The sequence below is a fragment of the Lithobates pipiens genome, unplaced genomic scaffold (genome assembly GCF_037356315.1).
Source record: "Lithobates pipiens isolate NorthernLeopardFrog02 unplaced genomic scaffold, aLitPip1_a1.2 Scaffold_25, whole genome shotgun sequence".
Classification (NCBI taxonomy): Eukaryota; Metazoa; Chordata; class Amphibia; order Anura; family Ranidae; genus Lithobates; species Lithobates pipiens.
The window spans coordinates 156,684,854-157,261,569 of NW_027507787.1; the positions used below are offsets into that span (position 1 = coordinate 156,684,854).

General features: G+C 43.0%; 1 protein-coding gene across 3 annotated transcripts; it reads right to left on the minus strand.

Annotated features, from left to right (window-relative positions):
• Nucleotides 1-46,511: 46,511 nt before the first annotated feature.
• On the minus strand, nt 46,512-459,091 carry RBM20 (RNA binding motif protein 20). 3 transcript variants are annotated; one of them, XM_077455058.1, is made up of 14 exons: nt 458,618-459,091; nt 177,965-178,892; nt 136,687-136,748; nt 136,538-136,611; nt 131,375-131,475; nt 117,417-117,557; nt 115,237-115,368; nt 104,587-104,666; nt 103,864-104,485; nt 90,787-90,885; nt 82,803-83,391; nt 77,301-77,402; nt 69,018-69,139; nt 46,512-52,817 (listed from the first exon to the last, which is right to left on the minus strand). In XM_077455058.1, exons 1-14 carry the CDS (start codon nt 458,701-458,703, stop codon nt 52,704-52,706), a joined length of 3,252 nt encoding a protein of 1,083 aa, XP_077311184.1. In that variant the 5' UTR covers nt 458,704-459,091; the 3' UTR covers nt 46,512-52,703. The 3 variants fall into 3 exon arrangements, with proteins under 3 accessions (XP_077311184.1, XP_077311185.1, XP_077311186.1); XM_077455059.1 differs by lacking the exon at nt 458,618-459,091 and adding an exon at nt 233,767-233,921; XM_077455060.1 differs by lacking the exon at nt 458,618-459,091 and adding an exon at nt 197,984-198,317.
• Nucleotides 459,092-576,716: the final 117,625 nt, after the last annotated feature.

Here is a 576,716-nt window from a genome sequence, read left to right on the forward strand (position 1 = left end):
GAGTAGGGGGTGGGATGGAGCCTTCACAAGTACAACCCCGACCCGTGCAATGTTTTAAAGATGAATGTTATGCCACGGTTGCTCTACCTCCTACAGACGTTGCCGGTGGGGATTCCGCGTAGCTTCTTTGGTAAGCTGCGTTCGCTCTTTATTAAGTACGTCTGGCAGGGTAGGCCAGCGCGACTTAAGGGTTCGCTATTACAGAGACCAAAACTTAGAGGGGGGGTTGGGCTTCCCGACCCTGCACTGTATTTTACAGCAGTCCATATGAATAGGGTAGTGGACTGGTGCAGACACTTACCCCAAAAGTTGTGGGTACGATTAGAGCAGGAGTCGATGTCGATTCCCCTAGCGGGGCTACCCTGGAGTGGGTCGCGATTTTCCAGATTCTCCTCGCCGCACCCTTTAATCGAACCCACCATGCAAGCACTTCATGCATATTTCAGAATTGCGGGTACGGCCAGCTTCCCTTCTCCGTTAACGCCCATAATAGGACACCCGGACTTCCCACCAGGAATTTCAGATAGATCCTTTCGACTCCACTCGGATCAGAGTTTGGTCAGAGCCTCCATTTTTCTCGGTCCCTCGGGGTGGGTTGACCCTGCAAGCATATATCCTGTCCTTAATGCTTCAATTTTGGGGAAATGGAGACTTGCCCAACTTGCGCACTTCCTCCGTTCCCTCCCTGACGGCGGCTGCTTTCGCAGACAACAGACGCCCTTCGAGAGCTTGTGTTTGGGTGAGGGGCCCATAAGGGGATCTCTTTCTTACTCGTATAATATCCTGCTCGCGCACGCATCGCAAGCTGACCCTCCATACTTGAGGAAGTGGGAAAGGGATCTCAATACCACATTCACGGAAAACCAAAAAAAACGTATTCTCCTGTTTGCGCACAAATCATCCTTGTGTAGCAGATATCAGGAGATAACCTATAAGATTCTTACGCGTTGGTACAGGACACCATCTGTACTGGCGTCCATATTCCCAGGTCTTAGCCCTCTATGTTGGAGATGCGGCACCCATGCTGGCACATTGCTCCACATTTTTTGGGAGTGTCCAGATCTAGCCCAGTTCTGGAGACAGGTCTTACAGATTATTCACAAAATCACAGACATCTCCCTTCAGGATAATCCGGCAGCTATACTTTTAAACTTAACCCCAATGTCATGTAAGCGGTACAGCAAATCCTTGCTGAGGCACCTTTTGAACGCGGCACGGGCTTGCATACCCAGTGTATGGAAGCATCAGGCTCCACCGACGGTGTCAATGTGGTTTACCAGGGTGTGCGATATCCAGCGGATGGAGCAACTTACGGCTGCCCTAGGAGACCGAGAGGAGGAACACAATGCACGATGGACACACTGGGATATGTTCCGATACTCTGACGAATACAAATCTTACACTTGAACCTGGCTGGGGCTGCGGGCCCTGACGGAGTCTGCCCTACTTCCACCCCTTCCCCTCTCGTTTACCCGCTGTTTCCTTTTTTCTATGTTCCTTTTCTCTATCTCTTTTTCTCCTCCTTATGTTAAAATACCCTTGGAGTGCGGGACGCCTCGGACACTACACCACGAGGCTATTTAACACAACGGATGTATATACCGAAAATCAAGCCCCCGCGTAATGATGGGTTGTGGCCTACCACTAAGGGACGGTATTGCCTCAATCTACAGACGGTCTACCCCCCCTCTAATGTCATACTTTACTATTTGACACGGGTCCGGCGGGCCCCCCCCCCCTTTTTATTTGTTTTGTGGGGGGGGGGTTCGATATAAGGTCTGGACTTATTATGAGTATCATAGGGTCACATATAAGTGATAGGCCTGTGATTATTGGACATGTTATGTATTCATTTTGAGTTTTGATGAGAGACTGTCCTTATGGTTTGGCAATGCAATTTCTTGTTGGTGAACATTGTATTAAGAAACTATATTATTTGTACCGCATTCCTTAAATAAAAATTAAAAAAAAATAAAAAACCCGACCCCCCCCTTGCAAGCGGCGTGCTAAGGGGGATGCTCAAAAGCAGGAATGATGGCAGGGAACCCTAGAATAACAGGATCTTTGCTTCTTAGTCCAAAACCATTGCACAGAGCAGGTAAATATAACATGTTTGCCATTTAAAAAAAAAAGATCCTTTACAATCACTTTAAATTGAAATAGTCATTCCTCAAGGAAGGGTGGCCACAACAGTATGTAATACATATACAAAAGTAGCATTTATTGCTACTTGCCCATATTGCTGAGAAATTTGCTCCACTATGTAGAACAACCTCCAACGGTTTATCAGAGGATTCTTCAGCCATGTTCTTGTAACCGCTACTCATTCCACCACTGCCATCTGATACTGCTAGTGTACAGTGGATCACTGTAAAGAAGGAGATTCACTCCTGAAATGCCAGACCTCATGATTGTCCTAAAAGAGGAGAGATAACTTTATTCAATTCCATGCTAAGCAGCTCAAGCAGAGGGTGACCCAGTTCTGTACAGAAAGTGCTGTGGGCCAGATTGCTTCTTTGACATCATCATAATAATTATCTATAAATAACTCTGCTTAAAATACCTCAAACTTAAAGTGACAGTGACGGCACTGATGGTCACTGATAGGTGGCACTGGTATGCAGCATTGAGTGGCATTGATAGGCTGCACTGATAGGCAGCACTGATGGGCACTGACAGGCTGCACTGTTGGGTACTTAGGAGTGGCACTGATGGACACTGATAGATGGCACTGGGCATTACTAATAAGGAGGCACTGGCAGGCATTATTACTGGGCACTGACATTGATTTTGGGCACAGATTGGCATCCCTGGTGATCATGTGGTAAAGAACCTCCGTCAGAGGCTCTTTACAAAGATTGGTGTTGCAGTGTGTCAGACTGACACGCTACACCACTGATGGGCACGCGCAGCTGTTATCCTGAAAGACGTCATATCGCGTCCAGTCAGGATAACGGAACTACTGCCCGGCTGTCATTGTGCTATGGGCCAGACGGGAAGTGGTTAAAAGTCTACATTTCTTTAAAATAACAAACATTGTATATTTATCTGCTTTGTGCAATAGAATTGCACAGAGTGGCCTTGAACCTTCTCTTGTGTCCCCTGCCTACTCTATAGCCTTCTCTTTTTTTGGTTGTGCCCTCATAGCAAGCTGCTTGCTATGGGGGCATGCCTATATAGGGGTACACCTGCAGGCTTGCTCCTGAGCCGTGCTGCTTGCGTCCATAGATACAGACAGCGCTGCTTGGCCCCCCGATCCCTCGCCACAGGATTTGACTGGCAGCAGTTGGAGCCAATGGCCTGTGAAACCAGGAAGTGAGAGGAGAAAGCCCCTACAGATGTGCACAATGCCTCATTGAGTGAAGTAAGTATATTGGGGAGGGTAATGGGGGGTGGGGGTGAAGGGGCAATACTGCTACCTAAACCTATTTTACCTTAATGCAGGGAATGCAGTAAAGTTATAAAATGTGCAAGCTTTGGAACCACTTTTATTTGCTACTGTTAATCATTCTAAAGAGCTATTTGTACCAAATATAAGATTTTAGATGATCTTTAATCCTAGACTATCAATCCAAAGAATCAGACTCAAATATGAAAAGCTAAAGCCAAGCTCCAGACAAATAATACCCCAATCCCCTTTAACTCCTCACTGAAATTACAAAAAACGAAATTATCTTTTTTTAAGTCAGCACAAATAAAATAACTACGGATTAAATGTTCCAAATCTTTCATAAGTGTGGTTGTGACCAGGTTCCTTAAGACCAAATAAATAAATGGATATAAAAGGCGTGCGCATTTCCTGTATCTAGAAAAGGGTTCAACTTCTTATTATCTGACACCATCACATGAATATTTTTCTATGTACAATTTTGTGGATAGACAGAATTATTATTTGTTCATGTCTTTTCTTCAAAATGTTGTTTGAAGATCAGGCCACAAGTGTGCTGATGTGGTGAGCATTTGCATAAGGTTGGAGAAGTTTATATTATTTCTTCTCTAAACTGTGTTGCAGATTAATTTTAGAATAGTGGATCTTTCCAAAATATTGTTTCTGAATTCTCGTTTTTCCCCGTACCTGAAATCAGACACATTCTGCATTATGGAAGTCGCTGCTTTCAGAGAACAGCAGTACTTATAACCGTCTTGGTGAGCTGAGCCTTGACATTACCCAGAGGACAGGAAGTTACTACCAAAAAGTTTTTTCTTTAGACTAGAAGATGGCCAAAGCTTTTTTTTTTTGGCCATATTTCTGTTCTGGATCACAGGTATGCACGTATTTCTGCTCTCCTTTGACACAGATTCAGCTGACAGCTGACATCACAGAGCCAGTCCAGGCTCTGGAAGGATCCCAACTTTATGGTTGGGATTTACCCAGATGCCTGACTGACAGATGGCTCAGCCTCTCACGTGCTGCTGAGAGCCAGAGCAAGCCGCTCCCGCCCCTTCCACAGCCTGGCACTACTGGAGGGGGAAAGCAGAGAGCCGGTGATTGATGGTCACAGTGAAGACCAAAATCTGAGCAATCGGCTTTCTTGTGTTTGCTCAGTTCTCAGTCTTAGAGCCAGTGGCGGACAGCTTCAGCATCAGACTGATGCTGTAGCCATAAAGATGAGTATGTATGCTTGTTTTTTTTTATATCCTACCATTCCCCTTTAATGTTGCAGTAACTATCTTTCTTTCAAACAATTTGACATTTAAACAATTACATTTCTCTGATCATACAATGCTTTATGAGGAATGCAAAAAAAGGATAAGTGGGCTCGCTGCCTGACCGGCGATCCATATCTTTGCATTGCATTTGGTCAATTATTTCACTTAGGATGCCTGCAAGCTGGTTTACAGTTTGAAATAAGCTGGCAATCAGCTGAGGATCAACCAGAATGTCCTCTTTGATTCTCCCAAGATCTCCTGCTTTCTTGTCACCTTCACCCATGCTTACATCAAGGACTTCTCCAGAGCCTTTTCGAATCCTCTGGAACGCCCTACCTCAACTTGTATGGTTATCCCCTACTTTGCCTGCCTTTAGGCGATCCATGAAAATTAATCTCTTCAGGAAAGCCTATCCCACCATCATCTAATGCCGTCCTTAGATGGAGGAAATTTCTTTCCTGCAACCACAACAGTGTTGACAGGGGAATTCTTCCTGTGGAGCCATCGTGTTCTCACAGCTTGGGGGTTGAGAGAAGCAATCCCTGCTGGGAGAACACAGTGATTACTGCTAGCAGCTATAACAGCCGTGATTAAGGAAGGATGGACATTGTGGGACAATTTTATTTATTTAAAAAAAAAAAGGAATTGTCAAAAACTGTCTTGTATTTTTTACTTTTTGACACTTTTATTTTTTATTTTTTTGGTGAATGGGTAGGGGTACCCCGAAACCCATTCACATGGGGGGGGACTTATTTTTTTTTATGGTGTGGAGTTCCCCTTAAAATTCATTTTGGGGGGGGGGGGGCACTGACGGCACGGCGGTGCGGCTCTCATTCTCATTCTCATATGACGGCATCAGTGCCCTGATTTGGCGTCAACAGTGTCGCCAGTCAGTGCCCACCACTGCCCACAAGTGCCACCAATCAGTGTCCATTAGCAACGCCAGTCAGTGCTGGCTGTCAGTGCTGCCCATCACTGCTGTCGATCAATGCCCATCAGTGCCAACCATCAGTGCCGCCTATCAGTGCCCACCAGTTCCGCCTACCAGTGCCGCCTATTAATGCCCATTGGTGCCACCTAACAGTGCTCATCAGTGCCACCTATCAGTGCAGCATATTAGTGCCTCCTCATCAGTGCCCATAAGTGCCACCTCATCAATGCCCACTAGTTCAGCCTATCAATGCCCATCAGTGCCGCCTCATCAGCGCACATCAGTGAAGGAGAAAAATAGCAAAATTTACTGACAAACTAAGTCAAAAAATGTTCTTTTCAAAATTGTTGGTCTTTTTTTTTTGTTTTTGTTTTTTTAGTAAAAAATAAAAAACCCAGCAGTGAAGGCAATAAATATTTATATATAAAGGGTACACAACTTATTTGCTGAGTAGCTGCATGCTCCATCTTCATAGTTGCCATTTATCCTCTTCTTCTGAATTAGGCTGGCCATAGAAAATTTGATTATTTTTTTCTTTCGTTCAGCTAGTGGTTTGAACCAAAAGAGAAGATAATTGGCTTCCTTGATTCCTCTATGCACACAATCGAAGTGGATGGACAAAGCCAGAAACAGCCACACATGGATAATTGCAATTAGTATTTTTTCGTTTAGTTAGCAGTAATTAAATGCCATCAAAAGAAAGCTCTATTTGTGTGAGTGAAAAAATGATAAAAATGTCACAGTGTACAGTGCTGCACGACCGTGCAATTTTTATTTAAAGTGTGACGGTGCTGAAAGCTGTCCTGGGCAGGAAGGGGCTAAAAGTGCCGGTATTGAAGTGGTTAATTGACTTCACTTCATGGGACTGCAAAGTTGCCTAATGACAGGTTTCTTCTAGTAGTTTTATTTTTAACTTTGAATAAATATGTGAAAGTGTTCTCAAGTTTTCAGAGCGGAGAAAATTGCTGGTTTGATGTCTTGTAATGTCTTGGCAGAAAATTCCCAATTGGTTTCACTGCCTCATTTTACCTCCAATGACATTTTACAGAGAACAGTAGGCTGCACAGCAAAGTTTCATAAATGTCAAATTTTCCATTTCTTTACTGGTGTAGGAACTCTTTATGTACACAGTTTTGAATGTCACTGGTAGTTCCTTTGTATTTAGTGTAATTTGTTGGTATTGGGATTTAGCTGTCTTGTGTGTTTAATTCTCGTGCCTTTAAATTGGCCTGCAGAAGAAAAAAATAACTTGCACTATGCCTCTCATGTTTACTGACAATGAAACAAAGTAAACAATGGATTTCCTTATCTCCATCCAGGAGGCTTGTTAAAGTGTATCTAAATCCTAGAACAACATTTAATATATTGCAGCTTACCAGTCCTTAAAGGGATTGTAAATGCACAAGGTTTTTTTAAAAAGACTTATGTGTGCAGCAGCCCCCCTAATAATTATTTGAGCCCCCTCTCGATCCAGCGATGTGCACGAGAGCCTTGCCTCTCTGGGGACTTGCACTCCTGAATGGCTTTTGGCAGCAGCAGGAGCCATTGGCTGCAGCTGTTGTCAATAAGGTAAGGAGATGGAGGGGGCAGGGCTGAGCCGTGGCTCCATGTGTGAATGGACACACAGAGCCACCGCCTGGGAGCGCTCCTGCTTGGGTGTCCCCAGAGCAAGCTGCTTGCTCTGGGGGCACACGGCAGGAGGGGGAAAGCAAGGCGCACCAGCCTGGGACCAAATAAGAGGAGAAACTGGGCCATTCTGTGTAAAACCATTACTCAGAGCAGGTAAGTATAACATGTTTGTTAATTTTTATTTTATTTTATTTTATTTTTTTTAAGTAAGGCTTTAATATCACTTTAAAGTAGTACTAGAGGCAAAACTTTTTTTTTCATTTTGGATAGAGCAAGGACAGGGATTGAGAAGAAATCCCTGCAAATTAAGCAAATTCTTTAGGAACCCCCAGGTCACCAGAACTAGTGTCCCCATTTTTCCCCAGATTTCCCCTCTAGTACTATTCTGGGGACAACCCAAAAGTTGGGATTTTCTTTTACAGTTAGGTCCATATATATTTGGACACAGGCAATTTTTTTTTCAGGTATATACTAAAACCTATTCAAGCTATAGTTATATAATGGATATGGGCTGAAAGTGCACATTTGCAGGTTTAATTTGAGGGTATGCACATCCAAATCAGAGGAAGGGTTTAGGAATTACAGCTCTTAGGCTGCATTCACACCTGAGCGCTTTCAGCTCATAAAACGCTCGTAAAATGCCTGAAAAAAAACCACACAAAATCCCATTCATTTCACTGGCACCTGTTCACTTCTGAGCTTTTGTCACCTGAAACAAAATGCCGGAAAAAACACCCTAAGCTCAAAAAAGAACATGAACTTCTTTGGGGCATTTTTCTGCCATTTACATTGGTGACCTTAACAAAATCATGGAAAAAAAACGGTAAAAACGGGCGGCTTTGAAAAACTCAGGTGTGAATGCAGCCTCAAGAATAGCCACCCCCCCCCCTTTTTTTTCAAAGGACCAAAATTCATTGTACATTTGAATCAAAAGCTGTTTCATGGCCAGTTGTGGGCTACTCCTTCATTATTTCTTCATCAATTAAGCAGGTAAAAGGTCTGGAGTTGCATTTGGGATCTATTACTGTGAACTACATTATGCGCTCAAAGGAGCTGTCCATGCAAGTGAAGAAAGCCACTGTAAGGCTTCAAAAATTAAACAAATCCATCAGAGAGATAGCAGCAACATTAGGAGTGGCCAAATCAACCGTTTAGTACATTCTGAGGAAAGAAGTATGCACTGGTGAGCTCAACAACATAAAAAGCCCTGGACATCCACGGAAAACAACATCCAGACAAGTGAAGGGTGCTCTCCAGGAGGTGGGCACATCATTGTCAAAGTCTACAATCAAGAGAAGACTTCACAAGAGCAAATACAGAGGGTTCACCACAAGGTGCAAATCCTTCATAAGAATGAAGAATAGAAAAGCCAGACTAGACTTTTCCAAAAATCATCTAAAAAAGCCTCACCAGTTCTGGAAAAGCATTCTTTGGATTGGTGAAACTAAGCTAAATCTGTGCCAGAATTATGGGAAGAAAGAAGTGTGGAGAAGAAGGCTTGGAACAGTTCATGATCCAAAGCATAGAACGTCATCTGTAAAACATGATGGAGGCAGTGTGATGACATTGGCATGCATGGCTTCCAGTGGCACTGGGTCACTGGTGTTTATTGATCATGTGACAGAAGACAGAAGCAGCCGGATGAATTCTTCAGTGTTTAGAGAGATACTGCCAGCCCAGATTCAGCCGAATGCAGCAAAGTTGATTGGATGACGCTTCACAGTACAGATGGACAATGATCCAAAATGCACTGCAAAAGCAACCCAGGAGCTTTTGAAGGAAAATTTGTGGAATATTCTACAATGGCCTAGTCAATCACCTGATCTCAACCCAATTGAGCATGCATTTCACAAACTAGAGGCAGAAAGAATCACAAAGAAAGAAACTGAAGACAGCTGCAGTTATAGCCCAACAAAGCATCAGAAAGGAGTCTTTGGTAATGTCCATGGGTTCCAGACTTAAGGCAGTCATTGCCAGTAAAGGATTCTCAACAAAATTATAAATTATGTTTTTGTTCTGCAACACAGCAATATTGTTCTCGCCTGGGTGAGAGTAACATTTCGCCCTTGGATTCTTTACGCCAATTTGCTGGAGGCTTCAGGTCCCAGCAGATCCTTGCAGCACATCTGTGCACTTGCAGGGGGTCACATGTAAGAAGACCAAGGTGGTTGGAAGACCAGGACTCATCATTTATGAGCATGCACAGATGTTCCACAGGGTGTGTCAGACCCAAAAAAAAAAAGTTTTGCCTTTAGTTATACTTTAAATGTGTGAGTGCTGATGAGTTATCTTTTTTTCGCAGTTTATTTTTCTTTTCTTTTTTATTGAGTGATCCTGCTAGTAGCACAATTCCTGTCCTTGGACAGGAATTGGACCTATTAAATAGTTTAATAATGCTCAATTGAGTAGTGCATAGATGATTAAATTTTCTTTCTTTCAACCACTCTTGAAAGGATAGAAAATCACTTGCTATGGTGGTATGGGGGGGGGGGGGGGGATGTTGGGCACAGGGAGCCTTCCATGTTGGAGTCTTCCTGAACACAATTATTATTGCTAGCAGCATAAAAAATCCAACAGGCCGGTTGTACCCAAGTCGATTGGTGGATTGACTTGGGTACAATCAGCCATAGATGGATCGAATCTTAGCCAGTTCCTGCTGAATTGGCTGAATTTCAATCCATGTATGGCCAACTTTAGGGCTCATTCAGATGGGCAGTCTGGGCTGGATAGACTGCTGTGTTCAGAAGCAGCTGAACTCCACCTCTGGCCTGAGCAGCATTCTGTGCTATGCATGCATACAAACTGGCCAATTAGCTGTGGTCAGTTTGTTTGGTCAGAAACGTCCCTGGATGCAAACTGTGTGTGTCTAGGTTTATTCAAAGTCCCTAATCACATGTAAGTGCTGTACATGCAAATGGAACTCACGCTTGCAATTGATTTACACAGGTAAGTGCACCACTGCTGTTTTTACACACTTTGCATGGATGTTTCTTCACGGGCAGTCTGTGCAGAATCTTTACTGGAAGACTTCCCCACTACTGTACTGTACTGTATCAGTAGAGGAGCAGCAATGTCCCCCTAAGCTGCTGTTTTTAGATTTGGACTACAGAAAACGTCCTACTTTTCTCATCTCCATAATATGGGGAGGGGCAGTCACAGGAGGAAAATCCTGGAAAAGGTAAAGAAATCTGTGCAAGGATATCATTGCTTTGGATTTCAGGGAAGAAGAGGCAAAGTGCATAGAACACTAGGACTTCACTGGATATCTGGCAGATCAAATGGTAGGTGTACGTATTAGATACATTTTCCACATTTTGTCATGTTAAAAACAAAAACATAAATGTATTTTATTGGAATTTTATGTGCTAGACCAGGGTTAGGGAACCTCGGCTCTCCAGCTGTTTTGAAACTACAAATCCCATCATGCCCTCTGCCTCTAGGAGTCATGCCTGTGATTGTTAGGGTCTTGCAATGTCTCATGGGACTTGTAGTTTTAAAACAACTGGAGAGCAAAGGTTCCCTACCCCTGTGCTAGACCAACACAAAGTGGCACATAACTGAAGTGGAAGGAAAATGATAAATGGTTTTCCAATTTCTTTACAAATAAATATGTGAAAAGTGGGGGCGTGGCCTGGACATGAGACTGTGAGGACGCTTCTTGCAAGGGCTCCGGCGCCGACATCCTAATTGCCCTAGCAAACGCAGCCTATCACCCTAAAATCCTCACGGCCAACATGGGAAGGAGATCGGGCAAGCCACAACAGAAAAAGACAGCGCATGCAGACCACCCCCTGAAACTAGACAGGGTTCATCGGGCCCTCCGCCCGCGCAACCTCCCCTCTGAGACACCCAGGGATGTCATCTGTCGGGTGCACTATTTTGAGGAAAATGAGCTTATAATGAGAAAGGCCAGAGAAGCAACCACTCTGGAATTTGATCGAGTTATTTTGGCCCTATTTCTGGACCTGGCCAGGGAGACATTGGAGAGACACAGAGCCTTAAAACCCCTCACGGACAAGCTACGCTCGGCTGCCATTAATTACAGATGAGGGTTCCAATCAGCCCTCATCGCCAAGAGAGATGGAAAGACGGCCATCCTGAGGTTTCCAGAGGACTTAGACACGTTTTGTATGAATCTCAATATCAAACCGCTGGAGCTACCAGGTTGGCAGGAGGGCATACCGACACTTCCCAACTCCACTGAGGTTCAATGGCAGAAAGTCACCCGCAAGCGATGCTCAGCCACCCAGGGACCAAACGCTATGGTGAACTGGTCAGGCAATCCACGAACATGGAGGCCTAGGAGATAAGTAATGTGGTGGAGAGGAGTGATCTACCAGATCTAATAGTCACGTTAGTTCTTAAACTAGCTGACATGTTAAAACGTTAAACAGTTATAAGTTTACTATGTTGGTATATAAAAAGAGGAAATTTTCCTATTGGTAAGAATGCAGATGGTTAACTAGTTGCAAAATGGGCGCGATGAGATACAGCGAGATGGTGCTACACTATGGGCTGCATATCTTGTGTTTACAATCTGTTGGTGCCGGACCGAGCAGTTCAATGTGGTCCTGGAGAGACTAAGTTCGGTCCGGAGTCTATGCTGATAGCCACCCCCTATGGCCGGGATCGTATGCGGCCAGCTGGGACGGGGCTGCTAACCCCTCACAGGGAAGGTGGGCAGGCGTGGTGGGCCGCATGATGCCCTGGAAGAGGCACAGCAAGGTTTTGCGTGCAAGACAGGGAAGTACTGACTTACTGTTTGCTAAGTATGATTTTCTTATTCTCTCTATTTGTGTCTTTCTTTTTCCTTTCTCCCTTCTTTTCTACACCCCACCCTACCATACCCTACAATCTATTAACCAGCCGAGCGGGCGCAGGTCCCAAAAGGAGGTCCCTGATCAAACTCACTGGCCACAGTCAAATTGATATTGCTTAATGTGAGAGGACTGCATGCTGCCGGTAAGAGACATACACTCTATAGGGAGATGAAACGCCTGCAGGGGGATATTATCTTCCTGCAGGAAACCCACCTCACTCACACCTCTAAAGTCAGGCTGTATACACATCTTTATCCCACATGGATCTATAGCCTGCCAGACATCTCAAAGGCAAAGGGAGTGGCTGTTGGGTTCAAAAGGGGTACTTCATTTATTGTGGAGGATTCTCTTTCTGACCTATATGGGAGATTCTTGTTCATAAGAGGTAGCCTGGGGAATGTGCCCTGTACACTCGCTAATATAAATGCCCCCAATCAAGGACAGGCGGAATTCATTTCCACAGTCTTAACTAAACTGAAAAACTTTGCCCAGGGATGTGTAATCATGGGAGGAGACTTAAAAGTACCCCTTGAACCGCTAGTGGACACATCCCAGGGCAAATCATACATCCCCCACAGAAGGTTAGTCTACATACGTAAGCAACTCCATTAAGCTCAGCTTATGGATGCCTGGAGGGTGACGCACCCACGGGAAAATGATTTTACATACTACTCCCCCTTAAATAACACCCATTCAAGGATAGACAACCTGTTCTTACAACACCATTATCTAGAGCTTATGACACAATCCCATATAGAAGTCTCAGCGGTATCAGACCATGCCCCGATTAGTTTATCCTAGTTCCGTCTATACCCATTAGATCTACAAACTGGAAACTCAATGACTCACTCATTGCGGAATAAATGGAGGCAGGGCAGATTGGAGGGACCTCTCCCTCTACTTTCGGGATAACATCTCCGCAGAAATGACACCAGATATCCTTTGGGAGGCCCATAAAGCCCATATTAGAGGCAAACTCATAGAATTGGGCGCCAGGAAGAAGAGGGAGAGGATCCAGCTACAGGCCCAAATTAATGCCGAAATAGGAACATTAGAGAAGGAACGCAAGTTAGCAAGCTCACCCTCGATAGGGCACACCCTCACCAAGAAAATAGAAGAGCTGAAAGCTCTTTTCTTTGGCGTAAGGTCTCCCAATAGTTTTATGAATGGGGGAACAAACCCAGTCATATACTTGCACGTTCCATTGCTTAAAAAAAGTCAGCCTCTTTTATAGCCAAAATTAAATCAGCATCAGATAATTTGCTCTATAAGACCACAGAAATTGCCAAGGAATTTAGGTCATTCTACCAACAGTTGTACCAAGTAAGACCCACTATAGCGGATGGTGAGGCCAGACGAGTAGCAATCCAGGAGTATTTGTGGAGAGACAACCTTTCAAAACTGTCGAAATCAGCGTTAGACTCTTTGGAAGGGGACCTCACCGTTACGGAGCTCAAAAGCGCACTTAAAAACATGGCAAATGGTAAGACACCAGGCCCAGATGGCCTGACAGTGGCGTACTACCGCACCTTTGCAGATATACTCCTCCCACATCTAACAGCATATGCCAACTGGGCCTCCGGGGGGGGGGGGGGGGGGAAGAGGGGATTCCGCCTGGAGACATTACATGCGCACATTACGGTTCTGCCTAAACCCGGGAAGGATCCAAGCCTATGCGGCAGTTACCTCCCAATTTCTCTATTAAACATATTATACAAAAATTTACGCAAGGGCGATTGCCAATAGGCTCCTTACTCTTATACCCCAGTGGATTTCCAGTGAACAGATGGGTTTCATACCGGGGAGGGAGGCTCGTGATAATTCATTCAGAACCCTCTCTCTGATATCATATGTGTGGAGGTGCTCCCAGCCCACCCTCCTCCTGTCTATGGATGTGGAGAAAGCATTTGACAGTGTGGACTGGGAGTACTTATTGGCCACACTTTCACATATCGGGATAGGCCCAAATTTGTTAACAAAAATAGCGGCACTGTACTAAACCCCCTCAGCTCACTGAGAATCAATGGCACACTGAGCAACACCTTTTTCTTACATAACAGAACTTGGCAGGGCTGTCCCCTGTCCCCTATCCTTTTTGCGATATCACTAGAACCCTTTTTAACTATAATACCCAACGGCCCTAATATTCACAGAGTTAAGATAGGACCGATGGAACATAAATACGCCGCGTACGCGGATGACATCCTCTTGTACGTACAGCAACCAGTAATTTCCCTTCCCAATCTCATGGCAGCTTTCCACAAATTCGGCGCAATATCTAATTTTAAAATTCATTTATTGAAGTCAGAGATACTGAACATATCAGTCCCACATAGGCAAGCAGTGAGCATACAATCTACATTCCCCTTTCAATGGCAACCGTCAGCCCTAAAGTACCTTGGGATATATCTTACGCCCAACCTCGCCTCCCTGTTCCACAAAAATTACATACCTGTCCTGAATGCAATTAGGTCAGACCTACAAAGATGGTCACAACTAGCACATTCTTGGCTAGGGAAAATTGCGATAGTAAAAATGAACATATTGTCCAGGCTGCTCTTTGTATTTCAGAGGATCCCATATAGAGTCCCCATGGGATTCTTTAAACTTATTCAATCTATAATAGGCAGGTTTATATGGAATCGTAGAAAACCGCAAATAGCCTATACATGGTTAATAAAACCTAAATGAGCTGGTGGTCTGGCACTCCCAGATTTTAAAAAGTACTATCTTGTTACAATTCTAAATCACCTATTAGACTGGAAACACCTCAGGGAGTCAAAATTATGGGTGCAGCTGGAAATAGACTTATGTGGAAAAGAACTGTACCTGCTGATATGGATACCCAACAGTTACCGCAATTTACCCTCGACTGCCTCTCCTCTTACCAAATCCTCCCTTGCTGCATGGGACTCCTTATGCCAGACACATAAGTGGCTCCACAACTCTCCACTTCTGCAGCTAACAGGGCACGACTACTTTCCACCGGGAAATCTGGACTCAAGTTTTAATAACTGGACCTCAGACTCACCCAACATGCCCTTTCAGGTGGTAAATACCTCAGGACTACTACCTATCTCAGATATCGCCCCAAAAGAGTCACTCTCATTCATGAGTCGATGGAAATACCATCAATTAGGGAAGTTTGTTAATTCCCTCCCCAGACACTTGCGATCTAAGGAGAATTTGAACCCAGTGGAGGAGATATTTGCCGGGGCCCTGCCCCCCACCAAAACTGTACCTTATTTCTACCAGACCTTATTAATAATAGCCTCTACACCTCAATGTTCGTTCCTACATAGATGGGAAAGAGACTTACAAGGCCATCTAACAGCCAACCAACGTTCCAAGATTCTACACCTCTCCCACATTTCATCCATATCCTCCAAGACAAGGGAAATGAACTATAAAATGTTAACAAGGCGGCATTACACCCCAGCTATTCTTAATAGGACCTTTCCATCTGTCTCAGAGCTATGCCTGAGGGGCTGTGGATACATAGGCTCTCACGCCCCTGTCTGGTGGGCCTGCCCATTCATTAGACCATATTGACTCAATATCATCTATTGGATAGAGAAAATTCAGGGAAGTAAGTTACAAAATGATCCCTGGAAAATACTGTTCCACTGTACAGATGAGCCAGTGGGATCACATAAGAGATCTATCACCCCCCATTTACTGAATGCCGCGAAGGCCCTTATACCAAAATTTTGGAAACCATGGAAAATCCCCTCCATCAGATTGTGGCTGATAGAGGTAGATAGGATATACCAGATGGAAAATAGTACGCTCAAACTTAGGAACAAAACCGAATTAGCATCCAAGATATGGTCTTGCTGGCTCATCTTTAAGTTTTCTGCCACCTATGCCGAAATAATGTCCCAAAAATAAGTTCAGGAACAATGAATAAAGTTGGGTAGTATGTGATATGAGGCGCTCTCCTGGCTGGACACCTACCCCACCCCCGCCCTCCCACATTTTTCTTGACTCTGCCCCTTTCCCTCTATCTTTTTCTCTACAAATAAGGGCACAGTTAATAACATAATTCATTGAGATGCTTAGCTCTTTAGAGGAGCTGCCTACCTAGTCAATATGACCATAACCTGTAAAGAAATGCCATACTGTTGTATGTACATTAGAGTTCTGTTGAATTGGTCGGTTGTATTCCACTGTAATGTACATCATGCCTTTAATAAAAACTTATTGAACAAAAAAATTTTGAAAAGTGTGGCAGGCATTTGTATTCGACCCCCTTTACTCTGATACCCCTAACTAAAATCTAGTGGAACCAATTGCCTTCAGAAGTCACCTAATTAGTAAAAAGAGTCCACCTGTATGTAATGTTATCTAAGTATAAATACAGCTGTTCTGTGAAGCCCTCCGAGGTTTGTTAGAGAACCTTAGTGAACAAACAGCATTATGAAGGCCAACAAACACACCAGACAGCTCAGGGATAAAGTTGTGGAGAAGTTTAAAGCAGGGTTATGTTATAAAAAAAAATAATATCCCAAGCTTTGAAAATCTCACGGAGCACTGTTCAATCCATCATCTGAAAATTGAAAGAGTATGGCACAACTGCAAACCTACCAAGACATGGTAATAAAGTATATATTTATTCCTGCGCTACCATGTACAAGTGGAAGATAGAAATGGAACTGGTGCAAGCATTGAATAGGGGTCCATCCATACCCATACAAAGATTAAAACAAGTGAGGGTTGGTGTTGCGCTGCTCAGAAAAAAGCGAATAAAGAAGCAGTGTGCTGCTAAAGGTAGCAGCACACCTCCAAAATATAGACAGAAATGAATAAATTATGCAAACAATATCCATGGTAAATGATAAAGTGACAGTATTCAAAGTGCATAATTAGCAATATGAGTACCCTCACTGTTTTACACTAATAAAAGCAACCTTATTTTAAATAACTACTCTATCCGGAACCCTCTATTCTCCTTGCATCCACTGAGAGACAAAGATGAGTACAGATCCATACTGGTCCAGGATTATAAGGAAGGAGTGTGTGTATGTATATGTATATGTGTGTGTGTGTGTATATATATATATATATATATATATATATATATATATATATATATATATATATATATATATATATATATATATATAATATATATGCAGTTACCTCATTACTGCAAGGTAAGAGGCCGCTTTCACTAGAGTGTGTCTCTGCATGAAGAAGAGATTATCATATTCCTCAGCACCTTCTGTTTGCACATTTATGCTTTTTGCACAAAGAAGAAAGGATTTTTGCATTTTGCACAGTTCATTTGAATGTTGCACATTTTGGACTTTATTGCATTTTGCACACTTTATTGCATCTTGCACACTTTATTTTCATTTTGCACAGGAAGACTTTTTCTGGTCTTGCACAGTTGATTTTGCAATTTTTGCACAGTTCATTTATACTTTCTGCACACATTTTGTACATATTATCAGTATTAATTATGCACTTTGAAAACTATCACTTTATTATTTGCCGTGGATTTTGTTTGCATAATTTATTAATTTCTGTTTATATTTTGGATGTGTACTGCTACCTTTAGCAGCACATTGTTAATTATGCACTTTGAATACTGTCACTTTATCATTTACCATGAATATTGTTTGCATCATTTATAAATTTCTGTCTATATTTTGGAGGTGTACTGCTACCTTTAGCTGCACACTGCTTCTTTATTCGCCTTTTTCTGAGCAAAGCAGCACCAAACCCCCACTTGTTCCTACCAAGACATGGCCATCCACCTAAACTGATAGGCCCGGGAAGGAGAGCATTAATCAGAGAAGCAGCCAAGAGGGCCATGGTAACTCTGGAGGAGCTGCAGAGATCCACACCTCAGGTGGGAGAATCTGTCCACAGGACAACTATTAGTCCTGCGCTCCACAAATCTGGCCTTCATGGAAGAATGGCAAGAAGAAAGCCATTGTTGAAAGAAAGCCATAAGAAATCCCGTTTGTCAGAAGCCATGTAGGGGACACAGCAAACATGTGGAAGAAGGTGCTCTGGTCAGATGAGACCAAAATTTTACTTTTTGGCCTAAAAGCAAAATGCTATGCGTGGTGGAAAACTAACAATGCACATCACCCTTAACACACCATGAAACATGGTGGTGGCAGCATCATGTTGTGGGGATGTTTTCTTCAGCAGGGACAGGGAAGTAGGTCAGAGTTCATGTGAAAATGGAGCCAAATACAGGGCAACCTTAAAAGAAAATCCGTTAAGCCCCATACACACTATCAGATTTCTGCTGATTTTTGTCTTCAGATTTACCAAAACCACGTAGTGCAAGGGCCTAATTGTGGGACACACACGGGTCTCAGAGACAGCGCGGACAATTCCTATTGCGCTGCGCAACTCGCACATGCGCAGTAGGGAACCGGGAAGTGAATCCGATTCGCTTCACTTCCTGATTCCCTCACCTAGAATGGTGACGGCAGCAGCCGAGAGCCGAGCGATCGATCAGCCTCGGCTGCCAGCATCGCTGGAACCCGGGACAGGTGAGTGTCCATTTATTAAAAGTCAGCAGCAGTAGTATTTATAGCTGCTGGCTTTTAATATTTTTTTGTAGGTGGAATCCCTCTTTAAGTTGTCTAGACTGTCATAAATCGCTTTGGGCCTCAACCCATTCACAGATGTTTAAAGTAGAACTATGGGCAAAAGTTTTTAGTTTTATTTTAGATAGGAAGGAATATAACCCCAGATGTTTTTTTAATTTCGCCATCCGTTTCATTTCAGAGATTTCCCTTCACTTCCTGCCCCATAGCCTACAGGAAGTGAGAGGAAATCCCTGCAAATTAAGGGAATCCCAGGTCACCAGAACTAGTGTCCCCATTGGAAGATGTCCCCTCTATTACTTTTCTGGGGACAACCCAACATTTAGGATTTTCTTTAACTTTCTCTCTCGATGATAATGATACACAGGACAAATAGAGAGGGTGAATGTCCCTAACAAGGGCACAGTGAGAAGTGGTTAAAGTTGAATTTCACATTCTCAATAAACATTGACAAGTTTTAATCCTTATGCTGCTAGTATTTTTAAATTGATAGGAAAGTATATCATATATGCTTGTTTTAAACTTGTTTTTTTAAATTTCTTGAGTTGCTTCCTGGGTTTTATGCCTAGGCAAATTATGTCATACATCCTAGAGGAGTCTTTAGGAGGGGAGGCTTTCTCAGCTAATCACACCATCTCCGGCCTGCATGCCTGAGCGAAGGGCAAGTGGATTTTACTCAAGATGGCCACAGCCAGAAATACTAGGGGTTGTTTTTCAAAGTGAATTATCAACAAAATAAAGCATGGAGACATGAATGGATGGGGGAGTTTGCTTTGAATATTAAAAATGAATTAAATAGCGTTTTTGGTTTGTGGTGCTCAGATGAAGTTTAGTTCCACTTTAAGGCTGGGTTCACACTGCTGTGGTCATGAGATGGGATGTGATTCGCACTGCACTGCAGTGCAAATCATATCCGATCTCTTGTGCGATGCGAGTTCAGCCATACAGATAGTATGGCTGAATTCGCATCGCATCCGGCCCAACTCGCACAGGAGCCTTTTTTTGGTCCGCAGCAGAATCAGATCGCATGGGTGTTCATACCAGGCGATCCGAGTCCTGTTCGAGTTTGCAGATCGCACTGCGATATGCGAACTGATCTGGGGGTGTCATTAACTTTTCACTGACACTCCCAGCCGTTCACATAGGGCAGTGTGAACTGCCGCCGGGAGGCATGCGATGCGGGAACCCGCAACGGATTCGCAGCGTTCCCGCATCGCAGCAGTGTGAACCCAGCCTAAGTCATAATGTGCTAGTATGCAACACAATGATATGCAATGACAGACTTACCTGGCACGTTGTCACTGCTGAAGGTGCTTCCATCTTCACCTGGTCTTCCTTCCGTGTTCGCGGGCTTCGGCAATATGAATGGCCAAGTTGGCGATCATGTCACTGTTTACGGCATGGCTCTGCAGGAACGGCATGGGTATGCCGTTCCTTCAGAGCAAATGCACCGGTGACATCACTGGCTGCATCTAAAGTAAATATCTCCTAAACGGTGCACGTTTAGGAGATATTTACTGTACCTTATTATAGGCTTACCTGTAGGTAGTTTACTCCCACTTTAAACATTACAGTATGCTGGTTATCTGTCTGCTCTGCGTTGTAATGCCTGATTTAGCAGAAACAGGACGAGGCCTTTCACAAATAAGCTCTAGTCTAGGAACATGTCAGCTGATTTTTTTTTTTTTTTTTTTTACTTGCTCCTAGGAGTCTGGTCTGGCTTTAATATGGCAGCCGGGGCTATACTGTGGTGCAGAGATGATTGAATTATTGTATGACACTGCAGAAGCTTGCTGTCCTGAAGGTTGAAAAGACCCAGCACTTTCCAACTTGGGCTTTTCTAAGGCTGTCTATCAATGACCCACCCAATGTTGAATCCCCTGTCACATTCCTTCACTCTGCAATTGTCAGATTTAAACTGTCAGAACACAATGATAGTAAATTAAAGGATAAATGCATTTATCCTTTTATATCATCACCCACCCCTCACTCCTTTTCAGCAGTTTAAGCAGATAACATGCTTACCTAGGACAAGTGCCATCTGGGGAGCTTCACTGAGCAGCCCTTCCTAAGCTGAGGATTTCCACTAGAGGCTTCACAGCATCGGGCAGACAGCATAGTAAACACTTCCAATGCTCTATTTATGTGTAAGTACGCAAGAAAAATTGAATATCTTCCATGTACTGAGTTTATGTCTACATCTGTTTCTGTGCACTCAACATAAGTAACCATCTCCAATAAAAGTGTGGCAATGCTCTATAAACCCAGTGAAACACTTGAGGAATGCATTGTGGGAATTGAAGCTGCATTTTGGGAGCCAAACTGTTCTCTAATTTCAAACTTTGGACCAAAGAGCATTGTTCTACCATGTAAACACATTGGAGAAATGTATGCATTTGACTTTTTATATACATTTATAAATGTAAAATGCTTAAATTACATGTGTTTTAATTCCTGAGATTTTAACACTTTTTAAACCTAATGCCCTCAAAAGACCCAAAGTGTATGTCTAGTCAAATTTTTTTGTTGTTCACTTTGAGTAGAGTTGTTAATGATTGGAACCCCTGTGTGGTTTTCATTGCTGCCCCTGTACTCATTGTCCCCGAGACAGAAATTCGATATGAAATTGAAAAATGTTAGAGTTGTTCCTAGAAAAAGAATGCTAATTTTCCAATGGGGGAACCTTTTCTGGTGACAACTGTCTAAAACCTCATGCATACTGGACATGAAAAATGCTGCTTATACAGGCTTTTGGCCATTTTTCTTTCAGCCTGTAGAAGCAACTCTGTTAGCCTATGTTCCCATGCACAGTTGGGCTTTTACAGGCATATTTGTAGAGGAGCGTCTTACAGACTGAACAAAATAAATAAATCACAAGTGCATTTTTGAAAGGTGCTTTTGGACAGCTTTTAAAATGACTAAATGTGTGTGCTTCGGAGAAAAAGCACTTATAAACATAAACACGCCTAGACGTGTATAATATGCTTCCATATTTTTATGCTTTTTTTACATCAGTTCTGGCTTTTTTCCTGCTGCTTAGTGTGCAAGGACCCTAAGAGTAGAATAATCCTAACTTTGTAGAGATTTTGTGTCACTTCCTGTTGCATCTCTGGGAGAGACATTGAAGGTAAATCTCCCAATGGGACACATAACCCGGTTGCTCAAACTGCAAGACTCCACAGAATCTTGACGCTGTAATCCTGTACACCAACTCGCCCGTGTAAAAGTGACCTAATAGTGCTAATGTTTTCTGTGTGTGTATATAGAAAAATAGAATATTGATGTAAGAATAAATTAATTTTATAATTATTATTAATTTTTATATAGGAACTCAGGGAAACAGAGACCCATTGATGACATCACTTGGTCTAACATAAGGTATGCAATAAATACGGAAAGGTATTCTTTATTTCATTAGTATTCCAATGAAAAGAAATGTGAAAAAAAAACAGGGGCCCTCAGGTTTCTATGTGTGTGTGTGTGTGTATATGTATGTGTATGTGTGTGTGTGTCTGTGTGTGTGTATATATATATATATATATATATATATATATATATATATATATATATATATATATATATATATATATATATATATATATATACACACACACACACACACACACACACACACACACACACACACACACACACACACACACACACACTGAAAACAACATTGAGCAGTATACATCTGCCACAATGTTGATTAGCGGGCCACTACTTGGCCACTGCTTCTCTAGAGTGTTTGCTGTGACCTTTAAGGAACTTAGAGAATGAATGCATTCACTTTCAAAATGGCTAGAATGGTCAGTAATTGCTTCTTTTAAAGCAATTTGACTACGTGTTAAGAATATGTACATAGATTAAGACCCCATTCACACCTGAGTGTTTTGTAGCTTGACCCCTGAAGCTACAAAACGCTGGAGGGGAAAAAATCAGTTATTCTCAATGGAGATGGTTCACATCTCCACTCCAAGTCGCCTGAAGCCCTACGCCTGAAGCTCAAACAAGTTCCGGACCCTTTTTTGTCGCGAGAATCGGGCTGATTTGGGCGTTTTTTTTTCTTTTAACATTGATGACCTTTTGCCCTGCACAAATTCGCGACAAAACACGGCAAAAAACGCCGCAAAAAACGCTTGAAAAGCTACGCTCAGGTGTGAATGCAGCCTAATGTCCACAGGGATCTGAGGTCAGATGCACTTTAAGAAAAGAAGATCTTTTGTGGGGTTGAGAATGACCTATAAGCATTCCTTGACAATGGCACTTGTTAATTTTCTGGATTCAGTCTTGAATGTGGTAACCTCTCCGCTGCCCTCTGCTACACTTATCAAAAATCATCTGCTTTCCGAGTGGCAAATAGCAGGTTGTGATATTGAGAAGGAGCAATGTTGAATGTAGAAAGTCCAAACTCCAGCCCTTGTTGTTGCTCTACGGTTTAATCAACCATGTGGATTGGAGATTAGAGTTCCCAGTCTTTATCAGCGGGCTTTTCTGTGTCAGCATTCTGTCACTGAGCAGAATAACAATCACCAGGGCCATTCATGTATTATTTTGCTGAGAACCCCATTAATCATTTTAGTTTTACGTCAGAAAAGGTGAAAGTAAACAACATTTATTTAATTCTTTATTTAAGAGAAGTGAGGGTACTTGACATTGCCTAGTATTCCCAAGAGAATAAAACAGTGTCACATAATGAGCAGGAGAGATAGCCATGCATAGACCTGAAATGTACATGTAGTAACCTGATCCTAAACAGGGCTGCTCATAAATTTAGTCTGCTAGATAGTAACTAGCCTGGCTAATTGTTAGGGTGATCCACTGAGTTTTTCCCTAAACTTGAATTTGGTGCACTTCTCTTCTGTCACTAGGTGTCATTGCTGCTTTTGGCATTAGAATGACAATGGCATATTGAATGGATAAGTTGTCCCAGCCTATTGGTAGAAATCTCTTTGGCCTCATGGATTGCTGGGAGAGTCTATTTCGGGATGAGTCAGGTAAAAGGGGTACTGTGCCACCCGCACGGCTGTCTGGGTGGACGTGTGTTGTATTGCTCCCGGTTGCTAGGCTAGAAGCCTGGGGCCTATCCGGGAGCACCTGGCTGCTAGGCTGTTTGAGGCCTATCCTGGACTGTGAGAAGCAATGCAGGGTTGGGGCTTCAGGTCTGGAGCCTAACCAAGCTGCAGTTGTTCAGCCGAACAGGGAACCGAATGTTGCCAGAGGTGAAGGAGAAGCAGTTGCCATAAGGACAACCACTCCTGTTATCAGAGACCAGTGCATGAAGTCTGAAGAAGTACCAAAGCAGCCTTTTTCACTAGCCGGGGAAGGTAAGGAAGTGGGAAAGCTTCAGCAGAGTCAAGTCAGGGACTCAGCGGGTAATGTGGGTGAAGCTTGAGAAGTATACAGTGGGTTAGCTGTGGAAGAGCTCAGGGGATCCAGTGGCGGCTAGGATCTCGGAAGTCTAGTGAGAGACTGGGAGCTCGGTGTGAAGATCTACAGTGGGATACTGTGAGATGTGAGAGAAAAGCTACGAAATACTGTGAGTTACGTGTGCAGATCCTTATTGGTTGTTGAAAGTTCAGTTGCTATAGGAAACAGCAGTTCTACAAAATACAGTGCATTGTATTAAGCTTAAACGTCCTCTAATGGTGTAGCTATCTACATATTACTATTTTTGGTCTATGGACTCTGCCAATTGCTCTTGTATTCACCTAAGGGTGTCCTGGCCCTAAACCCTCTCTCTCCCAGTTCAGTTAAGAGACAATAAAATATTTTTTGTTGCATTCAAAAAGTGACTGGCGCCCATGTTTCTAAATTCCATTATACCTACCATGCCCAATGACCTGTACCCTGAGGAGGAATGTCAGCTGCTCCTGGACCTTTTTGAGAGAGGGGGGTACCACCACATACAGAAGTTGTCTGTTCTCTCTATGTTGTTAAACATAGCTCATAGTTTTTTTCCTATGCTGGGTTCCCCATTGAGGTATTTGTAAAAAGCTATCATGTCCGCCCTGAAGCGTTGCATCTCCAGCAAAAATCAGCTGCTCCTTGTAATTGAGGTCCTCCAGTCCTCCTATTCATTTTGTTGTCCTTCTTTGGACTCTCTCCAGCCCTAGCACATCCCTTCTGAGGACCAGTAACCAGAACTGGACAGAATTCTCCAGATGGCCTAACCAGGGTTTTATAAAGTGGCAGAATTATAGTTTTATTCCAGGAGAATATCCCTTTGTTTTGTGCATGCTAATATTCTGCCTGCTTTGGCAGCTGCAGCTTGACATTGCATGCTATTACTCAATCTGTCATCTACTAGGACCCCTAAATCCTTCTTCATCCTTGATTCTCCCAGAGGTTTTCCACCTAGTGAATAATTTGCATTTGTTTTTTTGCCCCCAAGGGCATAACTTTACATTTCTCTACATTAGACCTCATTTGCCATTTGTCTGCCCACTCCATTATTTTATTCAGGTCATTCTGCAAAATTTCCATGTCCTGATGTGAGTTTATTGCTCTACTTATTTTTGTGTCATCCGCAAAAACTGAGCTATTTATCCCATTCTCTATATCATTTATAAATACATTGAATAGAATTTGTCCCAATTCAGAACCTTGGGGTACGCCACCCACACTCCAGACTAATGCTAATGCATTCTTTCATTTGTAAAGAGTGTGTAATTCCGATGAACAGATGTGAGCACTTGAGGCCTACATGAAGAGTCAGAATCAATTACACTGGTGGGTGTGTCCTTTTTACTGTGTGGGTCTAGGTGGGTGTGCTAGCAATCCTAGCTAAGTTATATAAAGGCCTGCATTTGTGGTGGGTGTTTGGCCTAAGAACAGGCCTGAATCTTTCTTTGCAGTGTGTATATTGGGTTACCAATAGATATGTTTTTTGTGGGTTTTTTTTTTTTTTTTTTGAGGGGGTACATAATTCTTGATCCAACTAGGGCTGTGGTTTGTTGATTGCTTCTAAATCTCACATGTTAGACTTACAACTGCAATGTAATGATTTAGAACTTTAGATGAAAAGGAGGGTTCCTGCTTATTCGTTCCTGCTATGTGTGTCAATGTAGTTTGTGCGCTGCCTTTTTGGCTTTTGTATTCATTTTGTTTGTTGTTGCTTATGATAATCCTGCCATTTAACTTTTTTGGGGTTTGGGGCGAAGACTTCTGAACACCACAAAGGTTTGTCTTGGTTGTTATTAGCTTGATTTCTATCCTTGCCATGTAACACTTTTTTGGGGTTTGAGTCGAGGACTTTTGATCACCAAAAATGTTAGTCATGATTGTTGTTAGCTTGATTTGTATCCCTATTTTTCTAATGTGATTTTTTTTTTTTTTTTTTTTTATGTGATCATTTGTAGTGTCCTATCCTTGTAGATTGCAAGCTGTTTTGACCAGGGCCCTTCTAACTATATTGTCAAATGCTGCAGCATCATTTCCATGCCTTTTCATTTATTTATTTTTTGGCCCAAGTACATTAATATCAAATGTAAATAGAAAAAAATATAGCGCTATGCCTACAAAGAACATTAAATAGTGGAAAAAAACAAAAAGAAATAGCTGCAGCTCAAACGTGAGCTATACACATAAACAAGTAGCAAATTATAAAAGGAAGCTGCGCTAAAAAAAGTATTACAAGTGGCTAAGTGATCGTGATACAAGTAAAAAACAGTCTGTGTACCACTAAAACAATGAATGTAAACAGTCCTCAAATGATTGATAAAAGAAAAAGTCCAATGATTGCATGCAAGTGAAATGAACTTCTTGACACAAAACACTACCAGCTGGTGTGAACCTCCATCACATAAATTGCACGCTTACCAGAAGGCAAGCTTAAGCAAGCCTGTAATATTCATCAATATTTGGGCATATATCCAGCAGCAGCTCAGTGAAGTGGGACCAAATGTAAACCGGGTGACCTCAAATCGGTGGGAGTACAGGGCAAGGCATCAATCGTGTACCCAAAGAGTGGAGAAAAAACTCAACATGGTGTAAATCACACTACTAGAAGTTTATTAAAATAAAAGGTTGCACTTACAAAGAAGCATAGATAAAACATCCATAAAAGGTTTGCCGGCCGGCTTGCACACACCCGTCTGCTCACAAGAAACACTGCAATGATGTTAGCACGTCAACCTCCCGACGTAAGTTTCGTCATAAAAAGACATCGTCTTGGGGAGCGGGCGACGCACTGACTGATCGCATTAAGTAGTGATACAGAGAACCACGCCTCGTTTTGAATCCTAAGTGGCGGAACCTGATCACCTCAACAGGAGGTTAAAAACTAACTACTCATCCTTAATAACATTTAAAAATATCGGTAGAACTGGTAACTATGAACTAGAGAGGAACAGGAACATCATACAAGTATAAATATGGAACAGATCGCCATATATAAAAAAGCCAAAACCGTGTCAACTAGCGACGGGAATGACCAGAACCATTTTTAATTAAATTATGTACATAGGATCTCCACCGTGCCCCCAGTGGTAGAGGTGATTATGACACTCAGGAATACACATTTTATTAGGTCACCCCGGGTTGAAAATTGACAGGGCATCCAAAGATGACACAAGGTAAAAACTGAGCTATGTCTCCATAGGTAGAGAATAGATATGCCACCCTCATTAATACTATGTGAACAAGAAGGAATTAAATATTGTATCCCAGTCAGTGGTACCTAAACCAGAATCCTGGGGGGGCAACAAAGTTAACCTTCCAAGGAACAACGTTTAACCTCAAAAAGGTCTTGTGGTCACTTGTGGTCAATACACATTAATCAATCTATTAAGTAGGTGTGTGTGTATATATATATATATATATATATATATATATATATATATATATATATATATATATATATATATATATATATATAAAAAAAGTATTGCCACTGAGGGTTCACATTGAGTTCACATAACAAAAAGATAAAAATAGAACCAAAAAATAAAAATGAAGTATTATCAATTAATGCGTTTAGGCCTACATCAACATTCAACCCAAAGGTGGCATAGCATTTGATCTTGTATATTCAAGACATCTCACGTCTCAAGATACTACACACCAGAGAGACACCTCTACATTGTGGGGTGTACCAATCGATCCCCAAAAAGATGGTCTTAGCGGGATTCTTATCGTGAAATTTCAAATAGTGTCTCGAGACTGGGTGTTTGAGAGAGCCATTTTTTTTATGTTCGTCACGTGCTCATTGAGTCTAACCAAGAGGGGGCGCTTGGTCCTGCCCACATATTGCAGCCCACAAGGGCATTGTAGTAGGTAGACTCCCTCAGTTGCGCACGTCATGGCTTAATCTCAAATTCTACTGAAGTGCTCTACTGAAATGATGCAAATTTGTAAGTTCTTCCATGCACTAAGAGCACACCCTGCACCTCCTACACTGATAGAAACCAGTCAGGTTCTCAAAAAAAGCCTGCTTAATAGAAGGAGGGTTGAGGACATTTGGTGCCACACTACCCCTAAGGGAAGAGGCTCCCTTATAAACTGCGGCTTACCAGGAAGAACCATATTCAGAATCTGGTCGTTGGTAAGGATATGCCAGTGTTTTTTAATAGGTTGTGCAACATTCCTATGCTGCACAGAATAGGTCATAATGAAAGAGACAGAAGGTGTCCTATCCCCTCTAGACGATCTTTCCCTGAGTAAGTCACGCCTATCTATTAATGACACCTCCTCTAAGGTGTTTTTTAGGGAGACGTTTGAATTGCCCTTCTCTATGAACCGTCTAATCAGAATCCCCGCCTGCACCATAAATTTTCTATTGTCAGAGAAATTTCACTTTAAGCGTATGTACTGGCTCTTCGGAACTGATCTAAGCCATGCTTCATGGTGGCAACTGTCGACAGGATAGAAGGAATTCTGATCAGTGCTCTTAAAAATTTTTTGCTGTTGACTGGTCACCCTCCACACCAATTTTTAGATCCAAAAAATTAATATATGTCTGGCTGGCCTCATAATTGAGAAAAATACCTCTGGTATTGTTGTTAAAATCTTCCATAAAGAGGTCCAACTCAACTCGGCTGCCATCCCATAGGAGGAGGATGTCGTCTATATACCTGGCCACAGCACCACCTGGGGCTTCTGATGGGCATAGACGACATCCTCCTCCCACAGGGCCATAAAAAGTTATTGGGCCCCCATGGCAACCCCTCTGTCCTGTCTATAGAACTGGCCACCAAACCAAAAATAACAATGGGTTGCCGCAAATTGATGCAGTTCCATAATAAGAGATTTGTTTGTCGAATAAATCTGATATAGATTGATTAATGTGTATTGATCACAAGTAACCTTTTTGAGGTCAAATGTTGTTCCTCGGGAGGTTAACTTTATTGCCCCCCCCCCCCCCCAGGATTTTGGTTTAGGTACCACTTGATTGGGATACAATATTTAAACCCCCCCTCAAAAAAAAATCCTTGGGCCGCGTACACACGGGCGGACTGTTGGCTCAACTTTGTCCGCTGAACAGTGTTTCAGCGGACAGTCCGCTCGTGTGTGGGGCTTCAGCGGACAGTTTCAGCGGACAGTTTGACGAACAAAGTTTTTCGGGAAATTCCGAAAAACTGTCCGCTGAAACTTGGTTTGAGCGAACAGTCCGCCCGTGTGTAGGCCACTTTCAAAATGAGCAAACTGTTCCCGCTCGGAGGGAAGTCTGCTCATTTCGAGCGCGTGTGCAGGTAGGCGGGGCCCGCGACGGAGACGTCGCGGGCTCCGCCGCCTGGAATGCACTTAAAGGGGAACCCCAACGCCGAAAAAAATCGGCGTGGGGGTCCCCCCAAAGTCCACAACAGACCCTTGTCCGAGCACGCTACCCGGCCGGCCAGGAAAGGGGGGCGAGCGAGCGCGCCCCCCTCCTGAGCCGTACCAGGCCGCGTGCCCTCAACATGGGGGATGCCTTGGGGAAGGGGGGGCCGCGCGGCCCCCCCACCCCAAAGCACCTTGTCCCCATGTTGATGAGGACAAGGGCCTCTTCCCGACAACCCTGGCCGTTGGTTGTCGGGGTCTGCGGGCGGGGGGCTTATCGGAATCCGGGAGCCCCCTTTAATAAGGGGGCCCCCGGATACCGGCCCCCCACCCTATGTGAATGAGTATGGGGTACAATGTACCCCTACCCATTCACCTGTAAAATAAAAGTACCCAAAAAAAAAACACAACACACGAGATAAAATATTTTATTGCACAGCTCCGGGGGTCTTCCGTCTTCGGGGGTCTTCTCGCCGGACTCCTCCGCTATCTTCTTGTAGCTCTTTTGCTAGCGGAGGAGTCCGGCTTTCTTCCTCCCCGCCGCTGGCCTCTTCTCCCGACTTCGGGGGTCTTGTCCCCCTCTTCGGTTCTTCTGCCGGGCCACCGCGCCTTCTTATAGCTCTTTTGCAGGCGGTGGCCCGGTCTTCTGTCGCCGCTGTCGCCGCCGCCTTCCGTTCTTCTTCTTCTTCTTGTTCTTCTTGTTCTTCTCCAGGAGATGTTGACACGTCGCTCTCTCCGGCCGGAATGCCAGAGCCGCGCTGAGCGGCCACTTATATAGTGACAATGGGGTGGTGTCACATGGTATATGTCACATGGGTTGGTCACATGGTGACCCCGCCCCCTTACGATGTCATAGTCCCCATGTGACATCAACCCATGTGACATATACCATGTGACACCGCCCCATTGTCACTATATAAGTGGCCGCACAGCGCGGCTCTGGCATTCCGGCCGGAGAGAGCGACGTGTCAACATCTCCTGGAGAAGAACAAGAAGAACAAGAAGAAGAAGAAGAACGGAAGGCGGCGGCGACAGCGGCGACAGAAGACCCGAAGAGGGGGACAAGACCCCCGAAGTCGGGAGAAGAGGCCGGCGGCGGGGAGGAAGAAAGCCGGACTCCTCCGCTAGCAAAAGAGCTACAAGAAGATAGCGGAGGAGTCCGGCGAGAAGACCCCCGAAGACGGAAGACCCCCGGAGCTGTGCAATAAAATATTTTATCTCGTGTGTTGTGTTTTTTTTTTGGGTACTTTTATTTTACAGGTGAATGGGTAGGGGTACATTGTACCCCATACTCATTCACATAGGGTGGGGGGCCGGTATCCGGGGGCCCCCTTATTAAAGGGGGCTCCCGGATTCCGATAAGCCCCCCGCCCGCAGACCCCGACAACCAACGGCCAGGGTTGTCGGGAAGAGGCCCTTGTCCTCATCAACATGGGGACAAGGTGCTTTGGGGTGGGGGGGCCGCGCGGCCCCCCCTTCCCCAAGGCACCCCCCATGTTGAGGGCACGCGGCCTGGTACGGCTCAGGAGGGGGGGCGCGCTCGCTCGCCCCCCTTTCCTGGCCGGCCGGGTAGCGTGCTCGGACAAGGGTCTGTTGTGGACTTTGGGGGAACCCCCACGCCGATTTTTTTCGGCGTTGGGGTTCCCCTTTAAGTCCATTCCAGGCGGCGGAGCCCGCGACGTCTCCGTCGCGGGCCCCGCCTACCTTGACACGCGCTCGAAATGAGCGGACTGTTGCCTCGTGTGTGGGCGAGTCCGCTCATTTCAAAAGTTGCGCGGACTTAGTACGACGAAGAAAGTTTGCCGTATTTGTCCGCTCAAAAAGTGCCGTGTGTGGGCGTGTTCGTTCATTCAAAAGTTTGAGCAGACTGTTTGACGAACTTAGTTTCGGCAGACAGTCCCCGCGTGTGTACGCCGCCTTGCTCCAATGCTGTCAACTAAATGTGAATTCTCTCTAAGCATTAAATTAAGAAAACAATACCCCAAAAACAATTTTTTAAACAAAATTTGGTGTGGGGTCCCCCCAAAATCTATACCAGGCCCTTTTGGTCTGGCATAGATTTTAAGGGGAACTCCATGCCCAAATTTGAAAAACAAATTGGCATGGGGTCCCCCCAAGATTCATACCAGACCCTTATGCGGGCATGCAGCCTGGAGGTCAGGATAGGGGGGGACAAGCGAGTGCCTGTCCCCCTCTCCTGAACCATACCAGGCCACATGCCCTCAACATAGGGGGGGTGCTTTGGGGTGCCCCCAAAGCACCTTGTTCCCATGTTGATGGGGACAAGGGCCTCTTTCTGACAACCCTGGCCAGTGGTTGCCGGGGTCTGCAGGTGGGGGGCTTATCAGAATCAGATCCCGCCCCCCCTGTGAATGTGTATCAGGTACATTGTACCCCTACCCATTCACCCAAGAAGTGACAAAAATTACAAACCACAAAGGACAGTTTTTGACAAATCCTTTATTAAAAAAAAGTGTCCCCATCGTCAACCACAGCACCTGACGGACCCTAAAAATAGCAAAAACAAATGCTCCGCTCTGAGAGGGCTCCTGCCGATTGCTGTCTCTTCACTTTGACAGGTGTTGGCAAGGGCAGGGCCACTCAGTGACATAACTGTGTGACATAAGAGGGGGTGGGGCCATCGAGTAACTTACTCGAGTTGCCCTGCCCTTGCCTATAAAAGAACTGTCAAAGCGCACAGAGCGGGTTCATTGGGCGCCATGATTGACGATGGATATACATCGCAGGACACTTTGTTTTTGACAAATCCTTTATTTAAAAGAAAAAGTCTCTTTTTGGGTGATTGGGTACGGGTACAATGTACCCCTACCCATTCCCATGGGGGGGCCCTGCTGCAGACTCTGACAACCACCAGCCATGGTTGTCGGGAAGAGACCTTTGTCCGCATCAACATGGGGACAAGGTGCTTTGAGGGGCACCCTCCCCATGTTAAGGGCATGTGGCCTGGTAGGGATCAGGAGGGGATGGGGGTGCGTTCGGTCGTTGTTCCTCAATCCTGACCTCCAGGCTGCATGCTCAGATAAGGGTCTGGTATGGATTTTGGGGAGACCCCATGCCAATATTTTTTTAAATTTGACGTTGAGTTCCCCTTAAAATCCATACCAGACCCAAAGAGCCAGGTATGGGCTGGGGGGGACCTAATAGCCAATGCCACATCAGTATGAGCATGGTTGTTTCCATAATATTAATGGCTTATTTGAAAAACATTATTGTATAGAATTTAAAAACATCAAACACTAGTAAATACCAATAGACTAGTGGTTGGTGCTCATACCTTGAAAGACTCAGGCCTTGAAGGACTCATGGGTTCAAATCCCACAGATTGCATTGTACTCAGCAGCATATGCTGAAAATAGGCAAATGCCTATTAGCCAATGCACTTTAGTTTGGTTGATTCTGGTATATTAACTCTTCAAATGCATGCAATGGTATGTAAGTATTCAATAATATTATGGTGCGGAATTCCAATCATCACACACTAGTTAATGGGCAATTAATTTTTTTTTGTTTTGATTATTTTAATTTGCTTGTGCACTGTAAAAAATAAACACAGCTGTTGGGTGGTAGGTTGGCTGGGATTTGAACTCATAACTTGAGTGCTTTGGGGACATCTGAGTAGACCACCAAACCTTTGTGCTAAATACGTGGAGACCTGGATAATAGTATAGAACAGCTATGTAAGTGTAAATGTTCAATACGTGTAACTTCACAGAATAGCAGACATTACTCTACAATACTCATTCATAACTGCATTCGTTAGCAAAAGAAGATAAAAAAAACCTTGGAATACCAATTGCAATATACAGTACATCAATAGATGAACACGAGGTAGAGCACATCTGACATAAAAAAAAATTTCTTCATACGTGGATGGTTGCAGTGCAGTGCTATATAATAGCTTGGTAGCAATTGGCACTTGCAGATCCACGGAATCGCAGATTAGCGACGATTCCAAATTTACTAAGGCATGTTCGCCGCTAATAGGGCAAATTTTCATTCGCACGTTCACTTAATTGTAAACAGGCACTATTACATGTAGAGCGCCCAGTACTTCACGGTAATCTTAGTAAATTAGCCCCTATATGTCTTCTGGACCACCCACTGTATATATACGTCATTATTTTGATGTTATATACTGTTTTTATGGCATCAGCTAGCTGTTTTTATACAGCGGGCGATTCAGCATCCAATAAAAGTGGCCCCGGCGGCAGATTCGCCACAGGATCACTTTTATAGGCAGTGGGAGATGTGCCCTTCCCGCCGCTTCCCATTCATTTCCCCCCTTACCGGAAAAGGGAAAATGATCCAATTCCCAAGCGCAGGAAGTTGAGTGAGGAAAAGGTGTTCCCCGCTCGACTTTTTGCCCTTGGAGGACCAGCGTTCTGCCAATAACTCCAACTTGCCAAAATGTCCAACCACGTCACTTCCGGTGACTCACCAGCAGCAATAATTGGAGATTTTGACGAGTTGACTGTTTTCACAGAACACCAGCAGCGTATACATTACGATACATGAAGAGTTTGGTTTTTTTTTTAAAAACAGAGTAGGGAAGAAAAGTTGTCGCTGCCTTGGAGGCGGCCATGTTGGTTATTAGCAGCCGGTAAGGATGAGCCGAACACCCCCCTGTTTGGTTCGCACCAGAACCTGCGAACAGACCTAAACTTCGTGTGAACTTTAGAACCCTATTAAAGTCTATGGGACTTGAACGTTCACAGTATAAAGTGCTAATTTTAAAGGCGAATATGCAAGTTACTGTCCTAAAAAGTGTTTGGGGACCTGGGTCCTGCCCCAGGGGACATGGATCAATGCAAAAAAAAGTTTTAAAAACTGCAGCTTTTTCAGGAGCAGTGATTTTAATAATGATTAAAGTGAAACAATAAAAGTGTAATATTCCTTTAAATTTCATACCTGGGGGGTGTCTATAGTATGCCTATGAAGGGGCGAATGTTTCCCGTGCTTAGAACTGTCCTTGCACAAAGTGTCATTTCGCCAGGAAAAAAAGTCTTTTAAAATCACTTTCAATTGTCGGCTCCTGTAATACAGAGAACACTCAATGAGTGTTCTCTGTATTACAGAGTGGACAATTCATTCTTTGATAAAAAAAAAAAAAAAAAAAAAAAAAAAAGCGTGGGGTTCCCCTAAATTCAATTACCAGGCCCTTCAGGTCTGGTATGGATATTAAGGGGAACCCCGCGTCAAATTAAAAAAAAAATTGCCGTGGGGGTCCCCCTAAATATCCATACCAGACCCTTTATCCGAGCACACAACCTGGCAGGCCGCAGGAAAAGAGGGGGGGACGAGAGAGCGCCCCCCCCTCCTGAACTGTACCAGGCCACATGCCCTCAACATTGGGAGGATGCTTTGGGGGTCTGTGACCCCTCAAAGCACCATGTCCCCATGTTGATGGGGACAAGGGCCTCATCCCCACAACCCTGGCTGGTGGTTGTGGGGGTCTGCGGGGGGGGGGCTTATCAGAATCTGGAAGCCCCCTTTACCAAGGGGACCCCCCAGATCCCGCCCCCCCTGTTTGAAATGGTAAGGGGGTACAAAAGTACCCCTACCATTTCACAAAGAAAGTTTAAAAAATGGTTAAATAAGACAAACACACTTTTGAAAAATTCCTTTATTAAAAAAAAAAAAAAAGATTCCACTCTTGCTATCCAGCGATGGATGATCATCTCTCCGGGGTCAGCGATGGCTGATCTGATCCAGCGACGGGTGATTTTCAGTCCAGCGCTGTCCATGTATGCATCCGTCTTCTGTCTCCACTGCGGAGACACTGCGGGGATCCCAGCACTGACGTTTCTTATATTAGGAGGGCGGGCCGCCTGTCACCTGACCCCGCTCCCTCTGACACTGGGGAGGGAAGCCAGGGGTTCCCCAGTGACGTATAGGAAAGGAAACCTGCATTACATCAGAGGGGGGCATGGTCACCCATACGTCACTGGGGAACCCCATGGCTTCCCTCACCAGCGTCAGAGGGGGCGGGGTCAGGTGGCAGGTGGCCCCGCCCTCATAATATAAGAAACGTCGGCGCTGGGATCCCCGCAGTGTCTCCGCAGTGGAGACAGAAGACGGTTGCATACATGGACAGCGCTGGACTGAAAATCACCCGTCGCTGGATCAGATCAGCCATCGCTGGAACCCTTGTTGAGCTTTATGAAGTACGGTGCACTGACGCACCTTATACATGAGAATTCCCCCGACAGGGGAGTGGTTTTTAACTTGTGTAATACATTTTTTTTAAAACATTATTACACTATCAGTTTTTTCCTTTTTTCATATGCTTCTGAGATCACTGCATTGAGGAACCTCTGATCCAGGGAAAAAGATGAGAACCCTATAGTGGTTCATGTGCGTGTTTTGACTCAGTGTAAAAGCTGGTCACATGCTCTGAGGCGAGCTTATTACCATAAGGGGTCTTCGGATTTTACCTATGCATGATTCGGAATCACGGTCAGATTTAGAAGCATTCCAATAGTATGATCACTGGAGATCACGTTATTTCACGGCAATCAGCATTTGTGTTTCTAATCACAGGCCAAGACGGGCTGCCACAAATAATTATTTACTTTCTAGTATAAATAGATGTTTTAATGGAGATCTGCAAATGACCTGATATATTAACAGCACAGTGTAAAGAGTTAATAAGGGTCTGTTACCAATAGACATGGATCTGTATAAAAATATTAGAAATTTTGTGTGATCATACATAGGCAGATCTATTTAGAATTGTAAATAACAGATCTGACTGTCCTTATTGGAATAATGGATTAGAGGGACTGAGTGCAACTTTACTTTTCTGGCTTGCCCAGTAAAATAATGCATTGCACACATAGTCTGAAAACTGCGATCATGTCTGTATCAAATAGGGACCAAATACAGATTGATTGCAAAAAATAGCTTGCATGTTTTGCAATGTCTGCAAGTAATAAGAATTTCTAGATTTTAGAAAGCTTCAATATCTCTTGCACAGTAAAGTGTTTTTTTTCTGTACTGCCAGTAATTATTCTTTTAGCCCTACATTTCTCTGCAGCCTCAGATTTTTAGACATAGGGGGACCTCTCATCTCTCCTTCTTGCAGTAGCTGTGCTCACTATTATAGGGAGCTGAAAGGAAGACAAGAGATAGACTGCTATGAAACTGTTTTTTCCTTTGGCTCCCTCTAATGGTCTGTGGGAGCAACTGTTGCAGGAAGAGAATATGTAAACCGAGCGCTTCAAGGCTGGAGGTCCCTGTGTCCCACACTCCTTATCAGGTAACAGCAGTTATCCCTTTGCAAGTTTAGATCAGGACGCAGGCACAAATGACCTCTGTCAAGTTTTCAAGTATCTTTCTCCTTTAAATCTCCCTCCACATCACCCACATATAGGAAAGAGATATCTCCATAGTGTGATTCCGTTTATAAATTAAATTTTATTGTTACATTTAAAGGTTGAAAATGTATTCACATTGCTTCAAGTGCATATAAGCCATTTAAAAACAGGAAGCCGGATGTCCCGGCTTCCTGTTTTTAAAGGCCTATATGCATTTGAAGCAATGTGAGTACATTTTCAACCTTATATGTACAAATAAATTTAATTTAAAACTGAATCGCACTATGGAGATATCTCTTTCCTATACAGTGCCTTGCGAAAGTATTTGGCCCGCTTGAACTTTTCAACCTTTTGCCACATTTCAGGCTTCAAACATAAAGATATAACATTTTTATTTTTTGTGAAGAATCACCAACAAGTGGGACACAATTGTGAATTGGAACGAAATCTATTGGATTTTTGAAACTTTTTTAACTAATAAAAAAATGAAAAGTGGGGCTTGCAAAATTATTCGGCCCCCTTGGGTTAATACTTTGTAGAGCCACCTTTTGCTGCGATTACAGCTGCAAGTCGCTTGGGGTATGTCTCTATCAGTTTTGCACATCGAGAGACTGAAATTCTTGGCCATTCTTCCTTGCAAAACAGCTCGAGCTCAGTGAGGTTGGATGGAGAGCGTTTGTGAACAGCAGTTTTCAGCTCTTTCCACAGATTTTCGATTGGATTCAGGTCTGGACTTTGACTTGGCCATTCTAACACCTGGATACGTTTATTTGTGAACCATTCCTTTGTAGATTTTGCTGTATGTTTGGGATCATTGTCTTGTCGGAAGATAAATCTCCGTCCCAGTTTCAGGTCTTTTGCAGACTCCAACAGGTTTTCATCCAGAATGGTCCTGTATTTGGCTGCATCCATCTTCCCCTCAATTTTAACCATCTTCCCTGTCCCTGCTGAAGAAAAGCAGGCCCAAACCATGATGCTGCCACCACCATGTTTGACAGTGGGGATGGTGTGTTGAGGGTGATGAGCTGTGTTGCTTTTACGCCAAACATATCGTTTTGCATTGTGGGCAAAAAGTTCGATTTTGGTTTCATCTGACCAGAGCACCTTCTTCCACATGTTTGGTGTGTCTCCCAGGTGGCTTGTGGCAAACTTTAGACGAGACTTTTTATGGCTATCTTTGAGAAATGGCTTTCTTCTTGTCACTCTTTCATAAAGGCCAGATTTGTGCAGTGTACGACTGATTGTTGTCCTATGGACAGACTCTCCCACCTCAGCTGTAGTTCTCTGCAGTTCATCCAGAGTGATCATGGGCCTCTTGGCTGCATCTCTGATCAGTCTTCTCCTTGTCTGAGCTGAAAGTTTAGAGGGACGGCCAGGTCTTGGTAAATTTGCAGTGGTCTGATATTCCTTCCATTTCAAAATGATTGCTAGCACAGTGCTCCTTGGGATGTTTAAAGCTTGGGTAATCTTTTTGTATCCAAATCCGGCTTTAAACTTCTCCACAACAGTATTACGGACCTACCTGGTGTGTTCCTTGGTCTTCATGATGCTCTCTGCGCTTTCAACAGAACCCTGAGACTATCACAGAGCAGGTGCATTTATACAGAGACTTGATTACACACAGGTGGATTCTATTTATCACCATCAGTCATTTAGGACAACATTGGATCATTCAGAGATCCTCGCTGAACTTCTGGAGTGAGTTTGCTGCACTGAAAGTAAAGGGGCCGAATAATTTTGCACGCACCACTTTTCAGTTTTTTATTTGCTAAAAAAGTTTAAAATATCCAATAGATTTCGTTCCACTTCACAACTGTGTCCCACTTGTTGGTGATTCTTCACAAAAAATTAAAATTTTATATCTTTATGTTTGAAGCCTGAAATGTGGCAAAAGGTTGAAAAGTTCAAGGGGGCCGAATACTTTTGCAAGGCACTGTATGTGGGTGATGCAGAGGAAGATTTAAAGGAGAAAGATACACCTGATACCGCAAGCACGGAAATATATAGCTGATAAAGCAGACACAGATCTGGAGATTGCTGCACAGTGGCAGATACTGTGAAAGAGAGATACCCCTGTGTGTGGTGAGTGCAATACCTATAGGGCAGTGATGGTGAACCTTGGCGACCCAGATGTTTTGGAACGACATTTCCCATGATGCTCCACTACACTGCAGATTGCATGAGCATCATGGAAAATGTAGTTCCAAAACATCTGGGGTGTCAAAGTTCACCATCACTGCTATAGGGGATCTATAAGGAGCACAGATTTTAAGAGCACCTGTCACGTTTTTCTACTTCTGGACTGCATATGATCACAGTGTGTGTGTGTGTGTGTGTGTGGATGTATGTATGTATGTATGTGTGTATGTATAGATGTATGTATGTGTGTGTGTGTATGTATGTATGTATATATATATATATATATATATATATATATATATATTATATAAACTTTTTTTGCATGAAATGTCCTATATATATGAGGATCACCCCAAGGCACGGTTTTCAAAAAGCACCTGTCACTTTCGTTTTTATTTTATGTATTGAAAATTGGACTATATATGAGCACAGCACATTCATTCATTCAAGTGTTACACAGGGGCATGCAATTATTGCACCCTAGAACAGCCCCACACCTACCTCTTTTTATTTAACACCAACAGATATATGATGTCTACATACCACATTCTTCTTGGCCAAGTAGGTACTATAAGAATTACCAGAATGCCCTCCACTTTTATCCTGTGCAACAAATAAAATAAAAGAACCTGCAGTGGAGGGGAAGAATGAATCAGGGAGAATTGATAACCAGGGCATGTACCACAAATGCCTGAGGATCCCTTGTTTGTGACACAAACTTATTCAGTTTGTTATTGAATCTGGACGTAAGAGATCCATATGTGGTGTCCTCCACCCACAGACAAATGTCTAACACCTCTGGGTGAAGGGCCCATTCTTCCGGACTCAGTCACTGACAGCTGAGAACATCTGCCTGCCATTTATCCCTCTCGGAATGTGCACGGTGGAGAGGGCTGGAATGTGAAATTTTTGGCCAAGCCAAGACAAAATTAGGTCTGCTTCTTCCTGAGCAGCATGACTTATTTTCTTTGTTTACAAACGTTTTTTATTATGGGTAAGGTCATAGTACAAAATTTGACAGTGGTAGATGTACAAGTGAAAGATTAAAGGGATTGTAAAGTAAAAATTTTTATTTTTTTAAAATAACAAACATGTCATACTTACCTCCACTGTGCAGCTCGCTTTGCACAGAGTGGCCCCGAACCTGCTCTTCTGGGGTCCCTCGGCGGCTGTCTCTGCTTCCTCCCGCAGGTGCTTCTCACGTTAATGCGAGCTCCCTCGCATTGGTGAGAAGCACTGCGGGCGCGCTCCCGTGATACAGCCGGCGGCTATAGCCGCTCGCTGTATCACAAGGCCCCGCCCCCCGGCGCGCTGCGTCATTGGATGTGATTGACAGCAGCGCGAGCCAATGGCTGCGCTGCTTTCAATCCATCCACTCCAGCCAATCAGCGGCCAGGCTGAGCGGCGAAGAGGACGGCGGGGGCGAGCGCGGGATTTTCGAGGGGTCAGGTAAGTAAAACGGGGGGACTGGGGGCGCCGGCAGTGTGAGATGTTTTTTCACCTTAATGCATAGAATGCATTAAGGTGAAAAAACATTTACCTTTACAACCCCTTTAATTTAGCTAAAACATTATATTTAGATAAAACATTATAACTGAGTAAAGATATATTATGTGACAAGGTGCACACTTTGAGTTATAATTCTATATAAAATTTGTGGGGAAGGAACTATAGTAGTGCTTGAGTAAAATAACAGAAGTGAACATTACACTAATAGTGAGGTTTCCCATATAGTAAATTTTTTTGGTATATATGCATGGTGTCATATAACGTGTGGTGTATTCTTTCTGAAAGCTTGATGTTTACCATATGTTTAAGAACCTGAGGCCATGGTACGTTGGGTGAACGCCAATTGAAAGCGATGGTCCAGTAGATAGAACTAAATAGAGTATGGATTACTCTAGTACTGGCTATTGTTATATCTTGTATGGGCGAGAATAAAAGGCACATTTGGGGTGTTAGTGGGATCTTTCTGTCTGAACTTCGATCAATCATGAGATTAGCATTGTGCCAAATGTTATTTAGGTGGGGGCAATCCCAAAATATGTGTAGTAGTGTCCCATGTGCAGGGCAGCCTCTGAAACAGAGAGGAGATGTTGATGGGTAGAATGAGTTTAGTTTGGCACTGGTAAGATACCACCTATAGAGCAGTTTGGTGGCAGATTCCCTGATGGTGGTAGTTTTGTGCATTTGTGTAGTTTTTCAAATATGGTATCCCATTGTTCGGGGGAAATGAAACATTTAGGTCTGATTCCCATTGTAGCATGCAGTGTGATTTTTCAGGCATGTTGAATTTGTTTAGATTTTTATAAATTTTGGAAATTAATCCAAGGGAATTGGTGGTCACGAGTGTCTGCCATGGTGGGCCAAGATTGCCGCTGTATACTTGCCGGGTATAGTAATTGGGGTGCTGTGCCACGAGGGTCTCAGGCCAAGATGAGACCAATGCTGGCTGTGGGTTGTGAGTCCCCGTTCCCAACAAGGCAGACAGGCAGTCCCCTCCGGAATGCCTCAGAAAGGTAGATGAGTGGCCAGAGGGGATGGATGGAGGTCCCTTACCTCTCACAACTGCCGAAATTAAGTCTTTCAGGGAGGCCTCCGGGTGGCAAGATGGCAGCGGCCGCTAGTGTCCGGAGGCAGCAAATCTCAAGCGTCCCCGGACAGATTTTCCGTGAAATAACAGCCCATGACACTGCAGAGGACTGAGCTGATGAGTCTGGTAGGTTTTGTTTGACCTTATTATGTTTTGGTGTGGATGGATGGCAACAGATTACTCGGAGGGTATCCAGAGCTCTCTGTGAAAGCGTCCGCCACCGTTCACGTCAGGACATGCCCCCCGCATGACTTCTTTTCTGTTCTTGATGGTATGACTAGTCTAATAAAATGTGATGCTTATCGATGTGGGCTGCTGTGCATTGCTCTTTTTTACAATGAATTAAACTAAAACTGGGCAAAATAAAAAATGATATACAGTATAGTCTGTCAGTAGCATTAACACAGCATTTCTTATACCCCCGTAGGATAGTTTTACTACATGTTGATCTTGCCAGTAAATCTGTTATTTTTCTATTTCTTGTAACAAGGTGTAGTAAAAAAAGGGTTCAAATTTACAATTTAGGCGAATAGCTTCTCAACATTTTTCACTTTTCACATTTCTTTGTAAACGGAGTACTGTTTTTATTTCCTTTCCTGTTTCATATTTATTAAACCCATTTTTGTGCACTAATTACTTTAAATCGGGGATCAGCTACCTTCTCCTCATTTAGCGTCACTAAATCCACATAATTAAACTATCAATAAATGGTATATTACATGCTGTTCATACTCGCTCAATCACTATGAGATTTGTTTTCTGGAAAACACACCAGGTTGATCCTGCTGTTCTCTATCTTCACCTTCTGTTCATGTCCCCAATTCAGCTAGGAATTTAGCAGCTGTGGTGGCAACTCTGCACATGCCCAGTTTTCTGTGAATTTCTATGCTGAGCACTTCCTACCTATCACATCCAAGCAGCTTATGTGACTATAGAAACACATGTAGGCATATACACAATGATAAATGATAGCCCACTCCCTTCCTCCTCTTACGTGCCCACTAACCAGCGGGATATTACATCTGGATTGATGGAGGCTTCATCTCCCTCTTATTTTAAGACATAGGCTGGAGGGGCGAGACACACACCATGTTATTTCCACAAAATAATAAAGATTTGATTTCAAATATATAATTGTATGCCAATTTAAAACAGTTTACTGATATTAACCATTTCCAATCTGGGCCAATTCTGGCACTCTGCTCCTACATGCAAAAATAATAATTGTTTTGCTAGAAAATTACTCATAACCCACAAACATTATATGTTTTTTTTTTTTTTTGCAGAGACCCTGGGGAATAAATGGCAGCCCTTGCAACTTTTTATGTCACACCATATTTACGCAGCAATTTTTCATGAATTAAAAAATAGGATTTTTGTACTCGCCGTAAAATCCTTTTCTCTGAAGTTCATTGACGGACACAGCAGGGTTATTACGCCACCTTCAGGAGAGGACTAGGCAGAACATGTAACACATGTGGAAAAAAAACAGAACTTTACAGTTCTGCCCAGGGGGCGGTCCCTCTGGTAATAACCCCTCAGCCTGCTTCCTGCAGCTCAGTACGTCAACAAGCAGTATAACATAAACCAATAGGAGGGGAGGGTGCTGTGTCCATGAATGAACTTCAGAGAAAAGGATTTAACGGTGAGTACAAAAATCCTATTTTCTCTTTCGATATTGACGGACACAGCTCCACTAATCTTGACCATAGGGACGTCCCCAAGCAGTGTCATAACGAGGTGTGGGAACAGCAACATAACTTCACCCACAACCAGAGGTGCTCCCTAATGGGGGAGTCACCATCTGAACCAACCACATCAAAACTTGCGGTCAACATATGCATTAGAGTGCATTAAAATTCAAAAAAGGCAACTTTCTCTTAACAGAAGAAAGAGTGCAAAATTGCAACATTACATGGCCACCTGCAAAATTTTGCGGCCAAAGCAGGCATCAGAAGGCGCTTACATCCACTTTGTAGAATTTTGTAAAAGTGTGAATGGACAATCAATTTGCCGCGTTGCACACCTGAGCGACTGACGCTTGATGTCGGAAGGGCCGGTACCTGCCGCTCTGCCCACTGAAGGATGTTGGTGACCTCCCGTGCTGCAGCCAAGCTTCTTGTTCCTCCTTGATGGTTGACATATGCCACCGCTGTGGCGTTGTCTGACTGGATCCTGATCAGACGTCCTCGTAGTCTCATCGACCATGTGGAGAGGCATAGCCTGATCGCTCGAAGTTTGAGCACATTGATCGGCAACTGGGATTCCTTCCTCGACCAGAGGCCCTGAGTTAACTGTACTCCCAGTACTCCACCCCAGCCGATCAGGCTGGTGTCCATTGTGATCACTGTCCAATGAAGAGGTAGGAACGACTTCCCTGACCGAAGGGCCAAAGATCTTAGCCACCAGAGAAGAGAGTCCCTGACTAACTGGCTCACCTGAATCTGTCGATCCAGGGATAACAGAGATTTGTCCCATTTTGCCAATATCTCCTTCTGCAAGACTCTGGTGTGAAACTGGGCATACGGTACCGCCTCAAAGGAGGCCACTATGAGGCCCAGGACTCGCATGCAGAAGCGCAGTGATGACCACCTGCAGTTCATCAACAGCTTCACCGCGGCTCTGAGAGTCTGCAGTTTGTCTGAAGGGAGAAAAACTCTCGCTTCCACGGAGTCAATCTGTAAGCCTAGGTACCTAGGCATTGAGTCAGCACAAGAACTCACTTTCTGAGGTTCAACACCCACCCAAATTCCTGCAGGGTTTGCATGGTGATCGCCACACCCTCCCTTAATTCTGAGGTGGAAGCTGCTCTCAGAAGGAGATTGTCTAGGTAACCCACGATTGCGATCCCACGTTGTTGCAACAATGCCAAAACTGGAGCCAATACCTTGGTAAAGACTCAGGGTGCCGAAGCCAAGCCAAAGGGGAGAGCCACAAACTGATAGTGGTCTTCCCCCACTGTAAATCGCAGAAATCTCTGATGCCTGAGACATATGGGTATATGCAAGTATGCATCCTGGATGTCCAAAGACGCCAGGGAGTCCCCCCGATGGAGTGCAGCGACTATGGAGCAAACTGATTCCATTCTGAACCTCTGTACAAAGCAATTGAGGGCTTTCAGGTCCAAGATTGGACGTACCCCTTCCTTTTTGGGGACTACAAACAGATTGGCGTAGAACCCCTGAAACCTTTCCATTTCTGGAACAGGCACTATCACCACACGGCTTAGCAGGTCCCTTACTGCCCCAAACAGGGCCTCCCGGTGAGCTGGGAGTAAGGGTATGCTGGAGAGGAGGAATCCGTTTGGTGGCCAAGAGAGGAACTCTATCTTGTAGCCCGATGAATCAGTTCGCAGACCCATTGGTTGGACAGCCGAGAGGCCCACTGGGCTGCAAAACTCCCAAAGGTGACCCCCGCACCCGGGTGACGGGCGGGGGCAAACCTTTAGCGAGGCTCCAAATAGCCACTCACCAAGGAAGGGTAGATCCGTCAAGGCTTTTTTAGATGCTTGGTACACAGAGCAGCACTTCAGCCAAATAAGGAGCCGCAGCACCACTGCTGAAACTGATGCCCTGGAGAGCAAGGGAAGCGTATCCAGGGCCGCGTCACAAACGTACTTAAGGCAGTGCACTAACTGGTCTGCTAGTTCCACGCAGACAGGAGAGGCTTGCTGCTTCTCCAATTCATGGTGCAATCGTTTTACCCATTCAGTTAGTGTCTGCGACACTAATGCTGTGGCCAGTACTGGTCGTATCGCTGACCCCACTACCGTAAACAGGGAGCAGGCCACTGCCTCGGCCTTCCTGTCGGTAGGGTCCTTAAGTGCAGAAGTCCCTCTACCGGGATCGTGGTTACTTTATTTAACCTGGATATTGGGGGGGTCCATGACCGGAGGAGCCGACCATTTCTTAAGAAGGCTCTTCTCAAAGAGGTAACGCACCGCCATTCTTTTTGTAAATGTTTGGGTTGTTCGTTGGTGGTAGGTTATGTTAGTAAAAAAAAATTATACAGCTACATTTTTTTACAATTTTTTTAATTTTCCTTTTCCCCATCTCTGCTGATTGGCTAGCTGACTTTGATTAACAGCAGCAGGAGCCAATTTCTGTGTCTCAGCCTTCAGGAGGGAGAGTCCTGCACGGCTGAGACACTTGAACATGCTGGGCAGAGAGGGGGCTCAGGTAAGTATTGGTGGGGCTGCTGCACACAGAAGGCTTTTTATCTTCATGCATAGAATGAAAAAAAATCTTTCTGACTCTACAACCCCTTTAAGATTAGCTTTTATCCATAGGCATGAAGAGGTTAACATCAGAGCTGTTGAGATCTCTAGTTATTTAGAATTTTGCCCCATTTTATGAAATTGGGTGGTGTGAAAATGCATAATAACAATTTGCCCCAATTAAACACCCCCGGTCCATTTGTCCCCTGTGTCTGTTCTGCTTCAAAGCCCACCTATAGTATTTTTGTGTTGTTGTATATAGAGTGGGTGAAGAAAAAAAACATTTGGCAAGTACAGATGTCCTCATTGGAGAGATTTCCTCTCAATTCCTGTTTACATACTGGAAGAGGAAGTGAGTGGAAATTACTCAGAGCAAATACCTTTTAGTAGAGTCTAAATGGTTAATACCTCTATTGGGTATTGCTGTATTTGTTACATTGGGGAACCTTTCCCATTACTTCTCAACCCACTGACGTCCTGTCATCTCCTAATGGGATGTCGTAAGAACAGTATGGGCAGGGTAAACATTTTTTTAATTGCTGTGACCACTCGTGATGTTATCGTAGCCATTTGGGCAGGACATGATTAGAACACAGTGGTTCATAATCATAGAGAGGTGTTGTTGCATGCAGCATCTGGCCAGTTTTTGCTTCTTTGCTTGGGGTCATATGAACAGGCAGCACAAGAAAAAAACTTAAACATATTAATGGTATATTTTTATAATTGATATTAATGTTAATGGTATTCTGGGAGGGCCTGTCAGATTGGGTAATACAGGACAGAGAAAATGCCCATGTGCACAACCACACTTGCAAAGGCCATTTTGCCCCATACATCAGATCACAAATATAAACAGGCCAGCAAAATGCATGAAAATCCTCTTTATTAAAATAATCATTATCAAACTCCATTTAAAATTCTTTGTGATGAAACAGAAGTGAAGAACACTTGTGACAGACTTCAATGTTAAAATGTTTATAAGCCATAATTTAAATAAACATGATTTTTATAAGCTTCAATAAATAGTTTCTCTGGTCCAGTTCAAGTATTGTTTACCAATTGCAAGCCTCAATAAACCAAGGATAGAAAATTCCCCAATGGCTATCCACAGGAACACTGCATTACTCAGATAGGTGCAAGCTGATCTGTGATTTACCTAGTTCTTCCTGTAGAGATTTGATTGTAATGATCCAGACTCTGCCCATTGTAAGCAGCAAATTGCAATTAAATCCTACCTGTCTCAAGTACCCTGTGGAAGCAGCTTGTCTTGTGTGCTCAGCTAATATTTATCTAGCACATTACTGATATCTATACAGTGATATCATTTTGTTTACAGATCAATACCAGGCCAGCCAAAAAATAGCTGTCTCCCTTGTGAACAAGTGACAGGTTCCCCTAATAAGGCTATTCATACAAGAGACTGAATCCTCTTATTTTTTAGTGTTTGGTGTTTGCCCTTGCCCTGAGCAAATATATTTATTTATTAGATTAAATAACTTTTAACATTTTAGTGAAGCCTTGGTGAGACACCAAAAACCATTGATGTTAAACTAACTTCCTCTTAATAAGACGTGACATCTTTTAGTAACACACTGCCCTCTAGTGTTTATATTAAAATTAAGAAATCGTGCACTCTCCTCTGCATCCTCTATGGGTGTCTGTGACACAATTATTCTTCATTTTGTCAATTTGTATCACTGCATTTAAAAGTTTTATGGTAACATTCAGTACATGAAGAGGAATTGATTTTTAAAGTCACCCGGAAGCTCTAACTATCGACTCTTGAACAATGGGGTATAAACATGGCTGATTCACCCAGTGTTACCTTTCTGAGTAGAGAAAAAAAAAATGATTTATTCACAGCCAGTTTGAACAATGTGTATTGGGCTTCTTAACGCAATAGTAAACCCAGAAGTAAACATTTATTTTACTGCAGCTTACCGATTCTTAGATGTGCATTCATTTTGTTTAGACTTTCTTTCCTTTATTTTCATCTGGTGATCTGGACAGGAAATCTGTTGTTTTTCAACAGAACAAGCTGTTCTGCAGATGTAGCAGTTTCAAGGTTGGGACAAACCATTTACCACTGACAGGGTGCTTACAATGATCAGTTTAACCACTTCAATACTGAGCACTTTTACCCCCTTCCTGCCCAGGACAATTTTCACCTTTCAGCGCTGTCACACTTTGAATCACAATTGCGTGGTCCTGCAACAATGTACCCCATTTTTTTCTCCCACAAATAGAGCTTTCTTCTGGTGGTATTTAACCACCACTGTTTTTTTTTTTTTTTTTGCTAAACAAATTGAAAAAAGACTGACATTTTGAAGGAAAAAAAAAGTTTTTTTTTAGTTTCTGTGATAAAACATTGTAAATAAGTAAGTTTTTCTTCTTCACTGATAGGGACTGTTGAGAAGGCACTAATATGCAAGACTGATAAGCAGCATGGATATATGGCACTGATGGGCACTTATGAGCAATGATAGATGGCACTGACAGGCATTACAGATGAGCACTGATTGGCATCTGTGATGGGCACTGACAAACCTTACTGATGGGCACTAATTGACATTTGTTATGGGCACTGATTAGCATGTGTGATGGGCACTGATTGGCATCTGGGCACTGATCTGAGGTGGGCATCTCTGATGGGGGCTGCGCTGATAATCAATGCACTGATTATCAGCATAGAGCCCCCCCCCCCCCCCCCATCTGATCGTCTCTCCTCTACTCGCGCCTTGTAATTGCAAACTGAGGAAATGTGATTACCGTCACTTCCTGGTTACCGCTGTGATTGGTCACAGCTGATCACCTAGTAAAGAGCCTATGTCATAGGCTCTTTACCGAAATCAGAGATGTGGTTTGTGGGAGCGAAAACACTGCACCACCAATCGCTGCTCTGTGCACCCCTGGCTTATCCTGCTGCTGGATGTCATTCAGTCGGGATGCCCAGTTAGGATAACTGATCTCCTGCCCGGCCATCATTCTGCTATAGGCTGGGGGGGGGGGGGGGGGGGGGGGGGGTGTGGTTGATTTTTACTTATGTAAAACCTTTATCCCAAAAGAAAAAAAAACGGCACTGTAAGAATTGTCGCATATGTAGCTTACATCACCCTTTTTCTTGAGGTTTCTACAGGGTTGTCTTAGCAAAATGCCTAAAAGTTGCCCCAACATTGTATGCAAGCTGGTGGGTAGATGAAGGCTGCCTTTAGTTACACAAAGCCACGGGTTTCCATTGTACACCATTACAACTTTTTAGCAGCCAACCTCCTAACGACTAATGACATCATCAGTTGATAAGGAGGATGTCACTTGTTTGATCCTCCCTTGCCTTTCTCCATCAGCTTTGGGGTCTCATTATCTAAGTGATGGAGAAAAACTGAGCAAGAAGAGAAACATTGGAATACTAGTCGGTACCAGTTTGCAACAGTGTATTTGCTTTGGAAGAATAAATCACCTGTAACGTTTGGTGTCCTACGTGTATTGATGTTGCTGCATTATGTAAAACTATCAGAATAGTTTTATCATTTTAGAATGGGGCGCCTCAAGAGTGTCCATAATTTTGGAGGGTGCTTTTGACTGAAAAAAGGTTAAAGCCCCATACACACTATCAGATTGTCTGCTGATTTTTTCCTTCAGGTTTACCAAAACCATGTAGTACAAGGGCCTGCCTGATTGCATACACATTGAAACCCCTAAGGTTTGACCTCATATTATATGGTTTTGGTAAATCTGATGGAAAAAATCAGCAGACAATCTGATAGTGTGTATGGGGCTTTAGAAACACTGGCATATAGGTTATCTTATCCTCCTTTCCCTGTGTTAAGAAACTTAACAGTAAAAAAACCTCCTGTTCTCTATTTTGTTTTTACTGTTGATGCATTCTGTATCATAGAGGATCGGTGACATAGTAATTTAGTAATTGTCCTTTGCTACTATGCAATATTATTTGTAATTTCTTTTTGTCTTGGAAAATCTTAATGAGCACTATTGACAAAGAAAAAAAAAAAGCGTTTGCTGTACCTGCTTATAAAGTGTGAGCTAATGTTGGCTTCAGTTTGTTACTGTATTTAAATCTTTTAGTACATCTAACACTTCCACTTGGCACTCTAATACAGGAGGTGTGTTACTGGCCAGATCACCAGGTGAAAACAGGGGGAGAAGAAAAAAATAATAATAATAATATATATATATATATATATATATATATATATATATATATATATATATATAGGTAAGCTACAATATTTTAAATTTTTGGTTTGATACTGCTTTAAGGATATTCCTTCTGATGATTTCTGGAAGAAAACACCGGCTGCACACCACAGGAACATTCCAACAATTTTATTCCAAAAATAGCAAATGACAGCCAACAAAGACGGGTTTGAAGAAGCACTGAGGTCAGTGTGAAACGCCCGTGTCACCTCCTGGGTTCAGACACTCTGTCTTTATTGGCTGTCATTTGCTATTTTTGGAATAAAATCATCGGAACGTTCCTATGGTGTGCAGCCATTCTTTTCTTCCTCTTGATCATTAGTGGCGAGCTGTGGCTTGCACTCAGCGCATCTGGACTGTAGTAACTGCTCACCTGGAGCGGCATCTTCCTTGTTTTAATCTTCTGATCATTTCTGGAGGCATCATTGTTTACATCTGGATTGTTAGAGGCTTTTTCCACAACATACTTGGCCTACCATCTAGGTCACTTTAGGATCGGTAGAAGATATTGTTTGAGGGCCATATAAACACACAACTGAAAACCTCAAGAGATGCAATCTACCATCCCGGCCTCCAAAATGAGCTTCAAAGTGGCCAATGGCACACATGGACAGATTATCAACAGGGAGAGTCTAAAATAAACATCATTTGCCAATAATCTATCTCCAATGAATGTAGAAACTCGAAAATGCTTTTTTATTTTCTCAGGTGAGCTGGAAAGGAAAAGTCAATGCATTTCATCAAGGTGTCCCTCTTCATCAGGGTTCCAGAAACTTCCCTTAATGCAGAGGCACTGGATTTAATGGAGGTAAAATATCAAATAATAAGAGTGGACTGCTTTACTCTATGCGGTTTTTGCAGCCGCAAATACCCCACATGCTTTATGGCAGTGCACTAGGTGTGCATAGGCCCTAATCTGACCTGTATCTGCAAGCTGCACGTCTCTGGGAATAGCAGGCCGTCATTATGAAATGTACAAAGCTTTGAAACTTTAATTTAAATTGCATGTGCCAAGACAGGTGTGTTTAAAATCCTTGGTGAAAAAAAAAAAATCTCTGTTCATATCAGTAATCCCGATGATTAAAAAGTTGTTTACTCCATGAAGAACATACATAATATGAGTGCAAGCTCTTGGTGTAACAGTATAAAAATGCCATAAATTCTCTATGTTTTAGATTTTACATATCGATCCCAGTGAACCAGTTATTTAAAGCAGTAAAAAATAAAATAAAATTCACATTATAAAGTTTTGTACTATTCTATATACATTAGGACCAGTACAGTCAGTACTTCATGGTGATGCCAGGAAAAGCCTGCCTTTGCCAAGCCAGAGAGAATGAAACTAAAGCTAGGAAAACATACTGAGATATGACCCTTACAAAATGGTAACAGCTGCTTAGGCACATTATAATCTATGGCAGATCTGATCAATCTTTGACCATCTAGCTGCTAAGGAACTGGAAGTACCTGCAGGTATGGCCTGGTTTCAACAGCTGAGAGTCTTTATAAGAAGTGCCACTTTTAAACCATCCATCTGACGTTTCTAGACTGTATCAAGGCAATTTATTAACTTTTCAGCTCTGATAAGCCGTACAAAATTGTCTAGATAGGTTTGAGAGATGAGAATTTTTTTTTTCGGCTGAAAAAAGCATCTGTTTTATCTACTGAATGTAAATTGTATATTTATAGTGAACTTTATCCTCGCTGGGCAACCTGGTACTAAACTATTATGTTCTGATTTTAACAGACTGCTGTACATTTTTGAAATAGGTTTTTTTTAAAGAAAAGTTTCCCCTTTTCAGGGTTTTTCTGTTTTTGCAGCAGTAAAAATTGACACACAAAAGAGTGGACTACAAAATTGTTCTGGCACTGTCAGAATAATGTTAGTGGTAATGCAGAGCGGCTATAAAAACCAGAGTCTCTGACATTTAAAACCCCAAATATGTGATACATATTTCCACCTTGCACCAGAACTATGCACTATGTTGCAGGGAGATTATATAGCTCCCCTCTATCACCATCCTGGGAAGAGAGACACGGTCACTATATTAGCAGTCCTGGCCTTTTATGAGTAATAGTGGAGATGTACACACATTCTGAACATCTGCACCTAATTTTACATCACATCTAGTGCACTTGTACTCAGAGGTACTGGTCATAAGATAATGATCTATCTGAATTTAGTTACACTCTGTAAGAAAACAATAAAATCCCTGAGTCATATTTTTTTTGTAAATATATATAAAAGATCCATTGAGGCACAATGTGCATTTACAGATCCAAAGTTGCGCCAGTGCTCGCCTTAGCACTCTGTATCCAACCTACACAGACAGACCTCCAACTATATAAAGTTCACCCACTGTACAGACTCACTTACCAATCTTATGCCTGCCAATCTGGCAGGCAAGCTACCTTCCCCTAAATTTACCTGATTAAAAGTCACTGAGGAATCTTTGGTTGTATCATCGGTTTATAATCAGAAGTGTGCAGGAAAGGAGCTGTGATCCTGCTTGTCGATCATTATAACATGTATCTTATTGAGAACACTCCTAACATACCAGTGCTGGCTAGGAAGGCAGGACAACTCCTTTATAGGTCATAAAGTCTTTTTCCAGTGAAGAGTTTCATGACTAAATGTGGGGGGGGGGAGGGGTGTAATCATTGGGGGACACTAATTTGGCTATTCACCATGTTTGTGCTGAACACGTATGCAATGATTAGCTCCTTGGGTTATCATTTCTCTGGCTCCTTTACCAAAACTCTTCCAGCCTGCACACAACCTGTAATGTCCTCCACTGAGAATACCACGCCAGCCTTGTGTTTATCTTGTTCATTCCACATCTTCAAGGTTTGCTTGTCTCAAACTGAGGAACAATCCCCACATCATCCTGCTGTGGAACCAGCTTCTCTACTTCACTCTTTTCTGGACCTACTTCTGCCAACCGTGACAAGTAACTCTGGAGAAAAAGTGAAAACAGATTTTCTGTGACTATATGTATAGAAATAAGTTTACCTTCAAACAATATTATCTGAGTTACCTGGCCACATTCATGGCTTCCTTATTATATACTATATCACAACTCTAGTAATCTGTTGATAGCAGCTGTGAAAACTCTGTGTAAAAATGCACTCAAAGCTGTACTTTATCCCTATTGTGGTGGGCTGGTTTTTGCCATAATGCGACATTTTGCACATTATAGTAGAACAATATGGCTTGCTTAACTTTCAGTATGCTCTCCTCCAGAGATACATTTGTGCTCCCCCTCTGTCACTGCTCCTGACATCTTCAGATCTCTTCTTCTGACTCTGACATTGGGCAGCCACTGATGATGTGTTACTCTAGTACATGTGCACTTTCTCAACATCTTATAGATGTCTGAAAATGAGCCAGGAATGTACACTGCTATGTGCATGAACCATAGGCAGTGCATACAGAATAAAGAATTAGTAGGAGCCACATGGAGACATTTTTTGGCAGATTGAACTTTACATGTTACTTTTTGATTTAGTACAGTTCCACTTTAATTTACTTTTACTTCAGCTTCCTTTTGTACATGTTTGGCCCCATTACCTGGATTTATATATTTATTCTTTTAGCTAAAAAAAGAAATGAAAAGTCCCAGCTAGTAAGGAATGGAGGAACAATGTAATTCTATCCAGGCAGACAGAGTAAGGCCCCATTCACATTGGGCACAGGTGCACTGTCCTGCCCTGCTTCTGGCAGCTTGCAGACTGTCATTGGTCCCTGGGCACATAAATTACTAGAAATCAGTGCACCATCCAGCCGCAGCAGCTGGATCCTAAACATAGGAGCCTCCTTGTTTAGCACCAAGGCTAAACACAGGGAGGTTGATTTACTAAAGGTAAATATACTGTGCACTAGAAGTGCACTGCAAGTATAGTAGCTCTAGATTTCAGAGGAAGCTCTGCTGATTTCTATCATCTAATAATGTGCAAGCAAAAATGCAGTTTTTTATTTTCCTTGCATGTTTGCCTCAGATCTAGAGCAGTAAGTGCACTTGCTATTTACCTTTAGTAAATCAACCCCATTGTGTGCATGGGGTCTAACAACTAACTTGGCCTTCTGAGTCTGAGTTTTCACAGTTACTATTGGAGGATTTCCAATACATCTTGTAGAATAAAGAAGAAGCAATACCTCACATAATTTAGAAGAACACTAATGTATAATGTTCTGGAAAGAATGTGCCTAGTTAACCTGAATACTAGATAAAAACCTCTAACAGATATATTGTCTAACCAGGCATCATAATTCATCAACAGGACAAGGTTACTTTAAGCAAAAATCTGAACTAGTTTACATGAAAAGTTCAAAATGACAGTCAATTTTCTTTTGGTTTTGGACAGATTGGGGAAGGCTTACTTAACACAGGAAATAAGGGCAAATCTCATCTGGGCATAATATTTCGATAGAAGCAGCTAGCTTATTGGCTGTGAGTCAGTCCAGCTAAAAATAACCGTCCTGTCAAACAACATTCAGGAGAAAAACCTCATACCTTGCATGGCATTAATACATAAGAGATTTTAATACTTCTTGATCTTTTAAGATTTTCATTATATTCTATAATTATGTTTTTCAAAATATCATAAAACGTTGGTATGCTTCTTACTCTGGGGCAGGAAAAGCTTTGGATATGGGCCTTTTCCAAATGACACATAGTGACATGAGTGTAAAATCTTTGAAATGACACACCAGTGTGTAAGTGAAACGGCCAAAACTTCTGAAGTCACCATGATACATGTCTGCTCATTTTAGACTTTGGCTGCTGCTGTGGTCTGCGGCCCTGAGCCTCATATTTTACCCGGGGATAATGACAGCACAAAACAGAGACCTATTAAAAATGACAAGTGCACCAACTGTCTTGTAACATCTTGTCCTGGGGGAAAGCCCAGCCAGTGTCAGCCACTTAAACCCCTTTAAGTGAAAGCATCTGTCTTCGCTCTCACTAGCACTGAGCTTATGGATTTAATGAGAAACAACATTTCACAAGGTGGGATATCTCCGATTAACCAAGTGTATCACTACAGACTGGGCCGGCGGGAATACACAAAGCTTTTTGCCACTGGTATCATATATCTATCAATGGTGCCAGGCTCTTGATTCCTTGCGTCTTAACAACTCAAAACAATCACTGCACTGCTTGGCACATTAAGAGCCAACTCCCATAAATGATCAAAACAGCCTATAAAATCACCATGCAATGCTGATTTTAAGTGCTTATTTGCCAAGCAGAGTGTGTATAATATGTGTGATATTTTTTTCCCCCTGCTGCATTTAACTGTAAGGACAAGTGACAAAATAATATCCATGTGTTTCTTATAGAACATTTGGGGCAAAAAAAGCAGTCTATACATTTCTCACAGTTTATAAAAGCACATTGTGAAATACCAATCTCCCATTCTCTCTCATAGTCCTCACTGTTGGCCTAAAGACTTTGGAGCAAATGGTCTCTAATCTCTTGCCGATCTCTGCTGTCTTTAAGAGCTACATTCGCCTCAAAATACTCTAGGAAGTGTCAGGTGGCTGGTCCCCTCTATGCCCTCTGTGGCTCCATCCGCTGGACCCCACATCACTACAACACAATAGTGACTTAGGGGTCAGCAGAAGGAACCACATAGGACCACTGCACTTCTCTGCTGACTGCTATGCTACTGACTGCCAATATATTACATATGCACACTGGGCTTTAAAAAAGCACCTGTTCTCTCGGGAGTAAAAGACGCTCATATAGAGCATTTTTTGTACAAAGTTTAGATGCATTTATGAGAGTTTTACGTTTTTTCCTACCTCGCAAGCCAGAAGAGTGGTTTTTTTTGTGCCGTTAAACTAAAAATATGCCTCTTAACGTCCTAATGTGCATGGACACATAGGGGGTTATTTACTAAAGGCAAATCCACTTTGCATTACAAGTGCAAAGTGCACTTGAAATTGCACTGAAAGTGCACTGGAAGTGCAGTCACTGTAGATCCGAGGGGGACATGCAAGGAGAATAAAAAAATAGCATTTTAGCTGGCACACAATTGGATAATAAAATCGGCAGAACTTCCCCTTGTTTCAGATCTACCCCTGAGATTTACAGCGATTGCATTTCCAACTGCACTTTCAGTGCAATTTCAAGTGCACTTTGCACTTATAGTTTGCAGTTGTAGTGCAAAGTGGATTTGCCTTTCGTAAACAACCCCCATAGGATAACATTGAGCTGCTTCTGCAGGCAGAACACAAAACTCAAGTAGAAGCAACGTTTTTTAAGCCAGTGTGCATGGAGCCTTAAAGAGGAAGTAAACTTCCTTTACTGACTTTTACCTATAGGTAAGCCTATAATAAAAGGCTTACTTATAAGTAGTGGAAATATCTTCTAAACATGCGCCGTTTAGGAGATATTTACATTACATGCAGCCAGTGACATCATTGGCGCAGGCTCTCTGAACACCCATGCTGTTCCTTCAGAGCCCTGTGCCGTGAAACGGCGGGTCTTACACATGCCGTCATCGTGACTCCATCCAGTCACAGAGCCGGAGCCCGCTTACCCAGAACAAGATGGGTGAAGATGGAAGCCCCTGTAGTGCTGAGATTGCGGCTCTGGAACAGCTTTGAGCAAACAAGCAGGACAAAACTCTGGATAGCCGCACACTGGAAAAAGACTTGAAATCCCATCTTTAATTGAAACAACATGGGTCACATCAAAATAAAATAAAAAAATCCACAGAAATCAATGCTTACTCATAGCTCTGATAGCTATGAGTAAGCACTGATTACGGTGCGAAACGTTTCCTGTACCCTGTTATTCTTTTTCTGTGGATTTTTTTTATCTTATTTTGATGTGACCCACGTTGTTTCAATTAAAGATGGGATTTCAAGTCTTTTTCCAGTGTGCGGCTATCCAGAGTTTTGTCCTGCTTGTTTGCTCATGGTGTATGTAATGGTCAGCACCTGGGGCTCATCAATAGGAGGCAGATCTTCAGTCCTTGAGGATTACTTTGGAGCCGTGGTTCATCCTTTCTATCATCTGGAACAGCTTTGTTTTAAGGTAAGTTTCACATAATGCATGATACATACTAGCACATGATGGATTTTTACCTTGCAGAGAAAAAAACAAAACAAAAAACGTCCAGCTGTATACAATTGCTTTAATGCAAATCTACATTTAGTGTCATCAATGTACCAGTGCACAGTGTATTGTATTTATTTATTACAGATATTTATATAGAAGGAGCTTACAATCTAAGGTCCCTAACTAACATTCATACATACAGATACTAGGACCAATTAACCTACCAGCATGTCTTTGTAGTGTTGGGAAAAAAACACAGTACCCGGAGGAAACCCACGCAGGCACGGGGAGAACATGCAAACTCCAGGCAGGTAGTGCAATGTATAACAAATGACTGCACTATGTATGTTGTACTATATCCCCAGACTGCTGTATGCTGTATTGTACATTCATACTAGATATAAAACAGGAACAAATCAGTATTTATCTTTTTTAATAGACACACAGTATTCTACTAATATATATATATATATATATATATATATATATTGTGGCAGTGTGAGGGTGTGAGGCCCTGCCACTGTGTAAACAAAGGAGAAAGGGTTCAGGCTTCACAAAAATTCAGGTTCTGGAGTGGCTCCAGAATATGTTTTGAGCTGAGAATGGTGGCTTTTAAAGAGGAAGTAAACGGTTTACTTCCTCTTTGTCTCCCTGCAAAGGTAAAGCATAATGGGCTACTATGCATCGCATAGTAGCCCATTATGTGTCACTTACCTGACACAGGAGTCAGCGATGTCACCGCTGTCCCCTGTAGCACGAAGCTACAGACACTCACAAAGCCGGAGCAGTGATGACATCACTCCCGCGCATGCGCTCGGGAGCTGCCACTAACAGCATATCGCCTTTAGCAGCGGCATAGTCTTTTTGTAAACATCTCCTAAACCGTGTAGGTTTAGGAGATATTTCTTGGACCTACAGGTAAGCCTTAATCTAGGTTTACCTGTAGGTCAATGTGGTTTGGAGCCCAGAGACTTTGAAGCTTTGGACGAGAAGAAATCTCCAATCCGTTGTGTCCAAAGCTTATCCGAGGCCAGCAGGGTATATGGGCAGTCCAGTGCTCCACGCGGTAGACAGGAGGTCTCTGCATAGTCAGGACTCCAATATCTCCCCAGGTGTCAGTGAGGCTGCACAGGAGCAGCCAGAGTGTGGATATCTGCAGAATGCAGGTACAGTCAGTGACACAGCAGCAAGGAGCTTAAAGAGTAATCTGTGAGAGAGCTTGGTGCATTGACCTGAGGGACCAGACTTGAGGCCAGGCACCGCTCATCACCTAACCAATACCATCCCTACAGTGAAGCATGGTGGTGGCAGTATCATGCTGTGGGGATGTTTTTCAGTGGAGGAAACTGAGAGACTAATTAGGATCGAGGAAAAGATGAATGCAGCAGTGTACATCAACATCCTTGATGAAAACCTGCTCCAGAGCACTCTGGACCTCAGACTGGGGTGATGATTCAACTTCCAACAGGACAGCGACTCTAAGCACACAGCCAAGACAGCCAAGGAGTGGCTACGTGACAACTCTGTGAATGTACTTGAATGGTCCAGCCAAAACCCAGACTTGAACCCTATTGAACATATCTGGAGAGATCTGAAAATGGCTGTTCACCAATGCTCCCCATCCAACCTGATGGAGTTTGAGAGGCACTGAAAAGAATAATGGGCGAAATTGCCCAAAAATAAGTGTGCCAAGCTTTTAGCATCATACTCAAACTCCAACAGGTTATTCAACAAAGTATTGAGCAAAGACTGTGAATACTTCTGTACATGTGATTTTTTTTTTATATATAAATTTGCAAAGATTTCAAACAAACTTCTTTCACGTTGTCATTATGAGGTATTGTTTGTAGAATTTTGAGGAAAATAATGAATTTATTCCAATTTGGAATAAGGCTGTAACCTAACAAAATGTGGAAAAGTGAAGCACTGTGAATACTTTCTGGGTGTACTACATGTGTATTTACATATAATATAGCAATCCACTCTTCAGGTGCCACACACTGGGTCCTGCACCGCTATCTTGGTCCTCTTCAGTTGCCTGCCTCTTCGGAGTGCAGGCAGCCAGCTCTGTTACCTGCCGAACCGCCCCCCTACCACTCTGTGTGCTGATCCTGCAAACTCCTGGGAGATGTGATGCAAGTATCCAAGGAGGTTGCAGGAATGGTAGTGATTGTGGGGGCTAAGAATGAAAAATAAATCCCAACAATTGTGCTTGGGGAGGGGAGAGTGTTAAAGTAGGACTTGCTCCCTTCCACTTTAATACAGTTTATCATATAAAATTAGATTTCCTGCTATATTTTGTCATTGAAGAATTTAAAATGCTAGATAGTAGCAGATGAACTATTTCTCTCAATTAATATAACACACATAAAAAAGTATTACAAGTTGACAACATGAAAACAGAATGTTTCATGCATGAAACATGCTGGTGTTCCTGGGTTCGCTCAGGATGTGTTCGTTGTGTTCTGAAAGGTTATGATGTTCAGTGATACTCACAGATACACAATCATTGTAAAAGGATATTATCATGAATGTCCTTGGGCACTGTGCCCTTACAAATGTAACTATCAATGTTTGCAATCTGTGCACAGAGTTTTGGAAGAATGCCTACCCTTTCCTAAGTCCTTGAGCCTACCATGCTCATTTATCCTAACATACTACCTTTATAGAGAGGCAATTCAAACAGAATATATCTGTAAAGGTAGGTATACTTACTTTTGTCTGAGGTTAGGGGGGAGATGTGTCAAATATTATTATTAGCCATACACATCAACAAGATAGGCTGATGGATTGATTCCTAGCCACACACAAACTTTGGTTGAGGAAGGCGATGGAGGGATGTAAACATTGCCACGGCCTCAGCATTAAGATCTAGGAAAGTATAAAACTTTGACTGGGGAGGTAGTTTATATCTGCTTGGGGGACAAAGGGGTAAGGAAACTTTGCTGGAAAGTTTGTACACCTTGTAAAATTTACCGATTGTTAAGAAATATGTAAATATGCTTAGATATCTTCCAAAAAAAATAGTTCTCACAAAAAAAATACTTCCAGTGGTCACATTAATTACCCCAGGAAATTCCAATAATATCCTACTGTTAGCCAGTCCTTGCAGGTGATGATGGAATTAGGTTGGAAACAAGCATGTATGACCGCTCTTGAAAGGAAGACAAAGTACTACATAACAGTTCTCTGTACTGCTGTCACACTGCTGTGGACAGCTCTAGAGGCAGAATAAACATCAGAGACAGATCTTCAGTCAGGGCACAAGAGATTTGTGTCTGCCTCTTCTCAGTGTTATCCTTCTCTTCCCTACATCTGACTGAGCCCGTTGTTCTTCTCTAAAACAACCACAATACAGTAGAGAAATATTTGAAAGGCACACTGGTGCCCAAATCTGTTCACTGTGGTTTTGTTATATGCTAATGAGGAAGCAGCAACAGATCACTGACTGATCTCTATAGGGAGCTGCACTGCCTCTGCATGCAGAATCATTTAGGGCCAGTTCACACCGCATGCAGTCCAGTGAGTTTTTTTTCAGCATCAAAAACCCATGGAAAGTAGGTTATATGGTTTCCAATGGCATAGTTCACACCGGTGCGGTCAGTTTCACGGTAGAACATGTTTCAGAGTAGAATATGCTACAATAGAACACATCAAAAATGCACTGGACCCTAGCGTAGTGAAAAAAAACACCTGGAATGCATCCGGAAACACATCAAAAACACACGGAACGCATAAAAACATGTTAAAAACGCGCATGCAGAGACTCATCCGAATCGTATCTGGAGTGCGTTTTTGTGGCGTGAATCAGCCCTTAAAGATGATTTATAACAATTGTTTGTATTATTTATTTCCCTTTAGGACATAGTCCATGTAGTTCTTTGTCCCATATTTCTAGGTACACTGCAGTATTAACTGTGATCCCTACTTTGGGACACAGCCCCCCACAGCTAGTAAGGAGATGGCTGATTTGCTAGCAATGCCTGTCTCCAGCTCCCAGCACATGCCCAAGGTAAGCATCAACACAAGGAACGCAGAGGAAGGTGAGATGTGTCAGCCTCCCATCGCTCTGCACTCCTCTTGCTAGTGCTAGCCTTGGGCAAATGCTTGCTGCAGTTTTAGCAGCCATAAGCCAAGAAGGGAAACGTGTGTGTGTGTGTGTGTGTGTGTGTGTGTGTGTGTAACTACATGACCTATAGTACGTATGTTTCCGAATCCATTTAAACAGCCAGCTCAGGGAAATGTTCTCAAATGTCTGTAAAGAACCATTATAGCCCAGCAAAATTATGACCACGCACACCCACCTCTCACAATTGTTATTATATGTGTATGAATTTTATGTGTGCCCACTGATTCTCCATTTTCTGTACTCCAACTTAAATACTGTCATGTGTACATTTTGTATATAATAAAGCATATATCATAGATAACTTTCCCTCTATAACTGATCTATTTAAAAGATCACCTTTTTTCATGTCAGGGCCTCAAATGTCACTGTGCTTTTTTTGGAAATCTCAGCTGTGAGATTGCCATTAATACTGGTCTCAAAATATAATCTTCTAACATCTTGGGGCTCTGAACAAAGATTGATGAACACCAACTCCGCATCTTCCAGAATGTACAGTCCTCTATATCACAATTTAGCCTGCAGTTCTCTGCCTGTGTAATTCTTACCTCCTTGCTGCAGTGCTACTCTAGTCCTCCGATTCCTTTCACATGTGTTGTTTGGCTCCTGTGCTCACCTATGGGTGTCACCTGTTATTCCGTGGGTTTATATTTATTTTCCCTTCCATCTCTTCCTGGCCTGCCTCCCAGTTTGCTTCCCTATATAAACATGCTCAGTGAAGCCCGCATTGCTTGAGTAGCTTCCTAGTTCCCCGAGCTCCTGTATGCCTAGTGTTTTCTGTATTCATTGTCTGACTTCTTGTGTACTGACCCTGGCTTTGTCTTCCGTTTTTGCTTGTCTGCCGCCTGCCCTGACCCCGGCTTGTTTCCCAGATACTCATCTGTTTCCTGCCATCTGTACTCTGCATACGCAAGTTGTCTCTGTATCGTGAGCTGGAAGTACCTGTTGGCTTCGACCTGGTTCCAGCTTTCTAATAGTACACCCCCCCACCATCAGGGGCCCTGCTGAGGAAGCAGGCTGGGGCTCAGCGTCTGCCCCCCCCCCCCCCGGGAACCATGGGTTGATGTTCTACAAGGTCTCACTATCACAGAATCCTGACATTCTAAGGCTTTTTACAAACTTTCTGCATCCAGGGCCAATCATCACAGGTAGGGTTGCACCAATATCGATATTGATGCCAATACTAAGCATTTGCATGAGTATCGGTACTCGTGCAAATGCTCCGATCTCCTGAACCGATAACTTCTGGCTCAGTTCTTTCAGCTGGTAACAGGCAATTATTGTTTGTTAAGGAGCAGGGCTGCCACGTTCTTAACAACCATTGATGTTTCAGCTGTCCGAGTGTTGGTGACAGCCAGGGTTTGTAGCAGCAGTGTCCTCCAACACACCCCCAGGATTCCACTGGCAGGAACTGAATAAGACCCTGTGGTAGGTGCCCATGAGATACCAGAACCCGAGTGGTCACAGTTCGATGTGGTGAGTGGAAAGTATATGCAGGCGGTGCACAGCCCTGCTGCAGAGGGAGCTGGCAGCATGTGTGGGTTGGGTGTGGGTCATTGCTCTCCGTGCATGTCCTTCTTACTGCTGCCTGCAGCTGCCTGCAGCTTATGTGCCCTGAGCCAGTTCTGTATTACCCGGGTATTAGGACAGGACGGTGCACTCCCCTCTGCCCTACACTCTTCAGGAGAAACTTCCATCTCTGCCTGTCATTGCAGCTGCATAAGTCCTACAAGCTCAGTGCTGGGCTGGGGGCACAGGGGCAAGAGTCATAGAAAAATCACAGGTTGTGCAATCACAACACACTTCTAGGAGATTTCTGGAGCAGTAGATTAGATCTGAAGTCAGCCTTTGATTGTCCCTGACATATAGGGGCTGTCACATTCAGATCTTCGCTAAAGGCTTTCATTTCACTTTGGGCTAAGCACTGCCCTACAGAAGTCCACACACACCTATGGACAGTTCTCCTGTTTTTTTGCACTTGTTTTTTTTTTTTTTTAGATACATTTATATAATTTTTTTTTTTACACAAACAGAGCTGTCTTTTGGTGGTATTTGATCACCACTGGGTATTCTGCTACATGTCTTTGGTACAAAAAAATCCCAATAAGTGTATATTGGCTATAGATATCGGTAATTGGTATCAGTGAGTACTTAAAAAAGGTATCGGTACTCGTATTCGGTTTTAAAGAAATGCAGAAATTAAAGAATACCCGTTCATCCCTAATCACGGTTATTCACACCTGTGATTAGCTGTGCGAGCTGTCAGCCTTCTACTGCTTTCAATAGGGTTGCTGCCCATAGCTAATCACTGGCAACCCCCATTGAATCCTATTCATGTAATTGGTAACAGCCCCATTTGCAAGCATGAATGGTACTTTAAACTCACAAGTGCTTTACTTTAATACTACTTTTCCTTTATGCCTCATTCATGTGAGCTTATCTCTTTGTACACCAATGTGAAGAGCCGTCTTTACCTGCACAGGATGCATAGGTATTCCTTGCATCAGCATGCATGGTATGTTTTGTTTTTATTGTTCTCTTGCACACTATCTCTGAGGGGTGACCTTACCTCTGAGATGCCTTGGCTTTACCTAATGCACTTAACTAATAAATATTTCAAAAAGGACCTCTAAATGATATGAACTTTTTATACTGGGTGCTCCTCAATACTCGCCCCAGAGTTTGTCAGCTACTGAGTGTAGTTACTCTGTATATTTCTATGAAAGTCTATATATCAGGACAAAAAAGGACAACTGAAGAAGAAAGAGGGACAAAGGAATTTTGTTCCAAAGGAGAAATAGTCCCTTCAATTGAGGGGCAGTTGGGAGCTATGAAAAACGGAGAATTTTTGATCCATCTATCAAGGTTCTTAATACACTCAGAGTTAATCTGTAAAAAGCTGAGCAGTGTACAACCAAAATAGCCTCATGGCCCTGTTATCTTGACGTGGAGATTTAGCAAGAGACATATTGCTCCTTAAAAGCAGAGTGTGCATGAGCTGTGTGGACGGGTGCGCCTGTGCTGACGTTACAGCTATTAGCAGCTTTCATTCACTGCTCCTTTCACACCAGCTGCTTGTCACTGACACCACTCAATGTTTTCAACTGGGAAATTACCAGAGGGCATATTGAAAATAAGCTGGGTACAGTGCTGGACTCAGAAATATAGAGGTTATGAAAGGATCACTCTCATCAAAATGATAACTGTATGTGGTTAATGCATTTAATGACAGTATTCCTTTTAATGATTCCTTTTTCTTTCACATATTTCCTGAAATTATATTTGACATAAATTGGCATGCAGACCCAGCTGTCCAGCAGATGTGACAGAGAAAGGGGTTGGGATAAATTAAATCACAGCTGAGGGTGCTTTCACCATTTACCTTTTTATGCACATTAATTGAATCTTATTTAACCACTTGCAGACCGGACCATTTTGCTGGTCAAAGACCAGACCACTTTTTGCGATTCGGCACTGCGTCGCTTTAACTGACAATTGCGCGGTCGTGCGACGTGGCTCCCAAACAAAATTGACATCCTTTTTTTCCCAGCTTTCTTTTGGTGGTATTTGATCACCTCTGCGATTTTTATTTTTTGCGCTATAAACAAAAATAGAGCGACAATTGTGACCCTTATCACTGCTAGGCCGGACCCTTATCACTGCTAGGCCGGATAAATCTGTTAAAAATGAAAATCCTGCCCAAATTTACCTACTTGCTTCGCCAATCTCCACATTGGATTCCTAAGTCCTTTTTCACCAGACTACATAGTCTCTTTGCCTCCTTTGTCTGGGGGACCCAGTCCCCCAGATACAGTTGGTCAACACTAGTACGCCCAACCTCCCAGGGGGGCCTGGCGTGTCCCGACCTACATAAATATTTCCTGGCCACCCAACTAGTCACTGCGGCCTGGTGGCTCACTCCAGATACGACAAACCCCGCCACCTTGGTCGAGGCGGCCGTGGTGAAGTCGTTGGAGGCGCTACAATTTTTACTTTTTCGTGGCCCAAAAGCCCCGTACCAGTTGACCCCCTCCATGCGCACTACACTTCGTGCTTGGAGGGTGGGACTTCAACTTGAGAAGTATCCTAAAAATGCAATTTCCCCGGCTGCCCCCTTGTGGTTAAACCCCACCTTAGAGCATTTTTACAATTTGCCTGAGCCACACGCTTGGACCAAATTCAACATTAAAAGGGTGGTCCAGGTGATCTCCAATCAATCTCTGGCCCCATTTCCTAAACTGATCTCTGATTTCAACACCCCTCAGAGTTATTTTTTTAGATACCTTCAACTTTCCCACGCCTTCAGTCACCAATTCTTCAACCCCCCGATCCAGATCATCCAATCCACCCTGGAGGACCTCCTCAGGTCTGGATGCGCACAAAAGCCCACCTCTCGCCTCTACTCTCATTTGGTGCTGACCTCCCTCCCCACTCTGGAAAAACTTAGGAACAAGTGGCTACACGACATACCTGACTTTGATAATGAGGATTGGGACGACGTATGGGACTTCCCTTTTAGATCCTTGGTCTCCCTGAGAGACCGCCTGATACAATTTAAAATGGTCCACCGTGCATATTTCACCCCGCATAGGCTGCACAAAATGAACCCCGCCTCCCCCCCCCGGCTGCTGGCGATGTGGAGCGATACCAGGTGACTTCACCCACATTTTTTGGACCTGCCCACCCATTGTTGACTACTGGAAAGAGATACTAAAGGTCATCTCACAGGTCACCACCATATCGCTCCAACCCTCCATGGCAATATGTGTACTGGGCCTGGTGGAGGAACTAGTTCCCACTGTGGCTAGCCGCACTCTGGTCGGACTGCTCCTCTTTTATGCCCGCAAAGCCATAGCCCTTAGCTGGCGTAAGCCCACTCCTCCTCCTCTATCTTTGTGGAAACAACTAGTTAACAGTAGCCTGCCCCTATACAAGGATTGTTACTCTAATAGGGGTTGCCCCCGCAAACATGTTAAGGTTTGGTCCAAATGGCTGGCTGATCCCTCCACAGCCTCTGACTTGCACCCTTCTTAACCTGATATTTTCCTCCAAAATAGGAACATGCAAGTGTGAATGTAATTGTATTTTGGTGGTGGATGCTCTGGGCCCACTGACGTCATCCTGCCCACAAATGCCACCTACGGGAACCATTATGAGGTCTCTGGCCCACTGTTATGATGCACGCAACTGTTTGCCTCTTCTCATGTCTCTGTAGATACCGAAGTCCACTCTAGGCGTGACCAATGTTTGTTGTTTGTTTTTTGTTCAATGGTTTAAAACTCAATAAACAGATTTTCAAAAAAAAAATAAAAAATAGAGCGACAATTGTGAAAAAAACTCATTATTTTTTACTTTTTGTTATAATAAATATCCCCCAAAAATATATAAAAAAACATTTTTTTCCCTCAGTTTAGGCCGATACGTATTCTTCTACATATTTTTGGTAAAAAAAATTGCAATAAGCGATTATTGATTGGTTTGCGCAAAAGTTATAGCGTTTACAAAATAGGGATAGTTTTATAGCATTTTTATTAATAATTTTTTATTATTTTTTTTTACTAGTAATGGCGGCGATCTGCGATTTTTATTGTGACTGCGACATTGTGGGGGACCCATCGGACATTTTTGACACATTTTTGGGGCCATTGTCATTTATACAGTAATCACTGCTATATAAATGCAGTGAGTCATTTAGTGTACACTGATCTCTGCTCCAATCACATGGAGCAGAGATCAGCGTCACTAGTTGCTAGGCAGAATGGAGAAATGTTGTTTATACAGCATTTCCTCCATTCGGCCGCTCCGTGAGACGATCGCGGGGATGCCCGCGGCGATCGAGTCCGCGGGTCCCGCGACCGGACTCACGGGGGTCCCGACCAGCGCGGGAGCGCGCCGCCGGCGGTGCACTCCCGATGGCAGGGCGGCATCGAATATTGGACGTACCTGTATGCCAATATGCCTGCCCGTGCCATTCTGTCGACGTACATCGTCGTGCGCTGGTCGGGAAGTGGTTAAAGTGATATTAAAGGCTTGTTTTTTTTTTCCAAAAAAATAACATGTTGTACTTACCTGCCCTGTGCAGTGGCTCCTCTCTCTTGACCCCACAGTGGGGCTGTGGCTCGGCCCCATCCCCTCTCTCTCCTCTTTAGCTCACTGGCGGTGATTGGCAGCTGCTGCCCCAGCCAATGAGGAATGAGAGATCCCAGAGAGCTGAAGCTCTCGTGCACATTGCTGGATTGCGATGAGGCTCAGGTAAGTATTAGAGGGGAGCTGTACACAAAAGGTTTTTTATCTTCATGCATAATGCATGAAGGTAAAAAAAAAACTTGAGTCTTTAGAACCACTTTAACCACTTCCCGACTGGTGCACACAGATGTACTTCGGCAGAATGGCATGGACAAGCAAATGGACGTACAGGTACCTCCCTTTAATTTTGCTGCCGTGCCATCACGTGCGCTCCGGCATGCACGCCTGTCGGGACCTCTGTGAGCACTGATTGCTGCATAAATGACAATGGTCCCAAAAATGTGTCAAAAATGTCCCATGTGTCCGCCATGTCGCAGTCACAAAAAAAATTGCTGATCGCCGCCATTACAAGTAAAAAAAATATTTTTTATAAAAATGCCTATTTTGTAAACGCTATAATTTTTGCACAAACCAATCAATAATCGCTTATTGTGATTTTTTTTTCCCCAAAAAATATCTAGAAGAATACGTATCGGCCTAAACTGAGGAAAAAAACATTTTTTTTATACATTTTTGGGGCATATTTATTATAGCAAAAAGTAATTTTTTTGTTTATAGCACAAAAAAAAAAAAATGGTAGGGGTGATCAAATACCACCAAAAGAAAGCTCTATTTGTGGGAAAAAAAGACATCAATTTTGTTTGGGAGCCACGTCGCGTGACTGTCAGAAAAAAAAAAAAGTTGTTCCACAGTGGGAACAATAGAAAAGGCAAAAAATACTACAGCTATTGAGGCTGTGGTCACTCAAAAGAATGGGAAAGCACGCAACATTCTGAGTGCGTGGGTAAAGAATACCCATCTTCACACAGGCAATTGCTCTCTAAATCCTCGTACACACAATCAGATTTTCCGATGAACATTCGTCCATTTTTTGTTGCATGCTAGTCTCATATCGAAAATGAAGAGGTTACTCACAATACGAAAATTTCTCGTACAACTGAATTTAACTTCAGAATTGATGTAATGTGTTAAATAGTTTTGTATGTGTTTACCTTCATTTCTGCGTAGTCTTGCTCTTACTTTTTTTTTTCGGACGAAAATCGGAAGTTGTGTTCACGTACGATTAAATTTTATAGTCTGCACATCCAGCTTTTGTCATACGAAAAATCCTAATCGACTGTTGAAAGCACTGTACTAACGAACCGAAAATCAGCAGATCGCTTGTTGGAAGAAATTTTACTTCCAATTTTTGTACCGTGTGTACGGGCCTTAAGCCTTGGGTGTTCCCCTCCTGGGTCCACTCTAGGATTCTCATGTGGGTATAGGAAATTGGTTGTGTGCAAAAAGATGCACATTGATGACATCACTTGGTCTAACATAAGGTATGCAATAAAGATGGAAAGTCATTCTTTATTTCAATGAAAAGAAATGTGAAAAAAAACAAGGACCTTCAGGTTTCTGTGTGTGTGTGTGTATATATATATATATATATATATATATATATATATATATATTATTCATTCGCTGTTATAACACACCTGAGTGGGCTCAGTTCGCATTCTCTGCACTCCGAACCTACCCTATTTAGAAGCTTCTGGCTCTGATCAGGTGCTTCAAAAAAAACTAATTCATGCATCCAGCATCCTGCAAGGGGCGAGGCGTATGAATAGGGAGGGGCGGCCCCTGCTTTCATTGACAGAAAACTGAAATCAGTAGTGCAGGAGGGTGGTTTTAGATCCTTAAATAAAAAAAAAAAGTTATTCATGAATAAGTACCTGAAGGTTCTTGTAGTGCACTCGACTCCGACAGTGAGAGGTTTTTGCTGCTTCTTCACTGGTGTAGAAGAGGCCACATAGTTTGCAGTAGAAGCCTGTTCTCGGAACCACGAATTCCACACCTTAAAAAAAAAAGATGAGATAAATTCTTCTAGAATTTAATAATATTACCATTTGTTTTGTCAAATTGTTCTAATCACAGGTAGCCCCTAGGTATTATTTTTCCGCTCTGGAACCTTGGTGCTGGTTGCTTTTCTGAGCAGGAAGGGCTGGTCTTGCAGAAGATCCAGTTGCAGGAGAGGTTAGTATACAATTGAGGGGAAGTGTTAGAATTGCCGGAAGGCTTGCTGTGTGGGGAACCTTAGGGTAACATTAGCTTGCTTCTTTAGGACTCTTTAATGGTTTTGTATTTTGAATGAATTTTTATTGTTATGTGCATTTTATACATGTTGCAGTGTGTTTTTTAACAATGCTGTAAGTTTGCATTTTCTGTATGTTTTGCCTTGTAGCGCTGGGATCCTCAGTTCAAATCCCAGCCAGGACACTATCTGCATTTTCTACCTGTGTGTCTGGGTATCATCTGGGTAATTCAGTTTTCTCCCACACTTCAAAGTCATCCTGCTAGGTTACTTGGCTCCTGTCTAAACTGTACATAGTATGTATGTGAGTTTTTGTTTGCATGTGAAATAGGAACCTTAGATTGTAAGCTCCACAAGGGCAGAAGCTGGCATGAATGTACAGTATCTAAAGGGCCATGTAAATTGTCAGTACTATATTAATGCCTATAATAAATAAAGATGGTAGAATGCTTTTTGCATGCAACTGGGTGCATTGTTATGCATGCTGAATGTACAGTATCTCACAAAAGTGAGTGCACCCCTCACATTTTTGTAAATATTTTATTATATCTTTTCATGTGACAACACTGAAGAAATTACACTTTGCTACAATGTACAGTAGTGAGTTTACAGCTTGTATAACAGTGTAAATTTGCTGTCCCCTCAAAATAATTCAACACAGCCATTAATGTCCAAGCGAAAATGTCCAAATTGGCCCAAAGTGTCAATATTTTGTGTGGCCACCATTAATTTCCAGAACTGTCTTAACCCACTTGTGCATGGAGTTCACCAGAGCTTCACAGGTTGCCACTGGAGTCCTCTTTTACTCCTCCATGACAGAGCTGGTGGATGTTAGAGACCTTGCGCTCCTCCACCTTTTGTTTGAGGATGCCCCACAGATGCTCAATAGGGTTTAGGTCTGGAGACATGCTTGGCCAGTCCATTACCTTTACCCTCAGCTTCTTTTACAAGGTAAGGGTCATCTTGGAGGTATGTTTGGGGTTATTATCATGTTGAAAAGATACTGCCCCGTGGCCCAGTGTCAGAAGTGAGGGTATCATGCTCTTCTTCAGTATGTCACAGTACATGTTGGCATTTGTGGTTCCCTCAATGAACTGCAGCTCTCCAGTGTTGGTAGCACTCATGTAGCCCTAGACCATGACAGTCCCACTACCATGCTTGACTGTAGGAAAGACACACTTGTCTCTGTACTCCTTACCTGGTTGCTACCACACACGCTTCACACCATCTGAACCAAATACGTTTATCTTGGTCTCAGACCACAGGACATGGTTCCAGTAATCCACGTCCTTAGTCTGCTTGTCTTCAGCAAACTGTTTGTGGACTTTCTTGTGCATCATCTTTAGAAGAGGCTTCCTTCTGGGACGACAGCCATGCAGACCAATTTGATGCAGTGTGCAGTATATGGTCTGAGCACTGTCAGGCTGATTCCTCCATCCCTCCAACCTCTGCAGCACTCATGCATCTATTTCTCGAAGACAACTTCTGAATATGACGCTGAGCATGTGCACTCAACTTCTCTGGTCGACCATGGCGAGGCCTGTTCTGAGAGGAACCTGAGCCGTTAAACCGCTGTTTAATCTTGGCCACTGTGCTGTGGCTCAGTTGCCAGGGTCTTGGCAATCTTCTTATAGACTAGGCCATCTTTACGTAGAGCGACAATTCTTTTTTCCAGATCCTCAGAGTTCTTTGTCATGAGGTGCCATGTTGAACTTCCAGTGACCAGTAAGAGAGAGTAAGTGAGATAACACCAAATGTAACAAACCTGTTCCCCATTCACACCTGAGTTTTTGTAACACTAACGAATCACATGACACCGGGGAGGGAAAATGTCTAATTGGGCCCAATTTGAACATTTTTACCTAAGGGTGTACTCACTTTTGTTGTCAGCGGTTTAGACAATAATGGCTGTGTGTTTGCCCTTGTACACACGGTCGGACATTCCGACGGAAAATGTCCGATCGGACAGTGTTGTCGGATAATCCGACCGTGTGTGGGCTCCATCGGACTGTTTCCGTCGGAATATCCGACCGACAAAGTTTTAGAGCTGGGCTATAAAATTTTCCGAAAACATGATCCAATAGAACTTTGTCCAATCGTTTGTAGAGAATTCCGATTGGACAAAGTGCCACGCATACTCAGATAAAATTCCTAGACCAAAGCTATTGGCTACTAGCCTGAACGTAGTCCCGTCGTAACGAAATAACGTCATCACGTTCTGAACGATTTTGAAGGGACAGCAAATTTACACTGTTATACAAGCTGTACACTCACTACTTTACATTGTAGCAAAGTGTCTTTTCTTCGGTGTTGCCACATGAAAAGATATAATAAAATATTTACAAAAATGTGAGGTGTGTACTCACTTTTGTGAGATACTGTATGTATAGTGCATTTATTGTTTATCTCTATCACTATTTATATACAACTCTAATTCCAATGATTTGCAAACCTCATAAAACCATATTTTAGTCACAATCAAATGTTTAGAGTGGAGTTCTGACGACCAATCCTTGTCCACTGCCCATCCTCTGTGAGTGTGCCAACGCAATATAGAGTGAAGCTTTGGAGATTGTCTGTGGAGCAGAGATCTGCCATTTTTTCACTAAAAGCCTATCACGACTTGCAAGGCGTATGCCTTCCCAAGTCTGTGAATTCCGGTAAGCCTCAATCCTATAGGTGTTGTTGCAGATAGAAAGTCTTCACTTCACCCAGAGCACTTTCCAGTGTCGTCTTTTGACCACGAGAAATTTTTGTCACCTTATTAAGACTATACTATCATCTATTTAAACAAGTGTGTTGTTTGTATTGAAGCCAACACATATATTTTTCAGTTTATCTACGACCTTTAACAGGATCACTCACCGGATATAATTCACAGTTTTCTGGACTACCCATCTTTATCCGTAATAGGATTTTTCACCATTCACTTTTTATAATTTGCACAAGTATAATTCACTTATGATATATAGCTTTTTATTTATATTCATATGTATATATTTATGTATCTGATTTTGATATTCATTGTGGATATTGCAAGATTTTCATAATTTATGCACATTAGCACTTTAGCGCAACATTTTTCTTTTCTTTTTTATTTTCCAATAACCGTTAGTCTCTCGGTAATGTTTGCTGCTTTTAAGTTTTAATCACAGCGCAGTATTTCTTCCACTTTCCACAATCAAATGTTTAAACTGAGAAAATGTACCATTTTAGGAAAAAAATAAGGTCATTTTGAGATTGATGGAAGCAACACGTCTCCAAAAATTTGGAACAGGGCAAAAAAAGCTGACAAAGTGGTATTAATGCGGAAGAGCTGGAAGAACATGCAACTAATTAGGTTAATTGGCAACAGGTCAGTAATATGATTAGGTATAAAAAAAGAGCATCTTAGAGAGTCAGAGTGTGTCAGAAGAAAAATCTGTGAAAAGCTATGTCTAAAAATTGCAAAACAATTTCAGATTAATGATGCCTGTGATCTTCGGGCCATCAGATGAAATGATTCTGTGATGGACTGAGGAACACTTCCAGTTCATTGTGCTATCCAAAAATGGAAGGTAAAGCTCTATCATCTGCAAATGATCCAGAAAACCTGCTGTCTTCTCTGGGCCAAGGCTCATTTAAAATGGTCTTTTGCAAAGTGGAAAACTATTCTGTTGTTAGATTAATTGAAATGTGACATTAATTTCGGCAATCATGAGTACTCTGGACTAAAGAGAAAGTGGCCTTCTGGCTTGTTATCAGTGCTCAGTTCAAAAGCCTGCATCTCTGATGGTATGGGGGAGCATTAGTGGGTATGGAATGGGCAGCTTGCACATCTGGAAAGGCACCATCAATACGGAAAGCTATATCCAGGTTTTAGAGCAGCATATGTTCCCATCCAGATGATATCTTTTTCAGGGAAGGCCTTGCATATTTCAGCTCACAGTCACTGCCTATTACTGTCGCAAGGGATGTTTACATCCCTTGTAACAGCAATAAAAGGGATCCAATTTTTATTTTTTTCAAAGGGACAGTTGTTAAAAAAAAATAAAAAATCTTTAAAGCACTCCTGTCCCCGTGTGGTCGCGCAGCAAAGAAACGCATACTTAAGTCGCACCCGCAAATTTAAATGGTGTTCAAATCGCACATGTGAGGTATCACCGTGATTGAGCAACAATTCTAGCACAAGAATTCTGAAACTCTAACCTAGTAACCGTTAAAATCTCTTAAAGCTTTGCCTATGGAGATTTTTAAGTACCGTAGTTTGTCGCCATTCCACGAGTATGCGCAATTTTCAACCGTAACATGTTTGCTATCTATTTACGTGGCATAACATCCTCTTTCACAATATACAAAAAAACCGAGCTAACTTTACTGCTTTTCTATTTTTTAATTCTAAAAAGTGTATTTTGTCCAAAAAAATTGCGTTTGAAAAACTGCTGCGCAAATACTGTGTAACATAAAATATTGTGACAACCACCATTTTATTCTCCAGAGTCTTTGTCCCTCGGACACAGCCCATCCCCCGATCTGTGACCGGCCGTGTCCAATCACAGCGGGTCACATGTACTGTGCCGTTACAGCGCTCATGCACGCGCCCTAGGCGCGTGCAGAGCGCCGACCGGGGACGCGGCTTGTCACCCTGACACAGCCCAACCCCGATTGCAGTAAAGAGCCAATGAAATTGATTGGAAACGTGAAACGTGATTGGACACAGCCAGTCACAGAATTTAAACAAACCGCAGTAACGAGATGTTACTGGTTTCTCCTCCTCACACATTGATCGTGTGTGAGGAGGAGATTGCGGTAACATCTCGTGACCGCCCAGTGTACACCAATCACAAACTGATTACCTCCCCAATAAAGAGGATCTGTCACCACCCATCAAAGTACCTGTCATCACCCATCACAGCCCATCTGAGTACCCGAGTACCTGTCAGCCCATCTGAGTACCCGAGTACCCGAGTACCTGTTCCAGCCCATCTGAGTACCCGAGTACCTGTCCCAGCCCATCTGAGTACCCGAGTACCTGTCCCAGCCCATCTGAGTACCCGAGTACCTTTCAGCCCATTTGAGTACCCGAGTACCTGTCCCAGCCCATCTGAGTACCTGTCAGCCCATCTGAGTACCCAAGTACCTATCACAGCCCATCTGAGTACCTGTCACAGTCCATCTGAGTATCCGAGTACCTGAGCACCTGTCAGCCCATCTGAGTGCCTGAGTACCTGTCCCAGCCCATCTATGTACCCGAGTACCTGTCCGAGCCCATCTGAGTACCTGTCCCAGTCCATCTGAGTACCCGAGTACCTGTCCCAGCCCATCTGAGTACCCGAGTACCTGTCCCAGCCCATCTGAGTACCCGAGTACCTGTCCCAGCCCATCTGAGTACCCGAGTACCTTTCAGCCCATCTGAGTACCCGAGTACCTGTCCCAGCCCATCTGAGTACCTGTCAGCCCATCTGAGTACCCGAGTACCTATCACAGCCCATCTGAGTACCTGTCACAGTCCATCTGAGTATCCGAGTACCTGAGCACCTGTCAGCCCATCTGAGTGCCTGAGTACCTGTCCCAGCCCATCTGAGTACCCGAGTACCTGTCCCAGCCCATCTGAGTACCTGTCCCAGTCCATCTGAGTACCCGAGTACCTGTCCCAGTCCATCTGAGTACCCGAGTACCTGTCACAGCCCATCTGAGTACCTGAGTACCTGTCACAGTCTATCCGAGTACCTGTCACAGTTCATCTGAGTACCCGAATGCCTATCGGCAGCCTGTCGAGTACCCGAGTACCGGTCACCAGCCCGTCGGAGTACCCGAGTACCTGTCACCAGCCCGTCGGAGTAACAGAGTACCTGTCACCAGCCCGTCGGTGTACCCGAGTACCTATTTGCAGCCCATGCCTCATAGAATACACATTGGGGTGTTTGCTTTCCAAAATGGGGTCATTTTGTGGGTAATTCCATTGTCCTTGTGCTCCAGGACCTTCAAAAGTGTGATAGGTAGGAACGAAATGAAATGTGTCATTTATGCTCCTAGAATGCCTGAAGGTACCACTTCCATGTTGGACCTCTGTATATGGCCAGGCTGTGTAAAAGTCACACACATGTGGTATCGCAATACTCAGGAGGAGTAGCAGAATGTGTTTTGGGGTGTAATTTTTGCTATATACATGCTATGTGTTAGAAATAGCTTATAAATGGACAACTTTGTGTAAAAAAAAAAAAAAAAGATTTTAATTTTCTTTCCACGTTTTCTGAAGACTAAGCGTTCAAAAGACTCATAATGCTTCATAGAATATATTTTGGGGTGTTTGTTTTCCAAAATGGGGTAATTTCGTGGGTAATTCCATTGTCCTGCTGCTCCGGGGCCTTCCCAAATGTAATAGGTCGTTAGGAAATTAGAGGTGTCATTTATGCTCCTAGAACACCTGACGGCGCTCCCTGCATGTTGGGCCTCTGTATGTGGACACGCTGTGTAAAAGTCACACACATGTGGTATCACCATACTCACAATGAGTAGCAGAATGTATTTTGGGGTGCAATTTTTTCTATACACATGCTTTGAGTTAGAAATATCTTAAAAACTGACCACTTTGTGTAAAAAAAAAATATGTTTTAATTTTCTTTCCACGTATTCCGAAGACTTGTGGAAAAAAATTAACTGTTCAAAAGACTCATTGAGCCTCATAGAATATACTTTGGGGTGTCTGCTTTCCAAAATGGGGTCATTTTGTGGGTAATTCTAGTGTCCTTGTGCTCCAGGGCCTTCACAAATGTAATAGGTCATTAGGAAATTAGAGGTGTCATTTATGCTCCTAGAACCCCTGACTGTGCTCCCTGCATGTTGGACCTCTCTGTGTGGCCAGCCTGTGTAAAAGTCCCATACATGTGATATCGCCATACTCGGAAGTTGCAGAATGTATTTTGGGGTGTAATTGAAAGTATGCATATGCTGTGTATGAGAAATAACTTGTTATTATGACAATTTTGTAAAAACAAAACAAAAAAAAAACCTTCTTTTTCCCAAGAATTGTGGGAAAAAATTACAACTTCAAAAGACTCACCATGCCTCTTACAAAATACCTTGGACTTTCTACTTTTCAAAAAGGGGTCATTTGGGGGGGGGGGGGGTATTTGTACTTTCCTGACATTTCAGAGCCTCAAGAAATGATGATTTAGATACATAGCTTGTAGACTCTATAACTTTCAAAGAGACTAAATAATATCCACTAATTTGGTTTATTTTTACCGAAGAGATGTAGCCGTATAAATTTTGGCCCAAATTTATGAAAAAAAAATGACTTATTTGCAAAATTTTATTATAGAAACTAAAAAAAAGTGTTTTTGCTCTTTTTTCACTCATGTTGCAAAAAATAAAAAACCCAGTGGTGATTAAATACCACCAAAAGAAAGCTCTATTTGTATGAAAAAAAATTATAAAAATTTTGTTTGGGTACAGTGTTGCATGACTGAGTAACTGCCATTCAAAGTGTGAGAGTGCTGAAAGCTAAAAATTGGTCTGGTAAGGAAGGTGTATACCGTAAATGCCCTGTATTGAAGTGGTTAAATAATGTTCTCTACTGCCGTTGGTTGCCCTGTTGGGAAGATTTTGCTTATTTTCAGTGACCACATGGCAAATGAGGGAAAATCTCTCAAATAGGTACATAACTAAACAGAGTTTCTAATCCGTCCCCACTCTATTTAGAACAACAAAAGTTTTGGTTGGAACTGTGCTGAACCATAGGTTTACTTTGTTTTCACCCAGTTTACATAGAATTGATAGCAATGTGGGTGTGCTTGTTCTTTTCAGCAAATGGGCTATATCCATATACATTTTATTACTCATTATTTAAGTGTGGAACTGACTTTGCATTACTAATTTACAGCACTGCTCTTCTCTGTCTCATCATTTCTTGAGTAAACACATTTAAGTGCAGCATACATACCCAGAGGGATGTTCAGCTCAGCAAACACATTGTCCTGCTCCCAGGAAGGTAGAGAATGAATTTCTTTTGTTTCCATTTTTGGTGCATCTGGGGATTTCACTTCTGATGATAGAAAATCATTTCAATTAGACATCAGGTAGGAACATTTAAACTAAATATTTTCTCTACTGTAATTCTATTTGGACAGTGCTAATTGGCCCTGTGCTGATCACATGGAAGAAAAAAAAAAACTCTCTAGCAATACACACCAAACTGAGCGTGTGCAGATTGTCCCCTGGCTCTGTATTATAAGGAAATATATTGGCAGCAGTGGAAGGAAAAGAGGTTTAGAGAAGACAGGATCAAACAGCCTTTTTACACAATGCAGAGGATTAACCCCTTAGGTTTCACAGTGAGTATAACAAGAATGCTTTACTGCATATACAGACTGATTTTACTGTTGTGGGTTTAGTAACACTTTAAGTGTGACCCCCTCCCACACACAGCTCCCTATTGGATGTTAAAGACTGAGTTAACCTTTTCCAGAAAATAGCCTATGCAGTCAAGGGGCCCCAGTCAATATTAAAAATGGTGCAGCTTTGTAAAATGTTCATTAATTTTGTTGTCATACCTGTAGGCCATTTAGGTCCCCCCAAATGCCTGGCTCAAAATCTCCCAGTTAGCAACCCCCACATCTCGCCATCTGGCTAGGATTAGAAAACCATTGGATGCTCAGTCCCAGCATTTTAGGATGGAAAACCAATCATTTTCACATTCTAGCAACATACCAGGATGTGGGAGAGGGAGCTTTAGAGCCAGGATTCCAGAGGGCCCAAATGGCCTACAGGTATGATAATATTACAGAATATTTTTCATATGTTTTTTTATAGATCTACTGGGGCCCCTAGAATGCATAAAATATTTTCTGCAAAAGGTATACTTAGCCTCACAGGACACTCCTAGCGAGCTGAGGAAACAATTTCAGGTTTACATATGAGAACGTTTCAGGTTTAGGGGATCTCGGAGCTCTCTACAAGCACACAATGCCACTAAAGTTGAGCCTTATGCCTCATGAGTTCATGCTGTTTAGACTGTGTCCCCTGAGTTCATTTAAATGCACTATTTTCATGTTTACCCTAAGTGTTTAACCACAATGTATTTATTACCCACCCCAGATACATCCTAATTGAGTCTCCTAATATAGATGTGAGACAGGCTGGCTCATCAAATGTGGCCTAAAGAGAGGTGAAAAATACCCCAGGAATAGGATAACTGGACTGGAATAAAGTGGAAGCTCTCCGGAAAAGAGATCAGACTAAAGTTCAGCTGTTTTTTTCAGTCCATCAGTGAGAAACAATCTAAAGTGAGCAGGCATGTCTAATAGGGTGGTGTAAAAGATGGTCATTTACTGCACCAAATATAGAGCACTCAGGATTAATCATTCAGATTACAGCCTGGGAATAACTCATACACCCCCCCAGACCACTAAGCAATCCAAAAACTAGCTAATTATTAATATATATATGTTTTCATATATTATAACACAGCCTCAAAACCTGCAGATCTGGTCTGTGTGTGTTAAGCCGCGTACACACGGGCGGACTGTCTGGCCAACTTAGTCCGTCAGACAATCCGACGGACAGTCCGTCCTACTTTCGAATGAACGGACTTGACCACACACGGATGAACAACAGTCCTTCGAAAGCTTGCGCAATGACATGTACAGCACGTATGACGGGACTAGAAATAGGAAGTCCAAGACAGAGCAATGCAACCTTTCGCCGTGTAAATCCTTTCTGAGCATGCGCCATACTTAGTCCGTCGAACTAGCCTACTCCCGAGCGGACTGTCCGCTGAAACCAAAGTTGGACGGACAATATTACGGAAATTCCGAAATACTTAGTCCGCCAGACTGCACGCTGAAAAAGTCAGCTGAAGCCCACACACGAGCGGACTGTCCGCTGAAATGTGTTTCGACGGACTAAGTTGGCCAGACAGTCCGCCCGTGTGTACGCGGCTTTAGATGCATTTGCACTTTTACATTTTACACACAGCCAGAGTTGAAATGAACTATTTAAAGTTAACTGAAAGATGGAGATCAGCTTTAAAGCAGTAGTAAAGCCATTCGAAAAAAAAAGTCCCCCTCCAAGGTAATATCGTAATGTGCTAGTATGCATTGCATGGAAGACTTACCTTAAAACAAAACCCTCCAGTGGCACACTGTCACCGATGACAGGGCTTCCATCTTCATCCGGACTTTCTTCCTGGTTCATGGGATCAAACCATTTGAATGACCGAACCATGAAGATGTCACTCCCACGCATGTGCGTAGGAGTCAGGGCCATGGAACAAAGATCTCAAGGAATGGCATGAGTATGTCCTTCCTTCAAAGTGCATGCACCGGTGATGTCACCAGCTGCCAAACAAGCAGATATCTCCTAAACGCTGCACGTTTAAGAGATATTCATTTTACCTACAGGTAACCTTATTGTAAGCTTACCTGTAGGTAAAGGTCACACAGCAGAGTTTGCTACTGCTTTAACCCCTTGCCGCCGAGCGTACGCAGATGTGCGTACTCGGCTTCCGGGGATTATACCGGGATGATGCCCGCACCTGCAGGCATCATCCCGGTACCGTTTTTTAGAGCGGGCGATTATGCCAGAGGAGCGGGAGGGGAGCACAGATCGCACATCCGCCGCTTCCAACAGCTAGGGAGGGACTGGAATGAATTGTAAACACGGAAGCGACGCAGCCAATGGCGCCGGATTTAAAAAGAGATACACTATTCAGAATCGCCGAAAACGATTTTCAAAAAAACAATTTATTAATTTTAAAATAAATAAGAATTTTTTTTTTAAAAGCGCCCCCAGTCGCCGCGAGCTTGCGCAGCAAAGAAAACGCATACGGAAGTCGCACCCGCATATGTAAACGTTGTTCAAATCACACGTGAGGTATCGCCGCGATCGCCAGAGTGAGAGCAATAATTCTCGCACTAGACCTCCTCTGTAACTCTAACCTGGTAACCGGATTTTTTTTTTAAAGCGCTGCCTATTGAGATTTTTAGGTACCGTAGTTTGTCGTCATTCCACGAGTGCGTACAATTATAAATTGTGACATGTTTGGTATCCATTTACTCGGCGTAACATTATCTTTCACATTTTGCAAACAAAATTGGGCTAATTTTACTGTTTCGTTTTTTTAAAATTCATGAAAGTGCCCCTTTTCCCACAAAGTTGCGTTTAAAACACTGTTGCGCAAATACCGTGTGACATAAAATATTGCAACAATCGCAGTTTTATTCTCTAGAGTCTCTGCTTAAAAAATATATATAAGTAATTTTCTAGCAAAAAATATGTATTTTAACTTGTAAACACCAAATGTCAAAAATATGCTTAGTCATGAAAGGGTTAAACTCACACCAGCCTGACAATAGATTGCAAAACAATAGGATCTACAAAATGGGGTTGATTTACTAAAACTGGAGCACTCAGAATCTGGTGCAGCTGTGCAAGGTAGCCAATCAGCTTCTAACTTCAACTTCTTTTATTAACCACTTCCGTACTGGAAGGATTTACCCACTTCCTGACTAGGCCATTTTTTGCGATACAGCCATGCGTTACTTTAACTGACAATTGCGCAGTTGTGCGACGTTGTACTCAAACAAAATTGATGTTCTTTTTTTTCCCCCCCACAAATAGAGCTTTCTTTTGGTGGTATTTGATCACCTCTGCGATTTTTAATGTTTTGCTTTTTGAAAAATATTTTAACTTTCTGCTATAATATATATGTATCCCAAAAAATATAAAAAAACAAATGTATTCATCAGTTCAGGCCAATATGTATTCTGCAACATATTTTTAGTAAAAAAGAAAATCGATTTTTAGCGGGACTGCGACAAATCTGACCCTAAGTTACACTTTTTGGTGACCAGTGACACCAATACAGTGATCAGTGATATAAAAATGCATTGATCACTGTATAAATGGCACTGGCAGGGAAGGGGTTACCACTAGTGGTGATCAAAGTGTTAAAGAGGAGGGCCGGTTTAAAAAAAAAAAAAATTAAAAGTCAGCAGCTGCAAACACTGTAGCTGCTGACTTAATAAGCACACTTACCTGTCCAGGGCGCCCACGATGTCGGCCACCCGAGGCTGACCCGTCCCTCGGCTCTCGGGTCCCGGCGCCGCCATTTTAGCTAAGGAAAACAGACAGTGGAGCCTTGCGGCTTCACTGCCCGTTTCCTACTGCGCATGCGCGAGTCTCGCAGCGCTTTGTGAATGGGGCGCGCTGTGTTCTGGGACACGCAGTTCCCAGAACACAGCGTGACCCATTACTCAGAAGACGCCGCATGGAGGAGAGAAGACAGAAGATCTCAGTGGAGGAGGAAGAGGCAGATTAGGATGATGTGCCTAGCAACAGGCATTTCTGGTCAGTTAAAAAAAAAAAAATCATTTTTTTTTCTGATTTTTTTTTCTAATTTTTAATGTTTTTTTTTTTTCAGGGTGGCCCTCCACTTTAAGTGTTCCCTAGGGAGGTGCTTTCTAACTGTCAGGGGGATGGGCTCAGTGGGAGTAGATTGCTGTTCCTGATCACTAGGAACAGCTGATTTCTCTCTCCTTCCCTGTCAGAATGGGGATCCGCCTTGTTTACAAAGGCAGATCCAGATTCTGGCTCTTTCTCGTGATCATGTGTGGCTGGCGGACATCGCCCTCGGGCAAGCTCCTACAAAAGCCAGTGCAGGAATCGACGTACCGGTACGGCAGTTTGCGCAGCCGAGCCAAATTGCCGCAGCATAACTCCGGCGGCTGGTCGGCAAATGGTTAAAGTGTTTATAAAGTCTCTCAAGGTTTTTTACCTTAATGCATTGAGGTGAAGAACCTTCTATGCTGCAGCTCTCCCCAGACCCCCCCTTTTTCTTATCTAAATCCCGATCCAATAAAGCGCTGTGCAGAGCGCTTGGAGAGATTGATGGCAGCAGGAGCCATTTTCTCCCCCTGCTGTCAATCAAATCCAGTGACATGGGAGCGGGGCCAAGTCCCGCTGTCTGTGTCAATGGATGCAGCAGTGGGACCCAGGAGTGCGCCCGCATGGGTGCCTTCAGGGAAAGCAGCTCTCCCTGGGGCACCCGATGAAGGGGAGGGGCCAGGAGTGCTGGTGGGGTACCCCAGAGGAAGAGGATTGGGGCCGCTCTGTGCAAAACCCTTGCACAGAGCAGGTAAGTATAACATGTTCGTTATTTTTAGTAACAAAAAAAAAAAAAAAAACCTTTACACCCTTTTAAGTTTTGCCAAAATTTTTTAGTAAATAAGCCCCAATGTTGTCAATTTGGGAATTCTACATGAACATTTTACATGTATTTATGTGACAGCAATACCTATATTCATTATAACAAAGAATGCATTTCAGGTTTATTGGTACTTTTTATGTTAGATGATTGTAGATGATTATGCTAATCTCAGGTAACATACAACAAATGTTTATGCTGCTCAGAACTGATAATATGATCACTTTGCCAATAACATACCAGATATTGAACTCTCGCTCTCTCTTTTATTACATATTTCCTCCTGGATGTGTGCGTCCATCATGGTCGTGTTGCTGTTTGCCTCAGAGTCTGTTCTCTTACAAAAATCTAAAGCACTCTTTTCTGTGTACTCGGGAGTCTGAGGGTCAATAGTGTGCCCCTGGCTCTGTCTAGCAGGTTCTTTGTCTGAGAGTCTGTTGGGACTTTTGCCACTTTCATCCATTGGGTCACCTTTGTCTTCAGAATTCACAGTGACATCAGGAGCATTTGCAGCTGTCTCACCGCAGCTACTGTCAGGGCTTGCACTCTCTGTCAGAGATACACATCTCATTACCACAGAGGAACACACACTCCTGGTTCTCTCACTGTATCTGCACTGTAAATCCACAGCGTCAATTCCATGTGCACACATCTGAACGCAGTTGTCACTGTCCTTTTGGACCACTGGAACAATTTCTTCAAGCTCAGTGATGTCAGGTTCTATTATCAGATCCTCCTCTCCAACTTCATCTACTGTCACAAGTTCCTCCATGTTTGCTGGGTACCAGCTCTCTCCTTCCAGCTCACTTCCACTTTCCCAGTCTTGCTCCTGTGTAATGGTACAGATTTCATGTTAGCAGTCAGTTACAAATTGCCAACACATTAACCTTTTTCCAACTTAGCTAATAAAGATTTTTGAAATGTGATACCACCAGGAGATTACACAGCAACTAGACTTCTAAATTTTAGAAAAAGACACGATTTGAGCATACTAACAATGTCAAAACCACCCAATGGGTGGCCTATGTTCTGTCACGTTCACACGGAAGGTGGTGCACTGTCTTATGGATCACACAGAAGGAATACAATTTTAAAACATACCTAAACCCAAGCACAAAAATGAAATATATTGACGCTTTCCAGTCCTTAGATGTGGTGGATTCATAGTTACATAGTAGGTGAGGTTGAAAAAAAGACACAAGTCCATCAAGTCCAACCTATGTGTGTGATTATATGTCAGTATTACATTGTATATCCCTGTATGTTGTGGTTGTTCATGTCCTTATCTAATAGTTTTTGAAACTATCGATGCCCCCCGCTGATACCACCGCCTGTGGAAGGGAATTCCACCTCCTTGCCATTCTTACAGTAAAGAACCCTCTACGTAGTTTAAGGTTAAACCTCTTTTCTTCTAATTTTAATGAGTGGCCAAGTGTCTTGTTAAACTCCTTCTGCGAAAAAGTTTTATCCCTATTGTGGGGTCACCGGTACGGTATTTTTAAATTGAAATCATATCCCCTCTCAAGGGTCGCTTCTACAGAGAGAATAAGTTCAGTGCTCGCAACCTTTCCTCATAACTAACATCTTCCAGACCCTTTATTAGCTTTGTTGCCCTTATTTATACTCGCTCCATTTCCAGTACATCCTTCCTGAGGACTGGTGCCTAGAACTGGACAGCATACTCTAGGTGCGGCCAGACCAGAATCTTGTAGAGCGGGAGAATTATAATTTTATCTCTGGAGTTAATCCCTTTTTTAATGCATGCCAATATTCTGTTTGCTTTGTTAGCAGCAGCTTGGCATTGCATGCCATTGCTGAGCCTATCATCTACAAGGACCCCCAGGTCCTTGTTCATCCTAGATTCCCCCAGAGGTTCTCCCCCCTTGTGTATAGATTGCATTCATATTTTTGCCACCCAAATGCATTATTTTACATTTTTCTACATTAAATCTCATTTGCCATCTAGTTGCCCACCTCATTATTTTGTTCAGATCTTTTTGCAAGGTTTCCACATCCTGCGGAGAAGTTATTGCCAAGCTTAGCTTAGTATCGTCCGCAGGTCGTTTATGAACAAATTAAATAGGATTGGTCCCAGCACAGAACCCTGGGGGATGCATTTGTTTTTTATTTTTTGTTTTTTCCTTTATTTGCACCTGCTGATCCTCCTGCCAGTAACACATTGTAGCAGTGTTGTCACCCATGAACAAAAGTGTTTAGGACTAGAGAACGCCCCCCGCCCCCTCTGTGTATTTTCATAACATAGAGGAGAGGTGTTCTGTAGTCCACAGAGAGACTTATAAGCAATGCTAACTGAACAATGAGTTATCAGCTCACAAGATATCAGCATCAACATGCTCCTTCTAGCGTTCAGTGTCCATATGCTTCCCCTAGTGACACCTAATCCAAGGTAGGTGGCTCGAGTCGCAGCGCAGCACCATATTTAGACTGTCAATAATTGTATGCTTTATCAAGAGGACTGTTAGCACATTTCAATTCATCAATGCATCTTATCACAGACAGTGTACTGGTGGTGGCATTTGTATATAGGTTGGTGGGGTATGAATCCTGCAAGGATTCTCCTCTCGAATAGATATTGGTAGCATCCAAGGAAGTGCTCAGACATAGTGAGGGACATGGCCTGTGGACATTGACATAAATGGTGAAAAAGCACTGGTTGCAGGTATACATTTTACTGTCTCTGTGTGAAAAGGGCCACAAAAAGTACCCCAACAATATAAGACAGTGCTCACCATTTTTGAGTGAATTGCATTTTATATGAATTATAAGATAATAATATCTTTCCGTATTTAGTAACAATCTCAACTATCAAAAAGATAGCTTGTAATATACAGATTTGATAGTTACAGATCATATTAGAATGGTGCTTACCCAAGAACTGCACATGCATTATTTGCACAACTGTTCCATGATCTGAAGATGTCAAAAGAGACATGCATCCATTGGAAAAACAACTTTCAGCTCTATTGATGATTTTTTTTGGTCATATGTGTCCGTGGAAAACTAATATTAACCACTCTACTTAAAAAAATAATGAAGATATTTAATTTTTTGGGTGAAAATTATGTCTTTAACACTTTTATTAGGAGTAATTACAGTATGTGTATTGTGCATTATACAGTAAACATACCTTGCACTTTCGAAACTATCAATATCGTGTTGAAAGAAATTCATATATACAGTAGGTGGAAATAAACTACTTCAGATGTCTACAGTCTACAATGATTGCAATATGACTGTAGTAAATTATAAATGTCCTGTTATGCCTGTACATCAGCAAAATTATTTGCAGCAAGATTTATAGCTAGTGCCAGAGAGTCTTAAGTATAGTCTTGCTTTAAGGTCTATATGGTAATGCTTCAAGCAGTCTGTTAGGCTTAGGAAATATTAATCCCCAACCATTAAATCTGGCGCAGCATTGTCAGGTCTGGCTGTTTAATAATCTGTATATCTGTGCCCTAAAGGAATTTCAGTGCTGCCATCGTAGCTACTGTCCGTGCTTACCAGACCATTTTGACTGCCCACATAGATACTGATAGTGTCTCCATCTGACCGTTAGCTCATGTTTAGAAAGAAATGGAGCTGGAGGTAGTCCCAGAACATTTTCTGAGAAACAAACATTCATTAAACACAAACGGATCATATACCATTTGCTACCTGAGGAAGGTGAATAGACTACAAGGTCTCCTTAGAACTTTGATCCATATATAAAATTATTTAGGAATGCAGACTGCAGAAAGAGGCTTATAAGCCCGGTCATATGTCTCTGTGAGTTAATATTGCCAAGGGAAGTCATGCAAAGTAATTAATACATGCAGAAAACATGTAAAAAAAACTGTGCAAAGCAAAGCTACAAGACAAGGTCAACGCAGGGCAATTTCCTTACACAACAGCTATGCAAACCAGTGTCAACTATATATCAAATTCGACTGCTCCAGATGAAATAACATAGGCTGGGACACAAGTCAACGGATCATTTTCATCAATGGGTACACTTCTTTTTTTAGGACCTAAATGCTTAAGTTCATGCAATACCATCTCTTAATGACTGCTGGTTTAACACGGCAAATTGTTGATTTATTATTAGATTAAAGAGCATGTTAGTAGCGCTGCTAAAGGCTTGTAAGATTAAATGAAGGGATCAGAAGGGCCAAAGCCTTAATGTTTATATTTTAGTCGGCATACCATGCTTTGTATTGAGTTTATTCAATAGGATAGAGGTAAATATCCCCTTCAGTGAGAGCCTAGCAGAGACATAATGGCAATAATAGCAAAGCATTGATACATTTATTTGATTAACATTATTATATGATCTTTGTGAGTGTCACAATCCGGAAGTGAATAATAACACTTATAATATGGACAATCAATACCTAGATACATTTTTGCTCACTGCAGAGTGAAAGGACTTTGCTCACATTCTATCACTTGGTGGTGCTAGTTGGTTGGAATGCGAGAGGTATATAATAGTAGCTGCCTACAACGGGTATAAATGATCAGTTCAGTATATCCTCTCAGAGCGTGTAGTGTAAGCTTGCCCTTTAATAGTTGTTATCGATATTGATAAATTAGGCTTTTACACAAAAAAATCAGTCTGTGAGATAATATTTATAAGCTGAGTTATAGAAAAGGACGCAAAGTCTGGAGACTGTGGACTATTAATAAAAGATCAAATGGATGGTTTAACTGCTATTTTGTCAATTTGCTCTGTTAAATTGTTTTTATTTTTTTTTTTTATAAATGTGAACATTTACAAACAAAATATGTTATACTTATCTGCTCTGTTTGAATGGTTTTGCACAAAACAGCCTCTTCTCGGATCCCCTGCCAGCCCTCCTGGCTCCCAAACTGAGTGCCTCCATAGAAATCTGCTTGTTCTGTGGGTGTTTTATTTTTTATTTATAAGCAGTATGAACACATTATGGCCGTACCACTGATTTATAAATGTTCAACCTTCTGTTTATTACAGGGGTTTAGTTTTCACACATTTGCAAATACATGCAGAAGCTGAGGAGCCACTTCAAGGCACCCTAGTATTATCTGCAGTCCTAACTCTAAATTTTGAGAACCTCCATAGTAGAAGCACGTGCAGATAATACTGGGGTGCCGTGAAGTGGCTCTGCAGCTTACGCATATATCTGCTAATGTGTGCAGACTAAATCCCTTTTTTAACGCATACTGTTAGACAGGATTATTTGGTTGGTTTCGGGCTGGATGGTAAATGGAGCTGGGAATTTTCTTTGGTTTTGTTTGACATGTGTCTCCCTTCCATATGCTCCTTGCTGTAAAAGCCAGTCATAGCAGCGAGCAGTGGACATTTGTTTGTAAAATCAGATTTTAGGAATCCTCTGCAGCAAAAATGTCAGTTTTGGTGAGAGTCTCCTAAAGGGTTAATTACTTATAATATAATGCAGATCCTGCAAGTGCATCAGCTGAACCAAATGAAAAAGTCACTCCTATTCATATTCATTCTGCAGACATCAGATATTTCACCAGAACAGAAACAGGCAGCACTCTGCAACAAAATTTGTTAAAATAAATGCAATGTACATGAATCACCCAGAGAGAATTGCTTTTTTCTCAACAAAAATGGAGTTGACCTTTTAGGCTTGGTTCACATATATGCGAATTGGATGCATTTTGAACTGCATATAATTGAGCCGGTCCACATATCTGGGGTGCAGCGGAAGTGCACATTTAAAGAGTCTTGTGCGTTTTCTGAGCACTGTGGTGAGCATCAACATGGGGACAAGGTGCTTTGGGGGGTATGTGGCCTGGTATGGTTCAGGAGGGGGGCGCTCACTCCCTCCCCCCCTTTTCTGGCCTGTCAGGCTGCATGCTCGGATAAGGGTCTGGTATAGATTTGGAGGGACCCCACGCCTTTTTTTTTATTATTGTGGCATAGGGTTCCCCTTAAAACCCACACCAGACCCGGAGGGCCTGGTATGGATTGGGGGACCCCCACGCTGTTTTGTTCTCAAACTTTATTGCCGGAAATTCTTTGGTTTACATTCTGCTGTCAGCATGGAACCCGCTGACAGCTGATGAGTCATCAGTGGTTAAAAATACAGCGGCCGGCTTCCCTGGCTGCTCCTTAACAACCAGCTGTTAAAAATGCTGAAGGCCGCCCGCTCCTAAAATTGGCATCTGAACTGTATCTGAAATCACTGCTGAACAGCTGCTTTGGAAATTTGCAGTGAAAATGAACCTGATATTTGAACATGTGCAGAGATGTACTGCATGTTTTTTTGTTTTTTGTTTTTTTTTCTATGCATTAAGTTGAAAAACCTTCTGTGCTGCAGCACCCCCACTTTTTCTTACCTGAGTCCGATCGTTCCAACGATGAGCATAGCAGCTCCAGCCACTGTTTTGTGTCCCCATTGGATAGATTTATAGCAGCAGGATCCATTGGCTCCCACTGCTATCAATCAAATCCAGTGACACGGGAGGCAGGGCGAGTTCTGCTGTCTGTGTCATTAGACGCAGCAATAGGATTGGGGAGCACACCTGCACGAGTGCCCCCATGGAATGCGGCTCTCTGGGGGTACTTGAGACGATTAGGAGCCAGGAGCGCCACTGGGGGAACCCAGAAAAGGAGGATTGGGGCCACTCTGTGCAAAACCCTTGTACAGAGCAGGTAAGTATAACATGTTCGTTATTTAAAAAAAAACTAAGCTTTAACCACTTAAGCCCCAGACCATTTTCCAGCTAAAGGACCAAGCCCCTTTTTGTGATTTGGCACTGCGTCGTTTTAACTGACAATTGTGCGGTCGTGCGACGTGGCTCCAAAACAAAATTGACGTCCTTTTTTTCCCCACAAATAGAGCTTTCTTTTGGTGGTATTTGATCACCCCTGCATTTTTTTTTTTGTTTTTTTTCGCTATAAAACAAAAAAAAGCGTCAATTTAGAAAAAAACTCATTATTTTTTACATTTTGCTATAATAAATATCTCCCAAAAAAGATATAAAAATTTTATTTTTCCTCAGTTTAGGCTGATAAGTATTCTTCTACATATTTTTGGTAAAAAAATCGCAATAAGCATTTATTGATTGGTTTGCGCAAAAGTTATAGCGTCTACAAAATAGGGGATAGTTTTATGGAATTTTTATTAATAATTTTTTTTTACTAGTAATGGCGGCAATCAGCGATTTTTATTGTGACTGCGACATTATGGCAGATACATCAGACAATTTTGACACATTTTTGGAACCATTGGCATTGATGCAGCAATCAAATTAATAAAAAATGCACGGATTACTGTAAAAATATCACTGGCAGTGAAGGGGTTAACCACTAGGGGGCAATGTAGGGGTTAAGCGTGTGTGTTTTTTTAACTGTTGGGGGGTGTGGCTTGGCGTCTGATGCCACTGATCGTCTTTCCCTATAACAGGGAACAGACCATCAGTGACAGCCTCAGTAGAAAGCATGAGGAGAGGTTTGTTTAAACTTACCTCTCCTCGTTCTTCAGCTCTGTGACCCGATTGCGGCGATTGGGTTTGCGGGTCCCGCGGCCAAGGTCACGGAGCTCAGGACTGGGACGCGAGTGCGCCGCTGGCGGTGTGCTCACGACCCACGGCTGGGTACTTAAAAGGAAACATACCTGTACGTGCTTGTGCCCAACCGTGCCATTCTGCCGACGTACATCATCGTGAGGCGGTTCTTAAGCGGTTAAAAAAAGATCACTTTAACAATGTTCAGTCTCTGAAGCTGGAAAGAATTGCTGATATGCAAATTTTACATATCCTAAACCAGACATCTAGAACTGTTTTCTAAGATCGTAGTGGGTGGAGCAAAGTGACACAGTAATTATGGTTCATGGAAGCAATTTTTTTTTACAGCCTTTAACACGCTCAGATATATAAAAAAGTGGGCAACCACAAATCCCACCCCATTGATATCAGTAGTTGATGGGCATATATTTTGTTGCTATCACCTAAATAATGTTTTTGTAAGGGCAACAAGACTGGCTGATGTAACCCAGAGCAAAGTAAACTAGAGGCATCGCCTATAGCAGCTACAGAGAGTATTTTCAGCTTCATGAATAGAAAAGTTAGCATCTTTTTGGTTGTTTTAGGACACATTGCTATATTTTTTACTTGCACCAGTTTTCACAAACCAGTCCCACTGTTCTAGAGCTGGTGAGTTGGGCCTGTGATCACTAAACACAAGAAGCCAAACCCGAGCCTTAAATTGTGCTGTACTTACTTTGTGTTTGATCACAGGTTCAATATCTGGCTCTTCCGATTCACCCTCAGCTTTATTGGGTACGGAGTTATGGTTCAATTCCTCTTCAGTGACTCCAGCCTGACAAACATGCATCAGATGATCAGTGATCCAGAGACATAAACATATTTTTATTTCTTTTTTATTTTATTTACAGTTTAACAACAATTTCAATTATTTTGGCACTCTACTGGAAATCTGTTACACTAATGCTGCCCATACATTTGGCAGTTTGGTTAACAATGCTCATAGTGTAAAGTAGATCTGGGACAGTTAAAAATAAATAAATCAGGAAGCATGCTGTGCATTCCGAAGTATTCAGATCCTGATACTGATACTGATACACCTCCCCCTCACTCCACTGACTCTGGGTTCAGGCCTTCATCGGTCGTTGGCCACTCCATTAAGTCCACTCTCAAGCACCAAAACAAAGAAAACCACTCTCCATTAAAAGCTTCATAGAAAGCACTCCCCCCATTTAATGGCAAGTTGAACAGTATAAAAAGTTAAATTAGTATTTTTTGTAATTACATCATAAAAAGGTAAAAAAATTTAAAAATAAAAATACATACAAATTCCAATACAAAATGTTACAATAATGAACATCGTGCAAAAAGAGTTGTAACGCAAAAACACTTAAATTGCAGAGTCTGCAGAATATATGAGTATATGCATTTCAGAGACATGGGCCCCTTTCTCAGGGGTAACCCTGACAAGTAACAAGACTCAGACCATTATGGGGTTTCATAGCCATGGTGCCACCATATCAATGTAACCCTCTAGCACAGAGGGAATAAGCGGTCTCCAACTCAAGACTCAGGCCATCAATAGGCAGACGCTGGGACTGCCTCAAGATAAAGAAGAGGGAGAAAAAAAAAGTAATTTTCCCAAGCTGAAGTGGCCCACAAAAAAAAATGTCAGTTATGGTTATGCCAAAAAACAGGGAATCTAGATATTAAATGTCACAGGGGAGCAAAAACAGGTGGTGTTCATCTGACAAAGGAATGCTTATACCATATTCCTTTGAGAGTGCTTTCTATGTATCTATAAATAGGGAAGTTGGCAAGGGTACAGGGTACAGGGGGATCACCCATTTCTTTTCATCCATTAAAAGATTTGTGTATATTTACCCTTCTTTATGACCAGGCCATTTTTCACTATGCGGCACTGCACTACTATAACTGACATTTGCGTGGCACTGCACTACTATAACTGACATTTGCGTGGCACTGCACTACTATAACTGACATTTGCATGGTCATGCAACTCTGTACCCAAATTAAACTTCTATCCCCCCCCACAAACACACACAAACACACACACACACATAAATAGAGCTTTCTTTTGGTGGTGTTTGATCACCTCTAGGTTTTTTATTATAAATAAGAAAAAAGACTGACCATTTAAAAAAAAAAAAAAACTAAATATTTTTTACCTTCTGATATAAAACATATCCAATGAAAAAACCCATCAAATCTCAAAATCCCAATAATTATACAGTGCCTTGAAAAGGTATTCATACCTTTTAAAATTTTCAACATTTTGTCATGTTACAACCAAAAACGTAAATGTATTTTATTGGGATTTTATACCAACACAAAGTGGCACATAATTGTGACGTGGAAGGAAAATTATAAAATGGTTTTCTATTTTTTTTACAAATAATTATCTGAAAAGTGTGACGTGTATTTGTATTCAGCCCCTCTAAGTCAATACCACCTTTCACTGCAATTACAGCTACAAGTCTTTTTGGGGATGTCTCTACCAGCTTTGCACATCTAGATAGTGAAATTTTTGCCCATTCTTCTTTGCAAATCAGCTCAAGCTGTGTCAAATTGGATGAAGAGTGTCTGTGAACAGCAATTTTCAAGTCTTTCCACAGATTCTTAATTGGATTTAGGTCTGGACTTTGACTGGACCATTCTAACACATGAATATGCTTTTATCCAAACCATTCCATTGTAGCTCTGGCTGTATGTTTAGGGTCATTCACCTTCTGGAAGGTGAACCTCCGCCCCAGTCTCAAGTCTTTTGCAGACTCTAACAAGCTTTTTTTCTAAGATTTTTCTGTATTTGGCTCCATCTATCTTCCCATCAACTCTGACCAGCTTCCCTGTCCCTGCTGATGAAAAGCATCCCCACAACATGATGCTGCCACCACCATGTTTCACGGTGGGGGTCATATGTTCAAGGTGATGGGTGATGTGTTCAGGGTGATGTGCATTGTTAGTTTTCTGCCACACATAGCGTTTTGCTTTTAGACCAAAAAATTCACTTTTGGCCCCATTTAACCAGAGCACCTTCTTCTACATGTTTGTCCCCCACGTGGCTTCTCACAAACTGCAAACAGGACTTCTTATGGCTTTCTTCTTGTCACGCTTCTATAAAGGTCAGATTTGTGGAGTGCACGACTAATGGTTGTCCTGTGGACAGATTCTCCCACCTGAGCTGTGGATCTCTGCAGCTCCTCCAGAGTTACCATGGGCCTCTTTGCTTCTTCTCTCATTAATGCTCTCCTTGCCCAGCCTGTAGGTTCAGGTGGACGGTCATGTCTTGGTAGGTTTGAAGTTGTGCCATATGCTTTCCATTTTAGGATGCTGGATTAAACAGTGCTCTGTAAGATATTCAAAGCTTGGGATTTTTTTTATAACCTAACCCTGCTTTAAACTTCTCCACAACTTAATCCCTGACCTGTCTTGTGTGTTCCTTGGCCTTCGTGATATTGTTATTTCACTAACATTCTCTAACACACCTCTGAGGGCTTCACAGAACAGCTGTATTTATACTGAGATTAAATCACACACAGATGGACTCTATTTACTAATTAGATTACTTCTGAAGGCAATTGGTTCCACTAGATTTTAGTTTGGGGTATCGGAGTAAAGGGGGCTGAATACAAATGCACGCCACACTTTTCAGATATTTATTTGTGAAAACCATTTATCATTTTCCTTCCACTTCACAATTATGTGGCACTTTGAGTTGGTCTATCACATAAATTCCCAATAAAATACATTTACGTTTTTGGTTGTAACATGACAATATTTGGAAAATTACAAAGGGTATGAACACTTTTTCAAGGCACTGAATATTGATAAGTTTGTGGGAAAGTTATAGTGTCTACAAAACTATGGAATATATGCTGGAATTTTTTAATTTAACATTTTTATACTAGTAATGGCATAAATCAGCAGCTTATAATGGGACTGTGATACTGTGGCTGTCAATCTGACACTGACGCTGGGAGGAACTAACTGCCACTGACATCACCAGTGCCATTATTACAGTTATCAGTGCTAATAATATGTTACTATACTAATGACAATGGACAGGAAAGGGTTAAATTCTAGGGCAATCAAGGGGTAATGTGTGCCTAAAATGTGTTTGTGCTATGTGCTGTTTTTACTACATCCTCGTCAGTGAACACAGCTCTGTGACGAATCACTGCACAGCCAGGCGGGCGCGCCCCCCTACCGGGAAATGCAGAATCATGTATATATATATATATATATATATATATATATATATATATTGTAAGGGATCTTCCCGGGGTAGGGTGTGTTTGGACACAGTTCACAGCAGACTTGGAATTTATAAAGCAGATCTTGGCGTTTATTCGTGGTACAAACAGTCCAGCAAACAAAATATACAGCAACACCGTGCTTTCTAAGTACAACAAAAATAAAAGTCCTAGCCCGGCTGGGCGCTTACTAACAGGTTCTGCTCACCTATCTGACACTTACAAACACAGCGTCTTTCGCCTGGATGTCGCAGGGTGAGTTTTAGCTCCAGCAGTGGCTGTGCTTGCAGCTTCCATCAACACACAGATTGTTCATTCCCTGGCTGAGAGCAACCACCTGCAGACCCTGCAGTGCCTTTAGCTTCCCAGGCTAATTAGGATCAAAGCTCACCTGATCCCAAACCCAGAACTGGATCGGGGGATGTGGAATGACAGGTCCCTCTACCAAACCTACCTGCCATTCCATATAAACCCAGGCCCGGCAAAATTAAATAACAATTCAGCAGCATATCGCTGCTGAGAAACTGAACCATCCTGGATTTACCATCTCACACTGTGTAGCAACCTAGGTGAGATGTACACCCCCTCGATCACTTCTCCAGTGACATGTCTACATATCCCCCCCCTCTTTTTCAGACCGGAGGGCTGAGCCTTTTGTCCCCACAGACAACTTACCCTTGACAATGCGTCAGCATTTGCCTGTAATTTCCCTGGCCTGTGTTCCACAGTGAAATTAAAGTTTTGTAGGGAGAGAAACCATCTAGTCACTCTTGCATTTCTCTCCTTGTTTAACTTCATCCATGTTAGGGGGGCATGGTCTGTCACCAACTTGAATTTCCTGCCTAGCAAGTAATACTTTAACGATTCTAGGACCCACTTTACTGCCAAACACTCTCGCTCCACAATGGCATAATTTTTCTCGGCCGGGGTTAATTTTCTACTCAAGTACGTCACCGGATGCTCCTCACCATTCACTACTTGTGAGAGTACTGCACCTAAGCCTGTGCTAGAGGCATCTGTCTGGACCAGAAATTCTCGCCTGAAATCGGGGGTGACTAACACAGGTGGTTGGCACAAGGCAGACTTAAGGCTTTGGAAAGCCTCCTCGGCCTCTGGGGTCCACGTGACCATTGCTGTCTTTCCGCCCTTTGTCAAGTCAGTTAGCGGAGCAGCAACTGAGGCAAAGTTCGGCACAAATCTACGGTAATAACCCGTAATACCCAGGAAAGCTCTAACCTGTTTCCTTGTCAGGGGTCTAGGCCAATTCTGTATTGCCTCAATTTTATTTAGCTGTGGCCTAACCAATCCTCTTCCAACAATGTAGCCCAGATATTTGGCCTCTTCTAGGGCTAGAGCACACTTCTCGGCATTTATGGTCAACCCTGCATCACTTATGGCATCCAACACGGCCTGTACCTTACAGAGGTGACTTTCCCAATCAGGGCTAAAAATGACCACATCATCGAGGTAGGCGGCTGAGTAATCACGATGTGGTCGCAGAATCAAGTCCATCAACCTCTGGAAAGTTGCAGGCGCTCCATGTAACCCGAACGGCATCACTACATACTGGAATAGCCCATCAGGGGTGGAGAAAGCAGTTTTCTCTTTAGCCTCGTCAGAAAGTGGAATCTGCCAATAGCCCTTTGTGAGATCGAGGGTGGTTATGTACCTGGCGTTACCCAACTTCTCAATCAACTCATCTACCCTGGGCATAGGATACGCATCGAACTTGGAGATCTCATTCAACTTTCTGAAATCGTTACAGAACCTCCAAGTTCCATTGGGCTTTGGGATTAGCACAATTGGGCTGGACCATTCACTCTGTGACACCTCAATTACCCCCAGAGCAAGCATACGTTTTACCTCGGCAGATACGGCTTCCCTACGTGCCTCGGGTATCCTATAGGGCTTAAGGTTTACTCTGCTTCTAGGCTCAGTTTCAATGTGATGATGGATGAGGTGTGTACGCCCTGGGAGGTCAGAGAACTTGTTTTTGTTTTTCTGTAAAAATTCCTGAGCCTCCTGTTTCTGTGACACTGATAGAGTATCACCTACCTTGACTGGAGGGATTGGTGGTGACAAATTATTAACAGTATTTGTCGCCACCAAGGATTCCCTGTCTTTCCAGGGCTTGATCAAGTTTATGTGATAAACTTGGAAAGGCTTCCTTCTACCTGGTTGGTGCACCTTGTAGTTCACCTCACTGATCTTTTCAACAATTTCATAGGGACCTTGCCACTTCGCCAAGAATTTACTCTCAACAGTGGGGACTAGTATAAGGACCCTATCGCCTGGGTTGAATGTCCTGATTCTTGCGGACCGGTTGTAAATTCTACTTTGGGCCTCTTGAGCCCTCTGGAGGTGTTCCCTTACCAGGGGCATTACAGTGGCTATACGGTCCTGCATTTGTGCTACATGCTCAATAACACTCTTGTATGGGGTGGACTCATTCTCCCATGTCTCTTTTGCAATGTCCAGTAGACCCCTAGGGTGATGACCATAGACCAACTCGAATGGTGAGAACCCTGTGGACGCTTGGGGCACCTCCCTAATAGCAAACATGAGGTAGGGTAATAAATGATCCCAGTCACGACCATCTTTTGCCACCACTTTCTTCAACATATGTTTCAAAGTTTTATTAAATCTCTCCACCAATCCGTCCGTCTGGGGGTGGTACACAGAGGTACGGATGTGTGAGATTTTAAATAGTCTGCATAATTCCTTCATTACTTTCGACATAAATGGCGTACCTTGGTCAGTTAGGATTTCTTTGGGGATCCCAGTCCTAGAGAACATATAAAACAACTCACGTGCAATTGTTTTAGATGCAGTGTTTCTTAAGGGTACAGCCTCAGGATAGCGGGTCGCATAATCCAGGACTACCAAAATATACTGGTGTCCTCTAGCTGACTTTACAATGGGACCCACTAAATCCATGGCAATACGCTCAAAAGGCACCTCTATAATAGGGAGCGAAACCAAAGGACTGCGAAAATGTGACACTGGGGCACTAACCTGACATGTGGGGCACGACTCACAGTATTTTTTAATGTCATCATATATGGCCGGCCAAAAAAACCTCTGGAGAACCCTCTCTCGCGTTTTGTCAGTCCCCAAGTGTCCCCCAAGAACATGGTTATGTGCCATGTCAAGCACCTGACGCCGGTACGGCTTAGGTACCAGAAGCTGTTCCACAATCTCATCCTTAACCTTATTAACCCTATAGAAAAGATCATTAGTCACCGAAAAATGTGGAAATCTTTTTTCAGCATCTGGTTCCTGAGGTACCCCATTCATTACAGCAACCTGCTCTCTCGCATTTTTGAGAGTGGGGTCCTGTAATTGTGCAGCCCCAAAATTATCTCTAGACACCTCTAAGTCTAGTATATTTTGCTCAGTGGGAGGAGCCTCCTCCTCCCCAGCCAGGACCTGCAAAGGAAAACAATCATTTTCATCCTGTACACTTTTATCATTCACAGTGGACAAAGCAACCACCTTAGAGATATCCTCACTCCTTTTGGGGATTTTTCTTTTTTTCCAGAGAGCCCAGAATAAAGGAAAATCGCGCCCCAATATTACATTATGCATGAGGTTTTTAACCACACCCACTTCATATTGTACTGTGCCTTGTTCAGTCCCGACTTTAGCCAGCACTATAGGGTACACTTTTGTATCACCATGTATACACACAACGCTCATATGCTTTTTAGACTCTAAGTCCCCAGTCACCAGGCTAGCATGCACCAAGGTTACAAGGCTTCCTGAGTCCATTAACGCTTTAACAGGAAAGTCATTGATTGTGATGTTGCAGATTTGCGGTTCAGTCTCTAGTCCAGGAACTGCAGCACAAGATGGTTCCGCAAATAGCGACTGACGCCGGCTAGCGTCACATTCCATGGGTTCAGAGGTAAGAGGGCAATGGGCCGACACGTGTCCCGCCTCATGGCATCTCCAACACTGGATAGGGCCTGGTCTCTTTGGCAAGGAGTCCTTTTCAGAGCCCCTTAGCCACCCTGGACCATCACCAGTCTTTTGTCCCTGAGACACCACTTGAGCCCTTTTCCCCCCATCAGCACCCCTCCACACTCCCCTAATAGATGGAAGTCTCTTACCAGCTGACGGCACAGATCTGGCGCTCCGGGGAGGTGAAGATGCTGCAGGAACATCACGGAGGTAGTCCTCAGTCGCCTGGAACCTCTCCACAAGGTTGACAAGTTCGTTTGCATTCTTAGGATCACCTTGTCCCACCCAGCGTTGCAAGTCAGTAGGAAGCGCTCGGAGGTAGCGATCCATCACGACCTTCTCTAGGATTTGTGCAGGAGTAGAAGTGTCTGGCTCCAACCACTTTCTTGCCAAATGGATTAGGTCATACATCTGGGACCTCGCTGATTTGTCCAGACTGTAGCTCCAGTGGCGTACCCTCCGGGCACGGACTGCAGTAGTAACTCCTAGTCGGGCAAGTATCTCCTCTTTTAGCCGAGTATAGTCCTTAACCTCTTGCTCACTGAGGTCATAGTAGGCCTTTTGGGGTTCACCTGTTAAATAGGGCGCAATTACCTCTGCCCACTCAGCGGCTGGTAACTTCTCTCGCTCAGCCACGCGCTCAAATACTGTTAGAAAGGCCTCAACATCGTCCTCAGCAGTCATCTTTTGCAGCGCTTTCTGCACAGTCCTTCTCCCAAAAAAAATCTCTGGAGCGGCTCCCATCACTATGGGTGGATTGGTAACCACAGGCGCCTCACGATTTACTATCAGGTGCTCGATAAGTTGTTGTTGGCTTTGGCGCAAAGCTTGCAACTCTTCCTTATGCATCTGCTGTTGTGCCGCCATGGACTGTTCATGTCGTTGCTGTTGTTGCAAACTCACTTGCATAAACTGCTTCAGCATCTCCTCCATGTTGCTGGACTGTTCCTGGAGTGTCATTGCAGCTTTCACCCAGGACATAAGCAGCTGTAGCCAAGTCTGTCCACACCGTTGCCCCTAGCAACCGACTTTGCCCGCATTCTCCACCAATTGTAAGGGATCTTCCCGGGGTAGGGTGTGTTTGGACACAGTTCACAGCAGACTTGGAATTTATAAAGCAGATCTTGGCGTTTATTCGTGGTACAAACAGTCCAGCAAACAAAATATACAGCAACACCGTGCTTTCTAAGTACAACAAAAATAAAAGTCCTAGCCCGGCTGGGCGCTTACTAACAGGTTCTGCTCACCTATCTGACACTTACAAACACAGCGTCTTTCGCCTGGATGTCGCAGGGTGAGTTTTAGCTCCAGCAGTGGCTGTGCTTGCAGCTTCCATCAACACACATATTGTTCATTCCCTGGCTGAGAGCAACCACCTGCAGACCCTGCAGTGCCTTTAGCTTCCCAGGCTAATTAGGATCAAAGCTCACCTGATCCCAAACCCAGAACTGGATCGGGGGATGTGGAATGACAGGTCCCTCTACCAAACCTACCTGCCATTCCATATAAACCCAGGCCCGGCAAAATTAAATAACAATTCAGCAGCATATCGCTGCTGAGAAACTGAACCATCCTGGATTTACCATCTCACACTGTGTAGCAACCTAGGTGAGATGTACACCCCCTCGATCACTTCTCCAGTGACATGTCTACAATATATATATATATATATATATATATATATATATAAGATTCTATGCAGAGCGGCCATCCTGTAGCAGCAAAGCTACAATGGGGCAGTTGCTAACTTTGCCATGTGCAAGCTGATCCACTTGTCCCATGAGCACTAACATATTTCACTCTATCCGGAGCCTATTCTGAAGTAGCTCCAGTGAAACATGTGGGGCTCGTAAGACAGGTGGATCAGCTTGGGCATAGAATAATTCAACAAATATACACAAGGCTTTTAATGGAGGTCCACTTCCTTTTTCTTGATCTTTTAGGATGCAAGCTGGTTTGAAGTACTGCCTGTCATATCACATTGTCAAATGCAGAGACATATGACAAACCATCAGAGCTGACCCCTTACATTATTAGTAATGCCAGTGGCGGAATTATAGGGGTCGCCAAGATCGCCATGGCGACCGGGCCCCTTGCTGCAGGGGGCCTTTGAGGGCCCCCTGTACTCTTCGATAGGAGGGGAGGCTGACAGGAGCTCCCCGATCATCAGCCGAACTGAAATCGGCACTGCGTGGGGAGCTCCGTTCTCACATTAGCCTAAGTAAAAGCACAGTGTGTGCTCTTTGTCTCCCCCTAGAGTGCAGTACCCAGCAGGAAAAGCAGAGGTAAATGTCTGCCGTTTTTTTTTGTTTTTTTTTATAATTCTATCTACTGTATTTGTGTTTATGTGTGTGTGTGTGTGTGTGAGCATGCCTGTATGTGTGTGTGTGTGAGCATGCTTGTATGTGTGTGTGTGAGCATGCATGTATGTGTGCGTGTGAGCATGCATGTATGTGTGCGTGTGAGCATGCTTGTGTGTGTGTGTGTGTGAGCATGCTTATATGTGTGTGTGTGAGTGTGTGTGCATACTTGTATGTGTGTGTGTGAGCATGCTTGTATGTGTGTGTGTGAGCATGCTTGTATGTGTGCGTGTGAGCATGCTTGTATGTGTGCGTGTGAGCATGCTTGTATGTGTGCGTGTGAGCATGCATGTATGTGTGCATGTGAGCATGTATGTGTGCGTGGGAGCATGCATGTATGTGTGTGTGTGAGCAGTGAGCATGCATGTATGTGTGTGTGTGAGCATGCTTATATGTGTGTGAGTGTGTGTGCATGCTTGTATGTGTGTGTGTGTGAGCATGCTTGCATGTGTGTGTGCATGCATGTATGTGTGTGTGTGCATGCTTGTATGTGTGCGCGAGCATGCATGTGTGTGTGTGTGTGTGTGAGCATGCTTGTATGTGTGTGTGAGCATGCTTGTATGTGTGTGTGAGCATGCGTGTATGTGTGTGTGAGCATGCGTGTATGTGTGTGTGAGCATGCTTGTATGTGTGTGTGTGTGAGCATGCTTGTATGTGTGTGTGTGAGCATGCTTGTATGTGTGTGTGTGAGCATGCATGTATGTGTGTGTGTGTGAGCATGCATGTGTGTGTGTGAGCATGCATGTATGTGTGTATGTGTGTGTGTGTGTGTGTGTGTGTGTGAGCATGCTTGTATGTGTGAGCATGCTTGTATGTGTGTGTGTGCGAGCATGCTTGTATGTGTGTGTGTGTGAGCATGCTTGTGTGTGTGTGAGGATGCTTGTATGTGTGCGTGCGAGCATGCATGTATGTGTGCGTGTGAGCATGCATGTATGTGTGTGTGTGTGTGAGCATGCATGTATGTGTGTGAGCAGTGAGCATGCATGTATGTGTGCGTGTGTGTGTGCATGCTTGTATGTGTGTGAGCATGTATGTGTGCATGTGTGTGTGTGCATGTGTGTGCATGTATGTGTGTGTGAGCATGCATGTGTGTGTGTGAGCATGCATGTATGTGTGTGTGTGAGCATGCTTGTGTGTGTGTGTGAACATGCTTGTATGTGTGTGTGTGTGTGTTCATATATGTATGTGTGCATGTATATGAGTGTGCATGTATGTATGTATGTGAATGTGCATGTGTTTATCAGTGGCGGAGCATCCAAAAGGGCGCACAGGTACCGCCCCCTCTCTCCAGCCACCCCCTCTATGACCAATGGATAAATTCATGCATAGCATAGCATGAATCTATCCATGGCCACCGCTGCCACCCCCATATTTAGGTGTCTGGTCCCTTTTGGGGTGTCGGGTGCCTGAATTACAGCAGCAGGGGGTGTTTTTGCAGCACCTGATTAGAGCCATAGGCTCTAATGGGCTTCAAAATAGGTGAACTGCGAGCGCCATGCTTGACGCTCACAGTCCACCCAGGTGTGTTAGAAAAGTGAATTAATATTCACTTTCCTAACACTAAACCGCCTCTCCACCAATCGGGTCTGTTATCCATCACCTGATAGGCGTCCAATAGCTGCACCTATCATTTCAGACAATCAGGAGGAGAGGACGGGAGATGAGGATGGCAGGAGATGCATGGAGGACCCCGCTAATGGCCGTTACCCGCTGCCCCACCAAGACAGGGTAAGTGGCAGGCAGACAGCGAGCGGGCGGTGGGGATTCACAGTGGCAGCATTTGATGGACACACCAACAGCATTTGATGTGCACAGTGGCTCCATTTGATGGCCACAGTGGCAGAGCTTGATGGGCACAGTGGCAGAGCTTGATGGGCACAGTGGCAGCATTTGATGGGCACACTGGTGGCATTTGATGGCACAGCGGCAGAGTTTGATGGGCACAGTGATGACATTTGATGGCACAGTGGTGGCGTTTGATGGTACAGTGGCTGTAATTTATGTTTTTTTCTGAATTTTTCAGTTTGCTTGCACCCCCCTAAAAATTTTGAGCACCAGCTGCCACTGGTTTATATGTGTGTGCATATGTGAATTTTCCTTCCTGCAGCCGCTGAATGCCTGTGGGTGGGAGAGGAGAAAAAGCGGGGGGAAATGGAGAAATCGGTTCCTTTATAGGGCAGCCACCCCTGGTGTTCCACCATCGGGCTCGGAGAAAAGAGCCCTGTACGGAGGTGGGGGGGGGGCCCTCCATGGTTTCTTGCATCGGGGCCCTGAAGGTTCTAGTTACGCCACTGAGTAATGCTCTGGCCTACACTACACTATTCATGTCCTGCGCAAACCATGAAGTATGGCAAAGCATTGTTACCCCTACTGTAGCTATATAATTGCGTGTCACGGCAGTCTCTCCTTATTAATGGGTCACATCTCTCTGTAATCTGGCAATGACTTACTGAAAATGGCCAGTCTCTCTCTTTCTAATAAAAAAAAAGCATTGTATAACAGGACAATATTTCTCTGTTACTAGGCAGCGCCTATATGTAACTCATCAGTCTCTCTCCCTCTCTGTAACTAGGCAGGGTCTCTCTCTGACTGGCCAGTCACTGTCAGTGACTGAGCAGTCTATCTATGTCTCTCTTTATTACAGCAGTCTCTCTCTATAACTAAGACTTTCACTCTAACTTGTCAGTGTCTTTCTAGATAACTTGGCTGTCTTCCTTTGTAACCAGAGTCTCTCTGTACCTGGCCAGTTTCTCTCTTTAACTGGGCAGTATTTTTCTGCAACTGAGCAGCCTCTCTCTGTAATTAAGCAATGTTCCTGTAGCTCAGCAGTCTCTTGTAATGAGCAGCAGTCTCTATAATATGGTAACATGACAGTGCTAAAAGTGGATTTTGGATAATGCTTTAGAGGCAGGTAATGAGCAGGGTTGTGGGTACAGGTTTTCGGAAACAGACCAGCGCAGGTTCTAGAACAGTACAAGGAGGTAATTATATTTTTTACAGTGCAGTGACTCGTATAAACCGATTTCAGCATGCTATAATCGGAACAGTAAAAGTTAACATCAGATCAGTAACAACACTTTGGTTTTGGCTTATCGACTAAGCCCATTTGAACATGATATTTATAGGTGCACATTGTTACATAACGATTTTCATTAAAGTTCTTTCCTGAATATTAAAAAATAGTGCATGCAATAGGCAAATTAAGGTTTTGCTTACCTTTTCAACATCTTTGTCTTCTTTAACACCCTCATTTGTCTCAGTTGTCTTATTCTTCTTATCTGCACTTTGTTGGATGCTGGCTTCAACCTCTTTACCTGGTGTTGGGTCTGAGCCATCTTTCTTGTTAGAATCTTCTGTGTGACCTTCCTTTATATCTCGAGACTTGTTCTCTTCTTTCCTCTTGGTTTTTCCAGGTGTATCAGAAGCTTTCATCTCTGATTTTGACTTGGACTCCTTCCTGTAGTAGTCACCGTCTCCTCTCTTATGTCTGGATGATGAGTGAGGATTGCTGTATTTCTCCCTGTGTCCTCTTGACCCATCAGGACGATCATCCATCTCTTGCTTATCAATCTGCCTGGAGTAATACCTCCGTTCATGGACCCAGTGATCTGTCCTGTCTCTCTTCTCTTCCCCGTTATCTCGCCATGAACCTTGTTCACGCTCATCTTCCCATCTGCCATAGTTCTGCTCCCAAGACTCCCTGCCATTCCCCCATTCTGCTCTGGAAGGTCCTAGGGGACTGTGTGAAGAACTGCAAGATGTGAAGCTGGGAGTGTGGGACCTCGGAGACAGAGAGCGGCTCACTGGACTGCGTGATCTCGTCCTTTCATTTCTGTGTCTGTTAGTAAGAATACACGCATCAAAGACAGAAATGTCTAGAAAAAAAAACTTAAATTCCAACTTCAGTCTTAAGCCATGTCCCCCAACGATCAATATTACCTGTCTGTATCACGAAACACATCTCTTTCCCTCTGTGAATGAAGATCATGAATAATAGCATCAACTGTTTTTCCCGGCTTCTGCAAGAATTACAACACAATTGTATTTTTCAATAAACATTCTCATTGTTATCTAAACCTAATATATACTTCATTAGAAACTCATGCATGGCCTAATATTCATTTGTGTCTATATGTTTCTGGACATACAAAATCTTCTACTACAAATTTGGGAACAATGACACAGTGATATTTGGAGGTCCCATAACGATAATACACTAATGTTTGTAGGTGCTAGACCAAAGACACAGTCAGGAAGATTTATGAAAACTGAAGCCCTCAAAATCTGGTGCAGACGTGCATGGGTAGCCTACGAGTTTCTAAGTTCAGCTGGAAACCGATCGGTTAATTATTACTATTTATTACAGTACTGATATAGCACCATCAATTTACATGTTATGATATGTACATATACATCAGTCCCTGCCGTCATGGAACTTACAATCTAAGGTCCCTAACTCACATTCATACATAAACATATTAGGGCCAATTTAGACAGGAGCCAATAAACTTACTAGCATGTCTTTGGAGTGTGGGAGGAATCTGGACCTAGAAGGAAGTATCTAGAAGGAACCCACACAGGCACACGGAGAACATGCAAACTCTGTGCAGGTAGTGGCATGGTTGAGATTTGAACCGACAAACCTAGTGCTGTTAGGCAGAAGTGATAACCACTTAGCCACTGTCTATGCAGACCAGATTTGCATTCTCCAGTTTTAGTAAATCACCCCCACTGATACTTGGAGCCCTCGACCAATGACACGCTGACGCTTGGTACAGTTGCACTAGAAATAGCGTCAAACAATCTATGCGTCCAGAAATTATTTTTTAGTTCAGTAAGTGACCATAAAAAGGACAAAAGACATCCAACACATTTTGGGAACACAAAGATTTCCCCCTTTCTCAGGGCTTAAGTATAATGAAAAGACTCAAAGGCTGCATGGTCACCAGGTTTTAGATGTTTACTGTATGAAAAGTCGTTTGTGCCATTGGGTCGAAGAATCAGTAATTGCTAATTCTTTGATCCATTGGTCCTGCTCACATCTGAATTTTTATACAGTAACGAATTAAACCACTCCTTTAATCATTTCATTGTACTTAAGCTCTGAGGAAGGGGAAGATCTTCGGGCTCCTGAAAAACACTGGATGTCTGTCCTTTCCATTGTCACATACTGAACTAATAATTTGTTGTTGAACTCTTGGATCAATTGTTTGGTGCTATTCTGGTACAAATGTATGTAGACTACCCCAGGATTATTTCAATTTTTGAGGTGCTCCCATTTTAACCCTAACCATTTGGTTTCATTCTGGACTTCATTTTTATTGGTAGGCGATTCATATCCTGCACTTGGCCCCACCTCATCTTGAACACTAACACTTGGAACCCTGGGCTAATGACACACTGAAACCTGGAAGTCCCTAAATGATTATACACTCATATTGTGGGATCCCAGAACAGGGATACACTAACTGTTGGAGGCTCAAAACAAGTCTTGGGGTTTCAAAATAATAACTCACTAATTCTTGATGTGCCAGAGAAGTGGTAAATAATGGAATGCTGATACTTGTGAAGATTATAACAAAAATTCAAATTTGTGTCTCACACAGTAAAGAATGCATTTGAAGTAATTTATAATACAGAAATGATTTTAATTCTACCAATAATTGCTGTGCAAACAAATCTACTCACACAAACTGCCTTAATTTAGAATCAGACAACACTTGTGAAGATAAATACAAAGTGATCCATCTAGTTTGGCCATTTATGATTTTATTATCATTTTGCAAAGTTCAGCAAACCACAGAAGCCTATTACAACTCGTCCGTCATGTTGGGCAAATAGCTAAATGGTTGTGGTCATTGCTTTACAGAACTGTTCTTTGCACAATGTTACAGTTCAATATCTTCATAAATATCTAAGGACGAATGATATTCATGAATGTACTTTTTGATTAATCTTTTTAGTGTATTAAAGAAAATGCCAATAAAATTTGATCTAATTTAATAAAAGTTTGAATCTTTGCAAATTAATGGCATATCTTTCCCAGTAGCAGCACATGCTCAGTCTAATCCCTCAGGTCAGGAGAAGTGCAGGTCAGGGGGTTGTGCAGCTGCCATAGACAAGCACATGTCATGGAATGAAATGCTTGAGAAGGCTCAGACCTTCTTGGCAAATTTGGTATAATACAAGCTCACAGGAGCTAAAAACAGTGCTGTCTCCTCTGAAACCTACCGACCATCAGGAGTTAATGCATATTTAATATATACCACCAAACTGGAAAACTTCAGGGTGTCAGGTTCACACTATTAATACCGTCAGTGATTTACTATTCTCTGTATTTGCCCTGAGGTAAAATGTATAGCTCATCAAATTTCTCCAAGACAGAAATGTTACAACCTGGGTGGTTTAGGTGACGTACTGCGTGATAAAATGTCACGCACATATACTGCTTTTTCCAGATGTATATTCCCCAACCGTGGAAAATGTCACTCTATGCATCTATTAAAATAAATAGTTAAAGGCCAGAAATCAATTTGGAGAATATTATGGTATATTAAAAGCCAAGCTGGGTGCTTCTCCATCCCCCCAGCTCCCAACAACCTCCTTAGTCCCTTTGGGGCCTACCCTTTGTGTGTATTTTTATGCTTTTTTTTTTTTATCCTTACCTTTTCCAAATGTCTTTTAAGCCAGTTCCATGATGGACAGGGCCCTTTTCTTCTCTAGTGTTGCATTGTCTTCAATAATGCAGAGCATTGCTGGCATGATGACATCTGCACCACTCTCTGTATCATTGTATGTGAGGCCAAGGCTCCGATGTGATGCCCGCTCAGGGTGTGGGTACACTGTGCCCTGCACTCACAAGATGTCCTCCATATTTAAAGTGGGAGTAAACTCCCATACATGACTTTTACCTATAGGTAAGCCATAATAAGGCTTACATATAGGTAGTGTAAGTTTCTCCTAAAAGTGCACCATTGGGGAAGTTTTACATAATATGCTAGTATGCGATGTGTACACATTATGCCTTTACCTTGCAGGGTACAAAAAAAAGTCAAGCAGTTTACTACCGCTTTAAGTTTGGTGCTGGATGTCATTCAAGACTTAGTACATCTAGTGGCAGAAAGAATTTACTACAGAGGACAGGGCCTGATAGGAGGTGAGCATTGCAGCCACTTCCGATAACTAAATCTTTTCAAAACTGAGCTCAAAATACTTCCCCCACTTTCAGAACTTTTCCATCAAGATCAGTACAAATATCAGTCCCTTCTCTCATGCCAGGGTGCTAGGTATAATCCTGGGCTCTGATTTGTCCTTTCAGCCCCCACATCCACTCACTGTCCAAATCTCGCAGACTTTACCTCCGTAACATTTTCAACATATGCCCCTTCCTAACCAATGAAACCACTAAGCTACTCATTCACTTCCTTGTTTTCTGTTGCCTTGATTGCAATTCCCTCCTCAAAGGCCTAACTTTACATAGGCTCCCTTCAGTCTATCTTGAATGCTGCAGTCAGACTCATCAACCTTACCTACCACTTAGTGTCTTCCACTCACTCTGCCAATCCCTCCATTGGCTTCTGAATACCCAACAAAAAATAAATAAAAACACTACTACTTGAACAACAACGTGCAAAGACATTCACAACTCGGTCTCCTGCTAGTTCACCAATCTTGTCTCACAATACCACCCAAACCATCCTCTCAGCTCCTTCCAAGCTTTCCATTTTAATCCCTTGTTTCTTCCTCCCATGCTCACATCAAGGACTTTTCTAGAGCCTCTCCCATCCTCTGGAAATCATTACCCCAATCTGTCTGGCTATCCCCTACTCTGTCCACCTTGAAAGTTCATCTCTTTAGGGAAGCCTATCCTGCCTCTACATAAAAACTGAAATTCTACCTTCTCCTTTAACTCAACCCTGACAGTTATTACCATTTGTACCACTTGCTCCTCCCTATTAAATTGTAAGCTCATACCCTCCTATCCCTCCTCCTCCTAGCAGGACCTTCTTAAACCTCTTGTATTGAATTGTGTTGTAACTGTACTGTATCCCTTTAAGTTGTAAGTTTTAAAGTGTAATAGTTGGCACTGTATAAATCCTGTGTTTATAATATTAATAATAAGAAGAATACAGCATTCCTACATATATTTAAAGATTTATAGTTATCCTGGAATAAGACATTTAACCTCTTCACGCTGATGTAACACAAATATGCGCCCTCAGCTTGAAGGGTTTGTACTGGGGTCATGCTTGCAGCTGCCTAAAAGCCGCTCAAATGTTATCACAAGCAGTGGTAAGGGGTTTGCAACCCCGCCACCTTCTGCGGCTTGCCTGGGCTCTCCTGTCCTACCGGGAGGCCAGAACAACCAGCCGGCATGACTGCTGGCTGGCCGGTGACCTGAACAAAGCCGGAATCAGCTTTGATGGGGTTTCGGATCTAGTAACTCCCGAAGCAATGTCATGACATCACTTCCGGTTTACAGATGACTTAAATGCCAAATTGTTAAAAAAATTACAACATTTAAAACAACCAAACTTGCCATTTTGAATGCTTGTAAGTGCAAAGGAGGGTTTTGGGGTCTTATAGACCCCAGATCCCTCCATAAAGAGTACCTGTCACTGCCTATTACTGTCACAAGGGATGTTCACATTCCTTACGAGAGCAATAAAAGTGATCAGAAAAATAATAAATAAAAATGAGGGGGACAGTGTAAAAAAATAAAAATAAAATAAATAAGAACAAAAAAAAAACTCAAAGCGCCCCATTCCTCCATGTTCGCGCCCGCAAATGTAAACGGTGTTCAAACCACACATGTGAGGTATCGCTGTGTTAGAGCCAAAGCAATAATTCTAGCACAAGACATTCTCTGTAACTGGTAACCGGTAGACATTTTTAAAGCGTTGCCTTTGGAGACTTATAAGTACTGTATTTTGTCGCCATTCCACGAGTGTGAGCAATTTTAAAGCATGACATGTTAAGTATCTATTTACTCTGCGTAACATCATCTTTCACATTATACAAAAAAAATTGGGCTAACTTTACATTCATGAAAGTGTATATCTTCCAAAAAAAAAAAATCCTTATTGAAATGGATGAGGGGAGCAAAAAAGTACACCTGCTGCTCAAGCAATACTATACCAAGAGGTGTCAGTATAGAGCCAGAGCATTTTTTTACATAGGTCAAGATGTAAATTAAGCTGGCCATACATGGCTCAGTTTTGTATTTATTTATTTATTTTATTCAGCCAGACGGCTAAATAAAAAAGAAAACGGAGCGTATTTCCCCATCCACACATTCAAGGTGGACAGGGAAATCCTCCACATCTGTGTCATCAAATTCTGACAGCAGGACTCCCCCACTGTCAGAAGATACTGATCAGTTCTTCAGCCTATTGGCTGCATGCACTGATCAAGCAGAAATTTTCCATCAAGCCCTTTCATGAAAGTGAATTGATAGATCAACTACTCATGAATGGGAACAGCCAAACATGGATCGGAAATTTGTCTGGTTCCTGCTGATCCGGCTGAATTTCTATCCATGCATGGCCAGCTTTAGTTTAGGGTAAGATACATTTGTGCTCAAAGGTTAACATACCCTGGCAGAATTTATGATTTCTTGGCCATTTTTCAGAGAATATGAATGATAACACAAAAACATTTCTTTCACTCATGGTTAGTGTATGGCTGAAGCCATTTATTATCAATCAAATGTGTTTACTCTTTTTAAATTGTAGTCGCAACAGAAACTACCCAAATGACCGTGATCAAAAGTTTACATACTTTGGTGACTTTGGATTGATAAAATGCACACAAGTTGATACAAAGGGGCTTGCATGGCTATTAAAGGTAACCATCCTCACATGTGATTTATTTGCTTGTAATTAGTGTGTGTGTATAAAAGGTCAATGAGTCTCTGGACTCCTGTCAGACCCTGGCATCTTTCATCCAGTGCTGCACTGATGTTTCTGGATTCTGAGTGATGGGGAAAGCATATGTAGTGCCCTCTACTTTTGGGTAGGTGCTTAGTGATGTTTTTTTGACAGTATAGGAGATAGAGACAGGTAAATTTAGCCAGGGTCCTGCTCTTTACTAGGCCTGGTTGTGGTGTCAGAGAAGAAGGGGGTGTGGCCGCCTACACTTGGGCTCAGGGATACCTCCTCTGCTTGACGGTGGATTCTGCTAGAAAGAGAGGATGGGCTGAGACCTGAGTGGCAGGAAACCTATGTGAGAGAATTGACCAATGGTTAATTTCTATGATCAATGCGAGGTCTCTTATAAAATAGGGGGGTCACATGCTCCGGGGGGTGCGGGAGTTCGAGGTCCTGGGATTTCAGAGATCTGGAGCCTCTGGGAGGAGGCTTGAGACCAGGGAGTTCAGAGATCCCAGAGCCGAGTCCAGGGAGGCCGAAGCCTGGCCCCTGAAGAAGTCAGCATGTAGCACTGGAGGAAGGATGTGCTGGACAGCGTGGAGGAGGAGGAAGTAGGAACTAAGCGGAAGCACAAAACTGGGGAATCGACTTTCTGTGAGTAGAACATGGACTGTTGATTGGGAGAGAGCAATGGGAGTGCAACACAGTAGAGCTACTCAGTAACTTCATACTGTGTATCCAAGGACCACAGTATCAAGCACTATCCAGGATTGAGGGAAGTTTTACAACCCAAGTTGTGGAAATAGGCAGTGTGGCCTGTGACTTTGAAGTCAACACCCACAGCATTATTCAGAGTGATGCTTATCTATCCATATTGGAACCAGAAAAGGATCGCTATAAGGGACTTAATTAACAAAGCCACGGCTACAGATTAATACCCTTTGACCTAAAACTGGGGTTGGATGGGGCATTTTTTTTTACCCTATTGAACATCCCACCGATTCATACCCAGATTAAAGCATTATAAAATCCAGAGTCTTGACTGTTTGGTGTCATGTAATTGCATGGGGGATCAGAAGTGGAGCTATCTGACAAAAGGTAGAGAACAAACTCAGCAGCCACCACTACACAAAAGAATTGTCAAAGGATCTGCAGGAAAAGATAGTTGAACTGTATAAAACAGGAAAGGGATATAAAAAGATATCCAAGGAATTGAGAATGCCAATCAGTAGTGTTCAAACTCTAATCAAGAAGTGAAAAATGAGGGGTTCTGTTGAAACCAAACCACGGTCAAGTAGAGCAACTAAAATTTCAGCCACAACTGCCAGGAAAATTGTTGAGGATGCAAAAAAAAACATAAATAACTTCAGGTGAAATACACGACTCTCTGAAAACATGTTGCCTGATTCAAGAGGTAGAATAAGGAGGCACTTGAAGAAAGATGGGCTGCATGGTTGAGTCGCCAGAGGAAATCCAATACTACACAAATGCAACAAAGTATCCCACTTACCATACGCCAAACAGCAGAGAGACAAGCCTCAAACCTTCTGGCACAAAGTCTTTTGGAGTGATGAGACCAAAATTTAGCTTTTTGGCCACAACCATAAACAAAACATTTGGAGAGGAGTCAATAAGGCCTATGATGAAAGGTACACCATTCCTACTGTGAAACATGGAGGTGGATCACTGATGTTTTTGGGATGTGTGAGCTACAAAGGCACAGGAAATTTTGTCAAAATTGATGGCAAGATGAATGCAGTAGGTTATCAAAAAATACTGGAGGAACATTTGCATTCATCAGCCAGGAAGCTGCGCATGGGGGCGTACTTGGACATGCCAACAATACAATGATCCAAAACACAAGGCCAAGTCAGCCTGTCATTGGCTACAGCAGAATAAAGTGAAGGTTCTGGAGTGACCATCTCAGTCTCCTGACCTCAATATCATCATTGAGCCACTCTGGGGAGATCTCAAACGTGTAGTTCAAGCAAGACAGGTCAAGAATTTATAGGAACTGGCGGCTTTTTACCAAAAGGAGTGGGCAGCTTTACCATCTGAGAAGATAAAGAGCCTCATCCACAAATAACACAAAAGACATCAAGCTGTCATTGATCTTAAAGGGGGCAATATACGGTATTAAGAACTGGGGTATGTAAACTTTTGATCAGGGTCATTTGGGTAGTTTCTCTTGTAATTATGATTAAAAAAAGAGTAAACACAGTTGATTGATGATAAATTCTTCAGCCAAACACTAAGCATGAGTGAAAGAAAAGTTTTTGTGTTATCATTCATATTCTCTGAAAAATGGCCAAGAAATCATAAATTCTGCCAGTGTATGTAAACTTATGAGCACAACTGTACATACATAGTTTAGGGTAGAATGCATATATTATACTAAAAATATATTTAGATTATAAATGTATATTTTCCTAGGCTATTGGAAGTGATATCCATTCCGGGTGTGACCTAATGGCAAGGGTGTGACTCATTGTAAGCAAGGTATGTAGTAGTGGGGGAGTACATAATTGCTATGGATGTGGTCTGGTCCAAGAAGGAATCAGCCTGGAAGCTGCAGTGCTTCTGCAAGAAAATTCAACGGTGGAGTTTACACATCTATTGGAAAGCAAAGAAAAAGAACTATAACCAACATATATAGCCCCTGGTATTAGACACAATGGAGAGGCATTTAAAAAAAAAATCTCTCAAAGGCCAAAATTGTAACACCTTTTATATTGGAAGAACAAAAATGGCCAGATTTTTCACCTATTTTTTTTATCTGTCCTTAAACCATTTATTTCAAAGAAAAGAAATACAATTCTAAAGCATGTTCCAAAGACATACTGTAATAAAAGTTAACAACAGGGTTGTTTTGGAAGAAGTTATATGTTGTCATATAAAAACATTAATTGGTCATACAACTTCAAGAGACATTTTCTAGAAAATTGCAAGCGAGCCACATGTGACCTCCAGACAACAGGAACAGCTGTTGTCCTTTCCATTTTGAGCTAAGAAAACTGGGTGGGTACGAATCCCTCCATCCCCCCCCCCCACACACACAACCTGAGCCTGTCTGTAAATGGTATAATTCCTAGGCATACGTTAATAAAAACGACCGTGTCATCAAAATGACATCTTGTGAGCATTCAAGAAAGATTTCATGCAACTAAAACTGCAGCTGCAGATTGCAATGGAAGCTTAACTGGCCTCTTGTGGCCGGTCACACATTTCATGGCAATAATTTTCTGAATAATTGCTGGCATTGCAGTTCTGCAGGTGCCTATATTTATGCAGATCTCTCATTTGGTGAACTGGTTTATAAGTTAGGGTCTAGCTTTGGAATTGTAAGGAACCCTTTGTATTATGCAATTTTAGTCAGCGGATGGGGCTTGCTACCAATTTCTCCTCCCTCAGCAAGCAGTACACAGGGTTGGTAAACGTTTCATGATTGGTTTATAAAAATACAACGCCTTACTAGCATACTGCTATTACACTGACCTGACCACAGATGGAATATTATGTAATGTGTGAGCAGAGCTCTTGCTGGGTTCTAAACACTTGCCAGCTCAACTCCTGCTGGCTAAAATAATCAGGTCAAAGTCATTATGTCAAATGCAACTTTAATACAAGCATTAAGAGGATACAAAGTCACCAGTGAGTTCTATTTGTGCACAGTGAGGGTTGTTGAGTTAAGTTATATTATTCATTCTGGATCCACCTATTCCAACTTTATTGATCCTTTTACAACCATACTTTGTGTTACCTTACACTACCACAATAATGAACAATAAATGAAAGGCACATCTGCTGCTTTACAAGCCACTGTGTGTATAGATCAATCAGTACAGAAATCTAGGATCTGCTATTACTGACTTGTTGTAGAGTGGAGATAAAATGAAAGAGTTAAGCTTTTCTATCTTATAGGGAATATCTATAGATGTTAATTGTGCCCAAGCAGTACCCTGAGACATTTACATTCTGTCCTGAATCCCTCCAAACAAAACAGAGCACTTGTGGCAAGGTATCTTGTTTGGTGTCCTTATCGCTGTATATACCCAATGAGAGATCATCGAAGGCACTGCCACCTCTGCTAGCATCACTAGATTTGGAGTGAGATTTGGTGATGTCACTATTGTCTTATGCTGCTTAGTGTTCTTTACTGGAGAGGAAGCTGTACTCGAGAAGCTACAGTGCAAGGATCTGCCTGCTTCTGCTTCATTTACCTGTAGAGCTGTGCTTCCTCCGTCTGTGCTTCTGCTTCATTTACCTGAGAGCTGTACTTCCTCTATCTTTGCTTCTGCTTCATTTACCTGTAGAGCTGTGCTTCATCTCTGCTGCTGTTTCTTCACCATAACCTTACCAGCCATGGGGGAAGCAACTCTGGGAAGCAACTCTGACATGAGGAAGCAAAGCCCTGCCTGGACCAAGATGGTCACCTTCACACAGAGATACAAAGTCAACACTGATGTTGACCTTTGCTCTGTGCTCGCCTTTTTTTGGCAGAGCTTCCATAATAACGGGCCACTTAAAAAAAATTGTTTGGAGGGAAGGGGGTGGTGATGGTAACCAAGGCTTTCTTCTGGTGCAAATTGTCCTTTCTTTAATAGTCCATACATTTTGATGGCAGATAAATTAAAAATAAGGACTACCAAACTGGCATATTGGTACAGCTGACATTACTTTTCTGTTACTTAAAGACTGAAAACAGTGTCCAGTCTCTTACCTTGAGCTGTAGTTCCCTATATCTCTTTGACATGCGGATCAATAGCTTCTCATCATTTATCATTGCTGGCTTCTCCTGGTAGTATTGTACCATGGCCTCTGCTGCCTCTGTGTATGCCATTTCCAGGAAGGCCTGTATTTACAGATCAGACACCAGAGATAAATGGTTATCATACTGTACAGTAATAACAGTCAAGGTATGGAGCATACAGTGGAAGCACCACAAATCCATTCTATCCCCTCATGGATGGTCCTCAGACTAAAGTGACTTTTTTACAGTCAGCAGATTGACTTCTGTCTCTGCTGCACTGGCTGAATTTCCATCAATCTATGACAACCTTAACTCCTGCAAGCCTTCCGTCACCCAGCTGGGTCCATATTGACATAAATCTATAGTTTGTTTTATATCTGGTTGGATGCACTGCTGCCTTCCATAGTAATTATTGGTCTCTGAAAAAAACAGGTCCACTACAAAGTTTTAGAGCTGGGCTATAAAATTTTCCGACAATATGATCCGATCAGACTTTGTCCGATTGTTTGTAGAGAATTCCGATCAGACAAAGTGCCACACATGCTCAGATCAAATTCCTGGACCAAAGCTATTGGCTACTAGCCTGAACGTAGTCCCGTCGTAACTAAATAACGTCCTCACGTTACGAACGATCGGATTTTCCAACAACATTGTCCGACCGTGTGTATGCAACACCAGTTTCGGACAAAATCAAGATTTGTTTGTCGGAATGTCCGACCATGTGTACAAGGGCTTAGATGTTATGGCTGTATTTGTTTTCCTTCTTAGGCTTTCTTTCCTTTATTTTCACCTGGTGAGCTGGTCAGTAAGTCTTTTGTTTTTCAACAGAACAAGCTGTCCTGCAAATGTAGCAGTTAGAAGGATGAGACAAACCATTTAACACTAAGCCCTTGTACACACGGTTGGACATTCCGACAACAAAATCCATCAGATTTTGTCCGATGGATTTTGTCCGAAACTGGTGTTGCATACACGCGGTCGGACAAAGTTGTCGGAAAATCTGATTGTTCGTAACATGATGATGTTATTTCGTTACGACGGGACTACGTTCAGGCTAGTAGCCAATAGCTTTGGTCTAGGAATTTGATCTGAGCATGTGTCGCACTTTGTCCGATCGGAATTCTCTACAAACGATCTGACAAAGTCCGATCGGATCATGTTGTCAGAAAATTTTATATCCAGCTCTCAAACTTTGTCGGTCAGACATTCCGAGCCCACACACGGTCGGATTATCCGACAACACGGTCCGATCGGACATTTTCCATCAGAATATCCGACCGTGTGTACAAGGGCTAACAGGGGTCTGAAAAAAAAAACAGTTGCTGTAACTGCTTCAAACGGATGGCTGGAGTTTGGCTTCAATTTGTTAAGTGTACTAGCAGATTTAAATACACTAACACCCCCCAAGACTGACAATGCTGCTGTCCAAAGGTGTCTATGTTACTCCTTCATCCAGAGTGGAGGGCACTCTAAGCCCTTGTACACACGGTCGGAGAATCCGTCGGAATGTGTCCTATCGGACCATGTCGTCGGATAATCCGACTGTGTGTGGTATGCATCGGACTGATTCCGTCGGAATATCCGTCTGACCCAATTTTCCAACATGTTGGAAATATTTCCCAACCAACTGGGCCGATCGGACATACTCCGATCATGTGTAGAGAATTTTGATCGGACCAAGTGCCACGCATGCTCTGATCAAATTCCAACATCAAAGCTATTGGCTACTAGCCTGAATATAGTCCCATCGTAATGAAATTATGTCATCACGTTCTGAAAGATTGGATTTTTCGACAACTTTGTCCGACCGTGTGTATGCAACAGTTTCGGACAAAATCCGACGGGCAAAATCCGACGGATGTGGTTGTGGAAATCTCCGACCGTGTGTACAGGGGCTTATACAGGAGTTATGTTACTGTTTTGTCTTGTTACTGCAAGAAAAGAACAAATGAACATAATCTAAAACACCAGTCTAACTAAAAACAGTTGTAGTAATCCAGCGTTGCTGGACACTACTGTTCTTTGCCCTATGTTTTAACATACATTTATGCAACATTTATATACAACATGTACACATCGGTATTTAACATGTGAACTACTTGTAGATTAAATCACAGTCATATTGGGGTTGGGTGACACATCAGATTTACCTGGTTAGTTGATTTCATTAAAATGTAGTTAGTGACCTTCCCGAACGGCAGACCCAGATTAACCACGTCATTCTCACAGCTTCCTTCAGGAAGATTACAGATGTGGACCACTCTTCCGAGATTAGATTTTCGCTGTGCAAACTGCAACGACATACATTGTTTTACTGTTCTCATTTGTAGCACTACATATTAAGCACATGAGCAGGCTGGAACATCTTTAGCAAGCATCCTGGAATTAGGTTGAGGGGAGGTGGTGAAGAGGAGCACAGCTTCTCTCGGAGTTGTAGACAACGGGTAAAGCAGACCACACTTGGGGCCCCCAGACCTTTTTACTATCAACATTTGATCAATTAGATCTTCTTTGACTTTACCTTTTCATTTTCAACTATACCCTAATAAATTCCAATTAAATGAGCTGTGTGCATAGAACACTGACCTATATTGACCAGTCTGCCATTGTATTTTACGTTTTTTTAGGCAGCGTCACATCAACCTTGCCATAAAGCTTGATTTTGCTAGGAAGGTAAAGAAGTTCTAATGTCACAGCATACACTTAAATTTTATAACATCATCATTGTAAAAGCAATACAAGCAATGACAATCTAACATTGGTTTACTTGAAAACCATTTCATGTTGTGAGTGCTGCCTATCCGCCTCTTTCCACAACTTCCTGAACTTCCTGCATGCTTAATAGCCTCTTCTTTGCGGTTTACTGTACTTTAGATTTCTAAAGACTACATATCCAATGGTGCCTCGCTTCTAGTAAGCCGTGATTTCAGTACTGACTCTGCTTTCTATATCTCCTCCTTTCAGTACCTCTGTGGTTTAAAAGGTGAGCTCTATGAAATGTGCGACACAGCAGTGTCTACTCACAGGACATAGTGGATAGGTGTCACAGAATTCAAAGAAGTAAAATATGTGGGGATCTTCACAAAATAAGTTTACAAACTTCCAAGATTGTTCAGATTCATAGCAGTAGCTTACAAATAACAGAACAGTTGGTCAATATGGCCATTTTCAGGACCAACCCTCCTGCTTATGTCTATGGGTTGCTTGCAAACCTATCTCAAGGCTATTGGCAGCTTTAAAACTCCATTTTATCTGCACTCCACAACTTGCCTTCAGAAATATTTCTCCATATATCTCAGCGTCTTCTCTTACCATGGTTGACTAGAATCCATATAATACAGACACCCTGCACAGCTGGTAGTACATACTCTTTACAGAAAGAGAAAATATGAACTACAGTGACACCTTCTGCAACCTTAGAGCAACTGATCAGAGGAACGCAACACATTGGGGCGGATTTACTAAAGGTGGTGTGCTCAGAATCCGGTGCATCTGTGCATGGTAGCCAATCAGCTTCTAACTTCAGCTTGTTCAATTAAGCTTTGACAATAAAACATAGAAGCTGATTGGTTTCTATCCAGAGTTGCATCAGAATTTAAACACTCCTGTTTTAGTAAATAACCCCCAATGTTACAAGCCACATGTGCGTCAAATTATATTTAATGTGTGTCATTTAATATTTTATATTGAACTAATTGCCACATCATCATTTTCCCCAGCTAAAAAAATCTATCATATCACACAGTTTACTCAAAAAAAGCATTCATGAATTCAGCTGCAATCATTTTCTGCTCTGAGATAAACTCAGCGGAAGTGTCTCTATGCATTTGTTTCCCCATTCAGCCTGTGCACTGGCCGACAGGACATAATGCTGGATGGGTGACAAGATATTTCTGAGCTCCCCGCCACAGTTTTCCTGGAGCGATCAGTGTAAAAGAGATCACAGGATGATCTTTGGGATTACTATGCGAGGACAAACACTTCTGACTGGAAAACTCATCTGCAGACAGTATACTCCTCTCACTGGACTACAATTCAGTCACTTAGGATGGCTATAAACCACTGGAAATCGTCTCTGGTTTGAAGGGTCATCATTAAAAAAATAAAACATAGAGGGGGCGCCCCAAAGTGCAATGTTTATATGAACTTTAATGGAGCAGCCAAATAAATACTCACACGTGTTCCATAACAACGTGCATATCTAGTAGTATCAACAGAGGGGTCACCCAAGTTCCAGATCGGTAACCAGCCTCCGCTGGTGGTGTCGGATGGTGCCAGCCGGGTCACCACTCATCGGATTTAGAGGACTTCCGTAACCACCTTGGAACACGGAAATTATGTCACATTCCACGTTTCCAGGGCAACAGTACCATCCCCCGGGCGTGATGTCACTTACGTGTTACACGGGGGTTATTAAGTCCACCTCTACAGCCAATGAGCGGTGACTCGGCTCGCACCGTCTGTCACCACCAGCGGCAGCTGGCTAGTGACCTGGAACTTGGGCAACCCCTCTGTTGATACTACTAGATATGCACATTCTTATGAAAACACATGAGTGTTTATTTGGCTGCTGCATTAAAGTTCTTATAAATATTGCACTTAGCGGTGGCCCCCTGTGCGTTTTTGTTGTCTTACAGAGAATATTTTCCTGTCTCTGGGAGGAGCAGCCCACCTAGTGCTCTCTTGATACACCATTCCTTCCTGTGGAATTATGGACTTTTGTAGTTTTACAAACGTTTATGAACTATGCTATGACACATATTACAATTGTTTTTTGATAACATTATGGGAGTTTTACATGCTAATTTACCAGAGATTGCACCTTGCTGTTAATCACGCCATTAAGATGGGGACAGAAAGATGGCCAAACTCCACCTGTTGTTAACTGGAAGACATCCTACACATTTATGGCCACCATAAGCATCAATACATTAAGAAAATCACTATTATTTGTCCTTTAACCTCCCTGGCGGTATGATTATGTCAAATTTTTGGTGCTCAAAGTAGTACAATGTTTTGCATGGAAATTTGGCATTTTATGTTGTAGGCCTGTAATTCTTAGGAATAACACACCTAAATCTGTCCAAACAAGAGGCTAGTAGACATCCCGGCTATAATAAAGTTTGAAACACAGAATCATAAATTATAATATAATAAATAACTATAAATAATTATAAGAAATAACAATATAATGATAATAAAATGTATTCAATAATGTAATCAAATCAAAAACACCGAAATTTGCTCAGTTGCAGAATTGTTGCTGTCATTACTTTCTGTGTGTGATGATGAATTTCCCCACAAATTCCTATTGCTCAATTCTGCAAGTGATTCTAATTTATTATCGCTGTTTTCTAGTTGGTCTAAAACCACTTTTGATGTAGAGACGTTTTTTAGTTGCTATGGACAATCTCCAGTTTCCAGGCAGAAAGAACAGTGTTTATAATATAAAAGTGCATGCAGGGCACTAGACAAAGCATTGGGGACAAAAGGGAGGTGAAATAATTTGATACAGTAATGTAATCTGTAACATTACAGTGTACTGTATGTATAGTGTGTTTTTAACTTTTTGAATTTGGCGCCATGCTCCGTCCCCATGCGTCGCGACTCTTGCAGGGAACAAAGCTCAGCACTGTGATAGATCGAGTGGAGGACACATCTTGCACACACAGTGGGAGGACATTGCAAGATCCCAGGGACAAGGTAACTTTGCCTGGATCCTGTGATGCAATCCTGAGTGTGGCTCGGGGGTTATCACTTTTGGTACTGAAAATTCACCCCAAGCCACACTCGGGAATATCGCCAGTGAGGTTAACAGACTTATATCTGATAAGTCATGAATGACCTCCCATGCACATGTGCAGGAGTCACATCATCCCGGCATGGCCAGTCAAGATAGCCAAAGGTCCAGAAGATGTTGGCGCCAGCAAGGGAGCTTGTGGACATCTCGCTAAAGCAGAGATGAATATATTTCTGCTTTAAGAGATCAATCATAAGAGACCGTGACAAACGTGCTGCAAGTGCACCAACAAGCACGGTAAACAATGTGCCACGATCTGCTCTAAAAAAAAAGTCCTGGAGCTTCTTTGGGTTGTATGTCACATGTAGGGCAGCCCATGCTTGCAGGAATATGAGTTCCCACTATGTGGAGATGTGAACAGGGTGTGACAGCTGAATGTCCCTGTCCACTTTGTCCTCCTATGTACACTATGCAATTTGATTGTATAATCTCTGTATAATTTCCTTTAGATTTACCAAAACGATGGATAACCAGGATCCACCTGAAGAAAATGTATTCAGTTTGTATCCAGTCAGACAGGCCCTTGTACTACATAGCTGATGGTAGATCTAAAGGTGAGTATACAATCAGATTGTAGAGAAAGTGAGTAGAAATAAAGAGGTGGTATAATGAGGGAGGTGTGGTCCAGATGGGTAATACATGGCTATTCTGAGATGCACTAAGGCAGTGCATTATTGTATATGATCTACAGGAGGTGATGGAAGCAAAAAGCATTTTTTTTTTTTATTCAAACAGAAATGTCAAAATTGAATGCTTCTGTGGATGAGATAAGTGAGAAATAAGAACATTGGGATGGCTGGGGCAGAAAGAACATTAGAGGAGGCTTCTATTTATTATGAAAAGCAGAATTCCTTGTGAAAAGGTAAACTTGACCTTTAAAGGTAAGTTCACTTTTATATAAAAAATCTTAAATGCACATATTTATACAGGAAAAAACATATACATTTATTATTATTTAAAATAGGAGCATGCAAAATATTGCACCAGCGATCAGCAAATCAAGGGTGCAATGTCAGGCTCCTGAACTCAGTGACTACAGCTCTGTTGCCCGTACCTTTGTACTGGCTGTCATTTGCAGAGTTGTAAGCAGTGAAAATGAACTATGGGTGTGCTGGCTGATTATTCATTCAAACTACAAGTCAGCCTACCGCTGTGGAAGGTGGTTTATTCATTCACAGGAAGCCGTTCCAATTTCATTCCCCCTATGGGGGTTATTTACGAAAGGCAAATTCACTTTGCACTACAAGTGCAAACAACAATTGCAAAGTGCACTCATCTATGGATTAATTATATGGACGGTGGTGACGTTATAGGAGTTTCAAGTCTTCTCCCTGATCAACAGTGCTTTCCCTTAAAGGCTACATATACGCTGTATACCTTACAACAGTGAGGTAATTACCTGGTGTGCCTAGTGAACACGTGGATATCACCGAAGTGGAGATTTTTTTTTTATCTTTGATTAATAGTGTTTGCTATAAGTTATATTATATGCACTACAGCACTTTATTTTGTTTGATCACTGGCTTTATATCACAACACGAGTGATTTTTTTGTTGTTTGCACATTATTGTTTTTTTTTGGTCTATTGATTTATTTATATATGATATTTTTATGAATTTTAGACAGATTTACCATGCATTTGAGCACTTTATTTTGAAATGTTGGGATAAGTTTCCTTTTCTTTACACTATTGAAATAAGGATACATCCTTGCGGGATATATAATTTTTTCTCCCCATATTTTTTATTTATTCGTGGGAGAGCAGCACCAATTATTTTCCCCCTTGGATCTACAGCGCAATTTCAAGTGTACTTTGTACTTGTAGTGCAAAGTGGATTTGCCTTTCATAAATAACCCCCTATGTCTGTACTAGCATGGCCCCATCAGACATCAAGTACCTACAAGTCAAGCCTTCCTTGGGAAGAAACTTTTGCTCATCTTTGATCAATTGGTTTTAATGCAGAAATATGAAGATTGTAGCTGGGCCCCCTAGACATGCACTGGGCCCTAGGACCAGGCTTCTACCAGTGCCAATAAATTTGCCATCTGGTCTGTTCTAATTGAAATTAGGAAACCCGAGAGCACAGTGGGCCAATCAGCAGCTGCACTAGAAAGGTCTTGCAATGCCTGTCCTTCAAAATTCTTTCAATTGGCAAAGACCACATAACCAATGCATTCACATCAGTGATGTAGGGAGATACGTTAGGAGATGGAGATGCATCACAATTTATAAAACAAGAAGGTAAATATTTTATGGCTTTTACCAATGTATATTTACAGCAAGCAGCAAATATTTAAATAAATCTGCCTTTACTTTTTACTTTATGTCTGTTTTATTGGCTGGGTATACAGTCAAGGTCTCTTAGTGAAGCATGATAGAATCTGTAAGGGCATCGATGCTGGAAACAATGAACTTCATCAGTCAAGACAATTCGCAATGTGAATGTCAGTGCATGAATGTGCAAAAAAAAAAAAAAAACCCGTACAAGATTTTCTGTACTTTTCAGAAGTCCTGTCTACATCCTCACTAGCAATAATATTTTAGGAACATATCCATGATTGTTCACACAAATGTAGTCAATTTAGGACTCAGAGAAGTCTGTGTGTTTGTAGGTACATGTATTCAGTATGATCATATGAGGGAGCCAAGAAAGCAGTACCTCTGCCAATCATCTGTGTGTCAGAGAAAATAACTGGACACAAAGTGCGACAGCACCCAGCTTGTGCCTTGTACACCCATAAATATATCTATTTCCAGAATGCATGGCTAGACTTTTCTAGAAACCTGACCACTTTGTTTATGATTATGGCCAGGGCCAAGTATATCTGCCACGTCTCCCAGTGAAACGCCACATGCTTTATTTGGAAGTGAATATTACCATGCAAATGACTTTCAGCCTTGTAATCAAAGTGTTTTCCGGTAAATAAAGTTTTCACGAACATCCATAATGGCTCCATGTGTCTGTTCTGCCCTTGGGTATTTACCAACATTTAACCTGCCAATCAGGTGGGCTTGATTCACTTTCTGTTGAGCAAGGATCTGGTCATGTTTGAATATAAACACACCAGCCCCAGTTTGTCTACAGACCAAAGTTTTTCAAACTCTCTTGTTGCAATTATGTTTATAAGAGGTAATGCAAAGTGAGGAGATGTATGAAAACCTACGACATTCATTTAACAGGCATGATGGGGGAAATTTATCAAAGTTAGAGCAGACAGAATCTGGAGCAGCCGTGCAAGGAAGCCAATCAGCTTCTATCTTCAGCATATTCAGTGAAGCTTTGAAAATGAAAGTTAGAAGCTGACATGTCAGTCGGCCCTATTTTTGATGAATGTTTCTTATACTCATATTCTCAGTCCTATGCACATATTGTTACAACAGCACTGAGCTGTCTCTGTAGAGCCACTGCTTGTGCTACTCAGCAGGGGGGATCAGAAGCCAAGCAGGGCTGCCATTAGCAGAGACTGTGTAAAAACTAAAAGCAATTAAATAGGGGTTGCACCTCTTTGTTTTGCACATCCATTGCCACTGGAAATTAAGCATCCGACACCAGTGTTCTGGCAATGAGGGAAAGACTGCAGGCTTAGCACAGGCATGGTCACTGCAGATAGTACAAGTGCTTTGCACATAAGCCCTCAGAGAAGCCCACTCATATTGGATAGGTCTCTTCTGGCTGGAAGTAAAAGCCCTTTTACACTCTCTCTTACAGATACATGTTGACGTTGACCCAGCCACAGTCTTCTACCACCTAATAAGCCCAAGGACACTATAAGACTGACTTTACATGTATTAACAGCTGCAAGATGTTGAGCTTCTCAATGGCGAGGGGTACAAGGTCCTTACACACTCAAGCTCCACTTGCGTGTATAAGAGATCAAACTCATGAAAGCTTACAGCCTAATTATATAATATGCTTCCTATGTTTTCCTATCTAGTCCTATCTATGGACAAGTCTGGGACCCGTCGACCAGCTTCAAGCCCATGCTTAGGCTGTCTCACAGCTGTCATCCTTTCCCTCCTTTGTCTTCTACTGACCTCTTTCTCTATACTCCCTATACCTTTACTGGCCACTTTATTAAGTACATCTTGCTAATTTCGGGGTTGGCCACCCTTTTGCCTTCAGAACTGCCTTAATTCTTTGTGGCATAGATTCAACAAGGTGCTGGAAACATTCCTCAGAGATTTTGATCCATACTGACATGTTAGCATCACTGCTACATTGCTGCAGATTTGTTGGCTGCACATCCATGATGCAAATCTCCCATTCCACCAAATCCCAAAGGTGCTCTATTGGATTGAGTTCTGATGACTATGGAGGCCATTGGAGTTCAGTGTTCCCATTGTCATGTTCAAGAAAACAGTGGTGAGATGATTTGAGCTTTGTGACATGGTGCATCATCCTTGTGAAAGTAGCCTACAGAAGAATCAGTAGTAGTATTCATGAGTGTTCCCAGTTGGGCTGCCTCACCTCAATGCAAGTTCTTTATATTGCACCCAGACTGTGTGTGCATTACTGTGCACCCTCCTACATGATCACAAGATTAGCCAAGATTTGTAATAAACACTGTACCCCTGCTATCTCTTTAGACAGTTAGAACTAAGTATGAGTTAAGGTTCAGGCCGAACTCAGGCACATGGGAGCAGGCTGCCATCCCTATCAGCTGCCGCTATGGAACCCACTGCCTCTCAGCCACACGTGACAAAACTAGTGGCATCCCCAACCTAACATGGCCACAATAAAATGAGAAAATGTTCACTTTTCATATTGTTACACTATACATATATGTTATATACAGTGGGGAAAATAATGATTTGATCCCCTGCAGATTTGTAAGTTTTCCCACTTACAAAGAAATTAAAGGTCTATAATTTTTATCATAAATGATAGAGACAGAATATCAACCCAAAATCCTGAAAAAATACACATGATGCAAATGTTATAAACAGAGTTGCAGTTCAGTGAGTAAAATACGTATTTAATTTCCTACCAACCAACAATAAATAAATAATTCTGGTTCCCACAGACTGGCTACAGTATGAGCTCATGTGGTACACATATTAGTCCTGTCAATTTAAAAAGGTGCGACATAACAACAACTCGTTATGTTTATAAAAGACACCTGTCCAGAGAATCTCTTTCTTCCATTTAAACCACCATCGTGGATAAGACCAAAAATCAGTCAAAGGACTACAAAACCATCAGCAGGAAGCTTACTGAGAAGGAGACAACTGTTGGAGCGATTATTATTCGCAAACGTAAGAAATACTATCAATTGCCCTCAGTCTGGAGCTCCATGCAAGGTTTCACCTCATGGGGTAAGGATGATCATAAGAAAAGTGAGGGATCAGCCCAGAACTACACGGGAGGAGCTTGTGAATCAGTTCAAGGCAGTTGGGACCACAGTCACCAAACAAACCATTTGTAGCACAATACACCACCAAGGATTGAAATCCTACAGTGCCCACAAGGTCCCCCTTCTCCAGAAGGCACATGTACAGTCCTGTACTGTCCTGTCTGAAGTTTGCCAATGAACATCTAAATGATTCACAGAAGGATTGGGAAGAAAGTGCTATAAACTAGCCATGTTTGGAGGAAGAAAAATGCAGACTATGACCCTAAGAACAACATCACTACAGTTAAACACAGAGGTGGAAACATGCTTTGAGGTTGTTTCTCTGCTAAAGGTATAGGCCGACTTTGCCACATTGAGGAGCCAATGGATGAGGCCATGTATTGTAAAATCTTGGGTGAGAACCTCCTTACCTTAGCCAGAATACGGAAGATGGGTCTTCCAGCATGACAGTGACCCAAAACATGCCGCCGGGGCAACAAAGGAATGGCTCAAGAAGAAGCACAATAAGGTCATGGAGTGGCCTAGTCAGTCTCCAGACCTTAATCCTATAGAAAATTTATGGAGGGAACTGAAACTTCAAGTTGCCAAGCGACAGCCAAGAAACCTTAAGGACTTAGAGAAGATCTGTAAACTAGAGTGGACCAAAATCCCTCCTGAGATGTGTGCAAACCTGGTCACCAACTACAAGAATCATCTTACCTCTGTGCTTGCAAATAGGGGTTTCTCCACCAACTACCAAGCCATGTTTTGCTTGGGGATCAAATACTTATTTTACTCACTGAACTACAAATCAATTTGTAGCATTTTGTATCATATTTTTATTTTTATGGATTTTTTGGTTAATATTCTGTCTCTATCATTTAAAATACACCCATGATAAAAATGATAGACCCTTAATTTCTTTGTAAGTGGGCAAACTTACAAAATCTGCAGGGGATCAAATAATTAGTATAAGTATACACATACATTTTAAACAAAAAGGTTTTATGTTCCGATCAGGTGCTTCTACAGTATAAGACATCCTTGATGTGTTCTCATTTGTTATACCTGAAGCCCAGAAATGTAAGGGACCTCCTCTAGATCAAAAGTAATTTGCTGTTAGACTATATGTACACGTTTTATGTACATACAGGAAATTCTTAGGTGCCCTGTACATATAATACCTTGGGCAATACTGAGCTCTGATACTGGCACAAAAAAGTCCTGAACTCTTTTTGTTTACATACATAATTGCATCTGTTGTTTTGGTAATTGCTGTGGCCTTCATCACATACACTATGATTATGGTTTGATATATTACAATTACTGCAAGATATATAGGGATATCCCAGGCACCTCATTGCCCTCATCAGTGCTGACAGGTATCCTGACATCTGTGCAAACATTCAGAACCTCCCCCGGAGTGAACTTCAAATGGTCTTAGCACCGGGCTTAGAGGAGAGCAGAAGCTTTGCCACTGTCTTGGCTGGAACAGGAACATCCAAGCTTTTCACGTAGGGGTCTATTTATAAAGCAGTGAATGTAACTTTCACCAAACATTCACTGATCAATCATTGTTATTTAAAGCACATGCACCTGGAAAATTCACCTGCAGTATACTTTTAATGAATGTCAGATTCACTACTTTATAATTATGCCCCGTACACTGTGCTTCTGTACGCTCCTCATTTACAATTCTTTTTGTAGCAGGACGACCATGAAGCTCAATTATATTTGTCAGTGAGCTGGCCCAGATCAGTCACATGCCCTGTCAGGTTTTTGGAGCAAGACAGCTACTGTTGAATTACTATGTATACCATTGAGAAAAGCATGCATAAAAGGTCAAATTTAAAAGTACAGGGAATGAAGAGAGGCGTGTCTGGCTGCATCTCCACCAATGAGAAGCGAGAGACCTCCACTGCTCTTGTGCACATCGCTGGATCAAGGTGGGGCTCAGGCAAGTATTGGGGGGGGGGAGGGGCAAGGAATGCATGAAGATTAAAAAAAAGCCTTCAGCCTTTAGAAACACTTTAAATGTATTTTCTACACACCTCCCCTTTATGTTATGTACAGTATATGAGATATTGGGTTTTTATAGTCCATCAGGGGAGAAGTGGGCAGGCTTGGCAATGCTGCCTTGGTTTTTTAGTGGAGCAGAGGCACTGTTTTTCCAGCTCAAACAGGTAGTTAGATGCTCCTGTTTGCAATGGCAACAGGTATTTTTCCATAGATATGCATTGCACATCTAAAAAAAAAAAAAATCAACAAAGGGCTAGAGGTCGATCGATATGGGTTTTTCTCTGGCTGATGCCGATGCCGATATTTAGAAATCATGGCGGCCGATAGCCGATATATGATGCCGATTTTTTTGGGCCGATATGTTAGGCCGATTTTATTTTATTTATTTTTTTTTTTTCCTTTTTTATTTATTATTATTTTTTTTTTAATCCCCCTTGATCTAACACACCTTTCCCATTGGGGCGTTTTTCAGGCACTTTTGGGCTAAAAATAGCGCCTGTAAAGTGCCTGCAAAATGGCTCCCCTGCAGTCTGTGTGAAAGACAGGGTGCTTTCACACTGAGGCGATGCGCTGGCAGGATCTTAAAAAAAAGTCCTCCAAGCAGCACGTTTGGAGTGGTGTATACCGCTCCGCCACCACTCCTGCCCATCGATATGAATGGGCACCACTGCCGAAGCGCATGCAATGCGATTTGGCAGCAGTGCTTCATGGGTGCATTTAACCTCTTCTTTGGCCGCTAGCTGGGTTATATGTGCCCCACTAGCAGCCAAATAGTACCGCTAAAATGATGGTAAAGAGCCGCTAAAACTTGCGTTTTACCATCAACGCTCCAGTGTGAAAGCGGCCTTCATAAGTGATACAGAAAATTTCTTACATTTAAACATTTATTAAACAAAAAAAAACCTCCAATCAGTTTACTTGTATGTATGATTTAGATTAAAAAAAAAAAAAAAAAACCTATGTATTAAATAAAAACAGGTAGTCAAAACTTTTGGACGAAAATTTTTTTTATTTTTAAATAGTGTATTTTTTTCCCAAAAAAAATGCATTTGAAAGACCTCTGTGCAAATGCCGTGTGACATAAAATATTGCAACAACCGCTATTTTATTCCCTAGGATCTCTGCTAAAAAAATATATATAATTTTTGGGGGGTCTAAGTGATTTTCTGGCAGAAAATACAGGATTTTTACTTGTAAGCAACAAGTGTCAGAAAAGATTTAGTCTTTAAATGGTTAAACTGGGAACTTCTACACACAGAGATGACTTCATTCATTCATAAGTGTAAACATTGTATCTTTCTGTTCTTTTCTTGGCAGTCTGCCCAGAGAGGAGGAAAGTGTTGCTATGACGACTCAGGCAACTCACACTGACTTCTATACAGAAGTCATTTCAAAGTCCTGCTGTAGTTCTAAATCGGCTTTTTATCAGCACAATCGGCCGATGCCGACTATTTAAAAAACGACAAATATCGGCCGATATATTGGCCGACCTCTACAAAAGGCACTCAATTTATCTATGTATCCACCAAATGTCTTCAGGAGGACCAATCAGTTGGACAGGTTAGAAGTCAATCATTACTGTCCTCTCCACCTTCCCCACTTTATCTGGCACTTGCCTGCACCGTTCTCCTCTTCTTCCTAGGTTTCTACCTAGCAAAAAGACATACTTTTGGCCAGACCAAGCCTTCTTTTATTTTTTAAGCTATTTGTAAAATGATCAAGCTAGACATCTCTATCACTTTTTATGTGCCATCAGTACATCTGTAAAATAAAAATATTCAGAGATTAAAAGTAGAGCTGCACAATTAATCATTAAAAAATCGTGATCTCGATTCACCTCCGATGATGATCTCTCCTGCAGAGGTTGCCAATTCTTTCATATAAACAAGTGGAGAAACTATCTGCTCACTCGGCTGTCAATCCTGGCAGTCTGCCAAGTTCTTTAAATTGCAACATTGTAACTAAGCTTCCTTCTTAGATCAAAGGGATAGAACTTCTGTGTAAATAAATAATAGGGCAGACTGTCAAGTTTTCAACAACCTGTAAATGCAGGAAGTTTAACCACTTGAAGTCTAAATCTTTTTCTGACACTTCTTTAAGTTAAAATCAATATTTTTTGCTAGAAAATTACTTGGAACCCGCAAACATATATATTTTAGCAGAGACCCTAGGGAATAAACTTGCAATTGCTGTAATATTTTATGTCACACTGTATTTGCCCAGCGGTCTTTCAAATGCAATTTTTGGAGAGAAAAATCACTTCAATGAATAAAAAAAAAAAAGAGAAACAGTAATGTTAGCCCAATTTTTGTTTTATTTTAATGTGAAAGATGATGTTACGCCACAAGAATAGTGATCTATCTTCTAAGCAAAAAAATCATGATTCTCATTTTAGCCAGAATCGTGCAGCTCTAATTAAAAGTTCCCAGGTCCAAGTTGGAAGACTAGACTTTTGAACTGCAATTGATAAGTTCTTGCCTGTGAATCTATACTAAAATTCTCACTACAAGCATCAGTCAATACACGTGTGCTTATGTTCCAATGGGTCAAAAAGTCGCAAATTCAACTAATGCATAGAAAATCAAGGCTTCTCTTCTGAAGTATTTACTTCTTACATTCATTACCATCTTTTTATGAGTATTTGCAGCTGGGGTTTATTGTATTACCAGATTCCAGTATCTTATGAAATCACTCTGATGGTTGTGTTCTGCAGTTCCCTCCACATGATGGTAACACTGTATCTGTGGAAGGTATGGAGCAGCCTGTCCTGGAACAGCTGGAGTGCCCAATGTGGAGAAACATCTGTTAGCCAGAATAAAAAAAAACGTATTTTTCCACCACTACATGAGGAACAACCATTGTGGATAATCCCGGCTTTCCCAAAAATATGTGGTGGTCACACAGGAAGACTGAAAACAGGCAACAACCATCTGGAGAATACAATAGACTAATTACCTTGGCACCCATGTGTGGTCCAGGGAAGGTGACTGCAGACTGGATAAATGGAATAGCTGTTGCCTGAGTGACATATACCTGATCGATATCCACGGTAAAACCTGGAGACAAATCAAAGAGACTTTCATGGTACAACAAACAAATGACCTGACATAAAAAAAAGTTGTAAATCAAAAATAAAGTGTATAGATTTATATGTGAAGACTGTACAGCCTCAATTGTTCCACAATTGCCCCAGGCACCTTACGCCATTTTCAGCAATGTCATATTTAAATTGCCATCAGGTTTACTTTAAAAATGTACTTTAACGCCCCTGACGGTATTCCCGAGTCTGACTCGGGGTGGATTTTTCATACCAAAAGCGGTATCCCCGAGCCAGACTCGGGACTGCATCGCTGGATCCAGGAGGAGGTTTACTTACCTTCTCCCTCGGATCCAGCGTTGTCTCCCCGCTGTACGAGCGAGCCGTGTCTCGCTCGATGCATTACATCGCCGATCTCCGTGCCCTGCGAGCGTTGCGACGCACGGGCATGGAGATCGGCGCCAAATTCAAAAAGTGAAACAAACAGTAAACATACAGTATAATGTAATCTTACAGATTACATTGCTGTATGTAAATATTTCACACCCCCTTTGTCCCTAGTGGTCTGCCCAGTGTCCTGCATGCAGTTTTATATAATAAAAACTGTTCTTTATGCCTGGAAACTGGAGATTGCCCATAGCAACCAAAACTGTCACTGTACATCAAAAATGATTTTAGACCAGCTAGAAAACAGCGATAATAAATTAGAATCACTCGCAGAATTGAGCGATAGCGATTTGTGGGGAGATCCGTCATCAAATACTGAAAAGTAATGACAGTGACAATTCTGCAACTGAGCAAATTTCAGTGTTTTTGATTTGATTACATTATTGAATAATTTTTATTATTGTTATATTATTATTTGGTACAATTATTTATAATTATTTATTATATTATAATTTATGATTTAATTTTTCAAACTTTATCATACCCGGGATGTCTGCTAGACTCTGGTTTGGACAGATTTAAGAGAGTTATTCCTAAGAATTGCAGGACTACAATATAAAACGCCAAATTTTCATGCAAAATAATGGTACCGCTTTTAGCACCTAAAATCCGAAATAATCGTACCGCCAGGGAGGTTAAAGTGAACACCTGCTTTGCTAATACAGTGAAGAGCAACATGTTTTTAGACCCCTTTCACACTGAGGAGTTTTTCATGCGCGTTTGGGCTAAAAATAGCACCTGTAAAGCCCCTGAAAAACGCCTCCCCTGCAGTCCCAGTGTGAAAGCCAGAGTGCTTTCACACTGAGGCGCTGCGCTGGCAGGATGTTAAAAAAAGTCCTGCAAGCAGCATCTTTGGAGCAGTGGAGGAGCAGTGAATCCACAGTTTCTCCACCGCTCTTGCCCATTGAAATGAATAAGCACTGCTGCCAAAGTGCCTGCAAAGCACTTCAGCAGCAGCTCTACACGGACGCATTTAACCCTTTATTCAGCTGCTATCGAAGGTTAAAAGCTCCCCGCTAGCGGCCAAACAGCGCCACTAAAACGATGATAAAGTGCCGCTAAAACTAGCTGAGTTTTACCGTCAACGCTGGCCTGCCCCAGTGTGAAAGCAGCCCAATGGCGTCCAACCTGCACCACATACTCATACCCATGCTTCCCCTTGCCTCTGTTCAAACACAGGGATTGAAGAAAAATACTTCCAAGTATGGGGGAGCATCTGACTGATTTTTATTTTTTTTCACACAAATAGAGCTTTCTTTTGGAGGTATAAAAACCCCACAAAAACATTATTTATTTTTTGCTTTAAAACACATCCAATACAAAAAATAAAAAATAAAAAAATAAATTCTTCATACATTTTAGGCCAAAAGGTATTCTGTTACATTTTGGGGAAAAATCCCAATAAGTGTAAATTGATTAGTTTGTATCAAAGTTATAGCATCTACAAACTATGGTATATACAGTATACTGGAATTTTTTTTTTTATAGTAGTAATGGGGGAAATAAGCGACTTATATTAGCACTGTGATAGTAAGGTGGGCAATCTGACTTTGACATCACCAGTGACACTAATACAGCGATCAGTAATAATGTTATACACTGTCACTGTACTAATGACACTGGCTGGGAAGGGGTTAACAGCTTGTGGTAATCAGTGTGCCTAATAAGTGTTAATGTGTGAATTATGTGCTGCTTTTTACTAAAAATCTATTTTGTTCCTTCCGCCTGCTCACTCTGTACCCGAAAGAGGCCAGCGACCTACAGGTACATTGCTCTGCCTGTAAGAGCTGCCCATCCACAGTACAATGCAGGTGTGTGGCCCTAAAGAGGTTAAATTAAAAGAAAAAAAGTGATGTAAAATTTAAAGTTTGCTTGCATTGTTCAATCTTATAAAACAAAATGTGATGTCTACAGTGGTGGTGCATCCATAAGGGCGCAGGCCCTCTCTCCAGCCACTCCCCCTAGCACCAATAGATAGATTCATGCATTGCATGAATCTATCTATGACCGCCGCTGCCACCCCCTATTTAGGCGCCCGGCTCCTTTTCGGGCGCAGGACGCCTGAAATATAGCCGGGGGGGGGGGGATTAGAACCATAGGCTCTAATAGGCGTCAAAAAAGGTGACCTGCGAGCATCATGCTGGGCACTTGCAGGTCAAGCAGGTGTGTTAGAAAAGCAAAGTAGTATTCGCTTTCCTAACACTAAACCACCTCTCCTCTAATCAGGTGCTTGGATCAGTGTTACCCGTCACCTGATTGGCTGAAACGACAGGTGCTGTGATTGGACACCAGGCGTCCAATCATAGCAGAAGATGGGAAGAGAGACGACGGGAGAAGACATCGAGGAGCTGTCCCACGAGACAGGTAAGTGCAGATGGCGGGCTGGCAGGGGGCACACTGGCAGCATATGATATGGCACAGTGGCTGCGTTTGATGGGGCACAGTGGGAGCAATTGATGGGCACAGTGGCAGCAATTGATGGGCAAAAGTGGCTGCATATGATGGGCACAAGTGGCTGCATTTGATGGGCACAGTGGCTGCGTTTGATGGGCACAAATGGCTGCATATGATGGGCACAGTGGCTGCGTTTGATGGGCACAATGGCTGCATATGATCAGCACAAGTGGTTGCATATGATGGGCGCAGTGGCTGCATATGATGGGCACAAGTGGCTGCATATGATGGGCACAAGTGGCTGCATATGATGGGCACAAGTGGCTGCATATGATGGGCACACTGGCTGCATATGATGGGCATGGCGGCTGCAATTGATGGGCACAGTGGCTGCAATTGATGGGCAGGTTGGCTCCGCTGCACAAAATCACGTTATATTATGTGATCTCGCAAGGCTTGCATAGCAGTGTAAGCTCCGCGAGTCCAACCGCGGCCCCCGCGGACTCAATGTCAGTGGGGATACCCGCGATCGTCTCACGGAGAGGAAGAATGGGGAGATGCTAATGTAAACAAGTATTTCCCCATTATACCTAGTGACAGTACACTGATCACAGCTCCCTGTAGTCGGGAGAGGTGATCAGTGTTGTGTAACAGCTAGCCCACCCCCCCTATAGTTAGAATCACTCCCTAGGACACACTTAACCTCTGCAGCCGCCCCCTCCTGGTTAACCCCTTCACTGGCAGTGACATTTTTACAGTAATCAATGACATTTTATAGCATTGATCACTGTATTAATGATCCCCAAAATGTGTCTGATGTGCCCGCCATAATGTCACAGTCACGATAAAAAACGCTGATCGCCGTCATTACTAGTAAAAAAAAAATTATTAATAAAAATGCCATAAAACTATCCCCTATTTTGTAGACGCTATAACAAACCAATCAATAAATGCTTATTGCAATCTTTTTTACCAGAAATATGTAGAAGAATATGTATCGGCCTAAATTGAGGGAAACATTTTATATATTTTTTGGGGATATTTATTATAGCAAAAGTAAAAAAAAATTGCTTTTTTTTCCAAAATTGACACTTTTTTTTGTTTATAGCACAAAAAAATAAAAACTGCAGAGGTGATCAACTACCACCAAAAGAAAGCTCTATTTGTGGGGAAAAAAAGGACGTCAATTTTGTTTGGGAGCCACGTCGCACGACCGTGCAATTGTCAGTTAAAGCGACAAATCCTCCGGGGCTGAAGTAGTTAATAAAAAGTGTCTGAGAGAAACTCTGTCTCAATTGGAGCGCAGTCAATCAGCTTTTAAATTTTAGCCCTGGTTCACATTGATGCTACTTCGAAATCGCGCTACTTCACTTGAAGGTGCTACTTGATAAGACATCTGTGTGGCCTCATGCACAGATGTCTATTAAAGTCACACCTGAAATCTGCAAAAGTAGTGCAAAAACTACTTTTGCAAATCCGTGCAGCGCCGGTTGGAACAGTGCCATTGCCTCCAATAGGTTGAGACTTGTCATGCAATTTGATCTCTCAAATCGCATGACAAATCGCTCCAATGTGAACCTAGGCTTAATTTTTTTATGTTGTGTGGAAAGATGTATGTTGATTGGTTGCTATGGGCAATGACACTAGTTGAGAAAAAAAATACATAATATGTAAATTATGAACCAGTAGAATGATCTGTATAACTATTTAAAAGTACAGTAAAAAAGTACTACAGATGACAGTTCAATGTCCTCCAGCAGAGTTTTATATGTTTTACGTTGTTCTCCAATATGTGTCACTCCAGGGATTCAACTTAATGCTAAAACTGGATTCCAGGTCAATAAGAATAAACAACAATGCCAGAACATTGGAGTAATAAAAGTTATATAAAAGGAAATGTATATAGTAAAAGTTCAGGAATGTATATATAGGCAAGAAGGTAAGTCATTTGAAAAACTTCCAACAGATCCAGGTCATGTCCAAACTATATTTTTAGGCAGCCTCATAATCTATGTTAACAAGACAGTTATTGGAAATACTTCATGCTTAATTGCTCTGGAGAGTTGGACTTGGAAGAGTAAATGTTTGATAAGGATTATTAGCACTGGTGGCATGTGTGACCCCATGATTTACTGGCACTCATGTCCAACACTCAAGGGCACGTCGGTCTCTGTGCCAAATGTGAAACTAGTGATACGGTCCATTATATTAGCTACTTCCAAGACAAGAGGATTTCTCACCTTCATTGTTCCGGGCGTGAAAGTCAGAATTCAGAGAGGAGTCGCTGGAATTGGGCACGCAGTTTATCCCAACACTGGAAGCAAAGCAGAAAATGTAATAAGTTTTGTGCTTACACCCCAAACACAACCTAGAGAAAGTTCACACTCACCTCTCAGAGTAACTCATTACATTTTGAATGTGCATCCTGCCTTTGATGTGCAGTTCCCAGTCCTGAAGAAAGAAAGCAAAGTTAATTTACATAGCAATGTAGCAAACACTGTCAGTAACAAATGTAGTCTAACTGGACAGTTCAAACTGTATTGAAGGACTAAAGTGACCCTTAATAATAGTGAATAGGTAGTTAATCCAAACATGTGCTGATGTACAGTGCTTTGAAAAAATATTCACACCCCTTGAAATTTTCCACATTTGTCATGTTACAACCAAAAACGTAAATGTATTTTATTGGGATTTTATGTGATAGACCAACACAAAGTGGCACATAATTGTGAAGTGGAAGGAAAATGATAAATGGTTTTCATATTTTTTTTACAAGTAAATATGTGAAAAGTGTGGTGTGCATTTGTATTCAGCCCCCTTTTCTCTGATACCCCTAACTAAAATCAAATGGAAATGGAAACTGGAAACTATTACCTTCAGAATTCACTATTAGTAAATAGAGTCCACCTGTGTGCAATTTATTCTCAGTATAAATACAGATGTTCTGTGAATCCCTCAAAGGTTTGTTAGAGAACCTTAGTGCATAAACAGCATCATGAAGGCCAAGGAACACAACAGACAGGTCTGGGAATTGTGCAGAAGTTTAAAGCAGGGTTAGGTATAAAAAAAATTGCAAGAACATCTCGCAAAGCACTATTCAATCCATCATCTGAAAATGGGGTGTGAATACTTTTTCAAGGCACTGTATATCTACACCAATAAACTGCAACAGGTGGGGACATGACTACCCATATAGACTTGTGTTGTAGATTCTTGCACTTGTGGCAGAAAAGAGGGATGGATCAGCCTATCCATAGATTTTCTTGTTTTACAATTTTTTTTTCTTTTATATGCAAAAATTTAAATATAAACATTTTGATAGCATCCTTCATTACCGGAAACAGAGGTTACATGGAAGGCATCGAGATGGACACATTAAAAGTATAATTGACATACTGCATATGGAAAAGAAATAGACAGGAAAAAAGGTTGAGATACATTGTGGGGTACAGGTTCCACATTGTTAATTTTCTCCAATCGACCCAGCACAACAATTAAAGGCAAGATTTTTTTTAGATTTGAATAAAATGGTGGGAGGTTAGCAGGTTTTTATTGCTGTCTGTGCACCAATTAGGGAGATTCACATGCATTATTAGTATTATAAGATTGCATCAATTTGATTTGCAGGAGCCCCTAATGCCCTGTACACACAGCCGGTTTTCCCGTCGGAATAAACTCTGAAGGTTTTTCCAACGCAATTCTGATGAAACTGTCTTGCGTATACACTATCACACCAAAGTCCGACCGTCAAGAATGCGGTGAAGTACAACGGGACTAGAAAAAGGACGTTCATTAGCCATTTGCTAATAGCTTCCGCCTCGTACTTGCTTCAGAGCATGCGTCATTTTTGTTCCGCCGGAACAGCATACAGACAAGCAGTTTTCCTGATAGGAATTGGTTCCATTGGAAATCTTTAGAACACGTTCCATTTCTAGGTCCGTCAGAATTTTCAACGTAAAAAGTCCAATGGGGCATACACACGATCGAAATATATGAGGAATAGCTCCCGTCTGACTTTTTCTGTCGGACATTCCGCTCATGTATACGAGGCATAACAATCTGCAATTTAACAAATTATTTGAAAAACAAATGATGGTTCACATCAGACACAATTCTGTTGGTGTCAAATTATGCAACTTTAGGTATAATGAGCAATTACCGTGCTTATTGTACATAACTGTATGGCTCCTTGAAATGGATAAGTTTTTGCTAGTGTGAAGCACATTCTATTGCATTGATAGATAAGCATGCACAGTATTTTACATTACACTTGTTTTATCATCCTAATTATAGCCAAAAGACAGTGTTGTACTATTTGCAGATATATATAGATATAGATATATCTATATATATCTGACATGCACAGCATGTTGCTAACTGTTTATTGCATACTTCACCCTTTTATAATATAAACCACACCAGTTATATTTATGTCAGATGATATTTTACAAAGGAGCCCCACCCTAGTCCGTTCATCTATTGTATTTCTTGGCAATTACTAAAGTATATGAGGAAATCACTAACAGGCTATGCTGAATGTGGTAAATAATTGAATACTTCCTAGCAAAGCACCACCCAAATGCTTCCACTGGATGCTTGTGAGTACTGAGACACTGATTATTTTTATTCTCTGTGCTATTGGTCTATGCATTAAATGCCCTATTTAAATGCCTGCCTAACAGCCCACAGTGGCTCTAGTTGCTTAAAGTGGTAAATGATACAAATGCTTTCCAGTCAATTGCTGTGGATTTCTACAGTTTGAGAAACACTTTTGCTAGTTATATAGAATTCCGTATGCCTCAAACACGCAATGAGAAAATTGGATGAAAAATACAACTTTCGGAGTGATTGTCTGATAATCTGGTGGTTAGTACATAGCTTTTAAGAGCCAATCACAACAGTTAATGTGAAATTATCCAAATGGACAAGCACAAAAATACTTCTTGTGCGATAACAGAACAAACAATTTTTGTTAAATCACTACAATAGTCGTCAATAAAAAAATAGTGACCAAGATCGTGCATGCTTGGAAATACAAGAATACATTACATCATTGCGGGAAGTTGTATTCTGTCTTATGAGAATTTGCGTAACTCCAGTAACCTATTCATTTTCAAAACAATCTGACTTGGAGCAAAGACAATCTGACATGAAGCATTTAATCTGGACTGAATGCTCAGAGAAACTTACCTCAGTGTTGTATAATCATCTCCTTCTCGTCCCCCTCCCAGACCTCTGTACCCTTCAACAGAAGTGGCTGAGGGAAATACCAAATGATGACTGAGAAGACATTTGGGACCTTCCGTTTTGCCATTTGGTCTTCCTAAGAGATAGACTCATTAAATTCATAATTGTGCATAGAGCTTACTTTACCCCGTATAGATTGCAAAAGAATGGATCCTTCTGCTTCTCAAGAATGCTGATGGTGTGACAATTCCCCTGGTGATTTTTTACATTATTTTTGGTGTTGCCACGCAATTGCCAAGTACTGGGAGGAGGTGATCTCCCTGGTTCTCATGATTGCAGAAAGGACCATGCTCAGTTTGCTCTTTTTCTATGCCCGTAAAGCCATAACTATGTCATGGAAGAAGGCCGCTACTTCCTCCCTCACACTCTGGAAACATTTGGTTAATGTTAACCTGATTCTGTACAAGGATACCTATGCAAATTGTGGTCTAAATTGCTTGCTGGCTGACTCAGCTACAGCCTCTATGCTTGATAGATCATAATACTTTTGAGTAACCTTATGATGTCTCTTATGCCTTGTACACACGATAAAACCATTCGGTGGAAAAGTCCGGCGGACTCAAGTCCGCCGGACAATCCCCCCGTGTGTAGGCTCCGGCGGACTTTTTTTACCCAAAAGCCTCGCATTTCGGCGAACAATCCAGCCGTGTGTGTGCCAGTCCGCCGTACTTTTCAAATGAACTGACTTTTCCCGCCCGGAGAAAAGTCCGCTCATTTTGAGCGTGTCTCCAGGTAGCTGGGGCCAGCGAAGGGGGCGTCGCTGGCCCCGTCACCTGGTAGGGACTTAAAGGGGAACCCCTACGCCAAAAAATCGGCGTGGGGTCCCCCCCAGGTCCATATCAGACCCTTATCCAAGCACGCTACCCGGCCGGCCAGGAAAGGGGATGGGGACGAGCGAGCACCCCCCCTCCTGAGCCATACCAGGCCGCGTGCCCTCAACATGGAGGGTGCCTTGGGGAAGGGGGGGCCGCGCGGCCCCCCACCCCAAAGCACCTTGTCCCCATGTTGATGAGGACAAGGGCCTCTTCCCGACAACCCTGGCCGTTGGTTGTCGGGGTCTGCGGGCGGGGGGCTTATTGGAATCCGGGAGCCCCCTTTAATAAGGGGGCCCCCGGATCCCGGCCCCCCACCCTATGTGAATGAGTATGGGGTACAATGTACCCCTACCCATTCACCTGTGAAAAAAAGTAAAAAAAACACACAACACACAAGGGTTAAAATAGTTTATTGCACAGCTCCGGGGGTCTTCTGTCCGTCTTCAGGGGTCTTCTGGCTGGACTCCTCCGCTGTCTTCTGCTAGCTCTTTTACTAGTGGAGGAGCCCGGCTTTCTTCTTCGCCGCCGCCCTCTTCTTCCAAATTCGGGGGTCTTGTCCCCCTCTTCGGGGGTCTTGTCCCCCTCTTCGGTTCTTCTTGCAGGGCCACCGCGCCTTCTTCTAGCTCTTTTACAGGCGGCGGCCCGGTCTTCTGTCGCCGTCTTCTGTTCTTCTCTTCAGATGTTGCCTCGTCGCTGCCTCCGCTCACAATGGCAGGGACGCGGCGCGCTGCGACTTATATAGGGACATCACCGGATGATGTCCCCGCCCATTATGATGTCACAGTCCCAGCATCCTCATAACGGGCGGGAACTTCATCCGGTGATGTCCCTATATAAGTTGCCGCGCGCCACGTCCCTGCCATTGTGAGCGGAGGCAGCGACGAGGCAACATCTGAAGAGAAGAACAGAAGACGGCGACAGAAGACCGGGCCGCCGCCTGTAAAAGAGCTAGAAGAAGGCGCGGTGGCCCTGCAAGAAGAACCGAAGAGGGGGACAAGACCCCCGAAGAGGGGGACAAGACCCCCGAAGTTGGAAGAAGAGGGCGGCGGCGAAGAAGAAAGCTGGGCTCCTCCACTAGTAAAAGAGCCAGCAGAAGATAGCGGAGGAGTCCGGCGAGAAGGCCCCCGAAGACGGATAGAAGACCCCCGGAGCTGTGCAATAAACTATTTTAACCCTTGTGTGTTGTGTTTTTTTTTTTACTTTTTTTTTCTCAGGGGAATGGGTAGGGTTACATTGTACCCCATACTCATTCACATAGGGTGGGGGCCCCCTTATTAAAGGGGGCTCCCGGATTCCGATAAGCCCCCCGCCCGCAGACCCCGACAACCAACGGCCAGGGTTGTCGGGAAGAGGCCCTTGTCCTCATCAACATGGGGACAAGGTGCTTTGGGGTGGGGGGGTCACGCGGCCCCCCCTTCCCCAAGGCACCCCCCCATGTTGAGGGCACGCGGCCTGGTACGGCTCAGGAGGGGGGGCACTTGCTCGTCCCCACCCCCTTTCCTGGCCGGCCGGGTAGCGTGCTCGGAAAAGGGTCTGATATGGACCTGGGGGGACCCCCACGCCGATTTTTCTGCGTAGGGGTTCCCCTTTAAGTCCATACTAGGTGACGGGGCCAGCGACGCCTCCTTCGCTGGCCCTGGCTACCTGGAGACGCGCTCAAAATTAGCGGACTTTCCTACGCGTGTGGGCAAGTCCGTTCATTTCAAAAATACGGCGGATAGTCCGGCGGACTTAGTACGCCGCATTAGTCCGCTGAAAAAGTGCCGTGTGTGGGCAAGTAGCTGGTTTGGAAAGTCCGGCGGACAGTCCGTTTGGAAGTCCGTCAGACTAAGTCCGCCGGATAGTCGGCTACGTGTGTACGCGGCATTACTCTCTGGATATACTTGAGGGGAATTCTCCTTTTATTAGCATCACCAGCATGTAAAAGAATCTATTTTCTTTAGCATGGGCCACGACAAGGTAACTTAATTAGATTCATTATGGTCGCGTAGCCTCTTGGAGTTGTGTTTTCTGTCTCATACAGCCCCTGTGTGGGTGACTGAGTCTATTAATATAACTCTTTCTTATCTTCCTTATGTTTGGTTATGTCGAGTGCTGTACACTTGGAAATACCAATAAAAAGATATCTATATATATATCTATATATATATATATATATATATATATATATATATATATATATATATAGATAGATAGATAGATAGATAGATAGATAGATAGATAGATAGATAGATAGATATGAGACTAGCATGCAAAAAAAACAAAACAAAAAATGGACGATCATTTGTGTGATATTCTTATCATGTGTTCAAGGCTTTTAGTCAGTCCGTTTTAGGAGCCTTTAGACTCCAACCCAGGGAACACACCTAGGGGTAGAAAAAGCTCAGCTACTACTTGGTTCCTAGGTTGTCTAGCCTTGATGTAGACAAACCTTTAAAATCGAAAAATGCAAGGTCCACTTATTTACCAAGAGTCCCCTTCCCCATGCCAAAATGCTGCACTAAAATAAAAAAATAAGTATATATGAGTATAACTTTGGTGACATCAGGGTCTCACCCAATGCTGGTTCTTTATTTTCTCAAGCATCAGATTTGATATTACCAAACACCAGTGGCTCATAGTATAAAATACACTTGCACAGAGGATGGTATTTATTAACTACCGGTAACTTAAAAAAATTACATTGTTTTATAAACACAGTTATAATGAGGTTGATTTACTGAAACTAGAGAGTGTAAAATCTGGTGCAGCTCTGCATAAAAACCAACTTATTTGAACAAGTTGAAGTTAGAAGCTGATTGGCTACCAATGACAGCTGCACCAGATTTTGCACTTTCCAGTTTTAGTAAATTAACCCCAATGAGTCGTGACCATTTCAGATTTAGGCAGGAGGTTCTTATCATTCAAATGTATACACACAAGAGGATGATTTTCCCACATTTAAAGAGAGATCTTTTTTGTCTATTTAGTATAAAGTGACAGTGTTTACTTATAGCCTATCCCTCCAGCAAAGTATACTTACCAATTTGCTTTTCCTCAATGTCTTACCACTCCACTGATGCTCTCAATTTGTTGCTGTAATGCAAAATGCATGTGATATGTACGGGACAGCATATAACTGTTTCTTGACGTAAGTTTGTGGGAAGTGATGTCATCATGTCAGGATCTGGATCACCTCCTGGTAGCACTGTGGTTCCCAGAGTTGAAGGGGATAGTTCCAGTGGCCACCTGCAGCTGTCTTCCAGCAGCCAGCAGATCCCAGTAATTAGTTTCCACCTGATGCTGTCTGCTGGGTATATAATCCCTCACTTAACTTTTATCAATGCCTCAGTGTTCTACCCTGTGTCCTGTACCCAGTATCCTGTATCTGGTGTCCTGCATCCTGTCACCCTACCTCTGCTCTCCTTGTTCCTAGTCCTCATCCTGCCCTGTTTATGTGAGCTTTCCTCCATTTGTACATAGTGTATCATACGTAAAGTGATTGTAAAGATTAGTTTTCTTTAAACAACAAACATATTATACTTACCTGCTCTGTGCTAGGGTTTTGCAGCAGCCCCGATCCTCCCTCTCTGGGGTCCCCCGACGTTGCTCCTGGCCCCTCCTCTTTTCGAGTGCCTCCAAGGAGAGACACTTTTTCATAGGGGCACTCGTGCCGACACGCTCCTGAGTCCTGCTGCTGTGTCCATGACACAGACAGCAGGACTTGGCCCTGCCCTCCTGCCAGCGTCACTGGATTTGGTTGGCTCCCGCTGCTATCAATATATAAAATTAAGACCCGATACATCGGCTGGGCTCGTCTCCGTTGCTGGAACGATCAGGCTCAGGTAAGAAAAAGGGGGCTCTGGGGGGTAGCTGCAGCCCAGAAGGTGTACACCTTAATGCATTAAGGTGAAAAACCTTGAAGGTTTACAACTCCTTTAAGTTGATTGGTTGCTTGCTTCACAGTCACATTTAATTTTCACTTTTGCTTTGTTTATGGTCTGTTGGTGTTGAATGGGTGGTGTTTTAATAAACTTTATTTAAATCAGACTCCGTCTAATACCAGCTTCCTTAAATGTAGCCCACCGATCTGGTCATCCCTGTTGTCACTGGATACCTGCATTTGGCATGTCTTACACATTCACCCAGGGAAGTTCTGATGCCACTTGACATCCGAGCATACCAGGGCTGGACTCATGCAATTGAAAGGTGGTGAAAGAGCTCAGACTTGTGAGAATACCTCGGTGGGGGTGGGCTATCAGTAGACAACAGTGACACTTTGCTCTGAATGGGCATGTGACACTGGGGTTGATTTACTAAAACTGGGGAGTAAGAAAACAATAATGTTCCAGTTTTTTATTTTTTGTCAAAGCCAAACTGAACAAGGCGAAGTTCGAAGCTGATTGGCTCCCATGCATCGCCGCACCAGATCTTGCACTCTCCAGGTTTAGTAAATCAACCCAATGTTGCGGTTTGCACTTGCTGAAGATATCTGCCAAAACCTCTGTACTGTTTTTTTACAGCAGGTGGCTAGCTTTCTCATGAAAGCGGTCCAAGTGGCTCATTAGCCACTGGAACAGTTTGCAAATCGCTAGGAGGGGACTTCCCACCCCTCCCCGGTGTTTCTCGGGCTTACCATTCCCGCCAGTTTGCCCAAGAAGCAATCCAACAGTGCTGCTGGCAGCTCCCATAGGTGATCAAAGAGTTAATATTCTTTGATTGACTATGACCTTGGAGGACTGGAGCGACGTCACTTCCGGTCCAGGCTGGAAGAAAATTTTGTTTTTGTTTTTTTTTTAAAGCGAAAGATCAAAAAAATGTTTTGACCCGAGATCATCTTCATAAAGAGGATCTCTCATCCTTATTTCTATTACAAGAGATGTTTCACTTTCCTTATAATAGGAATAAAGGTGATCAAGACAAAAAATTAAAGGGACAGTGAAAAAATAAAAAAAATTATGATACATTTTTTAAAACGCCCCCATCCCTCCATGAACGCGACTTACATATATGTAAGTCGCACACGCATAAGTAAACGGTATTCGAACCACATATGTGAGATATCACTGAAAACATTAGAGGGAGAGAATTCTAGTGGTAGACCTCCTCTGACTCTAAACAGATTACCTGTAAAGGCGTTTAAAGCATCGCCTATAGAGATTTTTAAGTAGCGTGGTTGGTCGCCATTCCACAAGTGTGTGCAATTTTTTTTTTTAAACCATAGATTTTTATTGAGTTTTACAGTTTACATGTGTTAAATGAGGCATTGCATATATCAAATAGATGCAAGTCATGAATTACAGTCAACAAAATTACAAACTTAGAAACAAAGCTCACACATGAGCTACTTATAGTACAATGGAAAATGGTCTCTCAAGAGGCAAAGCCTGTCGCCCCTTTTGGGTACACACTGTGAGCAGGCTCAGTTCAGACGTAGTTTTAAAGTAGCTCTCCTTAGACCTTATTGAGGGCCTCTGGAGATAATGCACGGAGTAAGTTTTATTCATTAAAAGTGATTACCATGTAATCCTGTAAACTTACACTTACAAACATTGATGTGTTTTCAGTACAGGGGCGGACTGACCATTGGGCCACTCGGGCACTGCCCGAGGGCCCCATGCCACTAGGGGGCCCCATCCGGGTTGCCAGCCTCAGTAAAACCAGGGACAGTATGTAAAAATTTGTGTTTTTTTTTTTATATATCTGTCTCTGAAATGTCCCTTACCGACATCCTTTTGGTGTAAAAATCCTGGGATTATAGCTGCCCCACCTCTCCAGTACCTTCTCAGCCAATATAAACATGTCTGTATACTGTGTGATTGTATACTGTTTCTGTCTACTGTGTGGCCCCATAATCTCTGATTGCCTGGGGGCCCCATAATCTCCTATTGCCCGGGGGCCCCATGAGTTGTCAGTCCGCTCCTGGTGGTACACATAAGCCAGTATAGAGGAGGTTGTAGCTAATGTATTAATTAGGGGTGCATTACTGTTACAACCACTCCTATAACTATTGTTTATTCCGACCTCTGGATGTTCAGGTATTTATGGTAGTTATCAATAGATTTAAACAGGCAGTCAGTAATCACAAGTGTGAGGAAGCATATTTTGAAGTTCGCCATTTTCCCCAAAATTTGTGTAAAACTGGAGCTCTTCTTTCTTTATGTGCTAGTAGTTTTTCCATGAGATATTGGTTGTTAACTCTGGATATTACTACTTTGATGTGAGGAGGCAATGGAGAGCGCCATTCCTTTGGCCGGGAGATGTAGGCAGCAAACAGTATATGTACTACTATTTTCCTCAGTACAGGGGGGAATTGTTCAATACCAATGCTGAGCAATGGCAATGCTGGGTTTAGTGTAAATGTGGTGTGTGTAACTTCTTTGATCAAGGATGATACTTCTTTCCAGAAGGTTTCTATTATCCTGCAACTCCAGAATGTGTGAAGTAAGCCACCAGTGCTTTGACAGTTCCTCCAACAAAGTGGGGGTATGTTTGGGTTCATTTTATGTAGGGGTGTTAGGTACCACCTGTATAAGATTTTTTGGGCGTTTTCCCAGTGATCAATGCAAGCTGAGGATTTACTATTAATTTTTCACTGCTAGATGCCATTGACTTAAAGAGGAAGTAAACCCTTCCAAACAACTTGGACCTACAGGTAAGCCTAGATTAAGGCTTACCTGTAGGTCCAAGCAATATCTCCTAAACCTATATGGTTTAGGAGATATTTGCCCGAAAATGGGCACCGCTGTCTACGGCGCATGCGCCGTAGACAGCGGCGCGCAGGCGCACTAAATGCGGCAAATCCATGAATGGATTTGCCAAATTTGTCGACTCCCGTGCGCATGCGCGGGAGTGACGTCATCGCGGCTTCGCCGAGTGGCAGCGGCGGAGCTGCGAGACGCGACTCCCGTGCGCATGCGCGGGAGTGACGTCATCGCGGCTTCGCCGCTGTGATTCGTCGGAGCTGCGAGACGCCACCAGCAACATGGATGCGGCGGACTACAGGGATCAGCGGCGACTTCGCTGGCTCCTGTGTCAGGTAAGTGACACATAATGAGCTACTATGCGATGCATAGTAGTCCATTATGCTTTACCTTTGCAGGGAAAAAAAGAGGAAGTAAACCCATCAGGGTTTACTTCCTCTTTAACGGGTATTCTTTTTTTAATTCCTGCTCCCATTTTGTCATGTTTGGTAGTTTGGAATTCATATATAGAGGGGTAGTGAGTTTGTAAAATAAAGAGATCCCTTTCTTTTTTTCTGGGAGCTTATTGAGCAAGTAGTCCCATAGTGCTCGAGGTATTTCTATTGGGCTAGGTGTATTGGCAGAGGTATACTGCTTTATCTGAAATAGTTTGTAGGTGTCGAACATTTCTTGCTCCTCCATTAGGGGTGTGAGGAAGTGGCCACCTCTCTTTTCCAGGCTTGGATCGATATATTGGGGATTAGGTATTGATAGGTCGCCAGAGGGATCTGTAATTTGCACATAGGGGTGTCAGTGGTTTTCTGATGTATTAGGAATGACCATGCTGCAACTGTGGGTTATGGCGGGATTTCTGGTTTATGGTGAATACTAGCTGCCACAGCCAGAGCTGGAAGGTCATGGCCAGGAGTGACGGTGCACTCCAGGTCCAACCATCGATTATCAGATTAGCATGAAAACCAGTATTTCATTTGGTCCAGTACTGCTGCTCGGTAATATACCTGTGTATTAGGGAGACTCACCTCACCCAGATGTTTGGGTTTATATAATTGTGCTAAGGCTATTCTAGTTTTTTTTTCACGCCCAGATAAAAATGTTTAATATTTTTGATAGTTGAGTAAAGAATTTTTGGGGGATAGGTTTAGGCATTGTTCTGAAATGGTACAATAATTTAGGCAGTATCTGCATTTGGTATGCAGCTATCCTCCCCACCCACGATAACTGTACTTTCACAAGTGTGTGCAGTTTTAAAGCGTGACATGTTGGGTATCTAGTTACTCGGCATAACATCATCTCACATTATACAACAAAAATTGGGGTTACTATTGTGTTTTGTTTTTATTCATTAACCACTTGCCACCCATGCCAATTGTGACACTTCTCCCCTACATGTAAAGATCATAATCTTTTTTTTGCTAGAAAATTACTCAGAAACCCCAAACATTATATATGTTTTTTTAACAGAGACCCTAGGAAATGAAATTGTGGTTGTTGCATCTCACGCGGTATTTGCGCAGCAATTTTTCAAACAGTTTTTGGAAAGGAAAAAACTTTTCAAGCATAAAAAAAACAATAAAGTTACATACATCCTCTGGATAATGTGAAAGATGATGTTTCTCAGAGTAAATAGATACCTAACATGTCACACTTTAAATTTGTGTACACTTGTGGAATGGTGCCAAACTTTGGTACTTAAAAATCCTTATAGGCGACACTTACATTTTTTTTACAGGTTACCTGTTTAGAGTTACAGAGGAGGTCTTGGGCTAGAATTATTGCTTTCACTCCAAAATTTGCGGCGATACCTCATGTGTGGTTTGAACGCCGTTTACACGGGCACGACGAATGTATGTGTTCATTTCTGCACGCAGGGACGAGGGCGCTTTCAATTGTTTTTATTGTTTATTTTACTTTTGTTTGATCACTTTTATTCCTATTACAAGGAATGTAAACATCCCTTGTAATAGGAATAGGGCATGACAGGCCCTCTTTACAATGAGATCTGGGGTCTATAAATCCACTAATCTTGCCTCTAGAATCCAAAAAATTGGCTTACCAGCTGAGGCAACAGCAGTGTTTACAACAGAAGAAGAAGCACTGGAGAGTCAGCAGGAAAGGGGGGATGTCTTCCTCCTCCGCCTGTAACAACAATCAAGCAGCTGAACAGTTGCTATGATTGTTTTTATGTTGCAGGGAATCTCCTGCTGTAAAAGCCTGTAATGGTAGGCATCATTCAGATATCCCTACTCAAGGTCTGGGATGTCATATGATGTTGTTGGGCAAGAAGTTGTTAAAGTGTATATTTTCCCCCAAAAATTGCATTTACAAACCCGCTGCACAAATACCGTGTGACATAAAAGACCATTTTTATTTACGTCCCATCCCACCACTTCTGAAAGTAATTCAGCGGACAATGAGCCACTCAAAACGCTTTCATGAGAAAACCAGCTGCCAGCTGGAAAAAAAAAAAAATACTGGGTTTCTGGCTGACAGGACAGCTTCAGCCATAACTTCGGTAAACCACTTTCAAACCAAAACATATATATGTATATATATATATATATATATATATATATATATATACGTATTGCTTTCGGCATGTGGTTAATAATATTAATAAATACTTATTCAAAGAATTCAATACGGTATAACAAAAATATGTATTTTTAAAAACTTAAGAACATTGTTCCAAAGAGTTTAATTATTATTGTTTGTTTTTTTATATTAAATTGGTTCTAAAGGCTGAAGGTTTTTTACCTTCATGCATCCTGAGCTCCCTCTCGTTCCAGCAATGTGCATGAGAACATTGACTCTCTGGGGACTCTCCCCCCTCACCGGCTGGGACAACAGCGGGAGCCATTGGCTCCCGCTGCTGCCAATCACAGCCAATGAGGAGAGAGAGGAAGCAGGGCCGAGCTGCAGCTCCGTGTCCCAAAGGACACACAGAGCAGCAGCTCAGGCGTGAGCCTGCTTGGGTGCCCCCACTGCAAGCTGCTTGCTCTGGGGGCACTCGACTGGAGGGAGGGTCCAGGAGCGCTGGTGGGGGACCCGAGAAATGGAGGAATAAAATAAAATAACAAACATGTTATACTTACCTGCTGTGTACAGTGGTTTTGCACAGAGCAGGTAAGTATAACATATTTGTTATTTTTTTGTTTGCCTTATCACTTTAAGCTTCATAACTATATCACTGAATTTTAGAGGGTAGGTTAGCTGCTTAGAAAGGTATTTAAAATGCAATCTAAAGCCCAATATTGTTTTAAAAAGTTGAAGTGTATTTTAGGGTGATAAAAAAAGACGTACATTTTAACAAAAAAGGCAAATAAAAAAATAACAAAAACACACAGAGGCCGCAATTCCAATTAATTATATACTCTGCTAAAAGAATCAGTCAGTGAACTAATAATACTAAAATAGAGATCTCACAATCCAATTGGAACGTTGCTCCCTGCTGTGAAGTGGGGGAAGGGATGGCTCTTGCCATAACCATTACGTGCAAGCATACACAGGACACTTGTCCAATGTGGCACACTGTCATGGTTATGCAGTGATCTTCCTGTGTTTGCTTACCTCCCCTCATGTGTTCAGACTAAGAGGCCAGCCACTTCCACCTGGTGGTTTTTATAACCTCTCCTCTAAGCATGGCTCCACCCCAGGCCCTATCAGGGAGCCCTATATTAACCTGTGCACTGCAGGCCATCAGTGCTGATCAACCATTGTGTATTCCTTTGTGTGTTAGCTTCCTGTTTCCTGCCGTGTGCTCTTCTACTGGTTTCCGTTACCGACTTAGGTGTGTCTTTGACTATCCCTGTTTGCCTGTGATCCTGACCTTTTGGCGTGTCCCGGACTATTCTTGTCTGCTTGTGGCTCCGACCTTGGCTTTGTCCCTCACCATCCCTATCCTCCTGTTGCCTACTGTGGGTGTGAGCTGGGGGACCCTGGGGGTCGCGACCTGGAGCCAGTTGCAGCCAAGTCCATCCTCACCACTGGAGGCGCTGGTGAACACCTGCTGGCTCTTAGACTCCGCGCCCCAGGGAATCTTACGCTCTAACCCCGGTGGGATCTGTCCCCCTTCTGCAGCAGTCAGCCGTAGGGTCCACAACCTTGCGGTGCACTCCCGATCCCTACGGTGTGCACCTGTCACCTCGCCTCAAGGTGACCTGACACATACTTATTAGCATGGTTTCCTCCACCACTGGCAGGTCCATGCTTATGTTCACTACTCCTTTGCCACTGCCATCTTCTCTGGCAATTCTTCCGTGTCTGGCGTCTTCTGTCTTTGCCCATAGGGAGGCTAATGAAAATGTAACACCTCCACTTGCACACTGGAGTTACAATGTCCTTGCACTTGCATCTTATAGATGCTGGGAACTTGGGAATGAGCTGAGAGTGTAAACTGCACTATTCACATCCAACAAGCAGTGAACACAACATAAAACAATTATAGGAGCAGGGGAAAAGAATAAAGAAAAAAATTTTTTGGCAGAAGCGATGTGCCAAAAAACGTCACCTCCTAATATCTATTATGTAATGACTTTGGTTTCTTTTTTTTTTTTCAGTGAACTTAAAAGCAAATGTGAAACTGCTTGAAAAGACACAAGTAGATTAACCACTTCAGGACCGCCGTATTGCCATTGTACGTCAGCACAATGGCACAGGCAGGCAGAATCACGTACATCTACGTGATTGCCTTCCAGCGGGTGGGGGGTCCCATCGGACCCCCTCCCGCTGGATACGGCGGTCCGATTCGGTCCAGGAGCGCTCCGTGATGAGGGGATGGCCGTTCGTTTTCGGCCACCCCCTCTGGATCGCTCCTGGCCAATGAGAAGCTTCCTCCCCTGTGTATTGTTTACACAGGAAGGAGGAAGTGATGTCATTCTCCTCGGGGCGGTCTTTTTGACCGGACTACGAGGAGAAGAGTAAAAGTAAGTCTGCACGAACACTACACTGACATGTAGGTACACACAGGCACACAAACCCCCCCCGATCCCCCCCCCCGATCGCCCCCCGATCCCCCCCCCCCCGCCCCCCCTCCCCCCCCAGTCACAGTGTCACTGATTGCATTGATCATTTCTTTACTGATCAATGCATTCAGTGTCAGTTGTGACAGTAAAAACTGTCAGGACAGTTAGTGTTAGGTCCAGGGTAGCCCCCTATCACCCCCCAATAAAGATTTAACCCCCTGATTGCCCCTAGAGTTAACCCTTTCACCCCCTTTTGCCAGTGTCACTAAGCGATCATTTTTCTGATCGCTGCATGTGTCGCTAGTGTCGCTAGGTAGCTAGTTATTTTTTTAGGTTCACCGCCAGGTTTTTATATCGCTAGGTACCCCGATATACTACCCAATAATGTTTTTAACCCCCTGATTGCCGCTAGTTAACCCTTTCACCCCCTTTTGCCAGTGTCACTAAGCGATCGTTTTTCTGATCGCTGCATTAGTGTCGCTACAGTCGCTAGGTAGCTAGTTATTTTTTTAGGTTCACCGCCAGGTTTTTATAGCGCTAGGTACCCCGATATACTACCCAATAATGTTTTTAACCCCCTGATTGCCGCTAGTTAACCCTTTCACCCCCTTTTGCCAGTGTCACTAAGCGATCATTTTTCTGATCGCTGCATGTGTCGCTAGGTAGCTAGTTATTTTTTTAGGTTCACCGCCAGGTTTTTATATCGCTAGGTACCCCGATATACTACCCAATAATGTTTTTAACCCCCTGATTGCCGCTAGTTAACCCTTTCACCCCCTTTTGCCAGTGTCACTAAGCGATCGTTTTTCTGATCGCTGCATTAGTGTCGCTACAGTCGCTAGGTAGCTAGTTATTTTTTTAGGTTCACCGCCAGGTTTTTATAGCGCTAGGTACCCCGATATACTACCCAATAATGGTTTTAACCCCCTGATTTCCGCTAGTTAACCCTTTCACCCCCTTTTGCCAGTGTCACTAAGCGATAATTTTTCTGAACGCTGCATCAGTGTCGCTAGTGTCGCTAGGTAGCTAGTTAACTAGGCTCCCAAAAAGTCCCCCACATGTGGTATCCCCGTACTCGGGAGAAGCAGCAGAATTTATTTTGGGGTGTAATTTGACTTCTGCCCATAGCATGTGTGAGCAATATATCATTTAGTGACAACTTTGTGCAAAAAAAAAAAAAGTTTGTAATATTCCCGCAACTTTTGGCAAAATATAAAATATTCCATGGACTCAACATGCCTCTCAGTAAATAGCTTGGGGTGTCTACTTTCCAAAATGGGGTCATTTGGGGGGGTTTTGTGCTATTTTGGCATTTTATGGCCTTCGAAACTGTGATAGGTAGTGAGGAGTTAAATCAAAAATTTGCACCCTTAGAAATCCTGAAGGTGGTGATTGGTTTTCGGGGTGCCGTGCGCGACTAGACTCCCAAAAAGTCCCACACATGTGGTATCCCCGTACTCGGGAGAAGCAGCAGAATGTATTTTGGGGTGTCATTTCACATATAACCATGGCATGTGTGAGCAATATATCATTTAGTGACAACTTTTTGTAAAAAAAAATTTTTTTTTTTTTTTTTGTCATTATTCAATCCCTTAGGACAAATAAAATAAATATTCAATGGGCTCAACATACCCATCAGCAATTTCCTTGGGGTGTCTACTTTCCAAAATGGGGTCATTTGGGGGGGATTTGTACTGCCCTGCCATTTTAGCACCTCAAGAAATGAGATCGGCAGTCATAAATTAAAAGCTGTGTAAATTTCAGAAAATGTACTCTAGTTTGTAGACGCTATAACTTTTGCGCAAACCAAAAAATATGCGCTTATTGACATTTTTTTTACTAAAGACATGTGGCTGAATAAATTTTGCCCTCAATGTATGACTAAAATTTAGTTTATTCGATTTTTCTTATAACAAAAAGAAGAAAATATCTTTTTTTTTCAAAATTTTCGCTCTTTTTTCATTTATATCGCAAAAAAAAAAAATCGCAGAGGCAATCAAATACCATCAAAAGAAAGCTCTATTTGTGGGAAGAAAAGGACGCAAATTTCGTTTGGGTGCAATATTGCATGACCGCGCAATTACCAGTTAAAGCAGCGCAGTGCGAAATTGCAAAAAGACCTCTGGTCCTTAAGGTGTTTATTGGTCCGGAACTGAAGTGGTTAAAGAAGAATAATAAAAAAAAAAAATGAACAAAAGTGTCAACTAAGGTGTTTTCAAAGTGACCCTTATATATAAAAATGTAGTGCAGAGGAAGGTACACAAGACCATATCTGCGCTCACCTGCCAGCAGCCAGTACACTCCATGGCTACCTTAGCTGTTCAGTGGAATTTACTGGAACAGAGCCAAGTTGATAAAATGACATGGACCCTTGTGATCCCTGTGAGGCATCCTGATTACCCAAGGGCTAATGAGGCATGCATCAGATGTGCCAAGTTCAGGTTAGACCAGGGTCAGACTGACATTGGCCATTTCATACAGCAGTTGCTCCTGAATGTCAACGCCGCTGGATTATATCAACGATACTTTTAGGTATGACATATCTCCCCTGGCAGAAAGCTGGGGGATTAACTGTGTGTAGAGACCTGCACGCTATATCACTACAACAGCACACACCACACTGGAATCCTGCTTATAAGAATGGGTAAACTGGGGCCATCCAACCTCTGTGAATCTAGTACATCCACTTCCATTAATAACCTACAAGTCACTGAAGATTGTTTGGGTCATTGTTTATAGAAAGTCATTCCATAATCATTTCAATAAAGGTTCTAAATCATAAAAACTGGATGGTATGAGTTTAATACAAGTCTTTATGTTTGACTGGATTGTATCTCTCATTGTGTTGTCACCAGATATGTTTGTTTTAGCCCAGGTTCACATTGTTGCGATTTGTCGCAATGGAACCAATAGTTGAGACTCAGGTTGCAGCGACTTTGAAAAAGGTTCCCGCATTAGTCTTTTTGGGATTTTGTTCTAACTTGCACAGACTTCTGCATAGACTTCTGTTAAATAAAGTTGCAAGCCGCAATTAAATCAGGGGTGCAAATTACACTGATCTGCCGCTTTGAAATTGTGCTGAAGTAATGCGATTTCAAATCCGCACTGGTGTGAACCAGGGCTTAAAGTGGTAGTAAACTGCAATGCTTTTTTTTTTTTTATCCTGCAAGGCAAAGTTATATTGTACTAGCACATTATGTGAAACTTACCTTAAAAGGAAGCCCTCCAGCGAAGCACTGTCACCACTGACAGGGCTTCCATCTTCACCCGATTTTCCTTCCAGGTTCATGTCCTCCAGTCATCTGATTGGCTGCGCAAGATGACGATGAACGGTGAACTTTTATGAGATATTTACTATACCTTTAGGAGATACTTACTGTACTCATAGGTATGAGTAGAAGAACTTCCACTCTAATCGCCTAGACATGGTGGGAGTGGGTACTTGTCAAAAATAGCTAACCCCCCCCCCCAAAAAAAAATTTGGGTGCATTTTCTGTGAGCTTCAACAAAAATAGAAAGCTGTCTGGCTATTCCTCGTTACTCTGCAAAACTGCATTACTAAGCCCCTAAATAACATCTAAATTTAAAAACACAACAAGAAAACTAAATTTCTCTAAAACTGCACGAACATGTTAATAATGACACACTGCTTCATCAACTGCATATTTAACCCCATTATTCAGTGGCAACATGAAATGAGGATTTTTATAATTCTCCCTAAAAATGTCAGTTTAGTAAAACAGAATTGCATTGATGCTCCAATCATAAATGTGCAGTGCAGCACAAACATATTTTCTGTATTTTATGGCCATACTACACTAGATCATGCTGTAATTAAAGACGGAAGGAACATACAGGAAAAACAGTGAGTTGCTAAATATGTGGGTACACCAATACATTGATCAATCATGTACAATTCAATTGCATCTTCAGGATAATTACTATGGGGCTGCAATGAGTGCAGACTTGTGTACATACATTGAAGTTACTAATAAGTATGGCTTGCTATGGAATGTACCCCAGCTAAGTTGTTACGTGCCAAAAAAAAAATTATTTTAGCTAATGTTTTTGGTTGATTGTAAATGTGCATACCCTGAAGAAATAAGACAACGTCAAATATTAACTTTGCTCCCCCACCATACCAAAATGCTGCTGCAAAACTGTAGCGAATAAAAAATGAATAAACATATTTAGGTAGCTTCCATACTGCAAGGGTGATGTTACATTCCTACTGACAATATCCCGAGGAATGCTGGGTAGTCCAAATCTCACAAGATGACGCTACAGCACAGTGTATTAGTGTGTTCTTTCAAGATTTGGGCTACTTAGCATTCCCTGGAATCTTGCTGGAAGGAGTATGACTTCACCCTCTCCTAAGCACCATGGACGTGGAAATGTGCAGTCGCTGTAGATCCGAGGGGGACATGCAAGAAAAATAAAAATCTGCATTTTTAGCTTGCACATGATTGGATGATAAAATCAGCAGAGCTCCCCCTCATTTTAATTCTTCCCCTCAGATCTACAGCGACTGCACTTCCACGTGCACTTGTAGTGCAAAGTGGATTTGCCTTTAGTAAATAAACCCCTATGTCTAATCCCCATGCTGCTAGCATTAGTAAATAGGAAAGTATATCATATTTACTTGCTTTAAACTTTTTTTTTTGGTGCATTTCTTCAGTTACTTCCTGGTTACTTTCCTAGGTAAGAGATTTTATACATCCCAGGAGTCTTTAGGAGAAGATGGGAGGTTTTCTCAGCTAAGCACACTCTCCTTTATGCATGCTTGAGCTAAGGACAGATGGATTCCAGGAAGTAAATGCTACATGAATCATTTTCCCTTACTCAAGATGACCACGGACAGAAAGGCTAGGGGGTTGTTCTTCAAAGTGATATTTCAGCAAAATAAAGCATGAAGACATGAATGGATGGGGGAGTTTGCAGCATGCTACTGTAGGGTAAAGCAAATGGCGAGGAGGCGTATAGACTTCTCACCACCTGTTAAATGCTCTCTAAAGAGTGCTCCGACTGCCAATTGCTCTTCAGAGAACAATGCACATGTAAGTATTTTTTAATCACTTGAAGATTAGGCTTTTTCTGGCACTTTTTTTTTTACACGTTTAAATCAGTATTTTTTGCTAGAAAATTACTTATAACACCCAAACATGATATATTTTTTTTAGCAGAGACCCTAGAGAATAAAATGCAGATTGTTGCAATTTTTCATGTCACACGGTATTTGCGCATTTTTCAAATGCAATGTTTTGGGGGAAAAATAAATTTGAACGAATAATAAAAAAAAGAAAAAATCGCAATATATACCCCAATTTTGTATTACATGAAAGATGATGTTATGCCGAGTAAACAGATACCTAACATGTCATACTTCAAAATTGTGCACACTCGTGGAATGGCGACAAACTCTGGTACTTAAAAATCTTCATAGGTGGTGCTTTCAATGCATTTACAGGTTACCTGCTTAGAGATACAGAGGAGGATTGATTGCAAGAATGATTTCTCTCACTCTAACAATCGCAGCGATACCTCACACATGTTGTACGAACACAGTTTTCATATGTGTGCCCAACTTGCGCATAGTAACATAGTAGGTGAGGTTGAAAAAAGACACAAGTCCATCAAGTCCAACCTATGTGTGTGATTATATGTCAGTATTACATTGTATATCCCTGTATGTTGTGGTTGTTCAGGTGCTTATCTAATAGACACCACCTGACTGGGAGGGCTATATAAGTGTGTCTCATTTGCCGCTTGCTTTCTGGCCGGTATGACAGCTATCCTGTTGGATGGAACTTTTGTACTCCAGTAGTTCTTTGGCTCCAAGTGGACTCTATACTGATTTAAAGGTATGTAGTGGGTTACACCTCTTCCCTTCACTAGGAATATATTTTTATGTTTTTTTTTTTTTTGTTTTTGTTTTTTCTCCTCATTCGATTTTTATCTACAATTTGTTCTGGTGGACATCTATGATGCTGTTATCTGTACAAATCTGAGGATTTTATATCCTCATGAGTTTTATCTTTCTGATTCAATTCATGCTATTTGTGGAATTTGAGGTAATTGTATGCCTCAGTCATACTCTATTGATTTTTATTTGGTTCCGTTGCTAGTTGGTTTTGATCTACTATTTCTCCTTCACTAGGTTTATTTATGTATCCATCTTATTAGCCCTCCTGTGGTCCATCTTTGTGAGTGTGCACTTTAGTTTGGGGACTCGGATACTGGGATTCCATCTGCTGACCACCATTTTTGTTGGTTCAGATATTTGGTTAACATTATCCAGTGGCAATTTTTGGTAAGACTCCCTGCAGATTTACTACATATGTAGTCTTCTCTTGACCCATTTTTTGTGGGTTTTATACAGTAATTGTTAACGAATATATCAAAAACGATTTTTCTATGTAGTATTGTTTGTGGTTGATGTAATCATTTTTTTATGTGTTAATAATTGAACTTATGTACTTGACACACTGTCCATATGTTTCTGTATACATTAATGTAATCATATTTATTGATTATACATTTTTTATGTATTTTCTAGTTCATTCATATACCGTAAATACTCCTGAAGAAGCTGAACAAGCGAAACATGTAGAGTGGTATATTATGGAATGATCAGTTGTTTTATGGTTTCACCATTCTAGTGAAATTATGAACTGTATTCATTATGTTGATAATATTATTGTTTTTATTGTTTGTAAATAAAAAAAATTTTTTTAGTTTGAGCATATTGCTTATGTGACCTTAATTAACTATATAGTTTAGCACCTTAAAAGTCCTGGGGTTTTGCTTTGAAACCCCAGTGTCCTTCTTTGCTGTGCTTATCTAAAAGTTTTTTGAAACTATCGATAATCCCCACTGAGACCACAGCCTGTGGAAAGGAATTCCATATCCTTGCCACTCTTACAGTAAAGAACCCTCTACTTACTTTAAAGTGGGGTGCCCCTAAAAAAAAAAAGAATTAAAAGTCAGCAGCTACAAATACTGCAGCTGCTGAGTTTTAATAATCGGACACTTACCTGTCCCAGGGTCCAGCGATGCGGGGGAACGAAGCCCCCCCCCTCGTTCCCCGTGATACGCCGCACAGTCATCTGGGGCACGTGACAGGTCCACAATGACTATGCGGCGTGAGGGGAAGTGATGTCACCAGTCCGGGCAAGGAAGAAGGCAGACTACGAGGGACCTCCTAGCAACAGGTATTTAGAGGTGAGTTAAACCTTTTTTTTTCCAATTATTATTATTATTTTTTTTAAGAATTTTAAACACTTTCTTATTTTTTGGTGGCAACACCACTTTAAGGTTAAACTTATTTTCTTCTAATTTTAATGAGTGGCCACGTGTTAAACTCCGTTCCACGAAAAAGTTTTATCCCTATTGTGGGGTCACCAGTATGGTATTTGTATATTGAAATCATATCCCCTCTCAAGCGCCTCTTCTCCAGAGAGAATAAGTTCAGTGCTCGCAACCTTTCCTCATAACTAATATCCTCCAGACCCTTTATTAGGTTTGTTGCCCTTATTTGTACTCGCTCCATTTCCAGTACATCCTTCCTGAGGACTGGTGCCCAGAACTGGACAGCATACTCCAGGTGCGGCTGGACCAGATTCTTGTAGAGCGGGAGAATTATCGTTTTATCTCTGGAGTTGGTCCCTTTTTAATGCATGACAATATTCTGTTTGCTGAGCCTATCATCTACTAAGACCCCCATGTCCATTTCCAGCCTAGATCCCCCCAGAGGTTGTCCCCCCAGTGTATAGATTGCATTCATATTTTTGCCACCCAAATCATTATTTTAAAATTTTCCACATTAAACCTCATTTTAATGTAGTTGCCCACCCAATTAATTAGTTCAGATCTTTTTGCAAGGTTTCCACATCCTGCGGAGAAGTTATTGCCCTGCTTAGCTTAGTATCCTCCGTAAATGCAGAGATTGAACTGTTTGTCCCATCCTCCAGGCCGTTTATGAACAAAATAAATAGTATTGGTCCCAGGACAGAACCCCGTGGGACCCAATTACAATTACCCACCCTTGATCATTCCGAGTACTCCCCATTTATCACCACCCTCTGAACTCGCCCATGTAGCCAGTTTTTTATCCATGTACTCACCCTATGGTCCATGCCAATGAACCTTATTTTGTACAGTAAACGTTTATGGAGAACTGTGTTAAATGCTTTTTCAAAATCCAGACACACCACATCTACAGGCCTTCCTTTATCTAGATGGCAAAAATCGTGGGTGCGTGTTATATGCTGATCCCCACTGTCTGTGAGGGCAAGAGGAGCGCCACCGACATTGACCGAGCCAAGCTGAGTGTACTGTGTACTAGGCTCGGCTCTGCTCACAGTTACACCCAGTCCCGCCTCCTAGCCTTTACGTCCCGCCATTGGACTGGTGTTGTGTCCATCATAGGAGCCGAGCCAAGGGGCGAGACTGCGAGTAGAGCCGAGTAGCTGAGTACACAGTACACTCAGCTCAGTCTATGTCGGCGGCGCTCCTCTTGCCCTCAGAGACAGTGGGGACGAACCGAGAGGAGCCGAATATCTCGGTGGTGGCGCTAAATTTAAAAACCAAACCTGCTGTAATTTTGGGCAAGGCTGCAGACGGACACTGGGGAAGGCTGCAGATGGACACTGCAAGGCTGCAGATGGATGCTGTGCAAGGCTGCATTGATGGGCATTTAAAACATACATTTTTTTCCTTAAACTTCCATCCTAAAAGTTTATTTCCTTAAACTTCCCTCCTAAACTTGGGGTGTGTGTTATACGCTGGCGCATGTTATACGCCGATAAATATGGTACTTGACTGAGTTCCCTAAGTGCCCTCGGATGCAAGCCATCTGGTCCTGGTGATTTAGTTGGAAGGCTGGCCGCAGGCTAGCCTGAATTTGTAGGAGGAGTCAGAGGGCTTTAAATCCCTCCTCCTCCATCAGAGCCTTCGTCGGCTAATTTCTGGGTTCAGGAGGGGGTGGTGCTGACATACGTCACTTCCGGGTCTTTGCCGAGCTATCGGCAGCAGCAGCAATGGCGGTGTATCTCTCTGTGGTTGCCCACCCACCTTGCTTCCCCTGGGTACTGTGGTGGAGGTCGGCTGCCCACCAGCTCCTCTCTCCCGGGGCAGATCCGGCTGCAGGGGCGTCCCTATGCTCGTCCAGCTCCATGGGGGGGGGGGGGGTTCGGCCAGCTGCTGCCGGTTCCACTCCCCACACATGTTAAGTTTCATAGCTGCATTGTCTGCCTGGTGCTTTGGGGGGGGGGGGGGGGGTCGGCCGCCCTCGCTCCCGCTGTTCCCTCTCTCCACACATCCAGGCCATGAGGGAGATGGCTGCCTGTTGTCTGCAGGGGGGGGTGATTCGGCTCTATGGCGGCTCTCCGTCCTCCTCACACAACCGTCCAGCCCGCCGCCTGGCTGCCAGCAGGGAGCGCGCCCACCGCGGGGACACGGCGCTGCGGCCGGAGAGAGCAGAGAGTGGGGAGAGAATGGGGGGGGAGGAGCGCTCCCTCATTCACTCTCTGGTCACATCATCACCACCACACTGACTGGCCATGTACCTGAGCTATTTTTCTGGTTGATGTATGGACACAGAGTTGTATGTATAAATGGAGACAACAGTCCACATATAGTTACCGCATGTTAAATGTAATACATAACTACCTATACAGTAGCCGTTCTCCCGATTGTAGGATGAGGGGGAGGCGATCGGCCGCCTGCCGGCTCCTCTCTCTCTCCCCATGTGCATGTCGCTCCGCTGTGGGTGGAGGGGGAGGGGATCGGCCGCCTGCCGGCTCCCCTTATCTTAACTCATGGGCATTGCTCTGTCCGCCGATTCTCCCGCTGTGTGTGGTGAGGGGGATTGGCAGCCTGTCCGCCAGCTCCTCTCTCCCCATGCTCTCCTTCTGCATCTGGTAGCCTCCCGCGGATTCTCGGGGAGGGGGTTCGGCACATCCATCCCCACATCTTTGCCGTACACCGGGTGGGGGGGTCAGTGATCTGCCCCCTCCTGCTTATCTCCTCCGGCTCCACCAGGAGGGCTGGCCGCCAGTGCTCTGGGGGGGGGGGATGAACGGTCACCCGTCCGTCGCTCCTTTCCTCCCCATTGTTCTGACATCTCTGCAGCAATCCTGCCAACGGCCAGTCATGAGGTGACAGGTCTGCCAGGGCTGCTGCAGTTACAGTTACTGGTAATTTTGCTTTCTTTGGTCAGTGCAGTGTTTTGATCACAGCCAGCGTTTTCTGTCTTAAGCGTTTTCTGTCTTAAGCGTTTTTCTGTCATTAGCGTTTTTTGTTTCTATCTCAGCGTTCGGTCCAGCATTTCTGTCTCAGCGTTCAGGTCCAGCATTTCTGTCTCAGCGTTCAGGTCCAGCATTTCTGTCTCAGCGTTCAGGTCCAGCATTTCTGTCTCAGCGTTCAGGTCCAGCATTTCTGTCTCAGCGTTCAGGTCCAGCATTTCTGTCTCAGCGTTCAGGTCCAGCATGTCTTTCATAGCGTTCGGTCCAGCATTTCTGTGACTTCTCTTCTGATCTTCTGTCTCAACGTTTTCTGTCCACTTGTCGCTTGCCAGCCAGTTCACCTCCCGGGAACTCTCGCCATGCGCTATGGAAGGGATGCCCACACGCTTTCCGGTTTTCATGGGGGGGCACTCACCCACCTGTTCACCTCCCGGCACTCTCGCACCCCCCCTGCACGTCCAGGCACCCATTTCAGTCACGAGGGTTTATCACGGCTCTCAGCCCCAGGTTTCTGTCTTTGCGTTCTTCTGTCATCACGTTCTGTCCAGGGGTTTTCGTCATATCGTTCGGTCCAGCTTTCTGTCAGTTCGTTCGGTCCAGTGTTCCTATCATATCGTTCGGTCCAGCTTTTCGGTTGGTCCAGCTTTTCTGTCATATCATTCGGTCCAGCTTTTTTCCGGCATAGCGTTCCGTCCTGCATTTCCTTCATAGCGTTTCTGTCCTGCATTTCCGTCATAGCGTTTCTGTCCTGCATTTCCGTCATAGCGTTTCTGTCCTGCATTTCCGTCATAGCGTTTGTCCTGCATTTCCGTCATAGCGTTTCTGTCCTGCATTTCCGTCATAGCGTTTTTGTCCTGCATTTCCGTCATAGCGTTTTCCTTCCTGCATTTCCGTCATAGCGTTTCTGTCCTGCATTTCCGTCATAACGTTTTCTTTCCGTCATAGCGTTTTCCGTCCTGCATTTCCGTCATAGTGTTTTCTTTCCGTCGTAACGTTCCTGTCCTGCATTTCCGTCCTGCATTTCTGTCATAGCGTTTTCTTTCCGTCATAGCTTTTCCATCGTAGCGTTTCTGTCCAGCGTTTCTGTCAGATCCGTACGGGCTGAGGTTTGTTTCATTTTGTTTGTCGTCCCTTTATTTTCTCCCCCATATAACACACATCATACGGTGCACGCTCATTTCTTTGCACGTCTACCCACCACGGTTTGTGAGTATACTAGGCCGGAGGGTTGTTGCTACCTGTCTGCTTTCTGTCATGGCGTTTTGTACGTAGCTTTTCTGTTAGCCAGGGCTCATTTCCTGGTCTGTCACGCCTACGGACCATACGGGATGAGGTTTCGTTTCAATTGATTGCCGTTCTGCAATCTTCTCGCCTGCATACCATACGTTATACGCTGCATGCTTTTTCATCTCACTTGTACATCTACCCACCACGGTCTGTGGGTACACTAGCCCTGAGGGTTGTTTGCTATCTGTCTCTGTTGTTCTGCCATAGCTTTTCCATTCGTAGCATTATGGTCGTTCGTAGTGTATGTTAGCTGGGGCTCACGTCCAGGGTCTGTCACGTCTATGGACTCATACGGGCTGAGGTTTCGTTATTAATTGATTGTCGTCCCACAATCTTCTCGCCCGTATACTGTACGTCATACGTTTGCACGCTTATTTCTTCACTTTTGTACGTCCACCCACCACGGTCTGTGGGTACACCAGCCCCGAGGGTTTGTTTGCTATCTGTCTCTGTTGTTCTGTCATAGCATTTCGTTTGTAAACTTTCATGTCATAGCTTGATGTTCGTAGTATGTCTGTTAGCTAGGGCTCACATCCAGGGTCCGTCACGTCTACTGACCCATACGGGCTGAGGTTTCGTTTTTAATTGATTGTCGTCCCACAATCTTCTCGCCCGTATACCATACGTCATACGTGCACGTTCACCATACCTTTACTACTACCCACCACGGTCTGTGGGTACCTCAGCCCTGAGTGTTCGTTTTTAATTACCTGTCTTGGCGCTGCAGGTTGCTCGGGCTCACTCACTACATACACTAGGGTTGTGTCAGCATTAGGTTCATATTCACGCGCTGTTGGTCTTGTCATTTCTGCACTTACATCCTCATACTTGTTAGGTACGTAGGGGTATTGTTTCGTGTGTTGGTTGTCTGTTCTCTTTCGCTTGTGGTGTGTTTCTTGGTTCATGGTTTTGGGGGGGGGGGTTGCGGAGGAGGCCGGTGCTCATTCATCCCTCCACCGTCGCATGGGGGTTCAGTGCTTGGTAGCACCCCATTTTTAGGGGTGGGACCAAACTCTCTTAGCTCAGTTATCGCCGGGGTACCCCTTTCCCGGCCTCAGCTGGGGGGGCAGTATTCAGTGGGTTATTCCCCACTCTGTTCAAACCTCTTACATCCACCAGTGCAGCGCATGTTTCGGGCAGGATTCTTCAACCCAGTGCATGAAGTTTCTCTATGCGCTCTTATTTGTTAGTCAGGGTGGTGGGGTTCATAGCCCGTTAGGCTTGCACTGAGGTCTCATCTGCGGCTCCTGTTCTTCTCAGTGCGCCTTCAGGTGTTGTTGGAATTTCTCACAGTGGCTTGTAGAACTGGGGGCAGTGTGGTCTCGCATCATCAATCTGGCCATTGGTTCTTATCCAGAGTTTACAGTGGGCTTCTCACAAGGCGGGATGGTCTCATAGGTTCATGTTTATGGCTTTCGCTGGGTATTGCATCAGCAATTTGGCCTCATCTGCCAATTCCATGAAGTTTCTAACAGGTGACCAGTTTTCAGGACCTACAAACTCCTGTCAAGCTGTCCATTTTTGCGGCTCACCCTCTCTAACCATTAAGGGAGGAGAGTCAGGGATGTTTCTCTTTGGCACGGCTACCAGTTACCAGACAGGTTTTCGTGGTGTTTCAGACTTCCTGTCTCCTTCCCTTGGCAGTTCCCAGTTAGTGCTCTAGGCAGTTTCTCTCTTACCACTTACCCATCTATACCAATGAGGGGGATGTTGTAAGCTAGGGGTTTGTGGTCATATTTCGGTACCTTAGCCTTGGTGTCGGGCAAGTAAGTTAGCCTTCTCTGCATCATTCCGTGGGTCTGCGCTTTCTCCATCCTCTCACTACCAACAGTTGTTCTCACGCCCAGGTTACTTGCCAAACCTGGCTGGAATCCTAAACCCCCTTTCTGGTTATTCATCTGGTTCCTGGGCAATTTTGGTAGGCCTCGCAGGGGGTCCTTTCTTTACATCAGGTTCATGGGGCGCTGGGGATCCTCCATGTTAGCAGCTACATACGTAACCCCCTTTTCCTGTAGTCAGCCGGGCATTCGCATTTTCCGGACTAAACGATTGTTGCGGGCCTTCTTTGTAGCTTTCACATCACACCTACTTTGTGTCTTTTTGCCCTCTTTTAGGCATACTGTCCAGCCAGGCCAAGGCACACCTCAGGCCCTGGTAGTTGGGGTTATCGTATTTCCGTATGAAGACTCTGACTACAAGTTGGAAGGCTGGCCGCAGGCTAGCCTGAATTTGTAGGAGGAGTCAGAGGGCTTTAAATCCCTCCTCCTCCATCAGAGCCTTCGTCGGCTCATTTCTGGGTTCCCACCCACCCGTTCCCCCCCATATTTTCATCATTTTATTTACATTTCATACATTCATTCAGGGTATGCCCTCTTTTAGGCATACTGTCCAGCCAGGCCAAGGCACACCTCAGGCCCTGGTAGTTGGGGTTATCGTATTTCCGTATGAAGACTCTGACTACAAATAATGTTAAGTTTTCCAAGTCTAATTTAAATTTTGTGAAAAAAATTGGATTTTTGTACACACCATAAAATCCTTTTCTCTGAAGTACATTTACGGACACAGGACCTTTAATCTTGACCTTAGGGTTATGTCACCACCTTCAGAAGAGGACTATGTAGAACATGTCCAGCAAAACTGCACAGTACTGCCCAGGGGGCAGTCCTACTGGCTATAAACCCTCACTCTGCTTCAAGCAGCTCAGTTAGTCAAAAAGCAGTACAAACAGAAATAGGAGGGGTGGGTGCTGTGTACGTTAATGAACTTGAGAAAAGGATTTTACGGTGAGTACAAAAATCCTATTTTCTCTTTCGTTCATTGACAGACACGGCACCTTTAATCTTGACCTTAGGGACATCCCCAAGCAGTGTCAAAAAACGAGGGGTGGGAACAGCAAGCAATAAACTCTACCCATAAAAACAAGAACTCCTCAACAGAAAAATCGCAACCTTAAACAGCCGCCTGCAAAACCTTGGGGTCCGAAGCAAGAATCCGAAGATGCTCTCACATCAACCTTGTAAAATTTAGTGAAAGTGTGAACAGACAACCAGGTTGCCGCCTTACACACCTGGGAAATGGACACTTGATGCCGGAAAGCCCAGGAGGCACCATTTGCCCTAGTCTAATGTGCCGTGACAGGTAAGGGGAGTGCCTGCAGCCTTATGGCATAAGCCTGAACCAGGATCTGTCTGATCCACCAAGAAATGGTGGATGACGAGACCGCCAGGCTATTCTTCGGACCAGCCACTGAAACAGACAGTGAGTCCGACCTTCGGAAAGGAGCTGTAGCAGACAGATACACCCGCAGAGCCCGGACCACGTCCAAAGAATGCAAAGCAACCTGTTTGGGGTGTGACGGCCGAGGACATAAGGACGGAAGCAAAATGTCCTCATTTCGATGAAAGGCCGAAACAAACTTTGGAAGAAATGAAGGCTGCGGATGCAGCACCGCCTTATCCTTGTGAAGGATCAAGTAGGGAGACTTGCATGACAACTCAGAAACCCTCCTGGCAGATGTAATAGCCACTAGAAAGACTACTTTCTGAGAGAGTGCCAATAAGGGGATCTCCCTAATGTTTTCAAATGGTGGTTTCTACAGCACCAAATTCAAATTCCATGGAGGCAGCGGTGGTCGAACCGGAGGGGGCACATGTCAAACCCCCTGAAAGAAAGTACTCCCCAATGAATGAGTCGCCAAAGGTCACTGAAATAAGACAGCCAAAGCTGATACCTGCCCCTTAATGGTGCCTTATGCAAGTTTCTGATCCACTCCTCACTGCAGAAACAGCAGGATCCTGGAAACTGAATATGTATGCAGATGCCACCCCATCTTCTCACACATGGAGATGTAGGCCTTCCACATACGATGATAAATCTTCAGAGAAGATAACTTCCATGCCCTCAGCATAGTGGAGATTACCAAATCCCAGAGTCCTTGGTCCCTTAGCACCTGGCTTTCAATAGCCATGCCGTTAAACGAGTGATGGTAAAGCAGGATGAAGTATTGGACCTTGTGACAGAAGGACCTCTTGCATCAGCAGCCACCAACGAACATTTGCCACCATTTCTACTATGTCGGCGTACCAAGGATGACAAGGCCAATCTGGGGCAATCAGAATCACCAGAATCCCCTCAGCCTCCACTCTACGTAGCAGATGTGGTAGAAGTCTGAGTGGGGGGAAGGCATAAATCAGCCGATAATGCCCCCATGGAGCCACCAACACGTCTAACGCGTCCACCCAGGGATCTTTTGACCTGGCCACAAACCTCTGCACCTTCCGATTGAGTCGAGAAGCCAAGAGATCCACATCTGGTGTGCCCCACCTTAGGCAAAGGAGCCAAAATACATCCGGATGCAGTGACCATTCCCCCTGGTCCAGCAGCTGACGACTTAGGTAGTCCCCCTGCCAGTTTTCTAATTTTCGGAATGTACACGGCCGACAGAGCCGGCATGAGACACTCTGCCCACTGCAGGATGTGAGCAACCTCAAGCGCTGCAGCCGAGCTCCTTGTCCCGCCTTGATGGTTGACATATGCCACCGCTGTGGCGTTGTCCGACTGGATCCTGACCGGACACCCCTGCAGCTTCCGTGATCACCCGAAGCTCCAGCACATTAATTGGCAAGTGGTATTCTTCTTGCGTCAGCGATCCTGGGCCGACTGTACGCCCCAAACTCCCCCCAACTGGTCAGGCTGGCATCCGTCCAATGAAGAGGATGGAACGACTTCCCGGACTGAAGGGCCGGAGACCTCAGCCACCAGAGAAGGGAATCCCTGACTAGCTGGCTCACCTGAATTTGACAATCTAGGGATGTCGGAGATTTGTCCCATTTGGACAGGATATCTTTCTGCAAGACTCGAGTGTGGAATTGAGCATACAGTACCGCCTCAACAGTGGCTACCATGAGACCCAGAACTCGTATGCAAAAACACAGTGACAACCACCTGCGGGACACCAATAACTTCACCACAGCTTGAAGAGTCTGCAGCTTGCCTGAAGTGAGAAAGACTCTCGCCTCTGAGGAGTCCAGAATCAAGCCCAGGTACTCCAGGCATTGAGTCGGCACCAACACCGACTTCTGGAGGTTCAACACCCGACCAAACTCCCAAAGAGTCTTTTTGGTGATCGTCACATCCTCCCTTAATTCTGAGGCAGAAGCTGCTCTCAGAAGGAGGTCATCCAGGTAACCCATGATTGCGATTCCTCGTTGTCTTAGCAATGCCAGAATTGGGGCTAGCACCTTGGTGAAGACCCTTGGTGCCGTCGATAGGCCAAAAGGGATAGCTACAAATTGATAGTGCTTGTCCCCGACCGCAAATCGTAGAAACCTCTGATGCCTGACACATATAGGGACATGCAAGTATGCGTCCTTGATGTCCAAGGATGCCAAGAAATCTCCCTGTTGAAGTGCAGCAACCATGGAACGAACTGATTCCATACTGAACCTTTGCGTGTAAAAAAAAAAAAAAAAATTATAATTTCTTATTTATTTTACCTTTTATTTTTAATTTTTACACTGTTCTTTTAAAAAAAAAAATGGTGTAAACATCCCTTGTAATAGAAAAAAAGCATGACAGGACCTCTTAAATATGAGATCTGGGGTCACAACGATCTCATATTTACACTAGCATGCAATAAAAAAATATAAATAAATATTTTTTGTCATTTGAAAAACAAAAATTTAAAAAAAATGTTCCTTTAAGAGCTATGGGCGGAAGTGACTTTTTGACGTTGCTTCCACTTTAAGACAGCCCACAGCACATATACTGCAGCAGGGCAGCTCTATTGTGCAAAATGACGTACCTGTAGGTTGTTTCATGCAATAGATACTGTGGTGCGCATGCTGCGGTAGCGCTCATGCAGGTCCAACGGACTCGCTGATTGCTGCACAGAGAGGCAGAACAGGGATCTGCCTATGTAAACACGGCAGATCCCCGTTCTGACAAGGGACAACATGGAGATCGTCTGTTCCTAGTGATCAGGGACAGCGATCTCTGTATTGTCTCAGTGAGCCCAGCCCCCACACAAACACATCCAGGGAACAGTGCCAGTGTCATGTATACATTGATACATGTATACATTCCCTGCCAGTGTCATGTATACATTGATCAGTGCATTTTTTAGCACTGATCATTATAATAATGTCACTGGTCCTCAAAAAGTGTCACTTGGGGTCAGATTTGTCTGTCGCAATGTCGTAGTCCCGCTAAAAAATTGCAGATCAGCGCCATTACCAGTAAAAACATAAAAAAAATAAAAAAAAAATCCATAAATCTATCCTTTATTTCGTAGATGCTATAACTTTTGCGCAAACCAATCAATATACGCTTATTGCAATTTCCTTTTTCCAGAAATATGTAATAGAATACATATTGGCCTAAAAACTGAATGAATACGTTTGTTTTTTTATTTATTTATTTTTTGGATATGTATTATAGCAGAAAGTAAAAAAATTAATGTTTTTTTGTCTAAATTGTCGGTCATTTTTTGTTCATAGCCCAAAAAATAAAAACCACAGAGGTGATCAAATACCACCAAAAGAAAGCTCTATTTGGGTACAACGTTGCACAACCGCACAATTGTCAGTTAAAACGACACAGTGACATATCGCAAAAAATGGCCTGGTCATTAAGGGGGTAAATACTTCCAGGGCTGAAGTGGTTAAGAGCCCTGTGCAGAGAAGATTAGCATCTGAACCCAGAGAAGCTGGAGGTAATATAAGGCGTTACAGTTACATTTAAAGCAAAAGTTTACCAGTATTGTGCATTATATTTAAAATGATTATATCCATGAAAAAAGTCTCAGCCTTTAACCACTTGACCACTGGGCACTTAAACACCCTTAATAAACAGACCAATTTTCAGCTTTCGGTGCTCTCACATTTTGAATGACAATTACTCAGTCATGCAACACTGGACCTATATGAAATTTTTGTCCTTTTTTTCACACAAATGGAGCTTTCTTTTGGTGGTATTTAATCACCGCTCGTTTTTTTATTTTTTGTGCTATAAAAGAAAAAATACAGAAAATTCTGTAAAAAAATGAATTTTTCTTTGTTTCTGTTATAAAATTTAGCAGATTAGTAATTTTTTCTTCATAAATTTTGTCCAAAATTTATACTACTACATATCTTTGGTAAAAATAAGTGCAAATTGGTGGATATTATTTGGCCTTGTGAAAGTTATAGAGTCCACAAGCTATGGTGCCAATATCTGAAAATTTATCACACCTGAAGTACTGATGGCCTATTTCAATTCTTGAGACCCTAACATGCCATAAAAGTACAAATACCCCCAAAATGACCCCTTTTTGGAAAGAAGACATTCCAAGGTATTTAGTAAGTGGCATGATGAGTTTTTCCCACAATTCGGCGATACCACATGTGTGAGACTTTTACACAGTGTGGCCACATACAGAGGCCCAACATGCAGGTAGCGCCATCAGGCGTTCTGGAGCACCCAGGACAATTCTGACATTTCTCTCCTACATGTAAAAATCATCATTTATTTGCTAGAAAATTACATAGAATCCCAAAACATTATATATGTTTTTTTAGCAAACACCCTGGAGAATACAATGGTGGTCATTACTTTTTATCTCGCACGGTATTTGCGCAGCAATTTTTCGAATGCTTTTTTTTGGAAAAAAAACTGTTTTGTGCTTAAAAAAAAATAAAACACAGTAAAGTTAGCCCAATTTTTGCATAATGTGAAAGATGAAGTTACGCTGAGTAAATAGATACCTAACATGTCACTCTTCAAAATTGCACACGCTCGTGGAATGGCGCCAAACGTCGCTACTTAAAAATCCCCATAGGCGACAGTTAAATTTTTTTTTACTGGTTATATGTTTTGAGTTACAGAGGAGGTCTAGAGCTAGAATTATTGCTCTCGCTCTAACGTTCGCAGCGATACCTCACATGTGTGGTTTGAACACCGTTTTCATATGTGGGCAGGACTTACGTATGCGTTCGCTTCTGCATGCGAGCACATGGGGACAGGGGCGCTTTAAAAAAAAAAAAAATTTTTATTGTTCATTTTACTTTATTTATTTTAATTTGACATTTTTTTCCCCAAAAATAAATTTTTTGATCACTTTTATTCCTATTACAAGGAATGTACACATCCCTTGTAATAGGAATATGGCATGACAGGTCCTCTTTACAGTGAGATATGGGGTCAATAAGACCCCACATCTCACCTCTAAGCTGGGAAGCCTGAAAAAAAAAAAAAAAAAAGATTCTGGCTTTGATCCTATTGGCGAGTCGGTAGAAGCACCGGAGGGCGGCAGGAGGGTGGGGATGTCTATGGCTGGGTATTGCAGGGTATCACCGACTATGGCTGGGTATCTCCGAGTATGGCGTTGCAGAGTATTGCGTTGCAGAGCATTGCAGGATATTGACGGGTGTTGCAGAGCATTGCAGAGTGTTGCAGGGTATTGGTGGGTGTTGCAGAGCATTGCAGAGTGTTGCAGGGTATTGGCGGGTGTTGCAGAGCATTGCAGAGTGTTGCAGGGTATTGGCGGGTGTTGCAGAGCATTGCAGGGTATTGCAGAGAGTTGCAGGGTATTGGCGGGTGTTGCAGGGTATTGGCGGGTGTTGCAGAGCATTGCAGAGTGTTGCAGGGTATTGGCGGGTATTGCAGAGTGTTGCAGGGTATTGGCGGGTGTTGCAGAGCATTGCAGACCGTTGCAGGGTATTGCAGAGTATTGCAGAGTGTTGCAGAGTATTGCAGAGTATTGCAGAGTGTTGCAGAGTGTTGCAGAGTAATGCAGAGTATTGCAGAGTATTGCAGAGTATTGCAGAGTATTGCAGAGTATTGCAGAGTATTGCAGAGTAATGCAGAGTATTGCAGGGTATTGCAGGGTATTGCAGAGTAATGCAGAGTATTGCAGAGTAATGGCAGGGAATTGAGGGGTTAATTTTCGGTGTGGGGCGATGTGGGCACTGCAGATGTAGCCCACAGCGCTGCTGACACCGATCACCGACACCGAGGGAGGAACCGGCGTCATAACATGTTATGACGCCGGTTTGTTTACAAGTGATCACTCCGTCATTTGACGGAGCGATCACGTGGTAAACGACCGATGCAGTAATATTGTGAGACATAAAAAATTGGTACTACCTATATTTTCTTTTCTATGGTGTCTGCTTTCAGAAAATGTATAATGTTTGGGGATTTTATGTAATCTTCAGGCCTAAAATTAAGTTTTTAAACGTGTGTCAAAAACGTATCTGGTTGTGAAAGGGTTAAAGGATAAGTTCCCCTTCGGGAACGTGTTACATGTTCTACCCCTAAGATTTATTAGTTTAAAAAAAATGGATCCTAACTTTTTTATCTGGCTCCTAGATTCAAAGCAAATTTGTCAAGCCCTGACCTAAACATATTGCTGACAGGTTACATATAAGAGAGCGTGACAAGCACGCCAACCAGATATATAAGTGTTGTCAGCTGATACTGTGACAAGAAACACATGATGTCACTCAAAAGTAGACACACAGCCTACACAGAGCCTCTTCTGGGATTGCAAACACCTGGAACTGGGGAGCAGCTTTACAAACTTCCCAGCTATTTACAGTTCATACCAGAAGTATCACCCAAGAAGCTTTTTAAGGCTCCAACTTTAACTGTCATTTATGTGACTTTTATGGGATGTGGAATACAGAAATGTAATCGGTAGTGCGCTGTTTCACTTCCAGATGACACCGTCTAAATAGTAGATATTTTCAGATTAATGTATCATTAGAAAAAAATCTGTAGGGGTTATTTATGAAAGGCAAATCAGTTACACTGCAAGTGCACTTGGAAGTGCAGTCGCTCTAAATCTAAGGGGTAGATCTGAAATGAGGGGAAGCTCTGCTCATTTTATCATCCAGTCATGTGCAAGCTAAAATGCTGTTTTTTATTTTCCTTGCATGTCCCCCTCTGATCTACACCGACTGCACTTTCAAGTGCACTTGCAGTGTAGTGGATTTTCCTTTAGTAAATAACCCCCTATACTGTCTTGTAGACTAACCAATGTTGATCCCTGGATAGTTGTTTGCAAAGAAACTAGAAATATGTTTTCTTACAGTTAAGGCCTTATTCGCTTGGACAGAGACATACATGTGTTTATATGCATTTGAAACCCGGTTCTGACGACATTTCAAATGCATTTAATGTTTTTAAATCATATAACAACTTTACGGCAAACAGGTTACTTGTGCTAGAGAAAATAGGAATGGGTTTGTCTAAGGTTAGATTAGATACTGTGTGCATGGCTCAACACAGTAAAAGCATGTAAACACAGATACATTTAAATTCAGAAAAAAGTTATCTGAGAATATTTAATTGTACTTGCTAGATGAATTTCTCTGCAATTAAAATACTACAAACACAGGAGGCTCGTGTGAATGTAGAATAAAGCTGGGCACATACTGATTTGTTTTGTTTGGTGAATAGACAGAAATGGGCAACCAGTTGATTGCTATTACAAAGCCAAAAAATGTTCAGGACTACAGTTGGGCCTCTTCTAAATGAGTGGAAAGAGCACACAATAGTGCGCTATTGTATTTATTCACATAAATAGAAAAATAGCTGCAGCTTAGCCTTTTCGTGATTAGAGGTTATTGATACCAACATGCCCAGGTCATGTTTAGCAGAGTCAGCATTATTCGGTTAATGTGACAATAATGCTATAACTAATTTGCATATATATTTTATTTTTTTGGGACATATAAAGTTTTTTATTTTAGCTTTATATAAAGCTTTTCTAAAATTATGTATGATAAAGGGGGGGGGGGGAGTAATCTGCAAACCACAGGGGAAAAAAACCTACCAAAGTAGCTGCCAATATAAGAGTGTTCTCACACCATAAAGAGGTATTAATAAAGAGCTATAAATGTGGCGCTTACCAAATCTAAAAATAATAAAGGTAAATACACCTTTGGATGTAACAAATATGAATAAATCCAAAGGAAAAAAGAGTCCCTACTTTACTGTCTCATCAACATTGTATAGCCAAAGATTAAAAAAACAATGCTATAACAATTAATGAAGACCCTTCCTCCAAATATTCACCAAGCAGGAGTATGAAAGGCTAAAGATTCAATAATGCATCCAGGTCATATAATAAGATATTGAGATAATAAAACAGATAAATTATCATAAAAACAGCATCAAAGTAAAAATAGAATAATAAAATAAAATAAATAGAATAGAATAAAAATAGGCAAACATAACTAATAATAAAAATCACTTAAAAATCTAGAAAAATATATAATTTTATAAAATGCCGGTTCCGAGTTAAATCCTGGTCCAGAGTTTGGAATTTGTGTAAAAACTCTCATTTTGTGATTTGAAGTTCCCAGTCAGTACCATCATTTTTACATAATTTATGCTGTGGTCTCTGCTGCAGAAATGTGCCGCCTTAGGGAAACCTGTTTTGTTGTTGTTAAAGTGGAGTTCCACCCAAAAGTGTCACCTCCCCTTATTTGCTTCCCCCCCCCTCCGGTGCCACATTTGGCAACTTTCACGGGGGGGAAGGGGGGAATGGGGACCTGTTTGTGACAAGTCCCTGTCCCCACTTCTGGGAGACGATGCCGCAGCGCCATCCCTTGGATGTTCGGCCCTCCTCCTCCTTCCTCCAGTTAGAAAGAGCAGCATGCTTTGCGCATGCGCAGTAGGGAACTGGCAGTCAAACCGGAAGGCTTCACTGCCGGGCTCCCTTAGTGGAGATGGCAGTGGCAGCACCCGACAGCCGATCCGAAAATCGGCTGGGGTGTCAACATAGCGGGCTCCCTGGACAGGTAAGTGTCCATATATTAAAAGTCAGCATCTACAATATCTTTGTTCCCCAGGTGGAACTCCTCTTTAACTGTGAACCTATGAAGGTTAATTTGTTGAAGGGTTTGACCTGTCTCCCCGAAAAATATTCCTCTGGGGCATTTTGCACACAACATAACCACTTTCCAACTGCCCCATACGTGATTCTGCACTTCCGCCTATGGGAAGCTAGTCACAGCAGATGCCGATCAGTTGGTAACAACCACTGATCAGCGAGGAGAGACACAGGACAGAACTGTAAACAAGGTAGAGCTCTATCTTGTCAGCAGGATGTGATGGATTTTCTTTCCCAGCAGGGAAAGAAAATTCATCACATCTCTTAGTAAAAACAACACACTGTGTACACATAAACACCAGTTAGACACACAGTTAACCCTTTGATCGCAATAGATGTTTAACCACTTCCCATCTGCCGTATGCAGAATAATGGCCTGGGAAGTGGTTCAGTTATCTTGGCCGGACGTCATATAGCGCACAGACCACAGCATACTGTACGTGATCTAAAAATTATGGTAATAATTATGGTTTCAAATCATAATAATGCTTACATATCTTGAAAAGAGAGACTGGAATAGAAATGTAAATGTATTTACAAATTTTAATCTCTGGATCGGGGTCTAAATCAGGACAGCAATTTTATGTACCATTGTGTGCCTTTATGGTTTTTATCAATTCTCAGATTTTTGAAAACAGAACAAAGTTTGCTTTTCTCAAGCCTTTGACCAAAAGCGTGGACAATTCAAAAGGATGCAATGAGATGACAAGTCTGAGGTAACAATAGCTGTATTTGCTTCCATGAACATTTCAAAAAGACTGTCATTGGAAGAGAGAACTGCCCTGATAACGCCTCTAAACTCTGATCTCTTACGAAAGCCTTTACAACTAAGATATGTCAAGAAAAAAAATACTTAATTTTTGTCATTATACAGTATATGTCATTGTTCTGCCATGTAACTTGTGAATAAATAAGTCAGTTTCTATATAAAGCCTGAAGAAGAGATCTAAGTTGTCCCAAAAGCTTGAATCTTTATTAACTTAAAGGAGAAGTACAACCAAAGCTCATTTGGCTGTACTTCTTCTATGGATCACAGGGGTTCAGTTCATTCTGCCCTCCTGTGGTCCATTTTCAGCAGACAGAAGGCTGAAGCACGCTGTCAGCTGATGTCAGAGGTGATCCAGGCTGGGAAAAGATAGCGACCTTATGGTTGAGATCCACCCAGAACTCTGGAACAGCACCCAGCGTAGCCTCTCAGTGAGCCACTCCCGCCCCCTCCACAGTCCAGTGCTCCAGGGGCAGAGCAGGGAGCCGGTGACTGACAATCAAGAGGTCACTGCTCAAGGAGCACTGAGAACTGAGTGTTTGATTGCTCTGTGCTCAGCCTTAGAGCCGGCTAATGCTGCACTGATGCTGCTTTCACCTAGGTATAATTCCAAAAACTCAACTCTTTTAAGTTAGGCAAAAAATGTAATCAAAATGTAGTGCATGGATTGATGGCTAACATGATACAGCACTCTACTACTTTTCTATGTTTTATAATACTGTAATTGAATCTGTTAACTTCCGTATTAAGCAGATGAGCATTGTCACCTTCAGGCTGCAGTGAAATCTGCAGGCTGAAGGCTTATTTTGTTCATAAAACTCCTGGTTAGGATGTGATCATTATGTCATGGCTGAACTATTTTTGTTCCCGACTCTCAGGGGGATCCAGAGGTGTCAGTGACAGCCAAGACTGGGAGCCACCAGCCAGCCAGTGCAACCAGAAAGTGCTGGCTTATGGCTATTAGAGGATGTTTATTAATAAATCACATCCCAACATGAACTCACAGACTACAGGTGGGAAGGAGTTAAGAAACAAGTGCAGAGTAGAGAAGCACATGCAAAGTAATATCACCAGACACTGCCTTACTCTCTGACAACAGGTGACCTCTGCTCAATTTTGGGGTGGGGGAGAGGGGTCCGCTTGCACATATACTTATTTACTTGATGTTTGCCCGGCTGTCTCTGACCCTTGCTTGATATCAGGTCTATGTTACATTCCTACAAAATAATACACACTAACTACCCAGCTGTTATCGCCCCCTGCCTGGTATCTGGTTTAAACCTCCTGCTCACTGAAATGCCAAGTTGTCAGACCAGCTGAAAGATTAGAACTTGGCTAATTGAACGTGGCCTTTCTAGGGTAATAATATTTTAAAGAGGATTGCCACTTTTAAGCATGAGTGAAAAAGTTGACGTGCATCAGCAGGAGTCTACCTAATTAGCTGACACCATCCCTGCTTGCGGCTGCTTCATGGTCTATAAGATACACACACAAATTAATAAAACAGCGACTCTATTTAAAACAGAACCAAACAACATATTCACAGAAATAATGCATAAACAGCTGGGGATACATAATTCCCCATCCCTCTCATATTTCTGCCCAAAAAAAATATGACAAAAAATAGTACAAACTGTGACCAGTGTAGAGTATTTACCAATTTGAATCTTTTGTTGTCTGTGTTAATATAAAAATCTATCATATCCAACTAACATAAACCAATAAAAGCAATGTACAACACAACTACATTTCCTTTTTTGTCAGAACAGCACCCCAAGTTACCAACCTTCAAATTGAAGACTTTTTTGTTGCACATTGTACAGGTGTGTGGTAGGTGAGCGGGGGGTATACCATGGAAGTCATTCAATTCCTGTGGCTTGAGATTCTTTAGTGAAGTGGCACAGTTTTGGGGTTTTCCATTATTGTGTCTGCTGAAACCTGGAGAACTTGAAGGGCTGAATTTTGTGTCTGAGGTTGGTTCTTCTGGGTTGTAGAGCTCGCTTCTATTGTCAAAGGGCTGATTAGATGGTTGCCAATGGTGAGAGGATTCCCACTGACTGTTTGTGGACACCTTATGGACCCCCTGGCTGGTGTCTCCTTTATGGCTCATTGAATGATGAGGTCCATGTGTGCCATAATACTGATTCTTAAATCCTGCTGCATTATTGTGTTTGGGAGGATAACGACCATCAATTGTTTCTTCCTGTCCACAAGAGAAGTCATGATACCCGGACTGTTCTGTCTCCGATCCAAAAGGCTGACAACCTGTCTGGAATCCCTCCAACTTATTTCCACCCATGACTTTACCAAAGGGTGGCATAGAGTTTTGGTTTGGATTCTGAGTATGTTTTGGTGCCATGGCTGCTGGGTTTTGGGCAGAGAATGGTAGTCCAGTAGAAGGAAATCGGGCATTGTGTATGGCGGGTCCAAGAGAGGCCATTCCTGCATGGCCGGGGGCACCCATCATGGCATTTCTCAGTGGGTTAAAGAGTGGCTGGGACATAGCCACCTTCGAGAGGACTTGGTTGAGTACTGTAGCAGCAGCTGTGTTTGTGGTCACTGCACTCTGAGCCAATTTAAGCCTCTGTAGGGTGAGCTGAGCCTGCAGCTGAGCAAGTTGAAGGCTGGCGTGTGACGGCAGTAGAGGGTTAGCAGTTCCACTGCCCAATGGACTGTTGATAGAGAAAGGATTCTTCTCTAGGATCTGAGATGCACTGCAACAATAAAAAATAAAATAAATGACTGTTAGCAAATAACACTGCACATAAATGAAAAATGTGTACCATCAGTAACAGATTCATTACCTCTAAACAAGGTTGTGATTTTGACAAAAGTTGGCCATATTCTTTTAGATTATTTTTTTTTTCAGCCTGTATGCTGTAAATAATTGCAGACAATCTCCCACTGCATCTATTGTATTCTGACAGCCACAGCTGGTGGCTGTCAGAGTACTGAACAGTGGCTGCGTCTGATTGGATGCTGCTGTTGTTGGGCCAACAATTGTTTACTTGGCTCCTTTGATTTTTGGATTGAAGGATATCGGGTGGGAGGGTGCAGACAGGGCCACCTACTAAGAGAAATTCCACCAGTTCAACAATAACTGCCCACAATTGGATTAGTGTATGGTCAGAATAAATTTGGATTTACAATGCAAACATAAAAATGACAATCTGAAGTAAATCACGATCTCAAGGGTGTGGTGTTTTTCAACTCTGGCTGTTTATGTCAATATAGGCTCAGCTGCAAATAACATTATTAATCATGTAGCAATCTGACATTGAAGGAGAAGTGTTAGAACTGAAAAAAAACAAGCATACATACTCACCTCCTGTCCCCCACAGGCTCTAAGTCCAAGAACGGAGCAATCACATGCCTGCTGATCACTCAGTTCTCAGTATTCTCTCAGGAGAGAGCAGTGACTGTTAGTCCCATTCTCTGCTCTGCCCTTCCAGGGCTCACTGGGCTGGAGAGGGGGTGAGAGCAGCTGGCTTAGGATCTCAGCAGCACACTGAAAGGCTGAACCAGCTGCCAATCAATCATCCAGGTGGATCCTGGCATAATTGTCTGGATCATTTCAGAGCTTGAAGCAGCTCTGTGACGTTAGCCAACAGCAGGCTTTAGCCCACTGTCGGCTGATTCTGGATCACAGGAGAGCAAGTAAGTGCAATCCTGTGACATAGAAGAGAAGTATTGCCAAACTGCTCTTAACCTCATATTTAAAGTTGTTTCGTTTGCTGTACATGGATTTCTTTGTGTTCAAGGGCTTTGCTGTTTTATTACTTAGTAGCACTGGAATATCATATAACTGCTTGCTGGCAATCGCCTAATTAACAGCATGCTACAAGCACTGTGGAAGTATCTGCTGGTAAGAAGTGGGGAGGGTGTAGGATGTTAACCTTTTTTCTTTTTTTTCTGAAAAAGTGAACTTACACTTTGCTGCTCCATATACTGGACCCTAAGCTTTTTCTGTAACCACTGGTGGAATGAAAGGTGTTACTGCCAATCAGACCCTTGCATTTATTTTCTAAATTGAACCAGAAAAACAATGGCTATGATTGGTTTCTCGCTACAGCAAATTCTAGACCTTAGCTAAGTTTAATTTTTTTGTGACTAAAACTGCATGCTTTTAAAACTGTTTAAGGCTGGGTTAACACATATGCAGCCATGGTTTTCGTGTGGCAGTCCAGTGTGGTTCTGTTCACCAGTTCAGGTACAATTTTTTTTACCTGAAATCGCACCTGAACCAGACCCTTTTTTAAAAAAAATGCACAGCGGTTGCCCTGCACATGTTTGAAACGCCTTATAAACTATTACTGTGAAATGTTTGTTTTAAAATTTTTTAAATCTGATTTCTATATGTGTTTTTTAGGAGGAGACTTCTCTTTGCAGCTCTGTGTTTTCTATGTGCTACCTATTCAAAAGGAAGGTTACCTATTTGGAAACTGCCAATAAACAGTGTCAAGCAGAGTTTTAAAAAATGCGCAACCCAACATACACAGGTGAAAACTGTAGCATTGGAAACAATGTTAGAGAACTCTGTATGGGGCAATTAATATCAAACAGCCCCTTCAATTGTTATTTATGAAATCAGCTCAGAAACTGCTTTGTTTTGCCCTTTTATTTGCTTATGTTACTTAGAATTACGAACATCAAAACTATTAATGATAAACAATTGAAATTGCATTTCAAACACATGGGTGACAGCAGGCCCCTTAAGCTTTAACCACTTAAGGACCGGGCCTATTTTTCAGACTCAGTGTTTACAAATTAAAATCATGAATTTTTTGCTAGATTACTTAGAACCCCCAAACATTATATATATTTTTTATAACACCCTAGAGAATAAAATGGCGGTCGATGCAATACTTCAATAAGGGGGGCCCCCTCTCCCGATAAAAGTGATCTTGCAGCGAATCCACCATAGAGACCACTTTTATCAGAAAGTAGACCACTCACTGAAGAAGAGGATACCGGGGTTATGGCAACTACCTGCTGCCATAACAACGATATTCCTCTTTAAACAGCCAACCTATAACGACAGCGGGCGGGCCATAAGTGGGTGGACCCTTAAGACACTGCTGCCCATGTTCCTTTCACTAACTTTATAATACTTTCAAATTGTTGCTTCTTTAAAGTGTTACTAAACCCAGGACCCTGCATTCACTATATCTGGTCTCCCACAGTATACAGAACCTGAAAATGCAATTGTTTTAGTAAATATAAACAAATAAATACCTATTTTACCTAACTCATCAGCAGTTAGATTAGTCTTGTGACTTCTATCAATGTCTGGTTAAAGCTTGTAGGATGAGTTTTCATTCTCCCCTGACTGTCCTATGAGGATACAGGACCCATGACCCTCTGTCTGGACAGTGCAAATTGGCCCTGTGCTGATCACATGCACCCTTCCAAGAAAAAAAAGCGAAAACTCTATAGCAATACACACCAAACTGAGCATGTGCATAGTGACTCCACTAACTCCGTCTTATCCGGAGATGTTTTGGGGACAATGCAAGAAGGGGAGGATCAGAGAAGACAGTATCACACAGCCTTTTTACATAATGGGCATGATTAGCCCTTTAGGTTCCACAGTGAGTATAAAAATAATGTTTTACTGCATATACAGACTGTTTTTACTGTTGTGGGTTTAGTAGCACTTTAAAGAAGAGATTCTACTGTTCAAAGCAAAACCATGTATATGCAAAAGATAGTCAACTAGACTTCTAAAAGTATTTTAGAAAAAAATTAAAAAGTAAAAATATTAGACAAGACGTGAAACCGTTCTGAAAAAAAAATAGCTCTGCTCATGTGGCAACACCTCTATGAGGGCAAATAAGCAGTCTTATTTTGCTACACATTACTTGTTCAGGCTTGCAGTGAACCTGCTGCAAGACAAGTTTTATAGACTAACATCACTAGGAAATAATTGCAGAATATAGAACCAGATCATCTTCTTAAATTCAATATATGATACTGAGAGTTTCCAAGATGTTGGAGCTTCTAGTGAGAAAGGAATTTTTAGAAGCCAAAGGTATGGATGAGGAACGTATGGTGGCTGCTGCTGTCTAGTGAAATTACTTTATCTTAGACCATCTGGTGACAGGTTACATTTCAAATGGCTCTCTTGACCCAAAAGTGATGTTAAGTTATACATGGAGTATGGTGAGCTGCACCACTTAATAGTTTACATCTTTTGGGGATACCAACATTGACATCCCCCTGTTATGCCTACGTTTGAGCTTTGTTCCTTTACCAGTTCTAAAAAGGAATAAAAATAAAGAAATAGGGAGAATGGGACTCAAATATGCACAACAAAGAGCTCAACAGCAGAGATCTCATCACCAGAATACCTAAAAGATCTAGGGAACCATTCCATCATTTACCAAACATGAAATATCAATTTTGGTTGGACTGGCCCTTTCCGATCCCAGCACAGGTATTCCTTGCTTGCTCCATAGACCCTCATTAATACACAGACATTATCCAAGCTTGATACCTAGTCTTGTATAAAACCCCCAGTTGCTCCAGTGTTACAACATCCACACTCTACAAGCTGTTTTTAACTCTGTTCTGTTTTTAAAGTATGTGAACAGTTTGTTTAAGATTCCATGGTGCTAGAGTATCAAGACTGGGGGATTAACTGAGCAATGCCCATCACAGACGTGACAAGATGTTTAAATTAGAAAAATTAGCTGCACCTGCATTTTACGTTAGTAGAGAACACCAGTGAGCACTTATGCAGCCATTCTGAAATGTTATCTGATCACTTCTCATGGATAGTAAAGGCCAACCTAGGCATACTTTCCTGTTAAGAGCTACAAAGACAGACCATATTACATGGATAGAGACATACAGCAGTAAAGAGATGGGATCTCCGTGGATGTACTGTCACTAAAGCTTTTATCAGACTCAAAGGTTGATCACACTTGTCCATCACATGAGCTAAGCTTTGACAGAGATGTGATGCATTAGACACATTAATCTGAAGAAACCTTTTACAATGGAATGAAGATGAGGCTACTTATGGGTCATTTAGTATATGTATTAACACCTGAACTATGTAAAACGTAAATGCCAATGAATTGGTTTGTACAGCTACAGGAGGATCCCAAAGTGCAAAAGTGTATTATTTTATCAGAACACTGGTTGGAATGAGCACCATGAAAGGCACCTTTCTGAAATATTTTGATTATACAGAGTAGATAAAATAGTTTTCCTAACAAGCAGCAAATGAGCATTAAAACAATCCCTCACAGACTTCTAGTTACAGACCCTGCGGAGCAATCCATCCTCAAAGTTCACAGGAGAAGCAATAAAGTCATTCAAATTGGGCCTCAGCACTCTGTTCTCTCCCCTCTTCCCATTCATCTGCTCTGTTTTTGCTTTGCAGATTAGAAGGCTGGCAAGCTTCCAACTCACTGCTGGCAGAACAAAGTTACAGAGAGAAAATACAAGGGAAACCAGGAATATTTTTCTGCAAACTTTGAGAATAAATGTATTGATTACTTCACAGTGCCTGCAGGTAGACCAGTCAACAAGGGCTTGTTTTAAAGTGCATTGCTTGTTAGAAAAATATAAATATTTAAATGTCCATAGTTCTACTTCATCCTAAGGCCCCTTTCACACTGTCGGACCTGTCAGTTTTGACGGCGGACCTGAACTGGCGCTCCATGCTGGTCTATGGAGCGACGGATGTCAGTGGTGACATGTCCGCTGACGTCACCACTGACATCCGACCCGGTCCGATCCACTAAAAGCAGACGGATGGTCCTTTGTCGGGATCCGTCGCTATCGGATCGGTAGAGATCTGATGAAAACGTACATGCTGTCCGTTTTCATCCGATCTCTCCATAGAATCCAGCGGCGCTCGATAAGCCCCTCCCCACTCAGTGAGCAGAGAGGGTCCTGTCATCCACCGGCTCAGTGGAGATCAACGGAGAGATCTCCCGCTGAGCCGGCGGACAGAGGCGGACTCCGTGCAAGCGGATCCGCCTCGTGTGAATGAGGCCTAAAGTGATTGTAAAGGTAAAATAAAATAAAAATACCAAACATGTCTATACTCCATTGACAATGTCATCTGTGACGAAACACGTCTGGTAAGGCACACAGTGACGCCACCACGCTATACGAGGGGAGGACGGGCTTCTGTTTGCCGGCCGGCTTGTTTGAAAATTTTCTGTGCTGTTTTTAAATGGAGTTTAATGTAAGTGCAATTGTCTATAGTTTAATAAATTGCCTGAGCGGTTTTACACTATGAGGGCATACTCTTCTTCTGTTTTGAGCCATTGTTAGCGGTATTTCGGACTGCTGACCGTGGAAGTTATTTGTGCGATGCCGCCATATACTGGGGATAGCTGATCCATTAGCGTCTGATGTATGGAGAAAGACACAGATGATTTACTGTTAAGGCTGTATTTTGATTTCCATCTGGTAAGCGCATCCACTTCTCGGTGACGGGCACTGGCTTGCTGTTTCGTGTGGATCCACCGTGGTGTCCTTATAGGAACATATATAGAGGACTTTATTTTTTAGCTCTGGCTTTTTTCAAGCTGATTTATTATTATTTATGATTTTCTGCCTAATCTATTTATGTGGGATTAATATAATTCATTTATTTATGTATTATACATTTATTTATCTATTTATTTATCTATGCGCACATCAAGTATTCGCTTATTCATTTAATCATTTATATTGGTTGGGTTAGGTAATAGAGGTTGTGACGCAGATTTCTCTCTCTATATGTCTATACTTACCTGTTCTGTGCAATTGAATTGCACAGAGCAGATGCGAACATCCTCCATTAAGGTCCCCCCCGCCAGTACTCCTGGTCTCTCCCATCTGTCCAGTGCCTTTCCATGGGGGCACTTTAAATGACAGCACTGGGAGAAAATGCCCCAGCAAAGCCAGCGAGACCCAGAATTGAGAAGAGAGAAGAGCTACAAATGTGCATGGTACTGGATTGAGTGAAGGGCTCAGGAAAGTAAGAGAGGTGGGGGTTATGCTGACACCTAAACATTTTTTACCTTAACCCCCCCTGACGGTATTCCCGAGTCTGGCTCGGGGTGGAATTTTTATACCAAGAGCGGTAACCCCGAGCCAGACTCAGGACTGCATCGCTGGATCCAGGAGGATGTTTATTTACCTTCTCCCTCGGATCCAGCGATGTCCCCCCGCTGTACGAGCGAGCCGTGTCTTGCTCGATCTATCACGGAGCCGATCTCCGTGCCCTGCGAGCGTTGCGACGCACGGGGACGGAGATCGGCGCCAAATTCAAAAAGTGAAACACACAGTATACATACAGTATAATGTAATCTTACAGATTACATTGCTGTATGTAAATATTTCACATCCCCTTTGTCCCTAGTGGTCTGTCCAGTGTCCTGCATGCAGTTTTATATAATAAAAACTGTTCTTTATGCCTGGAAACTGGAGATTGTCCATAGCAACCAAACTGTCATTTTACATCAAAAATGGTTTTAGACCAGCTAGAAAACAGCGATAATAAATTAGAATCACTCACAGAATTGAGCGATAGCGATTTGTGGGGAGATCCGTCATCAAATACTGAAAAGTAATGACAGTGACAATTCTGCAACTGAGCAAATTTCTGTGTTTTTGATTTGATTACATTATTGAATAATTTTTATTATTGTTATATTATTATTTGGTACAATTATTTATAATTATTTATTATATTATAATTTATGATTTCATTTTTCAAACTTTATCATACCCGGGATGTCTGCTAGACTCTAGTTTGGACAGATTTAAGAGAGTTATTCCTAAGAATTACAGGACTACAATATAAAACGCCAAATTTTCATGCAAAATAATGGTACCGCTTTTAGCACCTAAAATCCGAAATAATCGTACCGCCAGGGAGGTTAATGCAAGGAATGAATTAAAGTAGAAAATGTTTAGGCTTTACAACCACTTTAACTTTAGGTAGAACTCAAATAGTTAAATAAGTATGGTGTATATATACACACAGCACAACCGGCAGGGAAAAAACTATTTTTTATTGGTTTCGTTTTTAGCATCACCCCTCCACCTTTTGGACAGTGAACTGATATCATTGCATCACTAATCTGTTGACCAATTAGCAGAGAAATTACACAGGAAACTATCAAGCTAAAACAGGAAATCATTATGCCTGTAAAAGTAATATGCAACTCCATGTACGGCTGAACAGATGTAAAATGACTTTGCAAGTAAAAGTGGTTCACATAGATATGTATTTTTTCTGTGAAATCTGTCTGGGGATTGTACCTTAATATTGATCTCACTAAGTGCTGTTAGTATATAGCCATACATAACTTTCATACATCAATTTTACCTGCACTGAATGGCAGCCCAATACCTGACACCCTGATAAAGTTGATCTTTGTGTCCGCTTTATCAAAAATACCATGTTGGTTGACACTGTAGATTATGCTATGTTAATGGAGCATATATTTCCTGGATCATACCGGTGTAGCCATTACTGAAAATAGGAGTAGTCACTCTAGGCTCCTAATTGTATTTGCATCCATATGGGGTTTATTTACTAACGTCAAATCCACTTTGCGCTACAAGTGCACTTGAAAATGCAGTCGCTGTAAAGAGGGAGGGACATGCAAGGAAAAAAAAAAGCATTTTTGCTTGCACATGATTGGATGATAAATTTCAGCAGAGCTTCCCCTATTTAATAAGCTCTGGATAAACTGCACTTGCACAGTGCACATTGTGGATTTGCCTTTAGTAAATCAACCCCTATGTGTATGACTGTAGAGGGCACAGGGACATAAAAACAGCATCTTCCCATGGAAAGAGTTGTAGTTGCACTGACTGCTACGTGATCAGTTTATTTGCAAACATTAATACTTGCAGTTCATCCATAATTAGAATTAGAGATAAACAAAGTACATTTTGTCTATTAATACAACTAGAAATTGCAGTATGCAATTATCTGAAGCTCAAATTAAATAATAATTACATAACGGAATCATAACACTTACAAAAAACAAGGCTGTAACTTGAGAAAAATTTCCTTCATCAAACTTTGTTTTCAAAATTCCAATACATCAGCATCCTCATCAACATGACCATGGAGACTTTCAGCACAAGACCTGATATTTGTTTCCTGTGTGTATGTATAGATTTCAAATGGGAGCCATAGTAGGTTATTTCCCATCACCAAATTTGCTTGTGGTGTTTCTGTAAGACTTTGTTTTTTTGTATTCTATATTAACACCCCACTTACATCTGGGCATTCTACAAATGCTGCAAAACGCGCAATGCGCATTTGGTTGCCACTATTGTGATGGCACCCCAAACATGAAAAATAAATGGGTGTTGTGTCATGTGACAGAACACATGCAAAACATGCACGCAAAGTTGGCTTCAGAAAGGTACAAGAGCTACGTTGGCGCATTTTTTGGTGCAGAGAGTAGCCCATTCAAAGGAATGGTGCTGCTCCAAAAATGCTGCAAAATCTGCATTTAAAGACTCTCTAAAACTGTGATGCTTTGCCGTTGAAGACAGCAAGGAAAGTACATACAACTGTGTCATAGCATGGACAGTAGTGAATGACATATACACGCGCTGTCTCAATATATTCATACTACAATATTGTACAATATAGCAAAGTATTTTAGCCAATTAATACATTGCACATATTGACAAATTTCAATATTCTGATGTCTCCGTCCACTGCAGCTGGTACTTCCTTCATTTTCTTGTAATTAAAGAGTATGTAAACCCAACATATCATATTTCTGGTATGTGCCTGCTGTTCCATGTACTTGTATGAGAAAGTGTCCTGTGCTCTTTGTATTGCTTCCTTTGTGTAAAATCCCCGGTGTTCCTGGCAGTCCCTCTGCTTTACGATTAAAAACTGACCACAATAGGCACAAGAGCACATCATGGTCAGCTCTCTAGCTATGCTGAGAACTCAGCCTGCTCTCCTCCAATGAACAGACTTTTCCTTTTTATTTAATTATTATTATTATAATTATTATTATTTAATTATTTTGCCTTTCATTTATATTTAAAACTGAATGGATTGTTTTACAAGGTGAGGGTTTACATATATGTTAAAATGTAACAAACAGGACATTGGAACATTCCAGAGAAAAGAGTGTTTTACTGGATTGTCATAGTATAATCTGCATGCACACATTACCGCTGAAATGTTCCAGAAATAAAAAAAAATCTTTTCTTTCTAGCAGATACTACAGATTTCATTAGTTAAAAAGAAAATTAGAAAATTGGTCTATAATTTATAAAACAACCTCATTCTGTTTCGGTTTTTAGCATATTTATTCACATAACAAAATTTGAAATGAAATAAAGTAGACTATGAATGGGGAGGGGAGGGGGGGCTGTGGACACCTTTGTTTCTTTAACAAGCACCCCTCAGATCTTAGGATCTATCAGGTTAGGTTGTTTCAGCCCATATGCTATCGGTCAACTCCCTGCCCCAACTCTGTGATTGGACTGTAAACGATCAGCATTTTATAACATCCTTCTGCTCTCAATTCCTTTCAGTAGATTCCTTTTAAGCATATCTGCATGCATCATGACCTCAGTGGCTCATACTGGAAACAAACATGGGGGTTACATAGATGATTTGTTTTTTTTTATAACATTTGCTTGAAATTCAGCTTTAAAATCCATCATACAGACATCAGTTCACTAAGGTGTATTTTACTCAGCAATGGTTCTTTAAAAAAAGTCTTAATTCTTGCCCTAAATATTGCATAAGTGTGCAAATATTATTTCTTTACATGCCCTAGTTATTTAACTATTATTTAATTGTAGCATGCATTTATAGCTCACAAATCCCTATTTTTCTAATAATGAAACATTATTGTATCTTTACCTATATCTATACCCTTTATGAGTAAACATAATATGTGTAATAAGGTTTTAGAAGCTAATGGATAGATACAGTATACTGCAAAAAGTCATAACATAACAAAAATAAAATAAAAATCAAACACAGAAAATAAACCTGTCCATGCGATTCATATTTTGTCCACTACACTCAATATGTTATTGTTTCATCATTTGACAATGTATACAATGTCGCATGTTAGGAATAAAAGAAACCTAACCTTTTTTGGACGGGAGGGGGGGGGGGGTGTTGTGATAAAATAGTAAAAAAAATATTCATTTTCATTGTCACAAATGAGAGTGCTACTTTGAATTAAACTTTACTCACAAACTAAGATAAACCATGAGATTTCTTAAGACTTGGCTCCTAGAAGAGTTTTTACCAACTGATTTTCATTTTGTATATCAATATTCTTGGTTAATAAATCTGCATTTGATCTCCTAAACGCTGGTTAGTTAGTTTAAACTACATGACTCAATTTTTTAGGCATTTGTGACGGCGGCAGAAATCTTAATCCCCTTGCGATACATTGTGAAATATGTTCGGTAACACATGAGCTCGGTATGTAATGTCCGGAGCATGTCTGCTCTGCATTTCAGCAATTATTCATGCTTTACTGCTCGCTGCCATGCTTATCAGCGCCAAATCTGTAAGATCCAACTGGCTAATAGTAGCTAGCACAGCCGATTCCTCCCACAATATACTCCTTTTAGATTCTGCTCAATATAGAAACCACTTTTGCATTCATAGGTTCGTTTTTAGTGCTGTTAGTTCACGGCATGGTATTTCCGCTCCAAAAACAAGTTTAAAATAAAGCATATTCTTAAAGCAGTATTAAACCCAAAACCAAACTTGTATTTTATTGCAGTTTACCAATTTTAGATGTTATGACTGCATTCATTTTCTTTCTTCAGCTGGTGATCTGGCCAGCAAGTCTGCAGTTTTTAAAAAAAATAACAAGCTGTCCTGAAAATGTAGCATTTAGAGAGATGGGAGATCCATTTACCACTGAAAAGTTACAATTATAAGCTTTTATTTTTATTTTTTTATATATACAACCTTTATCCCAAAAGAAAAAAATATTTTCTGTGACCTCTTTTAAAGCTGGAGTTTGGGTTAAATTTGTTAGTGTTTTTAAATCTGCATCTATCACACCCCCTCCCCTAGGCTGACAATGCTGCTGTCCAAAGGAGCCTCCTGTCTACCTGTGTATCTAGAATGTAGGCACTCAAGGCCCCTTTCACACACACAGACCATTCATTTCATCAGTTCAGTCACGTCAAAACGGATAACTTATTCATCAGTTTTTCATCAGCTGCTCGTCCGTTTCTCATCAGTTTTTTTTTTACATCCACTAGCAATGCAAAAATGGATAAAAAAAAAAAAAACGGACTGTTTGTCAGTTTATGTCTGTTTTTCATCTGATCTGTTTTTTTTTTAATGGAAGAAAAATAGAGCTTTGATCCATTTAAAACAAAGCAAATGTTGACGGATGTTGATTTAAACTGATGTAAATAGAGTTAACATCATAGAGATGCATTGATATCCGTTTTTCATCCGTTAACGGATGGATGAAAAACAAACAAATGGTCCGCATATGTGAAAGAGCCCTAATGCAGAAGGGGTGTTACTGACCAGATTCCCTGGTGAAACCAGAAAGGAAAAACAAAACAAAAAAAAAACATGTGCAGTCACCACATCTAATGAATGGTAAGCTGAGATGTATTTTTTGGGATTAATACAGCTTTAAATACCGTAATTTCCCACATATCCATATTAGTAAACCTGACCTTAATAACTCTATCCTCACCAAAACCTTTGTTAACCTCACAAAATCTTAAATTTTAGCCTAACCCATACATTTAACCCTTAACATAACCCTAAGGGGTCATTTACACGATTTGCATCGGATTTCCCTGGGTAGCACTGTCCAGTACAGTCCTAGAACAAAGACGGGGTAATTTGGCTTCTTTCGTATGCGGTCAGTTCACACCACTGCATTGCAACACTACTGTGTTGAAGGGAAATCACTGAAATGTCATTTGTAATATATCAATTAAATTTAAAAAAAAAAGAGCACTAAAACTTAAAGTAGGTGTAAACTCTAACTGAATTATTTTCATTTGCTATAGCACAGTGGGGGGGGATTTACTAAAACTGGAGCAGACAGAATTTGTGTATCGTAACCAATCATTGCCTAACTTCATTTTGCTCAGTTAGGCTTTGAAAATAAAATCTGGAAGTTGACTGGTTGCCATGCACACTTGCTGATTGTATCACCATCAATAAGAATATTGTTTTCAACTTTTTGTCACCATTGTTTTCAGCACTGATGATCTCCTGCATCCTCTTTACATCCACTTCCTGTCTACATGCCCTCCAACATGTTTTCCCAGGCATGCTTTTCTGTTGGTCACAAAAGTGGAACATGTTGAACATTCGCTTGCTGTCTCTATTGGAAGCAATTGACAGGGTAACTGTAAAAAGGGAGTACAAAACTGTCTAAAGCTATGACAGAAAGTGCCAGTCAAGGACCTTCATGGCAGGATCACCTAAGATCATTTTAAGGAAAGCTGCAGATGTAAACATTGACAGTGGCTTTTGAAGTTAATAAACATGTTAACGCTCATAGTGCTTTACCTTAAAGTACTTTAACCTTAACTCTGACCTGAACAATAACATATCACTTAACCACAAATAAAGCCTTAGCCATACCACTTAACCTTAAACCTTAGTTTCTACAACCAATTAATCTCTGCAAGTCTGCGCCTACTTTATATAACTCTCTGGGGTTGAGTTAACAAAGGCAAATGGAGTATGCACTTTTGCAAATGCAGTTGCTCCAGAGCTTAGTATGAAGGAGGGCTCTGTTGACTTCCATCATCCAATCCTGTGCAAGCAAAAATGCTGTTTTTTTTTTCTTGCATGTGATTGGGTATTCTTTGTAAAGCAAAGCTTTACCTCGTTTACTAAGCTGTGGTGCAACTGCACTTGCAAAAGTGCACGGTCTATTTTCCTTTAGTAAATCAACCCCTTTAGAGTTAGATAAAGTAGGCACAGACTTGCAGAGGATAATTGGCTAAGTCCAAGCCGAATACTATGCATCTGTTCAATGTGTTTTCATGTGGAAAATTTAAAACAGTTTTCAAAGCAGCCAACACCACCTGCTACTCAGAAATAATATATGTTCAAACCTCTAGGGTTAGATTTAAAGTTCTTGATAGTTAGAGATTTAGAGATTGACTTACTAAAAAATTTCAAAATGTTTACACAAAAAAAAGAGTGTAAATTCACTTCAGCTATGCAATCATCTACAAACAAAACAAACAAACAAAAAATGATTTTGTTTTCGCTTGACTTGATAGTTGAAGTCTTCACTATTCTCTACTATTCTTCCATTCTCCACTTTAGTAAATCAACCTCTTGATCGTCACACAAACTTTTCGTCTGTCAATAAAGTTAGAGCTTCTTAGAAATGTAAACATAACTAAATATAAATATTTGTTCTCCAATATATTATTGGCATATTAATCTTCAGCCAAATAAAACGTGTAGTTGTGGGCACTACACATAATGTATCTCATTTGCAAAGCGAGTGATTGGATCCAGAAGTCTAATCCTGACACTGACTCAACTTAAACCTTAACCATAAATTACACCGTAACCTAAACCCCTTTTCTCCAGCCAGAATTTGACCATCATCCATTGTATTATCATATCAATTCTTATCATCAATTGAACAAGTGTGGCACTACTAGCACCTGTATTTTTCATTAAAATTTAACATATCAAATAAGTTGTGTTTGTACTCCATACAAATGTTCCAGATATTTCACAGGGATCAACTGCTAAAACATCTCTGTTCACAAAATACATATGTACACTTTTGTGTTTGAATTCTGTGATGATGGATGGACTGTGACCTTCAATGCCTTCTTAGCACTGAAATTATACTGCAAAAATGATCATTTCCAGAATGGTTGTCACCGTTCTACACAATTGGTGACACCACTTTACCTGCTGCAGTTGTTAATTTCCAAAAGAAGGTTTTAAACTTGTCAAATCTGACAATGTCAGATTGCAGACATCTATTAGGTGTGTTTAGTTGATAATCTGATTTTAAGTATATGTCTGGTATGTTGCATTTTAGAAATACATTACATTTAGAACTTCATAAGAGCAGAACAATGTAGCCTAATTATAAGCAAAATGTTTTCTTTATTTATTTTTAGTTTTTTTTAACACTGTTTATTTTAAGAGTTTTACATACAGATAAGAATGCTGAAAGAACATATACAGAGTTCAAAATAAGCCATTTCAAAGACAGTATGACAAAATAGACTAAACAGAAAACCATCCTGTCAGTAGAGTGTATAATCGCTTGTCGGAGTCAAAGCCTAAGCTAATGAATGTATGCATCCAATCTGTATTTTTACGAAAATACTAATATATAGGCACATTTTCAACATAGCTTCAAACAGAGAAGACCAAAGGGATTATTTACGAAAGGCAAATCCACTTTGCACTACAAGTGCAAAGTGCACTTGAAATTGCACTGAAAGTAGCACTCGGAACTGTAAATCTGAGGGGTAGATCTGAAATAAGGGGAAGCTCCGCTCATTTTATTATCCAATCATGTGCAAGCTAAAATGCTACAGCGACTTTACTTCAAAGTGCACTTTGAGTGCAATTTCAAGTGCACATAGTGCAAAGTGGATTTGCCTTTCGTAAATAACCTCCCAAGTCATCAACAGACAGAAAAAGAGACACCAGAAAGGAGAAGGATGGAGGAGGGATTAAAAAAAAAAAGGATAAGGGGTGGGGCGGAGGGGTTGGAGGAGGGAAAAAAGGGGAAACCTCACTCCCCCAAATGCATGATCAATGCATAATCCCTTGAACAGGTAAACAGAGTAAAGAGAGCTATGGCTGAAGTTTTCTTTATTTCTAATGGGAAAGCTGTTTAGATCTCTAGGTATAACTAGTTACCAATTTCATCTCAAGACCCAAGAGCCAAAGGGCTACTAGTATGTAAATTAGCTAATGACCAGATATACGTGATCATTTGTTCTCTGTGCATACTTTGTTTCAGATTCACAGGGGGGGTTATTTATGAAAGGCAAATCCACTTTGCACTGCAAGTGCACTTGGAAGTGCAGTCGCTTTAAATGTAAGGGGTAGATCTGAAATGGGTGGAAGCTCATGAGTGGAGCTTCCCCTAATTTCAGATCTACCCCTCAGATTTACAGAGACTGCACTTCCAAGGGCACTTTCAGTACAATTTCAAGTGCACTTTGCCCTTGTAGTTTGCACATGTAGTGCAAAGTGGAGTTGCATTTCGTAAATAACCCCCGATGTTTAGTTCAGGAAAAAGGACTTTTTGGCCATTTATTGAGACCTGCTCAGAAGTGGCATGCCATCATAGCAGTAAACCAACCAATAAAGCATTTCATACACCAAATACTACTTATGTTACCCTTTATGAACAAAACAAGCAAAGTTGTGTTTTTATGTTTTTTTTTAATGTCAGATATTTGTATGTTTAAATGGAAGCATCTTCCTTTCTTTAACTTATATTATTTAGAAACGTATTCAATATACAGTGGCCATTTTCAATATGCTTATTTAACAAGTGTTTGTATGTGTGTTTTATAACAAGGCCATTAAATTATAGAGCTCCCCAAGTTAGGGAACTCAGTTTTCTTCTAAAATAAACTAATTTCTAAATTTTTGTAGAAAAATGTAAGCCTCAACAGACCTGCAAATAAGTCTTTTGGAAAAGTCATGGGTTACACATAATTTAATATATGCAGAGATTTCTCAGCATGATATACTGTTGGAAGAAAACACGGGTCCATAAATATGCTAAACCTTATAAAGACCAATCTCATTAATAAAAGAATTGTAGTCTGACTGACAATATTTATTTCTGAAAATTAGTTTTTAAGTGCACTACACGCATTAACTGGTATAGCAGAAAATATAAGTAGCCTTTATATTTCCAACACCATATACCCATAATATCAGTTCACATCGTAGAATTATCTTACTTGTTCTGTCACCGTGGACAGTTTTGGATCCAAAATGAGAACATAAATGGGATAATCGTGGGACGGCTGTGATGTACTCATATTATAAAACGCCTGGGCACCTGGTGAGCTGCCGCTGATTACTATTAGCATTTATGCAGGATATTTTATATCTCTATACATATACACAGTTTGTTTTGTTTTAATCATGTGACTAGGCTTAACACACATGAAACATTACCATGTCATTTCTAATTACAGTTTACCTTGAATTTGTATAGAATAAAATAATACTATGACTACTACTAATAATACCAGTAAATACCAAAATTCTTTATATAATGCACCTGTTATATGCACTGTATATATTAAGGATGTGTTAAAGAGATACATACTAATACAGAACACATACTAACACAGTAGAACAGTGTTCATTATTACCAGGCAGGTTGTGGTTTACTAAAGGTTGATTTACTAAAGTCAAATACGCTTTTCACTTTGCAAGGGAAGTTGCACTTTGCAAGTGAATTTGCCCTACAACTTAGTGAATGTGAAGTTTCAGTATGCACTTCTACAACTTTGTACACACGATCCAAAAATCGGATGACAGATCATCCGTTTTTTGGGTTGTTTTTTTTTGCATGCTAGTCGCATATCAAACATAAAGCGTTTACTAAAGTTACGAAAATTCTCGTACGACAGAATAAAAAACAGAAGTGATGTCATGTGTTCTAGTGTATTTTGTATTTTTTGAATGACAACTGTACTGATTAAACAAAAATCGTACAATCTAGTATCCTACGAGAATATTTTTTATGCTTGTCCGATCGGATAATATCAGATGAACTGTTGATATTGGCTCTTGAAAGCCCTCTACTAACGATCAGACTATCGTATGAACACTTCAAAAGCTGTATTTTTTGTACAATTTTCGAAACATGCGTATGGGCCATAAGGCTGTACAAATTTCATAAAAGCCCTCTGATCCCTCCTGTATAATAATAATAATAATACATGCTGTCTTTTTTGCCACCTCTCTAATCTCACCCTGTAAGGAAAAAAAATATTGTTTAATGTTATTCATCCTCAGCTTGTCAAGGCTGTTGAAGGTAAAATTTGGATTCCATGTGCTGCTGTATAATTTCGATCTTTTAGTGAACAATTACGCAAATTGCAGGATGTGAGCAACAAGTTAATGGCCGGATTTTGGAAATCCACTAATGTAAAAGTCATCAAACCTCTAAGCTCAGGTACTTTACACTTGAGCCCTGAATACACATAAGCAAACAGCTGTACAATCACCAAATGGGTCTGTGTATTTCTGCTGTTTGAAAACTCACAGCCCACAGTGAAGGCAAGTATTCGTACTAAAGTTAGTCACACACTGTTCTTTCAGAACAACAAATGATTAGAACTTCATCCATTCCCTAAATTATCTCATATTCTGCAGTCTTATCTTGACTAATTAATAGAATATTGTTTTCCTAAAGAATTTCACTATATTGCAAAATTCCATGCAGCAAAACAGCCACTTCACTGATTTTGTTTAAACACAACTATTATTTATTTTTTCTTAGAAACCTCAAAACATGTGATTCTTTCTTTTTTTTTTTTTTATGATCAGAAAACCTCATAATTTGTAGCCATCATTTGTAATCATGCGTGCAATGTCATCCTTTGAACACTTTCAGTATATATTATTCTTATTTTATTGCGTATGACTAATGTATATATACAGTATTCCGTTGTGCTGAGATGTTATCTATAGAAATGCGCTTTTATGGAAACCTCGACCTACCTGCCTTGTCCCCATGCTTGTATTTACCTCTCGATTCAGGAAAAACTCAGTGTAACGATTACATCGCAGGTACTAACAATACCAGAAATGAAGGCCAGCTTTCTGAAACAAGTGTACAGTATTGGCCAGGGGAAATGATCATTTTAACAAGATACTTAATTCTCGTCCTTGGTGACCTTGGTACCCACAAGTAGCCTCAAACTAACCTTCCAGACCTTCTCCCAGTGTTTATGAGGCATGTAAGGTCAGGGCAAGATCATCCAGCCGAACCAAAAATATTTTCTTGGTATGTAAAGGGTTTTAATAAGGTGGAAGAAGGGAGTAATTTCCCAGAAGATATTACAGAACAAGGTAATCTTAGACACCTTGGAAAAATCCTTCATGTAACAAGTACAATTTTTAATGGCAAAGCAGCAAACAATTAATTGAATCAGTTCTCTGCAGACGACCGTCAATAGCAAATATTTGTATATACTGCTCAGATAAACACTGTTCAAACCAATGCCTCATGCTCGCTATGCATTATCTTTTGCAATAATGCTGGACAAGTCATAACAACTGGTTCTGTTAACAGAAATCTCTCAGCACATGAAAAAATTTCCAGCTAGTTCAGGTTTATTCTTTCAAGATAAGGGATGGGCATTTCATTGTTCATATGGAAAATAACAATGGGGTTTCTTTACTAAAGCTGAAGAGTGCAGAATCGGGTACAGCTGTGCATGGTAGCCAATCAGCTTCTAACTTCAGCTTCTTCAATTAAGCTTTGACAAAAACAAAACTGAAAGCTGATTAGTTTCTATGCACAGCTGCACCTGATTTTGCACTTTCCAGTTTTAGAGAATCAACCCTAGTATTTGCAAAGCAAGGTAACATGAAAATCAAAAGTTACTAAAGAAATAAGACTAGAGCTAGTAGTATCCCTGAGCACATTATAAAGCTTGATGCACTATATAAGTTAATAATTATATTAGTTAATTGGGTAAGCTAGATGGGCCTTTTGGCAGTCAGTATTATTTATAAATACATAGCACTGTGTAGAAAAATCAGAGTGAAAGCAGCAAGTTGCTTCTGAAAGAATGGCAAAGTCGTAGATAATCCTACCTTACTCAGACAAAAGTGAAACACCCGAGAGCGGCGTAACCAAGTACGGCGTGAAATTCCTTCCTATTATACGATTTACACTCCTCTCCACAAATAACGCTCATACTGTGCCAGTGGTACACAGTCCCCGTGTTTACAATCCTCTCTTCCATCAAACCGCAGATCTTTTAATGAAAGTGCCGCACAAGGAGAGACGGGGCTGTCACATGTCCTGCGGGATTGTTAAACTTACACACACACACATAATATCGCTTGATGTGTATGCCATATGTTCTCCGTCTCCTTTTGCTCCAGCTACTGACAGCCCCAGCTTGCTGGCCATCCACAGCATGGAGAATGATTCCAGGCATGCTGGCTTCTCCTGTTATAATTGGATGTGTTAAATTCGCAGCCAGCAAAGTAGCTGCTGCAGCCTTCCCTTTCCATGTTGTGTTTTTCTATTTTTAAATACCGCCAAACACCTCACACTTTTCTCAATACAAACAAAGAAGAGAAGCTGATGCAAATGACAAGCAGAGAGCAGACCGGGATCCCCAGCTGTTCAGGAACAAGAAGTTCCAGCAAGCCAACTAGGTGTGCTGATAATCTTTCCAGTGTGCTGGAGTCACACTTTGGCAGACTGTATCTAACGCTATTCTGCATATAAAAATAAAAAATCTAAGGAAATATTCAATTTGGATGTTGACTTTTTATTGTGCTGGAAACTGCTGGCTTTCCAAAATTCACATCCAGTGACATCAGCCACATCTTCAGCGGAAAGAATGTAGTCTAAGGATTTCCCAATTCAGTCACTGTGGTTAATAACAAGACCCTGATTTGTAAATTTCTTGCCAAGAACAACACAAAAACAGTTGCTACACTCCAAACAAACCATGCATTCCAACAAAGAAATCATTTATTTCAAAATTAAAAAAAAGTTTCCAAAAAAAACCCAACAATTGTTTACAGTTACAAACATGAAACTGTATACTATCACAGTTATTCATTCTCTGCATTTTAAAATATATTTGTTTTCTTTTTTTTAAATCAAGTTTTAACAAGTTATCTAAAAGTTATTTTAATCAGATCAGTTCTTAAAATGAAAAAAAGTTGTGTTAACCTCCCTGGCGGTACGATTATTTCGGATTTCAGGTGCTAAAAGCGGTACCATTATTTTGCATGAAAATTTGGCGTTTTATATTGTAGTCCTGTAATTCTTAGGAATAACTCTCTTAAATCTGTCCAAACCAGAGTCTAGCAGACATCCCGGGTATGATAAAGTTTGAAAAATAAATTATAATATAATAAATAACTATAAATAATTGTACCAAATGAATGAATGAATGAATGAATGAAATACTTATATAGCGCACAATGCGAACTGAATCGCCTCTAGGCGCAAATAATAATATAACAATAATAAAAATTATTCAATAATGTAATCAAATCAAAAACACTGAAATTTGCTCAGTTGCAGAATTGTCACTGTCATTACTTTTCAGTATTTGATGACGGATCTCCCCACAAATCGCTATCCATCAATTCTGCGAGTGATTCCAATTTATTATCGCTGTTTTCTAGCTGGTCTAAAACCATTTTTGATGTAAAATGACAGTTTGGTTGCTATGGACAATCTCCAGTTTCCAGGCATAAAGAACAGTTTTTATAATATAAAACTGCATGCAGGACACTGGGCAGACCACTAGGAACAAAGGGGATGTGAAATATTTACATACAGCAATGTAATCTGTAAGATTACATTATACTGTATGTATACTGTGTGTTTCACTTTTTGAATTTGGCGCCGATCTCCGTCCCCATGCGTCGCAACGCTCGCAGGGCACGGAGATCAGCTCCGTGATAGATCGAGCGAGACACGGCTCGTTCGTACAGCGGGGAGACAACGCTGCATCCGAGGGAGAAGGTAAGTAAACCTCCTCCTGGATCCAGCGATGCAGTCCCGAGTCTGGCTTGGGGTTACCGCTTTTGGTATAAAAATTCCACCCCGAGCCAGACTCGGGAATACCGTCAGGGGGGTTAAAACTGATCCAATATAAAAAAGAAAAATTATAAATAAGTTCTTAAAGTAATTATAAAGTCTCATTTAAAAATAAAATAAAATAACAAACATGTTATACTTACCTCCTCTGTGCAGTTGGTTGCACAGAGCAGTCTGGATCCTCCTCTTCTGGGGTCCCTCTTCACTGCTCCTGGCCCCTCCCTCCTGTCGAGTGCCCCCTCAGCCAGCAGCTTGCTATAGGGGCACCCGAGCTGAGTCACAGCTCCATGTGTCCATTCAGACGCGGAGCCCCGGCCCCGGCACTCTCTCCCCTGTTTGGCTAACTGATTTGATTGACAGCCACGGGAGCCAATGGCGCCGCTGCTGTGTTTCAGCCAATCAAGAGGATAGTCCCAGAGAGCTAAGACACTCATGGACATCGCTGGAGATAGATGGGCCTCAGGTAAGTAATTGTGGGGTGCTACACACAGAAGGTTTTTTTATCTTAACGCATAGAATGCATTAAGATAAAAAACAGTCTGCCTTTACAACTCTTTTAAACTTTTTTTTATGCACACAATACCTGAACTTGACTTGGTATGAGCTTTTTGAAAGGAGAAGTGGGGCCAAAGCTCTTTTGACCTTACTTCTATGGATCACAGGAGTGCAGTTTTTTATGCACTACTGTGACCTGTTTTCATCTGACAGCGGGTTAAAGTCTGCCGTTGGATGATGTCACTCAGCCAGTCCAGGCAATGGATAAATCCCAACTATACATCTGGGATCCACCCAGATGCCTGGAACCGCAGCTGGCTCAGCCTCTCAGTGAATCGCTGGGAGACTGAGCTAGCAGCTTCTGTCCCCTCCACAGTAAGCGCTGGACTTACTTATTTTGCAATCCTGAACTTCTCTTTGAAGTCTTAGTTCAGCAGAGCTCAGACTGATAAAGGGAGAAACAGCATAAAGAGTTGATCAGTTGTGCTTCAATTCAGGGAGCTTGCTGATGGGAGGAGAATGCAGAGCAGGATGGAAAAAAAATTGATGATTTATTTAAAAAAAAATGTTTTTATTTAAATCTGTTTTTTTTTGTTTGTTTTTTATCAAATTTGTTTTAATAAAATGCATTGAGTAAACATCTGTCTAAAGATAGTTTTCTATTTAAGATACATTAAACTTAGTTATGTAGAATGAGGCTGTATATTATGCAATATTTACATTTTTGGTAAACTCATTCAATGAATCCAAACTCTGCAAGCTGAGATAAGCAATGTTACTGTTTTAATTAAATAAAAAAAAATTGAGTAGTTCTCCAACTACAGTATGTGTGATTAACCTAAAATCAGTTCTGATATCGCTGTTTTCCTGATCTGACAGCTTATTATTCTAAATAGGAAACCTTCATTTTGTTTGCCGATATTAAAGGTTCTAACTGCTGGCAAGAATGAGTCCTTACATTTAAAGAGCACTTGTCAATTCAGATCCATCATGGCAGCACCTTTTAGCGGGCATTCACTCACCTTTTCTTGCCATGTTCCTCACCATGTTCTTACATAGTTACTTAGTTACATAGTAGGTGAGGTTGAAAAAAGACACAAGTCCATCAAGTCCAACCTATGTTTGTGATTACATGTCAGTATTACATTGTATATCCCCGTATGTTGTGGTCGTTCAGGTGCTTATCTAATAGTTTCTTGAAACTATTAATGCCCCCCACTGAGACCACCTCCTGTGGAAGGGAATTCCACATCCTTGCCGCTCTTACAGTAAAGAACCCTCTATGTAATTTAAGGTTAAACCTCTTTTCTTCAAATTTTTATGAGTGTCTTTGTTAAACTCCTTTCTGTGAAAATTTTTTATCCCTATTGTGGGGTCACCAGTATGGTATTTGTATATTGAAACTGTAAATATCTCCTAAACTGTACATGTTTAGGAGATATTTACATTACCTATAGGTAAGTCTTACTATAGGTAAATGTTAGCACAGGAAGTGCACTTCCTCATTACCTGGCCGTTAGCAGCCAGGAAAGCAGCCGATCAGACCGTTTTGTGTCTAATCCACTGCATGGGAGGCAAGGGGAGAGATATGGGGGCTGATTTACAAAGATGAATGCGCTGCGCCGGTTCATACCTTCATTTGTGCGCCAGATAAATTATCAAGTGAGCGTATGAACTGGCGCGCGCATAAGAGCAACACATAATATGCCGTCGCAATTGATAATAGCGCACGCCGTATCATTAACAGTCCATTCACACAGGGGCAACATGACTTCCAGCGCGACTTTGGCAGGCAACATGGACACGACTTGAGTGTGAATCATAGCGCAACTTGGGGCGATTTACAACACCAGAGGTTATATAAGACCTGTCAGAAGAAGAGAAGTGCAGGGCGGCCCGAGAACGAAGAAGAGACGCCATAGAGGAAGATGCCGGACAAGAACACCGGAGCAAGAAGAAGCGGATCGGAGGAAGAAGAAGATGGAGGAAGAAACCGAAGGATGAAGAAGGAAGAAGAAGGAAGAAGAAAGAAGATGAAGGAAGACTTTAATAAAGGAATTGTCAAAAACTGTGTCTTGTCATTTTTAACACTTTTGTCACTTTTTGGTGAAATGGTAGGGATACAAGTATCCCCTTACCATTTCACACAGGGGGGAGGCCAGGATCTGGGGGTCCCCTTGTTAAAGGGGGCTTCCAGATTCCGATAAGCCCCCTGCCCGCACACCCCCACAACCACCGGCCAGGGTTGTGGGGATGAGGCCCTTGTCCTCATCAACAGGGGGACAAGGTGCTTTGGGGGGGACCTCAAAGCATTCTCCCAATGTTGAGGGCATGTGGCTTGGTCTCGCCCCCCCCCTTTTCCTGTGGCCTGACATGTTGCGGGCTCTGATAAGGGTCTGGTATGGATTTTGAGGGGGAGCCCCAAGCCATTTTTTTGGGGCGGGGTTCCCCTTAAAATCCATGCCAGACCTGAAGGTTCTGGTATGGATTTTGAGGGGGACCCCTACACTATTTTTTGGGGCGCGGGGTTCCCCTTTTTCGGGGGTTCCCCTTTTTCGGGGGACCCCCACGCATTTTTTTTTCTTAATGCTAACATGACCTGTGTGCAAATAGCCTTAAAAAAAAACCATAGAAGTGAAACAGTGCAAAAAAAATTTCAAGTTGAGAGGTGCACCTGTTCAACTTATGCAAATGAATCTACGTGGCTTGACATTTACTAAGATTTTGCCGGCGCAGTGAACCAGAGCACTTGAACGGGCGCAAATGCCGATTGTGCATGCGCAGTGCATAAATTGACCTAGCGCAGTTCCAAGTGTATTTGCAGGCACGGCAAGCTTGCTCATAGAAAGTTACTTTTCCATTCTATTTTGGGCATATTTGTTACTTGGACAGTCATATCTATACTTCCTCACGTCACCCCCATAATATTGGCACTTCCAGCTTCTTTTAATTCTGAGTTGAAGATGCCATGTGCCAGGTCTAAAGCGGCGCACAGATCGCGGCCGCCCGTGCGCCGGCATGCTAATAGTAAATGGGTAATTACGATGTGTTACAGGCGCAAATGCTTTGTGAATACGAAAACGGCCGTTGTGCGTCGGCGTGCACCCCAACTCATGGCGCAAACCTTTTGTAAATCGACCCCAGATCTCTTCATGAAGAGGACCTTTCACGGCTCATGCTGTCACAAGGGATGTTGTTCATCCCATGTGAAAGCAATAAAGTTAATACAAAAAATATGTAAGAGCCAAAAAAAGAGAAAAATTTCGAGATAAAATAAATAATAAAAATAAAAAATGTAAAGCGCCCCCACCCCCCTGTGCTTATGTGCAAATGCGAATGCATATGTAAGTCTCGTGCATATATGTAAACAGGGATCCCACCACAAATGTGAGCTATAGTCATGAACATGTGTGAGAGCAATAATTCTAGTGCCAAACCTCCTGTGTAACTCTAAACGGTTAACCTATAAAGGCGTTTAAAGCGTCTCCTATGTTTGCCGCGATTCCACGGGCGTATGCAATTTTAAAGCATGACATGTTATGTATCTATTTACTCGGCATAACATTGTCTTTTATATTTTACCAAAATGTGGGTAGTATTTTTTGTTTGTGTGCAATAAAATGTATTAAAGTGTATTTTTTTCAAAAAAAAATTGCATTTAAAAAAACACTGCGCAAATACCGTGTGACATTAAAAAATTCAACACCCATCATTTTATTCTATAGGGCCTTTTCTATATATAATATGTTTGGGGGTTCTAAGTAATTTTTCAGCAAAAAAAAATATACATATAGATTTTTACATGTATGTGAGAAGTGTCACAATTGGCCTGGTAAGGGCCTTGTTAAAAAGCTCAGCTGCTGACCAAATTATTTTAGAGCCAGGCATTGAATGTAATATGAAAAAAATATATATATAAAACTAGAGGTCGACCGATATGGGTTTTTCTCTGGCCGATGCCGATGCCGATATTTAGAAATCATGGCGGCCGATAGCCGATATATGATGCTGATTTTTTTTGGGCCGATATGTTAGGCCGATTTTATTTTATTTATTTATTTTTTTCCTTTTTTATTTTTTATTTTATTTTTTAATCCCCCTTGATCTAACACACCTTTCCCACTGGGGCGTTTTTCAGGCGCTTTTGGGCTAAAAATAGCGCCTGTAAAATGGCTCCCCTGCAGTCTGTGTGAAAGACAGAGTGCTTTCACACTGAGGCAATGCGCTGGCAGGATCTTAAAAAAAAAGTCCTGCAAGCAGCACGTTTGGAGTGGTGTATACCGCTCCTCCACCACTCCTGCCCATTGATATGAATGGGCACCACTGCCGAAGCGCATGCAATGCGATTTGGCAGCAGTGCTTCATGGGTGCATTTAACCTCTTCCTTGGCCGCTAGCTGGGTTATATGTGCCCCACTAGCCAAATAGCACCGCTAAAATGATGGTAAAGAGCCGCAAAAACGTGCGTTTTACCATCAACGCCTGCCCGCTCCAGTGTGAAAGCAACTTCATAAGTGATACAGAAAATTTCTTACATTTAAACATTTATTAAACAAAACAAACCTCCAATCAGTTTACTTGTATGTATGATTTAGATAAAAAAAAATAAAAAAAAAAACCTATATATTAAATAAAAACAGGTAGTCAAAACTTTTGGACGGAAAAAAAAATGGGCTAACTTTACTGTTTTTATTTTATTTTTTAAATAGTGTATTTTTTTCCTAAAAAAATGCATTTGAAAGACCTCTGTGCAAATGCCGTGTGACATAAAATATTGCAACAACCGCTATTTTATTCCCTAGGATCTCTGCTAAAAAAATATATATCATTTTTGGGGGGTCTAAGTGATTTTCTGGCAGAAAATACAAGATTTTTACTTGTAAGCAACAAGTGTCAGAAAAGATTTAGTCTTTAAATGGTTAAACTGAGAACTTCTACACACAGAGATGACTTCATTCATTCAAGTTTAAACATTGTATCATTTAGTTCTTTTCTTGGCAGCCTGCCCAGAGAGGAGGAAAGGGTTGCTATGACGACTCAGGCAACTTACACTGACTGAAATGACTTCTGTAATAGAAAAGTCCCGCTGTAGTTCTAAATCGGCTTTTTATCAGCTCAAATCGGCCGATGCCGATTATTTAAAAAACGGCAAATATCGGCCGATATATCGGCCGGCCGATATATCGGTCGACCTCTATATAAAACACACACAGTTCTAATATATATATATATTTATAAGGGTACTTCCTTTCCAGTAATCACAATACAACAAATGAATATAGTAACATACACATGCTTGTTTGTGAATAGTACATTAGATAACTAGAGTCTACTGGTTCTTTAATCAGGCTGTAATATCCTTTCAATACTAGCCCATTTTTTCAGTTTTCAACACTGTGTTAGCTTTACTGATGAATGGGCCTCTTGCACAGTGATGTAATCACACATAGAGTGTGGCTTCAAGTGATTGTACAGTCTTGTTTTTTTTTTTTTCTAGCGGAGCGGAGCACTGGCAGGATGGTAAAAAAAAGTCCTGCTAGCAGCATCTTTGGAGCAGTATGTGTATACCGCTCCTTCACCACTCCTGCCCATTGAAATGAATGGGGCAGCACGGCTATACTGCCGGAAATGCGCTGGTACAGCAGCGCTTTGCGGTGGTTTTAACACTTTCTCGGCCACTAGCGGGGCGGTTTTATCACCGTCGCCCGCACCGCCCCAGTGTGAAAGAGGCCTAAATATAAACTGCTAAATACTTTTTCTCATCAGCAGCATATAGGAGTCCTGTGACATATATCAGTGCCTGGGGCTGAGCACTGGTTAAAGCGTGTAGGAGTTTTCAATCTTCCCTGGTTGTCCTATGAGGTTGCAGGTCCCCTGACCTTTTGTTTGGACAGTGCTGATCAAATGCACCCTCCCAAGGAAAAAAAATAAATAAACTCTAGCAATATATATCAAACTGAGCATGTGCAGAGTGCCCCCAAGGCTCTGTACTATCAGGAGATAGTTTGGGGACTGTGAAAGAAGGGGAGGATCAGTGAAGACAGGATCAGTCTTTTTACACAATGTGTAAGATTAACCCCTTAGGTTCCGCAGTGAGTATAACAAGCATGCTTTACTGCATATGCAGACTGATTTTACTGTTGTGGGTTTAGTAACACTTTAAAGTGATTGTAAAGTCTTGTTTCTTTTTTCTATGAAAATGGCAAACATGTTATACTTACCTGCTCTGTGTGGTGGATTTGCACAGAGCAACCTATATTCTTCCTCTTTTTGGGTCCCTCTTCAGTGCTCCTGGCCCCTCCCTCCTGGTTAGTTCCCTCACAGCAAGCAGATTGCTATGGGAGCACCCTAGCCTAGTCACAGCTCCCTCTGTCTATTCAGACACGGAGCCCTGGCTCGGCTCCACCCCCTCTCTCTCCTGATTGGCTAGCCGACTTTGACAGTAGAGGGATCCAATAGCACTGCTGCTGTGCCTCAGCCAATCAGGAGGGAGAGTCTTGGAAGGCCGAGACATTCGTGGACATTGCTGGACAAATATGGGGCTCAGGTAAGTATTGGGGGGGGGGCTGCACACAGAAGGCTTTTTATCCTAATGCATAGAATGCATTAAAATAAACAACCTTCTGACTTTACAACCCCTTCTGTAAGGACCTCACGTATACCCACACATGCAAGCATGTAACCATACGTACACATATACATGCATAAAATTCTTCTTCACCCTATTCTAGCTGTCAGTACTTCAATTTACAGCATTGACCCATCACTTTTTAAAGGGCTGAGTAGGTGCTTTCACATTGACAAGCAAGCCTCCTTTTGAACACCATCCACAGTGCTGTCTTTTTAGCTAGCAGATAGTGCTCTATGAATCATCATGTATTAAATGTTAACCACTTTCTGACCGGACGATTTTGCTGGCTTAAGACCAGACCACTTTTTGTGATTCGGCACTGCGTCGCTTTAACTGACAATTGCGCGGTCATGCGACGTGACTCCCAAACAAAATTGACGTCCTTTTTTTTCCACAAATAGAGCTTTCTTTTGGTGGTATTTGATTACCCCTCCATTTTTTATTTTTTGCACTATAAACAAAAATAGAGCGATAATTATGAAAAAAAAACACATTCTTTTTTACTTTTTGTTATAATAAATATCCCCCAAAAATATATAAAAAAACATGTTTTTCCCTCAGTTTAGGCCGATACGTATTCTTCTACATATTTTTGGTAAAAAAATCGCAATAAGCGATTATTGATTGGTTTGCGCAAAAGTTATAGCGATTACAAAATAGGGGATAGTTTTATGGCATTTTTATTAATATTTTTTTTTTACTAGTAATGGTGGCGATCAGCGATTTTTATTGTGACTACGTCATTATGGCGGACACATCGCACATTTTTTGACACATTTTTGGGACCATTGTCATTTATACAGCAATCAGTGCTATACAAATGCAGTGATTCCTGTGTAAATGACACTGGCAGTGAAGGTGTTAACCAGTGGGTGGCAGTGTAGGGGTTAAGTGTTCCTAGGGGTATGTTACTAACTGTGGGGGGCTGGGCTTTGTTTTAGTGAACACTGATCTCAAATCCAATCACATGGAGCAGAGATCAGCGTCACTTGTTGCTAGGCAGAATGGGGAGATGCTGTTTACAATGGCTTCTCCTCGCTCAGCCGCCCCGTGAGATGATTGCGGGTATGCCCACGGCGATCGAGTCCGTGGGACCCGCATCCAAACTCTCGGGGGTCCCGACTGGCATGCAAGCACGCTGGCGGCGGCGCGCTCGCAATGGCAGGGCAGCATTAAAAACTGGACGTCAATATGCCTGCCCCTGCCATTCTGCCGACGTATATTGGCGTGCGCCAGTCTGGAAGTGGTTAACTTGCAAAATAAAGTGTGTGCATATGTATACAAATCTGTGGAAGGGGGCCTGTGTGATAAGAGAGTAAAGCCACCTTAGCCACCGTAAAGAACGTGTATTTCCTATATTTTACTCATTACAAATTTTGCATGGTATTACAGAGCATTACACGCTGCTATTTTATATCATAGAGAAACATATGGTATTTGCTGTGCAGAAAGAGTAAAGAGAGTAAAGAGTACACAGCACACACAATCATTGTATGACACAAACTGAACATCCTGTGTTTTTCAACAACATCATTCGGTATCACAGCTGTCCAACTGCCTTACTCATGTAATTTCCATGGAACACAACTTCCTTGTCCTCACTTGTTCAGTAACACATCGTAAATTTTACACAACTTGTTCGATCCAACACCTCGTCAGACAAGCCCACAAATTGTTTATATACCATCTGTCGGATACACACAAACAGTTGTTATTTTTCTCAACAACTTCTTAATCTTTTCCCAGGAAGATGCAATGGGTCCGGTTTATGGAAATAAATGAACAAATGCAGGGATCAATTGTTGAAGTATGCATGCAATGTGAAAAAAGAACTATTTAGAGACCACCTTGATAAGTAATGAAATATGTATGCTCCAAGCAAAAAAAGCAGGCCCCAAAAACCCCACACACCTACTGTTAGAGTATAAAAGGAAAGGTAAGTATTGATAAGATGGAATGTATCACTGTTGTTCCAAGCAGCGTCATATAAAAACTTGAATTTGTGCTTGTGATGGGCTCATTGGGTATAGTTGTCCACGTGCATTTTCCTATCCTGGACAATTTGGGCAAAGGCTTTTTTTTACTTTTGCAGTTTTTTTTCAATCTTTTTTTCTGGGATGCTCTGGTGCATTAATGTGCATTATATATCTTAAAGCAGTTTGTTCATTATCAATGAGCAATATACAGTAATGGCCTAAAAAAAACAGACACTTTCCTTTTTAATTAGGCAAGTTTCACAAGGGCTTCAGCTTGCATAAGACCAGTGTGAACAGTAAGCTTTGACAAAGGATTTATAGAGCTTTCAGCAAGCTTTGTTGAAGATTTTTCCAGTTTTCTAAATGTTGAACTCAAATCCTAATGAGAGTTCTAGTAGGCTTCAGCAGGCTTTCAACAAGCTTTAAGAAATATTGAAATGTTAAACACTTCTCTAGCCCTGCTGGGAACTCAGCATGTTTACCTTCAATGATCAGACATGTACTGAACCCCCCCCGATGGCAGAAAAGAGGGAATGTGATCACTTATAAAAAGGGTAAAAAATTATTTATAAGGTTGTTATTATATCTATACACAACTGTTTTGCCTTTCATTTCAGTTTTAAACTGAATGGGTGTTTCACAAGCTGATCGTTTACAATCACTTTAACATTTGCCATACTCCTGCTGCATTGTTTGTGCCATGACAATTTATTCTCACAGCATTCTCTCCTCCTTTTCTCCTAATGCTACTTTGAAGACTCTTTTTAAAATTCTGATCATCTGTAATTATAAAAGTTCTGTGGCATGGATCAATGGAGGGGGCTATACAGAGAGGCATCTGCTGAGAAGTCATTCTACAGCACTGCGCTTGTTAATTGGTAGCTTTTTTTTTTTTTTACTTTATTTAAGAATTGTGGATTGTACAGAAAAAAAAAAATGAAATCAAACAATTTAGTCAACCATTTCCAGTTATTAACAACAAATCGTCAATTGTTTTCTGTGTAGGTGAAATAGCATTCCAGGTTCCATTATTCCGCTGCTTTAAGGCAGGGGACCCCGATCTAGGGTCTCCCCCACCACTCCCATCAGCCAGCCCAGGACGGTAGAGGAGGCCCCCCCACCCAGCCAAATACTTGACTTGACATGGGTAAGATCAACAAGGATGGGCCTATTCTGAGGAATCAAGCGTCAACCTTGTAGTGCATATGTGTTATGATTTTAGTACTAGTATAGTAGGAATGGTACCCACGGGTTACCGAAATCCGGGAGGGTTTTTTCATTTATATACAAAAATAGTGTAAAGACACCGATGGTGTCAGAAAAAGAAGTAGGATAAAGGAATAAATAAGGGACAGTAGAAGGGGGAAAAATATAATGGGGGGGGGTATGAGATTCCGGCAAGGCCGGCGACCCGCGACTCCAGCTAGTCTCACGATATGGCGTTCAGATGTAAGATTTATATTCATCCGAAAAACGTAACAGGTTCCAGTGTGTGCTCCTCCTCCCGTTCCCCTAGGGCAGCCGTCAGCTGTTCCATCTGCTGGATATCACAAACTCTTACAAACCACTGTGACACTGTCGGTGGGGACTGCTGCTTCCACGTACTAGGGACACACGCCCTTGCCCCATTCAAGAGATGTTTCAACAGGGATTTACGATAGCGCTTGCCGGACATGGGAGTCAGGTTAAGGAGCACTGCTACCGGGTTATCCTGTAGGGCAACATCCGTGAGCTTGTGAATGATCTGCAGTACTTGTCTCCAGAAGATGGACAAGACTGGGCACTCCCAGAATATGTGGAGTAATGTGCCAGTCTGTGTACCGCATCTCCAGCACAGTGGACTATGTCCTGGAAATATAGACGCAAGCACAGATGGGGTCCTGTACCAACACGTCAAAATCTTGTAGTTGATTTCTTGGTACTTACTTCACAAAGAGGACTTATGTGCAAAAATGAGTATGCGATTCTTTTGGTTTTTGTTAAACGTGGTGTTAGTTAATTTGTAGCTTTAAAAAATAGCAATAAATAAAATGTAAAATCAGTGGAATGATAATGTAGGAACATTTGCAAAGGACTCTGTTTATCTTTATTTATGAATTTTATATCAACCTTTGGGTGTAGCTGATGTCTTTATCACCTTGGAATATTACCACTTCTATCACCTGAGTCACTGACATGGAACATGTGTGTAGTGATCAGTGATATGCATACAGTACTTGTTTCTCATCAATGACTCGGAAAGTGGTGAAGCCAGGGGATCAGCATAAAAGCAAGGCAGCAAATAATGTTTGTACTATGAGGTCAGCCATGGCAGCCTATGCATTTCTCTTAAGTCAAATTTATTTTGAATTGCTTAATTGTTCTTGCTTACAAAGGTAAAGAAAAGGCAGCAACACCATTACAAAGTAGCAGATTAAAGTAGCAGTGTAAGAAAGAGCTTTCCACAGTTATTCACATGTAGCAAACTAGAATTCTAGCATGTAAAAAAATTGGATTTTTTGATATACTTAAAGCTCTGTTACAGACACATATAAAAGAAAAATATTAATGAAGCTTCGCGTTCAAAACATGCCTGATGAAGTCTGATGAAGGAGCACGCATGCTCCGAGCACGAAGCACCGCCTGCCTGCCCCTGCTCCCGGAAGTGAAGCCATCATCGCAGTGTGGAGCATCACGGAGCATCCTCCATCTGCTTCCCAACCACCCGGAATCACCGAATACCTACAGCACCTCCAGGGAGCCTTAGGATACAGGACCCAGGATAAAGGACCCCCTCCATCGGCCCGTGACATCTCCACCATCCGGGAACTTGCAGGTGAACGGACACTACTGTCACTATGCTGGTTATTATCTGCTCAAATGTGAGTGTTTTTAAACCCTTATAAATAAATGGTTGTACTACACATGCTGCACTTAGAGGGTGCCATCCTTACTCCTTTTTGTCTAAGGATTTTTGACACCCTAGGTGAAACCTCATTTCCCCCCCCCCCCCCCGCCCATGTACACCCCACCTTTTTAATGAAGTGCCCATCAAATACAGCCTCACCAGCACCCATCAATGCAGCCTTACCAATGCTCATCAAATGCAGCCTACCAGCGCCCATCAAATGCAGCCTACCAGCGCCCATCAATGCAGCCTACCAGTGCCTATCAATGAATGTTTGCTTGCTTCCATTCACTCGAGAGTTGGGAAACAGACACAGTCCTGCGCTGCCGCTGACACTATGTGTGAATGGAGCAGCGGCTGCCTGCTGATACTGAGACTTAGTTGCTTGCTGCAGAGAGAAAAATGTTTAGAGCTAAAGAGGTTAAAAAATATTTCTGTAGGAAGTTTGTAAATTCTTACATCTCCTGCTGCGCTTGACCCTGTTTTGTGCTCCATTTGAAAAAAAATAGCCGCAAAACTTCAGAATTTCGACATTAGGTGTTATATTTATTTGCCCCTGCTGTGAACAGTGGTTTGAGCCGTTGTATGGGAGGGATGAACCACTAAGCACAGTGGGGAAAAAGGAAATCAACACACCCAGAAGTGTTGCTTTCTAAAGATTACTGGTGCGGGTGACAGAAGAGGTATAGTATATATTTGTCATCTCCTTTTCAAGGAATCTTTCTTTTAGGCATTTCATTTTAATACTATTAGGTAAAATCTGCAATGGAGTATACACCAACAGCTGAATCCTGGTAGCTAAGGAGACATTCTGGTTGATGGCAATCAACACAGTACCTCAGTGAAAGCAGTACATGTATGGCGAGGTCACAATGTCTTGGTGTACACCCACCCGGGAATGCATAAATGCTTCGGAAATAGCACCTCTATGTAAACATGTCAGCAAGTGTCATTGTGCAAAGGCATGTATGTGCCTATTTCAAGGCGCGGCCATGTAACTGGATATAAGCCAGTCCAGGTCTCAGTGAAACTTTGCATGGCCCCTACTGAGACGCACCTCTCTGTAATTATGTGGTGTCTCGATGTCCCCTGGGAAGGGGGTCTAGTTCACAACATTTGTATCTGCTGGGACCTCTGCCAAAGAGATTTTATCTTCAGAAGATATGTCACCAATTCAGGCAACAGGCCAAGGAAAATCTCTTATGAAGAATCACGCATGTGATGGGTTAACAGAAATCCTCCGCCGCCAAATTAAGATGGTCCTTTACATCCCATCTTCTATCCACCAATATATAAATCTTTACACCATGCTAAATGGTAGGTTAACAAAATCAAAGATAGTAAAATGAATTTAGATTGCATAATGTTGCTTCAACCACCTTGGTAACTGTCCCAATAAGTGATAAATGGTAATCGTGTTGGGAGGTAATATATCCATGCTGTTTGGTGTTCAGACAAGGTGCCCCCACATGGATGTAGACTCACCCTTCAGTATGGACCAGCTATCAGTATGGTCAGACAGGTGTGTGGGGAGACCCCTGGAGATATCCTTATGCTGACGGTTCCTGAAGTGGATAAGCCTCATGCAAGTAGATATGAAGAAAAGGACCTCGTTGCACAGTATCATTTACAAGGTTTATTTCTAAAACGTTAAAACAGTATATCTACACTCACATGAAGGGGTGCTTGTATCCTAGCACCCAATGTGAATAGCAGATGCTTTTTTGAGGAAATCGGCCCACATGAGATGGTATACCGTTGGCCGTGCTTATGCTCGATTCCTGGAAGTAGATTTGGGCGGAAGTGTGTCGCAATGATGCGATCAAGCCTAGGCACATTTCAGCCTATCAATGGGCCATCATCAGGAGCATGAGGCTTAACCACTTTAGGAACAGTCAGCATAAGGATATCTCCAGGGGTCTCCCTACATGCCTATCTGACCATACTAGTGATATACAGTGACTACAAGTAGTATTCAACCCCCTGCAGATTTAGCACGTTTGATAAGATGCAAATAAGTTAGAGCCTTCAAACTTTAAACAAGAGCAGGATTTATTAACAGATGCATAAATCTTACAAACCAAAAAGTTATGTTGCTCAGTTAAATTTTAATAAATTTTAAACATAAAAGTGTGGGTCAATTATTATTCAACCCCTAGGTTTAATATTTTGTGGAATAACCCTTGTTTGCAATTACAGCTAATAATCGTCTTTTATAAGACCTGATCAGGCCGGCACAGGTCTCTGGAGTTATCTTGGCCCACTCCTCCATGCAGATCTTCTCCAAGTTATCTAGGTTCTTTGGGTGTCTCATGTGGACTTTAATCTTGAGCTCCTTCCACAAGTTTTCAATTGGGTTAAGGTCAGGAGACTGACTAGGCCACTGCAACACCTTGATTTTTTCTCTCTTGAACCAGGCCTTGGTTTTCTTGGCTGTGTGCTTTGGGTTGTTGTCTTGTTGGAAGATGAAATGACGACCCATCTTAAGGTCCTTAATGGAGGAGCGGAGGTTCTTGGCCAAAATCTCCAGGTAGGCCGTGCTATCCATCTTCCCATGGATGCGGACCAGATGGCCAGGCCCCTTGGCTGAGAAGCAGCCCCACAGCATGATGCTGCCACCACCATGCTTGACTGTAGGGATGGTATTCTTTGGGTCGTATGCAGTGCCATCCAGTCTCCAAACGTCACGTGTGTGGTTGGCACCAAAGATCTTGATCTTGGTCTCATCAGACCAGAGAACCTTGAACCAGTCTGTCTCAGAGTCCTCCAAGTGATCATGAGCAAACTGTAGACGAGCCTTGACATGACGCTTTGAAAGTAAAGGTACCTTACGGGCTCATCTGGAACGGAGACCATTGCGGTGGAGTACGTTACTTATGGTATTGACTGAAACCAATGTCCCCACTGCCATGAGATCTTCCCGGAGCTCCTTCCTTGTTGTCCTTGGGTTAGCCTTGACTCTTCGGACAAGCCTGGCCTCGGCACGGGAGGAAACTTTCAAAGGCTGTCCAGCCCGTGGAAGGCTAACAGTAGTTCCATAAGCCTTCCACTTCCAGATGATGCTCCCAACAGTGGAGACAGGTAGGCCCAACTCCTTGGAAAGGGTTTTATACCCCTTGCCAGCCTTGTGACCCTCCACGATCTTGTCTCTGATGGCCTTGGAATGCTCCTTTGTCTTTCCCATGTTGACCATGTATGAGTGCTGTTCACAAGTTTGGGGAGGGTCTTAAATAGTCAGAAAAGGCTGGAAAAACAGATAATTAATCCAAACATGTGAAGCTCATTGTTCTTTGTGCCTGAACTACTTCTTAATACTTTAGGGGAACCAAACAGAATTCTGTTGAATTGAGGGGTTGAATAATAATTGACCCTCTGAATAAACTTTTCACTATTTAAAAAAAAATTAAACAAAGAAATAACATTCTTTTTTGCTGCAGTGCATTTCAAATTCCAGGCTGATCTACAGTCCAAATGTCACAATGCCAAGTTAATTCCGAATGTGTAAACCTGCTAAATCTGCAGGGGGTTGAATACTACTTGTAGGCACTGTAGCAGGGATATAATACCTCCCAACACGATTACCGTTTATCACTTATTGGGACAGTCACCAAGGTGGTTGAAGCAACATTATGCAATCTGTTTAAAGTGGTTGTTACTCCACCATCACTTTTCACAATTCTCTCTCTTCATTCCTGTATTGGCCCCCTGTGACTGTGCTATATGAAAATAACACTGTATACACCTTGTATATTGAGAGCGGTTTGACCTGCCACTTCTCTCCTATCTCTTCCCAACACAAGCAGTGGGCAGGACCAGGGATTCCCCAGGAGGAGAGGAGGAGAGAGGCGGCCCCACCCGCTTAACTGTCAGGCCTTGGGAGAAGAGAGGTGGCGGGTCAATCAGCGCTGATCAGCGTTCAATATACAAGGTATAAACATTAATTTGAGCATATGATGAGACATGCACAGACTACGGACTCTAAAGCCCTGCTACAAGGGAGTCAGCACAGAGAGGGGAGGGTAGAACCAGGCAGGATCAGCCAGGTATTTCAGGTGATACGGGGGGGGGGCAAATAACACAGCTGCATAACATGCTCTAAGGGAACAGGATCTTCATTTTTTTGGGGGTTAACAAAGCTTTAACCACTTCAATACCAGGCACTTTTGCACCTTCCTGCCCAGGCCAATTTTCAGCTTTCAGCGTTGTCACTTTTTAAATGACAATTGCGCAGTCATGCTACACTGTACCCAAACTAAATTTTTATCATTTTGTTCCCACAAATAGAGCTTTCTTTTGGTGATATTTGATCACTTTTGCATTTTTTTTGGTAAACGAATAAAAAAAGACCGTAAATTTTGAAAAAAAATAAAGTTTTCTTTGTTTCTGTTAGAAAATTTTGTAAATGAGTAAGTTTTCACCTTCACTGATGGGCACTGATAAGCTGCACTAATAAGGCAGGACCGATGAGATGGCACCAATGAGATGGCACTGAAGAGATTGCACTGATGGGCACTGACAAGCGGCAATAATAGGCATGACTGATGGCACTGGCAGGCATTGTTAATGGGCACTGATTGGCATTTGCCCTGGCACTGACTGGCATATCCCTGAGCACTGATTGGCATATCCCTGGTGTCATACCTGGTGAGTGTCCTCTATTGCCATCCCTGGTGGTCCAGGTGGCATCCATGATGGTCCAGTGTGGGCATCCGCAGGGGGGCTGCTCTGATAAACATTGAGCACAGACCCCCCAGTCTGTCAGACGCGAGTGAGGAAAATCCGATAAACAGCTCTTCCTGTTTACATCGTGATCAGCCGTGATTGGACACAGCTGATTACATTGTAAAGAGCCTCTGTCAGAGGCTCTTTACCTAGATCAGTATAGCGGTGTGTCAGACTGACACACCACACCACCGCTCTACACACCCCCACGGGCGCACGCCGGCGGTTATCCTGCTGGATATCATATGATGCCCAGTCAGGATAACAGAACCACTGCCTGGCCGTCATTCTGCTATAGGCCGGGAGGGAAGTGGTTAAATAAATTTTATTGTCTTTGATTTTGTTAACCTATATTGTATATTGATTTTTAATTGATCACTGCAGCTGGTAATTGGAATATTGTCACTAATTATCTTTGGTGCTTTGGTTATTTACTTTTGTCAATATATAAATCTTGTTCTTAAAATTAATATTACCACCTTTTCTTCAACCCAAACCCAAACACTTTAGCAGCACAAGCCAATTTTTTTTTTTTAAGAGCGAATACTGTGGAATCTGGTGTATAAGACAACTCTATTGTAAGGGAGTTGCTTTCTTTCACCAAAGCCCCCACTAACATCAGACTTCCTAGCATGTTCCAAAAGCCCCCCTTACATCAGAGTTCACATAGTACCCCTTATGCCGCGTACACACGATCAAACAAGCGGGTGGAAAAGTCCGGCAAACTCAAGTCTGCCAAACAATCCCCCCGTGTGTAGCCTCCGGCATACTTTTTTGACCCGAAAGTACGGCGGACTTAGAATGAAGTTTTACACTCCAATCTTCCCGCCGGACTCGCATTTCGGCGGACAATCCGGCCGTGTGTGTGCTTTTGAAATGAGCGGACTTTTCCCGCCCGGGTCTCCAGGTAGGCGGGACCCGCGAAGGAGACGTCGCTGGCCCCGCCGCCTGGTATGGACTTAAAGGGGACTTAAAGGGGAACCCCAACGCCGAAAAAAATCGGCGTGGGGGTCCCCCCAAAGTCCACAACAGACCCTTGTCCGAGCACGCTACCCGGCCGGCCAGGTAAGGAGGGGCGAGCGAGCGCCCCCCCCCCTCCTGAGCCATACCAGACCGCGTGCCCTCAACATGGGGGGTGCCTTGGGGAAGGGGGGGACGGGCGGCCCCCCCACCCCAAAACACCTTGTCCCCATGTTGATGAGGACAAGGGCCTCTTCCCGACAACCCTGGCCGTTGGTTGTCGGGGTCTGCGGGCGGGGGGCTTATCGGAATCCGGGAGCCCCCTTTAATAAGGGGGCCCCCGGATACCAGCCCCCCACCCTATGTGAATGAGTATGGGGTACAATGTACCCCTACCCATTCACCTGTAAAATAAAGTACAAAAAAAAACACAGGGTTGTCGGGAAGAGGCCCTTGCCCTTGTCCTCATCAACATGGGGATAAGGTGCTTTGGGGTGGGGGGGCCGCGCGGCCCCCCCTTCCCCAAGGCACCCCCCATGTTGAGGGCACGCGGCCTGGTACGGCTCAGGAGGGGGGGGGGGCACTCGCTCGCCCCTCCTTTCCTGGCCGGCCGGGTAGCGTGCTCGGACAAGGTTCTGTTGTGGACTTTGGGGGGACCCCCATGCCGATTTTTCTCGGCGTTGGGGTTCCCCTTTAAGACCATACCAGGCGGCGGGGCCAGCGACGTCTCCTTCGTGGGCCCCGCCTACCTGGAGACGCGCTCGAAATGAGCGGACTTTCCTCCGCGTGTGGGCAAGTCCGTTCATTTCAAAAGTAGGGCGGATAGTACGGCGGACTTAGTACGCCGTATTAGTCTGCTGAAAAAGTGCCGTGTGTGGGCAAGTAGCCCGTTCGGAAAGTCCGACGGACAGTCTGGCGGTAAGTCCGCTAGACTAAGTACGTCGGACAGACTACTACGTGTGTACGCGGCTTTACAGCTGAGTCCCCTAGCATACTCACTTGCTTGGAGTCAGGAGAGAGAAGGGAGGGAGGGGGCCTATGCACATAGTGGTTGTGGTACTTGATTTTTTGGGGTGCACGGGTGTGTGTAATTCGGGCAGCAAGGGGAAGCTGCACCACATTGGGTGATTAGGGTATGCCCAGGCATGCATAAGTTGGGGTGGAGGGGGGCACAGTCGGGTATAAATAATGTGTCCAGGTTTCAAACCTGTGCTTCTGTTCATATGCCAGAAAGAGATTAAACTGAATTTTAACACAAGAAGGACATTGTATTTAATGTAAAGATAACATGATATGTTTACTTAAATCAGAAGTCCAGCCTGAGCTCGTTTGGCTGGGCTTCTCCCGCCACACACGCTTGACACCATCTGAACCAAATAAGTGTATCTTGGTCTCATCACACCACAGGACATGGTTCCAGTAATCCACGTCATTCATTTGCTTGTCTTCAGCAAACTGTTTTTGCACTTTCTTGTGCATCATCTTTGGAAGAGACTTTCTTCTGGGATGACAGCCATACAGATCAATTTGATGCAGTGTGCGGCGTATGGTCTGAGCACTGACAGGCTGGCGCCCCACCCATTCAACCTCTGCAGCAATGCTGCTAAGCACTCTGGATATGACGCTGAGCATGTCCTCAGGGCATCAACTTCTTTGGTTGACCATGGCGAGGCCATGAGTGGAACCCATCTTGTTAAACCACTGTATGGTTATGCCCATCATGCTGTAGCTCAGTATCAGGGTCTTGCTAATCTTCTTATAGCCTAGGCCATCTTTATGTAGAGTAACAATTCTTTTTTTCAGATCCTTTAGAGAGTTCTTTGCCATGAGGTGCCATGTTGAACATCCAGTGACCAGTATGAGAGGGTGTACTCACTTTTGTTGCCAGCAGTTTAGACATTAACGGCTGTGTGTTGAGTTATTTAGACACTCACTACTTTACATTGTAGCAAAGTGTAATTATTTCAGTGTTGTCACGTGAAAAGATATAATAAAATATTTACAAAAATGTGAGGGGTGTATTCACTTTTGTGAAATACTGTATATTTAAACAATTTAAACAATATAATTTCTTGAGGCTCTTAAAATGCCAGGACAGTACAGACACCCCCAAATGACCCCTTTTTGGAAAGAAGACAGTCTGAGGTATTTAGCAAAGCCTAGTACACATGGCCCAAATGTCGGCATGCGACCGTGGGTATGGTAGCCAGTCCAACAGAAGTTTGGTCGACTCCTATCAAAGGCTCATGACTGCAAAAAGGTTGGCGACCGGCTCCCGGTCAGTGCTCTCAGCTTACCGGAGTGTCCTGGTGGGGGGGTCACCCCCCCCCTTTCGGAACACAACTGCACAGAAGGGAAATTGTACTAACATTGGATTGTTAGTACAGTGGCTCTGACCTGAGCTGTCAGTTTTCTTTTGTTGAGCTGAGTTGAAGGGTATAAAATTTGTGGCGTGTACTAGGCTTAAGAGGCATGGTGAGTTTTTTGCAGTTGTAATTTTTGGTCACAATTTTTTGAAAATTAAAAAAATCTTATAAAATTAGATTTTTTTAAAATTTCACTTTATTTTTACATATTGTCACCATTGCAGTACAGTGCCATCATTTGACTGGTGTGGTGATGATCAGGGACACTGAATGGATAAAATTCATAACAGCTAGGGTTACACCAATACTGATACTAGTATTGTTGCCGATACTTGTGCAAATGCTCCGATGCTTTATCCGGTACCTGGGCAGTCGGGTGATAAAGCAGCTGAGAGATGCTTCTCCTCCTCTTCCCCCGTCGGCTCTCAGCTGCTTTATTTATTGAAATCTATACAGGGAGATCGGTGCTTGTAACTTCCCCCACCATCGTAACGATCACCCTCGACTGCCTCCTGTCCTCCTGTCCCCCTCCGTGCTCCTTTGGTCCCCCGCTGTGTGTTCCTACAGTTCCCCTTGGTATCCTTCTCCATGCTCCTCTGGCCTCCCACTGTGTACTCCTCTGGTCCCCCTTTCTGCTCCTCTGGTCTTCCGCTGTGTGCGCCTCCAGCCCCTCTCTCTGCTCCTCTGGTCTCCCACTCTGTGCGCCTCCGGTCCCTCTCTCTGCTCCTCCGGTCTCCCGCTGTGTGCGCCTCCGGTCCCTCTCTCTGCTCCTCCGGTCTCCCATTGTGTGCGCCTCTGGCCCATCTCTCTGCTCCTCTGGTCTCCTGCTATGTGCGCCTCCGGTCCCCTCCTGTCCCGGATCTGTCAGCATGGAGAGTGGAGGTAGGAGCCGGTAAATCTGTTATTTACCAGCTCCTTCCTTCTCTGAATGCACTGAGTCAGTAATCACTGCCTCTGTCCATTCATAACTGAGCATCATATACTATGTGTTTACTCTGCTTCAGATTATGAATGGGGGACCTGAGTTCCTTTCTCCGTCTCAAAGGGGAGATGTCAGGGGTCTGTTTAGACCCCTAATATATCACCAAAGCCACTCCCAACAGGTCTGATAAAAAAAAATATCACCCCTCTCAACACGCAAAAAAAACCAAAAACATTGTAACAAAAAAAAAGTAACTAAAAAGATATAAATTGTAAAAAATAAAATAAAAAACTACTGACACAGGCCACACATCATCAGTGCCCATCAGTGCTATATATTAGTGCCACTGTCACATGACATTAAAAAAGGTATCTGTGCAATCCTAATAACAGCTGTGATTACTAGTGATCTGTTAATTTGCTACAGCTAATCACATGATACAAGGTGCTGTGATTGGCCCAGGTACCATGCGATGGTTGTGGGCCAATCACAGCATCACCTCAGTAAGCACAGCTGTTATGAATGACATTAATTTACTGTATAACAGCTTTGTCGACATTGTGATTATATGGCCCGTGTTGCCCACTCACAGTAAATTTATTGTGGACAGGTGGCAAGTGGTTAAAACAGGGTATTTATCTATGAACTATGTATGTAATGTGTAATACCATTTTTATAACTTTCCAGTACTTTTTTATAAGCTGTCTCTGCTAGTAAGAATTTGTCACTTTTTGCCTAAAAACAGGAGATCTCTCCAAAGCAAGGGAAATTCTCTGCAAAGCTGGCCACAGATGGATCGAAATTCAGCCAGTTCAGCATTGATTTTTGATCCATGTGTGGTTGTCTATGTTCAGCAGAAATCACTTTAGATTGACTTCTGTGGAATGGGAATGTTGGAATACTTTTGTTGATCAGTGGCAGCAGTCTCTGATTAGTGTATCCTGACAGCTGAGAGTCTCGCTGTCCCAATGTCCTGGGGGGGGGAGATTCCTCCATCCAACTCGCTTATTTGTATGGAGGAATGTACTATTTTTTTTCCCTTTAGCCTGCAGGCTGAAGAAAATTTTTGTTATGGTTTTAGACAGCTGTCGTCTGAACAAGCCTCCTAGTTGGAAGACTTTCCATCTATTCCTGTTCCAGTGACTACCTAGAATGTAAGATTTTTCCATACTACTACAGCCTAGCAACAATGGTTCACAGGACAAATAGAAGAATGAATCTCCCACACTGGGGACACAGACAGCATTAACGAGCTGACAATGGTACAAGCCCTTCCCTACACAGTCCAAAACAAAAGAAAAAAAATTAATCCATTAAATCCTTTATTGTGCTAAATAACAAAATCTTCCCCACCCATGCCTATACCTGAAAATTTGGAGAAGTGTGAATTTCTGTACCTCTATGTGTCCACTCCTCAGTAAGTCAAGAATAATTAGGCATAAACATAAGAAAAAACTTCACAATAATTATATAAATCCTGTATAATATAGTTATAGTAATAGTGATTCAGTTTTAGCTGCAAGTCAGATCTCATTAGCATGCTTTGGATGGCACATACAGAATTGAGGAGCAAGTAAGTCAGGTAATGCATTGCATTCAGTGGTGGCTGGTGCTCAAATTTTTTTTTTGGGGGGGGGGGGGGCGCAAACAAGTTCTGAATAAAAAACATCAATCGCAGCCATTGTGCCCATCAATTGCCGCCACTGTGCCCATCAAACACAGCCACTGTGACCATCAAACACAGCTACTGTGCCATATCAAATGCTCCAACTGTGCCATCAAATGTTGCCACTATGCCATCAAATACAGCTACTTTTCCCATCTTATGCAGCCACTCTGCCCATCAAATGCAGCCTCACTGTGTCCCATCAAATGCAGCCTCACTGTGTCCCATCAAATGCAGCCTGTGTCCCGGCTGTCTCATCAAATGAAGCCTGTGTCCCATCAAATGCAGCCTGTGTCCCATCAAATGCAGCCTGTGCCCCATCAAATGCAGCCTGTGCCCAATTAAATGCAGCCTGTGTTCCATCAAATGCAGCTTGTGTCCAATCAAATGCAGCCTGTGTCCCATCAAAAGCCCCCCCCTGTTCTGCAGGAGGTCTGGACCGGCACAGCGGCACTTACCTTGCTGTGGTGTCCTCTCCTGCAGAGTTTCCTTCAGACGGGCACTGGCAGCGGTGATGGAGGAGTCCGCTCCTCATACTTCTGGTTTTCTCTCTCGGGCGCAATGGGAGAGAGAAAACCGGAAGTGACAACTCAGATGTCAATCAAACCACCTGGCCGTAGTAATAGATACTACGAGCGCCAGGCGGAAGCTACTCGGGGCGATTCAAGATGTGCTGCAAGTGAAGTGCCACGTCTGCAATCTTGCGGTGCACTGCCGGTTTCCCTTAGTTGGTATGGTGGTGCCTGCAACCAATCTGATGGACGGATCGGCCTGGGGGGGGCGACATCGCAGGCTCCCTGGACAGGTAAGTGTCCTTATTAAAAGTCAGCAGCTGCTGTGTTTGTAGCTGCTGACTTTAAAAAATATATATTTTTGCAGCTGGAACTCCGCTTTAACATCTATAGCAGGACTAGTACTAGTAGTGAATAGGGAGTGGACAGGATTCAGGTTAGAAGCCGAAAACTATAAAATAACATTTTAAATTATTTTATAGACAAAATTCTTTGGAGATTCCTTCAAAGCAAATTTATATTACAATTTTAAAAGCAGTTCAGTCACCTCTAAATCAGGGTTGCCTACCTCCCGCAGCATTTTTTACTGACAAAACATAGAAAATTTACTGGCGGAGCACATTTTTTACTGGCAACCTGAGAAATGACAGAACTCCTATTGAAAACTAACACAGTGAATATTTGAACAGTATAAACATGATATGGAAACACTGAAAATACCGATAAAAAAGTCATTTGCTTGATTTACACTTAAAAAGTCAACACAGCATGAAATTATCAGCCCCTGATATTTACAAGCAGTTGTAAAAAAATCACAGATTTTTACAAACTGTCAGTAAATGTAACCCTGCTCTAAATGTAAAATGAGTTAGTGAAAATGTAGCTTTGTGCATACATGATATCCACAAGAAATCCTTTAATAAAGAATTTTATGATCTGAATTGTACCCCATTAATCTGAACCCGAAGGACCAATATTAGATTAATAAACCTAATGCACAAGGAATGAATGAAGGGTGCCATCTAGAGGATACTTGTCAGTATAACAGATGTGCTCAACTCCTGCTTAAAGAATAATGAAATGTACAACATCGACAACTGTATCAACTATATTATTAGTACTGCAAGAGGATAATGGGTCAGTTGTAAAATGTATTGTTTCTGTAATGGATGAAGACTAGTAGGCTATGTCACCCTATGGGATGGATTTACTAAAGGCAACTAGAATGTGCACTGTGCAAGTGCAGTTTATCCAGAGCTTAGTAAATGAGGGGAAGCTCCGCTGACTTCCATCATCCAATCATGTGCAAGCAAAAATGCATTTTTTCCCCTTGCATGTAATTGTGTATTCTTTGTAAAGTGAAGCATGATCTCATTTACCACTGTTGTCTCCAAGAGATATAAGTAATCCCTGGTGGTTTAGCTCTAACATGGGTAACAACATCTACCGGTATATTACGTTTATGGTGGGCAGATCCAATAATCATTTTTTTTTTATGTCACATGACAGGTCCAGTTTCTAGAATTACACACATGCTGTATATAAACATTCTGTATTTAATCAATATGAGGACTCAGCAAAGATTTAATTTCAAGCCAAGGTCACAATCTAATCTCTGGTTCAGATCAAATAAAGTACATTCCTGAATGTGTGCTCTGTACTTTGTGCCTATAATTCATGATTAGAACATACTGCTTGTTATTGAAAATTTAAAATTGCTCCTCTGTCCTTTTTGAATCATGACTTGTGAAGCTATATTGCATCTAGCAGTCCAATCATTCTGATAATATTTTATTATAAGCACAACTAACAAATAATATTGAATTCTAAATTATATTTGAAAACGTTAAAGTGATGAATCGGACACAGGATTATTTATTCCATAAAATATTAATAAATATATTCCAACAGGAAGGGTGGGAGTCTCTCATAGATCACAGTAGGTGTGCCGTCTTGTAGACCCAACAATGGAGTGCCCAAAAACACACAGTATTGTCAAAAGTATTGGGACACCTGCCATTACACACACATGAAATTTAACGGCATCCCAGTCTTAGTCCGTAGGGTTCAGTATTGAGTTGGCCCACCATTTGCAGCTATAACAGATTCAACAGGGATGGAGGAACTTGATTGGCCTGCACAGAGTCCTGACCTCAACCCAATAGAACACCTTTAGGATTAATTAGACCAGAGACTGCAAGCCAGGCCTTCTCATCCAACATCAGTGCCTTACCTCACAAATGCACTTCCTGAAGAATGGTCAAACATTCCCATAGACACGCTTCTTCACCTTGTGGACAGCCTTCCCAGAAGAGTTGAAGCTGCTATAGCTGGAAAGAGTGTGCCAACTCAATATTGAACTCTACGGACGAAGACTAGTAAAGATAGGTGTCCCAATACTTTTGACAATATAGTGTATATCAATCCAATGACTGGTTCAACTCACCAGTATCCAACAAATATAGGAATAATTGTTTTGGGTAGAATTCACCATTTAAATGGGTAAAGGGCATTTTGGTTAATATACAGGCAATTAGCATTTCTTGAAAGAAATCAACAATACCAATGCCCTCTCAGGATGGGTTTATCTAAAATCATACACTGAATATATGAGATTTTATTTATACGATTTTTGGGTGAGTATGGCAGGCACTTCAGATTGATATTAGCAATGTAGAAGGGGTAAACCAGTGCTAATTAGATAATGTAAATATAAAAGGTATAATAACATAATTGCTTAGTGGTTATGATTGTGACCTTGCAGTCCTGAAGTCTGGGGATAATTTTCTATATGATCTGCAAATTCTGTATTTGCATGAGGTTCCTACAGGTCATCTGCATTCTACTACAACCCAGAAATATGCTGGTAGGTTAATCATCTTCTACCTAGCAGACCATAGTATGTACAGTATGACATGAGATTGGATGATATTTTGTAAAAAGGGACCAACTTCAGTGCTTCAAAGTTATTAGTACACTAGACATTATTATAAATACAGCAAATGTTACAGCCAGCAGCTCCAGTCTAGGCTTTCATTACCAGCAAGTTGCAAATTCTTGATTTCATCAATAATTATTTAGGAGGGCTTACTGTGCTTACTTCTGGTTGCCTGCCTGCAGCACAGATTTTTCATCTAACGAAAGAGGATTTTAGCTTATTTACATTTATCTGATCCCACCTTCCCCAAACTGCTGCATATTCACATTGGAAATAACCAATACCATAGAATAGCTGACGAATCTAGACCGAATTTTCCTGTTTTTAGTAACATGCCCTATTTGACTAATATATTCATATAAAAAGTTTGTGAGCCGTTTGTTTTGATTGTCATTAGACTACTTTTTTCAATATTAGACTGCTAGCTCTTTGGGCCAGATATACTGTATTCTTAAAGTGGAAGAAAAGCCTAACTTTAGCTAAAATGCCCCCTGCAATACACACGCCTACCTATCCTGCCTACTCTGTGTAAAAAAAAGATCTGTGTACTTACCCATTTTTAATCCACTCCAGTCTGGTCACATGATCCTGCAGCGCCGTTGCCCCTATGTTAGTGAGCAGCTGCTGCAGGGGAGAGGAGGAAGGGCCAACAGCGGCTGGGCCACGGGAGCCTATAGGTGACGTCATGGCTCCTAGAATTTACAACTGTTGTTGAGTGCTAGACCAGAGTGGAATAAAAATAGGTAAGTATACATATCTTTTTACACAGGGTATACAGCACAAGTAGGAGGAGTGGGGAGGGAAAGCTTGTAAGAATAGTTAGTTGGCTTTTATCCACTTAAGTATACCCTAACTGTGTTGCTGTAGCTGCTGCAATGTATATACTCAGTGGAACCACTGCTTTGGCCATACATAGTAAAGCACAGAAAATAGAGGCTCCACGCTGATAGCGGACAGCTGCATATTCCCATAAAGATTTCTCTACAAGAGATTTACAGTTCTTCCTTGGCACAGAAAGTGTTAAAAAAAATTTCAAACTTTCAGTGTAACAACTGTCGTGGTTGTCAGCAGACCTTTAAGTACAAGGTCTGCCTATAGCTGTGAAATGTGTCAATCTTGTGCTCTGCGAGGCCCCTGCGCTGACTGATCCACACTTGTGTCCTTGCTCCAGTTCAAACATTCATCCTAATATGAGTGGCTGGTGCATGTCATGTGCTGGTGGCATGTGCATGCTATAGTAGTGATACATAAGTGCCAGGTGGCAGTGGCAGAACCCCCCTCCCAAAGCATTCTTATGTTTTATGATACATGCCAGCACTGCGGTCATCAGGCGGCTACTGTGTCTGCCTGTAGCTAAGTCTGAGAGAATACGGGGCCTATTTATAAAAGCTGATATTGATATATCATCATTTAATGTTGAACTGAAATCACAATACAAATCACCAGTAAACATGAATAATATAAAGCTGTGATATCAGTTATGTATAAAGATTGCCAAAATAACTGCATTCCATTTAACTGCACTTCATCCCATCTGGCCTCTAATTCTCACCTAATCTGGCATGGAAAGCTGCAATGTTAACGTGAGGTATTAGAAATGGTGATAGCTATAGAGGTGGAAAAGTAAGTAAAATGCCACAAAACAGTTAAATAATGAACCAACTATGAGAAGTAATAAAGCTTATTGCACTGGCAATAAAAAAAGTCACTCAGTTTACTGAGCTCTATGTAGTTCACTGGAGTTGGATTTTACAAAGTTTGTGTCATGTGTGGTGGGTGTGTTTGTGTTCTGTTCCCTAAATCTGTTCTTTGTAGCTTTCTCTTTCTTTAGTTAATGCATCACCCAATTCCATATAAATAAAAACCTCCCACCCAGCTACTGCAGTCACCAATAAACAAACAAAAAAAAATCAAACTTGTTTTCACAGATATGCAATAACTCTCATTATAAAAATTTCAAAGCATCTGACATCAGATAGTCTTAGCCCTTGTACACACGGTCGGACATTCCGACAACAAAATCCGTCTGATTTTGTCCGACGGATTTTGTCTGAAACTTGTGTTGCATACATACGGTCAGACAAAGTTGTCGGAAAATCCGATCGTACGTAACGTGATGACGTTATTTCGTTACGACGGGACTACGTTCAGGCTAGTAGCCAATAGCTTTAGTCTAGGAATTTGATCTGAGCATGCGTGGCACTTTGTCCGATCGGAATTCTCTACACACAATCGAACAAAGTCCGATCGGATCATGTTGTTGGAAAGTTTTATAGCCCAGCTCTAAAACTTTGTCCGTCGGATATTCTGACGGAAACAATCTGATGGAGCCCACACACAGTCGGATTATCCGACAACACGGTCCGATCGGACATTTTCCGTCTGAATGTCCGACCGTGTGTACAAGGGCTTACAGTCTCTTCCTGCACTCAATAGGGGGAAATTTACAATAACTTGAAAAAATACTAAGAAAGGATTATCTTCTATTTAGCAACCATATAGAGCAGGGGTCTGCAATCTTTCCAAATGAAGGATTATTTTAGTGTCTTTCAGACTTTAGGGGGTTGGGGTGGGTAACTGTGGCCAGTTGGAGTAGAACATCCTGGCATCAGTGGGAATAAACAATGTTCCATCATTGTAAATAGGAAAGGAGTGGCACTACTCTGAACCAGCCCAAGGGAATAAACAATAAGGACCTCAGCCTAAGGCCTCAGCCTACATGTCTCCACCAAACCACACACTTTGATGCATTTCACCCCACCTACTGGGGCTTAGTCATTAAACTCTATGATTAAGCCCACAGGGGCAAGACAAAATGCATCAAGGTGTTTGGTGGAGACATAGGCTGAGGCCACTCCTTATCGTTTATTCACTTGGGCTGGTTGGGAGTAGCAGTGATACTTTCCTCTTTACATTTACTAGTAATCTGGATTGGTATCAGAATAAGCTTATACCTCATGTTCTGGGACACAGGGATATGCTTTCACCTCTACTTTAAGCAGTGCCAAAATCACAATGTTCCATCACTGGTATTATTGGGAGAAACAGTACTCCACTGTTGGTGCCAGTGATAGGAAGAGTACCCCATTGTTGATGTCAGCAAGTGGAATAGTGCCCCATGGTTGGTGTCAGTGGTAGGAAGAGCATCCCATCGTTGGTGGAACAGTGCCACATATTAGTGGGAGAAATAATGCACTAAGCACCAGATAATGCCACGCAAAGACCAGTTTCTGACACTGAAAGATCAGTAGCAGAGCTGTTCTAAGTTACCCTGGGCCTCATGTATTAAGATGTCAATGTTAAGAACAGTTTCTCCTTATGCACCACTATCAAACACATACATGCTACACATACACAGAAGTTTAGGGGCCCATTTACACTGCTGCATTGTGTTGCACTGCGCACATGTCCAAATTCCCCACAGTAAACAATGGGGTGAATTTACTAAAACTGGAGAGAGCAAAATCTGGTACAGCTGTCCATTCAGCTTCTAACTTCAGCTTGTTCAATTAAGCTTTGACAATAAAAATAAATAAATAATGGAATCTTATTTATGGTTTCTAATCAGAGCTGCACACGATTTTTCACTCCAGTTTTAGCAAATCAACCCCATTGTGTCTGTTCCCATATATATATATATATATATATATATATATATATATATATATATATATATATATATATATATATATATATATATATATATATATATACATATATATATATCAAATCATAATGTAACCGGTATTAACCAGCCTTGGTCAATGGCTGTTAACCCTGTCCACTCCAAATCCAAATTTGCACCAAGGCAAAAAAGGAAAAGCATGTTGATGCAGGACAACACATCCACCTAATCACCTAATGCTACAAAAAAAGTGCACCTCCACACACACACACACACACACACACACACACACACACAGATCTAAATTGGTCCTTAGTGTTACTTACTTAACGCCATGAGCAACTTTAGATTCAATAGTTATCCTAATATAAACCTGCATTGTCTATTTTCCCATGCTGAGCTTACAGTTTTGACAGTAAGCCAAGTAAGCCATGTTTTTATTTTTGTACCGGAGACAATTCCTTTCCGCATCCAAAAAGCAAAGTCACATAATCAGCACCCCCGTACAAAAATAACACAGAACAGCCGAGAGTGGTCTGATTGCACCTGGTACTCATGCTGAGAAGCTGCCTTCTGGTAATGACATTGCCATAGAGAGATAACAGGATTTTAAGTTAATCTTGCGACAACAAAATAAAAAGCACCAAAATGTGTCCATGTGTACTGTGATATCCCTAAATCTCTACCTGAGCACCCTTGGGGGCCCTGGTATACAGATAGTCATTTTCAGCTACAGGTCTGGTAAATTTTGCAAAAAAAAGTATCCTATTTTAAATTAGTTACATTACTGTTACAAGATTAAAATTTATGACAGGTTTACATAAAATCCAACATGTTCTGGTAATTATAGTAAAATACCCCCTTCTCCTTCTGCATAGCAGTGACATCACACAGCCATATTTTACAGTTAGAGGGACTGGTACCCCAATCCATTGCAGTAGCCCCCCCTTCAAAACCTTAGAGCATATCCAACCCGAACATGTAACCTATTGCAGCTTGCCAGTCATTAGGTGTGGTGACTACTAGTATTATTTTATCAGGCATTTTCCTTTTATTTTCACCTAGTAAAGCTGTTAATAACTCAATTTCTGTCCTAGGGTGACTAGTTTTCATTTTACTGTATCCATAGAGGGAACCCTAGATGGCTCTTCTGATCTGGGTGACAAACATGCCTTATTCTTTCTATCGTATTTACATGGGGAAAGGGAGAGTCAGTTTACAGAAAAAAAACTTCTATGGAAGAGAACGCTCCTTGTGATTAAGGTTAAATTCACAGGAAGTCACAAAGACACCAGATTTCTGGCAAGATCAGCCGGTATTTTCTAAACTTGCCATTCTATGGTATGGTAGGCTTCATTATATAGTATATTTTGGGGGTTATTTACTAAAGCAAAATCCAATTTGCACTGCAAGTGCACTTGGAAGTAAAGTCGCTGTAGATCTGAGGGGGACATGCAAGGAAAATCAAAAACTGTATTTTAAGCTTGCACATGATTGGATGATAAAATCAGCAGAGCTTTCACTCATTTCAGATCTATCCCTTAGATTTAGAGCGACTGCACTTCCAAGTGCACTTGCAGTGCAAAGTGGATTCACCTTTCGTAAATAACTCCCTTTGTGTTCTTGGCTTTGAATATAATTTAACTTCTGGCTATGTGGCACACATAAAAGCTGCAAAAATATAGTTTGTTTTACCTGGATTAACTGCTACAAAGATTCAGTAAAGATCTATAAAAATATAAACATAATAACTCAACCAATTGTCATAGGAACATTTAAATGGCGCAGTCCACGTGACCAAAAACTGTGCAAAAAAAGAATAAAGAAATCCTACTAAGAAGGTCACCTCTGCAGAACTAAAATTAAAAAAGACAATGTTGTCTTGGGACAGATTGCAGCTGCACACACATCCACACATCCCAGCAATAACACTATTAAGTCTACGTAATACATAAAAAATGCAGATGGATACTCAATGGTTAAATGTAATTCTTAGATAATACTGAGATGTGTATATTCAATGGTGTGGATGCTCCAGAGTGGCTTCAGATAGGAAAAGTCCAGGGTACTGTTTGTAAAGGTATTTCCTTAATCCTGAAACTTCCTAGAATGGCATGGTAAGGAAACAGTCCTAATATTGGTTCCTGTGATTCATTACATCAGACAGGGGAATAGGGTGGGAATTGGGGAGACCAGTATGTATTTGGGGTGAGAGACAGGCTATTCTGATTTACAGCATAAAAGCTACCCCTGGAGATCCTTAATGTAGTTGCTTGGTACTGGCAATCTTGAGGCCAGAGGTATTGTCACATTAGAAGGAGGAAGGGTGGAATTTCTTAGCAGAATCTAAGGTTTAAGAAGGATATCTAAACATTCAGATTATTCAGATGATCTTTGGAAGGCTGCTGGTTATTCTGATTGTTAGTACACAGCTTTCAAGAGCCGATCATGACAGTTCATCCGAAATTATCCGCAGGGAGAAACACAATTTTGTTTTCGTACAAAACCAGGTCGACAGATTTTTGTTTAATCACTACAGTTTTTGTCCGGAAAAAAAAAAGGAAGAACAAAGCTAAACATGCTTGAAAGTGACAGAATACATTACAATACATTACATCACTTCTGACGCTGCATTCTGTCATACGAGAAATTTTGTAAGTTGAGTAATCTCTTCATTTTTGATGTGAGACTAGCATGCAAAAAAAAAAAAAAAGGACGACCATCCGTCCGATATTCTCATTGTGTGTATGAGGCATAAGCACACTACAACTATGCCAGTCAATCTCTAAACTATTCATTTGTTGGCTTGGCAAGAAGGGAACTAATAGAGAACCAGTCACCCTGCAGATATTTCTCCACCAAATTCATCTGTTAAGCTGGCCAAAGATGGATAGCATATCAAACAAAATTTCTTAGGAAAATTCATATGAAAATCCACAGAACTTTCTTAGAACATTTGTTTTGTTGTTCGAAAGATATTAACATTAGATTTTTTAATAAATTGACTTAAAAAAATGAAAACCACTTACACTGTTAGATATTTGTTTGTTCAAGAAAAAATTTCAGTCCTGCTACTTTGAATTTTCTTGTCACTGTGCTGAAAAAGGAACGTCGAGTTGACCCACCAATGGTTAGAAAACAACTAAACTTTTTTGGAACCTTCTTTACCCACAAATTTTTTATTAGAAATTCTACCTATCAATGGTCAGCTTTATTCCTAAATTTCCTTTTTCACAAAACAATTTAATTTCCTTTATATGAGGGAAACAATTGCTACAAGTGCTTCAACTTTTGTTATGAACTTTATAACCAAATACTGGAGAGCAACAACTTTCTTTTTATTTCCTGTCACACACATTTAAACAACACCAACAATCTCACCCCTCCAATTCCAATACACTTTTGGTAGACATCTTATACTGTCTTGATTTTAATATGACTGAATGTGATATTTAGGTGAAAGTATTCGTTCAGTTATACACAATCAAATACAAAACACGTTTGTCTGATACATGCCACATGCTAGCTTTAAAATTCTGAAAGTTTTAGAAGTTGAGTAAATCTCAATTCCAGTCTGCATGTGATATCTAAACAATAAATTGTTACTCTTCTGTTGTATCTAAATATCAAGGAGACAGTAAAAATCAAAGCTGAAAATTGTACATGCCAGAAAAGATGTACTCAAACAGCATTGTGAAAGCAATCCATGTCCTCCGTATGGTCATTTCTCAGTGATCTCCGGGATCTCAAGTGCCCCAAATCTTGGCATCACATTACATCTTCCTTCAAACATTTTGTTTCTATTACATAAAGTTGTCAAGTGCCCTTTATCTCCTGATCACATTTCACAAGAACTACCAGTGATTTATCTGATGTGAGCTATAAATACAAGGATTTTTTTTTTTTTATATATATATATATATATATATATATATACAAAATCCAAGTCCATGAAAAAAAAGTATAAATGTTATAACATTATCTACCATTTTCGTCTATGATCACAGTGAGAAGCATAGCTCATAAATCACTTTAGCCATCTGTCCAATTAAGGCAGAATCATAGTATACAGATTATCAAGCAAATATCTCTGCTTTTATCATTACCTGGAAGGTTCTGTCTGGCTATATTCATCCATCTCTTCTTCCAAAAATCCAAGCATTAACATAGGACAGAAAGGTTTGAATCACTTTCTCAGACATCTGATAGAGTACATCACTATTGCACAAAGTTTTCCCACCCTCTTGCTCTTCACACTGACCACAACTCCAGCAGCTGTCCTGTTCTTCCCCCTGAAACTTCCTTATCAGCCTAAATCCCATTCACACCTTCATTTCCTCCTCCTCCTCCTCCTCTCTGCACTGTGACATGTTTCACACCATGGATCTCCATCTCCAGACTGCATCAGTCTACAGGCAGGATGTTTCCTAATGGTACATTGCTGGGTCCCCACATCTGAAAGAAATGATGTTAACTGCAGGGTCCAGTCTGATTTTTTTATCCCATTTAAAGTAGATACAAATGACTCACTTTGATTTTATCACACACTGTGAGCTTCTCACAATGTGCATTAGAAGCTGCAGCAAATCATACAGAGCCTGCATAATTTCCTGACTGGAGGGTGTCCAGCATTAAAGAGGAGTTTCACCCAAAAATGGAACTTACGCTTTAAGGACCCCCTGACATGCTACATTTGGCATGTCATTTTTTTTGGGGGGGGGGGGCGGATACCTTCTTTTTAGAGGGCCCCAGCTCCCACTTCCTCCCGGCGCATTGCGGCACCGGAAGGGAGATCACCTCTCCCCCCTCCCTCTCGGCAATTATCTGGGAAATGTCACAGGTCCCAGATGATTGCCCAGCCAGTCACATGGCGCGGCTCGCCCATGCGCAATGGGTGCCTGACTGTGAAGCCACAGCCGGGCGCCCACAGTTACAGTGCCACAGAGAGGAGGGGGAGGCATCGCTGGACCCTGGGACAGGTAAGTGTCCAATTGTTGTTAAAAGTCAGCAACTGCAGTATTTGTAGCTGCTGACTTTTATTTTTATTTTTTTTAAGCAGAACTCGGCTTTAACTAACCCTTTTCTTACCAGCCTTACTGTTCATGGCCTAACCCTTTCATTTATTGGATTTTAGTTCTTTCAATCATGGAGGCTCAACATCACATGAGCCTTGATACCTAAGATAGTCTGTATACAAATACAGCTTGCCTAGAAATGTCAATTCCTCCAGACTGAAACCATCACAGCATTCTGATATTTGCATAACTCCTTCTAAGAGCCAGCCCACAGCTGTCATCATGGCTGAGGACACGTAAAGCGATTGTAAACATAATTAAAAAAACAGCTCAGATCCTCTTCTTCTGGGGTCCCCCTACCAGCGCTTCTGACTCCTCCTTCTTACCAAGTGCTCCCAAAGCAAGCAGCTTGCTTTGAGGGCACTTATGCTGGCTTAATTCCAAGCCAAGCTGTGCTTGATTGAAACACACAGTGCAGCTTGGAGAGTTGCAAGCAGAGTACATTAAGATAAAAAACCTTCTACCTCTACAACCCTTTTAAAAGGAGTGTTAAGGGTGCTGTGATGTTATCAGGAATCTATGTACAGCGTCCTCCTGCTGGCCCCTCCCACCAGCTATGATCTGCCTGCATTACATAGTTAATTACAAAGGCCTAGTGTTATCTAAAATAAGGTATGCTATAAAAATGGAAAAGTTTTAGTTAAAATTTTCACTTGTATGTTGAAAAGTGCGGAGGGAGGAATCAGGAAAAGGTAAAACATAAGCATATTAAGGGTTGTCCTCTGACCTAAACCCATCTAGCTGCATGCAATAAGTCACCATAAGCAGATAATAATCCAATCCGCCTAATGTGTGCCACATAAGGCGGACTTCACTGACAGGCTCAACAGTTATTTGTGAGACTTTGAAGGGGAACAAAGAGACGTCACTCCCGCGCATGCGCATGGGAGCCGCCACTAACGGCATGTCGCCGTTAGCAGCGGCATGCTGCTAACGGCGATAGTGCGCCTGCGTGCCTTCACTGTCTTTTACTAAATGTCTCCTAAACCGTGTCGGTTTAGGAGATATTTCTTGGACCTACAGGTAAGCCTTAATCTAGGCTTACCTGTAGGTCAAAGTGGTTTGTAAGGGTTTTCAACCACTTTAAGCCCTATACACACGATTAGAAAATCGTACGAAAAATACTACTTTCAAATCGATCGTACGATAATCAGATCATTAGAATAGAGCTTTCGAGAGCTGATCATGACAGTTAAGCTGATCAGAAATGCACAAAAAAAAAATTGTACAATTTTCGATTAATCAGTATAGCTGTCGGGTTGGCGGCCCTCGAGGTAATCCCGGCTGAGCTCTATGGTTTATAGAATGAAGGTGACCGATGATGGAGGCCCCCCAGATTGGGCCTAGAGGGGGATCGCCCCGGGGACTGCCCTGGCTCATAAATTGTTACTGGGGTGCCGGATCATTGGAGTGGGATAATGTGGTGATCTAGACATGGTTGGGGCTGCTGCTGCCATAATTTGATAGGTTTCCTCCGGTCCCCCACGAAGTATTAACTGTGTATTTTTGTCATATTGGAAAACTGAGTGATTTGTGTCTTTTACAGTTTGTCTCTGTATTACCTGCAATCCGTAAATAAAGAATTAAAAAAAATAAAAAATAAAAATCTGTATAGCTGTCTATGACATCACTTCTGACTTTTTATTCTGTCATACAAGAACTTTCGTGACTTTAGTAAACTCTTCAGATTCGATCTGACATTAGCAAGCAAAAAAAAAAAAAAAAAAAAACACCAGCCATAACTGTAAGACCAATTGTTTATTGTTCTGAATGTTAAGAGTTGTATCTTATTGTTGTGTATATTACTGCTACATTACTGCTACACACAGAAAATATATGCAGTCCCAGCACTATAAACATTCACCAGCAGAGGGTGTCATTCTGCAATATTTACATTTGTGTTCATCATAAGGGGCCTTGTAAAGGAAAAACTAACTGGATCCTCTGGGAAATAAAGCACAGATCTATGGTACCTTGTGTTGAGCAAATTACCATGCTTTACTTAACTCTACCATCTTAGATTTTCTATGGAGCCTTTTTACATCACTTGGGACAAAATTATTTATATATTTTGTTATTCATCTCATCTGTAATACGTTCAGCATCTGATCAAACAAAAGTGGTATAAAGCAGTAAAGCAGCTGAATAAAAAGTAAACCTAAATGAGTGAAGTGGTAATGCTATCCAGCACACCCTGCACTCCCTTAATATACCTTTTATTTGGAGCAGTGGTCTCCAAACTGCAGCCTCGGTGCCGGATGTGGCCATTCGCTTGCCTATATCCGACTCTTGGCGCACTATTTATCCCACTGATACAAAACACTATTCTGCCCACCAACAATGGGGCATCATTTCTGCCACTGACACCAACAATGGGGCACTATTCCTCCCACTGACACCATCAATGGGGCACTATTCCTCCCACTGACACCAACAACGGAGCACTATTCCTCCCACTGACACCAACAATGGGGCACTATGCCTCTTACTGACACCAACAATGTGGCAATATTACTGTTACTGACACCAACAATGGGACACTATTCCTCCCACTGACACCAACGGAGCACTATTCCTCCCACTGACACCAACAATGGGGCACTATTCCTCCCACTGACACCAACAATGGGGCACTATTGCTCTTGCTGACACCAACAGTGTGGCAATATTACTTTCACTGACACCAACAATAGGGCACTATTCCTCCCACTGACACCAACAATGGGGCACTATAATACCAAACATGTGATACTGTTTACTTCCACTGATGCCAGAAAAAAATTATATTCTTGCTGGCCACAGTCTGGCCCCCCTAAAGTCTGAAGGACAGTAAATTGGCCCTTTGTTTAGAATGTTTGGAAATCCCTGATATACTGTATTTCTCTCAGCGGACAACATCTAAATACTCTGAGAGCGTTTGGTTTGGAGTGAATTGCTGCCTGAAAAAAAAAGGTGCTGGATTGTCTTTTCTATTTATCAGCTATACATGTGAGCCCTTAGGGTATACGGTCTACCTGCTGTATGTCTCAGATTTTTATCTTTACCTTCATTTTTACAGAGGGCTGTCCTACTCACTAAACCTCTACTTACACTTGTGCAATTCTATGAGACGTTGCACACAAGAGGAATCCCATCTTTTCTTATGATGCCCATTCACATTTATACAATTTTTTCTTGTGTTTTTGAAAATAATGCTATGCTTCTTCTGCTGCCATTTGGCGCAATTTTGGCTATAAACTTTAATAGAATTGCATCAAAAACATATGTACATATGTTTTATTGAATTTTTGATGCACTTTTTGTCAGAACAACAGGGCTCCTACACTTGCAACTTCTATTATACTTAGGATTCTATGAAGATGAAGAGATAAGGCCACAGAATGCTGGACGTCAAGGCCTTCAAAGCAAAGCCATTGCTGTATGATCCCAATCACCACAAATAAAAGATCACAGCAGGCACCATATGACACGGCAGGAAATTAGCCATGAACTGTTTGGGAGGTTTTACCCTCTTCTTCCATCAAAATGAAGGCAGTAACTGCAGCTGCTACCATAAACATTGGCATAAGCCCTTGTACACACGGTCGGACATTCCGACGGAAAATGTCTGATCGGACCGTGTTGTCGGATAATCCGACCGTGTGTGGGCTCAATCGGACTGTTTCCGTTGGAATATCTGACCGCCAAAGTTTTATAAAGCTGGGCTATAAAATTTTCCAACAACATGATCCGATCGGACTTTGTCCGATCGTTTGTAGATAATTCCGATCAGACGAAGTGCCACGCATGCTCAGATCAAATTCCTAGACCAAAGCTATTGGCTACTAGCCTGAACGTAGTCCCGTCGTAACGAAATTATGTCATCACGTTCAGAACGATCGGATTTTCCGACAACTTTGTCCGACCGTGTGTATGCAACACCAGTTTTGGACAAAATCTATCTGACAAAATCCGATGGATTTTGTTGTCGGAATGTCCGACCGTGTGTACAAGGGCTAACAGATATAAAACTGTAGCACAACACCACAAGCAAACGACAGATGAAGCAGAAGGCACATAGGAAGATGGAAAAAAAAATACATAAGGCATAAAAACACTTGAAAATGGATGCAAAAAGCACTAAAATGCATAGGTGTGAATCATGCCTTAGGCTGGATTCACACCTATGCATTTTTTGTGCTTTTTGCATTTTGAAGATTTGCACTGCAGATCGTGTTCCATAGGAAACCATGTTAAATGGTCTGTAGTGCAAATCTGCAAAATGCAAAAAGCACTAAAACTGCATAGGTGTGAATCCAGCCTGAGGCTTGGCTCACACCTATGATTTTTTTTTCATTGCTTCTTGCGGAAATGCACTCCTCACAGTCCATCTACCATGGTTTCTTATGGGACATATTCACACCTATGCTTTTTTCAGCGTTTTTAGAATGGGTCAGGCATAACGGTGCGTTTTTTGGTTCAATAAACTTCAATGGAGAAGCTGCAGAAAAGCATGTAGTGCGTGTATGCCATGATTTTGTGTTTTTTAATCCACCCAACAACAAATTGGCCAAAAAAAATACATAAAAAATGCAAAACCCATCAAAAAAACACACAAAAAACGCGTCAAAATTGGGTGTGCAAAAATACAAAATGCACCGCAAAAAGCACTGCAGAAACAGATCAAAAGCAACCTAAATAGGTGTGAACCCAGCGAAAAAGCATGAAAGGCAGCTGCAAATATGTAACCTAGGGCTAAATCCTTATGTTGGCCATTATCCTTATGTTTGGAAGGCCCATGAATCGGATCCTCAGAAAATGCAGCCAGATTGTTCTCAGGTTCCAGCATCACCCTCAAGAACATTGCCAAACAGCACAGAATGACTCAAAAACAATGTAGTCCTGCACCAGAGTACCATAAAAAAAATGGGGGGTTATTTATGAAAGGTAAATCCACTTTGCACTACAAGTGCAAACTACAAGTGCGAAGTGCACTTGAAATTGCACTTTAAGTGCACTTGGAAATGCAGTCGCTGTAAATCTGAAGGGTAGATCTGAAATGAGGGGACGCTCTGCTGATTTTATCATCCAATCATGTGCAAGCATAAATGCTGTTTTTTATTTTCCTTGCATGTCCCCCTCGGATCTACAGCAACTGCACTTCCATGTGCACTTGTAATTTGCACTTGTAGTGTAAAGTTGCTTTGCCTTTCATAAATAACCCCCATTATGACCCTGGCTGTAATAAATACTGGGGCATGTTGCACCTCAGTATAGTCTTCCACACCCAAGTTTTCGGGCTAGTGTAAAATTGCAAGAGAAGTCCTCAGACAGTCTTTGTATGTATGAGTCCTGAATTTCAACAGAATAGATTAGTGTTTGAAAGTAGTAGACCAGTAAGTACACAAACCAGATTAAGGCATATAACAACTAACCTCCCCACACTTGCAGCAAATAGGTAAAAGCATTGCCAGATGCTCATAAAGTACTGTATATATCTTAGCCAAACATTTTTGTTAATTGTGGATACAGTAAAGAATGGTTAGTCATGCACCGAAATTTCAATTGCCTAAAATTATCAGCCAAAAACAGGGTTTTCAGCGTTGTGCCGAAAGAAAAAAAAGTGGTGATAATGACTGGCAAAAATGCCTAAGATTTTACCTTGCTTTTGGTTTGTTTTTCATAGGTCACGTGACTCAAATATGCATCAAAAACGCAACACAGCTGCATTTTTGTGCATTTTCAATGCATTTTAATGGAGAGGTGCATTTTTTTTAAACTGACAAAATATGCACCAAAAATGCGGCATATTGGTCAGGGTTTTTAAAAGGTGCCGATAATGTCCGACAGTAAATTCATATTCACATAAATTAATGATATTAATTAAAAAGTTGAACATAATACAATTATTTAGAAAAATATCTATACGTTTTAAAAACTGGCAATTTCGGTTTCCAAGTGCATCCTGAATTTTGCGTTTTGGCACTGAAATTTCCCATCTTTTTTTTTTTGTGCTGTGTCCAGTTATATTAATATTATTATCATTCAGAATTTATATAGCACCACAGTTCCTTTCTCATGTATAGTTTTTATTTTGCTATTCAGCAAAGCACATGGTACATTACAACAGAAAGTAGTTTGATAAACAAGGCGGAACAATGACAGTCATAAGGTACACAACAATAAGAATAATGAAAAAGTCTGGAACCGTGTGTTCTTGCACGTCTCCTAAAACATTAGAGATTTGATTACATGGAAAAGAATAGTGCAAAACAAGGCCCCTGGAACACATTGTAACTAGCGTATATGGGAATCAGGGAGAACAGATTGAGAAAGAAGGGAAGGGGGAAAAAAGGGGGGCAAATCGCTACTTGGCTGGAGCCTGTATGGCCTGAGAGGATAGATACAGAAGCATAGTCCAGTGAATATTGAAAGACATGCTAATAATACCATGTTTTCAGGGAATTGTTCCTCTTTAGGTTTCATAACTGCTGTTAGACATTCCATATAATTCATCTCTTTTAACTGCTTCAGGCCTGGAAGATTTTACCCCCTTACTGACTAGATTACTTTTTGCGATTTGGCACTGCGTCGCTTTAACTGACAATTGCGCGGCCATGCGACGTTGCACCCAAACAAATTGATGTATTTTTTCCCCACAAATAGAGCTTTCTTTGGTGGTATTTGATCACCTCTGCGTTTTTTATTTTTTGCGCTATAAACAAAAAAAAGAGTCATAATTTTGAAAAAGAAGCAATATTTTTCAATTTTTGCTATAATATATATCCCCCAAAAATATATAAAAAAACATTTTTTTCCTCAGTTTAGGCCGATATGTATTCTTCTACATATTTTTGGTAAAAAACATTTTTTAAAAATCGCAATAAGTGTATATTGATTGGTTTACGCAAAAGTTATAGCGTTTACAAAATAGGGGATCGTTTTATGGCATTTTTATTATTTTTTTTTTATTATTAGTAATGGCGGCAATCTGCGTTTTTTATCGTGACTGTGACATTATGGCGGACACTTTTGACATTATTTTGGGACCATTGTCCTTTATACAGGGATCAGTGCTATAAAAATGCACTGATTACTGTGTAAATGACACTGGCAGGGAAGGGGCTAAAGACTAGGGGGCGATCAAGGGGTTAAGTGTGTCCTAGGGAGTTATTCTAACTGTGGGGGGGATGGGCCTCAACTCACATGACAGAGACCACTGCTCCCGATGACAGGGAGCAGTGATCACTGTCATGTCACTAGGCAGAACGGAGAAATGCCTTGTTTACATAGACATCTCTCCGTTCTGCGGCTCCTTGAGTCCGTGGGTCCTGTGGGCACGGTCACACTGTACGAGGCAAACATGAGTGCCCACTAGCCCCACCAATTAAAGGGGACGTACAGGTACGCCCATTTGCCCACCGCTGCCATTGTGTCGGCGTATATTGGTGTGCAGTGGTCAGCAAGTGGTTAAAACAGACATCCATTGACCAACTGAAGGAGGGTCATTGGGGTTTATTTACGAAAGGCAAATCCACTTTGCACTACAAACTACAAGTGCACTTGAAATTGCACTGAAAGTGCACTTGGAAGTGCAGTCGCTGTAAATCTGAGGGGTAGATCTGAAATGAGGGGAAGCTAAAATGCAGTTTTTTTATTCTCCTTGCAAGTCCCCCTCGGATCTACAGCGACTGCTCTTCCAAGTGCACTTTCATTGCAATTTCAAGTGCACTTTGCACTTGTAGTGCAAAGTGGAGTTACCTTTCCTAAATAACCCCCAGTGTGGGATGTAAACCTTGGCAGCATTAAGCAAGTGGATCAGGGGGGATTTCTTGTACCTATGTCTCGAGAAAGGGGTGATGTTTAGTAGGAATGTCTCAGGATGCACCTCCAGGGATACATTAGTAAGCTTACGAATAAGCTGTCTGATATCTTCCCAAAAGGGTTGTATATGAGGGAATGACCAAAAGGTATGTAGCAACGTGCCAGGTTCTTGTTGGCAATGCCAGCGTAATGGAGTTACATAGCACCACAGTTTGCCTAGACTTCACAGTAGAAAGGCAGACAGTACAGTTACAACACGATTCGAGATAAGAGGGTTAGGAAGGCCCTGCTCTTGACAGCCTACAATTTACAAATTATACAAAACGGTAGTAACTGTGAGAAGATGAGTTAATGGAACAAGTAAAAGCTGAGTTTATAGTTGGAGGTGAGATAGAGATTGGCAAGTTTTCAAGGATTGCCTAAAGGTGGACAGAGTAGGAAACAGCCAAAACAAATTGGAGTAGGGAGTTTCAGAAAATGAGAGAGAAAGGAGAAGTACATGGGAGGATGCGAGCTAGAGTGCAGGAGATCTTGGGAGGAGTGAAGAAAACAGGTTGGCTGGTATTCTGTGGCAAGGTTGATGATGTAGCTCAGAGCAGAGTTGTAGATGGCTTTGTATGTAGTTATTAATTTTACAAATTTTCTTTGTTGGCCCATCAAAAGTCAATGCAGGGACTGGAAGAAAGGTAAGGTGGATGAGTCTGGCTGCAGCATTCCTTATAGACCAAAGAGGGGAGAGCCTGTGTAGAGGTAGGCCAATGAGGAGGGAGTTGCAAAGAGGGAATTAGTATTTTGGTGGTGTCATTGGAAATTTTATGGAGGTGAGGGCAGCAGGATTAGGACAGTGAATGGCTTTGGGCCAAAAGGAGAGATCGGAACCTGGGATTACACCTAGCACCCTGGCATGAGAGAATACCCTAATGGTTGTGCTCTTGATCTTGAGTCAGAGGAGGGGTCATAAGGAGGTAATAATAAGAGCTCAGTGTTGGAATGAAAGTGTGACAACCATACTGATATGTTTTTCTTCATTTCCTGTCCAGGCAACAATGATGACCAGTACAGAGAAGGTTACTCTCTCCAGCAGAAAAACAGATACTAGAAAAAACCATACAAGGGTTTGAACCCTTCCCCACTATATCCAAAACTGGAAAAAAAAAGTTAGATATATTTTAATGTCAGCACTGTGCGTTATTCAGGATAACAAGCCTTGGGAACTTTGTAAAACAAGGAGAATCCCCTGCTGTGCAAAGTTGTTCTATGATGGTGATTACTAATAAAAAATATGACTTCTTACTTACTATTCATAAAACACACGATACCACAAAAAATGGAGAGGAAACATGATATCAAAGGGTGCTGCATTAGAATGAAATTAAACAGGGTTAAGCTGCACTTCCTCCCTATCAATTGTTACATGCTTGTATGCCAAGTGTTAGATTATCATGGCTACCAAGTGGAAGTAGGCTATAAAAATGTGATATTATCAAATGACTGCAATTCCCAAAGGACACTGGGAGATTTTGACTGCAAAACACTTTTGTGGATCTGATTACCAACAAGATATGTAACTGCAAATCCAAACAACACCATATAAGAAAACCATGTTTGCAGTCAAAGGGCAGCTGGCTAAAACAATTACTCAAGAAGTTTATCGTAGATGTGCATGCATTTCTTTTTTAATACAACAAAACTTTGGCTTAAATACTTTCAAATGACTGCAAACAACTGCAATAGTTTATAGCTATTGTTATCTTTCAAAGTTTATGGATTTTATATACATCCTCGGCATACAGTGAGCTAGTTTGTGTCCATTGTTTTTAGAATTAGGCTGGCTATATGCTAGAGCTGCACGATTCTGGCTAAAATGAGAATCACACTTTTTCTGCTTAGAAGATAGATCACAATTCTCGTGGCGTAACATCATCTTTCACATTAAAACAAAAAAGAATGGGCTAACTTTACTGTTTCTTTTTTTCTTTTATTCATTGAAGTGAATTTTTTTCCCAAAAAATTGCATTTGAAAGACCGCTGGGCAAATACAGTGTGACATAAAATATTGCAGCATCTGCCATTTTATTCCCTAGGGTCTCTGCTAAAATATATATAATGTTTGGGGGGTTCCAAGTAATTTTCTAGCAAAAAATATTGAAGTGGATAAAAACCCAATGTCATTCTTTCTCAACTACTGCCATAGGGATTATCTATAACAGTGATGGCTAACCTTGGCACCCCAGATGTTTTGGAACTACATTTCCCATGATGCTCAAGGACTCTGCAGTGTGGTTGAGCATCATGGGAAATGTAGTTCCAAAACATCTGGAGTGCCAAGGTTCACCATCACTGATCTATAAGGATATACATGCCTCCTGCATGTATCCCTACCTGTCAAATATCTCCCCTCTGTCTGTTATGAGAAGCGAAAAACTGCAGATTCTGTGGGTGGGTCTGTTGTCTGGAGCTCGGTGGATGGAGTCATGATGTCAGTAGACTCCCTGCCCACCTCTACACTCCCCTTGTCAATATGCATTTTTTCCTGTGTATTTCTTACACTGAACCTCTACTATGATCTCGAACATCCAGTGAAAATACAGGAAAGTAACCACATGACTTCAGCATGCCCAATTATGCTGAGGGGGGGAACATCCAATCCTGGCAGAGCAGCAGAAGAAAGTAGTGGGAGGGAATTAAAAAATAATGCATGTCTCTTAGGCTAGTGCACAAGATATCTAAATCGCCTGTCACTTACAGCAAGGGGGAGGATTTTCTTCTCTGTTTGTCAAGATTTATCTCACTGAACAATAAAAGAGGATTGCTCAGAGCTGGATTAACTCTTTGTGGCAAGACTGGGCTCAAATGATCGGAAATCTAATACTCTACATTATGACTTAAAAAAAATCTGGTTTACATCCACTTTAAGAAAGAAGTGTCAGAAAAAGATTTAGACTTTAAGTGGTCAAACTTCTTGCATTTACACATTGTTGAAAACTTGGCAGTCTGAAAATTATTTATCTACACAGAAGTTCTATCTCTTTGATCTAAGAAGGAAGCTTAGTTACAATGTTGAAAGTAAAAAAAAACTTGGCAGACTGCCTGGATGTTTTCTTTTGACAGCTGAGTGAGCAGATAGTTTCTCCACTTGTTTATATGAAAGAATCGGCAACCTCTGCAGGAGAGATCGTCAGAGGGGGTGAATCGAGATCACAATTTTTTAACAATTAATTGTGCAGCTCTACCATATGCTAGTAGATTTTAGTCCGACTGATTTTAGTCTATTTGTGCTAACATACAAATTTTAAAGTGGAACTTTAGTTTGGTTTTAGCATTCAATTTTAATATGAATAGAATTTCTCAAACGTTAACTACATACATTGTTAGAAATTCCCTAAAAAATTTCAATCTTGCTCCTTCAATCTTTTTGATCACTACTTTTGAAAAAGAACATCGATCTGATTCCACTTACCATTAGAAAATTGAAAAAATGTTTTGAAAACATTTTTCTAACAATGGCCAGCTTAAAGGTAAATTTTCAGACAAATCTGGGAGGTTTGTCTTTTAATATGGCAATTCATTTTTAATACATCTTTGTTCTCTACAGACACAATTTGTTCTCTAACAGCTCTACATGCTGTTAATTAAAAAAATATATATATTATACAGCGTATACTACGAACCACAAAAAATATGAATATTTTTCCAACATGTATGCTCACTATTTTGATTAAACATTTAAAAAATCAGTTGAAAGCATTCATATGAGCCTCTTGTCTGTATCTACTTGGATGTTAGAGATAGAGGGTGAAAATACATGATTGGTTTTAATCTAAAACTGGCCATAGACGGTTCAAATCTCGGCGGGCTCAGCAGGGAGCAGCAGAAACTTGAACCATGTATGTGTAGGCTGAATGTACCAAAGTTGATCGATCAGGCTGTCGGATTTTATGTGCTATTATTGCTTGCAGTAATCACTGTGTTCTCCCACCTGAGGGATTTCCCCATGGTTGCAGGAAAGAAAATCACTTCATCTAATGCCGCGTACACACAATCGGAATTTTGGTAAAAAAATCTCTGATGGTTTTCCCGAGAGAATTCCGATGGAATTTCGCTCAAGCTGTCTTGCATACACAGGGTCACACCAAATTCCGACCATCAAGAACGTGGTGACGTACAACACGTACGAGGGAACTAAGACCAACCAAAAGCTCTCATCGGTCTTTTGCTGGCCGAATTTCCGATCGTGTGTACGCTGCATAAGGCTGGCTTAAAGTCTCTGAGCTTTTTTAATGTGAATCCAAAGACAAAACATTACTACTGAGCAGGAATGAACGCACAAAGAAAACAAAATTTTGAGATAACATACCCTTGGTCAAAACACTATGACAAAAAAAGATGCTATATAGTTACCTTTCTGTATTATGTAACAAACCACATGATGTCATCATGACTCACATGGTATGATTATTCAATTTCTGTGTACATTTATTTAATGCTAATGTCTTCTTTCAGACTATTTTGTAGCATGTTCGCAATAAGTACATTTTGTACAACTGTTTTTGTTCAATAAGCAGAGATTTAAAAAAATCACGGGCTTGTGACATTGCTCATCCCTGATGGTTGGCTGCTATGCTATTAAATGCTGAAATATCATGATTTAGGGGTCTATAGTGGCTCTGTGGTGCCTAGCATCCCTCACTTAACTTCATAATTGTTTGCCAAGTTTTATTAAAATTAGGAACACGTGTTTTGCTTTTTAACTTTGTAGCAAAACTATGTGACAATGCTAGACCCTGCCAACGTGTTCGTTGGAGTAGAGATTACATAGAGTTCTCATGTGTGCATTGATTCTGAGAGAATCAAACTGGCTTTTCAGTTTTCTCCAGGTTTTGTATCTCCCAGATTAGGTTCTGTCAATCATAGACTTTAAAGACTTTTGGGAGGGAATAAGTCTCTAAACCCTTGGTTCAGGTTTTAAATCCCTTTCACACTGAGGCAGTTTTCAGGCATTATAGTGCTAGAAATATCATCTGTAAAGCACCCGAAAACTGCCTCCCATGCCTCCCCAGTGTGAAAGCCCAAGTGCTCTTGAGGGACGTTAGAAAAAGTCCTGCAAGCAGCATCTTTAGGGCGGTTTGGGAAGTCTGTATACAGTGTTCCCAAAATGCCACTGCCCATTGCAACAAATGGGCAGCGCTTTCGAAGTGCTTCCAAAGCACAGCAACGTGAGAGTTTTTAACCCTTTCTTTGGCCGCTAGCAGGGGTTAAAAGCACCCGCTAGTCAGGGCCGTCTTTAAGGCAGGACAAAAGGGGCAGTTGCCCTGGGCCCTGTCATTGTTGTGGGGCCCAAAGCAGCTGCCTCATACTTGCCAACTATCCCAGTTTAAATTCCCTCATCCCTTGAGGTTTTAGTCTTGTGCTGTGTCCTGATATCTCAGTGTGAAGTTCTGTTACTAATGCCACCCAGCTCTGCCCTATTGTTGTGTATAGATAACCATTGATACGTAAATATTGACGACATCCATATGTAAATAGCAGTGGACCAGCAGCATTCATATGTAAATAGATGGGGTATTCATGTGTATATCACGCCCCCCACCATCACCTATACTCAATGCTGTCCACTGGGAAGATAAAGGGGGATGCTTGAAAGTCCTGCTCACAACTGTCGTCATTAAGGCCTACCATCAGTCTGTTCTGCAAAGGTAAGCAAATTAGTGGGGGGAGGGTAGTGTGCAGAGGTAGACAAAAGGAATTACAATTTGGTGTGCACAGGTGAGCAAGGAGGGGATCTGTAGAGGTAAGGAAGGTGGGTGCAAAGATGAGGAGAGGAGGCAAGTAGCATTAAAGGGGGGATTGGAGTTGAGAGGATGGGGGAGGTTTGGGGTGCACAGGCTTTAGGATGCAAAGGTGTACCAACAGGGTGTAAAAAGATGTAGGTCATGTGTAGGGCAGGCCGTTCATTTCAATGGGCTGCTCTATGCTCTACAAATGTGGAAGAAAGTCCCAAACCCTTTTTAAAAATCACACGGTGACAAGACACATGGCTCTATGCGCTACAAATGTGGAGGAAAGGCCCAAACCCTTTTTCAAAATCACACGGTGACAAGACACATGTCAGCAGATGCCTGAGGGTGTCTTTAACAAATGATGGCACTGCTTTGTATCTGCTAAAGGGAAGCACATTTCTGTGGTGCAGAAAAGTGATTTTGTATGCATTGCCGACACACACAAATGTGAACGCAGGCTAATTGTATCAGTTACATTGGTGGTCAGTGTAAATCTTCTCATTATATTAGTGCTTGGTGTAGAATCCTGTCATTCACACTAGTGGCCAGTGTGAATGTCTCCCTTACATTAGTGGTCAGTGTAAATATCTCCTTACATTGGTGATTACTGTGAATGCTTCTATTACATTAGTGGTCAGTTTAAATCCCTATTACATGAATGGTCAGTGTATACCCATATTACATTGATGGCCAGTGTTGAAACTCCTCTTTACATTGGTAGTCGGTAAAAAAAAAAAATCAGCATTGCTATTGATCACACTCTCCCCTCCCCCCAGCACTGCCACTGATCCCAGGAGTCTTAGGATCCCTAGGAATTTTCTGTCTATTAATGGGTCCACTCACCTCTGCAGTCCATGGTGTGCAGGCAGTGTGGAGATGATGTGCTGTAACCTCTAGCAACCAATCAGTAAGCAGTAATTATGTGCAGTAACCTCTAGCAACTAGTGTTGATGTACAGTAATCTCCAGCAACCAATCAACAAGCAGAAATCATGCGTTGTAACCTCTAGCAACTAATCAGTGAGCCGTAATGTGTGCTATAACCTCTAGCAACCAGCCAGTGAGTGGTAATGATACACTGTAACCTCTAGCAACCAATCGCAATCGCTGCCTGTTCTGATTCAGTAAACTGATTTTGAGTCTAGCTGCTATTTATTGTATGTCTCAGAGCAGGTGGAGAGCAAAACTGCATGGGGGAGGGGCCCAGGAAATTTTTGTTCCCAGGGTCCAATCAATATTAAAGATGACCCTGCCGCTAGTGGCTGAAAAGCACTGTTTAAACAGCGGTAAAGCTCTGCTAAAACGAGTGTTGCTTTACCGCTAACGCACGGGCAGCCCCTGTGTGAAAGGGGTCTTACTGGGGACAAGAAGCCTGTGTGTGTAGGAGTGCACAGCCTTCAAAATCAAGGGCCTGGCAGTGGTTTAGGGCTTCACCCAGGAGAAAGGAGTTCCCCTGCCCAAATGCAAGGCCATAGATGACACAATTTGGTGGAAGGAAAGAAGTCACTCAATTCCCAATTAACACAGTCAGTGTTGATGAGGGAATCGCTCCCGCAGTGCTATTGTGTTCTGTTGGTGCGGAGCCTTCCCTGCCGGCAAAAAATTCAACAGGCTGGTTGTACTTAAGTTGATTGATGTATCGACTTCAGGATAATCAGCCTGCCCATAGATGGCTCGAATCTCGGCTGGTCCCAGCGGGACTGGCCGAGATTTGATCCATCTATGACCGGCTTAAGTGGGTGGGCCAGTGAAACAAGGAGCGGCAAGGGGTATGCAGAGTATACATGTGAGAACACTGGTTCTGTGAGGTGGTCTGCAGGAACAGACAAAGGCCTAAGCCCTAAGCCAAAGCAGTGCCATAATTGCCGGTTCACAAAGGGGCAACCTGTCAGGCAACTTGTCAGCCTGACAACTCGCGCTCCATGTAATACAATGGAACCATTCTAATAGGAGCGACTCAAGTCGCTCTGACTGAGAAAAGGGTTCCTGTACTACTTGGGGGCGACTTTGGAGCGGCTTGCATTGACTTCGTTGTGAGAAGTCGTTTTGCAAGCTGTGCTGAAGTCACGCTGTACGGGGCTGCTTCAGTGTCGAACGACTTTGAAGCTGCTGCAGTGTAAACTAGAGGGCTGATGGAAGCACCTGTGTTATTGTATAGCATTGGAGGAGGAATGCAGAACACCTGTCATTTTGTGTTGGAACCTTTGAAACCCGCATGAATTTAACAACTAACATGAGAATTTGCCTAAAATGCCACAACTAGTTTTGTCTCTATGCATTCAGGATAGAGAAACTGTGATTGGCTCTGGACTGACAGAGGCCCTGCAATATGACACTTATTAAACTGTCACAACAAAGCATTAAATACTGTCTGGATGGGAAATGATTTCAGCACTGAGCTGTGTGGGTGATGATTTCAGTAATGACACAAAAAGCTCCGATGCAACGGGTATCTTATTTCTGACAATCCAAACACCATCTGAGCTCAGAATAAGATCTAGCCAACAATGATAATCTGCTGCCAGTACAGGTCACCGCATGGGGACATACATTTAATTTAGTAATATGAAATCTGTTGTTCTATTTGTAGTATTACAAACACCTAAAAACGCCACGTTTTTATACATACTGGCATTTTTTTACTGATCTAAAGGCAGCCAATTGTCTTTAATGGGCCTGTACACACATGTGCGTAAACCTGAACTGCTTATAGATCCGAAAATATAAATATCTCCGTTGCTGGATAGTGTTTCATACAAGAAAGCATGTATACATATACTGTATGACATGCTCCAAGAAAAGCTAGAAGAATTTTTACGTGTGCATGCGCTCTAAGCCCCCATTCACACAAGTGTATTTTCTCCTATTATAACCTAAAAACCGGGGTATCTGGCGCTACCTATGATTAAGTAAAAATTTGATAAATATCTCTACTCTATACTTTATCTAATTTTTACTTAATCATAGGTAGCGCCAGATACCCCGGTTTTTCGTTTTTTAGGTTATAATATTGTGAAAACCCTGTTTGGGGGTTTTCTTTGGGGGGGGGGGGGCTGCAACCTGTCTATCCGTAAAAAAAAAAAACAAAAAAAACATTTTCCCCTCTACCTGTGAATAAGTAGCGCGGTTTCCCTCAGAATTTATAATGCATTTTCTCCTATGTTTGCTATCATGCTGACATGCCTGTTTACCTCCATGCAGCACAGCACTGTGTGTTTATTTAAAATATGTAGATGCTTCTTTTGGTGCAGTGCATTTTTGCCCTGTAGACTTCAATAGGAGTGCATGGAAAGCGCATGTAAAATGCAAGTACACACTTTTTAGTGCAAGTGTAAAAAAATCCAGTCTTCTTATACGAAAAATTCATGCAGCTATAAAACGCATCAAAAATTCATTTTAAAAATGTAAAAATTTGCAAAAAAAAAGCACATCATTATAATTGGTAAGGTTGAGTAAAGGCACCGGTCGATCCAGTTCAACCTGTGTAGGTATGCATGTTCATAATCATTTCCCGTATCCCTGTATACTGTGCTCGCTAAGATTAACGCCCAAGGTTTTTTTTAAAACTATAAATTCTGACACCCCCTATTGTGGAAGTGAATTCCATAGCCTTACTGCCCTGACAGTGAATCCCCCCATGTACTTTAAACTCCTCAGCCCCAAAAGGTTTTACCCCCTTCATGACCAGGCAATTTTTTGCGATACGGCACAGTGTTACTTTAACTGACAATTGCCCGGTTGTACGACACTGTACCCAAAAAAAAAAAATATTGTTCTTTTTTTCCCACAAATAGAGCTTTCTTTTGGTTGTGTTTGATCGCCTCTGTGGTTTTTATTTTTTGCACTGTAAACAAAAAAAGCGTAAATTTTGAAAAAAAAAACAATATTTTTTACTTTATGCTATAAAACATACCCATTAAAAAAAGTAAGAATTACATTTATTCATCAATTTAGGCCAATATGTATTTTGCTACATGTTTTTGGTAAAAAAAATCCCAATAAGCAAATGTTGATTGGTTTGCACGCAAGTTATAGCGTCTACAAACTATGGGATATATTTATGGAATCTTTTATTTTTTACTAGTGATGGTGGCAAACAGCGATTTTTAGTGGGACTGCGACATTGGGGTGGACAGATCGGACACTAAGTGACACGTTTTGGGGTCCAGTGACACTAATATACAATGTTCAGTGCTAAAAAAATGCACTGTCACTGTACTAATGAAACTGGCAGGGAAGGGATTAACTTTACGGTTAATGACAATGACAATAAAAACCTGGCAGGGGTACTAATCCCTCTTCAATCTATTTAAAACTTTAATAAAAAAAGTTTCCCCTTTTGTTATACTCTAGCACAGTGATGGCGAACCTTGGCACTCCAGATGTTTTGTAACTACATTTCCCATGAATTCTCATGATGCTCAACTACACTTCAGAGTGCAGGAGCATCATGGGAAATATAGTTCCAAAACATCTGGGGTGCCAAGGTTCGCCATCACTGCGCTAGCATTTAACAAAAGCAGTTTTAGAAAATATGACCGTTTATAAGTGATTTTAGGATACATAGGATATATATATGTACTACTGTGAACATTGTACTCAGCAAATTATTACATTGCTTCTGCTTCAACAAAACCCAAGTATTTATTTTAAGCCAAAGTCACATTCTGATCTCTGAGTTGGATGCAGAAGTGCTTTTCTCATGAGTATCAATGTTTAAACTTCATATTTACATTAGTTTTTATATTTATTTGTTTACAACTTTGTGATATAGTACAACTTGTTTTTGGCTACTTCTGCATTTTACCATGAAGTAAAATATTTAATGAAAGTAAACTCAAAATCACATTAGGACCCCTTTCACACGGGACGGATCCATAATGATCCGCCCCATGATGATCTGCTTGCTCAGCGGGGATCACTCCGTTTATCCCCGCTGAGCCGGCGGATGACAGGGCGGTCCCTGCATACTGTGCAGGGACCGCTCTGTCAGCTCTCCGCTCCCCTCTATGGGGGATCGGATGAGCACGGACCGTCTGTCTGTGTTCATCCGATCCGCTCTGCAGACGGATAGAAAAATAGGATTTTCCTCTGTCTGCAGAATTGGACCATTGCAGGGACGGACAATATCGGGTGTCTGTGGATGTTAATCCGCAGACACCTGCCATCCCATAGGAATGCATGTATGTCCGTATTTCAGCCACACACAGATGGATGAAATACGGACATACGTTCCGCATGTGTGAAAGGGGCCTTATAAAACTTTTCTCTTGGCTAAAGACAGTTTATTTCTCAACAATGTGATTTAAATATATGGCAATGTTACAATTTTTCTTGATGCAGCAACATTCGGATAAAAAACAAAAGAACGGGGTAGGGAGGATGTGGTTCATATATGTTTTCTGCACTAAACTGTTCAGTATGACAGGATTACACCTTAAAGAAGCGTTCCACCGAAAAGTGGAACTTCTGCTTTAAGCCTTCCTCGCCCCCTAACATGCCACATTTGGTATGTCATTTTTTTTGGAGGTGGGGGGTAGGTACCTAGTTTTGAGTGTGACTTCTGGTCCCACTTGCTGCTTCCGACTCAGGTCTCCTAGGCGACGCCTTCTCTCACCCTAGGTGGCCCCTCCCTCTCTGCAGTCTTCAAGGACACAGGTCCCAGAAGATTGCCTGTCCACTCGGAGAGCGCAGCACGACTCACGCATGTGCTGTGCGTGCCTGGCTATGAAGCCGCACAATGTGGTGGCCTGGTGTTCACAGTTTCTATGGCAGCGCCCCAGAGAGGAGGGAGAGAGGAGCGAGGCTCCGTACGGCTGCATCGCTGGACCGTGGGACAGGTGAGTGCTTGTTTATTAAAAGTCAGCTATGCTTTTTGTTGTTGCTGACTTTTAGACCTCTTTCACACTGAGCCACTCCGGGCATCAGCAGTGAAGGGGCGCTATTTTAACCCCCCGCTAGCAGCCGAAAAGGGGTTAAATCCACCTACAAATCGCTGCAGTAGCGGCACTTTGGCGGCATTATAGCAGCGCTGCCCCATTGTTTTCAATGGGCAGGAGTGGTAGAGGAGCGGTGTAAGAGCAGTGTATTCACTGCTCCAAAGAAGCTGCTGGCAGGACTAAGCTGCTGGCAGGACTTTTTGTGATGCCCTGCCAGTGCAGTGCCCCAGTGTGGAAGCACTCGGCTTTCACACTGGGTTTGCAGCTGAGGCTTTTTTCAGGTGCTATGCAGGCACTATTTTTAGTGTTGTAGTGCCTGAAAATGCCTCAGTGTGAAAGCGGTCTAAATAAGCTAAAAAAAAAGCCTGGAACTCCGCTTTAAAGATAATATGAGGAAAAAGGACTGGGGCATTGAAGGTGTACATGATGATGATGGTCCAATACATGTTTATAGAAAAAAAATCATGTAATCAAGGAATCTACAATACTTGCATGTGCAATGTTTTGATTTTGCAGAAAAGTTTGAGAGGTGCACTGACCCCATGACACGGGTTTAAGACAGAACTTAACTGTATCTGAGCACCAAAATACCATTTAATTCATTTTTAACCAGTTCCCGACCGGCGCACAACCATGTACGTCGGCAGAATGGCACGGGCAGGCAAACTGGCGTACAGGTACGTCCAGTTGAATTTGCCGCCCTGCCATCGCGTGCGTGCCGGTCTGGACCCTCGTGAGTCCGGTCGCAGGTCCCGCAGACTCGATCGCCGCGATCGTCTCATGGGGAAGGAGAATGGGGAGATGCCGTTTTAAACAGCATCTCCCCGTTCTGCTTAGCAACGAGTGACACTGATCTCTGCTCCCTGTGATTGGAGCAGAGATCAGTGTTCACTAACACACAGCCCCGCCCCCACAGTTAGTAACACGCCCTTAGGACACACTTAACTCCTACACTGCCACCCCCTGGTTAAACCCTTCACTGCCAGTGTAATTTACACAGGAATCAGTGCATTTGTATAGCACTGATTGCTGTATAAATGACAATGGTCCCAAAAATGTGTCAAAAATGTCTGATGTGTCCGCCATAATGTCGCAGTCAAAAAAGTAAAAATCGCTGATCGCCACCATTACTAGTAAAAAAAAAATATTAATAAAAATGCCATAAAACTATCCCCTATTTTGTAAACGCTATAAACCAATCAATAATCGGTTATTGTGTTTTTTTTTTTTACCAAAAATATGTAGAAGAATACGTATCGGCCTAAACTGAGGGAAAAAAAAGTTTTTTATATATATTTTTGGGGGATATTTATTATAGCAAAAAGTAAAAAATAATGCATTTTTTTCAAAATTGTCGCAGGGGTGATCAAATACCACTAAAAGAAAACTCTATTAGTGGGAAAAAAAATGACGTCAATTTTGTTTGGGAGCCACGTCGCACGACCGCGCAATTGTCAGTTAAAGCGACACAGTGCCGTAACGCAAAAAGTGCTCTGGTCATTGGCCTGCAAAATGGACCGGTCTGAAAATGGTTAACCACGTGACCTCTGGAAGGTTTTATCCCTTACATGATCAGGCAATCGCGCGGTCATGCAACACTGTGCAAAAATTTATTTTAATACAATATGTACTGAAAACTGCAATGCCTAGCTGAGAAAGCCCCCCCCCCCCCTGTTTAAAGGGGGGAAAAAATATGAAGACTCCTTGGATGTATGATATCATTTTGGCCTAGACCAGTGATGGCGAACCTTGGCACCCCAGATGTTTTGGAACTACATTTCCCATGATGCTCCACTACACTGAGTGCTAGGGCATCATGGGAAATGTAGTTCCAAAACATCTGGGGTGCCAAGGTTCGCCATCACTGGCCTAGACCATAGACCAGGAAACAACTGAAGACATTTAAAAAAAAAGTTTAAGATAAGTCAATTCAATATACTTTCATATCTATTTACTAATACTAGCATCATAAGGATTAAATATAGCATTGATTGAGAGACTTTAATTATTTAACTTGCAGTTAGTTATTTAATACAGTTGAATGGCTCTTACACTTCTAGGGCTCTCTGACAAAAACTGAGGGTTAAAGCAACACGTTCACCGTTTCCAGAACTGAAACCCAACCTTCTGGCAGTGTACACGGGAGATCTGCCATTTAAGGCCCCAGACATATAAAATTCACAAGCTTCCGGCCGCTTGGCCTGTACTACAGAGCAACAGACACAGTGCAGTATGAAAGAAATATCACGGCTGTCAGAGTCATATTCATGATCTTTTTCTATCCAAGTCACACACTAACTAAACTGGTAATGCATGACTTGATAGCTGGGAAATACCCACAACTGTATACAACAAAAACTGTATCATATACTGTTCACTGACAGGTAGCTGTGGTGGCTGGTGGAATTTTTTATTTTTTTGGAGGGCCGGCAAACAGTATAACACCCCCCATCCAAACCTAATCCCTCCCCCCAGTTGACCGGTAGCACTTACCCCATCATCGCTGGCTTCCCCTGCTCGGCGGCTTCCTGTTCTCCTCGGGTCATCACTGCGATGGATTCCTTTCCTTGATTCTTACGTTGTAACACACCTGGGTTCCGTTTGCATTCTCTGCGACCCAAGCCCACCCTATTTTGAAGCCTATTGGAGCCTCTGGCTCTAATCGGGTGCTTTAAAAAAAAAAACGCTGTAATTCATGCGCCCGGTGCCCTATCTATATGTATATATAAATCTGGGCGATTTTCTCAAAAAAAAATAAAAAAAAAATAAAAATCTGTGATTTGTTTTAAAAAAAAACTCGATTCACGATTCAAATTTCTTTTTTTTTTTTTTTATGAAACCGCGCTTCGGCCTAGTCCGTGGCGTCTGGCCTCGCGGACTAGGCTGAAGCCGCCGCCTCGCCTAAAGACTCCTGCCCGCAGATCCTCAGGACCGGCGCAGTGTCAGCGCTGGTCCTGGTGAAAAAAAAATCAAAAAAATAGATCTGCTGAAAATTTGAATCGATTTGACCTCTAAACTCGATTCAAATCGATTTTTTCCCCAGCCCTCTGTATATATAGATATACAGTGCCTTGCGAAAGTATTCGGCCCCCTTGAACTTTTCAACCTTTTTCCACATTTCAGGCTTCAAACATAAAGATATACATTTTTTTATTTTTTGTGAAGAATCACCAACAAGTGGGACACAATTGTGAAGTGGAACGAAATCTATTGGATTTTTGAAACTTTTTTAACTAATAAAAAAATGAAAAGTGGGGCGTGCAAAATTATTCGGCCCCCTTGCGTTAATACTTTATACCAGCTTTTGCTGTGATTACAGCTGCAAGTCGCTTGGGGTATGTCTCTATCAGTTTTGCACATCGAGAGACTGAAATTCTTGCCCATTCTTCCTTGCAAAACAGCTCGAGCTCAGTGAGGTTGGATGGAGAGCGTTTGTGAACAGCAGTTTTCAGCTCTTTCAACAGATTCTCGATTGGATTCAGGTCTGGACTTTGACTTGGCCATTCTAACACCTGGATACGTTTATTTGTGAACCATTCCTTTTGTAGATTTTGCTGTATGTTTGGGATCATTGTCTTGTTGGAAGATAAATCTCCGCCCCAGTTTCAGTTCTTTTGCAGACTCCAACAGGTTTTCATCCAGAATGGTCCTGTATTTGGCTGCATCCATCTTCCCCTCAATTTTAACCATCTTCCCTGTCCCTGCTGAAGAAAAGCAGGCCCAAACCATGATGCTGCCACCACCATGTTTGACAGTGGGGATGGTGTGTTGAGGGTGATGAGCTGTGTTGCTTTTACGCCAAACATATCGTTTTGCATTGTGGGCAAAAAGTTCGATTTTGGTTTCATCTGACCAGAGCACCTTCTTCCACATGTTTGGTGTGTCTCAAAGGTGGCTTGTGGCAAACTTTAGACAAGACTTTTTATGGATATCTTTGAGAAATGGCTTTCTTCTTGCCACTCTTCCATAAAGGCCAGATTTGTGCAGTGTACGACTGATTGTTTCCTATGGACAGACTCTCCCACCTCAGCTGTAGTTCTCTGCAGTTCATCCAGAGTGATCATGGGCCTCTTGGCTGCATCTCTGATCAGTCTTCTCCTTGTCTGAGCTGAAAGTTTAGAGGGACGATCAGGTCTTGGTAGATTTGCAGTGGTCTGATACTCCTTCCATTTCAAAATGATCGCTTGCACAGTGCTCCTTGGGATGTTTAAAACGTGGGAAATCTTTTTGTATCCAAATCCGGCTTTAAACTTCTCCACAACAGTATTACGGACCTGCCTGGTGTGTTCCTTGGTCTTCATGATGCTCTCTGCACTTTCAACAGAACCCTGAGACCATCACAGAGCAGGTGCATTTATACAGAGACTTGATTACACACAGGTGGATTCTATTTATCACCATCAGTCATTTAGGACAACATTGGATCATTCAGAGATCCTCGCTGAACTGCTGGAGTGAGTTTGCTGCACTGAAAGTAAAGGGGCCGAATAATTTTGCACGCACCACTTTTCAGTTTTTTATTTGCTAAAAAAGTTTAAATTATCCAATAGATTTTGTTCCACTTCACAATTGTGTCCCACTTGTTGGTGGTTCTTCACAAAAAATTAAAATTTTATATCTTTATGTTTGAAGCCTGAAATGTGGCAAAAGGTTGAAAAGTTCAAGGGGGCTGAATACTTTCACAAGGCACTGTATGTCCGATGCTGCATCTGTCCCCCACCGCCTTTTCACTGAGAACCGAGCCACCGACACCGCCGATGATTCGGTTCTCTCATTTACCCAAGTGGAGAGCTGCTGAATGTCAATCAGCGGCTCTCCTGCTCTGCTCCTCCACGCTCACTGGAGCGCTGAGCTGTGGAGGGACGGGGAGCAGCTGTCTCAGTGGCCGAGACTGTTATCAGTCCAGGAAATGATTCAGAGAAGGATTGGGAGAAAGTGCTGTGGTCAGATGAGACCAAAATTTATCTCTTCGACATTAACTCGACTTGCCATGTTTGGAGTGAGTAGAGCAGCAGCGGCATAAATTTAAGAGGGCCAACAAGCCAGGCCGTCTCTGTGGCCGCACTAAACACCCTGACTGAATGGTCTGATGGGGCAAATGAGACTGTGAATTCTCAGTCATCAACAAGCTATGACCTTTCCGATCACTCCCAACAACAAGGTGCTGCCGGCAGTACCACAGCATCTATATATAGGATTGAATCAGAACCGCAACCGCCCGACCCCCCCCCCCCCCCCCCCACACTGTCAGTCCTAGGATCTGCAGTATAATGCCCAGCATTTGCTTCAAGACAGATGGATGTCAACACAGGATTCCGCGTTTATTAATGTGTTGATTTACTTTTAGCCTCATCTTTATTACTCTTCATGAAGTGAACCTGTACTGGCATCAAACAATCTATTAGGTACAGCGGCTCTAAGTAATAAAGATAGGAATGTCCGGACAATGATCACTTTGGGCAGAGCAAAAATGTAGCCAACCTATATATGATATGTGGAAAATATACGGTATATCTTGGGACAAATATATCTAATATAATAAAAGATTTAAAGCTAGTGGTGTAAAAATAGCAATATCCTGTGTAAGTAATCTTGTAGTATTCCGTATTTGTAACAGAGCTACATTGAGGGTCTACTCTATTCAGATATTTGCAGTGTTGTTGCGTTATCACAAACATGTTAATGTGTGTTATTTCATGCATTAATGTGCATTGTGTTAAAGTGTTAAAAATCTGTGACTTTTTTAAAAAAAAACTTGATTCACGATTTAAATTGAGTTTTTTTTTTTTTTTGATGGACACCGCGCTGGTCCTTTTTAGATTTTTTTTTTCACCAAGACCACCGCTGACACAGCGCCGGTCCTGAGGAGCGGCGGGCAGGAGTCTTTAGGTGAGGCCGTGGCTTTGGCCTAGTCCGTGGCGTCTGGCCTCGCAGACTAGGCTGAAGCCGCCGCCTTGCCTAAAGATTCCTGCCCGCAGCTCCTCAGGAACGGCGCAGTGTCAGCGCTGGTCCTGGTGAAAAAAAATTCCAAAAAATCGATTTGCTGAAAATGTGAATCGATTTGACCTCTCAACTCAATTCAAATCCATTTTTTCCCCAGCCCTATGTATATATAGATGTATGTCAGATTCTGCATCTGTCCCCCACCGCCTTTTCACTGTGAACCGAACCGCCGATGACTCGGTTCTCTCATTTACCCAAGTGGAGAGCTGCTTAACCACTTCCCGACCAGCGCACGACGATGTACGTCGACAGAATGGCACGGGCAGGCATATTGGTGTACATGTACGTCCAATATTCGTTGCCGCCGTGCCATCGGGAGCGCGCCGCCGGCGGCGCGCTCCCGCGCTGGTTGGGACCCCCGTGAGTCCGGTCGCGGGACCCGCGGACTCGATCGCCGCGGGCATCCCCGCGAACGTCTCACGGAGCGGCCGAATGGAGGAAATGCTGTATAAACAACATTTTTCCATTCTGCCTAGCAACTAGTGACGCTGATCTCTGCTCCATGTGATTGGAGCAGAGATCAGTGTACACTAAATGAAAGCCCAACCCCCCCACAGTTAGTAACACACCCCTAGGAACACTTAACCCCTACACTGCCACCCACTGGTTAACCCTTTCACTGCCAGTGTCATTTACACAGGAATCACTGCATTTATATAGCAGTGATTACTGTATAAATGACAATGGTCCCAAAAATGTGTCAAAAATGTCCGATGGGTCCCCCACAATGTCGCAGTCACAATAAAAATCGCAGATCGCCGCCATTACTAGTAAAAAAAAAAAATAATAAAAAATTATTAATAAAAATGCTATAAAACTATCCCTATTTTGTAAACGCTATAACTTTTGCGCAAACCAATCAATAATCGCTTATTGCGATTTTTTTTACCAAAAATATGTAGAAGAATACGTATCGGCCTAAACTGAGGGAAAAAAATGTTTTTATATATATTTTTGGGGGATATTTATTATTACAAAAAGTAAAAAATAATGCGTTTTTTTCAAAATTATCGCTCTATTTTTGTTTATAGCGCAAAAAATAAAAACCGCAGGGGTGATCAAATACCACCAAAAGAAAGCTCTATTTGTGGGAAAAAAAGGACGTTAATTTTGTTTGGGAGCCACGTCGCACGACCGCGCAATTGTCAGTTAAAGCGACGCAGTGCCGAATCGCAAAAAGTGGTCTGGTCTTTGACCAGCAAATTGGTCCGGTCTGAAAGTGGTTAATGTCAATCAGCGGCTCTCCTGCTCTGCTCCTCCACGCTCACTGGAGCACTGAGCTGTGGAGGGATGGGGAGCAGCTGTCTCAGTGGCTGAGACTGCTATCAGTCCGGAAATGATTCAGAGAAGGATTGGGAGAAAGTGCTGTGGTCAGATGAGACCAAAATTGAGCTCTTCGACATTAACTCGACTTGCCGTGTTTGGAAGGAGGAAAATGCTGACTATGACCCTAAGAACACCATTCCTGCATTCAAGCACAGAGGTGGAAAAATTATGCTTTGGAGCTGTTTCTCTGCTAAAGCTACAGGCTGACTTTGCTGCATTGAGGGGCCATGTATTGTAAAATCATGGATGAGAACCTTCTTCCCTCAGTCAGAACACTGAATATGGGTTGTGGATGGGTCTTCCAGCATGACAATAATCCAAAAAATATCACCAAGGCAACAAAGGAGTGCCTCAAGAAGAAGCACATTAAGGTCATGGAGTGGCCTAGCCAGTCCCCAGACTTTAATCATATAGAAATTAGGGATTAAATACTTTATTTTATTCACTGAACTGGAACTTAATTTATAGCATTTGTTTTATGTGTTTTTTTCTGGATTTTTGGTTAATATTCTGTCTCTATCATTTAAAATACAACTATAATAAAATTATAGACCCTTCATTTCTTTCTGAGTGGGCAAACTTACAAAAGCTGCAGGGGATCAAATAATTATTGTCCTCACTGTGCTGTCTCTTCTGCTGTGCCTGTGAGTGGCACTGATTTTAGGAGTCATTACTTTAAACTCGGACGTAAAATAGTAAATAGAAATGGGGGAACTTTGGCTGTTAGTTTTGTCCCTCCATATATAGAATTTCTATTAGCAGAGCTGAGGTCACTATGAGCATCACTTGAAAGTTATTCACTGTATGACCTGCAAGTGAGTAGAGCAGCAGCGGCATAAATTTAAGAGGGCCGACAAGCCAGGCCGTCTCTGTGGCCACACTAAACACCCTGACTGAAAGGTCTGATGGGGCAAATGAGACTGTGAATTCTCAGTCATCAACAAGCTATGACCTTTCCGATCACACCCAACAACAAGGTGCTGCCGGCAGTACCACAGCATCTATATATAGGATTGAATCAGAACCGCAGCCGTCCGACCCCTCCACACTGTCAGTCCTAGGATCTGCAGTATAATGCCCAGCAATTGCTTCAAGACAGATGGGTGTCAACACAGGATTCAGCGCTTATTAATGTGTTGATTTACTTTTAGCCTCATCTTTATTACTCTTCATAAAGTGAACCTGTACTGGCATCAAACAATCTATTAGGTACAGCGGCTCTAAGTAATAAAGATAGGAATGTCCGCACAATGATCACTTTAGGCAGAGCAAAAATGTAGCCAACCTATATATGATATGTGGAAAATATATACACGGTATATCTTGGGACAAATATATCTAATATAATACAAGATTTAAATCTAGTGGTGTAAAAATAGCAATATCCTGTGTAAGTAATTTTGTAGTATTCCGTATTTGTAACAGAGCAACATTGAGGGTCTACTCTATTCAGATATTTGCAGTGTTGTTACGTTATCACAAACATGTTAATGAGTGTTATTTCATGCATTAATGTGCATTGTGTTAAAGTGGTGTTCCACACACAAAAGAAAAAAAATGCTTAAAATTCCTAAAAAAAAAAAAAAAAAATGTGGATTTTTTTTTAACTCACCTCTAAATGCCTGTTGGTAGGGGGCACCGCTCGCGCATGTGCAGTGGGTGCCCGGCTGTGAAGCCACAGCCGGATGCCCACAGTTGCAATGCCAGCACCGCCGAGAGGGGGGGACGGACAAGCGGGGCTTCATTCCCCCGCATCACTGGACCCTGGGACAGGTAAGTGTCTGATTATTAAAAGTCAGCAGCTGCAGTATTTGTATTTTTTTTTTTTAGGGAAACTCCTCTTTAAGGTAGACTAATAATTCTGAATGGGCTACCAAATGAACACAATGTACTGTATATATAAAGTGACATCAGTGTAAACTAAATGCACCCGGTGAAATAAGATGTATATTAACTTTTCCAGCAGGTTGGGTCTTAAAAACTCTGCTTTCAGATCTGCAGCTGCTGCAGGTATCTGACACTGCCTGGTGTGCTGACACTGTCTGTTCCCTTGTCATACATGGTGGTTTCTCCTGCTGGCCTCTACATCCTGTAGTGACATACAAGCCTACAAGAGGAACCACAGTTCACAATGGCAGAGCAGGTATTTTACACACTCAAAAGTGTTTAACATTAATACCTGCCGTTCCAAAAATCTCTGACACAACAGAGTTTCAAGACACGGGCCACTGGAAAGTAAACATCTTTTTTATTTACAGGCTTGGTTTCGTTTACATTGGTACTCTTAATGACGGAGTCACTTTAAGACCCCTTTCACACTGAGGGCATTTTGCAGGCGCTATAGCGTTAGAAATAGCGCCTGCAATCCGCCCTCAAACTGCTGCACCATTTATTCCAGTTTGAAAGCCCCGAGGGTGCACTGGCAGGACGTCAAAACGGAAAAGTCCTGCCAGCAGCTTCTTTGGAGTGGTGAAGGAGCGGTGTGTTTACCACTCCTCCACCAATACTCCCCATTGCTTTTAACCCTTTCTCGGCTGCTAGCGGGGGGTAAAAGCGCCCCGCTAGCAGCCGAAATGCGCCGCAAATCCGACGGTAAAACGCTGCTAAAAATAGCTGCGTTTTACCGCCGACGCTATAGGGTCGCGGTGTGAAAGGGGTCTAAATTAACATGTAGTATCTTTTACGATGCACACCGCAGTGCAGAAATGGTTCACATCTGTGCACTGCAGAGCCTAAAATCACAGGCCTTTTGTGCTGCGCTGCCTTCGGTTTGTTAGTACAATGCTGCGTACACACGATCGCACTTTCCGACAACAAAATCCATGTTTTTTTTTTAGACGGATGTTGGCTCAAACTTTTCTTGCATACACATGGTCACACAAAGTTGGTCAGAATTTGCGAACGTCAATAACACGGTGACATACAACACGTACGACGGATCTAGCAAATGGAAGTTCAATACCAACTGGACCACCCTTTGGGCTCCTGCTAATCTCGTGTTAGTGGAAGTTTGGTGACAGACGATTTGCACTTTTCAGACTCACGCTTTTCCCATCGCTACTGCTCTTTAGTTTGTGCTTGTGGGATCGTATATGATTTTCAGTGCGTGTAGTCAGTTTGCATTTGTTTTTCAGTGTGTGTTTTATATTACTTATTTATTGTATATTACGATTATATTATTACATATTACATTCTTGTCTGCTCTTTTCTGATTTTTAGCTCGCTCTTCTCAGGCCTTTCTGTTTTTTAGTGCGTTCTGTTAGTTCGTTCTGACCAGCCGACCGTTTTCAAGCCATGTTGCGGTTACGTACTCATCACAGAGTTTGTGCTATGCAGGGGCTTGGTGTTGGGGTTCTTACTTTGACCCAAGCCCAGTCCATGAACAGGGCGGGGAGGAGTTCATGGACATAGAATTGGTTGCTCCTGTGTGACCAATTCTCGCACATGACTTTGTTGCGGGAGATCTGTGAGAATAATCCTGATGATTTCAGGAATTATCTCTGGATAACGGACCCTGTTTTTCACCATCTGTTGGCTTTGCTCTCCCCTTATATTAGCAGGCAGGACACCTGCACGCGACAAGCCATCACTCCTCAACAGAGGCTAGTCACCACCTTGTGGTACTTGGCGATGGGGAGAATCTGCAGGACATCAAGTTCTCAACAGGCATCTCCCCCCAGGCTCTGGGGATCATTATTCCAGAGACCTGTTCTGCCATTATACAGGTCCTGCAGAAGGATGATTTTAAGATTTCTCCTTTAATCCTTTGTTAAAAAAGATTTCTCCTTTAACATCACATTATATGTATTTAATGTTTGCTAATGTATTGTATTTCTTTCATCATTCCATAATTATGATTGTAATATGCTGTAACTGTCCCCTTTGTCCTCATGAATGCTGGAATTTTTTAAACCTCCTTTTTTGTCCTTCATGCATATTGCCTTCACTAACCTCCCCAGCATGCTATCATGGGCCCATACACACCTAGCCTAGTCACTTAACAATGTTTTTTGTCAGCTCCGTAGTACTGCTTTACCCTAAAGACCCCCTAAAATGTGTTGAAATGTTATTTGTGTGCTTAAATTCATGCAGAGTGCCAGTGGCTTTTTTTGGGGGTCCCAAACTCATTTGGAACCCTCCCCCCCAACCGCTAAGTCAACCGATACCAATCCTCTATTTGCTGTCTTTGCCAAACCCATACACGCTATACCTACCTCTTTTGTGGTGATATTTATGGATGAATTCACCAAAGTATGTAGTGAAAGGGCCTGACTGAATACTTTCAAATGGTACTGTTTAAAGTTTTGTTCTCCTATTATCTTGATAAGTAATTGCAGAATGTAAAAAAGTGCTTCAATTTGTACAGTGTGTATTCATATTATTGTATGACACTTCTTACCTGTCCAGTGGGTTGCCAATAGTGTAATCAAGGAGGGGCTGGTAACACATTATTTATGCATTCAGCTCTCAATGAAGTGCAGACGGTTACCTGTCCAAAACAACCCCCCCCCCCTAAAATTTTAACATTTCTCCATAAGAGTGGGTGAGGAATGTGATAAGTGTACTGTATATATTTGTCTTTAAATACTCCTTCAAATAAATGTTATACTGATGTTGGCCAAGAATGTTTGTGTCTAATCTGCTTGCAATGTTATGTGCAAAATGACTCATTTTTTTCTTGTTTGACTCCACAGTTTCCTTCAATGCCACAGGAATGGCAGACTGTGGCTTCCCAATTTGCCCAGTGTTGGGACTTTCCCAAATGCGGAGGGGCAATAGATGGGAAACATGTCCACAATGTACCACCCCCCAACTAGAGGTCATACTATTATAATTACAAGGGGTTTAATAGTATAGTGATGTTGGCGGTGGTGTATGAGACTTATGATCTTCTCTACGTGGACGTGTGGAAAAAGGGGCAGATGTCAGATGGTGGAGTCATCGCCCAGACATAGTTTTACCGACGGCTCCAGAATGGTAGCTTGGGCTTGCCACCTCCAGAAGACAATATGGAAGGACTGCCATTCATCTTTGTCGCAGATGAAGCATTTGCACTGGGGGGCCATCTTATGCAGCCATTCCTTATGAGGACTCTCACTCAGGACCAGAGGGTTTTTAATTACCAGCTGGCCAGAGCTAGAAGAGTGGTGGAGAATGTTTTCGGGATAATGGCCAGCCGGTTCTGCCTATTTCTGACACCAATCCACATGGCAGAATATAAACTCAACCATATTGTGCTTGCCTGCTGCATTTTGCACAATTATCTTTGAAAAAATGCAACTATGTGGCCTTAGTTGGGACTGAGGCCAGCTTTCCTGATACTTCAATCCTGACGGCACTTGAAGCTGGCCGTTCTGGCTTGCCTCCCCAAAGCGCCCACAAAGTGAGACAAAAATATCTGGAGTATTTTGTGGGTAGGGGGGCCATTGATATGACACACAATCAAGAAACATTTTAAAAATAAATATTTTTTTGATAAACTGAAATAATCTTTCCTTGTATTTACTGCTTGTGTTTCTTTTCTGTTGTGATTTTTTTTGGTCGTCACAAAAATGGCGTGATTGTGGCAAATTAAAAAGCACTGTGGGAGTTATTTACTAAAGACAAATCCACTTTGCACTCCAAGCTCACTTGAAACTGCAATGAAAGTGCACTTGTAGTACAAAGTGGATTTGCCTTTAGTAAATAACCCCCATTGTCATAAACACCAACTTATTACAAAAACTGCTTTTGAGCATTGAAAGAAGAATTGGGATTCAAATTGGGGATTTCCCTCCTGATCCCATGCCTAATGTCAACATGTGCTAGCTCCCATCATGGGGGATCAAATGACGCGTTTTGGGGGTGCAACCCCTTCCTCTCACCTGCTTCAGTTGCAAGGAAGGGGTTGCACCCACAAAACGCATACCTCGATATCCCGTGATGGCAGATGGCATACTTTAAAACTGTTTTTTAAAAGCAAAAATACACAATAAAACAATCTATTTTTTGTGTGCTTTATATTCTTCCTAAAACATCAATGATGCTCTTAATTTTTTGTTGAACATCATTGATGTTTTCCTTTATCTTTTCTAAATCACGATTGCACCCCATTATTTCCCCGATGAGTATCTGGGCACTTTCACTGGTGAAATGAAATTCATCTTCCACAACATCCACATCACCTAAAAGAAAAAAAACACACCATGTATTAGAAATATGCAGGCATAGATCTCTTACCAGAAGCTGTGGTCTCAGACACTCACCTGTTGTGGGGACAATTTCACCAAATTCATAAACCTCTCCCTCCTCATTCTCTGCTTGTGGTTTTGTGATTTCCCCTTCTTTAGGAGGTGGGGGGTCCCTGGTGTCCTCAGATGTCCTGAGTCTTTTCTCCCCTATGTGAATAAAAAATAGCTATACTTAGCACACAGATATTTGAGGTCAGAAATAGGAATATGAAACATTGCTTGGAAGTGTTGTGCAATGGTCTGTTTTGGCAGAGTTCCAAGCTGAAGAACATTTTATTTCCTTTCTAAAGCTGGAATACTTACCTTTTTTTGTTAAAGTATGACACATGTAGAGACCCTTAGTATCCACTGGAGCACATGTGTGGGACACCCTAAAAAGTTGGATTCGTGTGTCCCACACTAGTGCTCCTGTGTCCAGATGTGTAAACAGCGTGAGTGAGTGTCCTCTCCTTGCACTGAATCAAGTTTGCATTTCATTCTAGTTACAAGCCCATCTAGACAACAAACTTATTTTAATACAAATAGGTCTGAACAAATGTAGTTAACCTGTATCTGCCAAAAACATCTTATAAGTGTGCGAAGGATGTTTCCTACAACCGATTACTGTGCCCATGAACATGAAAGTTGCCATTTTAAACTGTACAACAGTAAAGAAAAGCACATGGAGCAGCATGAACGTAAGAAGAAGAATAGGAACACACGACAACTACTTACTTTTTTGAAGAACTCTCTTGATTCTTCTGTACTGATCCTCCTCCCTCAATTTCAGGTCTGACCAGCATTTCCTCAATTGATCCTTGGATCGCCATATCCCAAAATTCCGGCGCAGACTCTTCACAACTTTAGCAATGATCTTGGCCTTTCTCACATTAGGGTTTGGGTAAGGTCCATAATTCCCATCATAGTCGGCCTTCTTCAAGATGTCCACCATCTCTTCAAAGGACATATTTGAGGCCTCTGGGCTTTCGTCGTTGCTGCTCTCCTCTGCATGCACCTGCTCTGTCACCGCCATGTTCTCTACCCACTGCACCGAAAGCGAAGGGGCAGGGAATATACTAAAAAAAACACCAGGGGCGATTGGAGTTTCACGCATGTGCAGTGCATATAAAGCTTAACACACGTGTTTCGTACGTACGATCTGTGAGCGGAAGACGGAGTATCAGAAGCGAATATCGTTTCTTATGAAGGTACAATTTTAACTTGGTGAATCAGTGGCCTATACTGCTTCTAGATTGAGACCTATATTGGGACAAGATTATGAGAGTTTAAGCCTGACATTAGGGTTTGTCTTGCAGAGAAAATGGATGGGTTCAAAGACCACAGCTTTCTCCCAATCTTCATAGACAAGTACAGGGAGCTGCCCCGTCTGTGGCAGGTCAAACATGCACATTATAATAACAAAATAAAGAGGAAGGCAACAATGGAGAAACTGCTGGAGTTGGTGAAGCCGCAGATCCCCACGGAAGACATCAACTATTTAAAATAAAATATTGGTGGTCTGAGGAGCACATATAATCATGAGCGTACCAAGGTCCAGAGATCAGGAGCAGCAGCAGATGACATTTATGTCCCCAGGCTGTGGTGCTATGAGAGACTTAATTTTCTGGCAGACCAGACTGAAGTCAGGGAATCCCTCTCAACCCTTCCACGCTTCCTTCCACCCCAGCTGAGGCTTCCAATGCCTACCCTGGGCCTTTCAGCCAGCTTGAGTCAGGTAGAGCATTTTTCAACATATTTCTTGTCATAAAATAAATGATGGTAACTAGATGTTATTATTGATCACTAATTGCTGATTTAATAAAGTGTTTTACATATCAATAGTGGCCGGAAATTTTTGGGACAGGAATGAAAAATGCTGGGGTCAGAAGGATAGTCTTTTCTATTTATTAACATTCAATTTGCAACAGTCATGAGCTGAAAATGGTGTGTGATTGATGAACCAAAAACTAAAACTATGTCCCTTTTTCATTAACAGGAAACCCTCAGCCAGGAGGAGGGCATGGAATGTGGCAGCCAGGAGGTGGCTGTGGAATGTGCAGCCAGGAGGTGGCTGTGGAATGTGGAGGCCAGGAGGTGGTGGGGGGAAGTGGCAGCCAGGAGGTGGCGGGCAGAAGTGGCAGCCAGGAGGTGGCCGTGCCCAGTAGGAGCCTCACACAACCTCAGGTCCCTCCCCTCCGCCTTCAAACCAAAAGGGCCAGGAAGGGAGTAATGTGGAGGAGGCAGTGCTCAGGCTGATTAGAAATGCTAATGAGGCCCTCAGAACCAACCCCACTCTCCAAAATACAAAATGCAGAAAATAGAGGAGGGCCAACGCCTCTTGTGTGAGGAAATTATGGTCATCACCCAAAATAAGGGGTTGAGGGGCAACTCACACTCAAAACCCACCTGTGTGAGTTGGACCATCCTCCTTCTGCCGCACCTCCATAACCACAGCCACAGCCTGGAAGGAAGCATGTAAGGAAGACAAAAAAGTGATGGCCTGGGTTCAGTGTGGTCTGGCAAAAGACGCAGGCTGTTGTATGACCACAGCCTGGGGATAGATATGTCATCTGCTGCTGTTCCTGATCTCTTGCAGTCCTGGGCTGGATTGTCCTCACTATTATATGGACTCCTCAGGCCACCAATTTTGGTTGGCAAATAGTTGATTTGTGCCCTGGTGTACAAAGGCTTCACCAATTTCAGTAGTTTCTCCAGCATTGCCTTCCTCATAATTTTGTTATGACCCAGAATAAATGGCTATTTATTTTTCACAAATACTTGTGTTTAACTTCAAAAAGAACAGTATATTTGTGAGTAGGCAGGAAGATTTAAAAAATATGTCAAATTAACAAGGGACACCAACACAAACCAACCTCCTTGAGATTAAAAAATACAAGATAATAATGGTGGTGTGGTAACTTGACACACAAAACGAGAAAAAATATTAGGGAGATCACTATAAAATAAAATAGTAGATCTTGATAAAAAAAATAAAAAATTATAAACATTATTAAGGAGATCTTCTGAAAAAAAAATTGTATTATTCATGAGATCACAAGAAATAATAAAGAAATCAGTTTGTGATAACTCTGTGTGAATATGAGCAGCAAAACAGCTTCATCATTCTAGCATTCTAAAGAAGAAGAGAATGTTCTGCATTAAGCTATTTAAAAAATTGCATTGTGACGAATGTGCTATCTCCATTACGAACTGTGATTTTACCAGACCGAGTGCTTCCGTCTCATAATTTATTCTGAGCATTTGTGGCACGTTGTGCGTCGGAATTGTGTACACGTGATCGGAATTTACGCGAACGGATTTTGTTGCCGCAAAATTTGAGAACCAGATCTCAAATTTTGTGCGAAAGAAATTCCTATGGAAACTGTCCAATGGAGCCTACACATGGTCAGAATTTCTGACAAAAGGCTCCCATCAAACATTTTTCATTGGAAAGTTCGACCGTGTGTACAGGGCATTACAGTCAAAAAACATATAAATATAAATGTACACATACTGTACATATAAATGTGGCCTAAGGGTAACCAGTCATTTCTGGTGTTCTCAGATTCACATCAAAGTGGTTGTAAACCTTAGACATGAAATATGAAGAAAGTATATCTCTCTATAGTGTCCCAATTAAAAGCACTAAGTCACATTTCTGTCTGTTGCTTTGTTCCTCTGCTATCTGCATGAGTCACTTCTGACAAGTTTTCCTGACAGGAGGAACCGAAAAAACTCTGGATAGCCGCACTCCGGATCAGGTAAAATAAGTTGTGCCTTTATTATTTCCACCAAAAAAAAAACTTTTCCTGACACCAAGAGAAAAAAGGTGACAGCGGAGGCATCTCCAGCTGATTGACAGCCTCAGCTCTGTTCCAGTTAGTTGTGTGAAGGGGTGCGCCCCTTCCCTCCAAGCAGCTCTCCTTACTGAGCTCTGCAGAGTATAACTTCAGCTCTTTGCCCCCTTTTTCTGAACTCTCAGACAAGCTTATAAATTCAGCGCTTTGAACGGATGTAGAGAAGAGAAGCCTTAGGCCGCGTACACACGCGGGGACTGTTCGCTCAACTTTGTCCGCTGAACAGTGTTTCGGCGGACAGTCCGCTCGTGTGTGGGCTTTCAGCGGACAGTTTCAGCGGACAGTCTGCTGAACAAAGTTTTTCGGAAATTCCGAAAAACTGTCCGCTGAAACTTTGTTTCAGCGAACAGTCCCCTCGTGTGAAGGCTTGTTCGTCAAACTAAGTTCCGCGCATGCTCAGAAAGGATTTACACGCCGAAGTTTGCATTGCAGTGTATAGGACGTTGTTTTCTAGTCCCGTCGTACGTGCCGTTCACGTCATCGCGCACGGTTTCAGCGGACTGTTCGTTCGTCGTGTGTGGGCAAGTCCGTCCATGCTAATTTTGAGCGGACTGTCCGCTGAAACTGTTTGACGGACAAAGTTGAGCGAACAGTCCCCGCGTGTGTACGCGGCCTCACAGATAGACAAGTGCATCTTATGTAGGAGGATTTGTTTAATATCTGTGTATCACCTGGGGATAATACCTTCAGTGGTTATAAGTAAGGTTTTAGAACTACTTTAACTACTGAATATGTACTGTATGTAGGGATCTGGTGCATTTTTCTGTCTGTGTTTGTTAATACCAGTGCTCCTAACATTACACAGTTAACTATGTGTATACTTCTTGTCTCTTCGAGACTGGGTTAAAAACCCCAGAGGGAGGAAGTGGAATGAGGTTTTTGGAGACCAACTGTCCACATACAGGAGCTGCTGCTGTATTTTATCCAGGCCAGAAGCAGAGGCTAATAGGTAACAGTTTCTGAGTTCTAGCTGTTTAATTGAAGCTGTCCATAATTCTTCACCTGAATCCTAGTGACAGACAAGTCTATGTCCTATTATTTTCTCACATGCACTGTGCCAGATAGTTAGGTTTGTGTATGTAATGGTCAACTTTCAGTATATTAGTAGGTGAATCTGTTTATTGCAATAGAATTTATATACAGCTCCTGTTATTTTTATTTATTTTAGCTAACGCTGTCCCTTATGGTCTTTTTAGCATAGGGCTCAATGAACAGCATTACCCTAGAACCAGCATCTGACGATTCAGTAGGTAGTTAGTGGTTTGGTTGCATGTCAGATTAGAAGTTACTAGGGACTAAAAAACAGAATAGATAGGCTGACCATGACTTCAAGTATCACACCAAGGTTTCTCCTGTTGAGAAGCTACATTCCAGACCAATTGGAAAACAGTTGGAGAATCTCCCCATTATCACCACTGACTTATTCTTCAGGTCTTCGGGTACTAAGACGGATGCCACATTGTGATTATCCTCAGGGACCCCTGCAAAACTGGACTTTGCTGCAATATTCATCTGGAGGTTTCTAAATTACCAACTATATACTGTATATACCCTGGTATATGTACATAACTCAACCAGGAATCCTGTTGGGCCCTTTGTTGATATTACCTATATGTACACAGGATGTATGTACTATTATTAACCACTTCAATACCAGGTACTTATATACCCTCCTGCCCAAGCCAATTTTCAGCTTTCAGCACTGTTTAAATGATAATTGCGCGGTCATGCTACACTGTACCCACACAATTTTTTTCGAATTTTGTTCTCACAAATAGAGCTTTCTTTTGGTGGCATTCGATCATCTCTGTTATTTTCATTTTTTGCACCACAAATTAAAAAATACTGAAAATTTTCAAAAAATAAAGTTTTTCTTCATTTTTGTTAAAAAAAATGTAAATAAGTAAGTTTTCTCCTTCAATGATGGGCACTGATATGGCTGCACTGACGGGCACTGATAAGGTGGCACAGATGAGGTGGCATCAAAGAGGTGGCACTGATGGGCACTGATAGGCACTGACAGGCGCCACTGATGGGCACTGATAGGTGGCACTCACAGGCGGCACTGATGGGCACTCACAGGCGGCACTGATGGGTACTTATATGTGGCACTGATGGGTGGAATAGATGGGTACTGATGGTTGCTGATAGGTGGGCACTGATGGGCATGGATGGGCACTAAGAGATGGCACTGATGGGTGGCATTGCTAGGCATCACTTGTCTGATCTGCCCATTTGTGGGCACTGATTGGCATATATTTGTATATGTGGATGGCCACGGGGTACGTACCTGGCCATCCACATATTGGGGGCTTCCCTGGAGGTCCAGTGTGGGCATCCAAGGGGGGCTGCGCCGACCCCCCCCCTTTCAGGAGAGCCACCGAACGTCCCTCTTCTACTCGTGTCTGTCAGACGCAAGTGAAGAAAAAACGATTAACGGCTCTTCCTGTTTATATCATGATCAGCCGAGATTGGACATGGCTGATCACATGGTAAAGAGCCTCCGCCGTAGGCTCTTTACCGAGATTGGTGTAGCGGTGTGTCAGAATGACATAACTCAACCAGAATGACACATCGCACCACCGGTCTGCGCGATGCGTACCCCCACAGGTGAGCGGCGGCTGTTATCCTGCTGGACATCATACGCCCAGTCAGGATAACTGAACCACCTCCTGGCTGTCATTTTACTATAGGCCGAGCGGGAAGTGGTTAACCTTTTATTATATAAAGTTTGTATTCTTCCCATAGTCGTGCCTGCCTATATAACTATGGTTAATGTTATAAGCTGGCTGCAGTAGTTTCCCTTCTCTCAAATACTTTGATTAGAGTACTAGTTAATTTCCCAGGAAGGGAATCCCCTCTGCTCACAGAGGCCCTGTGACAGTGGGCATGGGGAGAACTCCTGCCTGTTGTCACTGGAAGAAGGGGATCAGGCGGGAGAGGGAATTTGTTACATATTTCACCCTAAATATGAGTGGAACATGTAATAGGTTCCAAAGGTGAACTTATCCTTTAAATAACACAGTCCTTGATATTACACCAGTGATATAGATGAATTAGAAATAGTGAAAAGCATGGAAAGCAGCAATGACTGAGACATGAGGGTGTTGTCTCTTATGCTCATACAGTGCTATACTTTACAGAGAATCATAGAGATTTGATAATCTACAGAGAATTGCTGAAATGTAACCTGAAGTTTTACCTGTACTGGTAGGTCAGTTACCTCAATAAGATATAGGAAAGATCAGAATTAAAAGAGAAGTATGGGTTTGGGTTTTTTCCCCCCATCATACTTACCTTGGTGGATGCAACATCAGTCCAATGCTGCATCTGTCCCCCGGCGCCTCTACACTGAGAACCGAGCAGCTCCCCGAGCAGAGGGCTGCTGACTTTCAATCAGCATCTCTCCGCTCTGCTCCTCCACACTCACTGGAGCACTGAGCTGTGGAGGGGCGGGGAGCGGCCGTCTCAGCCTCTCAGCAGCTCGCTGAGAGCCTGAGACAGGTGTCAGTCCAGGCAGCTGGTGGATCCCAACGTCCATTGTTGCGATGACGCTGTGCCTGGACTGATTCCTGTGATGTAGGCAGTCAGCTCTCTGCTGAAAACGGGTCACAGGAGTGTAAAACTAATTGCACTCCTGTGACCCATAGGAGAAGCCCAGCCAAACAAGCTCAGGCTGGACTTTAACTACTTTCTGAACGCCGGCAGTCAAATGACGGCCAAGCGGCACAACTATTGTGGTGGGAGGCCGTCATATGACGGCCTCCCATTTAAAAGGGAATGCGCGCGATCGTGCACGCGCATCCCTGTTTCTTCGGTGGCGGCGTGTCACGGAGACACCGCTCGCCACCAAAGGGAGTGAACAGCCATTGGTTATCGCTTTTTACCACGTGATCGGTCGTGATGAAGTCACAGGCGATCCCAGATGGTCATACCCCCACTGTGCACGGCGCATGCGCGCGATCGCGAGCGCGCTGCGCGTGCACGCCGGTGGCAGCGTGTTCCCTGGGAATACTGCTCATCACCGATGCTGGTAAACAGCCATTGGCCGGCTGTTTACCCACGTGATCGGCTGTGATCCTTTCACAGCCGATCACTAAAATGTAAACAAACCGCGGTAACGGGATGTTACCGGGTTCTCCTCTTCACACACCGATCGTGTGTGAGGAGGAGATTGCGGTAACATCTCGTTACCACCTACAGTGTACACCAATCATACTGATTCCCCCCCCAAAAAAGAGGACCTGTCACCACCCCTCATAGTACCTGTCAATCACAGTCCATCAGAGTACCTGTCACAGTCCATCAGAGTACCTGAGTACCTGTCACAGCCCATCAGAGTATTTGAGTACCTGTCACAGGCCATCAGAGTACCCGAGTACCTGTCACAGGCCATCAGAGTACCCGAGTACCTGTCACAGTCCATCAGAAGACCCGAGTACTTGTCACAGCCCATCAGAGTACCCGAGTACCTGTCACGGTCCATCAGAGTACCCGAGTACCTGTCACGGCCCATCAAAGTACCCGAGTACCTGTCATGGTCCATCAGAGTACTTGAGTACCTGTCCCGGTCTATCAGAGTACCCGAGTACCTGTCACGGTCCATCAGAGTACCCGAGTACCTGTCACGGTCAATCAGAATACCCGAGTACCTGTCACGGTCCATCAGAGTACCCGAGTACCTGTCACGGTCCATCAGGGTACCCGAGTACCTGTCACGGTCCATCAGAGTACCCAAATACCTGTCACGGTCCATCAGAGTACCCGAGTACCTGTCGCGGTCCATCATGGTACCCGAGTATCTGTCACGGTCCATCAGAGTACCCGAGTACCTGTCACAGTCCATCAAAGTACCTGAGTACCTGTCACAGCCCATCAAAGTACCCGAGTACCTGTCATGGTTCATCCGAGTACCCGGGTACCTGTCACAGCCCATCAGAGTACCTGTCACAGCCCATCTGAGTACCCGAGTACCTGTCCCAGTCCATCTGAGTGCCCAAGTACCTGTCACAGTTCATCTGAGTACCTGTCCCAGTTCATCTGAGTGCCCGTCACAGTTCATTTGAGTACCTGAGTACCTGTCACAGTTCATCTTAGTACCCGAGTACCTGTCACAGTCCATATGAGTACCCAAGTACCTGTCACTAGGCCATCAGAGTACCCGAGTACCTGTCACCAGGCCATCAGAGTACCCGAGTACCTGTCACCAGGCCATCAGAGTACCCGAGTACCTGTCACCAGGCCATCAGAGTACCCGAGTACCTATTTGCAGCCCATGTCTCATAGAATATACGTTGGGGTGTTTGCTTTCCAAAATTGGGTCATTTTGTGGGTAATTTCACTGTCCTGGTGGTCCAGGACCTTCAAAAGTGTGATGGGTAGGAATGAAATGAGATGTGCCATTTATGCTCCTAGAACGCCTGAACGTACTACTTCAATGTTCGGCCTCTCTATGTGACCAGGCTGTGTAAAAGTCCTACACATGTGGTATCGCCATACTCGGGAGGAGTAGCAGAATGTGTTTTGGGGTGTTATTTTTGCTATATACATGCGATGTGTTAGAAATATCTTATAAATTGACAACTTTGTGTAAAAAAAAAAAATTGTTTTCATTTTTTTCCACATATTCCAAAAACTTCTGGAAAAAAATGAGCCGTTCAAAAGACTCATTATGCCTCATAGATTATACGTTAGGGTGTTAGATTTCCAAAATAGGGTTATTTTATGGGAAATTTCATTGTCCTGGTACTCCAGGGCCTTCAAAAGTGTAATAGGTGGTTGAGAAATGAGATGCGTAATTTTTGCTCGTAGAACGTCTGAAGATACTACATCAATGTTGGTGCTCTGTATGTGGCCAGGCTGTGTAAAAGTCTCACACATGTGGTATCGCCGTACTCGGAAAGAGTAGCAGAATGGATTTTGGGGTGTAATTTGTTGTATGCATATGCTGTGTGTGAGAAATAACCTGATAATATGACAATTTTGTAAAAAAATAATAATAATAAAAAAAAATCTTCATTTTGCAAAGACTTGTGGGAAAAAATGACAACTTAAAAAAACTCACCATGCTACTTACTTAATACCTTGGAATGTCTACTTTGTAAAAAGGGGTCATTTGGGGGGTATTTGTACTTTCCTCACTTGTTAGTGTCTCAAAAAATGAGATACACCTGATGTACTGAAGGCCTGATCAGATGTGATCAATTTTCAGCGATTGGCACCATGGTTTGTAGACTCTATAACTTTCACAAAGACCAAATCATATACACTAATGTGGGTTATTTTTACCAAAGATATGTAGCAGTATAAATGTTGGCCAAAATCTATGAAGAAAAATTACTAATTAGCAAAAATTTATGACAGAAACAAAGAAAATGGCATTTTTTTCACAAAATTTACGTTTTATTTTATTTATAGCACAAAAAATAAAAAACCCACTAGTGATTAAATACCACTAAAAGAAAGCTCTATTTGTGTGGAAAAAAGGATGCAAGTTTCATATGGGTACAGTGTTGCATGACTGAGTAATTGTCATTCAAACTGTGAGAGCGCTGAAAGCTGAAAATTGGTCTGGTCAGGAAGGGGGTGTAAGTGCACTGTATTGAGGTGGTTCAATTTGTGAAATCCAACTGTAACAGTTTGTGATATTTGCAAGAGGAAGAAAATGTGTGCAAATGTGAAATATATGTATGTTATTGAAACACAAAATTAGAGCTTTCTGTAAACATATGTACTCCTAGGAATATGTAAACACTTTTCTCAGATGCCATTTTAAATTGGCAGTGTATTTACATTTTTAAACAGTATCCAGTCTCAGTGGGTACTGCAGATCGCACAAAGTGTTTGCACTGGGACTGCAGACCATCAGCTCTTGGATTTGCGATCTTGCTACAGAGTGCTCTGTTATGTAGAACAGCACAAATACCTTCCCATGTTATTAAAGAGCAAATGCTTTGATGTCACCATCAGAATGTCTTGGGAAATCCAATAGCCATCATTGAACAGAGCAGAGCTGATCCATTTGTGTCCTGCTTTCCTCTGCAGCAAGAGATCAGCACAGTCTGTTTCAGCTCAGAATGAATTTTAAAAAAATACATAAAAGTTCTAAAATGTATCAATAAAAAATACAATTTCTTCTCTTTATTGCTCAGGTTTCAACAAATGTGCTAAATCTCTGAATGGCATTTTCACCTATTAAAGTCATGTAATTGTGAGTCTTTAAATAGGACAGTTGTGCTAATTTGTGTGCATGCAAATGCAGATTAGTTTTATTTTAATGATAAACTGACATTACACACTCAGCATGCCACTAGAAATAAATATTTTTTTGAAGACTACAGTACCTAGTTTAGAAAAAAAAGACGTTTTAGAAATATATTAAAAAATATATCTTTTTTTTATTAATCATGTTTTAATTAATTTATCAGCCTATAATAATAAATATGATAAATCTGACCTCTATTTGCAAAAGGTTTAATAAATTGATATAAGTAAATGAGTGCCTGTAGCTATTTAAAAAGATACACAGTAATACATATGAGAATTTGTAATATAGGTGCAATTACATCCTTAAGTGGTCTCAATAGTAATAGGTTATGAAGGATCTCTTTGCTGTTCCATGGAACAGACACCTCTGGTGAGATAGACTAAAATGAGCCAAAAAAAGCATCCCCAGTTATTAGTAAGAAACACAGTTCTATGATATTGTTTGCTAATGTGTGGTCAGATAGTGAGCCATTATGGTGTCCTACAGAGGGCGCACTCCTGTTGGTCTGCTCCTCTAAGAGGCAGCCTGCAGACACAGCACTTTCACATCTGTCATTAGGAACAAGCTGTGACTGTCAATCTTTCACCCTTCACTGGATTCCCTGATTGTGAGCGTTTCGCCGGCTCTACTGACTATGCACACGACACAAAGCTATAAACTAGACATTTATTGGGGTTTATTTAAAGATCTCTGTACAGGCTGCAGCAATGATGAGCAGCTGCAGAGAGGGGCCCCAGCAAGTAACAGTAGGTGATTGTTGGTGTTCGGCTCCTCCTAAAAACGCATCATGGTTGCCTTAACTATGTACGACACCTGCTTGCATTGAAGGAACTAAAAGTCCCAGCATACAATGCAAAAATACTTTAAATAAAAATAGAAAGTAAATTTATATATATATATATATATATATATATATATATATATATATATATATATATATATATATAAAAAGACATTCTAGACTTATTGGCCCTTCTTTATTTTATTTTATTTACTTTAACAAGCACACCAGATAAAACATAGGACTCCATGCTACAACTAATACCTGGGAACATTTGAAAATCCTAATTCCTGAGAACTGAGGTGGAGCGGAAGGAAGGTCATTAGGCCACACAGAGCCGATGGGGGGGGGGGGGGATGGATTCCCTGGGCAGTACAATTTATTGGGGGTGGGGGGGCGCAGTGAAGTGTCCTTCTAAAACAGCCGTCACTAGTTTGCTGGGACCGTGGGTTTTCCCAGCAGCCAGTGACGCTGCGTGTGTGCGCCTGCTCTCTACTCCTTACTGCAGGTCTTGGAGTTGACAGAAGACCAGCTTGCACTCACGTGATGTCACATGCGTGACTCGCCCCCCTGCTACTCACAGTTCCTGGGACCTGGCTCTCCATATCTCACAGCTTCCACCCCTTTGGTATTTCAGTTGTGCCCTTCTGCATTCAAGGTATGTGATACATGTTAACCAGTGATCGCTAATGGGCATATTTTTATTGTGCACACTGCTGGGCATATTTTGTTTTAAAGGTCATTCTGATGGGCACCTTTTTTATGTTAAGGGGCACTCTGATGGACAAATTTTATTTTAAGGGGCACGCTGATGGGTATATATATATTTTTTTAAGCACTGCCATCAGCCACTCTCCCAGAGAAAGAGTGTGGAGGAACAAAGAGGGCAGCCGGATCATTATAGCGGAAGAGGAGATCACAGAGCGGGGTTAGAGGTTTAGCCCGCTGTAACAGCTTACATTACAATTGCAGTCTGCACGCTGTCACACACAGCCCCGCCCTCCTGACACCGCACCTGTAACAGACAGAATGCCGGTCCAATGCCAGGGCATGTTCCATCTGTCACAGGTCAGGAGGTCAGGTCAGGAGAGCAGGGCTGTGTGTGACGTTATGCAAACTGCAATTGTAATGTAAGCTTTTACAGTGGGCGAACCTCGCTCTGAAATCTCCTTCCTCCATGCTCTTTTCCGCTAATAATGATCTGGCCACCCTCTCTGCACTGGTGAGACTGCAATGATAGACACAGGTGAGGCTGCACAATAGACACGGGTGAGGCTGCATGATGGACACAGGTAAGGCTGCATGATGGACACAGATGAAGCTGCACAGGTGAGGCTGCAATGATGGACACAGGTTAGGCTGCAATAAAGGACACAGGTGAGGCTGCAATGATGGACACAGGTGAGGCTGCAATGATGGACACAGGTTAGGCTGCAATGATGGACACAGGTGAGGCTGCACCAGTGAGGCCGCAATGATGGACTCAGGTAAGGCTGCACTGGTGAGGCTGCAATGATGGACACAGGTGAGGCTGCAATGATGGACACAGGTGATGCTGCACTGGTGAGGCTGCAATGATGGACACAGGTGAGGCTGCAATGATGGACACAGGTGAGGATGCATGGTTGAGGCTGCAATGATAGACACGGGTGAGGTTGTGTTAGTGGGCACTGGTCACTCTGCGCTGATGGACATGAATGAGGCTGGATTGATGGGCACGGGTGAGGCTGCAATGATGGACACAGGTGAGGCTGCAATGATGGGCACAGGTGAGGCTGCACGGTTGAGGCTGCAGTGATGGACACGGGTGAGGCTGTGTTAGTGGGCTCTGGTCACGCTGTGTTGATGGACTTGGGTGAGGCTAAATTGAGGGGCACGGGTGAGGCTGTATTGATGGGCATGGGTGATAAAGTTCTTGTTAATATTTATTTGTGTAACTTAATTCTGCATAAAACGTTTAAGTGTGATTTCATGAGAATTTATGAGGTTGTGTATACGGGCGGGATTAGGGGGGGGCATGGTAGGGGTTGGGTGGGTCAACTGGTGGAGAGTAAAGGCCTGGCTAGTAGCTCAGGATTTGAAATTTTGAGCCCTGAAGTACAGTATATGCATTCCTTAACTTTTCTTAGTTCTCTTTTGGTATGTTAACAAAATGTCCAAATCTGGGCATAAAAAAAAACCCTTCCAGTGGACCCCCCCGCCACACTTCAAGGGTTAAAGCCCAACTCCAGGAAACCTAAACACTCCCTTACAGTGGGGCTTGGTCCCCATTGCAAGGTTTAACTGCTCATTTAAGTCTAGAAGATGGAAAAACAGTTTAACTTACCCAAACCTCAAATAAGTCAGCAGGCAACACTTCCCCATGCCCCAGCAGTAGTCTGGCCCTCAGCATGTTCACATCCATTGCAGGGCTTTGGCCCCTGCATTGGTCTTGATGACATCAGAGAACCTTAAATCACTGGAGAGCAGGAGAAAAGAGGATGCACAGACCAGTCTAATAGCAAAGAGGTGCCTGCAGAAGAGGCGGGTAAAAGCCCTTTACCAAGTCCCCTAGACATAAACGAGGAGTTATGCCTGCACCCACACTGCAAGGAATGATTTTTACATTTCCTACAGTTTGGCTATAAATGCTTGTAAGGAAAAACAAGATAATTCCACGAATACAGTAAGCAATACAACGTAGTCACATACTTCCTAGAATTAACTAACATTTATCCCTTGCAGTCACTGTCACCCTAGAACAGGAAGTATGTTACTGGCAGGATTACCAGGTAAAAGTAAGTAAAAGACCCTTAAAGAAGGAATCTAATGCAGCCGACACATCTACATTCATGCACATGGGTGTATTAAAATATTCCCACCTAAGCTGGATCTTTCTGCAAGCAGCTGGCAAAGAAATTACATCTAAAATTTCTTGTTTTGGTAAGCAATTAAGCGTGGTTAGGCGCATTTACAGGTGTATGGTGTTTAGAACTATATCAGTGCAAACTCATTTAACAGGACAGAATATTCTATTATTCTAATTATTCTATTCCTTGAAATGTGCATAAATTATGCCATTAAGCTTTTTATGCCTTGGATCGCTGCTCTAAAATATGATTGTGAATGCCATAATTTGCTTGGATACATAAGCTGAATTGGAGCTGCATTCAAAAACATAAAAAAAAGAAAAGAAAACTGCTTTTAAAAGCACTGTTTTTTCTGCCTGTGTGCATGAAACCTAATTGGTAAGCAATGTTGTTGTCTTAGAACACCCACAAAATAGAAATTCACTATTGGGTGGAATATAATACGTAAAAGCAGAGCAAGCCTTTATTAACGCTTCTCTCCAAGTTTCTGCCAAACTACCAACTTCTCTCCCCCTAACTAATTGCTCTCATGAAAATTAAAAAAACCCTACCTAAATTACCTTTTTACTTATCTCTCTGTAGAGGAGTTGGAGTAGTTCTTCAGATACCACTGCCTGCAGGTAGTGTACATTTTCCTTTTGACTGTCCAGCGGCGGTGTTCTCTCAGGATCCAGAAGAAGATGATGTTAGCTAAGGTGTAATGGCTGGCACAGGCACATCTGCAGGACTGGATTATGAGTCCCCCCACACAGAGATGGTACAAGTAAGGGGTATGAATGGCAGACTTAGGTTAATATAAGAAAACAAACATAAAGAAGGCTGCATGGGTAAGGGGGCTGGGAGTGAGGGGTGGTGGGGGGGGGGATCAAATGCTTTCAAGATACTGGCAATAAACTCAGTTGTTCCTAAATCTAGATTGCTCACTTTATGTTGCAAAAGGCAAGAGCCATCACATTCTGCCCATTGCCACACAGAAAAATCACCATAGAAACAAATTAGTGCATGAAGGATAGGGATGGCCTTGCGGTTCACGGCGAATTTTGCATGTTCGCGATTCGCCAAACCGGCGGACTTCTGGCGCTGTTCACGCAGCAGACAGATACGTTTACATTGTGAAAGAACTTTGACCCATGATGACACATCCATCATGGGGTACAGGACAGCCAATTGAGACATTTCAGCACATGGACAATTGGACATTCCCCCTACCTTATAAATAGACCTGATCTGGTGGCCATTTTACATTCTGTCTTTTTTCAGTGTAGGGAGAGGTTGCTGTGTGGCGCAGGGGCAGACTGTAGTGGCACAAATCACTAGCTATTAGGTCCAAAAAAGTCCTTTTAAGGACTGGTATAGGTGTTCAGTATATATGGTTCTGGTGCACTGCTGATGACTGCTGTGCTGCTGATTGCTGAGTGCACCGCTGACCGATTCTGCAGCTGTCTTTTGTCAGTGTAGGGACAGGACGCTGTGTGGAGCAGGGACAGTCAGTTTAATCACTAGATATTACTATTAGGTCCACAAAGGTCCTTTTAAGGATTGGTATAGGTGTACAGGGTTGTACAAGTATAATATACTTTCTTTCAAATATAGAAAGCCTATTATACTTGACTGCTGACCGATTCTGCAGCTGTCTTTTATCAGTGTAGGGACAGTCTGCAAATCACTAGCTACTAGGTCCACAAAGGTCCTTTTAAGGACTGGTATAGTTGTACTATTTGGTGTGCAGTATATAGGGGTGTAATACACGTATAAAATACTTGCACATATAGAAAAAAAATGCTTGCACACATAGTATAGTGCATTTCCACTGTGCAGTATTGTGACTGCTGAGCGGTTCAGCAGCAATACTACAAAGAGTGACAAATGCAATAAAAAAAAAAGTATTATAACTGGTGTGATAGACCAGTGGCCCCCAAAATGACAGATTGAAGCAGGGTGTTATATACCTTCTTCCACATACATACTGCACTTCTCTAGAGACTTTTATCACAGAGTCATTTAAAAAATGAAAGGCAGAGGAAGAGGCAGGCCCTTCCACAGGGGTGGTAGGGGTAGGGCAGGAGCAACAGACTTGAGCCAAAGTGGCAAATTGCAGAAGGTGCGTGTGATTACGACAAAGGACGCACCAGACTTGGTTGAGTGGCTCACTCAGCCTTACTCTTCTGCACCCTCCTCATCCTCTCAATCTGCACCCTCTTCACTCTCTGCTGTGTGCACCCCCAAAGACACTACCACCAACAGTGCTCTCTATCACGGTGCTGGTGTCAGTGCTCTTTATCACGGTGCTGGTTTGAAGTCAGTGCTCTCTATCTCGGTGCTGGTGTCAGTGCTCTCTATCACGGTGCTGGTGTCAGTGCTCTCTATCATGGTGCTAATGTCAGTGCTCTCTATCTCGGTGCTGGTGTCAGTGCTCTTTATCACGGTGCTGGTGTCAGTGCTCTCTATCACAGTGCTGGTGTGTTGTCAGTGCTCTTATTCTCGGTGCTGATGTCAGTGCTCTCTATCACAGTGCTGGTGTCAGTGCTCTCTATCATGGTGCTGGTGTGGTGTCAGTGCTCTCTATCTCGGTGCTGGTGTCAGTGCTCTCTATCATGGTGCTGGTGTCAGTGCTCTCTATCTCGGTGCTGGTGTCAGTGCTCTCTATCTCGGTGCTGGTGTCAGTGCTCTCTATCACGGTGCTGGTGTCAATGCTCAGTCTCTATCACGGTGCTGGTTTCAGACAGTGAGGGAGATAGCAGCGGAGAAGCCAATCAGCAGGCAGTGCCAGCACCATGGCTGAGGATCAGCACTGGACTGGCACCTCCGGACCACCACAATGGAGCCCTGCATAGGTGGGGGTAAGGGCCAGGCCGAGGGAGAGGCTCAAGCACAGGTTGGCACACTGGGACACTGGCACAGGACTGCGCTGCCCTGACTGTAGCACTGATCATCTCCTGCACCCCCTTCATAGCCTGCCCTGACCTTGCTTCTCCTCTATGGCCTTCATGCGCTCCTGAATTGTCAAAATTTCACGGATAAAAAAAGAATGCTTGTCGTTGTCGATCCCAGATTAACTTAATACTTTTGTTATGTCAGTGTCCATGTGGTGGGACTATGTGTGCACAGCTAGTAAGTATTTTGTGGCTGAAAATATGACCTGTAGGTTTTTAAGGTTTGCCTGCCATTAAAGTCAATGGGGTCCGCAGTGAACTTTGCGGTTCGCAAACTTTTGGCCGAGTTCGTGGTTCACGTTACGTCCCGTCGGAAGTTCGTCCATCACTAATGAAAGACCACCCACCACTGGAGAAGATCCGAAGAGGCAGGAGAAGAGGGAGAGGACTAGCTTGAAGACATCTGGAAAGTATAAAGAAGAAAAAGCATAAAAAATGACTAAGGTTCACTGGAGGCTCTGGGGAGGTAAGGGGGAGCCTTTATAAGACCCATTAATAGCCTCTAAAATGATTCTCTAATGTGATATTAACTCCATACAGCATAACTGTTAGCTTAGCAATGACATCATTTATGTGAAAGTGCATCCAGAAAATAACTTCTAGCGACAAAGCCCTAGCAGAAGCAGGTGCTCTGGCTTCACAAATTGTCAACTACCCTTCACCCATCACATTAAACTTGATAAAATGATTTTGTTATAAGAATACAAAAGGCCAGCAGGTGTCTTCACATCTGCTCCTTCTTTGAAAAGTTTGAGAAAATCAGTACTGAAACATCAGGAATAAAATCCAGTGCTGATAAAAAGTCTGTTCTGTGGAATGTGAAAAAAACATTTCATGCAAACCTATCATTGAAATTCACTCTTTATATCAGTCCCTAGGGCACAAGTCAGCATTACCAAATCTAAAAACTCTCACTGCACTGGTCTCATGATACATTATGTGACCTTAAAGGATAAGTTCACCTTTTTAAAAAAAAATAAAAAAATGTACATTTTTTTGCAGGTAAAAAAAAAAGTGTGCATTTACTATTTTTTGTTTTGGGAGCCTGAAAAGCATTGCAGGAGCAATAAGCAGATCGCTGATACCATGGAGGTCTCCTGCAGACTTTTCAGTGTATCTGTTTGCATGTACCTCATACAAGCAAGCAAATAATCCAGACAGGAAGAATGAACTACCACAGCGCTCAACAGCACCGTGGTAGTTCATTGAAAACTACAAGCCAACAGCCACAAAGGACTGTGAATAAGTGACACGGCCTGACAGAGCCCCACACAGTCACGATTTTTTCAAAGAGTGACAACGGACACCCAGAGAAGGTGGGGGGGGGGGGGGGGGGGGGGAGGAATGGCTGCCGCTGCTAGAATATGTTACATGTTTCACCTCTAAATACAGTTGGAACATGTAACATGTTCCAAAAGGTGAACTTATCCTTTAAGACTAATTAGCCTAAATCATATGGTCTCTGATTACCAGAAGTATTGTGGGTGTTACAAGTCTCTGCCAATCCCTCCATTGGCCTCTGCTCACCCAACAAATTCAATTCAAAATAATAACAATGACTTACAAAGCTGTCTACAACTCGGCCCCCAGATACATCACTAACCTAGTCTCAAAATACCAACCTAATCGCTCTCTTCGTTCCTCCCAAGACCTCCTGCTCTCTAGCTCCATTGTCACCTCCTCTCATGCTCACCTCCAGGACTTCTCTCAAGCATCTGCCATCCTATGGAATTCCCTACCCTAATCCGACTATCTCCTACTCTGGGCGATCCCGGAAAACAATTCTCTTCAGAGAAGCCTATCCTGCCTCCACCTAACAACTTTTATTTTCTCCAACAGCTAATCCTCTACAGAGCCCTAGCAGAAGCAGGTGCTCTGGCTTCACAAATTGTCAACTACCCTTCACCCATCACATTAAACTTGATAAAATGATTTTGTTATAAGAATACAAAAGGCCAGCAGGTGTCTTCACATCTGCTCCTTCTTTGAAAAGTTTGAGAAAATCAGTACTGAAACATCAGGAATAAAATCCAGTGCTGATAAAAAGTCTGTTCTGTGGAATGTGAAAAAAACATTTCATGCAAACCTATCATTGAAATTCACTCTTTATATCAGTCCCTAGGGCACAAGTCAGCATTACCAAATCTAAAAACTCTCACTGCACTGGTCTCATGATACATTATGTGACCTTAAAGGATAAGTTCACCTTTTTAAAAAAAAATAAAAAAATGTACATTTTTTTGCAGGTAAAAAAAAAGTGTGCATTTACTATTTTTTGTTTTGGGAGCCTGAAAAGCATTGCAGGAGCAATAAGCAGATCGCTGATACCATGGAGGTCCCCTGCAGACTTTTCAGTGTATCTGTTTGCATGTACCTTATACAAGCAAGCAAATAATCCAGACAGGAAGAATGAACTACCACAGCGCTCAACAGCACCGTGGTAGTTCATTGAAAACTACAAGCCAACAGCCACAAAGGACTGTGAATAAGTGACACGGCCTGACAGAGCCCCACACAGTCACGATTTTTTCAAAGAGTGACAACGGACACCCAGAGAAGGTGGGGGGGGGGGGGGGGAGGAGGAATGGCTGCCGCTGCTAGAATATGTTACATGTTTCACCTCTAAATACAGTTGGAACATGTAACATGTAACATGTTCCAAAAGGTGAACTTATCCTTTAAGACTAATTAGCCTAAATCATATGGTCTCTGATTACCAGAAGTATTGTGGGTGTTACAAGTCTCTGCCAATCCCTCCATTGGCCTCTGCTCACCCAACAAATTCAATTCAAAATAATAACAATGACTTACAAAGCTGTCTACAACTCGGCCCCCAGATACATCACTAACCTAGTCTCAAAATACCAACCTAATCGCTCTCTTCGTTCCTCCCAAGACCTCCTGCTCTCTAGCTCCATTGTCACCTCCTCTCATGCTCACCTCCAGGACTTCTCTCAAGCATCTGCCATCCTATGGAATTCCCTACCCTAATCCGACTATCTCCTACTCTGGGCGATCCCGGAAAACAATTCTCTTCAGAGAAGCCTATCCTGCCTCCACCTAACAACTTTTATTTTCTCCAACAGCTAATCCTCTACAGTTGCAATGAATTATAAATGTGTATATACTCCTACACTGCCAGATAGGTAAATATAGCGTTGAAATGTGTGAACAAACATATGAATAACCTTAAATTAATTGGTTGCCACTCTCAAAAGGTGAATATGCCTTTAAGGTGAAAGTCAATGCACTACCCAATGCTATTTGTGCTAACACACAGTTCCAATCGTGCAATAAAATTATTTGAGGTCGACTGATATATCGGCCGATATTTGGCATTTTTTAATTAATCGGCATGGGCCAATTGTGCTGATAAAAAGGATGATTATATGTTCAGCATGACTTACAAAAGACTTCTGTAATAGAAATCAATGTAAGTTGCCTGAAGTTTATCAGTGAAGAAACTTTCCTTCTCTCTGGGCAATCTGCCAAGAAAAGATCAAAGAGATACAATGTTTCTTCTTCAATGGACTGAAATCCATGTGTGGAGTTCTCAGTTTAACCATTTAAAGACTAAATCTTTTCTGACACTTTTTGCTTACAAGTAAAAATCCAGTATTTTCTGCTAGAAAATCACTTAGAACCCCCAAAAATTATATATATCTTTTTAGCAGAGACCCTAGGGAATAAAATAGCGGTTGTTGCAATATTTTATGTGACGAGGTATTTGCGCAGAGGTTTTTCAAACGCATTTTTTTTGGAAAAAATACACCGATTTAAAAAAAACAAAAAAAAACAGTAAAGTTAGCCCTTTTTTTCGTCCAAAAGTTTTGAGTACCTGTTTTTGTGTATTTAATATATAGTTGTTTTTTTTTTAATCTAAATTATACATACAAGTGAACTGATTGGAGGTTTGTTTTGTTTAATAAATGTTTAAATGTAAGAAATTTTCTGTATCACTTATTACTGAAGGCTGCTTTCACACTAGAGTGGGCAGGCGCTGACGGTAAAACGCTGCTAGTTTTAGCAGCGCTTTACTGTCATTTTAGCGCCGCTATTCGGCTGCTAGCGGGGCACTTATAACCTAGCTAGTGGCCGAGGAAGGGGTTAAATGTGCTTGTGAAGCGCTGCTGCCAAATCGCATTGCATGCGCTTCGGCAGCGGTGCCCATTAATTTCAATGGGCAGGAGTGGTGGAGGAGCGGTTTACACCGCTCCAAAGATGCTGCTTGCAGGATTTTTTTTTTAGAGTCCTGCCAGCGCATCTCCTCATTGTGAAAGCACTCAGGCTTTCACACTGAGACTGCAGGGGAGCCGTTTTGAAGGCAATTTACAGGTACTAATTTTAGCCCAAAAGCGCCTGAAAAACACCCCAGTGTGAAAGGTGTCTAACTTAGATTTTATGAGATGAAGGGGGAAAAAAAAGGGAAAAAAAAAAAAATCGGCCTAACATATTGGCCCAAAAATCGGCATCATATATCAGCCATCGGCCGCCACGATTTCTAAATATCGGCATTGACCAGAGAAAAACCCATATCGGTCGACCTCTAAAAATTATCAATACATAACAAAAACAAAAACATAACATAATACATAACAAAAACTGATTAATAAAGTCCATGTAGAGTCCATAAATCTATATAAAGTTCATAGGCTTCAAAATCTTTAAAGTGCAGTTTCAGATTTTCATTGAGCAAAATAAAGTGCCAATGATGAAAAACAGATTGCTTTGTGCAGTCTGTGCTCCCCTCTGTGTGCCCTCTCACTCACCAGATAATATGGACTCCCATGACAGAAGTCATAAACTCTTGTATGGATGGCTGGGCTCTGCTGTGCCTCGGGCTGTATCTCAGACTGTGGTGTGGGTTGTCCTCAGTATGCAGTCATAAAGTGTATATGAATGGCAGAAAAAAGCAATGTAGCGTAGTTCCGTTTTACTTTAAAAAAAAAAAACATAATATCCACTAACATGTTAAAATACTGTAACAAGTATAAAACCTGGAACCAGCAGTAACAGACTTGCATCTCACCGGCCGGAAATTATAATACCACCCACGGTCACCTTACACGTTTTGTCCCTCCCACGAGACACAATTTCCGGCTGGCGAGACGCAAGCCGTAAGTTACTTTCGGTTCCGGGTTTTATACTTGTTACATAATTTAAACATGTGAAACATGTGAGTGGATATTATGTGTTTTATGGAAAATAAACGGAATTATGATATATTGCTTTTTTCTGCCATTCATTTACAACTTTTGACTGCATTTTGACTCCACCCTGTGGTGTGGGACAACCCACACCACAGTCTGAGATACAGCTCCTCCTCCTTATCAAGTGCCCCCACAAAGAGCCGTATTCCATTAGGGCACTCATGCAGGCACACTCCCGAGTCCTGCTGCTGCATCCATTGACAAAGACAGCAGGACTCTGCCCTGCCTCCGGCTCCCGTATCACTGGGTTTTATTGACAGTAGCGGGAGCCATTGTCATTTGCGTATCGTTCTACTTAAACACTAGTTAGAATTAGGATGTATGCTACATCTGTCTCGGCAGATCGCTGGAAGGCTGAGCCAGTTGCAAGTCCAGGCTTCTGTGCTGGATCCTGACCACATGGTTGGGATGTTTTCAGAGCCTTGACCGGCCCGGCTTTAGCCCGTTGATGTCTGAAAACAGATCACAGGAATGCAGGATGAACTGCATTCCTGTGATCCATAGGAAAAGTACAGCCAAAATAGCTTTGGCTGTATTTCTTATTCAGTACAGTTCTATAAACATTATTACTTACTGTATTCATGTTTTTACATTGGAAGCAGTGTAAATATCTAAGTATGACTTAATATCAGCCCCTTGCAGTCTACACTACAGCAAAGCTCAGAAAGCAGGAGGGACACCATAATGTACTTGATGCAGAATCATTTATAATAGACCTGTAATACTGTGAGGCACAGTTGTCTTGACATGACTCCATCAGTTTTAATTCACATGCTAACATCCAGGCTGGCTAAACCTAAGCTAAGATGTCTCTGAACCCCTAGCTTTGATACTTAGTGATGTCAAAGTAATGCAGCGGTATTTAAGAATTTTTCCTGAGCCAAAGATCTTGGTATGTTTTAAAGAAAGAATAAATGGTTTTGAAATACAAGACCAAGGAGTGAGTAACTCAAATATTTTCCTTTCTTGACATCTCCAGACCACGGGGGTTCCAAGCAGTTGCTGGGTAGAGTGTTTGGGTGACTGATTTACAATTAGTCTTATTTCTTGCTCAAAGTTTATCTTTCGCTGAGTAAGAACTGCCTGTTCCTTGTCCTTGTCAGTGATCAGGCATTCCACCTCTGAGTTTGACTTACACATTTTTGGCATTGGATTGACACTGTGGTCTAGTGTGGCGACAGATTCCACAGAACCGCAAGTCTGAGAAGAGTATAAAAACTAACGGCCCCCTCCTGGATATAGAGGCTGAGAGAATTAGAAGAAAGTACTGTTAAAAATAACTGCCCTAAAAAAGTATTCATTATCTTTCATTAGACAGTAGGTTTTATAGACCTAATCTGAAATCTTTTTCTTCATATTTGAGAAGTTTGGGTTACCTCCAATGCCGCATACACACGATCGGACTATCCGGCGAACCAGAGTTCGCCGGACAATCCGCCCACGTGTGGGCTCCCGCTGACTTTTTGTTCCCAAAAGTCCGGCGGACTTAGAAAGGAGTTTTGACTCAAAATTGAGTCCGGCGGACAATCCGCCCGTCTGTGTGCTAGTCCACCGAACTGAAATGAACGGACTTGCTCACACACGGAGAAAACTCTGTTCATTCTGAACGTGGCTCCAGGTAGACGGGACTAGAGAAGGAAGTCAATGTCGCTGCCTCCATCGGCAAGATTGACACCTCGCTGGCCCTGTCACCTGGTATGGACTTAAAGGGGAAGCCCTACGTCGAAAAAACGGTGTGCCCCCCCCCCCAGGTCCATATCAGACCCTTATCTGAGCACGCAGCCTGGCCGGTCAGGAAAGGGGGTGGGGATGAGCGAGCGCCCCCCTCCAAAGCCGAACCAGCCCGCATGCCCTCAACATGGGGGGGTGCTTTGGGGAAGGGGGGCCCTGCTGCCCCCCCACCCCAAAGCACCTTGTCCCCATGTTGATCAGGACAAGGGCCTCTTCCCGACAACCCCGGCTCTTGGTTGGCGGGGTCTGCGGGCTGGGGGCTTATCGCAATCGGGGAGACCCCTTTAATAAGGGGGCCCCCAGATACCGGCCACCCACCCTATGTGAATGAGTATGGGGTACGATGTACCCCTACCCATTCACATGGTGAAAAAAGTGTAAATAAAAAAACACAAGTTTTTAAAATAATTTATTAGACAGCTCCGGAGGTCTTCCGTCTTGGGGGGACTTCTCGCCGGACTCCTCCGATATCTCCTGCTCTTTTACTAGCTCTTTTACTAGCGGAGGAGCGCGGCTTTCTTCTTCGTCGCCGCTGTCCGGGGGTCTTCTTCTGACTTCGGGGTCTTTTCCCGCTCTTCTGGGGTCTTGTCACCCTCTTTGGTTCTTCTGCCAGGCCTTTGCTATCTTCTTATAGCTCTTTTACTAGCGTTGGCCTGGTCTTCTGTCTACCTGGAGCCGCGTTCAAAATTAATGGACTTTTCTCCGTGTGTGGGCAAGTCCGTTCATTTCAAAAGTCCGGTCGTGTGTGGGCAGGTCCACTCGGAAAAGTCCGGTGGACCTCTGCTGCAAAGTCTGGTGGGTTGTCCACTGGACTAAGTCCACCATACAAAGTCCGCCGAATAGTCTGATCGTGTGTACGAGGCATAAGGAGCACAGGCAGATACTTCTGGTTTATCTCATAGAGGATGTAGAGATGAACAAAGGTTTTCAAATTCTTGGGTTTTGGCAACACTGAACCAGGAATCTAAGCCTGTATTCGGTGTAGACTCATGCCTCCATAATATGGAGCCTTCTGATGAATGGTCGAAGGGACCATGTGTGGCTCAACTCCTGAGGGTGCCAGGCATGGTTCTGGAACCTCAGACTGGAAAATTCTACATACATTTAATGAGAAACGCCTGGAGTGAATAGTCATACATATGAAGAGTTTGCTTCCAGACCTTATAGGGTTTGGTAAAAACAGTATAGCCCACATTTCTGGGGATTTTGGACTCCATCTTTTTCAGAGTTAACAAATGTCTACTGATGTTATATTTGTGTTATTTCGTGAAACTGATTACCACACAGAGAGAACATCAACGACCTGTAAATGGCCTCCCAAAGGTTCCAGGGAAAAGTTCCTAAGGCTCCATTCATAGCCCTGAAGAAAGGAAAATGCAAAATCTCCTGAAACGCATCAAATGTACTTTTTTTACAAATTCTTAAAGTGCCCGTTCACTCAAAGCACTCCATATCGCACACATGTAAGGTTTTCAAATCTGTCAGATTAAATCTTTAACCCCAAAGAGTTATCAGCAAGAGTCATCTTCTAAAACACACAGACATGAAATAATTTTATAATTTTCGCATGGTGTTAAGCACATTCTGAATACTTTTTATTGGGCTCACTGGATATTACAACAGCGTTTATAGCATAAGGGAAGTTAACAAATACTATCTACAAAATTAAACTTATTTGTTGTTTATTGCCTAAATTGTTCTGCAGGAGCTCTTTAACCTCTTGCCGCCAACCAGCAGTACATTTACTGCTGGTTTACATTTACTTCCTGGCTTGCATGCCACCTGCTAATCTGTGTTTTGATTGGACACAGCACAAATTTGTCAGCAGGTTACCGCCAACCATTTTGGCTGTATATCTGCTTATTGGCTGTGGCCAATCACCGCACAAAGATCTGTGTTTGTAAAAACAGGCTCTGGCTGGTTTTCTCTCTGCTATTGGTTACCGTTCAGAAAGCAAGGAGAGACCCAGCCAGATCTGTAAATAAAAGTGGCACACATACACTTGCATACACTTGTTAGGCACACAGTTAACCCCTTGATTTCCCTCCTGATCACTACTGTCACCCAGTTAGCATCATTATTACCGTGTACAGTATTATCATTGATCACTGTATTAGTGTCACTTGCGAAATCACAGGCAGTTAGTCAGTTAGTGTCCCTCACAGCCAGTGTCAGTTAGTGCCAGACTGTCCGCCACACTATCACAGTCACACTGTAAGTCACTCATGACCGCCATTACTAGTATAGTGTCTCTGCGGATCAGCATCTTGATCCCGATCAGAACTATAGTATAAGGGCCCCAAAAACGCAGTGTTATCAGGATCAGCCACTATCACTGCAAGGACTTGTGACATGTAGCAGAATACCCTTTTGCCTTATTTTATGAAGAAATTAGATATGTTTTATAATAGAAAGTAGAAAATATCCCTTTTTTTGTTTCTTTGTTTCATCTTTTTTGTATGTATAATTAAATAGCATCAAAAGAAAGCTATTTGTGTGAGAAAAAAAAATATATACATTTAATTTGGGTACAATGTTAAATCAGTGTACCGGGACCGCCCTGTTATCTGCCGGCTCAGCGGGGACAACGGAGCGATCCCCGCTGAGCAAGCGGATCATCACGGGGCGGATCATTACTGATCCGTCCCGTGTGAAAGGGGCCTAAAAGTAGCACAGTGCTGAAAAAATGCTCTGGTCGTAATGTGGGTAAAACCTTCTGGAGGTCAAGTGGGTATGTCTTTTCTAGCAAAATATTGCGGATTTCAGTAAATGTCTTTTATAAAACACTTGCATAAGCACAGCATGATATGTGTCTACAGTTTGGACATTGCAAGCTGCAAAATTCTAGATTAGAGTAGTAGACAATGAAAAAAACACTGACATGTAGACTTTTTATGACAGAGGAGAATTTGCATCCCATGACTGTCAACATTTTTTTTTCTTGAGTGCACACTGAGCTGCACATGTAGTGATCAAACCTTCTACAAACATTCTCCGCCAGGACAAAGTAACTACTGTGTGTATTAGTGGGAGTTGTTTCCTCTCAGCTGAGCCAAATAAGATGGCTAGGACTCCAAATCCAAAAGAAGAGCAGGTGATGATTAAAGGGCCAATGACAAGGGGGTGTGTGGCTGTCACATCGCCAGAGAACGGCATTCACAAAGTAACTGTGGCAAGATGTGCAAATATACTCAGGGTACTTTCCATGGTAGATTTGATTTAAATCACTAGTAAAAAGGCTGGATTTAAATCATATTTTTTAAAGAGCAACTGTCATCTCTGTCTTGCAGCGGCTCCTCCTCTGACCTGCTGTTGACTCACTAACAGTCCCATTCAATTTAAAGGGACATCTGGTGATGCGGCAGTGACACAACAAGGTGAGGGACGTGGCAGCAGCAGGTGAGTGGATGCTTGCTAACAGTCGCTGCACGATGGACCTGAAATGACAGTGTAAGGACTTATTCTTTCCAGTAGTTAGAATCTTTAATATTTGCAAACAAAATGAAGGTTTCCTATTTAGAATAATAGACTGTCAGGTTAGTAAAACAGCAATATCAGAACCAATTCAATCATACAGTTTGTAATGTACATATATTTGCAAAACAATGGGATAAAGGAATATTCCCAAAGTTTGTTTTTTCTTGGTTACTGTGAAATTGTGTGAGTGCATCAATGCAGTGCATGTTATCTCCACTTGCAGAGCTTGGATTCATTGAATGAGTTTACCAAAAATGTAAATATTGTACAGCCTCATGCTATATAACTATAGCTCCATTTCATGCTGAATAAACTAAAATATTAATGTATCTTAAATGGAAAACTATCTTTAGAAATCAGATTTAAATAAAAATAAAAAAAAGTCTGATTTAAATAAAATAAAAAAATCTGATTTTTTTATTTTTTTAAATCATTGATTTTTATCCACCCTGGTACTTTCACATTACCTAGTTCCTTTGGATAATAAGTATATAATTATATAATACCCAACATATTAAAACTATTTTAACAATTTCAATTTTAAATAATGTCAAATATCTCTACTATTTCCATAAAAATGTTTGCCTGAACTTATAAATATCTTAAATCACTCTAAATTGGACCTCTCTGTGGGATCAATACTGACTTTCATCTTGAGGGTGATGCACCCTCTCCCCATGCATCAGTTCCACTGGATCCTTAAAGATACACTTTTATTATAACAAAAAATTTAATTAAATTAATAAAACTAAGCAGCAACTCCTGGCAAAGCAACATTTCTTACAGCTCAGTGTAGAGAGATGAACCTATCAATTATAGTATAAAAGAGGACTACTATACTCAGCTTAAAGGGAAAACCTGCTGGTATTTCAAGCCAACCACAATGTCTTCATGTTCAAGAATACTCTTCCTCCCTGTCAGAATTGTTTTTCCCAGTAGGTCTAAATCTTCCTGTTCTCACCGATAAGTCACAAAGAAAATAGAAAAAATACCCACTCCCTAAAGAACCTAACATGTTTCTCTTATAAGGCTTTGTCAGGGGTTTATAGAAATGTCACAATAAAAATATGAGCCCCATACAGCCCACATGTATAATTGTGGCAGCCATGTGTGTGACCAATATTTAGAGCTATGCTGGCCATTTTGCTCGGTGAGGGCATTGCAGACATCCCTGCATGTGTAATTTGCGCAATGACATCATCGCATACGTACTTACACATCACTGTGCATGTGCATTATGATGTTCAGACATCACAACGATGTTTTCCCCTCACTCAGGTTTTTCAGTATATTTCTGTTAGCCTGTATGGCGCACATATTTTCTTTGCACAATGTCACTTCTATACACCCCTGATGAAGTCTTATATGCAAAACATGTTCTTTGGGGAGTGGGTAGTTTTTACTATATGCTTTGTGAGTGTAGCACCATCTAGTGTATGCTAGAGTTAATATAGCTCTGTTAGTGTAAGAAAATCTAGTTCATTTCAGGGCTAAGCCTAAGCTGTGAATCTAGGTCAGAGTTCAGTGACTCAGGGCTGCATGACTCATCCTAGCAGCCTCTCTGGAGCCTTTCCTGTTTTCTGGAACATTGGAGAATGATCTAGACATAGTGGGTGGAGGTTAGGAGTGGGCTGCTATGAATATTTATGAGGGCCTCAGACAATCCAAATAAAGGGCTGGCAGGGGGCAGGCCACCTCATAAATAGACATGAGCCATGTCAGTAGGGAGAGTCAGGTGGAAGATGGAGATGGTGTGCTGAGAAGGCTGTCAGTGGCCCTCAAGGGAGCACCCTAATCTGGGGGGGGGGGTGACCTTGAGCTGGGGCTTGTGTGCTGGAAGGATTCTGCCACAACACACAAAAGTCCTTCCTTGAGACACTGGTGCAAGGGAAGAGGGCAGCAGGAGTAGGCCACCACTACTGGAAGATCTCCTGAGAGTCAGCCGGGTGGGCTGGCAAGTGTCAGTCTGGAGGAGGACTGCGGTGGAGAAGTTAGCCTGGAGGGCTCGTAAAGGGGCAGCTGCAGCCAGGTGGGTTGGCAGTGCCTGAAGAGGTGGTGCTGGGATCAGTAGCCACAGGAGGAAGAGTACAAGCTGGATGCTATTTTTTTCTATACAACCAAGGAGCCTTGGGTTCCTGTCTGTAATGGGCCAATGCTTTTAATTTGACAGAGTAACTGTCAGATCTTCACACAGTAATCCAGCTGGGGTTCTGCACTCAAGTGTGTGCTGGAGGAAGAAGTGTAGCTGTATATAGAGACAGTATATAGGAACAGTGTCCCTGAAGTTCTGCTAAAGTTAAGTGGGCATTCCATAACCTCCCATCCCTATACAAGTTATTACCCTCAATAAATAACAAAAACAAAATCATGGACTGTTCTCTGTCTCCAGAGTGACTGTGAAAATTTGATGTGCCTGGCTCTGCAGGGTGGGGGATCCCAGTTTAACTGCGGCTCCTTAGGGGGTGCGCTACCTGAGATATCGTGAGTGCAGGGAGATGTGTCCCTATTCGGAAAATCTTTATGAAAGTGAAAATTATTCTTGCATTAGAGGACATAGTGGTTAGCTTGAAGTACCAGCGCATTTGCACTGTAGTCCACCTTTACTTTATATGTTCATCTCTCTGCACTGAGCTGTAGGAAATGTTACTTCACCATACATGAGATGCATCTTAGTTTATTATATGTTAGAATAAAAGTGAGGTTTTAAGGATCCTGTGGGAGACAGCGCATCACCTTCATGATTAAAGTCACCTTTACTATTTGCCAAATGGACTCTTTCGCTATTCTGCCCTATAGATATATATATAAATATATACACACACAAGTGGACAACAAGCTGGAGTTTTCGGTTTTACTTCAGATAAGAAGCAACAGCAGTCAAATTGTCCTTCACATGTTAATCTGCTACTTTCCATCTATACAATATTACATTATTGTGTATAAACCACTAAGACCCATATGGCAATTCTGTATAGTAAAGAGATCTCTTCTAAGTGGATTAGAGTGGGTCTGTGGTAAGGGTAAAACACGTGTCTCTAACTAAAAACTCTCTACTTGTGCTGGAGAAAATAAACAAAGCAAATACTCTAGAGGCCAAAGTGCCAAAGGAAATGCCATCTCTACCCCAAATCCAATGTGTACCATGTGTTTCACGCTTTGAGAGTCGATTATTCAGGGAAATCTTATAAGCGATAATACAAAGTCTACTGTGGAATAAACATGCTGCACAGAAAAGGCTGAGAAGATCAGCCTTTGTACTGTCATTTCAGCCTTGGCAAACAACTGCTATGTTACCCTCAGCTAACAAAATATTGCACAATGCAAAACTACTCACACTTTTGTGTTCATGCCATAAGCTGGAGATTGTATAGGCCTTGTAAAATGTAATTTCAGTAATTTTACGTCACATTAAAACGATGTTAAAGGGGATATGTCTTCCATCTAGTTTTGGGAAAGTGTTAGTGCAGTTTTCGTAAGAAAAAAAATGCCCTCCGGGTAAACACTGCAAAATTGTTTTGCAAAATCAGCTCTAATTTCCAATTTCTCATTACTCTGCTGCAGCTGCTTGCCCAGCTAGCTAAAACTATGTTGTACTATAGTTTCTAGTCTCCAGACAGTGAAAAGTCTGCCTAATTTTCCTGTAGAGAGCAGTTTGTTGAACTAATTCACTTGCTGCCCTGTCCTTTAAAGAGGACCTGCCATGCCAAAAGGAAGATCTACATTTGTGCAAGCCCAAACAGAGCCCAGAGAAAATAATCACCTGCCTAAACACCGTCACTTCTGACTTCTGGAAGACATGGGTGACATCATGGTGCCTACCCACAAAGCTGTGAGGTGGAAATCCAAGCAAGTGTGCCTATCTATCCCAGGAGGCAGTGGTAAGGCACTGAAAAAAATTACTGAAACTGGTGGAAAACAATCAGCCAGTGACTGCATCCTCTCAATGGTAGTTATTCCTACATCTACACTATTAGCGTGGATGGGGGAAATCTATTTACTGTTGAGCCCTGTATGGCAGCCTTTGGATATGATCTGTTGCTGCAGAGCTGCATGGGTTAGCTGGACCATGACTCCACTGACCAGATCCCCATGTAACTGTGACAAAAGAAAAAATAAACTTAAGAAATTAAATTAAATAATTAAAAGGAAAGTAAAAAGAGTTCCCTCTCCCCATTAATCCCTAGGTCCACAAAAAAATAGGTCAGATGTTCTTGCTGACATTTGCTTTTAACGCATATGCACCAAATACTTGCATAAGCAGGCACAATGTAAATGACAATTGTGTCAATAAGTCAGACTCCCTGGCTGACATTTGCTTTTCTTGAGTATGCATGAAACGCTGGCATAAGCTGGCACATTATGAATTAGAATCTTATCAATCACTAACCTGTAATAATTGTACTAAGGTTTTATGCAGATATTGAAGTACTGATAAAAGCAAATTTACTCAAACTAAGCCTTTGCACTGCCCTCTGGATATGTCCATGACCACCTATACAGCAAAAATGCTGTGGAGTTAATTTACTGAAACTTGAGAGTGCAAAATCTGGTGCAGCTGTGCATGGTAGCCAATCAACCTCTAAGGCTGGGTTCACACTAAACATGGATGTGGCTCACAGCAGGGGTCCGGTGAGCCCCTGTTCTCTGTTTCAGGGATGGATCAGGCAAGGGTGGCCCATCCCTTAAGGGTGCACAGGCACCGTATCCATGTGTCTCCACCCTTGAAGGACCCCGAATGCATGGATTCAGTGCGAACCGAGCACACCCAGGTGTGTTACTATTAGCTATTGTAACACTGATCCTACTCCCGGCCAAGCAGGAAGCAGGTCTTGAGACCCATCACACCCAATTGGCTGAAAGGGCAGGCGATACTTTTGGATGCCTAGGAGGAGGGGAGGAGACGCACAGCGGAAGCCACCATGATGTAGGAGAGGACACAGGAACCGCTGCTCGATGCCCCCACCTAGATGGGGTAAGTACCAGAGCAACTTGCAGACAGTGAGCGGGGGAGGTGCCACCAGCAGTTTGGGGGGGGTGCTTTTTTGCCACCCCACCACCCAAAAAAGTAACACCCGCTGCCACTTTAATCAGGGCCGAACTAGTGTGAACCCAGCCTAAAGTGGAACTTGTTCTATTGAGCTTTGACAAAAATCTGGAAGCTGACTCACAGGGGCAGAGCCCGGTGGCAAATTCAAAAAATAGAATATTCATAACACATACAATACAGTGTAAGCTTACAGATTACATTACTGTATGAAATAATTTCATATCCTTTTGTCCCTAATGCTTTGTCCAATGCCCTGCATGCAGTTTTATATTATAAACACTTTCTGCCTGGAAACTTGAGATTGTCCATAGCAACTAAAAAGTGTCCCTTTACGTCAAAAGTGGTTTCAGACCAGCTGGAAAACAACGATAATAAATTAGAACACTTGCAGAATTGAGCGTTAGTGAACCGTGGGGAAATTAATTTTATTATTATTATATTATTTATTTTAATAATTATTTATAGTTATTTATTATATTATAATTTATGATTTTGTGTTTCTAACTTTCTCATACCCGGGGTGTCTACTAGAATCTTGTTTGGACAGATTTAAGTGTGTTATTGCTAAGAATTACAGGCCTACAATATAAAACGCCAAATTTCTATGTAAAACAATTGTACTACTTTGAGATGAAAAATCTGAGATAAGGAAGGTTAAAAGGATACAACATGGAAAATGTGCATGTCTTGTAGAGATGTACTATAAAGGAAGAATGAGTAAAAGAAAAAAGAGCAGGACAGAGAAACAACCGAATAGAAGGAAGTTCTTTAAAAAATATAAAACAGTTTTTTTGTATATTATACTGCAGTGTTAGTGAGATGAGCTGTGGGTCAGCTTTATCAGCCAAATTCTTTTTTGGTTATAATAACCTGACCATGAAAATGTAAGACGCAAGCTCTTCGGCACGATCCACCAGTCATAAAACAGAAAAACTCTTGTTACAAAGCTCAGTGAGGAGGGAGGGGGTCATTTTTATACGTTATGAAATAACTCTGATATGCTGGGCATAGCCAATTATTATATAGAACTGTTACAATTTCAGGCTCAATAAAACCAGACAGGGTGGCCAACCTGTCTGCTATGACTGCAACTCATTGTATAAGAGGGCAAAAAGAATGTCAAGCTTTTACAATTAGCAATGTTCTGTAAGAGTCCATAAGTCTTCAATCTGGACATAATGTCAAACATTTCATAGTAGTTAGAAGATGTACTTAACCACTTAAGCCCCGGACCATTTTCCAGCTAAAGGACCAGGCCCCTTTTTGCAATTCGGCACTGCGTCGCTTTAACTGACAATTGCGCGGTCATGCGATGTGTCTCCCCACAAATAGAGCTTTCTTTTGGTGGTATTTGATCACCTCTACGGTTTTAATTTTTTGCGCTATAAACAAAAATAGAGCGACAATTTTGAAAAAAATGCATTATTTTCTAATTTTTGCTATAATAAATATCCCCAAAAAATATATAAATTTTTTTTCCCTCAGTTTAGGCTGATGCGTATTCTTCTACATATTTTTGGTAAAAAAAAAAATGCAATAAGTGTGTATTGATTGGTTTGCGCAAAAGTTATAGTGTCTACAAAATAGGGGATAGTTTTATGGCATTTTTATTAATAATTTTTTTTTTACTAGTAATGGCGGCGATCAGCGATTTTTATTGTGACTGCGACATTATGGCGGACACATCGGACAATTTTGACATATTTTTGGGACCATTGCCATTAATACAGCGATCAGTGCGATTAAAAATGCATTGATTACTGTAAAAATATCACTGGCAGTGAAGGGGTTAAACACTAGGGGGCGGGGAGGGGTTAAGTGTGTGCAAGTTTTTTTACTGTAGGGGGTGTGGCTTGGCATGTGACATCACTGATCGTCTAACCCTATAACGGAACAGACGATCAGTGACAGCCACACTAGGAAGCACGAGGAGAGGTTTGTTTACACTTACCTCTCCCCATTCTTCAGCTCTGTGAACCGATCGCAGGACACTGGTGGCGATTGGATCCACAAGTCCAGCGGCCACATTCACGGAACTCAGGACCGGGTCTCGAGTGCGCCGCCGGCGGCTCGCACGCGATCCACGGCTGGGCTCTTAAAGGGCAACATACATGTACATGCTTGTGCCCAGCCGTGCCATTCTGCTGACATACATCGGCGTGAGGTGGTCCTTAAGTGATTAAACAAATTATTTTCAAGAATGGTACCCCAGACCCACAGCACATACTATTTAGAAAAAAAAAAACTCGGCTATGTAAGAGCAGTTAATAAGCAATCCAGCAATGAATGCATCGAAATACCACCATCCACTAATGTCTTCTTGCAGCAGTTTGAATGGAACCAACAACATCTTCTTACAGCCAGCAGTACCTCTAATAGAGAGAGGGGTTATAGCAAGAGAGATTTCTGGAGATACTTCATGGCACAGGATCTTCACACTGACCCTGCAAAGACAAGTGCAAGCCTGGAATGGCAATCTGTTCTCCACTTGATAAGAGCTACATGTTTGTGACCTAGAACTGTGGCCAGTCTATGGACATTCAAAAATATACATGGTCCTAAATGTTATTTGAACCTAAATTCAAAAATCAAATATATTGCAGCTTACCAGTCCTTAGAATTGGCAGCTGCATTAATTTTTTCATTTTTCAGCAAATGCAGAAAAGAGCTATTGATCTTGCAGAACTGAAAGGACCTTGTCCTTTCCAGAGAGCTGTACTGGAAGCCAAGGCATTTATTTTTGTTTTGTAAACTACTAATCCCATCATCCTTCATGTACTCAAAATTAACAAAGGTTTGAAATTCTGCTGGATGGCAACCATGGTTCCCTCCATAGATACGAGAGAGTGAACATAGTCACCCAGGGACAGGAAGTATGTTAAATGAAAAATTTTGATTGGGCTCAAATCACTTTGTATCATAGCAAAAAAGTGCATGCACCTGTTTGGAACTACATTGAACTTGATCGTAAAACCCACAGCAGTTTACAAGGGCAATGTGATTGCAATGTGGTGCAGGAAATGAGCATGGATTGCGGCATTTCCCACACCATATAAGTTGGAACCTAATCTTAACGTGGAACTTTACCCACAACAACTTGATAAAAAAATAATGTTCTTGAGCAAGGAACATACATTCCACATTAATAATTATGCTACCAAAATGAATGTGTGCTCTTATTGCCATCAGCATTGCTCCTGTTTCTTCTCGCTGGAGGCTGCCATTTTGCTGAAGCCCAGAGCCCCTGAGCAGCAGTAAATCATGAAGTGGAACTAAACGCATTGATTTAGCGGTTGAAAAAAACAGATATATTCAAGGCATGCTGTGAATGAGGTCACATTTGCTTGTGTGCTGAACCAAACTGTCAAACCATAAAATGGCTGGTGTCATAACTGATCACATCTGTAGAACCATGTCAATTGCAGATCAAACAAAAGCAGCTTCCTTTGCTGTAAAGGGTAGGAGAGTGTATTTCCACCTTAAAGTGGAACTTTAGTCAGAAAACTAAGTCCTGCTAGATCACTTCAGGCTGGCCCCTTTTGCAGGTATAGCTACCTTGAAAAAGTATTCCTAACCCTTGAAATCTTCCACATTTTGTCATGTTACAACCAAAAAACTTAAATGTATTTTATTATTTATGTGATAGACCAACACAAAGTGACACATAATTGTGAAGTGGAAGGAAAATTTAAAATATTTTTCCACATATTTTACAAATACATATCTGAAAAGTGTGGCATGCATTTGTATTCAGCCCACTTTACTCTGATACCCCTAACTAAAATCTAGTGGAACCAATTGCCTTCAGAAAGCAGAGTCTACCTGTGTGTAATTCAATCTCAGTATAAATACATCTCTTCTTTGAAGCCCTCAGAGGTTTGTTAGAGAACCTTAATGAACAAACAGCATCAAGAAGGCCAAGGAACACAACCGACAGGTCAGGGATAAAGTTGTGGAGAAGTTTAAAGCAGGGTTAGGTTATAAAAAAACATCCCAAGCGTTGAATATCTCACGGAGCATTGTTCAATCCATCATCCGAAAGTGCAAAGAGTATGGCACAACTGCAAACCTACCAAGACATGACCGTGCACCTAAACTGACAGGCCGGGCAAGGAGAGCATTAAAAGAGAAGTATGGGTTTGTTTGTTTCTTCCACCCATCATACTTACCTAGGTAGATGCAGCATCGGTCCCCTGGCGCCTATACACTGAGAACTGAGTGATCGAACATCACCGATGGGTCAGTTCTCACAGCTCCCTGAGCAGAGAGCTGCTGACTGTCAATCAGCATCTCTCTGCTCTGCTCCTCCACACTCACTGGAGCGTTATACTGTGGAGGGACAGGGAGCGACCATCTCAGGCTCCCAGCGGCTTGCTGAGAGCCTGAGATGGGTGTCAGTCCAGGCACTTGGCGGATCCAAACTTTTTTGTTGATAGCGATGACGTGGTACCTGGACTGATTCCTTGATGTCGCAGAGAGCGCACTTTAGTCTGCTCTCTGCTGAAAATGGGTCACAGGAGTGCAAAACGAATTGCACTTCTGTGACCCATAGGAGAAGCCCAGTCAAACACGCTTATGATGGACTTCTCCTTTAATCAGAGAAGCAGCCAAGAGGCCCATGGTAACTGGAGGAGCTGCAGAGATCCACAGCTCAGGTGGGAGAATCCTAACAGGACAACAATTAGTTGTGCACCCCACAAAACTGGCCTTCATGGAAGAGCTGCAAGAAGAAAGCCATTGTTGGAAGAAAGCCATAAGAAGTCCTGTTTGCAGTTTTCAAGAAGCCGTGTGGGCAGGGGTCAAGTCCTGGGGAAAAAAGTGTGGGAACTCCCACCCAAGATCCACTCCCACACCAAAAAAAAAAAAAAAAAAAAAGATACGCTCATATGCATATATATATTTCACATAAAATACAGTGACTGCAAATGCGACATGCTACAAGAGATGACCAGACTGCGAATGTGACTACAGGAGATGACCAGACTGCGAATGCGACTACAGGAGATGACCAGACTGCGAATGCGACATAGTACAGGAGATGACTAGACTGCGAATGTAACTACAGGAGATGACCAGACTGCGAATGCGACTACAGGAGATGACCAGACTGCGAATGCGACTACAGGAGATGACCAGACTGCGAATGCGACATAGTACAGGAGATGACCAGACCGGGAATGAGACTACAGGAGATGACCAGACCGCGAATGCGACTACAGGAGATGATCAGACTGCGAATGCGACTACAGGAGATGATCAGACTGCGAATGCGACTACAGGAGATGACCAGAGTGCGAATGCGACTACAGGAGATGACCAGACTGCGAATGCGACTACAGGAGATGATCAGACTGCGAATGCGACTACAGGAGATGATCAGACTGCGAATGCGACTACAGGAAATGACCAGACTGCGAATGCGACATAGTACAGGAGATGACCAGACCGGGAATGAGACTACAGGAGATGATCAGACTGCGAATGCGACTACAGGAGATGACCAGACTGCGAATGCGACTACAGGAGATGATCAGACTGCGAATGCGACTACAGGAGATGACCAGACTGCGAATGCGACTACAGGAGATGACCAGACTGTGAATGCGACTACAGGAGATGACCAGACTGTGAATGCGACATACTACAGGAGATGACCAGACTGCGAATGCGACTACAGGAGATGACCAGACTGTGAATGCGACATACTACAGGAGATGATCAGACTGCGAATGCGACATAGTACGGAAGATGACCAAGTAGCTAGTTTTAAAATTTAAACCTGTCCTCAGCCCCTTTATGGCACCTCCTTTACATTCCTGTCCTCACCCCCTTTGTAGAACCCCCCTTCACATTCCTGCCCTGCCTCCCTTTTATATCACCTCTCCTCATTCCTTTCAGTTTCTGATACTTTCCCCCTCCCTCCTTCATAACAGTGCCCTCTTCCCTGTCTTACCTTACACAGGACACAGCAGATGACATCGGAAGTGCAGCAAAGGGATGGACAGAGGGCGGGACCTGCCCCAGTTAACTGATTGGTTGATAGAATGCAGAGCAGTTCTATTAACCAATCAGTTAACTGAGCCAGCCCCTGCCCTCCGTGCATCACTGTGCTGCTCTTCCGATGTCAGCTCTGTGAAGACAACGCAGCTAGCAGACTGGTCCTGCAAAGGGAACGGCGTTCCTGCTGTGAAAAAAGTGCGGGGACGCCGTTCCCACGCGTTCCCGCAGGACTCGAGCCCTGTGTGTGGGGGACACAGCAAATGTGGAAGAAGGTGCTCTGGTCAGATGAGACCAAAATTTAACTTCCATTTTTAGGCACTGGTGAGTTTGTAGAGGCTGGTCTGCTGACAATCTAAAGCAGAATTAAACCCTCTATTCCTTTACAGCCAAGGAAGCTGCTTCTGTTTAATCTGCAACGCCATGGTACAGCACATGTGTTCAGTTATGACACCAGCCATTTGATGATTTGACAGTTTGGTTCAGGACACAAGCAAATGTGACAGTAATCCCAGCATTCCAGGAATGTAACTATTTTAGGAAACTGTGAAATTGATGGATTTAGTTCCTTATGATTTACTGCTGTTCAGGGGCTCTGGGCTTCAGCAAAATGGCAGCCTCCAGCCAGAAGAAACAAACAATGCTGGAGGCAATTTACATTACACACTAATATTGGTAGCATAATTATTAACGTAGAATGTATGTTCCTTACTAGAGAACATTATTTTTTATTAAGTTGTTATGAATAACGTTTCTACTTAAAGGCTGTCAGCAGATCGGCCTCTACAAATTTGGCACAATGCCTAAAAAATGGAGAGCAACTGAGCATGTGCAGAACAGGGTATTACTGGGTTTTAAACAGTATAGACACTTATTTTTAATGTTTTACATACCCGCAAAAGGGGCCAGCCTGAAGTAATCTGGTGATCCCTTGATTTAGCTGATCTAAATGGTCTCTTTTATATCTGCATCAAATAGGTCCTCAGTAAATATAATGTGTCTGCTTCATTTCCCCCCACTGTCCTATGAGATATAAGCCCACTTCATTAGGAGCCACACCCACCAGTGACTCAAGTATAAAACATGTTAAAGCTGCTATCTTGATGATTACAAATAGAAATGCTTTTTAACTGTTCCACACTTTGCAACCTTCAGTTTGTATAAGGCCTAAAACCATTTGCTACAGCTTTTCTCATTCGCAGTTTGCTTATTGGAACGCCCTTGGTACGCAGTCATCTTTAGAGTCTCTGGCTAAAATCCTTTTTCCTCTGAATACATCTGTCATCCATTTATATAGCTGTCTCCAGATACAGGATAGCCTTGAAAAATTCACAAGGATCAAATATGCAGATGCAGTGCTGGAAAAAGAACATTCTCGTGCGACAAGGCTGCCAATTCACTTTGAATCTTCTGGAAGCATACTTTAATTCATGAAAAAACAGATCCAAACCATTTTTGGCAATGCAGTACTGGTTGACAGGTTAACTTATAGGTTGGACTTGATGGACTTGTGTCTTTTTTCAACCTCACTTACTATGTAACTTTCTTGCTTTTCCATGCGCATCATCACTCTGCAACCCGATGCAATATGGTGCTTTATTTTTGGACTACAATCTTAATTGTGTTCAGTCTTTGATCCCAGGAAATTTTGCTAATACAGCAGTATTTTAGTACATAGCCTAATTAGATAAAAGTGGCATTAAACCAAGTGGCAGCCCGATCATTAGCCCAATCATTAGGAGCGCCAGGGTGCCGCCCCCCCCCAATCTATGCATCCGGTCTCTTAACTACATGCAGGGCGCCAAGCGCATGGATTTGAATTTTTTTTTTTAGTTAAGAAGCACGTGATTAGAGCCAGAGGCTCTAATTGGCTTCAACAAAGGGTGTGCTCTTGGCGCATAGCATGGTGCCCTGAGCCCACCCAGTTGTGTGACAATAAATAAAATAAATTAATATTCACTACTGTCTTCCTAATTCTCTTCCTGGAAAATCAGGAAGTGGGTCCTGAGACCGGATTGGCCAAGAGAATATTGGCTGCCGCGCAGAGGGAAGGAGGAGGGAAGCTAAGGAGGAGAAAGCCGCCGTGAAGCCCAAGACGCAGAGAAGGAGGAGATGCAGGAAAGAGCCCAAGCTGCCCAAGACCTAGATGGGGTAAGTGCGGGGCCAACGGGGGGGTTATGTGTGGCGGTGGGATGTCTTGTTTGCTGCCACCCCTCCAAATATACAGCACCAGCCGCCATTGGTTAAACCCAAAATTAAAAATGTAAAATATTGCATCTATTAGATGTGGTGGCTGCATTAGTTTATTTTTATAGGCTTTTTCCCTCGGCTTTCCCCTGATGATCTGGCCAGTGCCCCCAATCTGGATGAAGGAGCAGAGGAGAGCACCGTTGGACAGCAGCCTTGTTAATCCTGGGGGAGGGGAGAGTTAGATGCACTAGCAGATTGCATTACAATAACTATTTTAACTCAAACACTAGCTAATACTTACAGCAAACAATGTATTTTCCTTTTGGGATAAAGGTTTTACATACATAAATTAAATCTGATTATTGCAAGCACCCCTGTCAGTGTTATGTGATTGGTCTAATCCCTGTAATTCACAAGTGCCAAAAACAAGACTCCCATGCCAAATCCGGCTTGCCAGGTCCTTTCATGTGGCCCTTGCACCTCTCCTACAGCTTCAGTATCCACCTGGTCTCCCTTCCCATCTAGTCTCAGCAGTTGGCAGCAGAGAGGAGGACAGAACTCCACCTAAGATCCTGTAATTCTCTGTATACCTGCAGCACCCTCGTATCTCTGCCTCCCCTGGTCTCAACATTCAGCAGACTCCAGCAGCAGACTACAGCCCCCCCCCCCCCCCCGGTCCTCCTCCAGATCCTGCACTTTCTGCTTGATTCCCTGCTTTCCCCCAGCTTCTTCCCAGCAGCACAAGGTAAGCGGGGTGAACTGTAATGTAAGGGGGGGGGGACTCTTGGCATCTGATGTAAAGGGGTGCTCTGAAATCTGCTTATAATTATTATAAAAATAATACTATTCTATGGTAGTTGAAAAAGAGGGTTACACACCACTGGTATCATCCACAATAAACTTTACTGGAGGCTGCGCAGACAGAACACCATGGCAGAACCATGTTCTGTCTGTACAGTCTCCAATAAAGTTTCTTGAGGATGATACCAGCGGTGTGCGACCCTCCTTTTCAGGAGTGTGAGTCTGCACCTACCCTCCCTTCACAGCTTAAGTCTTAGGCCCTATTCCACTGACAGATAAGAGCAGAAGATCCCGGGAGTCGCACATTAAAACAAGACCTGCTGTGTGTAGACACTCCACCCACTGGAGCTTACTCTCCATAAGTAAGCTCCAGTGGATGGAGTGAAGTGCATTGGGGGCATGGCCTGATGGGGGTCCAGGCTGCGACTGCCACTTGTCTACACACAGCAGGTCTTGTTCTGATGTGCGACTCCCAGGTTCTTTTGCTCTTATCTGTGATTGTCTGGAACATGAGCGGGCTCCTTCCCAGCCAGCGCTCACAGTAGCAAACACAGGACAGGACTCTTAGTAGCCTGAGTGGCTCACATACATACTATGGGCCCTTTTCATACTGACAGACTGATCGAGTCCTACTGTCAGTTTTTCAGGTGGACCCAATCTGACCATCCATTGCACTCTATAAAGTGGTGGATGTCAAGGGACATGTGTCTGTTGACACTTGCCAACATCCGATCCGATTCTGTCCACTAAAAACAGATGGATGGGGATTCATTCCCCATCCATCTGGCAGATCGCTTCGGATGAGTCAGATGGAAATGGACAGGCGGTCTGTTTCCATCCGACAGCCCGTAGAGGACAGCAGGATATGTCGGCTCAGCAGACAGCAGAGCAGACATGGATCTGTCATCCGCCTGCTAAGTGGGGATCAACGAAGAGATCCCTTGTTGAGCAGCAACTATTTTAAGAGTTACTAAACCCCCAACAGTAAAATCAGTCTGTGTATGCGGTAAAGCATGCTTGTTATACTCACTGTGGAACCTAAGGGGTTAATCCTCCACAAGTTGTAAAAAGGCTGTTTGATCCTGTCTTCTCTGATCCTCCCTTTCTTCCACAGTCCCCAATCCATCTCCTGATAAGGCAGAGCCTTTGAAGGCACTCTGCACATGCTCAGTTTGGTGTGTATTGCTAGAGAGATTTTTTCTTGGAGGGTGCATGTGATCAGCACAGGGCCCATCAACACTGTCCAGAAAGAGGATTGGGGTCCTACAGTCTCATAGGACAGTCAGAGTACAATGAAAACTGCTCCTCCAAGCTCAATAATTTGTGGAGAATAAGGATATTGTTTAGTGTCACTTTAACCATGCGCATCCAGAGTGATTCTACTTTTGGTGAGATAAAAACATTCCCCTTTGGGTGATCTATTTACATTGCAAGGATTTTATCCACTTGCTTACTGGGCACTTAAACACCCTTCCTGCCCAGACCAATTTTCAGCTTTCGGTGCTCTCACACTTTGAATGACAATTACTCAGTCATGCAACACTGTACCCAAATGAATTTTTTTTCCTTTTATTCCCACAAATAGAGCTTTCTTTTGGTGGTATTTGATCACCTCTGGGGTTTTTATTTTTTGCGCTATAAATGAAAAAAGACCGAAAATTTTGAAAAAAAATGCATATTTCTTTGTTTCTGTGACAAAATTATGCAAATTATTAATTTTTCTTCATAAATTTTGGCCACAATTTATACTTCTACATATCTTTGGTAAAAATAACCCAAATTAGTGGATATTATTTGGTCTTTGTGAAAGTTAGAGAGTCTACAAGCTGTGGTGCGAATCGTACAAAATTGATCACATCTGATGTACTGGTGGCCTATCTCGCTTCTTGTGACCCAAACAAGCAAGGAAAGTACAAATACCCCCCAAATGACCCCTTTTTGGAAAGTAGACATTCCAAGGTATTTAGTAAGAGGCATGGTGAGCTTTTTGATGTTGTCATTTTTTCCCCATAATTCTTTGCAAAATTAAGATTTTTAATTTTTTTTTTTTTTCCACAAAATTGTCATTGTAATAGGTTATTTCTCTCAAATGGCATGTGTATACCACAAATGACACCCCCCAAAAAATTCTGCTACTCCTCCTGAGTATTACAATACCACATGTGTGGGACTTTTTCACAGCCTGGCCACATAGAGAGGCCTAACATGCAGGGAGCGCCATCAGGTGTTCTAGGAGCATAAATTACACATCTAACTTGTTGATTACCTATTACACTTTTGAAGGCACTGGAGCACAAGGACAATGACACGTGACACTGATGACAGATGGCACTGATACGTGTCAATGATGACACGTATACGTGGCACTGATGACAGATGTCACTAATATGTGGCACTGATAACAGATGGCACTTATACGTGGCACTGATGACACGTGGCACTAATATGTGGCAGCGATGACAGATGGCACTAATACGTGGCATCGATGATGCGTGACACTGATGACAGATGGCACTGATAAATGGCCTTGATGACACGTGACACTGACAACAGATGGCGCGTGACACTGACAGGTGGCACTGATGACAAATGGCACTGATGACAGATGGCACTAATATGTGGCAATGATGACAGATGGCACTATGTGGCACTGATGACACGTGGCACTGATGACAGATGGCACTGGGGACAAATGGCACTGACAACAGGTGGCACTGGGGACAGATAGCACTAACAGGTGGCACTGGGGACAGATAGCACTAACAGGTGGCACTGGGGGCAGGTGGCACTGGGGGCAGGTAGCACTGGGGCGGATGGCACTGGGGCAGGAGGGCACTGGGGCAGGATGGCACTGGGGGAGCATGGCACTGGGGCGGATGGCACTTTTTTTATTTATTTTTTTATTTCCCCACTTACGGCCGCTGCAGCCATTCATCTCTCCCCTCCCACACGCTGTCTGTGTGAGGATGGAGAGCGGCGCTGAGAGATGATATCATATGTTTACATATGAGATCATCTCACATTGGACACGCCGATCGCGCTGTAAACGGCCTCTGTGATTGGCCGTTTACAGTGATCTGTGTTTGCCTGTCTCCGGGGGACACGGCAAACACAGAACTTCCCCGATGTGCGCCCGCATCGCAGAAGTAAACACCAGGACGTCCAGGGACGGCCTACCGGACGAAAGCGCCTGCTCTATAGCCGTCATTCGGCTATAGGGCGAGTGGGAAGAGGTTAACAAACTTTGTTGCAGATTCTTACGTTTTGTTATTCTGAAGGAATTGTGGTTTGTTTGTCTGTGTTCCCATACAGAATGAATCAGTATGGGAGCAATTTTACAATTATCAATAAGCTGCTGCACTTGCAGGACGCTGAGGAATGTGGCAGGGTCTGCATCCAATTAGGTGTGATTTTACTTTTGATATTTTTGTTGGAGGGAATGCCACAAATCTGACTTGTATCTTAGTGCAGAAAATCTGTGAACCAATCACACAAGCAAGAAATTACATTTCTGGGGGCATTCTGTATACCATCTGTGTACAGAACACCTCCATATTGCCATATTGCATTTTACAGAAAATTACAGTGTTGCAAATTGAAAAGGAAAGGTCATTTTTGAAAACATTAAATTATAATATGGTGGAGCAAGTCCTAGCACATGGAGCTGTAGGACCTGCATCGCGGCAGCTCCCATTCCTGATGGCTTCCACAGGACTCTATCTCCTCCATCATCACCCACATTCTCTACAAATCACACCGAGGGGCAAGGGGAAGCCCAACATGAACCAGGGGAAATCCAAGATGGCGCCGGCACCTCCATCTCCAGCCCACTCTGAGCCAGCAGACGCCATGCAGGTATGCTCCAGGGGCCGTTCAGCCTCCCTCGCAGACCCTGAACCTCCCTTACACAGCCCCCACAGCCTCCCACAGGCTTCATTATGCTCTGGTGATGGCTGGGATATGGAATCGCAGAGGCGAGATCTGCACATATACATATGATCCCTGCATACAAAATCTGACTTTGAACATTATGTCTCCGGCATAGAAAATACATACAGGCAGAAGATAACTGAACTTAAGAAAGACCTGGGAGTCCGTATGGAAGACATAGACAACACCACTGACGGTAATTACAACACATTGCAGTCACGCGAGGAGACAACTCCTACACTGTTTTACTGCAGCAGCTAATGTACCACCAAGACGATATCGAGAACCGCAACAGATGGAACAATATCAGGATATGTGGCATTCCTGAAACAGTGGAACACAAAGCAGGGGCAGTCACCGCCATCTTTAACCAGTTACTCCAGTAGCCTAAGGATGCCCACATTGAATTGGACAGAGTACACAGGACCTCAGGCCCAAGGAACCCTGATTCATCCTTTGTCTGCGATACACTTTGCATGGTCCATTTCTACAAAGTTAAGGAGGAAATGATGTGGGCCGCCAGGACGCAAGACTCCATCTGGTTGAAAGACACCCCTGTCATGTTGCTCTCAGACCTCTCACGCCAAACACTGGCCATGAGACGCTCTCTCAAGCCACTTATATCTTTCCTTCAGGAGACACATATTAAATATCAATGGAGGTTTCTATTCCAACTGCGGGTCCATCATGAAGGCAAGACGGCCCTTTTTGGTACTTTGGGGGACCTGCTACAGTTCCTGAGCACCCTGGAGCTTCCCCAGGTCTCCTTACTGGACTGGCCCCTCTCCCCTATTACCCCGGGTTTCCCATTCATCTTGCAGTGGCAGAAGCAAGAAACAGCACCTCAGATCTGCTTCTCAGATGCTGCCAGATGACTGACTCTGCACTGGCTCCTGTTATTTTTGCACCTTTACCCCAGAGCCGGAATCGCTCCCTTTGCTATGGCCCAGGGAATACACCCTCCATCTATGACCCACTAGGGGGGCACACACCCAGGACTACCTGAATGGCTCGTGCACGATGTTACTCTTTTAAAAAAAAAAAAATTCTATCCTTTTTGCTCCTGTTTTGCACTATTTTTACCTGTTCTGTTTCTGAATATATATCTGGACGTACAGGGGTCTTCTTCCACAATATAGTCCATCTATTAGACTCTGATGGTATAGGTTATCCCCCCTCTTGCCACTAATCACATCTTACATCCCACAGAATCCCCCAGCTTCCCCTGAGCATACCCAACAACAGTGTGGAGGTCTTATCTTGTACATCTATGCCTTATAGTTCCTATTAAGCTATGTATAATCTTCAATGATTGTTATTTCCAGTTTAGCATTCATTTATTGTACCCCTGTGGACACTGGTACTGGAAAGGCACTCCGTGTGCTTACCATGACTTCCCCCCCCCCCCCCCCCCATTGTACTTTTACTAGTCAGTTCTACATTTTAGTAATGTCAAGTTATTTACTCAATAGTTTATTGCTATGGCCTGTTACTTTTTTGGATTATTTTGTTTTCAATGGTGGTACCCATCTCCTGCTACTCTAATTCTTTACTCTCTTCTGTACTGGAATGGATCCCACCCACCCCTCCTGCTCTCGCCTCCCCCTCTCTCCTTATTCTGTTCTCTCCTCCCCCCCTCCACATCCACCTTTACCGGCCTCCTTTTCCTCCCCATTGGGCAGACCTTGGTGCAAATACAGCTCGGTGTTAGCTACTATATGGAAATTTAGTGTCCTCTCCTCTCAATGTTACCATGCTGTCACATGATCATATAAATGTATTATCCTTTAACTGTAGGGGCTTCAATACTCCCGAGAAGAGAAGCCCAATTTTATACCACTTCCACTGAGCCAGGACTCAAATTTTGCTTCTTTTTCAAGGAGACCCACTTTAGGGCACAGCTGTCTCAAACCCTTAATAATCATTACTACCACCAGTGGTATCAGAGCACAAATCCACAGGGCAAGTCAAAAGGGGTGTCTATAGCCTTCCATAAATCCTTACATCCAGAGGTTCTAGACTCCCTTATTGACCCCCTAGATTGTTTTCTTTTTTTCAAGTTAAAATCTAACTCCTCTATTTTCACAGTGGCTAACGTGTATGGACCAAACCAAGACCAGGGGAGATTCCTGTCCATGGTTCTGAACAAATTACTCTTCTTTGGCGGTCCCTGTTTCATTCTAGGTAGAGACTTCAATGTGACCCTTTCTCCGGCTGTGCACACTTCCTCGGGTAAATCTTTCACCCCCATTCCACTCTCACACACATCAAATCAATCCTGCATTCCGCTGAACTGGTGGATGTCTGGCGAGTGCAACAGCCATATGAGAGAGACTACAGTTGTTACTCCATAGCCTGCAACACTTATAGTCTATTTCCTAGTCTCCCTATCCTTGTTGGATATCCCACTTAAGGCATCCCTTGGCAACATATTGTGCCGTGACCATGCCTCCCGCACACTTAAGCCTAGCCCATCCCCCTAAATCCCATAAAACATTTTCACGGCGCCTGAACGACAATTTGTTGAAGGGTGCCCCATGCGTAGTAGCGATTGAACAGGTGATCCGAGAATTTATCGAGGACCACTGGCCTGATGACACCAGCCGCCTCACTAAATGGTAAACCTTAAAATGTGTACTCCGGGGGACATTCATACAACAGGACTCCTGCCTAAAGAAGGCCAGATCCGCTGACATAACCCGACTACTATCCACTATAACTACACTCGAACTCACACAAAAACAGGACCCAGACCCCATAACCTATGCTGACCTCTCTAATGCCCATCGGGAATTACTCGTATATTAGATTCACACTTCCTCATAGCCAGAGACAGGGCACGTAACCGGCATTACACTTTAGCCAACAAACGTGGGCAACACCTGGCGAGGGTCTTCCACCCCCGCCGACCCATCCAACACATCTGCACCACCAACCAGCAAAAGATTAGCTGCACTCAGGATATTTCCAACACCTTTCGTCACTACTAGTTCTATACCAATCTATACACCTAAAAAACATAGATAGGAAGTAAAAACATAAAAAATGGCAAAAAAAAAAAAAAGAAATGTCATTAAATGCAGTATTTCATATATATATATATATATATATATATATATATATATATATATATATATATATATATATATATATATATATATATAAAAAGGAGCTTGTTTAATTATGTTAAGACTTCAAAGCAATCCTTCCAGCAATAAGAATATAGAACACTTATTAGCCCCTTATTGACAATAATAATTCTCACAAAAGGCTACCTTTCTATTTATATTTTCTAGATTTAAATATATTAATTCAAATGTTTGCATGAAATAGAACGCTTATGTATGTGTACATGAGAACGTGAAATGACGGTAAAAAATGGGAAGAGTACTGGAACAGATGCTAAGAAAAATGCAGGCCTAATGAAAAGACAATAGATGTCAGCAAACTGTGTATATGACACAGATTCTATATGGATGTAAACGCATTCGTATATGTGAACGTGTGTGAAAACACACACATCTGTGTGTGTGTGCGATGTGTCGAGTGCCTTCTAGAAAAATCTATCTTATCTTGTAGTAAAAAAAATCTCTGTTTCATCAATTTATGAGCAAACGATTGCATACTATAAAACTTTTTTTGGTGTGCTAGAGAGGCTGATGTTATTGTATATAAAGTAAAAGAAAAGGAAGAAGATACAGTTGGTAATGAACATGGGTGTTGTCACTCATAATAATGAGTGACATCCCACTCAAAATTCATACCTGCTGGTATCCTAGTGTTAATGAAAAAAATCCAATAAACTTCACATTTACATAAAACCCTAAATTTATCTCCTCCTATGATAGGTAACACTATTTTCTTTCTACACCTTGGATGGCTAAACTGGAGACATATTTCTGATGTATGTTGTTTCAGTGTCTGGCCACATTGGTGTTGTGATCTTTATGTATGGCATACAGGTGGTCTTGAAATCGATCATGCAACCTCCGTTTCTTTGACCTTCATACTGTATGTGGCATGACTTACATGTAATGACGAATACCAAGTATTTAGTGTAATTCTTGAAAATTTGTCTGAGGCCATTGCTTGTATGGTACCTCCCTTTAGAATATGTTTACAGCACAGACACCAGTTTGATCCACAGCAGAAGGTGCCTTTAAATTGCAATCAATGCTGTTGTGTGCGCTTACTTGTATATAAGCTATATGACAGGGTCCTTTGGGGGCTCTGCGTAATACAGTTTTTACTCCTTTAGATAATATTTCAGCATAAATGAGGTCATTGGATAAAATTGGCAAATATTTCAAAACAATATTTTTTATCTTGATGTCTTGACTCGCTACTAAATGGACATCCAAATAGTTAATGGACGTTGAGCTGCTGTCGCCAGTAAATCTTCGATTTAAATCGTTGTCGTTTAGGTATGACAACCAAGCTGCCAGCCCTATCCGAGGCTTTGAATAGCAGGTCATCTATATAGCGGCAGTAGAAGAAGGTATCAGTGCGACGGGAGCTATCACACGAAAAAAATGCGGTACCTCTTCTATCATCCCATGTAGAGATTGGCGAGGGAGGTGGATAATTTGGCTTCTATCGAGACCCCGCATTTCTGCAGGTAATAGTCACCGTCAAACATGAAGTAATTATGCATGAGTAAGTATTCTAAACACTGTAAAATTAACTCCTGATAAGGCAAAGAATAGCCACTGTATTTAGACAGGAAGAATGACACTGCTCTCAGTTCCAGGGAATGAGGGATGCATAAATAGAGACTTGTAACATTGCATGTCACCCATCTACTTGCATCATTCCATTCAAAATCCCTGAGTTTGATTAGGAGATGTTTAGTGTCCCTCAAATAACCCGGCAGTGCAACCACTAAAGGCTGTAACTGGTGAAACCTTTGGCCTAAACATTCATTAAGTTAGCCTAACAAGTGGCCTGCCTGTTAGGGGACTACATCCTTTATGAACTTTAAATAGAATATGAGTCTGATGGAATGTTCTGGGATGAACATGTCTCTTTCCTTTTTTGAGAAAATGGCGACTGTGACCCCTCAATCTAGTAATGATAGTTCCTTGGTAAATGATTGTGTGGGGTCACCTCTAAGATGCATGTATATGGTGGGGGTCAGACAACTGGCAGATGGACTCAATACTATAAGCCTCGCTGTCCATAATAACTATTGACTCCCCCCACCCCCGTCTACATTTTTTATGACTATACTGTCATCTTTGAGGATTTTTAATGATGTTTTTTCATCTACAGTGAGATAATCCTGCATACCCTGTGCTGGGAAGGGAAGTCAGATCCTTCTCAATCAATCTCTGAAATAAATCCATATCCTTGCCAACTGAACCCACTGGGTAAAAATCTGATTTCAATTTAAACGGTATACATGATAAGGATTTAGGTTCAATGTGGCAAGGATTGGATTCAGACTAATTCTGTTAAATCATTTAACACACACACATTGATAAACAAATGCGGAGAAGGGGGAGGAGAAGAAGAAGGAAGTGACTCACCATTGGCCACTGCATCATATGGAAATTTTGGCACACCATAGTAATGCTTTCTTAAATTTAAAGAACAAACAAATTTATTAACGTCCAAAATGGTGCTGAAAGAATCAAAATGATTGATAGGACAAAAATGAAGTCCTTTTGATAACAGGATAACTTCTGCATCCTTCATTTCACGCTTAGATAAATTGAGAACGTTGGCAAGTTTTACAGTTGCCTGTTCCGCAGATGATATTTGTTCCCATCAGTGCATTCAATGTTTCCTGCCCCCTCTCCTTGTCTTCCTCTGCTCTGTTTTTTTTTTTTGCTATAACCTTGGGTACCCTTATTTAAAGGCTGTGAGCTGAATATGCGATTATTGGCTCCTTGACAAATTGTTGTCTCAGGTGAGGAGTCAGATGCAGTCCTTGCCATGGTGTCATTGAGAGACTTGCCTTCCTGATCCAAAAAATGAACTTGTTTTTTGGAGCGATGTTTACATGAACGACCAAAAGTGGGTTTTTTCCATGTATAAACAGTGTTGCTCTCGTAATCATCGCAATCTCTGCCCATCTTCTCATCATGTGATTCCAGCAATCACATAATTTGCTAGGTTATTGAGTTTTCTGCTCATTCTGTCATCAGATTCAGAGAATTTATTATGGCCTTGTAGTTTAGTTAATTCATGTTGAATTATAGATATATCGCTCTGTAGTTGTTCCAAATCTTTGGTGTTTGAGCTGATTATTATCTGAATGAGTTTAAATGAGCATACTGACAAAGTACCAGTCCATAGTTTTTTCATACAATCATCAGATAGCTCTGAAGTAGGACATTTTTTAATCCTCAGTCCTCAAGGTATACATTCCATTTTGAGATATTCTTTGAGGGTTTTAATATCCCAGAAGGCTCTTCCTTCAAACATTCTGCTTTCCGAAAGGACCACTGTAAAGAAATACCTTCATTATCAGATGGTTGTTGCATGGTCCGATCAACGAAGATTGTCAGATGGGGCTGTAAGTGTTGTGCTAAAACCAACATCAGATGCTGTAGGGACTTGTGTCAATCAAGTAGTGAGCTCAGAGACCGAGCAGGTATGCATAAGCATACAATCTGGATAAATGAACAAACAGGGATAAATGACAACAAACAGGGATAAATGACACATTTAGGGTCCTATGGCTCATCTAAATTAACTACTCTACCTTGGACTCCCTGAAAGCTATGCTGGTACCCCATTTTCACCTCGGAAACATTTTCTGATCCCATCACATAGGTTTGTCGCACCAAGGTTTTCTCAATTCCCTTCTGACCCTCTCCCTTCCTACACTATGCCTGAACACCCCCCCCCCCCTTCCTTATTTCTTTCCTCCTCCCCTCTCTTTCCTCTTTTTTCTTCCTCTTTCTTTCTCCTTTTCCCCACTTCTATATCTCCTCACTCACAGCCAGATGTTTTACTCCCCAACTCTAATAAGTCTCTCTGCAATACGTTAACGGTTATAACGTCTTGATCCTGAGAGATAGCTATGTTGGTATTTCACCCAGGATTATATCCTAAAGTGCACTGGATACATGACTTACTTCGTACTGTCTTCTGTAATGAAAATGTGGTCATTATTTATGTTATTTTATTAAACATAATAAAAACATATTTAATGCTAAATTATAATATGGCTTGTGTCACAACTGTATGTTTTTTTTTAATTTCTATTTTTACCATGAAAGTGGAGTTACCCTTTAAGCCATATGCACAGTTCATTGTTATGAAGCCATATCCACTGATCGATGTGACTCACTGCACATACTGCATTTCCCAGCATCTAGCTACCCCTCTTTTTCTAATATAGATGTTGGAGGGTAAGCTTTTGCACGGTTACCTGACTGGTAGTGAAAGTGTATTTCTAAACAATTTTTTCTTTTTTTTTCTTTGGATAGCATTTGGAAACAAATAAAAGGGCAATCTAAAGTTTAAGCCCAGGTTCACACTATAGCGATCTCAGACATCGCATGTGATTCCCACCCGCACCGCAGGTGCCGATCACATGCAATGTCTGTGCAATTCCATTCTAGCCATACGGTTGTAGATCGATTTGTAGGAAAAAAGGTGCAGGGACTTTTTTCTCTCCACACTGGAATCGAATCGTAGGGGTGTTCTCACCCCTGCGATCTGATTCTTGTCTGAATCCACAGTTCACAGTGCGATCTGTAAACCGATCTGGGGGTGTCATTAACATTGTATTGACACCCGCAGCAGTTTGCAGAGGCCAGTTTGAACTGCCTGCAGGAGAGATGCTGGTTCCTGCATCGCTACAGCGTGAACCTAGTTGTTCTCAGAACAAGAAGTAAAGGAAAATTGTCCAAAGAGTACATCTGCTTCAAGGATAACTGTCTAAGAGAATAATTCTCAAATATTTATTCTTACTTCCTGTTGTATTTTTGAGACAAAAAGCAAAGGGAAATTTCTCCAATGGTTCATTGTTGAGGGAAAAAAAAACATTAACTTGCTGGTATTTTAACCCTTCTATTCAAAATGAAAAAATACATTTTAACTTACATACGCTTGAAGGTTTAAAAAAAAAAATATATATATATATATATATATATATATATATATATATATATACTGCTTTTATACATTGTGACATGCCAGGAATTTATTTAGGTAGACTTGTAAAATTTACTAGTGAAATTAATATACCAGTGTATGGCACCTCAATAAATGGAAGTGAAAATCGTCAAATGCAACAACAAATGTAGCTGCCTTTTTAAATGAAATATAACACCTGCAAATTCTAAAAAAGTAATGAAAGTGTGGCACTCACATATATAGATATATAAAAACATATGACAATAGCAAAAAAGTGAAATGTATGAACATATAAATCAAATATACAAATTATATAGTCCAATGTGACAAATTCCAACACCAAACAAATTGTTTCAGCTTCAAATTCCTGTAATCTTCACCACCTGTGCCAAAAATGTGGATGTACACTAGAGATATTTGACTCCATTTTACAGGTAGGTCAAAAAGCATTTTTCCCCTGGTGTTTAGACTCCAATTTAGTACTCCAATTATTAAATGGTAGTCATTTGTATAGTGACCCAGCAGGGAGCCAGGATGAAAGATTTCATAGTGTAGTATTTATTCAAAAATTGGCGTTTTAACATACAAGAAATGGTATTGCACCCACATGTATAAGACCCTAGATACCAGCACTAGTATGTATAGCATGTGCAGGAAAGGATGGCTTTGCCGGACCTGGCGCGCATTCCAAGCCCTGCTCTGGATTTCAGCTTGGAAGTGATATCACATGGAAAACACAAATTTATTACTAAATAGTACACTATGAAATCTTTCATTCTGTCTCTCGCTGGATCACTATACAAATGACTACCATTTATTAATGAGTACAAAAGCGCTTTCTGACCTACCTGTAAAAAAGGGTCAGACGTCTCTGGTAAGTTTGAGCACCGGTGGTGAAGATTACAAGAATTTGATGCTGAAACAAATTTTTTGGTGTTGGGATTTGTCACATTGGACTTTTTAATTTGTATATTTGATTTATATGTTTATACATTTCACATTTTTGCTATTGTCATACGTTTTTATATATTTATATATGTGAGCGCCCATCTCTTTCATGACTTTTTTTTGAATTTGTAAAATTGACTGAAAGGTCCACTTTGATAACTACAGGTTATAGAAAAATAGGTGGTCATAAATGCATACATTGTGAGTACAAATGTTTGCATTTACCCACTTCCAATAAATGCTCATGTGTATAAACTGCAAATAAATAAAAGGAGACAAATGCTGTCAAAGATATGTAGGGCTGTCATAAATACAACTTTTAGTTACATCAAAAGTGTTACATGGTGCCATAGCTATGTTTACTTAGCTTATACAGAAAATTGGAATGTACATAGTACAAAGTGACAGGTGTTGGAATAGCCAGGAAAGCCATAAAACTGTACGATGAGTACTGCACTGTAGTGTCAGTGTAATGATCCCTTAATCATGAACAGCGGCATCAAGCTATTAAAATGGATTTTACGCTCGTAAATTTTAAGAAATGTGCCTCTTGTGTTTGAAATTTATGGAAAGATGGATGGCAAAGTTACATTATACAAGCAATCGTTTTACTCAATTGAAGGATCTACCGATCCCCATGCATGTGTACAACCTTTTGGTTTTAATTGTCTGTTTTTTTTGGTTTACTCCTAGAGCACATCCATGTGCTCTGCTTGTAAACTAGTGGTAGTTTATAATTTTTTTACAATGCATATGTAGTGGCAATGCAAAAAAGTCGCTTTTTTAGAAGAGTCCTTTTTTTATATTTTTTCTTTTTTTTTCTTTAAAAATGTGATACAGAGCACCTCTGGTCTACAATTTCAATTTTTTTTTTTTTTTTTGCATGTTAATAACAGTGTTGTAATTTTGATACCTATATTTTTTCAACATCACCTAGGCTTATTAAAACATTTCCCAAAATGAAGGTCATCACTAATGTGTAAAAGTGTATAGGGGAACCATTTGGGGTTTTCTTTATTTAGCCTGCTGGCAGATTTAAAAAAAGAAAAAACATTTATGGCCCTTAAAGCTGTAGCACTTAAAGCAGTGTTCCGCTACACATACTGCCAAAAAAAGGGGGGTGAGATTGCGCTATGGACTGTTAAAGAGCTGGTATAGATGGGTATGAGCGGCCTCTACTAAATATCTCCACCCCAAAGAGAAGGGGAGGGGGAGGGGGTATTATGTCGATGAAAGCAATGGAAGTAGATGTGGCACTATACCTTTGAAATTTGCAGGATGGTATAATTAATATCGGCAAATAATATCGAAAAGGAACATGATAATGTGAAAAATAAATTAAAAAAATGAAAAATATGAATGAATAAATAAGTGAATAAATAAATATTTGTGTATATATATATATATATATATATATATATATATATATATATATATATATATATATATATATATATATATATATACTATCTTACTACGTGTAAAATTAATTGATTAATTAATTAAATAAATGAATTAAATAAATAAAATAAAATAAATGAATTTCTTCCTAATACATCAAAAGTATGTATACAATAAATAATGTCATATTCTTAATCCATAAAGTGTACCATAAATTATTTCCTTAAAATAAACGTGATGATGAACAATACAAAATGTTAATCTGAACCCTGCTCGGGGTTAAATAATAACTGTGATGAAGGAAAAAAAAAAAAAGTTATTCAAAACAAGTGCAGTATAATGTGTATAGTGACGAGTGAGTGCAGGTGCATTTATACAGAGACTTGATTACACACAGGTGGATTCTATTTATCACCATTAGTCATTTAGGACAACATTGGATCATTCAGAGATCCTCGCTGAACTTCTGGAGTGAGTTTGCTGCACTGAAAGTAAAAGGGCCGAATAATTTTGCACGCACCACTTTTCAGTTTTTTATTTGCTAAAAAAGTTTAAATTATCCAATAGATTTTGTTCCACTTCACAATTGTGTCCCACTTGTTGGTGATTCTTCACAAAAAATAAAAATTTTATATCTTTATGTTTGAAGCCTGAAATGTGGCAAAAGGTTGAAAAGTTCAAGGGGGCCGAATACTTTCACAAGGCACTGTATGTGTGAAATGCAATGTACTTAAAGACAAACATTTTTGCACTGTTAGATGTAGCGTACTGTTTTGAACGCTCATGTTGAGCACATTTGATAACTGGCATTGTCATGTATCGTTTTCAATAAAAAAAGTAAAAAAAAAACAGTCCATCTATGGACAGCTTTCAGTTTTTATTTGAGTCTTTCATAATACAGTCCATTAGTCTCTGTCACCAGCCACTCCAGCTTATTGAGTGGTTATCTGCAATCAGGGAGTCATCTATGTGTTGGAAAATATACCTCCTAGGGGCTAGAACTTTATCTCAAAGGGGAAAAAAATTGATCTTTTAAATATACGTAAGTTATATAATCTGCATTCAGAGGTGCAAACTAGTGCTATATTACAAATGCCAGGCTTATCCATGAAGTGAAAGTCTCCCTATCTCAGGGCTGTGGTGCCCGCAGACACAACATTGCAGGCGCCAGAAAGTTTTACACTAGATCAGGCATTACATAAAAATCCCCGCTGGAAAATCCCACTGAAGATACAAAACCAAGAACAACGGATTAACTGGGAATCTTTGGGAAGATCTGCATTCCTACTGTTCCTAAATGGCAGCAGTCTTGGTGGTCTACTAAAACTTTCACATTGATTTAATATTGGAACGCAAAGAATGGTGATGTACAGCAATTCATCACAGCCCTTTAGTGTGATTTCAACAATTTAACACCATACCAATTAAAATTTAGCTCCTCTGACATTCAAGTTTTATTGAACGAATTGCTTTTTCTTTTCAGACCATTTTTCAGCCACATCTTTCTATCCTCAAGCAGAGGAATTTATTTCCATTTATCTGGGACAAGACACATAGACGCTTCCACGTACAATCCAAATAACTAAAGAGAATCTCCTGACAAATAGCACAAAGAACAGCAAAAAGACATACATAAATATGGGAACTACTTTAACCTCCCTGGCGGTGGTCCCGAGTCTGGCTCGGGCTGGGATTTCAGTCCCATAAGCGGTAACCCCAAGCCAGACTCGGGATCGCTTCGCTGGATACAGGGAGGACACAGGGAGAAGTTACTTACCTTGTCCCCTGGATCCAGCGATGTCCTCCGCGCTGTGTGATCGAGCTGTCCTCCGCTCGATTCACACAGTGCCCGAGTGCTGCCGAGCTCCGTTCCCTGTGACGTTACGGCGCACGGGAACAGAGATCGGCGCCAAATTCCAAAAAGTAAAAACACACACAGTACTGTAATCTTACAGATTACAGTACTGTATAAAAAAAATTACACACCCCTTTGTCCCTAGTGGTCTGTCTAGTGCCCTGCATGCACTTTTATATTTTAAATACAGTTTTTTTCTTCCTGGAATTTGGAGATTGTCCATAGCAACCAAAAAGTGGCTCTTTATGTCAAAAGTGATTTTAGACCAACTAGAAAACAGCGATAATAAATTACAATCACTTGCAGAATTGAGCGATAGCGATTTGTGGGGAAATTCATCATGAAACACTAAATCAAATGACAGCGACAATTCTGCAAATGAGCAAATTTCAGTGTTTTTGGATTTGATTACATTATTGAATAATTTTTATTATTATTTATTATATTATAAACTTTATCATACCCGGGATGTCTGCTAGACTCTGGTTTGAACAGATTTAAGAGTTATTCCTAAGAATTACAGGACTACAATATAAAACGCCAAATTTCCATGCAAAATAATTGTACCGCTTTCAGCACCTAAAACCAGAACTAATCATACCACCAGGGAGGTTAACTGGCAATAGATTTGTAAATATGTTCAGTCAAACTTGTCGTTTACACACTATACACATAATGTACACACTTTTTAAAGTAGTTGTAAACCCTCCTCTACAACTTTATATCAATCGAATCTACATAGCACAGGCAGCTGATCGCTGCCTGTGAAAGTGCACTCACAGTTTTCTTTGCGATGCAAAACTTGTTTATCGGTTCCGTGATGATGCCCACGCTTGTGCACTAGGTTTCTTCTTTAACATCATGTGCCGTTTCAGCTTCCTCTGTCTGCTGTGTCATCAGACACTCAAAACGGCACAGAGCAAAGCCTCGCGATTCTGCAGCATGACTCCCTCCTTCCCTCATTGACATGGCTCTGTTGCCGTAGTAATGGCAATTGAGATCGAAGCGTGGCTACGACGCTACGGCGCATGCGCGAGATTTTGGTAGGGATACGAACTAAAGGCAGAAATTACATCCGCATCGGCTTCAGCAAACAGGAGAAAGAATGGCGCGGACGATACCCGGAAGATACAGAAAACTCTAAGCCCACGTACACACGGTCGGAGATTTTACCAACCAAATCTGTCGGATTTTGCCCGTCGGATTTAGTCCGACAGATTGTGTCCGAAACTGTTGCATACACACGGTCGGGCCAAGTTGGCGAAAAATCCGATCTTTCAGAACGTGATGACGTAATTTCGTTACGATGGGACTACATTCAGGCTAGTAGCCAATAGCTTTGATGTAGGAATTTGATCTGAGCATGCGTGGCACTTGGTCCGATCAAAATGCTCTACACATGATCGGATTAGGTCCGTCCGGCCCAGTTGGTCGGGAAATATTTCCAACATGTTGGAAAATTGGGTCGGACGGAGATTCGGACAGAATCAGTCCGATGCATATCACACACAGTCGGATTATCTGACGACACGGTCCGATAAGACTCATTCCGTCAGATTCTCCGACCGTGTGTACAAGGGCTAACTCATAAAAAAGGTACTTATAACTCTTGTTTTGGACTAATTTCGATATCAGTTGCTTGGCAAGGAAAAAAACACATTTAATTATTAGAAAAAAAATAAATATTTTGCGAGGTTTACTTCCTCTTTAACACTGCAAAGTCACCAGGTTACCATCATTATATTCTAGATCATCTCTATGGCTTCCTCTGTTCACAGTCCTCTCTATGGACTACTGAGCAGTTGTTTAATAATCCTAATTCCCTGCCAAATGAGCAGTCTGAGTGGGGAAATGGGAGGCTTTCTTTTGGAGATATTGTCTTACAATAATGATTTTATATTCTATGCAATCTATAGACAAAAAAACATACAAAAAAAGAAGAATTTAGTGATATTATAGATACAAAAAATAAAAACCTATAACTGTGACAACAAAAACAGTAGTGAAAACATTTATAAAAACAAAAAATATAAATAGTACTGGTTTGAAATGTAAGAAATAAAATAAAATAGGCAAAAAAATCCCAATGCTTAGAAGATAAGGGGAGAAAGGAGTTAGTTAGGGGGTTATGGAGGAACACATTTTGTTTAAAAAACAACCCTTTAAACTACATTTTAGATTGTATGCTCACACAGTCACAGCCAGTGTTAATTTTGGCAGCAAATTTCGATTTAATTTTAGTCTTAGGACTAAAATGGCATTTTAGTTTTAGTTACATTTTAGTCTTCTGAGAGTGTTTTGGTTTTAGTCTTAGTCTTTGACTAAAATGCCATTTTAGTTTTAGTCCCATTTTAGTCATCGTATTTTAGTCGACTAAAATCTCCAGTACATTTTAGTCTAATATAATAATTTTAGTCAACTAAAATTGAATGTGCACAGTAGGCAGCCCCCACCCTCTGCGCAAAACACAACCTCCCACCCTCTGCACAATACACAGCCCCCCACAGCACCCAGACCCCCACAGTATACATCCCCCCACCCTCTCCACCATACAAAGCAACTCACAGTGCACAGCACAGCCACCCACCCTCTGCACAATGCAAAGCCCCCCACAGTACACAGCCCCCCACCCTCTCCACGACACAAAGCCCCTCACAGTGCACAGCACCGCCCCCAACCCTCTGCACAATACAAAGCCCCCCACAATACACAGCCCTCCTGCATTCCCAGGAGATCCGCAGTCTCCTGGGACAGCACTACCCACATTCTCTAAAGTTAAGAATAAATCACTGCCAGCCCTTTCTCATACACAGCTCCTCCTGTCTGTATCACTCTCATTGTAAATCAAAGTCTCTAACTTTACCTCATAGCTTCGTTCTTGCATGGACCCAGCGGTCACATAGCTGCTCTCCTCTGAAGATTCATGGATGGTCATGTGACTGCTCTCCTCCTCCAATCTAAAGCAACACTCAGAGGAGGAGGAGCAGGAGGAGGAGAGCAGCCAAGAACAAAGCTATTGGGGTTAGAAGCTTCAACTTACAATGAGTGACACAGGAGGAGGAGCAGTATAGGAGAAGGGGCTGGCAATGTTTTTTTCCTAATGATAGACTTTGCTGGCAGTGCTGTCCAAGGGCCGGCAGAGGCAGGGCTTGACCACCCCCCAATGTGTGGCACGTGGGGGCGGACCGCCGGATCCCCCTACTGTGTTATACACCGATAAATAGTAGATACAATAAATTCATAAGGGTAAACGTCCCTCCTTGCCATTAACGTCCCGTTTTCGTTCCTTAACGAACATGGATTCTATTTTCGTCATAGTTTTTGTCAGTTGACAAAAATGTGCTGTACTTTTAGTTTAGTTTTCATCACTGTAAAAAAGCCTCTGACGAAAATTATCACGAAAACGTTTTCGTTGAGGAAATTAACACTGGTCACAGCCCTATTAACACTCTTGAATTTAATTGTTATTGTACTATCTACCTTTTATTTTTAAAGTTCACTGCAAACAGTAAGTGTCCTTTAAATCCTGTATACCGGTAATAAAAATTATTAATAATAATGATAATAATTGTAAGGTTTTTCAAATTGACATTATATTCAGATCAAACGTCACTTTAATCTGCATATGAATGAAACAAAGGAAATACAAAGTAACAATAATGGTAAATTTTATGTCTCTATTAAAGCCCCTGAACAGTATTTACAAAGACTGTTCATAAACTCCAAGTTTACGTAGCAGATGCTTGAGAGTTTGAGAGCAAGTCCTGGCTGTCATTTTGTCAGTTGTGAATTTCTGAAATAAGCAGCAGGGGAGTGCAGTGGGGGAAATGGACAGGACGTGCGACATACACCTTCAGTTTTTTCTGGCATATGTAGCATGCCTAAGCCCACGTACACACGGTCGGAGATTTTGCCAACCAAATCCGTCGGATTTTGCCTGTCGGATTTAGTCCGACGGATTGTGTCCGAAACTGTTGCATACACACGGTCGGGCCAAGTTGGCGAAAAATCCGATCTTTCAGAAGGTGATGACGTAATTTCATTACGATGGGACTACATTCAGGCTAGTAGCCAATAGCTTTGATGTAGGAATTTGATCTGAGCATGCGTGGCACTTGGTCCGATGAAAATGCTCTACACATGATCGAATTAGGTCCGTCCGGCCCAGTTGGTCGGGAAATGTTTCCAACATGTTGGAAAATTGGGTCGGACGGAGATTCGGACGGAATCAGTCCGATGCATACCACACACTGTCGGATTATAGTTTCATAGTTAGTTTCATAGTTAGCAAGGTTGAATAAAGACACCAGTCCATCCAGTTCAACCTGAGTGAGTGGCTACAATTGTCCTTATCCCTGTATATTGGACACTCACATCAGTCCCTACCCTCAATGAGCCCACAATCCAAGGTCCCCATTCATATACTAAGGCCAATTTTGGACAGAAGCCAATTAACCTACCTGCATGTCTTTGGATTGTCTGACGACACGGTCCGATAAGACTCATTCCGACAGATTCTCCGACCGTGTGTACAAGGGCTTAGATCCTTCACCTAAGGTCCTTAAAGTGGAATGCCAGAAAAACAGATAAATACATAGATAAGCACACACACATTTTTTTTTTTTTTTTCTGATTCAGGAAGATGATTCAGGAAGATGAAGAGGCAGCATAAAAAGCTGAATTTCTGAACTAAGAAACAATGGAATCACCTGTCTAGCTCTGTGGCAGATGTGTGTAACTTACAACAATGGTATCTAAATGATAACTCCTTAGACAGGTAAAACACTAAATATACAGTACAGATATTTTGCTAATGGCAAAACTTGTGAAATTTGCTAATTTTTTTAAACAAAAAATAAAAATAAAAAAAATCAGCATTTAAACTAATTGAGAGTATACAATTGATGAAAGGCTTAAATGTTCATTCTGACAATCCTGTTATGCTCATCACTGCCATGATCAATAAATCCCTGTGACTGCTGAAATCTTAAAGCTGACCATACATTTTTCCGGTCCTGATTGTTTAACCACTTGCTTACTGGGCACTTAAACCCCCCTCCTGCCCAGACCAATTTTCAGCGCTGATGCACTTTGAATGACAATTGCGCGGGCATACAACACTGTACCCAAATGAAATTTTTATCATTTTTTTCCCACAAATAGAGCTTTCTTTTGGTGGTATTTAATTACAGCTGGGAGTTTTATTTTTTGCTAAACAAACAAAAAAAGATGCAATATAAAAAATAAAAATAAATCATGTTTAATAGTTTGTTATAACATTTTGCAAACAGGTCATTTTTCTCCTTCATTGAAATGCGCTGATGAGGCGGCACTGGTGGGCACTGATAGGCACAGTTAAGGCGACACTAATAGGCACAGATAAGGTGGCACCGATAGGCACAGATAAGGCAGTACTGGTGGGCACAGATAAGGCGGCACTGATGGGCAAAAATCGGCACAGATAAGATGGCACTGATAGGTGGCACTGATGGGTGGCACAGATGAGTGGCACTAAGGGGCACTGATAGGTACCACTGATAGATGGGACTGATGGGCACTGATAGGTGGCTCTGATAGGTGGCACTGCTGGGCACTGATGGGCACTGGTAGATGACACTGATGGGCACGGATATGTGGCACTGAGGTGCAGCACTGTTGTTGAGGCAGATTGTGGGCACTGATAGGTGGCACTGTGGGCACTGATAGGTGGCACTGTGGGTACTGATGTATGGCACTGTGGGCACTGATGTATAGCACTTATGTATGGCACTGATGTATGGCACTATGGGCACTGATGGGTGGCACTTTTTTTTATATCTGGGTGGTACTGGCAGGGGGCAGGTGGGCACTGATAAGCTGGCCGTGATCGGGACTGATGTCTCGATCATGGCCGCCGGTGATCGGCTTTTTTTTTTCTCTCCTCGCGCTGTCAGCGCGAAGAGGAAAAATAGCTGATTACCGGCTCTGTTTTGTCACATGATCAGCTGTCATTGGCTGACAGCTGATCACGTGGTAAGGGGTCGGGATCGACCCCTTGCTTGGATCTGTGATCAGGCGAGTCTCATAGACTCGCTAATCACAGAGCGTGCCGCGCGGGGGGCGCGCAGGCCGTTCGTGCAAGGGACAACGTCAATAGACGTCGTCCCAGCAAAGCTGGTCCGCGCTGTAGCCGTCATTTGGCTATAGCGTGGATCTCTAGTGGTTAATCAAACTTTTTCTCGGTCAATGGATACAGCCAATCAGCTGCAGCCACTAGCAGTTTATTCTGACAGCAGTTAGTGCCACTTGCCTTGTTTGTGTGGAGAGAGGATTTTTTTTTATTCATCCAGCCTGCTGGCTGAAAAAAGAAGCTTACTGTGTGACTATTTTTGAGAGAACAAACACTCCCCCCCCCCCCCCCCCCCCGGGTGATCTATGTACATTGCAGTAATTTTAACAAACTTTGCTGCAGATTCCTAACTTTTGTTATTCTGAAGAAATCACTGTTTGTTTTTGCCCATGTGGAAAGTGAATCTAATGGGAGTAGTTTCATAATTACCAGCTGCTGTACCTGCATGGCTCTAATGAGAAAACTGTCAGGGTCTGCATCCCTTTCAACATGATATCTTATTGGGAGCATCTCACCAAAAATGAAATTTTTCTTGCAAGGTATGCCTGAAATTTGACTTGCATCTTAGTGTAGACTTCTGGGAAAATCAATGAACCAATCACACAAGCAAGAAATTACATTTATGGGGGTGTACAGAACACATCCATTGCATTTTACAGAAAATCACAGAGCTGCAGATTGAAAAGGAAAGGACATTTTTAATAACATTCAATTGCAACATTTAAAAAAATATTTTTTTCCCACAAAAGTGGAGTTACCCTTTAACTTTCTGAATAGCATTCATTTTAGTCAATGAAATATGTGTAACTCTGTACTCCAGTTCCAAACCCCACACAATTATCCGGAATGCACTCTTGTCTAGACAAAAAAAGTAGGGTAGTAGACTGCGATTTTTCATGATTTCGTACTCGTACTGTTTTCAGGTATAAATTATTAACTTTTATAAAGACAGTATTTGTTTTATTTAGGCTATGCATCCACAAAGGTCTGTCCTCATGGGAAGTAGCACAATAAATATGGCCTGGCGAAAGCACAAAATAAATCTGGGTTTGCATCTAAGAGTGGAAGGTTTTTAATACATGACATGCCTTCAATACTTAAATATATAGCACTGTGTTATATGTCAAGAAGACCAATGCATTGTTTTTGTCCCTTACACTGGAATGTCGCTTATGTTCAATACATAGCTGTGTGCTGGGCCTATGCCAGGTAACCTCAGTGGAATGGAACAAAGGACTGTCTGCAATTCTGAATTTGTGGCCCTGGAGTGAGCCAATCCTACAGGCGAGATTTTCAGATTATCAAGACAGTGTGGCAGGAATGCCACTTCCCGAGATCTCTGCGGGAAGATTAATCAAAAAGACAGCTGCTTCCAGCTAACCAGAGGCCAGGACTCTATAGCTGCAACTTGAGGTCTTGCTCTATTCCCTGCGGGACTCTCATACTTCCTCTTCTGATACTCAGTCACAGTGCAATAACTTCATTATACAGAAATATTTTAATTGCACAGCAGCCAGATAACTCAGCCTGGAAGCCTGGCAAAGTCTTTCCACTGAGCAGATAACTCGAGGGCCCACTGGCTCCTACAGACAAGCCAATAAATCAAAAGATTACAACATAGTCATAATATGCACCATTAGATGGCTAATGCCTGCTGGGGCTACATGTATTACAAGCGCCCTGTTTGCTAGGAAGTGTGCACTTTGAAATCTGAAACGCCCAATGACTTTGTTAAGTATATTCATTATCCCGGCATTATGTGCGATCCGATCAGGAGACTAATTGGAAAAGCTGGAAGATGTTAATGAAGATCATAAAAAGATACATATGTTTATATTCCATACCTCCTTTTTTTTCCATAAACATTCTTTACCATAATCATTGGTAGAGTAGGCTGCGTTTATTATTATAAATTCAGATTTAAGATAAGGAATTGTAAAATATTAAAGGCTTTCAAGCCGTTTTTATAAATGTTCACACAGATCTTTTAAATTTGGCAGACTTATATTGGTGTAAAAAAACAAAAACAAAAGATGGGCAGTATCGGCCGTGCCCATCTTCATTGTGCATTTCCACTTCCCATGCATTTAATGCAACTATTGTGCGCCGGTGGGCTGTGGATGCATTGGTGTGGGGGGGGGGGGGGCACCATGTATTTGTGGATCAGGTGATCTGTATTTGGCTTTTTAGTGCAGCGATGATTTGATCAGCTTAGACTCTGCCTTTCGTCGCGTGCTGTTGTGACACGCCCCCCCTAATACTTCCGAGCCTGTCACGCATCCTATTCAACGTCATTGCATTCACGATAACGCAGAGGAATGTGACGGAGTGACGCGACCACGTCCACAGCAACAGAGTGATGTGATCACGTCCGATATGGCAACACAGGGCATGTGCTGGCGTCCATACACAGTCAAAAGCAGCATGTCTGCAAGATGTAGACGCTGCTGCTACAGAGGACCACACACAGGAGGGGATGTGCTTCATGCATAGGGCACAATCACAATGTAGGCTCTTCAGTACTCTAACTGGACAGTTTTGGGATGCACAAACCTTAGGTCTTTAATATACAAATCTGTTTGATCATTGCAATAAAGTGCATGTGAAGATACCTATAGTATGATCCAATTATTGGTCATTCTTCCGTATACTTGGGCAATTTTGACAAATATACGCCCTATAACCAAGCTTATATACAGGAAGTACTCCGGATACTTTTTTTTTTTTTCGAATATAAATTTTATTAATCTCCAAACATGGGGAGGGAACCCCGCGGTACAAACACAGGTGAAGGTATTAACATGCTCATATCAAATATATCAGAGAAGGTGCATACACTGCAGAGTACAGTTTAACAGTTAGTGGGGAGCGCCTGAGTTCTTCGGTCTCGCAAGCTTGGCACCTTCACGTCGTCTCCCGAGCTTCCTCACTAGAAGTGGAGTTCTCTGCGGTTGCGGGGCGGGAGCTCTCGGTGCATCAGTGCATCCCTGCATCCTCGGTAAGTAACCAAGTCAGGTGGGAACAGTGATCGGGTCTGTTCCAAAGAAGTTGAAGAGGGCCGGCAGTGCCTCCCGAGATCTCAGTAGGAACGACTTCTGATCCTTAATAAAGGTTACCGACAGGGGGAATCCCCAGCGATATGTCGCACCGCAGCGTCTCGCCAGCTCTAAAAGGGGTCTCAGCAGGGCTTGGCGATAGAGTGTGGGTCTGGAGATGTCAGGTAAGATCTTCACAGGCACCCCATCTAAAACGACCTCACCCGCTTCCCAGGCTTTGTGAGCTATGGCTTCCTTGTGTATGTAGTGGTGCAGGCGGTAAATTACGTCCCGTGGTCTGGCAGGGTCTGATGATCGTGGACCGAAGGCCCTGTGGACCTGGTCGATCTCCAAGTGTTCTGGAAGCTGGGCACCCGCTACTCTTCTGAAGATGTGGGTGACCGTGGCAAGTAGTCTCCGGTAAACCTCTCAGCCTGAAGTTGTTTCTCCTGCTTCGCTCTTCCATTTCTTCCATGCAGAGCTGGAGTTCAGTTGCAGGCTCCGCCTGAACTTTATTCTGGGACTCCAATGCATTGACCCTCTGTTCCAGAGCTGTCAGGGAGGATTCACCTGTGGTAAGTCTGGTATTTAGAACCTGCACATCCTGCCTAACCGCCTGTATTTCTTTTTTATGAGCGGCCTCCCCTCTCCCCACAAGAGCCTCAATGTCTGCCTTCGTCGGGCCGCCATCTTGGGTCCCCGGGAGTTGGTGCGAGGGGTTCCGAAAATTCTCTGAATGTCTCCTACCGCAGGGGTATGTGCAGTCGGGCTAACCTTCTGTCTGTTCTTCCTTCCGTTCTGCTTCCTAGAAGCCTGCATTCTGTAAGGAGATAGCAGTAAATGCCGGTGTAAGCTGTGGGCCAGCTCCGTGAAGATGTGTCTCTACTCGGCCATGTCCAGACCACGCCACCCTACTCCAGATACTTTTATCCTATGATTCCAAGTTAATTATTCTTCATTTTTTGGACTTATGCACTGCATCCCCTGTCTACCACTACATATTTATGTTTCCTATAGGTTGAGCCACATCATCTATATCCATATTGACTTCCAATATCCCCTCCCCCGGAACCTGCTTTAACCTCCTTGAAGCTTCCACTTCTCGCTTTCTGAGTCGGCTGCAATGTTTGTGGATCCTTGTGAGGGACATTTTGGGCCTCAGGGGTTCCCCCATACAACTGAGTGGTACACCTCTAGCGAAATTCTCACCTGATGCAGCTATATCATTTAATCTTTTTTAATTAACTTTCATATGATACGGCATTGGTATGTACATTTCCTCATGGCTGTCACTGTGTACTGATTGTGCGCATTTTTTTTCCAGCTATATGTTCTTAATCTATGCTATGTTCTGTTATAGAATGGGGATCAGGAAGGAATTTTTTTCCCCTGCTGTAGCAAATTGGAGCATGCTCTGCTGGGTTTTTTTTTCGCCTTCCTCTGGATCAATTGTGGGCATAAAATTGGGTATCTGGATTGTACGATTATTTTTTATTTTATTTATTTGTTTTTAAGGTTGAACTGGATGGACTTGTGTCTTTTTTCAACCTGACTAACTATGTAACTATGTAACTATGTATTCAATTTATGATCTTCTCCTTGTCCCTGAAGAAGGGATATATTTCTACAGTCCCGAAACGCGATGGGCTTAATGAGAAGCAAGTTCTACGCCTGCCTATTCATTAGCTCTCTATGAGCTTGGTATACTGTATACTGCATTTTGTATTATGTACTTACATGGTGATGTTTGCACTAATATAATTGTAATACTTTAAAAAATGTTGCTAAACTTTTTAATCACTATAGCGTCCATTTCAGTTTGCCCATTAGGTGCCAAAGTTTTCTATATAAAATTCAGAGATGTTGGCAACATACAATTGGAGTTTCACTATCTCCATGGTGGTTTCCTCTTTCTATATGTTGGTGTAGGTTGTTTGGCACCAATAATCTGGCACAGTGAAAATAGGCATCAAGGCTTGTAGAGCATTAGATTTGCAATAAAAAATGTCTTCTAATATTTCCATGGTAGTATTTACTGCTTTTATCTCTATGAAATTTGGCTGATGTTTAGACTACATTAGACTGCATTTAAACCTCACTGTTTTGGTGTAGTGCAATAAACAACATCACACTTGCTACATATTTGGTACACTTTTCATCTTCCATAGGAATGAATGTTTAGGCATGTGACACATGCGCACTGTAACACCTCTACATCACGAACAGTGTTGGGTTAATGTAGGCTAAGTGCTAAGAGTTGGGTTTGGGGGTTAGCTCTATGTGAACAACTAACTTTATTAGTTAGCCTGAGTTAAGTGTAGTTTGCTCTACAGTGAACCTGACACTTTGGGGGTTATTTACTAAAGGCAAATCCACTTTGCACTATAAGACCCCTTTCACACTGGGGTGTTTTTCAGGCGCTTTAGCGTTAACCGGTTCCCGACCAGCGCACGACGATGTACGTCGACAGAATGGCACGGGCAGGCATATTGGCCGTACAGGTACGTCCAATATTCAATGCCGCCCTGCCATCGGGAGCGCGCCGCCGGCGGCGCGCTCCCACGCTGGTCGGGACCCCCGTGAATCCGGTCGCGGGACCCGCGGACTCGATCGCCGCGGGCATCCCCGCGATCGTCTCACGGGACGGCTGAATGGAGGAAATGCTGTGTAAACAGCATTTCTCCATTCTGCCTAGCAACTAGTGACGCTGATCTCTGCTCCATGTGATTGGAGCAGAGATCAGTGTTCACTAAATGAAAGCCCAACCCCCCCACAGTTAGTAACACACCCCTAGGAACACTTAACCCCTAAACTGCCACCCACTGGTTAACCCCTTCACTGCCAGTGTCATTTACACAGGAATCACTGCATTTATATAGCAGCGACTACTGTATAAATGACAATGGTCCCAAAAATGTGTCAAAAATGTCCGATGGGTCCCCCACAATGTTGCAGTCACAATAAAAATCGCTGATCGCCGCTATTACTATTAAAAAAAATAATAATAAAAAATTATTAATAAAAATGCTATAAAACTATCCCTCTTTTTTGTAAACGCTATAACTTTTGCGCAAACCAATCAATAATCGCTTATTGCGATTTTTTTTACCAAAAATATGTAGAAGAATACGTATCGGCCTAAACTGAGGGAAAAAAATGTTTTTTTTATATATTTTTGGGGGGTATTTATTATAACAAAAAGTAAAAAATAATGCGTTTTTTTTCAAAATTTACGCTCTATTTTTGTTTATAGCGCAAAAAATAAAAACCGCAGGGGTGATCAAATACCACCAAAAGAAAGCTCTATTTGTGGGGAAAAAAGGACGTCAATTTTGTTTGGGAGCCACGTCGCACGACCGCGCAATTGTCAGTTAAAGCGACGCAGTGCCGAATCGCAAAAAGTGGTCTGGTCTTTGACCAGCAAAATGGTCCGGTCTGTAAGTGGTTAAAAAAAGCACCTGTAAAGCGCTTGAAAGAAGCCTCATCTGCAATCCCAATGTGAAAGCCCAAGTGCTTTAAGAGCCCTTTCACAATGTCAGCACCCGAAAAACGCTCGTAAATCGCTGCTTAAACTAGCGGTGCTTTACCAGCGTTTTTCAATCGCTTTTAACCCCTGCTAGTGGCCAAATAAAGGCTTTAAAGCGCCCACAAAGAGCTTCTGCCAAAAGCGCTTTGCAGGCGCTTTTCAGGCGCTTCCCATTGACTTCAATGGGAAGGGGCGCTTTAAAGAAGCTGCTTGCAGGACTTTTTTTGACGCCCTGCCAGCGCAGCGCTTCAGTGTGAAAGCACTCAGGCTTTTACATTGGGCAGTTGCGGCTTCTTTCAGGCGCTTTACAGGCACTTTTTTTAAAGCTAAAGCACCTGAAAAATGCCCCAGTGTGAAAGGGATCTCAGTGTGAAAGCACTCGGGCTTTCACATTGGGATTGCAGATGAGGCTTCTTTCGAGCGCATTACAGACACTTTTTTTAACGCTAAAGCGCCTGAAAAACGCCCCAGTGTGAAAGGGGTCTAAGTGCACATGGAATTGCAGGCGCTGTAGATCTAAAGGGGGCCATGCAAGGAAAGTAAAAAACAGCATTTTAGCCTGCACATGATTGGATGATAAAATCAGCAGAGCTTCCCCTCATTTCAGATCTTCTGCTCAAATCTACAGCGACTGCACTTCCAAGTGCACTTTCAGTGCACTTGTAGTGCAAAGTGGATTTGCCTTTAGTAAATCAACCCCTTTGACTATTAAGAGCAAAGTTGTCAGTCTTTTTCCACAAACAAAAAAATAGAAGTAGAAGAAAAAAATAACACCACCATTTATATAATGAAAACCTGAAGAAAAGACTGAGCTAATAAATAAACCCTAGGCTACAATAAAAAATAAAAGCATACAGTTTATCATACTAAATAAATAAAAAACTATATGCAGTAAAGCTTGATAAACTGCAGTACAGGACACATATTATTACACATTATATAACTTAACTATTTAGAATTTTGATTTTGCCACCAATGGTCACCACACCTCTCTTCTTATATATATATATTTAATTTATATTATAATTAATATTTTTTTTAATTTATATATATATATATATATATATTTTTTTTTTTTTTAAACATATATACAGGCATACCCTACTTTTAAGTACACAATGGGGTTTATTTCCTAAAGTTGGAAAGTGCAAAATCAGGCTCACTTCTGCATAGAATCCAATGAGCTTCCAGGTTAAGCTTAATTGAACAAGCTGGGGTTAGAAGCTCATTGCTTTCTATGCAGAAGTGAGCCTGATTTTGCACTTTCCAGCTTTAGTAAATAAACCCCATTGTGTACTTAAAAGTGGGGTATGCCTGTAGTACGAAGCATTAACATTAATAAAACATGTATTTAGTATAACTATAGTAATAATATACAGAAAAATAACAAATGGCACACTATTATAGAACAACCATGGACATCCAAAACAAATAACAAAACAAGCTTTATTCTGATACAATCTCTTGAATTTCAGTTAAATTTTATGAACAAAATTAATTATGAACAAATTATTATTTTATGAACAAAATTATTATCTTTAATCAGCCATCTAAAAATCATATATGTTTTAAAAGTGAAAAAGATGCATCTTAAAAGCTAATAAGAGGAATATATTTTTAAGGAATAAAGTAAATCTAAAATTATCAGATCCCATTATTACTCTTACTCTTTTACAATTGTAAATCCTACTGGCTCTTTTCTGTGCTGTTTTGATACACGAAAACTTAAATAAAATATATTTGGCTACAAAAATTATCCTTACTGAAATAATTATTTTAGTTTCCTTTTTATTAATCAAATTTTACCTTTTTTCAAATCACAATATTTACATTTACATTGTATTTAAGAAAATATATCATTACCCTAAATCTATTGGTAATAAAATGTAGTTATTTTGCATTCAATTATTTACATTGTCTTTGACAGCTGCCTGTTAAAATACATTTTATGTGGGCAGATGAAGGCTGGCTACAGTTTATTAAAGCATTTTAAAGGCTAATGTTGTGTTTTCGTGACTATGATGTGAGTGCTTTCTTAGCGGGAGAGTGGATTATTGCTCCTGTTCAGAATTCCTTAGAAACAATAAATCGTGCTTTAGCCTGAGTTGAGAGCACTACGTGAGTTTGTCTATATAAAGAAGGATTTGCACTCAAGTGTAAACATAATCCCAAGCTTTTTTTTTTATAAGCTTGTGAGATGCTGCAAGTGGATAATACGGTAACAGGGTCCGCTGAGAATTCTTACCCTGCACAAAAAAGAAAACCACATCACTCACTGGATAAAGCTGTCAGTATGGACTCAGATAAGGCTTCTAATTCAATTGCTGAAAATGTTTCTTTAGTATCCGGATTAACTTGGAAAATGCAGAAACTGTGTAAGTAAGGCACCTGTATTTCTATGCCCAACCAAATGTGCCATAACCTTTGGGAAAACCGCTGACACGCTCAGTGAAGGGAATGTGAGCTGGGATCACGCGGAATGACTGTCACTGCCCAGTCTCATGAGCAGGCGCAATGTTCTATAAATCGCTCATCAGAGACCCTAATGTGTATTCAAGATCCGTTCCAGTACATTGCTTGGGGAATCTGATTTAAAAAAAATGCATAAACCTGTATTCTCTGTAGCACTGACTCCCGAAGGAGCGGCTGATTTAATTGGGCTTACCGTTACCTTCTTCACCTCGTGAGTGTCTGGAGGTTTCCTGAGGTAGATGGTCCAAGAACTGTAGAGACTGACGCCAGACACACATAAAGGGATTTTTATTTGCAAAAATAGTTAACGAACACAGTCTCTCAACGTAGGGTTAGAGGGTTTAGGTAGGAAAGTCCAGGTACTCTTTAGTGCTAATTCAAAATAGGAAAAGTCTCTCACATCAGGAAATCCAGAGAATAGCCATTCACAGCTGGATCCTCACCCTTATCGGATAGTCCTTCTCTCACCAGGCCTAGCAGCCAACAGGGTGTTTCAATCAGACTAAGTCTCTGCCACAGACTTGCTATAGAACACTTGAGTTAAACTGAAAGTTTGTAGAACACTTGGAGAACCCTCGTATGGCACCAGTATCTTGCAGCCGGTCCGGCAATACCACACGAGATCAGATTCACTTGGGGTCTTTCAGCTTGTCCAGGCTCTTGCTGAGAAGCCAACCTTTGCGTGGCCTTCTCCCGAAGAGTTCTCCCCTGGATACATTCACAGTTGCTGGGCCTCTTCACAAACCAAGACGGCACCGGACCACCTTAGAATCCTTCTTTCAGTTTCTTTGCCTCGGGCTAGCCAGCCCTGAGACCTGTAGTCGGGTGGATCTGCACCCCAGGCCATGAGAGTTCTGGGGACTGGTCAGGAGGACCAGGACCATCAGCCAGAAAGCACTTCTGGACTGGAACCCCGAAGCACGTTACATCAGCACCTTAAGTGCCCTCTCCCAGAATGCACAGCAAGAGGGACACTCCCACTGGGCTGGTTCAGAGAGAGAGTAAACCCTTAATGCACCCAACTAGACTACGTTCTGGACCCTGCCAGGGATGACAGCGCCACCCATGGTCAGGCAGAACACTGTGCAGTCCAGCCAGACTGGTACTGAGGTCAAAATTTAGAAAAATTAAACCCAAAACCAAACTGCGGTTCCAGGAAAAGTTAAATGACAAAACACATAGCTCGTACTCTTCAGGAGCCGGCGCTACATCTCTATATACCAGTAATAGGATAAATGCACAAACTAGGCCTCACTATTGTTCAATAATACCCCAGCCTGTCAGAATGGCATTTGGAAAGTGTTTTAGCAATGGTGTACATTTCAGAACATCTAGCACTGGAGTTGTCAAAAATGAATAACAAAACTTTCTGCAAAAATACAACATGTATTTATAGCTAAACTCTGGTCAGCTTGTAAAAATTACTTTTGGGCATCCCCCCTTTCCTGGATTGTTCCTGGGTGTCTGTTTCTTATGCCTGGTTGCCACTGCCGTTACTGGTTTAGGGCCCTTTCAAACAGGCGATCTGATCAGGTTGAAGGAAGGAGGAAAAGGTATTCCTAATTATTTAAATAATTTTGTTTGACTGTTGGGTTTCCCAGAAAACATATTCATCCTGTTTACATGAATCACACACTGGCTGGCGATGTCTGTACTAGTGAACAGGGGCTTTTGTAATTAGGTCTGTCTAAGATCAATTTGTGCTTGGTGGTGGTGGGGTTGGTTGTATCCCATCATACAAGTCAATGTGAAAGCAAGGCAAGTGCATTGATGTATCGTAAATGTACCACAAACATGCATGTCCAATAGCTCTTAATCAATATAAAAATTAAAAATACAGCTGCATGAAATGTTATATTTGTTACTTTTGCACTTAAAGCGGAATTGCAGTTGGTCAAGGGTCAGCAGCTCTTGCCATAAAAAATATTAAAAGCCAGCAGCTACAAATACTGCAGCTGCTGACTTTTAATAAATGGACACTTACCTGTCCCAGAGTCCAGCGATGTTGGCAGCCAAAGCCGATCAATCGATTGGCTCTCGGCATCCTCGGTGAGGGAATCAGGAAGTGAAGCATTGCGCTTTCACTTCCCTGCTCCCTACTGCGAATGTGCGAGTTGCGCTGCGCATCCTTAATGGTCCCCAATATCTCTCCTGGGACCTGTGTTTCCTGGGAGACAGCGGGGGGAGGGGGGGGGGGCTGGTGACTCCTATAGGAGTGTATTCTATTCCCGGAAGTTGGTGCAAATACCTGTATTATACAGGTATCTGCACCCCTCCCCCCTGAAAGGTGGCAAATGTGACACCGGAGTGGGGGGGGGTCCGAAAAGTGGAGGATCCATTTTTGTGTGAACCTTCGTTTTAATATATCCTTTTTTTTATTATACTATAAATGAGTTGGCCAGCTATTGAAGTTGATTAAGCATACAGGTGTTTGGAGTGTGGGGGATTTTACATGTGAATAGATATCTCAAACTGGCCAACCTGAAGAGCTGAAAACCAAATTCCAGCAGTAGACTGCACACTTTCCTTCCAACCTACCATGTGCGCTGCAATTCAGCCAAGCCTGGTGGCCACAGGATGCTTCTGTGTATTTTCAGCAAAGCTCTGTACTGATCAAGAAACTCCTCTCCCCTACCCCCAGCTCCAAACAGGAACCCTGTCTGTAAATTTGGTTTGCAAATGCAGACATCAGGAGCATTAAAATTGACATCCTCCAAGGCATCAGGAGCATAAACATTGGGATCCTCTATGAAACCCAGATCTGCGCTGTCCTGTACTCCTGCTGGCCCCACATGAGGGCCAAGCTGCAGCCTACTCTGGCAACTGCTCTTTGTACTAGTACGGAATCTGAAGCCTAATGTGCATCACTTTGCTGGGACTGTCAGGCACTCAGGGCAGCCAGAGCTTGTCAGCGCTCCAGGAACCAGAGAAAGTACACTACAGTGCACTTCTGCCAAGCTGTAGCCCAAATCTCCCCCGAAAGCTAAAGTCTAGCTGTCAGAGCAGACAGGAAAGCAGGGCCCAGCAGGAGGAAGGCTGTAGCCCAGTATCGGGAACCACTGGTTTACACTGCCTGTAACAGGAGATGATTCTGTGTACAGTATATTAATTAAAATAACACTGCAGACATCTCAAGTATCCCGGAAGGTGTGGGAGACTCCCGCATTTCTGCTGACGCTCCCGCACACCCGCAAGCGCCTCTCGATCTCCCTGGAATAATCGGTGTGGCGAGGATCAGCTGTGATCACCGATCTCCTTTTTATAGATTTTTAGCTGAATGCCGCTTCTCCTCTCCCTCCAGCGGCTGTCAGCTAAAAAGCTATACAGGGAGATCGGTGATCACAGCTGTCCATCCAGCTGCACCAATCATCCCCAGCTGATCTGTGTGCTCCTCCCGGGCCACCTCCATGTCCTTCTCTGCCCCCGTTCTCCTCCGGCCCCCTCCATGTCCTTCTCTGCCCCCGTTCTCCTCCGGCCCCCTCCATGTCCTTCTCGGCCCCCATTCTCCTCCGGCCCCCTCTATGTCCTTCTCCGCACCTGTTCTCCTCCGACCCCCACTATGTCCTTCTCCATCCCCATTCCTCTGGCCCCCTCCATGTCCTTCTCCACCCCTGTTCTCCTCTGGCCCTTCTCCGCCCCCCCCCCCCTCGTCTCCAGCAGCTGGCTCCCCTCCTCTCCTGTTCATTCATCTTTAGGTCCGGTTCACACCGCTGCGGGTGAGAGATCTGGATGTGATTCGCACCGCACTGCAGTGCAAATCACATCCGATCTCCGTAGCGATGCGAGTTCAGCCATACAGATAGTATGGCTGAATTCGCATCGCTCCCGCCACAAACTCGCACGGGACCCTTTTTTTGGTCCGCAGCAGAATCGGATCGCATGGGTGTTCACACCATGCGATCCGATTCCTGTGCGAGTGTGCAGATCGCACTGCGATATGCGGACGGATCTGGGGGTGTCATTAACATGTCATTGACACTCCCAGCAGTCCGCATAGGGCAGTGTGAACTGTCGGCGGGAGGCATGCGATGCGGGAAAATGCAGCGGATTCGCGGCGTTCCCGCATCGCTATGGTGTGAACCCAGCCTTAGTGCTGAGAAAGGGACTGGGGAATGTGTGTCCTCAGTCCCTTTGTCTGTCTCAAAGGGGAGATGTCAGGGGTCTGTTCAGACTCCTGACATTTCACCAAAGCCAATCAAAAAATATTTTAACATTTTTTTTAAAAAATTAGAAAGTATAAAAAATAAAATAAAAAAAACTACCCCCCCCCCCCCCGAAAAAGCATTGTGAAAAAAAATTTAATTGTAAAAAAATCAATTATTAAAAAAAAAAAAAAAAATAAACGACTGGCACCGTCCACTTACCACCCACCCCCACCCTCTTCCCCAGAAGCACTGAGAAAAAAATCATGAAAAAGGGATTTAAATAATATTTTGCTGCAGGGGGTGGGAGGGGGTTTGCGGGGGCGCACCTCCCTGAAGTGAGTTTCTGCAGGTTGGGATGTCTGACACTGCATTAGACCCCTTTCACACCAGGGCGTTTTGCAGGCGCTATAGCGTTAGAAATAGCGCCTGCAATCCGCCCTAAAGAAGCTGCACCATTGTTTGTAGTGTGAAAGCCCCGAGGGCTTTCACACTACAGCGGTGCGCTGGCAGGACATCAGGGAAAAGTCTTGCCAGCAGCTTCTTTTGAGTGGTGAAGGAGCGGTGTGTTTACCGCTCCTCCACCGCTGCTCCCCATTGAAATCAATGGGGCAGGGCTGTAATACCGCCAGCAAAACGCCACTATTGCCGGCGGTTTTAACCCTTTCTCAGCTGCTAGCGGGGGGTAAAAGCTCCCTGCTATCGGCCGAAATGCGCCGCAAATCCGGCGGTAAAACGCTGCTAAAAATAGCAGCGTTTTACCGCCCATGCTATGGGCGGTGTGGTGTGAAAGGGGTCTAAGTCCTATATGAATCCATATTGTTTGGCAGTTATCATTGCAGCAGTAGTTAATTGGGAAGCGTGTAACAGATTCAGGTGTCACTCAGTACATCAGAAAAGGAAGATGACCACAAACACTATTCCAAAATATGACCATGACAACTGTGTTCTCCAAAAATGTCCTATTTTTTTTCACGTACCCTGCAAAACTAAAGTAAAAATGCTGCCTGGCTTCCTACATCTGGCTACAAAGACAGGCTGGCAATATGTCAGAGCTGAAGGATTTATGTGGTAGAATTACATATGGGAGAATTTCTACATTAACACCATATGGACCTTGAGACGGAAAACCGCAGATCCAGATTGTAGATATTCCTCTCACCATGCAATTTTCTAGGCTGATAATCATTATCCCTCTTCCTGGGATCATATTAAATCAATGTGACACAGTGGAAAATTCTGAAACAAGACTTTCTCTAGGTGGGTGGGAGGGTGGGGAGTCCACACTATAAAAAAAATAGATAAAGCATTGTGGACATACTCATGAAGTGTTGACATTCAACATTGTGCTGAAGTATCACGTCTGGAAATATTGATGTAACTGCAAACTGAAGAGTCACTTGAGCATAGTAGGCACCGCTCCAGAATCAAAGTGAGTGAGGTAAGCGTCATGAAAAATGGGGGAGGACTGGCAAGGAGTGAAGGGGCATTATCCTTCCAGGCCATTTTATTGACATGAGGGTCAGTGATAAATAGGTGAGAAGGATTCCTCCCTTGTTATGTATGTTAAAATCACACAGCAGCATAGCATCTATTGATCACCGATGCCCCTCACTGTTGCAAAGTAACATAATTTCAAATATTTCATAGCTGTTTTTCAGGACAGGAAATGGTCATAGCCACGGCTAACTATAGCTGATGAAAAGTAGGCTAAGATCAGGCATGAACATCAATAGTCTGATGAATTGCTTGGATGGTGATAGCGCACAAAAGAATGTTTGTGCAACTAAAGAATGTTTAGAGCCAAAAAAATATATTTTATTATGCTTCTGCACATGTACCCTGTATGATTTTTATTTTTGTTCTTACTATATATAAAAACTTGTTCCCCAATAGTCATGCAATCCCTGGCTTTATTCTCCAAGGTGACAATACCCACAGGGCTTTTTTTCTCCAGCACTGAATGTATGAAATGGCAAGGGGTGTTGGGGTGTGACAGAGGGTCTGTTGATGCTGGCTGCTGGAGTATCTATCTTTGCCCAGCAACCTATTGTTGCTGGTGGACAATCTTTTGTTACTGGGGGGTCAACTGTAGCTGGAAGGGATCTACTGTTTAGGAAGGGGTCTACTGTTGCTGACTGCTGAAGAGCCTATTGATGATGGCTGCTGGGTGTGTTGTTGCTGCTGTGGGTTTATTGTTGCTGGGGGGTCTGTTGCTGCTGGCTGCAGGGTATCTATTGTATTGCTTTTCTTGTTATCATTATCAATTTCCATACAAATTACTTAGCACTAAAAAATTACACCTGGCTCTATATTCTCTAAAAGGGGTCATACTGGGAGCTGGGTAGGGGGTAAATTCAGGGGCCGGTGCTCACATGTGGGTAGGGGCAGAACCAAGGATCAGTGCTCTGAGGTAGGTAGGGGGTGGAGACACAAAGTGACTTGGAAGGGGGGAGTTCCTGCACCTATTCTATGAGAAAAAAGCACTGCTCACCCACTGCTTTCCAGTGCAGCAGTGGTGTTGTCAAACTGTGTGGCTTCAGGTTGACAAGTAGATGTACTGTATGGTTGCAATTGTCTTTGACTTAAAGCGGAGCTCCACCCTATTTTACATCTTTTGCTCAATCACATGCCAGGAATGTATTCAGTTACAAACTGAAATTTTTTTTTTCTTTTATACCTGTGTTTTTGCCATGTCCTTCTCTGCTTCCTGTATCAGTGCACTGCGGATATGGGCGGGTATTCTGTGGGTATTACGTTATTTCCTGGGAGCTCGTGTCATTGTTCCCAGGAATCATTGTGGAGGCTTGCCGCAAGTTCTTGCAGGATTTCAAAATTGGTTTGGTTGCCATCACAACGGGCGGGAACTTTCGATGACGCCGGCCGTTGTGATGGCAACCCTGAAGTTTACGGCGCTGCTCACCGTAAACATTGAGCATGCGCTGGAAATAGCAGTGAATGCTGGGAGCTCAGCATTCACCGTATCCCGGAAATCAGTGCTTGTGGGCTTCACATGCCCACAAGCAAGATGGGAATGGCCAGAATCAATTTTTATAACTACTTATTGAACACGAAAACGGACAGCAACTGATTTAAAAAACAGAAACGGTGAGTTTCACTTTATGATTGTAATAGTGTCCGAATGACTAAAAATAAAAAAAATAAAAATTAAGAATGGTCATGGGAACCCCCGCTTTAAGGGAAAAGGAAGGAGTTGAAGTCTGGGACAAGTGATTGGTGTCATTAGAACTAACACACTGATAAGGAATTTCACCACCCACCACGATCATATGCTATGAAAATCAACTGAATATGAGTTCTAATGGTTTTATTGAAATAGGCAAAACCGTTTAACATGGTAAAATGTCTTAACTGCACCTGGGTAATTTGTAAAGGCTTGGGTTAAAATCTGCTTTAAAAGCTTTTATAAAATCACCAGAATGCTAAGATTTTTCTGAAATTGTGTCTGTAAACAACAATTAGTCAAGCAGAAGAAAAAAAATGTCACCACAATGGCATCTGCAAATCTATATTAACCCCTTCATGCCTAAGCCTTTTTCCGATACCTGCTGCTTACAAGTTAAAATCCATATTTTATGCTAGAAAGTTATTTAGAACCCCTAAAACATTATTTATATTTTTTAGTAGAGACCCTAGAGAATAAAATGGTGATCACACAGTGTTATCACACACTGTATTTCCACAGTGGTCTTTCAAATGCAATTTTTTTGGAAGAAATACATTCTAATTGATAAAAAAAAAAAATAAACAGTAAAGTTAGCCCAATTTTTTTGTGTAATGTGAAAGATGATGTTACGCAACGAGAATCAAGATCTTTATTCCAAACCAAAAAAATTGTGATTCTCATTTTGGCCAGAATCGTGCAGTTCTAACATGTATGTTTATTTATCTAATTATCTGTATACTTTATTGATTTTGTTGTTTTCTGTTTTGTTAAAATGCTTTATATCTATACTAGTGTATATCTCTTTCTATTAGAAGGCTTTTGTTTCTAAGTGGACAGCACCCCCTGAGGAAGCCCTGGGTGAGCGTGAAACATGTTGGGAACCACATCAATCTTGCTGTATCTATAAGGACTGTACTACATTTACTTGCAAAATAGTTTTTAAACATCTTTTAACCAATGTTAAAATAAAGTGTTTTTTTTTATGTATCTCTGCATCTATTTACTAGTATATGCACCTTAAAAATCCTAAAAATACTTCAAAACTTCTCTATCTCAGGGATGTGGTGCTAATTTTGGAGTTTTGCCCATGGTTAAGAAATTATCCTCCTTTGTTGGGTGTTCTAACACACCATTATTTATTATGGACAATTCCCACTCTGATTTGATATACCCCTAACTTGGGGCTTATCCCTGTGTACCCACAAATAGTAGTAAACGTTGCCTCTATTTATCAAATCTTTCTTAACCTTCAAAAAATAGATGAAACCTTAAAGATCAGGTGGGAGCAGAATCTACAATCATGTTCCTTGGAGATTATGTCCCTTTTGTGTTGTCAATATGAGAATGAACTTGCCAAGGTGGATGATCAAATTGGGAAATGGTATGTTGAGCATGTCTCTATTACTGCCCTTCCTTCCTTTATCTGTAAGGAACGTGAACTAAGAGAACATGTTGAACAATATACTACTGATATTAACAATAAAGAAAGCATGTATTCACGAGACAAATCTGCACATGATATGGGTTTTGTATATGAATGGAATCAACAGACACAATCTAGAGGTTTTCCAAAACAAAATAATCAAATACAGCAAAATCACATTGTTCCTATATCTGATGCATCTTCTGTTTCTTCTGTATCCTCTAGCCAATCCACTATTTATCACAACATCACCGATGAAAGATCCTTCAAAAAACGAAAAGAAGAATCAAATACCTCACTATCCGATAGTTTGAAAAGCGCACTTGGACTGAAATCACCAGTGGTTCATCCAAAAAATTCAAAACAACAATTGAACACTCCCCATCACCTATCTTTCAAATCTTCATGTGGTACTCAAGGTTGCAAAACCAATGGTATGGAGGGCTATTTATCTGCTTCTTTCTCTTTTCCTTCTACACGAACACCGACATCAATGTCCACCAAGGTAAGCGACTGTAATACATCAATACCTACCAAAGTTGACCCTAAATTGGCTTCTATTTTTTTTACCTCCACAAAAAAAGATCTAGTGACTCCGGAAATTCTAACCATAGAACCCCCAATGGAGAAACACAACTCCAAATCCTGAATTTGTCATCTTATGCCGCGTACACATGTAGCCGACTATCCTATGGACTTAGTCTGGCGGACTTCCCGCCAGACTGTCCGTCGGACTTTCCGAACGGGCTACTTGCCCACACACGGCACTTTTTCAGCGGACTAATACGGCATACTAAGTCCGCCGTACTATCCGCCCTACTTTTGAAATGAACAGACTCGCCCACACACGCGGAGGAAAGTCCGCTCATTTCGAGCGCGTCTCCAGGTAGGCGGGGCCCACAAAGGAGACGTTGCTGGCCCCACCACCTGGTATGGACTTAAAGGGGAACCCCAACGCCGAAAAAAATCGGCGTGGGGGTCCCCCCCAGGTCCACATCAGACCCTTGTCCGAGCACGCTACCCGGCCGGCCAGGAAAGGGGGGACGAGCGAGCGACCCCCCCTCCTGAGCCGTACCAGGCCGCGTGCCCTCAACATGGGGGGTGCCTTGGGGAAGGGGGGCCGCACGGCCCCCCCACCCCAAAGCACCTTGTCCCCATGTTGATGAGGACAAGGTCCTCTTCCTGACAACCCTGGCCGTTGGTTGTTGGGGTCTGCGGGCGAGGGGCTTATCGGAATCCGGGAACCCCCTTTAATAAGGGGGCCCCCGGATACTGGCCCCCCACCCTATGTGAATGAGTATGGGGTACAATGTACCCCTACCCATTCACCTGTGAATAAAGTACAAAAAAAAACCACAGGTTAAAAATAGTTTATTGCACAGCTCCGGGGGTCTTCCGTCTTCAGGGGGTCTTCTCGCCGGACTCCTCCACTATCTTCTTCTAGCTCTTTTGCTAGTGGAGGAGCCCGTCTTTCTTCTTCGCCGCCGCCCTTCTTTCCGACTTCGGGGGTCTTGTCCCCCTCTTCGGTTCTTGTGGCGGGCCACCGCGCCTTCTTATAGCTCTTTTACAGGCGGTGGCCCGGTCTTCTGTCGCCGTTGTCCTCGCTGTCGTTGCCGCCGCCTTCTGTTCTTCTGTTCTCTTCTTCTCTTCAGATCTTGACTCGTTGCTCCCTCCGCTCACAATGGCTCCTGCGCGATGCGGGGCGACTTATATAGGGACATCACCGGATGATGTCCCCGCCCATTATGGTGTCACAGTCCCAGAGGATGCTGGGACTGTGACATCATAATAGGTGGGGACATCATCCGGTGATGTCCCTATATAAGTCGCCGCGCGCCCGGTCCCCGTCATTGTGAGCGGAGGGAGCGACGAGTCAAGATCTGAAGAGAAGAAGAGAAGAACAGAAGGCGGCGACGACAGCGGCGACAGACCAGGCGGCAGAAGAACCGAAGAGGGGGACAAGACCCCCGAAGTCGGAAGAAGGGCGGCGGCGAGGAAGAAAGCCGGGCTCCACCGCTAGCAAAAGAGCTAGAAGAAGATAGCCTACCTGGAGACCCGCTCGAAATGAGCGGACTTTTCTCTGGGCGGGAAAAGTCCGTTCATTTCAAAAGTACGGCAGACTGGCATACGCACGGCCGGATTGTCCGCCGAAATGCAAGTCCGTTGGGAAGATTGGAGCGCAAAACTACTTTCTAAGTCCGCCGTACTTTTGGGTCAAAAAAGTATGCCGGAGGCTACACACGGGGGGATTGTCCGGCGGTCTTCAGTTTGCCGGACTTTTCCACCCGATTGTTTGATCGTGTGTACGCGGCATTATTCACACTGCTGAGGAAATTCGAGTTTTACATTTGGGTTTAAAATTTTGCCCTGATGCAAATGCAGATAGATTCAACATTATTAAAGACATTCATTTTTTGGCCGACGGCTTATGTTTAAGGTCTTATATCATAGACCACAAAACACTGACCGTCCGGTTTCGCCTACTGGTGACAGTAATCTCACTATTAGAGAAGTTCAGGCTATTCAATAACTTATGGATCTATGCAGGGCTGATCCAAGGGTCACAGACGCCTGGGTGCAGAAATATTTCTGGCACCCCTATGTGGGCGTGGTCATTTTGCTAACTCCTCTGCTTTACACATGTTTCTATGGCAACAACTCGCAGAGATGCTCCCCTAATGCCGCGTACACACGTATCCGTCTATCCGACGGACTTAGAGCCGTCTATCCAACGTACTTAGTCTGGCGGACTTCCCGCCAGACTGTCCATCGGACTTTCCGAACGTGTTACTTGCCCACACACGGCACTTTTTCAGCGGACTTATACGGCGTACTAAGTCCGCCGTACTATCCGCCCTACTGAATGGACTCGCCCACGCACGCGGAGGAAAGTCCGCTCATTTTGAGCGCATCTCCAGGTAGGCGGGGCCCGCGAGGGAGACGCCGCTGGCCCCGCTACCTGGTATGGACTTAAAGGGGAACCCCAACGTCGAAAAAAATCGGCGTGGGGGTCCCCCCCAAGTCCACAACAGACCCTTGTCCGAGCACGCTACTCAGCCGGCCAGGAAAGGAGGGGCGAGCGAGCGTCCCCCCTCTGAGCCGCACCAGGCCACGTGCCCTCAACATGGGGGGTGCCTTGGGGAAGGGGGGGGGCCGCGCAGCCCCCCCACCCCAAAGCACCTTGTCCTCATGTTGATGAGGACAAGGGCCTCTTCCCGACAACCCTGGCCGTTGGTTGTCGGGGTCTTTCAAAAGAAAGCTCTATTTGTGTGGAAAAAATAAATAAAACAATTTCATATGGGTACAGTGTTGCAATTGTCAAAGTGTGACAGCGCTGAAATTTAGAAATTGGCCTGGGCAGTAAGGGGGTGTAAGTGCCCAGTATTGAAGTGTCCAATACATGTACCTTCCACAGTCCTAGCACAATAAATAATATGCATAAAACATACACTTCATATGCTTACCACAAAACATGACATCTTAAACTTATGAGGTGACACGCGTCATCTGCTGGATATTTGCAGCCACTTTGCTCAAAGATCAACACTGCAGGTAGCAACACTTTCTCCCAAGAGTGTCCTTTTACCACTCCTTCTGCTCCGGTACTAGGTATAGGTACTCTGCAAGGAGTACCACCTGGTCTGATACCAGGTAATCTGCATTCCCGGTCTTAGGGTGACCTAAGAAGGGTATCTGGAAAGTGTGACTGGAGGGGGGAGTGTGAAAGAAGGAGCAGTATGATGGGGGCAGTGTGACAGGAGGATATTGTGACAAGAGAAAGGCAGTGTGACAGGGGGATATTGTGACAAGAGGGGGGCAGTGTGACAACAGGGGGCAGGATGATGGGGGTAGTGTGACAGGAGTGGGGTAAATATGACAGAAGTGGGCAGAATGATGGAGAGGCAGTATGAGAGGGGGGTATTGTGCCAAGGGGGCATTGTGACAGGAGGGGTACAGTATGACAGGGGGGTATTGTGCCAAGGGGGCAGTGTGACAGGTGGGGGGGACAGTGTAACAGGTGGGGGGACAGTGTCACATGTGGGGGGTCAGTGTCACAGGTGGGGGGGCAGTGTTACAGCCTGGGGGGTCAGTGTCACAAGTGGGGGCACAGGTGGGGGAGCCAGTGTCACAAGTGGGGGGGCAGTGTCACAGGTGGGGGAGCCAGTGTCACAGGTGGGGTAGTCCGTGTCACAGGTGGAGGGACAGTGTCACAGGTGGGACAGCAGTGTCACAGGTGGGGGGCCATTGTTACAGCCTGGGGAGATCAGTGTCACAGATCGGGGGGTTCAGTGTCACAGGTGGGGAGCCAGTGTCACAGGTGGGGGGGTCAGTGTCACAGGTGGGGAGCCAGTGTCACAGGTGGTACGCCAGTATCTTTTGATATCCCCAGAGGGGAACTGCTTTGGTCATGTCTTGTGATCCACAATCTATCACTTTTGTAGACGTTACAATTTTTGTCAAAGATGTCTGCCAGCTATTTTGCATGCCTCCAGCTCTCATCCCCAGGTCTCTTGTTAAGAGCATTCCCTACAGTCAGTCAGTACTTAAGATGAAGGCAAAAGTAGTAGATTGATGAACTGAAGCAAATCATCTATACCCATGCTTACGTAAGAGAGGCTATACTAATAGTAATCTAAAAAAGGCTTTCAAAAGGGCTAAACCCCATGTACGCAATACCTTGCTCTATAAAAGGAAAACAAAACAAACATCCCAGTCAGTAAGAGTTATCTTACACAAAACAACATAAACAAGTGAGTAAAGTCATTATTAAATATTGGCCATTGCTATTGGCTGACCCCATAGCTAATAAATACGTTGAGAAACAACCACAAATCACCTATAGATGACCAAAATCCTTGAAGGATTCCCTTGTCCAAAGCCATTATATAGTCTCTAAACCATCTATCATGACTCCTGGCTCATTTTTGTGTAGAAAGTGTTATACCTGAAGGGTTCCACATGTACTGCCACTTTAAGGCTGGCTCCACCCAGGAGTGATGCCAAGGGTCAAGGGGTATAGTAGCCATCTTGGACACATGTAAGCAGCCTAATAAGATGTACTGTCCTGAGATGCATGTTGCAGTGTACACTGAGTACTGGAAATAAACTTCCATTGTTCCAGACCAGAGTCTTGTGTCTCTCACAACACAGAGGATATAACAGTGGCGACGAGGATGGGATTTACAAAGTGTCTATCAGTCTGAGAGAGAGACAAAGACATTGTGGATTGTTACCTGGATAAAAGCAATCACAGATCCCAGCAGGAAAATGTCATTGATTGGGACATTAAGTGAATTTGATGGAGAACAGACATCCTGGAGTTCCTGGGTGGAGAGACTCGAGCAGTATTTCAGTGCAAATGGCATCCCAGGTGAAAGGCAAGTAGCAGTATTTCTGACTGTGGTCGGTGCTCAGACATATGACACTCTCAGGGATCTCCTTTTTCCTGTAAAACCAGCAACTAAGACATTGGCAGAGCTCCTGATACTGTTAGAGGGTCACTTCCAGCCTAAACCACTAGAGATTGCAGAAAGATTTCGTTTTTATCAGAGGCAGCAGCAGCCAGGTGAAGAAATTAAAGCTTATGTGCTCGCCCTTCGCAGACTAGCCTCTACCTGTTCTTTTGGGGAGTACCTACCTACTGCACTGAGAGATAAGTTTGTCATGGGACTGAATTGTGACTCTAGCCAAAAGAGACTGTTAACAGAGAAAGAACTTACCCTTGCAAAGGCAATTGATATAGCTTCAATGATGGAAATGGCTGTGAAAGATACAGAGGAATTGAACCCCCAGGGCAGAAGAGAAGAGGTGAAACAAGAAGTTTTCAGATCAGCAGTCAAGCCCACAGTTGCAAACTGGAAATACAGACCTCCACCAAGCCGGGGGTCAGCTTGCTACCGTTGTGGGAATACAGACCATGATCACAAAGTCTGCAGGTTTAAGGATCAGACCTGTCATAACTGTGGTAAAACAGGACATCTGAAACGAGTTTGCCGGAGCAAGAAGGTGCGAGATAAACAACCTCTGTACCCCAAGACAAAGACCTATATGGCGGGAAGATATACATCATCATCTGAGTCAGAGGATGAGGAAGTGCTCCACAGTTTAGACATACATCATATGCATTCAGCACCCTCTGCAATGACTGTAGAGGTAACCATTGAGGGAAAGAAACTAAAGATGGATGTAGACACAGGAGCAGCAGTTTCAGTTATCACTCAGAAACAATGGAGACAACTTCAGACCCGAACAACTGTCCACCCAACGCCAATCAAACTGCAGACATACTCAAAGCAGATACTCCACCCACTGGGTTATGCAAAAGTGCAGGTATTGTACAAGGGTCAGACAAAGAGACTGCCATTATATATACTAGAAAATGGGGGACCCCCTCTCTTTGGGAGAGACTGGATTGCTCACTTTGGTATGCCAGACATCGCCATAAATCCCTGTAACACTGTGACAATTCCATTAGGAGATAATGAGGGATGGGTGGTGTCCCTGAAGCAGCGGTTCCCAAAGATCTTTGATGACCAGTTGGGGAAAATAAAGCATGACTGTGTGAGACTCAAGCTGAAACCCAACGCCCAGCCTAAGTTCTTCAAAGCTCGCACAGTACCTTTCGCACTCCGAGCAGGAGTGGAAGCAGAACTAAGTCGGCTGGAGGAACAAGGTGTCATCTCAAAGGTAGAGCACAGCGAGTGGGCATGACCTGTTGTACCAGTGAAGAAAGCGAATGGGGACTTGCGCATTTGTGGCGATTTCCGCATGGCACTGAACTCCCAACTGGAAATAGACCAGTATCCTCTACCCAGAGTAGATGACATTTTTGCCTCTCTTGCAGGGGGTCAAAAGTTCACCAAGCTTGATCTCAAACAAGCATATTTACAGTTTGAGGTCCATCCTTCTTCCCGCAAGTTTCTGACCATCAACACCCACAAGGGACTGTATGAGTACAATCGGATGGTGTTTGGTGTAGCCTCTGCCCCAGCCATTTGGCAACGGAAGATGGATGAGATTTTGGTGGACATTCCTTTCACTCAGTGCCTGTTAGATGACATGCTCATCACGGGACGGACGGACCAGGAACACAAGCAAAACGTGGAGCTTGTGTTGGAAAGACTCCAAGAGCAGGGTCTGAAAGTGAACTTAGCAAAATGCCAATTCATGGTGCCGAAATTGGAGTTTTGTGGCCACCTTGTGGATGCAGACGGTATACACACCACAGAAGCCAAGGTTGATGCCTTAGTCAAAGCTCCTGCCCCAACCAATGTCTAGCAGCTGCGATCATACCTTGGCTTGCTGAACTATTACCACAAATTTCTGCCAGATCTGGCACACACCTGGTTTCCGTTGAACAAGCTTTTGGAGAAACACTCCAGATGGGACTGGTCGGCTGCATGCCAACGTACGGTCCGGTTGGCCTGCAACCGTCACACAGGATTATGAACCTTATTTCCGTAGGCGTATGGAATTAACTGTGGCTGGTAACTGTGTTTTATGGGGAGACCGAGTGATCATTCCACAGACCCTCCGGAGACACATTCTGGACTTGCTACATACTGGTCATCCCGGGGGGCACACGTATGAAACAAAAGGCCCGAGGCTATGTGTGGTGGCCAAACTTAGACTCGGATATCACAACATATGTGAATGCTTGTGCTGGATGTGCACAAACTGCAAGAGACCCTCCTCGAGGGTGCGTCCAGCCCTGGACTTGGCCCGCGGTTCCTTGGTTTCGACTACACTTGGACTTTGCAGGTCCGATCAGAGGACACACCTTCTTGATCATAGTGGATGCCCATTCAAAGTGGCCTGAGGTAATTCCTGTTACTCAGCCAACAACTAAGGCAACAGTTTCCATACTGTTACATCTCGCTGCTACATTTGGATACCCCAGAGAAATCGTCACAGACAACGGTGCACAATTCACCAGTCAGGAGTTTCAGCGTTTCTTGACTGCCCACAACATCAAGCACAAGTTGACCGCACCTTACCACCCAGCTACAAATGGTCAAGCAGAGCGGTTTGTGCAGACTTTTAAACGCTATTTCAAAGCTACAGTGGCTACAAGTAAACAGCAGTCCCTGTCACCCCAGCAGCTGGACTCCTTCCTTTCTACTTACAGAAACACACCACATGCAACCACCGGGAAAACTCCAGCAGAACTCCTGGGTCGGCAGCCATGGACTGTTTTGGACATGCTCCGCCCACAAACAGTCCAGGAACATGTACTGCAGTCCCAAGACAAGATGGTCAAACACCATGAGATCCCCCGATTCACAGCCCAACAAAAGGTATGGGCCCGATCTTATGGGGCTTCCAACACCCGTTGGCTTCCTGCTGTCATTGCAGAGACTTTGGGACCCAAGATGTATAGGGTCTGCTTGGAAGATGGTTCCATTTGCAGAAGGCATGCAGACCAACTGCGCCCTCGTTTTCAACTGCATGAATCCCTGACGCCGGCTGAACCACCAGTGTTGCAAGGAACTGCTCCCAGCGGATCAGGATGCATGGGAACTGATGATTGGGGGGACTCTGATCTTTTGAACTCAGCTCCAACAGAGCCCTCCAGCCCTGGTCCAGAGGTTGGTTCACCCACTGAGCTGGGGGATCCCTTCTTGGCACCGCCAGTGCCCATTTGTGACCATTGCCAATTTATATCTAATATCTATTAGAAAAGAAGTGTTATTACCTAACAATCAAATTCACAGAATTAAGCATAGAATAACATGCCAGATGCCTGGAATTGTATACTACGGCTACTTTCACACTGGGCGGTGGCGGCATTTTGCTTTTTCGGAAAGGGTTAAAAGCGCCCATGTTGCAAAGCTACTGAAGCACTTTGCAGGCGCTTTGGCAGCGCTGCCTATTTATTTCAATGGGCTGGGTGTTTTGGAGCGTTGTATACACCACTCCTGCACCTCCCAAAAGATGCTACTTTTATCTTTGGGGCAGACTTTTTCTTTTTGACCTGCACTACTGGCGTTCTTTGCCTTTTTGTTTTTTACACCACAGGATTGTTCTGAGCCATTCTGGAACCTTTGCTGAGACATTTTCATCAAAAGACATTTGGTGTGGATAGGCACTACTCTCCACGATGGTCGCCTTGTAGCCTGGATCGTCTGGCACCATCCTCCCTGTGTGCTAGTGGTTCTAGCACTTCAAGCCTGTATGATACATTGCCGTATGGTACTTGTACCCAACTGGTAAGAGTGTTTTATCTCTCTATCTGATTTCCACCTGTGAAGCTACCGAAGTTGATTCAAGACTCACTCTGACTACAATTTTGGGCGATTAAGTTACTGATCACTTGATTGGACTATTCATTGTGTGGGATTTTCTGTTATATCACCACAACTTTGGGAAATTGAATCACAGATCACTTGATTGGACTATTCACTGTGTGGGACTGTTATTTACACATTGTGACTGTCTGTGAACATTGACACTTCATTATTATTTTCTTTGCAGTATTCATCATTTTATCATATCATCACTGTTTGAGTACTTTGATATATTGTTTGCAGTAATTAGCGCTACACTTTCTTTTTGCACTGCTATCCCTTGTTGTTTGGCTGTAATTTGTTTCAGTATGAAGCATCTGCTTTAAATGTTTGGATGTTGGTCTATTTCACCAGCATGTATAAATTAAGTATTTTTCTATCTGACTGTTTAGCTCCATATATGAGTGTCCTGCTTTTGAAATGTGTACGCTTTAGATAAGAATCGTCTGTCAAAATTCAATAGCATATGGAGACCATGGATTAGATACTATATGTCAGATAATGTTGATAATCGAATGCTCTTGTCATGGTAATTTATATATATATTTTTTTCTTTTTTCTCTCTCTCTTTCTGGTACGATATTTAGCTATATAAACTATAATTTACCCCTGGAGTTAAGTAATTATCTTTCCCCCTCCTTTCTGTCCCCATTTCCTTTTACCATTTTCTCTTCCATACTTCTTCAAAAAACCTTTAATTATACTACAGTATTTGTTATCTATATAGAAGTATACCTAAGGTCAGGATTTCGTTTTGCTCAAATATGTAAAATGTATATATTTCTGTCTTTTCTAGTTTATTGAACTCCTGACATTTCAGATATAAACAACTTTATACTCTAGTCTTCTCTAGCTTATATAATAACCACACTTTTTTTTTTTTTTGGAGTGTTTATTATTCCTCCTTGGTATTTTATTCCTTTTTACTTAGATAACTTTAGTTATAATTTGCATACATCTCCATAGGTTGTAAATGATGGAGCAACCCTCTCTTGTTTTAGTGTGTTTATTTTTTTGCATATTTATTTATGTATTTATTTATTTTTTATATAACATCTATACTTTAATGTTATATTTTAATATTTTGTTACGTCAAATATTCCGTATTTGTTGTTATTTATTATTTCTAAAACAAATAAATCTTTTGAACGAGAAATGTGTACCTGGGTGTTTCGCATTTCTGCTAATCATATTTTGTAAGTCCCTTTCTTTGGAGATGTTTGTTCACATTTTCTCTTTGTTATATATTGTGGTTTCCAACATTTTTTACCATTTATTTAGTTGTTCCTTAAATGCCTCCTATGGTCCCCTGCGGTCCTTGGCTTGCTGTGGCATTTACAAAATCCCTGAATCTTGATTGATTGCAGTTTGATATATCTATCTTAGATCCTGGGGTGAGTATGGATATCTCTGAGCTGAATATGCACATGCATTTTTATTTATCTAATTATCTGTATACTTTATTGATTTTGTTGTTTTCTTTTTCGTTAAAATGCTTTATATTGATACTAATGTATATATCTATTTCTATTAGAAGGCTTTTGTTTACAGCATCCCATGAGGAAGCCCAGGTTGAGGGCGAAACATGTTGGGAACAAAATCAATCTTGCTGTATCTATAAAAAATGTACTACATATACTTGCTTTAAAATTGCTTTAAACATTTTTTAACCAATGTTAAAATAAAGTGTTTTTTTCTTTTAAATGTATCTCTTTGGATCTATGTACATGTATATCCGCCTTAAAAATCCCATACATACTTCAATACTTCTCTATCTCAGGCATGTGGTGCTAATTTTGGAGTTTTGTGCATGGTTAAGAAATTATCCTATGATGAGAATGGATTTCACTCAACCTATAAACTATAGAAGCAAAAACAACGATGACACCTTTTATAAGTAGCCAGCTTGTCTCATGTCAGAGCTTTACAAACTTTAATTCAACTTTAAATAATTTTTGGAAAATTGCAAGCCATAATTTTTGATAGTACTGTCAGTTAGTGGGGGGGTTGGGGGGTTAATTGATTCAGTGACATTTAAAAAACATTAAGTGAAAATGTAATAACTACATTTAATAAAAGAAAAAAGGAACAATTTACTGATTTTGAGCAAATGAAAGAAATTAGCTTAGCTTTCTAGTTTTAGTGAGAATACTGAAAATTAGGGGTAACGTAATAGCATATATGCCAACAAATATTCTGAAAATCTGCCATGAATTCTGACCATTCCTGCTGCTTAAAACCTGCCAGTGCCACAGGAATTTGTTCCTGGCAATTTCACGATTCATCCAGCCGTGGAACCATAAAACGCTGCCAGTTCTGAAGTTGGATTTCAGCAGGGTCTAGAAGGACCTGGCTGAAGGCCATCAGCAATAGTGTCACAAGATAATGGTTTTTCAGGCTACCAGTGACCTCACACACAGCTATGAGAGATTACACGGCTGATGTTTTTCTACCTGTACAAATGCTCTGTAACATGGCCCTATGCCCAGACCTAATCTGGCTGTCTGTGGAGATACTAGGGTCGCTATAAGACAGCAGTTCCTGCATCTATTGTTAGGTACTGAAGACAAGAATAGCTAGGAATTTTGTCTGTGCTATCTAGGTGTTTAAATGGTACTGTTATCACATCGACCCATGTGACCAAGCTAGGGTAGCGATATGGGCTGTCAAGTGGGAGACAGAGCAGTACATACCAAGGTATTACAGCCTTGCAAGCTAATCTTAGGATAAACAAATCTCTATTAAGTGATGAGTGTCTTCCAACTGGCCTGGGCCTCCAACAATGCACAAGGTTATCTGGGACTACGGATGGGCTTGTGAGTCACACTAAAGTGTTTAGGAAATTCTACTAAATTTTCAAATAATATTGTTATATGCTGGGAGTGTGTCAGAAAACATTCTTGGTTGTAAATATGGGGATATAACTTAAAGTGTCTAAAGCCAAAAGCTAAACAATTCACCCTCCATTTGTCCCGGTGACCAATTCTGAAAATGAGGGAAAACAGAACAGATGTAGAGGGAAAATCTTCTAACAAGGAATATTGCTTAGGTGACATTTGTCTAAGGCCCCTTTCACACTAGCAGACCAATCGGGTCCACCTGTCAGTTTTTCAGGTCGACCCAGTAGTGTATTTAGGTTTTGTGCTGCCCTAGGCCTGACTAAACTCATGCACCCCCTAATTTAAATATATGCCTTCTGTCAAGACCACACCCCTTCCTATTTAAGACACGCCCTGTCATCTGTAAACCACAACCCTTCATTTTTCAATTGATGGGAACAGGCTGCGTTTGATGGTAGAGTGCCGGCAATTGATGGGCACAGTGGCGGCGTTTGATGGGCACAGTGGCTGTGTTTGATGGCACAGTGGCAGCAATTGACGGGCACAGTGGCTGCGTTTTTTGGCACAGTGGCTGCGTTTGATGGGCACAGTGGCTGTGTTTGATGGCACAGTGGTGGCAATTGATGGGCACAGTGGCTGCGTTTGATGGGAACAGTGGCTGTGTTTGATGGCACAGTGGTGGCAATTGATGGGCACAGTGGCTGCGTTTGATGGGCACAGTGGCTGCGTTTGATGGGAACAGTGGCTGTGTTTGATGGCACAGTGGCGGCAATTGATGGGCACAGTGGCTGCATTTGATGGCACAGTGGTGGCAATTGATGGGCACAGTGGCTGCATTTGTTGGTACAGTGCCAGCATTTGATGGGCACAGTGACTGTGTTTGATCGGCACAGTGGCGGCAATTGATGGGCACAGTGGCTGCGTTTGGCACAGTGGCAACAACTGATGGGCACAGTGGCTGCATTTGATGGCACAGTGGCTGTGTTTGATGGGCACAGTGGCTGCATTTGATGGGTACAGTGACTGCGTTTGATGGCACAGTGGTGGCAATTGATGGGTACAGTGGCTGCGTTTGATGCCACAGTGGCCACATTTGATGGGCATAGTGGCTGTGTTTGAAGGCACAGTGGCTGCGTTTGATGGGCACAGTAGCTGCATTTGATGGGCACAGTAGCTGCATTTGATGGGCACAGTGGCTGCGTTTAATTGGCACAGTGGCTGCGTTTGACACAGTGACTGCGTTTGATGACACAGTGACTGCGTTTGATGAGCACAGTGGCTGCATTTGGTGGGCACAGTGGCTGCATTTGGTGGGCACAGTGGCTATGTTGGATGGGCACAGCGGTGACAATTGATGGGCACAGTGGCTGCAGTTGATCGCACAGTGGCTGCGTTTGAAGGGGCACAGTGGCTGCGTTTGATGGGGCACAGTGGCTACATTTGATGGGGCACAGTGGCAGCGTTTTATGGGCACAGTGGCTGTGTTTGATGGCACAGTGTCTGCGTTTGATGGGCACAGTGGCTGCGTTTGATGGCACAGTGGCTGCATTACTAAAGCTGCCTCGGTTATGGTATACAAGTTTTTAAATTGGTCCTGACGCCTGGCTCGCTGTTTCAATCCATTATCCATTCACTCGCTCTCATCAATTACCTGAGGGTTCCCGCCATTGCCGCCCTCTCTCTCGCTACTCCTCCTCTGGTAACCAGAGAGACTCGTCCCAACTTCCTGAGCTGGACTGCATGCAATGATGTTGCGCAGAGGTGGATAGGCAGAGCTAAGTTAAGCTGATAGTCAGTCATTAGCCATTTTATAGGGGCAGCAGTCACTCCCCCCGCTGGCCAAGTACGTGCACATACTGTGCCAGTAAAGAGTGCACGATATATAACAATGCAAGCCAGCTGTGGGAGGCTGTATCGGAGTGGGAGCTGGCCGCGGGAGGCAGAATCTGTGCGTGACATGGGGAGGACGGGTCGGGGGGTTTCGTGTGGGGGGGTGGCAAAAAAGCTGCTGCCCCCCGCAAAGTGCCGCCCTAGGCCTAGGCCTTGTCCAAGACACAGCACTGGGTAGACCAAATTGATCACATCTGATGTACTGGTGGCCGATCTCATTTCTTGCGACCCAAACAAGCCAGGAAAGTACAAATACACCCCAATTGTCCCCTTTTTTGAAAATAGACATTCCAAGGCATTTAGTAAGAGGCATGGTGAGCTTTTTGATGTTGTCATTTTTTCCCACAATTCTTTTTAAAATGAAGATTTTTTATTTTATTTTAATTGTTTCCACAAAATTGTCATTGTAATAGGTTATTTCTCTCACGTGGCATGTGTATACCACAAATAATGCCCCAAAATAAATTCTGCTACTCCTCCTGAGTATTATGATACCACATGTGTTGGACTTTTCCACAGCCTGGCCACTTAGAGAGGCCCAACATGCAGGGAGCACCATCACATGTTCTAGGAGCATAAATTACACAACTAACTTGTTGACTACCTATTACACTTTTGAAGGCCCTGGAGCACCAGGACAATGACACGTGACACCGATGTGGCACTGATGACAGATAGCACTCTGCGTCTCACATGCACAGACCAGCCGGCTGTGAATTTCAGGTCAGACCTGAAGAAGGAGGCCACGCCTCCAAAAAACATGTAGTCACTGAAACAGTTTGATGCACAGCCTAGGAGTCAGCACGCACGCCGAGAGATCCGCCCCCTGGTCGCTAGTGACGTCATTCACAGCTGGCTGGTCCGTGCATGTGAGACGCGGAGAGAGGGATAGTGTACTCATAGCAAGCAGGTGAATTGAATGCCTGGTTATCCCTGCTGCAAGCCACTACAGGGAGCAGGAAATCGGGAGATGAGGCAGCCGTTGAGGCTCTTGATTTCAACGCTATAACAAATTCGGCAACTTGTGAGTGTGATACTTGCCTTTTTATTTACTTATTAGATTTAATAAACGTTAATGCACTAGGACTGGTGTGCGCTCTTGTTTTGTACTCCAAAGAAATAAAATAGTTCCATGGTGACCACGTTTTTAAATAAATTTCCCTTTTTTTCCTAGCTGTCCAGACTAGATCTTCCATCCTGTTTACGTCCTCTACTTTCTTAAGCCATACATATTCACTGTAGGAGGTTGTTTCTGTTTCTACTTAAGCGGGATGCATGCTTTGGCAACATTCACCAAGTGACACAGGATGTAATTCCTATATGTTTTCCCCAGAATCTCTGACAGGTGCAAAAGGAAAAAAGCTGGGTCTTCCTGTATTTCCACATCACTACATTTTTGGATTATCTCCCACTCCTCCCTCCAAAATGTTCTCACTCTGGGGTAGGACCAGAAAACATGTAGCAAAGTCCCCTGTTCTATCTGGCATCATCAGCATCTATCTGATACATTTGGGAAACATTTCTGAAGTTTATCTGGGGTTCTGTAACATTGTGAGGTCATTTTATAATTAGTTTCCTGTATTTTGGTACATATTGCTGTCTTAAATATTGAATGTATCATATTGGTTTTTTGTTCCTCCGAGAAGGTCCTCCCCAAATCTATTTCCCATTTCTGGAGAAAGGGTAACTGAAAGCTCTCAGATGGTTTAATCAACAACGCATACATTCTAGAATCAGCATGCATTATTGGTTCAATCACCATACAACATTTCTTGAATAGCAACAGATTTCGGTCCAAAGCACTTGACCGTATCCTAGTACACAGATAATGTCGTAGTTGTACCGCTGACCAGAAATCTAATTGGAAGGGGCCATTTCTGTCTACCAATTCCTGCACTGTTGGCCATCTTTACAGCAATCCTTACAGCACAGTGCACAAACTTTAACCACTGCACATTCATGAATTCCTGTAACAGATTCTAATTGAATTCCTGCAACACTCCCACTGTGGTATGGCTCTGTGCATTGTAGAAGATCTACAATGAAGCATTGTTCATGCTGTCTGCATAAAACTTTCTGCATAATACAAACAACACATTGATATAGTCAAAGATAATGAAATTGTTGGGGACTAAAACATCTGTAATATATTAGACCATAAAAGTTCTCTTTTTTCCCCCAATATAAAACATTGTGAATAGCCTATCAGCGCATCTCAATCCACAAAAAAATAGTCAATGTACTGCACTACAAAGTACAGAGTATTCAAATCAGTGTATTGTGCTACGCTATAGTATGGGTTCATTTTTGTTTACTGCATATGTGAGTTGGTGTGCCATATAAAATCAGCACACAAGGCACATATCATTTTGCACTAAGTAAAATTATCTGCTCCGATCAGCAGGGGATAAGCTCAGAAATCCTCTGCTGATCACAATGGAATCCCCCCCCCCCCCCCCCCCCATGTAAAGGGATTTTAATTGTATATGTAAATAATTTTAACATTTTAAACTGGAAAAATCACACAATAAGATTTGCACTTTTTCTCTACAGTTAAACAGTTAAGCTATTTTAACATATCACTGGTCAAATTATAAACAAGCAGTTTTAGGCTTAATTACATTATTAGAATTTAGAAGTAGTCTTATAAAATAAAATAAAAATATTTAGAATACACAGAAACACATTTTTTTTTCAAGACAATTTGTCAAAGCAAAATTTTACAAGAGTAAGTCCAAAAGCAGTCCAATTAAGAGGCAGGCAAAAACAGCAAACAAATGCTAACAGGCCCACAGAAAAAAACTAGACATAAAAAAAACAGCAGTCTTTGTACTGAGATCACAAGGGCCAAGATTTGTTCTTTGATGTTGATCCAGGCCTGACTGCAATAAGGCCCGGATTTGCCCCACAAATTATGTCCTGGGGTCAGGGCTCAAGTCCTGCGGGAACGCATGGGAACGGAGTTCCTGTACTTTTTCCACATCAGGAACTCAGTTCCCTTTAGCAGCCATGTCCTGCATATGCCTGAGTAACTGGTTGCTAGGCTGAGCAGCGCCTCCGAGAGAGAACAGCCAGCCATAGACACCACACCAGACAGAGCCACACTTACTGCTGATAAGGATCCAGCCTGTGCCCACTGCCCAGTCAGTGCCAGACAGTCCCGGGGCTGCCGCTGACTACTCCCGCAGCCCCTGTAGCACAATTCCAGCAGTGCAGCCCAACTCTGAGCTGCCAGACTTCTCCAGTTCAACTTCTCCTCTCCTGAGCTGAGCCTCTGAGTCCTCCCGCCCACGAGGTCCGCCGCCCGCCAGAGTCATTGACAAATTTCCAGGTTAGTGTGTTACACACACTTTGTTAGTTACAGTGAGCATGCTCCCCCTCTGTTCTGCTGCTGTCTCCCCCACTCCCCCTCCGTTCTGCTGCTGTCTCCCCCACTCCCCCTCTGTTCTGCTGCTGTCTCCCCCACTCCCCCTCCGTTCTGCTGCTGTCTCCCCCACTCCCCCTCCGTTCTGCTGCTGTGTCCCCCACTCCCCCTCTGTTCTGCTGCTGTCTCCCCCTCCGTTCTGCTGCTGTCTCGCCCACTCTCCCTCCGTTCTGCTGCTGTCTCCCCCACTCCCCCTCCGTTCTGCTGCTGTCTCCCCCACTCCCCCCTCTGTTCTGCTGCTGTCTCTACCACTCACCCTCCGTTCTGCTGCTGTCCCCCACTCCCCCTCCATTCTGCTGCTGTCCCCCTCCAGTTTTCCTCCGTGTCCCCCTCCGTTCTACTGTTCCCCTCCATTCTGCTCCTGTCCTCCTCCAGTTTTCCTCTGTGTCCCCCTCAGTTCTTGTGGTGATTATTCTGTTAGTTTGACAAGTTAACTTATTTTGTTTTTGTAAACTGGCACTTTCCAATAAATGTTGCACTGTATTTTCTGTGAAATATATATGCATATGAGCGTTTTTTTTTTGGTGGGGGAGTGGATCTTGGGTGGGAGTTCCCACACTTTTTTCCCCAGGACTTGACCCCTGCCTGGGGTGAATCATTATTTGCTCTCACCAGGCAAAGTAAGCCTCCCATATGCGATGGTAGACCTTAGCTTTTAAAATCATGAGAATTACAGACTTGGTGGGACCCCTGTCTCTCAAGATCTGGGCCTCAACAGCTAAGTCATTATAACCAGTGAATGCAAAGAAGGGTGGAGAGCCAGACCTTAAAATAGATCTGGTTTATCTATATGCGCCCACAAAGTATCTGTCAGAACTCTGATCAGGTCGGAATACCACATCCACCTGCACCTGTCTGCAGCTTTGAAGATCACCGGAATACCCTCAACCTTGATCCCACAGAGTAGACAAGTAATGAGCTTCAGAGGAGGAAACGCATAGATCAGTGTCAGGGCTGGGCTCAGCCCTTCCTTCTCTGAGCTGGCCACTCAGCTGTTGGCTAATTGCCAGCTCCCATCTCTCCCCCCAGTTACTCAGCTGTTGTTCATATCCTGCTCGTCAGTCCTGCCTACTTAAGCAATCCAGAGAGTCTCTGCCTTTGCCTTGGTCAACATCACAAGAAACATCTCCTGCATTCCTGTTTACAGACTGGCTTTACTGACATCCCTTCTGGCTCCAGATCCTGCTTGCTGTTCCACTACCTTGATCCTAGACTTCTGGCTTGGCTGAATATCCATTCCGGTTACTGAACTCTGACTATGTTTTGACTATGTTTGTTCTTTTTTTTTTATTATTACACAAGTGTGATTCAACTGTACTTCTGTCTCAGCCTTTTTTTATGGTTTCTGGCAATCAGGCTGTGCTAATCCCACAAACTCACCAGAGCATCCACTGCTTCCCTCATCTCTGCATCTGAAGACAAACCTGCAAAATTTGGTGCTGAATCTGGAGGTCAAGAGACCCACACCTGTGGCCAATGTCCTCTAACACTTTCCGGTGTAGGGATCATTCCCCTGGGCCTACATGTTGAAGTATTCTGCTATTTGTTCATGTCTAGAACGTAAACAGCAGACAAGGCTGAAATGTGAAGTTCTGACCAGGCAAAATCTTTTCTACCTTTCCTGCTGTGGCAAGACTTTTGGTTCCACCCCTGGGATTGATGTACACAACTCTCAGATATTCATTTGTAAAAAAAATTGCCACATTCACTAAGCTCTGGGAAAACTAGTGCAACTGCACTTGCAAAGTGCACCGTCTATTTGCCTTTAGTAAATTAACCCCATAGGGGGGCGTGGCCATGGCATGAAAGTGTGAAAGTGCACTCTTATTAAGCTCTGGGAGACCCGCTCTAAGATCCGCATCTGCAGCAGCTATCTGGAGGAGATTTTCAGCGATGTGCCCAAAAGAGGAAGACCTCCCCGCCACTACAGCCAACCCCTCAGAGCCAAACCGACTCACTGGATGTATATTTTACAGAGATCGGCCAGGGTGCAAAGGGATCATTCAACATGGTGCCAGGTGAGCATGCTGCATGTGCAGCTTCCCCTATTCCTTCACCATCCCTGCCTCTGCCCTTTCTTTCCCCCCACCGGCCTCTCCCTTCTACTTGGACAGCCAAGATAGACACTCTGACATCGGGGACACCCTGGGGGAATAGAGATCTGTGCTCCCATATCCTCGCTCTCCCCACCAAGGCTGACCTGGAGCTCCTTGCACACAGGGTAGAGAAGGAACCCGAGCATATTAAAATTGACCGGGCGCATTGAGCACTTCGCCCTCCATCTGAGGACCCCAACAAGCCACGAGACATCATATGCAAGCTCCAATACTCAGTGAAAGAGCGCATCATTTTTCATGTCAGGGAAACATGCTATGTGGACTTTCATGGTGCAAAATTGTCCTTTTTTCCAGACCTCTCCCACTGCACTTTGATGAAGCATCAAGCCATGAAGCCATTGCTATAGGTTCTTCAGGATGCAAAGGTGATCTACAGATGGGGGTTCCCCTTTAACCTTTCAGTCACTAAAGATGGCCAGCAATTTATCTTGTGGAACAAAGATGATTTGCCTCAGTTTCTGAAAGACCTGGAGTTGTCTTCAGTGGACATTCAGGATTGGCGATCTGCACCGGAAATCCCGCTCCCCACAGCCCTGGCATCCTACACATTGCAGGGGACGGAACAGAGCTTGTATCTCTGACCAGTGGTGCCTTTGTACTTACAAATGCCCCTCAGACATTATGTCATTTTTGTGTTATGACTGTTTCTTATTTTCCAGGTTCTCATCTTGGTTTTATGTTTTTTCAGCACTCCTTGACCTCTGGTTTGCCATTCTGCAGGCTTCTCTACATCACCAGCAAGGACAAGGGTAACCCACTGGATCTCTTCTCCTTATGGCCTCCCTGAATATTGATTCCTACAATGTCCTTCATCTGGGCTCACCTTTCAAATGAAGTAAGTTGTGGCTTGAGGCAAAATGCCTGGGGGCACACATTCTTTTGTTGCAAGAAACACACTATCACACTGACACGGCCCCCTGTCTACCTACCCATCTGTATAGCCAGTGGTACCTGGGCAACTCACTGTGCCATAAGTCTGGGGGCTTGCCACTGCAATCCAAAAACAGTGTCCCTTTGTCCCCATAGACCATATGGTTGGTCCAATTATTAGATATGTGCTCCTTAAGGGCACCATTTTTGGGTGTAAAATTACATTTGTGGTAGTGTACTCCCAAATACACAGCAGCTCATCTTTCTGGATTCGGTTCTGGACTCCCTCTCCTCCTTCAGAGAGGGACAACTGATACTAGGGGGTGATTTTAATGTAAGCCCTGACCCGCAATTAGATACCTCCTCGGCCACTCCGTTCACTCTTTTTATTTTCTAAAACACTTTTGTAAATCACTGCATGTCCATCTGGTTGACTGCTGGAGGGTGCTCCATCCTACGGTGAAGGACTACAGTTACTATTCGGCTGTTCATGATGTGTACACCCGGATAGACTTTCTGTTGATGAATCAGTCTTTCCTGGAGTCCCTCTCCGTTGCATCTATTGGTTCCCTTGCAATTTTGGATCATGCTCCGGTCTCCATTTCCTTGCACCCACTGTCTTTGGGTTCACGGACCTGGAACTGGTGCTTCAATGAGAACATCCTAGATGTTACCGTAGCACAGAAGCAGGTATCCGACACTATATCCCTGTACTTCACAGCTAATTCGACGGAGCATGTGGGGATGGCCTCCATATGGGATGGGCACAAAGCAGTGGTTCGAGGGGAGCTTATCTCCCAGGATTCCAGACTGAAGAAGACTTGAGAGGGAGAATTGCAATCACTTCTGATGAAAATTCGCTCATCAGAGCTTTTGCACAAGCGACGCACTACTCCAATGTTAATGGCGCAGCTTCAATCTCTCCTTCAGGAGCTGGCTCACTTAATACCATAATTCGGGCCCAACTACTCCATCGTTCTCATAAATATTATGACTTTGGCAATAAATGTGGGAGACTGCTTGCTAGAGCCCTTAGACGACAATCTACCTCTGTGTTGTACTGGTGGTACAGTCATCAAAAATAGCAAATACCTTTAGGGACTTTAATGCCAGACTTTACAACCTCCATGATGCCCTCCCCGGCTCAACAGAGACACAGAAGACTGAGAGAATTTTGCAATACATAGACGACACTCAGTTTCATCTGATCTTCTCCCAGAACAGAACTCAGCTGGATGTCCCCATTTCCCTGACAGAACTTGTGACGGTTGTAAACGACCTCCCGAAGGGGAAGATTCTAGGGCCAGACGATTTTTTAAAAAGCTTACTATTGTAAATTTCACTCGCTCTTGTCAAGCAAGATGTGTAACTATTTTAATGCGTTAGCGTCGGGTTCCACTGTACCTATGAAGGCCTTTTTTATCCCACATTACGATCATCCCGAAAGTGGTAAAAGACTACACCATTCCTGGTAATTTCAGGCCAATTTCATTCCTTAATATGGACATTAAAATATTGGCATGGATTCTGGCTAACCGCCTTAAACCAATCTTAACGACGATAGCCCCAATTAAACAGGGTACATTGCTGGCAGGGAGGCAAGAGACAATTCTAATCAGGTGATCCAGCTGATTCACTGGGCTAAAATGCAGACTAACCATCCACTCTGTCTTATGCTCTCCACTGATGCCCGAAAAGGGGTTCGACAGGGTGGATTGGACTTACCTACGGTCTTGACTAAGCTGGGCCTGGGTTCTAATATGCTCTCATGGATAGCTTCACTGTATAGCTCTCCAGAAGCCAGAGTTGTTAAGATAAATGGTGTCCTTTCTGACCTATTCTGAATCCATAATGGGACAAGACAGGGGTGCCCCCAGTCCCCTCTCATATTTGCTCTCACCCTTGAGCCACTGCTTAATAAAATACAGCTGAATTCAGACATCAGAGGGTTTACTGTGGGACTGATGGAACATAAACTGTCCCCCTACACAGATGACGTCTTGTTTTATGTGTCTGATCCCCTGGTTTCTCTCCCTAATATTATGGCAGAACTGCGGGTTTTCAGCGTACTCTCAAACTTTGAGATTAATTATAATAAATCTGAAATTTTGCCTTTAATAATGCCCTCTGGTGTACGCACGCAGTTGCAGGCCTCTTTTTCGTTCATCTTGTGCCGCACTTCCCTAAAATATTTAGGTGTTCATCTTCCAGCCCACTGCAACCAACCATATACTTGCAACTATGCCAGCTGCTCTCAACCATTAGAGTGGACTTGTAGGGTTGGGATCGTACAACCTTCTCTGGGATGGGCCGAGTCAGTGTTTTGAAAATTAATGAGTTTCTCCTTATTCTTTTTTACTTGCAAATGGTGCCTATTTCACTACCCAGGTCTTTCTTCTTGATCCTTAACAGTCTGTTTTTAAAAAATATTTGAAACGGGAAAAGCCCTTTGCAACCTGCAGCGCCCTAAGCAGGTGGGAGGCCTGGGTGTACCCCCTCTTTGTAAATACTACAAGGCAATTGCCATTCAATGGCTCTTGGATTGGTACCATAGCGTATCCACTAAATTATGGGCCCCCTTGAAAAGTTTTTGGCTGGCCACAACCTCTCACATGCCCCTTGTCTCCCTATGGAAATCCGAGGTCTGTCCGAGTTCACCTTTCCCACAGCTATCCATGCCTTGAAATGGCGAAATGCTAACAATTGCCTTACAATTTTCCCCTCTTACTCCCCTTTGGGGCTTTCCCTGATTCGGTCCAGGGGAACCCCTCTCCTTCCTTTGATCCTGGGCTGCGGATGGGGAGATACGATGTGGCAGATTTGTGCAAGACAATGGATTACTGCCTCTGGATGCGCTGAGAGCACAGTAGGATATTTTTTATATGGACGACTGGCGTTACAGGCAGCTCCAACATTTCCTTCAGAGCCTGCTCCCCCCCCAAGCCATTCACTATCCCACTTCAGCATCCCCGTTTGAGAAATTATGCATGTCAACCTAGGAGATTCCTCATTCCATTTCTCTGCTATATGGGATGCTGCAGTTGCTACAGATTAGAGGGAGACCTGTTTACATAAGGTAGTGGGAGAGAGACCTGCAGCATGTTTTACTGAGACCCAACTTGACCACCTTACCCATTCTAGCTCTGTGGACATGAAAATGCAGAGAAATGGGTATAAGATACTTACTTGTTGGTACAGAGTCCCCTCCAATTTGGCTCAGATTTACCCAACTGTGTCAGATGCCCGCTGGAGAGAGTGTGGACATTGAGGTACATTCCTACACATTGGGTGGGAGGGCCCCAAGTTGCAACCCTACTGACAGGGCATACGATCTCAGGTAAAAGAAATTCTGGACATCGAATTACCTGATTCCCCATTGGAACTCCTGCTTCATGTCTCAACCATACCTCTCGGCCGCTATCGTAAGACTGTACTGCCTCATCTTATAAACATCACAAGAGACTGATTAAGGTTTTCTGGAAGAAACCTCAGATTGCTAGTTGAACAAACTGGACCATTTAGTGAAAGATATCCTGGCTGCAGATGAATGGATTAAAACTGTATTGACCCCTCAGGAGGATCACCTTCATTCGTCCTTGGTACCATGTACGGTCAAGGTTCCTCGGGACCTCTGACCCCTATGGCCACTAATTGTTTTGAGTGGACTGTATCTTAGTCCTCATACCTCTATAAACTTAGTTTAACCTGCTATGTTGCTTTGCATTATAAAGTAGCATGCTGCTCTTGTTCCCCATACCTTTCCCTAACTATTACCCTAACCTACCCTTGAATATGTCTGGATCTATGTCCCAGTCTCAGGTATTGAGTCGCCATAGGCACTAATATACAGTTTCTCACAAAAGTGAGTACACCCCTCACATTTTTTTGTAAATATTTTATTATATCTTTTTCATATGACAACACTGAAGAAATGTTACTTTGCTACAAAGTAAAGTAGTGAGTCTACAGCTTGCATAACAGTGTAAATTTTCTGTCCCCTTAAAATAACTAAACACACAGCCATTAATGTCTAAACAGCTGGCAACAAAAGTGAGTACACCCCTAAGTGGAAATGTCCAAATGGGACTTAATTAGCCATCTTCCCACCCCAGGGGTCATGTGACTCATTAGTAGGGATGGGCCGAACAACTCCCCCCCCCCATTCGGTTCGCATCAGAACATGCTGCGAACAGGCAAAAAATTGTATTCGAACACCGTTAAAGTCTATGGGACGCGAACATGAAAAATCAAAAGTGCTCATTTTAAAGGCTTATATGCATGGTATTGTCTTAAAAAGTGTTTGGGGACCTGGGGCCTGCCCCAAGGGACATGTATCAATGCAAATAAAAGTTTAAAAAAACTGATGTTTTTTTCGGGAGCAGTGATTTTAATAATGCTTCAAGTGAAACAATAAAAGTGTAATATTCCTCTAAATTTTGTACCTGGAGGGGTGTCTATGGTATGCCTGTAAAGTGGCACGTTTCCCTTGTTTAGAACAGTCTGACAGCAAAATTACATTTCTAAAGGGAAAAAAGTAATTTAAAACTACTCGCGGCTATAATAAATTGTCGATCCCCACAATACACATAAAAGTTAATTGATAAAAAACGGCATGGGATTCCCTCGCAGGTGAACCCCGAACCAAAATTTTAAAAAAATGCATGGGGGTCCCCCCAAATTCCATACCAGGCCCTTCAGGCCCAACATGTACTGTGACATACTGAAGGAGAGCATGATCCCCTCCCTTCGAAGACTGGACTACAGGGCAGTATTCCAACATGATAACGACCCCAAACACACCTCCAAGACGACCACTGCCTTGCTAAAGAAGCTGAGGGTAAATGTAATGGACTGGACAAGCATGTCTCCAGACCTAAACCCTATAGAACAAATGTGGGGCATCCTCAAATGGAAGGTGGAGGAGTGCATGGTCTCTAACATTGACCAGCTTGGTGATGTCATCATGGAGGAGTGGAAAAGGACCCCAGTGGCAACCAGTGAAGCTCTGGTATTTTCAGGTTAGGGCAGTGCTGGAAAATAATGGTGGCCACACAAAATATTGACACTTTGGGCCCAATTTGGACATTTTCACTTAGGGGTGTATTTACTTTTGTTGCCAGGGGTTTAAACATTAATGGCTGTGAATTGAGTTATTTTCTGGGGACACCACATTGAAAATGTTATACAAGCTGTCCACTCACTACTTTACATTGTAACTAAGTGTAATTTCTTTAATGCTGTCACATGAAAATATATAATAAAATATTTACAAAAATGTGAGGGCTGTATAAATAAAAAGCAAAAATTAACCCCATAGTGTCCTTTAACCTGGGAGTTATTCAATTTGACTGAGGCTCCCTAGGAAGTCATCCATTAAGGATTTGTTAAACTGTCAGACCGTACATTCACATCAGAAGACTTTGAAGCCACTACAGCTGCAGGAATGCTAGATAAGGATTCTGATGGAGAAGGCATAAAAAATTGCCCTTACAGTCTCTGTGGTCAAAGTGAACAATCATACTTGCTGGGTATACAATCTAGCATAACTGCAGAGAACTCCCTGGACAGGGCAGAAGAGGGGGTACACAAAACCGAGCTATAGAAATCTTCGAGGAGAGCGTTGACTCAAGTAGAGGCCAATGATCCAGGCAGAGTGCACATATGCCACATTCAGACTAATGATGCAGCCTAAAACTTCTATGTATTTTAACCATTTCCATGGAAATTGACCAAATAGGGGAGTAACGATGGTGATCAATGCCACCAACAATGTAGTAGCTACTGAAGTTCAGAATAAATTGTGAGCTCATGAAGAGTCCTCAGAGATTTGATCACATTACATGCTGAGTCACAGCTCTGGACCAGAAAGCACTCTGCAGCTAGCACCGCACCTGAAAATCTAGGAAACGCCACTGACAGAGCCCAGTGTCCAAAAGTCATATTCCAAGCAGGTCCCACAATTTTCAGGCCAGCGGGGGACACGTGTATGGCATCCAAGGATGTCAGTGTCAAGGATTATCTGTTCTGGATAGCTTTATAGAGAGACAAGCTCAGCAGTGTGCAGATAATGTTCTTGATTAAAGAAAACATATATTGATAAAAAATAAAGAAGACCAGTAAAAAAGGTGTACACTTTTCTCCATAGGCTACTATCAAAAAACTGACACATGTTGGAAGTGGGAGGGGTTATAACTTGCTGGCCAATGATTTTTTGTTTGCCAGTGTCCAAATTCTCCTGAGGTTAATGGAATCATGTGTCCATTAAAGGACAATAAAGAAATTTGTTGATATAAATGAAGATTTCAGAAACCTGTACACATATAAATGGAACCAAAGGTAATGCTTTCTATTTACAACTTTTATTATCAAGTATAAAGAAACTGGGTTGTAAAATGCACTTGTTATCCATATGATTAGAATGCCACCAATATTATTGGCTTAAAGAGAAATTACACTGGTTTTGAGTTAATCTGTCCGGCTGCTCTACATTTTTCCTCCTAGCATCCAGCAAGACCTGAGGTGTACCTAGTAAATATTTCTTTATTGTCACACCATTGATTTAAAACCCATAACGACACAGTGGGGATGATTTAAGAAAGGCAAATCCACTTTGGACAGTGCAAAGTGGATTTGCCTTTTGTAAATAACCCCCATTAACACATATATGTGGTGACCAGGAGGTGGGCTTTAATCATGGGCACTGTATATATGTGTTCCTGTGTTTGTGCTAGGAGAGTGCTGCACAGTGCACTCCCAGCACAGAGACTGGGCTCTCACTAAGAGCCCTGGGTCTTCTTCTAATGATTGGTTCCCAGTCACCTGATCGCTGTGACAGCCTCCGATTGGCTATCACAGTCATCCGATACTATGCAGCCCGCCCATGTGTTTTCTTTCTCTTCTGAATGGAGAGAAAGATACATTGGGGGTTATTTACAAAATGCAAATCCACTTTGCACTTGAAATTGCACTTGAAAGTGCAGTCGCTGTAAATCTGAGGGGTAGATCTAAAATGAGGGGCAGCGCTGCTGATTTTATCATCCAATCATGTGCAAGCTAAAATGCTGTTTTTTATTTTCCTTGCATGCCCCCCTCGGATCTACAGTGACTTTCAGTGCAATTTCAAGTGCACTTTGCACTTGTAGTGCAAAGTGGTTTTGCCTTTCGTAAATAACCCCCATTGCATCTTTCTCTCCTTGCAGGAGACAAAGGTGTAATTAAACAAAAGTGTGTAAAAAAAATCATTAATATTTATTTTTTTAAATAAAAAAAAATCTAGGTAAGGTTTGATCGAGGTGTTATGGTCAAGGTAAGGGTTAAAGGTCAAGGTAAAAAAAATGCTTTTTAAAAATTTGTTTTAGTGTGTTTTAGGTAGGATAAACCCCCCTCCCCACGGCACATATATGTTGCGTGGTTGTAAAGGTGTTAAAATGTATGCCAAAACAATTTTTTTCCTATACCTTTGGATAAAACCGTTTTATTTTTTCTGTTTGTCTCCTGTTGGGGGAGATTTTGCTTCTCTTCATGTCCTGGAGATACAACAGGAAATGGGAGAAAATCTGTAGAAAATTAGGAGAAATCTTCTCTTAGACAGTCGTCACGATAATAGATGTCTTCATTGGAATATTTCTCCAAACCTCATATTCTCATGACAACTGCAAAATGTTGGATCTCCCATTACTCTAGGTCTCTGTAACAATGGTCTTTCCTGCACAGAAACAGAGCAATATAAACTTTACAGGGGTTTTAATCCTTTCACATCCCATTCAAAACTGGAATAAAAATGTTTGGTTATACATACACTAAACGCATATCATAAAGCACTGCACAAAATGTTGGCGCTATATAAATCCTGTATTATAATAATAATAATATTGATAAGAGTATTTACTGTAAATTGATTTCTTTAGCATTTAGCTAAAAAAACAAAATGTAATATACTATAAATGCCTTTTCATATGAAAAAATAATAAACTCCTTCCTAAACAATAACTACAGTCAGATAAATGATCTAATAAGTCACAATGTTTCAGAAACATTGATGAAGCCCACCAAATGACACCTTCAGAATGTGTGAATCGTATACTTCAAAAGCCTGAGCCACAAATCCAGGACAAGGCTCTGCAAATCTCTCTGCTGGGTTTCTAACATGCGGAGAAAGGTCAGAGACACTTGCTGAGCAAACATAAGCAGCAGCAGGAACGCCACCCTCCCACAGACATTCTTAGAGTCCTACTTACATTTGTAAGATGCGCCAGGATTTCAGCTAAAGGCTGAGCGGCCCAGGAGGCTGGGACACTGGATCATGGAAGGGAAAACACACAGCTGCCACCGGATCTGTTTCTTGAGAGCAGTACATTGCAAGGACAGATAATAGATATCATTTTTATTAAGATATGTGTGTAGTGTATTTATTATGAAAATACCCTGCCTTATCCCTCCACCACTGTATTCAAATAAGTGTGATCAATTAATACAATTAATGACTTCAAAGCCTAAGAGAAGTCCAAGTGACTCAGTGAGTCTGAACACAAGGCTTATCAAAAATATATTAATGTGAACTAGTGCGCTCCTCTTATCACATGCGCAGAGAAAGGAAGAATTTTTAGTGTAATACGTTTTAAAATCAGGCATTTATTAAAAGCATTAGATGCACTTAGTTACATTTACGAAGTTTAAACCAAAAGCACTACAAAGCACTGCGGTGGCCACCCTGATTATGGTGTGGAATGATGTCACGGAATTGGCTCCACCCAACTTGTTTCCCCGCAATAGGTGTCAACTGGGAAAGGAGACTCCATTTACATTAGTAAATGCAAGTGCATCAAATTCTTTTAATAAATAACTGTTTTTAAAATGTATTATGCTACAAAGTCTTCCTTTCTCTGCATATGTGGGGAGTGATTACCAGTTGACTATTTCATGCGCCTTATTCCTTTGGATCACCATAATGATAAGAAGTGGAACAGAACGAGTCTCCCTTTTGCTGCTGAATTCTTAGGATGCACCTTAAGTGAGTAAGATCTCTATAACCTGATATCATTTATGTGTGGTAAGAGGCGTGTACTATATGTGGCGAAGGCATTCATTTGAGCACCGTTGGTAACGTCCTGGTTATTACACTGATAGCACGGGATATTCATCATCGGACTAAGGCCGCGTACACACGGGCGGACTGTTCGCCCAACTTTGTCCGCTGAACAGTGTTTGGGCGGACAGTCCGCTCGTGTGTGGGCTTTCAGCGGACAGTTTCAGCGGACAGTTTGACGAACAAGGTTTTACGGAATTTCCGAAAAACTGTCCGCTGAAACCTTGTTTCAGCGAACAGTCCGCTCGTGTGTAGGCTTGTTCGTCAAACTAAGTTCCGCGCATGCTCAGAAAGGATTTACACGCCGAAAGTTATAATGCAGTGTATAGGACGTCGTATTTTTCGTCCCGTCGTACGTGCCGTTCACGTCATCGCGCACGGTTTCAGCAAACTGTTCGTCCGTCGTGTGTGGCCATGTCCGTCCATGCTAATTTTGAGCGGACTGTTTGCCGAAACTGTTTGACGGACAAAGTTGGGCGAACAGTCAGCGCGTGTGTACGCGGCCTAAGTCTATTTTGGATGCACATTTAATAAGTGTCACTGTTTCTCAGATTTTTAAAGGAATATATCTGATTATTAGTATTTTTTTTCATTTAGATTGGATCAAGTTAATACTATTGATTTATATTATTGGTTATTGTAATGTATTCACATGTGGTTTGGATGATTAGAGGAACACACTAGTTCAATTTATTAAAATTTTAGTGTATTGTCACATGGGATAAAAGCTGAGCATCGGCTGTCTACACATGGATGTAAAACAGATGAATCTATCTGTTATGCATTAGAGTGCATGTAATGCATGCTTGATGGAGAGATATTTGGCTATACTTCTCCTGTCACAGGAGTGCACTTAATTCTTAGTTCCAGATTCAGCCTGCTGTTGGCTGATGTCATAGAGCCAGTCCAGGCTCTGCAGGGATCCTGACAATAATGTTGGCATCTACCCAGATGCCTGACCAGCAGTTGGCTCAGCCTCTCTGAGAGACTGAGCTATCTGCCCCCTTCACAGCTTGGCACTCCAGTGGAGGGGCAAAGCAGAGAGCTGGGGACTGACAGTCTCCACTCTCTGCTCAGTAAAGACCAAGAACTCAGAAATCGGTCATGTGATCACCCAGTTCTCGGTATTAGAGCTGCAGTGTCAATACAAAAAGATAATCATATAGTAGAACGAGTCCAGAGACGGGTATCAAAAATGGTGAAAGGTCTGAGGGATAAAACATATCAAGAGAGACTTCAGGAACCTAATATGTACAGTCTAGAGCAGCCTTTTACAGCCAAGGTGCCTTCAGGTTTCTTCGGGGGTGCCTTGGCAAAATTCCTAAAAATTGCCCAAAAACTGTATACAAACCAGCTGATGGATTAAGCCTGCCATTTAGTTAGAGAAAGCCATAGGTTTTCACTGTGCATCATTACGACCTTTTAGCCACCATTGTCCTAACAACCAATGACATTACTGGCTAGTAGGACGTCAGGAGCCTGCAGAACATCCTTGGTTACACCTCCCCTGCCCCTTTCTACCATCAACAGGGTCACATTAGCTGAATGATGAAGAGAAACTGAGGGAGAAGAGAAACATTGTAATACTGGTCAGTACCAGTGTGCAACAGTGTATTTGCTTTGGAAGAATAAATCACCACTAGAGTTGGGTGTCCTATGTGTGTGCATGTTACTGCAATATGTAAAAGAGTGTGCAGAATTTTAAAGGTTGCTTTGACTAAAAAAAGCTTGAGAAACACTGCCTTAGAGGAACGAAGGAAAGGGGAAGACATGATTGAAGCCTTTAAATACATCAAGGGGGTGAATAAGGTTTAGAAGGGCAGTATTTTTAATATGAACTCAAGATCAAGAACAGAGGGACATGACCTCAAATTCACTGGAGGAAAGTTCAAAACTAGAAAGTATTATTAAACCCTGATGGGGTTTACTTCCTCTTTTTCTCCCCGCAAGGCCTGCAAATTAAAAGCATAATGGGCTGGTATGCATTGCATTGACACTTACCTCCAAACGAAGCCTGCGCTGTCCCCTGAGTAGGCCACATCCATCTTCGCCCCTCTTCCTTCCAGGGCCACGGACTCTGGCTCTGTGACTGGCCGGAGCTGCATGACATCACTCCCGTGTGCAGGAGCCGTCAGTCACAGCACACGCTGGTGGAAGAAATGCCAATATGGTGCGCCGATGACGACATAGGTATCTATAGGTAAGACTTATTCTAGTCTTACCTATAGATAAAAGTAAGACAAAGGGGTTACAACCACTTTAACATTATTGCTATATCAGGAAAGAAAAGTCATTTAGGTCAGACACTGTTTTTGATATTAATTTTTAAAGGTAAATGTAAAATATTGTAAAGTAATTTTTTTTCTCCTTTTGAGCTGTTAATTGGAAATTTTTACTCATTGGCTTAAAAGTGTAAAGGAAAACAAATAAATCAGTTGAGATTAAAAAATAATGTTAAAATTGACTACAAAATATATTTTCTTAAGCAAAGCAAAACTTCAAGGACTAAATACACAATTGAAATACACATTGAAATAAAATGTTACTTCCAAAGTATTTTTTATTATTCACAGCCAGACAGGTGACACACACAGTTCATGATAAAGTAAATCATGTTTGTGGTAACTTTGCTGTTTACATGGCAAAAATGGTGACAGAAAGTAAGTGACATGCAGCATAGCTTAGCTAGAGTGCTGAAGCACAGCAATTGCCTCACTTCTTTCCTGTTGCTGTTATAGTTTGGTCTATGGAGATCCCCCATGGACACCAAGTTGATGCACCTCGGTCCAGTTCTCACAGTGCTGAAATGTACATAGGATGTTCGCACTTACCTCATGGTCTGCAAAAAACACCTGTATCACTGCCTAATTAGAAAGCAATGTGTAATAGTACAAAGGAGGTGTACTAGGCCTTTGGAGGGATCAGTGGCGGCTGGTGAAGTTTTAGGGTGGGGGGGGGGGTGCCAGACCCCCCTTCCCAGATGCCCCCTCCCATTTATCATAAGCCACACCCATTATAGAATCCACCCACTCAGTCCCCTGTATTCCACTTGCTTCCACTCATAGTGTCAGGAGTATATAACTCAGCATCACAGGCCAGAGTATATAGCTCAGCCTTAGAGATCATGGTATATAGCATGTCTTGCAAAGCCTGGTATATAGCATTTCTCACAATGCTTGGTATATAGTATTTCTCACAAAGCCTGGCATATAGCATTGCTCACAAAGCCTGGTATATGACATTTCTCACAAGCCTGGTGTATAGCATTTCTCACAAAGTCTGGCATATAGAATTTCTCACAATGCCTGGCATATAGCATTTCTCACAATGCCTGGCATATAGCATCTCTCACAAAGTCTGGTATATAACATTTCTTACGAGCCTGGCGTATAGCATTTCTCACAAAGCCTGGCATATAGCATTTCTCACAAAGCCTGGTATATAGCATTTCTCAAAATCCTGAACAATTACCACCCCCCTGTCTGCACAATTACCCCCATCTGCACAATTACCACCTCATATGCACAATTACCTGGGGAGCTAATTGTGCAGACGGGGGAGTCTGCACAATTACCATCCCCCGTCTGCATAGTTATCCCTCCGTCTGCACAATCCCCCCCATCTGCACAATTACCACCCCGTCTACACAATTAACCCCTCCCTGCACAATTACTGCATCACTGGACCCCTTTACATTACACAGCACCCTGCATCACTGGACCCCTTTACATTACACGGCACCCTGCATCACTGGACCCCTTTACATTACACAGCACCCTGCATCACTGGACCCCTTTACATTACACGGCACACTGCATCACTGGACCCCTTTACATTACACAGTACCCTGAATCACTGGACCCCCCCTTTACATTACACTGCACCCCTCAGCACAGACACCCCCATTCAACACAGATGGATCTCCCTTTAAGCACATACCCCCTTCAGAACATACCCCCTTTCAGCACAAATGGACTCTCCTTTCAGCACACACCCCCCTATTCAGCACAGACCCACCCTCAATCAGCACAGGCCCCCCATTCAGCACAACCCCCTTTAGCACACCCCCCTTTAGCACAGATGGACGCCCCCTTTAGCACAGATGGACCCCTCTTCAGCACAGATGGACCCCCCCTTCAGCACAGATGGACTCCCCTCATCCCATTCAGTACCTCCTCAGATCAGCATGGCACAGGCACAGCAGGTCCCCTCTCCCTGTGTACACATAAACACTAGAGGGGGAAACAGCTTCACTCTGCTCACTGTGCCTGTGTGACATCCGGCCCGGGACCGCTCAGAAAGCCTGTGGCTATGAGAGAAGGGGATGGTTGGTCAGGTGCAGTGGTGACACTCCTCTCCAGACCACCCCCCCCCCCCCCCGCAACGCCACGGTGAGAAGCTCGCCCTGCCTCTCCCTGTGGGGTCAGACTCAGACAGCAGCACTATGGATGCTGGCAGCAAAAGAACGCTGCATTTCAAACTTCTTAACCAGGGATTTAAAGGGAAATGTCCCATCGCATTCCATAGAGAAAAGCGAAATGACCTTTACTACTGGATTGATTCAACAATTTAATATAATCAATAATAAGGTATTTTATTAAACCCTTTAATCTTATAATAATTGATATTAATAAAATGTATTTTAATTTTATAAGTATTTATCCATTCTATTTAATTTGTCGTTTTCTGTTTGTCCCCAGATGAACATTTAACACTAGTCTCCATCTGCATATCTATATGTAAGGAGAGGGAAATATAGGATTCCGATCCACCATCAACCAATTCCTTCTTGAATCCTGTTTTCAACAAAATTGTCATTGAAGTTTTGATCAGGTAATGGCTTCCCCTTCCTCCCCCCCCCCTTTTTTTTCTTTCCTCCTTCCCTTTCCCCTTCCTTTTTCCCAAATGTATTATATTTACTATATCTGTTACATTTATTATGATCATTTATTTTTGTATAATTCAACACATGATTTGTATAATCTGTATATACAATGCACAAATAGTATTTTTTCAAAATCTTTTTATACAAAATTATTTGTTATAAATATTTAATATATTTCTTGTTGATTGTATTTTCAATAGCCACTACGCATTGTCTCCTGAGGAAGCTCTTTTGGAGCGAAACATGTTGAGAAAAGAGTGGTATTGATATTTTATGTGTAAATTCTTTGGAAGTGCAATAAGAAAAAGTTTTTGTAATGTTTCTTTTTGTAAATTTTGTAATAAAAATTGTAATATGTAATTTATGGTGAATTTCTTGCTATAAATGTGCTAAACATAAAATCAAACACCTAAAAAGTCCAGAGGTCTAGTGACCTCTAAGTCCCTTTTGTTTTCAAATTGTCTAATTGGGATGTGGTGTTTTTTATCTTTGGCTTTCTTTCTTGTTCTTGCTTTTTGTCTATATGGATAGGCAGCACTTACCTTCAATGGTGCCGCTCGTCCTCTCTGAATCCACCGCACGCAGCCACACAATCACAGAAGTGATATAAATAGCCACACCCTCTCCTCTCCTCCAGTGTCCTGTCCCAGTCGAGTCTACTACACCCCTACATAGTGACGCACGCAAAAAGTACCGCCCACTATTATCCCCTCCTCCGGTCCCCGCCAATCATAGCCACTACTATAGACATGCCGACGAATCCCAGTAGAGTGGGAGTGTGTGCGGGCGCACATGCCCTAAACACGGGCAAATCAGCTTCCCAGACTGCAATCAGCTAATTGCAGGCTGGGAAGCTTACCATAGACCGCCGCATGTCCAATACCTAGTCACTCTTAAAGTGACATTTATTTATTTAAATTTTTTTACAGCTTTGGGGGGCGGCGCCCGAGCACCCCCTCTGGACGGTCCACCACTGGGAGGGATTTTTTTTTGTAAGGAAGTGTGTCATGGTTATGCAGTAAACTTCCTTTGTCTGCTTACCTCTCCTCATGTGTTCAGACTAAGAGGCCAGCCACTTCTACCTGGTGGTTTTTATAACCTCTCCTCTAAGTATGGCTCCACCCCTGGCCCTATCAGGGAACCCTATAGTAACCTGTGCACTGCAAGCCAGCGGTGATCAACCATTGTGTATTCACTGTGTGTTTGGCTTCCTGCTTGCCGTGTGCTCTACATTTGTCTCTGTTATTGACCTTGGTGTGTTCTCGACTATTTTTGTCTGCTTGTGACCTTGACCTTTTGGCGTGTCCCCGACTATCCCTGTCCTCCTGTGACCCTGAACCTTTGGCGTGTACTCTGTTGTTCCTGTCTGCTAGTGACCTCTGCCTTATCCCTTTAGTATTATCCTTGTTGTTCCAGCCTACTGTTTCTTTCTCCTGTAGTCTAACGTGAGCGTGAGCTGTGAGACCCTAGGGGCCGCGACCTGGAACCAGACTGCAGCGCAGTCCATCCTCACCACTAGAGGCTCTGGTGAACACCTGATGGCTCTTAGACTCCGCATCCTTGGGAGTCTATGCTCTAGCTCCAACTGGGATCTGTATTAATAATCCAGTAGACCTGCTTCCTGAACCTCCTTGGGTACAATCCACAGCAGTCAGTCCTAGGGTCCACTATCTTAGTGGTGCACTTCCGATTCCTATGGAGTGCATCTGTCACCTGGTCTCAGGTGACCTGACAGAGTGCCTTAGAAATTATTTGTAGGTTTAGTTGCCAGTTTCCTATCCACACAGGGGCCTTACAGGTGTTCCAGGCATAAATCTTTAAAGAAAAGAAAGGAAGCTTGAACACACTAGTATATGTGATGATGTCACAGTCCCGCCTACCTGAATGCATTGTGTCCAATAGGACCTTCTCAAAGGTAGCACGTCACCACAGGCGGGACTCTTGGAGAGGATCAGCAGCAGAGAGTTCATGAGAAAGAGAGATGTATTATCCTTGATGAACTGTTCTAATGTGAAGGCAATTTGTATCTGCTATAATGTGAGCGCATCATAAATGGTCCCCATTCAACTGAATAGAACGCAATGCACGCAGTTGTGGTGCAGTAGTGTACTCATTAGTACAGCAAGCTCCTCCGAAGCTCCCTAGATTTTTTTCATTCGGCCCACTGGGTTTAACTAAAAAAAACTCACCATGTTAACCAGGCTTTAGATCTCATTCATATGTTCTAAATGGCCATGGAATGGCAAATATACCATGAATACCGACAGCCAGGATGCCAGATGTTCCAATTTTTGTCAGCTGCTCAGTCTGTTCACCTGAGTGATGGTCTGAAAAAAGCCACTGCTGTTAACATGTATCTGTACATCCAGTGGTCCACATGTTTAAGCTTCGGGGGACAAAGCAAAAGACACTGGGGTGTGGCCTAGCGGGAACTAGGGCTGAGGTAGTCTCTTCCATCACTACTACATTACCATAGGACTCTGTGGATGTGCAGCACCAGGGATTTTTTTCTCTCTCTTCCCTTCAGAGACTACGGGAGCAGCACATTCGGTATCATCTACATTACTCCCCACACCGAGCGACACACTAATCACAGTGATTACCTGCTGTTAGGGACAAATGACGGACCCTGGATGCAGAGAAATTTTATGCAAGGGCAAAAATGTATCCCTACCTGCAGGTAACCATTGGATTTGCAGATACATGTGGATACATGTTTACAGCAGCAAACAGCCTTAGCTCTTTTCAGCCCATCACGCAGGTGTACAGGCTGAGCAGATATTGTAACATGTGAGATCCTGGGTACAGGTATTTACAGTATACTTGCTGCACCATGGTCATGTAGGATGTATGAATGAGACCCAAGATGGGATTTTAGCTAACCTTACCGTACAAGTTGAGCAGGTGCAAGGGGCAACATATTGTGGTAGGTAGTAAATTCAGTAATTTATTTAAACCTTAAAAAACTGTGCCCTAAGAAATTTTATGAAATGTTTTAAGAGATGAAAAAAAATATCTTGCACTGTCTACCACAGAATGGTGCCCTTTTTACCTGGTGAATATGGTTGGCTTTTATACAGTCTTAGCCCTTGTACACACGGTCGGAGAATGTGTCGGAATGAGTCTTATCGGACTGTGTCGTCAGATTATCCGACTGTGTGTGGTATGCATCGGACTGATTCCGTCCGAATCTCCGTCCGACCCAATTTTCCAACATGTTGGAAATATTTCCCGACCAACTGGGCCGGACGGACCTAATCCGATCATGTGTAGAGCATTTTGATCGGACCAAGTGCCACGCATGCTCAGATCAAATTCCTACATCAAAGCTATTGGCTACTAGCCTGAATGTAGTCCCATCGTAACGAAATTACGTTATCACGTTCTGAAAGATCGGATTTTTCGACAACTTAGCCCGACCGTGTGTATGCAACAGTTTCGGACACAATCCGTCGGACTAAATCCGACGGGCAAAATCCGACGGATTTGGTTGGCAAAATGTCCGAACGTGTGTACGTGGGCTTAAACTGTAGTAAACCCAGCTTTTGAACTTGTACCTACAAGTAAGCCTATAGTAATGCTTTCCTGTAGGTATAGTGAATATCCCCTAAATTTGTGGCGTTTAGGAGGTATTCACATAGAAAGCAACGGTGCATGGGCTCTGAAGAGACGGCATACCGCTTGGTTGTACTTCTCCTGGAGGGAAGTGCAGTTCGTTCTGCACTTTTGTGACCCATTTTTAGCTGACAGCCAGCTATAGCCCGCTGTCAGCTGACATCTCTCAGCAGGTCTGGGATGTGGAAAGATCCTAACTTTAATGTCAGGATTCACCCAGATGCCTGGACCAGCAGCTATCCAGGCACTCCTGCCCCCTCCACAACCTGGCATTCCAGTGAGCTTGGGGGGGGGGGGGGGTCAGAGCCAGGGACTGACAGTCACCACTCTTTGCTCACTGAAGGCTGAGAACTGAGTGAGCAGTGGTCTGTGATCACTCTGTTGTTTGTCTTAGATGCAGCTGGGGACAGATTCAACATTGGATCAATGCTCCATCCACCTGGGTAAGTATAATTTAACCACTTCCCACCCGGCCACTGCATATATACGGCCGGGTGGGAGCTCTCTACTTCTGACTGGACGTTCCTGAATGTCCTGTCAGAAGTAGCGCACAGCTGCGCGATCCCGATGTACGCGTGTCCCCCACACACGACACATCACAGCACGGCAGGTAGCAATGTAATTTGCCCTCCTGATCCGCACGACGGCTGTGTATAATCACAGCCATCGTAAAGTAAACAAAGGGGGATGGGTGGCAGATGGCAGGTGATCGCGCCACCGTGTGTCCATGCAGCGGAGCAATCCTGATCTGCCTGTGCCACCCAGAGACTGGAGAGCCCTATAAGACAGGTAGGCCATGTGATTGGCCCTCCTGATCACATGACGACTGTGTCCAATCACAATTAGATTTGATGTGTATCTACCACAGGGTGGTCCTGAGGATACATTGCATAATACGCATGCCATGTCCCGATATTTAAATTTACTAGAAAACACAACAGCTAGTGTTGAAAGTGATGGACTTTTTAGGCATAAATATAGATAAAAAAGAATAATTTTAGACAAATTTTATTTCTAAAAAAAAACAGATGTTCAGTGCCTCAGAGCATAATAATTACACTGTCTAATATAATATAAATGCATCACATTTTACATATATTCCCATATACATACCACATGGGGACATTAAGAAAAGAAACCATCAATACAGAAAATACAATTTATAAAGACAGTGTATCATGGATGACTCAACTCAGTGATGCTCTACATGTTACGCGTTCTCTACAACGCTTCATCAGGAGCTTTTAACTTTTTATTCCGTAAGGATAGCCAGGGAGAAAAAAGAATATAGGCAGTAGTGTAGCCTATATACCATGTAAAAAGGCACAAAAGCGACTGAAGACTCCAAAAATATAGGACAAGAAGAGGGGAAAAAAATATAAAAACCGTGATTGTTATAGTCCTTCAATCTGTTTTCCTTCTCCAATTCACAAAAAAAATCCAGGATAATGTACAGAAGGGTCTTAACCAAGGTAAGTAGTTACCAATAAGTCTTTCAATATATAAAGGAGCTGCTTCCTAATGGAGTTCCAACTTGGCCTTGGGGGGGGGGGGAGGGAGGTGGACAAACCCTCAGCACCTCCGTAGCTACACACTGGGGCTGCTAACAGGACTATAACAATCACGATTTTTATATTTTTACATGGGGGGGGATATGAATGACCAGATGATGCAGCCCTACTTGGCCACCAGGAGATCACTGTTTTGGTACAAGAAAGTCGCCATTTATTTGATGCAACTAGCCATGTTAAATTTGTATATTATTTTTTATAAGTGCACTCAAAGTTCTAAAATTCCAAGAAGACATTATCACAGTCCTTGTCAATCCCCATGGCCAACCCACTCAACTAATTCGCTCTGATGCAGTAGCCAGACTCCATGAAAGGCACTTTCCCGAAATCCTCCCTCCTACCCAAACAGGTCGCAAACCCCCCAAAAAATGTTGTGTGTGTTCAAGTAGAGGAATGTGCCGTGACACCCGATACTACTGTCCAGACTGTCCCTCCCAGCCAGGCCTCTGTATTGGAACGTGCTATCGAAGCTATCATACTTCACTACACTATTAGTAAAGTGAAGATGATTTTTTTCCAGTTTCCACTTTCTGCCATGTCTGTGTATGACCCGGACTGTTAATGACTATGCCTCTGCCAAACATGTTTCTGCCTTTAACGTGAATTGACCTTGGCCTGTTAAAGAGGAAGTAAACCCTGATGAGTTTACTTCCTCTTTTTTTCCCTGCAAAGGTAAAGCATAATGGACTACTATGCATCGCATAGTAGCCCATTATGTGTCACTTACCTGACACAGGAGCCAGCGAAGTCGCCGCTGTCCCCTGTAGTCCGCCGCATCCATCTTCCTGGTGGCGTCTCGCAGCTCCGCCGAATGACAGCGGCAAAGCCGCGATGACGTCACTCCCGCGCATGCGCACAGGAGTCGCGTCTCGCAGCTCCGCCGCTGTCATTCGGCAAAGCCGCAATGACATCACTCCCGCGCATGCGCACGGGAGTCGACAAATGCGGCAGCTCCATTCTTGGAACAGCCGCGTTTAGTGCGCCTGCGCGCCGCTGTCTACGGCGCATGCCATTTTCGGGCAAATATCTCCTAAACCATATAGGTTTAGGAGATATTGCTTGGACCTACAGGTAAGCCTTAATCTAGGCTTACCTGTAGGTCAAAGTGGTTTGTAAGGGTTTACAACCACTTTAAATGACCATGCTTTTTGCCTGCCTTCTGAACTGATCATTTGCCCTGCCACTGTACAGCACAGGGGTCTCACATGTGAGAGGCTCCAAAAAAGGTTTTCCGAGTGGAAAAAAAATTTTCTCTGGGTTTTTCATTTTCTCGGATTAGGGTCTGGAGACTCAGAGGCTTCATAAAGATTTGGGTGGGAAGAAGCCTCTACCCCTGTCCTCAGGTCTTACCTGACCAAGGCCCAATGTACAAAGTGCCGCCTGCTGCCATCTGAACTGGTCATGCCCCTTTTCCATATCTGTCTGCTGCCTGGACAATTCCTGGACATTTCCTTTGGCTGTCTAGACAAATGCTTTGACTGCTCTGGAACACTATTCCTGCCTGCTAAAACCACAGGTGAGCCTTTTTTTTACCCTTTGCTCAGCAGAATGTATTTTGGGGTGTAATTCTTGGTGTGTCCATGCTATGTGTTAGAAGTCTGAAGGTGCTACTTGCATGTTGGGCCTCTGTATGTGGCCAGGTAGTGGAAAAATCTCACACATGGGGTATCACCATACTCGGGACGAGTAGCAGAATGTATTTTGGAGTGTCATTTTGTCTATGTACATGTGTTAGAAAGATCTTCTAAATTGACAACTTTGTGAGAAAAAAATAGGTTTTAATTTTCTTTCCACATTTTCCAAAAACTTGTGGAAAGAAATGACATGTTCAAAAGACTCATTATGCCTCATAGAATATACATTGGGTTGTTTTCTTTCCAAAATGGGGTCACTTTGTAGGTAATTCCATTGTCCTGGTGCCCCAGGGTCTTCAAAATGTGATAGGAACTCAGGAAATGAAATATGTAATTTATGCCTTTAGAACACCTGATGGTGCTACATGGATGTCGTGCCTTTGTATGTGGCCAGGCTGTGGAAAAGTCTGACACATGGGGTATCGCCATACTCAGGAAGAGTAACAGAATGTACTTTGGGGTGTCATTTTGGTTATGTACATGCTATGTGAAAGATCTTCTAAATTGACAACTTTGTGAGAAAGTCTTACTAAATACCTCAAACTGTCTTCTTTCCAAAAAGGGGTCAATTGGGGGGTTATTGTACTGTCCTGACATTTTAGGGCCTCAAGAAATGAGATAGGCCATAAGTGCATTAGGATTGATACATTTTCAATAATGCGTAGCATGGCTTGTAGGCTCTATAACTTTTTACCAAAGACATATAGTAGAATACATTTTGGCCTAAATTTTAGCCCAAATTAGATTTTTTTTTGGTTTGTTTTAAAAGAGAAAGTAGAATTATATTTTTTTTAATATTCGCTCTTTTTTCGCTTATATCACAAAAAATAATAAATGAAGTGGTGAATAAATACCACCAAAAGAAAGCTCTATTTGTGTGAACAAAATGATAAATATTTCATTTGGGTACAGTGTTGCATGACTGAGTAATTGTTATTCAAATTGAGAGAGCACGGAAAGCAGAAAATTGGTCTGGGGAGGAAGGGGGTTTAAGTGCCCTGTATTGAGGTGGTTAAAAACAAATATATCAGTTAAAAATGTCCACCTCTCCCTCCTAATAACCCTCCTTCCCCAAGCAAAGATTCCCACTGTAAAATATCTCCCTCCCTCAAAAATTAAACCCCACTGTCTCTAAACCACCCCCCCCCCCCAAGCAAAAATATCTCCCATTGTTAACACCCTCTCTTCCCAGCAAAGTTTCCTAATTATGAAGAAAATCTCCCTGCCATTAACCACCCCCTGTAAACTTCTCTACAAGAAACTCCCCCCTTCTCTAAAAGCAAACCCACTCCCCTTTCCTTATCCCCCACCAAAGATCGGGTAATCAGCCAGGCCAGAAGTCAGGGATCCAAGTAGAGCAACAGCAAGCAGGATAAGGAGCCACAAGGCATGTCAGCAATCCAGTCTTTGAACAGAACCGCAGGGGATGGTTTCTAGTCGTGTGACCAAGGCGAAGGTAGATATGAAGTGAGCTGGACAGCTTTAAGTAGGCAGGTCAAACGAGCTGGATAAGGAACAGCTGGTAACTGTGGAGAGAGATGGGAGCTGGCAATTAGCTGACAGCTGAGCAGCCAGCCCAGAGAAGGAAGGGCTAAGCCAGCCCTGACACCGTCCCAGTCTCAAGTCTTTTGCAGACTCTGACAAGTTTTCTTCCAAGATCGCCCTGTATTTGGCTCCATCAACCTTCCCATCAACTCTGACCAGCTTCCCTGTCCCTGCTGAACAAAAGTATCTCCACAACATGATGCTGCCACCACCATATTTCATGGTGAGAATCGTATGTTCAGTGTTCATGTGCAGTTTTCCGCCACACACATCATTGCGCTTTGAGGGCAAAAAGTAAAATTTTGTTCTCATCTGACCAGAGCACCTTCTTCCACATGTTTGCTGTGTCCCCCACATGGCTTATCGCAAACTGCAAATGTAACTTCTTATGGCTTTCTTTCACAATGGCTTTCTTCTTGCCACTCTTCCTTAAAGGCCAGATTTGTGGAGTGCGTGACTAATAGAGTTACCATGGGCCTCCTGGCTGCTTCTCTGATTAATACGCTCCTTCAGTTTAGGTGGACGGCCATGTCTTGGTAGGATTGAAGTTGTGCCGTACTCTTTCCATTTACGGATGATGGGTTGAACAGCGCTCCCTGAGATGTTCAAAGCCTGGGATAATTTTTTATAACCTTACCCTGCTTTAATCATCTCCACAACTTTATCCCTGACCTGTCTGGTGTGTTCCTTCATGATGCTGTTTGTTCACTAAGGGTCTCTAACAAACCTCTGAGGGCTTCACAGAACAGCTGTATTTATATGGAGATTAATTTACACACAAGTGGACTCTATTTACTAATTAGGTAACTTCTGAAGGCAATTGGTTTCACTAGATTTTAGTTAGGTATATCATAGTAAAGGGGGCTGAATAAAAATGCACGCCACACTTTTCAGATATCTATTTGTAAAAAAAAAAAAATTGAAAGCCATTTATCATGTTCCTTCCCCTTCACATTTATGTGCCACTTTGTGTTGGTCACATAAAATTCCAATAAAATACATTGACGTTTTTGGTTGTAACATGACAAAATGTGGAACATTTCAATGGGGTATGAAAACTTTTTCAAGGCACTGTATATCTGTACTAGTCCTATCTTATTTTTACTAGTGTAAAAAAAGGCACTACACTGTTTATCTACATGTAGGGCTTCACTAGTGCCACAAAAGAAACTTCTTCCTTTATGACCAAACATAAAGGGGAACCCTAACCACTTCTTAGAACATTAGTGTACCTTATGTTTAAATAGTTGCCCATAGCTTTCAATCATATTTTGCACATATTTTAAGTTAGTAATGTGTGATCATACAACTATAAACAATAAATATTTTGTGACTTAAAAGAGAAGTCAAGCCAAAGCTTGTTTGGCTGGGCTTCTCCTATGCATCACAGGAGTGCAACTCATTTTGCAATCCTGTGACCTGTTTTCAGCAGAGAGCGGCCTTAAGTTTGCTCTCTGCTGACCAGGGGCGTACCAACAGTGGGGCGGGGGGTGCGGTCCGCCCCAGGTGACACACATTGGGGGGGTGTCAGTGGCGTATCTAATGGGGGTGCAGTCCACACCCGGGTTGGGTGACACTGACACCACTTACAGAGGGTGGGGAGAGCCCTGGCAGCTCTCTATGGCCGTTTTTTTTTCCAGCCAGATCACCCCCGTGCTTCGGCAGCAATGGTCTGGTCTTACTCTTTGCTTTCCTCCTTGCTCCTCCCACCACTGCTGCACTTCCGAGCCAAGCCTGCACAGTTTTCCAGACCTTGCTAGCTGCTGCCCTGGTGTACTTAAAGCTGAGCCAGCTGCCCTCCCTGCCAGTGTCCTCCGAGGTGAGCTTGTGATAAGGGGGTGTGGGTTGGCATGGTGGTCGCTGCCCTCAGTTGCTGTGGAGTGTTTGTTTCTGCCTCCCTAACCTGGTCTAATAAGGGGGAAGGGGGGAGGCTGCTATGTCCACCACTGACTAATGTGCTAACTCACTGCTTTTAGTTTAAAGGGTGATTCAGTGATTGGAGTGCAATCATTTTCAATAAAATTTTACCTGAGTGTCATTTTTTTGATTGGACTTTTTACTTGCATGCTGTTCCATATTTTGCTTGTTGTTTTTCCAATGCGGCTTTAGAAATGCCTTCTGGATTCCTGTGCAACTCCATGCGGTGCAATTTTCAACTCATTCATTTAACTGGGATGAAATCACATTGAATCGCACACACTAGTTTTTCAAAAGCGTACTGCACCAAATTGCATGATACTATGGTACCATGAAATCTGGAGCAGGCAAAAGCACTGCCATTGTGATCTGTGTTAAAGGTGTCCTTAGAAAAATATATATACACCTGCAGGAGGTCACGTATGCAGTGTGGGAAACGCATACAGAACATGGATTTCCTGCACCACCTTCTGGTATAAATGAGCTCTTAAAGTGGTACTAAAGGTTTGTTGTTCAGAGTGACCCTGAACCTCATCTTCTGGGGTCCCTCAGTGGCTCTCGTGGCTCCTCCCCGAATTAGATAACTCCCTAGGACAGTGATGGCGAACCTTGGCACCCCAGATGTTTTGGAACTACATTTCCCATGATGCTCAACTATATTGCAGAGTGCCAGAGCATCATGGGAAATGTAGTTCCAAAACATCTGGGGTGCCAAGGTTTGCCATCACTGCCCTAGGAGAAGCGCTCTCACGTGGGGGTTATTTTACTGACTCACTCTTGATTCATTCATTTGGTGTCCACATACGTCAAGTTTATGACTTGTCCCCACTCCCCAGCACCCACATCATTGGATTTGATTGACAGCAGCGGGAGACAATGGCTGTGCTGCTATCAATCTATCCAATCAAAGCCAGACTCCGTGGAGAGGAGGACAGCGCGTCCCCGCCGAGGAGATGAAGGGGCTCGGGTAAGTAAACGGGGGATTGGGGGTCCGGTGACTGACAGGTGTGTTGTTTTTTTTTTCACCTTAATGCATAAGATGCATTAAGGTGAAAAACCGCAAAGGTTTAAAACCCCTTTAAATATTTCAAATCAGATATCACTCATACATTTTAACAGTATTTATTTTAGTAGTTCCAATGCGCCCATAATTTTATTTTATTTCTGTTCTACAGATGCATAATAGGCTGTAAATGTAATTTTTTTTTTTTTTTTTTTTTTTTTGCAGCAAGGCAGAGCAGGAGTAAAATAAGCCCATTTGTTAATAACCCCAAGCAATGATGTCAGTGGATGTTATAATTACCCCCACAGCATTGGTGTCAATGGGGGCTATGCAATGTAAGACCCCTTTCGCACTGAAAGAGCCACTTCTGCGTCTTCAATGTGAAAGTCCTGAGGGCTTTCACACTGGAACGGTGCGCTGGCAGGGCAGTCCTGCTAGCAGCATCTTTGGAGTGATGTATACACCACTCCTGCCCATTAAAATCAATGGGGAAGCGTTGTAGCAGCGTTTTGCAGTGGTTTTAACCCTTTCTCGGCTGCTAGTGGGGGGTAAAAGCACCCTGCTAGTGGCCGAAAAGCGCCGCTAAAAATAGCGGCATTTTACTGCCGACGCACCCTCCACCCCAGTGTGAAAGGGGCCTAAAGGGGTCCAGAGGTGTGGGGGCTGTGTAATGTGAAGGGGTCCAGAGGTACGGGCTATGTAATGTATAGGGGGTCTTCCTACATTTTACCAGCAGTTATGGATGCAGTGCTGTAGATTTCTTAGGTTGCATATTTTTTTCTGCATTTTCTGAAAATGCACCAAAAGTTTGCATCTTTGGCGCATTTTCAGAAAACAGGAAAATATATATTTTTTGGGGGGATGACACCATGTTTTACTGCACCAGGTGACACCAGCCCTAGTAATGCCACTGGCAGCAGCACAGGCCACAGAGCGTGGAGGCGCTACACATGACGTAATTTTATGTCAATGTGCGGTGTGCCGACTGCCCACCTGGGGGGGGGGGGGGTGCCAGATATAGGATCCGCCCCGGGTGCCAAATAGTCTAGGTACGCCCCTGCTGCTGACATCACAGAAATCAGTCCATGCACTGCATCATCCTGACAATTGGAGTCTGGAACCGCCAGGTGCCTGGACTGACACCCATCTCAGCCTCTCCGCAAGCCCCTGAGAGCCTGAGATGGCCGCTCCCCATCCCTCCACAGCTCAGCACTCTAGTGAGCGAGGAGGGAGCAGAGCAGAGAGCTGTGACTGACAGTCAGCAGCTCTCTGCGTGGGGAGATGTGAGAACAGAGCCATCAGTGGTGTTTGATTGCTTGTTTCTCAGTGCAGAGGTGCCAGGTGACCAATGCTGCATCCACCTACGTAAGTATGATACTGAAAAAAAAAATCCAATACTTCTCTTTTAAGTATTCATAGTATTTTTCTTTGGTGTTAGTGCAACTGCTTCACACGAAGGCCTCTTTTTGTTTTTGGCCAATTACGTGAATCTTTATCCTCATAGTTAGCACATATTATCGGTTTGATCCATGGGAACCTATTAGAACGATATTACCCTGGGTAATATCGATAGCACAGGTGGACATAGATCAAAAGGTTATTGATCGCTGGAACTACTGGTTATTTGTATGAGGTCCAGGTTACAGGTCTATTTTTCTTCATTTTAATTTATGTTACACCAGTATAGGTGGTGTTTTTGCATTAGAGTTTATTAACCACTTCAATACAGGGCACTTAAACACCTTCCTGCCCAGACCAATTTTGAGCTTTCAGCGCTGTCACACTTTGAATGACAATTGCGCGGTCATGCTACACTGTACCCAAATGAAATTTTTATCATTTTTTTCCCACAAATAGAGCTTTCTTTTGGTGGTATTTGATCACCTCTATGGTTTTTATTTTTTGCGCTACAAATCAAAAAATACCGAAAATTTTGAAAAAAACATATTTTTTTGTTTCAGTTTCAAAACTTTGTAAATAAGTACGTTTTCTCCTTCACTGATGGGCACTGATGGGGCTACACTGATGGGCACTGATAAGGCGGCACTGATGGGCACCAATGATGTGGCACCAATGAAGTGGCACTGATGAGGTGAAATTGATGGACACTGATATGTGGCACTGATAGGCGGCACTGATAGGCGGCACGGATGGGCGACACGGATGGACACTGATAGGTGGCACAAATTGGCACTAATAGCTGGCACAGATTGGCATGGATGGGCGGCACAGATGGGCATGGATAGGCGGCACATATGGGCATGGATAGGCGGCACAGATGGGCACGGGTGGGCACTGATAGGCGGCACAGGTGGGCACTGATAGGCGGCACAGGTGGGCACTAATAGGCAGCACAGGTGGGCACTCATAGGCGGCACAGGTGGGCACTCATAGGCGGCATTGGTGTTATACTGTACTAATGGATGCCAATCAGTGCCAAACAATAATGCATGCCAATCAGTGATGCCCATTGTGGGCACTGATTGGCATCCATTATGGGCACTGATTGACATCCATTGTGCTGACTGGCATCCCTGGTGGTCTAGGGAGGATTACCTTTTCCCTGGTGGTCTGGTGGCGTCCCTGGTGGTCCAGTGTGGGCATCCTCGGGGGGGGCTGTGCTGATAATCGATCAGCACAGACCCCCCCTGTCAGAGGAGCAGCCGATCGGCTCTCCTCTACTCACGTCTGACAGACGCGAGTGAGGAAAAGCCGATCACCGGCTCTTCCCATTTACACTGTGATCAGCCGTGATTGGACACGGCTGATCACGTGGTAAAGAGTCTCTGTCGGAGACTCTTTACCGAGATCGTAGTTGCCGGGTGTCAGATTGACACCCCGCAACAACGATCGCCGCGATGCGCGCCCCCGGGGGCGCGCAGCGGCTCATAATCCTGATCACGTCATATGACGTCCGATCAGGATTATGAAACCACTTTGCCACCGTCAATTGCCTATAGGGCGGGCGGCAAGTGGTTAAAGTAAACTGCGTAAAGAAGGGCCGGTGTCCTGGACCTCTTTTATGAATATTCAGTTGTTTAAAGTGGTTGTAAACCCTCCCCCACAACTTTGTCCCATGTAAATCAGCATAAAAAAACCCTAATGAACACTGCTTGTAGATATCTCCTTACTTGCTTAGTATTGTTGTAATCCTTGTTGTTCTGTAGATTGAAGTCACTGAGCATGCCCAGATCTCCCCTGATTTAAGGCACACTCTATATGTCTTATCTATCTGTAATCAGGACTTCCTATGGCACAACACTGAACTCTGCTAATCACTCAGAGCTTCCTCCTACACTACTCTCTACTAAGATTTTTAAAGTTTCTTTAAACAGTAAGTAATATGCGATTTGGGCTGGATTACAGTAGCTATAGTCTGATAATTACTTATTATAATGGACTAAATAAAAAAAAGCATTAGAGTGGGAGAGTTTACATCCTCTTTAAGCAATCATTAACCTATAGATTCATGGGCGCCTCTGCTAATGATATAACCTAAGGTTTTTTAAGATTAATCAAGCCCTCCTGACCACCCCTGGAGTGGGACTAGAATTGGGCATCCTGAAGGATTAAGATTGACCACAAGATTCTGTGTGGAGTCATATTCTCCACAAATGGAGTTCAGGTGTTCTATCGGGTTGAGGTCAGGACTTTGTGCAGGCCAGTCAAGTTCCTTCACCCCAAAATCGCTCATCCATGTCTTTATGGACCTTGCTTTGTGCACTGGTTCAAAATCATTTGGTGGAGGGGGGATTATGGTGTGGGGTTGTTTTTCAGGGGTTGGCTTGGCCCCTTAGTTCCAGTGAAAGAAACTCTTAAAGTATCAGCATACCAAGACATTTTGGACAATTTCATACTTCCAACTTTGTGGGAACAGTTTGAGGATGGTCCCTTCCTGTTCCAACATGACTGCGCACCAGTGCACAAAGCAAGGCCCATAAAGACATGGATGAGCAAGTTTGGGTTGGAGGAACTTGACTGTTCTGCACAGAGTCTTGACCTCAACCTGATAGAACACCTTTAGGATGAATTAGAGAGGAGACTGTGAGCCAGGCCTTCTGGTCCAATCCAACCAAGTCAAACATTCTCATAGACACATCTCTAAGCCTTGTGGATAGTGTTTCCGGAAGAGCTGAAGCTGTTATAACTGCAAAGGGTGGGTCAACTCAACATTGAACCCTAAGGACTAAGACTGGGATGCTATTAAAGTTAATGTGCGTGTAAAGGCAGGCGCCCCAATACATTTGACAATATGGAGTATGTGTGTACTACATGCCAGTGTTTCTTTGCCATTAGCTTGTAAGGAATTGATATGTTTTACTAATGATTCAGCCATTTCATATAAGCAATAGTAACTGCAGTAGCACACAAGAGAGCAAAAAAAAAAAAAAAATGCTTAACTGGATAATAAAAAAAAAAATCACAAAAAATATTTTGTGCAGCTGTCTCTGAACTATCTCTAATTATATCTTACTTTTACACTCTTTTGCCCAACCTCAGTATTGACTTACCATGTAACCCTAACCCTAAATCTAGTCTGACCTACAATAGTATTGCAGTTAGTGTTACACACTTGAGGAGGTCTATAGATGGTGAGAATGTAGAGCCTAGCAGTCAGACAGTTCCATTCCTTATATACTTATCTCGGGATCAGGGGATTGAGTCGAGAACATCCCCTATACAAGATATCGCAATTTCCCAGTTACATCAAGATGGAACAGATATCACTTATAATGTACTCAAGCTGGCATGCACTATGATCACATAAAATAAAATAATATCCATTTTTCCATTAACCACTTGTGATAATTTGTCTCCACTACTGAATTGTTATAATGGTGTCATCCTTGCTCTCACGATAGAAATAATTCAACTACAATTTGGAAATAAGTAAATGATTTTAGATTTTGACCATAGATCCACTTTAAAAAAAAAGTAAAATCCTATAAAAATCTTACTTGCCTTTCCCTTTTGATGTAATGGTAAGGTTGGGTTTGGGGAGGTATTTTATCATAATTAACCATGCTGTGCTGTGCTAGCAGAACATCATTATCAGTTTTTTTTTTTTTTTACAAATATAATGTTTATTAGAATTTTGAACAATAAAGACATATAATGGGAGAACCCCAAGACAAATAACAGCAAACATAGCAGAAGAGACAAAAGAGGTCGCAGCCTCATCAACATGCGGTATAAATAATGGCAAGGGAACCCATAGACTATCAGGAAACCATGATTTATCTGCTGGCCTCGGAGACTAAACCCCCCTGGCCAGGGTCGGCCAACATGTCCCCGCTACTGCCTAAGAAGCAATTACGCCGAAGTCTGAATTAACACTTCGGCACGAGATCATTGGAAGCATGTTTGGAGTTGCGGCCAAGAAGGAGAGTGAAGATGGAAAGGAAAGTGCGATAATAACAAAGAAAAGGGAGAAAAGGAAGGGAGGGGCGGAGGGGGGGGAAGGAAGGAATAAGGTAAAAAGGGGGAGGGGAGGGGGGGGTAGGGCGGGATTGCCCTCGCCTGCGCGGTACTTCAGACCCCAGTGGGCGGTAAATTCATTATCAGTTTTTAACCACTTTCAGACCAGACCAATTTGCTGGTCAAAGACCAGACCACTTTTTGCGATTCGGCACTGTGTCGCTTTAACTGACAATTGCGCGGTCGTGCGACGTGGCTCCCAAACAAAATTGACATCCTTTTTTTCCCACAAATAGAGCTTTCTTTTGGTGGTATTTGATCACCCCTGCGGTTTTTATTTTTTGCGCTATAAACAAAAATAGAGCGACAATTTCGAAAAAAACAATTTTTTTTTACTTTTTGTTATAATAAATATCCCCCAAAAATATATATAAAAAAAATGTTTTCCCTCTGTTTAGGCCGATACGTATTCTTCTACATATTTTTGGTAAAAAAATCGCAATAAGCGATTATTGATTGGTTTGCGCAAAAGTTATAGCGTTTACAAAATAGGGATAGTTTTATAGCATTTTTATTAATAATTTTTTATTATTTTTTTTTACTAGTAATGGCGGCGATCAGCGATTTTTATTGTGACTGCGACATTGTGGGGGACCCATCGGACATTTTTGACACATTTTTGGGACCATTGTCATTTATACAGTAATCACTGCTATACAAATGCAGTGATTCCTGTGTAAATGACACTGGCAGTGAAGGGATTAACCAGTGGGTGGCAGTGTAGGGGTTAAGTGTTCCTAGGGGTGTGTTACTAACTGTGGGGGGGTTGGGCTTTCATTTAGTGAACACTGATCTCTGCTCCAATCACATGGAGCAGAGATCAGCATCACTAGTTGCTAGGCAGAATGAAGAAATGCTGTTTACAACAACATTTCTTCATTTGGCTGCTCCGTGAGACGATCGCGGGGATGCCCGCGGCGATCGAGTCCACGGGTCCCGCGACCGGACTCACGGGGGTCCCGACCAACGCGGGAGCGCGCCGGCGGCGGCGGGCTCCCGATGGCAGGGTGGCAAATTTAAAGGGACGTACATGTACGCCCATTTGCCTGCCCGTGCCATTCTGTCGACGTACATAGTCGTGCGCTGGTCGGCAAGTGGTTAAACTAAACACGCACACTGGCTGTCCTTACAAAGGGTTAACGATATCAAGGCTTGGGTGGTACATTGTATCCCTAAATTTGTCCCCTAACTGCTTATTGCAAGTTATTCTGAACAATACACATTGCCTATGGAGCCCTATGTATAAATCTGCAACAAAAAAATACTGGAAAGGTAATATATTTTTTTTTTACTAGAGTGGGCCATTAACTTGTCTCCTCCTCCACAATACAAACTGCAATTTTTGTTTGGCTTTCTTTCTTTATTTTTTTTTTATTAAGCCCTCTCGCCTAGTCAAGAATTATGTCTTATTTCTCCCACAGCCTCTTGGGATATCCCCATCACATATACCAGGAGGCTGCAAGAGTAGGGAAAATCAGCAGCCTTGGGAGGAGCGGGTACGTGTCCATCACAGGCTGTCCACCTAAACCCTGAAGAAGCAGCTTGCTCATAATCACTGGGGAGGACCAAGATGGTGGCATGGGACCCAAGTAGCGACACCTGAACAGCTGATTACAGCAGGATAAGGCTGGTTCCAATGGGAAAGTAAGTAAGTGAATTGAGGGCAAGCTATCATAAAAGGAAAGGGTGGATATAAAATCAAGCTGGGTGGGAGTGAAGTTCCTCTTGAATCATAGGTATGTTGTGTGTAGAGGTCGACCGATATATTGGCCGGCCAATATTTGGCGGTTTTTAATTAATCGGCATCGGCCGATTGTGCTGTTAAAAAAGGCCGATTATATCTTCAGCGTGACTTGCAAATGACTTCTGTAATAGAAGTCAATGCAAGTTGCCTGAAGACTTCCGTAGAACGACTTGTCTCCTCTCTGGGCAGTCTGCCAGGAAAAGACCAAAGAGATACAATGTCTATAATTATCAATGAACTGAATTTGGTGTGTAGGATATCTCAGTTTAACTTAACTATTATTTAAAGATGAAATCTTTTCTGACACTTGATGCTTACAAGCAAAAATCCTGTATTTTCTGCTAGAAAATCACTTAGAACCCCCACAAATTATATACATATTTTTTTTAGCAGAGACCCTAGGGAATAAAATAGCGGTTGTTGCAATATTTTATGTCGCACGGTATTTGCGCAGAGGTCTTTGAAACGCAATTTTTTTTGAAAAAATTCACTAATGATTAAAAAAAAAAAAAAAACAGTAAAGTTAGCCCATTTTTTTCATCCAAAAGTTTTGATTACCTGTTTTTGTGTATTTAATATATAGTTTTTTTTTGTTTTGTATCTAAATTATACATACAAGTGAACTGATTGAAGGTTTGTTTTGTTTAATAAATGTTTAAATGTAAGAAATTTTCTGTATCACTTATTACTTAAGGCTGCTTTCACACTGGAGCAGGCAGGTCTTCTAGTTTTAGCAGTGCTTTACCGTCATTTTAGCAGCACTATTTGGCGCAATTATAATCCAGCTAGCGGTTGAGGAAGGGGTTAAATGTGCCCGTGAAGCGGCGCTGCCAAATCACATTGCAAGTGCTTCGGCAGGGGTGCCCATTCATTTCATTGGGCAGGAGTGGTGGAGGAGCGGCATACACCACTCCAAAGATGCTGCTTGGAGAACTTTTTTTTTAACGTCCTGCCAGCGCATCTCCTCTCCTCAGCACTCGGGCTTCCACACAGACTGCAGGGGAGCCATTTTGCAGGCACTTTACAGTTGCTATTTTTAGCCCAAAAGCACCTGAAAAAGGCCCCAGTGTGAAAGGTGTCTGCATCCTGTTGTAAAAATGCCATGGCTCAGCCACTCATTTTACCACCCCTTGACACCCATCTAAAAGCGCACTTAATACAGTCCTCACAGATCAAATCATTATATTAATTTAAGTGCAATTAATTTTTTTTTTAAACTAATTAACATACTGTTTTTGTATGGAGTGCGGAATCAGCAATAGAGGTCTACCGATATGGGTCTTTCTCTGGCCAATGCCGATATTTAGAAATCGCGGCGGCCAATGGCCCGATATATGATGCCGATTTTTTTGGCCCGATATGTTAGGCTGATTTTATTTTTCCCCCTTCATCTCATAAAATCTAACAGTTACACCTTTCACATTGGGACGTTTTTCAGGCGCTTTTGGGCTAAAAATAGCGCCTGTAAAACTGCTCCCCTGCAGTCTCAGTGTGACAGCCCGAGTGCTTTCACAATGAGGCAATGCGCTGGCAGGATGTTAAAAAAAAGTCCTGCAAGCAGCAAATTGGTGGATATTATTTGGTCTTTGTAAAAGTTATAGAGTCCACAAGCTATGGTGCCAATATCTGAAAATTGATCACACCTGAAGGACTGACGGTCTCATTTCTTGAGACCCTAACATGCCATAAAAGTACAAATACCCCCCAAATGACCCCTTTTTGGAAAGCAGACATTCCAAGGTATTTAGTAAGAGGCATGATGAGTTTTTTGAAGATGTCATTTTTTCCCACAATTTTTTGCAAAACCAAGATTTTTTTTCCTTTTTTTTTCCACAAAATTGTCATATTATCAGGTTATTTCCCACACACAGCATATGCATACCACACATTACACCACAAAACACATTCTGCTCTCCCGAGTATGACGATACCACATGTGTGAGACTTTTACACAGCGTGGCCACATACAGAGGCCTAACATGCAGAGAGCGCCATCAGGCGTTCTGGAACACCCAGGCCAATTCTGACATTTCTCTCCTACATGTAAAAATCATTATTTATTTGCTAGAAAATTACATAGAACCCCAAAACATTATATATGTTTTTTTTAGCAAAGATCCTAGAGAATACAATGGTGGTCATTTCAACTTTTTATCTCACACAGAATTTGCGCAGCAATTTTTCTAAAGCGTTTTTTGGGGAAAAAAACTGTTTTGTGCTTAACCACTTGCCGCCCACCCTATAGGCAAATGATGGCTGCAAAGTGGTTTCAAAATCCTGACTGGACGTCATATGACATCCTCAGGATTTTGAGCCGCTGCGCACCCCCGGGGGCGCGCATGGCGGCGATCGTTGTTGTGGTGTGTTAGTCTGACACCCTGCAACTACAATCTCGGTAAAAAGTCTCAGACGGAGACTCTTTACCATGTGATCAGCTGTGTCCAATCACGGCTGATCACAGTGTAAATAGGAAGAGCCATTGATCAGCTTTTCCTCACTCGCGTCTGTCAGATGCGAGTAGAGGAGAGCCGATCGGCTGCTCCTCTGACAGGGGGGGGTCTGTGCTGATCAATTATTAGTGCAGCCCCCCGAGGATGCCCACTCTGGACCACCAGGGACGCCACCAGACCACCAGGGATGCCCAGCACCAGGTATGCCATCCTAGACCAGCAGGGATGCCAGTCAGTGCCCACAATGGATGCCAATTAGTGACCATAATGGATGCCAATCAGTGCCCACAATGGGCATAACTGATTGGCATGCATTATTGTTTGGCACTGATTGGCATCCATCAGTACAAAACATCTGTACCACCTATCAGTGCCCATCCATGCCACCTATCAGTGCCCATTAGGGGTGCAATGGATCGGCACCAATCCGAACGGGTCAACCCGCTCGGATCGGCACACGCCGCGATTCGCGGATAGCTCTGCGGTCTTGGCCTTCGGAAAGGCCGCGGCTTTGGCCTAGTTCCGGAGCAGTGGCCATCTTGGTACACCCGTTGGCGTTTACAATGTGATCGCTCCGTGACGGAGCGATCACCTGTAAACAAACCTGCGCCATGATGACGCCGGTTCCTCTCTCCCCTCTCTGTACTGATCTGTACAGTGGAGGGGAGAAATCGGATGGCAGCCACAGCCATTCCCTGACAATACTCTGCAATACATACCCTGCCAATACTCTGCAATACTTACCCTGCCAATACTCTGCAATAAATACCCTGCCAATACTCTGCAATAAATACCCTGCCAATACTCTGCAATACTTACCCTGCCAATACTCTGCAATACATACCCTGCCAATACTCTGCAATACTTACCCTGCTAATACTCTGCAATACCCAGCAATAATCTGCAATACTCTGCAATACCCTGCCAATACTCTGCAATACCCTGCCAAAACCCAGCCATGACGTGGATATTACACTGGGGGAGATGTATATTGCAGTGGGGACTATATGGTGGTGGCATTTTCACAGGTTTTTGCAAATTCAATTATTATTTGCTGATCCGAAAAATGATCCAATCCGTGACTGATCTGAGGAACGATCCGATCCATGAGTTTTTTGATCCGTTGCACCCCTAGTGCCCATCCATGCTGCATATCAGTGTCCATCCATGTACCATCTGCGCCGACTATCCATGCATACCTGTGACGCCTATCCATGCCCATTCATGCCGCCTATCCATGCCAATCCGTGCCAGCTATCAGTGCCAATTTGTGCCACCTATCAGTGTCCATCCGTGTTGCCCATCAGTGCCACCTATCAGTGCCACATATCAGTGCCCCTCAATGCCACCTCATCAGTGCCACTTCATTGGTGCCACCTCATCAGTGCCCATCAGTGCCGCCTTTTCAGTGCCCGTCAGTGTAGCCCCACCAGTGCCCATCAGTGTAGGGGAAAACTTACTTATTTACAAAGTTTTGAAACTGACACAAAAAAATCTTTTTTTTCCAAATTTTCAGTCTTTTTTTATTTGTTTAGCAAAAAATAAAAACCATAGAGGTGATCAAATACCACCAAAAGAAAGCTCTTTTTGTGGGAAAAAAATGATAAAAATTTAATTTGGGTACAGTATAGCATGACCGCACAATTGTCATTAAAAGTGCGACAGCGCTGAAAGCTCACAATTGGTCTGGGCAGGTGTTTAAGTGCCTGGTATTGAGATGGTTAAAAAACAAAACAAAAAACAGTAAAGTTAGCCTAATGTTTTTGCATAATGTGAAAGATGAAGTTACGCTGAGTTAATAGATACCTAACATGTCACTATTCAAAATTGCACATGCTCGTGGAATGTCGCCAAACGTCGCTACTTAAAAATCCCCATAGGCGATGTTTACATTTTTTTTTACTGGTTACATGTTTTGAGTTACAGAGGAGGTCTAGGGCTAGAATTATTGCTCTTGCTCTAACGTTCGCAGCGATACCTCACATTTTCATATGTGGGCGTGGCCTACTTATGCATTTGCTTCTGCATGCGAGCACATGGCGACAGGGGCGCTTTACATTTTATTCTATTTTTTTATTGTTCATTTTACTTTAGTTTGACATTTTTTTCCCCAAAAATAATTTTTGGGATAATTTTTATTCCTACTACAAGAAATGTAAACATCCCTTGTAATAGGAATATGGCATGACAGGTCCTCTTTACAGTGAGATATGGGGTCACGGATGCTCTCGAGTGCGCACCCCAGGGGGCGTGCGAGAGTGGAATTCTGGGAGGACGTCATACGACGGCCTCTCAGAGTTAAGCAACCGCCCAGTAGCCGTCATTCGGCTATGGGCCGGTTGCTAAGTGGTTAAACAAAACAAACCTCCAATCAGTTCACTTGTATGTATAATTTAGATTAAAAAAAAACTATATCTTAAATATTAAATACACAAAAACAGGTAATCAAAACTTTTGGACGAAAAAAATGGGCTAACTTTAATGTTTTAGTTTTTTTTAAATATCATTAGTGTATTCTTTCCAAAAATATTGAGTTTGAAAGGTGTCTGCGCAAATACCGCGTGACATAAAATATTGCAACAACCACTATTTTACTCCCTAGGGTCTCTGTTAAAACAAATATATCATTTTTGGGGGTTCTAAGTGATTTTCTAGCAGAAAATACAGGATTTTTACTTGTAAGCAACAAGTGTGAGAAAAGATTTAGTCTTTAAATGGTTAAACCGAGAACTCCTACACATCAAATTCAGTTGATTGCTAAGTATAAACATTGTATGTCTTTGGTCTTTTCTTGGCTGACTGGCCAGAGAGGAGAAACAAGTTTCTCCATGGAAGACCTAGGCAACTTGCATTGACTTATATTACAGAAGTCATTTGCAAGTCACGCTGAAGTTATAATTGGCCTGTTTTATCAGCACAATCGGCCGATTCCGATTAATTAAAAAACGCCACATATCGGCCTATATATCGGTCGACCTCTAAACAGCAATTCACTTGATTTCAGTTGGCATGTTGTATGTATATAGTTTTTGTTAAAGCGGGAGTCCGCCGTTTTTTTTTTTTTTAAAAGCCAGCAGCTACAAATACTGCAGCTGCTGACTTTTAAAATAGTGACACTTACCCGCCCAGCGCGCCCGCGATGTCAGCACCCGAAGCCGATCTCTCGATCGTCTCTCGGGTACCGCCGCCGCCATCTTGGGTATGGGAATCAGGAAGTGGAGCCTTTCGGCTTCATTTCCCGGTTCCCTACTGCGCATGCGCGAGTCATGCTGCGCAATAAGGATGGTCCCCGCTGTCTCTTGATCCGTGTTTTTCCCAGCAGGCAGCGGGGGACTTTCGGAAAGGGGCGTAGATTCTGCAGAAAGGGGCGTACCTTCTGCAGAATCTATGCCGGAAGTGGGTGCAGATACCTGTACTGTACAGGTACCTGCACCCCCTCCCCCCTGAAAGGTGCCAATTGTGGCGCCGGAGGGGGGGGGATTCCAATGAGCGGAAGGGTGGACCTCCGCTTTAAATACTATACGGGACCTTTTGTTTTAAAAAGATCCTGTATTGTCAATACTAGTAAAAAGTAACAGGTTCTCGTTATAAAAGCCACCATAGGCACTTAGCTCATGCTTCCTCCCAGAGCTACAAGAACTACCTGGTACATCTAACTACAGAAGAAGAGCATGTGACACCTGTCTGCCTCACCACAATGCTGAGCTCTGTGTAGGATTGACGTTCAGAAAGCTTCCACTGGGATTTTGGGGTGCTCTGATAAAAGATGGGAGCAGCAGGGGAATAATAAGGTGGTAACTCTCTCCTTATGGTAAATCCTACAAAGCAGACCTATGACTTTGTCTAATATGAACTAAGTACGGGTTTGATTTAGAAGATCACAACAGGTTGCAGGCAATTCCTAAACACCTTCTAAAAGTGTCAGTGTGAAGTATTTGGCAGGAGTGTGACAGAGTGTGGATACATAATCACTGTGTCCCCAGCTCTAAATTCTAAACAGCTGCATGGAGGACAATAGAGGAATTGTGTCTGGACCTCCAGGCTTTGTCACATGGAGGAAAAACCTGCACGAAGGGAAGACTTTACAGCAAGCACATGGGTCCCTGAGACTTCTAAGGACGGGAATAACCAAATGGCCAAAATCCAACAAATGCTTCAAGCAGCAGGCAGCTGGGCTTTAAAACTATGTGATATTCCAATGATTCTAATGTGCATTTGCTTTTAATTATCCCTTAAGAGGGTATGGCCATTAACAATAATTGCTTTCACACATTCCATTGATTTGATCTGGAACAGCAGACTACATTAAAGTAAAAGTAGTGAGCAAAAATTTAAATCATGACAAAATAACAGAATGGTTAAGTAACATTTATATTAGAAAATTAATTGACAATGTTTAATGACTGTTAGTAGCTTATATAACTGCAGTATTGAATTTGTAAACCACAGAACACTTATGTGGTAAATTATTATGATACTATATCCATGCTGGTTACAGGGAGGAATCACTTCCACAACTAAGCAGCTTGTTTAACCATCAATACTAGGCACTTACCCCCCTTCCTGCCCAGGCCAATTTTCAGCTTTTAGCACTGTTGCTGTTTAAATGACAATTGCGCGGTCATGCTACATTGTACCAAAACAGAATTTTTATCATTTTGTTCCCACAATTAGAGATTTCTTTTGGTGGTATTTGATCACCACTGCATTTTTTATTTTTTGCTAAACAAATAAAAAAAGACCGAAAGTTTTGCTTTTGTTTCTGTTATAAAATTTTGTAAATAAGTACGTTTTCTCCTTCACTGATGGGCACTGATAAGGCAGCACCGATGAGGTCACACCAATGAGCGGGTACTGACAGGCACCGGCGATGGGCACTGATATGTGGCACTGGTAGGCAGCACTGATATGCAGAACTAATGGGCATTGATAGGCGGCACTGATGGGCACCTATGGGTGGCACTGGTAGGCGATATTGATGGGCACTGAAAGGCTGCAAAGATGGGTACTTATGGATGGCACTGATAGGCGGCTCTGCTGGGCACTGAGAGGTGGCACTGCTGGGCACTGATACGTGGCACTGATATACGGCACTGGCAGGCATTGTAAGTGGGCACCGATTGGCAACTGCCTGGGCATTGATTGGCAGCTGCCTTGGCACAGATTTGCATCTCCCTGGTGGTCTAGGGGAGGCATACCTGGTGGTCCAGTGTGAATGGCTATCCTGGTAGTCCTGGGCAGCATGATGGTGGTCCTAGTTGGGATCCGGGAGGGGGGGGCTGTGCTGATAAACAATCAGCACAGACCCCCCCCTGTCAGACGCGAGTGAGGGAAAGCTGATCAACGGATCTTCCTGTTTACATTGTGATCAGCCATGATTGGACACGGCTGATCACGTGGTAAAGAGCCTTTACCGAGAATGGTGTAGCGGTGTGACAGACTGACAAATCATGCAGTTAAAACCAGCGATGGTAAAGCAGGATGGAGAATCGGACCTTGAGACAGAAGGTCTTCTCGCATCAGTAGTCGCCAGGGAGCATCCGCAACCAGGCGTACTAGGTTGGCGTACCAAGGACGCTGAGGCCAAACTGGGGCAATCAGAATTATTGTTCTCCACTCTGTGGAGCAGAGTTGGTAGTAGCTTTAGCAGAGGAAAGAAGTAGATCAGTTGGTACTGACCCCACAGAGCCACCAGCGCGTCTGACGCATCTGCCCAAGGATCTCTTGTCCTCGACATGAATCTCGGGAAGCCAGGAGATCCACGTCTAGTGTGCTCCATTGCAGGCATTGTAGCCTGAATACCTCCGGATGCAATGTCCACTCTCCTGGGTCCAGCATCTGGCGACTTAGGTAGTCCACCTGCCAGTTTTCCACTCCCAGGATGTAAATGGCCGATAGGGCCAGTACATGTCACTCTGCCCACTGAAGGATGTGAGTGACCTCCCGTGCTGCAGCCAAGCTTCTTGTTCCTCCTTGATGATTGACGTATGCCACCGCCGTGGCGTTGTCTGACTGGATCCTGATCGGATAACCTCAAAGTCTCATTGACCATGTGGAGAGGCATAGCCTGATTGTTCGTAGCTCGAGCACATAGCCAATAGCTTCCCTTGCGTCATATTTGGTTAGTCGGACCAGCATACAGATGAACGGTTTTCTCGATAGGAGTTGAGTCTGTTGGACAGATTTAAAACATGCTCTATTTCTAGGTCCGTCGGAATTTTTTAAAGGAAAACTATCGGACTATCCCATACACGATTGGACTATCTGACGGAATGATTCCGTCGGACTTATTCTGCCATAACGTCCGGTCATGTGTATGTGGCATTAGTTTTACCAGGGTAATGTTTACCATTTCCAATATACAATCTAACTTGGGCACCTCCCTACCAGAGACACTGGATTATCGAACTGTCACTGCTACATGCCTTCCGTCAGTGGGGCTCTGTAAAATTTTAAAAGCCCTTGTACACACGGTCGGAGAATGTGTCGGAATGAGTCTTATCGGACCGTGTCGTCAGATAATCCGACTGTGTGTGGTATGCATCGGACTGATTCCGTCCGAATCTCCGTCCGACCCAATTTTCCAACATGTTGGAAATATTTCCCGACCAACTGGGCCGGACGGACCTAATCCGATCATGTGTAGAGCATTTTCATCGGACCAAGTGCCACACATGCTCAGATCAAATTCCTACATCAAAGCTATTGGCTACAGGCCTGAATGTAGTCCCATCGTAACGAAATTACGTCATCACGTTCTGAAAGATCGGATTTTTCGCCAACTTGGCCCGACCGTGTGTATGCAACAGTTTCCGACGGGCAAAATCAAAAGGATTTGGTTGGCAAAATCTCCAACCGTGTGTACGTGGGCTTAAGCCGCGTACACACGGGCGGACTGTATGGCCAACTTAGTCCGTCAGACAATCCGACGGACAGTCCGTCCTACTTTCGTATGAATGGACTTGACCACACACGGATGCACAAACAGTCCGTCGAAAGTTTGCGAGATGACGTGTACAGCACGTACGACGGGACTAGAAATAGGAAGTCCAATACACAGCAATGCAACCTTTCGCCGTGTAAATCCTTTCTGAGCATGCGCCATACTTAGTCCGTCGAACTAGCCTACTCACGAGCGGATTGTCCGCTGAAACCAAAGTACGACGGACAATATTACGGAAATTCTGAAATACTTAGTCCGCCAGACTGCGTGCTGAAAAAGTCAGCTGAAGCCCACACATGAGCGGACTGTCCGCTGAAATGTGTTTCGACAGACTAAGTTGGCCAGACAGTCCGCCCGTGTGTACGCGGCTTTAGGATTTTTTTCTGACTGAGATCCGCTGAAACGATCTTGCCTACACATGATCACATCAAAGTCCGATCGTCTAGAATGCGATTACGTACAACTAGAAAAAGGAAGTTCAATAGCCAGTAGCCAATAGCTGCCCATGCCTTGTTTTTGGTCCGCCGAACAGCATATAGACGAACGGTTTTCCCAATAGGAATTGATTCTGTTGTGAAAGATTTAAAAGATGTTCTATTTCTAGGTCTGTCAGAATTTTATAATTTTGGAATTTTCACCCACACACGATCGGAATATCCAATGAAAAGATTTCGTCAGACTTTTTCAGCCGGAAAGTCAGACCATGTGTACACGGCATTAGTCTCCGCTTTGTACGCATAACTTACTGACTCCTTGAGCTCAGCCAAACTGTCTTACGATGTGAAAATATGTGAAAGGACCTGGAGGATCTCTTGACCAGGCGAATTGGAACAAAATATGGACAGCTACTTCGAAATGCTTTTAATATGCTGGCCCAGGAAAATGCAAACAAGGTAGTGTCACGGTGGTACATGACTCCTGACTGCATTGCCAAGTTTGTTCCTGCTGCCTCTCTGACTTGTTTTCATAGTTGTGGAGAACATGGCACTTTTTTATATATCTCATGCCATTGTTTAACATACTATGAGTATCGCCTCTGATCTATATCATTATAATACCATATAAAAGTACCATCATCCAGAAATTGTAATTTTAAAAAAGGAAGCTTGAATGGAAATGCTGGGTAGTCTCTCACACCAAAATTCAAAAAATATATCAGTACAGCGCAAATACAAAATAATACAATAAATATCATAAAGTGAAGAAAATATAAATAAAAAGTCCATATAGTGAAAGAGATATTCAGAAAGAGTCCACTTGTGTAATGTATCTTCAATCAATATATCAAGTGACGATGTGATCCCTTCACCATTGAGCAAGTTGAACTCTCACCTCAACAAGTGGACCTCTGATAAATCAGATAGGTCAAAAACGCATGTTCCCATCAAGGGTAGATCATAAGGTTACAGCAGACCAAGCGGAAGCATTTCCAGGTAAGGTTCTCCTCCGTATCATCAGATCAATGTGATATCATATAAAAAAGAACAGGCAAATCTAGTGCTCTCCGTTGATGTAAATTTATTAAACAAATAAATAAAAAACAAATACCACTCACATTTAAAGGCACTGATCTCCAGTGCTGAGTGCTCAGATAAAAGGTACCATGCATGGATCAGTGTGTCAGCTGGCGGATGACGTCACGACGCAGGTCACGTGGTCCGTACGCGTTGCGTCCCAGAAAGTAGGCGGGACTTCATCAGCGGTGTCTCTCACACCAACCCCATAGGTAGTTCCATCCAGCCATATAATGGATTGGACTATACCGGTACTTGGTAATGGACAAAAACGAATGAAATTTAAAATCAATATAATTTTAATAAAGACATAAAACAAAACAATTACAAAATATCACTTGAAAAGTACAGTAATATGCACATCACAGTTAGAGTATTACTGACAGGTTCTCCACAGGAAGAGTTCAAACATAGAGGTGCACAACTTACCACTTTCCGAATAATACAGGTGGTCGCCAGTTCTCTGTCTAAACTCCCGGATGGTCTTTCCAATATAAAAGGCTCCACATCTACAGATCATTATATATATAACACCCTTAGTGCTACAATCAGAGAAAGTACGGGGTAAGAATAGTTCTCCATGGGGTAAAGTAAATCCCATGGGCAACGGGGGAAATTATTCCACCTTCCCCTCGGTGCAGGAAGGGCTCAGCTCTGCCCCCTCCCTGTGACAAGTCCCAGATGACTGCGCGGCCAATCACGGCGCTCGGTGCTGCTCGCGCAGTGGGTGCCCAGCTGTGAAGTCACAGCCGGGTGCCCATAGTTGCAATGCCAATGCCGCCGAGAGGAGGGGGGAACGAGCGGGGCTTCGTTTCCCCGCATCGCTTGACCCTGGGACATGTAAGTGTCTGATTATTAAAAGTCAGCAGCTGCAGTATTTGTAGCTGCTGACTTTAAATTTTTATTTTTTTTAAGGGAAACTCCTCTTTAAGTGTAAGAGGAAACTAGTGGAGTTTGTGTTTTTGGCAGCTAGGCAAATGCTAGCCAAGACCTGGAAACAACCAGCTATCAATTTCACAAGTAAAACAGAGAAGGGCATTATGGTTCATGAGAAACTTACCACAATACTTACTGATACCCATGCTAAATTTCTCAAGGTTTGGACTCCATGATTGGATTATAATAGCCATATCAACTAGAGGTCGACCGATATGGGTTTTTCTCTGGCCGATGCCGATATTTAGAAATCATGGCGGCCGATAGCCGATATATGATGCCGATTTTTTTAGGCTAATATGTTAGGCCGATTTTATTTTATTTATTTATTTTTTTCCTTTTTTTTTTTAATCCCCCTTGATCTAACACACCTTTCCCACTGGGGCGTTTTTGGGCTAAAAATAGCGCTTGTAAAGTGCCTGCAAAATGGCTCCCCTGCAGTCTGTGTGAAAGACAGAGTGCTTTCACACTGAGGCGATGCGCTGGCAGGATCTTAAAAAAAAAAAGTCCTGCAAGCAGCACGTTTGGAGTGGTGTATACCGCTCCTTCACCACTCCTGCCCATTGATATGAATGGGCACCACTGTGGAAGCGCATGCAATGCGATTTGGCAGCAGTGCTTCATGGGCGCATTTAACCTCTTCCTTGGCCGCTAGCTGGGTTATATGTGCCCCTCTAGCAGCCAAATAGCACCGCTAAAATGATGGTAAAGAGCCGCTAAAACTTGCGTTTTACCATCAACGCCTGCCCGCTCCAGTGTGAAAGCAGTCTTCATAAGTGATACAGAAAATTTCTTACATTTAAACATTTATTAAACAAAACAAACCTCCAATCAGTTTCCTTGTATGTATGATTTAGATAAAAAAAAAAAAAAAACGATATATTAAATAAAAACAGGTAGTCAAAACTTTTGGACGAAAAAAAAAATGGGCTAACTTTACTGTTTTTATTTTATTTCTTAAATACAAAAAAATACAAAATGCATTTGAAAGACCTCTGTGCAAATGCCGTGTGACATAAAATATTGCAACAACCGCTATTTTATTCCCTAGGATCTCTGCTTAAAAAATATATATAATTTTTGGGGGGGTCTAAGTGATTTTCTGGCAGAAAATACAGGATTTTTACTTGTAAGCAACAAGTGTCAGAAAAGATTTAGTCTTTAAATGGTTAAACTGAGAACTTCTACACACTGAGATTACTTCATTCATTGAAGTGTAAACATTGTATCTTTCTGTTCTTTTCTTGGCAGCCTGCCCAGAGAGGAGGAAGACGTTTCTATGACGACTCAGGCAACTTACACTGACTTCTATTACAGAAGTCATTTCCAAGTCCCGCTGTTCTAAATCGGCTTTTTATCAGCACAATCGGTCGATGCCGATTATTTAAAAAACGGCAAATATCGGCCGATATATCGGCCGGCCGATATATCGGTCGACCTCTAATATCAACCTTGATCATTCCCTTCTTTCATTGTAACTGGGATGCTTAGCCCATTTGTGGCTGGATGGTCAGGCTCCACAGATAGTCTTTCCCCAACCTTTTTTCTCCCCCTCTCTCCCCTTATTTTTGCTGTATCACTGTGACACAGTGTCTCCATTGATCTCCAAACTGCAGCCTGGAGGCCGGATGTGACCCTTTGCTTGCCTTTTATAAGGCCTTTGCTCCTACTGACACCAACAATGGTACACTAGTCCTCCCGCTGACACCAATGATGGGGCACTATTCTCTCCACTGACACCATCGATGGGGCACTATTCCTCCCCCTAATCCTAAAGATGCATTGGGGTTGATTTACTAAAACTGGAGAGTGCAAAATATGGTGCAGCTGTGCATAAAAATGAATCAGCTTCCAGGTATTTGTTTGCAAAGCTTAACTGAACAAGCTGAAGTTTTAAGCTGATTGGCTACAATGCAAAACTGCACCAGATTTTGCACTCTCCAGTTTTAGTAAATCAACCTCATTGCTTACTCCCAGTGACACAAGGCCAAATTCTACACCCAATGGCCACAGTACGGCTCTCCTAAAGTCTGAAAGACAGTAAAATGGCCCTTTGTGTAGAAAGTTTGGAGACTCCTGCTACGAAGGATTCCCAATGTGGGAATTTTTTAAAACCTTTACCATGCCTTTTACATGCAGCCTGGACTACTATGATCTTTTGTTTAAGTTATGTATTTGATTCATTGTACTTTGTTTGCTTTCTTCTAATGGATTGCATATGATTATGTGACATATGTTCCTGCTATACACTGTATTTGAAAACTCAATAAAAACCTTTGTAAAATAATGTGTGGCTCACTCCTCTCTTTGCTGGAGAAGAAGGATCTGTAGTGCAAGGTTTTTACAGCTTCTGCTTCATTTATTCTGTGGATCTGTGCTTCCTCCACCTCCCCTGGTGCTTCCTGAATGTTCCCAATTGTCATTAGATCACCAGTCATCACAGGGCAGCTCCTTTACAAAGATTACCACATTCACCAAGAGACAGTGCAAAACAAGACAATATAGGTCAAGATCAACTTCAGAGAGCTCATATGCAATATTGGTGACTAGCCCTTTGTCCTCTGCTTACCAGGTTTCTCAGTTCAGGTCCACTTAACCACTTTGCACCCAGGCCAATTCTGACATTTCTCTCCTACATGTAAAATTCCACATTTTTTTGCTAGAAAATTACATAGAACCCCCAAACATTATATATGTTTTTTAGCAAAGACCCTAGAGAATACAATGGCGCTCATTGCAACTTTTTATCTTGCACGGTATTTGCGTAGCAATTTTTTGAACACGTTTTTTTCAGAAAAAAAACTGTTTCATGCTTAAAAAAAAAACAGTAAAGTTAGCCCAATTTTTTTGCATAATGTGAAAGAGGAGGATACGCCGAGTAAATAGATACCCAACATGTCACGCTTTAAAATTGCACGCGCTCGTGGAATGGCGCCAAACTTTGGTATTTAAAAATCCCCATAGGCGACGCTTTAAATTTTTTTACTGGTTACATATTTTGGGTTACAGAGGAGGTCTAGGGCTAGAATTATTGCTCTCGCTCTAACGTTCGCGGCGATACCTCACATGTGTGGTTTGAACACCGTTTTCATATGTAGGCGGGACTTACGTATGCGTTCGCTTCTGTGTGCGAGCTCACGGGGACAGGGGCGCTTTCAATTTTTTATTGTTAATTTTATTTTAATTTTTTTAGTTTTACACTTAAAAAAATAAATAAAAAATTGATGACTTTTATTCCTATTACAAGGAATGTAAACATCCCTTGTAATAGGAATATGGCACGATCGGACCTATTTACAGTGAAATATGGGGTCAATAAGACCCCATATCTCACCTCTAGGCTGGGAGGAATAATAATAATAAAAAAAAACGATCCTGGCTTCCTAGCCAGATCGGCGCCGTTAATTTGAATACCGAGGCCGGGCGTGACGTCATAACAACCCGGCCTCCGAACGATCATAGAGACTCCAGGGACAATCTAGTCCGCCGGAAATCTCTATGATTACTTGCTGGGGCCAGCGAATCCTGTGACTGTCTCACCGATGGAAACGGTGAGTCGGTAGAAGCACCGGAGGGCCCTCCCGCCGTGCGTAAGAACGATCAAGCGCCGGAACAGCCGCTATGATCGTTCTTATGGTGCAGGGAATCGCCGGCTGAAAACGGCAATATCTGAATGATGTCTGTGGCCTCAGGCATCATTTAGATATAACCACCGAAAGCCCATGACGTCAATAGACGTAGTGTGGGAACCAAGTGGTTAAATAACTAAAATTTGTGCCCACTAAAAATTGAATCTCTAGGTAAAATTTTCTATAGTAAAAGATATGTTGATCACTGTGGGATATAAAAAAAAATCTATATGTTTAGCTGGCAGAGCAGCAGAAGTTATTTATTCTACCATCACTAACTTGAAACCTACAGAGTAGATAAATGGCTGTTGCGGGACAAAAAGAGGTTGTAACCCTCCCTTTACACTTTGTACCTATAGGTAAGCCTAGAATAGGGCTTACCTATAGGTGCTGTAAATGTCTCCTAAACGTTCACTGTTTACGCGATATTTACAGTATACTGTGGCGATGATCTCATCGGCGCATGCACGGGAAACCATGCAGTTTTTTCAGTAGCGAGTGCCTTGACCGACAGCTCCCGCGTGGAGGCCCCGGAAGGAAGAGGGGCAAAGATGGAATGGATGTGGCCTGCAGTGGGGACGGCGCAGGCTGCATTTGCAGGTGTCACATAATGTGCTAGTATGCAATGCATACTAGCACATTAGGACTTTACTTTGCAGGGGAGGGAGAAGAATCTTTTTTTATCAAGGGTTTACTTCCTCTTTAAGCTCCCATCATGCTGGCACCATTGGTTGTTAAGCAGTAGTCTGCGGTATATGAACAGCCTAGCTTGATAGATAACAAATCTGTAGCTAGCTTGGTGCCAAAGCATGATTTGCTAGACCGCATTTACATTACCCATTTCTTACACTGTACACTGCAGCCGCTGTGACTTAGCAGCCACGCTATCCACTTCAGACCCATAATCTTTTTACGGTCTCTTAAAAATCACATTGCATAAAGCTGCTCTTTGGCAGCTTCAGCTGCTTTTGATGTTATAAGGCATTATCAGGTCATTCCAATTAGTTAATATGGTGATAAATGGGTTTCTCGTGATCTGTGCTGACATATTTACAAGCAGAATGTCATTACACTGAAAGAGAACACGGCTCAGCCGAAAGGGAGAGGGGGCGAGTAGGACCATCAGGGAACATCCGGAGAGCTGCATGCACATGCCAGTGCTGTAATAATTGAAAAGTGCATGCCATGTGTATAACCATACCCCTATACACCTTTATGACAGGGCTAGGAACAAAACGCAGAAAGAAAATGCAGTTCCTGCAGAACTGCAAACGTGCTGCTTTCTGATCCACATGGATAATATACAACTAATGAACTTCCCTCTTGTAAATGAGTTTGGCACCTTCTCACACTCTCAAGACACAAGCTGTTCCCGCCTGAAGATTATCTAGCTAAGTACTGCATTACCACCAGCCTAGATTTGTGTTAAATTTGTTCTTGTTAACGACCAGCTTGTGAATTGAAGGCACAGAGGCAGATCACATGCTAAAGTCTGTATGTGTTAAAACGTTGATGCTGGTGGCTGTCATTAAAGGAGAAGTCCAGCCTAAGCTCGTTTGGCTGGGCTTCTCCTATGGATCACAGGTGTGCAATTAATTTTGCACTCCTGTGACCTATTTTCAGCAGAGAGCTGAAGTCCGCTCTCTGCTGACGTCACAGCAATCAGTCCAGGCACTGTGTCATCATGACAATAAAGTCTGGATCTGCTAGGTGCCTGAACTGGCACCCATCTCAGCCTGAAGGCCCCTCCCCTCCACAGCTCAGCGCTCTATTAAGCATGAGGGGGCAGAGCGGAGAGCTCTCTACTCAGGGAGCTGAGAGAACCGAGCCATCGGCGGTGCTCAATCGATCGGATTTCAATGCAGAGGCGCCGGAGGACAGATGTAGCATCAGACTTAGGTAAGTATGAATCTGGGGGAAAAAAATTATTGATATACAGTGCCTTGCGAAAGTATTTGGCCCCCTTGAACTTTTCAACCTTTTGCCACATTTCAGGCTTCAAACATAAAGATATAAAATGAAAAATTTTTGTGAAGAATCACCAACAAGTGGGACACAATTGTGAAGTGGAACGAAATCTATTGGATTTTTGAAACTTTTTTAGCAAATAAAAAACTGAAAAGTGGTGCGTGCAAAATTATTCGGCCCCTTTACTTTCAGTGCAGCAAACTCAATCCAGAAGTTCAGCGAGGATCTCTGAATGATCCAATGTTGTCCTAAATGACTGATGGTGATAAATAGAATCCACCTGTGTGTAATCAAGTCTCTGTATAAATGCACCTGCTCTGTGATAGTCTCAGGGTTCTGTTGAACGCGCAGAGAGCATAATGAAGACCAAGGAACACACCAGGCAGGTCCGTAATACTGTTGTGGAGAAGTTTAAAGCCGGATTTGGATACAAAAAGATTTCCCAAGCTTTAAACATCCCAAGGAGCACTGTGCAAGCGATCATTTTGAAATGGACGGAGTAACAGACCACTGCAAATCTACCAAGACCTGGCCGTCCCTCTAAACTTTCAGCTCAGACAAGGAGAAGATTGATCAGAGATGCAGCCAAGAGGCCCATGATCACTCTGGATGAACTGCAGAAAACTACAGCTGAGGTGGGAGAGTCTGTCCATATGACAACAATCAGTCGTACACTGCACAAATCTGGCCTTTATGGAAGAGTGGCAAGAAGAAAGCCATTTCTCAAAGATATCCATAAAAAGTCTTGTCTAAAGTTTGCCACAAGCCACCTGGGAGACACACCAAACATGTGGAAGAAGGTGCTCTTGTCAGATGAAACCAAAATCGAACTTTTTGCCCACAATGCAAAACGATATGTTTGGCGTAAAAGCAACACAGCTCATCACCCTCAACACACCATCCCCACTGTCAAACATGGTGGTGGCAGCATCATGGTTTGGGCCTGCTTTTCTTCAGCAGGGACAGGGAAGATGGTTAAAATTGAGGGGAAGATGGATGCAATCAAATACAGGACCATTCTGGATGAAAACCTGTTGGAGTCTGCAAAAGACCTGAAACTGGGACGGAGATTTATCTTCCAACAAGACAATGATCCCAAACATACAGCAAATCTACAAAGGAATGGTTCACAAATAAACGTATCCAGGTGTAAGAATGGCCAAGTCAAAGTCCAGACCTGAATCCAATCGAGAATCTGTGGAAAGAGCTGAAAACTGCTGTTCACAAACGCTCTCCATCCAACCTCACTGAGCTCGAGCTGTTTTGCAAGGAAGAATGGGCAAGAATTTCAGTCTCTCGATGTGCAAAACTGATAGAGACATACCCCAAGCGACTTGCAGCTGTAATTGCAGCAAAAGGTGGCTCTACAAAGTATTAACGCAAGGGGGCCGAATAATTTTGCACGCCCCACTTTTCATTTTTTTATTAGTTAAAAAAGTTTCAAAAATCCAATAAATTTCGTTCCACTTCACAATTGTGTCCTACTTGTTGGTGATTCTTCACAAAAAATAAAATTTTTATATCTTTATGTTAGAAGCCTGAAATGTGGCAAAAGGTTGAAAAGTTCAAGGGGGCCGAATACTTTCGCAAGGCACTGTGTATATATATATATATATATATATATATATATATATATATATATATATATATATATATATATATATATATATATATACATACATACATATATATATACTTCTCTTTTAAGCGTTCTTTTTCAAGTCTTTGATCTGGGTTGTGCTTACTTTTTAGATTGGAGTCTTGTTTACCCCCAAATGCACATGTTTTGAAGTAGGCAATTCAAAGTTATATAAACCCTAACTGGATGACATTTGGCTTGTTCTGTGCATTGCATATCATAACCAGCACCTGTTTTTTGGGCTGCTGATGTCCTCCAACCTTATTTAGCCACTTTTTTTCTACATTCACTTGCTACGGCATCTGCTGTACACTATTGTCGTGGACCAGCTTCTAGAGAGTGACAATGGAGGCACAAATGTGCAATGTGCATCAGCTTGCAGTCTTCTCCAAAGACAAATATGACTGGGTGACAACACCAAAGAGCAATTAGAAGACAGTTGTCACCCTGTAACAGGAAATGCCTGAACAAGGTACTTCATGAAAGGATCAGCAATGATAGTTTTACTTATAAGTTGCAGATTTAAAGTGGTTGTAAACCTCTGAAATGAAAAATGAACAGAACACATACATTTATAGTGTGTACTGGACTTAATTCAAAGCCATGAGTGTGATTTCTGTCTCATCTCTCTTTCCTCTGCTATTTGCTTTAGTCACTTCTGATAGATTATTCAGACATCACAAAAATCTTGGGAGACAGCACCACCCCCCTCCAGCACACAGAAGGTGGTTGACAGCCTCAGCTCTGCATGTTTCCCTATGGGTCTGTGTAGAGATTGATTATCAGCTCCCTCCCCTATGCTATGTAGTGTGTGATGCAAAATCCCCATCCCTGTCTGCTGGAGCTAAGAAAATAGGATTTTTTGTACTCACCGTAAAATCCTTTTCTCTTAAGTTCACTGACTGACACAACTCCATTAGTCTTGAGTGTAGGATTATTACACCACCTTCAGGAGAGGACTAGGCAGAACATGTAACACATGTGAAAAAAACAGAACTTTACAGTTCCACCTAGGGGGCGGTCCCTCTGGTAATAACCCCTCAGCCTGCCTCCTGCAGCTCAGTACGTCAACAAGCAGTATAACGTAAACCAATAGTAGGGGAGGGTGCTGTGTCAGTCAGTGAACTTCAGAGAAAAGGATTTTACGGTGAGTACAAAAATCCTATTTTCTCTTTCGTTTATTGACTGGCACATCTCCATTAGTCTTGACCGCAGGGACGTTCCCAAGCAGTGTCATAACGAGGGGTGGGAACAGCATAAAAACTTCACCCACAACCAAAAGTGCTCCCTAACAAGGGAGTCACCATCTTAATTAGCCGCATCAGAACTTGCGGTCAACAAATGCAACAGTGCATTAATACTCAAAGTAACTGTATTTTTAAAACAGAAGAAAGATTGAAGATTTGCAACATTACACGGCCGCCTGCAAAACTTTGCGGCCAAAGCAGGCATCGGACGATGCACTTACATCCACTTTGTAGAATTTGGTAAAGCTGTGAATAAGACGACCAAGTGGCCACCTTACATGCTTGAGTGACTGACACTTGATGTCGGAAAGCCCAAGAAGTTCCAATTGCCCTGGTGGAATGGGCCGTGACAGGAAAGGGGGCACCTGCCCCATCAAGGCATAGGCCTGTATCACATCTGTCTGATCCCCCCCGAAATGATGGCCGATGAGACGGTCATACCTTTTTTCAGACCAGCTACCAAAACGAACAGAGAGTCTGACTTCCGGAAGGGAGCTGTGGAGGGAGACAAAAACTTCCTGGAAGGGAGACAAATGTACCCTTAGAGCCCGGACCACGTCTAGGGAATGAAGGGCCACCTCCTTAGGATGTGTCAGTTTAGGACACAGAGATGGTAACACAATGTCTTCATTGATGTGAAACGCCAAAACCACCTTCGGCAGAAAAGAAGGTTGGGGACGCAACACCACCTTATCCTTATGGATAACCAGATAGGGTGACTTGCAAGACAAGGCCGCCAGTTCCGAAAGCCTCCTGGCCGATGTAATGGCCACTAGGAAGACCACTTTCTGAGAAAGAATCAACAAGGGAATTTCCCTGATGTTCTCAAATGGCGGTTTCTGAAGCGCCGATAGCACCAGGTTCAGGTCCCATGGGGGTAAAGGTGGACGCGCCGGAGGAACTACATGCCGAACTCCTTGAATAAAAGTGCTCACTAGAGAGTGAGACGCCAGGGGTCATTGGAAAAAAAAGCCAAGGCTGATATTTGTCCCTTAATGGTGCTTAAAGCCAATGTCTGGTCTACTCCTCGCTGTTGAAACAGCAAGATCCTGGAAACGGAATAGGTGCGCGGACACCACCCTTTATCCTCACACATGAAGATGTAGGCCTTCCAGATACAATGGTACATCTTCCAAGAAGATTTATGTGCCCTCAACATAGTTGAAATCACTGAGTCCGACCAGCCCCGGTTCCTTAGCACCTGGCTCTCACCAGCCATGCCATTAAAACCAGCGATGGTAAAGCAGGATGGAGAATCGGACCTTGACACAGAAGGTCCTCTCGTAACGGTAGTCACTAGGTAGAGTCCGCAACCAGGCGTACTAGGTCGGCGTACCAGGGGCTCCGAGGCCAATCTGGGGCAATCAGTATTATTGGAATTCCCTCGGCCTCCACTCTGCGGAGCAGACGTGGTAGCAGTTTTAGCAGAGGAAAGGCGTAGATCAGTAGGGGTGTTTGCTTTCCAAAATGGGGTCATTTTGTAGGTAATTCTATTGTTCTGGTGCTCCAGGACCTTCAAAAGTGTGATAGGTAGCAACGAAATGAGATGTGTAATTTATGCTCCTAGAACGCCTGAAGGTACAACTTCCATGTTGGACCTCTGTATATGGCCAGGCTGTGTAAAAGTCTCACACATGTGGTATCGCAATACTCAGGAGGAGTAGCAGAATGTGTTTTGGGGTGTAATTTTTGCTATATACATGCTTTGAGTTAGAAATATCTTATAAACTGACCACTTTGTGTAAAAAAATAATATGTTTTCATTTTCTTTCCACGTTTTCTGAAGACTTGTGTAAAAAAATTAACTGCTCAAAAGACTCATAATGCTTCATAGAATATACTTTGGGGTGTTTGTTTTCCAAAATGGGGTAATTTTGTGGGTAATTCCATTGTCCTGGTGCTCCAGGGCCTTCACAAATGTAATAGGTCGTTAGGAAATTAGAGGTATCATTTATGCTCCTAGAACATCTGATGGCGTTCCCTGCATGTTGGGCCTCTGTATGTGGACACGCTGTGTAAAAGTCACACACATGTGGCATGGTCGTACTCAGGAAGAGTAGCATAATGTATTTTGGGGTGTAATTTTTTGCTATGTACATGCTTTGAGTTAGAAATATCTTATAAACTGACCACTTTGTGTAAAAAAAAATATGTTTTCATTTTCTTTCCACGTTTTCCGAAGACTTGTGGAAAAAAATTAACTGTTCAAAACACTCATTATGCCTCACAGAATATACATTGGGGTGTTTTCTTTCCAAAATGGGGTCATTTTGTAGGTAATTCTACTGTCCTGGTGCTCCAGGGCTTCACAAATTTAATAGGTCGTTAGGAAATTAGAGGTGTCATTTATGCTCCTAGAACCCCTTACGGTGCTCCCTGCATTTTGGACTTCTCTGTGTGGCCAGCCTGTGTAAAAGTCCCACACATGTAGTATCGCCATACTCGGGAAGAGTTGCAGAATGTATTTTGGGGTGTAATTGGAAGTATGCATATGCTGTGTATGAGAAATAACTTTTTATTATGACAATTTTGTAAAAAAAAACAACATTCTTCTTTTTCCCAAGAATTGTGGGAAAAAAATTACAACTTCAAAAGACTCACCATGCCTCTTACTAAATACCTTGGACTGTCTACTTTTCAAAAAGGGGTCATTTGGGGGCTATTTGTACTTTCCTGACATTTCAGAGCCTCAAGAAATGAGATAGGCCGTCAATGCATCAGGTGTGATCAGATGTGTTCAATTTTCAATGATTTGCACCATAGCTTGTAGACTCTATAACTTTCAAAGAGACTAAATAATATCCACTAATTTGGTTTATTTTTACCAAAGAGATGTAGCCGTATAAATTTTGGGCTAAATTTTATCATAGAAACTAAAAAAAAGTTTTTTTTTTTTTTTTAATTTTCGCTCTTTTTTCACTTATGCAGCAAAAAATAAAAAATCCTGTGGTGATTAAATACCACCAAAAGAAAGCTCTATTTGTATGAAAAAAAATTATAAAAATTTTGTTTGGGTACAGTGTTGCATGACTGAGTAACTAGCATTCAAAGTGTGAGAGTGCTGAAAGCTAAAAATTGGTCTGGTAAGGAAGCTGTATAAATGCCCTGTATTGAAGTGGTTAAATACCTAGGTATTCAAATACATGCTGACATTTCTAAATATGAAGAACTTAACATCTCTCCTATAGTCAAACAAATGATAGATAGGTTTCATACTTGGTCGTCATTGCCCATAAATTGATCAAATAAACATATTCAAAATTATATTTCAACCAAAAACGTCTCTATTTTTTTCAAGCTGCCCCAGTCTGTTTCACTAAAAAGTTTTTTGCAAAAATTGACTCCGCTCTTTCCTCCTTTGCAAAGACCGTGGGTGGCCTGGCTTGCCCAAATTATTTCCTTGCCTCCCAACTTACCTATGTCAATGCTTGGTTACATTCTGATCCACTGATTCCTGCCACAGCACTTTTATTGACCTTATTTGAACCTCCTACCTCTCTACCGGATGAACTCCATAAAGCAAAGAAATTGGGTGGTTCTAGATTCTCCTCAGTTGAGGTTAGTTTTATGGCCTGGAGGGAGGCAGGGAAAACTCTGACACAGTCTTCTATGGGTACTTCGCCACAGGCTGCTCTGTGGCGGAACCCCAACCTCCCTGAGCTCATCAGTCACTTGAACTCAGCATAGTGGAGTCAATTTGGTATTACACATCTAACCCACATAATCAAAGAATACCTTACTATCCTTTAATGTACTCAGGCTTAAATATGACCTGGACAATACATTTTTCTTTAAATATCTCTTGATCAGACATGCCATCTGGGCACAGTTTGGATCTTTGACCATTGAGCTCACTGCATGCATCTTCTTGTAAGTGTTTTTAATCTTATCCTATTAAAGTCATAATTTTAATACTGCACTCAGGTCGGCGCCTCCCCCTCCCTGTTTTTTCCATACATGGATCGAATATGATCTGTTTCAGCAGGGACCAGCAAAATTTGAATCCATGTATGGGCTAGTTTGTATACAACCAGCATGTCAGGTTTTTCCTTAGCAATCAGTGCTGCTGGCCATAGCCAGCGACACTGATCATTCAATTCTGACAGCGGGAAGGCTCCCTGCCAGCAGAATACAATAGCTCAGCGGTAGTGATTCCCCCATCCACATCGAATGTGTGGATGGGGGAATTGGTTCATTTTTTTTCAGTCAACCATTCGGCTGAAAAAAAAGAAAAAATGAATCATTTATGGCCTGCCTTTGTCCTATGCTGATTTTTGTTTCTGAACATTAACTGCTGCTGAAATTCACCAGTCTGTACACTACTCATGAACCAATCCAAAAACGACCCTTTGACTATTGTCTGTGGCAGTCCTTAAATCCTTCGTAACTTGAGGGGATTTTATGTGAAATGATTTTACTGAAAAATATTGGGCTTATGGATAGTGGAGTAATTCATTAGACATGCGCAGAACGGAAACATTTGTTTTGTTTCAGATTTGTTATGTAACTTGTTATGTTACTAATTTGTTTAGTTTTGGAATTAGTTTAGTTTAATTTTCATTAAATTAAATTTTGTTTAACCCCCCCTAGCGGTAATCTCGAGTCTGGCTCGGGGTAGGAATATACTGATAGGAGCGGTAACCCCGAGCCAGACTCGGGATGGCTTCGCTCGATGCAGGGGAGGACACAGGGAGAGTTACTCACCTTGTCCCCTGGATCCAGCGATGTCCGCCGCGCTGTGTGATCGAGCCGTCCTCCGCTCGATTCACAGTGCCGAATGCCGCCGAGCTCGGTTCCCTGCGGCGTTACGGCGCACGGGGGCGGAGAACGGTGGCAAATTCAAAAAAGTAAAAACACACAAAACACACACAGCACTGTAATCTTACAGATTACAGTGCTGTATTAAAAAATACACACCCCCTTTGTCCCTAGTGGTCTGTGCAATGCCCTGCATGCACTTTTATATTACAAATACTGTTTTTTACTGCCTGGAATTTGGAGATTGTCCATAGCAACCAAAAAGTGTAAATTTTTCAGTGTTTTTGGATTTGATTACATTATTGAATAATTTTTATTATTCTTTATTATATTATAAACTTTATCATACCCGGGATGTCTGCTAGACTCTGGTTTGAACAGATTTAAGAGCGTTATTCCTAAGAATTACAGGACTACAAAATAAAAGCCAGATTTCCGTGCAAAATAATTGTACCGCTTTCAGCACCTAATTCCAGACTGAATCATACCGCCAGGGAGGTTAATAATTGTCTAACAAATTCCATAATTTCTAATCGATTTGAATTGAAAAATGATCGACCAATTTGAATCCTGTTTGAAGAATAGCTGTTTTTTAAGCAGCGGGCCGGGAAGGTGGCCACCGCATTCTTAACACCCGATGACTCATCTGGCTTTCCTCACTGACAGCTGAAATGTAAACAAAACAATGCCCCCGACTGGGGCATGCTGGGTTGGTGACGTCACAAGGGCCTGGAGCCACCCGTGGACACCATCGGGTGACTCTTCCCCTTAGTTATTTAAGAAATGTCAGGTGGAGGAGCAGGTATTTGGCAGGGAGTGTTCAAAGAAGCCGGAGGTTTTTTTTGTTTTCTTTTTTTTAGGTCTGGGGGTGGCGGCGGGCAATTGATGATGAATCTACATCGTGGGGACATTGTTTTTTATTTTTTAATAAAGACTTTTTCAAAAATGTGTGTACTGTCTTTTTTCACTTTTTTTGGTGAATAGTAGGATGCTCATTTACATGGGGGGGTGGGATCTGGGGGCCCCTTTGTTAAAGGGGCTTCCAGATTCTGATAAGCCCCCCCCTAGACCCCCACAACCACAGCTCAGGGTTGTGGGGAAGAGGCCCTTGTCCCTAAAGCACCCCCCCATGTTGAGGGCATGTGGCCTGGTATGGTTCTGGAGGAGGGGCATGCAAGCCCCCCCTTTCTGGCCTGACAAATGCATGATCGGATAAGGGTCTAGTATGGATTCTGGGGAAGGACCCCACACCGTTTGTTTTGTTTACATAGCAGCAGTCTGTGGGAAAAGCCTGCTGACAGCTGATGAGTCATCAGTTGTTAAGGACGCGCCAGGCGGCATCCTGGCCCCCTGCTTAAAAAACAGCTATTCTTCACACAGAATTCAAACTGGTCAATCATTTTTCGACCAATTTCAAATCTCCAAATAACCAAAAATTTGTTGAAATTTGTATTCGGACCAAAACTAATAGCACATGTCTACAATCCATCATTCCCTGAACCTTGTCAGTAAAAGGGCAAAGGGTAGTTATGTAACACTACTTTGTGCAGTGATCAGCATCCTATAACAGTAACAGCCAAGTCGGGTCCACTTGGATGTCTCCTAGTAACTTAACAAGACTTGGCCACACACAATCACACCAAACTCCGACGGATTCGAACGTGATGACGTACGACTGGACTCGAATAAGGAAGTTCATAGCCAGTAGCCAATAGCTGCCCTAGCGTCGGTTTTAGTCGGTCGGAATAGCATACACACGAGCGAATTTTTCGGTGGGAACTGGGTCCGGCAGAGTTCTGGCATGTTCCATTTCTAAAGTCTGTCAGACTTTTGCGAATCAAAAGTCCGTTGCAGCCCACACACGATCGAATAGTCTGCCTGAATCATTCCGTCAGACTTTGGATGTTGAAAAGTCCGCTCGTGTGTACGGGGCTTTACAAACCACTTTGACCTACAGGTAAGCCTAGATTAAGGCTTACCTGTAGTTCCAAGAAATATCTCCTAAACCTATACGGTTTAGGAGATATTTATAAAAAGACAAGCACCGCTGTCTACGGCACACACAGGCGCACTGAGCAGGCCGCAGATCCCGGCGATATGCCGCTCGTGTCAGCTTCCGTGCGCATGCGTGGGAGTGACGTCATTGCGGCTCCGGCGAATCACAGCGCCGGAGCAGCGAGACCCGGAAGTCACTCCAGGATACATGGCAGCGGTGAAGATGAAGAAGAAGGAACGCTTCAGGGGCTTCGTTCTCAGGTAAGTTATTCATAATGAGCTAGTATGCTATGCATACTAGCTCATTATGCCTTTGCCTTGCAGGTTGCATTTTTTTTAAAAGTGCCTTTACTTCCTCTTTAAGATTGAACAAACAGTGTGGTACAGGCCCAGTAGAGATTTAAAAAGGGGGCTATGCTGCACCAATGAGCAGCCCTGCTGATATCTTGCTAGATGGTGTCAGGTGAGTTTATGACTGGATAGGGGATTAGAAAACCAATGTAACTGTGCTAAAGTTTCAGGTTAAATTTAAAGTAAAACTTTCTCAAGCGTACAAAGCCAGTTACAATGTACTGGGCTGGGCAAGTAGACGGCAGCCTACACAATCACCATGGTTTGGAAGTATCAGTGCACTGTATTCTTTGCAGGTTTGTTAATTCAGTGCTGTCTGTATCTGGTGTGTTTGTAATATTTTATACATGAATAGAATTAACTGAGTTATGGGGAGACCCAGCAGAGAATGTGGCTGCTCTATAAATAGGCGACTGAGCTGTGACTTCACCAATATATTTAGCGTCTGATCAGACTTCATAAAGTCACGTTGAGACCCTGTCACTTTTCACACAAATGGCTGTTTGGAACATTATAAAAAGAAATGCACCACCCCCTCTATTAATACCAACAGCAAACAGCAACAAATCTGCAGAAAACTGACTTCCCCCCATGGAAGTTACAGTCATTGTAGATACAGTGATACAAACTGCCATTTACCACTAATCAGACAGGAGAAACACCCAAAATTAACTAATTACAAAAACAATTATTAATCCTCAATGATTTTTGTCACCAGAACAATACATAAAACCAGACACATGAGGCTCATTTACACTTTTGACTGTGTAATTAACGTCCAGTATGTATCAGATCAAGAAGACTTTTGCATGCTCCTCAGCATGTACATGGTCATAATTCCAAGCAAAGGCTCACTGCAAGACGTGCACATGCACATACAGTATCTCACAAAAGTGAGTACACCCCTCGCATGTTTGTAAATATTTTATTATATCTTTTCATGTGACAACACTGAAGAAATTACACTTTGCTACAATGTAAAGTAGTGAGTGTACAGCTTGTATAACAGTTTAAATTTGCTGTCTCCTCAAAATAACTCAACACACAGCCATTAATGTCTAAACCGCTGACAACAAAAGCGAGTACACCTCAGAGTGAAAATGTTCAAATTGGGCCCAAAGTGTCTATATTTTGTGTGGCCCCCATTATTTTCCAGCACTGCCTTAACGCTCTTGGGCATAAAGTTCACCATAGCTTCACAGGTTGCCATTGAAGTCCTCTTCCACTCCTCCATGACGACATCACAAAGCTGGTGGATGTTAGAGACCTTGTGCTTATCCACCTTCCATTTGTGGATCCCCCACAGATGCTCAATAGGGTTTAGGTCTGGAGATATGCTTGACCAGTCCATCACCTTTACCCTCAGCTTCTTTAGCAAGGCAGTGGTCATCTTGGAGGTGTGTTTGGGGTCGTTATGATGTTGGGATACTGCCCTGTGGCCCAGTCTCCAAAGGGAGGAGATCATGCTCTGCTTCAGTATGTGTCAGTATATGTTGGCATTCATGGTTCCCTCAATGAACTGTAGCTCCCCAGTGCCGGCAGCACTCATGCAGCCCCAGACCGTGACACTCCCACCACCATGCTTGACTGTAGGCCAGACACACTTGTCTTTGTACTCCTCACCTGGTTGTCTTGACACCATCTGAAACGAAAATGTTTATCTTGGTCTCATCAGACCACAGAACATGGTTCCAGTAATCCATGTCCTTAGTCTACTTGTCTTCAGCAAATTGTTTGTGGGCTTTCTTGTGCATCATCTTTAGAAGAGGCTTCCTTCTGGGACGACAGCAGAGGTGCAGAGTTGCAGACCAATTTGATTCAGTGTGTGGCGTATAGTCTGAGCATTGACTGGCTGACCCCCCACCCCTTCAACCTTTGCAGCATTGCTAGCAGCACTGATACCTCTATTTCCCAAAGACAAACTCTGGATATGAGGCTAAGCACGTGCACTCAACTTCTTTGGTTGACCATGGCGAGGCCTGTTCTGAATGGAACCTGTCCTGTAAAACCACTGTATGGTAGAGCTGCACAATTAATTGTCAAGAATCTCTATCGCAATCTTGACTAAAGTGTTTCACAATTCTTTCTATGCAAAGTATTCTCTCTGCTCTTCTGAAGCCACAGCCCTCAAAAGAAAGGAGAAAACTGGGCAGTCTGCCAAGAATCCAAACATTCTTTATCAGTTGAACTTAAGTATAAACATTGTAACAATTTGTCAATGGAATAGACTGTGTGTAAGTGACAAAAGTTTAACCCGTAAAGTTAACCCATTTTTTTCCCTTGTATAATGTGAAAGATTTTACGTTGCGAGAGAATTGTGTTCTTTTTATTCTAAGCAAAGAAATCGTGATTCTCATTTTGGCCAGAATCGTGCAGCTCTACTGTATGGTCTTGGCCACTGTGCTGCAGCTCAGTTTCAGGGTCTTGGCAAACTTCTTATAGCCTAGGCCATCTTTATGTAGAGCAACAATTATTTTTTTCAGATCCTCAGAGTTCTTTGCCATGAGGTGCCATGTTGAACTTCCAGTGACCAGTATGGGAGAGTGAGAGTGATAACATCAAATGTAACACAACTGCTCCCCATTCACACCTGAGACCTTGTAACACTAACGAGTCACATGACACCGGGGAGGGAAAATGGCTAATTGGGCCCAATTTGGACATTTTCACTTAGGGGTGTACTCACTTTTGTTGCCAGCGGTTTAGACATTAATGGTTGTGTTGAGTTATTTTGAGAGGACAGCAAATTTACACTGTTATACAAGCTGTACGCTCACTACTTTACATTGTAGCAAAGTGTCATTTCTTCAGTGTTGTCACATGAAAAGATATATAAAATAGTTACAAAAATGTGAGGGGTGTACTCACTTTTGTGAGATAATGAACATTAACTTCCATGCCAAATAAAACGTGTACGCTTGGCAAAGGCGCCAAATGGCCTATTTAATCTGGATTGTGACATGAAGAGATTAAAGGTGTAAAAAAAAAACTGCGCTGTGAAAAGATGTGTTCTACCCAGCTGCCAACACTACTGAAGACTACACAGTAACATACAAAAAATTAAAACAAAAAAGTGTGGCGCTTAGGTGGCAACAAACCACATGAACTAGCAAAGAAAATGACATACACTTCAAAAAAAGAAAATATGTGTAAATTCCGTTGTATATCAAGAGATCTTACTTCCAGGTGGAAGAGTGCATGAACCTCATGCACACAAAAGGTTAAGGTAAATAAAATTAATTTAACATATACAGTCCATCAAGTGAACGTCTAACAGTCCTTGAAATGTGTAACATCAATCACAATTCCAAACTTGAGGTGACGTGAAAAAAGGTGAAATTCAACTTCTGATGTGTAGAATAATACCACCACCACCGTGATAAAGAAGGGGAGAGGAGGCTTACCAAATGACGTTGACTCAGAGGAAGGCTTACGCCTCTCGAGTCATATGGGCCTGTAGGTTAGCAAACCAGATAATCATACATCTAGTATGTAATCTCCCGCAAGTCTTCAGGTCATGAAATCATCCATAGCGATCCTCCTATAGTGCTCATCCCACGAAAATAGGGGGCTCAGGTATCAAAGACCATGGAAGTAGAAAAATAGCATAGCGTGATACGGTTTTAACATCCAATTTATTAAAAAATAATAATAAAATTACACTCACATTTGGTTCAATCATAATAACATAGTCAGAAAGTAGCGATGTCTGTAAGGGGGTCCACCCGACGCATTTCAACTTCAACTAAACAACTAAACAGCCGTCCTCTGGGGTCGACTCAGAAAATCCGACAACATACATTTGTTTGCGGAACATTTTAAAGTCTGCCCTCCAAAATTTGTCTGTGGAAAATCCAACAACAATTGTATGATGGAGCGTACAAAAGGTTGGATTTTCCGCTAACAGCCTGTCATCAGAAATCGAAAAATCTGTGTGTACGCAGTTTTAGTCTTCTGGCACAGTAACCGTAGACATGTATCTTGAAAACTGAAGACAGCATTTCATTAGAAGAACCTTAGACCAACTTTGAAGAAGTACAGTGGTGGAAAATGTTGAATTGGGGTTGCTTTGCTGCTTCTGTTCCTAAGGCAGGCAGGCCATAGACAGTGCAAATGTCTTTCCCGCAGCTGGGAAAAGACTGTGATAATTTTTAGCGACTATTTATATTAAAATAGGGGGAAAATCGTGTGTACATGTTATTATATGCCGATATAGGATGCCACCCATGGGAAGGAGGGGGCAAGCGCTGCCGAAATAGAGCTAGATCTCCTGTGTACTCGGCTCTGCTCACAGTCATGATCAGTCCCGCCCCCTGGACATCTCCTAACATTGACGTCTTGGCATTGGACCGGCGTTATGTCCATCATAAGATCCAGGCCAAGGGGCAGGACTGGGCGTGACACCAAGCGGAGTACACAGGAGATCCAGCTCTATGTCAACAGCGCTCATCCCCACCTTCCCCTCGGTAAGGCTGCAGATGGACACTGTTCAAGCTGCAGTGAGGAGCAATGCTGCAGGTGGGCACTGATTAGACTACAGATGGGCACTGATTAGGTGTTGTCTAGAGGTTGAACCAGAAATGGATCTTTCAACATGACAATGATTCAAAACACACTAGTAAATCCATCAAGGAATGGTGGGGGGGATTTGAAAAGGGCCGTTTACACAAAGAAACCAACAAACAGCTTGTAACCACAAGCATTTTGCATGGAAGAGTAGTAAAAAATGTCAACATTTGAGACTGGTGTGCTATTATCCAAAAAGCTTACACCAAGTAATTTTTTGCATGTTTCACAATAGGTGCTTACTTATGTGCATTCATCCTAATGTGTATCAATCCTTAGTGTATGTGTATATATTTAAGTTTGGGTGCCTCTCCACACATTTGGGTTGTAAAAACACATACTAAAACCCATTGCCATTATGTTCAGTGCATGTCAGGTGCACTGCCATTATTTCTAGGTGGCATCCAATGCACATATACCACAGACCTAAATACACATATGCCATAGTAGACGACAACACATACAGGCATACCCCACTTTTAAGTACACAATGGGGTTTATTTACTAAAGCTAGAAAGTGCAAAATCAGGCTCACTTATGCATAGAAACCAAATGAACTTCCAGGTTTTATTACCAAAGTTTAATTGAACAAGCTGAGGTTAGAAGCTCATTGGTTTCTATGCAGAAGTGAGCCTGATTTTGCACTTTTCAGCTTTAGTAAATAAAACCCATTGTGTACTTAAACGTGTGGTATGCCTGTACATAGTAGGTAAGGTTGAATAAAGACAATAATCCATCCAGTTCAACCTGTGCTGGTGTACATGTGTCAATGTCGATAATAATTTCTCATATCCCTATATATTGTGTTCACTAATATGCATGTCCGAGAGTCTCTTAAAAATATCAATACTCCTTGCTAACAACATCAACTGTGAAAGAGAGTTCCATCTCCTTATCACCCTGATAGTGAAAAACCCCCTGTACAGCTTTAGGTTAAACCTCTTTTCCTCCAATCTTATTGTATGCCCCCATGTCCTCTTACACTCCCTGAGACTAAATAGCTTTTTTGCTATACTGGGATCACCGTTAAGGTATCTGTAAATCACTATCATATCCCCTCTCAAGTGTCTCTTATCCAGCAAGAATAAATTTAGTGCTTGTAATTGTTCCTCGTAATTGAGGTCCTCCGATCCCCGTAATAATTGTGTTGCCCTTCTTTGGACTCTCTCCAGCTCCAGCACATCCCTTCTGCGGACTGGTGACCAGAAGTGGACAGAATACTCCAGATGTGGCCTTACCAGAGTTTTATAAAATGGCAGGATTATAGTTTTATCTCTGAAGTATATCCCCTATTTTTATGCATGCTAATATTCTGCTGGTTTTGGTAGCTGCAGCTTGACATTGCAAGCTATTGCTCAGTCTTCTACCAGGACCCCCAGATCTTTCTCCAGCCTTGATTTCCCCTAGAGGTTCTCCCCCTAGTGAGTAGTTTGCTTTTGCGTTTTTAGCCCCAAAGTGTATTACTTTACATTTCTCTACATTATAACGCATTTGCCATGTAGTTGCCCATTCCATTATTTTGTTTAGGTTTTTCTGTAAAATTCCTTTATTCTGATGTGATGTTATTGCCCTGCTTAGTTTTGTGTTGTCCACAAAAACTGAGATTGAGCTATGTATCCCATCCTCTATATAATTTATGAATAAATTACACAGAATTGGTCTCAAGACAGGACCCTGGGGTACCCCACTTACCACTCAAGAGCAGTCTGAGTACACGTTATTTATCACTACCCTTTGGACACACCCCCTATAACCAGTTTTCTATCCAAGAACAAATATTATGGTCCATGTCAACAGACCTCAACTTGTAGATTAACCTTTTATGGAAAACTGTATCGAATGCTTTTTCAAAATCCAGATACACCACATCCACAGGCCTCCCCCTATATAGATGGCAGCTCACTTCCTCGTAGAATGTTAACAGATTGGTCGGGCAAGAATGACCCTTCTTAAACCCATGCTGATTACTACTAATGATACTGTTATCTTCAGCAAATATTGGCTCCAACACTCTCCATCCCAAATCTGTTTGCTATGGTTCTGGGCTCACAAGTCAGGAGAGCCTCATGCTGACACTGTAGCTATTTATTTAACCACTTTTACAACAGTCTTGACACCTTAACCACTTGTCGACCAGTGACATACTGGTACATCCCTGGATTGGAAGCTGCAGCAATGATCAATATATCATTTTCTTTCCTTCAATGTAAAAGTAATCCTAGCAGCTATGAAGCCACTGGATTACAGTTACAGGAGGAGGAAGGGGGTCTCACCTCCCTCCCGCCGCCTTTGCTAGGCTCTTCCATGTGATTGGGGAGCCCCAGTATAGATGCGACTAGCAGCATCTGGTTCCCTGGGACACAGTGAGAGGAACTGATGGATGTTGTTCCTCCCACTGTGTGATGTCAGAAACCAGCAGTGATGAGGATTTCATCACTCACGGTTTCTGTCCAATATCAACAAACCCTTACCGGCTTAAACAAGCATATGATTAAACTGATCTTGGTTTGATCAGATGTTTTAGAGGGCAGCATCTCTCCATAAAGAGGACCTGTCACAGCTCATGCTATCTAATGTTGTTCATCCCTTCTGATAGCAATAAGAGTTTAAAAAAAATATCTAGATCAAGTGATGTGCATGAGAGCAGTGGCTATCCTGGGTCTCTCTCTGGGACTCACACAGCAGTGGAAGCCATTGAGCAGAGAGCAGGGGTGGGGCTGAGCCACGCTCTGTATGTAAATGGACAATGTCCATTCACAGGAGCGCTGCTCAGTAGTGAGCTGAGAAAGAGGTTTGCTACTGGGAGCACTTGGCAGGAAGAAGGAGCCAGGACCTCCAGCAGGGGACACAAAAAGAAGAGGATTGGGGCTGTTCTGTGCAAAACCATTGCACAAATCAGGTAAGTATAACATGTTTGTTATTTCTTTTTATTTACAAAATACCCTTACAATTACTTTTATTGTTTCTAAATAGATCCCCCAGTGTATGGCATTTAGAAGAGTCGCCACCAAGTTCCTGTGCCACGTGTCCGTGCCTTGACCGCTCACCCAGTGTCTAGTGTCAGGCCTGGCACGCCTGCCTTAGGCTCAGTCATTTGACTTGCTCAGCTGGGAGAAGTGATGAGTTTCACTTAAGTTACCACTGTGAGGAATGAAGTGCAAATCCCCTTGAAAGATAGAACTGAGAGGAGTGATGGATTAAATTTATTCCATACAGCATCCATCATATTAACTTGATCCAAATGGAAGACTTAGCCACAGAGTAGTACTTTTCACATCTAATAAAACACAAGGACATCATATGTGTATTAAAATTAGTTACCTGTTTAACTGGTCAACTATTTTACAATCTTCATTAAGACTAAGAAAACACTGTTAAAATGCATCCCTCTTACAACATACATTACTTAAATAATACGGGAATAATAATACATAGAAAGACCTATGTTCTTCACACAATATTCTCAACAGAGTAGATGTACTAAAGTAGACAACACCTCCAAACCCCAAAAAATTCATGAAAAAAGCAAGCGTAGTTCAACACGAGGGTTTAGAGTGGGTATCACTAAACAGCAGCTCATGTCCAGCCTGAGCTACTGCTTTTTCTGGACCGCCACAATTGCACAATTTAGCTGCCACTTTTGTCGCCAGCCTCCGCCACTGTCATTAGCAGAGCGAACAGTGGGAGGTGGGACAATTCTGGACTGGGGCAGGACTAGCACTGCGTGGAGAAGCAGCTGCCTGAATAAACTTTTCACGTTAACCAAGCGGTTTTTGGCTGGTAGGAGGTGGTCCCAGCAACCAATCACCAGCTTGCTAATATAAAAGGTTAAAGGTAAAAATTGTATCGCTAAAATTTTAGCAAATAATAACAACAGTCATACAGTGAAGATGACTCCGTAAGTACCAATGATTAAAATGACAACGTGCTAATGTAAACAAATAAACCGGGTTAATTCTAAACAGCAATAAAGTGCCAGCATGCTGGTATAATAATTGTGCAAATCATACACTGAAAAATTACCAAGAATGAAATGGCAGGAAAACAGATAAAACAAGTGAATGGTGTGAACATCTCCAAAACTGAGGTAAAATGTTAGGGTAAAAAGTCTGTGCAATGACATTGAAGGATCCTAGCTGGTTGTAAAGGGTCACTGGAGTTGTGCGTCCACCACCAAGGAGGGGGAGTAGGTACTCTTACCAGAATGTGTGCACTTTAATGCCAGCGGCAGAGAGTCAAACACACATAGATGCAAGGAATCCGCAGAAATCTCATGGGAACATCAGGCTAAGATGATTACGGCTGAAGATCCAGCATGTAAGACGTAACTCCAACAGACCGCCAGTGGAACCTGGAAGTGCTGCTGTGCCTCTGCCTTCAGTTCAGGATTGTCCTGTCTCCTGCTCTCCACTCTGTGAAAGGTAGGGGAGTGAAAGGAGGAAAGGACATGGCTGTGAACTTGTGAAGTATGGAGAGTGGGGGTCATGTACTGTGGGGGGATGTGAAAGGGGCAGTGCTGTGGGGGTGATATGTTAAGGGGACATTGCTGTGTGTGTGTGGGGGGGAGGGGGGATGGGTGATGTAAAGGGGGACAGTACTGTGAGGAATGTGTAAAGGGGTAATGCTTTGGGGGTGATATGTGAAGGAGGAAAATGCTGTGTGTGGAGGGTGGTGATGTGAAGGGGGACAGTGCTGTGCAGGGGAAGTGAAAGGGGCAGTGCTGTGAGAAAGATATGTGTAAAGGGGCAGTGTTGTGATGGGGAAGATGTGAAGGGGGACAAGCAGCTGCACACAAAATGAGGTGCTCCACGGAAAACATGTATGGATACCATTCACTCTTAAACGCATTGAAATACAAGGTGGAGTTTCCCACACATGGAAATAGGATGTTACAAACATGCCATGCCGTTTCCATGCAGCTGCATTTTTAAAAAGGTGCTAGGACCTCTTCACAGCAGAAAACATATTCACAGCAGCCCATTCAAATAAATGGGCTGTTTTGTCTGCACACCTGGGCTGTGATGTAAAGAACCGTCACGCAAAAATGCGATTCAGACCTCTCCTGGAAGAAAATTTTACTAATCGAACCTCCATGAATTTTAATTCAATGCCCTTGGTTTAGAGTATGACCTCTCTATTTACTAGCATGCAGCTTGATCACTGTAAAATTAATAGGAAACATCATTACTAGATGGGCTCCAGAGCCTGTGACTTGCCAAGAGTCATATACTCTATTACCCATGTAGCTGATAACAAATGTTCTGTAAGTAGATTTCCTGATTTCACAAAATGGGTGCTTCTAAGGCCGCGTACACACGCGGGGACTGTTCGCTCAACTTTGTCCGTCAAACAGTTTCAGCGGACAGTCCGCTCAAAATTAGCATGGACGGACTTGGCCACACACGACGAACGAACAGTCCGCTGAAACCGTGCACGATGACGTGAACGGCACGTACGACGGGACTAGAAAACGACGTCCTATACACTGCAATGCAAACTTCGGTGTGTAAATCCTTTCTGAGCATGCGCGGAACTTAGTTTGACGAACAAGCCTACACACGAGGGGACTGTTCGCTGAAACTTTGTTCAGCAGACTGTCCGCTGAAACTGTCCGCTGAAAGCTCACACACGAGCGGACTGTCCGCCGAAACACTGTTCAGCGGACAAAGTTGAGCGAACAGTCCCCGCGTGTGTACGCGGCCTTAAACACACACCATAATTTACTGGCTTCCAGTTTCCTAAACCTAAAATAGCTGAGCTAATCTCTGTAATTGATTGCTGACTAAGGTTTAGAGAGGACTTGAACTGTGGAAAGTTTGCTCAAATAGGCAGGTAAAGACTTGTCATTAGTATTCGAACCAGAGGAAAATTCTGTGTTTAGTGTCAAACAGAAAAAGTTGCACACTAATCATCTGGTCAGGATTATCAGGTAGGAAGATGGGTTAATGTAGTTAGAGGGAGTGGTAGGGGTTCACAGAAAAGGAAGGCCAGTCCTCCGTTTGTGCACCAAAATAAATTTGCCAAGTTGAGTGAAGATGTGGAGGTGGCAAACACAGAGGTGGCAGCCCTGGATGTCACTGCTACCACTAACAGCTAGGAGAGCAGCCCATCTAGTAGGAGTGGTGGGGGTAGTGCAGGTAGGCCTAGACAGTTGGTGGTAATAGGGGATTCTATAATCAACAGGACTGATATATTTATTTGTCGCCAGGATTGCCTCAACTGAATGATTTGCTGTCACACTGGTGCTAGGGTTCGGCATATAGTGGACCGGGTTGATAAATTACTGGGAGGGGCTAGGCATGACCCAGCTGTCTTGGTGCATGTTGGAACCAATCACAGAATACATAGAAGGTGGAGGCTCCTTAAAGTGGATGTAAACCCGATTCATGAAATTTGAGCTGAGCACATATATCTGCAGGGTTTTGCTATCTCTCTCCAAAGCACTGTGTCCCATAGCTGTCTCTTGCTCTGAGCTGTTATCAGCCTGATAACTTCTCACATGTTCTCTGAGACGGGACATAAAAGTGTGTGGCGGGGGAGGTTACTATAAACAGTTTAGCAGTAAGTTTGCTGTCTCAGAGCAGCGCTGTGAAAGCATTTTCATTCTTCAACCAATGTGGGTAATCCAAGCCTTCTCTAACAGAGCAGAATGAGGAAGTGACAATTTTTACCTGATGTAAGGATTCTAAACAATATAGCAAGATGAAGAGAGCAGATATACAGGTAAAATGTATGTAGGAGAATTTGTTTCATCTCTGTGTATTATCTGAGGCTGTTCACTTCACTGGGTATATGTGAGGGTTTACATCCACTTTAACCTCCCTGGCGGTATGATTATGTCAGATTTTTGATGGTCAAAGTGGTACAATTGTTTTGCATGGAAATTTGGCATTTTATATTGTAGGCCTGTAATTCTTAGGAATAACACACTTAAATCTGTCCAAACAAGAGACTAGTAGACACCCCGGGTATGATAAAGTTTGAAATACAAAATCATAAATTATAATACAATAAATAACTATAAATAATTATAACAAATAATAATATAATAATAATAATAAAATGTATTCAATAATGTAATCAAATCAAAACACTGAAATTTGCTCAGTTGCAGAATTGTCGCTGTCAATACTTTCCGTGTTTGATGACAAATTTCCCAACAAATCACTATCGCTCAATTCTGCAAGTGATTCTAATTTATTATCTCTGTTTTCTAGCTGGTCTAAAACCACTTTTGATGTAATGGGACACTTTTTGGTTGCCATGGACAATCTCCAGTTTCCAGGCAGAAAGAACAGTTTATATAATATAAAACTGCATGCAGGGCACTGGACAAAGCATTAGGGACAAAAGGGATGTGAAATAATTTGATACAGTAATGTAATCTGTAAGATAACAGTGCACTGTATGTATTGTGTGTTTTTTACTTTTTGAATTTGGCGCCGTGCTCTGTCCCCATGCGTCGCAATGCTCATAAGGGAACAGAGCTCGGCACTGTGATAGATCGAGTGGAGGACACAGCTCACACACACAGCGGGGAGACATCGTAGGATCCTGGGGACAAGGTAGGTAACTTTGCCTGGATCCTGCAATGCGATCCCGAGTGTGGCTCAGGGTTACCACTTTTGGTACTGAAAATTCACCCTGAGCCACATTCGGGAATACCGCCAGGGAGATTAAGAATCAAAGTTTAAAAAAACAGTCTGCAAGTTGAAGGGAGGGAGCCTCAAGGTGATATTCTCTGAAATATTGCCTGTGGATTGCACCTTTTCATTGGGATACAATTTATATGCTAAAGATGGCTTGCACCTAAATGGAAGGGGGTCTGCTGTGCTGCGTGAGAGGTTTATGGGAAAACTGGAAGAGTCGTTAAAAAAGGTGGAGGGGATGAGGGTGAACTAGAATTCAATTGGGCAGACAGGTCAGTTAGGGCTCAGACATTAATGTTGGGTGGGTGGGTGGGGGGGGGGGGTTATGGCAGGTGACAAGAAGGTTCCCATGTGTGTGGTGCATTCAGTCAGTCTAGTCCAGAAGTGTCTATATATGTATATGGCCAAACCAGACTGAGTCATGTCTGCTGCTTTCCTAGCTGATCATGCTGGGGGCCACAAAAGTAGTAAACACATATGGGCAGCTGTAATCACAAATGACCAAATGTTCCACTCTACCCAAGCAAAATTTTTTTGACCGTCCCATATACTTGACAATGATCATCAGACTGCCATTTACAACAGCCAACACTAGCTGAAACCTGCCCCTATATGGGAACTTTTATTATAGTGCACTGATACGCACCCAGTACTCATGTTTTACATCAACTGTGCCAGGAATGTTGTCGCCGCGCCTATTCATAGGGGGGGTCTGGGAGACGAAAAGCATTAATGGGTGCTCAGGGGAACACGCTGACAGAAACTGTTAGATATTATTAGCACCACAAACTTGACAGTGAAGCAAAAAATTAGCTGACAACATGCTAAAATTGAGCCACTTGGCTGTAAGGAGATTGGCGGATATGAGGATTGTGCACTCAGGGTCGGTACCCTCTTGACGCAAATGGGGTCTAACAAGATAACAATTTGGGCACCTAGTCAGAGTGGCCCATGATGTGGAATTTACATAACCTCAATAAAGCATGATTTTTTTTTTTTTTTACTAGTAAAATTTAGAAAGCGCAGTGTGCACCCATCTGCTAACTTTTGTGCTTAATGGAAACAGATGCATTGAATTTCTCATAAAACAGCTATAAAAATTACAAATCTGGAAAGTGACCTGGAATTAAAGGGGGCTCCCATTCTTTTGCAAGATTCTCTGAAAAATGGATCGTTTTACTTCTATTCGATAGTTTTGTAGCTAAATGCGCCCCTCCACCCCAACAGCTGCCCGTTCCACACAACATATACATTACATTTCATATTTCAAATATCATAAAGCCTATAAAGAAACCAGAATGATATATCTAATCAGCTGAAGGCAACAACATAAAGAAAATGAAAACATTATAAGAGCACCTTAACTAGAATTCAAATCCGAAATTATCACTATAATTTGAGTATAACTTGAGCACAGATTTTAAAGTTTAAGTTCTTGCTGAGATCCAATTGTCTATGAAAGTTTGCATTGCAAGATACTGTTTTTCAATATTGTATTTCCTATAAATGAATGTGTAAATTAACCATATTAATAAAAAGATAGTATGAAAATTATTCAAAACACTTTGCTTACTAATAACTAAAATAACAATAATATTAGTAATCATGATAATACTAAATGTACTATTTTAAACACTATGCTCACTAACAACACTTAAAAAAAACAATAATCGTAGTAATCATGATAGTAATTCTACATGTACTACTATTTCTGCTACTACAACAACAAATACAGTTCATACATTTTATTTGATAGGTATGAGCCAACAGTGAGACAATTATAAAGAGTTACTCAAATCAGCAATAAAAGTATACAGCTCTCTTCTCGCCATTTATAATCTCATTCTCAGGCCGTTTCATAAAACCCGAAACTTGGGAAAATAAGCTTGCGTGCCTATAAATGTGGCTCGATGAAACTATAAAAGATATTAGATATTGTAAGTTACTTGTTAGTCTTTTTTTTTTTTTTACAAGTATCCGTTACAAAATAAATATGGAAGTACAAGTTTATTTTTCCTTTATCTACTCAATAAACCTTCCTGTTAATGCTGAAGTTCATCTGCCATAACCATCGGAAGTCTAGGGCTTTTAGAAAAATACTTCCTACATTTAAATGCTATACGTTTACAATTATATACTATATATAGTGCAAACAAAGAAACAGCTCTCAGCTCCAACATTGGACTATGTCATTTTTTCTTTTAGATTTTGTAGAACTTATTTACAACATCATTGTGTTACAGATAGCAGAAAGAACACTATTACTTCAGGTTATGCAATATAACTGTATAATTAAGAAAAAAACGACTTATATTATGGGCCGTTTCCAAATGTCCATTCATATATATATTAAATATTTTTTATTTTACTAGCATAAAACGTTGAATATGTCTGCAAAATAAGTAACCCATGATATAGCACTGGCTTAATGTAGAAAACACAACAAATGCACTGGATTTACAACTGTGACTGCAACAAAATCGGAGTAGTAAAGAGAATGACACCTTGCTTCCAAATGTTATAACAAACTTAAAATTTTTATAATCTTAAACCTCTTTAGATTTACATCCTAACTTTATAAAATTGTAAGGCAATCATTGAGGACAGTGTGGCATTGACATAAAATTGATGTCCATAAAACTAAAATATATCAATAAATAAATCTCAATTCATAAAGTGAAAAAATATGAAATAAATGTACAATTACATTCCATAAATAATAATCACCAACATATTAAAATTATTGGGATGAAAAAACAATAATCGAATCCTAAAAACCAATAAAAAGTCCCAATTCATGAACTAAAAAATTGGTAATTCATGTGCACTATCCAAAAAATACAGCGTGTGCAGTCCCATATCCAAGTGCAAATAGATGCTGCTTCTTATCCAATATGTATAAACAATCCAATAAATAAATTGTTGATACATCCAGTGCTGATCATCACAGTGATACATCACTGGTGATAAAAGATAAGGTCTCCTGGTCAACAGTGCATTTAAAATAACCAGGATGTCTTCCTGTCACTCCACATCCTCTTGCTGCAAGCTCTCTAAGCAATATAATGCAAAGCAAGAAAGCGACACGTCATTGCGCAATATGTTTAAAAAAATCTGTATCTTTAATAACTGAAGTGCACTTACATATTTTCCACCAAAAAATCGCATTTAAAGAAGCACAGAGCGGTTTCCCGAGCAGACGATCTCCAAATTAATGAGTACATGGGGCTGATGTTGCCGGGAAGAGAACTTGCTGAGCCTGGCATTCGATTGTTGTTTGCCTATCTGGGCGATCATTTGTGCTGTCTGACTGCCTGTAATAGGGATCAATCGTATTCGGTAAGAGTGTCACTGGGAGTGGTGGAAGATCTTCTCTTTTGGTCATACTCGTTTGTCATTGCTTATTTCACCTGGATTTAACATGGAGTTTATATCCACCTAGATTTAATCTGTATATAATAAGAGCTACACTTCTCTGTTTTTAATGTATTTGTGCTTGCAGCCAGCAACATAGTGTTAGCAGCTATTCTGTTCTTGGACTATATTTTGGGCTTGGATCATTTTACTACATTATTTCAATCTCCAACATGGTGTTTTCCAGCAATCAAAGTAATAGCGTCATGTGTAGGCCTCACCAGACACACATTTAGTCAAAGCATGACTTCATGCTTTGACTAAATTATCTACAGGGGAAATGGCCAAAACGCCAAACAAGATGGGGAAACCAGTAATTTACAGAAGAAAGATAACAGTTTTTCACCTTTAGTTCAGCTCGTAGGAATTGACAAGGACTCTACATTTCTAGCAAGATCAGTAGCTATTTTCTGTACTTGGTGAAAATTGTCTTACCCTGAAAAAAGCACCTACTACAAGTAAGGATCATACATGGCTATGGTATAAACAATGGTTCAGTTAAATTTTGTTGTGCACATTAACACACAGATAATGCTGTTTCTGCTCTGATAAGGTAGGAATAATGTGTCAATATTTTTATCAAAATAATTGAAAATAAACAAAACAAAAAACTGTGATCAGTTCACTAAGCAATAAATTGTGCTTGCACCAAGCAAAGCAGCAAGTAACAAAAGAAAAACACAAAAAAGCACACAGAGCATAAAAGTGCAGCATATGTATTGGTGTTTATCCCTGTCAACATTTTCAGAAGCAGCAGAATATAAAATGTTGTAATAGCACTGGCTGTGGACATAGTGGCAAGCCTATGCACATTGCTGCACTAGGGCTTTTTTACTTTTACTGTTGCTTTTACAGCTGCATTTTAAGTGTTTTTTAATCCAAGATCAAAAATGTAGAATGCAGCAACTTTATTTTCACTTGTGATCCTGTCACCTAGGAATGTGTTAGGACTACAGGAACACCTCCGCTCCTCTAATCCATAACATGGTGCAGTGCTCTGTAGTTCACATAGATATTTGGGGGGACACAGGAAAGAATTGGATTTCTGGAAGGATCAAACAGGTACTCTTGAGAACTTTTCAAACAAGAATAACAAAATATTATTTAATTACATATTCTGTAGACTAAAAGGGACTAAAAGTTTATTGCTAATATTTATATATTCTTCAATTATATTAGTAAAATCTCTGGTAACAGTCAGATTCCAAAAATAATAGCGCAAATCAAATTTTTATTGTGGACAACCATCTAGTCAGTGTATGTTTAGATGCTAAAGAATACTGTCTAGGGTTTCACCGATACCAAGCATTTGCACGTACTTGTACCCGTGTAAACGCTCCGATGCCTAATCCAATACCTGGGCAGTCAGGGGTGATAGGTGAGGTGGTGCGGGCCATTACAAGCACTGATCTTCCTGTATAGCTTATAGTAAAGCAGCTGGCAGCCGCTTCTCCTCCTCCACCTCCCTCCCCGCGGCTTTCAGATGCTTTATTGAAAACTATACAGGGATATTGGTGTTTGTAATGGCCCCCAATGCTGCACCGATCACCTCCAACTTTCCCCCCGGTCCTCCTCCAGTACATCTCTGTGTCCTCCTCCTCTATGCTGCTTTGGTCCCCCTCTGTGTACCCCTCTGTGGTCCTCCCCCGTTCCCCCTCTGAGTCCTCCTCCAAGCTGCTCCGGTCCCCCTCAGTGTCCTCCTTCGTGCTGTTCTGGTCCCCCTCTATGCTCCTCCTCCAGTCCCCCTCCATGCTCCTCTGGTCACCCTCTGTCCTCCTTCAGTCCCCCTTGTCCCAGATCTGTCAGGATGGAGAGAGGAGGAAGGAGCCAGTAAATCTGACATTTTCTGGCTCCTTCCTTTTCTGAATGCACATGCAATCACTGCAATCATCCATTATGTCCATTCATAATTGAGAATTGTTAACTGTGTTTATAATGCTTCAGTTTTTGAATGGAGAAGAGCCTCACAGCCTCTGCCTCCTGTCCATTCATGTTCAGTGCAGCTGAGGCTGCTGAGAAAGGGACTGTGTCCTCAGTCCCTTTTTTTGTCTGAAAGGGGAGATGTCAGGGGTCTGACATTCCCTATACCCCCCCACAATAGGGTTGATAAAAAATTAAACATAAAGTTAAATTAAAAATAAGTAATTTTTTTTTATATTTAAAAGTAAAATTGTGAAAATAATAATAAAAAAATAACAAAAGACACTGCCCACTCCCCCCCCCCAAAAAAAACAAGAAAGCATTGTAAAAAAAAATGACAAAAAAATTGTCAAAAATAATAAAAAAATTAACTGTAAAAAATAAAATAAAAAAACTACTGACACAGTCCACGCGTCATCAGTGCTGCATATTAGTGCCACTGTCACATGACATTAAAAAAAAGTATTGTATCGGCAAGTACTTGAAAAAATTCTTGGTACTTGCACTCGGTCTTAAAGTGGTCTCGGTGCAACCCTAATATTGTCTATAGTAAATCACATTTACTAGTAAATTCCCCATGTGCAGCCTGCGCACAAATATTTGCGTGTACATAATAAACAATGTGAGGACACAATTTGCTTGTCCATACGCAATCCATCCACTGCTATATGCACATAATCTTTAATTCATTAGGCCTCTGTTAAGCAAAAGAGAGAAGGAGCAGTGGGATATACCCAAAACGTATTCACATTAAAACACCACATTTGTAAACATTGAAAACACATACAAAAATACGATAACTTAAACTACAACCAAGATTCATCTCCAGATGAGTAAATGTAATTTAGCATCTTCATTTTACATCCTATGACAGAAAATGCTAAATTGTTGCTGCACAATATGCAACTTCAGTAACCTCGAGGTAAACAATGTAACACAAGATCATCTTGCCAAAGTTTTTAGCCATATTCTCTCAATATGGTATTAAGTCAAGATATAACCTCTTCAACCATTGAATCAAATAAGATTGGACCAATTTGTAGAACTAAATTAAGTAATTTATTTACCCCCCTTTAGATTGTTTCAGGTTTTACAGTAAAGTCTCCAACATTTTGCTCCATTTTGCTCACAAACGTACACTGCAACAATTACAGTTGGAACCAAATAAGGGAATTGGAGAGATCCTACCAGGAAGGACTATAGGGCCATAAAATAATTAATGGATTCTTGAGATAAGGGAACTACTAATTGGTATAACATTTAAGATGTGGAAACAGTGCTTGCACACTCTCACAAAAGAACCTAAATTTTTTTATATTGCAGTTTTACAATTTTTTTGTCACCTATGATTGCACAGTAATAGAAAGACAGCAGCCTGGTGATCCCATCACTGTGCTCCGTCTGTTCTCTCCCCATGTAAGTATATTCATTGCCAGCACATGAACATGAAGTACACCTGATCAACCCCTAATTCTAACCGCTTTAAACTGGTACTGTGTAATATAATCTTGTTATTGCTCTCCAATCAATGTTATCTGGATGATTGTCCCCATTTTCACTATTTGCTTGGTTTTCTTTGTATGATGTATGAAGTGAAAGGATCACTGGGCCTTCTTACATGTGAGAACTTCAGACTGGGTCAAGAAACCCATAGCTCTGCTTTGGATTGTGGATAAAAATCGAGTCCGTGGAAAACCTCACAAAACCCAAGGATAACATGCGGTACAAACATGTAGATCTATAGAAGGAACTGAATCCAGGACATAATGGCTGCAAGGCAAAGTTCTAAATATTTAGCTACCATTTGTAAAAACTAGTTTAAAGTAATATTTAATAGCAAAGTCACAGCCACACATACTACAGAGCTTATATGAAATAGCTGAGCAAAGTTCAGTGAATATTTGCAGATTTCACCTTGATCAACTGTATAAACAGCACATACTTATAACTTACCTGTAATATTAAAATAATAAGAGTTTTCTTCAGCAATAGAGAATCCTCTGCAAGATTAAGAAAATTAAACCAGCCATACATGGATCACAATTAGGCCAGTTCAGCAGGGACTGGCCGAATTTCAATGTACAGGTAGGGTGGTTGTACAGAAGTCGATTTACCAATCAACTTCCGTGCAACCACCATGTCATATTTTTGCTGCTCAATCAGTGCCATCAGCTATAGCCATCAGCACTGATTACTGGATTTTGATGGTCTCTACACTGTCAGTATACAATAGCACAGCAGGAGGAATTCCCCCCTTCCATGAGAGTGTGGATGGAGGAAGACAAAAATTACTCATCTATAGCCAGCTTTATAGTTTATGGTTTCATCTTTCATCTTTGACTTTTTTGACTAAAAAGTATTGCCCACCTTTTTCAAAAATCCAAAATATCTACCCACGGTAATAAAATAAAAAATGTGAATATAATAAATGTTTGCACTCAAGTCTGCAACTGTGATCGGTGAATAATGAATGTAATGCACAGGCTCCCGCCGACTATTCTTCTAGCCCCAGGTCTAAAGAGAGGTACTGTTATGGTCTTGGATAAAGTAAACAATTGACTTCAAGTGTGGTGGCATCACTGTATTCATGCTCCATTGAGACCTACAATTCCTTTTGCCGCTGTGGAAGATTGGACTTGTAGTCTTTCTATTAACAAATCCCTGTGAATGGATGACATAGCCATGCAAGTGGAGTAAAGCCAAATTCAAAAGAACATTGAATTCTGCAGGGAGAAGCACCCCGCTATTTAGGTAAATGGGTAGGTATTGGGACCATGTTTTTTGCTACACCTTAAATATGGAGGTAACATGAAATGTAGTCTTGAAAGTGGAGTAAACTAAAAATATATTTGGCTGTTTTAAGTTAGCAGACCTTGGTAAATAGTCACTCTATTTTACACTGCTTTATTAAATCACCTCTAATTTATATGTAAAGTTATGATACATTTTTATATAGATACCATAACATTTTATACAATAACTATTTTACAGACCCACATAATACTCAATCAAGCCATTAGGAACACAGACAGGGCCCTGTTGTTGCTATTGTCACTAGTTCATAGCTAAATGTTATATTTTGGTTCATTCAGTATAAATTTATTTCACACTGTGCAAAATTATTTGGGTGACATATTGCATAGTTTCTTCATCTCTTAATGTATACAACTGAGAGAAGGTACAGCAAGAAAACATTCAAAAATAAAACTATTACTGTATAAAATATCTATTCGACTTTAGGAGGTTCCAGGAATAAAATTGACACCAATGACCAAGCATATATCTGATGTTACAAAAACTAGTATAAATATTGAGCGTGCACATCGATACTGATAGTTAGATATTTTGTATATAAGCAAAACTATCACTAAAACAATGACACCCTTAAAGCCGACCTTGCATCAAAAAAAATAAAAAAAATAAAAAAAAAAGGTCCACTTATACTGTAGAGCCCCCTCATGCAAAAAAACACGAAAATACACATTTTTAAAAATACACATTGACATAGATCATGCTGTCCAGCAAGTGCAGATCCTGTCTAATTTTTCTTTCATTTGAAAAACCCACATTTACATACAGTTCCCCCCACCCCCAACTGGTGTCAAGCCGAGCTAGCGACAAACAATCTCAATAAACTCCTCATGCTAATACGAGTGGCCCCTCTGATACCTGGGCTAATGGGTTAATCCCCTTCTCACTCTGAGCAAAATACATTTCCTGCCAAGTATTCCTAGGGATTATGGGGGCTAATTATGGATCATTTAGGGACATGTGCCATATACATGAAAGAATGTCAGGGTGACGGCCTGCCACCAAGTCAACTAACCCTGTTCCTTTACTTATTTGTCCAAGGTCGCTATCGTTTCATGACCCGTATCAGAATATTTTCATCTGCGCTAATGGAAATCTTACAGTATAGCACTTGGCTTACATTATAGCGCCTGGTTACAAATATGAGTGAGTATATTACAAACATCTGACTGCAAGTTTCATGTTTTTTCTGTGACTACAAACAACTGGGACTTATTTTGTTTATCAATGTTTTAACTGCATACATAGCAGCAAATATATTGAAATACATCTATAGCAAAGGAGGCATTTGTCAAAATTATATTCAGAGGTAAGTCCACCTAAAGTTGCTACCTCAGTTTCCAGTACATATTAGATAGGAAAACCATCTAACCGAGTATTATATGTTTTTGGGGTCTCCAGTAGTGAGACCTCTGTGCACCAATTACAGCCATTGTGAACAGGTCCCACTTTCCTGGCTGGATTTTATTTTATATCATTGGTAATGCAAGAGCAGGAGAGGGAACAGCTCAGGGTGGATAGAAACAGAGCCAAGAATAAGGAATCTCACCACATATGTTGGTTTTTCCTTGGAGGAAACAAGAAGCAGGTCATGTCCGTGAACTCCACTGATAACTGAAAATATAACTTTTGGTTTGACTGACCCTTTCTTTTTATGTCACTCACTGATTATTGGTTTTACATGTAGCTAAGCACTTTAAAAAGCTTTGCTTTCAAAATGCTATGCAAATGCCTAGCCGATTAAACCTAAAACCAAAGAAAGTGTTGACTGTTTGGATCACATTTGTTGTCCTGACTAAAATGTACTAACCCCCCAGATTAAATTTCTAATATTCATTGAAGTTCCCTTTTTTCTTGATAGTAGGGTCAGTCAAAGGTCTACTTGTCCTCTTGTTTTCATTTTGCTCCAAAACAAATCTGATTTGTTGAGTCTAGGAAATGCGGCTCCGTTACCTTCTTGGCTTCTCATAAGAGACACATCTATCATGTAGCAGTAGCTATGAAGGAAAAGTCAGTATATGGAGGGATTGGGACAGGTGGGTGATTCTCAAATCAGTCTAGACCAGGCATCAGCAAATTGATGAACTAGTTATTTACTAAAGGCAAATCTACTTTGCACTACAAGTGCAAAGTGAAAAGTGCACTTGAAATTGCACTGAAAGTGCACTCGCTGTAGATCCGAGGAGGAAAATAAAAAACAGCATTTTAGCTTGCACATGATTGGATAATAAAATCAGCAGAGCTTCCCCTAATTTCAGATCTGCCCCTCAAATTTACAGCGACTGCACTTCTAAGTGCATTTTCAGTGCAATTTAAAGTGTAGTTTGTACTTGTAGTGCAAAGTGGATTTGCCTTTCATAAATAACCCCCTATGAGTACCAGCAGGATCTGCTAATAGCTCTACTTTAGTAGCTTGTGGTGTACACATCTGCAGCTTGATTTATAAAATATATATTTTTTTAAAGTTGTGACAGTCATTTGAAGATGGCTGGCCCAAATAGATTTCTTAAGAGAAACCCAAATAATTCACTGCACTCTCATGCATGTCATCTTGTTTCATATTTAACGCCTTAGTAGAATACCCCTAGAATTAACTGTGAGCAGTTTTTGATATATCTACAAAGTCAGAGACTGTAATGGACAATTTAGCTGTGTCTAGTTTGTTGGAGAGTGTTCTGTTGGCTCAAACTTGTCTTGCATACACACGGTCACACAAATGTTGTCGGAAATAGCCAGGGCGGCTCTTCTGCTTGATTCCGAGCATGCGTGAACTTTTGTGCGTCTGAATTGTGTACACATGCTCAGAATTTGATTGTTTGTTGTTGGAAAATTTGAGAACCTGCTGTCAAACAGTTGTTGTCGGAAATTCCGACAGCACATGTCCGATGGAGCATACACACGGTCGGAATTTCCAACAACAAGCTCACATCGAACATAATGCACATAAATGGTGGCAAAAGGACAGGGCAAATAAGTGATGTTTTTTTTATATCAAAGGTGTTTTTAAAAACAGCTCATTTTCAGAGACAAGCACTTTACCCATGCATACGGAATCTCTGTGTCAGGATTAAATGTAATAAATAAATTACTGTGAGTGTGGCCATTTTGAAAAAGTATCTGAAGATAACCATATGCATTTAGACCTAAAGATTTTTAAGCTGTTATTTTTTGATGGCAGCAAAAATGTAAACATTTTCTAACATTTTCATCAATGTATTTTTTTACTGGTACAGTATACTCAACACTGTCGTCCACCTACACACGTAAGAGAATAATAAAAAAAAATGATTTTACAATGCCACAGCAAAGGCGATTTTTCAAATGATTTTCTTTGGGACACATGCTCGCAGAATGCTCAGAGACCATAACTGACACAAAAAAAGTCAGCTCAAGCTCTGACTATCAAAAGACAGATTCTTTTTTTTTTTCTTACTATCCTAACCTTCAGTATACACACCAGCGTCCATCAAACATGCTTGTTAAGCAGCTTGTCCACCTCTTGCTCTGGTTGTTTTCTTTCATGTGACAGTAACTCTGAAAGTTTGATTGGCTTTTAAACCTTTTATCCCATTCTAAACACAGCTGACGCTCTTCACTCAACACAATTAGGTCTTTGCGGTCATCTTATTTTCTGACTCTCAGTAAAGTTCCCAAGGATAATAAGGAAAAAAATCTGTAAGTGAATTCAATGTGGTACACTATACTTTCTTTTTAAAATATAACATTTATTTAATTGTATTTTCTGCAACTGTAACAGCCAATAATATAATAGTATAAAATATTAAATTGTAAATAATTATTTTTTTAAATCTGTAACAAGGATTTATATATTTGGTCTATTTTTGTTGCCAGTAACAACTTCAGCAAAAATATTCTTAGAACTGTTGACCTTAGAAAAAAAAAAGTATATATACTATATATGCATATATATATATATATATATATATATAAATATATATATACAGACGTGAACTAACAAGAACTTTTGTACACTACAATTCAATTTACAGTACAGTGTTTGTACAACTCACATTTTTTTACTACTAAAGTGAAAATTAAAAAAAAGGGGGAGGGAGGGCATTGATGGCTTACATATTTGTTGTAACTGTGGCTCAAAACTATACGAGACTAAAAATTTGTGACATCAGTGCCATTCTATATTTAAATTCTGGAACATGTATTCTAACCTACTATAATATAATAACCTGAGTGGTACAAGACGTGCAAGATTTATGCAATATACTAGTGAGCATGTGCTACCTAATATGTTCCGCGGAACAAACTAAATAAATTCTCAGGTGACCAGCCGTAATAAATAAAAAAATAAAAAAATAAGCCTCTGTTTTTTGTTTGTTTTTTGTAGAGATTACTGTCACAAATGAATATACTCTACACCACTTGGCTGAAGAAATACATATTTTATTTGCAAACCACAATAAATATTTTGCTGAAAATCAAACCTCTGTAGCTTTTACTTTCAAATATTTGACTGCTAATTTTGCAGCTTTCACAAGCATGCTCTGGAAAATTAAAGTGCTATGCCCTTGTCATATTTCTTAGTACTTTTATGGAGAGTAATATGTCAGAAACAATAAAAAAAAACAGTTGTAATATTATAAGTAATTTTACTGTGCCTGTATGATTTTCTTGAAAGCTTCTAGCCTTTAATCAGGCCATAAAACTTCAATGCTGAATATTTTTATTGGGTATTAAATCCACATGCTAACATTTTTTTCACAGAGAAAACCACACAGCTTATTTTTTTATTAGAACAAATGGAAAGGAAGTTATTTCTCAGCAGAAGTTCCAATTTCTCATTAACTGATCGTTAAATTATTTGAATTTTTTTTTTTACTGTACTGCATGGATCAATAAATTGATATGATGGTGATAAAAAGTCCTCTCTGCATGCTTTTATAAATCTATTTTAGAAACAAAATAAGCCTGACTCAAAAATGTAAAAACTGTAAAAGATAAAAGTAAAACATGAAATGCGATCATAAATGCATAAAATAATATAGCAAATTAATGACTAAGATGAGGCGGGGACAGCCAGTTGTACGTGGCAACAGACGTTAAGTTATGTAACGCAGTTTCAAAATAACACGATCACATTTCAGAGCCATAGGAGGACATGTTGAAAATGTTTTGCGCTACAATATTAGAGCATCCGTAATTGGAAAATCAGTCACCTGTAAAGTGGGATGTATTTTATTGCTTTATTCTTTTTTTGATAGCATTTTTTTTTTAACTACTATGAGTACCATCGTTTTTCTTTATAGTAAATAATTATAACTACATTTAATAGTCAGTGATCTGTAACTACTCCTTCCTTTTTCACCAGAAATTTGTTGCAACGCTGTCAGCAGTAATATCTCTCAACGTGCTTTAAAGTGAGTATGAACTAGAGATGATTGTCACATAGTGTACCCCAAGGGAAGGGAGTCACTAACAAGTTCAAGGGGCACACTTGGATGTCTTTGACTTGTGATTCATGTTTATTATTTTATTAAATAATATTACTTATTATTTTAAAGTATTAAGGCTTATTTAGCATCAAATCTATCTACTTTATGGAACCTGAGATAAGAAAACACAAACCTCACCGTGGTGGGTAAGTAGCAGCTGTTATCAAGGTGTACATAATCTACCAGTACCGAGGAACTCTTATAATCTGTGAAATATTTTATAAAGAGCGCTACTGGGATAGATTCAACGGGTGAATGGATGGGTGAATAAATATAGATAGGTAGATAGATAGATAGGTAGATAGATAGATAGATAGATAGATAGATAGATAGATAGATAGATAGATAGATAGATAGACTTAGCAATATTCAATTCAAGAGATTATATAGAAGACTGATATAAAAAGGATATATATATATATATATATATATATATATATATATATATATATATATATATATATATATACACTGATGCATATTTGTCACATTCATTTTGATGGTTAGATTAGTAATCATGATTATGTTAAAGTCAAAATAATAAACAAAATGTGTCTCTGTGTTTGGTTTCCTTTACTAGTTCTTGTACTTTTTATTTTATCTGCTCATTCTGATTCACAGACAGTGCATCTCAGATCATTGACACATAACATTCTACATAATCTCTGGTTTGCTAAACTGTACCTTCGTATGATTTGGGGTATTTCTCTGCTTTGCAATGCTACTCTTATATTTCCTGTGGTTATGCAGTTTTCAAAAGTACATTTGTCTATGTCTGACTTGCATTTTTCAATAAAACTCAGTTAAAAAAAAAAAAATGGTGTTTGGAGAAATAAATTGACAGGACCTGAACAGTGTGCACAAACCTATCACTTTGAAACAAATCTCTGCTCTGTTTTTGTGCGTTAAAGAACACAACTGACAAAAATGTATAATCAGTAAGAGATGAAATAACCTGTTCCATGACCTTGGCTGAAACAATGGTACTTATAAACCTATGCTAATGCTAAACTTCTGTACTTCATACTCTAATCACAGAAGGCTCCCAGTGATGACTTTGAAAGTAAACAGACACCATTCTGAGGTCAGGAATTAACAGTCTACTTAAACTCATTCAGCCACATGGCACACAAATAAGGAAATATACATATTCTGCTGTACTATACGAATGCCAAAAAGAAACAATCATACTAACGTTGCTATTTATCAATAGTGTTCCTAAACTACAAACACTATAGAAAACCTATATTAAAGCCATACTGCATCATGGACCACGTTATACCTTACCACGTGGCCTATAATATCCACTGGATTAAGTACTACGAAGGGGAATTTGACAGATCTTCACACCTCTAACAGGCTATAGTAACATCTGTGTTCTTTGTGTTTGTAGGCATTCTTTAAAACGTCAGTTTAAATATTTCTTATTATTATCAGCGGGTCTGTTTAGATTTGTACATTGTCTAATAGACACCATAGTAGTATATTAATGCACAAAGAAGAATATAAATAAATGTAAAATAAATGTATTTTTACCATATGTTATATAGCACAAAGATGCATGTTAATATATGTGTTAATATGTTTCTTAAAATTTAGAGCTATGAATAATTTCCTTTGTGAACTTTTTTTTCGAAGCAATGCTTTAAAAGCGCTCATTATGGCATCAAACATATATGTATTTTTTAATTGCATGAGTAATTGCAATAGTTTCACAGTAATATTTAAAAATGATTAGGAAATTATACAGTAGATCTCTTTAACAAACAGTTGCAAGCAAGATGAGTTACTTATTTTTAATCTTATAAACCTTTGACAAATGTGTACAAGCTAAAAGGGTTACAATGTAAGGATAGTGATAAAAGACAGTCATAGAGGATTGATAAATATAGATATATCTTGGAGCACATGGCTGTATAATAGTATGTACACACTCCCAGCTGCTCTCAGCCTCTGATAGTGACATTGCAAAGTGAAACTTCTCCTGCTCACACTTAGTGAGCTGCTCTCATGGGTTAATCTCTTAATGTGACGTCACAGCACACAAAATACCCCCAGACATGCCCACATCTCAATCATAACAATACATTTGTCCTTGAAGAACATGTGAGTGAGTCCGGCGTTGTAAAATTTTCTAACCGGCAACTTTCCTGTCTCTAAATAAAGTTCAAATTAATATCATTAGAATTCCCGTTAAGGTCGCCACTGCCTAGGCTGTGCCAGTCGTCGGACACTTCTGAGTTATTCTGGTAGATATTAGCAGACAGAGAGAGTCCTAACAGTAAATGTCCCCATATGAATCCTCACTGTAACAGAATCCTATCCCTCCAGCATAAAATTTGTATTGTCAGAACACGATGCTGTATTTACCCTGTAACCCAAGAAATATCCCAAGACTTACTTCTGTCCTGGCTGAGGGCGGACGGCTCCCCCCGGCTGGTCCTGCTCACGGGGGTCCCCGGCCTGATTCATGGCGGCCAAAAGCATTCAGCAACAGCGGCAGCAAATCCCCCAGATAGCTGCAGTTCAGATCCACTCCAGGGCTGAGAGAGAAGGAGGGTGGGCTGTCAAAACAAAACGTGATGGGGAACCTGCTAACCCCTCCTAACTGTACTATAGGACCAGCCTTCCCTCTTAACCCCTCCTAAGACTGGACATCCAAAGACCTCTCCTAATTACCTTTTTCAACCTTTCTTTACCCTAATCAACCAAAGACCTTTCCTAGCTGTACTATAAGACAAGTCTCCTCACTTAACCCTTCCTAACTGTGCTACAAGATATCCACCCCTTCTTAACCTTTCCAGGAATTGAACAATGAAAGAACTCTCCAAACTGTACTCTAAAGACAGTCTTGTCTTTTAACCCTTTCTAAACCTGGACATCCAGAAAACTGTATTATAGGACAAACTCCTCTTCTAAGTCTTTCTTAACCCTGACCAAGCAAAGATCTCCTGACTGTTCTAACTGGTCCTAGGACCAGCCTCCTTTCTTAAAGTGGAACTAATAGCAAAATCAAAACTGACATATGTACTGTCTGCCCTCACACTGTAAAGCGGTGCAAAAACTGTTGGCACTATATAAATCATGTATTATAATAATATAATTCAGTCTGCAACTGGAATTAACCACTTAAAGAACATGCCTATTTTTCAAACAAACTAAGTTAAAATAGTTTTTGTTAGAAAATTACTAGAACCCCCAAACATTTTATATATATCCACTACAATACAGGGCACTTTCGCCCCCTTCCTTGCCAGCCCAATTTTCAGCTTTCAGCGCTCTCGCAAATTTTAATGACAATTGTGCGGTCATGCTGCACTGTACCCAAATGACATTTTTATCATTTTGTTTGCACAAATAGAGCTTTATTTTGGTGGTAATTATTCACAAGTTTTTTATTTTTTGCGATATAAGCGAAAAAAGAGCAAAAATTTTGGGAAAAAAAATATTTTCTTCTTTCTATTTTAAAAGAAATCCAATAAAATCGATTTTTTTCATAAATTTAAACCAAAATGTATTCTGCTACATGTCTTTGGTAAAAAAAAATTGGTTAAGTGTATAATAATTGGTTTGTGTGATCACGGACATATGTATGCAAATGATCATGTACATAGGTGTGCAGGTGATCACGGACATATGTGTGCAGATAATCATTGTGACATGTGATTTTAGTGGGACATATGTGGGGGACATTGTTTTTATTATTGGGGACATGTGTTTTTATTATTTGGGGACATTGTGTTTACACTGTGTGGTGATGTGTGTTTTCACTAGGTTGGTGATCAGTGAGTAAAAAGCTGTAAAAAACATCTCATACTCACTGATCACCAGCCAGCTGCAGTGATCCGCTCTCCTCAGCGACAACTTCTGTGTGAGGAGAGGAGGAGCCGATTGCCTAGCAACCGGTTGTTTGTTTACATCACATGACGGCTGTAATTGGACACAGCCGTCATGTGATCAGGAGGGCCAATCACAAAGCCCTCGTGCCGATCCGAGATGGGCCATGTCTGGTTGACACAAGCGCATCGGGATCGCGCCACTGCGCAGGCATGCGCAATCCCCCTACTTCTAAAGGACGTTCAGAAACGTCCGGTCAGAAGTAGAGAGCTCCCACCCGGACATATATACATTGGCCGGGTGGGAAGTAGATAATATATATATATATTTTTTTTTTTTTCAGACACCCTACAAAATAAAATGGCGGTCGTTGCAATACTTTATGTCACACCGTATTTGTGCAGCTGTTTACAAATGCAATTGTTTCTGAAAAAATACACTTTTTTTAAAAAATTAACAAGAAAACCGTAAAGTTAGCCCAATTATTTTTTTTTATATAATGTGAAAGATAGTGTTAGATTGAGTAAATTGACACCTAACATGTCATGCTTCAAAATTGTGCCCACTTGTGGAATGGTGACAAACTTTAACCCTTAAAAATCTCCATGGGTGAAGACGTTTAAACATTTCTACAGGTTACCAGTTTTTAGTTACAGAGAAGGGCTTTTGCTAGAATTATTGCTCTCGCTCTAATGATCGCGGCAATACCTCACATGTTTGAACACCGTTTACATATGTGGGAGTGATTTACGTATGCTTCTGTTTCTGCATGCGAGCACGGCAGGACGGGGTACTTTAAAAATAATATATATTTAATTTTTTTTACACCGTCCCTTTAAAAAAAAAAATTGGGATCACTTTTAGTCCTAATACAAGGAATGTACACATCCTTTGTAATAGAAAAAAAGTGTGACAGGATCTCTTTAATGTGAGACCTGGGGTCAAAAAGACCTCAGATCTCACATTTACACTTGAATGCAATAAAAAAAAAAAATGTCCCTTTAAGGCCGTTGGGGAAAGGACCTGATCGTCTCCACCGCTATGACGGCTCCGGTAAGCGGCGGAGATGACCGGAACGTGGTGGGAGGGGGGTGGACACCTCTCCCACCGCCAATAAAAGTGATCTCACAGCGAATCTGCGGCAGAGATCATTTTTATCTTAAAGCGGACCGCCCACTGTTTCAGAAAATACCAGGGTTATGGCAGCTATCTGCTTCCATAACAACGGTATTCAAAGGCGGGCAGTCCGGAAGTGGTTAAAGTGATATCAAACCCTGTTTTTTGTTTTGTTTTTTAACATTTTAGCAGAGGGGGATGTACAATTACTATAGCCGCCTGATGGGCTTTACTTCCTCTTTTTCTCCCTGCAAAGTAAAAGTATAATGGGCTAGTATGCATAGCATACTAGACCATTATGTGGCACTTACCTGCAAACAAAGCCCGCAATGTCCCTTATGTCCCTGCATCCATCGCTTGTCCCTCTTCCTTCCGGGGCCACGGACTCTGGCTCTATGACTGGCTGGAGTCACGATGGAGCTGTCAGTCAAGGCACTTGCTAGTGAAGTAACGGCACGGAGGTCCCTTTCTTTACAGTGCATGGGCCAATGACGTCGGCGCAAGCATATATGGTTTGTACTCAGAGTCACTCTGTGGATGGTGAGGAAAGGAATAAAGAGCAACAAGGAAACAAAGACCTGAAGTGTGCCAAAGGTCACGTGGTCAGTATGCCTAAAAGGGGGCATACCCAAGTATGAAATGTAAAGAATGAAATTAAAAGAAAAAGGGAATGGGTGGGTGGGACACGAGACCCGACGTCCACGAGGAGGAGGCAGAGGAGGGCAGGCTTTATGCAGCCTGACTCCTCCTACAAATACAGGCTTACCCTGCAGTCAGCCTTTACACTTGTACTCAGAGTCACTCTGTGGATGGTGAGGAAAGGAATAAAGAGCAACAAGGAAACAAAGACCTGAAGTGTGCCAAAGGTCACGTGGTCAGTATGCCTAAAAGGGGGCAAAAAATAACACGGTAGGAAGAAAGCTCAACAACCAGATGACCCAGTGAATAACGTCTAACCTGGAGTGGCGGCAAATGAGTTATGCCTTTGCCGCAGAGAAGGAAACGCTAAGAAAGGCAGTAGCCCTCCCCTGGCTTCAGGAACCACAAGGCCAGCTATAGCACCCCCTTGAGCCCAAACCAGCGACCAACGCAAGATAAACCTGAGAGTACGTGAACGTCATAAAATGAAACCCACAATGGAAAGTCAGCTAAGCACAGCAGGGAGTCCCCACCGCTGGAAACCTGGATGGCTTCAAACGGAAAAGCAGAAAACAAAACAACCTGACAGATCATTCAGCATGAAATGCTGGGACAAAGTAAAAGTATAATGGGCTAGTATGCATAGCATACTAGACCATTATGTGGCACTTACCTGCAAACAAAGCCCGCAATGTCCCTTATGTCCCTGCATCCATCGCTTGTCCCTCTTCCTTCCGGGGCCACGGACTCTGGCTCTATGACTGGCTGGAGTCACGATGGAGCTGTCAGTCAAGGCACTTGCTAGTGAAGTAACGGCACGGAGGTCCCTTTCTTTACAGTGCATGGGCCAATGACGTCGGCGCAAGCATATATGGTAAATATCTCTTAAACCGGGGTATTTACAGTACCTACAGGTAAGCCTTATTGTAGGCTTACCTGTAGGTAAAAGTGGTGTGACCAGGTTTACAACCACTTTAAGGTGTCAGTTCAATTTTACAAAAAAAAATTAAAAAGGTGAACTAACATTATACATCCTCCCTATACCGCCCCCCCCCCCCCCCCAAGCCAAGCAGATCCAATCCGATGTAGGTGCTGTTTGAGTATTCTGACATCGATGGGTACTAGCTGTCAGAGTGCAATTGCAGACACTGCAGATTTGTCTATTCACGCTGTTTAGCAAGGATGGAGGAATCTAATGATTTCTGTCAGGGATGAACAAGAGAAAACTTAAGCCGCGTACACACGGGCGGACTGTATGGCCAACTTAGTCCGTCAGACAATCCGACGGACAGTCCGTCCTACTTTCGAATGAACGGACTTGACCACACACGATGAACAAACAGTCCGTTGAAAGCTTGCGCGATGACGTGTACAGCACGTACGACGGGACTAGAAATAGGATGTCCAATACACAGCAATGCAACCTTCCGCCGTATAAATCCTTTCTGAGCATGCGCCATACTTAGTCCGTCCAACTAGCCTACTCACGAGCGGATTGTCCGCTGAAACCAAAGTTGGACGGACAATATTACGGAAATTCCGAAATACTTAGTCCGCCAGACTGCACGCTGAAAAAGTCTGCTGAAGCCCACACACGAGCGGACTGTCCGCTGAAATGTGTTTCGGCGGACTAAGTTGGACAGACAGTCCGCCCGTGTGTACGCGGCTTTAGTGTGTACGGCCAGCTTTAATCTCTGTCTTTTAACTACTTCTCTCTGTCTTTTAACCATTTCAACTCCAGAAGATTTCCTGACCAGGCCATTTTTTTCTATACGGCACTGCATTACTTTAACTGAGAATTGTGCAATTATTCGACACTGTACCCAAATAAAAACCGTGTCCTTTTTGCCCACAAATAGAGCTCTCTTTTGGTGGTATTTGATCACCTCTGTGATTTTTTGGGGGGGAAAATTTTTTTTTTTACTTTTTGCTTTAAAAATATCCAATACAAAAATGTAAAAAATCTAATTTCTTCATCAATTTAGGCCAATATGTATTCTGCTACATATTTTTGGTTAAAAAATCCCAATAAGCGTATATTGATTAGTTTGCGCAAAAGATATAGCATCTAAAAACTATAGGATATATTGGAATTTTTATTTATTTATTTTTACTAGTAGGGATGAGCCGAACACCCCCCCGGTTCGGTTCGCACCAGAACTTTCGAACGGACCCCAAATTCGAACGAACTTTAGAACCCCATTGAAGTCTATGGGACTCGAACGTTCAAAATTAAAAGTGCTAATTTTAACGGCTAATATGCAAGATACTGTCCTAAAAAGGGTTTGGGGACCTGGCTCCTGCCCCAGGGGACATGGGTCAATGCCTAAAATGTTTTTAAAAATGGCCATTTTGGCGGGAGCACTGATTTTAATGACGATTAAAGTGAAAAAAAAAAAGTGAAATATTCCTTTAAATATGGTGCCTGGGGGGTGTCTGTAGTATGCCTGTGAAGTGCCACGTGTTTCCCGTGTTTAGAACAGTCCCTGCACAAAATGACATTAAACGGAAACAACACCATTTAAAACTGCTTGCGGTTTTAATGTTATATCTGGTTCCGGCAATATGGTTGAAAATCATTGAGAAAAATGGCATGGGTAGCTCTCCATGCCCATTACCAGCCTATTTGGGTCTTGTACGCATATTAAGGGGAACCCTGTACCCATATTAAAAAAAGGAAATGCGTGTGGCCCCCAGGCCCTATATACTCAGAACAGCAGTATACAGGCGGTGCAAACAAGACAGGGACTGTGTAGGTTTGTTGTGTTAAAGCGGGATTCCACCCTAAAGTGGAACCTCCGCTGATCGGATCCCTCCCCCCCTCCGGTGTCACAATTGACACCTTTCAGGGGGGAGGGGGGTGGAGATACCTGTCAAAGACAGGTATTTTCACGCACTTCCGGGCATAGACTCCCGTGGGAGTCTACGCCATTTCCTGCCCTGACGCGCTGTCTGCTGGGACACACACGGGTCCCAGTGACAGAGCGGAGATTTCCTATTGCGCGGCGCGGCTCGCACATGCGCAGTAGGGAACCGGGAAGTGAAGCCGATTCGCTTCACTTCCTGATTCCCTCACCTAGAATGGTGACTACAGCAGCCGAGAGCCGAGCGATCGATCGGCCTCGGCTGCCGGCATCGCTGGAACCCGGGACAGGTGAGTGTCCATTTATTAAAAGTCAGCAGCTGTAGTATTTATAGCTGCTGGCTTTTAATATTTTTTTTTTTTGGTGGAATCCCTCTTTAAGTTGAATCTGTTTGTAATTTTCAACTGGTACATTTTTAAAGTGTAGCTCCAGTCAAAAAAACTATTTTTAAGCTTTTTGGAAAACATAGGGAAGGGTTATCACCCCTGTATAATTTGTTTTGTCATCCATCTTTTTTCATCTCACTTGCTGTTGTCTCCTTCCGTTTGCAAGTAGGAGATGTTTGTAAATTGGATGCTTGAAAGTAGGGGCCTGCCCTATATGCTCTGCAGAAATGGCGGAACAAGGTGTTTTGGGTTTGCCACAACATTGTAAGCCTTCAAAGTGACTCTTGGTGGGCGCTGGAGCGCCCTGCTGTGAACGATTATATCAAGAATTGTAATTACATGCCATTGTTGAACAGTGGTAGAAAAATTCACCTTTGGTGGTTGTGGTGCTGGTGCCACAACACTATAAGTCCTCACCGTTACTCTGGGTGGTCACAGGAAGGGGCCCTCCTGTGAAATATTATATCAAGAATTGTAATTACATGTCCCTGTTAAACAGGGGCAGAAAAATTTGGCCTTAGGCACTGCTGCTGGTGCCACCACACTGCAACCTCTCCCATATACTCTAGTTTTATTGCAGGGATTAGCCCTGCTGCAAAGCATTGCATCAAAAATTGTACTTAAACGCCCCTGTTAAACAGGGGCAGAAAAATTGGGCCTTAGGCACTGGTGCCACCACACTGCAACCTCTGCCATATACTCTAGTTTTATTGCAGGAATTAGCCCTGCTGCAAAGCATTGCATCAAAAATTGTAATTAAACGCCCCTGTTAAACAGGGGCAGAAAAATTGGGCCTTAGGCACTGGTGCTGGTGCCACCACACTGCAACCTCTCCCATATACTCTAGTTTTATTGCAGGAATTAGCCCTGCTGCAAAGCATTGCATCAAAAATTGTACTTAAACGCCCCTGTTAAACAGGGGCAGAAAAATTGGGCCTTAGGCACTGGTGCTGGTGCCACCACACTGCAACCTCTTCCATATACTCTAGTTTTATTGCAGGAATTAGCCCTGCTGCAAAGCATTGCATCAAAAATTGTAATTAAACGCCCCTGTTAAACAGGGGCAGAAAAATTGGGCTGATGGCATCACCCAGAACCAGAAATGTTCTTCCAACATATCAGCAGAGGAGGAAGAGGATAGACAATCAACATAACAGGACAGTCACTCAGCATCAGCATAGGCAGTCTTGAAGGGATGTGATATTTTAAAAAAAAATATTCTGTTACATCAGCTTCAGGTGCTTGGTAGCTGTGGGTGATCCAAGACTGATTCATCTTGATGAAGGTCAGTCGATAAACTGATTCGGTGGACAGGCGCACCCTGTGATTGGTAACAAAGCCACCAGCAGCACTGAAGGTGCGTTCCGAAAGAACGCTGGATGCAGGACAGGCCAGTAGCTCAATTGCATACTGTGCAAGCTCTGGCCAGTGATCCATCCTCAAGACCCAGTAAGCCAGAGGATTTTCGGTGGGAAAGGTGTCCAAGTCTGACCTTGCCCCTAGGTATTCCTGCACCATGTAAGTCAGACGCTGGCGATGGGTGCTGGAACCGATCATACCTTGGGGCTGCGGACTAAAAAATTGTCTGAAAGCATCAGTCAGACGGCCACCTTCTCCACCGCTCCTTCTGACCGATGCCTCAGCAACACGTTGTCCAGGACCAGGAGTTTGTAACCTCCCAGTCTCTGGGAACGCGTTGCACAGACCTTTCTCCAAGGCCTCCCGGAGATGTCTCATCCTCTGCTCCCTCTGCGATGGCAAGATAAGGTCGGCAACCTTACCCTTGTACCGTGGATCAAGGAGAGTGGCCAGCCAGTAATGGTCCCTCTCCTTGATCCGAAGAATACGAGGATCCTTCCGCAGGCTTTGCAGGATCAGGAAGGCCATGCAGCGTAGGTTAGCTGAGGCATTCGGTCCGGAGTCCTCTGGGTCACTAAGGACAACATGATCCGCAGCTACCTCCTCCCAGCCACGTACAAGTCCACGTGTTTCTTGGGACTGTAAATCATCCCTACAAGACTGCTGCTGCTGCTGCTGCTGCTGAGTGCCAGCCTCCACCTCCATGCTGACACAATCATCCTCCTCCTCCTCTTCCTCCTCCTCATCCTCTTCCTGTGTGATGGGTGGCACAGCAGGAACACTGTCTGGATAAAGGGGGCCTTGAGAGGCAAGGAAGTCCTCCTCTTCCTGCCTCTGTTCTGCCTCAAGTGCCCTGTCCATTATTCCACGCAGCGTATGCTCCAAGAGGTGGACAAGAGGTACAGTGTCACTGATGCATGCACTGTCACTGCTCACCATCCTTGTGGCCTCCTCAAACGTGGACAGGACTGTGCATGCATCCCTGATCATGCCCCACTGGCGTGGTGAGAAAAAACCGAGCTCCCCTGACCCTGTCCTGGTGCCGTAGTCGCACAGGTACTCATTGATGGCCCTCTGCTGCGTGTGCAGCCGCTGCAGCATGGCCAACGTTGAGTTCCATCTGGTGGGCATGTCACATATAAGGCGGTTCTTGGGCAGGTTCAACTCCTTTTGGAGCTCAGCCAGCCAAGCACAGGCATTAAATGATCGGCGGAAATGCACACAGACTTTCCTGGCCTGCTTCAGGACATCCTGTAAGCCCGGGTACCTGCCCAAGAACCGCTGCACCACCAGGTTAAGGACGTGAGCTACACAGGGCACATGGGTCAGTTGTCCCTGTCGGAGGGCGGAGAGGAGGTTGGTGCCATTGTCACAAACCACTATTCCTGGCTTAAGCTGGCGTGGCGTCAACCACCTCTCGGCCTGCCCCTGCAGAGCTGACAAAACATCCGGCCCAGTGTGGCTCCTGTCCCCCAAACAAACCAGCGCAAGAACGGCATGGCATCGTTTTGCCTGCGTACTTGCGTAGCCCCTGGAACGCCTACGGAGCACCGCTGGTTCTGAGGACAGAGCACTGGAAGAGGCCATGGAGGAAGAAGAAGAGGAGGGGGTGGAGGAGAGAGGTGTGTCACAACCAATAGTAGCATTTTGGAGGCGTGGTGGCGGAACAACCTCCAACACTACTGCACCTTGTCCTGCATCCTTCCCAGCTGCCAGAAGAGTGACCCAATGGGCCGTGAAAGACAGGTAACGTCCCTGTCCATGCCTGCTGGACCATGAGTCAGCGGTAATATGCACCTTACCACTGACCGCCCTGTCCAGCAAGGCAAGGACATTGCCTTCCACATGCCGGTAGAGAGCCGGAATCGCCTTCCGTGAGAAAAAGTGGCGTTTGGGGACCTGCCACTGAGGAACCGCACATTGTACAAACTCACGGAAGGGGGCCGAGTCTACCAACTGAAAAGGCAGCAGTTGAAGTGCTAGCAATTTAGCCAAGCTAGCATTCAACCGCTGGGCATGTGGATGGCTGGGAGTGAACTTCTTTCGCCGGTCCAGCAGCTGGGGCAGGTTTCAGAGAGGACTGAAGGTCTAGTGGGGTTGGAGATGCCAGCTGATGAGGAGCAAGGAGAGGTCCGCTTTGTTCTTTGGTGTGGGTCTTTGAGGTACGCTTGCCAACGAGCTGCATGGCAGGTCAACATATGTCTGGTCAAGCATGTGGTGCCCAAGCGGCTGATGTTTTGGCCACGCGAGATACGCTTGAGACATATGTTGCAAATAGCAGCGGTGCGATCTGATGCACTTGTCTCAAAAAAGGCCCACACCAAAGAACTTTTAGAATAACGCGCAGAGGCAGCGCCCTGCACAGGCAGAGCTCTGCGGTGTGATTCAGTCGGTGTGCTGCCCCTAAGCTGGCCCCCGGAGGGCATCCTGCCTCGTTGGACATGTGCCTCCTCCTCCTCCTCTCTCCTTCCAGGCACCCACGTGGAGTCAGTGCCCTCATCATCCCCTCCCTCTTCATCGCTGTAGCAAACCTGGCAGTATGCTGCAGCTTGTGGAACATGACTGCCAGATTGCTGTCCTTCTTGCGCATCCCCTCTCTCTGCGCTCACGCTACTGCCTTCCTCTAGCTGAGTGTCATCATCAGAGCCCACAAAACACTAGGCATCCTCCTGGAGCATGTACCCAACACTGTGCTCAAAGAGTTCAGGAGACTCCTCAGGAGGACGTGGTGGGTCTAGGGAAGGAGTCACTGATGATGACATTGAGAGGAGGGAAGACGATGCGTTGGCAGCTGCTTTGCTAGTACCCTGAGACTGGGTGAGAGAGGATGAGGAGGATGAAGAGGGCTTGGTCATCCACTCTACCAAGTCGTTGGCATGTTGCGGCTCAACATGTCCAGCTGCCGAAAAGAAGGACAAGCGTGCCCCATGGCCACGTGCTGATGACAATGCACCGCGTCCACGACCAGCACTGTTGTCTCTAGACACAGAGCCTGCTTGCCCTCTTTTATCGGCTCGCGCCTGTCTGCCTCTCCTTGCTGGCCTTCCAGACATGGTAATGGCCTGAAGGGAGTTGGGTAAAAAAGCAGTTGGGTAGTGTATATTGTGCTAGAGGCACACAACACCCACTAACTCCTGCAGATGCCTTTATTATAGAACACCAGAGATAAAGGGGTATATACAGATGTATACTGTGCTGTGCTGGAGGCACACATAACTTCCAATAACTCCTGCAGATGGCAAGTGGTCTCAAATAGAGAAGAGCTATGTAGGTGGATATAGCGGTATGTACTGGGTACAGAGCACGCAGACAGCACGCACAAGCTCCTAACACTACTGACTGCAAGCTCTATTATAAAAGATAGATCACTAGCTATATAGGTGAGGTGAATATAGCGGTGTATACTGCAGTCAGGGCACGCAGACAACAACCACTACACAACAGCAAGATCAAAAATCGTCCGAAAACGATCGGTGTGTACTGTGTTGAAGGTACACAGAACACCCACTTACTCCTGCAGATGCCTTTATTAGAACACCAGAGATAAAGGGGTATATACAGATGTATACTGTGCTGTGCTGGAGGCACACACAACTTCCAATAACTCCTGCAGATGGCAAGTGGTCTCAAATAGAGAAGAACTATGTAGGTGGATATAGCGGTATGTACTGGGTACAGAGCACGCAGACACAAGCTCCTAACACTACTGACTGCAAGCTCTATTATAAAAGTTAGATCACTAGCTATATAGGTGAGGTGAATATAGCGGTGTATACTGCGGTCAGGGCACGCATACAACAACCACTACACAACAGCAAGATCGAAAATCGGCCGAAAACGATCGGAGTGTACTGTGTTGAAGGTACACAGAACACCCACTGCTTCAGACACCAACACACTACACAAGACCGCCGCGCTGGCAGCCTTATATAGTGTGGGGCGTGCACTACACAGCCTGAGCTATGATTGGCCACAGGCATCCTGCCTGTGGCCAATCATGGCTCTCCTCGCTGCTGGCGCTGCGATTGGCCAAGCATGCGGGGTCACAGTGCATGCTTGGCCAATCATGAGCCAGCAATGCACTGCGCCATCGCAGTGCATTGTGGGCCGTGAGCGCCACACAAATTTGGCGCGAACGGACCAAAATGTTCGGACTTCGCCGAACGGACGAACAGCCGATGTTCGAGTCGAACGTATGTTCAACTCGAACATGAAGCTCATCCCTATTTACTAGTAATGGCGGCAATCAGTGACTTATTGTGGGACTGTGATATTGCGGCAGACAAATTGGACACTAACTGATAACTTTGACACTTTTTTGGGGCCCAGTGACACTAATACCGTGATCAGTGCTAAAAATATGCACTGTCACTGTACTAATCACACTGGCTGGGAAGGGGTTAATATCAGGGGCAAACAAGGCGTTAACTGTGTGCATAGTCGGTGTGTTAGTGTAGTGTGTGAGGTGTTTTTACTAGGGTAGGATTAATGCCTTCCTTACTGACAGAAGAGCAATCTGCCTTGTTTACATAGACAGCTCGTCACTCTGCCTGTATCCTGATTGATCAGCGGGTGCTGGCGGATATTGGGTCTGCAAAACCCGCTGTATAAAATCACAGTGGGATCGAGCTTCCGGTGGTGCACACTCGTGCCCGATAACCTGGAAACCTGGAAATTCAGGATCACGTATATGTACATGGTCTTGTGCAGTGAGGCCGCCCTGTAGCAGTAAAACTGCTACAGGGCAGTCAGCAAGTGGTTAAAGTGTGTCTTTTGTCCTTGTTTGGCTGGTCTCTAAATTGTTGCCCCCGCCTACCTCTTTTTTGTGTCTCCTTTACATGTTGCCCAGCCAATGGCAACCGTGTGTGTGACTCTCACCCTCCTGGCACACACAGTTATCGTCTCATGTTGGGCGTGACCCAAACGAAATTTACAGGTGATGCTCAAGACTCCACCAAGTCCTCTTATGTAACTGCTTGGAGTGCAAACAAGGACAGAGCTTTCCCCAACTCTAGAAATCGAATGGAAAAGTCGTGGAAGTTACACATCTCTGCAAAATCCTGCAAGAACTATATCTTTCAATAAGGGGGCTCATATATTCTAGGAAATGAATGCTGGAACATGTAGTCCCAAAGAATGAGTAGGCTGACTTCTGACGATGCTGTGAGAGTGCGCCCTCTAACCAGAACATCAGGGAATTAGTGTAAAGAAGTAGGTTGATGCGACTCATCACAAAAGGAAGCTATTCTGGACTTTGGTGAAAACTTTCTTTTACTGCAATACCCTGTATTTAACATATACAGATGTGTTTCAAGTAGATGAGCTATTTTTTTTTTTAATCCCTTTAATACGGTGACAATACTGTTCATGCTTCAAAGTGCTCAACCCATGATGCAACAAGCAAATTAAAACGCTATATTCCATCTAACACCTTATAAGCAGTTACAGCAACTGTTCTTTTTTCTTTTGAATAACCGCATTTTACCAGCACAGAGGTGCACAGCTGCTGTGTGCATCCCTGTGCCATCATCACATTTTAATCTATTGGGACACATGACTTCATAGAGACAGCATGCAGGTGTGGGTTCCCAAATGCACGCAGGGTGAGTTCCAGAAACCACATGACATATAGGGACACAGTGACAGAGTCTGTGAAGCAGCATGTCCCAATAGACCAAAATAGGACACCAGAATGGTGATGTACGCAGTACATGTGCATCCTCATGCCAGTAGAAGATGGCCCTGCAAGGGGCACAAAGCTAGTCGCCCTGCGTGAATAGGATTTAAATCAGAGACTGTTGCATGACCTCCCTGCAACGTCATATGGTTTGTCCCAATCCCAGTAACTGTACCTTTTTCCACACAGATTAGTACCCCTTAATATGTATCTATCTGAAAAGATTTGAACTCCTGTTGGGTTTTATTGTTGTTGGAGGCTCCATTGGAGAGATTCTGGCACTTATTTCTCTTTATTTCCTTTTGTCTCCAGGACAGGAAATAAAGGGAAATCTAAAAGCAACACAGATAGAAATTATTTGGCAGTTCCAGGGACAACTGATCACATCCACATCCTATTTTACCACTTCCCGCTCACCCAATTGCGGACTGATGTCCGAAATGTGGCTCCGTGACTGACTGGATGTCATTTGACGTCCAGCAGGATAAGCCGTGATTGCCCACCCGAGATGGCGCACGATAATTGGGGGTGCTGTGTGTCACTCTGACACAATGCACTTCCGATCGTGGTAAAGAACCTGATGTAGGCTCTGTACCGCATGATCAGCTGTGACCAACCAAAGTGCTGGTAATCTACGTTCCTCGGTTTGCGCTGACAGGGAGAGCCAATCCGCGGCTCTCCTGTCAGAGGGGAGGTATGCGCTGATAATAAGTGCTTGATTATCAGCACAACCCCCAGAGGTGCACGCCACAGTTGCCAATCAGTGCCCATCAGATGCCAGTCAGTGCCAATCAAAATACCAGTCAGTGCCCACCAAAATTCCAATCGGTGCCCATCAAAGTGCTAATCAGTGCCCTTCACAGATGCCAATCAGTGCTCATCAGTAATGATTGTCAGTACCTCCTCATCAGTGCTGCCTATCAGTACCATCTGAACACTGTGGTGGTAGCTATGGCGCTCTCCTGAAACAGCAAAAATGTATATATATCTCTATTTCCTATAATTCAGAATTCACCATGATGATGGTTAATTAATACCACATGGGGATTGCAAATTGGAAGTGCTAGTGCTAGTAAACATCTGTAAAAATTAAAATTTGTATTAAAAGTGCTAGTGCTAGTAAACATCTATAGGAATTAATTCAATGTGCAAATTTCAAACTGGCAGTGCTAGTGCAAGTAAATATCTTAAAAAAAAACTCAGGAATTTGTTCTATATTACACAGCTATATGCAGTATAAAGTGCTTGTGCTCTTTGTGCAAAAAACAATGGGTATAAGTCTTCTATTGTCTCCACATATTAAAGTCCATTCAAATCAGAAGCAAAAATCTTTAAAAGTTCCACATAGATTAAAGTTACTGGTGCTCGGTGTTCTGGTGTATCTTGAATTGCAATCGGTGTGTTTTCCGTGCATAAGACAAATTGCTGCACTCACCAGCTCCCCCGCCCCTGCAGGGGTTAATGTGCCTCCACAGTGTGAGCCCCTGTGTCACTGTATGAAGCTGGTCCGGTTATTATTCAGTTTCTCCTCGTTCCATCGTATTATGTAGAAAATGAAATATGTGTAGTATTGTTATGACTTATTGACTTTATTAAAATCCAAAGAATGGCTACTCACATTAATCAGAATGAAACAAGCGCTAAAAAATACATTCACGGCCGCCACCTTATGAGAGAGTGTGTACACGTCTTAGGCCATGCCCTACGCGTTTCGTCATTGGACTTCGTTCAATAAGTCATAACAATACTACACTATGGATATTTAATTTTCTACATAATACGATGGAACGAGGAGTAACTGAATAATAACCGGACCAGCTTCATATAGCGACACAGGGGCTCACACTGTGGAGGCGCATTAACCCCTGCAGGGGCGGGGGAGCTAGTGAGTGCAGCAATTTGTCTTATGCACAGAAAACGCACCGGTTGCAATTCAGGATAAACCAGAACACCGAGCACCAGTCACTTTAATCTATGTGGAACTTTTAAAGATTTTTGCTTCTGATTTTAATGGACTTTAATATGTGGAGACAATAGAAGACTTATACCCACCGTTTTTTGCACAAAGAGCACAAGCACTTTATACTGCACATAGCTGTGTAATATAGAACAAATTTGTGTGTTTTTTTAAGATATTTACTTGCACTAGCACTGCCAGTTTGAAATTTGCACATTGAATTAATTCCTATAGATGTTTACTAGCACTAGCACTTTTAATACAAATATTAATTTTTACAGATGTTTACTAGCACTTCCAATTTGCAATCCGCATGTGGTATTAATTAACCATCATCATGGTGAATTCTGAATTATAGGAAATAGAGATATATATACATTTTTGCTGTTTCAGGACAGCGCCATAGCTACCACCACAGTGTTCACATTTCTTCCAACCTATTAGGCTGGTAATTTTTGGTAGTGGCAGGCCTCCTTTCTTCTATTATTATTTCTTCCATTATCTATACAATTTTTTCCATAGCGCAACCTTAACCCCTCTTTATCTATCAGTGCCATCTATTAGTTCCCATCAGTGCCACCCATCAGTGCTACCTGTCAGTGCCCATTAGTGCCACCTGTCAGTGCCCATTAGTGCCACCTATTAGTGCCTTTCCGTGACACCTATCAGTGCTGCATATTGGTGCCCATCAGTTCTGCATATCAGTGCCCATCAATTCTACATATTAGTGCCTCCTCATCAGTGCCCATCAGTGCCAACTCATCAGTGCCACCTCATCAGTGCTCGTCAGTGCAGGAGAAAATTAATTTTATAACAGAAACAAAGAAAAAGTTTTCTTTTTCAAAAATGTCGGTGTGGTAATCAAATACCCACAAAAGAAAGCTCTATTTGTGGGAAGAAAAAGCTAAAAATGTTGTTTGGGTACAGTGTCGCATGACTACGCAATTATCATTCAAAGTGTGACAGCAATGACAGCTAAAAATTGTCCTGGGCAGGAAAGGGGCAGAGTGCCCTGTAGTGGTGGTGCATCCATTAGGGGCGCACAGGGGCCGTCCCCTCTGTCACGCCACCCCCTATATGTAAAATAAATAGATTCATGCATAGCATATTCTATCCATGGTCGCTGTAGCCATCCCCTATCTAGGCGTCCGGCCCCTTTTCAGACACTGGGGCGCCTGAATTACAGCGGCGGAGGTGTTTTATTTAAGCACCTGATTGGAGCCATAGGCTCTAATATGCTTCAAAAAAGGTGGACTGTGGCACTGCGCTCAGAGTCCACCCAAGTGTGTTAGAAAAGCTAATTAATATTTGCTTTTCTAACATTGAACTGCCTCTCCGCAATCAGAAAGCGCGGATCTAATACCCGTAACCTGATTGGCTGAAGGCACAGGCATCCCTTTTGGACACCTAGTGGAACGGATGAAGAGATGCACGGGAACCATGGAGGATACAGGAGCCGTCGCCTGACCCGCTTAATGTCCCACAGCTCGCCGCCATCACCCGCTACCTGACCCACCACCAAGATGGGGTAATTGCCGGTGTTCTGGCAGATAGTGTCCTGCCATCATATAGTGTCCGCCCCATAATGCGCATGCGCAGTACGGAGCAGAAGAAGCTTCGGAAAATCACAGAAGATGAACGGCGCCTGGGCTGTGAGTGGAGGTGGTAGCCTCACCATCCAAGTGGACATAGGGTTGGAAAAATTAGAGGGCCGCTCGCCACGCTTCGGGTTCGGCCTCGCTGCGCTTGGCTCTTTTATATTTTAACACTATGTCCACTTGGATTGTGGGGATAGAACCTGGACTCACGGCGTAGGCTCCATCTTCGGGTATTTTCGGAATCTGTGTGTGCTGTGTACTGAGCATGCGCAGTACACAGCGGACACTATCCGATGGGGGACAGTATATGATAGGACACCGGTCAGATAGCGAGCGAGCGGGAGAGTCACACTGGCTGTACTTAATGGGCACAGAGGCTGCATATGATAGGCACAGAGGCTGCATATTATGGGCACAGAAGCTGCATTTTATGGGCACAGTGGCTGCATATGATGGGCACAGAGGCTGTATTTTAGGGGCATAGTGGCTGCATATAATGGGCACAGTGGCTGCATATGATGGGCACAGAGGCTGTATTTTAGGGGCATAGTGGCTGCATATGATGGGCACAGTGACTGCATATGATGGGAACAGAGGCTGCATTTTATGGGTACAGTGCTTGCCTTTTATGGGCACAGTGGCTGCATTTTATGAGCACCATGACTGCATATGATGGGCATAACGACTGCATTTGATGGGCACAGTGGCTGCATTTGATGGGCACAGTGGCTGCATTTTATGAGCACAGTGGTTGCATGTGATGGGCACAGTGACTGCATTTGATGGGCACAGTGGGCTGCATATGATGGGCACAGTGGCTGCATATGATGGGCACAGAGCCTACATTTAATGGGCACAGTGGCTGCATATAATGGGCACAGAGGCTGCATTGTATGGGCACAGTGGCTGCATTTTATGGGCACAGTGCTGCATATGATGGTTACAGTGGCTGCATTTTATGGGCACAGTGGCTGCATTTTATGAGCACAGTGGTTGCAAATGATGGGCACAGTGACTGCATACGATGGACACTGGGGCTGAATATGATGGGCACAGGGCTGCATGTGATGGGTACAGTGGCTGCATTTGATGGGCACAGTGGCTGCATATGATGGGCACAGTGGCTGCAATTGATGGCACACTGAGACTGCAATTTATGGGTTTTTATTTCAGTATTTTTCAGTTGTTTGCGGCCTCCCACAAATTTTGAGCACCAGCCGGCACTGGTGCCCTGTATTGAAGTGGGTAAAGTCTAAGTTCATCTTTACAGAAAATCTGGCGATCCCTTACAGATCGTATTGCCGCTGTACCGGTCCGGGGATTTGAAATTCTTGCGGCTTCCTCTCCTCTTTGCCCATGGTGACAGTACGGCTAAGCGGGTTCTGATTGGTTGACGCCGCCCAATTGACGGCGCCGACCAATTATAGTGCTCCTAAATGTACCTCCTAGCGAGATAAATTTTGGAGGTTAAGCTGCAGGGGATTTCTAAGCCCTGGACTGTTGAGGCAGTTACCCAATGTCTCCTAGCACCTTGCTCCAGGTCAGCGGGACTGGGGGGGGCACAGTGGCTGCATTTTTTTAGCACAATGGCTGCATATGATGGACACAGTGGCTGCATTTTATGGGCACAGTGGCTGCATATGATGGGCACAGAGTCTGCATTTTATGGGCACAGTGGCTGCATTTTTTTGGCACAGTGGCTGCATATGATGGGTACAGTGGCTGTATTTTTATGGGCACACTGGCTGCATTTTATGGGCACAGTGGCTGCATTTTATAGGGCACAGTGGCTGCATTTTATAGGGCACAATGGCTGCATTTGATGGGGCACAGAGGCTGCATTTTATGGGGTACATTGGCTATATTTTATGAACACAGTGGCTGTATATGATGGGCACAGTGAGGCTGCAATTGATGCTCTCTTTTCAGTATTTTTCAGTTTGTTTACGCCCCCCAATGTTGAGCACCAGCTGCCACTGGTGCCCTGTATTGAAGTGGTTAAAGTGTAAGTTCACCTTTACAGAAAATTTGTAAGGTGAACTTACACTGGACCCCCTCCCCATCCCCCCTGGTCCCACTAACCTGGAGTCTGGCAATCCCCCGCACTTACAGATCATATCACTGCTGGATCGGTCCGGGGATTTGAAATCCCTGCGGCTTTCTCTCCTCTTCGCCCGCAGTACCAGTAAGGGTTATGTGGGTTCTGATTGGTTGGTGCCGCCCAAGTGACGGCGCCGACCAGAGGGGGTCCTGTGCAAGTTTGCCTTACAGATTTTTCTGTAAAGTTGAACTTACCCTTTTAGCAGAATGCAATTTCCAACAAAGGAATGCAATTTCCAACAAAGGCAGCAGGACTTTAATGAATGTGAGGTTGTCACTGATGTAAACACATACAGTTGAGTTCAAAGTAATTTTCTTTATTTATACATAAAAGTAAAAATTCCATATATCGGTCCTCATAACCATGCTATTTGATAAAAAAAACATGAATGTATTGAACATATACCCAGCTAAAACAGCGGCTGGACATGGATACAAAAACAACATTTACAAACAATGTTTATACAGTTTGTTTTCATAACACATTGGGGGTTATTTACTAAAGGCAAATCCACTTTGCACTACAAGTGCACTGCAAATGCACTTGGAATTGCAGTCGCTGTAGATCTGAGGGGGACATGCAAAATAAATAAAAAACAGCATTTTAGCTTGCAAAATTCTTCATAATTTTGGACATCCATCTATACCCTGTCTGTAGTGCCTGTACATTATTGCCTTCACCTCCCCTATGCCGCACAATAACTGCTTCATCTCCCCCTATCCTCCTACTGTGTGACCTGTACAATAACACCTTCACCTCCTCCTCTCTGTGTATGACCTGTACTTTCATGGTGCGTTGTACATAGTGCACCATTACCAGGCATCATGTTTTAACCAGCTCAATACCAGAATGTTTTTTTTTTTTCAAAATATTGGATCAAAAAATTGTGGAGTGTGGTGCCTGTTTCTATAAACGTGTTGTGCTATCCCTACAAACTCACATGGTTAAAGCGTCCACAAATATGCTATATTCAATGTGAACATGAATATCAGGTATTCATAGAAACATTAGATCAAAAAGAAAAAGAAATACCGCGCTAAACTAAATCTACACTATAACAACTAAAAATCGCTGCAGCTCAGTTTTACAAGATACACGTACTGTATGCACAATAAGATAACAAAAGTAAAAAGCCGCGCACATACATAAAACTACAAATAAATTAAATACAAACACCTATGAGTGATTAATTAATTGATTGCAATAATAATGAGAAAAGTTTATCTACCCCTCTAATAAATCAAACATAACATAATTTATAAAAATAATTATAAATAACAAGTGTAAATAATGAAATTCGAAAAATCCCAGTGAAGTGATAAAAAAGTCCAATAAATGAAAAATAGTCCAGTGAGAACTAAAATACCTAAATTGATAAAAAGTAAAAATTTATAAGAATTCGTGAAAAAATAAAAAATATTAAGTTAATAGTAACAATGAAAATAAAAATAAAATTAGAAAAAATATATTAGTGATAATAATAAAAAAATGGTGGTAATAATGAGTGTAATAATGATGTAAAAATAAAAAATAATAAATAAAAAGTGTTCAATCTTCTGTGCAACCAAAAAACACCAAGGAACGTGACCACCACCACACAAAATATGCGCTTACCAAAAGGCAAGCAATTTCATGCCCATAGTCAATCTCCACAGCACCTCCTCAGACCATGATCACAGTAGGCTCCCTTATTGAATAAAACAGGCCGGGACCGTCAACAGCAGCATGTGAAGCAGAAAGGCAGTACTCGGGATCCCAGGGAAATGGAAAGAAGACTCACCATAGCATAATTCCGTATAACAAATGTAATAAAAGTAAAAAAAATCGCAATAAGCGATTATTAATTGGTTTGCTCAAAATTTATAGCGTTTACAAAATAGTGGATCGTTTTATGGTATTTTTATAATTTTTTTTTACTAATAATGGCGGCGATCAGCGATTTTTATTGTGACTGCGACATTATGGTGAAGAAAAAATATAAGCTGCGCTAAATCTCACATAAGCCAAGGCAAGAGCCCACCATGTATAAATAAATAATGTGACAAACAATGTTGCGCCGGCTGGACGCACACGGACAGACCTGTCCTTCCTGGATATGTTCCCAAACACGAGGTGACGTTAGCGCATCGCTCAGCCCTATGCGTTTCGCAACAAATTGCGTCATCCAGGGTCCGGCCGGCGCAACAGACTTAAGGCTTATGATTTCTGTATACATTGTAAGTGCAATTAAATTTTTTGGATTTTAGCAATAAAGGGTTTTTACACTATTTGGAGCTTTATCTCTCTTCCATGGTATTGGAGCATTCCTCTTGAGCCCCTTCAAATATATGGGAGATATTCTGTGGAAGCGTTTCCAGTAACCTACACATTAAAGCGGTGGTGTAAGGAGAGCATCAAGGATTTCTTTGGAGTGGGAGACAATCACATATTTACATGCCTTCTGTGACCCTCTGTAGTGGGGGGTCATGAATTTTCGGTAAGAGGCAAATTCATATATACGGTGGTGGATTAAGCACTGTCCATTTGTGGAGGATCTTATTCACATCTGATTTATTATATAAGGACTAATTCGATATTTCACTTTATATTTATCTGTATAGAGACTTCCTAATTCATTCACTGGGTGTTTCCAGAATTTTTTTTTGTTCAATATTAGGGTTTGTGTTTCTGTCCCATGTGTTAGGGGTGAAACAGAATTTATGGTTTATTGCCACATTATTTGTATATGTTTATTATTTATGATTGTTTTTTTTTTTTTTTTTTTGGGCTTTAGTGGCTTGACAAAGCTCACAATTCATTGTCACATTATTTATTTACACATGGTGGGCTCTTGCCTTGGCTTATATGAGATTTAGCGCAGTTTATATTTTTCTTTAGTCTTATTCCTGTAGTTATGTAATACAGTTAAGCTGCAGCTGAATCTGGTCTTTTGAGACCAATTTATATTTATTTGTGGTTCACCTTAGCGAAGTTTTTTATTTCTTTCTTTCTTTTTTTTGACATTATGGTGAACACATCGGACATTTTTGACACATCTTTGAGACCATTGGCACTTATACAGCAATCTGTGCTATACAAATGCACCGATTCCTGTGTAAATTACACTGGCAGTGAAGGGGTTAACCAGGGGGGGGGGCAGTGTAGGGGTTAAGTGTGTCCTAGGGGCGTGTTACTAACTGTGGGGGCCTGGCTGTGCATTAGTGAACACTGATCTCTGCTCCAATCACTGGGAGCAGAGATCAGTGTCACTGGTTGCTAGGCAGAACGGGGAGATACTGTTTACTTCCGCATCTCCCCGTTCAGCCTCCCCGTGAGACAATCGCGGGGGTCCCAACCGGCGCACGCCACCAGCGGCATGTACGCGATGGCATGGTGGCATTCTTAAAGGGACTTACCTGTACGCCCATATGCCTGTACGTGCCATTCTGTTCTGATGTACATCGTCGTACGCCCGTCGGGTAGTGGTTAATTGTAGACTGAAAACTTTCTTTTTCCCCAACAACATTATTGAGTTGTGAGAGTCACGTGACAGAGACACTCAATTAAGGGTCAGGGTTAGGTTAGGGGTTCCCCTAGAAGAACAAGGTTAGGACTCAGGGATTGGAATAGGGACCTCCCCCAAAGGTCAAAGGCCAGCAGGCGTGTCCCCCAGAGGTCCAAGGTCAAGTGTCGGGCTGACCCACCCCCACCAAAGTGTTCCGCCTAACCCAACTAAGTTGAGGCATGAACAAGTCAGGGCTTGAACAAGTCGGGGCAAGCGCTTTGAGTTGTGAGAGTCACATGAAAGAGACACACAATTAAGTTGTTTAGGAGAAGACGTTTTGTGAGATGCAGACTTACCTTACTAAGTACACTGACAGTGGGAGGTGATGATACCGAAATGCAGGTCATAAGCATTACTATCACTTTAGGAAAGGAAAAGGGGATTCAAGGTCATATATGTGATGAAACTATCAATACCTCTAAATTGTGGATAATTTGTGGTGTCTGCAAAATACTTTTGACAATCCTAAAACCCATATCTTTTCACCCATGGAGCACCTGGACCCCAGGTGCATTTTATATACTTAAGGTTGATTTACTAAAGGCAAATAGACTGTGCACTTTGCAGAGCTTAGTAAATGAGAGAGGGCTCTGCTGACTTCCAGAATCCAATCATGTGCAAGCAAAAATCTGTTTTAAAGCTAAGCTCCATCACCACATTTTGACAATTCAATTTAAGAGCTTTTACTGGCCACTAAATGTCTTTTCACTGGACTCTAAATAGAGACAATAAATAGAGTCCTGTAAAAAGTGGTCTGGTAAGTAACCTGTCTAGGGGCATTCCCCAATCTCTCCTGAAATACCCCAGTCAACCCTTAAGCCTCACACACCCAATGAGAATACCGGACAAATAATCGTCCATTTTTTCTTGTGTGCTAGTCTCATATCAAAAACCAATAGGTTACTAAAGTTACAAAAATTCTCGTATGACAGAATACAACTTCGGAAACTTCGGAAGTGATGTAATGTGTTGTAATGTATTGTAATGTATTCTTTCATTTCTAAGCATGCGTGGTCTTGGCCAATACTGTACTGATTAAGCGAAAATAGTTTTTTCTGGTATCATACGTGAAAAAGTTTTGTGTTTGACCCTTCAGATAATTTCCCATGAACTGTCGTGATTGGCTCTCAAAACCTGTTTACCAACAGATTATCATATGATCGCTTCGAAAGATGTATTTTTTGTCTGATTTTCTCATCGTGTACTCATGTACTAGGCTTTCTAATGGCGCGTACACACGCTCAAACAATGCAGTGGAAAAGTCCGGCGGACAATCCCCCTGTGTGTAGGCTCCGGCGGACTTTGTTTACTCAAAAGTCCGGCGGACTTAGAAAGTCGTTTTGCACTCCAATCTTTCCGCCGGACTCGCATTTCGGCGGACAATCCGGCCGTGTGTGTGCGCCAGTCCACCGTACTTTTGAAATGAACGGACTTTTCCGACCCGGAGAAAAGTCCGCTCATTTTGAGCGCGTCTCCAGGTAGCCGGTGCCAGCGAAGGAGGCGTCGCTGGTCCCGTGACCTGGTATGGACTTAAAGGGGAACCCCTACGCCGAAAATTCGGCATGGGATCCCCCCTAGGTCCACATCAGACCCTTGTCCGAGCACGCTACCCGGCCGGCCAGGAAAGGGGGTTGGGACGAGCGAGCGCCCCCCCCCCCCGAGCCGTACCAGGCCACGTGCCCTCAACATGGGGGGGTGCCTTGGGGAAGGGGGGGCCGTGCGGCCCCCCACCCCAAAGCACCTTGTCCCCATGTTGATGAGGACAAGGGCCTTTTCTCGACAACCCTGGCCGTTGGTTATCGGGGTCTGCGGGCAGGGAGCTTATCGGAATCCGGGAGCCCCCTTTAATAATGAGGATGCTGGGACTGTGACATCATAATAGGCAGGTACATCATCCGGTGATGTCCCTATATAAGTCGCTGCGCGCTGCGTCCCTGCCATTGTGAGCGGAGGATGCGACGAGGCAACATCTGAACAGAAGACGGCGACAGCGGTGACAGAAGTCCGGGCCACCGCCTGTAAAAGAGCTAGAAGAAGGCGCGGTGGCCCGGCAAGAAGAACCGAAGAGGGGGACAAGATTCCGATAAGCCCCCTGCCCGCAGACCCCGACAACCAACGGCCAGGGTTGTCGGGAAGAGGCCTTTGTCCTCATCAACATGGGGACAAGATGCTTTGGGGTGGGGGCCGCGTGGCCCCCCCTTCCCCAAGGCAACTCCCCATGTTGAGGGCACGAGGCCTGGTACGGCTCAGTAGGGGAGGGGGCGCTCGCTCATCCCCACCCCCTTTCTTGGCCGGCCGGGGAGCGTGCTCGGACAAGGGTCTGATGTGGACCTAGGGGGGGACCCCTACGCCGATTTTTCGGGGCAGGGATTCCCCTTTAAGTCCATACCAGGTGACGGGACCAGCGACGCCTCCTTCGCTGGCCCCGGCTACCTGGAGACACGCTCAAAATGAGCGGACTTTCCTCCGCGTGTGTGGGCGAGTCCGTTCATTTCAAAAGTACAGCGGATAGTCCGGCGGACTTAGTACGCTGTATTAGTCCACTGAAAAAGTGCCGTGTGTGGGCAAGTAGCTCGTTCGGAAAGTCCGCCAGACTAAGTCCGCCGGATAGTCTGCTATGTGTGTACGCAGCATTAGGGGAATCAGTCAACTGAGCTCAATTTTTAATAGCTAATCAGTTTTTGTTTTCTCATGTTACTGGAGGTTTGCTCGCGCCATTCTCCCTACCTCTCTATACAATAAGGTATTATGAGACAGCAATCTTATGCAAAAATCTTCTGTAAGAAAAAGTTTCAGGGTTTGGATTACACCTACATATCTCATCTGCATCTGTTATTTTTGGGTAGTTGAAGATTTGTTGTGGATATATATTGAGGGCTCTGCAGCTAGAAGGCTAGATATCATGAGGATGGTGACAAGGCAGGCTTGAGTTGCTGGGAACAGTGATTGGAGTTTGTAGTGGAAAGGAAGACTGTTGGAAACACCGCAGGGCTAACTTTCTGGGGCAAGTAGCAATTATTATCAGCATTGATAGTAAGCAGATGTCACACTGAAATTGTGATAGTGCGTGATTGGCTATCATAGTGACCAGTCACTTTATAGCCCACCCATGTGTTTTTATCTCTTTTTGAATGGAGAAAAAGATACATATTATCTTTTTATCCTTGCAATAGAAGAGGATAAAAGTAAACAAAAATGTATGTGTGAAAGAAAATAATAATAACAGTAAATAGTCAAAGGCATGATTAGAGTCAAAGGTTGTGGTCAAAAGTCACTGTTATTGTGTTTTAGAGAGGAAAAAAGAACACATTATGAGTACAAACAACAAATAACATACACATAAATGGTATCACTGCAATCATCAGGAGCAGGAGAATATATTTTGGGTTGTTCTTTGGTGGTAGGCTATGGTAACAGCAAAAAATATACAACTAAATAAATATATATATATATATATGTATATATATATATATATATATATTTTTTTTTTTTACTATTTTGTGCTAGTTTTCTTTTGATAATATAAAAAAAACGAGAATATCCATTACCATTTACCACCAATTGAAAGCCAAAAACAAATAATTTATCTGGATACACTAAGGCTCCATTGATGCCTGGGAGTTTTTGGATTGCAACAGAAATGCTGCGTATCTGCTGCGATCTCAAAACGCACTACAATGGCAAAATGCAGGTTCAGGTGCTATTATTTTCAATGGCACCTAAAACCTGGTGCGATTCTGCTGCGATTGTTGTGCAAATTTATCACGCCCCAATAGTGGCAAATTGCATTGCATGAAGCTTGTCCTCCAAAAAGGAGCTTTCTTCGGGCGATAAGCTTCACGAGGTGATATTTGCCACATTTTCTGCATGATAAATTTGCACAACAATCGTTTGAAAACTGCACCGTATTTTAGGTGCGATTGAAAATAATGGCACAAATCACAGTGATTATGTCTCCATCCCAAAACACCCAGGTGTGAATGGAGCCTAAGTAGTTGTGGTGATATTTACAGTTTTACTGTCAACTGTCAAATTTGCAAAACTGTGTTTAGACAGTAGGACTTGTTTTACCTTCCGTCATAAAGGGGTTAGGAGTTTTCCTTTCAAAAAGATCTGGTCTACAGTTACCTGTAGCAGATTTCTTCTTCTCGGATGGCTTTATTGTCTTGCATGGTCTAATGGAGTCACCCTTTTATGCATGCTCTCGTAAAAAACTCCAAGTTGAAGTGGCCTGCACTGACAGGCAAAGGAAGAGGACTGGATAGGTCGTGCATGCAAGGTGGAACCTGAAATTATGGCACCTATAGTCCCACGGAGGGGAATCGGGACTTTCTGTGTAGCTGTAAGTGCTTTTTTTGTGAGTGCAGAGCAAACTTAGGGTCGGTTCACACTGGGACGACTTGTCAGGCGACTTAGCTGCCTGACAAGTCGCATCCCATTCTGTACAATGGAACCGTTCTAATCTGAGCGACACAAGACGCTCCAATTTAGAAAAAAGTTCCTGTACGACTTTGGGGCGACTTGATGCAACTTGCATTGACTTCTATACAGAAGTCGTTTTGCAAGTCGCCGCAGCGGTCGTGTCCAGGTCGCCTGAGGCAGTCGCGCTGCAAGTCGTGGCTGCCTCAGTGTGAACCGTAAAACTTAGTGGTTTCAAATGCAGAAAACTGAAACACTTAGGCTATATTCACACTGGCCACTGGCCCTGTTCCCTATAATGACAGGTTGCCAGCAGCTGCACGTGTTCACGGCTGTCAGCACAGCCACTGATTACCAGGGGTGATCGTGGCTGCTGGACAAGCTTTGTGTGTGTGTTCAGCAGTGATCACCTCAGGTATTTGCTGGCTGTGCAGAGTTGTGAAAACATGCGGCTGCATTTGACCTGTCATTATAGTGAACAAGACTGGTGGATGCACCTATCCACTGAGAGCCACAGGAACAGGTGCATCCGAGCTACTACCTCCTGTGTAATGCCTGGCCAGCCTCAAGAACACAGCACTCAGCCTGGGAAGTCTCTGCAAATCTCCATGTGCAATCCATGCCAAAAAGAGAGAAAGACTGGTCCCATGAAAGTTGATAAAACATTGTTTTATTAACCTCCCTGGCGGTATGATTATTTCGGATTTTAGGTGATGAAAGGGGTACAACTATTTTGCATGAAAATTTGGTGTTTTATATTGTAGTCCTGTAATTCTTAGCAATAACTCACTTAAATCTGTCCAAACCAGAGTCTAGCAGACATCCCAGGTATGATAAAGTTTGAAAAATGAAATCATAAATTATAATATAATAAATAATTATAAAGAATTGTACCAAATAATAATATAACAATAATAAAAATTATTCAATAATGTAATCAAAACAAAAACACTGAAATTTGCTCAGTTGCAGAATTGTCACTGTCATTACTTTTCAGTATTTGATGACGGATCTCCCCACAAATCGCTGTCGCTCAATTCTGCGAGTGATTCTAACTTATTATCGCTGTTTTCTAGCTGGTCTAAAATCATTTTTGATGTAAAGGGACAGTTTTGGTTGCTATGGACAATCTCCAGTTTCCAGTTAGAAAGAACAGTTTTTATAATATAAAACTGCATGTAGGACACTGTGCAGACCACTAGGGACAAAGGGGATGTGAAATTATTACATAAAGCAATGTAATCTGTAAGATTACATTATACTGTATGTATACTGTGTGTTTCACTTTTTGAATTTGGCACCGATCTCCATCCCCGTGCGTCGCAACGCTCACAGGGCACGGAGATCGGCGATGTGATGAATCAAGCGAGACACGGCTCGCTCGTACAGCGTGGGGACATCGCTGGATCCAAGGGAGAAGGTAAGTAAACCTCCTCCTGGATCCAGCGATGCGGTCCCGAGTCTGGCTCGGGGTTACCGCTTTTGGCATAAAAATTCCACCCCGAGCCAGATTTGGGAATACCGTCAGAGGGGTTAATGAAGGTAAACAACGGTCAAAAAAGCCAACGTGTTTTGGCTGTCATGATTCATTTATGGTGTAGCCTTTCTCCATTTTTTTTTTTTTGCACTGAAAGCCACAGCAGGAATCAAAAGATTCCTGCTTCTTGCACTGGCCCTAAAGTGGTTGTAAACAGATTACAACCACTTTAACCTACAGGTAAGCCTAGATTAAGGCTTACCTGCAGGTGCAAGAAATAACTCCCAAACCTAAAAGGTTTAGGAGATATTTGCAGGAATAGCAGCACTGATGTCCACGGCGTATGCACCGTAGACATCCGGCGCAGGCGCACTGTGCGTGCCCTTTCTAACAGCGATCATGCCGTTAGTGGTGGCACCAGTGCACATGCGTGGGAGTGACGTCATCCGGGCACTGTGACTGGCCGGAGCAGCGATACCAGGAAGACGAGTCAACAAGTCAGCGAGGAGGTGAACGAGGGTCGTTTCGGGGGCTTCGATCTCAAGTAAGTAATTCATAATGAGCTAGTATGCTATGCCTTTGTCCTACAGGGTGTTTTTTTTTTTTTAAAGAGAGGGCTTACTTCCTCTTTAAAAGAGAAGTATGGGTTTGCGGGTATTTTTCAGATTTATGCTTATCTAGGTGGATGCAGAATTGGTCCAATGCTGCATCTGTCCCCCAGCGCCTCTAAACTGAGAACCGAGCGATCAAACACAGCCGATCGCTTGGTTTTGACAGCTCAGTGAGCACGTAGCTGCAGACTGAGTCACAGCTCTCTGCTCTGCCCCCTCCTCGCTCACAGGAGTGCTGGGCTGTGGAGGAGCAGAGCGGCCGACTCAGGATAATGACTTCCATTGTCATGATGACGTGGACCCTGGACCGACTTCTGTGATGTCAGCAAACAGGACTTCAGCCCACTCTCTGCTGAAAACAGGTCACAGGAGTGCAAAACCAATTGCACTCCTGTGATCTACAGGAGAAGTGTAGCCAAACGAACTTTGGCTGTACTTCTCCTTTCATTTCTGGCTTGAATGTAGCCCAAATGTACTATCCTCATTTTGCCATTTCAAATGCTATTGTGATATTTACTGCAATGCTTTAGTACAGGGGGCTCCGAACTTTCAAAAAAAAAAAGGGCCAGGTTCCTGTCCTTTAAACCTTAGGGGAGCCGGGCTGCGCCCCAGTGAGAGTAAACAATACACAGTCTTTGGTATTAGGGGGAGAAATAGATGATGTCAGTGGGAGGAATAATGCCCCATTTTTGTTGTCAGTAGAAGAAATTAGGCCCCGTTGCTGGTGTCAGTGGAAGGAATAGTGCCCCATTGTTGCTGTCAGTGACAGGAATTATGCTACACTGTTTGCATCAGTGGCAGAAATAATGCCTCAAGGACAGGCTAAAAGCATGCAAGGGGCTACTACTGGCCCCAGGGCGACTGCTTTAGTACTATGTGAAAAGAAGTCTGGAGCTTAAAAAGTGGGTATGTCTCCTTTTGGATATGTATTTTTACAACTGTATTTTTTTTCCTACATGCTTTTTATTTTTAACTCAATTTTAGTAATGCCTCAGTAAAGAACGCACTACCAGCATATCCTCACAGGGAAGACTGGTGAATGGGTCACTGGAAGCTTAGATGTTAGAGCTAACTTGTAGAAAACGCATTCATATACATACATAGAAGAAAGGGGAGAGGGGTTCGGTGGGACTTTAAAGTGGTTGTAAACCCTTACAACACACATTGACCTACAGGTAAGCCTAGATTAAGTCTTACCTGTAGGTCCAAGAAATATCTCCTAAACCTACACGGTTTAGGAGATATTTACTAAAAGACCCTGACAGCTGTCTACGGCGCATGCTCCGTAGACAGCGGCGCGCAGGCGCACTGAGCGCGGCACCGTCAACGGCGAATATGCCGCGCGTGGTGGCTCCCATGCGCATGCGCGGGAGTGACGTCATCGCGGCTTCGCCGAATAACAGTGGCGGAGCAGCGAGACCCACCGAGAAGATGGATGCGCCGGACTACAGGGGACAGCGTTGACATCGCTGGCTCCTGTGTCAGGTAAGTGACACATAATGGGCTACTATAGTAGTCCATTATGCTTTACCTTTGCAGGGAATGAAAGAGGAAGTAAACTCATCAGGGTTTACTTCCTCTTTAAATGAGGCACATAATACCATGTTCCTCCATCTTTAAATCAGCTAATCGAAAATTAATTTGGGACTTTAAATTGATTGTAAAGGCTTGCTTTTAAAAAAAAAATTAAATAATAAACATATCATACTTACCTCCACTGTGCAGCTCGTTTTGCACAGCGTGGCCCGAACATCCTCTTCTGGGGTCCCTCAGTGGCTCTCGCGGCTCCTCCCTGCATTATATAACCCCCCAGTATTTGCGTCCATAGACACGAATGCCGGACTCAGCCCGGGCGTTGTTGGATTTAATTGACAGCAGCAGGAGCCAATGGCTGTGCTGCTATCAATCTATCCAATCAAGAGCCCAGAACATTAGGCAGAGGAAGAGAGCGGTCACTACCAGGTGTTTTTTTCACCCTAATGCATAGGATGTATTAACCACTTCAGCTCCGGACCAATAAATACCTTAAGGACCAGAGGTCTTTTTGCAATTTCGCACTGCGCTACTTTAACTGGTAATTGCGCGGTCATGCAATATTGCACCCAAACGAAATTTGCGTCCTTTTCTTCCCACAAATAGAGCTTTCTTTTGATGGTATTTGATTGCCTCTGCGATTTTTTTTTTTGCGATATAAATGGAAAAAGAGCGAAAATTTTGAAAAAAAAAGATATTTTCTTCTTTTTGTTATAAGAAAAATCGAATAAACTAAATTTTAGTCATACATTGAGGGCAAAATTTATTCAGCCACATGTCTTTAGTAAAAAAAATGTCAATAAGCGTATATTTTTTGGTTTGCGCAAAAGTTATAACGTCTACAAACTAGAGTACATTTTCTGGAATTTACACAGCTTTTAATTTATGACTGCCGATCTCATTTCTTGAGGTGCTAAAATGGCAGGGCAGTACAAACCCCCCCCCCAAATGACCCCATTTTGGAAAGTAGACACCCCAAGGAAATTGCTGATGATACCCATCAGCAATTTGAGCCCATTGAATATTTATTTTTTTTGTCCTAAGGGATTGAATAATGACAAAAAAAAAATAAAAATTTTTTTTTTACAAAAAGTTGTCACTAAATGATATATTGCTCACACATGCCATGGTTATATGTGGAATTGCACCCCAAAATATATTCCGCTACTTCTCCCGAGTATGGGGATACCACATGTGTGGGACTTTTTGGGAGTCTAGTCGCGCACGGCACCCCGAAAACCAATCACCACCTTCAGGATTTCTAAGGGTGCAAATTTTTGATTTAACTCCTCACTACCTATCACAGTTTCGAAGGCCATAAAATGCCAAAATAGCACAAAACCCCCCAAAATGACCCCATTTTGGAAAGTAGACACCCCAAGCTATTTACTGAGAGGCATGTTGAGTCCATGGAATATTTTATATTTTGCCACAAGTTGCGGGAATATTACAAAATTTTTTTTTTTGCACCAAGTTGTCACTAAATGATATATTGCTCACACATGCTATGGGCATATGTGAAATGACACCCCAAAATACATTCTGCTGCTTCTCCTGAGTACGGGGATACCACATGTGTGGGACTTTTTGGGAGTCTAGTCGCGCACGGCACCCCGAAAACCAATCACCACCTTCAGGATTTCTAAGGGTGCAAATTTTTGATTTAACTCCTCACTACCTATCACAGTTTCGAAGTCCATAAAATGCCAAAATAGCACAAAACCCCCCCAAATGACCCCATTTTGGAAAATAGACACCCCAAGCTATTTACTGAGAGGCATGTTGAGTCCATGGAATATTTTATATTTTGCCAAAAGTTGCGGGAATATTACAAACTTTTTTTTTTTTTGCACCAAGTTGTCACTAAATGATATATTGCTCACACATGCTATGGGCATATGTGAAATGACACCCCAAAATACATTCTGCTGCTTCTCCTGAGTACGGGGATACCACATGTGTGGGACTTTTTGGGAGTCTAGTCGCGCACGGCACCCCGAAAACCAATCACCACCTTCAGGATTTCTAAGGGTGCAAATTTTTGATTTAACTCCTCACTACCTATCACAGTTTCGAAGTCCATAAAATTCCAAAATAGCACAAAACCCCCCCAAATGACCCCATTTTGGAAAATAGACACCCCAAGCTATTTACTGAGAGGCATGTTGAGTCCATGGAATATTTTATATTTTGCCAAAAGTTGCGGGAATATTACAAACTTTTTTTTTTTTGCACAAAGTTGTCACTAAATGATATATTGCTCACACATGCTATGGGCAGAAGTCAAATTACACCCCAAAATAAATTCTGCTGCTTCTCCCGAGTACGGGGATACCACATGTGGGGGACTTTTTGGGAGCCTAGCCACGTACGGGACCCCGAAAACCAAGCACTGCCTGACTCTGCGATCGCTGCAGTTATGTGTTTAGTGTTTTGTAAGTGACAGTGATTGATCGATACTGCACTTGGGTGGGCTGGGCAGAGGGGCAAAACGCAGGTGCCAGCAGGTATTTGGGCTGATCCCGCTAACAATGCGTTTTTTTGGAACCCTAAACTGCTGGGGACGCTAGTATAGATCTGATCAGATCAGATATTGATCTGTTCAGATTCTATACCACTACGGGAGGTTTATGCTTTGTGTGTGGGTGTTAGCAGTACTGGCACTAACCTAGCGCTGCCTGGGGCGACGCAGACCCTGACCCTAAAACCTAATTGATATCACCCGCCGGGTGATCAGGGGGTTAAACCTTTATTGGGTAATAAATGGTGGGTGCCCTGATGCTATAAAAAACAAACTAACCAGAGTCACCCGTAACACTTATACGGTGATCAGTGGTGAAAGGGTTAACTAGGAGCAATCAGGGGGTTCAAATTTTTATTAGGTAGTATATGGGGGTCCCTGGCGCTATATAAAAACCTGACGGGGAACCTAAATAACTAACTGGCTAACCAGCGTCACCAGTGACACTTATACTGTGATCGCTGGTGAAAGGGGGTGAAAGGGTTAACTAGCAGCAATCAGGGGGTTAAAACCATTATTGGGTAGTATATCGGGGTACCTAGCGCTATAAAAACCTGGCGGTGAACCTAAAAAAATAACTAGCTACCTAGCGACACTAGCGACACTGATGCAGCGTTCAGAAAAATTATCGCTTAGTGACACTGGCAAAAGGGGTGAAAGGGTTAACTAGCGGAAATCAGGGGGTTAAAACCATTATTGGGTAGTATATCGGGGTACCTAGCGCTATAAAAACCTGGCGGTGAACCTAAAAAAATAACTAGCTACCTAGCGACTGTAGCGACACTAATGCAGCGATCAGAAAAACGATCGCTTAGTGACACTGGCAAAAGGGGGTGAAAGGGTTAACTAGCGGCAATCAGGGGGTTAAAACCATTATTGGGTAGTATATCGGGGTACCTAGCGATATAAAAACCTGGCGGTGAACCTAAAAAAATAACTAGCTACCTAGCGACACATGCAGCGATCAGAAAAATGATCGCTTAGTGACACTGGCAAAAGGGGGTGAAAGGGTTAACTCTAGGGGCAATCAGGGGGTTAAATCTTTATTGGGGGGTGATAGGGGGCTACCCTGGACCTAACACTAACTGTCCTGACAGTTTTTACTGTCACAACTGACACTGAATGCATTGATCAGTAAAGAAATGATCAATGCAATCAGTGACACTGTGACTGGGGGGGGAGGGGGGGCGGGGGGGGATCGGGGGGCGATCGGGGGGGGGGGGGGTTTGTGTGCCTGTGTGTACCTACATGTCAGTGTAGTGTTGGTGCACACTTACTTTCTGTCTTCTCCTCGTAGTCCGGTCAAAAAGACCGCCCCGAGGAGAATGACATCACTTCCTCCTTCCTGTGTAAACAATACACAGGGGAGGAAGCTTCTCATTGGCCAGGAGCGATCCAGAGGGGGTGGCCGAAAACCAACGGCCATCCCCTCATCACGGAGCGCTCCTGGACCGAATCGGACCGCCGTAACCAGCGGGAGGGGGTCCGATCGGACCCCCCACCCGCTGGAAGGCAATCACGTAGATGTACGTGATTGTGCCTGCCTGTGCCATTGTGCTGACGTACATTGGCAATACGGCGGTCCTGAAGTGGTTAAGGTGAAAAAACATGAGGATTTACAACCCCTTTAAGTGAGGCAATCAACAGCTATTAATTATAAAATATAGGGCCGAAACAACTAATCGAATAATCGACAACTAATCGATTATGAAATTATTCGATTACTATTTTCATAATGGATTAATCGGTCACTAACATAATGGGGTTAAAAAAAAAAACTAAAATTAACCATTTATAATACAAAAAGAGCAAATCGCTACCGTAAATATTATTTTCACTGTCCCATAGTAAAAAATGAACCCCTTACAGTAGCGATTATTTGCTCTTTTTGTACTAATTTTCGTTATTTTAACCCCATTTTGTTACTAAACACCTCAGGCCTGGGTCACACCTCTGTGTTTTTTGGTGCTTTTTGCAGAAACACACTACAGTTCATTTACATGGTTTCCTATGGGACACATTCACATCCATGATTTTTTCAGCTGCTGCGTATTTGGAAAAGACAAGGACATTTTTTAATGCAAAAACTGTGCTATTTTGTTTTTTTGGTTCAATATACTTCAATGGAGAAGCTGCAGAAAAGCATGTAATAATGCGTTTTTGCGGCAATTTGTGTTTTTCAATCTGCCCAACAACAAATTACCTCTTTTTTTCTTTTAAGGTTATTAATTGATTAATCGAAACAATAATTGACCAACTAATCTATTATGAAAATAATCGTTAGTTGCATCCCTAATAAAATATGATATATTTATTGTCTTGGAAATTCATATATCGTTTGACAAACATTTCAATTGTGAAGCCATTTCATATACTGTATATACATACATACATGGATAATTAGAAACTAATTCATATATTTACCTACAATTGTTATAGCAACACATTCTTGTTACCAAATGTAGGATAAATAAAACTCCATATGAAAATTAAAATTTTCACATGGAGTTTTATTTATCGGTATATGAATTTCCAAGACAATAAATGTGTCGTACTTTATAATTAATAGCTGTCTGTCGATTGCCTCACTTAATGTGCCAAATTCCTTTTCGATTAACACATTCATACGTAAATGAAAGTTGATCCCCCACCCTTCTCTCCATAAATCTCAAAGGCTGTGGACAGTTGTCATCAATGGCCATATTTTCCCATATCTGAATGAATGCAAGACAGGTAGAAAAACATTGTGATATAAGCAGCTAATTGTACAATAGAGTGAATGAATATCCCCGAGAACTCACCAGTCACAAGGTTACATTGTATCACTGCTTATCTAAGCACTGTTTGCATTTACAGAATTCAACACCACTTGATTCAGCATCCTAAACATAACTCTGTGTCAGATGTTCCCCGCTTATATGTGGCCTCTGTTCCCTGCTCTCATGCAGCTTCTTTCAGGAAAATGCTGATCATGATTGTAGTCTTGCTGTGACAAGGAGAGAGAGAGAGAGAGAGAGAGAGAGAGAGAGAGAGAGAGAGAGAGAGAGAGAGAGAACAAGATGGAGTGTTTCTCCCCATGATGCTGGGGTGCACTCAACTGAAAACATGTCCCAGCGTCTATGCCAGGACAGAGTAGATCATCAGCATAGTAGTGACCTTTATCTAGACCTCATGTAAAACTTGGGTCTACACAAGGATTCATATGAAGATTAAAACTTTTAGAAACATCTCATGCCAGTTTAGATTTACTTTATCTCGTCTTTTTTTTCCCTTAAAGCGGAGTTCCAGCAAAAAGTGGAACCTCAGCTTATATGTCTCCTCCCCCCCTCCAGTGCCAAGTTTGGCACTTTTGGGGGGGGGGGTTACCTGTTTTTGACAGGTACCCTTTCCCACTTCCGGAAGACGGCGCTGTGGTGCCGTCCCTCGGAAGTTGGGCCCACCTCCTTCCTCCGCCGCTGGGTCAATTAGAAAGTGCAGTGTGCAGTAGGGAACCAGTTGTGAAGCCTAAAGGCTTTACTATTTCCCTCAGTGGAGATGGCAGCAGCAGCAGCCGACAGCCGATCGGAAAACCGGCTGGGGTGTCAACTTTGCTGGACCCCTAGACAGGTAAGTATCTGTCATGATCACTTAGGCCGCGTACACACGGGCGGACTGTTCGCCCAACTTTGTCCGCTGAACAGTGTTTGGGCGGACAGTCCGCTCGTGTGTGGGCTTTCAGCGGACAGTTTCAGCGGACAGTTTGACGAACAAGGTTTTACGGAATTTCCGAAAAACTGTCCGCTGAAACCTTGTTTCAGCGAACAGTCCGCTCGTGTGTAGGCTTGTTCGTCAAACTAAGTTCCACGCATGCTCAGAAAGGATTTACACGCCGAAAGTTATAATGCAGTGTATAGGACGTCGTATTTTTCGTCCCGTCGTACGTGCCGTTCACGTCATCGCGCACGGTTTCAGCAAACTGTTCGTCCGTCGTGTGTGGCCATGTCCGTCCATGCTAATTTTGAGCGGACTGTTTGCCGAAACTGTTTGACGGACAAAGTTGGGCGAACAGTCCGCGCGTGTGTACGCGGCCTTAGTGCCCCTGTTCCTCATTCCAGCACCCAGGTGTTGGCTGTTGCTTTTCCCCTGTCTGTGTTCACTTGCAAGATGATTGATCTGATCAGTCACCTGATATAAGTAAACGGAACACTCCATCCCTTGCTTGTGATAGAGACATTTACCTGCATTGTTCCTGTTCAAAGCCTCCCACTGCCTTGGATTGCTGTTGGATTTCCCTGTGTATGACCTGGATTGGATATTGGACTATTTACTAAACTCAGCCTGCCTTATTACCTAGACTGTCATTGGATCGGATATTGGACTATTCCCAGAACTCAGTCTGCCTTATTACCTGGACCGTCTTAGAACCACGCTATCTGTCTGCTAAACTGCAAGTAGTCTGTTGTTTGCTCTGTTTGTGTCTACCCTAGTGTGGTGGCCAGGTGCTATAGCATTGGGTATAAGTCCTGGGGGGCAACCAAGTACCGATAGGCCTGCTTGTCTTAAGGGAAAGGGGGCTGCTATAGGTGAAGCACACAGAAGCTAGCTATAGTGTCTGACAACCTGCATTGAGGTAGACGTGACATTTGTGACATTATTACAAGCCTTAAACAAAATTTTCTGTTAAGATGAACTCTGCACAGGCCCGTTTATTTGCTGAGGAAATGTGCAAACTGACATGTCAGGTCCAGGAATTGTCTTTGCGTGTAAACGCACCTCTAGCAGTAATGCAGGAGCTAGAGCCAAAAGTTAATCAGCCTGGTCATTTTTCTGGTGATCCTTATGTGTTTTCTAACTTTAACTGCTTGCTGCCCGCCATCAAATGACGGCGGGGCGATGCGGCTCTCATTCTGGGAAAACGCAGCGATAGCAGCCACACCATGTAGGACACGGCACGACCCTGATCTCTGTAAAGAGCAGCGTCCACGGCTCATTAACCATGTGATCGGTTGTGTCCAATCACAGCTGGTCACATGTAAACAAGGAAGTGTCGGTAATCTGCGCTCCATGCCTCACACTTACAGAGTGTGTGGTGAAGAGAGAAAATCAGTAGCATCTCCACGCAGGGGGAAAACTAGGAATGTAATCAAGGCACTGAATATCAGTGCCCTGATCACAATATTGCAAAATAGTGTCACAAATCAGTGCCCACCATTGACCACCAATGCCAGATATCAGTGCCCACCAGTGGCAGCAATCAGTGCCAACTAGAGCTGCACGATTCTGATCAAAATGAGAATCATGTTTTTTTTTGCTTAGAGTAAAAAGATCACGATTCTCTCACAATTCTTGTGACGTAAAATCTTTCACATTATATAAGAAAAATAATGGACTAACTTTACTGGTTAATTTTTTTTTTTATTCATTAAAGTAATTTTTTTTCCCCAAAAATTGCATTTGAAAGACTGCTGCACAAATACAGCGTGACATAAAATATTGCAACAACCACCATTTTATTCTCTAGGGTATATAAGAAAGGGGTAAGTAGATTTGGCGCTATACCTTTAAAACATAAATAAAAAACTTTCCAATGTACAAATATTGTGTTCCGCTCCAGATGACGTCTTGATGACGAAACACGTAGGGCATGGCCATACGACGTACACACTCCACATTAAGCTGTAGCGGCCGGCAGCGGATTTAATTGTATTGCGATTTTAAAGTTCGTCACATGTGAGTAGTTCTCTTACTTAATAAGTACGTTGTAGAAACATATTACACTATGGATATCCCTCTTTTTCATTAAACACTTGAATGAGGCAACATTTCCAGCTGATGAAACACCAGAAAGCGGCACAGGGGCTTACACTGTGAAGGCAAATCCACCCCTGCAGGGGCAGGGTATCTGGTGAGGGCAATATCATTATTTTGCACTGGAAAAACGCACCGGGAGCTTTTTTCATCCTAGAAACAGCTACAGATTGTCTACACAAGTCACTTTCACCATTTTTTGGGACTATTATTTAATTTATTTATTTAACCCTTTCCCGCCGAGCGTACGCAGATCTGCGTACTCGGCTTCCGGGGGTTATACCGGGATGATGCCCGCACCTGCAGGCATCATCCCGGTCCTGTTTTTGCAGCAGGCGATTGGCTATCCAGGCATAACAACCGATGCGGCTAAAAGCCGCTCGGCTGTTATGCCCGGAGGAGTGGGAGGGGACGTCCCCCCCCTCCCGCCGCCTCTCGCCGCTGTTACTGGTGCTCCCGCTCGATCGGGAGCACCAATTAGTGATCCGACGCCTCCGGCTGCTGGGGAGGAACTGGAACAAAGCCGTAATCGGCTTCGTTCCAGTCTCCTCATCGTAAACACGGAAGCGACGTCATGACGTCACTTCCCATTTACTCGGCTGCCAATGGCGCCGGTTTTAAAAAAATATCCGGTATTCAGAATCGCCGTTTTTGGCGATCTGAATACATTGAAGTGTAAAGGAGGGGTGGGGGGTCTTTTAGACCCCCGATCCCTCCATAAAGAGGACCTGTCACCACCTATTACTGTCACGTACCTAGTGGACGAGCCCGGAATGCAGGGAGCGGCCCCTTGTATCCCTCTGGCTAATGAACCCCTGGAGATGGTGACAGGAATTCAAAAGTTCAGAGGGCACAAGTGCCTGGCAGATGGAGACCGGTCCCGATAAGCAGCAGGATACCGACAGCGAGTAGGTAGGGCTGGTGGTACTTGGCTGGTGTAGACAGGCACAAGTGGGTAGACTGGCAGGCAGATGGACGTCAGCAAGGATGGCAGTCACAGGAAATCCAACGGGTAGGCAGGAACAGCAGAGTCGGGTGCAGGCCGGGTCAGCAGGAAACAGTCAGCGTGGTACAAGCGGATGAGGCAGAGACGTGGTCAGACAAGCAGAAGTCGTAGGCAGGCAGCAACGGATCAAGGTCAAGAACTAGCTGGGTATCAGGAACCAAGGTAACGGGTACAGGTATAGAATAGCAGGATCACAGAACACGCTGTAGACTGGACAGCAAGAATGGGATGGAGCAAGGGCCCTAAGAAGTCCTTAGGGCGCCAAAACGGACGCACGACGGGTCAGCGTGCCCCCGCGAGTGGACATGCGCCCGTTCGTGACCCCGCGTGCACGCGTGCGCTCGTTCATGACGACGCGGGTGCGTTCGTTCGCTTTAGCGCGCGTCAAGGGGAAACGACGGGTTCTCAACGCCAGGCTTCTGCGGGTAAGTCTCCCGTGTACGACCGGAATGCCAGGACGATCGTGACATTGCCCCCTCCCAAGGGGCAGCCTCTGGATGCCCAACTGAGCCATCTTACTCGGGTGGGAATTCTTGAAGGCACGGATGAGTCTCTTAGCGTGGATGTTAGATTCTGGCTCCCAGGAGTTCTCCTCAGGTCCGTACCCCTTCCACTTGACCAAAAATTTAGTCTGGTTCTGTCTCTTCCTGCAGTCCAGTATGGCTTCAATTTCAAATTCAATTTCCCTGTTGACCATCACGGGTTCCGGAGGACTGGTGATTCTGTCAGCGAAGGGATCCGGGACTGCGGGTTTGAGAAGTGACACATGGAAGACTGGATGGATTCGGAAGGATTCAGGAAGTTTGAGTTCAAAGGCCACGTCGTTCAGTTTCCTCTTGATCGGGAAGGGACCCACGAATTTCGGGCCCAACTTTTTGGAGGGGCAAGATAGTCTAAGGTTCAAGGTGGACAACCAGACCTGATCCCCAACCTTAAGATCCAGCTCCCCCTTCTTCTTCTGTCGAAGACTTCTTTGTTGTGCTCCTGTGACTTGGTCAGGGTTTCTTGTAGGAGTTTGTTGTTCGCTTCAAAGAAGTTAAGACTCTCCTGTACCGCTGGTACCGAACACTCTGGAAGACTGCCGGACAAGAACAATGGATGGAAGCCAAAGTTCGCATAAAAAGGGAACTGCTTGGTGGCCGAGTGGACTGTGTTGTTGTAAGCGAACTCCGCCATAGGTAGAAAAGAGACCCAGTCGTCTTGGGAGAAGGACGAGAAACAGCGAAGATACTGCTCCAGTGTCTGATTCGTCCTCTCGGTCTGACCGTTGGTCTGCGGGTGGTAGGCTGAGGATAGGCAAAGGTCGATTTTCAGAGCTCCGCAGAGCGCCCTCCAGAATCTTGAGGTGAACTGCACCCCCCTTTCAGAAGTGATGTTGGCGGGAGTGCCATGGAGTCTTACAATCTCCTTAATGAAGGTGTTAGCTGTCTCTGTGGCTGAGGGGGTGCCCTTCATGGGCAAGAAGTGGGCCATTTTGGTGAGTCTATCGACTACGACGAAGATCGTTGAATAGTTCTCCGAAGGAGGGAGTTTGACGATGAAATCCATGGAGATCATCCTCCATGGTCTATCAGGAACAGGCAGCGGTTTTAGTAGACCCCAGGCTCTTGACTTGTTGCCCTTACTCCGAATACAGGTGACACAGGTCTCCACATACCTCTTGCAGTCGTCCTTCATTCGTGGCCACCAGAATGTACGTCTGAGTAATTCCAAGGTTTTGAATACCCCAAAGTGGCCAGCCAGTGGATGGTCATGACAGGAGGCCAGAACCAGGGTCCGAACTTCCTGGGGAACAAAGATCTTGTCCTCATGCCACAGAAGGTCATCACTAGAAGATAGCGGGATACCGGATGGAGGTGTAGTGCCTACGGAAGCCTGCTTAACTTGAGACACCACATCCCCCTGGAGTAGGAGAAAGTTCCCAGTAGAAAGGATGGTATCAGTAGGTGGCAAGCTCTCCGGCTGACTGAACATGCGGGATAGAGCGTCTGGTTTGGTATTCTTGGATCCGGGACGATATGTGATGTGGAATGAAAACCTCGAGAAGAAGAGTGCCCACCTGGCCTGACGGGGCTTCAATCTCTTTGCTGTCTTTAGGTATTCCAAGTTTTTGTGGTCGGTATAGACCAGGATCGGGTGGATGGCTCCCTCCAGCAGATAGCGCCACTCCTCGAGTGCAGATTTAATTGCCAGTAACTCACGATCTCCGACGTCGTAATTCTTCTCTGCCTCTGACAATTTGCGGGAAAAGAAAGCAACCGGGTGGAGTAAGGACTTGGGTCCCTGCCTCTGGGAAAGTATCGCTCCGACTGCTATTTCTGAAGCGTCAACTTCGAGGGTATATGGTAGAGCGGGATCAGGGTGTTTCAGGACCGAGGCTGAGACAAACAAATCCTTCAGGGTCTTGAAGGCCTCTTGCGCTTCGGGGGTCCAACGAAACCTTTGACCCTGCTTGGTCAGCCTAGTAATGGGGGCGATAATCGAAGAGAATCCCTTAATGAACTTGCGGTAGAAATTAGCGAACCCCACAAACCGCTGAACTCCCTTCTTATCGGAAGGGGCAGGCCAGTCCTGGATTGCGGAGATCTTCTGGGGATCCATCTCAATCCCTCTTACCGAGATGACCAGGCCGAGGAACTGGATGCTCTGCCGTTCAAAAACACATTTCTCGGGTTTGGCGTATAAGCCGTGAAGGCGGAGACGAGTCAGGACCTTCTTGACGTGTTCCCGGTGGTCGGCTAAAGTGGGGGGAAAAGATTAAAATGTCATCCAGGTAAATAATTACAAACAGATCAAGGTAATCTCTAAAAATGTCATTGACAAAATGCTGGAATGTGGCTGGGGCATTACACAACCCGAATGGCATCACTAAATATTTGAAGTGCCCGAAGCGGGTACGGAAGGCCGTCTTCCACTCGTCACCCCTCCTAATACGGACGAGGTTGTAGGCACCCCGAAGATCCAGCTTGGAGAACAACTTAGCAGAACCCAGTCTCTGGAAAAGTTTGGGTACTAACGGCAGGGGGTAGCGATTTTTAATGGTGATTTTGTTCAATGCCCGATAGTCCACACATGGACGTAAGGAGTGGTCTTTCTTTTCCACAAAGAAAATTCCAGTGCCAGCCGGGGAGGTAGAGGGTCGGATAAATCCTTTTTCAAGGTTATCATCCAAGTAGGACTTCAGGGTACTCAGTTCAGACTCGGATAGAGGGAAGATTCTTCCGAAGGGGATTTCTGCCCCCGGGAGCAGTTCAATAGGGCAGTCATATGGCCTATGGGGTGGTAGAGTCTCGGCCCCCTTCTTACTGAAAACGTCTAGAAAATCATGATATTCCTTGGGCACAGCTTGTCGGGTTTCATTGTCTGCTTCCAAACAGAGGAGGGCCGAGGAGTCCCCGTTGGGAGTCGGGTAACAATGCTGGAGACAGTAGTCCGAAGGGAACTCAATCATTCCAGTGACCCAATCAATGTGTGGGTTGTGTGCTTTCAACCAAGGCATACCTAGAATGATGGGGAACAGAGGAGACTTGATGACGTCTAGGCATAGGAATTCTTGGTGAGTCCCGGCGATGATAGGGGACTAGTCTCCTGAGTCACTGGTCCTGATTCCAACGTAGACCCATCGGCCAGGTATACCGAGAGCCCCTTCTCTCTCGGTCTAAGGGGAATCCTGTTCTTCTGGGCGAAGGACGAGTCTACAAAGCCACTGCATGCCCCGGAATCAATAACTGCGTGGGTTGGAATAGTCCTTCCTGGAAGCTGCAAAAGAACAGGAACAGCCAGATGAGAGGTGTTATCAGACAACACAGGTGAGGGGACAGGTGGAACAAGGAGGCACTTACGCATCTTAGCTGGGCAAGAGCGAACAAAGTGCCCTGGTTCTCCGCAGTACAGGCAGAGGTTGTTGACCCGGCGACGTTGGCGTTCCTCTGGAGTCAGGGATGGACGGAGTAGCCCCAGCTGCATGGGTTCCGGGGAGTCCAGTGTGGATGCGGCTGGACCAGGAGGAGCTGGGTGGGCGGAGCTAGGCACCCGTGGTAGCATCCAGACCGGGCGAGTAGCTGTGGAAGAACGTTCTTGGCGGCGCTCTCTCAGGCGCCTATCAATTTGGACTGAAATGTCTATCAGGGCTTCCAGGGTCTCGGGAACACCCACACGTGCCAACTCATCCTTCAGAGGCTCGGAGAGACCCATGCGGAACTGATACCGCAGGGCCGCGTTGTTCCAGTCTGTGTCAGCGCTCCAACGTCGGAATTCCGAAACGTAATCCTCCACAGGCCTGCGACCTTGTTGCAGGGCATGTAAGGCTGCTTCTGCGGTCGCAGCGAGTTGGGGATCCTCATAGAGTCTAGACATCGCCTGGAAGAAGGTATTCATGGAGTCTAAGGACGGATCCTTTCGTTCCAGCAGACGGTGGGCCCAGGCCTGGGGTTTGTCCGTCAGCAGGGAAATGATGAACCCCACCTTAGTCGCCTCAAGGGAGAAGGTCCTCGGTTGCAGGGTGAAATAGAGCTCGCAGGAGTTGCGGAAGGCTCTGAACTTGTTCCGGTCTCCCGCGAATCGTTCCGGAGTTGGGACTCTGGGTTCGGGTGGCATCATCACCACTGATGGTGGGGCATGGGCCCCCGGAGCAGCTGGTGAAGAAGCAGATAGCGCCTGGACTTGTTCTTCCAGTCTGCCGTATCCTTCCTGTAAACTCTTAACTGCCTGGGTAAGGCCGGCCAGGTGGCGGCAAAGCTCGTCCATGGGGAAGGCTCCCTGCGCAGGCTCGGACATGGCTGTCCAGTACTGTCACGTACCTAGTGGACGAGCCCGGAATGCAGGGAGCGGCCCCTCGTATCCCCCTGGCTAATGAACCCCTGGAGATGGTGACAGGAATTCAAAAGCTCAGAGGGCACATGTGCCTGGCAGATGGAGACCGGTCCCGATAAGCAGCAGGATACCGACAGCGAGTAGGTAGGGCTGGTGGTACTTGGCTGGTGTAGACAGGCACAAGTGGGTAGACTGGCAGGCAGATGGACTTCAGCAAGGATGGGAGTCACAGGAAATCCAACGGGTAGGCAGGAACAGCAGAGTCGGGTGCAGGCCGGGTCAGCAGGAAACAGTCAGCGTGGTACAAGCGGATGAGGCAGAGACGTGGTCAGACAAGCAGAAGTCGTAGGCAGGCAGCAACGGATCAAGGTCAAGAACTAGCCGGGTATCAGGAACCAAGGTAACGGGTACAGGTATAGAATAGCAGGATCACAGAACACGCTGTAGACTGGACAGCAAGAATGGGATGGAGCAAGGGCCCTAAGAAGTCCTTAGGGTGCCAAAACGGTCGCACGACGGGTCAGCGTGCCCCCGCGAGTGGACGTGCGCCCGTTCGTGACCCCGCGTGCACGCTTGCGCTCGTTCATGACGACGCGGGTGCGTTCGTTCGCTTTAGCGCGCGTCAAGGGGAAACGACGGGTTCTCAACGCCAGGCTTCTGCGGGTAAGTCTCCCGTGTACGACCGGAATGCCAGGACGATCGTGACAATTACTGTCACAAGGGATGTTTACATTCCTTGTGACAGCAATAAAAGTGATCAATTTTTTTTTTTTAAAACAATTTAGTCATTTTAAAATAAATAAAATAAATAAAAAAATATATATATATTTTTTTTTAAAGCGCCCGCCGTCCCTGCGAAGCAAAGAAAACGCATACGGAAGTCGCGCCCGCGTATGTAAACGGTGTTCAAACCACACATGTGAGGTATCGCCGCGATCGTCAGAGCGAGAGCAATAATTCTAGCACTAGACCTCCTCTGTAACGCTAACCTGGTAACCGTAAAAATTTTTTAAAGCGTTGCCTATTGAGATTTTTAGGTACCGTACTTTGTCGTCAATCTACAAGTGCGCGCAATTATAAAGTGTGACATGTTTGGTATCTATTTACTCGGCGTAACATTATCTTTCACATTACGCAAAAAAATTGGGCTAATTTTACTGTTTTGTTTTTTTTTGTATTCATGAAAGTGTCCCTTTTCCCAAAAAGTTGCGTTTAAAACACCACTGCGCAAATACCGTGTGACATAAAATATTGCAACAATCGCCGTTTTATTCTCTAGAGTCTCTGCTAAAAAATATATATATATATATATATATAATGTTTAGGGGTTCCAAGTAATTTTCTAGCAAAAAATATGGATTTTAACTTGTAAACACCAAATTCCAAAAGTAGGCTTAGTCATGAAAGGGTTAAACTAATCATATGCACATTATCATATGCATGAACTTTTTGTATGATTGATAGATCACCATATATGTTATATGCATGCATGCACGTATATTGGTTGTAAAGCCTTATAGATCTGTTATTATTATGTATTAAGCACAGGCACACACACACACACACATTATATATATATATATATATATATATATATATATATATATATATTCCTTTTTGTTACACCATCACTCATAAGTCTCTCATATTGTTATCTTTTGATACATCAACTACCACCACTTATTTTAGCACAAAATTCAACGACTATTTGAAGGGGTCCCTTTAACCTTTTTTCTATTATCTGGTCGGGAGAGATTTAAAAACACTTTAGGGGGTCAAACACCCTGAGATATTCAATCACTGTTATTATTCACTTCCACACCCAGTAGGAAGGGTATATATCACTTTATTAAGAAGGAACACAATATTATTTATACATTGGAAAGTTTTTTTAATTTATGTTTTAAAGGTATAGCGCCAAATCTACTTACCCCTTTCTTATATAGTCTAGTCCACCCTATTTTGTTGGATATACAAGGTAGAGGCAGCTCTTACCTATTGCATTTTTGCTCACTTTATCATTTATCCACAGCGCAATCTCACCTTTTATTTTTATTCTCTAGGGTGTCTACTACTAAAAATATATATAAGAGGGCCAGTATGGTGGCCTGTAATTATGGGAGGAGCCCGGAGGGTATATAACCAGACCTCCCACACCGCTCAGTGTCGATTCCAGTGCACGGCACAACGTCGACCTTTGCTTCTTACTTCGTTTTCGTAAGTGCGTACTGCACCATCGCTATCCCGTCTCCATTCCTAAACTTTCGTCGACCTTTACGCCTCGTCGTCGCAGGTAGGACTATTCTCGTTATCTTTTACTCAAGTTGGTATCAGTTCGATAGCATGTTTTTCTTTGCTAAATTGTCGCACTTTCGGCTAGTATCTCTTTCACGCTATCCTTCACGTATGTTGTCCTTTCTACCTGCCGTATTCACCCGTACGTTCTCATCCTGTTCTCGTTCACAGCTTTCGTTAAAATCGCCACGCATTACCGTCACAGGCAGGGTCATCTTGCTTCCTTTACTTTGAATTCGTATCGATTCGTTACCATGTTTACTTTTCTAAATTATTGCACCATCAGCTAGTACCCCCCCCCCCTTTTCTCACAGCATCTTTCATATATGTTATTCTTTCTGCCTGCCGCTAAATAAACCGAAACCTGTCGCTACCCTTACACGGTTTCAAACATGCACCCCGCCTCAAATTGGCCTTCTACTCTTTAGTTCAGATCACATACGCAGCCCAGACTGCCGATTCGAATCTGGTCGTCAAACTGTACGATTCGAATATTTTCGGCATTCGTCAAATACCCCCCAAAAAAAAAAAAAAAAAAGAGGGGGGGGGGGGGGGGGGTATCCATCTACACTTAGTCAGTCCAAACCCTTGTCATCGACTGATTTAGCTTGACTCACAACCGGTTACGTAGGATTCGCACCTAGTCGCAGCATCAGCGCATGATTCGAATCCACACGGAACCAATTGTTAAACTACCGCACCGAGTCTTATCGCATCATCGACCCAAACGGGGCAAATCTTTCACCAACCGTTCTTTCAGGGCTCGCATCCAGCCCGGTTCTACTAGTCACAGCACAAGCTCTACGATACTTTCTTTCACTTTCTCGAATCTAATTTGCATGTTCATTCACAACTTCTGCCCAAATCGCTCGAAATACACACGGTCAACCCCACATAATCATATTCTTAACTTTTCTCTTTCTACCTAAACCATCTTGCAACCACGGCAAGTCTTTCTGCATTTGGCTCACAAACAGCCAACGTCTCCAGTAGCAACACGGCTACTCATACGTTTTCTCTATCCCTGTTTCCTCTTTTTAGGTCAGTAATTTTGCCATTTGGTCCATCCTGCAACAGGCTCGGACCACCCATTCCAGGTAAAAAAAAGAAAGGGGGGTAGAACACAGGGTGACCTGGCTAGGGTTTGCATTTCTTCACCAGGGGGTCGGCTATGGCCCCGAAACAGCTTGTAAACCCACCTTATTACTACTCCCATGTCACCCCGCTGTAGGTTCTCGCGCAAACTCAGTCCTTGACCCCAACAGAGACGCCAGCACCAGGGCTTCAAGGCAGGTGCATCGTTAGAAGGTATGGAACGATAAGATTATAAATTTCCTTTCTCTTACACACTTTCACGACATATTTAACTTCACACGCATAATTTTATTTTGTTCCGAGGCGTTAGCAACTGTCACATACTTCTATGCATCTCACTCTGTTTTCGGAGCACAAGCCTCCACTACGCAGACAAGGTCGCTTAAACCCCGTTCTTGCTGGCAGTGCAAGCATTTAGCCGACCGTACACACGTCAAGTTACTACAGACCGCAACATTCCTACTTAGCACACCAGACTTCCGTTACCCGGTCCACCCCGGGGACTCTGGTGCACTAGTCTGTGCCGAGCACAGACGGACACCCGAGCTATCGGTTATCTAGCCAGTCACCTCCTGGCTCACCTCGGTTGTCACGCATTCTTATGAGTTTTTAAAAATTTCACTCAACAGCGCTCGAGCGCAAACCAACTGTCGCTATGGCTGTCACTCCTCCTGATTCTTCCTACTTTGTGCTTTCCTTGAAATACCTTTCTGTCCCCTCCTGTATCCCCAACCTTTTCTTAAAACATATGCATTTCCCCTCTCGTTTAGCGGACGCCATGTCATTGGCCGGCAGCGACATCCCTTCCCCCGACCCGTCATCACCCGGGGCGGGCTCAACCAACAAGGACGGGCAGCTCTACAGAGCCTGGACCATCCCGAAACTCACAGCAGAGCTGCGACGTAGGGATATTCCCTACCCGGCTACAGCAAGAAAAGCAGAACTTTTCAAATTACTATTTCCACCATCTACGCCAGCTCCACCAGACTTTCAGGCGTCCCTACACTCCATCGCATCAGCAGTTGCTCAGCTGCACTCCTTAGTGGCTTCACTTTCATCGACAGTCTCCGATGTCCAGACCAGAGTAGTGTCTCTGGAAGTACGACAAGTGGTCCCCACACCACCCGCCACTACCACCCCCATGCCGACGCCTTTAGGTACGCCCCAGTACAGCTCCACCATCTTCCCGGCACATCTCGTCCCAGCTAACATTAGGAAGGACATCCTAGATGGCCGGGACGTCAATCTCGCATCCCTCCTTATTTCAGTACAGGACGCAGCGGAGAACAAAGGCAATACATGGGGGGATGTCTCCGTCGTCCTAAAAGCAAAAGACCGTAGGCTCACACGTAAGCTCACAGTCACTGAGTTCGTGCTCGCCTTCAGCATGGTCAGAGACATAATTTGTTTCCTCAACCCAAACAAGAGGGAAGAACTAGATCTGTATTTACACGCAGTGACGGATCTAGGTTATAGGTATGGAGGTAGCGCGTTTTACGACTACCACCGCTCCTTTTCAGCCAAAGCAGCTGCCAGGCTCAGCCAGTTTCAGTTGGCTACCGACTGGAGCGCAGTCGATACAGAACTATTCTGTCGCCATTTTGCTGGTCTACGCTCCCCACTGTGCACCAACTGACAGTCGGCCACCCACACAGCTAGCTGGTGTTCAGAAAACGAGGGCAGACGACCTCCGTACTTTCCCCCCTTCTCAAACACAGCTCAGAGCTCAGGAGCATTTACACAGCGACAAGAAGACAAGTTAGGTCGACCCATTAAAACGCTAGGAGGGGCTCAAATTTGTAATAACTTCAACATCGGGGTTTGCCATTTCCCTCAATGTAGACTCCTCCACGTCTGCCTCGCTTGCCACCAAGCTCACCCCAGAATCGCCTGTGGGATCAAAAAACCTAACCACACATGACTGAGCCGCATACACATCGGATGGCTGCACTTCTACCTTCTTTCACACCCGTCACCCTCACTAGCAGCCTTCCTACTGCAAGGTTTCACCGTAGGTTTCCACACGGGGTTTATCACTCTTCCAGACACCACCCACGAATGCAGAAATCTACTGTCAGCAGCCACAGACGAAGAAGCGATCAGCACCTTGCTGCAAAATGAACTTGACCGGGGATACATGATCGGCCCCTTCTCACACCCACCTTTTTCTGTTTGGAGAGTCAGCCCTATCGGGCTTGTGAAAGGAAAATTCTCTAATAAACTTTGTTTAGTCTATGATTTGTCCGCGCCTCATTTTTCTCACGTACCTAGTTTAAAATTTCCTTATACCCTCAGAGGAATTCGGCCTCAAATATTCCTCCGTAGACCTTGCCATCCAAACCATCCTCAGCTTAGGAGCTGGCGCCTGGCTGTCCAAGGCCGACATCGCGGACGCTTTTAAGTTATTACCGATTCATCCATGCCTATGGCAATGGCACGGTGTCAAATGGAAGGACCAGTACTATTTCGCCACAAAATTACCCTTCGGCTCCAAAAGTAGTCCGTGGCTCTTCGACACGTTCGCACAGTGCCTGTCCTGGATTCTTTCACACCACGCGTCCTGTCAGAAAGTGATCCACTACTTGGACGACTTTCTGCTTATTGAGAAACCTGGGGAACCTCCAGTAGATCTAAATAGCCTTAGGGAAGTTTTTGCCAAACTCAATATACCCATAGCAAAGAAGAAGGTGGAAGGCCCTGCACAACGCATCACCTTCTTGGGTATCATCCTCGACACTCAAACCATGCAGGCTAGCTTACCTCTCGACAAACTAACCCGCATCAGGGAGGTCATCCATACCTTTACGGTTACCCAAAGGTGCGCCAAGAGGCAACTTCAGTCATTGCTCGGAATGCTCAACTTTGCGGTAAGGATTATCCCCCAGGGTCGATCTTTCGTCTCCCATCTCTTGGTATTTCTTTCTCAAGTCCAAGACCCCGACCATGTCTTCAGGCTAGATCGAGCAGCGACAGCCGATCTCAACATGTGGGACGATTTCTTAGCAAATTGGAACGGCATCTCAATGTTTATCCCATCAGTATCCCCCTCTTCACCCCAGATAGTCACTGATGCTGCAGCCTCCACAGTCACTGGTTCGCAGGCCCATGGCCGCCAGAAATTCTCGCAATACCCAGGTTCAGTCTATCATCCTCGTTATTCGAGCTATATCCTATAGTGGCTGCAGCGCAAGCCTGGGGCAGTAGCTGGGCGGGACAGACAGTTATTGTCGTTACAGACAATCAAGCCACAGCCAACATCATAAACAAAGGCCGTTCCAAGTCACTGGCCATAATGTCATTTCTACTCAGGCTGGTACAATTGTCCCTTCAGCACCAATTTAATCTTCTCTGCATCCACATCCCAGGCAAGTGTAATACCTTAGCTGATGCCCTGTCCCGCCTTAATTTCGAATCGTTCTTTTCACAAGAACCTGGAGCCGACCCAACCATGACTACTATCCCACACTGGTCTCAGCTAACTCTGCATTGAATCCATACCTACGCAACGCTACCAAGCTCATTAACCTTTAGTTGTCTCACAACACGATCAAGGCCTATCGTGCTGCCTGGAAAATGTACAACAGATTCCTAGCGGCCTTTCCCGGGGCAAGCCCAGGCGATCTCCATCATATCCTCGCTTTCATTTCATACTGTCACACACAGATGACTTTGGCTCACAATACTATCAGACTCTATCTGGCGGGCATCCAACACTTTATTTCTTTACAAGACCCCGCCAAGCCGTCCTTATTCGCCTCTCACGCAGTCAAGACAATTCTGCGTGGTATTCTCAAACAACAGCCGCAAATCAGCAGCAAATGTCTTCCCGTGACCGGTGCCATCTTTCGTGAGATATCGCTCATCCTCTTTCGTTCCCCTTTTGGCCCCTTTCCTAGCCTGGTCATTAAAGCAGCCATTTATCTAGCCTTCTACGGTTTTCTGCGCCCCAGCGAATTTACAGTCACCAGCTCCCGCTGTAAGATTCTATGCAGACGGCACCTCACTCGCCACCAAACCTTCTTCACCCTATATCTAGAGGTGTCTAAAACACAACAGGTGGGCCCAGGGACGGACTTCAAGTTTTTCGAAACCTTCAATACCTGGTGCCCCGTGGCCGTCTTGGACCAATTACTAGCGCACTTATCCGATCCATCACCCGACAGCCCGTTATTACCCTGTTTCCCCTAAAATAAGACCTAGCATGAGTGTCAGCGATGGCTGCAATATAAGACCTACCCCCCAAATAAACCCCATCCTCTTTCCCCAAAAATAAGCCCTACCCTGAGAATAAGACATAGAAGGACTTTAACTAGGGCTTATTTGGGGGGTAGGGCTTATATTGCAGCCATCGTCGACAATCACGCTAGGTCTTATTTTAGGGGAAACAGGGTACCATTTCCAGTTAAACCTCTTAGCTGTAATCAGTTTATCAGTCACGTCAAGATCCTCCTACGCAATTTAGGCCTTGACCCCGCTCGTTATTCAGGACATGCTTTCCGCATTGGAGCAGCATCAGCAGCCTCACGCAATGGAGTTCCAGCACACGTGATCAGGAAGTTGGGAAGATGGAAATCCACCTGCTTGGCTCAGTACATTTCCGACCCAGTCAGAAATGTCTCAAGCCTTCTGCGGCCTTGCTCATATTGTTTTGCCATAATAAACTACTTTGTCCCTAAATCAAGTCTTTTGCGCCCTTCTCTTAGCATACCGCCTAGTAGCTCACCTGGGTTTACCTTACCGCAGACCAGGGCACACTTCAGGTCTATTTTATGTTGTTCGTCATGTGGCGTGTTTATGTTTTCCTTCCATATCTTTGAGGACAAAGGGTTTTGACCATAAATAAGAGGGCCAGTATGGTGGCCCGTAATTATGGGAGGAGCCCGGAGGGTATATAACCAGACCTCCCACACCGCTCAGTGTCGATCCCAGTGCGCGGTACCCTCCCACCCATTTCCCTTTCTCACAGCACTCTCAAAAAACAACTTTCTCTACAGAAACATCCATTACTTTCTTCAGGTATGCGCCCTTCTCTTAGCATACCGCCCAGTAGCACAGGGCTCACTGCACAGCTCACCTGGGTTTACCTTACCGCAGACCAGGGCACACTTCAGGTCTATTTTATGTTGTTCGTCATGTGGCGTGTTTATGTTTTCCTTCCATATGTTTGAAGACGAAGGGTTTTGACCATAAATAATGTTTGGGGGTTCTAAGTAATTTTATAGTAAAAAGAAAATGATTTTATATTGAAACCAACAAATGTCAGAAAAAGGTTTTAGTGTTTAAATGGTTAAACTTTTTTTCACTTACACACAAAGTCTATTTCATTGACAAATTGTTACAATTTTTATACTTAAGTTTAACTGATAAAGAATGTTATGATTTTTGGCAGACTGCCCCGTTTTTCTCTTCCTTTCTATTGATGGCTGTAGCTTCAGAAGAACAGAGAATTCTTTGCATAGAAAGAAATGTGAAACACTTAAGTCAAGATCGATTGGCGATTAATTGTGCAGCTCTAGTGCCAACCAATGCCCACAATTGCCACCAATCAGAGCCCATTAGCGATGCCAGTCAGTGCTGACAATCAGTGCTGCCCATCAATACCCATCACTGCTGTCAATCAATGCCCATCAGTAATGCCTCTCAGTGTCACCCATCAGTGCCACCCATCAATGCCCATCAGTACCACCCCCCAGTGCCACCTATCAGTGCTCATCAGTGCCACATATCAGTGCCCATAAGTGCGGCATATTAGTGCCTCCTCATCAGTGTCCATAAGTGCCACCTCATCAATTCCCACCAGTTCAGCCTATCAGTGCCCATCAGTGCCGACTCATCAGCGCACATCAGTGAAGGCAAAAAATTATTTAGTTACAAAATTTACTGATAGAAAAAAAGTAAAAAAACGTATTTTTTTAACTTTTGGTCTTTTTTTTTTGTTGTGAAAAATAAAAGGCCAAGCAGTGATTAAATACCACCAAAATAAAGCTCTATTTGTGTTAAGAAAATGATAAAAAATTTGTTTGGGTACAGTGCAGCATGACCGCACGCAATTGTCATTCAAAGTGCGACAGCACTAAAAGCTAAAAAATGGCTTTGGCAGGAAGGGGATTTAAGTGCCTGGTAGGCAAGTGGTTAAAGATATTTGTATGCTATACTTTAAGCTCAAGCCACACTCCTCTTTTTCTGAAGCACAGCGGGTCAGCCCGATTATTACATGGTTGCAGAGGGATCCCCACTCTTGGGCTTTTAGTCTCTCCACAGATGACCCAGCCAGAGGGTCAGTTCAAGAATTTTTCAAGGCTCTGGGGTTACTCTGATGATCCTGATCGTGCCCACTCAGCAGAAGCTAATCTTAGGTCATTACGTCAGGATAAACACACCGCTGAGCAATACTGTTCTGATTTCCGACAGTGGGAATCTGACTCTGGGTAGAATAACCCCACTCTAAGAAGCCAATTCAGGTTAGGCTTATCAGACTATCAAGGACTCCTTAGTACACTACCCTGAACCAAAGTCTTTGAATGAAACCATGCAAGTAGCCATCTGTATAGACAGGCGTTTATGGGAAATTCGTACAGAGAGGTTTGTTTCTTTGCCCCTTAGTATGCTGCCCACCTTTTCTTCTTTTTTTAAGCCCTCTCAGCCCCTCCAGGAGGATGAGCCCATGCAAATTGGCGCTATCCATTTATCCTCTGGGAAAAAGGCTAGAAGAAGATCTCAGGATCTCTGCTTATATTGTGGCAACCATGGCCATTTTGTCACTAGCTGTCCTAATAAGCCGAGAAACACCAAGAGTCTAGTGTGGGTGGGGTCTGCTTCCATAGACCATACTGTGTCCGGTTCCCTCAGAAATGGCTTATTTGTTCTTGCACAACTTAGTTCTGCCAAGTTGTCTGATCATCTTTCCACTTTCATTGATTCTGGTGCTGCTAGCAATTTCATTGATAGTGACCTAGCACACAGTCTACAGGTTCCGGTGACTAAGGTGCACAGACCCTTCTCAGTCATAGCCATTAATAATTTCCCCTTGTCCATGGGTCTGGTGACCTTGTGTACAGTACCTATTAAAAAACGATCAAAAACAGCGCATCAAAGGGACTAGTAGATGTGAAAAAGACTTTAAAATGTCATTTATTAAATGTAAACAATGAACACAGACATCTGATCCCTGCAGGATCTAAAACACATAAAAAACACCAATCATAAAACGGACAGATGTTTGATAATGAAAAGCTCCTCAGATCTCTCAATTATAACTTTGGAAAGGTGAAAACCAAAGACCAATGTGCACAGCTATCGAATGCCTAATGAATGCAATCAATCATCTGAAAGAACCCAGAGCGTTGTATGAAAAGTCAGTGTAAACGAATGGAACAACGTTCCTAGGGACACTCACTTCATAGGTGTTCAATGGGCTGAAGAGCTGATGAGTCCAGTCTGATGACCGAGGGGGAGGTGTTTATTTCAGCTCCATCTGAAGCGTTCGGCTTGGAGGCAGAGGTGTAATGCTGCACGCTGGGTGGTAAGGATCAAGCTTAGTCACCAGATGATATCAGCTGTACACATAGGCAGCTTAGAGAACGCTGCACTGCTTGCAGCGCTGCTTGTCCGAGCGGCTGTGGATCACATGAGAGGCTTGTCACGTGGAAGGCTGTGAAGGGGAAGGTTGCTATGCCGACTCTCCTGCTTACAGGAGAGCGAAACATGTAAGCAGGAGAGTCAGCATAGCAACCTTCCCCTTCACAGCCTTCCACGTGACAAGCCTCTCATGTGATCCACAGCCGCTCGGACAAGCGGCGCTGCAAGCAGTGCAGCGTTCTCTAAGCTGCCTATGTGTACAGCTGATATCATCTGGTGACTAAGCTTGATCCTTACCACCCAGCGTGCAGCATTACACCTCTGCCTCCAAGCCGAACGCTTCAGATGGAGCTGAAATAAACACCTCCCCCTCGGTCATCAGACTGGACTCATCAGCTCTGCAGCCCATTGAACACCTATGAAGTGAGTGTCCCTAGGAACGTTGTTCCATTCGTTTACACTGACTTTTCATACAACGCTCTGGGTTCATTCAGATGATTGATTGCATTCATTAGGCATTCGATAGCTGTGCACATTGGTCTTTGGTTTTCACCTTTTCCAAAGTTATAATTGAGAGATCTGAGGAGCTTTTCATTATCAAACATCTGTCCGTTTTATGATTGGTGTTTTTTATGTGTTTTAGATCCTGCAGGGATCAGATGTCTGTGTTCATTGTTTACATTTAATGACATTTTAAAGTCTTTTTCACATCAATCTACTAGTCCCTTTGATGCGCTGTTTTTGATCGTTTTTTCTGCTGCATCCATTTTTTGTCAAGTCCATAATGGGTTAACAGCCGCACATTGAGACCATCTACAGGACATTTATTTAAATAAACGAACATCCCACGAGATAGCCAAGCGCTCTTAAAGAGTCCAGTCATTTGTGCGCCAACTTTATATTGTTTTGTTTTACGTTACAGTACCTATTACCCTGACCATTGTGGAATTTCACAGGGAGACAATCAGCTTCCACCTGATCTATTATCCTGCTTATCCCCTTATACTAGTCAGTAGGGATGAGCCGAAACACCCCCCCCGGTTCGGTTCGCACCAGAACTTTCGAACGGACCCCACGTTCGTTACGAACGTTAGAACCCCATTGAAGTCTATGGGACTAGAACGTTCGAAATTAAAAGTGCTAATTTTAACGGCTAATATGCAAGATACTGTCCTAAAAAGGGTTTGGGGACCTGACTCCTGCCTCAGGGGACATGGGTCAATGCAAAAAAAAGTTTTAAAAACGGCTGTTTTGGCGGGAGCACTGATTTTAATGACGATTAAAGTGAAAAAAAAGTGAAATATTCCTTTAAATATGGTGCCTGGGGGGTGTCTGTAGTATGCCTGTGAAGTGCCACGTGTTTCCCGTGTTTAGAACAGTCCCTGCACAAAATGACATTAAACGGAAATAACACCATTTAAAACTGCTTGCGGTTTTAATGTTATATCTGGTTCCTGCAATATGGTTGAAAATCATTGAGAAAAATGGCATGGGTAGCCCTCCCTGCCCATTACCAGCCTATTTGGGTCTTGTACGCATATTAAGGGGAACCCTGTACCCATATTAAAAAAAGGAAATGCGTGTGGCCCCCAGGCCCTATATACTCAGAACAGCAGTATACAGGCGGTGCAAACAAGACAGGGACTGTGTAGGTTTGTTGTGTTAAGTTGAATCTGTTTGTAATTTTCAACTGGTACATTTTTAAAGTGTAGCTCCAGTCAAAAAAACTATTTTTAAGCTTTTTGGAAAACATAGGGAAGGGTTATCACCCCTGTATAATTTGTTTTGTCCTCCATCTTTTTTCATCTCACTTGCTGCTGTCTGATGTTTGTAAGTTGGATGTTTGAAAGTAGGGGCCTGCCCTATATGCTCTGCAGAAATGGCGGAACAAGGTGTTGGTTTTGCCACAACATTGTAAGCCCTCAAAGTGACTCTTGGTGGGCGCTGGAGCGCCCTGCTGTGAACGATTATATCAAGAATTGTAATTACATGCCATTGTTGAACAGTGGTAGAAAAATTTACCTTTGGTGGTTGTGGTGCTGGTGCCACAACACTATAAGTCCTCACCGTTACTCTGGGTGGGCACAGGAAGGGGCCCTCCTGTGAAATATTATATCAAGAATTGTAATTACATGTCCCTGTTAAACAGGGGCAGAAAAATTTGGCCTTAGGCACTGCTGCTGGTGCCACCACACTGCAACCTCTTCCATATACTCTAGTTTTTTTGCTGGAATTAGCCCTGCTGCAAAGCATTGCATCAAAAATTGTACTTAAACGCCCCTGTTAAACAGGGGCAGAAAAATTGGGCCTTAGGCTGAGGTGAATATCGTGGTGTATACTGCGGTCAGGGCACGCAGACAATAACCAGAAAACAGCAGAGATAAAGGGGTATATACAGATGTATACTGTGCTGTGCTGGAGGCACACACAACTTCCAATAACTCCTGCAGATGGCAATTGGGCTCAAATAGAGAACAGCTATGTAGGTGGATTATAGCGGTATGTACTGGGTACAGAGCACGCAGACAGCACGCACTATCTCCTAACACTACTGACTGCAAGCTCTATTGTTAAAGATAGATCACTAGCTATATAGGTGAGGTGAATATAGTGGTGTATACTGCGGTCAGGGCACAGACAATAACCACTACACAAGAGCAAGATAGGAAATCAGCCAAAAACGATCGGTGTGTAACTGTGTTGAAGGTACACAGAACACCCACTGCTTCAGATGCCAACACACTACACGAGGCCGCCTCAAAGGCGGCCTTATATAGTGTGGGGCGTGCACTACACAGCCTGAGCTATGATTGGCCACAGGCATCCTGTCTGTGGCCAATCATGGCTCTCCTCGCTGCTGGCGCTGTGATTGGCCAAGCATGCGGGGTCACAGTGCATGCTTGGCCAATCATGAGCCAGCAATGCACTGCGCCATCGCAGTGCATTGTGGGCCGTGCGCGCCACACGAATTTTGACGCGAACGGACCAAGAGTTCGGATTTCGCCGAACGGACGAACAGCCAATGTTCGAGTCGAACGTACACAAAGCTCATCCCTAGTCCTCATTGATGTGAAATTCACTGATGTGATTTGGCAGGAAAGACGCAACACCACCTTATCCTGTGGATAACCAGATAACCAGATAGGGCAACTTGCAGGACAAGGCCCTCCTGGCAGATGTAATGGTCACTAGAAAGACCCCTTTCTGGGAAAGAGTCAACAGGAGAAACTCTCTGATATTTTCAAATAGCGGTTTCTGAAGCGCTGATAATACCAGGTTCAGATCCCACGGGGGTAACGGTGGACGCACTAGAGGGACTACATGTCGTACCCCTTGAGGAAAAGTACTCACTATAGAGTGAGATGCCAGGGGGTGCTGAAAAAGGACAGACAAAGCTGATATTTGTCCTTTAATGGTGCTTAACGCCAATTTCTGGCTCACCCCTTGCTGAAGAAACAGCAGGATCCTGGATATAGGATATAGAAAAGGAGCGAGAATGCCATCCTTTCTCCTCATACATGGAGATGGAGGCCTTCCAGGTACAAAGATATATCTTCTGAGAAGAAGATTTCCGTGCTGTCAACATAGTTGAGATCACCGAGTCCGACAGAACCTGGTTCCTCAACACCGGGCTCTCAATAGCCATGCCGTTAAAGCCAGCGATGGTAAAGCAGAATGGAGAATCAGACCTTGAGACAGAAAGTCCTCTCGCAACGGCAGTCGCCAGGGAGTGTCTGCCACCAGGTGAACTAGGTTTGCATACCAAGGACGCTGAGGCCAAGCTTCCACTCTGCGAAGCACACGTGGTAACAGTTTCAGTGGAGGAAAGGCGTAGATCAGCTGGTACTGATCCCATGGAGCCACCAGCGCGTCTGATGCGTCTACGCATGGATCTCTTGTCCTGGACACAAATCTTGGCACCTTCCAATTGAGATGGGAGGCCAGAAGATCCACGTCTGGTGTGCCCCACCACAGGCACAGTAGCCTGAACACCTCCGGATGCTACACACATTCTCCTGGGTCCAGCATCCGATGACTCAGATAGTCCGCCTGCCAGTTCTCCACATCTGGGATGTAAATGGCCGACAGGGCCAGTACATGTCGCTCTGCCCACCGAAGTATGTAAGTGACCTCCCGTGCGGCGGACGAGCTTCTTGTTCATCCCTGGTGATTGGTGTATGCCACAGCAGGGGCGTTGTCTGACTGGATCTTGATAGGACGCCCTTGCAGTCTCATTGACCATGTGGAGAGGCATAGCCTGATCGCTCTCAGTTCGAGAAGATTGATCGGCAACTTAGATTCCTCCATCGACCAGAGGCCCTGAGTCGACTGAACTCCCATCACTCCACCCCAGCCGAATAGGCTGGCGTCCTTTGCGATACCGTCCATTTCAGAGGTAGGAACGACTTCCCGGACTGAAGTACCGGGGACCTAAGCCACCAGATCAGGGAACCCCTGACTAACTGGCTCACCTAGAGCTGTCGATCCAGGGACAACAGAGATCTGTCCCACTTTGTCAAGATCTCCTTCTGCAGGACTCTGGTGTGGAACTGGGCACATGGTACTGCCTCGAAGGAGGCCACCATGAGTCCCAGGATGGGCATGCAGAAGTGCAGTAACGACAACTTGCTGTTCATCAGCAGTTTTACCGCGGCTCTGAGACTCTGCCGCTTGTCTGAAGGGAGAAACGCTCTCGCTTCCCCTGGAATCCAGCAGCAAGCCTAGGTACTCCAAACGCTGAGTCGGTACTGTCACCGACTTTTTTAGGTTCAACAGCCACCCAAATTCTTGCAGGGTCTGCATGGTGATTGCCACATCCTTTTCTAACTCTGAGGCAGAAGAAGCTCTCAGGAGGAGATCGTCTAGGTAACCCATGATCACGATTCCGTGTTGCTGTAGCAACGCCAACACAGGAGCCAATACCTTGGTAATGACTTGAGGGGCTATTACCAAACCAAAAGGGAGAGCCACAAACTGGTAGTGGGCTTCCCCGACTGCACAGACTCACAGGCACATGACAAACAGGGCTCAGGACACAGCCAGCCAGTGCAGCCCCCCCCCCCACAGATGAGAGCCCCCCCCCCAGAGAGCCCCTGCACAGACACACACACACCGCTCAGCAGCCACATGCAGCATCCCCCACACCTGTGGGGGAGGGAAGACAGGGGCAGGGAGAGAAGAGAGGGAGGTGAGGGACCCCCGAATCGACCTCCCAGGGAATGCCCAGCTGATCAGCCCCACTGAGGCAGGGAGAGCTGTACTTACCAGTCCTGAAGAGCTGGGAGACATTCTATTAGAGACCCACTCTCTGATCAGTACAGGGTGGCTGCTGGCCTTGGCACACTGTGACGCAGGCATCAGTAGCCCGGTCATATGTGCGCCCCAGAGCATAAAAGTTCACGACCACCTCTGGAGCTGAGGTTTCATCGTGGCCGACCCAGCACGGAACTCCGCACACGCTCGATGGCCAGGCTGGGGAGACTACAAGGATAAGGGTATCCAGCCTGTTACCCAGCCAGCTGTTGATAGCAGATCTATCATCTTGCGCAAAAAGCCAAGCTTCTGCAGAAAAAAAGACTGACCGATGGGCCCATCAGGGTTCCTAGGTCCTTCTCCTTCACTAGGCAAAATAAAACTGAAGCTGCAGTAGCATGCTGAAGGGTTGTTACCTAAGGGACCGCCCCCTGGGCGGAACTAGAAAGTTCTAGTTTTATTATCACATGTTAACATGTAATGCCTAGTCTTCTCCTGAATGTGGCATAACAACCCAATGGTTTAAAGAGAAGAAGCTGTGTCAGTCGGTGAATATAAGAGAAATTGATAATTTTGTCTTATCCTCTTTATACTGCAGATACGGATATATCATGTAAAAGATTAATGTAATAAGGGAAAAAATGTTTACTAAAGATTGAATTATATAAAAAAAAAAAAGATAAAAAGCCTTCTGTGTGCAGCAATCCCCTCAGCCCCCTAATACTTACCTGAGGTCCCTCTCTGTCCAGCGATGTCCATGACTATCTCAACCATCCGAGATTCTCCCTCCCTGATTGGCTGAGACACAGCAGTGTTGCTATTGGCTGCCATTGCTGTCAGAGTCAGCTAGCCAATCAGGGGAGAGGGGGCGGAACAGGTCAGGGCTCCATGTGTGAATGGACACAGGGAGCTGTACCTTGGCTCAGATGCCCCCATAGCAAGCTGCTTGCTGTGGGGGGCACTGAACAGGACAGAGGGAGACCATCACAGGGTCATATTCAGCACACTACAGCACTCTGGCAGGAGGATCGCAGGGTCAGCCAATCATTAATTCAGATCTGTAGCCACTTTACACAAGCTGAAACTCCTTCACCAGCCGGTGTGCAGGTCCAGATGACCAACATTAACAACTAATGAACTACAATTACTGTACACACCGTATGGAGCCATGAGCGTTGTGATGGGGATGGAAACACCAGTAGAACAGTGTCAGGGCTGGCTTAGCCCTTCCTCCTCTGGGCTGGCCACTCAGCTCTTGGCTAACTGCCAGCTCTCTTCTCTTTCCACAGTTACCAGCTGTTCCCGATGATGCTCATCTGACCTGCCTATTTAAAGCCTTCCATCTCACTTTTGCTTTGCCTTCACGTTGGTCACATCACAAGGAACCATCTCCTGCTGTTTGTTTCAAGACTGGCTTGCTGACATCCCCCCTGGCTTCTTATCCTGCTTGCAGTTGTTCTCCTCGGATCCCTGACTTCTGGCCTGGCTGATTTCCCAATCTGGTTTATGAACTTTGGACTGGCTGACTACCCGATCTGGCTACTAGACTCTGGCTATGCTTGACTACGCTTTTTTCTATTTACCTTTTTATTTTTTATTAAAAAACAAGTGTGATTTGATTGTACTTCTGTCTCTGTCTGTTTCATGGTTTCTGACAAACAAAGGAGAATTCAGATATAGAAACACACCATCTGTCATGTGACACATCTCCCACACAGTCATCACTCTCTATATAAACCTACCACATGATAGACCATTTTCTGTCTTCCAAGGCTCTGATGAAGCGGAATCCCCTCGAAACGCATTAGCAATTGATTCAGCCTATATCCTTGCATGGGTTTTATAATAATTTCCACTATTTTATCAAATGAGAATATTGTAACCTGTTTTTATGAACACGTAGTAATTTTCGTTGTATTTATTAAGACCCCATTCACACCTGAGCGTTTTGTAGCTTGAAGCCTGAAGCTATAAAACGCTAGAGGGGAAAAAATCTATTATTCTCAATGGAGATGGTTCACATCTCCACTCCATGTCGCCTGAAGCTGAACACCTGAAGCTCAAACAAGCTCCGGACCCTTTTTTGTCGCTCGAATCGAGCAGATTTAGGCGTTTTTCTTCTTTTAACATTGGTGACCTTTTGACCTGCACAAAATCACGGCAAATCGCAGTAAAAACCGCAGAGAAATCCCAGTAAAAAACACCGCAAAATCGCGGTAAATTTGCGTGATTTTATTTTCTGCTTGAAAACGCTAAGCTCAGGTGTGAATGCAACCTTATTTGTTAAGAATAAACTTTATCAACTTGATTCATGCATTAGGTCGGGGTGTCCAAACTTTTTCAAAGAGGGCCAGATTTGAACATGCACGAGGGCCGACCATTTTGCCTGACATTCTTTGAATCATTAAAATTCGGTCTAAGTGTGTTTGTTCGAACACTAATACAGGGCCCAACAAGAATTATCTTGCCTTTGTGGCTGTGTGTGTTGAAGAGATGAGCTCGGCGTGTTATTTGGATATACCGTATTTATTGGCGAATAAGAGGGAAGTTTCAGGAAAAAACGTAAAATTTTAAATAAAAAACTGTGAAGCAAAATAAGGGTCAGTGCCCATCTGCGCGCCCACCATTGCCGGGAATGCACCCACCATTGCCAGGAATGCAGCCACCATTGCCAGGAATGCAGCCACCATTGCCAGGAATGCAGCCACCATTAGCCAGGAATGCAGCCACCATTAGCCAGGATTTCACTCACTGTTGCCAGGAATGCAGCCACCATTAGCCAGGATTTCACTCACTATTCCCAGGAATGCAGCCACCATTAGCCAGGATTTCACTCACTATTGCCAGGAATGCAGCCACCATTGCCAGGAGTTCACTCACTATTGCCAGGAATGCAGCCACCATTAGCCAGGATTTCACTCACTATTAGCCAGGAATGCAGCCACCATTGCCAGGATTTCACTCACTATTGCCAGGAATGCAGCCACCATTAGCCAGGATTTCACTCACTATTAGCCAGGAATGCAGCCACCATTAGCCAGGAATGTACTTACCATTGCCATCAGTGCAATGCAGTGGAGGGGGCTGGACGAGCGCCAAAGAACAGGAGAATCTCCTGTTTACACAGTGGCCTCTTTAAGAGAGAGTCCCGCCTCCTTTGATGGACAGAACAGTCGTTCAATGGCAGAGATGGGACTTCCTATTACAGAGGCTGCCGTGTAAACAGGAAATACTCCTGTGTGCACGGCGCTCATACAGCCTCCTATCTCCAATGCAGCCAGACTATATATCTTTTGTGGCCCCGGCGCTAGTAGATCGTCGGGGGCCACAAAAGATATATATGTTTAGATTTCCAGGCGGGCCGTTTAAAACCGGACCGCGGGCCACGATTGGCCCGCGGGCCGGACTTTGGACATGCCTGCATTAGGTAATGCGCTTCCTTTCTCCCTTATCACTCAGCTTTTCTAGACTTCCCCCAGTCAGTTCAGGCAGCGGGACAGGCATGGTCTCTTCATACAATACATCATATTATTTGAAAATACTATCACTTTGTACTAAAACTGCCAGCATGAGCGCAGGAGAATATCTTTTCTGTCTACAGGAGAGAAGGGCCAGGAGCACCGAAGAGGGACCAGAGAAGAGGAGGATCTGGGCTGCTCTGTGCAAATCCACTGCACAGAAGAGGTAAGTATAGACATGTTTATTATTTTTATAGGAAAAAAAATAAAACTTTAAAATCACTTTAAGTTGAAGCATGGAACTACAAGAGGAAACTTAAGACTCCAAACTATTAGAAGATATCAGGAGATAAACCTATAAGGGACCCAGTAGGATGTACAATCAATATCTCATATCCAAAAATGGATTTTGTAAATTTAATGTGGAGGGCTGAGCATATAACCCAAAGGACTTTTGGCCTCACGGTCTGTGATTTGAGTCACTGCCAATAAATGATAGTAGGGCTGAACAACTAATCGATTAATCGACAACTAATTGATTATGAAATGAATTGATTACTATTTTCATAATTGATTAATCGTCCAGTAATATAATGGGGTTAAAATTTTAAAAAATTAGCCCTTTATAGTACAAAAAGAAGAAATAATTGCTGCTGTAAATATTACTTTCACAGTTCTACAGTAAAAAAAAATAACCCCTTACAGTAGTGATCATCTGCTTTTTTTTGTACTATAAAGGGCTAGTTTTATTTTTTTTAACCCCATTATGTTACTAAACGTTTTAGACCTGGTTCACACCTATGTGTTTTTTGCACTACAGTTCATTTACATGATTTCCTATGGGACACATTCACGCAAAACTGTGCTTTTTTGATTCAATGTACTTTAATAGAGAAGCTGCATAGAAGCATGTAATGCGTTTTTGCAGCAATTTGTGTTTTTTATTCTTTCCAACAACAAATTGGCCAAAAAAAAAAAAAGCAAAAACGCAAATCAAAGCAAAATCACGTGTGCAAAAATCAAACCGCACAGCAAAAAGCACTGCAGAAACAGATCAAACGCAAACTGCATAGATGTGTACCGAGCCTTATGCTGGCCACACGGATCAATTTTCAGACGAGAATATTCAGACAAAAAATCTTTGTACAGTCGCTGAATGAAAGAATGTTTAAAATTCTCACTTATTTTTAACATTCTGTTTTTAAAATGCATGTCATTTCTGAATGAAAACCACATACATTGTCTGAAAATTTCTTTGACCAAGACGTTTTCTATTTCCAAATTTTCCTGTCACTGTGGTTGAAAATGAAAGTTGATTTGACCCCACTAACGATTAGAAAATCGAACGGACGTTCTTAAAATGGCATTTTATTTTTGAAGGAAGACTGTTTTTAATAAAAAAAAAAAATTGATCTCTGAGGCTGATGATATTTACCAGATTCACCCTCTAATAATATATACAGTATATCTCCTCTGACACTATATTATACAGTATATCTCTTTTGTCTGTTATTCTCAGATTGGATTAGATATTTTGCTCCCTAACCATATAGTTGGTTATTTATATTTACCACAACATAGAGACATTTAAGAATAAAGTGCCTTTTTTTAAAACTTGACATAGTAACTAAATTATACACCACACTTTTATTTTTAAAATATTATTACCCGATTAATCAAAACAATAATCTGCCAACTAATCGATTATGAAAATAATCGTTAGTTGCAGCCCTAAAAGATAGCCAGCTGTACCATGTATTCACTTGTCAGTGAAAGCCTTAAAGGTATGAACATCACCTTGTTTGGAGGTATGTATGCTCACAATGAACATATCAGGAATGTCTTTGAAGCAACAGCTCTAAAACACCCTATGCCTGGCACAAAAGCTCCTTGTAAGGTTGAGTCGTATGGAACTTGCTAAAATATGGGCTCTTCATGAGAAGGCCTTAAAGTCTCTAAATCGGAATCAGAGCTAGCAATAGTTATTAGGGCCAGAATTGGAATCCATTATGAATGTACTGGAGAGCTTTGCCACCCTTGCAAAGCAGACTGCCACATCTGCTCTTTCCTCTTGTGGTCATGTGGAAGGTCTCAGCCTCACATTATAGAGATTCAACAGGCTTTGTTGAATATGACCTTATAGTAATGGGGTCCCAGGACCTATATTTCCAGCATCACACCCTTCTGGGAATACCAATAAGTCACCCCTGTCCACAATGGTGGAGTATTGGCTGAGGTGAACCATTGTCTATTAGGAGACTGCACGGTGTAACAGACAAAAAATAGGCCTAAGGAGAGGCCAGGCCTTGCTTTCTCACAAACTTGGGCAGTTAAAGTTGAGGAGGTTTGTAGACATCTGTAGGGGATCAAGTCACAAAAGGAGAATGGTGGATCTATAAAATACTGCAATAGCAAAAACAGCAGCGTAAAGTTGGCTCAAAAAGGTGGGAGGAAGAGTGAGGATAGTGCCTGCGCACACTTCACCAGTGCTAAGTTCTACCAGCCTTAACTGTTACCACTGAAAGATAGCAATGGTGGGAAATTTAAATTGCCATCTAACGGTACTAACTGTAAAGTTAGACTGTTATTCAGCCCAACCAGTTATGTGAGTCTTCAGAGACTGGGTCACACCAAAGGCTGTGCCATGGCTCTGGACCTGGAGAGTGCCCTGCAGCTAACTAGCACAGTACACAGAGGCTTACAAACAGCCAAAATGCAGAGCCCAGTGGCCAAAGGTTACATTCAGGTTATCCTCACCATATCCAGAGGACTGCTCACTGCATGAGTGTTCAGTGACTGGGTTAAACCAGAAGCCGTGCCATGGCTCTTACCTGGAGACCTCTCTGAAGCAAACTAGCTCCGAACAAATAGTTCATATTCCATATTAACCCCCCATGCATCAGTCTAGCAGGGTTCAGGTACAGTCTCCAAAGGTTTTGCTAAGGATACACCAGCCCTAATAGCTGCTATATAGAGACCAGCTCAAGAAGCGTATTTGAAAGTCTTGATAGATGCCACCAAAGAAAAATAATCATGATGTACAGAGAATCTTGATTGAAGGATAAATTACATAATAAAAAAAAGTCTAGTAACAATACAGTTCAAATTTTTTTTGCAACGCTGAGGCAACATTCTATAGCCTCATACACACGATCGGACTTTGCACAAACTTTCCCTTGGATTTTTGCACAAAGGGCGTTGGCCCTAAACTTGTATTGCATACACACAGCAGGACTTTTTCAGCCAACTTTCACCAAAACACGTGGTTTTTCTGCTCTTTACCGCCACCTTTGGTCAACTTCTGTATTGTTGTCTGATCTTTTGCATTGGTTCTGAGCATGCCTCTTTGTACTTTGTACAAAAGTCCTATGGTTTTGTGTACACACGATCAGACTTTGCTCCATCTGACTTTTGTTTCCAGAAAGTTTGTCCGTTCGCACAGCCAACAAAAGTCCAATGAAAACCAAAAAAGTTTGTCTGATGGAGCATACACACGGTCGGATGTTGCTCCAAAACAGCTAATTTGCATGTTTGTTGTCAAAAAGTCTGATCGTGTGTATGGGCCTTAAGACATTAGCAAAAAACTGAGGAATGATGGTTAGATGTTAGGTTAACATTTTTTGTTTTCCAGTGTCCAAGCTTCCTGAAGGGGGGAGTATAACCCATAAGTAAGCCCTGTACACACAATAGGATTTTCCGACAACAAAACCGTGGATTTTTTTCCGAAGGATGTTGGCTCAAACTTGGCTTGCATACACATGGTCACACAAATGTTGTCGGAAATTTCGAACGTCAAGAACACGGTGACGTACAACACATACGACGAGCCAAGAAAAAGTAAGTTCAATAGTCCGTGCAGCTCTTCTGCTTGATTCCGAGCATGCGGGGACTTTTGAGCATCGGAATTGTGTACACACGCTTGGAATTTCCGACAACAATTCTTGTTGTTGGAAAATTTGAGGACCCGTTCTCAAACATTTGTTGGCGGAAATTCAGACAACAAATGTTCTATAGAGCATACACACGGTCGGATTTCCGACAACAAGCTCACATCCAACATTTGTTGTCGGAAAATCCTATTGTGTACACAGCATAAAGCCTCATACACATGATAGGACTTTGTACAAACTTTCCTGTGGATTTTTGTACAAAGGGCGTCGGCCATGAACTTTTATTGCATACACACGGCAGGACTTTTTCAGCCAACTTTCACCAAATCACGTGGTTTTTCTGCTCTTTACTGCCACCTTTGGTCAACTTCTGTATTGTTGTCTGATCTTTTGCATTGGTTCTGAGAATGTGTGTTTGTACTTTGTACAAAAGTCCTATGGTTTTCTGTACACACGATCAGACTTTGCTCCATCGGACTTTTGTTGCCAGAAAGTTTGTCCGTTCGCACAGCCAACAAAAGTCAGATGAAAACCGAAAAAGTTTGTCCGATGGAGCGTACACACGGTCTGATGTTGCTCCAAAACAGCTAATTTGCATGTTTGTTGTCAAAAAGTCCGATCGTGTGTACGGGCCTTTAGAATTAGAATAGCTCTGTGTTCTTCAATGAACAGATAAATCAAGTTGTTCTACCTTTTCTTTTATTGGTAAAGAGGGAGAAAAAAATCTGTACATATGATTTATAGTTTACAGGTTGTCAGGAAGGTTTCAAGCCTCTTAAGATCCATTGCCAATAGCTGTTCTATTTTAATAATGACATTTAGAGTATCTAACCATTTGGCCTGTGAGGGTGTATCTGTGGATTTCCAAAGTCATGGTATTATTTGACAGGTAGAAAGTAAGTAGAACCTCAGGATGGCTTTCTTAGCTGAGGAGATAAGGTCAGGTAATATTAAAAGAACAACATTTTTTGGGGAACTTTAATCATTTGTGGTATATTCTGTTATAAAGGAGATTTTTTTTATCTTGGGACAGCTTTATCAGATATGGGTATACATGATATCTCGTGAAAATGTTATCATTTTAAAAGGTGACAGCCTATTTATTCCATAACAGATTTGTGGAAGTTAAATGACATCACAATCATTGCACCAGCTCCAACAGACAAACACAGTGCCACCAACCAGTTTCATATCCTGACTGAGATCTAGTGCTTTCCACACAGAAGTCTAGACAAACTTTAGAAAAAGTTTAAATTGAATCATCAAAAAGCCTCTGATCCTGGTCATCTCTACACAACTTTTTCTGTAATCTACTGATAGGCCTCCCTAGATCACTTGTAACCAATTCTGCAGCTTGTAACACTCATATTCTTAAAGAGCTGAGCAATCCAGTGTTCACCAAATCTCCCCTTAGGCAAATGCCAAATGGCCAGTGTCCCAGTACCAGATAGCTTAGTAACCCCCTAAACTGCCATTAATTCTCTATAATGGTAAAATCATAAAATGTGATCATTTTAATTAGACTAATCTGCCTAATTAAAAGTGAAGGTCTGCTTTATTAAATATTGGCAATATTGTTGTCTATCATGGAATAAACAGCTAACAATCAGAAGCTGAGTACTTTAAAATGAAGACACATACAGCTGTCGAAGAGCATCAGCACAGCTTGCTTAATTGCATCATTTACTATCACTTAGTCACAGGTCAATTGGTCCCAAAAGAAGAATATTTCTTTTTAACCATGTCTGACCCTTGTCATGCAGAAACGTGACCTTGTTGACATGGCATGCAGGAGAGAAATGGCAATCCCCATATGTACTTAGAAAAACCACCTCAAGTATTGTACTATCTGTTACAAGGGGAAAGGACAGCTGCTGCTCTGTATAACACAGCGTGTGACAGCTTTAATATGGTTAGTAGCCTTATTTTATGGCTGGAGTTAAACTTAAGTCTATCGCAACCATTTGTACATTCCATTATATGACACATTATAGGCCAGTGGTCATCAACCCTGTCCTTAGGGCCCACTAACAGGCTAGGTTTGCAAGATAACTGAAATACATCACAGGTGATATCATTTGCTGCTCAGTGATTTCAGTATTCTAGTCTGCATCTCCCCAAGATAATACATAAAACCTGGCCTGTTACTGGGCCCCGAGGACAGAGTTGATGACCACTGGATTAGGCCATTCTAGATCCAGTTTTCTTATAATCTGGTCAATGATTTACTTAGACTAGAGCTTGACAAATTTACTTTGAATTTAGCAGCCAGCTGAAAAAGTTAGGAGCCAGTTTTTATAAAATCTAACAAAGCGTTATTTATTGCTACGGAGGAGGTCTGGTGCTAGAATTATTGCTCTCATTCCAGTGTGCACAGCGATATGTAACATGTGCAATCAATGGTTTCAGATGTAGGCATCTCAACGTGTGTGTTTAGGTTTGTACGTGCGAATATGTGGGGATGGGGAGCTCAATTTTTTTTGGGGGGGGGGGGGATTTCATGTGCTTTGGTGTAACTTTAAGTTTTTACAATTAAAAAAAATTCTCTCATCACATAGGGGACAAAAGGTCCCCTACGTGATGATTTTTTTTTTTTTTTTGGTGACATGTTCTCATCCAGGGTCTAAAAGATGGTGCATCCACCTAGGTAAGTATAATTCCTATAAAAATTGAATTTTCATACTTCTATTTTAAATCTTTGTTGCAACTGACAAAAAAAACTTGAATAGTTGAACCTTTTGGGCTCATAAGTTTTCCTCATTCCCTTTGTTAATTGTGAATCTCTTTTGAGTGAAAATATGTCTCATCTTCATTGCTTAGGTACAGTTCAAACTATGCCCACACATGAATCGCACAGGAATGAGCTATGCGTTCCTGTGTGATTCAGACCGCATGGAAAACACATCTAGTTGCGATCTGAAGCAGGTGTCAATAGAAAGTTTTGCAGGCTGCAAAAGAGTGCGTTTGCCCGTACCGGATTGCAAGGTACTTTTGATCTGGTTACAATGTATTTTAAAAAGTAGTGCATGCACTACTTTGGTGCGGTGTGATTTTTAGCCCATTCAAAATGAATATGCTGAAATCGGCCCGCACAGAGCCACATGGGAATCGCACAGGAATGCATAGTGCGTTCCTGTGCAGGCATATTGTGAACCTGTCCTAAAGCTATCTTGGTTTATTCTCTGGATTCAAGGCACAGGATTCCCAAACACATAGAAAAACTGTTTCACATACTTTCCTCATTGTGTTTAGTTCAGCCTGTGCATACTAACATGCTACATTGCAATATATTGGGAAGCATTCATGCATGCTGCTTTTCAGTGCAATAATATGCAGTTTAGCATTTGAAGCAATTAAAATAGGGTCTTTAAGACACAATGCAGCAATTCTACAGTTAAAATTGATGTGTTAACCTGCAGTGTAGTGAGAATGAGCAAGGAACACTGAAATCTGTGTGACTGCTATCACCCATTTTTTGCAATAAACAACCTGTATCAGCATTGGGGAGCTTGTAGTGGTCAGCACAAGGACACCAGTGCAGGGCTGATTCGTATAAAGGCGTGAAATAGCTGCTATAATCTCCAGTTGTTTCGCCTGACAATTGATGGAGAGGCCCTGGTCATGTCCAGGACTTCCCCTTTTATTTAATATTGTGAGAACCTTGTAAAAATATTTTTAACTGGTGACTGTCTTGTAGGAAAGCATGTAATGCATCCATGCCTGTCATGACAACATTGTTTTGGAACCCCTGTAGTGTGATGTTTACATCAACCTTCTATGGAGAGGGACAACAAAATACTTGGATGTACTTGGTATCATATTCTAAGAAAGCCTGTCACATGAAGAACGTAGTAAAACTAAATACAGCTTTTTGTTTAAGCAGGGAAGATCATCTTCCTGCACTTACCTCTAGCTTCTTACACTCTTTAGCCACGTTGCCTGTGGGACCCCCTTCCCCCAAGCCATACAAAATTTGAAGTACCAACTTTTGAGAAGGTCTGTGCGGGATGCCTGAGACTCTCCCACACTGCAATATGTAGATCTGTTGGAAAGCGTTTTAGCTCCAGATTCCTTAAACCAGAAGGGTAGCGGTAAAGGTCAGGAGGGCTTCATGGCAGCAGGTACTGCTTTCAAAAACTGATCTTGATATCCAACTCCACACTATCTTTTTTAAAAGCCACCCAGCTGGGGAAAAAAATAAAAAATGAAACAGCTCTACTTGCAATACATGCCCCTGCTACAATGTTATCCATGCGGTAATTTATTTTAGCCACAAAATGTTCTCAGTCTTCTGGGTTGAATGACACCCAGCATTATTCAATGCAGGGGGTCTCTTGTGGAACTCTAAATCTATTAGCTCTCATGTGCACTGCTTCTCTTACATGTGAGTTAGGAGCTTTTGCTGTTTTCTTGCCAAAGCCCCTGAACTTAACTCAATAAAAGCCTATGGGGTTGATTTACTAAATGCAAATAAACTGCACACTTTGCAAAGTGCAGTTACCCTCTCCAAGTGCTTAGTAAATGAAGTAGACCTTCATTTTGCAAAGAGTACCCAATCATGTGCAAGGAAAATAAAAACAAAAATGCAGCATTTTTGCTTGCACATGATTGGACGATGGAAGCCAGCAGAGCCTCTGCTCATTTACTAAGCTCTGGAGTAACTGCCCTTGCAGAGTGCACAGTCTATTTCCTTTGAGTAAATAAATCCCATAGGCTTTTACCAAAGTTTAGGGGCACTTAAACATACCCCTCCTGAACGCAGAAAAATCACGTTCAGGTGGGATGTTTTGGGCAATTGCGGCAAAAACATGTGGTAATCAACCCTAAGCATTAGCCGCATTCATTTCAATGGCAAGTACTTTGTTTTGAAATTTTAGATCATATCCTGAAATATGGGTGCTATACTGATGTTCCCACTTTCAAATCTTTAACCGATTGCCGACTGCACACCGTCAATCGGCAGTAGAATGGCACTACTGCGCGAAACGCTGTAGCTTTATGGCGGGTGCTTTAAGGACCCGCCGCGTGACATAGGAGCATAGGACCCGCCGCGTGACATAGGAGCCCGTGTGACATAGGAGCCCGTGTGAGTGTTAGGTGGCTGCGATGGCCATCGGCTACCCGCGATTGCTTCTGAGGAGAGAGCGGATATCTGTCAATGTAAACAGACAGATCTCTGTTCTGTCAGGCGTGAGGAGAGCGCTCTGTTGTTCCTACTGCTTAGGAGCAACAATCGGTCCCATCGTGTTAACCCCTTCCCTGCCAGTGACATTTATACAGTAATTAATGGCTATTTATAGCTCCGATCGCTGTATAATTGTCAATGGTCCCAAAATAGTATGAAAAGTGTCCGATCTGTCCACTGCAATGTTGCAGTCACAAACAAAATCACAGATCCCCGCCATTACTAGTAAAAAAAAAAATGCCATAAATCTGTCCCCTATTTTGTAGACGCTATAACTTTTGCACAGACGAATCAATAAATACGCTTATTGCAATTTTTTTTTTTTTTTTATACAAAAAATCTGTAGAATACATATTGGCCTAAACTGATGAAGAAATTTGTTATATATATATATATATATTTTTTTTTTTTGAGAATATTTATTATAGAAAAAGTTAACCATATTGCTTTTTTTTCAAAATAGCCTTTTTTTGTTTATGGCGCAAAAAATAAAGAATGCAGAGGTGATCAAATGCCACCAAAACAAAGCTCTATTTTTTGGGGGAAAAAGGACATCAATTTTGTTTGAGTAAAGTGTCACACGATTGTGCAACTGTCAGTTAAAGTGATGCAGTTCTGTATCACAAAAAAAGAAAGGCCCAGTCAGGAAGGGGGTAAATCCTTTTGGGGCTGAAGTGGTTAAGGTCTGTTGTTCCCTAAACCCTTAAAGGAGAAGTATAGCCAAAGCTTTTTTTGGCAGTACTTCTCCTATGGGTCACAGGAGTGCAATTTGTTTAGCAGTCCTGTGACCCATTTTCAGCAGAGAGTAGGCTGAGGTCCGCTCTCTGCTTACATCACCGAGTCCAGGCATGGCATCATCCTGACAATAAAGCCTGGATCCGTCAGGTGCCTGGACTGACACCCATCTCAGCCTCTCAGTGAGCCGCCGAGAGCTTGAGATGGCCGATCAGCCCCCTCCACAGCTCACTCCTCCAGTGAGCGAAGAAGGAACAGAGCAGAGAGCTCTGACTGACAGACTGCAGTTCTCTGCTCACGAAGCTCTATAAAAAGGAAGATTAGGCGGTGTTTGCTCGCTTGGTTCAAGTGTAGAGGAACTGGGAGACAGATGCTGCATCCACCGAGGTAAGTATGATGGGGAAAATTTAAAAAATCCTTTACTTCTCATTTAACTATCATTTGTCTACAGATCGGGCGGGAGCTCTCTCGTTTTTATGGTTGAAATCATATGACATCCTCCCCAGAATGTGCCTCGTGCGGGCCCCACAGGCAGCGCTACAGCACGATCTGTGCACACAGCCGATGACAAATTAGTGTACTGGCCCACTGTCGGTACCATGTGATCGTTGTGAACAATCACAGCAAATCACGACAATTGTACACAATGGATGGTTCCATTCCATTCATTGTAGAGCTGCAACTAACGATTAATTTGTCTGTTGACTAATCTATCGATTATTTTTTTGATTAGTCAACAACTATCCGATTATTTTTTCTTTTTCTTTTTTTAACCACTTTCAGACCGGACCAATTTGCTGGTCAAAGACCAGACCACTTTTTGCGATTCGGCACTGCGTCGCTTTAACTGACAATTGCGCGGTCGTGCGATGTGGCTCCCAAACAAAATTGACGTCCTTTTTTTTCCCACAAATAGAGTTTTCTTTTGGTGGTATTTGATCACCCCTGCGGTTTTTATTTTTTGCGCTATAAAAAAAAATAGAGCGACAATTTTGAAAAAAACGCATTATTTTTTACTTTTTGTTATAATAAATATCCCCCAAAAATATATAAAAAAACATTTTTTTCCCTCAATTTAGGCCGATACGTATTCTTCTACATATTTTTGGTAAAAAAAATCACAATAAGCGATTATTGATTGGTTTGCGCAAAAGTTATAGCGTTTACAAAATAGGGATAGTTTTATAGCATTTTTGTTAATTTTTTTTATAATTTTTTTTTTTTACTAGTAATGGCGGCGATCTGCGATTTTTATTGTGACTGCGACATTGTCGGGGACCCATCGGACATTTTTGACACATTTTTGGGACCATTGTCATTTATACAGTAATCACTGCTATATAAATGCAGTGATTCCTGTGTAAATGACACTGGTAGTGAAAGGGTTAACCAGTGGGTGGCAGTGTAGGGGTTAAGTGTTCCTAGGGGTGTGTTACTAACTGTGGGGGGGGTTGGGCTTTCATTTAGTGTACACTGATCTCTGCTCCAATCACATGGAGCAGAGATCAGCGTCACTAGTTGCTAGGCAGAATGGAAAAATGTTGTTTACACAGCATTTCCTCCATTCGGCCGCTCTGTGAGACGATCGCGGGGATGCCCGCGGCGATCGAGTCCGCGGGTCCCGCGACCGGACTCACGGCGGCGCGCTCCCGATGGCAGGGCGGCATCGAATTTTGGACGTACCTGTACGCCAATATGCCTGCCCGTGCCATTCTGTCGACGTACATCGTCGTGCGCTGGTCGGGAAGTGGTTAAATGAATCTAGTGGTTTTTTTTTGATTAGCTAATTAATCCTTTGGATAACCTTACAAAAAATAAGCACATAAAAAAAAAAATAAGATAAAAGAATATAACTAGTACATACATATATATATATATATATATATATATATATATATATATATATATATATATTATATATAAGTATGTACTTATATTCTTACCTTTTTTATGTACTTATTTTTTGTAAAGTTAAGATAAAAGAATATATATATTTATATTCTTTTATATTAACTTTATATTTTCTGTTCAGAAGTTCATGAATGTTTATAATTAATTTTTTGCAATGTTTACTTTTTTAAGGGGGAGAATGTGTGGGAACAGTGTCAGTGTGTTTTGTTTTGTTTTTTTATTATTATTTTTTACAATTGTTTTATTTTTTTATTTATTGCAATTTTTTATCAGCCCCGTTGGGAGGGCTATGGTGAGATATCTGGGGTCTTAACAGACCTCTGACATCTCCCATTTGAGACAGGGAAAGGGACTGGGGACACAGATTCCCCAGTCCCTTTCTCTGCAGCCTCTGCTGCACTGATAATGAATGGAGAAAAGACAGCTTCTGCTCTCCATTCATTAACTGAGACATCGTAATCACAGGAGGTTACAATGTTTCAGTTATGTGAATGGACAGAGTCAGTGGTTACTGACTCTGTCCATTCTGAAAACAAAGGAGCCAGGTTTACCGGCTCCTACCACCGCTCTCCATCCTGAGATACCGAGAGGGGCGGCAGCACAGAGGGGGAGAAGGGAGAGGGGGGCAGCACGGAGTGGGAGAAGAGAGAGGGGGACGGCAGCACGGAGGGGGACACAGAGAAGAGAGAGGGGGGCGGCAGCACGGAGGGGGAGAAGAGAGGGGTGGCGGCACAGAGGGGGACAGATGCACGGAGGGGGAGAAGAAAGGGGGACGGTGACACTGAGGGGGACAGATGCACAGTGGGGGAGAAGAGGGGGGGGGGGCGGCTAGGGGTGCAACGGATCAAAAAACTCACGGATCGAATCGTTCCTCGGATCAGAGTCACGGATCGGATCATTTTTTGGATCAGCAAATAATAATTTAATTTGCAAAAACCTGTGCAAATTCCACCATCATATAGTCCCCACTGTAATATCTACAATCTCCCCCACTGTAATATTGGCTGAGTACGGCTGGGTATGGGCTGGCAGGGTATGGCAGAGTATTGGCTGGCAGGGTATGGCAGAGTATTGGCAGGCAGGGTATTGCTGGGTACTATTAGCACAGAGAGGGGAGAGAGGAACCGGCATCATGACATGTCCGTCGGAGCGATCACAGTGTAAACAGCCTGGGTGTAGAAAGATGGCCGCCGCTTCGGAGCTAGGCTGAAGCCCCGGCCTTTCCTAAGGCCGAGAACACGAAGCGCTCCTCGGATCGCGGCATGTGCCGATCCGAGCGGGGTGACCCATTCAGATCGCGGATTGATGCTGATCCGTTGCACCCCTAGGGACGGCGGCACGGAGGGGGAGAAGAGAGGGGGACGGCAGCATGGAGGAGAGTGGGAGATAATGAGAGATCCTGAGCACTGTGACGCATCAACGCCCTGCACGCACGTCGACATATTTTTGTAGTCGACGTAATCGATTACGACGACTCGTCGTGGCAGCTCTAATTCATTGTGTACATATGTGTAGCTTGCTTTTTACAGATTGTCACCAGTTAATGTCCCCAATCACCGCCACACCAGTTATATGATAACACTTTCCAAAAAATTGTGATAAAAAAATTACAACTTCAAACTTATTAAATACATTGGACTGTCTACTTTCCAAAAAGGGTCATTTGGGGAGTATTTGTATTATTCTAGCATTTTCGGGGCTCAAGAAATGAGGCTGTCAGTACATCATTATTTATTTATTCACTCTGTATGTGGACTTCATAACTTTCCCACAGACTAAATAATATACATTGATGTGGGTTATTTTCACCAAAGAAAAGTAGCAGTATACATTTTGACCTGAATTTATGAAGAAAGATTATATATTTACAAAATTGGATAACAGAAAACAAAGAAAAAACATATTTTTTTCAAAATGTTGTCTTTGTTTATTTAGCAAAAAAATAAATAAAAAATCAGCAATAATTAAATACCCCAAAAAATCTTTATTTGTGTTTAAAAAAAAGTATACAATTTTGTTTGTAAACAAAAAAAAATGTATACAAATTTAGTATGGGTACAATGTTGCATGACCGCGCAATTGTCATTCGAAGTGTGACAATACTGAAATCTGAAAATTGTCCTGAGGCACGAAGGGGGTAAAAGTGCCGGTACTGAAGTGGTTAAAGGCCAATTTTTTTATTCAGTTTTTTTCACATGTTATACATTCAAAACACATGGGACAGAGAAGGCAACATACCCACTCTCCCCTCGGCCTTGCAGAGCCAAAAATCAGAACTAGCATAGTTCAACTAATCAAAAAACTCAAAATGACCGCCCACCCCCCCAAACTCGAGCATCAGCACCAGTCCAGGAGCTATAGAGCACCAGTAAGTTATAATCAGAGTTTGGTTAAGTCACTTGTTCATCTGAAATCAGGGTAGAATTTTCAGGATGGTTGTGTATACATGTAGAGCAATCTATTCACATAGTAGCAAGAATTCATAGTGCCCATCTCCTATCCCATAAGACTATACAGTCTAGTAGGTGAAAAAGGGTAAATCAGCCCACAGTTGCGGAAGAATCCAACCATGGCTGCCAGACCTCATAGAATTTTTTTCTTACAGCCCCTGGAGGCATATGTGGCCTTGTAAAGCTGGATTACAGAGTTTATCAGACCTTTACAGTATATTATAGGAGCATTGGCTTCTTCCAATGCATTTAGATGGCCTTCTTACCATACACCAACCCTATATTGAGTAATGTGCGATGAGCCAAAGAAGGAACAACCTCTTCTACCAAAGCTATGAGACATACTCTGTGTCGTGGGGATTGGAATACTGAGAACCTCCAACAGGCAGGAAGTGATTGCAGACCAAAAGCTCTGGGTCTGTGAACGGCTCCAGGAAATGTGTTCTGCATACACAGGTGAGGAGGAAAACCTCCAGCATTCATCCATAGCAGAGGGATAAATGTGTGCCAGCCTAGCCAGCGTTTAATAGATCCTATGTAAAAACCTAAACTGTATAAGGCGGTCCCTAGCGGATACCAAGTGTTTAAAAGGATTTCCTCCACCCACCCTTTCAGACATCTAGTTACTGCTGGTGGCGTTTTTGTGAAGAAGGATTTGTACTTACTGATAGAGGTTTGGACAATTCTTCATCTGTTAAAAGATCCTCAAGGGCAGAGGGAAGCACCTCTACCCTCTGGATAGAGAATTGTGCCTGAAACGCATAGTGCAGTTGTAAATACCGGAAAAAGTGTGAATTATGTAGGTTATGTCGTGTTTTTAGTTGGTCAAACGTTATGAGCTCTCCCTCCCTTGTAATGTCCCTGAGTACCTTAACACCCCTACTAACCCAAACCATGGGGTCTGGTAGGGAGTAGAAATGAGGCAGGTTAGGATTTATCCATAGGGGAGCAGAGGGCGTAGTTCCGATGTAACTGGGGGACAACAGATTTGTAGCTAATTCCCATGCTTTTATGGTTGCTTTCACTGACACAGCAAAGGTAGATTGGATTTTGGGCCTCTATACAGCGCTAGTCTAAGGCCCCATACACACTATTCGATTTTCGGCAGATTTTTGTCAAAACCATATAATATAAGGTCAAACCTCATAGGAGCCTAACTGAGCTGCCTCAAGAATTATGGCAGAGTCTCCATCATCTGCCAACAGCCAGTGTCAAGCAAATACCACCTGGCCAGCCAGGTAATACTTCTGCCAATCTGGTAGTGCAAACCCCCCGCCCCCATGGTTCTTGGGACTACATTTATGCCTATGCGGGGTGATTGTGGAGATCAGAAAGGAACCGATAATACTGTTCAATTTGTGGAAAAATTACTTGAGAACCCACACTGAAGAGTGCCTTAAAAAGTACAAAATTACTGGCAAGGACTTCATTTTCAGGAGATTTATGCATCCTGGTAGGGACAAGGGCAACCGTTTCCATACCTGTGTTTTTTGGTTAAGTTGGGAGACTAATAGCAAAAGGTTCAGTGGTATATAATCCCGGATGTTAGCTGTAACTTTTACCCCCAAGTAAGTGATAGCAGAAACCCATTGCAGTAGAAGACTGTCACCCCCTGCTCTCTGTGGCCCCGGACCCAACGGCAATATCAATGACTTGCCCCAATTTACCCAAAGATCCAAAAAGGAAGCAAACTTATTGAGTATTTGTAATGCGCCTGAAGAGATGGTCCCGGGTCTCTGGGGAACAGGAGCAGGTCATCAGCATAGAGCGTGAGGCTTTCCTGTATAGATCCTACCTGGATTGCATCCACCTCCTTAGACTGACGTAACGCTCTTGCCATAGGCTCCATCATTAAGGCAAAGAAGGGGGGGGGGGGGGGGAAGAGGGCATCCCTGTCTTGTGCCCCTATTGATAACAAAAGGATCAGAAATTGAAAGTCCCAGCGAATTGCCGTCCGAGGGTCATTGTACAGTAAAGTGACCCATTGCCCAAATCCCATACTCTCCAATACTCTATGTATATATAGCCAGTCAATTAAATCAAAGGATTTTTCAATGTAGATAGATACTATAACCTTTTTCTGGGACTTCTGTAGTATCTAATTGTAAATGAGTGAATAATCACTGTAGGGTTGTGTCCGTGGATTTCCCAAGCATAAATCCCATCTGGTCAATGTCCACCAGTGAAGGAATGACCTTGGCCAGTCGTGATGCCAACACCTTGGTTAGTATCTTTAGATCTGCATTAAGTAATGCTATGGAGTGGTAGGACAAACACTCCTGTGGGTCCTTACCCAGTTTCAAGAGGAGTACCATGTATGCTTCAATTATTAAAGGCGGGAGGACTCCACTTTTAAGGCAGTGGCCAAAAAGGACACTGAGTCTTGGGGCTAGCTGTGCCATATAATGTTTATAGAAGTCTGGCGGGAAGCCATCCTGGCCCAGGGATTTATGAGGTGGAAAAGCTAGAATCACCACTTCTATTTCCAGAGCTGAAATATCAGCATCCAGGAGGGTAATGTCTGAGTCTGACAATATAGAGGAGAGGGAGTGCCTTCAATAACCCATCTAGCTCACTGGTGTTGTATGCTGGTATAGGGGAGTAAAGCGTAGTATAATAACGCACAAATTCTTCCAAAATGCTGGGAGGGTCATTGACCATGGCCCCCCCCCAGCGGTTAAGATAACAGGGATACTGACAGGTGTTGTTTGATCTTCCGCCAAGAGGACCAAAAGCTTGCCATTTTTGTCCCCCTGAGCAAATATCGATTCCGCCCTCTTCTCTATTTCAGTGCGGCCCAGTTCAGAGAAGTGTACGGACAAACGTCGCTTTGTCTCCAGCAGAGATGTATAATTGGTCTCCAATAGAGAATCGGCGTGGGCACTCGCACACTCTTTCTTTAGCTAGGAGTAGCTCTCCCTGTGCTTTGTGATCTTTCCTGGCCATGTATATTGCTGAAATACATTTCCCCCCTCACTACAGATTTAAATGCATCCCATACCAGGGTCGGTTCAGCCGTACCAACATTGGTTGACCAGTAAACTGCAATGGAGCCTTGTAACTGGGAAGCCACTTGGTCCTCCTGTAACTAGTCTGGTGACAACCTCCAGCCTGACCGAAAGGGGGCAGTGGTCTGAGGTTCCCCCAGCCAAGTATTCTGTGTCATGATATTATATTTGCAGTGGAGGGTTGCCAAACGCCAAATTAATTCTGGCAGAGGATATATGGGTAGCAGATAAGTGTGAATAGGATTTGACATTGGGGTATTTCCAGCACCATAACTCGGTGAGACCAGACACAGACATCCAGGAGCATAGGTCGGCAGAGGCAGACCTATTGGTATTGGAGTCTAGTGTGGGGTCTAAAATGGCATTGAAATCACCCATGAATAAGGTAGGCAGGCTAATAAAGGGAGTCAGTTTAACCATTAGATCATGAAGCACTTGCATATGAATAGGAGGGGGCAAGTATATATTCATAATCAACGTATTAGTATATATCTAGCACCACAGCCACATATCGACCCCCCCCCCCCCCCCCCCCCGGTCAGAGAACACCTAGTGAACAGTGCAAGGGACAGCCTTGCTAATTAGGAATCTCCTCTTGCGTACGTGGAGTATGTACAGTGTAATGCCCTTTGAATCCAGGCTTTGCACAGGGATAAGATTTTACTTCCCTCCAGTTGGGTCTCCTGCAGGAAGAAGACACATGGCTTTACCAGCTTAAGGTACTGGAAAACAGCTGCTCTTTTAAATTTACTATTTAAACCCCTTACATTCCAAGACACTACCTTCAGTCTGCTATCCATCAGTAAAATTCAAGGGAAAGGATATTACACATATAACTGTTACTATCCAGATCCTGTGACATAATTTCCGAACTAGAGCAATAATTAGTGCAAAACATATACAAAATAAAATAAGGAAAGGAACCTGCTGAATGGTAAAAAAATAACAAAAAAATAAAAAAACCTTGCTGTTATACCTGAAACTCTCAACCAAAAATAAAGAAAAAGAATTGTCTAGTATGCAGCTTGCTCCTGAAAACCCCAAAAAACTGAAAAGGTCCAACAGTTGGTATCGAAAGTTCGGCATTCCTAGATGAAAAACTTGCATCTCCATGCAGAACTCCTTGCCAACTAATTATAATGCCCCGTACACACGAGCGGACTTTTCGACATCCAAACTCCGACGGACTGAGTCCGGCGGACTATCCGATCGTGTGTGGGCTGCAACGGACTTTAGCGAAGCTAAAGTCTGACGGACTTTAGAAATGAAGCATGCTTTAAATTTTCCCGACGGAACTCCGCCGGACCCGGTCCCCTTTGAAAAATCCGCTCGTGTGTGTGCTACTCCGACGGACTAAAACCGACGCTAGGGCAGCTATTGGCTACTGTCTATGAACTTCCTACGTCGAATCCAGTCGTACGTCATCACGTTCGACTCCGTCGGAGTTTGGTGTGATGGTGTGTGGTCAAGTCCGTTCGGTCGAAAAGTCCGCCAGAACTCCGTCGGAACTCCAGCGGAACTCCGGCGGAACTCCTTTGGAGGTCTGTCAGACTTAATTCCTCTCGTGTGTACGGGGCATTAGAGTGGTATATCCTTCAAATTGCACGGTAGAGTGTCATCGCTTAGAAAAGAGCGTTTATCAGCAACCTACAGTGCTAGCCAGTACTGCAATGGTGGTGATGGAAACTTGATATTGAAAGGGGTTACCTTCCAGCCAATCACATGTGTAGTCAATGGTTTGCTACTATAGTTATTACAGTAGTTATAATTTTAAATGAGTTTGGCTCCCTCTAGTGTCCTCTTAATGCTGTTAGGATTTTTCTTCTAATTCCTGAGAAGGAACGCAGTAAAGCATTGTAGGAGATATAGTTTGGAGGAGGAAGTAACTCTGTTAGCTGGATCAGCCCTCAATCACAATACAGAAAATGCAAAGCGCGTAGCACTAATAAAAGGACCAGCACAGCCATCTTTCAGCCTCTCTGGATGCCATTCAACTTCTGCCAGCAGGAGGTCTGTGTGTGAACAGGAGCGAGGGACTGTCGCCTATACAGTGTGGAGCCAGATCGCCCACCTCCTGAGGGATCTCTAGAGTACAGCCTTGTTAGCTTATCAAGCGGACCAGTTTTCAGCACAGAACTGGAAGCCTCCTGCACTTCAGCCATCCAGAGTTGCAGTACAGTGCAGCAGGCCATCTTTTTCACCAGACGGAGACATCAGGAGGGGAGTCCGGACGGAGCTTCAAAGCCTCTGAGTCTATTGTGGTGAGAGGGCATCTGCCCATTCCAGTACAGTGCAGTTTTGCTGAGTGAGTTCTTTTGCAGACTGCTGATGAGACTTTTAGTTCCACGGATTCGATTCTATTTCTTCACAAGCATCATACAGCTGAACTCTGGGATTTGTTTTTTCCCTGTGCTGTAAGGTCATACTGTGTATTATACTCACACATAAGGAGGAATCTACAAGTGCCTTATCTCCTCAGTTAAGCATTTATCAACAAACTATTCATTCTTTGAATGAATGAAATATTTGTATAGCGTACAATGCGAACTGAATCGCCTCTAGGCGCTGTGGCAAGCTTTGATCAGCTGCTAAAAGAGGAAGGTCTTGAGTTTTTTTCTAAAGGAAAACATCTTCCAGGCGGATGTTGATTGGTAGAGCATTCCATAGCCGATCCCCCTTGGATTTATACCGGGCTTTGGGCACGAGGAGGAGGTTTTTGTTGGCTGATCGAAGACTGCGGTTTGGTGTGTAATGATTTATTTTCTCCATTAGGTATTGCAGAGCTTCTCTATGCACGTATTTTGTGGGTGAGGCAAAGGGTCTTGAACTTAATCTGATTTTTTTACGGTTAGCCAATGTAAGCTCCTCAGCGAAGGAGAGATGGATTCCCAGGGTTTTTTTTCCTGTTATCAGCCTTGCCGCCGTGTTTTGGATCAGTTGTAATCGCGCAAGTTGATATTGTGGTAATCCTATGTAAAGCAAGTTTGCATAGTCCAGTCTTGAATTAATGATTGTTCCAACTACCACTGCTTTGTCATTGTTTGGGATAAAAGGGATGAGTCTGCAAAGCATGCATAGCAGATGGTGAGATCTACGGACTACTGCTCCTATTTACCCATCCATTGACAGTTGAGCGTCTAAAATAACCCAGAGACTCTTGGCTTTGGTCTTTGGGGAGATAGTCTGCCCAAAGACAGTTGGTGGAGATATTGGTTGCGGGCTTGTGATTTGGGTGTAAGATAAGAAGCTCTGTCTTTGATTCGTTCAGCTGGAGGGAGTTATTGGTCATCCAGTTCTCTATTGATTTGAGGCAGTTTTCAAGTTGTTGTTGGTGATCTTTTTTTCCATTGATCCGGAAATAAAGTTGTGTGTCGTCAGCGTAAGAGTGGAAGCAGAGATCTGAGCATCTGATGATTTGAAGGAGTGGGCGATTGTAAATGTTGAAGAGAACGGGTGACAAAGGAGAGCCTTGAGGGACTCCGCAGGTGACTGCCCGAGTTTCGGAGAGGAATTTTGTGACCGATTTCCTAGGAAGGACGCGAACCATTGGAGATCTATGTCTTGGACTCCGGCTACTTCTGTGAGGCGGACGAGTAGAGTATTGTGATCTACTGTATCAAACGCTGCACTTAGGTCTAACAGTACAAGGAGACATGGCTCTCCGTCATCTGCTGCTTCGAGGGCGTCGTCCCAAATCTTAAGGAGTGCTGTTTCTGTTCCATGACCCAGGCGGAAGCCTGATTGCAGCGGGTCCAGGAGTTTGTGAGTATCCAGGTGGAGTTGTAGCTGATGTACTACAGCTTTCTCCATGATCTTAGAAATGGTGTTGAGGCTTGTAATTGGCCTACGGTTGTTTGGATCCTGAGGGTCCAGGTTTGGTTTCTTGAGTAGAGGTTTGACGATTTGCTTGTTTGAGGATGCGGGGAACAATTCCTTTGTGGAATGATCGGTTTATGAGGTGGGTTATGGTTGGAGCCACGATGTTGGAACATTCTTTCAGAAGTTTTGTGGGGATGATGTCAATAGGTGAGGTACTGTCATGCAGTTTATTAATGATGTTTTTTGCGGTGTCTACGGTAATTGGGGATAGTGAAAATTTTGGCAAATTGTTTCCCTGATGGTTTTGACTTTATCGATGAAAAAATCCGACAGTTTGTCACAGTAATCCTGGGATTCACTTTCTGGGGGTTCTAGGCACACCGGATTGATTGACTAGTTTAAACAGTTCCCGTGGTTTGTTTGCGGCCGTTGAGATTATATATGAGAAGTGGTCCTTTTTGGCTCTACAGTTATTTCTTCTCCTTTCCTTTTGTGGTTTACAAATATGGCAGTTTAAACTACAGGCTAGCTGACGATATCTGGAGTCAAAGAACTTTTACCATCCTCCCATTTCTACCAGGCAGTGTTGCTCTAATTGTGGTTTGAACTTTGAATTACCACCTAGGGGGAGTACATGTTAGGCATTAAGCATGTAAGGAGCATTGGGGCTGATTTACTAAGATGAATGCGCTGCGCCAGTTCATACCTCAATTTGTGCGCCAGATAAATTATTAAGTGAGCGTATGAACCAATGCACGCATAAGAGCAACAGATGATAATATGTCACGTATCCCACTGATAATAGCGCACGCTGTATCATTAACAGTCCATTCACGCAGGGGCAACACGACTTCCAGCACGACTCTGGGAGGCAACTGGGACATGACTTGAGTGTGAATCACAGCGCGACTTGGGGCGACTTACAACACGACTTTAAGTCGCCCCCAGGCCAGGCGACTTTAAAAAAAAAACGGCATGGGATCCCTTCCAAGAGCATACCAGGCCCTTCAGGTCTGGTATGGATATTAAGGGGAACCCCGTGCCAAAAAAAAAAAATGGCGTAGTGGTCCCCCTCAAAATCCATACCAGGCCCTTCAGGTCTGGCATGGATTTTAAGAGGAACACCACGCCCAAAAAAATGGCGTGGGGGTCCCCCTCAAAATCCATACCAGACCCTTATCTGAGCATGCAACCTGGAAGACCGCAGGAAAAGAGGGGGAGGGACGAGGGAGCGCCCCCCCCCTGAACCGTACCAGGCCACATGCCCCCAACATTGGGAGGATGCTTTGGGGTCACCCCAAAGCACCTTGTCCCCATGTTGATGAGGACAAGGGCCTCATCCCCACAACCCTGAACGGTGGTTGTAGGGGTACGTGCGCAGGGGGCTTATCGGAATCTGGAAGCCCCCTTTAACAAGGGGACCCCCAGATCCTGGCCTCCTCCCTGTGTGAAATGGTAAGGGGGTACTTGTACCCCTACCATTTCATCAAAGAACTGACAAAAAAGTGTTAAAAATTACGAGACAAGAGGTTTTTGACAATTACTTTATTAAAGTCGTCTTCTTTCATCTTCTTTCTTCTGGTCTTCTTCCTTCCTTCATCCTTCGGTTTCTTCCTCCATCTTCTTCTTCTTCCTCCTCCAGTGTTCTCGTCCGGCATCTTCCTCCACGGCGTCTCTTCTTCATTCTCAGGGTGCTACGCGCAATGGGAGGCTCCTGCTGTGTGACGCTTCTCTTCTTCTGACAGTTCTTATATAACAGAGGACGGGGCCACCCGGTGAACCCGCCCCCTCTGACGCACGATTCCGTTATATAAGTGTCAGAAGAAGAGAAGCATCACACAGCGGGAGCCTCCCATTGCACGGAGCGGGCCGAGAATGAAGAAGACGCTGTGGAGGAAGATGCCGGACGAGAACCAGAGCAAGAAGAAGATGGAGGAGTAAGAAGATGGAGGAAAGACTTTCTTCTTCTTTCCTTCTTCTTTCTTCTGGTCTTCTTCCTTTCTTCATCCTTTGGTTTCTTCCTCCATCTTCTTCTTCTTCCTCCGATCCTCTGCTTCTTGCTCTGGTGTTCTCGTCCGGCATCTTCCTCCTCGGCGTCTCTTCTTTGTTCTCAGCCCACTCGGTGCAATGGGAGGCTCCCGCTGTGTAACGCTTCTCTTCTTCTGACACTTCCATAACGGAACCGTGCGTCAGAGGGGGCCTCCGTTATATAAGACCTGTCAGAAGAAGAGAAGCATCACACAGCGGGAGCCTCCCATTGTGCGGAGCGTTCCGAGAACGAAGAGACGCAGTGAAGGAAGATGCCGGACGAGAACACCAGAGCAAGAAGAAGAGGATCGGAGGAAGAAGATGGAAGAAGAAACAGAAGGATGAAGGAAAGAAGGGAGAAGACCAGAAGAAAGAAGACTTTTTAATAAAGGAGTTGTCAAAAACTGTCTCTTGTCATTTTTAACATTTTTGTCACTTTTTTTGGTGAAATGGTAGGGGTACCCCTTACCATTTCACACTGTGGGAGGCCGGGATCTGGGGTCCCCTTGTTAAAGGGGGCTTCCAGATTCCAATAAGCCCCCTGCCCGCAGACCCCCACAACCACCGGTCAGGGTTGTGGGGATGAGGCCCTTGTCCTCATCAACATGGGGACAAGGTGCTTTGGGGGTGAACCCAAAGCATCCTCCCAATGTTGAGGGCATGTGGCCTGGTACGGTTCAGGAGGGAGGGCACTCTCTCGTCCCCCCCCCTTTTCCTGAGGTCTGCCAGGTTGCGTGCTCGGATAAGGGTCTGATATAAATTTTGAGGGGGACCCCCACGCCATTTTTTGGGGGGGTTCCTCTTAAAATCCATGCCAGACCTGAAGGGCCTGGTATGGAATTTGAGGGGGACCCCCACGCATTTATTATTTTTTTTTTCTTAATGCTAACATGACCTGTGTGTAGCCTTAAAAAAACCCATAGACTTGAACCAGCGCAAAAAAAGTCAAGATGAGAAGTACGCCTGTTCAACTTATGCAAATTAATCTATGCGGCTTGACATTTTACTAAGATTTTGCCGGCACAGTGAACCAGAGCATTTGAATGTGCGCAAATGCCGCTTGTGCATGCGCAGTGCATAAATTGACTTAGCGCAGTTCCAAGTTTAATTGCAGGCGCAGCAAGCTTGCTCAGAGAAAGTTAATTTTCCGTTCTATTATGGGCATATTTGTTACTTGGACAGTTATATCTATACTTCCTCACATCACACCCATAATATTGGCACGTCCATCTTCTTTTAATTCTGAGTTGAAGAATGTGTGCGCCAGGTTGATAGCGGCGCACAGATAATGGCCGCCCGTGCGCCGGCATGTTAACTGGTTGCTGACCACCGGCAGTCAAATGACGGCCAGGCGGCGCACCTATTGTGGTGGGAGGCTGTTATATGACGGCCTCCCGTTTAAACAGGGAATGTGCGCGATCGTGCACGCGCATCCCTGTTTCTTCGGTGGCGGCGTGTCACGGAGACACCGCTCGCCACCGAAGGGGGTGAACAGCCATTCGTTATGGCTGTTTACCACGTGATCGGGCGTGATGAAGTCACGGCCGATCACAGATGGTCACACCCCGGATGTGCACGGCGCATGCGCGTGATCGCGAGCGTGCTGCGCGTGCACGTCGGTGGCGGCGTGTTCCCCGGGAACACTGCTCGTCACCGACGCTGGTAAACAACCATTGGCCGGCTGTTTGCCCACGTGTTCACAGCCAATCACTAAAATGTAAACAAACCGCGGTAACGAGATGTTACCGGGTTGTTCTCCTCCCCACACACCGATCGTGTGTGAGGAGGAGATTGCGGTAACATCTCGTTACCGCCTAGTGTACACCAATCACACTGATTGCCCCCCCCCCCCAATAAAGAGGACCTGTCACCACCCCTCATAGTACCTGTCAATCACAGTCCATCAGAGTACCTGTCACAGTCCATCAGAGTATTTAAGTACCTGTCACAGCCAATCAGAGTACCCGAGTACCTGTCCCAGTCCATCCTGAGTACCCGAGTACCTGTCCCAGTCCATCCTGAGTACCCGAGTACCTGTCCCAGTCCATCCTGAGTACCCGAGTACCTGTCCCAGTCCATCCTGAGTACCCGAGTACCTGTCCCAGTCCATCAGAGTACCCGAGTACCTGTCCCAGCCCATCAGAGTACCCGAGTACCTGTCACGGCACATCAGAGTACCCGAGTACCTGTCCTGGCCCATCAGAGTACCCGAGTACCTGTCCTGGCCCATCAGAGTACCGAGTACCTGTCCCAGCCCATCAGAGTACCCGAGTACCTGTCCCGGCCCATCGGAGTACCCGAGTACCTGTCCCGGCCCATCAGAGTACCCGAGTACATGTCACGGCCCATCATAGTACCCGAGTACCTGTCACGGCACATCAGAGTACCCGAGTACCCCTTCACGGCACATCAGAGTACCCAAGTACCTGTCACGGCCCATCAGTGTACCCGAGTACCTGTCACGGTCCAACAGAGTACCCGAGTACCTGTCACAGTCCATCAGGGTACCCGAATACCTGTCACAGTCCATCATGGTACCCAAGTATCTGTCACAGTCCAACAGTGTACCTGAGTACCTGTCACAGCCCATCAAAGTACCCGAGTACCTATCACAGCCCATCAAAGTACCCGAGTAGCTGTCACAGCCCATCAGAGTATCCGAGTACCTGTCACAGTCCATCTGAGTACCCAAGTACCTGTCACAGTTCATCAGAGTACCTGTCACAGTTCATCTCAGTACCTGAGTACCTGTTACAGTTCATCTGAGTACCCGAGTACCTGTCACAGTCCATATCAGTACCTGTCACCGCCCTTCAGAGTACCCAAATACCAGTCACTAAGCCATCAGAGTACCTGTCACCAGGCCATCAGAGTACCCGAGTACCTGTCACCAGGCCATCAGAGTACCCGAGTACCTGTCACCAGGCCATCAGAGTATCCGAGTACCTGTCACCAGGCCATCAGAGTACCCGAATACCTATTTGCAGCCCATGTCTCATAGAATATACGTTGGGGTGTTTGCTTTCCAAAATGGGGTCATTTTGTGGGTAATTTCACTGTCCTGGTGGTCCAGGACCTTCAAAAGTGTGATGGGTAGGAATGAAATGAGATGTGTCATTTATGCTCCTAGAACGCCTGAAAGTACTACTTCAATGTTCGGCCTCTCTATGTGGCCAGGCTGTGTAAAAGTCCTACACATGTGGTATCGCCATACTCGGGAGGAGTAGCAGAATGTGTTTTGGGTTGTAATTTTTGCTATATACATGCTATGTGTTAGAAATATCTTATAAATTGACAATTTTGTGTAAAAAAAAAAAAAAATGTTTTAATTTTTTTCCACATATTCCAAAAACTTCTGGAAAAAAATTAACCATTCAAAAGACTCATTATGCCTCACAGATTATGCATTGGGTGTTTGCTTTCCAAAATGGGGTAATTTTATGGGCAATTCCATTGTCCTGGTACTCCAGGGCCTTCAAAAGTGTAATAGGTGGTTGAGAAATGAAATGCGTCATTTTTGCTCGTAGAATGTCTGAAGGTACTGCATCAATGTTGGTGCTCTGTATGTAGCCAGGCTATGTAAAAGTCTCACACATGTGGTATCACCGTACTCGGGAAGAGTAGCAGAATGTATTTTGGGGTGTAATTTGTTGTATGCATATGTTGTGTGTGAGAAATAACCTGATAATATGATAATTTTGTAAAAAAATAAAAAATAAAAAAAATCTTCATTTTGCAAAGAATTGTGGGAAAAAATGACAACTTAAAAAAACTCATTATGCTACTTACTTAATACCTTGGAATGTCTACTTTGTAAAAAGGGGTCATTTTGGCGGTATTTGTACTTTCCTGACTTGTTGGTGTCTCAAGAAATGAGATGCACCTGATGTACTGAAGGCCTGATCAGAAGTGATCAATTTTCAGCGATTGGCACCATAGTTTGTAGACTCTATAACTTTCACAAAGACCAAATAATATATACTAATGTGGGTTATTTTTACCAAAGATATGTAGCAGTATAAATTTTGGCCAAAATGTATGAAGAAAAATTACTAATTAGCAAAAATTTATGACAGAAACAAAGAAAAAGGCATTTTTTTCACAAAATTTACGTTTTATTTTATTTATAGCACAAAAAATAAAAAACGCACTAGTGATTAAATACCACTAAAACAAAGCTCTATTTGTGTGGAAAAAAGGACGCAAGTTTCATATAGGTACAGTGTTGCATGACTGAGTAATTGTCATTCAAACTGTGAGAGCGCTGAAAGCTGAAAATTGGTCTGGTCAGGAAGGGGGTGTAACTGCACTGTATTGAGGTGGTTAAAGCCCCATACACACTATCAGTTTTTCTGCTGAGTTTTTCCTTCAGATTTACCAAAGCCATATAATATGAGGTCAAACCTTAGGAGTTTCAATTTCAATGCAATCAGACAGGCCCTTCTACTACATGGTTTTGGTAAACCTGAAGGAAAAACTCAGCAGAAAAACTGATAGTGTGTATGGGGCTTTATAGTAAATGGGGAATTGTGCTGCGTTACAGGCACAAATGCTTTGTGAATACGAAAACCGTTGTTGCGCATCGGCTGCGCCGCAACTCATGGTGCACACCCTTTGTAAATCAGTCCCATTGTATTACAATTTGGTGTGTGTATTGAGGCCTCAGTGGGAAGGTGTTTAATACAGGTATTGCAAGATATTGAACACTTATCCCAATGTACACCTGTTTACATATACTCCCAGTGGTGATTATACAGTCAACAGTTTGCATGTCTAAATTGAGTGCCAACTGTCATTTATTGTTTGTGTTTATTCGCATTGTTCATTGTGTTCTATTATTCACTTTCTGAGTGGTTCAGTGACATTGTGTGAGTTTCTCATTGCTAACATCCTATTGCAGAATGAAACCCAAGGTGTCAGAGGTAAGAGAGGATCTGCAGATTCGGGGTAGCCAGTGGGTTATAGAGTCAATCAGCAGCCCACAGCATGCAATGCTCGTGCTTGATCCCTGCTCCATCCTCGTGCTCTGCTGCCTGCCGCACTGTGGGCACGACACAGGAGACAAGATGCCTGGGGCGGGGCCTATGTCTGCACCATGCTGGGAGCAGAGCTACCTTTTATCCCATGGTGGCAGCAGACAGGTCTCCTTGTGTTTTTTGGAGGTCGAAGATGGGCTTTTATGCGCTTTTTTTTTTCAGGAGGAAATCCGGAGCTCAGGTGAGACACGTCTTGCCCGATCACATCCGGTCACGCCCACTAAAGGCCAATTCTGAAAGAAAAAAAATACCTGTGTGGGGACTCCTTAGAACTGGGGTCGGCAACCTGATGACCATGATCTATCCATCTACCGCTGGCAGGCGACAGGTAGATTGCAAACATGTCCCTGCTTTGCCAACCACTTAGTCTAGGGATCACTTAAAGCAGAGATGCCTAACCTTTTGAAGATCGAGGGTCCGTTTTGGGTCCGCATGAAAAAGGGACAGGCGGACCCAATCGGACCGCTCGTGTGAAAGGGGCCTAAGGCTCCTTTTACACAGATGCACTGCAGTACCTGCACCTCAACTGACTTCAATCTTCACTTCTTGTTTAGGATTCCTGCAGGTATCGCTGACTGCTGCTGTTCCCCAGATGGGTATGGCTGGTGGCTGCTGCCGGCTGTCCTCCAGGGCAAGTACTGCTGGAGGGTACTTCAGGCTGCTACCGCTGCCTGGTACTGCAGATGGGTAATGAGGAAGAAGAGTCAACGCTTCCTGTATAGCGTGGGGAACTGTATGGTGGCATACATTTGGTATCACTCCGCCTGTGACAGGAGCCAGCGCTTTACAGGAAGCATTGGCTCTGCTTTCTCTCGTACCGGCTCCGTTCTTCAGAATAATGCTCAGGGATGGCGGGTTGGGAACCTGCGATCTGGGCTTTCCCAGAGCAGGAGGTGGCGGGCCACAGCAGAAGGCCCCTGCGGGTAACACCAGCCATTGGGCACCCCTGACTTAAAGGCATGTGTCAGCGCTGCCCCCGATACCCTTTCAAGTTAACCAACAGGTGATTGGTTGCTGAGATGCAGGGCGGTACTGGGGAGGGGGAGTACATTACTGCAAAGGATACTGTGAGGGGAGGTTATGCGAAGGGGCAGAGGAACTGTGGGGGGTGTTGTGAAGGGGGCAGAGGACAATACTGTAGGGGGGACAGAATACATTACTTTGGGGGGGGGTGTGATGTGAAGGGGGACAGAAGGCCCCACTGTGACAGACTGTGTACCTCGTGCCATTATTTTAGGTCGTTAATTTTTATTTTAAAGGCCATAACCCAGGAATCTTCAATCTCTGCCTGTTGTCTAGGTGGATCTGCACTTTTAAAAGGTTGCCTACCCCTGCCTTGGAAAGTTCCACTGCCCTAAGTAAAAGTGGCACCTTCCTTGTGGAGTTTGATCTATGGACTGAATTCCAGGTGTACTTCAATTGCTCTTAAATGAGGGTCAACATCTGGGCACAAATACCCTTGTGCCCCACACAAACACACTGCAAATACTTGTTGTTGCCTGGGGTAGAGGAATAAGGTGTAATACTTACCTTTTTCCTTGCTCCAGCAGGGTCCTTTCAGCTGAGCGACAGGTCCTGCAAAGGCTCTTCTCTAAGGCACTCCCTGCCACGGTCACACTCCTGCCTCCCCCACATACAATGCATGGAAAATAACCGCGCATTGTACCTGTTGATGCCAAGGGAGTGTCTACAACCTGCCTTTTCATCTTCCTCTAAAAATAAGGAGTGTTTAACCCTGGCCAGGGTGGATTTGATTTAAATCAAGTCAAAATCACTAGTAAAAATGCTTGATTTAAATCGTATTTTTTTTAAAGAGCAACTGTTATCTCTGTCCTGCAGCGACTTCTCCTCCGACCCGTTGTTGCCTCACGGACAGTCCCATTTACTTTAATGGGATGGCTGGTGATGCAGCAGTGACACAACAAGGTGAGGCAGCAGGTGAGTGGACGCCCGCTAACGGGCATTGCCATGATGGATCTGATATGACAGGTGCTCTTTAAATGTAAGGACTCATTCTTGCTAGTAGTTAGAATATTTAATATCTGCAAAAAAAAAGGTTTCCTATTTAGAATAATAAACTGTCATGTTAGTAAAACAGTGATAGCACAACCGATTCAATCATACAGTTTGTAGTATACAAAGATTTGCAAAACAATGGAATAAAGGCATATTCCTTTGTTTCATCTCATGGTTACTGTGAAATTGTATGAATGCATCAATGCAGTGCATGTTATCTTAACTGGCAGAGCTTGGATTCATTAACCACTTTCCGCTCGCCATATAACAAAATGACGCTAGCGAAGTGGTTGTGATATCCTGACTGGACGTCATATGCCGTCTTTCAGGATATCAAGCTGCTGCGCACCCCCAGGGGGCGCGCATTGCGCCGATCGTCGTTGCGGTGTGTCAGCCTGACACACCGCAATTACGATCTTGGTAAAGAGCCTCTGATGGAGACTCTTTACCACGTAATCAGCTGTGTCCAATCATGGCTGATCATGATGTAAACAAGAAGAGCCATTGGTCGGCTTTTTCTCACTCACGCCTGTCAGACGTGAGTAGAGGAGAGCCGATCGGCTCATCTCCTGGCGGGAAGCCCCCCCTCGGATACCCGCCCAGGACCACCAGAGTTGCCACCTGTTATATCCTCTGAGTTGTGAGAGACACAAGACTCTAGTCTGGAACAATGGATGTTTATTTCAGTACTCACTGTGCACTGCAACATGCATCTCAGGACAGTACATCTTATTAGGCTGCTTACATGTGCTCTAAGATGGCTACTATGCCCCTTGACCCTTGTCATCACTCCTGGGTGGAGCCAGCCTTAAAGTGGCAGTACATGTGGAACCCTTCAGGTATAACACCACCAGACCACCAGGGACACCCGCCACACTGGACCACCAGGTATGCTACCCTAGACCACCAGGGAAATGGCAATCAGTGCCAGGCAGCTGCCAATCAGTGCCACATCAAAATGACTGCCAGTGCCACCAGTGATGCCTGACAGTTAAATGCATCAGTGCCAGCTATCAGTGTGCATCAATGCCACCTTTCAGTGCCGTCTATCAATGCCACAATGCCACCCATAAGTACCCATCAGTGCAGCCTTTCAATGCCTATGAGTGCCCATCGTTGCCGCCTTATCAGTGCAGCTTATCAGTGCCCATCAGTGAAAGAGAAAACGTACTTATTTACAAATTTTTATAACAAAAACAAATAATTTTTTTGTCTTTTTTTTATTTGTTTCAAAAAATAAAAACTGCAAATATCTCAAAAAGAAAGCTCTATTTGTGGGAACAAAATGATAAAAAAATTGTTTGGGTACAGTTTAGCATGACTGCGCAATTGTCATTTATGGCAATATGCCATTTTTTCATTCCCCTCTTCCTTTTCCCTTTCCAGAGACAATTATTGACTTGTCATCAACATTACCTGTTCTTTTGAATTTATTTAAATTTGTTTTAAATTTTAAACAATAACTTTTATAACCAAAAAATTCCACTGAGCTTGATTTCCAAATTGTTCCAGCTGACTGTATCGACCTTTGTATCCAACTTAATGTATGGTGAGATTTTCCAATACATAGTTAAATCGTAAAACTACTGTTTGAATTTTTCATATAAATGCTGTTAAAAATGTTTTTAAATTCATTTCTAAATTTGCTCTAGTATCAATCTATTCCCCTTGTCTGGCCCGAGGGCATAAGGAGATTGTTCTCCTAGGGGCGGACATGCGCCTCTCCAACAGAACGAATGCACGCTCTCGTACCTGAGAACCGTGTCAGTCTGTGTTCTTGGCTTGTGGGTTTCCATAGAAGCCAGGAGCTGATGTGCACGCAGTCAGTTTCGACACATGCGAATTAGGAGCAGGCGGACCCGGCGATGTCAGTATTCGGCGTCCGCCGATGCTGATGAGGATCGCCGGGTTGGAGGCTTTAAAAGGGCGTCCCTGTGACAGCCCTATCTCAGAGACGGCTTTCTACTCGGAGATGTTACAATCCAAGCAACACGCTGAGGTAATCTTTAAAGAGGAAGTAAAGGCAGTTGAAAAAATAAAATAAAAAAAGGAACCTGCAAGGCAAAGGCATAATGAGCTAGTATGCATAGCAGTGAGTGTTTACAATTGTCCCTATCCCTGTACATTATGTCTCAATAAGATGCTCATCTATTATATTATTATTTATTTAAGGTACCCATATAGCGCCGTCAATTTACGCAGTGCTCTACACATACATCACACACTCACATCTGTCCCTACCCTCAAGGAGCCCACAATCCAAGGTCCCCAATTTGCATTCATATAATAGAGACAATTTTGGACAGAAGACAATTAACCTACCAGCATGTCTTTGGATTGTGGGAGGAAACCAGAGTACCCGGAGGAAACCCACGCAGGCACAGGGAAAACATGCAAATTCCAGTCAGGTAGTGTCGTGGTTGGGATTCCAACCAGTGACCCTTTTTACTGCTCGAGAGTGCTACCCACTACACCACTGTGCTGCCCACTGTGTAGTGTAAAGGGGTCCAGGGTGCTGTGTAAATGTAAAGGGGTCCAGAGGTGCAGGGGGCTGTGTAATGTAAATGGGCCCAAGGGTGCAGGGGGCTGTGTAATGTAAAGGGGTCCAGGGGTGCAGTTGTGGAGAGGGGTACACAGTAGTAAAAAAGATATTGAACAATGCAGAGGTATGCAAGGGGCACAGTGGGGTGTTTTTACATTTTAACATGGGGGGTGCCAGATATTGGATCCACCCCGGGTGCCAAAAGCTCTAGGTACACCCCTGAATATATTTGGCCAGCTTATGACAAACTTAAGGGTGGCCATTAAAAATCCTTCTGTAAAAAATTTAAAAGCATAGGAAATGGTAAGATGAGAACTTTTTTCAAAAGAATGAGATGTTTTTCTGACACTGATGAGTAAATGGTGATTAGTGTAGCTCTTAACCACTTTCAGACCAGACCATTTTGCTGGTCAATGACCAGAGGTCTTTTTACAATTTGGCACTGCGCTGCTTTAACTGGTAATTGCGCGGTCATGCAATGTTGTACCCAAACAAAATTTGCGTCCTTTTTTCCCACAAATAGAGCTTTCTTTTAAAGGTATTTGACTGACTCTGCGATTTTTATTTTTTGCGATATAAACGTAAAAAGACCGCAAATTTTGAAAAAAAATGATATTTTCTACTTTTTGTTATTAGAAAAATCCAATAAACTCAATTTTAGTCATACATTTAGGCCAAAATGTATTCAGCCACATGTCTTTGGTAAAAAAAAAAGTCAATAACTGTATATTTATTGGTTTGCGCAAAAGTTGTCACATCTACAAACTAAGGTACGTTTTCTGGAATTTATGCAGCTTTTAGTTTATGACTGCCAATCTCATTTCTTGAGGTGCTAAAATGGCAGGGCAGTACAAAACCCCCCCAAATGACCCCATTTTGGAAAGTAGACAAGGAAATTGATAAGAGGCATGTTGAGCCCATTGAATATTTTATTTTTTTGCCTCAAAGTTGTCACTAAATTCTATATTGCTCACACATGCCATGGTTATATGTGGAATTGTACCCCAAAATACATTCTGCTGCTTCTCCTGAGTATGGGGATACCACATGTGGTCGACTTTTTGGAAGCCTAGCCGCGTACGGGGCCCCGAAAACCAAGCACCGCCTTCAGGATTTCTAAGGGCATACATTTGTAATTTCACTCCTCACTACCTATCACAGTTTTGAAGGCCATAAAATGCAGAGATGGCACAAAACACCCACAAATGACCCCATTTTAGAAAGTAGACACCCCAAGCTATTTGCTGAGAGGCATGTTGAGTCCATGGAATATTTTATATTTTGCCACAAGTTGCAGGAAAATTACAAACTTTTATTTATTTTTTATTTTTTTCACAAAGTTGTCACTAAATGATATATTGCTCACACATGCTATGGGCATATGTGAAATGACACCCCAAAATAAATTCTGCTGCTTCTCCTGAGTACGGGGATACCACATGTGTGGGATTTTTTGGGAGCCTAGCCGCGTACGGGGCCCCGAAAACCAAGCACTGCCTTCAGGATTTCTAAGGGTGTAAATTTTTGATTTTGCTCCTCACTACCTATCGCAGTATTGAAGGCCATAAAATGCCAAGATGGCACAAACCCCCCCCCCCCCAAATGACCCCATTTTGGAAAGTAGACACCCCTAAATTTAGGGGTACACTAGTGAGACTCACAGGTAAAAAAGCACCTAGGCTGTCAGCGACTGTAACAAAACGCTACAAAAAAAACTGTTAGCGATCGCAGGGATCAGGCCTGACTCTGCGAACGCTGCAGTTATGTGTGCTGTGTTTTGTAAGTGACAGTGATCGATCGATACTGTACTTGGGTGGGCTGGACTGGGCTTGGCGGAGGGGCTAAACGCAGGTGCTAGCAGGTATCTGGGCTGATCCCGCTAACAATGCGTTTTGGGAAACCTAAACTGCTGGCGACGCTAATATAGATCTGATCAGATACTATATTACTAAGGGAGGTGTATGCTTTGTGCGTGGGTGTTAGCGGTACTGGCACTAACCTGACGCTGCCTGGGGCGACGCAGACCTTATCTGACCCTCAAACTTATATCACCCGCCGGGTGATCAGGGGGTTAAACCTTTATTAGGTAATAAATGGCGGATGCCCTGAAACTATAAAAAAATAACTAACCAACCAGCGTCACCTGTAACAGTTATATGGTGATCACTGGTGAAAGGGTTAACTAGGGGGCAATCAGGGGGCTTTATGCGGTAGTATATGGGGGTCCCTGGCGCTATAAAAAGCTGCGGCGAACCTAAATACCTACCTGCCTAACTAGCGTCACCTGTGACACTAATACAGCGATCAGAAAAACGATCGCTTATTAGGCTGGGTTCACACTGGAGCGATGCGAGAACGCCACAAATCTGCGGCGGGTTCCCGCATCACACTGCCCTATGCGAACTGCTGGGAGTGTCAGTGAAATGTTAATGACACCCCCAGATCAGTTCGCATATCGCAGTGCGATCTGCAAACTCGGACAGGAATCGGTTCGCATGGTGTGAACACCTATGCGATCCGATTCTGCTGCGGACCAAAAAAAGGGTCCCGTGCAAGTTTGCGGCGGGTGCGATGCGAATTCAGCCATACTATCTGTATGCCTGAACTTGAATCGCACAGAGATCAGATGTGATTTGCACTGCAGTGCGAATCACATCCGTTCTCATAAACCGCTGCAATGTGAACCCAGCCTTAGTGACACTGGCGACGGGGGTGATCACGGGGTTAAACTTTTATTGGGGGGGTTAGGGGGGTACCCTAGAGCTAAAGGGGGCTAACCCTAACTGCCCTAACAGTTATTACAGTCACAAATGACACCAATGCAAAAAAAAATGCAATTGGTGTCACTGTGACTGGGGGTGCAGGGGTGATTGGGGGGGTGATCGGGGGGTGAAGGGGGGGTGAGAGTGTGCCTGGCATGTTCTACTGTATTGTGTAGTGTTGGTGCAACTCACCGATCCTCTCTCCTCGGTGCCGGAACGAAAAATACCGACACGGAGGAGAGATTACATCACTTCCTCTGCCTGTGTTTACATTACAGGAGAGGAAGTGATGTCACGCTGCACTTCCATTCGTCAGGAGCGATCGCGAGGGGGTGGCCATGAACGAATGGCCGCCCCCTCATCCCGGATCGCTTCTGAACGGATTCCGACCGCCGCTGGCACCCGCGGGAAGGCAGGGACGTACATGTACGCCCATATGCCTGCCCGTGCCATTCTGTCGACGTACATCGTCGTGCGGCGGTCGGCAACTGGTTAAACAATTATCCAAACACTTATTACAGCAAGCCATGTTCAGATCTTTGAAAATGCAAATTACATAAGGTATAAGTAAAATAACTTCCTGGCTAGAATAGACAACATCATCATCCACGATCCTATAAATAGAGTGAGTCCACTTTTGGAAACCAAATAAAAACCTAATGCTGAAACATACAACATAGGTGGCATACATGGAATTCATGGAATAGAAGTAGTTCTAGAAGCAAGTCTTCTGCATGGGTCTGTCACACACTCCTCATTAATTCTCAGTAAGTATACAATGTGCAAAGGGATGCCTTTTATTCAGCCAGTAAACAGGTTGACCTGCAGATTCTTCCTTGATCCCACATTGTTCTCTGCTGCACTTGATGGAAAGAATGTCTCTTCTCAGTGTAGTAGAAGAGTAAAGGGGCATTGAAGTTATTTTTACACATGTTGACATCAACACAGGCGATCGGCAGAGAAACCAGGATGAAACGCAATGTAAATACCGTACACAACCTTTGTCCAATACAAGGCAGCACATTGAAGGTAATGAGCCAACTGCAAAAAGGGCATTTTCAGAACACTATGCATTTTGCCTGCACTGAAAGAAAATAAATGGTACTGCAGCCAGCAAAACTGAACCCTAACAGGAAGTGAGTGGAACATTTCTAAGGTACAGAAGGCACAGACTCGTGACCTCCTTTATTAACTACTGTAATTTAAAGAATATCTAAACCCCCCCTCCCCCTAAAAAAAAAAAAAAAAAAAGTACTATATTGCAGTTTACTATTCCTTAGATTAGTGAAGCGGTGGCTCCTGAAGAGCATGCACTATGCGTTTTTAAAGTTAAACTTTGAATAAAATTGCAGTTTGGTTTGGGTTTATTTGTCTAAATTGGACCTCTGCATCAGTCTGACTGGACTGTGAGATGTTCAGCCTGGCCACAGGGGGCACTGTATCTTGTGGCAGGTGTGGAACTATGGTCTGGTTAGGTGCTTAAGTTACTCTCTTTCAGAGCCAGGTCAGTGGGAGTGGCCCTCTCGCTGTACCCTCTGGGAGAGGGTATTTAACCACTTCAAAACTGGGCCTATTCTGGCACTCCTCTCCTACACATAAAAATCATAATTTGTTTGCTATAAAATTAATCAGAACCTCCAAACATTATATTTTTTTTAGCAGACACCCTAGGGAATAAAATGGCGGCCATTGCAACTTTTTATCTCGCACAGTATATGCGCAACAATTTTTCAAACGCATTTTTTTTGGAAAAATAAAAGTTTCATGATTTAAAAAATAAAAAAACAGTAAAGTTAGCCCAATTTTTTTATATAATGTGAAAGATGATATTACGCCGAGTAAATAGATACCTAACATGTCACTCTTTAAAATTGCGCACACTCATGGAATGACGCCAAACTTCAGTACTTCAAAATCTCCATAGGCAACGCTTTAAAAAAATTTTTACAGGTTACATATTGAGAGTTACAGAGAAGGTCTAGAGGTAGAATTGTTGCCTGTGCTCTAACGCACGTGGCGATACCTCACATGTGTATTTTGAATGGCGTTTACATATGTGGGCGGGACTAACGTGTGCGTTCGCTTCTGAGCAGGAGCTACCGGGGACAGGGGCGTTTTAAAAAACTAATTTTTTTTATTTTATTTTTTATTTTACTTTATTTTTTTATTTTTACTTTATTTTTACAACTTTTTTTTTGATCACTTTTATTCCTATTACAAGGAATGTAAACATCCCTTGTAATAGGAATCATTCATGACAGGTCTTCTTTATGGAGAGATGTGGGGTCAATAAGAATAATGCTATAAAATTATTTAGGGCCTAAAAATTACATAAAACCATCAAAACATTACATATTTTCTGAAAGCAGACACCCTAGAGAATAAAATGGTGGTAGATCAAAATTTTTAAGTTACACAATATTAGTGCAACAATTTTAAGAAGCACAAAATTCTAGTAAAAAATACACTAAAGATAATTTTTAGGGCACACAAACGCAATAAATTACCCAATCTTTTTATGATTGGTTTTATGAAAGGTTGTGCTAAGCAAATAGATACCCAATATGTCAACCCTTAAAATTGTGTGCGACCGTGAAACTGACAAACTTCAGTACCCTATATTTTCCAAAGGCAACTCTTTAAAACCCCTAAAGGTCATCAGTTTAGAGTTATCCAGTATCTCTGGTGCTAGAATTATTGCTCTCACTCTGGCGTACATATCGATATGTAACAAGTGTAGTGCAATCAATCTTCATCCATAGGCAGCCCCGACACCTGAATTCACCTTGGTATGCACATGTATGTGGGGGTTGGGGGCATCAGTATTGCTTGGGTGTAACTTTTTTATCATTTTGAATTATTTTTTATTTTTTTTGTCTTACCAAACTTTTTTAATTTAACCACTTCAATACAGGGCACTTTACCCCCTCTTTGCCCGGTCCAAATTTCAGCTCTCAGCGCTGTCGCATTTTGAATGACAATTGCGCTGTCATGCGACGTTGTACCCAAACAAAATTTTTATCATTTTTTTCCCACAAATACAGATTTCTTTTGGTGGTAAAAAACACTGGGGTTTTTATTTTTTGCCCTACAAATAAAAAAAGGCAGAAAAAAAAAGTTTCTGTTACAAAACTTTGTAAATAAGTACGTTTTCTCCTTCACTGATGAGGCTGCACTGATGATGAGGCACTTATATGCAACACTGATAGGCGGTACTGATAAGCAGCACTGATATGCAGAACTGACAGGCACTCATAGGTGGCACTGTTGGGCACTTATGGGTAGCACTGGGCAATCATAGGTGACACTGATAGATGGCAATGATGGGCACTGATTGGTACTGATGAGTGGCACTGATGGGCAGCACTGACAGATGCACTTATAGGCTGTGCTGCCGCAGGATTGCTTCCATCTGACAGCCAGCAGTCGGCTTGTCAGATATATACACACTCCCAGCTGCAGCCACCGCAAGGGTTAATACATTTGTCTCAAAGTTGAGCCAAAGTAAAACAAAAATGTACAAACAGGCAGGCTCTTAATCGCACAAGAGAAATGCAATAACTCTTCTGCAATAAAATAAACGTACCCGCCTGTTCGCAAGCTTCTGCAGAAGTCTCGATTTCTTTTTTCCTCTTTTTATACTGTGATTATAGTGGAATGTGGTGAGACCTAATGCTACCCCAACTATACCTATAAGCTTTGATTCTACTACAGTAGCAAACCTACTGTGTTTCCAAGCATCCACTGGCACAAGATTGTTAAAATATGATATCTTTTACAATGTCACCATTTGCAATGTGAGCATTTTGCCAAATTTCACACTAAAGAAGAAATAGAATTCATCTTATTGCAGCACTTGGAAACAAACTGGGGAAAAAAGTGTTAGACGATACCTATTATTGGCAAACACCGTAGAACAAATCACCACTGCAAGCTTTTGAGAAAACCCAGGTGTCTTTTGTAGACACTAAGCCCTTGTACACACGGTCGGACATTCCAACGGAAATTGTCGGATCGGACCGTGTTGTCGGATAATCCAACAGTGTAGGCTCCCTCGGACAGTTTCCGTCGTAATATCTGACGGACAAAGTTTGATAGCTGGCTATAAAATTTTCCGACAACATGATCCGATGGGCGTCAGTTCCGATCGTGTGTAGCCTAGTCCGACGGACAAGGTGCCACACATGCTCAGAATAAATTCTGAGATGGAAGCGCAATATTTTAATTAGTCAAATCTCCCCCATAATTTTTTTGTTTTTAAATTTTGTGGTTGGTTTTTTTAATCAAGATCTCCTTTTTTGACAGTTTGCTCATCTTAGGAATTTTATTGGTGTGTTTTGTGTGTCAACTTACCACAACGCCATTATTATATTTTTATTTTATTTTTTTATTTTTTAATCTAGAGGTTGTTTGGTGTTGGTGCCCCTTGTTATTCATTTGACTTTGTATTTTTGAAATGTACCTGCCTACTCACAAATAAACTGTCCTTTTTGAAGTAAAACATATAGGCAAGTATATCTTGAACCAAATAAAACCTTTGTTTAGGTGTCAGTAACAAATAAATAGGGAGGCAGTGCTGGAGAAACTGGGGAGATTAGCGAAGCCTTTGGCCCCCAGGGCACACATCAACTATTTAAACGCAAAAATTGGTGGGCAGAGGAGTACATATCTGAGGGAGAACTGTATGGTCCCGAAGTCCAAGAAACCCGGAACAGCAGCAGATGACATCTATGTTCCCAGGCTGTGGTCCTACAAGAGGCTGCATCTTCTGTCAGACCAGACTGAACCCAGGTTATCACTCTCTGGTCTTCCTTCCACGCTTCCTTCCAGGCTGTGGCTGTGGTGCTGGAGGTGTGGCAGAAGGAAGAGGAGCATGGTCTAAATCACACAAGTGTGGTGTTTGTGTGATTTGGCCCAACAACCCCTTATGTGGGTTGTTGGGCCAAATCACAAGATGAGCTCCTCACACAAGAGGTGTTGCCCCTCCTCCATTTTCTGGAGTTTGCAGGCAGCCAAGGCGGCAAAGGCCTCTTCATATGTGGTGGTGGCTTTGAGGGTCACTGAAGTCTCCCCGATGAGCTTCAGAGCCAACTCCTCCACATCCCCCCCCCCCCCCCCTTTCTGGCCCTTTTGGGTGGAAGGAGGAGGGGAGGGACCTGTGACTGAGTCAGGCTCCGACGCCTGCCCACCTCTTGGCTGCTGCTTACCCCTGCCTCCTCCTGGCTGCCACGTTCCACAGCCACCTCCTGGCTGCTACATTCCACACCCTCCTCCTGGCTGATGTCTTCCTGTGTATGAAAAAGAGACACAGATTTCGTTTTTGGTTCATCAAACACACACACATTTTAAGCTCTTGACTGTTGAAAATTGGTAACAAATAGAATAGACTATCATTCTGAGCCCAGCATTTTTCATTCTTGGCCCAAATGTTTTGGCCACTACTGTCTATTGATATGTGAAACACTTTCTAAAATCAGTAATTAGTGAGTAACAATCAAGTTAACATCATTCATTTTTACTCCAAAAATATGTAGAATACTATACCTGGCTCAAGCTGGGCTCTTCCATTTCTTCCTGTCTAGAAGGTAGGGATGGCCGAACGGTTCGCCCGGCGGTCGTTTTGCGGCAAATTTCGGCTGTTCGCCATCCGCCCGATCGGCGGACTATTGCCGCCGTTCGCCCGGCGGACTTCCGTGTTTGCTGTGTAAAAGAACTTTGACCTATGATGACACATCCATCATGGGGTACAGGACAGCCAATTGAGACATTACAGCACATGGACACTTGGACATTCCCCCTAACTTATAAATAGACCCGATCCGGCAGCCATTTTACATTCTTTCTTCTGTCACTATAGGGAGAGGTTGCTGTGTGGAGCAGGGAGAGACTGCAGTGATCCAAATCGCTAGCTATTTGGTCCACAAAAGTTATTTTCAGGACTGGTATAGATGTTAGGTGTAGTTCAGGATATAGGTTTGAGGCACTGCTGTGCTACTGATTGTTGCAGCAGCCTGTCTTTTGTCAGTGTAGAGAGAGGGACAGGACACTGTGTGCTGCAGGGACAGTCAGTTTAATCATTAGCTGTTACTATTAGGTCCACAAAAGTGCTATTCAAGTTATTGTTCCAGCAGCCTGTGTTTTGTCAGTTTAAAATAGGGACAGGCAGGAAGCTGTGTGTGAGGCAGTGAGGGACAGTCAGTTTAATCAGTAGCTGTTACTATTAGGTCCACAAAGGTTCTTTTCAGGACTGGTATGGTAATAGGCTTGTACACGTATAATATTCTTTCTTCCAAATATAGAAAGAATATTATACTTGACTGCTGCCCTTCTGCTGCAGTAGTCCTTTATCAGTATAGGGACTGAGGTACAGTCTGCTAATCATTCACAAACTACTTGTTCCACAAAGGTCCTTATAAGGACTGGTAAGGTATAGGGTACTACAGTACATAGGGTTGAGTGAGGTACAGTCTGCTATTCCTTAAGGACTGGTATAGGTCCACAATATATAGGGTTGAGGTGCACTACTGCTGACTGCTGCCCTTCTGCTGCAGCAGTCCTTTATCAGTATAGGGACTGAGGTACAGTCTGCTAATCATTCACAACCTACTTGTTCCACAAAGGTCCTTATAATGACTGGTAAGGTATAGGGTACTACAGTACATAGGGTTGAGTGATGTACAGTCTGCTATTCCTTAAGGACTGGTATAGGTCCACAATATATAGCGTTGAGGTGCACTACTGCTGACTGCTGCCCTATACTGCAGCAGTCCTTTATCAGTATAGGGACTGAGGTACAGTCTGCTAATCATTCACAAACTACTTGTTCCACAAAGGTCCTTATAAGGACTGGTAAGGTATAGGGTACTACAGTACATAGGGTTGAGTGAGGTACAGTCTGCTATTCCTTAAGGACTGGTATAGGTCCACAATATATAGGGTTGAGGTGCACTACTGCTGACTGCTGCCCTTCTGCTGCAGCAGTCCTTTATCAGTATAGGGACTGAGGTACAGTCTGCTAATCATTCACAACCTACTTGTTCCACAAAGGTCCTTATAATGACTGGTAAGGTATAGGGTACTACAGTACATAGGGTTGAGTGATGTACAGTCTGCTATTCCTTAAGGACTGGTATAGGTCCACAATATATAGCGTTGAGGTGCACTACTGCTGACTGCTGCCCTATACTGCAGCAGTCCTTTATCAGTATAGGGACTGAGGTACAGTCTGCTAATCATTCACAACTTACTAGTTCCACAAAGGTCCTTATAAGGACTGGTAAGGTATAGGGTACTACAGTACATAGGGTTGAGTGAGGTACAGTCTGCTATTCCTTAAGGACTGGTATAGGTCCACAATATATAGGGTTGAGGTGCACTACTGCTGACTGCTGCCCTTCTGCTGCAGCAGTCCTTTATCAGTATAGGGACTGAGGTACAGTCTGCTAATCATTCACAACCTACTTGTTCCACAAAGGTCCTTATAAGGACTGGTAAGGTATAGGGTACTACAGTACATAGGGTTGAGTGAGGTACAGTCTGCTATTCCTTAAGGACTGGTATAGGTCCACAATATATAGGGTTGAGGTGCACTACTGCTGACTGCTGCCCTTCTGCTGCAGCAGTCCTTTATCAGTATAGGGACTGAGGTACAGTCTGCTAATCATTCACAACCTACTTGTTCCACAAAGGTCCTCATAAGGACTGGTAAGGTATAGGGTACTACAGTACATAGGGTTGAGTGAGGTACAGTCTGCTATTCCTTAAGGACTGGTATAGGTCCACAATATATAGGGTTGAGGTGCACTACTGCTGACTGCTGCTCTTCTGCTGCAGCAGTCCTTTATCAGTATAGGGACTGAGGTACAGTCTGCTAATCATTCACAACCTACTTGTTCCACAAAGGTCCTTATAAGGACTGGTAAGGTATAGGGTACTACAGTACATAGGGTTGAGTGAGGTACAGTCTGCTATTCCTTAAGGACTGGTATAGGTCCACAATATATAGGGTTGAGGTGCACTACTGCTGACTGCTGCCCTATACTGCAGCAGTCCTTTATCAGTATAGGGACTGAGAGTTTTGTCACAGGGTCATTTAAAAAATGACAGGCAGAGGAAGAGGCAGGCCCTTCCGCAGGGATGGTAGGGGTAGGGCAGGAGCAACAGGCTTGAGCCAAAGTGGGAAGTTGCAGAAGGTGCGTTCAATTACTTTAACCACATCAATACAGTGCACTTACACCCCCTTCCTGACCAGACCAATTTTCAGCTTTCAACGCTCTCACGGTTTGAATGACAATTACTCAGTCATCCAACACCGTGCCCATATGAAACTTGCGTCCTTTTTTCCACACAAATAGAGCTTTCTTTTAGTGGTATTTAATCACTAGTGGGTTTTTTATTTTTGTGCTATAAATAAAATAAAACGTAAATTTTGTGGGAAAAAAAAAGCCTTTTTCTTTGTTTCTGTCATAAATTTTTGCTAATTAGTCATTTTTCTTCATAAATTTTGGCCAAAATATATACTGTTACCTATCTTTGGTAAAAAATAACCCACATTAGTGTATATTATTTGGTCTTTGTGAAAGTTATAGAGTCTACAAACTATGGTGCCAGTCGCTGAAAATTGATCACATCTGATCAGGCCTTCAGTACATCAGGTGTACCTCATTTCTTGAGACACTAACAAGTCAGGAAAGTACAAATACCCCCAAATGACCCCTTTTTACAAAGTAGACATTCCAAGGTATTAAGTAAGTAGCATGGTGAGGTTTTTTAAGTTGTCATTTTTTCCCACAATTCTTTGCAAAATTAAGATTTTTTTTTTTATTATTATTATTTTTTACAAAATTGTCATATTATCAGGTTATTTCTCACACACAGCATATGCATACAACAAATTACACCCCAAAATACATTCTGCTACTCTTCCCGAGTACTGCGATACCACATGTGTGAGACTTTTACACAGCCTGGCCACATACAGAGCACCAACATTGATGTAGTACCTTCAGACGTTCTACGAGCAAAAATGGCGCATCTCATTTCTCAACCACCTATTACATTTTTGAAGGCCCTGGAGTACCAGGACAATGGAATTTCCCATAAAATGACCCCATTTTGGAAAGCAAACACCCCAACGTATAATCTGTGAGGCATAATGAGTCTTTGGAACGGTTAATTTTTTTCCAGAAGTTTTTGGAATATGTGGAAAAAAATTCAAACGCATTTTATTTTACACAAAATTGTCAATTTATAAGATATTTCTAACACATAGCATGTATATAGCAAAAATGACACCTCAAAATACATTCTGCTACTCTTCCCGAGTATAGTGATACCACATGTGTAGGACTTTTACACAGCGTGGCCACATAGAGAGGCCGAACATTGAAGTAGTACATTCAGGCGTTCTAGGAGCATAAATGACACATCTCATTTCATTCCTACCCATCACACTTTTGAAGGTCCTGGACCACCAGGACAGTGAAATTACCCACAAAATGACCCCATTTTGGAAAGCAAACGCCCCAACGTATATTCAATGAGACATGGGCTGCAAATAGGTACTCGGGTACTCTGATGGGCTGGAGATAGGTACTCTGATGGCCTGGTGACAGGTACTCGGTTACTCTGATGGCCTGGTGGCAAGTACTTGGGTACTCTGATGGCCTGGTGACAGGTACTCAGGTATTCTGATTGCCTGGTGACAGGTACTCGGGTACTCTGATGGCCTGGTGACAGGTACTCGGGTACTCTGATGGCCTGGTGACAGGTACTCTGATGGCTTGGTGACTGGTATTTGGGTACTCTGAAGGGGCGGTGACAGGTACTCATATGGACTGTGACAGGTACTCGGGTACTCAGATGAACTGTGACAGGTACTCAGATGAACTGTGATAGGTACTCGGGTACTCAGATGAACTGTGACAGGTACTCGGGTACTCAGATGGACCTGGAAAGGTACTCTGGTATTCAGATGGACTGGGACAGGTACTCGGGTACTCAGATGGACTGGGACAGGAGCTTGCCCAATTTGCAATCGAACTGTTGGCTTGCCCCTCGACCAGTGTCCTGTCCGAAAGGACGTTCAGCGCAGCAGGGGGGATTGTGACCGATAAGCGTACTCGCCTAGCTCACGAGAGTGTTAACTACCTCACATTTCTAAAAATGAATGAGGCATGGATCTTGGAGGAATTCAACACATGTGACCAGTAGACCATGTATATGTCTAGAAACTATTTTTTTAATCGAGCACACAGACCTTCTTTCTTCATTTGGCTCACTTCCTTGTCCAAAAAAAGCACACCATACTATATGCCCGTACCCTCCTGTTTGAAGAGGTTGAGCGGTGTCATATTTCTACTGGGGCTGCTTATTATGAGGGGCTCCCACCATCCCTGTGCTGTGCTGACTTCCTCCTGGGGCTGTACCTCTGCTGTGCATATTATGAGGGGCTCCCACCATCCCTGTGCTATGCTCATTATGAGGGGCTCCCACCACCTCCTGGGGCTGCTTATTATGAGGGGCTCCTACCATCCCTGTGCTATGCTGACATCCTCCTGGGGCTGCTTATTATGAGGGGCTCCCACAATCCCTGTGCTGTGCTGACTTCCTCCTGGGGCTGTACCTCTGCTGTGCATATTATGAGGGGCTCCCACCATCCCTGTGCTATGCTCATTATAAGGGGCTCCCACCATCCCTGTGCTATGCTGACTTCCTCCTGGGGCTGCTTACGGTGCAGGTGTCAGTGCTGTATATCATGGTGTTGGTGTCAGTGCTGTATATCACGGTGCTGGTGTCAGTGCTTTATGTCACGCTGCTGATGTCAGTGCTCTCTATCACGGTGCTGGTGTCAGATCACTCTATCACGGTGCAGGTGTCATTGCTGTATGTCACGCTGCTGATGTCAGTGCTGTATATCACGGTGCTGGTGTCAGTGCTGTATATCACGGTGCTGGTGTCAATGCTGTATATCACGGTGCTGGTGTCCGTGCTTTATGTCACGCTGCTGATGTCAGTGCTCTCTATCATGGTGCTGGTGTCAGATCACTCTATCACGGTGCAAGTGTCATTGCTGTATGTCACGCTGCTGATGTTAGTGCTGTATATCACGGTGCTGGTGTGAGTGCTTTATGTCATGCTGCTGATGTCAGTGCTCTCTATCACGGTGCTGGTGTCAGATCACTCTATCACGGTGCAGGTGTCATTGCTGTATGTCACGCTGCTGATGTCAGTGCTGTATATCACGGTGCTGGTGTCAGTGCTGTATATCCCGGTGCTGGTGTCAGTGCTGTATGTCACGGTCCTGGTGTCAGTGCTGTATGTCACGGTGCTGGTGTCAGTGCTGTATATCACTGTGCTGGTGTGAGTGCTTTATGTCATGCTGCTGATGTCAGTGCTCTCTATCACGGTGCTGGTGTCAGATCACTCTATCACGGTGCAGGTGTCATTGCTGTATGTCACGCTGCTGATGTCAGTGCTGTATATCACGGTGCTGGTGTCAGTGCTGTATATCACGGTGCTGGTGTCAGTGCTGTATATCACGGTGCTGGTGTCAGTGCTGTATATCACGGTGCTGGTGTCAGTGCTGTATATCACGGTGCTGGTGTCAGTGCTGTATGTCACGCTGCTGGTGATCATCTCCTGCACCCTCTTCTTTGCCTACCCTCACCTTCCCTCTCCTCCATTGCCTTCATGCGCTCATCAGTCCTGAATTGTCACAACAATTTCACATATAAAAAAAGAATGCTTGTAGTTGTCGATCCCAGATTCACCTCATACATGTGTTATGTCATTGGCCATGTGGTGGGACTATGTGTGCACAGCTAGTAATTATTTTGTGGCTGCAAATTTGACCTGTAGGTTTGCAAAGTTCGCCTCCCATTGAAGTCAATGGGGCCCGCCGCGAACGTTACGGTTCGTGAACTATCGGCCGCGTTCGTGAAACGTCCCGTCTGAAGTTCGTCCATCACTACTGGAAGGCCCAGGTTGGGCGTCGGAAGACTCAGCAGGGGTGGAATGAAGCGTGGAAGGAAGGGTAGAGAGGGATTCCCTGACGTGGTCTGACAGAAAATGCATCCTCTCATAATACCATAGCCTGGGGACATAAACTTCATCTGTTGCTGCTCCAGTTTGCATGGACTCCAGCACCTTCCTGTTACCAATTTTCGTTCTTAAATAGTTAATGTCTGCCCTGGGGACCACCGGCTTCACAAACTCCACCAGTTTCTCCATCGCTGCCTGCCTCTTTAACTTGTTACTGTAGTGTGGATGTGTAGCTTGCCACAGACAGGGCAGCTCCCTGTACTTATCGATGAACAGAGGGAGGAAACTATGGTCGTTTAACCCATCCATATTATCTGCAAGACACAACACAAGACAAACCCTAATGTCAGGCTAAACTCTCCTAAATCTTGTCCCAATACAGGCCTCAATCTAGAAGCAGTATAGGCTAGTGATGTATCAAGTTAAAAATTTTACCTTCGTTTGTACGCTCGGCATGTCAGCTTCTCCCTCTGCTCACAGATCATATGTACAACACATGCGTGTTGCGTTTTATATACAGTGCACATGCGTTAAACTCCGCCCACCCCTGACGTTCTTTCTAGACTATTTCCCGCCCCTTCTCTTTCGGCGTAGTGGGGAGAGCACATGGCGGAGACACAGCAGGGGCATGCTAATTCCACTAACGAGGAGGAGGAGGACGGGGAAAGCCGAAGCCTGAAACGTCCCAATCCCAGAGGAGAAGATTTAAGGCCTCAAATATGTATTTTGTTGAGATGTTGGACATATTGAAGAGGAACGACTATGATGGGAAGTATGGACCTTACCCAAACCCAAATATCAGAAAGGCCAAGATCATGACTAAAGTTGTGAAGAGTCTTCAGAAGAATTTTGGGGTATGATGATCCAAGGATCAACTGAGGATCACCTGGTCAGACCTGAAACTGAGGGAGCACGATCAGTACAGCAGGATCAAGCGAGTTCTTCAAAAAAGTAAGTAGTTGTCGTGTGTTCATATTATTATTATTGCTTGCATACTGCTCCATGTGCTTTGATTTAATGTTGTACAGTTTAAAATGGGCACTTTCATGTTCATGGGTTCAATGGTTCGTAATAAACATCGTTCGTTAGCCCACTCCAAAAACTATGTTTTGCCAACTTGCACTTGACTACATTTGTTCACACAACAGGAAAGTATTCCAGCTTTATAAAGTGTCAAAAATAATGTTTTCACCTTTGAACTCTGCCAAAAAACACAATTGTACGACACTTCCAAGCAATGTTTCATATTCCTATTTCTGCCCTCAAATATCTGTATGCTAAGTATTCTTTTTTTACATTCTCATAGGGGAGAGAAGACTCGGGATGTCTGAGGACACCAGGGACCCCACACCTCCCAAAGAAGGGGAAATACCAACACCAGAAGTAGAGGAGGAGGAGGAAGGAGAGATTGTAGAGATTGGAGAAATTGGCACCACAACAGATGAGTGCCTGAGACCACAGCTTCAGGTAAGCTAATCAATGTATGCCTGCATATTTATAATACACAGTGTTTTTTTTGGTTTATTTTTTGTGATGTGGATGTTCTGGAAGAAGAATCGCATTTTACCAGTGAAAGTGCACAGATCCTCATTGGGGAGATAATGGGGTGCAATCGCGATTTAGAGAATATACAGAAAAACATCAATGATGTTCAACAAAAAATGAAGAACATTATTGATGTTTTAGGGAGAGTATGAAACACCCCAAACTAGCTAGCATCCATTTTAAATTTTAAAAAACACTTTTATATTTTTAGAAAAGCCAAATGTGGAAGCTACACATAGTGTGTCAGCATGTGCTATCTCCCATCATGGGGGATCAATGTGCGCATTTTGTGGGTACAACCCCTTTCTTGCGACTAAAGTGGCTGAGATGAAGGGGTAGCACTCCAAAAACACGTACATTGAGACCCCATGATGGGAGATAGCACATGTTGACATTAGGCATGGGATCAGGAGGAAACTGGCCACTTTATGATTCTCAATTTGTGTGCATCTTCCAAATTTGGCTTTTCCAGGGGTGACACCCCATCTGATGAAGGCAATATCAGCACAGTTTGTACATACTCAAGTCTGATATTGTCTTCACTTTTCAAAGTTGAACTTTGTAAGTTCCTGTGTTCTGCATGTTATGCTTTGATACATGCCTGTTTACACAAAAACGCCAAGTTATGAAAATGTTACCCAAAATGATTTTTTATATACACCAAATATGTTGGTTTGTTGTAAAAACCCTTTTCTAAACGCATGGATGTTTTGGACAGGTAACCCTCTCCACTTCATTGAGAGCTGAATGCAGAAATAATGTGTGATACTTTGGCCAGCCCCTCCTTACTTACACTATTGGCAGCCCACCGGACAGGTAAGAAGTGTCATAATACAAAAAAAAGGAACAAATGAAAGCAAATTTTGACTGTAAACTGTAGCATTTGAAAGTATTGAGGCAGGCCCTTGCACTACATGCTTTGGTGAATTCGTCCATAAATCTGACCAGAAAAAAGGTAGGTATGTATTGGGTTTGGCAAAGTCAGCAGATAGAGGATTGCTATCAGCTGACCTAGCAGTTGGGGGAGGGTGGTTTCTAATGAGTTTGGCCCACCAAAAAAAAAAAAAACTCTGGCACTGCATGAATTTAAGAACACACATAACATTTGTACTCATATTAGGGGGTGTTTAGTGGAAATCAATACTATGGAGCTGGCAAAATACATTGCTAAGTGACTAGGCTATAGGTTTATGGCCACAGAAGAGCGTGCTTGGGAAGTTAGTGAAGGCAAATATGCATGAAGGACAAAAAAGGCACTTGAAAAGCTTCCAGCACGCATGAGGACAAAGGGGCACAGCATATCAATTAGAGCATATTGCAATCATGGTAATTGGGGACTGAGGAAAGAGAGAATACATTAGCAAATATTATATACATAGAATGTGATGTTAAAGGAGAAAACTTACCTTAATATAGTCCTTCTGCAGGACCTGTATGATGGCAGAACAGGTCTCTGGAATAATGATTCCCAGAGGCTGAGGGGGAGATGCCTGTCGAGAATGTCAGGTCCTGAAGACTTCTCCCTGTCGCCAAGTAGCGCAACGTGGCGATGAGCCTCTGCTCCGGAGTGATGGCTTGCCGCATGTAGGTATCCTGTCTGCTGATATAAGGGGACAGCAAAGCCAGCAGACGGTAAAAAACGGGGTTCGTCATCCGGAGATAATTCCTGAAATCATCAGGATTATTCTCCCGGATCTCACGAAGCAAAGGCATGTGCAAGAACTGGTCACGCTGGCGCAACCAATTCTTAGTCCACAAACTCCTCCTCGCCCTGTTCATGGACCGGGCTTGTGGCAAAGCTAAAACCCCAACACCAAGCCCCTGCACAGCACAGACTCTTTGATGAGTATGTACACGAAACATGGCTTAAAACGGTTGGCTGGTCAGAACGGAGAACAGAAGGCACAGATAAACAGAACGAACTGAAAACCAGAAACAAGCAGACAATAAGCACTGAAAATCAAAGCGTACTATATACCAAGATATAGCCACAATGACCAACAAATGCTAACTGACTACATGCACTGATAAGCAGATATGCACCGACAAGCACAAACTGAAAAGCAGTAACGATCTGAAGCACAAATCTGAAAAGCACGAATCGTCTCTAACCAAACTTCTACTAACACGAGATCAGCAGGAGCCCAAAGGGTGCCGGAGGTGGTGCTGAACTTCCCTTTTCTAGTCCCGTCATACGCGGCTTACGTCACCGCGTTCTGGCAACCGGAAATTCCGACAACTTAGTCCGACCGTGTGTATGCAACACCACTTCCGGACTAAATCCGTCGGAATTTATCTGACGGATTTTGTAGTTGGCGGAATGTCCGACCGTGTGTACAAGGACTTAAAGTGTTACTAAACCCACAACAGTAAAATCAGTCTGTATGTGCAGTAAAGCATGCTTATTATACTCAATGTGGAACCTAAGGGGTTAATCCTCTGCATTGTGTAAAAAGACTGTTTGATCCTGTCCGCTATGATCTTCCCCTTCTACCAAAGTCCCCAAACCATCTCCTTGGTGGCAAGCTGCACATGCTCAGTTTGGTGTGAATCGCTAGAGTTTTTTTTTTTTTCTTGCAAGGGTGCATGTGATCAGAATATGGCCAATTAGCACTGTCCAAACAGAGGGTCAGGGTCCTGTAGCCTCATAAGACAATCAGGGGAGAATGAAAACTCCTCCTACAAGCTTTAACTAGACTGTGATATAAGTCACAAGACTGATATATAATGCTGTTGAGAATAGATATTTAGCAGTTTATATTTACTAAAGTAATTGCATTTCCATGTTCTGTGTACTGTGGGAGAGCAGATATAGTGAATAACACTTTAACAAAGGGGCTTAAGCTTTCAAACATAAGCCATTGTACTCAGTTAAAGCTTATTTAAAGTAATTAAAAAATAAAGTCCACTAATTCTGCTCAACTTTATTTAATTAACTAGTTGCTGACCGCCGGCCGTCAAATGACGGCCAGGCGGCGCAGCTATTGTGGCGGGAGGCCGTCATATGACGGCCTCCCGTTTAAACAGGGATGCGCGCGATCGTGCGCGCGCATCCCTGTTTCTTCGGTGGCGGCGTGTCACGGAGACACCGCTCGCCACCGAAGGGGGTGAACAGCCATTCGTTATGGCTGTTTACCACGTGATCGGCCGTGATGAAGTCACGGCCGATCACAGATGGTCACACCCCCTACGTGCACGGCGCATGCACGCGATCGTGAGCGCGCTGCGCGTGCACGTCGGTGGCGGCGTGTTCCCCGGGAACACTGCTCGTCACCGACACTGGTAAACAGACATTGGCTGGCTGTTTACCCACGTGATCGGCTGTGATCCTTTCACAGCCGATCACTAAAATGTAAACAAACCGCGGTAACGGGATGTTACCAGGTTCTCCTCCTCACACACCGATCGTGTGTGAGGAGGAGATTGCGGTAACATCTCGTTACCGCATACAGTGTACACCAAACATACTGATTGCCCCCCCCCCCCAATAAAGAGGACCTGTCACCACCCCTCATAGTACCTGTCAATCACAGTCCATCAGAGTACCTGTCACAGTCCATCAGAGTACCCGAGTACCTGTCCTAGCCCATCAGAGTACCCGAGTACCTGTCCCAGCCCATCAGAGTACCCGAGTACCTGTCCCAGCCCATCAGAGTACCCGAGTACCTGTCCCGGCCCATCAGAGTACCCGAGTACCTGTCCCAGCCCATCAGAGTACCCGAGTACCTGTCCCAGCCCATCTGAGTACCCGAGTACCTGTCCCAGCCCATCTGAGTACCCGAGTACCTGTCCCAGCCCATCTGAGTACCCGAGTACCTGTCCCAGCCCATCTGAGTACCCGAGTACCTGTCACAGTTCATCTGAGTACCCGAGTACCTGTCCCGGCCCATCAGAGTACCCGAGTACCTGTCACGGCACATCAGAGTACCCGAGTGCCTGTTCAGGCACATCAGAGTACCCGAGTACCTGTCACGGCACATCAGAGTACCCGAGTACCTGTCACGGCCCATCAGGGTACCCGAGTACCTGTCACGGCCCATCAGGATACCCGAGTACCTGTCACGGCCCATCAGGGTACCCGAGTACCTGTCACGGCCCATCAGGATACCCGAGTACCTGTCACGGCCCATCAGGGTACCCGAGTACCTGTCACAGTCTATTAGAGTACCGAGTACCTGTCACAGTCCATTAGAGTACCGAGTACCTGTCACAGTCCATTAGAGTACCGAGTACCTGTCACAGCCCATCTGAGTACCCGAGTACCTGTCACAGTTCATCTGAGTACCTGTCACCGCCCTTCAGAGTACCCAAATACCAGTCACCAAACCATCAGAGTACCTGTCACCAGGCCATCAGAGTACCTGAGTACTTGTCACCAGGCCATCAGAGTACCCGAGTACCTGTCACCAGGCCATCAGAGTACCCGAGTACCTGTCACCAGGCCATCAGAGTACCCGAGTACCTGTCACCAGGCCATCAGAGTACTCGAGTACCTGTCACCAGGCCATCAGAGTACCCGAGTACCTGTCACCAGGCAATCAGAGTACCCGAGTACCTGTTCCAGTCCATCTGAGTACCCGAGTACCTGTCACAGTCCACCAGAGTACC

What these genes read in the sequence shown, in the direction of transcription:
- RBM20 (XM_077455058.1), bottom strand. Translation starts at nt 458,703, where the DNA reads ATGCTTTTGGCCGCCATGAATCAGGCCGGGGACCCCCGTGAGCAGGAC. An exon ending in CGCCCTCAGCCAGGACAGAA is followed by an intron (nt 178,893 to 458,617) that starts GTAAGTCTTGGG and finishes TTATTGTTGCAG; the next exon opens with TGCATCTCAGATCCTAGAGA. An exon ending in AAGACAAAGATGTTGAAAAG is followed by an intron (nt 90,886 to 103,863) that starts GTAAGCAAAACC and finishes CATGTTTGTCAG; the next exon opens with GCTGGAGTCACTGAAGAGGA.